The sequence below is a fragment of the Podarcis cretensis genome (genome assembly GCF_951804945.1).
Source record: "Podarcis cretensis genome assembly, chromosome: 2".
In the NCBI taxonomy this organism is placed as follows: domain Eukaryota; kingdom Metazoa; phylum Chordata; class Lepidosauria; order Squamata; family Lacertidae; genus Podarcis; species Podarcis cretensis.
In genome coordinates this window covers 70,774,073-71,343,681 of record NC_137171.1, presented here as the reverse complement: position 1 = coordinate 71,343,681, position 569,609 = coordinate 70,774,073, and the positions used below count along the sequence as shown (strand labels likewise).

The 569,609-nt window shown below is 43.5% G+C and overlaps 22 protein-coding genes and 4 long non-coding RNA genes across 58 annotated transcripts; 15 read left to right on the top strand and 11 right to left on the bottom strand.

Annotated features, from left to right (window-relative positions):
- The first annotated feature begins 4,319 nt into the window (after nucleotides 1–4,319).
- On the top strand, nucleotides 4,320–71,575 carry CAMKV (CaM kinase like vesicle associated). 2 transcript variants are annotated; one of them, XM_079964443.1, is made up of 11 exons: nucleotides 4,320–4,632; nucleotides 50,201–50,309; nucleotides 52,155–52,286; nucleotides 53,948–54,022; nucleotides 55,852–55,990; nucleotides 56,603–56,723; nucleotides 57,474–57,549; nucleotides 58,274–58,410; nucleotides 58,781–58,859; nucleotides 59,404–59,491; nucleotides 70,160–71,574. In XM_079964443.1, the coding sequence occupies exons 2-11, from the start codon at nucleotides 50,215–50,217 to the stop codon at nucleotides 70,541–70,543; spliced, it is 1,326 nt and encodes a 441-aa protein (XP_079820569.1). In that variant the 5' UTR covers nucleotides 4,320–4,632; nucleotides 50,201–50,214; the 3' UTR covers nucleotides 70,544–71,574. The 2 variants fall into 2 exon arrangements, with proteins under 2 accessions (XP_079820569.1, XP_079820570.1); XM_079964444.1 differs by lacking the exon at nucleotides 4,320–4,632 and adding an exon at nucleotides 5,967–6,083 and having other exon boundaries at nucleotides 70,160–71,575.
- LOC307210885 (uncharacterized protein) lies at nucleotides 62,900–64,600 on the bottom strand. Its single transcript, XM_079967064.1, has 2 exons — nucleotides 63,055–64,600; nucleotides 62,900–62,937 (listed from the first exon to the last, which is right to left on the bottom strand). Exon 1 carries the CDS (start codon nucleotides 64,503–64,505, stop codon nucleotides 63,165–63,167), a length of 1,341 nt encoding a protein of 446 aa, XP_079823190.1. The 5' UTR covers nucleotides 64,506–64,600; the 3' UTR covers nucleotides 62,900–62,937; nucleotides 63,055–63,164.
- Nucleotides 71,576–81,606: 10,031 nt separating the features above from the next.
- TRAIP (TRAF interacting protein) lies at nucleotides 81,607–108,851 on the top strand. The gene is made up of 16 exons (XM_079964440.1): nucleotides 81,607–81,773; nucleotides 82,983–83,089; nucleotides 85,616–85,673; nucleotides 87,695–87,778; nucleotides 91,874–91,913; nucleotides 94,176–94,303; nucleotides 97,918–98,012; nucleotides 99,278–99,391; nucleotides 100,373–100,460; nucleotides 101,469–101,558; nucleotides 101,774–101,862; nucleotides 103,328–103,513; nucleotides 104,891–104,936; nucleotides 105,471–105,596; nucleotides 105,934–105,984; nucleotides 107,215–108,851. The coding sequence occupies exons 2-16, from the start codon at nucleotides 82,992–82,994 to the stop codon at nucleotides 107,332–107,334; spliced, it is 1,413 nt and encodes a 470-aa protein (XP_079820566.1). The 5' UTR covers nucleotides 81,607–81,773; nucleotides 82,983–82,991; the 3' UTR covers nucleotides 107,335–108,851.
- Nucleotides 108,852–117,599: 8,748 nt separating this feature from the next.
- On the top strand, nucleotides 117,600–146,617 carry RHOA (ras homolog family member A). The gene is made up of 5 exons (XM_079964473.1): nucleotides 117,600–117,754; nucleotides 138,841–138,998; nucleotides 141,939–142,059; nucleotides 143,145–143,275; nucleotides 145,367–146,617. The coding sequence occupies exons 2-5, from the start codon at nucleotides 138,843–138,845 to the stop codon at nucleotides 145,538–145,540; spliced, it is 582 nt and encodes a 193-aa protein (XP_079820599.1). The 5' UTR covers nucleotides 117,600–117,754; nucleotides 138,841–138,842; the 3' UTR covers nucleotides 145,541–146,617.
- Nucleotides 146,618–155,405: 8,788 nt separating this feature from the next.
- On the top strand, nucleotides 155,406–159,153 carry GPX1 (glutathione peroxidase 1). The gene is made up of 2 exons (XM_079966547.1): nucleotides 155,406–155,776; nucleotides 158,234–159,153. Exons 1-2 carry the CDS (start codon nucleotides 155,453–155,455, stop codon nucleotides 158,570–158,572), a joined length of 663 nt encoding a protein of 220 aa, XP_079822673.1. The 5' UTR covers nucleotides 155,406–155,452; the 3' UTR covers nucleotides 158,573–159,153.
- A 2,196-nt stretch (nucleotides 159,154–161,349) lies between these two features.
- On the top strand, nucleotides 161,350–196,885 carry USP4 (ubiquitin specific peptidase 4). Of its 2 annotated transcripts, XM_079964408.1 has the most exons (22): nucleotides 161,350–161,484; nucleotides 161,911–162,038; nucleotides 163,884–164,014; nucleotides 167,169–167,295; nucleotides 167,923–168,068; nucleotides 168,831–168,889; nucleotides 170,302–170,433; nucleotides 171,460–171,577; nucleotides 172,270–172,443; nucleotides 173,215–173,373; nucleotides 175,323–175,547; nucleotides 177,145–177,228; nucleotides 178,884–178,978; nucleotides 187,294–187,485; nucleotides 188,452–188,540; nucleotides 188,870–189,088; nucleotides 189,181–189,251; nucleotides 189,788–189,903; nucleotides 191,068–191,217; nucleotides 192,564–192,667; nucleotides 193,916–194,004; nucleotides 194,740–196,885. In XM_079964408.1, the coding sequence occupies exons 1-22, from the start codon at nucleotides 161,354–161,356 to the stop codon at nucleotides 194,857–194,859; spliced, it is 2,859 nt and encodes a 952-aa protein (XP_079820534.1). In that variant the 5' UTR covers nucleotides 161,350–161,353; the 3' UTR covers nucleotides 194,860–196,885. The 2 variants fall into 2 exon arrangements, with proteins under 2 accessions (XP_079820534.1, XP_079820535.1); XM_079964409.1 differs by lacking the exon at nucleotides 170,302–170,433.
- Nucleotides 196,886–197,018: 133 nt separating this feature from the next.
- On the top strand, nucleotides 197,019–202,166 carry LOC307209411 (uncharacterized protein C3orf62). 2 transcript variants are annotated; one of them, XM_079964466.1, is made up of 4 exons: nucleotides 197,019–198,847; nucleotides 199,849–200,278; nucleotides 200,710–200,801; nucleotides 201,798–202,166. In XM_079964466.1, the coding sequence occupies exons 2-4, from the start codon at nucleotides 199,854–199,856 to the stop codon at nucleotides 202,046–202,048; spliced, it is 768 nt and encodes a 255-aa protein (XP_079820592.1). In that variant the 5' UTR covers nucleotides 197,019–198,847; nucleotides 199,849–199,853; the 3' UTR covers nucleotides 202,049–202,166. The 2 variants fall into 2 exon arrangements, with proteins under 2 accessions (XP_079820592.1, XP_079820593.1); XM_079964467.1 differs by lacking the exon at nucleotides 197,019–198,847 and adding an exon at nucleotides 198,860–199,054.
- A 477-nt stretch (nucleotides 202,167–202,643) lies between these two features.
- EMC3 (ER membrane protein complex subunit 3) lies at nucleotides 202,644–210,949 on the bottom strand. The gene is made up of 9 exons (XM_079964465.1): nucleotides 210,848–210,949; nucleotides 209,859–210,055; nucleotides 208,657–208,714; nucleotides 207,838–207,931; nucleotides 206,451–206,555; nucleotides 206,139–206,220; nucleotides 205,934–206,013; nucleotides 205,496–205,578; nucleotides 202,644–204,509 (listed from the first exon to the last, which is right to left on the bottom strand). The coding sequence occupies exons 2-9, from the start codon at nucleotides 210,011–210,013 to the stop codon at nucleotides 204,381–204,383; spliced, it is 786 nt and encodes a 261-aa protein (XP_079820591.1). The 5' UTR covers nucleotides 210,014–210,055; nucleotides 210,848–210,949; the 3' UTR covers nucleotides 202,644–204,380.
- A 72-nt stretch (nucleotides 210,950–211,021) lies between these two features.
- On the top strand, nucleotides 211,022–252,805 carry FANCD2 (FA complementation group D2). The gene is made up of 44 exons (XM_079964480.1): nucleotides 211,022–211,348; nucleotides 212,128–212,224; nucleotides 214,418–214,555; nucleotides 214,858–214,925; nucleotides 215,406–215,509; nucleotides 216,623–216,686; nucleotides 217,316–217,368; nucleotides 218,995–219,073; nucleotides 220,547–220,671; nucleotides 225,992–226,079; nucleotides 226,610–226,714; nucleotides 227,432–227,532; nucleotides 228,472–228,580; nucleotides 230,076–230,111; nucleotides 230,948–231,091; nucleotides 231,800–231,934; nucleotides 233,065–233,196; nucleotides 233,455–233,562; nucleotides 234,272–234,381; nucleotides 235,606–235,666; nucleotides 236,460–236,579; nucleotides 237,390–237,463; nucleotides 237,564–237,710; nucleotides 238,834–238,934; nucleotides 239,580–239,695; nucleotides 240,433–240,541; nucleotides 240,790–240,891; nucleotides 241,860–241,972; nucleotides 242,776–242,922; nucleotides 243,157–243,273; nucleotides 243,873–244,001; nucleotides 244,158–244,276; nucleotides 244,654–244,764; nucleotides 245,046–245,173; nucleotides 245,814–245,913; nucleotides 246,247–246,369; nucleotides 246,556–246,649; nucleotides 247,162–247,233; nucleotides 247,654–247,692; nucleotides 248,428–248,502; nucleotides 249,070–249,144; nucleotides 250,769–250,915; nucleotides 251,812–251,883; nucleotides 252,399–252,805. The coding sequence occupies exons 2-44, from the start codon at nucleotides 212,158–212,160 to the stop codon at nucleotides 252,477–252,479; spliced, it is 4,338 nt and encodes a 1,445-aa protein (XP_079820606.1). The 5' UTR covers nucleotides 211,022–211,348; nucleotides 212,128–212,157; the 3' UTR covers nucleotides 252,480–252,805.
- A 1,223-nt stretch (nucleotides 252,806–254,028) lies between these two features.
- On the top strand, nucleotides 254,029–256,331 carry BRK1 (BRICK1 subunit of SCAR/WAVE actin nucleating complex). The gene is made up of 3 exons (XM_079964472.1): nucleotides 254,029–254,230; nucleotides 254,367–254,449; nucleotides 255,690–256,331. Exons 1-3 carry the CDS (start codon nucleotides 254,113–254,115, stop codon nucleotides 255,714–255,716), a joined length of 228 nt encoding a protein of 75 aa, XP_079820598.1. The 5' UTR covers nucleotides 254,029–254,112; the 3' UTR covers nucleotides 255,717–256,331.
- Nucleotides 256,332–258,724: 2,393 nt separating this feature from the next.
- LOC307209379 (NACHT, LRR and PYD domains-containing protein 3-like) lies at nucleotides 258,725–281,581 on the top strand. 10 transcript variants are annotated; one of them, XR_013835566.1, is made up of 10 exons: nucleotides 261,197–261,828; nucleotides 263,485–263,505; nucleotides 264,741–266,457; nucleotides 267,697–267,783; nucleotides 268,763–268,930; nucleotides 270,798–270,967; nucleotides 275,431–275,578; nucleotides 276,100–276,220; nucleotides 278,860–279,015; nucleotides 281,451–281,542. XR_013835566.1 is itself a non-coding variant. In XM_079964413.1 (7 exons), the coding sequence occupies exons 2-7, from the start codon at nucleotides 261,558–261,560 to the stop codon at nucleotides 270,895–270,897; spliced, it is 2,364 nt and encodes a 787-aa protein (XP_079820539.1). In that variant the 5' UTR covers nucleotides 258,725–258,875; nucleotides 261,540–261,557; the 3' UTR covers nucleotides 270,898–271,141. The 10 variants fall into 10 exon arrangements, 4 of the variants coding, with proteins under 4 accessions (XP_079820539.1, XP_079820538.1, XP_079820537.1 ...); XR_013835565.1 differs by lacking the exon at nucleotides 275,431–275,578; XR_013835567.1 differs by lacking the exons at nucleotides 275,431–275,578; nucleotides 276,100–276,220; nucleotides 278,860–279,015; nucleotides 281,451–281,542 and adding exons at nucleotides 259,049–259,289; nucleotides 269,406–269,652 and having other exon boundaries at nucleotides 261,540–261,828; nucleotides 270,798–271,141.
- LOC307209423 lies at nucleotides 271,131–275,415 on the bottom strand. Its single transcript, XR_013835575.1, has 2 exons — nucleotides 272,521–275,415; nucleotides 271,131–272,143 (listed from the first exon to the last, which is right to left on the bottom strand). It is a non-coding gene; the product is annotated as an uncharacterized lncRNA (long non-coding RNA).
- Nucleotides 281,582–283,010: 1,429 nt separating the features above from the next.
- Nucleotides 283,011–287,369, bottom strand: LOC307209429. The gene is made up of 2 exons (XR_013835581.1): nucleotides 287,236–287,369; nucleotides 283,011–285,127 (listed from the first exon to the last, which is right to left on the bottom strand). It is a non-coding gene; the product is annotated as an uncharacterized lncRNA (long non-coding RNA).
- Nucleotides 287,370–287,525: 156 nt separating this feature from the next.
- Nucleotides 287,526–375,268, top strand: RNF123 (ring finger protein 123). 4 transcript variants are annotated; one of them, XM_079964398.1, is made up of 39 exons: nucleotides 287,526–287,646; nucleotides 292,396–292,513; nucleotides 294,622–294,706; nucleotides 296,396–296,475; nucleotides 297,507–297,604; nucleotides 300,131–300,185; nucleotides 300,559–300,644; nucleotides 302,991–303,077; nucleotides 303,533–303,600; nucleotides 304,313–304,451; nucleotides 305,205–305,306; nucleotides 305,821–305,925; nucleotides 307,648–307,773; nucleotides 307,895–307,987; nucleotides 308,184–308,257; nucleotides 309,599–309,716; nucleotides 309,964–310,063; nucleotides 310,571–310,632; nucleotides 312,540–312,611; nucleotides 313,972–314,092; nucleotides 314,585–314,686; nucleotides 317,278–317,384; nucleotides 319,764–319,956; nucleotides 321,147–321,292; nucleotides 322,027–322,110; nucleotides 322,861–322,968; nucleotides 323,445–323,622; nucleotides 325,556–325,630; nucleotides 326,217–326,304; nucleotides 326,575–326,662; nucleotides 326,874–326,958; nucleotides 330,462–330,601; nucleotides 330,855–331,043; nucleotides 333,126–333,201; nucleotides 335,411–335,495; nucleotides 365,636–365,778; nucleotides 370,147–370,241; nucleotides 373,116–373,201; nucleotides 373,872–375,268. In XM_079964398.1, exons 2-39 carry the CDS (start codon nucleotides 292,432–292,434, stop codon nucleotides 373,969–373,971), a joined length of 3,921 nt encoding a protein of 1,306 aa, XP_079820524.1. In that variant the 5' UTR covers nucleotides 287,526–287,646; nucleotides 292,396–292,431; the 3' UTR covers nucleotides 373,972–375,268. The 4 variants fall into 4 exon arrangements, with proteins under 4 accessions (XP_079820524.1, XP_079820523.1, XP_079820525.1 ...); XM_079964397.1 differs by having other exon boundaries at nucleotides 287,527–287,646; nucleotides 304,313–304,444; nucleotides 305,198–305,306; XM_079964399.1 differs by lacking the exon at nucleotides 287,526–287,646 and adding an exon at nucleotides 287,922–288,057 and having other exon boundaries at nucleotides 304,313–304,444; nucleotides 305,198–305,306.
- LOC307209427 lies at nucleotides 288,636–292,424 on the bottom strand. Its single transcript, XR_013835579.1, has 3 exons — nucleotides 292,304–292,424; nucleotides 289,354–290,881; nucleotides 288,636–289,109 (listed from the first exon to the last, which is right to left on the bottom strand). It is a non-coding gene; the product is annotated as an uncharacterized lncRNA (long non-coding RNA).
- Nucleotides 350,785–356,024, bottom strand: AMIGO3 (adhesion molecule with Ig like domain 3). Its single transcript, XM_079964431.1, has one exon. The coding sequence runs from the start codon at nucleotides 354,216–354,218 to the stop codon at nucleotides 352,635–352,637; it is 1,584 nt and encodes a 527-aa protein (XP_079820557.1). The 5' UTR covers nucleotides 354,219–356,024; the 3' UTR covers nucleotides 350,785–352,634.
- Nucleotides 375,269–375,448: 180 nt separating the features above from the next.
- GMPPB (GDP-mannose pyrophosphorylase B) lies at nucleotides 375,449–383,583 on the bottom strand. Its single transcript, XM_079964456.1, has 10 exons — nucleotides 383,447–383,583; nucleotides 383,042–383,176; nucleotides 382,237–382,317; nucleotides 379,760–379,808; nucleotides 379,382–379,524; nucleotides 378,507–378,665; nucleotides 378,235–378,313; nucleotides 377,583–377,710; nucleotides 377,143–377,325; nucleotides 375,449–376,198 (listed from the first exon to the last, which is right to left on the bottom strand). Exons 2-10 carry the CDS (start codon nucleotides 383,168–383,170, stop codon nucleotides 376,067–376,069), a joined length of 1,083 nt encoding a protein of 360 aa, XP_079820582.1. The 5' UTR covers nucleotides 383,171–383,176; nucleotides 383,447–383,583; the 3' UTR covers nucleotides 375,449–376,066.
- Nucleotides 383,584–383,817: 234 nt separating this feature from the next.
- On the top strand, nucleotides 383,818–390,497 carry NICN1 (nicolin 1, tubulin polyglutamylase complex subunit). The gene is made up of 7 exons (XM_079967126.1): nucleotides 383,818–384,039; nucleotides 384,860–385,001; nucleotides 385,296–385,484; nucleotides 386,864–386,977; nucleotides 387,817–387,888; nucleotides 388,032–388,136; nucleotides 388,654–390,497. Exons 2-7 carry the CDS (start codon nucleotides 384,861–384,863, stop codon nucleotides 388,693–388,695), a joined length of 663 nt encoding a protein of 220 aa, XP_079823252.1. The 5' UTR covers nucleotides 383,818–384,039; nucleotide 384,860; the 3' UTR covers nucleotides 388,696–390,497.
- Nucleotides 390,498–391,552: 1,055 nt separating this feature from the next.
- Nucleotides 391,553–400,360, top strand: AMT (aminomethyltransferase). Its single transcript, XM_079964448.1, has 9 exons — nucleotides 391,553–391,708; nucleotides 393,176–393,343; nucleotides 394,265–394,345; nucleotides 395,887–396,018; nucleotides 396,251–396,329; nucleotides 397,711–397,856; nucleotides 398,500–398,680; nucleotides 398,959–399,114; nucleotides 399,865–400,360. Exons 1-9 carry the CDS (start codon nucleotides 391,607–391,609, stop codon nucleotides 400,041–400,043), a joined length of 1,224 nt encoding a protein of 407 aa, XP_079820574.1. The 5' UTR covers nucleotides 391,553–391,606; the 3' UTR covers nucleotides 400,044–400,360.
- An 865-nt stretch (nucleotides 400,361–401,225) lies between these two features.
- On the bottom strand, nucleotides 401,226–404,494 carry TCTA (T cell leukemia translocation altered). The gene is made up of 3 exons (XM_079964477.1): nucleotides 404,155–404,494; nucleotides 402,232–402,286; nucleotides 401,226–402,098 (listed from the first exon to the last, which is right to left on the bottom strand). The coding sequence occupies exons 1-3, from the start codon at nucleotides 404,420–404,422 to the stop codon at nucleotides 402,056–402,058; spliced, it is 366 nt and encodes a 121-aa protein (XP_079820603.1). The 5' UTR covers nucleotides 404,423–404,494; the 3' UTR covers nucleotides 401,226–402,055.
- Nucleotides 404,495–405,558: 1,064 nt separating this feature from the next.
- UBA7 (ubiquitin like modifier activating enzyme 7) lies at nucleotides 405,559–452,108 on the top strand. Of its 4 annotated transcripts, none has more exons than XM_079964319.1 (25): nucleotides 405,583–405,918; nucleotides 407,061–407,123; nucleotides 409,046–409,214; nucleotides 411,633–411,767; nucleotides 413,019–413,125; nucleotides 414,378–414,468; nucleotides 415,016–415,160; nucleotides 415,535–415,632; nucleotides 416,454–416,604; nucleotides 416,804–416,961; nucleotides 421,907–422,017; nucleotides 423,406–423,486; nucleotides 426,936–427,091; nucleotides 427,332–427,497; nucleotides 429,793–429,989; nucleotides 431,189–431,253; nucleotides 432,252–432,432; nucleotides 433,876–433,950; nucleotides 434,848–435,037; nucleotides 435,424–435,533; nucleotides 438,673–438,759; nucleotides 438,946–439,140; nucleotides 448,188–448,280; nucleotides 448,894–448,994; nucleotides 451,129–452,108. In XM_079964319.1, the coding sequence occupies exons 2-25, from the start codon at nucleotides 407,068–407,070 to the stop codon at nucleotides 451,256–451,258; spliced, it is 3,048 nt and encodes a 1,015-aa protein (XP_079820445.1). In that variant the 5' UTR covers nucleotides 405,583–405,918; nucleotides 407,061–407,067; the 3' UTR covers nucleotides 451,259–452,108. The 4 variants fall into 4 exon arrangements, with proteins under 4 accessions (XP_079820446.1, XP_079820445.1, XP_079820444.1 ...); XM_079964318.1 differs by having other exon boundaries at nucleotides 405,584–405,804; nucleotides 448,179–448,280; XM_079964317.1 differs by having other exon boundaries at nucleotides 405,585–405,918; nucleotides 448,179–448,280.
- On the bottom strand, nucleotides 413,066–419,479 carry LOC307209369. The gene is made up of 3 exons (XR_013835560.1): nucleotides 419,399–419,479; nucleotides 417,333–417,475; nucleotides 413,066–413,186 (listed from the first exon to the last, which is right to left on the bottom strand). It is a non-coding gene; the product is annotated as an uncharacterized lncRNA (long non-coding RNA).
- Nucleotides 452,109–460,538: 8,430 nt separating the features above from the next.
- INKA1 (inka box actin regulator 1) lies at nucleotides 460,539–468,789 on the bottom strand. 4 transcript variants are annotated; one of them, XM_079964363.1, is made up of 2 exons: nucleotides 468,560–468,789; nucleotides 460,539–461,503 (listed from the first exon to the last, which is right to left on the bottom strand). In XM_079964363.1, exons 1-2 carry the CDS (start codon nucleotides 468,608–468,610, stop codon nucleotides 460,634–460,636), a joined length of 921 nt encoding a protein of 306 aa, XP_079820489.1. In that variant the 5' UTR covers nucleotides 468,611–468,789; the 3' UTR covers nucleotides 460,539–460,633. The 4 variants fall into 4 exon arrangements, with proteins under 4 accessions (XP_079820489.1, XP_079820487.1, XP_079820488.1 ...); XM_079964361.1 differs by lacking the exon at nucleotides 468,560–468,789 and adding an exon at nucleotides 468,076–468,265; XM_079964362.1 differs by lacking the exon at nucleotides 468,560–468,789 and adding an exon at nucleotides 462,098–463,711.
- A 12,381-nt stretch (nucleotides 468,790–481,170) lies between these two features.
- Nucleotides 481,171–507,391, top strand: CDHR4 (cadherin related family member 4). 6 transcript variants are annotated; one of them, XM_079964329.1, is made up of 20 exons: nucleotides 481,171–481,292; nucleotides 483,882–483,902; nucleotides 484,859–485,040; nucleotides 485,817–485,979; nucleotides 486,356–486,447; nucleotides 489,641–489,736; nucleotides 490,589–490,692; nucleotides 491,833–491,969; nucleotides 492,124–492,307; nucleotides 493,133–493,286; nucleotides 493,613–493,715; nucleotides 497,641–497,847; nucleotides 498,537–498,676; nucleotides 499,555–499,693; nucleotides 500,841–501,055; nucleotides 502,113–502,252; nucleotides 502,596–502,637; nucleotides 504,663–504,747; nucleotides 505,316–505,349; nucleotides 506,918–507,391. In XM_079964329.1, the coding sequence occupies exons 4-20, from the start codon at nucleotides 485,841–485,843 to the stop codon at nucleotides 506,971–506,973; spliced, it is 2,067 nt and encodes a 688-aa protein (XP_079820455.1). In that variant the 5' UTR covers nucleotides 481,171–481,292; nucleotides 483,882–483,902; nucleotides 484,859–485,040; nucleotides 485,817–485,840; the 3' UTR covers nucleotides 506,974–507,391. The 6 variants fall into 6 exon arrangements, with proteins under 6 accessions (XP_079820455.1, XP_079820458.1, XP_079820457.1 ...); XM_079964330.1 differs by lacking the exon at nucleotides 481,171–481,292 and adding an exon at nucleotides 481,559–482,672; XM_079964327.1 differs by lacking the exon at nucleotides 481,171–481,292 and adding an exon at nucleotides 482,730–482,978.
- A 3,307-nt stretch (nucleotides 507,392–510,698) lies between these two features.
- Nucleotides 510,699–545,092, top strand: IP6K1 (inositol hexakisphosphate kinase 1). Of its 3 annotated transcripts, none has more exons than XM_079964348.1 (6): nucleotides 510,699–510,811; nucleotides 532,291–532,637; nucleotides 535,417–535,627; nucleotides 535,961–536,133; nucleotides 537,182–537,357; nucleotides 539,462–545,092. In XM_079964348.1, the coding sequence occupies exons 2-6, from the start codon at nucleotides 532,415–532,417 to the stop codon at nucleotides 539,966–539,968; spliced, it is 1,290 nt and encodes a 429-aa protein (XP_079820474.1). In that variant the 5' UTR covers nucleotides 510,699–510,811; nucleotides 532,291–532,414; the 3' UTR covers nucleotides 539,969–545,092. The 3 variants fall into 3 exon arrangements, with proteins under 3 accessions (XP_079820474.1, XP_079820473.1, XP_079820475.1); XM_079964347.1 differs by lacking the exon at nucleotides 510,699–510,811 and adding an exon at nucleotides 510,851–511,009; XM_079964349.1 differs by lacking the exon at nucleotides 510,699–510,811 and adding an exon at nucleotides 515,044–515,249.
- A 559-nt stretch (nucleotides 545,093–545,651) lies between these two features.
- On the bottom strand, nucleotides 545,652–551,684 carry LOC307209364 (nicolin-1-like). Of its 5 annotated transcripts, none has more exons than XM_079964365.1 (7): nucleotides 551,201–551,684; nucleotides 549,264–549,452; nucleotides 548,101–548,214; nucleotides 547,760–547,932; nucleotides 547,364–547,435; nucleotides 546,442–546,542; nucleotides 545,652–546,188 (listed from the first exon to the last, which is right to left on the bottom strand). In XM_079964365.1, exons 1-6 carry the CDS (start codon nucleotides 551,327–551,329, stop codon nucleotides 546,488–546,490), a joined length of 732 nt encoding a protein of 243 aa, XP_079820491.1. In that variant the 5' UTR covers nucleotides 551,330–551,684; the 3' UTR covers nucleotides 545,652–546,188; nucleotides 546,442–546,487. The 5 variants fall into 5 exon arrangements, with proteins under 5 accessions (XP_079820491.1, XP_079820492.1, XP_079820490.1 ...); XM_079964366.1 differs by having other exon boundaries at nucleotides 545,652–545,863; XM_079964364.1 differs by lacking the exon at nucleotides 546,442–546,542.
- Nucleotides 551,685–569,609: the final 17,925 nt, after the last annotated feature.

Here is a 569,609-nt window from a genome sequence, read left to right as displayed (position 1 = left end):
AAAAATTATTGCATGCTGACTGGGGATGATGGGAGCTGTATCCCAAAACATCAGAAAGTTGGCAAAGACTGTTCTAAAAGGAATATCCCTTCCTGCCTCTAAGCCAGGCATAGGCAAACTCGGCCCTCCATATGTTTTTTGGCCTACAACTCCCATGAGCCCTAGCTAGCAGACCAGTGGTCAGGGATGATGGGAATTGTAGTCCCAAAACATCGGGAGGGCCAAGTTTGCCTATGCCTGCTATAAGCATAATTATCAGGGCTGTTATACTATGGTCTACAAGCAAGAACATATTTATCAGAGAGAAAACATTTAAGGATTACTTTGACTAGTGGGTCTTCTCCAGTGGTCACCAATTTTGATGCCTTCTAAGGAATAAAAAGTAAAGCACAGCATCTTAGACAAGTGCTGAGACATCAGTTTAAAGCACCTCGGGTCAATATCCCTCACATTTATCTGGTTGTATTAAATATACATATATAGTGGGCGAGGAATTAATACTGTATCGTAAATATCTTTTGATACAAGCTGCTCCCAGAGCAAAGGTTCTTTCACACCTTCATTGGTTTGAAACTGGTATACCCCATGAGGCAGATAAGGTTATAATTCTGGCATGCCAAGCCTAGATAGAGACAGTGGCTGATCATTATCTACAAAGAGATGGACTTCTTTAAATATAAAAAGTAATTGTACAGCACTTTTAAGCTGTGCAGCCCAAGGAGCTGTGAGCATTCATCTTTGTGGTGATTCTAAAAATAACTAGTTTGCCCTCTTTAAAAAAGAGAGAGGAAAGATTAAAAAATAAGGTGTCTTAATGCTTTGAAATCAGGATCATCCAAAGCATATTTGCCTTGCCCTCAAGACAGAAGTCACTGGACCAACTGTTCTGGCATAAAATCAGTAAGGCTATAGCCTCAATATTACTAATGGCAAGGTTTAAATGTATATTAATATCACAGAATTGTAGAGCTGGAAAGGAACTCAAGGGTCATCTAGTCCAATCCCTTGCAATGCAGGAATCTCAGCGCAGACATCCATAACAGATCTCCATCCAATCCCTGTTTAAAAACCTCCAAGAAAGGAGAGTCTACTCTACCACATTCAAAGGGAGCCTGTTCCACTGTCAAACAGCTCTTACTGTCAGAAAGTTCTTCCTGCTGTTAAGTCGAAATCTCCTTTCTCATAACTTGAAGCCATTGGCTCGAGTCCTCCCTTCCTGAGCATAGAAAACAAGCATGGTCCATCTTCCATGTGACAATCCTTTGGATATTTGAAGATGGCTATCATATCTCCTCTCAGTCTTCTCTTTTCCAGGCTAAACATACCCACCTCCTAAACCAATCCTCATAAGGCTTGGTTTCCAGACCCTTGATCATCTTGGTTGCCCTCCTCTGCACACGTTCCAGCTTGTCAACATCCTTCTTAAATTGTGGTGCCCAGAATTGGACACAGTATTCGAAGTATGGTACTGCTATTTACCTTCATTTGGACACTATACTTCTGTTGATGCAACCTAGAATAGCATTAGCTTTCTATGCATTAAGTCCTTCTCCCTCACTGCAAATCAAAAAATTATATTGAATCCTCTCTTTCCCCTTTTTCCATCGGGTACTTCACACATTAGAGATCACATTTCCAAAAGCTTTTTTTGTTTGCAGTTCTGCAGGGCAGAAAACTTTTGAATTCAAAATGAGAACTGAAACTCCTGTGCAAACCCATTCCAGCAGAAAGGAATCAAAGGAAAATGCTGTAAGAATCATACATTAATAATATTTAGTAGGGTGCTCCACCCATTGCACCCATCACTGCACCATAATGCAAGAGAATGGGACTCACTGGAAGTGGGACCCCTCTAGACCATTCGGCCCCATTCTGTCTTGTGCAACTCCTGAAATGCCTTCTTGCACACAGTGCAGTGACAGTACATGGTGTGAGAAGCAGATATGGAGGTTGTGTCTTCCAACTCCCAAACAGCAGCCATCATCCCTGACAGCTGATGAGACCCATTTTTGAGAGAGGTGTGCTGCTGTTACCTTCACTGTGTCATTTTGCCAGTGCTCAGCATGTAGGTCCATAGCCCACAGCACAAATAATAACTGGTCTGCTGCCCAGAAAGTCCCTTGTAGAGATGGATTGTGCTATGACTAGTTACACAGAATTGGTACCACTGTATATATTTTAATTTGCTGCAGAGTCAAAAATATATTATTCAGACAAGTGTGTTCCTCTGATAGGCATCCATTTTCCGTATACGCAAGCAGGCCACAGCCACCCTGGAAATCCCAAGGTGCTACTGAAGTAGAATGATTAACAGAATGCCATTTCTAGAGAGTTGCAAAATGTGATTATGTGCAGTCCCTGATTTAAGAGCAAAGTACCGTAATGGTGTAATTTAGTAATTGGCTCACAAACACTTGCAGGTACAATTCCATCTCTGGCCATAAATCGTAAAACTGAATGTGTGGCCCCAGGTAATCCACACCACCTGTGTACCTCGATGCCCTACTTTGTAATGTATAGCTAACACTGGTGCGCCTCGTGGATTTTCCTTAATTGCCGACTAAGGCCCTATTTCCAATGTTTCTCTTCCTTGTAATGCTAACTTTCCATCAGGAAGCTGCTGCTAGGTCCCAGTATTATAATTCTGGCATAGTATAGCAAGCCTAGGTATGAGCTGATGGAACTGTAATGAGTCATCAGGTCTATGCACACGAATAACATGAAATATTATGTGTGTCTATATTAACAGAGCTGGGAACAACTCAGTCATGTCAATGAAACCTTTAAAAAAAACCCAGCCCTGAAGAATATGTAACCTGCGCAGAAAATCTCGTGAACAATCCTGTAATGTCATATCTGGAGAAGTCTGCAAACGTCATGTTTGTGAGCTGGCTGGCAGGTAACTGGAGTTCTAATCAAATCTTTTCATTCATTCTTGGAAATGAACTGCCTCACCTCTGGTTCCTTTACACAGGAAGCCACCTTGTACCAAGACAAACAGTCCATCACCATCAGTAGCCATTGTCTACACCCAGGATGGGAACCTGTGGCCCTATGGAAGATTTTAGACTCCAACTCTCATCAGCCCTGGCCACATTGGCCCATGGTCAGGGATGATGGGAGCTGTAGTGTAGCAATATCTTAAAGTCCACAGGTTCCCTGTGGACGTTCAGATATTCCCAGAATGCACTGACTAGCAGTAGCTCTCCAGGGTTTCGGATAGAGTTCTTTCCCAGCCAAACGTGGAAAAGCCAGGAACTGAACCTGGAATATATTTTTTTCTGCAACACTCACAGTGTTTGACTGCTCAACTGCAGCCCTACTGCACATGAAGTGAATCCCATGATCTTCTAGCCAAGCATAATGTATCAGGTCACTGCAGCGTTGTGAACTGCATGCACTGAGCATCCACATGTCCAGGATATCGACCACAATACATGGGCATGGACAAAAAAGACATGATATGGGAGGAAAGCTCTTGCCCATCAATGAATCTCTTTTCCTTGCATTCACCTCTCTTTTACACCTTCTCTGTCTACATAAATCAGTTAAAAAGGAAGCAATTTACTGTTATTCTGGGATAATCCCTGTAGGGCATGATTTCAGTGCGTATCGTAATCAAACTTGTCATGCCCATGGGACCTCTTCTTCTTGGAGCCTGCGATGTGTATTGCAGACGACTCAGGGAAGGTATGACTTTAGACAGCTAGCCTGCCAACTGTGTGTCTCTAAAGGGGAGAATGTCAATCAGCGAGACAAATGCTTATTCTCCAGCCTCCCTTAGGTATACAATTACATCTTTTGCAACAAGAATGCCGTTTCGCAACCATATCCAAAAATAGTTCTTTCACCATTAAGCCTAATGTGCCACCGATGATTCTTTTCCTGTTATATCTGTCTCTGGTTTGCTATTCGGTTGATGACGGGGTTCAGTCCCGATGTAATGAACATGCAACGAATCCCAGCGCTGTGTGACCAAAGTGTACGATACTAGCATATTCTATCGCTCTGGGGTGCTACAAATGTCGTATATTATATAGGTTAAAGAAAACATGAAATACGTCACTGTAATGAACAGAGTTTCATGGAAAGGCTTTTCTCTTGGGACAGATCAGGTTGGTTTGGAATATGATGCGCGTCTTCCTAGTTTCCCCTCTCTAAACCAGCCTGGGAGATGATTTTGTCCCGAACCTGGAGAAGGTAACCCGGGCAGGGCCCAGGATCAATTGTTAAAAGTAGTGGGAGGGGCGTAAAGTTTCCGGGTGACGTCAGTCGCCCGTGGCCCCACCCTTCCTGGGCGGGCCCTTGTCAGTTTCATCCTTTGTAACTTTCCCACTTGGAACTCAACTGAGATGCTCAACTTGCGAGGAGCCGCGGAGCACCGAGCGCTCTCGGCTCCATCTTCAGTCGACGGGATCCTACGGCGGATTCGGACGCCACATCTCGCCTTGCAACCCTGCAGCCACCCTCGCCCCGGGAAGAGCCGGGCGGGCTATTGAGGAGGGCCGATCACCACGGGGAGGGCGAGAAGTCCCCGTTGCGAGAAATAGGGCAGCTCCCCCCGCCGCCGCCGCCGCCACCGGAACGCTTCCCACCCCTCTGATCCCTTCCAGCGGCAGAGCAGATTTGCAGGTGGGTCTTGGCGCGGCGCGGGGCCCCCGTGGCTTGCTGCAGTGAGGCGAGGGGAGGAGGGCCCCTGCTGGAGCCTTGGCGCCGGAGACGGCTAGGAAGACACCCGGGCATGTGCAAGCTTTCCCTCGCGGGGTTCTGAGGCTGCGGCTGTAAGGGGGAAAGGTTGCGCGTTGGGAAGTAGCCGCCTGTCCCGCCGCGGAGCTTGGGGAGAAAGTGGCTTCCCTGCAGCGATCCAACCTGTGGGGTCGACCGGGCTGCACGTGAACGCTCCCCTTCGTTGCCGCCGTGAATTGCTCGGAGTGTTTCTGCGCTGCACCTTCACTTCGGCAAAGTGACTCCGAGCTGAGTAATTGCGAATCTTCATTCCCGCACCCACCCACCCACTCGCGCTGTCTTGATTTCCCCAGCCCGTGCAGTGAGCGCGCGCACACATTCAAATATTAATTGGAGGGGGGGTCCGCGCGCGAAAAGGGGGTTCAGAGTGGGACGGGGGCGGTGGAGTCAGGAGGCTAGCGGAGGGTTAAGAAAAGGAGCAAGCTCAGACCCCACGTGCAAGTCGATCTGCAGCTGCTGCAAAAGGAACGGGCGTCTGGTCCCTTTGCTGCTCGGTGCGCGCGCCCACCCTCTCCCGCCGCGATCGGATATTCTCGCTTGGGCCCCGGGCAGAAAGAGGCACGTCGCCCCCTGTGGGGCGGGAGGTGTCGTCGTCGTCTGCGCGCTTTTCATGGGAGAGACTCGGCGAGGCTGGCTTCCCAGCCTTGCGCAGAGAGCGATGGAGGCGCGGCGCGGGGTAGGGGCAGCTCGGATTCGGGCTGGCCACGCGGCAGATGCGCGCGGGCGGGCGGGGGGGGGTCTGCTTCCGAGTCAGGCGTCCGCTCCTCCTACTGAGACTCTTTAGGGGTCCTTCTCGCCTTCCTTTACTCCCGTGGCAGAGAGAGGAGGCAAAGCTTCCTCGGCTTCACTTTCCCCAGGCAATCCATGCGCGCGCACGGGGCTGGTGGAAGCAGCGTACAGGTTGCAGCTATGCGCTTGCAAGTTTCGTGCCTTGAGAAAGGTTGGTGCTGCTGGCTAGTCCGGATGGGACAATCTGCGGAAGCCCAGCTGGAGCTGGTGGCATTAGCCGGCATTAGCAACTGTAATTCCACACGCACACATCAACTCTTTCTCGCTGCCGCCCGCTCCCCCTCTCCCCGGGCAGATTCTGCTATTTTGATTTCCCTTTCCCCGCCCATCAACTCGCTCTCTCGCGCTTATTTCCATGACAACAGCGAATGTCACAACTAAAAGATTCTGTCTTAATTGCAGGTTGGAGAGTGCGGGGGGGGGGTGTTGTTTTGAGAACAGGAGTTTTTATGCTTCGATTCAGATCCGGGCTAAAGATGCCTCTAAAAAGGGAACGCTCTCCATAGACTAAAGGATCTGCGCTCAGACGGTGCTTGGGGAGGCATCTTGTAAGTTTAGCGGTTCTGTTTTGGCGCCCGGGTGGAGATGCTGCCCGCCTCCCCTGGCCTTGTGGGTGGGAAGCTCGACCTGCGTTTTCTCTCATATGTTCCTCGGGCTACGGCGTGTCCCTCGCTTTCTTGTCCTTCGTTACAGAAACCCCCGGGGTTGGAGTGCGCAGCGCCACCAGCGTTCGCTGTGGTTCGCAGAAGAGCGCCCGCGGGGCTGCGTTAGCAAACGGAACTCATCCGCAAGGAAGGAGGCGCGCTCAACTCCTTTGCCCTGGCTGTGGGTTTCTCTGTGTCTTTTTAATCACCCGATAAGCTGAGATTCGAAGGGGTGACTGCTGAGGCTTTAAAATACCCCCAATATGCTCTCATATCCAGTTAACATTATTAAGATCCGTACAGAACTTAGAGTTCATTTTTAATAACAGAGTAGCCTTTTTGACTAGGGCTCCAGAGCATGGATAAAACAACTCACCAAGAAAACCTCTTCTATAGATATATATTTGGAGTGGGGTGTAAATATAATCTGGCATTGTTTTGGACCAGCTCTGTAAATCTCTGCCTTCCACAAACATAAACATTGTGACTAGCCAAAATAAAAGATCCCCATTTTTTATTTTTTATTTTTGCTTTAAACCCTCAAACTGATGCCTGTATTGGGATATATTAAATTCATTCGCAGTCAGTTAAAACCCATATGATCCCAGTGTAGAGTGGGAAGTATTTCAGAGGCCTCCTGCTTATGTGGGCTTTTTCAGAGCCCTGTTGCCATATCCTAAAATCACATCCGCCTTAAACATACTGGATTACTTGATGTAGAACACCATGTCAAACTAGGGATACAAGAAGGGCTAATTAATACATGCTGAAGAGGGTGGATCTCACTTCATATGCCTGTTGGCACCCTGAAAGAGGAAACTATGCCGTCTGAAACAGAGATCTCTTTCCTGCCCATTCGAATTGGATTCCTTTCCCACCTTTGCTGTATTAGCATCATTTGACTGAGCTAGGGATATTGGAGTTGCAGAAGAAGACTCCTTCCACCTCTGTGCCTCCCCAAATGCTCAGGGACTCTGAGCAAACCTTGTAAACAAAAGTAAGAGAACTCCATTTGGGCTCACCCCTAGGCTTTGGGTCCCAGCAGTTGCAAATGACATGCACTGTTTTCATTATCAGTAGCCGTGTGAACCAATTAAAGGATTTTTAGTTGATTGATCACCTGCCTCTTTAATTAGCAGATTAACTATAGCTAGTTATAATGTGATTGAGTTTTCATATTACAAAACATCATTAATAGGTGCCAAAGAGCTACCACTTGTTCTTAAAAAGACTGTCTTTAATATTTTTCTTGTGACTCTTAAAGGTATTAACAGGGTGAGATGAGTTGCAGTTACATACTAGAACCAAAATATTCTCAAAAGTGGACAAGTGTGCCATTAATCTGAAGTCGCCTGATTAAAAATTACACTCTCTGGTTACAATTGGTTCTTGGAAGCTTTAGATACGGTAATTGGTCTACTTATTAAAGCATGTGGCCCTTGCTGTCACGTTTCACTTTCCACAGAGCTGCCAATGAGCCCCTTCTGATTCCTCCCTGTGGAGCCCTGTGGCCAATGCCCATTGTTGGTCATTCCCAGAACTATGTTGGATTTGCTGCCTTCACAGTGAATGTGTGCCCCAAAAGACACTTCAGCTCAGAATTCCTTAAACCAAAAGGATATATAGTGGGGGGTTTTAAGTAAACACTTTAATGGATCATCCATTAAGGAATGAGCTTAGAAAACAAAACAAAAAAGGGCTGCACAGATGCACTTTTAAAATATAATATGTGGAGTCCAATCCTATGCATGTTTACTCAGAAGTTAGCCCCAGTGTCTTTTGTGTGGTTCACTCTCCGAGAAGTGTGCATAGGAGTGCAGCTTTAAGAATTAGTTGTGCAACAGTAGCACCTTCCTGCGACAATGAATATGGATCTTGCTGAAAAATCTGCCACAGGGGTGCAGACTCATAACATACATAACCGGTACATCCTCCCCACAGAATGTCCTTTCAGGTATATTTTATAAATGCTGGAAAGTTTCCGGAACCAAACCTTTCTTTGGCTTTCTGCTTCAGGACATCTGCTCCTTCTCCCTTACATTCTGAAAAGGAAAGAGGGCTCACCTAGTCTTACTAAGTTAATTGAAAGTTGGGTGCAAATGAATACAAGTGCATCTGGGCTCAAGATAAGAGAGAATCCTATGTTGGATGGAAATCAGCTTTAAAAAAAAGTACAATGTTAGGCATAGCACCTTGTACACAGAGAGAGATGGGGAACCCTTGAGCCAGCAAGTGCCGTTGCAGCAAATACACACACAATTCCTGGAATGGTCTGCACGTTGCCCTTTCAGCTATCATCTATGACTTGGCAGAGCTAGAATTCCCCAAACCCACCTCCCAGCCTATCAACTCAAATCCAAACAGGCATGTGGAAAAACATGTCATCTTTCAAAATTCACATGTGTTTTATAAAGATTTGTGAACAGGAATGGGCAAGTCACCTGGTGGTGTGTGCCTTTTCTGCAAAATCTGCCTGGATCCTTCAAGTTGTGTTTTCACATGCATTTCTTCATTAAGGGGTTAAGCATTGCTATGAGCCACAATGACTTCGTACTACTATCCAGTATCAGAGGTAGAATGCTTTTGAATTCCAGTTGTTGAAGAGCACAAGTGGGAAGAGTGGTGTTGCACTCATGTCCTGGTTTGCAGGCTTTTTGTAGGCAATTGGTTGGCCACGCTGGAAAGCAGGTTGCTGAACAAGATAGGCCTTGGGGTCTGATCCCACAGGGATCTTTTTGTGTTCTTATAATTCCATAGGATTGGTCCCAAACTTGTTTGGCTGCACATTTTTTTTAATTCATGAGCTTTCTGATATATCCCCTTCCTCCATCATCCTGCATTGTGAATGACAGTTGAGTTGTATTCATGCAGATGGATTGTGCAGTTGGCACATAAAATGGCTTCAATCACATGTGCAGATCCAGTGATCTCCTACTGTAATGGAGGGTGAGAGGATGACCTGTTCTGCCCCTCATTTATTTTAAAGCCCAAACCTGTAGCTCAGCTTCACAAATCTTGGTGTATTTTGCTTTCATGGCCCTGGGGTGCCTTCTTTCCCCCAAGGCGCTTAAGATAAATACTGCATATGGAGCTCTTGACGTATTTCACAGACAGAGTTCACTGTTGAGATGAAAAGCCTTCAGCTCAGGAATAGATTCAGGATGGAGACGGTCTTTCTTTCCGCAGTTGAAAGAGGTTTGAAATAAAGGTGCCTGCTTTCGGTGGGTACATTTCATCCCACTTCTGCAGCCACTAAAGAGATTTTGCAAGTTCCTGTATTGTTTAAAAAAAAAACCCGACCAGAATTCAGAGTGAGTCAAAAGAAACGTGTGGGCAACGCTTGCAATGGGAAGTGATGCCTCTCTAAAACCCATGCAAAACTCTCTTTTAAAACAATTCCCTTTCTCCAACCTCAGTTGGATGTTGGCATCCCTTTGGGGTAGAGAAATGCACAGGTAGGGAGAGATATTTGCTTCACATAGCTGCCAGCAGATTGACTTACGTGGGGATACAATCCTTGCATTAACTTGGTTCTTTTCCTAAGTGTCTGGGAACACAAGAACATAGGAAGCATCACAGAAAGTCAAACCAATGCTCTCTTGATATCTGTCGTGTCTATACTGGCAAGAGGCTCTCGTATTGTTAAGGCCCATCTATAAACAGCAGTGTCCAGAAGATGTGTGAAAGAAGGCAGGGATGGTTCCTTGCAAAACTCTACAGGTAGAGAGTTCCAGCTGATCCTCAAGGGCTTGAGAAACACCAGAAGTGCTCCATCAGAGGATCTCAGTGGCAGAGATGGAGCATAAGGAATCAGACGGTGCTTAAGGTAATGTTGGGTCCAAGCTGTTTAGGGCTTTGTAAATTAACACAAGGACCTTAAACCTGGCATGATAGCAAATCAGCAAGCGGTGCATATCTCTTGGCAGAATAGCATGCTGCCAGTAATCTGCTCTTGTGAGCAGTCTGGCTGCTGCATCCTGCACTAGGTGCAGCTTCTGGACCCCATACAAGGGCAGTCCCATGTAAAGGGCATTACAGGAGTCCAGTCTTGAGGTTGCCAATGTATGGACCACTTTGGTCGGATTATTGCCCACCTCATCATTTCCCATTTAATGGAGAATCAAAGCCTTCAAGGAGAAGCAGAGGAAAGCCATCTTGGTGCCCAATCTGTGAACAGTTAATGTTGTGGGTCTGTTCAGATACTGCCAAGTCTGTGTGCTATCTCAGCACCTGGTGTGAAAACCACCAGCTCAGCCCGGCCTTGCTGGCATGCTTGAGTTCCTGACAGAGATAGGTTTTTGCCTAGGCAGGGGGAGAGCAAGGCAGAAGGGTTTGAAAAGATGTGACTTGCGGAAGATACAGATATACATGCATGTCAGTAATCTGCATATCTGTCTGCTTGCCTGTTCTGTTATTAAGATGTTGGGGAAGGGTTAATTAATTAATTATATATGCTTCAACTTTGATCCATCCTGGTTTATTAATATGCAAGGAAACATATGGTAAAGGGCTAAACTAAGGAGAACAGCCCATTTTTAATTGTCTACAATTGCTCTTTATTTATATAGTTAGCCCACTTGAGAGGATCCCTATGAAGCCCTGAGAATTTGGAATTTAGTAATGCTGTTGGCTTCCCTCCTCCTAGGGCAGTGGTTCTCAAGCTTTTTTCCCTGGGTCACATTTTCAGAATAAAAATTTGCTTGCACCTCTCACTTAATTTTCTATTGATAAGAAATACATTGGAAAGCAAAAAGTAACAACTCCTCACAGTGCTTGATTTATAACATAGAACACAACTACTTTATAATGCGATCATGGGACATGCAGAAAGTATAAAAACAATGCAGCTACATTAGATCATGAATCATTCCCAGTGAAAGGTGTGAGCTTGCTTTTGCTGGGTAATCTCATTTATATTAGGTCTAATTTGAGACAAACAAACTCTTGTCTCCTCATCAACACAAAGAAGCTCTTTTCTCTTTTCTCATCTTTCATATTTGTCAGAATTGAAAATCCCTGTTCAGAACAATATGTCATGGAGAACTGTAGAAGAATAGCCAATGTGCTTGAAGAGAGGTGTGGACATATTTAAAATTATTTTGAGACTATATACTATACTATACTATACTATACTATACTATACTATACTATACTGACATGTTGAAATGTTTCTTTGATTGTCCTTGAATCTTACTGCCACACTTGCCATCTTCTCCTGCCACACCAATGTGGCGTGCCACACCACTGTACTAGGGGAAAGCCATCACTCAGGGAGGGGGTCTGGGCCTCTGACACTTCACAATGAAACCTTTTGCTCCTATCTCTGAAACTGCAGATTAACATTGGAACTGAACCTTAGATAAACAAAGTTCCCATTTAGGATCAGCTCTACTAGGACATCAGGTGGCAGATTTTTGGGGTACTGGTACAGAAAAGCAAAATGTCAATCAATAACTTAGTTTGATATATTTCCCAAAATGGGATCACCACTTGGATTTTCTGCCAGGCAGCAAAATGTCTCTAGTTATGATGACCAGCAGCAAGCTTGCTCAGTAGCATGTTACATATTTGATGCCTGCAGAGCCTCTGTCTTCATAAAGTCTATAGAAGTGGATTGTGCCTTTTCTTCTCGCCCAATCCTGGCAACAAACAATGTAAGACTTAATCCACAGGATGACTCCTGCATGGGATGTGATGGGTGCATAAAGGTGGCCATGTTTTGTTTGGAAAATTCCAGTGGGGTAGCGATATGACTTTTGTTACAGCAAAAACAAATGCCTTATTAGATAAGGTGTCACAAGACACCTTGAGGAAATGTTTATTTTAGCTGAAAGGATAATTCACAAATCACAAGCATAATTCACAAGTGGACTTTATGTCCGTGGATTTCAGGATGCAGACCGGAGTGCTTATGGTAGTTCAAGATCAAAAAGGTCTATTTGATTGCTCACCTCCCTGTAAAAAAATTATTTCCTGTGATACAGGATTCACACTTGTTCAAGGCAGGTGCTCTGGGTCTGGGAATTCTGGCTGCAGTGACTCATTACAAGTTGTTAAAAGAGGTCCAAAGGGAAGCCAGATTTACAAATCTAAGGGCATGCAGCTATTTGAAATGAAACAGTCAAACTTAAAGTGGCTTCTCTCTTGGGTACAGATAATTTATAAACATGGCTGAAGATCAAATGTGCAAGCCGGCATCTGATCTGATCTTAAGGAAAATATCCCCCTAAGAACTCCTTCATGAAGCACTCAGCCATTTAAATTCAATCAAAGTCAATATATTGGCATAATGAGTGGTACAAATGTTGGCGAAGTGTGACAGAATGCTACATTCGTCCCCCCAAAAAACCTGCAATGGGAAACACGAAGTAGATAGGAACAACCTATACACAACAGATCTAAAGCCTTTTGCTGTGACCGGAATCTTGTGTGTGTGATTTAGGGAGGGTGGGCTCATTTATTCCACTTTGTAGCTTGTTTCGCTGATATACTCAACTGATTCTTGGAAAACTGATTCCATTTTAGGACTTTTATGTTCAGACTATAAATGTCAATTGTTTTGTTCAAGCTCATTTGTTCTCCTGAGGTACGTGATTCAGTTATGACTCGCATTACAAAGTATACTAGGTTGCCTGCCTGCTACCAGTTTTGTTTTTGTACACTGCTCTGTTAAAAAAAAAGTTTTCATGTTCTTAACTGAAGATAGACTGATTTATTTTCAAGTTAATTGAAAGCCAATGTGATTACTCAATTAAAGAGTGTTATAGGTTTAAATCCCTGCTCAGCCATGATGTTCACTGGGCAACCTGGGGCTAGTTACTATGGTTTCTCTACATAAAGGTAAAGGTAAAGGTACCCCTGCCTGTACGGGCCAGTCTTGACAGACTCTGGGGTTGTGCGCCCATCTCACTTAAGAGGCCAGGGGCCAGCGCTGTCCGGAGACACTTCTGGGTCACGTGGCCAGCGTGACATCGCTGCTCTGGCCAGAGCCAGAGCCAGAGCCGCACACGGAAATGCCGTTTACCTTCCCGCTGGTAAGCGGTCCCTATTTATCTACTTGCACCCGGAGGTGCTTTCGAACTGCTAGGTTGGCAGGCGCTGGGACCGAGCAGCGGGAGCGCACCCCGCCGCAGGGATTCGAACCGCCGACCTTTCGATCGGCAAGCCCTAGGCGCTGAGGCTTTAACCCACAGCGCCACCTGCGTCCCGGTTTCTCTACATACTTACACATATTTATATGTCAGGGCTTTTTTCAAATATACCTGAAAACCAGTTTGATTGGGCTTGGGGTGTTTCAGAGTCTCTGTGCAACCTTCGCTCCTCAGAGAAGGAGTGGAAGATGGATGCTTATTCTGAATAATTACTAGTGTTTTCTCAAACTGGGATGGCGGGACATTTTCCCAGGGCTCAGGTTCAAGTGGAAGAGCGGGCAAAGGCCAGGCCTAAATGGTACCATCACTCCGTGACATTCAGAGTTTTCATGCCATGCCTTTACTTGTCTGTAATGTGCATATCATGTGCGGGTGGTGTGTTGAGTCTCCCGCTTTCCAGCTCAGCATGGCATGCTGTTCTAACTGTGTGGGAAGTGAAACATCACGTGGCACATGGCATGGAAGGAATTTTTATTTGTCTGCCAGAGCGGTTTGTGCAGTGGCCAGAAGGCCAAGCTTATGAAAACAGTCTAGCCTTCTTGCTACCTATCATGGTCTGTAAAAGCGCTTGCACAAAGGGAGGGAGTCCAAGGTTGCCTGTGCAAGGTAGTTATATTAATTAAGGGAAGAGTGTATGGAAACAATAGGCAACTTTTCAATGCTGCCTGTCTCTCTTGATATATGATGCTTTCACAACACACACACAAACACACACACACACACACACACACACCACAGTAGACTACTGTGTAGCAGAGATGGAGAGCCTGTGGCCTCCAGATGTTGTACTCCAACACCTGCATCCCTAACACCAGGCCATGCTGGATGGGCCTGATTGAAGTTGGGAGCCCAGCAATATCTGAACAGTCATGGGTTCCCCATTCCTGATGCAGAGCAAACACCACACTTGTCAACATTACACTCCAGTTTCTAAACTGGCACCTAGCAATGCGGTAAGTGTAACATTTAGACCTAGCTGAAGACCAGGTAGTATCTGGAGGATTGAGGGAACACAGTCAGGGCGTAATGTTCTTGCTTCCTCTCTGGCACAGCTGTTAGGCGCCAAGATCACTTGCTAAGCAGCTGCTGCCAATTCCATCCTTTTCCCAAATTCTTGTATGTGGCAGTCATGCAGAAGGCGGTGGAAGGAAAGGCAAAGCCCAGACAGAATTCTCTCAGCAACCATGAGAGCTAGGTGGGGGTAGGTGTGCCTCTTGCAGTTATTAATATTGCACATTTGGAGCAACAGGATGAATAAAAACCTGACTCTTCTTGGAATAAAAATTGTCCAGACCAAAAATATGGTTCCAAAGCTTTAATAACAGAACTTTCTGCAAAACAGACTTACAGCAATAGCGATACATTCAAATAGTTGCATAAAACCATGTGCTTGTCCAAGCAAATGTACATCTTCTTAGAAATGTAAAATTACTCCAAACAGAACTGAAATCAAAGTTATTTCTCTCCATGCAGCCTGCATTCCAGCCTGAGGCTGTTCTCTCCAGGAGAGAATCATCAGCGCAAGGTGGCTTGAGAACAAAGACAACTCCCACAAAATGGAAATTTGCAACTGAATACCCCTCCCATGTAATCTAAGTTAAACAGCACATGAGAGAGTAGCAGAGATACATTCTCAGTTAATTATCAGCCTGTTTGGTGCTCAGAGAGTTTCACTGGAAATTTCCATGCTCCTTTTAGCAATACACATACAGAGCTATTTTCCATTTACAATTAAACAATTACGCTTAACAGTGCCCCCCACAATTTGAGTTTTGAAACAGCAACCACAAATCTCCGGTGTGTGTGGTTACTAATTACACAGTACTTGTTAAAAGCCTATCCTCTGATGAAGTTCTCTGCTAATTCAGTAACTCTGTTAATGACTCATTTTTGTCTCCCCAAACCTGATGCCCTCCAGGTGTTTTGGACTACAACTTCCATCGGCCTCGGTTGACTGGGTCTGATGGGAGTTGTAGTCCAAAACACCTGGAGGGCACCTGGTTGAGGCACACTGGCCTATAGTGTGGTGCCAAAATAACTTGAACCAGCTCATTGCTAGAGCAGTGGTAATTCTCCTTCTTGTATGTAATCATCTCTCCCCACATTGCCCTGATGACTCTCAGTGTTCCTGCTGCCTTTTCTCAGCATGTTCTCTTGCTGCTAAGCCCAGGAGAACAGTAACGGAAGGCAGTGTTTGAAGTAAGAACAAGCTGCTGATTTATAAAACAGCATCTTTCTGCTACTCCTCTCCTTAGTACTGCCTAGCATCCAACTTGGTGGTGTGGTTTTTTTCCCCTGTTGGCGCGCCTATGATTGATGTTAGCAATGCCATTAGATTCAGTACAGGCTATTTTGGAGGGGTTTGTGTGTGTTCTGTCTCTGCCTCTTGCTATTTCCCTCTGAACTCTCAGAGCAAAGTTGAGACAGCAGCATGTGGATGGGATACCAGCAAGGAGCATCTGTTCAAAGACACACAGTGAGGAAATTCCAGCATGGGGTCAGTGCAGATTTGGATGCTGGGGCCCCAAACCTCCCTCTCCTCACCCCCCACATTGTTTCTGACTTCTTACACATCGGCCCCAAAAGTTAGTCACTCTTCAGGATATTTAATATTAATAATAATAATTAGATATTTTCTTTTCATAGCACTATAATGGCAATATTTTTCAACAAGGGGAGATGTGATCCTGTAGAAAAATCGCTTTTGTATACTTATTGGAGGTTTTATGAGATAAAGGTTTTGCTTTTATCTGAATTCACATTGTGGAATGTACAGAGTTAACTGTCTATATGCTACCTTTACTTGCTCCTAGGAGATGTAAGAGGTAAAAGGTTTCCACAATAGGGCTGCAGTTGGGTGGACTGTGAGTTACATTCTGTCAAAGCAAGCACTGAGTTAAGAGTGGCCAGGATCATTAGCTAGAGGAAGAACTTAGTATCTCAGAATTATCTTTTTAACGTTAAAGCAACCTGGTAGAGTGAACAGTCTGATTTATAGTAAGAGCAGCCAAGTTATGTTTATTATATATTAAATTTAAAGCTAAGCATGACCACCCATTTTTAATTATTTGTTGATCAAAGACAAAAGACATCTTACGTACACTGTTTTACTTGGAAGTGGTGCCTGTACTATTTCGTACCGTGCTTTGCCACAGCTATTAGCGGGTGAATAGAGGTTTATCATTAACTTGCAATTTAAATATATGGTGGCAGTGAGGAAACAGGGTCAAACAAATAAGTAAAGGGGTGTAAGAGCTGGAGTGGAGTGGGATAACAGGAGTTAATCCTTGACAGTTTGGTGGCAGCAAACTGGGATTATAGTAAGAGTAGCTATAATAATCTTTTAACAAGTGGTGGCATCGCTGTGGGATAATAGAGGAATCCTTTACAGATTCTTCCTGGAGCTATTGCATTCATTGCTGCTGCGATGGCTGTGCTGGACCACATATGTTTGAAGGTTTATTTGGGAGGGGAGGGTAAGATAGGAGGGCCTAACTATAGCATAGGCCCCCTACACAGTCTGCTGTTGCATCTGCACATACAGTAATAGAATATTTAGAGGGTAGTGCCAGGATCACTAAAATGGTACCCATGGATGCAGATGTGCCCATGGAAGCTTTCCTTGATGCCTGAAGGGTCCGTCCCCCCCGAAATTAGACATGAAAGAAGCACTGTATTATAGCCAATATACTTGCTGGCAGTCTGTGCTTGGTTGCTGGTGTATGTGGTGCCCACGATAGTTTCTTTGATTTGCAAATCTGCACAGGGTAGAGGATGTTGGCATTAAAGCAGTGAACACTGCAACCCAGTGCATTTCTGCTCAGCGCTACGTCCCACTATATTAAATGGAGCTTGCTCCCAGGCAAGTGAGGAATAGGACTACAGTCTTAGCACAGGTACAATACAAAGAGTTAGCTGCCATTTGGAGTACAATCAGAGCCAGCCCTCCGGTGAGGCGGGGTGAAGCAACTGCCTCAGGTGGTGGAAATGCAAGAGGCAGCGCCCCGCCCGCCCCACTGCCTCTGGAGAAGCAACACAGGTAAGGGAGGCTTTGGCAGAGGCAGAGTAGCACAGCATTCTGCCACCCAGCTTTGCTGCCAGTCTCTCCTCACTCCTGGGGCGGAGAGGCACTGGCGGCAAAGCTCTGGAGAACGCCCTCCCCTCTTGCTGAGCTGGCGAGGCAGGAGGCATTCTGCCACCCATCTTTGCTGCTGGGCAGGAAGGGAGATTCTGCCCAATCTTCCACGCTCAGTGGCAAGGTTCTGCAAGGACTTTTCCTTGAGGGGGAGCCCTTACAGAGCATCCCACAAGCACACTATTGCGGGGGTGCTTTGCCTCAGGTGCCAAAACATCTCAGGCCACCCCTGAGTGCAGTTGGGCTGATCATTCTAAAGAAAGGGCCTTAGAGTTGAATGTTTTTTCATCCTTTCCCATTCATTTGTGTCTGAAATCCACCAGGTAGAGAGTGTGCCTTTCCCTTCCATCCTCATGCTGATTAATCTACCAGACTGACTGTAAAACTTAAAGATAGGACGCTGTTTTCCTGTCATGTGGTGAGAAGGGTCTCCATCTTATTGTGTTGCTAGCAAGAAGGCACGGACGTTCTTGCAGGTGGCTTGGAAATGGTTTTAGACAAAATCATTTCCATGTCTCTGAATACCAGTTGCTTAGGTGCCACAGCACAGACCCGTGAACCAAATGTGCATGAAATTTGCATATGCTAATTTATATGTATGAATGCCTCTGAGAAATTGAGACAGTGGGTGCCACAAGCCCTGATCTAAAGTTTGACATGGGGGAAACAGACAAAGGAGAGGAAAATGGAGGGAGGGATAAACAGCCGATGAATATGCCGCTATTTCCATTTACAAGTGCTTAGGCTTTGTTACAATAAGAGTTCCTGTAGAGAGCATAGGAACGAGTGGCGTTGGGTCAAAAGCTGCATGGACAAGGTGGTTTTGGAGGAGGGCGCATCCACAGGTGTTCTGGCAAGCTGCTCAAGGCACAAGGGGCATCAAAGGTGAAGGGGGGGTGTTTGAGGGAGAGGGCGACCGAAGAGGAAAATTGCATCATCTGAAACAGGGATTCCCAAACTTGGATCTCCAGCTGTTTTGGGACTACAATTCCCATCATCCCTGACCACTGGTCCTGCTAGCTAGGGATGATGGGAATTGTAGTCCAACAACAGCTAGAAACCCAAGTTTGAGAAATTCTGATCTAAAAGCAGAGGATTCAGATCTGAAGAATGCAAACTTAGAACTAATTAGTTAAATTTAAATAGAGATACATCTCACTTAGCCTAATGAGGAAGACTGTGACCAGGTGACTGTGTGTGCCCACTCAGCCTTCTCCCCTGGTGCTAGTGCTGATGGGGAACTTCAAGATCCTCCTGCTCTCCCTTCTTATGGTTCTTCATCTTTAAGGTGAACTTGAAATGGACAACCCTTCAAATGGAGAACTTGCTACTGTAAAGTAAAGCACGTGGCCACCCTATGCAGGTGATGAAGCAGAGGAGGAAACGACGTAAGAGCAGCCAGGTGATGGAGGGGCAAGGGAGGTATTTCAAGGTAAAGATGAGGAGCTCGGACTGGGTCCAGGTAGCCTGAAGAGGGATGTCACAATCTTCAGTAGATAGTCCTATGATCTCATCTGGGCTACAGCAAGACTTCTCTATAAATATTTAGATTAGACTTCCACCGCCACTGATCATTTTTACAGCTCTGTCCCTCGATTTATCAGTGTCTTTCAGGAGAGGCAAGGCAGCATCGCAGCCCAGCTTCCCTGGTGAAATAGCTGTAGAGCTGTGTACAGCAGGGCTGATGCTTCACACATTCATGATGGACTGCTTCCGCGTTAGCAAAATGACACAGGCTGTTATTTTTCTTTTTTCAGCTATATTTCATCCCTGGAAATGCAAGCAGTGGATTTTTTTCTTTTTTCTTTTAAAGGTTTCTAAGCAGTGCTGGGAAATTTTTAGCGCAGCAGCAACAGCTGGGGATGGTGCAGGGAGTGGGTGGACCCTGACTGAAGCGGCAGAATCCAGACTTCCAAAGAAAACCAGACAAAGATGGGGCTTATTCACTCTTCCTCTGGTCGCACTGCTCCCCCCCCCCCCCGGGGAAGCGCTCTTTAGAGCTCAGTCGGAGTAAACAGCAATTCCAGTTTTCTCTGGATTGACATTTGCTCCCATTTAGAGCTAAAGAAAAAGTTTTTCCTGGGAAAGGAGCAGGAAATTGGGGAAATTGCTCGGATCCATACTTTCTAGGCACGGGATAAGCGGAAATGTTGGCGAGCCCATAGATGGATGAAGTACCTAACTGAGCAATCCTGACTATGTGAATTAAAAGCAAATCATGCTTTAGGGCAATGGAAGACCGGTTTGCAAACGTTCTTTGGAACCCGAACATCTGACGCAGCTTCCAGTTGGCTGCAGGAGCTTCCTGCAGCCAATTGGAAGCCGCGACTTGGTTTCCGAACATTTTAGAAGTCAAACTGACTTCCGGAATGGATTCCATTTGACTTCCAAGGTACAACTGTACACCTCAGAGTAGCCTTGCCCCTCTCCCCTAAAATAAGGGGCATAAGCAGGCGTCCAGTCCAGATAATATGGAAGTGCTGTGCATAGCGGTTTGTTTGCCCAGGGGAGTGATCCTACACTAGACTAAATTGCACTCCCCCCGAAGGAGCAGGTTTGCAGCTTGGGAGTTCTCATTGAGCCATCTTTCTTGTTAGAGCTACAAGTTGCTTCTGTGGCATGGAGTACCTCTTACCAGTTTAGGTATGCCAGGTTTGACCCTACCTGGACGGAGATAGCCATGTGCCATTATTCATGCTTTGATAACTCTGGGTTACACTACTATAATGCACTATACTTGGGGGCTGCCTCTGAACTATGCTTTCTTCTGCAGAATGCAGCTAGTAGATTGCTGACTGGATATTATAATCATGATATTATGATATTATGCCTGTGCTATGCCAACTGCACTGGCTCACACTCATTTCAGTTCAAAATGCTCTTTTTTCTTTTACCTTTTGAAGCTCCTCGTGGCTTCAGACCATCAGTCTCTATATTTGCCTTCCTATAGAGGCTCTTCTGTGAATGCTCTCTCCATCGAAAGTGAGTTGGGTGGATACTAGAGAGCCTTCTAAGCGGTGGTACCCCAGTTCTGGAATACTCTTTCCAGAAGGTTTTCCTGGCACTTTTTTGTCATTGTCACTGTCTTGGTGTTATTAGATGTGTGGGCGGGGGGTCCTTTCTTTTAGAATACAGCTCATTGTTTTATGCTGTTTTTATAAGGTTGTAGCTTTCAGCTGATTTTGTTGTTGTAGTTGTGTTTTAATTGTTCTTTTTCGTAAAACCGCCCTGGGAATACGATTGAAGGATGGTATAAATATAAGAAAGGAATAAGTAATAAATACACACAACCCCCGAGTGATTCTTCTGCAAGCCTTTCTAGATCACTTCTCATCTCTTTTGGCCTTTTGAATACACTTGTATTTCTGCTAATCCCTGTGCCTTCACATTTGGTCTTTGGCACAAATTGAATTAGTATGCCTCTCATGCCTGCTTCCCCATCCTTAATGAAGATGTTAATGGGGCTGGAGCTGAACCCTGATCTCTGCTAAAGTTCTTTTTCTTTAGTCTTATGCATCAATGCTAAGCATTATCCTGTAACCTTGGGGCTGTCCCTGGAGTCATGTCTGAGTTCAATGGAAGCAGAAAGCATTAACCTCTCATCAGAAATGAGTGTAGATAACATGCTGCATCTGGAGGAAACCGTATTCAAGCCAACACAATCAAATTCTGCAAGTGAGGCTCCCTTCAGATGCACTCAAAATGCTGTAATAAAATTCCAGTCTATTAAACCATCCTGCTTCTACTTGGCCACTAATTCTGTAATTACAGAAAAATAAAAGCTGTCAAATTCCCTGGCAAGATTTATTCCTGGTAATCTCCTTGTGCAAGTTTTGGCTTACGGTTCCATTATTCTCTAATAGCTCAGAGTCACACACACACACACCCCGCCCGCCGTGTGCTTTCGGTAGGGTTGCTACATTAGATTTGCAGGGCATCAAATGGTCAAAGGTCAGTGTGCTTGAAAATCAATACCATATTTACTTAGATCTGATCCCTGATTAGGACTTACTGAAAAAGTGTGCTCCTGGGAGGCGGGGTGGGAGGTGGGACACAACCTTTCTTGAATAACACAGTGTCGGGGTGGAAAACCTCCAGGCTTTAGTCCAAATCCAGACAGCCAGACCTCAGAATTCGAACAGTTAAAATCTCTCTAGATCATGCCCTCCCGTGATAAAGTGAACCATAAGATTGTACCCTAAGTCTGTAGAAAGCCTAAACAGGTCCCTTTTGCCCTCTGGGTCCACCTCTACCTACCGGAAATGCTTTGGTCACATTCATAACAGCCTCTCAAATGGAATTTACACCTTTCGTGTGATGTTGAAACAACCCACCTTATATTTCTTGAGATGTTCCCATTTACGCACCCACAATTATTTATGTATTCATATTTATGAGAGATTTTGTTCCTCTCCTCCCCATGCTGGATGCTTTCCTTTTATGCCTTACCTTCTAGTTGTTCTGTTACAAAATCTATTTTGCTCTGGACTCCATGGGATCTCATTGGGATATATCAAAAAGTTTGAATGAGAATTCTGGGATCATAGAATATATGCCAGGGAACAGAGGTGGCAGCTCCTCATCCAATTAACTTTTTTTCTTTATGGTAAATATTGCTAAAACAATAAAGGGTGTTGGGATTTACTTGTGGACGTGTCTCTTGGCCCAAATCTAGAAAGCAGTTAATTGTACTCGAGTTCTGCTAAAATCAATAAAAAATATATATTTGAGTGAGAAATCAATTCATTTCAACCATCATTACATGCAGTTGACTTTCTATGGGTTGAGCTTATGTGCTTTCTTTTGCTAGGCTCAGAAAGTGAGATAATTATAGTCAGAAAGTCTCCCTTTTTTGTGTACTCTAATATTATCTAGATCCCCCTCTGTTTTGACTAAATGCAACTATTGTTTATGCCCACTTCAGAATCAAAGCTGTCGGTGGAACAAAGAACATTGAGCAACCATAAAGTGTGCAGTTCAAAGGTTTATCTGTTGAGCTTACCGTAATCTGTGTAGCCCCACTTTGTGTTCCATTTCTTGGTTACACTAGAGCAGGCATGGCCAAACTTGGCCCTCCAGCTGTTTTTGGGACTACAACTCCCATCATCCCTAGCTAACAGGACCAGTGGTCAGGGATGATGGGAATTGTAGTCCCAAAACAGCTGGATGGCCAAGTTTGGCCGTGCCTGCACTAGAGCATAACCAAGAGATGCAGCCTAAGGATTGGCTCTTGTGGTAATCCAAGTCTCTGCACGAAAAGAAACAGGAGATGAGAGTTATCTGGTCCACTGATCACAGGCATCTTGGTTAGTCCAGCTGCAGTTCCCATTTGGGTTGTAGTGGTCACCACTTGAGATCATAATGCTGCTGCAGGTGTGACCAAGCCCATAAGCTGTCTGTCTTGATGCTTCTTCCCTAAAAGCTCCAAACGAAGCCTGTAGCATATTTTTAGTTTCTTTCCGAGACCAACATCTTGCCAATTACTTTCAGGGATTCTTCATATTTGGAGGGCTATCTAGACCATTACTACAGCACACAATTATTACTAGGAGTCATAAGTCATTATTGTATTTATTCTTTCTTTCTTTTCCCAGTAAATGCCTGGCTCTCTCCATTAAAAAACGAAAACAAAAACAAGCCTTTCTCCCTGACCTTCATGTAACAACATTAATGCATTCCGCTAACATTAGCTTCTCTCTGCTGGAGATGCCACAGGCTTTACTTGCTTGTGACTTCCCATCTCACATACTGGTGTCACTTTCTAACCCTGGCTGTGTTCTCAGCCCCCATGTAACCATACAATCTGTCTCTCTTGGTTTCCCCCCCTTTGGAAGAATCTGAGCTTAGCTGCACTGTAATGAGGCTCCTCTCTAGAATGAACAGACTGCAGTTTAGCACTTCCTCCCACTGTTCTTTTTATTCACACGGTTTATTCTCAAAGCTTTCCAAAATTCCGGCTCCCTTACAGATTTGCTTTGTGCAACAGCTCTGCGGGGCCTCTAGCGAAGCTGAGCTTTGTGTCCTTGCTCAAGAGGAGACACCATTTCTCCCCTCTCGGACATTATGCCGTCCGTGCCTGTGCTCTCATCTTAATCCTGCCCAACAAGCAAAAATAAAGGAGGCAGTTAAGCATGTTGCTGGCCGAATGGGAAGAGGAACAGGGCTTCTGTACTATTAATAGTGGCATGGGAAAGGGAATTTCAGCAGGTGCAGCTTATCATGCAAGAGGGAGAAAAGCAATTGGAATGTTCTCTTCTGCTCAGCTATTTATGGTACGTGTGTCTTATCCTCCTTCACATCTGGTCAACCTACTACTTAGCAGGAAGAGAGAACAAAAGTGCCAAATTGTTCACTTCCAGATGTTGGCCAAGGGTGGCTAAGTATACAGTGCTAACACCCATGACAACAATCTATCCATCTTATGAATTTTGTTTGTTCCAGAAAGACACATCCATCCCATGTTGTTGGTTTTTTTTTGGGGGGGGGGAGAAAATATAGGTAGACCAATTGACAGAAACATTGAAGTCTACACTTGGACAATGTCTAGGACCACCCAAAAATTTACAAAACAGGGGCAAGCTTTTGAGTTCTACAGAACTCTTCGTCATCAGGCAAAGATGTTACACAACACAGGAAGTAAGAGTATGAGGGTTTGGGGTTTATTTAAAAGAAGCCAAACACCACATAATTAAGCTGGATGTTCTAGCCATAAGGCCAGCTTTTAGGCTTGGTTCCTACATGCAGATTTCAAACTGACTAAGTATCTGCTAAGTTCTACAAGTATGAGGATTCTGGAAACAAGAAGCAATGGCTGTTCCCCACAGTGAAAGGTCAGCTGCTACCCAGATCCATCCCACGCTGTTCGCATAGTTCTCCTGATGCCCCTTTGCCCTTCCTACATCTCCCTGTTTTCTCTTGAGGCTTAGTGTCTAAGCCTTACTCCTGCTTGTTGCCCAGCTACGTCGCTGTTCCATGATGGCACTTGCAGGCTTTCCTGACTCAGTTGTCACTGTCCTGCAGTCCTGCTTTATAGCTGGCTGTCTTCTTTGCAATGTGATATGGTGCGCTAGCACTTTTTGCCTGTGCAGCGTTGTCAACTGGACACATGACGCGAATGAATCAGCAAGACGGTTTACCCGTTGTGACCTCTAGTATCTTGGCACACAGCCCAAGATACTTCACACCTCCTTTTGGACTTCAGAGCTTCCCACAGTACTAGGTTCTAGGTCAGATCCTAGTGGTGGGCATTGTAGCCACAGTGTAGAAGAGAGGTGGTTATTTTTTGTTGGCAATAGAAATCAGCAGGCAGCAAGTCCCCAGCCTCACTTCTCTGAGAGAAAGAGAGAGCTAGAGAACCTGATGTGCTTTCTTTTGAATTCTGATCTAAAACGCACCCGGCACGAACTTCTGTGAACTTCTCAGGCAGGAGAGGTGTGTTTTTATTGCTTCATAGAGGATTTCTGAAACTGATCGTTTCAGCATGAGTATCTGCTGTGGCCACTGTGCACCCTCTTCCAAAACTTAAGCATATGAACTGGACTTTATCTATTCTGTGCGTTGGGAGCACACCACAAAATGAAAACTACCTTCACAGTTTTTCTAGCAGTTGTGGTTATAGGGAATACTGAAAATGCATCTTCAAGCTATTGTAGACAGTTTGTGATAGAAGCAAAGGCCCACAGACCAGATTGGGGGGTGGTCTGGATGGGACAATGGGGCTTGATTTTGAGTTAGAGTGTCCCCTGCCAACATTCACCACACATTTATGTACAGCAAATGATAAGAGTTTTTCACTAAGTAATGATAAGGAGGAAGTGAGAAAACTTGAGTATTTTTCAAGACCAACGACATGACTCTATGCCATCATCCAATCTAATGAAGGTACTGTTAAGATCCAGGTTCTGCAGGGATTTCTATGCAATAGGATGCGACCCACTAGGCTTGTTCTTTGCCTGTGTATGGCTTGGAGGGCATCCCATTTTTCACCATATCCTAGCTGCACCTGAGCGTGGAATTTAAGAAATGAGTGTCAATTGCAATATGCTGTGAAAGAATCACAATCTACCCCAGCTAGGAGACCACATTTAATCCTTTTGTTTGTGTCCAGGGATAGAGCCAAAATTTATCAGCCCTAGGCAGTATGGCTTACAATTGTGGAAGAGCCCTTTCTGAGCTTTCAATCCAGGCTCTTCCTTGGCCTGTTTTGTTTGTTTTCAATACTGTATTGATATTCACCACCACCAAACCATCTGTCTGTAGCTGAGTTACTGGTCAATAAAATAGCAAAATTCCACCTTAATTAAGAGAGCGTGTGAGCATTTACCTTAACTAACTGAGCCTTGGTAAGCAGAGTAGAAAAGCAACTCTAAGTATACTTAGAAGTCTTCTGTATCTGTAGCAGCACTGCATGGTAAGTTTTTAAAACAGGATTGTAGCACATCAGTCTGTAGGAGAGGAGCTGTGTTTAGAATGTTCTCCTTTCTCCCCTTCCCAGAAACGCCCCCCCAACACCACCTTGCATGTAGAAAACTAGTGTGTCAGGGAATGAAGGTCTCAGCCTTGCCTTCTTCCTGACATTTTAATGTGCACAAGGTGGCTCTGCCAGCTCAGAATTCAGCGCTACGTGTAACCACACCTTCCACTCTCTCACACACTTGTGGGCTGAAGTGGCAAGGAGCAAGCGGCAAGGCAAGTGCTGTCAGGAGATTCTCCAGCTTTATTGACTGCTGGAACAAGGCTAATGTCTGAAGTGTCCCATGGCTGTGACATGGACTAGGGGAGCACTCAGTCTGCTGACACTGCATGGTGTGTTTGGGAGGCGAAAGAGAGAGACCACTCAGCAAGAAGAAGAAGCAAGGTCTCAGAGCGAGATCTGTTTACTACAGTCACCAGGTAAGCATGGGAGGCTGAGCAGCTAATTCTAACTTCCTTGCCTCTTTATTAGCCCCATAAACTAGCCAAGCATTTCATTAAGGGGAAGGAAACAGTAGGCTATGCATGCCAAGATGGTTGTGCAACAACACCTGAGGGATGCATAACAACGGGCTGCTTTTCAGGAAGGCTTGTGCATCTGTCAGGAACTCAGGGCCGGACTAGCTGAACTAGCACATTTCTTGCCCTCAGATGGAGAGGGGTGGCTTAGAACGCAAGAAACAGCCTTTTACTGTGTCAGACCACCAGACCACGCACCTCAGTATTATACACACTAGGAGTAGGGAAGCTTCTTCAGCTTGAAGGCCATATTCCCTCATAGACAAGTTTCCATAGACAGTGCTAGAGACAAAAGAGGGGTAGAGGAGGTGTGACATGTGACGTTGGCACTGGGTTGTGGCCTGGGGAGAGTCCCAGGGGCCACATGTGGGGGGCTGGGGGGCTGCATTTGTCTTTGGGGCCTGGGGTTCTCCATCCTGGTCTGTAATGACTGCCAGCACCTCTCTAGGATTTCAGACCAGAGTCTCTCTCATCCCCAACTGCAGTTGTCAGAGATTGAACCAGGGACCTTCTGCAACCAAAGCAGATGCTCTTCCTCTGAGCTACAGCCCTTCCCTGTTTGTAACATGAAAGAAGAAAGGTGGAGACGGGAATTGATATGGATAGAGCTGAAAGCGGTATGAGAGGAATCGCTTCCTCTGGTGTACTGTATTCACATTTTGTTTTACTGTCGATTCTGTGCAGGCAGGTTTTGGGGGAAAATATTTTTTTAAAACATATAAATCCTGTTTACTAGAGGTGGCAGGATGTACCCACCATCATGAACTTCTTTGAAACTGTCTTCTGGTCTCTTTTTAAAAAAAGAAAAATGCCAGCTATTTGCAGGCTAAGTCCACTAAATTTTACATTGGTGCATAATCTGCAGTAGCTGTCACTACTCTGACTCCTATTTAGCCCTCAAGAAAGAAGTACCTGGTTACCATATTGCATTGTATCTGGGGAATTTGTGTGAAGTCTAGGCAAGCTCTCTCGATGTTTGCATTGAAAGAGAAGATGCATATAGATCATTTTGCCGTTCATTAACCCAACAATTACCCATTCTCAGCACCGTTGCTTGCCTTCACGAGGGTAAGCATAGTTAATATGTTTTGACATCACCACCACGGGACCGGGATTGTTTTCTCTATGAGATACTCATCTTCTCTGTTAGGATAAAATACGTATTTCTGCAGCAGCCAGAGCAGCTTTTAGAGAAAATAAATTCCAACAGTCTTTTCCACAATCCCCTTTAGATAATAGCCCTAGAGAGCTAATACAGTGTAATGGCTGAGACATTGCACTACAAATCTCCAGTTCACAACTTGCCTCTGCCATGAGTTCATGGCAGTCTCAGGTAGACACTGCAATATGGGGATAATGCTTGCCATATAAGATTCAAACTATATATTTCAAGCAGGGATAGGCAATCTATAGCTCTGCAAATGTTGTTGTACTACAACACCCATCAGTCAGGGCTATTGGCCATGCTGGCCAGGACTGATGGGTGGTGGAGTCCAGAAGGGCCACAGATTTCTCATGCATGCTCTAAAGTCTAAACTGCTACTATTACTATCAGGAATATCATAATCAGATCACTCCTTCATTGCTTGTGTTTTCCTTTTCCAATGCTTCTTGACATATATACACATCTTCCCTTAGTTCTTTTCCATTATCAATGCTCCCATCTTAAGGAATATTATAGTGCAGAACAAGCACAAAACAGATAAAGCTTAATGAAAGGCAAATCCAGGGCAAAATGGATTTAATTGTGTATGTACTTAACATATGAGCATTGGGTGGGTGGGTCTTTTAAAAGGCATTCTTTCTTTGTTTTTAGATTGTGTATGCCATAGAATCATAGGGTTGGAAGAGACCTTGCGAGTCATCTGGTCCAAACCCCAACACAGTGAAGGATGTAAACATAGAATCCCTTCCAGCTGGCTGTGCAGCCTCCACTTCAGTACCTCCAGAAAAACATAACCTCTGAAGGCAGCATGTCCCACTGCCCACCATCAGGCTCCTCCTAATCATGTTTATCTGAAATCTGCTTTCCTGATATTTCTAGCCATTGGCCTGCCCTCTGGAGCCAAAGAGCAAGCCTCCAACTTCTTTGCGACAGACCTCCAGGTAGTTTAAGATTGTCAGTTAATCTTCTTAAATATGGCATTCCATCCTTCATGAGAGTCAAGGGGGAATACCTCCTTTAAGACAATGTCTGCCATCTGTTGTTTTATAAAGTACTAAATTATTATAACATTTCTTTTTTAAAAAAAAGTTGTCCGGCTAATGAAGGATGCCCTTTAATCGACCGAGAACCTCTCTAGTAGACTACATCCAACTCATTAATTAATGAAAGGTTGAAAACCTGTTTGTAATTGTTCTTCGGGAAATTACAGTACTACTGCAAATATTGCCAAATGTCAGCACAAGCTTTGCTGCCACACTTGACAAGCTGGAATCCAAACAAGCTACCACATTACTGCTCTCCCCATAAAAAAACCCTAGCCCTTACCCACGCATATTCCAGAATGATTATCTGAGTCTTGCAACGTTAAGCTTTTACTCTGAAATCTTTGTGCTTTGGTGGAGAAAAATACCAGAACAGATGTACAGTCCATCATCGTATATCCTATCTCCACTACTATTGTGATTTTTACTCTGAGCCTGTAAATCAGGGCTGTCCAATGGGGTGCCTTCTGGATGTTGCTGAACTGCAACTTTTATCATTCCTTACCATTGGACATGCTAGCTGCTGGAAATTGGAGTCCCAGCAAAATCTGGAGGGCACCACGTTGGCTACCCCTGCTATTAACAATGCCTTTATTGGTTTCTTATTATATATGCCTAATTAGTTTGCTGAGACTTGCCTTATCACCAAACCAGCACAAGATTGTGATTTATAGAAGAAAAATCTATTTGCTTCATTCTCTCTCTCTCTCTCTCGCTCTCCCGCTCTCTAACACACACACACACACACACACACACACACACACACACAGTGTACATAGCAGACTTGCTTGTCTGCAAAGGAGAGGAAACAAAGGTGTGGGTGTGTGGGTGTGTGTGTGTGTGTGTATGTGTAATGGAACACACACACACTTTGTATTACATGCCTAGGAGGAAAATCTGTACTGGCTACTGTTCCTGGCTCTCTAGCTCTTGATATTTGCTGGATGAGTCACTTTTGATGACAAATACATTAAACATTATCTTTAACCCTGCTTTCCAATCATTCTTCTTTTGTGCAAAATACAGCACAGTATAGTCACAGCTGCTGTGGCATCATTTGCAATATACAAATCAATCGTACATTAAGCTCTTGTCTGAAACATGATGGCTCCAAGCCAGAGCACTCCCCAGGACAATTTCACTGTATACAAGCTTAAATCCTGTCAACACACTTTTCTTCCAACTGAACTTGAAGATTTGTGGCTATGATGAATGATATTCTGAGAGGTGTTTTCTCCCACTGGTCTGTCAAACCAGATCAACAATAGCTGTTCTGTTTGTCCTGTTAGAGATGTTTTCTTAATTTTTAAAAAATGACAAAGGCTTTTTCCATGTTAGGTAACAGACAAGACACTGACATACAGGACCAGTGAAATTGGCCAGAACGTTACTTAAGCTCAGAAGTCTCATATTACATAACCTCTAGGGTAGGTATATGAGAGCGCACAGAAAAATATACGCAAATCTTGTGTAAACATGAAGGTGTCATTCTACTTCAAGCTAAGAGGAGCAGGTTTCTTATTCCAAAAGGGAAGATATTTGGTGATAGCAGCAGTAGCTGCAAAAAAGAAAATGGTGGGTGATGCATGTACTATGACCCTTGTCCAAGTGTGAGTCTCATGCCATTCAAAGTAAGTAGAATGGTTGCAGAACCCTTTCGGTGCAGCCTGCCCTCCCATTTTCCTTTGTAAAACAACTGCGAAGTGGAAATCTATCCCATATGATAGAAGCCCATCAAATATTATTCAGTACCAGCTCTCCTGACCCCCATCCTTTAGGACCAAAGCAGCCTGGTTCTTGGTTTTGTTTAAGGTCTTGTTTCTCTTTCTTTCCTGCCACTTGTAATCAAAAATATCTCTTTTTTTCTACATAATGACTAGCAATAAGAAGACTCCTTGAACCATTCTACAAATGGCATTCACTGATCACAATGGAAATTGATCAAAATACCAGAGGAAGGCAGCATGTGGCTCCTGAAACCATTTTGTGCATACATGGTCTCCTTTCCTGCTGTTTGTCCTCACCATCTGGAATTCAGAAAGAGAGGAGTCTGTTTATGTTATTATCTCTAAAACTTGAAAAAAATTCTTCTTTACCTCTTTTTCTCTCTCAAGCTTAAGTGTAATGTTTCCATTTCTAAAATGGGCAGATTTTTCTGGACAGTCTTCTACGTGCTTAATTCCTTGATGATACAATGCACGTTCTGTGTGGCTCGACTAACTTTCTTGTCAACTTTGCACATAAGGCATTTTTCACCTGTGGTTCAAGCGTACTCTGAGAGGCAGACCCAGATGGGAGATTCCTATCCTGCTTAGTTTAACATCAAAATGGAAAAGTCAGTACAGTGGTACCTCAGGTTACATATGCTTCAGGTTACATACCCTTCAGGTTAAAGACTCCACTAGAAATAGTGCTTCAGGTTAAGAACTTTGCTTCAGGATGAGAATAGAAATCGCGTGGTGGCAGCGGGAGGCCCCATTAGCTAAAGTGGTGCTTCAGGGTAAGAACAGTTTCAGGTTAAGTATGGACCTCCGGAACAAATTAAGTACTTAACCTGAGGTACCACTGTAATCCAAAAGATGGCACCATGTTGCACAGGAGTTGGAAAAAAATATCCCTTGGACTGTGCACCCCCAAATCTCCTTCTCTTCTACCCCAGACATATTAATAGTTAAGAATAAACTAAATTTATTTTATCTTCAAAGTGCTCTGCAAACATTAGTTAATTAATTCTCAGAGCTTGCCTGTGAGTCACTATTATTCCTGCATGTGTTTCCAGCATCTGCGTGATTTGCTGTCCACTCTGAGCTTTCTCCGCAGTTTAGCTTCTCAGGGACTCTCTGTGGATTACTTTCCTCGCAGATATCTACTTGCTGCCATTGGCAGTTGTCATCTTCTGCCAGCCTTCCTCCATCCATATCCCTTGCTCCCTGTTTCTCTGCTGTGGCTGAAGCTTACAGCTCTTTCCATTAAAGAAATCTCCAGAGTGGAGGAGTCATTAGTCTTGACAAAATGAAAGTGTGTGGGGAGGGGGGGGAGAGAGAACCACAGAAAGAGACCAAAGATGAGGAAAACAAATATTTCTCAAAGTTAATGAGCTCTCTGTGGGATTTGAACTCAAGACCCTCAGTACTGCTGCTCAGATCTGTACCATATTCACTTAAGCAGTAACTCTGTTAGCAGACTTGAATAGTTTCGGTTTCTGAGTAACAAAATTGTTTGATTCCCTGGTATATTTGCCTCACCCTGTTTAAAATCCCTGGGGCTCCCAGCTCCTACTGCAGTCAGTGAATTAGGCAAACTGACTCAGTTGACGTAAGGATTACATCTGAGATACTTACAATTCTCTTCTTGGAGAGATCTAAATTGATTTAAGGCAGGACCAGCTTAGTCCTCAAAGGAAACTCAGATCTTCTTAATGTAGCTCAATGCTTTTTTGCTTAGTACCAAACTTTTAAAAACTCTGGTATTTTAAGAATTTAAACTCAGAGATCATCATGTACATTTTGAACACATTTAGTGCCATGTTTGACATTCCCTCGCCTACCACAGTGTTTTCACGAACTTAGTCGCTACAACTATACATTAGGCTCAATTAATATCAAGGGCTTTTGAAGTGGAACATGCTAAATACAAGCATGCTGAATTAAGATTATGACTGCATTGCATCAGAGCATAGCAGGTGGATGCATTCAGAGATTCCTGGTCCCAGCAACTTTATTATTTATTACCTTATTTTCTCCTCAGAAATCTCCTTCACAAATCTGGATTTCATACATCTAAATCAAACACCAACCACTGTAAATTACTGGATTTCACATGAAGATCTCCCTGGGCTGCCACTCCAGGAACATACCCAAAACTTCCAGATTCACTGTCCCCAAAGAAATGTTATTTCATCCCTTCTGTGTATAACTAGAAGTGTGAACTGTGCAGAATCAACAGCTCTTCAGAGTGTTGAATGTGGTGGCGCTGTGGGTTAAAGCCTCAGCGCCTAGGACTTGCCAATCGAAAGGTTGGCAGTTCGAATCCCTGCGGTGGGGTGCGCTCCCGCTGCTCGGTCCCAGCGCCTGCCAACCTAGCAGTTCGAAAGCACCTCCGGGTGCAAGTAGATAAATAGGGACCGCTTACCAGCGGGAAGGTAAACGGCGTTTCCGTGTGCGGCTCTGGCTCGCCAGAGCAGCGATGTCACGCTGGCCACGTGACCTGGAAGTGTCTCCGGACAGCGCTGGCCCCTGGCCTCTTAAGTGAGATGGGCGCACAACCCCAGAGTCTGTCAAGACTGGCCCGTACGGGCAGGGGTACCTTTACCTTTACCTTTATTTCATACACCCCAGTGCATGAGATGCTGGTGGAGCTTGAAATGGACTCCCACACTTTGGGGGACTTCTAATAATAAAAATGAGGAGGAGGAGGAGGAAACATGGACTGGGAGATCAAGGGTGTGAAAGGCTGGTGACTGGGGATGGCTGCCTTTGGGTAGATGCTGGTGGGAGGGGAGAGAACTGCATTTTGGGAGATTTGGGTTGTAGTCCCAGAGACTATGCTTTGCTGAGGACAGCAAGAATAATGGTAGATGGACTATATTATTGTTTAAAAGCATAGTAGCGCAAGTAGATAAATAGATACCGCTGTGGCAGGAAGGTAACCAACGTTTCCCTGCACTGTGGCACTCGTCCTGGTGTCATTGTGCCAGAAGTGGTTTAGTCATGCTGGCCACATGACCCAGAAAGTTGTCTGCAGACAAACGACGGCTTCCTCGGCCTGAAAGCGGAGATGAGCGCCGCACCCCATAGTCAAATTCAACTTGATTTAAATCGTCCAGCCATCTTTTACCTTTGCCTTTACCTTTCTTGATATTATTATAAATATTTTGTAACTTTAGCATCTTGCATTGTATTTTCAATTGTACTTAAGGTAAAAGGTAAAGGACCCCTGACAGTTAAGTCTAGTCATGAACGACTCTGGGGTGGTGGCACTCATCTCACTTTACAGGCCAAGGGAGCCGGTGTTTGTCCGCTTCTGCAGACAGTTTTTCCGGGTCATGTAGCCAGCATGACTAAGCCGCTTCTGGTGAAACCAGAACAGCACACCAGAAACGCCGTTTACCTTCCCGCTGGAGCGGTACCTATTTTATCTACTTGCACTTTGACATGCTTGCGAACTGCTAGGTTGGCAGGAGCAGGGACCGAGCAACGGGAGCTCACCCTGTCGCGGGGATTCGAACTGCCGACCTTCTGATTGGCAAGTCCTAGGCTCTGTGGTTCAAACCTAAGCTATCTCCCAGAAGAACAACCATCTCTGATGCAACTGAAGTGCATAGATATCAGTGTGACTGTTATAGGAACTCATCCGGTAGTGCCATTATGTGAAAATAGGCACTCTGTCATATGCCTGCAAGAATTTTAGAACTATTTTTGAATAAATAAAAACTTTCTGAAATGAACTTGAAAGGTTCTAGATGAAAGCACATAGATCTACATAAGCACATGAAAGGACAAGTGCAATTGCTTCCTCTCAGCGATGTTCGATCCAAGTCCGTTCTTTTTTTCTTGACTAAAGAAATTGACCAAACTAGAAGCTGCTTCTGATCTGATCCGGATAATTTCAACATCTTATTAACTGCCATGGGACATAGGGAAGCAACTGTAATGAGGAATTAGGACAGGAATCAACATACTTTCCCCTCATATGTCCTTTCATCTATAATTCTTGTAACCATGCTGTATCAGGGCTGGTACCGCTTAACAATACTATTATGGGGGTTGTAATTCACTTTACTCTTCAGAAGCAATCACATGTACATAGTCATACCCATTTCACAGGTTGCAGAAAGACTGCATGGTAGAGCTCCAGACAGGAAGAAATTTGCATTAAGTACATGCATACTATCGCAGGAAGGAGCATTTGTCCTTTTGGATATTTAACCAAACCAACCACAGCCTCTCCTTTTTAGTAGTTTGTAGTGGGATAGTTAAAAGTTACATTCAAACAAATGACTTGCCACATGGAGTTTCCTCCACACATTTCTTTCAAGTGTTTGCCCATGTGACTTCAATATACAAATCATGGATAAATTATTTAGAAATTATTTACTGTCTGGGAATAAGCAAGAGTTTAGCTTACTGGTATATCTTTTTAAGAAATGCATGCTATCTGAAATATCTAAGTCTCCTATGTCTTTACTATAAAATTACTTTAATGTCGTAAAATTGTTTTATATTATTGTTATGTCTGCTTTGTATCTCAGTATTGTGTGTTTAATAATGGTTGTTATCCACCCTGAGGCTGTGAATAATGTATGTCATCTGAGTAAGTAAGTCATCATCCACTGCGAAGGTGCATTCTGAACACTCGGCTGTGTAATTTCTCTTCATTTTGCTGTGTGTGTGGTGTGATCTGCAGAGGGGTGGAAATCTGAGTATAAATCCAGGGAGATGTTTCTGTAAAATTTCTCCAGCAAATTCCATCTGACACTTTAGGGGGGAGCCAAACATTGGAAAGTTACCACTTTCAAAGATATCCAGTTTTTGGGTGCCTCCAGACATGGATAACTTAGTATAGACTATTATTGCTATATAGAAATTTGAAGGGCTAGAAAAAAAAGTAAAAATAAATATAAAATGAAGGACCCATCCCATTCCACCTTTGATTTTTCCATTTCTCCCCTCCAACTTCCCTGGGAGTTTTTTTTTTGGGGGGGGGGGCTTCATAACTGTAGTTCTGTGTTAAACTGCAGGTGGAATAGCAATGGCGCTTCCAGCTTTTCATAAGTCCTCTCACCTCTATATCGGTGGACAGTGTTGCGTGTAGACAGCTGTGCCTCAAGGTATACCACCTCACCCCTACGTCATAGCCAGCCGTCAGCTTGCAGAATGGGTGTGGCCATGGGCCGTTTAAACTTGACGCGGCTGGCTGACTCCCTCTTCCTGCCTTTTTGTCGGATCACCCCACCCACCCACCCTCTTATCAGGCTTTGATATGACCTTGCTATAGCAGTTGTCGGTTGCCTGGTTGTTGGGCCGGGTAGGAATTTTTTCCACTTGGCAAATTGGCACCGTCCATTTGGTTTTCGCCTACCTAGTAGCAATCGTCACAACTTTTGTGCAGTTAGGCATTGGGTAAGCCTTTGTTTGGTTGGAGGGGAGGTTGTTGCACTGCCTGCCCCTCCCTCAGTAAGGGTATCCTGTTAAAGCAGCTGTTCTCAACCTGTGGGTCCCCAGATGTTGTTGGACTACAAATCCCATCATCCCTGAGCTCTGGCCTTGCTAGCTAGGGGTGATGGGAGTTGTAGTCCAACAACACCTGGGGACCCACAGGTTGAGAACCGCTGTGTTAAAGGGATCCGAGGTGTGAATACTGTCCAAAGCCTGGGCGTGGACTAAGGCCCACAATCCCTACGGGGACCCTCATGGTGCCACTATCTGACGTAAGTTATAGGGCACCCCCTTTCGGTGATTTACCCTTCCGTGGACTCTCTGCAGACGGGCAGGAGTCAAGATATAGCCTGGCTTCACCCCAACGCCTACGCCAGGCTTCCTCAACCTCGGCTCTCCAGATCGTTTTGGCCTACAACTCCCATGATCCCTAGCTAGCAGGACCAGTGGTCAGGGATGATGGGAATTGTAGTCTCAAAACATCTGGAGGGCCAAGGTTGAGGAAGCCTGGCCTAAGTCAAACCGCTCACATCTGTAACCAATAAAGTTGAGGCCTGTGTGAACCCATAAACCAAATATTCCATGTCAGTGTGACTTCTTGTTCTCCTGGAACTTTGTGGCTCAGGTGCCTTGGGGTGCAATTCAAATGTCGTGCAGTGATTAGCAACCCCAAATGTTGTGGGAAGGGGCACAATTTTCATTGGAACCATGATGTGGGACGGGCAGGGTTAAATCCCACACACACCTGCATATGATTCTTTCCCAACTGCAAAGGAGGGGGGAAGCTATAAAGACAACGAGGTTCGGAAAGGAAAGAGTTAAACTGATAATAGCCCTGATTCCCAGAGATGAGAGATGGACCATAAAAATGGAAATTGTCAAAGCAATCTATAATGATCGTAAGAAGTACTTCCTTTTGCATGTTCTGAATCTCCCAGTGTTCAGCTTCATTGGAAGGTCATAAATTCAAGTATTATGAGAGAGAGAGAGAGAGAGAGAAATGGGAATTTATCCCTATGCGCTTTCCCCATGCGGAATCTTATACCCTTCTACCATGCCCCCTGCACTGTTACTCACCTTTGTTCTAAACTAAAGTATGTTCCAGGAACAACAACAGGAGATAGATATCATTACATTCCTGCCCTATTTGTAGCCTTCCCACAGGCATCTTCTTGTAGCACCTGAGATCTGGTTGTGGACAACACAATGCTGTGCTGGATGGGCCTCTGGTCTGATTCACCAGGACTCTTAGGTTCATTTCCAAATCTTGGTTCAGCAGGCTCTGGGCTATGCACACCACTGCCATTTGGAGCGCTGAAATTGTGCTCCACCTGGATACATTTTATATAATATTTTTATGGGCTCATGGACCAGGAAAAAAAATGTTTTGCCATTTTGTTCTGTTACTAGACCAAAATTAGCATAATTTCAGCTTCTGCCAAGTCAATGAATAATGATGAACTGCTGAAAAATTGTTTGGGGATTATAAGAACTGGTATCTGCAGATACAAACGGACAAAATAAAAAATAATTTTTAAGCCTTATATTCTGTCCTTCATTGCAACACACAGAAACTGGGGCAAGAGGCTACCATAAACAGAGCATGGCTAAAGTTTCTGTTGGGTTTGTCTGTCCGTGAGTTTTCTACTTATGGAATTAAGCAACACTAATTTAGGCTAGAATCCCATGTGCAGTTACTTCCGTGTGGACATTAAGCAGTCAGTACAACTCTCACAGTGGCGCTGTGGGTAAAACCTCAGCGCCTAGGACTTGCCGATCGCATGGTCGGCAGTTCGAATCCCCGCGGCGGGGTGCGCTCCCGTTGTTCGGTCAGGGGCGCCGACTTATAAAAAATATTGGGGGGCGGGGGCCCATACCGACTTTTAAAAAATATTGGGGGGGCCCAAGACCTCCAAACCGCTGCTGCTGGGGTAACGAAAGGGGCGAGCCCCGGGCTGCCCCGACCTTAAGTGAACCTGTGAGGGCCCGCCCTTTGCGGCAGCCGATTGGCTGCCGCCGTGGGCGGTGAATATTAATGAGCTAGGGGGAATCCCCGCTTCTCGCGGGGCTGACGCCAGCCCCGCGAGATTGTTGATGGGTCGAGAGCCCGCAACCCCACCCCCTCTCTAGATCGGGAGTGGCTTTGTTTTTCTTAAATTATTGGGGGGGCAAAGCCCCCCCAAACTAATTTTTGAGGGGGCTCGGGCCCCCTCAGGCCCCATGGAGTCGGCGCCTATGCGTTCGGTCCCAGCGCCTGCCAACCTAGCAGTTCGAAAGCACCCCCGGGTGCAAGTAGATAAATAGGGACCGCTTACCAGCGGGAAGGTAAACGGTGTTCCGTGTGCTGCGCTGGCTCGCCAGATGCAGCTTGTCACGCTGGCCACGTGACCTGGAAGTGTCTGCGGACAGCGCTGGCTCCCGGCCTATAGAGTGAGATGAGCGCACAACCCTAGAGTCTGGCCCGTACAGGCAGGGGTACCTTTACCTTTTTACAACTCGCACAAACTTCTATAAAGTTCAAGGTCACATGCAGACCACTAGGCCCTGCATGCTTCCAGAGCACTCCCTTAGATCTATAAGAAGCACAGAGGGGTTATTGCCCAAAGTTGGTTTTAGGGGGTCAGCCACAAAGTTGTTGATCTTTTTTGGAAAACATTGCCAAAACTTCCTACAGCCCCTCATAGATTCCCTGTGGTACCCAATGCATCCTGCCCTAGACTTCATTTTCTTCTGCATGCAGGTCTGAGCTGGGGTGCAAAAATCACCCAAGAAATCTGTGTCCAATTATCTGTTTAAGGTTGTGAATTTAGGAGAAATGGCAAGGGTGGTATGAAGGTAGACTGCTGGAGACTATGGAGTGCATGATGTGTGTGCATGTAGCGACATGCATGTAGTGAGATCAAACGCAGGAGAAGCTTCCCACCCTTCTCACACCGCGTAGCACAAACGCATGCATTTTTTTTTCACCCTTCCTCCTCTCCTCACCCTCATTCTGGACACTTTGAGTACTTGGGTCTCATAAAATGTAGTACAGTATTGGCCTGAATATAAGCCTCACTCCCCCCCCCCCCAAATTCTGACCGTGAAAAGTTCAAGTGCAGCTTATATCCATGACCTTACAGTATGCAGCCAGGAGCGTGGGGCAAACAGCGCCAGGAGCGCAGCAAAGGGGTGCCCACCCTGTGCATAGTCCCTCGTCCACTCCCCCAAGGCCGGGAAGGGAGAGAGCGAGGAAAGGGAAGGCTGCTGGCAATACAGCGCAGTTCCTGTCCCCCCAGGTATGCAGCCAGGAACTGTGAGGAGGAATGGAGCAACATATTCATTCCCCCCCTCCAATTTTAAAGGTGTGGTTTATATTCAGGCCAATATGTTAATTTCTAATGTGGCTATTGAGGTAAAGTGATTGGGGGGGGTGCCAAGGCTGCAACGGACACTAGGTATTCCTCTGAAGAAGAGCAACTGTCCCATGTCCCAGTTTACACAGTAGAAAGATTTGCAAAGGCAGAGCCGCAAGGTCTCCTCTGTGATGACCCCCAACATCTGGAATGTGCTTCCCCTAAGTGTAGGCAGGAGGATCCTTAGGCTGGGGGGGGGGGCAGGCCTCTAAAACCAGCCCTCATGACGCCCCTCATTGGCCCTAGATGAGGCCCTCATTTTGTCTGAAACCTTAGCACCCTCACCAAACTGCACTTCTCAGAAAGCTATGACAGTATAAAGCTGAAATAGGCTCATGATGTAGAAATATCCCAATAGAAAAAAATAGTTCCTCTAGCCCAGCAGAATATCTCTGGCAATAGTCAATGTCCTATTTTCCGGGAGACAAGGCACCAACAAAGAATCCCATTCCTTGTTGGGTTCCACAAACTTTGCTAGGTCTCTTTGAAACCTCTTTGTTAGCCATTACAGTGCTACCTCGGGTTAAGAACTTAATTCGGGTTAAGAACTTAATGATAACATCTAGATAGATAAATTAGGATCTGTACAGTTTTGTAACATGCAGAAAATAATATATGTTGATAAACGAGAGAGGAGCTGAGGGAAGTCTGGGGACGGAGGGCTATATTTTGGGGAACGGGGAGGGGAAAATAGGGGGATTAAGGATGATATGTTTTTCGATAAAATGTTATGTTGAAATTACTAATAAAATATTTTGAAAAGAGAAAAAAAACTTAATTCGTTCTGGAGGTCCGTTCTTAACCTGAAACTGTTCTTAACCTGAGGTACCACTTTAGCTAATGGGGCCTCCCGCTGCCACCATGTGATTTCTTTTCTCATCCTGAAGCAAAGTTCTTAACCCAGGGTACTATTTCTGGGTTAGTGGAGTCTGTAACCTGAAGCGTCTGTACCCTAAAGCGTCTGTAATCCGAGGTACCACTGTACGTAGCTTTCCTGAATGCTAATAAGTTACAAGAATGAGTTGTATTCTGTTTGTGGTTCATTTGTAAATTATACACTTTCTATATTGTCTCTCCTCAAACCATACATTATTTTACTATGCCTGTATTATAACATCTTAGCTACTGCCTTTCAAAGTTTTATCCTTTCTAAGACCGGATGCTTCATTATTTTCTAATATGAAGATATGAATCCCCTTTAGCACGGTTTGCCTTTTTGATAGTCCCGTCTCTAGCTGTCTCGAGATCTCCTCCTCGAATGCTGGTTGCCAATTCTGGACGCAATAAAGTGGAAGTACCATTGGGCTTTAATTCTTCTTAGCATGCGTCACTTTACATTTACCAACGTTTAATTTCATCTGCCATTTCCTTGCCCTTTCTCCCAACACTGTGAGATCCTTCTGTAAATCCTCACAGCCTGCTTTAGACTTAACTGTGTTGAATAATTTAGCATCATTTGGAAATTTAGTCACTTCACTTGTTCGTTTTCCAGGTCATTAATGACTGTTCTGTAAAGAGCAAGTATCACACAGATTTTGGGGCACCATCTTAATCTCTATATATTTTATTGCATTTATATCCCACCTTTTCCCCAAGGAGCTCAAAGCGGTGTACAAAGTTTCCCCCCTCATTTCATCCCTACTTAATCCCTACAACAACCCTGTGAGGTAGGTTAGACTGAGACTCGTTCACCCAGCTATTTGGGCCCTTGTCTCTCAGGCCTTAGTCTTAACTACTATACCTACCCTGACATCTCAAATCTTTACAGTGAGAACTGGTCATTTGTGCCCCAGCTAGTTTATCTCTTTCAGCCAGTGTCTAATACAGAAAAGGATACCACAACATCTACATTTTCATGACACAATTTTGTTATCAATACATTCTCTTTAAACCTGGAGGGATGATGGTGGGCTTTCTCTTGCTGGGGGGGGGGGTTAAGCAGATGCTGAAGAACTATTGGTTGGAGATGCTCTGCTCTGGACCTCCTGCAGCCAGCAGAGAGTTGGACTAGGTGGCCTAGGAGGTCCTACCTGACACAATGATTCTGTTTGTAAAGTTAAAACCAGTTTTATAATTTATTTTAGGTCAAATAGGCAGAGTTTTGTGACTGCAGTTCTAGCTGTCTTATCCAAAAAGCAGCCACTTGGTGGGGGCCAGTTCATATCTGGATCACAGCACAGAGGAGGGATGTCAACAACTTCTGTGATGGGGATCCCACATTTTCAGAAGGGAGGGGAGGGAAGAGAAGCTCCATTGTGGAAGCAGAAGTCTGTCATGTGCAGAGCAACACTGTTAGATGCAGCCCAGTGTTGAGAATAATTCCCCAGTAGAGAAAGAAGGCTTAGCAACCATAAGATCAGGCTTGCCAGTGGCACAGCTATGTAAAGGGCAGAGGGAAATGACACACCACACCACACATAGACACAAAAACCAATTATTGTGGACTGAAGCTGGAGTTTACAGAAACCACTAGCTATGGCTGTGGTGACCTCATGCCAGTTAAAACAGGAGGTCGAGATGGATTGGTGGGTGCAGCTAGCTGGGAAAAACTGCTCAAGATTACTAGAAGTTTAAAATTCCATATTACTGAAGAGAAGAAAATATACATTATTATTTTTTGTCACTACAGAACACTCTACTGAAACTTCGCTCATATTCTGCCTCTAGCTGGTGTGTGTGTGTGTGTGTGCTGTGTGAAGGCAAGGTAGCTTATAAATAAATATTTGAGGAGCTGGAGCTTCAATGGCTTTCCAGAAAGCTGGCTTTTTACCATATTTCATTGGGATATTTCTTGCGGATGGATGCTGTGTGCTGCCCAGAATTGCCAGCACTGAATATGCATTCTTTGACTGTTGCTTGGAGGGTTGTAAATGTTTTATTATTTTGGTTCTAATTTCCCCGCATACAACTTTATACGCTTGCAGTGGCCTGCATGTTTCTATGTCCACTGTTACCCTTTTTGAAAAGCTTCTCAGACTTCACAAATACTGGTCTATGTATATTAATGTCTTTTTTACATCTGGTATAATACTTACCATCACCCCCTTTAAGTAGAGATGTGGCTTCCTATTATGTAGACACTGTTTCTCGCTGTTCCTCCACACTCCAGTCAAAAGTGGCCACGTGCCTCTTTGAGTGTTACACTTAAAAATGATTGTTTCGATCTTTTCTGTCACCGTTTTCCAGTTCCCCAAAGGTGGACCCAGATGGCAACAATTCTCCTTTATTCCCTAGCCAGGCAAGCACACATGAATCACATACATACAATGTGGCCAATAATTTGCATTGCAGCGACCTCTGGTGGCCAAGTGTCCTTTCCGCTCCTGGGCTCTGCCTGAAGTCACTTCTAGGTGCCAGATTAAATATTGTGTACATTTTTGTGTAATTTTCCCTAGTTCTTGCTGTGTGTTTTTTTAAAAATAGAAAATACAAAATGCCATGGGAAGCTCCCACTTCCAGCACAAAGTGGTTAGTACGTTTAACCCATTCTCTTATGGACAATCTTCTGCTCAAAATCTCTCCTCTTTCTGGCTGTTTTTCCTGTATTTTCTAAAGTGGGTAGAAAAACAATTGGCTGGAAGAGTTTTTTACAGAAAAAAAAAATAGCAGGCAGGGAAACGGCTAAGTATCTCCTCCCCAGTGTCAACATAGGGAAAGGCCATAGCTCAGTGCTAGAGCATCTGCTTTTCATGCAGAAAGTAAAAGGTAAAAAGTAAGCCCTCTATGTTCAGTCCCCAGCATCTTCAGGTAGAAATGGAGGAGAATCCTGCATAAAATTCTGAAGATCTGCTGCCCATCCGTGTAGACAGTACTGAATAAGAAGGACCTGTGGTCTGTCTCTGCAGCTCCTTATATTCCTAATTGCAGGCTCCAAGTAACTGAGTTGTGTGTTATTCTTAAAAATAAAATTTTAAAGCCCAGGGAGAGTAATGCATGAGTGCATGTATCCAGTACCTTGGCCTGATGTCGCAGCAAATAATTGCCTGGTTAGCAACCACCATGGATTTCACAATGTGACTTGCGTGAGTCACTGTGAGCTGTGCCGATCTCCTTTGCTGGCATTTGTTGCTGCTTTTGTTTCTTTGCTACTTAGGCGATAAAGTAAGGTGGGGTAAATTTGACTGCATGCCATCTTTGGACCAAAAGGTCCCCAAAGTAGCATACAAAATGTATGAAATATACCTACAGCATAAGGATCAAAGAGTAACCCCCCAAAAAAACCCAACCCCAACTGTATTTGAAAGACAAAAAAACATAGCATAGGCACCAGAATAACAAAATGAAACCCTTGTTATTAAAAGCCTGATCTTCACCATTTCTTTGGAGGAGAATGAGGGAGCCAATCTCAGCTCTAAAGGGAGGGAGGGAGTTTCAAGAAGATGTGTAAGTAGCAAAACATCTGCCTTGCATGCAGGAAACCCCAGGTTCAATCAACCCCAGGTAGTGCTGGGAGAGACCTGCCTGAAACCCTGGAGAGCTGCTGCCAGTCAGTGTAGGCAGTACTAAGCTAGATGGATCCACAGGTCTGACTCCGTGTAAGCAGCTTTCTGTGCCCCTATGTTCCAATGCCTGGGCCCCACAACACAAAAGTCCATGGCTCACATGTTCACTGGCCCCACAGCAGACAATGATGGGATGCATAACAGGCATGTGCAAAAAGGTTCACAATCCTTGTGACAACCCTGTGAGTCAAGCCCCTATAAATCCTCTAGGGACCCAGGTGGTGCTGTGGTCTGAACCACTGAGCCTCTTGGGCTTCCCAATCAGAAGGTCGGCGGTTAGAATCCCCGCAACAGAGTATGCTCTCATTGCTCTATCCCAGCTCCTGCCAACCTAGCAGTTCAAAAGCACACCAGTGCAAGTAGATAAGTACCACTGCAGTGGGAAGGTAAACGGCGTTTCCGTGCGCTGCTCTGATTCCGTCACGGTGTTCTGTTGTGCCAGAAGCAGTTTAGTCATGCTGGCCACATGACCTGGAAAGCTGTCTGTGGACAAGTGCCAGCTTCCTCGGCCTGAAAGTGAGATGAGCGACGCAACCCCAGTCACCTTTGACTAGACTTAACCGTCCAGGGGTCCTTTACCTTACCTTTAAATCCTCTAAGGCTGGGATGAGAGGATGGGGTGGGGGCCTCTGATGCAACACAAACGTTACAAGTTCTTAGGCAAGGAGGAGATTCAAGTACACATCCTTTCCTATCCTATGCCCAACAATATTAACTTTTGGTGTGTGGTTCATCCATTCTCTTATCCATTCCTGTCCCCTGAAAAGTGTACTTTTACATGCCAGTAGGAGCTAGCAACCCTGGCTGACTGGTCACACATGCATCTTTCTCTCTTGGCAGTAAGAAACACAAAGCAAAAGAGTGCAAGGGCCATCTGAGCTCGAACACCTGGTGCAAATGTTTAATCTGTTTTGCAATATTTTTCACTGGGGGCAGTTAGCTCATTCAGCTAGTAGCCTTCGTGCTGAATATTGAGAAATCAGCTGAAGAGAGCTATCCACACAGTACTTAATTCTAGATGGGGATGTCAGCACTTCTGTCTATTCCCATTTCATATATTCCAGGCTCTGTAAGCAGAAGCCAAAGCTGGAGCTGTGGCACAAATCATACCTATATAAATGAGCATTTTGTGTAATGGTTCATGTCCCAGTTCAGTGTCCGGGAGTCTATCATGCTTAGCATTATTTATTTCATGTTGTTTGTGTTATTAAAAATGCTTTTGTCCCACATATTCACCCATGATTCCCCAAGGTGGATAAGGATATAAAACAAACACAGCAAGATTAGGCAACAGACAAGCAATCAAATAAATAGTAAGCAATCAAAGATGTGCTCTGGAAGCACAAATACTAAAACAGTCTTCCACAACTGTGTCACCAGATGTTTTTGATCTTTAGCTTTCATCATCCCCAATCATAGGTCATGCTGTAGTCCATGTTTAGCTGTAATCCAACAATGTCTAGGGACCAAAGATTGGGGGAGGCTGTACAAATGCCACAATAACTATAAGCAGAAACACTGAGCAGTAGTTAATCGCTAACGTAGCCCACAATGTATTTTTCATAGCAAGATGCTGGGCTCGCTCTCAGTGTGGCGTAGTGAACATACACCAGGGAGACCCAGATTCAAGTCCTCCCTGAGCCATGAAACTCACTTGCTGACCTTGGCCAGCCGCTGACTTTCAGCCCAACTCTCAGCCTAACCAACCTCACAGGGTTGTTCTGAGGATAAAATTAATAAGGGAGAACCATGCACTCTGCACTTTTAACACCTTGGAGGAACGCAGGGTGTAAGTTTGGTAAATATATAAGTAAACTTTTCTTCCAGCTGTCGCCATCCTTCTTCCAATTCACCTTCGTTTTGAGCTGTTGGATGAGATGGGTCATAAAATTCATAAAGTTATCCCCACTGAGTGGATGCTGGTCAGTATTGAGATTGCAGCCCAATTATGCCTCACAGAAGAGTACAAATTAAAGAACCTATTTTTTAACCTCTTTTCTCATGTGGAATGGACACTGCAAGACACAATCCCAATACACAGCCCAAACTCAGTGGTGGTAGCAATCAGTGGGAGCTACTCAGCCTCCACATTAGAACAGGTGTTCATAGGTCCCATGTAACTGTGTACCTTACATATATGGAGTCTCACTACAGTAGAGTGAGTAGAAAACTGGGCCAGTATTGCATAATATAGCATTGACGTGGAGTTAATGAAAGTGTCCAAGGCATTTCACATGCATTTATTCAGTAATTCTCACATCAACTTTGCATAAGGTACTGGTAGGTCAGTATCATAGTCCCCATATTGCAGGGGAGGGGCTGATGAGGCTGATAGTGGCTTTCTGACGTCTACCTCGTGACTCAGTTTTGATGTAGGAACGTATTGGTTCACATCCGGTTCTCTTTGCCATTGTGCCACAATACCTCTGCATGCAGGACTTTAGGCGCGAGCCATCTGCGTAGCTTTCTGCAGCCTGCTATCCATCCGCTTGCTGTGGAATGAAAGAATGGCAGCTTAGAGAAGGAAGTGGCAATCTCCGACACCACCCTGGACCCCTTTAACTAACTGCTTCAGTTTTCATTGCATGAGAAACAGGACAACAGTGAGCTCTCAGTGGAAGCTTATCAAAGTGACAAGGGCCCTTCCTGCTTCGAAAGCATAGTCACAAAGGAGTGAGGGCTGCTGGAGAAGACAAGGCTGCAGAAAATGGGCTTCCAGGGCAACATAATTCCTTAGAACGGGGGGGAGGGGTGTTGTCTTCCAGATGTTGCCAGGCTACAGCTTCCTTCATCCCTGGGCATTGCTTATGCTGGCTGGGACTGGTGAAAATCAAAATCCAACAGTGTTTGGCCATAGACTTCCCCACCCTACCTTAGAGTAAGAAACACTGCATTGCAGGGAGAAGTGAGCTCTTGGAAAAGTCACGTTTGAAGATTCCTGCTACAGACATTTCCCCCTTTCGTTTTTCAGTTGTGCAAATTCCACCAAAACAGAGAGGCATCAACTCAAGGATTTTGATGGAAGGTTTCCAGTAACAGCAGAGCGCTGTTTCCTCATACTGTTGAATCTGCTTTGGATGTAAGGGTCTCCCAATCAAAAATGAAAAGCAAGCACTTTGGTATCCGCCGCCTGAGTTGTTGTTTGTGGGGAGGTGTGTAAGCCATAGAGTATCATGCTAAGGGTTGGGGAAAAGAAAGCGTGCACAAAAACAAAACAAAACCCACCTTCATTTTTTTCCATGCATTTTAGTGCTTGCTTAGTGCTTGTGTAAGCCCAACCAATCCTGGACACGCAGTTAAGATGAGGATATCACAGCACCACATAGCCAATCAGATTTGGCTGTGTGACAACATGGAGAGTAAACGAAGTCCTCTTGTTGTCCCATGACTGCCTGGTGGAGAGGAAATTGGTCAGTGTTCTTGCCCGGCCACCACTCCCTGGCTGCATTCAGAAGTCATGTCAAAGTAATGATTTGTCATTAAGAACCATGGATACCTGCTCCCTCCTCCTTCATGCATGTGGAGAGTTTATACGCTTCTGCTTCTTACTGACAGAAAACCATAGTTTGCCATTTCATCCAAATGTGGCAAATCATGGTTTGCACAAACCATACCTTGCAATCAAATCAGGAGTCCACACCACAGTTTGATCCTGGTTTGGGACCCTCATTTCCCCAATACTTTTATGTTTGCTTCTGGTGTTGTGGGTAGGCTCAAAACCTACCTGGAAACTGTATTCTCTCCCTCCTGAAAGCACCACCCCGGTTCATAGCTTACCGGGTGCAGAAGGCAACACATTCTGAAAGATACCTTGAGCTTTGAGCAGCATCACTTTGTGGAATGTCAGTCACTACTGCAGTTATTTGAGATGGAGAACCTAGGGGTTGTGATAAACCTCTGGATTACAGGCACCTCCACCCATCCCATCCCCCCTCTTTTTCTACCAGTTCTGCCAAAAGTTACAAGTACGAATGTGGTATTGAGAATGTCAGCAGTGGGGAGCCTGATTGATTTTGCTTGGCTGAGCATGTTAAGAATTGGATTTTTCAGCATTTCTATGCCATTGGGAGGGCGAGGAAAGGTTTGCTTTTGTTTTGTGAGGATCGTGTGATTTCGGTACACTTTCAGAACTGAGAGCTCTTTTAAAAAGAAGGAAACTGAATATGGCAGTTCTCGATTTGTGATGGACAGGAGCGTGATTACTGGGGTTTCTGCTCTGAGCTTATTGCACTATAGTTCAATGCACTGCTGGCTAATTACACTTGCTGGAGATGTGTTAATGATACACCTGTCACTATCACTGCGTGACAACCCAAAGGCAAGGAGCTGCCTGATGAGTAATCCCAGCATTGACCTGGGTATATTATCTTGTGCTTCATTTTTTTTGTCAAGCTGTATTTCCAGAATCTCAAGATTCACACACAAGAGGAGGCCTATGACACCACAGATGGGAGGGGCAGCAGCTGTTCCCCCACCCACCCAGCATTCATATATATTTCTGCTGGATGCTTGCAAAACATTTTTATTCGGGGCTGCTCCGCACGTGGATGGATATTACTTCCATGTAGGAAAGTCGTATGCACATTACCACTTGCGGCAAATAGACACATGCTGAGTAACTGCGAGTGGCAGCAGGGTTCCATCATGTGTGTGATGGATTCAGCCCAATAGGTTTGACCTAAGGGACTATGGGCAAACAGAAAGTAGTCGCTCATCCTCTACTGCAGCCTTTCATCTGAGCTTCCACAAGTCTTTTTGAGCAGTATTATGAAGATAGGGTCCATGGCAGTTCTCATGTGTGAGAAAAGCGGGACTAAATCTAAAGCAATGCAATACTCAATTTAAGGTGAGCCTTTCTGTGAGTAGGTACCAACTGCATGCTGGAGTATTCCTAAATCCTTCTCTGTAGTGTTTTTTGGGGGAAATGAGACTAGTTTTCTACCTCTAATAGAGAAAGTGAATCTACTGTGTGTGTCCATTAACATTTGTTTAATGGAGCAGAGCCAATTTAGCTAGGCTGATCGACTATCATAGATGCAGAGGATCATCAGACATATGAATCTGTCATATGGTTTCTCTCCGTGGAATATTTTTGTGGCTCTTGGGCCAATAACAGAAAGACGTGTTTTGTTTTTAAAGGTAGGAGGTGTTTCTGATCAGGAAAAAAAATAATAACACGACTCTCTTAGCAACTACCCACATTAATATTTGCTATATGGATTCCACACTGTATAACCACAAGATATTAGTTTCGTAATAATTGTTCAGGTTCTGTACCGTTTTAAACTACAGAATTTATTTTTATGAACTGGCATTTTTGCCAATACTGGGCTACAGGATGGTCACTGACACATATTCCACTATCAGCATAAGGAATATGCAGCATGGATTGCAAAAGTCTAAAATGCATTCCTGTCGAATATCTTTTGAAATGGGTTATGTGTGTTATTATGAGCTATTGTGTTTTTATGAGGCTCATATATAGAATAATTGCAAACTTTACAACCTTTAGAAGACATCTGAAGTCAGCCATGTATTAGGAAATTTTTAATGTTCAATGTTTTATTGTTTTTGTATATGCTTGAAGCCACCCAGAGTGGCTGGGGGGCAACCCAGTCAGATGGGTGGTGTACAATTATTATTATTATTATTATTATTATTATTATTATTATTATTATTCCAGTGAGAAAAAGCCATATATTTTCCTTAGCTATATATGCATATCTAGCTCAATTGCATATCATTACATAAACTTTGGCATATATGGAGCCAGTAATAATTAGAATAATAATAGTAATTCTTTTATTTTTATTTTTATTAGATTTGCATAGTGCCCTATACCCGTAGATCTCAGGGCAGTTTACATCATACAATTACAATATAAGAACACAAAATACATAATAAAAATAAGAGCAGAAACAGAGCAATAATCTGCCCTTCCACAATACATTTAAAGGGGCATCGTTTTAGTGTTTCACTAATCGGTTGGGGCAGCCACACACAAAATAAGTGGAGGACAAGATGGCCAGATTTTAATTGGCAGCAAAGATGATGCAGGTGAAAAGGTGAAAATCCTTCCGCATCGCGGCCGTGTTCCAAAGAGGGACCTCCCACCACTGCTTTCAACTTAAAAAAAACAAACAGGATATCCCATTCACAGAACTCCAATGCCATATCAAGTCTGGCTCTAACACAGCCAGAAAAAGTGTTTGAAATGACTGGCTATAAATGGATGAGCAAACAGCAGCTCATAGTGGATATTGCAACTGCACCCGAGTGACTGAAGTCCCTTATTCTGACCTAAGTAGGTGATGGTTCCTTGACTGTGGCTTCCCCATCGACTTGGTTATAATGAGAGTGAAATGCACGACTGCTCTGTGGTGCAGTGGCTGGTAGACCTTCAAATATCCCTGATCACTATGCCTGAAACTACCTGAATCCAAGGGTGATGACCTAAAGCTTTTTATTCTCTTATATTTCAGCACCAAACTTGGCAATGCCGTTTGGATGCGTTACCCTGGGCGATAAGAAAGATTATAACCAGCCATCTGAGGTGACTGACAGATATGACCTAGGGCAGGTCATCAAAACGTAAGTCTTTTCTCCTCCTTGCTTTCAAAGCTCCTTCCAACTCTATGCATCCTATACAAATGGCATTGGTTGCCAGTTGGGTACTTGTCATGTGAAAGGGAAGTTTCTGTTGCAATGACTCCATTTGTCAACTGCAGTCAACAGACAAGCTGAGACTTAGGTCTGCCCCTCTGTCACTAAGAGCCATCCAGGTCCACGGGAGTGGTAAAGCTTGAATGAACCACAATGTAAGATATACAATACCATATCCATATTGCCTAAATAATTTGTCTGTTTAGGCCATGGCCCTGAACAGCAGCAATTCACTGGCATTTTGGAGCTTAAGTGAACATGGAAACTGAAGGGGTTCTTTTTTCTTAATAGAATTCAACAAACAGGTATCTAAACTGCTGCTTATTGCAGACGTAGGATTGCTGACCAAGGCAGCTCCCCACATCACGTTCTCCCCTCTCTACTTCCCCACATCTTTGTTGCTGGCAGGGAATAGGAAAACACACAATTTGAGCTTGCACTACACATTAAGTGCAGCTAAACAATATGGGGAGAGAGGGCTATTTTCAGTGGCCACCCATGTCTCCTGTCATGGGTCACTTAGTGCACACAGTAATAGTAATTTTCCGTACTTAGACAGCACATAGTTCTGCTGGTTAGGCTTTGTGGATTAAGCCAATAACCACCCATTGCAGACCAGGAGGTGAGGACTCATGTTGAAAAGGCAGTGGCTTGCCCAAAATGGCGTACGGGCTGCTCACACAATCCCACATGCATACAACAAATGTGTTTAGGAGGGAGTGGAATCACAGTGGCAAGCCCTAGTCACATATTTTTTGTACATTTTTAAGGTACCTATGGAAGCAGACGCATACACAGAAACTGAGACTGTGTTTATCCCCTGCCACTTGTACAAATCTTTACGTGTACAGTTTATAAATTTATACACACATAGGCAAATGTATGTGCATATGGCAGGGGTAGAGCTTGTTGATGCAATCCTGCTCCTCTTTATGTGCACGCATTATAGTTATGAGGCTACTAGAAGTCGAGACTTGAACAAGGGATTTCCTGGCTTGCAGCTCACATACTTTTTTCAGAAGATATTATCCAGGGCCAACATATTTGGGTACTAATAGGCTTTGCTTGCACTCTCTCTTCAAGGTTCTTTTCAGCTTCCCCCCAGGTACTTGTTGACTTTAGGTCTAGGGCCAGTATTTAGCCTTCGATGGAGTTTACCACCCTCTTTGGGCTGCACTGCCAAACAACCCAATTCTGAGAAGACCTGGTCCTGGTGCATCAAGAGACTATAGCAGCCTCACACCAGTCATGGATGGGAAGGGTTGTAGCTCAGTGAGACAGCAACTGCTTTGCATGCAGAAGGTCCTGGGTTCAACCCCTGGTGTCTCCTGGTTGTACTGGGAGGAAACCCTGGAGAGCATCTGCCTGTTAGCATAGACAATACAGAGCTCCATGGGCCAATGGGTCTGATTCAGCAAAAGGCAGCTTCCTATGTTCCTCCACTGAACATGAAAGGAAGCAGTGTGAACCATTTGGCCAAGCTCACAATTTCTTATGTTAGCACAGGCTTATAGGACGGTTGCTCCTCCTTAGCTTTCATCCTGCCCCTACCCCATGCATGGACTTCTCCAAGAGCAATCACATTTTGGTGGGACCTGGGATAGAGTGCTTGAATTTGGCATGCATCTGTTAGACAATATGGTAGATGGGTGTATACATCACTCTTGGGAGGGTGGGTGACTCATGAAGTTCAGGAATACGTGGTCCCTCTTGGGCTGCTCCAGCTGCTGGGCATGGACTACTTAAATCTGAAGGTGGGTGTTCTTTCGCCAGAGAGGAGTTCTGTGAGATATTCCGTGCCAAGGAGAAATCAACAGGGAAGCTCTATACATGCAAGAAGTTTCTGAAAAGAGATGGGCGCAAAGTGCGGAAGGCAGCAAAGAATGAGATCATCATCCTGAAAATGTGAGTTGTGAATGTCCACACTGATTGATACATTGGTCTCTGCTTTTTTCAGCTGCTGTGTTGCTATCTTTTTACTAATTGTGGTAGATAATCATAGTGTGTCCACATCCACTACAGCAAGAAATTATCTGGACTTTCTCTGATTCTCCAGAACGGCTCCTACATTGGCCCAGGCATTGCCAATATTTTCAGGAGGAACTGGATGTGCATTGATTGGCCAGCCCATGCATCAAACGCAAAGCCACATTCCTCACTCTCCCCTCCTCAAAGCAGAGTCCTCAAATGGAGTCACAAAGCCACACAAAGCCAATTCTTGAAATAGGTTCTTAAATGTAAACAAAATGTAAAAACACCTTAAAGATTAAATACCAGACAGATGTTTGGGCAGAGAAAACAAACAAGCTCTACTAGTGCCATGACAAGAGCAAAACTGGCAAGGAAGCACAACACAACTCACAGCAAAAACAACAAACAGCAGAACGCCTATTCCTGTTTGAAAGCTCATCTTTACACAGTGTTAATAGCTCTTTTTAAAAAAACAACTATTGGCATTGTACACTGGCACATCTGATCCCAGATCATGTGCCACATAGCTTATCCTACCTATAGGTGATATACAGTGTTAGAGTAAACTCACTGGGTGGAATTCAACATCACACTATTACAAAAGCTCCATCTGTGCAGGAATATCAGCTTGCCAGATAGAATGAACCCCCCCACCCTGTCCTGAGGCTTCTGACACACACACACACACACACACACACACACACACACCGAACCAGGAATGGGGGCAAGTCCCATTGCACAAGCAAGAGCCCTTGTGCAGGGCTTCTGCTAATGGGGTTCATTAGGTGACTCTTGCCCACTGAAGCCCAATAACTTAAGTTTATTGCTTTCAATGGCTCTGCTCTGCAAATGACAAACTTTGCAGGTCACTCTGTATGAGTGATAGGAACCTTTATCAGAATGAGGGATATACTTCCTTCCAAGCAACCTTGCCTTTAGTGGGCCCTGCCGTCATTGCAGTCAGAAATGGGGGGGGGGGGGCTTTGCCTGCTACTCTCAGTGAGAAACTACCATGGGTGCCCATGGGAAGTATCTGGAGTACTGTGGCCACTGATGATGCATGAAGCATGCTGACAAACAGAAAAAAAGATTTAGGGGAGAGCTTCAGGAATGATGGAGGCTTTTGAAGGCTAATTCAGTGCTGAAGGAATGTGGTGCATTCTGTCTCAAAAGGAGATTGTTAATCTATCCCAGGTATAGGCAAACTCCGGCCCTCCAGAAGTTTGGGGCTACAATTCCCATCATGTGGTCAAGGATGATGGGAATTGTAGTCCCAAATAACTGGAGGGCCGGAGTTTGCCTATTCATGATCTATCCATTAAAGAATCCTTATTTACCACATCCACTGAGGGAAGAACAGGGACTCAGATTTAAATGATAAGGAACAAGATTTAGGTTGCAATGTACTTCCAAATTATGGAAGCAGCAAACAACTGGAATACGTTACAAATAAAGGTGACAGCATTCCCCTTGGAGGTTTTCAAGTAAAAGTTGAGCAGATACCTGCAAGAAATACTTTGGTGACAGGATCTATGCCATACGCCAGCAGGTCTCTTCCAACCCCTAGCTTTTCTCTTCCTTTCCTTTCCCTACAGGGTGAAACACCCCAATATTCTGCAGTTGGTGGATGTGTATGTTACACGGAAAGAGTACTTCCTCTTCTTGGAGCTGTAAGTAGTTGTTACCCAGAACTCCCAAGATGTTGCATCCATAGTGGCCTCTCCCTTTTGCTCTGTTGGGGCCTTGGACTGCTCTACTGTGCCGGCTCAGCTGCAAACCATCTTGTCGGCACTTCACAGGGTGCCTTCCCAAAGAGTGATTAGAAGCTTCTTCAGGAGACCATCCATAAAGTGAAAGATGGAGGGCATGAATATTTATTTACTCTTCACTTGTTCTCCACACCATTCATGAATTTCTGTTCATTTGAGGAAACAGTTGTAAAACATCTGCTTTGCATGTAGAAGGTCCCAGGTCCAATCCCCGGCATCTCTAGGTAAGGCTAGGAAAGGCCGCCCTCTGAAACCCTAGAAAGCTGCTGCCGCTCAGTGTCGACAATACTGGCCTAGATGGATCAGTGGCCTGACCCCCAGTAAAGGCAGTTGCGTGTCAAGACCACGAAGCCACCCCCTCGTTGAGAAATAACACACACAAGGACACAGATATTAGATTAATGTTATTGGGCAAATTTTGGCCACAACTTTATTGATAACAGAATGTGAGCAGTATTGGCTAAGGCATTGAATGGACCTGACTATATCTGACTCCTGCCCGATGCGCAGGGAGTCCGATAAGGGTAAACCACCAGAAGGGGGAGCCCCGTCGATGCATACCAACTTGAGCTCCCTCTGGTTTTCCCATCCGGGTCATGTCATGGCCCTAGCCCTGCCCCGGGCTTCAGGCAAGATCAACACCCCCGGATTCCTTTAATGGAATACTCTTAAGCTTGGAGGGGCAGGTGATGGCCACACCTCCCCTCCCCCATCACAAGGTCAAACAATGCCTAACCGCAACCCTAACAAAGTTGTTACGATTGCTACGAGGTAGGCGAAAACCAAATGGCCAGTGCCAATTTGATTGAGGAAGCGAGCTAAAGAGGAAGCTCTCTGGCTGGTGCCTCTGTTTAAATGGTCCCGGCCATGGCCCCCCTCCCCCGGCCAGCGGATTGGCTGGTCGGGATCCCCCAGGCAATGGGGGACTAAGTCCCCCACCCCTGGAGGAGAGTGGGCGGCCACGGGGTCCACCGCAACTCCTCCCCATGGGGAAGTAGAGTGGATCTTCTTCAGCTCCATTTTATACTCGTCATGGTTTAGCTTCTTTCTTCTTCTTCTTTGGCAATCACTCGTAGCTGACTAAGACTGTCTTCCATAAAAACAATTTTAATAGTGAGTCCGTAAGTGACTATGGAGGCCAATTCTGGATCCACACGTCCTTCCACAGTGGGGACATAGGTTTTTAGGCAGGAGTTGATTGTGGTGAGGGTTTGCCAAGCGTGCCTTCCTCTTAGAACATTTATTCCTTGTGTCCTGAGTTCGAGCATCTTCAAAGCCTATGACACCTTTGGTAAAGGCTGTTCTCCAACTGGAGCACTCATAGGCCAGTGTTTCCCAGTTGTCTGTGTTTATACTACATTTTTTTAGATTTACCTTGAGAGAGTATTTGAACCTCTCTTGTTGACCACCAGCATTACGCTTCCCATTTTTAAGTTCAGAATAGAGTAGTTGCTTTGGAAGACGATAATCAGGCATCCAAACAACATGACCAGTCCAATGATGGAATCATTGCTTCAACACTGGTGATCTTTGCTTCTTCCAGTACACTGGCATTAGTTCGCCTGTCTTCCCAAGTGATGTGTAAAAAAATTCAGTCATGGTTTATATGACCTCTTTAGCAAAATTGTGGTGAACGTGCTTCTCTGTCCATGGTGTGGCAACCCTTGCCTTGCAGGTTACACAATTTCACGTCTTCCCTTGCCACTTTGTCTCTCTTCTCTCATCTGCAGGGCTACTGGCCGAGAGGTATTTGATTGGATCTTGGACCAGGGCTACTACTCTGAGCGTGACACCAGTAATGTCATCAGGCAGGTGCTGGAGGCTGTGGCATACCTGCATTCACTCAAGATTGTACATAGGAACCTCAAGGCAAGTCCATCAATCCTGCTGCTAGCCTTTGCTGCACAAACGTCTGAGCCAATTATCCATCCCATCCTCATGGGCTCTCGCTTCCTCCAAGAAGCAGACATAAGCAAATATAATAATGCTGCCCTTCCTATTGCGTTCTTTCTCACTGTTTTCTGTGACTTACTGGCAAGTCCCATTCATGATTCTATATACAGAAATAGAAGCAGACCCATCCTAAATACCTAATACCTTGCTTTGCCCAGAATAATTTACGTGTGTGTGTGTGTGTGTGTGTGTGTGTGTGTATTCTGTCCTTAAAAGAGAATTCAAATAAAATATGTCATAAAAAATTCCAACAGCAGCAGTGATTCATAGAATCAAGCAATCAGCAAGGGAAAAACCTTAACATAGCACATGGTAGGCAAAATGAAGAAGCTAAAAGCTGATTGTTTAAGAAGGCTTTTAACTAGGCATCTTAAAATATACAGGATCAGTGCTTGATGGCTCTCATCTGGAAGGGCCCTCTGTGTGGCACAGCACTGTGGGCTGGAGGGAGCCATTCAGCAGTTTTGCCTGGGGAATTCCTTTCTCATTCATCTCTTCCCCCACCCCTTTCCTGCTGTGTCCCTGCAGCTAGAGAATCTAGTGTATTACAACCGCCTGAAGAACTCCAAGATTGTGATCAGCGACTTTCACCTGGCCAAGCTGGAGAATGGGCTCATCAAGGAACCCTGTGGGACCCCTGAGTATCTAGGTAAGAGATGGCACAGTCAGCACAACCAGATGATGTTTTCATGGAAGGACCCAATGGGGGGGGGGGAATTATACTCATATAGTATAAAGTCCACCAGGGACTTGCCATCTCAGACGCCAATGCAGATGAAATGCAGTAGGTGCTGATTTCTCCAGGAAACTCGCGTCTTTGAGATTAGCTTGTAAGGTTTCATGGGAAAAGGCAGAACCAGCCACAGCTAATTTCATATTCCATCGAAAATAACATTCCTGCTCTCCACAATTCTCACACAAGAGACACTTTCATTCAAAGCCATAACTGCTGTCTGATGAAACATCTAGTGCAATTCCCCAAGCGAGAGGGGAGTGAATGTGGCTCACTGGAAGATGTGAAGGGTGTTTCCAGGGTGGCTTACTCATGACATGGGTGTTAAATGCTCCTGAAATGTTGAGATCTTTGGGGACAGTTTCATCTCTTATTAAAAGAACAACAACCCAGTTCTACCTCTCTAAACCTGCAGCACATGGGACGTTGTCTGTCAGGGCACACTAGTTCTGTTTGCAGGGAAGTGTTATAGGTTCAAATACACAGTCCTTGCAGCTGCTTTCAGAAGTAGTATAGTCCCAAAGATGACTGCACCAGGTCATATTTTATCAGTGTTGATTTCCACTCCAATCAAGGCAAAGTTTATGAAATCCTATGTCCTGGAGTTGTGTTTCATTGCCCTATATGTTCATGGGAGCAGCACTTGCCATGTTCTTGTCCTTGCAGCTCCTGAGGTGGTCGGGCGCCAGCGATATGGACGGCCTGTGGACTGCTGGGCTATTGGTGTGATCATGTATATTCTGTAAGTAAGGAGCAATGAAGAATACTGGAGTCCTCAGCCTATCTTACTGGTGACCGGGGGGGGGGGGATGGAGGAGGGTTAGAAAACAGGATATGAGGAGGCTGGTGGCTAAAGAGAAGGAACTAAAAGCTATCTACAGGAGAAGAACCATTCTCAGCTCTTGCAACGGCAAAAGGGCAAAAGATTGTGTATGGTCAGAGGCTTCACTCACTGGCAAAACTGTACACCTATCATTTCATATGACTGTCAGTGCGATCAGTTAGATTTGCAGGCATGACAGGGCCTTTTTGGTAGTAGCCCCATGATTTTTAAGTTGAGTGGTGCATTTGTAGGCTTTAAGCGGACATTAAAAAGTCATCTATTTCAGATGGCTTTTTCATAAAATATGTTGCGGTCTCCTGCAGTCTTTATAAGGTTTTTAAAGGCAGCAGTTTGATTTCATCCCTGCAGGCGCACTCCACTGTCTCTCAAGACTGACAGATGCCAACGACAAAAAGGCTTAGCTTGTTTTATGTGGTCTTTATTATGGTGATTTTATGGTTTTTATTTTTGGTATCGTATAATGTTTTTGTTTCATTTTTAGCAATATGTCTGTTGTTATTCAGTTTTATAGGAAGACACCTTGTTGCCCTAAAAGGCAGCTTATAAACCTTTTCAATAAATAAATCTCTTGCAGCTAATCTTGTTCCTATAGCTAATTTCCCCTCCTACTGCTGTGCTACAGGTTGTCAGGAAACCCACCATTCTATGAGGAAATGGATGAGGATGATTATGAAAACCATGATAAGAACCTGTTCCGTAAGATCCTGGCAGGCGACTATGAGTTTGATCCTCCCTACTGGGATGACATCTCTCAGGCAGGTAAGGTTCTATGAATACTGGAGAGAAGGAAAATGCATGCTGTTACTTGTAGGAGGTACACCCACAAACCATGAAGGGAAATACATTGTCAACGGTTCTTTTATCCAATCAACAGTATTCCCACCTAGCAGTTGCCCTGCAACAATAAACTCCTACCTGATTCTCCCAGTCATGTAAGTCTCAACAAAAGTCAGTGCCATTCTAGGGCAGGTAACTGTGATCTCTCCCTTAGCTGATATGTGCCCCAGCACCTCCCTCGTAAAGAACTACATTAGGTATTAGGCAAGAAAAATCACAGGAGACTTCCAGTTTCACCTGATGAATGGTAGTGAGAGGAGACACTACATCCTTTTCTTCTTTGTTTCTCCAGCCAAGGACTTGGTGGCCCGTCTAATGGAGGTAGACCAAGACCAGAGGATTACAGCAGAGGAGGCTATTTCTCATGAATGGTGAGTGCCACATAGCTGTTCCTGGTAAAATAAGGGTTTCCTATCAAAAGAAGGACTTAGGACCAAGGAGAATGGGAGGAAACACAGAGAGGTAAGGTGTGTAAGGTCTTTATACTCTTAAATTTTCTTCATGCCCTAGAAAAGACACTGAAAATCCTAAGCAGGGGTAGCCAACCTCCAGGTGTTTGGAGTACAACTCCTACTGGTCCCAGCCACCACAGCCAATGGTCAGGGGCGGTGGGGATACTAGTCCAAGCACATCATCTAGAGGGCACCATGTTGGCCAGCTTCTGCTATTGAATAAAATAAGCAGAAGCTGGTGAAAGGAGAAGAAACAAGGTGTTTCAGATGTTATAAGCAATAAAAATCTAGATTGGTTTGAGCAGAGGCCAGGACATTCATGGTAATTGCTGGCGTGGAAAATTGCCTTCCCATTTAAGCCCAAACAGTACAGGCCCATGAGCAAAGCTAAGGAAGGAAGTTAGGCTAAGGAAGGGTAATTGCCAAGAGACACAACTCACTGTCATATTTTTTCTGTTCTCAGGATTTCTGGCAATGCAGCTTCGGACAAGAACATAAAGGATGGAGTATGTGCTCAGATTGAGAAAAACTTTGCCAGGGCAAAATGGAAGGTAAGGTCCCACTTACTTGGTGCTGCCAGCAAGAATCCTCTTTTGCACTTGAGGAAGTTTGAGAGAGCCTCAAGAGAGGGGACACATCCCGGGCCTTCTCAGTCTGTCTCCAAATCTCCCTTGCTTTGTCATCCCTTATGGGCACTGGTTTTATTTGCATAAGGCCGCACAAATATGCAGAGACTTAAGGCTAGCCTCACCGCAGCCGGGTATAATAATATAATAATAATAATTTATTATTTATACCCTGCCCATCTGGCTGGGTTTCCCCAGCCACTCTGGGCAGCTTCCAACAAAACACTAAAATACAATAACCTATTAAACATTAAAAGCTTCCCTAAACAGGGTTGCCTTCAGATGTCTTCTAAAAGTTTGGTAATTATTTTTCTCTTTGACATCTGGTGGAAGGGCATTCCACAGGGCGGGTGCCACTACCGAGAAGGCCCTCTGCCTGGTTCCCTGTAACTTGGCTTCTCGCAGTGAGGGGTTCCACAGGGCGGGTGCCACTACCGAGAAGGCCCTCTGCCTGGTTCCCTTTAACTTGGCTTCTCGCAGTGAGGGAACCGCCAGAAGGCCCTCGGCGCTGGACCTCAGTGTCCGGGCAGAACAATGGAAGTGGAGATGCTCCTTCAGGTATACTGGACCAAGGCCGTTTAGGGCTTTAAAGGTCAGCACCAACACTTTGAATTGTGCTTGGAAATGTACTGGGAGCCAGTGTAGGTCTTTCAAGACCGGTGTTATATGGTCTCAGTGGCCGCTCCCAGTCACCAGTCTAGCTGCCGCATTCTGGATTAGTTGCGTGGCAAGTCCCCTCCCCCATGTGAAATGAAGACACTGGACACATTATTTAAGGTTAATGGGCATAAAAAGGCCACAACTTTATTGATTACAGAATTGAAAGGTATTGGCCTTAGGCATTGGCTCCTATCGACTACCCGGCATGGAGACCAGGAAGGGTTATCCACAAGCCGTGGGAGTCCTGTTGAAGTACGCCAACTAGGATCCCATGGGTGTCACCGCTCGGGGGCGTGCCGGAGGCCCTTACCTTCCAAGGTTTCGGACAAGGCAACGCCCCCCAGAGTCCTCTACCGGACTACCCTTTTTATTGGGGGAAGGTGATGGTGCTTCCTTCCCCCCATTCATTTGCATAACAATTAACCCCTGCCAATGCCTAACCGCCACTCGAGCAAAGCTCGCCGCCAATACCTTCAAACCTGTAACCAATTCCGAATCCCTGCTATGATGTCCCCCAACCAAATATCCTTTCCAGCATCTGACAGATGCACGCCATCCCATCTGTAGAGGGCCTCGTTGCTGTACTGGATGCTTGGGTGGCCAATGACGCACCCGCCCAGAGCCGCCACTCTACGCTCCACAGCCCGCTGCAAGACCTGTCTTGCTTTATTGATTCCAACCGGGCTCAAACAATCCCTCCATGTCCTCTCAAGCAACGAGGACCACAAGATAGTAATGTTTGGGTAAACCGCCATCAGATCAGCAAAATCGTCAAAAATGCTCCATCTCAAGTCAATAGCTTTGCGGTACGCTAGGTCGTTTTCCCCCAACTGGATAACCAGGGCATCAAGTGGGCCCTCAGAGGCGGCTCTCGCCATCACGGCTGGCTTGAATTCGCTCCAGCGCATCCCTCTTCGCGCTATCCACGCCAGCTCAACATTTGCAGGTAAGTTCAAGTTTTGCCCCAACCATTCTTGGCCCAATGCACAATGCTGTGGCCCACCAACCAAATGCGCACCTTCCTGTATTCTGAAAAGCAAATAGACAGAAAAAACCAAGGTCAGGAGTACAACCGCTAGTCATAGATTCTTTCTTACATAAGCTCTGTATGCATTAGATTTCCACCGCCCCAAGTCCTTTATCCTCTCTGTGGAGAGCCCGAGGTGCACAGCAGTGGTAGCGGCCCCGATCTGAAAGGAGTGAGCCGCAAATTCGGCCGCGGGCAGTCTGCATGCTGCCAAAGCCATGCGCATCACCGGCGTAAACTGGTGTCTAGCCAAGAGCGATCCATCTGCGTGAATTAAAAAGGAGCTGGGGCTATTGGGTCTTAAGTAGAGGAAACACCTTGTATCCCTAACTGGACAGGGACCACTACCTTGTGTGGCTGGTAACCGAAGGAGGGCCCCCCTACCCTGTTGGTCCATCTTAGAGCTCCGTACTTGAACGATTAGGTCGTTCCTTGATAGGGTCAGATCACTTAAGAGGATGCCCCTCTGGCAGTGGGCAACCCCTCCCTCACAAACTACCTCCCCTATGCGCAGGGCACCAAAGAAGGCTATGGAATAAGCGGCAGAGAATAGGCAAGCTTCATATTTTGACCAGCATATTGCACATAATTTTTTGTGTATCTGAGTCAGAATATCATAAGTTATGGGCCTCCTCTTGTCAGAGCTGGGGGGCTGGAGCCGGCACCAACCCTCTAAAGTCTTACGCACTATAAATTCAGCGCACGGGTCGGTGGCGAAAAAGGTTTTACAAAAATATGAGATCCCTGCGGACTGAATATTGAGAGTCTTTGGTGCCCTGCCCAGCTCCTTCAGGTGGGCTAAGTAGCGGTGGACCTCCCTCGTTGAGGGAATGAAGTTCTGCCTTGTGCTGGGTATTCTATTGCGGAACTTTAGGAAGTCAGCCCACGCTTTCATGTATGATCTCATTGTGGAAGGGGCAACTGCACCGAATGCTCCCTTCATCACTTCTTCCTCCCAAGACTCCAGAGATGCTCTGTGATGGCCTGGGATTCTGATTCAGAGGCTGAACCAGAGGAATCCCGGCCTGCACAGGAGTCCCCGCCTCCAGGGCCGGCTGAACTGGGGCAAGGCCTAGATTCTGAGGAGCCTGCACCTGTGTCAGATCCTCAGGAGCAGGCACCAGGTGAAACCATTCTGGCCCCAGAGGTGCTTGAGGACTCAGTGTCTACAGGTGAGCCTCCTCCGGGGCCCAGTAACCCTTCGGCCTCTCCTGAACTGCAGAGGCTTAGGGCAGAGAGGCGAAGGGAACTGGTTGCTCCCAGGAGTGCTCGCCTTAAGGCCAAAGGAGGCGGGGCTCCTGGGGGCTGGGACCGCCCCTGGCCTTAGAAGAAGATAAAGGTCAGTCAGCCCGGTCCCAGGTTGCAGGAGCAATGTCGTTGTTGGCTTCAGATCTTCCAGTGTTCCTGTTCCCTGCCCGGCCTCCTGCTCCTGACCTTCCAGCGTTCCTGTTCCCTGCCCGGCCTCCTGCTCCTGACCTTCCAGCGTCCCTGTTCCCTGCCCGGCCTCCGGCTTCTGACCTTCCAGCGTTCCTGTTCCCGCCCGGCTCCCAGTTTCGGACCTCGCCTCTCATCTTGTGAACTCTGACTACGATCACGGTATCTTCCCCCCCGGGACCAGCACATGCTCTGGGAAAGGCATCGATGATTGTTCCGCATCCGGCGCTAATGAGCAGAAGCACTCCATCTGAAAGCGAGACAGAGCATCCGCGATGTCATTATTAATGCCAGGTACAAATTTGGCTGAAAAATATATATTCTGCTCAAGACACAGGAGGACGAAGGACCGTAACAAGTTTCCCACCCTGGTGGAGCGCGCGGACTGTCTGGAAAGAACTGCTACTACTGCCTGGTTATCTGTGTTGAAACAAACCCTATGATTGCGGAACTGTTCTGCCCAAAGATGTACTGCCACTACAATAGGGAAAAATTCCAAGAATGTAAGGTCCCGAGTAATGGGCTGGCCCTGCCAGCCTGCAGGCCACTTTTGGGCACACCACTGGCCCTGAAATAAACTCCAAAACCCAAGGAACCTGCCGCATCTGACTGGACTTGGAAGTCAGCATTGAGTGCCATGGAATCTTGCCACAAGGATATACCGTTGTACTTGTCGAGGAATTGTAGCCAGACTCCCATATCCGCCTTAACTTCTTTGGAGAGGCGCACCCTATGCTGTGGTGCCCTGAGACCTGCCGACAATCTGGCCAGGCGGCCGCAAAAGGGCCGACCCGGCGCCACTACCCTACAAGCGAAATTTAGGTGACATAGCAGGGATTGAATTTGCCTTAGGGTAACCTTCTTTAGGGGCAATAGCTGTTGTATCAGTGCCTTAAGGGCGAACAGTTTTTCCTCGGGCAACCTAGACGTTTGGGCCACGGTGTCTAACTCGATGCCCAGATAGACCAAGGAAGTGGCTGGACCCTCCATTTTCTCGGCAGCCAGTGGCACCCCCAGCTCCCCTGCCAGGGCTGTGAAAGCCTCCAAGAGGGCAGAGCATCGTTGCTTGTTATCTGCCACCAAAATAAAGTCATCCAGGTAATGTGACATGCCCAACGACCCTGTCCTGAAGCGTAGGGCCCAATCAAGAAACGTACTGAACGACTCAAAGGCTGAGCAAGCCACGGAGCAGCCAATAGGCATTGCTTTGTCAATGAAATACGCCCCCTCAAATCTAAAGCCCAACCAACGGAAGTCAGCTGGATGAACGGGAAGAAGGCGGAATGCCGACTCGATGTCACATTTGGCTTGAAGTGCCCCTTGGCCAAATCTGTGAATCATTTTAACTGCTTGGTCAAAGGAGGCGTATTTCACTGTACAAAGTTCCTGGGGGATCGCGTCATTGACCGAGCCTCCCCTTGGGTAAGAGAGGTTGTGGATCATGTGAAATTCCCCTGGGGCCTTTTTAGGTACAATGCCCAGAGGGGATAGGTAAAGTCCTTCCAGGGGGGGTTCGGAAAAGGGGCCTGCTACCCTACCTGCCCTGATTTCTTTCTCTATCTTTTTCCTGACTATCTCGGGCCTTTCCCTAACTGATTTTTGATTTTGTGGATCCCCGGTGTTAGGGGGAAAAGCCACGGGAATTCTGAACCCCATAGAAAACCCCTCCCAAAGGTATTGTGCGGCTTTTCGATCGGGATATTGATCTAGCAGGGTTTTGAGAGGCTGAAGACGGATAGGGGAGAAGGCAAGACCGAGATACCTATTACTGACGATTACCGGGACCTTGATGAGCGGATCCGGGGGCACCTCTGGCATTGTTGTTGAAGTACCCCCTGCCCCCCCCAAAAGGGCTGCTGCTTATTCTTAAAGCACGCCGAGGCCGGGTGGTTTCTCTGGCACCGCTCGCATTCGTGAAGATACTTACAGGAGGGTCGCGAACACACACCCCTGTTGAACTCCCAGCACTGGCGGCGCCGACTTGGCAGATTCCTGGTTCTTCTTATCGATGTAAGGGTTAACGTCCTCGCCCCAGTAATTAGGATCCCTTAGGTTCCATCGGGTGGAGGGCAGGAGAGAAGCATTTCTACGGAAATTCTCATCATATGTTAAAGCGGCATTTTCCCCTGCCAGCGTGTGAGCCCGCCTCACATGAGCCAAATAAGCAACCAGATCCATGGAGCGCCGAGGATAAGCCGCGCAAACAACCCCCATGAAAACCTGGTACCCATCCAACCAATTCTCAAAGGTGCGTTCAGCCCTAGGCGTCCTATATCTCCGCTTACCAAAAAAGCGCCTTTTTTCACCTTTACCCGTTAGTTTAGTAGGAGGGAGAAGGGTAAACATGTCCACATAGTCACCGTTGAGGATCTTATTCCTCTTCTTCTGTGACAAACGGTTCCCCAATATAAAATCAGTAGACTGATTGGTGGAAACCTTTACATCTTCTACCAACGCCCCATCCTTCCATTCCAGTGTTCCATTGAAGGTCTTACGATGGGAATTGGCCCTCCTTTCATGCGCCCAAAGTGGGATCCCATGATTTTCTTTCCCAAAACCCCAGTAACCATCCATAGGCCCCTCGCTATCCGATTCAGAAGAGGACGTACCTGAGTCATCCTCGGTCTCTGACTGTTTGCTCCTTTTCTTCTTTGCCGACGTGTGCTTCTTCTTGGATTTCCTCTTACCCCCTTGCACCTCACTGCTAGACGGGTTCACGCTGGCCGCTGGCTGAGCCATTTGGGGTTCCATGTGTTCTTCCTCCGAACCGGAACCCGCACTGTCCTCAGTAGAGCTGTGCTGAGGCTGCTGTTCCTGAAAAGCACTAGGAATACCTACAACCTGTGAATTCGAATTGCTGCTGTCCCCTTTAGCAGGCGCCTTCCCCTTGCCATAACCCTTTGCAGGCGCCTTACCTTTACTAGCGCCTTGGGTGGCTTTCTTAGACATAGCTGACTAGGCGCGGGTATTAGGGTGACCCACCGTTGTGGTTTCGGACTGTGCGCTGACCACTGCAGTGGCTGAAGTGCTCTGCTGCCCGATTATTAGGAGGGGTATCGGGTATTACCTCCTGTGATGGTTCCGGGGATGGAAGTGCCAGAGCCCTTGGCCTACACTGCCTATAAAATGTTTCAAAAGCCATGAAAAATTGATCAAAAGCTTGAGGGTCGCAGGACATGGCCGGTAATTGGGCACCCCCATTACCTGTTGAAGATGCCAGCTGATTACCCGAGGAGGGTGCCTGCTGGTTACCACCAGAAGCCATTCTGCACTATGAATTATACAAGGAAATGTCAAAATTATTTGCAAACTACTAGTTCAGTATTGCCCACACTGATGAAAATGCGCAACCGCTAGCACCTGCTCAGGATCAGCAACACCGCTTAAAAGTTGCCCCTAGTTCAGTATTAACAACGCTGGCTAGCTCTAACTTAGAACTAGAGAAGCTAGTTCAGTGTAATCTATGACTTTCAGTGCAGCACCAGAAGCCTGGGTTGGTATTTCCTACTCCAGCCACCAGCTGTTAGAGGCTCTATATTTACTTTATTTAATTCTATTTTATATATATATTTAATATTATTATTATTATTATTTAGATTATTTATTTATTTATTTATTTATATTTTATGACAGTCAACGATATTAATTAGCTATCACTATATCTAATTGTTCTAGAAATTGGCTGCGGCAAACCCAAACCCAAACCCCAGTAAGAACAGGCACTTATTTTTCCAGATGCTGTAATTCAAGTGATTGATTGTAGGAGAAGCCTTAATTATCTGCTAACAAAATAGTTTCCCCTGCACTAGGCACAGAGCCCCCAGCAGAAGAAAACGCGAAAAGATTTAGGCACTCAGCACTTTAGCCCCAGCAGAGTAATAACCATGTAAAATAAAAGCAATTAAATCAACAACCGTCTGTCTTGCTGCCAAAATTAACGCACGCCAAGCCTGCTGAACTAAACCCTGAAACGGAATAAATGTTCAAGCATATAGAAATTTATACCCAGCGTCAAATAAACTATGTGAACTAAATAAAGTTAACTCAGCGTCCGTCTTACTTCTGCCTGATACAACGCGAAACACAGTTTGCCTAATCCCAAACGCGGGTAAAACAGCAGCGTAGATCGGATTTGTGAGGCTAAATATTTTTAGAAAGTCTCCTGCCAGTGACCCGTGTCTCACTCAAAATGGCTGCCCCGGCTTCAACACGTGGTCGCAAACAAAATGGCCACACAAAATGGTCAAACTGCCCACACATCGCGCCTTTTCCAAAATGGCCGCCTGCACTTCACCCATGTGCATAACTAAGATGGCGCCGACGACCTGCCCTTACAGCGGCCCTTACAAAAAATGGCCGCTAAAACTTCACAAATGCACGTCTGAAGAGGCGTGGTGCTACAGTATCCTTGGCGACCCGACACAACAATTCAGAAAAGCAAGGAGATGAGGGTTACCAGGAAGGAAAGGAGGAGATGGAAGGGAAGGAGGAGAGAGAGGGAAAGGAGGACAGCGGGGCACGCAGGGACAGCTGAGGGCCACCAGGAATGGAAGGAGGACAGCGGAGCACGCAGGGGCGGCAAGGTCGACCAGGCGAACCGACCCTACGAAAACGGAACGCTCACAGCGCACTTGCCTTGTGTGAGAGGAGACGGAAGCACGGAAGAAAGCCTCTGAACGGACGGAAACTCTAAAAGAGAAGTGAACACCCAGATATCCAGTAGTTGCTCACAGGGGTTCATAGCCGGTAAAGAGAACAAGGGAAGCAATTACGGAGGCAATAAGCACCGCAAATCTCAAGCAGCCAGCCCCCTAGCACCCGGATACTTTACCACCACCCAGCGTCTTCCCAGGTGGCTCTGGAGCGCTGATCTCAAAGCCTTGCGGCTGTGCTGTGGCATCCTACGCCAAGCTGCAGCGTCCATCCCCCGCCGCTGAATTCCGACGAACGTCCAAGAAAGGTAAGCCGCTGGGACTCCTGATGATCCGGCGCCAAAAAACCACTCAAAAAACACCCACGACCACGGGCGCCGAACGCTCTTACTGCTCAAGGCGGGTAGTGATTTCAGCAATTCCGAGATCTGAGTCTCGAAGCGATTTCAGCTCAAGAGGTAGCAGGCAGAGCGAGGCGGCACGCGCAATGGTCCGAACAAAAGGCACCAAAAAACCTCGTCGGCTGGAAAGGGGAAAGAGGGCGGTCCCTGGGCGTGCCTGGCCTTAAATAGGCTAGGCCCCGCCTCCCCAGCCCGCCAATTGGCAGGCAGGGTCAAAGGCATGCCCGAGGATTCCCTGTTCTCGCAGGGGCAAAAGGCCAGCCCCCGCGTGTGTGGGAGGGGGTAGCCCGCAACCCCCTCTGCTCCCAAGCTCAGAAATGGCTTTGTAGTTTCCGGGTCACCTTCAAAGGTGGCCCCACATAGAGCACATTGCAGTAGTCCAAGCGAGAGATAACTAGAGCATGCACCAATCTGATGAGACAGTCTGCGGGCAGGTAGGGTCTCAGCCTGTGTACCAGATGGAGCTGATAAACAGCTGCCCTGGACATAGAATTGACCTGCGCCTCCATGGACAGCTGTGAGTCCAAAATGACTCCCAGGCTGCGCACCTGGTCCTTTAGGGGCACAGTTACCTCATTCAGGACCAGGGAGTCCTCCACACCTGCCTGTCTCCTGTCCCCCCAAAACAGTACTTCTGTCTTGTCAGGATTCAACCTCAATCTGTAGGGTAGGAAACAGAAATGCCATTGTCCATTTCTCACTACATTTATAATGGTGGAAGAGCAACTAGAGTGGTGAGGATGGCTAGAACAATTTCAAAAGGGAAAACCCAGACTCAAACCCCCTTTCAGTCATGAAGCTTGCTGAGTGGCCTTGAACACACCTATCATACAATTAGCAACTGAATGGCTTTTCAACAATAAATTGCAGGCATGGGCCCCATCCACATCATAACTTTTCGCCCCCTGTTGCAGTCCCAGTCAGGATGCAGCTGCAATTTGCATGGAAAGTGGGATGCACCCATTGGGGTGAATGCTAATTACGTGAATGGACCTTGTCTAATTTTACCCTCAGTTAAACTGACACTTTGTTAGACTTAAGGAATGGCAGGAAGCAATTAATAATTTCTGCCAGAGTTGTAATCTATTAACTAACTATTGGAAGAGGCCTTACTACCAAAATATTGATCAGGAGACTTTAATTTCATGAATATTGTATAGACTTTTGCGAGTGATATGTTTGTGTTGTGTTGAAGAATATATTGGTAGAACCTGAAGAATCTATATTAGCTCAAATACTGATAAGATGTTAATATTTTGAATAACTTTAATACTTTATAAGTACTTTGTATTAATTGCATTTTACATTATTAATTTTCATGTAATATTAATCTGTACCTTAATTATTTTTTATAAACCGTTTTATTCTTTGACATCTTAATCTTCCGTGAAATTTTGCCTTGAACTCCTCTATTAATAGTATTTATTAACTCTATGGCTTATGACTTTTATATATACGGATACAATGTTCTATCTATCTTTAAAAAGAAACTTTAGCGATTTGGATGAGGAAAGTTATGTATCCCACTCAGGTTCTTCTTCCTTGATGGTAATGGCACAGGAAGAGTCAGTTTCCCACTGGATATTCTGGAATTTTTACTTCTAGTCCTTAGTGAGAAAGGATGCTTCACTGCGGACCAGACCACCCACCACCACCTCTGCCTTCTCCTGCCCAAATGTACTTTTTTTAAAAAAAAATTGGGCAGGGAAGCAGGAGGCAACATACAGGGGCTTTTGGGAAGTCTACAACTGGAATACTCAGAAAGACTTGACCTTTCTCATGGACATTTCCATAGAAAACATTGCCATAGCTAAAATGTAAATTGGATGTTATTCCCTGCCCCAACATTTTTTTTTTATTTGAGGCAGGGGAGGAGTAACATTCAGGGACCACCTCTAGTTTTTCTATAATTCAGAAAATTTTGTGGACTAAAAAAAAAGTAAATTGGTTAACTTCCGTTTCTAAATAAAGCTAGCCTTCAGTAATATGGTCAAGAAGCCATACAATTGGATCGGTCATCATGAAATGAAATAAAGCTCACAGTACATTTTGGGCCTAGCTGCTTTCTTTCTCATGCTTTAGCCTTGAGCTGCTGTTATAGACAGTGTCTCTTCTCAAGTTTTGTCTGCAGTCACAAGAACTAAAAGCACACTTATAAATAAAGCTGAGATTCTCCAGTGTGAACATGCTATAATTATATATAATTTTGTGTGTGTGTGTGTGTGTGTGTGTGTACACACACACACACACAAGCCAAGGGTTTCATAAGATTTTGAATTAGTGACATCAAATTATAGAGGGTGGGGTGCAAAGGAAGCAGGAATGAGGTGTTGCTCCTATTCTCTTTCCCCACAATAAAACTGTGAGAGGCCGTGAATCGTTACCAACGAACAACCACCTTTCTCTCACCAACCTGCAGAAAGCCGTTCGAGTGACCACAATGATGAAGAGACTCCGAGCGCCGGAGCACACGGATGCAGCGAAACCAGCAACTCCTGCCGCTGCCACGACAGACAGTGCTTCCCCAACAGAGACCACCAGCGCCCCACAGGCAAAAGCGGAGGCAGACAGCATGGCTTCAGCCACAACAGCCGAAGCAGCCCCAGCGACAACAATGGCAGCGCCAGCTGCTGCTGCTGCTGCAGGAGCAGCAGCAGCGAGCCCAGAGGAAACGACATCAACAGCTCCAGCAACTACGGCAGAAGCTCCGGCGACAACACCGGCAGCCCCAACTACGTGTAACGGGGGAGAAACTGCCGCCCCCAGTGCCACCCCAGAGTCCTGGAATGAGGAGACTGGCTGAGTCAGAGGGGAGCAGGGCAAGGGCAAGGGCAGGGCTGTACCTCTCTTTGTTGTATTTCTCTTTGTAAATAGTCACTGGCATGGTACCCCCACCCCCCCAACTGTCCTGGCTTCCCAACCAACCCCTCTGCGTGTGGCTGTCAGTTTGTCTGACTTCTATGTGTCTCCAGCTAGGTGCCAGCAGAGTTTCTATTTTTTATGTGACAGAGTCCAGAGAGACCCCGTTGGGCCCAGGTAAACAACAAGTGGTTGTAGAGGCCTAGCCCACTGCATGAAATTCTCTCTCTTTCTCTCTTTCTCTCTCTTCCCCACTCCCTCTTTTCCTCTGTTGCTTTCCTTTTCTTTGTCCCATTTCTCGATTTGTTTTCTTACTAATCTCTCTCGGTCACTTGACTTGCTACTTGACTCCCTGAGGCTGGTTGGGAGAAGCTGGAGCAAACAGATCAGACACATTAGCCATACTTTTCAGCCGACTGATTTGTTATATACCATGGAGGTATGGGGAATGGGACGCAGGTCCAGGTCAGGTTGGAGGATAAAGAGGGCCACACACTGTCATGGCAGAGCTCTCAAATTAGTCATACTCATTGGAGATGCATGTGGAATTCATCTGTTCAGCTGCTGGCAAGATCTTCTGTAGCAATTTACCTCTATGTCCAACATATGGTTGTGTGTGAACAAAGCTAATGCAAAATCCATGTGAGAGTGTGTGTGCATTTGCTTGACTTTTCACTGAACTGTCGATACTGAACTGTCAACACAACTGGGGTGTAGCTATCCATATATTTGTGCAGAAGCAATTTTCCCTGGGGACAGGAGACAACCCTAATCTGGAAAACAAGCCAACTGTGAACAAGCAGGGGCAAGGAAGATAAAAGCCAGGTGGGAAGCTGTATTATTTATTTATTTAACACTTGCTGCATTATCCCAAGACAACATGTTGAGACTCCTGCATTGAAGGGGATTTGATTAGGTGACCCTCAGGGTCCCTTCCAACTCCATGATTCTATGATTCTAAACACTCAGGGCAGATTTATTTATTTATTTATTTATTTATATTATTATTATTATTATTATTATTATTATTATTATTATTATTAGTTATGGGAACCTTGCAGAGAGACCTCTAAATTATCAACAGTAGTTGTTGGAAAACAATGTGACAGAAGAAGCAAATGATCTCCAGAGCAACACTGTAGAGTAGACAGGGGAAATCCTACACTGTGGCAAAATCCTGTAGATGGATTCTGCAGGCGATTTATCTTAGTGGAAATCTGTAGAAGCCTTGTTTAGGTATTTACATTCCTGCAACTTTACTGCAAGGTTCCTGCAAGGTTAAGTGACCAGATGAAAAGACCATCTGCTTCTGTACCTTTAATGGGCAGAAGACGGGATTTCTGCAGGTGTAACTCATGCAGAAGTGAAAAAGCTGTATACCTATCCAAATTCCCTCTCTGACACTATTTAAGGCATTCAGCTGGGAGGGAACCTTTGCATTTAAGGTGGAATAGACTTCAAAAGCCAGTTAGGGTTGCAAGAGGGTAAAGTAGTAAGCAACTTGTAGAACAGGATCAGCAGAAAGTGTGTGTGCACTAACAGCTCGATCATGTGCTTCCTTCCCTATCTGCAGTGGCAAGAAGCTCATCTTTCAGTAAAATGAAAGAATGTTCTCCGTCACCCTGAAATACACACTTTATTCCAATAGCTAGCATTCCTGAGCCTATGTAATAAACATTGCAGTCACCATTTTTGTCATTATTCTATACTGCCATCCCCCCTCCCATAAAACAGAGATGAAAATGTCTCTCTGCTTCCAGACATACTGTGAAGATAAACGTACTTTACACACTAGGAAATTTAGTAATTCTATATTTCTTACAGGATTTGGTTGGCATGCTATAAAAGAGGACCGGAGCCACACAAAAAATGTTTATGAACCACCCAGAGTGGCTGGGGAAACTCAGCCAGATGGGCGGGGTATAAATAATAAATTATTATTATTATTATTATTATAAAACTCTTTCAAGGAAAGGTTGCGAACAAAACTGAGAAATCAGGTAATCAAGGACTGTGCTATAGCATATATAAAAGCAGACAAATAGCACAATCCTATGCATGTTTATTGTTAAGTCCCACTGAGTTCAATATGGCTTACAAGTAGGGAGGCATAAAATCAAAATTCAACAACACAAGGATAGAGAACTTGTGACCCTACGGATGTTGTTGGATTCAACTCCAAGGGGGACGGGACAGAGGCTTAGTGGTAGAATACATGCATTGCATGCAGAAGGTTGCAAGTTCAGGTATGGCTAGGAAAGATTCCTGGCCTGAAACCCTAGAGAACCACTGCCAGTCAGTGTAGACAATATTGAGCTAGATGGATCAATATTCTGACACATAAGGTAGAACTCTATGTTCTTAACAGATAGGTATAGGAACCTGGATTAATATTTCATATCCGAAGTGGTGTTCAGAGAGACTGTGGTTTTAAGGGGAGAAGTAGGGGAGGTATGTTACTTTATTCCCCAGCTGCTTCACCCAGATGGGGTTCCCAAATGTGTTTTCTGCAACACATTGTTTGCAGATAAGAGAAAACCAACTGAGAGAGGATGCTGCAGAAGAGAAGCAGCAGGTGGGGGTTGAGCCCCACAGCCAACCTTTTCCTCCTCAAATCATGCTCTCTCTGTGTCGCCATTCAGCTGTTTGGCTGCAGACTCCCATGTGCAAAGCCAGGCCACTGCCAAACATAACACTTCCAGTTTAGGTTCAGTTTGCATGGCCTACAACTATGGGATTGTTTGGCAGATTTAAATATGCAGCATAGCTATTCCTCCATGAAGCTGCCAATGGGCCATTCCATATTTTCATCCCTGTCTGACAGGACAACTTTCATTAGCTATAATGAAAAGATTTCAACTGCGCTGCATGGTGTGTGATACAATACACCTAACAGCCTCCTCTTTAATCCAGATATTTGGGCAGATTCTGGATCCGGGTTTGGACTTTTCAAGTACAGTTCAGTCTAACCCTATGAATGGAATCAAGGCACCAGCCGACTCCTACCTACGTGAGGACAGCCTAACCATAGGTGGCATACACACCTAAGACTTTAGGCATGTAGGCCTGAGCAGGACATCTTCCATGGAAACTGAATGCTGGGCTGGGGTGCCAGTAGCATATATTAGGCCAGATTGGGTCCTTCAAATATAATCGATACTGACTCCTTGATGGAGAAAGCAAGACTGTAGCTCCTGTTGTACGTATTACATTTTGGTGCTTGCATGTGAACTATATATATATGTACCCCCAAACAAAAGCCTGATTCCCCCCCCCAAAAAAAAATAATCTGGCACAGATAGCAGGTAATTTATTTTTATGTCAGTTGCTTTGTGATCTAGAAACACAGACTTCTTACAGCCATAGGCTACATTCCTTAAAAGGAAGAGAACTATTAGCACCTTGATTATATTTGAAAGCTTAGCTCCAGAGTAATATTTTTTTAACAACAAAAAGGACTGCTGGGATCAGAAGGGGTTTATGTCACAGAAGGAGCAGCCCTCAAGTTGAGAAGTCTCACCGGTTTCTATCTATTAATCTGCCACTATACACCCCTAAGTAGTCAAGGACTAGAAATTTTTGTTCCTGCTTCAAGTTGGTTCCTGAGCCCCTCTCCACAGGTGTTTTGTCCAAAGGAGAGTGTGAGGCCTGCATATGGCTGCTGGTATGAGCAGCCAAAATGGTTCCTCACAGTAGCAGAAAAGCTTGGCTCTGGGAAAGGAAATGCTGCGGACTGGGTGTATTTAGTATGTGTGCAGCGCATAAAATAAACAAGGTATGTGTGAGGTTAATACAACATCCCTAGTATGGTTTGTGATTGTCACGTGCACATGATAAACAGAAGGCAGTCTATGATTTGAAGTATGTACTTTCTGGACTGTTCTGTCAGCACATTCATGTCTCGCCTTGAAGCTACTACTGTATGTGCAACCTATGTACAGCACTATAAGGTAGACCTATAATGTAGTCACCTCTTCAGAGCACGAAAACACCAGGCTCCTGAGGCGTCCAGTGTTCATTCTAAAATGGCATGTTGTGACTAGGTTGTTAGAAGAGCAGCTGTGCTGTTGCAGTGGTTCGCACCAGCTCCTTTGTCTTTAAACAAAGTAGTTCTGATGTATTGTAGGGCCTGCTTCTCCTGCGCAACTCTGGTTCTCTAATCACAACTGAAAATGGCACCTAAGGCAGGCCTGCTCCTAATATGTCCTGTGTGCAACAGTTTTGAAGATTAAATGGTGTAGTCAGGTGCTTATTTCTGCTGGTGAAATACAAAAATCCTTCTTTAAGGCTAAAGTTTTTCTTATTTTCCAACATGGATTTTTCCCCTCCATGTGATGAGTGATTCCCCACTACCACCCCAATACAAATTGTGCCCTTTTCACTCAAGATTCTAGATTGGAGGTCAACAACTTTTGCCCATAAGCACATCTGGATCTTTAAGCAAACACTGTGAGCACCAAACTCTCTAATCGCTTCTCTCCCCCTCCTCAAAGAGACAGAAAGAGAGAAAGGAGGCACTTAGCTTTTCCAAGGGATCTGGATAAAAATCAGATCAAGAAGAATTAATCCTGAAAAGAACATAGAACTGAAAAGTGGGAAAGAGTGTTACCCTTCCAACTCCTTCCTTCAACTTTATGTACCGTATTTACTCAAATCTAATGCTCACCTTCTTTGGCCAAATTACGTTGCGAAAATTAAGGTGTGCATCAGATTTGATGGCACGTTTACATTTGCAGGCAAATACTTTCTTTGGTTTCAAGGTTCTGAAAATTGGGGTGCACATTAGATTCGATGGCACATTAGACTCGAGTAAATACGGTACTTTTCAAGGGAGAAAAAGGTACCCTTAATAGCTATTACCACCTCATGACAAAGGAAATAGTGAGGAGGGGGGCTCAGAGGCTTCATGGATGTCAGGGAAATGCCACAGGGATGCCACTGAGTTCATGGGCAGCGCCATGGCAACCCCCTTTTCTGAATTACTCTCAAGGCAAGCCCCTGCATAGTTAGAATTGAATGCATTTACCTGTTTTTGCTAACTCAAAAATGTGCAATATACTTCATCTACTCAGTATTTTTTAAATATAATATAGACTAGTATAAACAAGAATGCTCTAGATCAGGCAAGTACTAAAATTGCTACAAGTTCATAGATATTTTTTGCCCATTTAAGCATTAGATTGGCAGTACAGGCCTTCTCTGAGTTCAGTGGAACCTACTCCCAGGTCAAGTGTCAATCATATACTCACTTACCTGAAAGTAAATCCCATTGAACTATTTTAAACAGAAGTTATGGCTTTGGGACAGACTGAGGTTAGGAAGGAGCTGTTTCTTTTGGTGTGAAAGGACCTTGGCTTCTCGTAAGCAGCTCAGATAACTTTATTTTATGGAACGGCATAGAAATGTTGTGAATGATTAACTTGACACAAGTTAAGCACAACAACTCAAATAGGAGCACCTGGGTTATATGTCAGTTAGCACAGAAGCTTGAGATTCATGCACAGCTATTAATTATTGTAAAATCCCACATATACTACACACTTGGGGAGAGAAAGACCCACCTCAGCCGTGTTCAACATGAAGTTTGAATCAAGTTGCCACTTTCTTTCCTGAAGGAGGTCAATTGCCTTTTACCAACAGCATAGTATGCTGAAATCATACGGCTATGCTTTATCCATCACTGCATCTTGAAGCTGACAGAAGAGTTCCCTGTCTATCGCACACCTGTTGAAGGCAGAGCCTCTGTCAAACCCTCCACATGAACCACAAGCACCCTCAATCCCATAACTGGGTCTTGCTATCCCAGGTTCAGTCCCACATAAAGAACAGAGAAGCCTGGCTCTTGTTGTGAACAGCCTACGTAGTAGACTTCAAGGCCTTCTCAGCCACCTGCCTGCCTCAGTTACTGACTCCAGCATTTCTTAGCCTTTCTCCTCCCTCACAAGCAGCTGCATGTTTGTAAGTTTGAGTTTAGTCTATGAAATTGTTTTATTTAAACTACAACCACCCAGAAATTCCTGTGTAATTGCCGCACTGTACCACTGGAAAAAAAATAAAGTCCCTTCTAAGGGTAAACTGAGAGAGCACCTGCTAGTGCATTGTCTGTCTCTGTGTCTTCACTGTACACACAATCCTGCTAGGGGCTGTCTTTTTCCAACTAATGCCAGGGCTGTGAATAATGCTGGTCCATTTTTATACAATATAGATATAATTTGGAAAGCGGCCTGAGATAGGAAGGGGGACACAACTATGCCATGATTTTATACAGTGGTACCTCGCAAGACGAAAGAGTTTTCTGTTTTTTGAGTCGTTCCGCAAGACGAATTTCCCTATGGGCTTGCTTCGCAAGACGAAACGTCTTGCGAGTTCTTGCAAGTTTGTTTCCTTTTTCTTAAAGCCGCTAAGCCGTTAATAGCCGCTAAGCCGCTAATAGCCGTGCTTCGCAAGACGAAGAGACTCGCGGAACGGATTAATTTCGTCTTGCGAGGCACCACTGTACCTGCTTTAAAACCAATTTAAGCCCTCCGCTTTGGAACTGGGAGGAAACCCTGTCAATTAAGCCTAATATGAGGCCAGTCTAATATGTTAGAGTAGACATGTCTTGTTTTCTTTTCCACCTTCCACTCCCCACCGTCAAGGCCCTACATAAAATTCCTGTTTCAGCCTGGGGGAAGAGGTCCTGTTGCACAATCTTGCATTCTTCAAGCAAGAAACCTAACTTACTGATGTCCTCAAGATGCACAACATGGCCACCTAGAGACTACACACATGTTCACTGATTCCTTATCTCATTTATGGCATGTTTGGGGAACCTATGGCCTTCCGGCAGTAGTTACTAGATCAGGAAGCCCAACCAGTCAACTAATAGCAGCAACCAGAATCTTGTCATTTTGTGCTTTACAATTTACAACAGCTTTCTTGCCTCCGTACTTGTATACTAGCTCGTGGCACTGCAAGAGGAACAAGGAGATGCAATTTCATGTCCCACCACATACCCTCCCCAGAAATGTATCCTTAGCAGAACCTCTGCTAGAGAATTCTGTTACAATTTGCAGGAGAAAATGGTTTTCCAGATTAGAGATGACAGGAAAGTGGAACAAGCTATCATGGTAAAGCTGAGGTCAAAAACACACAAGCATTTTGAAGCACTTTAATGATCACTTGGGAATCATACCCAACTTCAGTTAATGCACATAAAAAGTTATGCTTTGTTTTAAATAGCACCACGCCAGCAAATGCAGAAAACATTACCCCAGTTAAGTTCCCCAAATGCTCGTCCATGCAGCCCTGTGACTACTCAACTGCAATGCCACCATGAGCTTAGAAAATATGATGAAAGGTAGGAATGACAGAGTCATAAAATACATTGCATGGGGGGAAATGAAGATTTTTCTTTCACTCATAACACTAGAACATGGAGTCATGCAATTAGACTCATAACACACAAAATACAAAATTTCACAAGCATGCAATTAATTTATGGAATAATTGGATGGTCACTGTCTTAGGCAGCTTTCAAAGGGGATTTAGCCAATTCATGAATGATAAATCTACCAACAACTATTAGCCATTGTACCTTTTGGAACCACAGAAGCAACATGCCTCTGACGATCAGTGACAGAGGGACAAACACCGAAGAAGGGCTGCTATCTTTAGTTTCTGCCATGCCTGTGGAATTCTTTGAAGCATCTCTTGGGCCATTGGACGAAACATAATACTGGACTAATGGGCCTCATCTGATTCAGCAAGGCTTTTTGATGTTCTCAATAGTGACAAAAGAGACATTTCAATGCAAGTAGGCAAGCTTAAAATATGAAAAGATTCCCAAATATGTATAACTGTATGGGGGGAATGGAGGGCTGGAAGGTTATATATTTCAAGGCAGAATACATCTGTTCTCAGGTGACGCAGGAAATAGAAGACGGTATAAATGCAACTGTAAATCCACCTTCATACCTGGTCCTTAACTGATTTTCAAAAGGTGGTACAGGTGCATTTAAAACTACAGTGGTACCTCGGGTTACATATGCTTCAGGTTACACACTCCACTAACCCAGAAATAGTGCATCAGGTTAAGAACTTTGCTTCAGGATAGGAACAGAAATCGGGCTCCGGCGGCGCGGCAGCAGCAAGAGGTGCTTCAGGTTAAGAACGGACCTCCGGAACGAATTAAGTACTTAACCCGAGGTACCACTGTATTCTATATAACAGGAGGCTCAAAAGCCCTCTGAGCAATACATGTCACATCTATCCCAACCAATTATGCAAGTGTTGCCAGACCCGTCATGTCATCCAGCTGCATACAGTTGTGTAAACTAGTAAATATTTTATATATCTCTACAAAGCTAAGTTAATCTCTTTGTTCTGCACAAAACAGAAGGCTGGAAATAATCCATTCGCAGTGTCAAATATCCCCAAAAAAGTTTTCTTTTCCAGGTTTCACAACCAAAATGACAAGTTTAAGACCTTTATGCAATGTGTGACAGCCTGCAGTTGCATTTAATGAAGCACAATTGGTGTTGAATTTTTAATTCCCACAGAAATGTCTTCACCAGCTTCAACCCACCAAATTGTTTTGCCTTTGTTTCTAGATACCATATTATTTCTGTTTAGCAAAGCCCAACAAGGGAGTCTTATTATAGAAATTGTACAATGAGTTCTTCTGTGAGAAACCCTGCTATGTCAAACTGTAGATTTTCCTAAGATTTGTACATTGTTGTTATTAGATATGACACAGATGGGATGTGAACTTACTGTTTCCATGCTTTGAAAATAAGCAACAGCGCCAGCAGTCCCTGGATTCATTTACAACTTGAGGTGCTGCTCCACTGGGGAAATTGCAGCGAAAAAGAAAGCACCAAAATACACTCAGTTAAAAGCCCCCAGAGCCATTCTCAAATCTGAAGGGAGATGTGCCGAAAACTGGCTTAGGCAAATCTGGGAGGTTGGGTGTGGAAATGTCTTCATGTTGGGTTAAAGAAGACGACGAAAGAAGGATGATAAATAACTGCATTTCCTCAATAACATATATTTTATATTGTTTTGTTGTTGTTCAACATGCAGCTTGCCTGACCCAAGGAATGCTTAGTCAGAAGTTAGAAACACAGCATTCAAGGGTTCCAATCTGAAACATCACCTAGGAAGTAAATCTCATTACACTGGATTCAACTAAATTGTCATATGCATTGAACGAGGTCACCTTGTACAACAGGCCTTTCCCCTCCTCCCCAACACCTCCAAGACAGATTTGGGGAAGTCTCATTGCAGGAAAACGGTGTTCTATACACAGATACCCCACCTAGCACTGAATTCCACTGACTCTATTTAGTGGTACTTCTAACCAAGCATGCTTAGAATTGCACAGATGCAAATAGAAACACCCAAATAGAAACAAATACCACCATGGATTTGTATCCAATTCTACTTTGAATAAGAACCACTGGAATTAATGCACTTAAACTGTCAAATCTGTTAATTTCAAGGAGTCTGCTCTAACATTAGACACAACCCATGAACTATTTCCAAATAACCATGGTTAGGATGCAAGGGTCCAATTCTGTGCACACTTAATTTGCAATACATCCTATTTTATTAATTCTGAGAGTTGTAACTTCTAAAAATAATAGTCCCCTCAAGCAACAGTAGACACTGGATTCAAGACAGGACATCATTCCTACACTTTTTAATAGCTCTGTAGAAATGGCAGTCATTGCAGGTTTTCCAGCTCATCCCCTGTTCAGCCCATTTTCGATTATCACTTCCATATAAGAATTGCATCCTTTAGGCAAAACTGCATATAAGCTTCATCCCATATTGAATATAGCAGCCGTAATGGTCCGTGACTCCACCCATCCAGGACTATGGATGTCCGGCCACTCGCTCTGAAGAAGCTTGGTGTGGCAGGAGGAGCGTCTGAATTCCCTGGCAGGTAAGGAAATAAATAGCCTGTAGCCAGAAGCAACCTCATGTGTATAATGGGCATCATGTCATCAAATCTTATGACTTCTGTAACATTTCCCCAATCCTTGTACAAAAAGTTCATATTAATACATAGATAGATAGATAGATAGATAGATAGATAGATAGATAGATAGATATGCCTGTTGTCTTTGTTCATGGAGTCTGGTCCATGGGGTCACAAAGAGTAGGACATGACTAAACAACTATATATATATATATATGATCTATTATACCGATACCAACACAGACAACACTCACAAAACAAACACAATAAGATACTACAACTACAAATGCAAAGCAGATGTTACAGGTACTGTACATCCCTAATTCTTATTCATTTCTATTTGACTTCCTTCATCCTCAACACAGGACAGGTCCGGTTGTATACTTAGTAAACTGTTTCTTTCTCAATTCCTCTTCTCTATTTTGCTCTTTATCTTACATTCTTACACCATAATTTGTTTTGCGGAAATTAGTCAAGACAAGTCCAGGTATTAATCTGAATGCAGTTTTTTCAGATACTCACTATATTTTCCCCATTCTTCCTGAAATTTATGTTTGGATTGATCTCTAATTGCCTCTGTCAATTTAGATTATCATGTATATTTTTAATACCCCGCCTTTCGCCCTGACGGGGCTCAGGACCATAGGCGTAGCCAAGGGGGGGCAGGGGGCAAATAACTCAATAAAAATACTCAATTGAGGCTCTTCCCACCCCCCAAACATAAATCCTGGCTACGTCCATGTTCAAGGCAGCTTTTTCTAGAACTAAATGTAATAAAAAGTCCGATTACAGATGCCCTATCCCTTTCTAATTCTAAGAGCGCCGCCCCGATGCAGGACGGCTTTGCCTTTTGCAGCACCCATTTCCCCTTTAGCCACGCGCTCCGGGAGGGGCGCGAGCACTTATTAGCCCCGCCCCTCAAAAGGGGCAGCCGCAGTGTCGGAAGCTTTAAAAAAAACAGGGGGGGGGGACTTTTTCCTTTTTTTGCTCCCGCGCCTTCATTAAGAACGTCATTTCCGTTCAGTTCCGGAAATCACTGAGATAGGAACCAAATTTGAATCCGGCAACCAAGCGAGGCTTGAACTGGCAGCCGACAGGTTCATTGTTGGGCCTGATAGCGGCGGCTGCAGGGAGAGCGCTCCTTCCAGGGAAGCTTCCCGGGTTCAGGGCGGGGGAAGGAAGCTGGAGGACAAGAGCTCGAGGCGGGCGGGTAAGCTTCGCGTGTCCCCTCGAAAGAAGTCTCTCCCCATTCCCAGCTTCGTCTCCCTGGAGCTGGGCGAGAGGACTGGCCCGTGGGCTCTTTCTCTTTCTCTTTGGTCACGGCTGCCAGCCTTTTATAGGCAGAGGCTCTGTGAGTTTGGGAAGCTGCCTAACTGTCCATTTTTATTCTTCTGTTCAGCCCCCGCAACCAAAACTTCTTTCCCCACCACTTAAGGCTCGCGAGGCTAGTTATTCTTGGAGACACTGACTAGCCCAAGGTAGAGATTTAAAGGAGAGGTTCTTAACCTGTGGGCTTCAGCAGGTTTGTGGAGTTGGGGGGGGAGGAATTATTATTATTATTATTATTATTATTATTATTATTATTATTTACCCTCTTCATTTGCTTCCTGTTGTTTTGAAAACGGTCTACAGGGAAGGGGAATCTGAGGAAGAGTTTGCAGCTTTCATCAAATTCTGAAAGCGGTCTGTGCTTGTTGAATCCTCCTTTTGATAAGGGGCAGTACAGTACAGTGGTACCTCAGGTTACATACGCTTCAGGTTACAGACTCCACTAACCCAGTAATAGTACCTCAGGTTAAGAACTTTGCTTCAGGATGAGAACAGAAATTACGCGGCAGTGGAGTGGCAGCCCCATTAGCTAAAGTGGTACCTCGGGTTAAGAACAGTTTCAGGTTAAGAACGGACCTGCAGAACAAATTAAGTTCTTAACCCGAGGTACCACTGTACTTTGTCCTAATGTTTTGCTAATACTTTGTTTGTAATGAATATCTGACCTATATCTTGCTGACTGGTGGTAGTTGACGTACTGAACATCCCATATTACAGCTGGTGTTGCCCAGTTAAGTAACTGGCTGTGACAATGAAAGAGCTTTGGAGGGGAGTGTAAGGTGTTTTCGCTGGCTGTTTGGGACTATAGAGCAAAACCAGAAATGCAGGAAGGAATGCTTTCCCCTCTGGATTTTGCTGCTGTTATTTTTGTCTAAGTTTTCAGTAACCTGGAATGTAGTGCAGGGCACAGAGAGATCATCAAGTGCAAATTCAGTTCTTCAGTGTACAGGTGGGGAAAGGGAAGCAGCATTCAGGATATGCCCTTGTGACTGTTTTCTTATTGGGCAGAACCTCTTTTAAGTTTGGTGTTTCTTTTTGCAGAGAGGCTGTTCCACATCTGAGTTTTTGCATCTTTTCCTTGATCTTGCAGTTGTAAAGGATGCCTATCCGTGCCCATTGTACCATCTGCTCAGATTTCTTTGATAATGAGAGGGATGTGGCAGCTATTCACTGTGGACATACTTTCCACCATTTATGGTGAGTACTGTATAAACAAATGGCAAAATTGGTGGAGGAAAGTTATTTAAGAACCTAAGCAACTCTTTCTTTTTTTACACATCAACTTTTCATTACATCTTATTTGTGAAATAATACTTGGAAACATCTTATTTTTTACTATTTATTCATTAAGAGCATTTTTAACCTGCCCTTGTTCAAATGATTCCAAGGCAGGTTACAAAGGGAGCAAAAATAAGAGTAAGTGTAAGTAAAATATACAGAATTTGAAAAATCCAACATGAAAACACAATGAGTTATAACAATGAGCAAACATCTGGGCAAATAGAAGCTTCTAGCTGGCTCCCAGCTGTCAGCAATATTGGTGCCTGCCATACTTCAGGGGAGTAGGCTATTCTATAATAGGGGCACCTCCACAAAGGGTGCCATATCTCATGCCACTGCAGGATGGTGAGACAATGAAAAGGGCCTGTTCCTCCATATCTAAGGGCCCAGGCAGGCTGATATTATAGTTGTAGGTACAATAGAAAGAAGCATTAAAGCAAGTTTTTTTGTTGTTGGCTGGTGTCTTTGTGGTTTAGGAGTGGGGATGGATATGTTGATCATCAAGAAACTGCAGTTATAGAAACAGTGTGCTGGTTAGGAGTAGGAGAATAATTTTTCTCTGCCTGATAAAATAGGTCTGTAACTCATTTCCTCAGTTTGTTGTGTCCTGCTTTCCCTTCTGTGTCACGGATGCCTGTCAAAATATTTGAGGACTGAAGGACCAGGTTCACAGTGGTACTGAGCCATTTCTAGCCTAATGCACTGTGTGCATATTTTGTGCTACAGTGGTGCCTCGGGTTACAGATGCTTCAGGTTACAGACTCCGCTAACCCAGAAATAGAACATCGGGTTAAGAACTTTGCTTCATGATTAGAACAGAAATCGTGCAGCAACAGGAGGCCCCATTAGCTAAAGTAGTACCTCAGGTTAAGAACAGTTTCAGGTTAAGAACGGACCTCCAGAATGAATTAAGTTCTTAACCCGAGGTACCACTGTATTTCCTATATTGAAGATATGTCCAAATGAGTGTTTCAAGACAAACTCTATATATTCCTAAGACATATCCATATCCTATTCATTTATCACGATTTGTATCACTTTATAATCATATCACAAGCGAGCCTGCATGCCTTGTACCACTCATTGTCTACCAAGCTAAATACTGTCCCAATGGCAACGGCAATAATACTTAAGATGTTCAGCACTGTGATGTTGCAAACTGAAATTTCAGCAAAACTGCTTTATTTTAAATGGGAGTTGAAATGTGTGAAACTTGCATGGAAATAAATCTCAGGGTAGTAAGTGTGCACAGGATCGCAGCCCTGTGTATTACAGGGTGTTGGCCCTGTGGCAGAATTAATTCTAAAACTGTCTGTCTCAAGACTAGATGAGTTTTGTTTGTAACTGATAATACCTGCGTGTAGTGAGGTGAGCATATTCTCCAGAGAATATTCTCTACAAACTGTAAATTCTAATGTAAGAACCAATTTTACAACCCACATTTAAAAAACATAGTAAATAATAAGTCAAGCTATGATAGTGCCAGTGTAAGTAATGAATAATGATTTTTTTTAAACCAGTTACATTACTGGGCATTGTGTCATTCACCATTGACAGTTCTGAAATGTGAGCTACAGAAAACATTTTTAAAACAAAATGCTATTCATTTAATTTGATAAACATTTGAATTCATTTGTATTTCAACTACTGTATATGTAATAGCCTTTTTTCTATTTTGGTGTGACCTTATTTTTAGCAATTCTATACCCTTGGCCATACAGTGTGATTATTATTTTTTTACAGAAAGTAGCTTTAATGCTTTATACACTTAAAGTATCTAGGCCTATACAATTATGTGTAACAGCATGTGAGGTGGCCTTGATTTAAACAGTTGACATTTGTATATTTTTATTTAATGCCAAAAAAACCTGGTTTTTGCAGTGCCATTCAATGGTACAAGGTGTCATTTACCTGAGACTGACATATTGAAATGTATTATCATATAATGATAATACATTTAATGTTAATGGCTTCTTTTTTATATGCATGCATATAGATTTGTTTATCAAGCTATGTTTTAGTCACCAACACAGTTATTATGTGTTAGAGCTATTAGAAGCACAAGATAGCCTATTACTGAATTTACTTGTATCAAACCTTAACATGCCAATTTTCAATTTCAAGTTTGGTGCAAAAAATCAAAGAATGTGAATTCACTGCATTGCCCCATTGAATAAAAGTATCTGTACAGTTTCTGGTTGCCATCTGAACAAGTTTACCCATGAATAAACATGTATGTTAACTAATTATATCATTTTCAATGCATTAAAATGAATATTCTTCTATTTTAAATGAGAATTCTCTAATATTCTCATTAATTGAGAATATTCTCGAGAATATTCTCCAAAAGATTATTCTCGAGAATTTAACATCACTACCTGTGTGGTTCATGTTAAGAAGCACCATTTGTCAACAATCACTTTGTCATCTCTTCCCCTCTAGCCTCATCCAGTGGTTTGACACAGCACCTAGTCGGACTTGTCCACAATGCAGAATCCAGGTGAGTCTTCAGCCTATGCTCACTGAAATAATCTGTCATATTTCATCGTCTTTACCATATGAGTACTTTGCTTTCCAAGGCTGAGGAGTTCTGTTTCAGTAATGACCTGTCCAGACTGGGTGGAGGGGTGTGGTCAGAAGAGAACGAAAGACTACCCAAATGAGAGAAGGTAACTTTGGAGAAGGGGCCCATCAACCTTGCTTCCTTGAAGCATAAGGTCATGGAATTACTATAAAGGTTTTATGGGGGGGCACTCCTGCGCGCTCTCTCTCTATATATGCTATTGGATTGAATCTTACCATTGCTTTGCTTTTACCAAAGCTTAGCATGTACTGGGAAGTGTATGCTAGATCATATCTCTTCAGTTAGAAGGTTCATTGCTTTCACTTTAAGTACTGTAAGTTCAGCATTCAACTGATTTAGAATTCATCTTTTATTGGCAGAGGATTTTGATGGCCTCAGCACAGAGGTCCAAATCTGGAGAAAGTTGATTATGTTTGGGGCCCACTAAAATCAATAGGACAAGTTAGCTGTGATTGGTTGATTGATTGATTTTCAGTTAATTTCAGTGAGATTTATTTATCTGTTTTAGAATATTTTAATCTGACTTTATAGCATTGAGACACTCTCAAAGCAGCTTAGAAAATATTCTCGCAATAAAAATCACATTCAGGTCTGGTATCAGGATTAGAAATAACACGGTGTCTCCATGGTGCCAGGGTTATTCGGGTGGCATTTCCTGCTCTGATCCTTGGTGTTGCTCTTTGGTTTTTGCCTACTAAGCAGCAGCTTCCATTTCTGTCCTCTGGGAGTGCGACTAAGCAGCTGGACCTCAATGAGCCCATGATAGAGGAAGGTCTTCCACTGCAGATAGTCTTGAGTATGAGTAGCTTTCTTCAGATTCTTCTTCAGAGCCCCTTCTCTTTGAAATTACTAAATCTAAGCCACTAGCTAGCTAGCTGTACAAGTAGCTGCAGTTAGTTTTTGACTTCTGTTTCTTGAACATCCCTTTGTGGATAATGGAAATAGGAATGGGGATGCTGCAGATACAAGGAAAAATCAAAAGTCCTGCCGCATATACATGAGCTGTTATATGTAAATGAGCTTTTGGGATGGTGGCCATAAGTGTGGTGTACCCTGTTAATACAGCAATAATTAGAGTCGAGACCTTTGGTATTTGGCTGTTACAATGTTATTTATTAGCTTCAAAGGAACACCAGTGTGCAGGTGCCAAGCTGCATGTTGCCTTCTTATTTGTCTTTTTCAGTCCTTGCCAGGTCTTAGCCCTTGTTGCTCTTCTGACTTGTTGATTCCCTCTGTTCTTTGCCGCCTCTCGCATCTTTGGGTTACCATGGAGCTATCGTGAAATAACATCTTATGTAGCTGTAACTATGCAATTAGCTGGTGTCATGACTGTATATAATACTTAAAACACAAAGCGGTAGCTGCATGGGGGAGGTGGAGAGAGCTATGAAATTCAATTTCGGTAATATTTTTTTCCTCATAAAGCAAGCAGCACGTACTTGGATTTGGCACAGCGTGAGCTTAGCCTCAGCTGCTGAGCTAAAGCTGCCAGAGAACAAATTGCACTTGGTTCCAAGGTGCTTGAATTGCTTTGTCAAAATTCCAAAATTTTGTGCTGGAATAATGGCTCCACACTTGGAAAGTCTGTTACTGGAATTCTGAGCCAAAGAATTTCATAGCGGCAGTAGCGATGTGAAGTGCATCATATGCTACATTGCAATATGCTAGACAGGTCACATTAATATCCCTTGCTGTGCCTGATGCCCAACAGAACTGTCTTTCCTCCAAGCCCTGTGCTATAGAATATGGTTTCTAGTAAACACAAGCAATCATTCTGATTCAAGGTCAAGGGGTGTGTGGGTGTGGGTGTATTAGATTAGATGTGTCTTCTGAAATCTCAATATTTATATTGTCTTGAAACATCATTTCCCATCTTATTGCAACAGGCACCTCCTTTTTCACAGTCATGTCCTTATTCTTTCACATGTTACGTGTAGGTTGGCAAAAGACACATAATCAACAAACTGTTCTTTGATGTTGCCCTGGAGGAACAGACAGGAGTGGATGCAGAAAGTCTACAGGTATGTATGTGCAACAGCTTGCTCCCATCATCTATGTTTTTTAAAAAAATCTTCCCTGTAAATATTTGCTGTCATTGGCTAGGCATAGGATCAAAGGTGAATCTGCTTCTGCACTTGCTTCTGCTTCTGGAGGCCCATCTCAGTTAGACTCTACATGACCTCAGATCTTCGGGTTTAAAAATGCTTTCATTTTAAGAGCAAGTTGACATGAAAGGAATTCTATCAATTTCTTCCAATTTTCTGCCATTCAGACTCCTTTCAAAGAGCTTGGCCTTCTTAATTATGTTTGTTTTTGTTAGCCTCTTCCTATTATCCTCGGATATTGTGCAGATCAGGAGTAACACAGCTATGTTAAAGTCTGGAGGCTGAATGGAATATTGTTCTAGTTGCCTGTAGGAACGAGCAAAGAGAGGATAGTTTGCAGTCTTTGCAATGCTCATTGGGTGGAAGCTGTTAAAAGAATACGGTCTGTTTATAGTCTTCATCTGACAACTCGGCACATAGTTGCATTTTTACTGTTCCTCAGTGTTATCAGTTAGCTTGCTCTGTGAGATCTTTTGATCCACAATAAGAGAAAGAGACATTTAAAAAATAATACAAAAATTAGATTGCACAGTGTGTATGGGTGTAGGATATATAATAATGTTACAAGACTTGGAAAAACATAGGCTATAATCTTATGATACATACTGTGTTACGAATAAATATTTAAGACAAGCTTCATCTGGGAAGGTACATCAATTATAGTGCAATCCTATATGTGTTTACTTTGAAATAAACCCAATTAGGTTAGAACCAATGGAACCTACTCTAAGGTGAATGTCTGTGGGATTGCAGCCTTAACGTGTTTGAGATCACTACTGTGCTGGCAATGAGAAATCCTGAATGCAAAATCATGGCGCTAAAGCGCTGTGTACTCTCAACAATAATTTATCCTTGGCAAAATGCTATTTCCTCTGTATCTTAGTCATTTAAAAAGTCTCCATTGACCTTGATATAATAGGACTCTTCTACCCTCTTGTGTTTAAAGTTAGCATGTGCTATGGTTGTCATAATTAGAATTTCCATGACAACAAGTTTTGTGTCTGTGTGCCTAATTCCCTGATATAGGTAACAGTTCCATCAGAAATAAAGCTGTCATATTCACATAAAAGAGACTAAAAGCAACCTGATAAATGTGGTCAATAAACAAGGTAGTTGCATAGATTCAAAAATAACTTGATGCACATAAAAGCTCTCTTTATATTTACTAGGATTTCTTTAAGCATATTATTCAGTAGGTGCACTATTCAACAAAGGAAAGTTATTACAGATAAGGATGACTGAGAATTAAATGTGTTCCTGTCATAGCAACAACATATCTTGAGTACCTTAAGTAACAGTTCAGCCAATCGGCAAAGTGAATACTGAAACACTTCTAAAAGAAAATGGCTTATGCTAGCACACCTAGAGAGCCATAGAAAGCATTAGTTCACTTGAATGAAGCAGCAGTGGTTTGCCAGGTGTTACTCTTGAGCTGCAAAATACTGAAAACCACATTTTTTTTTCAGAGTAGGATGGCATGGCAATAAAGAGAAACACCATCTCTTGGTTTGCTTCCTGTTATAACAAGAACATTCTTGCCTATAAGTTGGCAGCTGCTAATAGTTATTAGCATATATAGCACTAATGTTAGTTTTGTATTGTGGATGCTACAAGTCCATGGAATTGAGGGGGGTCAACTATCTTGCTCCAATATTTAGAGGGGTAGATGTGTTGGTCTGTTGCAGCAATTGGTCTGTTGTGACACCTTAGACTGACAAATTTAGTATGGTATAAGTTTTTTGTGGGCTAAAGTCCACTTATTTGTGACCCTTTAAGGTGCCCCAAGTCTCTCATTGCCCCCCAACTTGTCACTGGCATAAATTTTTTAACCATTAATGTATGTACAAATAGCCCATGCGTTGCCCAGTTTCCCTTAAATAAAAATGATCCACATTCTAAATTAGTTATGGGCTGGGGTACCACCATAAAGGCTCCTTCTACCTTCACTGCTTCCTTTCTCTGCTTCCAAACTTAGCATTCGCACCAGGTTTCTTCATAATTCCACATAGCTGATTTCCTTTCCCTGATATGCTTCCCGAACATGAAATGAACCCTGGGCTGCCTCTTTCGTTGCACTTTCTGGATCCCAGTTGATTTGGTAGAGACCTCATTCCCTTTCTTATGTCACATCAAACTTGGCAACACTTTCTCCTACATGTTTTATTCTAGGATCAGCCCTTCCTCTCGTCCCATTTTGATATAAAGGGAAAGGGACCCCTGACCATTAGGTCCAGTCGTGGTCAACTCTGGGGTTGCAGCGCTCATCTCGCTTTATTGGCCGAGGGAGCTGGCGTACAGCTTCCGGGTCATGTGGCCAGCATGACTAAGCCACTTCTGGCGAACCAGAGCAGCGCACAGAAACGCCGTTTACCTCCCCACTGGAGTGGTACCTATTTATCTACTTGCACTTCGTGCTTTCGAACTGCTAGGTTGGCAGGAGCAGGGACCGAGCAACAGGAGCTCACCCCATCACGGGGATTCGAACCGCCGACCTTCTGATTGGAAAGCCCTAGGCTCTATGGTTTAACACACGGCACCACCTGCGTCCCTCCCATTTTAATATAGCTCCATACAAATGGAGGGCAGGCATAAGCCCTCTTCATCTCTGCCCTAAGCTTCCCTTATCAACCTCCAGGCAGTCTACTGAGCTGCATCATTGAGATTCCTATAAAACACATCTCTTCTTTACTTCAATGGAAGAGAAAGGAAGTGTACGTATTGCTGGTATTGCTGTCAAATAAGGGAAGAGGGATACTTTGGCTTCTACCCTCCCCATACAAGCTGTGTGTGTACAATCATATTTCACTCCGTATTATGTTGTCAGCTTGTGTTTTCTATTGAATCAATGCCTTCTAATTTATTTATTTAGTTTCCCAACCATTTTATTTCAACAACATATTTGCCATGAGATTCTAATAATCCATACAATATACTGCAGTGCACCATGAATGACATGTTGTTAGTTTGGTGACCTTATTTAATTAATTATTTTCTTAAATTAATATAGACATGATGTCTTTGCATGAATAGTTTCAGTAACATGCTGTGTTTGGTGGGGGGTGAGGGTGCTGTCATACTACATTTTACTCAATGCCCAGCTTATTGTCTGCTATGTCCTGCAGGCCTAATTCAGCCTTTATGCTTTCTAGGGTTTGCAGACTCTCATCAGATTCCACCACCCCCCCCACCTGATAAATCAGCTTTTCCTTTTCCTTTTTAAAGTAGAAATATGAGCATGAAGTAGATCCATGTTGGCATCATTAAGTACTGTAAATTCTGGCTATATGCCATGTATTTTATTTTTTCAGTATTAAATACTGCCAGCTGTTACATAGCTCCTTTGGGTGTTCATTTGGCACCTCCTCAACCTACTTGGTGCCAGCCAGTTCATTGCTGCCCTTTCATCCAGCTGCTGTTCTGTGTCACTATCAATTTCCAAGCTCATTTGAATGAGCATTAAACAAGCTTTTGGTTTGACTCATTGTGCCTCTATCCAGATGCATTCATAAATTGCTTGTTGGACTCTGTCCAAACACTAGTTTTGTAACACTATTGCACTCCAGCTAATTATCCATTGATTACAAATATTAGTTAAAAATATTTGGGATTCAAATTCTTTCTGGCAGGATCTGTGCTTGGCTGGTTTGTTAAATTAAAATAGTGTTGAAATACTTCGTTGTTGTTTTTCCCATTTGAGATTTCTAAAGCTGTTTGACAAAAGCAAAATGACAGTGTGAGAAATAGGGTGGCAAGTGGTAAGACAATCGCTCTTGATGTTTTTTTCAGTTCTGAGCTCCAGCCCTCTGCCCACTTCTAAAATAATCCTAGGATATAGGTTATTAATAAAGCTTCGACAGTTGTGACTATTTTCTGTATAACTTGGTCCGTGTGAGTGTGAATAGTGTTTGGGTAGATATCCTAAAATCACTCTGACACACCTTTTAAAGCTCTGATGTGGGCTTGTATGTTGTGCTGCCACCTAATTTGTTTTTTGTATGTATTATATTTCAGAATGAACTGGATAGGATGAAAGCCCAGTTAGCCATGAAAGGTGAGTTGAAAAATAGAAGAGGAAGAGGTTTGCCCTTTAGTAAAGTATTTATGTGTCCCAGTAAAGTATTAACTTTACTGAAGACTTTACTGAGATACGGTTGGCACTGTGGTCTAAACCACAGAGCCTAGGGCTTGCCGGTCAGAAGGTCGGCGGTTTGAATCCCCGCGATGGGGTGAGCTCTCATTGCTCTCTCCCAGCTTCTGCAAACCTAGCAGTTTGAAAGCACGTCAAATTACAAGTAGATAAATAGGTACCGCTCCCACGGGAAGGTAAACAGTGTTTCTGTGCACTGCTCTGGTTTCACCAGAAGCGGCTTAGTCATGCTGGCCACATGACCCGGAAAAACTTTCTGCGGACAAACGTCGGCTCCCTCGGCCAGTAAAGCGAGATGAGCGCCGCAACCCCAGAGTCGTCCGCTACTGGACTTAACTGTCAGGGGTCCTTTACCCTTTTATTTTATTTTTTATTTTTTTTATTTTTTAAGTATTAACAAGGCTTGCATGATGACTTAAAGCTGTGTTTAAAACTGAAGAGTTAAGATACTTCCCACTCACTCCACTCCAAACACATATATACATGAAATGCTTTGGGTCACTTCTTGACCAGAGTTTAAAGACTCTGCTCAGCCACAGGGATTTGGCATGACACAGCTGAGCTTGGTGAAAAACTTAAGTGAGACTATTCAGATAAACTTAAGGTAAATGCCTCCTTGTTACGAAACTTGTACCTGCCTAATGTCAGTGGTTTTGTAGTGAAAAATTGCAGAGGTGTTGCATATAATTGAGAAACCAAATAGAAGTAGGAAACGGAGGAGGGGAGAGGATTTTGTCAGCTATCTGAATGATGGTCCATGTGTCTGGTTGCTCATGTGATTCCATTTCCCCATTGCTTTAAAGAGCATTATAACTTTAATTTTAGAAATGCTTTATGGAGACAGTTAAGTGAAAGCCTTGGAGACTTTGTTGATGGCTTTTAAAGCATTGTCTGTAGGCAGCTGTGAGTCATAGGCAGTGAAGGGAAAATGTCACTCAAAATGAATGACAGAAATTCCAAAACATGAGAATGCAGTAAAATGAAGAGATTTTAAATGAGCAACCAGGGAGGGTTCTTCTGTTACTAATGAGCTGTCTTTTCCCATTGGACTGTTTGGCTTCCTCGACAATTACAAATCAAGGAGCCAAAAATAAGCTACATCTCTCCCTGAGATGAACAACTTCCCTCATAGCTTGCATACTGAGACAGGAGCAACTGCTATATTGAACCTGAGGGTGGCTTGTATCACTGTACCTTGCTTGGTTAAGAAACACATTGAAGATTTGACACACTTTAGGTGCTCTTTGGAGGGGAATAAAAGGTGATTATCTGCCTAATCAGTTTTGCAGGCCTGCCATATCTCTAATATAAATGTGTCTTTTATGAAGTCTTGATGGTCCTGTAACTTTTGCAGATGCACAAACTAGGACAATGTGTTTTGTTCCAGGAATTAAACGAAGTACGTTACATTTAAATTTCTTGCTCAGGGCGCAAAGTGTGGTGAAAGTAAATAAGTTAGAATAGGAATGTAACAATACAGTAATATAATTGTTCTGTGTGTCATCGTTGTCTCACTATTCACAGGAACAGCTGAAATCTTGCCTAAGCATGTACCCAGCACACAAGGATTCACACCAAAAACAGAATACAGAGTCTTTTAAAGTCAGACATCAAAATTTCATGGTTTTGTAAATGTTATGTTTATGAATAATGCTGACTCCCTGCACAGTACTTAACTGTACCGGAGCTTGTTTTGATGCTTGGGAGGGTGGGAGCTGATGGCTACCATATTGACATTGCCAACTGAACAGGTTCTGAAGAGAGCACGCTGTTACTCTTGTTCTAAAGAAACCTTGAAGCTTAGTGGAGCTTGTAACAAGGATTATTTGAAGTGGCACATGGTTCTTGCAGAACAGATTCAGTAATGGCCATCCAATAGTTCCAAGCAAATTCTAGACCAAGGGTGGCTAAATTGAATCCCTCCAGAAGTTGCTGGACTACAGCTCCTGTCATTCATGATCATTGGCCACAGTGGCTGGAGCTGATAATAGTTGGAGCCCTAACAGCAACTGGAGGGCCACAGGTTAGCCACCCCTGTTTTATGCCTTTGAAAGTTCCCCTTGCTTTGCTTGTCATTCGTCACGTTCCTGCCCCAAGTCCAAAGACCTAAAGAACTTGGGGAGATTTGTTTAAAGCACTGTAATTGTGTGGGTTTTTTTGTTTCAGAGAAGGAGAAACGGGATATCCAAAATATTGTGAATTCACTAAGGGAGACCCTGGATTTGCGTAATGCCACCATTGAATCACTCCAGAAATCTGTGACTCAGATGACAATGTTGTGTGCTACTCTCAAGGTATGTTCAAAATGGTCTGGGTCTGTACTGTAATATGATAAGATTCTCTTCTGGTTACCATATATCTGAAGGTAAAAAGAAGTAGTAGTGTGAGATTGTGTGTTTGCGTATAAGATGCCATCATACTGTAAAATCATTTAATCTTCCTGATTTCAACCATACACAGTTGAAGGTGAGCTGATTGGAACTGTGAGACTTAAATCCAAGTAAGGTGAAGTGCTTACAACCTCCTTTTATGCCAGGTTTTCCCAGTGCAGAAAGAGTTTTTAAGCTCTCTGCCTTAGTTGGGGGGCCCAATGCGTGCTCAGTGCACTGGCTTGCATGGAGGCAGTTTGAGTATACGTGCTTCCATGTATACATTGAACCCTTGGAAATGAGCCACCACATAGGATGTGATTGTACTGTATCTTAAATACATCTCATGGTATGACTTGAAAGTTTTAATGTACAACATCCAGCATCCTAAGGTAAAAGGTCCTTTTAGACTTAGCAGGGGAGACAAAAGATGAAGCAAGTATAGACCAGGCAGGTGAGACTTCCATCGTGGAGTACCGGATTATTCTAAATCTAAGGTTTTGGCATTTGCTTCCCTTTGCCTTTATCTTTAAAAAGCCCAAATGTAGGATATAACACTTCCCTGATTTTGCTGGTTTGGTGTTTGCTCAGGGGTGGGAAAACAGGCTATTTGGCAGGTGAGGCTGGTTTAACCCAATCACCTGATGTCATGTATGATGTTAGGTGTGATCAAGTAACTAGACAGCTGGGCCATAAGGACTTCTGAAATGCTTTAGAAACTCTGGGCACAAGTCTCAGCAATCGGGATTTATGGTGCTTCAGAAGCACTATAAATCAGAAGCCCTACATGCAGTGCTTCTGAAGTACCAATAGTCAACAGATCATTGGGACTTGAAAGCACAGCACTGTACTCCTTACAAGCCTCTTGCAAAGAGACGATTGTCGGGGCATCAAAGAGTTTCATAGCCTGACGTCAAACTGGCCTAGAGGCAGTAGGGGATTAGAAACTAGCCTTCCGGCCAAATGCATTTCCCTACCCTGTGCTAAACTGTCCCTATAAAAAAGTGACATTCGTGCTTATCGAGGGGTTGAAATGGGAAGAAAGTATGTACGTCACCAGTGTTCTGCACTAGCATGTAAAGGTAGCTGTAGTGAGTCTGGTCTGTTTTGAGAATGAATATCTCCTGCATGGCTTAGGAATACGACCAAGTGGGATCTGGGAGGGTCCACCTCTGTATGTGTGGATAAATGATAGGATATAGATGTGATAAAGAACCTTATAGTTATTCCCTCTCTTTTCTCTTTCTTTTCTATATCTTGGTTTTTTATTCTTGTTCTGTGGACTAGGCTGATTTTAATGGTATTTTATGCCGAAAATTTTCATTATTTTTTTTTTTAAAGGAATACGACCTTGGCATCTGCTGAAGACAAATGTTTGTTGATTTGGTTTTAGACTACTGGCCACATCCTCTTCCATCCCATCTAAAAATAATGCCCAAGTAAATTGATTTTTACCATAATTCCTGATATGATGTCCTCATGAGTAATAGGTCCATGGGTCAAATATTATGCCTTGAGAAAAGAGGCTAAGCTGAAAACAGTTTGGCTGTGTGATAGTGGAAGACATTTTAAGTGAGAACTTGCATGTCAAGATGCCTTTCTGGAAATGATGTGAGTTAGATGGGTTATAATGACTTCTTTCTGCCTTTTAGATCTCTGTTGATATGAATGCAGTTTTATGAGTTGGCAAGCGGAAAGGGGTTGTTTCTCTTGGTACTCAACAGATGTCGCATTTTAGGCTGCACTTTTAACGTGACATGATCAGAGGGAAGCTGAGATACACAAATCATTCATGCTATCTTTTCATTGCTCTTCCATATTCTGACTTCTCCCAGGACAGTTGATGTTTCAGTGAAGTGTACTTTATTCGGTGCTTTTTCTAATCATGCAGACCCTGCAGCTGCTCTAAGACACTGGTGCTAAGCCTATTATGTAATCTGAGGCAACCCCACCCCACCCCAGATTTAGAGACAGCTTTCAAACTTTGTATGCATTTTCTGACTAGAGCTTAGAATTTCTGAAAAACAGAATTGCAACTGAAGCTGTCTCCAAGCATGCTTATCAATGTGGGGCAAGTGCCAAACGAGTGAGCTTTTCTTTTCTTTCTTGGCTGTGCTGGAGAAAGCCTCTCTAGCAACAGCAGAAGCTAAATCCACTGTGCCCTTCCTGTTCTGGCCATTAAATGCATTAGCATTATCAGCTAGGTGCTGCTGAGGAGTTAAAAAGCTAAAATGGAAGCTTTGGGAAGAGTTGTAAAAACTTGGTATTAACGAAGACTGAGTGAGCTCTCATCAGCCAGCCAGCATTTTAGTCATTCATTTCTGTAAGTACATGAGGTAGGGAAGTAGTATGTTGGCAAATACATCTAGAATATTTCACCTTCTGTATGGAGTAAAGCTTAATATCATCTTGTAGATATTCTAGTCTTTGACCAGTCTTTTCTCTGAAGTATGATCAAACAGCATTGCTTCTTCCCTAGCTTTCAGTTCAGAGGGAAAGTAGGCAGGATCCTTTGAAGTTTGTGCCAACCTGACCAACCCAATCAAAGCCTAGAAATCACAAGTGTATTGAAGGAGGTTTATTTTCTTTAAATCTGCTGAGGAAGCTCCCTAAACACACACTGCATTGATCCTGTGCAGGTCACTCTATATTCAAGGAAGCTGTGCATTTTAATATAAGTATAGAAGCTGTTACAAAGTGGGGTAGACTTTCAGTGGTGGTCTCATGAGAGCAGAGTAAAATGCCTGGAGAAGAGGAGGTTAAGGGGTGATATGATAGCCATGTTCAAATATATAAAAGGATGTCACATAGAGGAGGGAGAAAGGTTGTTTTCTGCTGCTCCAGAGAAGCGGACACGGAGCAATGGCTCCAAACTACAAGAAAGAAGATTCCACCTAAACATTAGGAAGAACTTCCTGACAGTAAGAGCTGTTCGACAGTGGAATTTGCTGCCAAGGAGTGTGGTGGAGTCTCCTTCTTTGGAGGTCTTTAAGCAGAGGCTTGACAACCATATGTCAGGAGTGCTCTGATGGTGTTTCCTGCTTGGCAGGGGGTTGGACTCGATGGCCCTTGTGGTCTCTTCCAACTCTATGATTCTATGATTCTATGAAAGGAAGGAATTTGTGAGATATTTTCCTGCTCACAAAAGAGAAATCATGATATTGTACAAGTTTGTTTCTACCATGTTGCACTTAAATTAGACCACGTGCATGATGCAGTTATCTACAGATCATGAACAAGTTGCCATGAAGCATTCATGTGGCACTTTAAAAAAAAATGCATTGCAAGAGTGGAAACAAGAAGTATTTAAGGGGGGGAATGTTTTTTTCCTGGAATTAAGTACTTCTCTCATTTGTAGGCAATGACCTGAATCTGTAAATATTATCATCAGATAAGTTATGATCCATGGATATGCCAGACACCTGAAATGTAAACGGTGGGCTATTGAAGTAGCAAGAGCTTTGGAAATGGCTTGATGTTAAGTCCAAATTTTGCTTCCATGGGGATTCCTCTTACAAAAATAGTGCTTTTTTTCTCAGAAACAAATGAAGTATCTGGAGCAACAGCAAGATGATGCGAAGGGTGCAAAAGAGGAGGCCCGAAGGCTGAGAAACAGACTGAAAACATTGGAGGGGTGAGAAAACAAGCTTTGGCTCTATACATACATCTTCTGGTTCTGTTAGCAGACTGCTCAGCAACCTCACATTTCTAGAAGACATCATTGGACCAGAAGACCTTTGAGGCCTCTTCCAACTCTGAGTCTGTAACTTTACAGTAGAAACACTTATTGAATTTACTCCTGTATTGCACACCTGTTTTGCCAAATATGTTGCAAAAATTAGGGTGTGCATTAGATTCGAGGGCGCATTACATTCGAGAAAATACGGTACTTAGGATTTCAGGGCACACTAGCATGCAATGTCTTAGGTCTCCCGTGACCCAGCCTTCCTCTTGAATTTAATCTTTCTGGGGAGGGCAAAAGATTTACAGTGATTTGTCAGGGGATACTCTCCCTTCCTTTTTGGCTTACGGTGGCGGGGGGGGGGGGAGAGTGAAGTAAGCAGCCGCAGTAAGGAGGATCTGGCAGCCTGCCTGTGTATAGAGCCTTGGCCACCCTGTTTCCTGGTCTTCTGCTCCCTGAAGCCAGTGGCAGTCCTTACTCACTGCACTACTCTGCTCTGTTCCTCCTTCTCAACTCCTTCATCTCTCCTTCTTGCTCTCCAGCCCAGATCACAGCTGCTCTCCTCCTTTGTTCCCTTCCTTCCTCTTTTTCCTTCCTTCCGCCTGTATCCGCCTCTCCTTTCCATTCTGGACACCCTTGAGGGTCAAAGGTTCTGCTCTGCCTTTCACCAGCTAATCAGAGAGAAGGGAAGAGGGATCAGATGGAAGAAGGAATGTAATGTGCACCTTTCTTTGCCAAATTACATTACAAAAATTAGATTCAATGGCCCATTACATTCGAGTAAATACGGTAAGTGTTTCCAACATGAGCCTTGCCCCTTTATCATGTGCTTGTCTGATAATAATTGATGCTCAACTTTCTTACAAATGGCCATGTTTCTGAGTTTGTTTGCTAGAGGAAATTTAATACTGGTAACTCCTGATTTTGTTATTTATAATATTTACATACCATCTAATATGTGAAATCACCAAGTGGTTTACATAAAATACAGTAAGATCATTTGGGGTGGGGGGGAATGCAGCAGTATAATTCCCATTCAACTGAAGCACACTAGTATGCATATGAATCCAGCTATGTTGGGGGGGAAATCATTGCTAGTGTGAAATACAGGATGCGTCTCTTCCAGGATTAACTGTTTCTGTGTTTTTATAACATGGACAAGCTGCCACTGAACAAAAAGCAACAACCCACCTGTAATCTACCTTCCTTCGTACCAGGATTGAGACACTGCTGCAAAGTCAACGTCCCGAGGTAGAAAAGATGATCCGTGAAATGGGAACAGGTCAGGCCGCAGTGGAACAGCTTGCCGTCTATTGTATCTCACTGAAAAAGTAGGTGTATTAAATGCAGTAGCTTATTGACTTGGATTGGGTTTGTGTGGTACCCCCTAAAGGAATCGGTGGAAAAGTTAATCACAATAGGTGCTCTGGCAGAACGCTAGTTGCAATGCTAAGCCTTGGTGAATATAATTGAGGTGGCATAGATGGAAGATTTCAACACTGCAAGTATGCTATTGTTGCATTAGTGACACATCCATTGCTATGGAAACCACCTTCAGAGCTTTGCCAGAGTGCTCAGGAGGTGATTGTTTGATGAGAACGGAGGGGATGAATTATTGTCATGATTCTGAGTAAGGCAGCATGGCCCCTGAATATCTCCCTGGTGCTGAGCAGAGTGCTTTACACTTCTGTGACATTAAGTATGCTGTAGTCGCCAGTCCCTACTGTGTGCACTAGAGGCCTTTTTATTTATACCATTTATAATTCACAGCTTGTGCAGGCAATGTCAGATAGCAAATGGGTAATCACAACTTTTAATAATGAGCTACCAGCATGAAGTGTACCTGCATTGTAATCAGTAACTTCAGCACTGTTTTATAATAGCATTAAATTGCTTTTAGAACCTTGAACTTAAAAATAAAAATTGAATTGTTGCATCTCATTTCATTAATGCGAATGTAAAATACTGCACACGACTCAAGATTGTTTAAACATCCTATGCATTTTGACATGGAATATTCTCTTCTGCCATTCTGCTGCTTATCCTGGCCCAAACCAAGTAGTGCTGTTCCCCTGAAAGCATGTTTTCTCGCCTACGCTGTAGTGTATCAGTGTTTTAACACTGTTCAAGTCAGTGTTGGCTTGTTCAGTGCTGTCTTCTCCCTGGAAGTTCTTGTATATATAACAGAAACTTCTGCAGGCACTTAAGCTGTGAAACGAAAATCTTCAGTCTAAATTTGGTTACTGGCTTTATCTAAGAGCTGTTTGCTTGAAAGCATGTTCAACAGATGGACTAATTTGGGCCCTCTCCAGGGAATATGAAAATCTGAAGGAGTCTCAGAAAGCATCAAACGATACAAAAGAGAAGCTGAGAAAGGAGTTGTTTTCTGCTAATCACAAGGTAAAAGATGTGTTGGTGCTCCTGCAGACACGTTGCAGAGGTATTTATGTGCAGCTCTTCATCAGTAACGCTACCAAAATAAAGCAAAATACGTTTTAATTAGGTATGTATTTGTTTAACACAATTCCTGTCCCAGCACTTACATTGACCATGTTGGCCGCTATCTTAAGCTGAGAAGTTCAGCTGTATGTTCCCTAAGATTCCTCAATATGTCTGTATAACATTTATTAGTCTGCCTCAGTATTCTTTCTGCTTCTGCTTCTGCATAACAAGAATTGAAAAAAACTTCTAATAAAGCATCGTGTTATACATATATAACTGCACAAGGACAGTTTATAGTTTTCAACTGTCTCTTGAAAATCCCTCTGGATTAATATCAGGAAGGGTCTTAATTTGTACTGTAAACACAGGTGTAGGGAGGAAGGGTGGGAGAGGGTTTCTCTCTTGAGAATATACTGGGAATGGCAAGAGTTTATTGTACCTTTATTATAAATGCCTACTTACAAGCACACTGAATTACTTTCAGCAAACTAGTACAGTGGTACCTCGGGTTAAGTATTTAATTCGTTCCAGAGGTCTGTTCTTAACCTGAAGCACCACTTTAGCTAATGGGGCCTCCTGCTGCTGACGCGCCACCAGAGCACGATTTCTGTTCTCATCCTGAAGCAAAGTTCTAAACCCAAGGTACTATTTCTGGGTTAGCAGAGTCTGTAACCTGAAGCGTATGTAACCTGAGGTGGCACTGTACCGCTGCCCTCAGCAGCTTCTCATTGACACCTGAAGAGATGAGCCACATTGGAGCTCCCTCTGCAGGAGCCTTGAAAGAATAAGAATCTGTTTCCATTTAGGACATCTTTATTTACAATACACTAAATTATTTTATCCTGAAGTCTAAGAATGTGCATTTGTAAAACATAAACCACTGTAGTTTTTTTGAGCACTTAGAAGCTTCATGTACTGTTGTATCCCATCATGTACTAGACTTCCAACATAGTTTTAAATCTATAGTTACAGAAGACAGTTCTAGAGTTGGAGAAAACAACAGAAGAGGTGAAGAGCACCCAGGCTGATCTGAGAAATGCAGATAATGAGATAATGGTGAGAACCTTCTTTTAACCTGCTGATAATTATTGTGGCCCTACAGCCTTCGTAGTGTATAGTCCAAATACTGTTCTAAATTCTACCCTGATTAAAAATGGCTGGGAGGCATCCTCAACTTCAAGATGCCTGTATCTTTGCAAGAGAGGATGTAGAAATCTTGGCTTTTGGTAGGATTTCTGACATGTATTAATTGCTGTTCTTTCTTTCCACAGAGTTTGAAAAAGAAGATAAGAGTGATGCAAGATACCATTAAAGTGTCATCATTAAGCAATGAAGCACTTGGCCGGCTCGTCTCTGAAAGGTTGGTTTAGAAAAATTCAGTGGATATTGATGTAGCAGAGTTACTGTGCCAATGATTTTGTCCAATATAAGCATTGCATACCTTCCTGAGCTGTCCAAAAGTAGATCATAAGATGCCTTACCTATAGTCAGGCTATTTGTCCAACTAGCCCAGGACTGCCTACTGTGACTGGGAATGGTTCTCCAGGGTCTTTCCCACCACCTGCTAGCTGACCCTTTTCATTAGAGTTCAGTATTTTGTCATTTGCTACAGCACCATCCATACCAGCTCAGTATAACACTAGTGCAAGTGTTTCTTCTGCCACTATTATTTCAAACTTTTCACAAGGGCCAACACTGATGCCGAAATCCAGCATCGCCTGAGCTCTGCGAGTGCAGCTTTCTCCCGATTGAAGAGTGCAGAGTGTTTGAGGTCCAGGACATTTGCAGGGAAACAAAAATGCTTGTTTACAAAGCTGTTGTACTACCAACCTTACTATATGCTTGTGAAACATGGACCACTTATAAATGTCATCTCCAACTCCTCGGAAGATTCCATCAACAGTGTCTCCAAAAAATTTTACACACATCACTTGGGAAGACAGGTGAACTAATGCCAGTGTACTGGAAGAAGCAAAGATCACCAGTGTTGAAGCAATGATTCTTCAACATCAACTTTGTTGGATTGGTCATGTTGTGCGGATGCCTGATGATCGTCTTCCAAAGTAACTACTCTATTCCAAACTTAAAAATGGAAAGCGTAATGCTGATGGTCAACAATAGAGGTTTAAAGACTGTCTCAAGGCAAATCTTTAAAAATGTAGTATAAACACTGACAACTGGGAAACACTGGCCTGCAAGCGCTCCAGTTGGAGAACAGCTTTACCAAAGGTGTCATGGGATTTGAAGACACTCAAACTCAGGACGCAAGGGAGAAACGTGCTAAGAGGAAGGCATGCTTGGCAAATCCACACTGTGATCAACTCCCGCTGGGAAACCAATATCCCCGCTGTGGAAGGACGTGTAGATCCAGAATTGGCCTCCACAGTCACTTACGGACTCACTGTTAAAACCGTGTTCATGGAAGACAATCTTACTCGGCTACGAGTGATCGCCAAAGAAAGAAGAAGATTATATCAGACAGCAACCTAACTTTCCTATATAAATGTAGGGCTTTCTGTAACAGGCCAGTTTTACAGTACACTAACATGAATGGGATGTGAAGACCCCAGGAAACCTGGCAGTCATTTTGGTAATTTTGAACACTTTGCACATGTTGCTAGAAAGCAGAATGAAGTTCTCTCTCTGAATTTAGTTCTACTGTATCCGTATTATATACTGTCATAGCCTTCCGCCATCAGGAATGAGTACCAATAGGAAGCTAGTATTTAGATGGTACAGCATGTGGTGTGGACTGGAAACTGAGACAGTTACCTGTCTGACAGTGTAATGTTGTGTTGTGATATTTGTACAATTTTGCCTTACAGCCCTGCTCCTCTAGAATTGTTAACCCCAAAGCTCCATCGACCAGCTCACAGTGATGAGATTGACCTGAATGATACTTTTGATGTACAGACACCAAAGAACGATACCTTTGATGTACAGACACCAAAGCATCCACCCCACAAGAGCATCTCTGCTCCTGCAAAAAAACTTAAACTGGATAAAAAGTTGTGAGTCGCAGTTGCTTCTCTTTTTACTGGGTGTATGTTGTGCTCTTGATCTGCCTGGTATTCTCACTTCTGCATGCGCTGTAAGCAATTTTCCGGCCATCTTAATACTTTTAATTTGTATACTGCCTTTCTATATTACTATACAAAAGGCGGTTTACAAGCTGAAGAAATAACAAATTATACAACAAAGATCACATTTTGTTCTCATTGCTTTTGATGGAAATATCTCATTTTAAAGCTTTTGCTCACTGCAGAAGACTGTCACAACATATCTTACCTGTTGTGAGAGTAAAGTGAGACTTTGCCCCCAAAGTTGCCTATCTTATTGTCCATTATCTTTCTCAAATATCTCATTAAAAAGTCTCAATAACTAGGTGCTACTCTAACAGGGTAATTCCTAACCTGCATGCTTGCAATCTAAGACAGACAGACAACCGCTTCAGGAAGAGGAAGGGAGAGCACAAACCCAAGCTACATAATTTGCGTAATAAGGAAACTTTAGTTTGTAGATTTCTTAAATAAGCACCCCTCATTTGTGTTACTTCTAACAAGTGCTTTATCTCTGCTCCCGCTGAATCCTAGAGATAATGAAGAGTGACTTTCCTACTTGTATAAAGACTTTGGGGTAGGGTAGGGGTGGGAACCTCAGGTGCAGGGGCTAAATGTGGCTCTCCAAGCCTCTCTGTCTGGCCCTCGGGACTCTCCTCAGCCACACACCCTCACCAGACCTGCTTCACATCCTCCTTGTGTGATTCTGCTTGGCTGGAATGTGCCCTTGAACTCTGATAATGCCTCTTGCTTTTGTCTGGATGGAAGATAAGAGAAGAATATATACAAACTAGTGTAGTGTACAAAGGCAATAATTACATTTCTTACTTTCCCTACTTTTGCCTCTGGCTCCACCCACTACTGGCATGGTGGCCCTTAGAAAGAATACGGCCGTCTGGCTGGAAAAGGTTCCCCATCCCCTGGGTTAGGGCTTCAGCGAAATGATAACAATGGCAGCGAGGCAAAAGTAATGAAAGATCTACCACGTTTGCCTGTTGATCAGACCAGAGGCTTTTATCTTAGTGGTCAGAACAAAGAGAAGGGAGAAGAAGAGAACATTATAGTTGCATTTTATTATTATTTTAATTGAGACATAAGAAGCCTATACTTTTGTAGTATGTCTACTGCTAACAGCTGCTGGAGTCATAGTCCATAGGGTACCAGGTTGGCAAAGCCTGTTTTAGGTGTTGGCTTATGATCTGGGCCACATTGTGAAAATTCATGTATGAATTCAAACTGGTGCTTCCAACTCTAAAGGGATATATTGAGCAATTTACAACTTTGTGGCATGTAATCTAAATTGTGTGTGGGTTTGTTTGTTTTTTCCAGTGCACCTGTGACAAGTTTATCAAGAGTTCTGAAAGAAACAGTGGAGGTATTGTAACGGATAACCTGAGTAGCAACTATAACCTCTTCAATCCACTATCTTTAGAGCTATTTTGAAAGCCATCTTTTCTCCAGACAGCCAAATTCTGCATGGATTTTATTTTTATTTTTTTGCAAAAAAATTATTAGTTTTTACAATATCAATGACAAACAAAAACATAAACAAAACTCTGCATGGATTTTAAAGTAATACATTTTTCTGTGTTATAGAAAATAGTAAATATTACAGTTAACCCTGAGAGGTGTGCGAGAGTCAGCTTCCCACTGCTATGTATTCTGAATTATCTGGGTCAGGGTGTCCGTACTGTTGTCATCTGTTGATCTATCAGCCGGCACCAGAGCCCAGTGACTTAAGAACTTCCATTCCTCTCTAAGAATGTTTAAAATATGCTTTTGCAGAAACGACCATTTCCTTTTGCACAATACTGTAATGGATTACGTGAATTCTAGTAGTGCTGTTTGTGTTTGGTTGCAAATATGAGTATTTTAGTTTAACTCTCCTACTTCTTCAAATACGGTTCAGAGCTGCTCAGCTGACACAGATGATGAGCATCTGGAAGATCTTCTGCCTGCTTTCATTAGAAACTCTGTTATGTCCAAGCGGCCACCTGCAAGCAACATGCTTGTACCACAGAGGAACACAGGAATAGTGAGTACAAGTGGGATGCGCATCAGAGTTTTGCAGTGTGGAGTGTTCCTGCTTAATCTGCCAACCAGTAGCCAGTAAAACCCTGTTCCTGGACATGCCTTCTCATGTCCTCGTCTACAAATCTTACAAATTCAATATGCTCTGTGCTTTTTATTGCTAGTGGACCTGCTTAGACACCTGATCGTGCAGCACATACTTAGCATATTCTGATCACCAAATCCTCTTGTGTGTTATGTGCCCTTTTACCCACTACAATCCTTTTTCTATTTCATAACAACTTCCTCCATGGGAATCATATGCTTTTGTGTTTTTAACTACTGGATTCTCTTCCTTGTAGGTGAGAACCGGGTATGATGGCTTAGGAGGCAGAACCAAATTCATTCAGCCTGTATCCTTTCCTAAGATCTGTCCTGCAGAAGCTATGCTGTGATATCCAGCGGCACTGAATCTATGGTGATCAATGACAAAAGACTAAGAAAAAACAGTGGCATTTACTAAGCCATCAAGCAATGTTCCAGTTGGAACAATGACATTGTGGCTTAAATTCAAAGTGAGGAGAAGCTGAAATAATGGAATATATTTGGGGAATATATCCCTCTAAAATCAATCCGAATATACATTGTATGTGTTCTTGGCTACAGTGTTCTACATTTACAGTCGTAACTTTGTTTTTCAAATAGCCTAGTTCTCAAACGTTTTGGCTCCTGGACGATTGAAACCCAGAAGTGACTGTTCTGGTTTTCAAACGTTCTTTTGGAAGCCAAACATCCGACAGGGCTTCTGTGGCTTCCGATTGGCTGCAGGAGCTTCCTGCAGCCAATCAGAAACTGTGCTTTGGAAGTCGAATGCTTTGGCGGTCAAACGGACTTCCTGAACAGATTCCATTCAACTTCCAAGGTACGATGGTACTGGGGAAAGAAGTGGCCCCAGGAAACCTGGATCAGGATCTTGTTCAAATCCCACTTGTGAATCTATGGCTGAGTTTACTTCTGCTGTAGAGATCAAAGAAATGCACTGTTTAAATTATGTAAATATATACACTTTCGTTCCCTGAAAACTGGAAAACCTATATAAGTTGGTTCTTGTTTCCAGTTTTTGCCGGTGGTAAAGTATTTCAAGACACATTTTGCAGCAAATGCTACATTTTTCAGAGAATATCATGAGTGTTTCTAGATCCATTGGTGTTTCTAGCATATCTGTGTTCACATTCAGCTTAATGTTCCTTTCCCTCCCCTTGTGCAGAGTTAAGAGGTCAGTAATCCAATATTTGTCATCAAAAGCCTGTTTCTTTGTAATGAGCTGTTGATGGTTATTGTTTTGAAGCTTATGTAGCAGTAAAACACTACTAGGAGAGGGATCTGTCTGCTACCATCTCTTGGTCAGCCTTTGACTGGGTGATGGGAATAAAAACGTTTGACTCCATGATCAGCTAAAACCTGACCTTTCTTCTCTCACTTGGGAGTTTGGGGGGAAAATGACCCTGAAGGAGGGACTCAGGGGGAGAGAAAATAATTTAGCCCCCAGATATAATGATTTATCCATGTCAGATATGTATGGGAATGTAAAACCTTTCTTTTAAATATTTGGCCACTATTTTCCTTGACGTGTCTCATTTCAGAGTATATCAACCGAGATTCGCCCCCTGCCTTTGAGGTGCAAGAAAAGAAGTGTTTCTAAGCAACCAACAGCAGCCGCTTCTGGCATCAGTCAGACTAAACTAGACAACTTCCTTAAGTAACTATGGATCTCTCTACCTTAGACATAGATAATCAGAGGCCATGAATTATCTTCTACAGCAGACAGAACAGCATGGACCTCAGTGAGCCAGGACAACTCCACAGTGGCACAGCAGCTGCACTCTCCCTGGCTTTTGTTCATCTGACTCTCCCACCCCCCACCGATTGAACATGGCTTTGCTGTGCTACCAGACTTTAGGGGAGAAAAGGACTGAGTAGTTTCTGTTCCAGAATGCCTTCTCTCTCTGCTGTCTTGGAGTACTGTATTTTAATCCTGGTAAGCCAAGGAAGTCTTGGCTGCTGTAACTTTGACAGTGGGGAATACTACATCTGAAGAAAATATGGCTTGAGAAGTGTCTCCTCAGTAAAATGCTGCTATGTTAGCATCTGTGACATGGAAACCTTCATATAAGAAGAGAATTATTATTTGCAACTGTCAAGTTGCATTGATGTCTTAAGTGATTGGATGGCATACACAAGAAAAGAATTTATGTAATTGATCTTCTAACATCAGGGAGCAAGGTCATGTCTTTGCCAGATATGTCTGCTAGATCTGTTAGCTCTTGATCCTCATCTTTGGTGGCAGTACTTAATGCTCAGTTAATGCTGAATTTCTCCATTCTTCTCACTGATTTGGGATATTCGCCCCCCTCCCCTTTTAGGCTGATACTTTTTTGGGAACTGTTTACATGTTTTTTGTCTCAAGGAATGTCCTGCTTCTGAAGGTGAACAGATTCTGTTGTTTTTATGTAATCATGCAAAATTGATAGCCTGTCCCTAAGCCTGCAGATATTCATGTTTCTTACTTGAACACCCAGTTCCTCAATCTCTTACATGCCTAAAGTGTTCAAACTAATTTCAAGCATTCTGTAGCTTCACAAAAGCAAATGTTGTCTCACATATCTGGCATTCAGTTGTCACCTTTTTCTCCTTGAGTTAACAGTGTACTGTGTTTGAGAGATGAATATTTTTGGAGGGAACTTGCAATATTTAGATCTGTATCTTACTTTGATTTTTGTCCTAGACATTTCTCCTCTCCCCCCCCCCCCCCGAATTTGTCTCCGATTTTTTTGTTTCCTGCCTTCAAGGAGGGTTTTATAGAGCATATGGATATTGTTCTTCCAGAGTTAGACTTCTGATTTCCTGATGGAATAGCAAAATTCAACTATCGTTTGTGGTTACTGCGGAGTCTAGGCTTAAAGTGGGTTTGCCCCCAAAGTTTTAAGGATTCAATCCATAAAATGGGGATTAAAAATATTGCTTATCTGAAGCAAATGTCCACTTGTTTCCTTAAAGAGATTCAGGCAGAAGGGACCTTCTGAGTTGGTGTTACCCTGGTGTTTTGAGTTGCAGGGAAATCTGGTAAAAAGCTTTTGCTGAATATCTCCACTTTAACTCCAAAGTTAAGTTGCAAGCTTACCCAAGACATAAATCAATCAATGAATGAACTTGTACTTAAAATTCATAATTGTATTTATTTTGAATAAATGTTGTATGTGCCCCAACTTTTAAAATGTTACGCAGTATTAAGAATGATCACTCTGTTGCTGCAGTAAGAGGCTATAATGGCACAAATTGCTAACTGTACATCTGGGAGGGAAGGTCACAGCCCCTCCAGGCGAGGATTCTAGATATGATAAAACCAGAACGTTTGGGTATAGCATAAGGACAGCCTTGCTGAATCAGAACAAAAGCCTACCTAGACTAGTGTTCTGCTTGCAAGTAGCCAACCAGATAGATGCCCACGTAAATCCTTCAAACAGGACATGAGGGCAAGCAACCTTTCCAGCTGTTGTTCCTCTGTGACTTATACTGATGCTCCTTGTTGATCCTGGAGGTAGAATATAGCCATTATTACTGATACCCATACTGGAATTATCTGCATTCTTTTTCTACTGACGTCACTGCTTAGTTTCCCACCTCCAACTCAGGATAGCCATGTATCTGATGAAGTGGGCTGTAGTCCAACTAAACCTTAAGCTATGATAATGCTTTATTTTTAAAGTGTCACAATACTCCTTTTTTTCTTTTTTCCTATGTCCCTTGGAAGCAATTCCTACTTATCACAGGCCCACAAGTGAATTACTGTTTGTTATCATTGATACTAGGGACGCAGGTGGCGCTGTGGGTTAAAGCCTCAGCGCCTAGGGCTTGCCGATCGAAAGGTCGGCGGTTCGAATCCCTGCAGCGGGGTGCGCTCCCGCTGCTCGGTCCCAGCGCCTGCCAACCTAGCAGTTCGAAAGCACCTCCGGGTTACAGACTCCACTAACCCAGAAATATTACCTTAGGTTAAGTACTTTGCTTCAGGATGAGAACAAAAATCGTGGTCCGGCGGCAGCAGGAGGCCCCATTAGCTAAAGTGATGCTTCAGGTTAAGAACGGGCCTCCGGAACAAATTAAGTACTTAACCTGAGGTACCACTGTACAGGTCATGGGTGCTATAAAAAGATTGCTTTTATGAGAGGCCTTATCTCTGCCTTGTTGATAATGTACATCTACCTCAATGAGGTCTCAGTCAGGCTTAAAACAAGTTTTTTTGACAAAATCCATGTGCACATTGCTTCTATTCTGGACACTTCATCTTTTTCTTCAGCTACTGGGCAGTAAGGAGGTATTGTAGCATAAAGGTGAACTGAAATAAAACGATCATGAGTGAAATGGGATATTCAGAGAGATGATGCTGTTTCTTAAGTCATCTACCAGAGGCATTTTCTACTGCAATTAAATTACTAAGACAAGGGCAGGCCCAGTTTTCACTTCCAGTAAGTTCTTACTATCTTTTTTCCAGACTTGCATGCTTTTCTCAGTATTGACTCATCTCTCCTAAGGGGAAACTGTCAACTCCCATTTGGCCTCGAAGCTTAAATTTGGCAATAACCAATTTTTACAGAGCTGAGAGAAATCATAGTTTGGGAGGAGGGAGCATTAACATTGTTTACTCAAGCATTTGCCTGTGGTATTTATTTACTGAATCTTTAAGGCTTTAGAGGTCAAGGAGGTGAATCTGATCAATTCTCTGACTAAAAGTGGATAAATTGCACAGGATGTACATCACCTTACTCTTAAGTAGTTAAAAGTTAATATAGAGTGTTGTAAAAGGGCAGACTGAAACATTGCTTTACGTCACACTATCCTGAACTTGGTACTGCCAAGTATTCAACATGACAGGCTTCTGCAATAGAATTTCTGTTTGTGCTTCATATATCCTATGAGGGAGCAAGGACACCTGTCTCCTACTTCTTGGAACTACGTTTCTGGCCCGGCTGAAAGAGGTATTATCAGAAAGTCAGAGGGAGAAGTTCATAGTTTTCGGGTGACCTAATGCATCAGAGCAGTGGGAGGAACCTGACCGGTGCCCATGCTGATGGGTTGGAGTCTAGCAACAGCTGGAGGACATATGCTAAGCTAACCCACATCTAGAGAAATCTGTGTACCTTCGCCAGCCCATCTGCCCTGTGAAGAAGGAAAGCGAGGAAGGCAGGCAGAGACAACATCGGGGCCTGCTCCAGTTGCGTTGTCCCCCTCTTCTCCACCCTGGCCAAGAATGGATAAGACCTGTTGGAACAGGCCAAGGGTCCATCAATTTCAGCATCCAGTTTCTAAGATAAGTCAACCCAGATGTCTCCCAAGAAGTTCAAGAACAGGAAGACAAACCCTGATTCTTTACAAGAACCTCACTCACTTTCCATTTTTGGGCTAACAGAACACAGGTCACTGTTGTTAAATACATAAACTTTTCTAAAACAACAAATTCTGGACCAGGTTACTTATAACACTACATTATTCTGTATATAACTATATGATCAATTACATCATCTAGGTAAATTCTATTTGTGTGACCGCACTTTACAAAATGTCATAGGGCGGTGATCTGAAAGCAGGTACTTCTGCTTCAAAAGGGCAGATCTGGTAATTTCCATTTTTGGGTAACAACAAATAAACTTTTCTGGCACCTGGGGATTTCTGTCTGGGTTATTCCCAACAAAAAGGACTCTGGCTTTTTGGGGAAGGTAAATTTAATCTTTTTTTTTTCAACTCATCATAAATCATTTCCCAATATTATTTTACCCTTTGACATGTCCACCACATATAAAAAAAAGGTTCCTCCCATTTCTTTACATTTCCAACATCTTGTTCTGCTTTATGAATCTTAGCCAACCTACTCGGAGTTAAATAACATCTATGAATCATTTTCAAATAGTTCTCTTTCAGAGAATAACACGGTAAATTTCAAATCACTTTTCCAACGTTTCTTTTTTTTTAATATAATTTTTATTAACCGACCAATCAAATCACATCACATAAATTCCGAATTACAAAGCCGAATTTTAAATTTTTGTTGAGGGGACCCATATTTCAAGTTTCAAAGGGGGATTCCGATCATCTTGCTACTGTGTTTATATCCAAATCAGTCCAGATAAAGTTCATAATTCTATCCAGTCTTATCTTGCTGTTTCCACATCTCATCTTGTTCGTACATTTTTCCTTTTTCCTTTATGCTCTCTTCTGATAATCTCCTTAAGCAGATAAACACCAATTATATCCTGTGTGGATTTTTCTGTTTGACCAATCCTCATATCGTGATGGTTTCCATATATCATCACTTTCATAAATAACATCGCTCTTTCCATCATTAATCTCAGGGTCTGTCGTTCTTAAGTCCCACTGAGGAGTCTCACCCACAGTATAAAAACAGCTCTTTCCTCCTCCCAGACTCAAGTCCTCCGACAGAGCTTACCAATATGGCGACGGTATTTTTAACTGCGTCATTTGCTTAAGTCATTAAAGCGGCATTTCTGACTTGTGGGGGTGGGGCGGTTATTGTTTAATCACATAGAGGAAAGAGAGAAAAGTTTTTTTTCCCCTCCTCCATCCAGTCCCTTTGCCATACCGAGTCTTGGCTGTCTTCTCAAGATTGATTCTTGTTCTTCCAACTCGTCTTGTTTATCAGAGAACTCTTCAGTTAGCAGTCTTTACTCCCCCTCCTTCCTTGAAATATGTGCATTCACTTCTTCCTAATTGTTCCTTTTGAAGTTCTTGCAGCTAGCGGCGCGGATCAGAGACGGCGTCCAGGAGCGTCGAAATCCACAGGAGGGCATTCTGCCTAGTGCCCCCATCCCCTCAAATTCGGGGGTGGTATAGGGCACAGCAGGCAAGGGCAGCCCTCCCCCCACAATCCTGGGGGGGGGTAGGGAGGCTATTTACTCCCATCACAGCCTCCTAATTACCCCCTGTGGGTCGGAGAGATGTTATTGTCAGCCATCTTCCGATGCGCCCCTGGTGGCCCCCCCCTCTTTTCCAACGTTTCTCCCAGAGGTTGCAATCTATATTGTGTCCTGTATCTATTGTCCAGTGTGTCATTGGTGCTATAATTAGCTCATCTTTCGTTTCCCATTCTAATAAAAAATTACACATTTTAGACAGAAGTTTATCCTTCTTTTGTAAGTTCTTTTTCAAATTGCGACCTTTGGTCCAAAACTCCCCCTTCTTTTGTCTACCTTAAACATATATTTGGTGTTATTGTAACCAATCCGTAACTTGGCCCCTTAAGTTCTCCTTAGGTTTCAGTCTGAGTTCGCCCCCTGTAAGGCACCCATTATCTGTCCTCTTAATTGTAATTGCTCCAATGGGGGATAACCATAAAAATGTTTTTCTTTCGAGAAGATTTTTATATTTTCCCAGACTCTATACAAATTCTTCCCAAGAACATGGTTCATAGAACTCTTATAAAAAAATTTGCTTTCCCATACCAAAGACATGCATGCCAGCTGAATTTTAAGTCATCAGTCACTTAAGCTTTTCAACTTGACCACCCTACCCCCTTCCTTTATTTCTGATGGCAGACTTTTATTGTTACCTTGATTTCTTCAAACAGCTTGTTTCCATGCAGGGCAGCAAGCATTTCTGGAGAAGACTCCCTTTTTGTTCTCCAGTCAATATACCAAATACCAGTAGATATGAGCGTGCCTGTCAACGTCCCGGTCGTCCCCAGGACCTCCTTCAGGGTGCTTGTTGCCTCTATACTCCAAAAAAGCAGCAGCTGGGTCGTTGCGATAGCGGTGCCAGCTTCCTTCTCCCCTTGCAACGGCAAACCAGAAGTCCACATCAAAATTTCATTTGACTCGTTTGCATACAGCCATCTTTCCCATAGGGCTTGGTGGTGTCTTGCACCAGGGCACCAGCCTCTCAGGGGCACCCCAGCAAGTGGGGGAGCTGTGCGGCTTTGCCGGCGGCCTCCCCTTTCTCTGCACGCCCGCCAGCTGTGCCCCGCCAACCATAAGGCTGACAGGCACGCAACTTCCCTCCCAATCCTCTGTGGGGACCACTCTCCTCCCAAGGAGGCTTGGAAGGGGCGCAACTTCACTCTCGAGGCTCTGTGAGCATTGCTCTCCTGCAGTGGCATGGGGGATAGTTGTGTCCGTCCCCCCCCCCCCGATGGCTGGCAGTGCGCAGCTACAGCCACCCCACCCCCCACTATCCGTGGTAATTTGGGGGCGCTGGGCAGATATTTGTACCCCGACACCGCATCTGCTAAAGACGGCCGTTTGCATATAATTTTGGACCTCTGATATAGAAATGCAGTAGCATTCGCTGTTTGATATCCTACTAAATTATATGTCCATGTTTAACTTGAGCAGAGTCTTCACCATCGGGAGAAGTTTACTGTAAGGCTCTGGGGAACAGTCATGAGAATATGTTGAATTATGAAGCAATTAGCTTTCTTTTAATCATCCACTGGGGAGAACCATGAAACATTAGTAAGCTCAAAAGGTGCATCATTGCAGCGTCGGGTATGGGAGGTACTGCATGATCCACGGCCTTTTAAATGATGAGGTGCTGGTGCCATCCAGTGGTTTTTCTAGGAAGTAGTTTCTGTATATGGTATACTGTACAGCCAAATGAAACAATAAGATATGTCTCCATGGGGCCAGTTCTGTACAACATTTAAGAAGAGCATCTGTGGGAACTAAAGCCCCATTTGCACGATACACTTAAAGCAGTAGCATACCACACAAAATCTTGAGAACTGTAGTTTGTTAAGGGTGCCGAGTTAGGAGGTGCCTGCTCCCCTCACAGGTCTAGTTTCCAGAGCAGTTTAACAGACCTTTCCCACACAAGGAATAGAGTTAGATCAATAAATTTAAACTGATCAAACTACTGTGAGAGTCTTACAATGAATTTCAAGCTCTTTGGCTGAATTAATCAAACCATCACCCCCACTGTAGTTTTCCATTTAATGTAGCAAGTCTACTCCTCAACCAGTGCTGCCAATTTCACTGGAGGTGTACAGTTGTACCTCCGGTTAAGAACTTAATTCGTTCTGGAGGTCTGTTCTTAACCTGAAACTGTTCTTAACCTGAGGTACCACTTTAGCTAATGGGGCTCCCCCTGCCGTCACGCCACCGCCACACAATTTCTGCTCTCATCCTGAGGTACTATTTCTGGGTTAGCGGAGTCTGTAACCTGAAGCATCTGTAACCTGAGGTACCACTGTATAGAGTTGGAAGCAGGACATCTTGTAATATACTCCCTCCCCTATCAGTAGTTATTTTCATTATGAACCCCCTAATGAACCATTTTACACTTTCTGTCACTACAGGGGTACCTCTGGAAAAGAACGCTTCTGGTTGCGCACACTTCGGGTTACGAGCTCTGCTAACCCGGAAGTACAGTAGTAGCTCCCGGTTGCGAACTTTGCCCCGGGATGTGAGCGGGAGGCACGCGCACAGTGGGAGGCGCCATTAGCGAAAGCACGCCTCAGGATAAGAACGGTTTCAACTTAAGAATGGACCCCGGAATGAATTAAGTTCGTAACCAGAGGTACCACTGTATTTTTATTGCTATGAGAATTGCTGCTCTGTATCCAAGACAGGAATACCAAATTGTTCCCCTGAGCAAGTTGCAGCAATTTCACTTTTACTCTCTTAAGTAAAATATATCATGGCAATCGTTTTCAGCAGAGTTCAGGAACCACTGTCACTCTTGAGGGCCGCATTTCCTCCTGGGCAATGTGCCAGAAGGGGCAGAGGCAAAAGTGGGCAGAGTAACTAATAAGATTTTTTACCCTTTGTACAATAAGGTAGAAAGGGTAAACATATACTCACACATACCCTATCATCCATCCAGACATGCAAGAACTATTATGGGTGTTTAGGGCCACATTCCACAGGCAATGTTTGCAAATAGAAGGGCAGGGTAAGTTACAAGATTTGGGGCTTATTTTTCTATATTTTCTGTCAGAAAACAGATTCTGCTTGAAATTAACTGCAAATAATTAGCTTACTAAATTTTACTCATAGTTTTGCTGGTTTCCCCAGCTGAAGCATATATACAAATAACTAATAAAATTAAAAGGCATAAGACATAAGGGCCAAACACTAATTCATTTTTTGTTAACACATTCCCTAATTTCCTATCACTTTCATATTATACACAAATTCTAATCAGCTTGATCTTCAATGCTGTGTGTGCAGTAGAGCTGAAGATCATAAATAAACATGCACAGAAAACATTTTATAATAAATGGAATATACATTATAGCTGCAGGCCAAAGTTGATATTAACATTTATTGTTTGGTGTACAAAACTTGATTTCTGCTGTGTTTCTTTTCAAAGAAGATCATCAAAGGCTGTAAAAAGCTTTTATTATAAACTCCCACTTGATAACTATAATCATTATTTCGAGCAAGCATTGCAGAGACACCTTGCTTGTGTAATAGCATATAATATTTTCTCTCAAATTCTAGAAAAGGTATTTCATTGGGGTGGCTGTTGAAAGAAATGTTAAAACTGTCTATATTTTAGTGTACAACCTGCTTTTCATGCAGAAGGTTCTGGATTCAGTCCCCACCATCTCCAGGTAGGTCTGGATAATCCCTGCCCTAAACCCTAAGGCAGGCATCCCCAAACTCAGCCCTCCAGCTGTTTTGGGACTACAACTCCCATCATCCCTAGCTAACAGGACCAGTGGTCAGGGTGATGGGAATTGTAGTCCCAAAACAGCTGGAGGGCCGAGTTTGGGGATGCCTGCCCTAAGGAGCTGCTAGCAGCAGGTGAAGGTAAGGATTGGGGAATTATTTTGAGGCCAAGGACTGCATTCCTCTTATTCAACTTCCTGGGGGTAAACATGCAAAAGTGGACAGACACACATAAGTGAATTTTACCTTTGTAAAGTAAGACACTTTACACATGCACACACCTCTCTCTTTCATCAAGGCAAGCTGGAGACATTATCAAAGTTCAGGGACACATTCCAGTCAAGGAAAAGGCATTCAAGGAGAGTGCCAAGTGGGGTTCGAGAGAGATTTAGTACAGGGAAGAGCCCATTTGGCCCGGGGACTAAGTTGCTCATCCTGATTCCTGGTACAGGCAATGGTCTGAATTTCTCTGAGACAATTTCCTATGGCTTTGACAGTAAATAACTCTGGTGAACTCGCTTTATATTCCACGGGAGAGGGGACAGGACAAGTTGCCAGGCGGAGAGAGGGGTCCAGGACTAAGCTTTTTGCAGTGTTTCGAAGATGGGCGAGGACAACAAAGCCAACATCCCTTGTGGCAGGCAACCATTCCGCAGTTATCTTTTAGGGAAGTTTGATGTTTTATCACTTTTTATTATTACTATTAATATTCTGTTGGAAGCCACCCAGCGTGACTGGGGTATAAATAATAAATTATTATTACTAATATCATCATCATCATCGGCAAAAGGGGTTCCAGGTTTCTGTAGTGATTTAAGACCAAACAAGAACAAAAGGCAAACGAAAAGGAACGCCCGACCTTTGAAGAACTCTCTTCCCTCTCGCCGTGGGGCAACTTGTTTCTTTCCCCCCCACCCACCCCCTTTGTGGGGCAACAGTAGACTCAGAAAAAGCAAAGGGCAAATTCTCGAAGGAAGGGGCTCATCCGGCGATTGCTCTTTTTCCCGATATGCGCGCCACGGCAGGTGCCCGTCACACGCCCGGCCCTGTTTTTCCTGAACTCCTTCCTGCTCGCCTAGCCCAGCCCAAACACCTCAGCCCGTGCGGACGCAGGTGAAGAAAGGAGGAGGCGCGGCCTTGACCTCCGCTGCACGTAAACATGCGCACACCCAGTCCCGGCTCCCTCACCGCCCCCCCCAGCCCCTCCAGGATTCCTCCTTCGACGCCGTCGGGAAAGTTAAGAGCCTGTTCACAAATAGATTGCGTCCTTTTATAGCGCCTCCTCCCAGCAGCCCCCGCGCCGCGGCCGCCGATTGGCCGCCGAGACGCGAAGGGGCGGGAACGCGCACGTCGCGTTTTTTTTGTATGAGAGCGTGAACGCGCTTTCCTCTCGGCTCGACCCGCCCCGCCGGTTTCCGTTCCTCCTCAGCCGCTGCCGGAGTTTGGGCCCGTAGAAGGAGAAAGGAAGCAGCGCCGGGGAGACGCAGCGGAGGAGCCCTTTCAGGTAGAGGAGTCGGAGAGGCCGCGGGGTCAGCGAAGGGGGCGAGGGCGGCGGGCGGCGAGGAACGCGGGAGCGGAGAGGCTCCTGGCCCTGCGTGGCCGCTCCCTGTGCGGCCTGCCCCACCCGACAGCCAGTGGCCACTGAGGGAGCGGGAATTTCCTCCGCTCTTCCTGGTGAGGCGGTTAGAGTAGGAAGTGCCCACACACACACACACACACACACACACACTACGTGGGCGGGCGAGGGGCTCGTGGCCACAAGCTAACGCGGGGTGGGGGTGGGGGGAGCGGGAGTGGAGCCTCCCGCTGTCTGTGGGTGACGGGGCCGCCCGAGCCTTTTATTTTCCTGGTGCGAGAAGAGGTGGCTCAGCCGCCGCCTTCCCCCTTTGGGTGGAGTTCGGGAGCTGCCTGTTCCAAGCGGGTGGCGGGTCTCCAGGTGAGCCCAGCGGGGATGCCAGGCGGGGGCTTCCCACGGCGGCCCTCCTTTAGCTTTAAAACATAAGTTTCTGTCGATTGTTTGGGGTGGTGTTGGGGAGGAAGGGTGGTGTTTCCTCTCTTGTTTGTCGAGCTGCTTTTTCCCCTCCTCGGCGGCCTTGGCGTTCTTTTTTAAAAGCAAAAATAACTCTTGAAAATACCATGAAAAGTGCCCGAATGTGCAGTGCTGGGTTTTAGATTTCGCAGAGCCTCTGGGCTGTGTAGTGGTGTAGCCCCGGCGCTGAATCTTTGTAAGGGTTTCTTCTCCAGAAGTGTGTGGGTGTTCTCAGATTAATAGGAGGCCCAAATGGAAAAGACACGCTGTGTGACTGAATAACGTTGTGTTTTGCTGAATAATGTACTAGAAGCATGCAGTTAACTTCCAGATTTGCTGCTGATTTAGATTTTCATCCCGGTAGCATTCTGTCACATCATCAACTTCAGTTTTGTGATTGGTTTTGTTTGTTTGTAGAGGCTTCTTTACATTAACTTAACTGATTACCTCATAAGACAAACAATGCAAGGGGTTGATGTGACCTGATGCGAATTGCAGCTGAAGCCAAACAGGTTTTTTCCTCAAATGTACAGTCACCCTCAAGAGTCACTAATCAGACCCAAATTTCCTTTACAATTTATTTTGAAATAACTTTTGCTAATTATTTGGGATCTATTCTTAATGTGTATTTTCAGCATGTTGGGTCTATCCATAATATATACTTTGATGCTTCAAAGCACATACGTTTCAGTAATCCTTGTGATAGCCCTGTAGGGCAGACAAGTATCAGTTTCTCATACTGCAGATGGAGTTCAAGCCAAGAGGACAGTGTCTTGCCCAAGGCCATCTAAGTGTGTTGATGGCTAAATTGGCAGGTCTTCTCAAATTTTTTTTAGCAGAATGTTTTTAAATAATCCAATGCTGAATGGGTTCAAATGTCTATACTCTTTCATGAAGCTCATTGCATGACATTGGTCAGTCATTATCTCTCAACTTAAGCCTACCTCACAGGGTGTGTGTGAGACTGAAAGGAGAGGCCCTTCTCTTGGAAAAGGGGTGGTGTAAAAATGTAATAAAATTATAGTGTTGACCCTTTTTTGGTTAGAATTATAGGGAGCAATTTATCTTTGCAACAAAAATAATAATAATGGGTGGAATTCAGTGACCCACTACAGTAATATGATCATTCTGTCAGTGCAAGCACTGCTTGGCAGGTAGAACATTTCTCCTCCCCGTGTGCTGTTCTAGAGGTTTTAGGTATTCAGAGCAGGTTGTGGGAGAAGGTGAAGGGCTCCATTGCACTAGGATGTCTTAGGCTACCAGGTTAATTCACTCCAGCTCAATGTAGTAAACAACAACAACAACCCCCTAAATACTCAATGTTATGCTGTTCTAGCTCTCTGGTGTCATTAACAATATGATTCAACACTTGTAGAATATACAGCAGGTTTTGAAACCTTTTCTGTATCTAACCTGTCTTACATTTTAGTCTGGAAGAATAGATCTGTTCGGTAATGCAGCCAAAGACCCAACCCACTAGGTGTGAATAAATAACCAAATTAGTAGCAGTGGCCTGTAATGCTTCCTGTAGCAATATTTACTCTAGAAGTAGCAGACAATTAGTGATCAGCATTCATATTCTTATATAGCCCATTCCACATTCTGTAGGTTAATATCTTTTCCTGATAGCCACCTGTCAAATAATATTTAAGGACTCTAAAGTAACTGTTGTGATTGGTGGGGTTGCTATGGTAATGCTGTAGGTTTAACACTGCAGTGGGAGGGCTGTGTAAGCCTAGCTAGGAAGAGGAAACGTTTATGCAATATTCTGTGTTTGAAATGTTTCAAAGGGTAGGAAAGATTGAGAAGTTGTTACCTACAAATTGCTAGAGTATGTTGGGCTTGGTTGCCACTATATAATTAGGAATTTCTGCCTGGCTTAAAGTGTTATGATAAACAATGAAAGTACAGTAACTGAAAATGTGGTTTTTTTTCTTCCCTTTCTAATAGCATACTATAGGTGTAGGGAACCTTTGGCTGTCCAGATGCTGCTGGACTCCATCTCTCAACCTTCCTGACCATTGGCCATGCTTGCTGGGGTTGTAGTTCAGCAACTTCTGGAGAACCAAAGGTTTCCCACACCTGGAATACTACATGAAAATTACCATTCAATTTTTTACATGCATAGTGTATTATGCTTGTTTTGATTTAATGAATCTGCTTAAACACTTGCAATTGTAACAGTGATCAATAAGGATTTGTGCCCTTTTCCCAGCAGAAGTACTTCTCAAGCACTGTCTTCTCTACCCAATGAACCAGCCTACTTTATTGCTGTCACAAACTCTACTTTCATCCATACTTCCTTAGATTGAATATTGCAAGCTTGCTATTTGCGCTCTCCTTATTTTCCTGAAAAGTAGGCAGCAAACTAATCTATGGCTTTGAGTAAAACATTTCCACACATACTTCATGTATATTATTGTGTTGTTTAAATGTCTCAAGGTCTGCCCATATGATCTACAAGCCTGTCTTTATTATCTTGAGCCTCTTGTGCTCCAGTACTTTTTTGCAGGGAGGGTGCATACATTTTATCCCTCACCCAGTTGCTTTTTAATTGTCAATTAGAAGCATTTAGAGTATCTAAATTACATATATTTTGGAATGGAAAAAAAACCTTTCACATAGGTAAACTGGCCTTGAATATGATTTTTTCTCAGCTGGTCACTGGTACTGCCCTAGTTACCCTTTAGAATTTCACTAAATCAGTACAAATTGCAAATGTGTTTGATGTTTGTAATGCTTCTCATGAAATGAGTTCTGTCACTGATTACTGTTGTAGAAAATTTGATTTGGTCATTTTTAAAAGTCCATTCTCAATGCCTTCCAACAGAGCAATTATTTCATTTTGCGGAACTGAATGGAGAAAATTGAATACCCACAATTAGAAATAATGCATCTACTGTTAATTGCACAGTTAAAGGTGTAAGGAGAAAACAGTTCATAGTTGGGACAAGTCTCTAAAGATCACTTGAGGTGAAAGTACTCTTTTTTCCATTTATTTATTTATTTATTTATTTTGCAACTTATCGCATATTGGATCCACATATCACACTTCTACAGGTGCTATTTTCTACACAACCAGAAAGAGGCATGTGGATATTGAAGGTTATGCTTGGGGACCATCATCCTCTCAAGACTCCTCTTAACTTCTGCAGAGGAGGCAGGCTCTATCAGTTCAGTGAATGAGAGCTCCCTTTTGTTCTCTTAACCATCTCTTAGTTCTTTCTTTGCAATTTTGGACTCGAGATGTTTTGAGATAGAATCAAATGGAACAATCATAAGGGAGGTGTGTTCCCTTGGAATCACCAAATGAATTTTCTCAGAAGGTTAATTTCTGACTTATTTTCTGACTTATTCACACATGGTGCAATTAGTTATCTAATTATGCTGTTTTCAACTGCTTCTGCCAGCATTGTGTGTACTGTACAAGTATAGAAGAAAATTGTTGTTGTTGTTGAAAATATATATTTCAATGTATAGCAATTAATGCACTTAGCTTTTTAAATCTAGCTTCTCAATACACAATAATAATCTGCAGATATTAAAAAAAGAACTATGCACCTTAAACTAGCCAGACATAATAATAATAATAATAATTTTTTATTTATACCCCGCCCTCCCCAGCCAAGGCCGGGCTCAGAGCGGCTTACAAGCAATAATAAAAACAAGATGAATGATTACAAACTTAAAAACAAAAATAAAATACAACATTAAAATAATGGAACATTAAAATATTAAAATGTAGCCTCATCGCAGGAGGAGAATGAAAAGAAAGAAAGAAAAAAAGAGAGGGGGGAGGGAGGGAATCAAATTGGCTGCAAGCCAAAGGCCAGGCGGAACAACTCTGTCTTACAGGCCCTGTGGAAAGAAATCAGATCCTGCAGGGCCCTGGTCTCATGAGGCAGAGCGTTCCACCAGGCCGGAGCCAGAGTTGAAAAGGCCCTGGCTCTGGTCGAAGCCAATCTAACTTCCTTAGGGTCCGGGACCACTAGGGTGTTGTTATTTATGGACCTTGAGGCTCTCCGTGGGGCATACCAGGAGAGGCGGTCCCGTAGGTATGAGGGTCCTAGGCCGTGAAGGGCTTTAAAGGTCAAAAGCAGCACCTTAAATCTGACCCTGTACTCCACCGGGAGCCATTGCAGCTTGAAAAGCACTGGGTGAATATGCTCCCATGGCAGAGACCCCGTGAGGAGCCTCGCTGCAGCATTCTGCACCCGCTGGAGTTTCTGGGACAGCTTCAAGGGCAGCCGCGCGTAGAGCGAATTACAGTAGTCAAGCCTGGAGATGACCGTCACATGAATCACTGTGGCCAAGTCAGGGCGGGAAAGGTAAGGGACCAACTGCTTGATGTGGCGAAGGTGGAAAAATGTCGCCTTGGCTGTTGCTGTAACCTGCGCCTCCATGGAAAGGGAGGCATCAAGGATTACACCCAAACTCTTAACGGAAGGCAATGGCACTAATTGGGCCCCCGCAAGAGAAGGGAGATGGTCCCTCATCCCCATGCTATCCCGACCTAGCCATAGGACCTCTGTCTTCGAAGGATTTAGTTTCAATCGGCTCCCATGAAACCATCCAGCCACAGCTTCCAAGCATCTGGTCAGTGTGTTCGGGGTCGAGTCGGTGTGGCCATCCATCAGCAGATAGAGCTGAGTGTCATCAGCATATTGGTGACAGCCCAGCCCAAAGCTCCGGATAATCTGGGCAAGGGGGCGCATAAAGATGTTAAAAAGCATCGGGGAGAGAATTGCGCCCTGCGGCACTCCACACACCAAGGAGTGACGCGACGACATTTCCCTCCCTAGTGCCACCCTCTGTCCCCGACCAGAGATAAAAGAGCACAACCAGTTACGGGCTATGCCCTGTATCCCCACGTCTGCGAGGCGGTGGTCCAGAAGATCATGATCGACCATGTCAAAGGCTGCTGACAAATCTAAAAGGATCAGCAGTCCTGACCCGCCTCGATCCAGTTGTCTACGGAGATCGTCTGTTAGGGCAACCAGAGCCGTCTCCGTCCCAAAACCAGGACGGAAACCGGACTGAAATGGATCTAATGCCATTAAAACATTTAAAACATAGAGTTTTAAAGTACTGTGAAAAGTTTGTAGTGTTGGGAACAACTGTGTAGAAAGTTTCACAATTTGAGGGCCAGCATTGAAAAGTTCCTCCTGACCAATTGACCTTACAAGAAAGCCTCTGAGGCGGATCATAATGCCCAGACAGGCTCAATCAGATGTAGGTGGTCCCTGGAATAGTGTGGTCCCAAACTGTTTAGAGCCCCGTGGCAGTATATGTCCTGGGGTAAAATCCTTTTAAAAAGCTCAGCAACTTTGGGGTTAAATCCTTTTAAAAAAATTCAATCCTAAAAAAGCTCAGCAACTTCGGGGTAAACTTGTAAAAAAAAAGCTCAACAATTTGAGAGTTGCTCCTCTGCCTTGGTGACTTTGATTACCCTGTTCTGCACTTTTCCCCACTCTACAGTATCCTTTCTGAGGTGCATTTACCAGAACTGTACAGAGTACAGTGGTACCGTGGGTTAAGAACTTAATTCGTTCTGGAGGTCCGTTCTTAACCTGAGGTACCACTTTAGCTAATGGGGCCGCCGTGCTTTTGCCGTGTGATTTCTGTTCTCATTCTGAAGCAAAGTTCTTAACCCGAGGTACTATTTCTGGGTTAGCAGAGTCTGTAACCTGAAGCGTCTGTAACCCAAGGTACCACTGTACTCCAAGTGTGGCCACATCATTGATTTGTATAATGGTATTATAATATTGGCATTTTTTTTCCAGTCCCTTTCCTAATTATCCCTAACATGGAATTCACTTTTTTCGCTGTTGATGCACCAAATCTCTTTCCTGGTCACTCACCATCTGTTGAGATCACATTAGCATATATGTCAAGTTAAGGGTTTTTACCCTAATCTAGGTCACTTGAGACTTGCTAACATTGAATAGTATTTGCCATTTTAATGCCCCTTCACCCAGTTTGCAGAGATACTCCATGGATTAAAGATTCTTAGCTTGGTGCAAGGACTGTTCGGCATTCTGCAGGCATAGTGTAGTGCCAGTGTGGTCCACTTGAATTGAATCCACTTGCACTCAGGCAAGTTGGGCATCAAGGCATTTGTTTTCCAGCCCTGCATCGTAAAGTGTTGATACAAACTTGTTCCTCAAGTAGTGTTAATACTCCTGTGAATTTTGGGCACAAATTAATATTACTTTCATCTCAAGAAATGCTAAGCTTTTGATATGTAGGTGTTGAGATGTTTACAGTTCTTTTCTGTAGCCTTTATGATTAAACTCTTCATAATTGGTTGCTTTAAAAACTTAGTAGCGAACTTCATCTTTCCAACATTAAAAATTGCCAATCTGGTATCTTGAGATTCCGTCTAATTCTGTAAAGCTTAGTATTTGGATATGACACTGGCAGTACATTTCTAGCACTTAAAGTCTGTAAGATGACTTCCTTTGTTTTTGTTTCAGTCTAATTGGTTTAATAATGAAGTGTGACTCGGTGTTTTCTTTTTTTAAAAAAATTGATTTTTCAGATTTTATCATCACAATTATTCATATATTCAATGATTTTCCAAGAATATAGTATAGATTTCCCCCCCCCGCCCCTGAACTGAATTCCAACTGAATTTCCTCCCCCATAATTTCTTGCATCTCATTTTATTTCTCCAAACTTTGTTTTCCCACTTACTTATCTTAATTTCCAATTGTATAATTACATACCGTAAATGTTGTATCAAACCTGCTAACATTTTACTATATTTACAGTAGTCTTTTAAATAGTCTATAGCAGGCATGTCCAACTCCCCAAAAGCTGGCAGTGATCTACCCATTGTCATTGGAAGGCGGAGGAGTGTGCGTAGGGTGGGTGGAAGTGAAGTGCCCAGAGTTGTTGAGCTTTTTGCAGGGGCAGGATTGCACAGAGTTTTTTAGCTTTCCCCCATAACTTTTTGTACACAATAAGGATCCCGCAATCTACCAGGATCAGCCGGGGATCTACTGATTAGACATCCCCGGTCTATAAATATCTTGAATTCTTGCTGAAACTTTTTCTCATCTTGAACGCTGGTCTTCATGGTCATCTTTGCCATTATCCATTCTTCTTTTGTTGGTACCTTCTCCTCTTCCCATTTCTGGGAAAGTACTATTCTTGCGGCCATTATTGTGTACATAAATAGTCTTTTTAAGTCCCTTGGTATTCCATCCCCTGTTAATCCAAGTAAAAAGGCTTCTGGTTTTTTGACAAAAGTTATTTTAAACATCTTTTCAGTTCATTATATATCATTTCCCAGAAGTCTCTTACTTTTCTGCAGGTCCACCACATATGATAAAAAGTACCTTCCTTTTCCTTACACTTCCAACATAGATTTTATGTACTTTTATACATTTTTGCTGATTTTGTTGGACTCAGATACATTCAGTACATCATCTTCATATAATTTTCTTTCAGCGAACAGCAAGCTATAAATTTTAAATCCTCTTTCCATAACTTTTCCCATTTATTTAATGGTATATTATACCCCACATCCTTTGCCCAATGTATCATAACCACTTTAACTTCCTCGTCCTTTGTCTCCCATTCCAACATTGATTTATACATTTTTGATAACAGTTTTTTGTTATTGTCTAATAAATCTTTTTTCAAACCTTGAGGATTCTTTTCCAAAACAAACACCTTTATCCAAACTGAATATATCATTCAGTTGATGGTGTTGTAACCAGTCTGATAACATATACCTTACTTCATTCAACTCTTTTAGTTTTAATTGGTTTTCCACCTCCGTTAACAATTCTTTATATGTCGCCCAACCATCTTTCATATTTACATTTCTAATAGATATCACTTCTGATGGGGAGAGCTACCATGGTGTTTTAGTTTCCAACAAGTTTTTATACTTTCCCCATACTTCATAAATAAATTGATTTCCTTACAATGTGGTTCAGGAATCCCTTATATACCTTTGTTTTTCCATACCATAAATAAGCATGCCACCCAAATCTGTTGTCATGTCCTTCCAAATCTATTAGGTCTGTATTCCATTCCCATAAGCAGCAAAGGCAGGACACCTCATAGTACAGTTTCAGATCTGGCAGGGAGAATCCGCCCTTTCTTTAGCATCTGTTAACAATTTATATTTAATTCCAGGTCCCCCCCCCCCCCGCCAGACAAATTTGGAAATATCTTTTTGCCATTGTTTAACGTGTCCTGCCCCCCTGACCACAGGTATTGATTCAAATAGAAAGACATCCTTGGTAATACACTCATTTTTATCACAGATACTCTTCCCCTTAACTTGGTGTTTTCATTAATATTTCTACCTTTCATAATTCTGTAGGTGTGATGAGATAAATTGGCACTGAACCCTATAAAAACTGAAAAGGAACAAAGAAAATTGACTAGAACTGCCTTTTCAAAATACAGTCTTATGCAAGTTTTCACAAATCTGCTTGCCAAGGATCAGGGGCTCTTCTCAGCTTGAATGTCTCAGCTTGACCTGCCTTTTTCTCTTCTGAGTTGGGATATGGATGTATTTTGTACTGAGCTGTGGAAAAAGCAAAAGTGACAAGAGACCCGCATTGCTTCTATCTTTTCCAGAAGCCCAGAATGGTATAATACTCCCGTCTCTTTTTTCTAAAACAGAAGACTTAGGAGGAATTGACTGTGATAAAAAATCAAGGTTGGCTAATAAGTTGATTTAAGTACCAGAGCACCGACAGAAGGGTGGCCAGTAAGTTCACTTAAATACCAGATAATTAGTATTTTTTTCTGCAACTTTATTATCCTTAAAAACAACTATAAAAACTCTTTAAGTTCCTTTACTTGTATATATGACTACTTAAATCACTTCAGCATAATATAAATTACCAGAATATGTTGGGTCCAATGAAGATTGAAACCCACCCCCCCTCAGCTGCTGAATGAATTTCAACCATAAGGTGGTATTCAGTGGTTAATAATAGTATTGCAGATCTCTCAAGCATTGGAGGTTCTTTCAAAACATCTGTCTCCAAAAATGCTAGTTCTCTCATATACGGGGAATCTTGCAAACAAATTGAAGTGCTTTAATTTTTCATATCTCTGTTTAACTGATTGATACCTTATGTTTATTAAATAGTTTCTAAGATATACATTTCCACCAATACTCTTAATGTAGCAGAAAATCCATACTTTTCTGGAAGCTTGGTTGGGATTTGATTTTACATAAGTAAATGAAAACTGGTACCCTTGGAGCAAGAAGCTTGTGTTGCTTACCAGCTGGACTCTGACTCCAGTTGGCATGAAAGTGCTTGACTGGAGTGCTTGCAGAATTTTACTCACATTGCTGACCCATCCAGTTAGGAAACAGCTGATGATTAAAATTCACTTTGTGTATACAGAGTAATTTTAATAGTAGGATCATTTAGATGCTGCTTTAAGCAGGTGGCACTGTGGGTTAAACCCAATCAGAAGGTCGGCGGTTCTGATTGGGGAGTTGCCAATCAGAAGGTCGGCGGTTCGAATCCCCACGGCGGGGTGAGCTCCCGTTGCTCGGCCCCTGCTCCTGCCAACCTAGCAGTTCGAAAGCACGTCAAAGTGCAAGTAGATAAAATAGGTACCACTCCAGCGGGAAGGTAAACGGCATTTCCATGCACTGCTCTGGTTCGCCAGAAGCAGCTTAGTCATGCTGGCCACATAACGCGGAAGCTGTACACTGGCTCCCTCGGCCAGTAAAGCGAGATGAGCGCCGCAACCCCAGAAGCGGCCACAACTGGACCTAATGGTCAGGGGTCTCTTTGCCTTTACCTTTAGCTCAATCATACCCATCATGCATTGTAAATCAGATTGGAGCCTCAAATTCCTAAACTTGGAATTAGAATAGCTTCAGGCAAAGACATCCAGAACTTTTCATTTCAAATATATGTACAGCTTCTAAGCTTGAGATTGGGGGGGGGGGGGGAGAGACTTGCATAATATTAAAATCCATAGTCACTCAGTAGCTGCATTTGAATGTAACCCCAAACCTTTGGTTTGTGCACTTCCATCTCCTCCTTCAGCGTATCTGCAAGAAGCTTCTGCTTAGATTTTAAGTTAACTTCAGCTTGTTCTATTGTCTGCCTGTTCTGTCATCCAGACCCAGACAAATCTTAACTACAGTTTGTTTAAACAAGCTAACTTCAAACCTCAGTTTATAAAGTGGACTTGTTTCAGCAAACCATAGTTAAGATTAGCCACAGTTCAGGTTTGGATGATGTAACAAGCTGAAGCAAAAGCATCTGAGTTCCTTATGACTGTGCCAGGGAGGAAGGGGAGCCAGAGTTTGAGATTTGTTCCAACTTGTTTTCATAATGCTCAGCCATGTTTTAGCGTTATACTTGAAGAAGGCCAATGACTACCATTAGGTTCTGGTTCCATTTGCAGCATTGCTTGAGATCAGCCTGTCTCCCTACCCCTGATTATAATCCAGTTGGTTGGTTGGTTGGTTGGTTTTATGTTAGTTGCCTAATTTTATTTGAGTTCATCCTTAAGAGAAATATAGGTTACAATCCAGACTTAAGTGTGTGTAATGGGACTAGCAGAAGCTGACATGTCCAGACTCCTGAAAATGCTCCACTGAGTAGCAGGGCCCTGCTGAATGGGGTGGGCTGTGGCACTGAGGGGCACCCCCCAAAATCAAGCAGAAGCAACTGCCATAAGCTGGAACTACACTCAAGGAAAGTTCTTTGGTCAATTTGGGGGGGATTTTCCCACAGCCTTGATGCTTATAACTCTTCTACCACTGCAGCATTTTTACTTGCCAAAGCAATTAAATATCTAATATTTGGTTTAGAGTAAAATGTGCAAAATTAGCAAATATACTTAAAATGTATTTGCTTAGCTTGAATCACACTAGTATGGGTTTTCTTGGCAAACAACTTGCATTTTGTGACAACACAAACTGCTCTTTGTCTGCCAGTAACATTCTGGAAGCAGGAGTTCATTACTTCTATATAGCCATTTTTGCCGAGACAGACTCAATTCTATGTATATTTGGAGGTGAGCCCAAGTCAGTGTGTTTGGAATGGATTTTTCTTTGTTCTAAGATTTCAGAAGTTGTAACCAATTCCTTACTAAGATGCATAAGGGTAAACAGTCTAAATTTGCAAACGGGTCAGACTTTTAGTAGTTGTGGCTGAAGTTGTTCATTCTGGTTCTGATTCAATCCAGAAATGTATTTGAGACTCAAAATTACTTTTGAGTGCAGAGTGTACACCACCTAATTAAAACAGCCTAAAGAAAAGAGAAATTCAGCCTTCCATTAAAGCTACAGATGGCTTGCCTGTGGCCCTCCAGATATTGCTCAACCATCAATCCCACAAAGCATAGTCCTTTATCAGCCATGATGGGAATTGTAGTCAAGTAGCATCTAGAGGGCGCAGGTGGGCCACAGGGTAGCCCCTGATATCTTAAAGGCTTTCCCCGCTAAATGTTCTGACTACATACTGTTCATAGAGTGGCTAGGGAAGCCCAGCCAGATGGATGGGGTACAAATAATACATTAGTAGTAATAGTAGTAGTAGCAGCAGCAGCAGCTGGTACTTTCCTTTTCAAAAAGAAGTTTAAATATACCTTCTGGTCATTCTTTTTCCTATTAGTCTTCTATGTTTTACATAGTGTTATGGAACTACACTATGAGGTAGAATATAATTTTATAATCTTGGTACAGGAACTATCCAGAAATATGATGCCCTTCAGTGGGGATTGTATTTGTGTCTGTGTCTTCATTTCCTGGATCTTGATTCTTTCCCCTTCCCTGCCCCCAAATATACAGAATCTATTATCCAGGAACTTTTGATTCAGGCTAAACTGAAGACCTGCAGGAGGCTAGAAGGGAGAGACATGTACTTCCTTCCTTAAATGTCAACACCAAGGAATGACTCATAGTCACAACCACTTTTCTAAGGTTTGTCAACTTTGGGGTTTTTTGTTTTGTTCCTCTACATGAATTAGAAACCTTATGTGTTTATCTTTCACACTTAATTGGGAGTAAACTACAACTTCTTGGTAGCTGCAACCCACTTCAGGATGTTTCTGCTGTTGTCCTGCAATTTGGCTCATGGTTCAAGAGTAATTCTTTCTGAATTGTCCTTTGCCTTACTGTCAGAAAACATTTGGTTGGCTGTACTGCCGCAGAGGCGTTCCCAAGACTTGCTTCACAGAAGACTCTCTTTTGGGGAGGGGCATACTAAAGCAATGTCTACAATATTTGTGTGTTTGTGTTTAGTCAATTTCTATGCTCCCTTCAGTATAAATGTTTAGGTTGGTAATTAATCTACACAGCTATATTATGACTTTCACTTTTATATCTGCACTTTGAGTTTTGTTGAATAAAGATAATTTGAATTATTTTCTGATTAGTTATCAAATAAAAGAAGTGAATTAGTCTGCATGGAGGACGGTGAAAAATTATTCCAGTGATGGGCTCTAGAGTGCCCAATTAATACATATTAGCTGCTGAGAAATTGCAGTGTTTCAGGAACCAGCTATAGCTCACTACAAAATGAGGCTGTCAGATACTTGAAGTCACCTGAAAGTTTGTTGTATCCTATAGCAATCCCAGTTCACTTGATTAGATGTCTTCAGTTTGTTGTTACTACTTCAGCATAATTATGTTTAGTAGAATTAGTAAAGTAGCAATTGAAGGCAATTTGATAATTTTATTTATTTATTTTTATTTTCAATATTTGTCCCGAGTCAAAATGTATCAGGAAAATGTTTACTAAAATATTTGTCCTGCAGGTAAAGAAGGCATTCAGTGTAGACTCTTATTGTCCTGCTTATTTTTTCTTCTGTAGGCGATAGTGAATTTGCTTATAGCGTTGTTGCATGCTCTGATCTCTCAAATCCAATTTAGCTTTCTTAGGAAGTATCCTTGGCTCTTGTTTTATCAAAATTGAAGCTGTTTATACTGAGGCTGAAATTGCCTCAATACAGAGGGTATGAAATGCAGTTTACGGCACTGATTGCAGTAAAGTTCCAGTTCCATTAAAGCAGCTTTTAGGCACATACAGATCCAAAGAACCACTCTACTAGTAGGTCTGTGTGTCCAACTGGTTTCAAAAGTGGATGTTTCCAGACAACAGTCTCCTTTACAGAAAAGGCACTACTTCTGAAACCTATACAGTGGTGCCCCGCAAGACGAATGCCTCACAAGACGGAAAACTCGCTAGACGAAAGAGTTTTCCGTTTTGGAGATGCTTCGCAAAACGAATTTCCTATGGGCTTGCTTTGCAAGACGAAAATGTATTGCGAGTTCCTGCGGGGTTTTTTCCCTTTTTTCCCCCTTTTTCTAAGCCGCTTATCCGCTAAGCCGCTAATAGCGCTAATCCGCTAAGCCGTCAATGGGCTTGCTTCACAAGACGAAAAAACCGCTAGACGAAGAGACTCGCGGAACGGATTCTTTTCGTCTTGCGAGGCACCACTGTAGTAGTTTTAAAAGCTATTTGTGATGTGGCAAGCAAGGGTGATGTTTCAGTTGACCTTTCATCTTCTCTCTGGTCATATACAGACATGGAAAGGTTACACCCTGCTTATTGCACTAGCCTACCAGATTAAGATGCTTAACTCAAGTGGAATCATTAACTTTAATAACTGTGCAGTTGTAAACGTGAATTATTTTTCATTTTCAGTCAAAATAATATATATATTTTCATGGTTGAAATACTGATATTATGAAGATAGTCCTAATTATATAGGGTTGGATCCAGGCATGTCCTTCTACAACTGAGGGGCTCCTTTGGTTTGTGGAGGGGACTCCAATCCAGCACAAATTCCTGTTGGAGCAAACTGGCAAATTGATCAGAGCAGTAGGCAGGATCCTGTTCTGGCCCACCGACTGCAGGCCACTTTTGAGAACTGGGCAAGACTTGCCCACCTGTTAACAACCTGACACTATATATCATATCACTTCAAAGAAAGAATCAGGGTTGCACTTAAGCACCCCAATTCTTCCCTTTTTCGTTGCAGCCCAAACTTGAATACAAGCGGCAGCTGCAAAGATTCCTGCTGTCTGTAAGCCCTGCTTTCAGCGGCGTTCAGCTGCACCCAAAAACTCCTGAGTAAAACCACTCCCAGCAGGGCTTATATTTTGTGCCATATTTAAAAAGCACCAAACACTGGCTCCATTTGATGGGGAGCGATTGGAAGCACCACCACTCTATCAGAGAGTTCCCCATCCCTCTAGAGCAGATTTTTATGGGCTGCAGAGAGGAAGAGGAGAAATCTCTTTAATCCATTAGCGCATGAGTGTAATTTCACTCATGGGAAATAAAGATCTAGCCCATAAAGTTATTAATACACATTTGCTTAACTTCCACAAGTGAGGAAAACAGTGGTTCAGTTAGGACTGCAGAAACCATTTAAAAATTATTCTGATTCTTAATGCCCGTATAGGCACAGTGTTAACTTGCAGTAGGTAAATGTCATTAATGTCAGATCTCTATATTTTGGTGTGGGACTTGAAAAGAAGGAATGATTTATAAAACCTAAGTCACTGTGTTCATTGTAATTGAAAAGCTGACATAAGTCACCAAAATAACACACTGAAAGCAAGTTTTGTTCTGTCTTAAGTCTTTAATTTAGAAAGCTAACGTAGCATTTGGCAGCTGGCAACAGCTTACCTCATGCACTTAATTTAACAACAGGAAGCAGCTTTTTAACTCTCGCATAACTTTTTTTCCTAGTTCTTCCTATCACCCGATGGATACCAGAAAAAGTATTCTGCAGAGTGTAAATATATTGCTTTTAGATTTTTAAAACTTAATTGTCCCCTTGTTTGCAACAGGCTACAAAACAACTTAAAGCCTACTCTTTAGTGGTTAAAAAGCAGATAGATCTGAAGGAAGGAGGGGAAGAGCTTATTGTATGAAATTAATGACTGAGGTAGTTTCCTTGTGTTGCCTTTGTATAGGACAGATTGTATATTTCTAGCACAAGTATTACAAATTATCAGAGAAACATCTTCTATTGTATATTTAATAATCTAGTATTCTAATTTATTTCTGCATTTTTCTTAAGCCTAACACACACTTCTGTTTTTTAGCTGTCTGCAAGTTAGGCCTCTGCTGCTTCAATTTTGCATGTAAATATTTGTGTAAAATAGTTCGCACCTGAAAAATTCAAAAAGCTCAAAGAAGCTTAATTCATGACATTTCATTATTGGCGTATGTGGAATTATGGCAGGCAGCAAAAAAAATTATACATCTTGGATACTGTCAACTAAGAACTTGAAAATTACCTTGGTTTGTGATGTTTTAATACAACACAGCCTTGAAAATCTACAAGTTACTAGGTCACCCTGCCTTCATATACTTGTGTTAGTCACTTGTGGTTTAAAACAAATTTACAAAAACTACATGGCCACCTGGAGACAATGCTTAACTTTCCACATCAACCAAGCAAGTGGCTGTTTATATGCCTAATGTGACACTTGTTAATGAGATGGATAAGAATCTCAGAAGGAAGACAATTAGGCTTTATTCCTGCACATACCGTACTTAAGTTATAAACTCCCCCCCCCAAAGCCATTATGTATTCATTTTTATGCAAACTTAAGACTTTGACCCAAAGAAATCTCTGTGTTAAAAAAGAATCCTTGAAAAAAATTCCTCAGTTGCTTAAACACAATAGTGTGAATTTGTACTTCAACTTTCTGATAAAATGTTCTGGCAAGCTGAAAATGGTGATGTGGGACAAGCTGACTGTTCTTTTGCAGGCTATTAAGGCTTAAAAGCATTGAGCTTTGGGCATTGAGCTTCAGACTTATAGCTTCTCTTTCAGTCTTGTACTGCCCAGGTCTTTCTTTTCTGCTATCAAATGTTACATGAAAGTATGCGTATTTTCTCTTTCATTTTTCAAGGAACTATAAATTGCTGTATTCAGTGCTACATTCATAATGCTTGCATTGGTTTGTATCATTGCATAGAAATAGACAATTTGCAGGCCAGGAAGTGGCACTCTAGCTGGTTCAGTGATGTCTCCTAAGGCCTAGATGGAATATTCTCTAAACAAGAACAAGAATACAGTATATCAGTTGTGTGTTCTCATGCTGAACTCCCTAAGCAACTTAGGGTGCTGATTTTTCATTGTCTGAAAATAGTTTTGACAAGGGATTATTGATGGGTCACAAAGTTTAATTTGGAAGCAGGCCTTTTTTTCTTCTTAAGTCAACTAGCAAATAGATAAAATCATGCAAACCCCCCAGTTTTTGCGATAGTGACACAGCCCTTTTAGTTTCACTGAAATTTGCTGAGTAATCATCTTCTTAGGGTTAAATAAAACCCATTACCCTTCCACACAGAAATTCAGAAGTCTTTTCTCCAGAATGCTATATTGTGTTATATGTAGCTTAGAAGTAGCAGATCTTGGAGCACTTAAGGAGAAATTGCAGTAAAGAACAGTGGTGACCTCATGGCTATTTTTGTATTCAAGTGTGCTTGTTCCAGAAAAGACAAGCCATGGGAAATGTATGTATCCATGACCTTCGTTTGTTCCTAAATGGAAACAGGCCTCTAATATTGGAATGAAGCAACATACTTAAAAGCAACATTTTAAAAACTTGAAAAATTCTTGAATACAAGGTTCAAAGGTACGAATGTAATTGATTATAGCATTGCTTTTGTCTCTGACCAGGTTGCTGAACAAGCAACATTCTTGGGACTTAATATTGCCAGAGCACTTTCAAATGCTGCAGAACACAGAATGTCTTCAGGTATTTGTTCCAGGAATGCAGTCTGAGAGTCTGCCAAGTGTGTTGCTTGCTCCTGCAACATGGTGACATGTACAAATGAAATCATGCATTTTCAAACATTTTATCAATCAAGAAACAACCATGTGAAAGTTGAAGTGTGTTTCAATTAATACAAATTTTCCGTTTTCTGAAGTTAATGAAACAAAAATGAAAGTTTTTGGAAACTACAGATATTCCAGACACTAGAGAAGTTTTATTTTTCAATATTGGTGTATTTTGCTTGAAGGATATAAATAGAATAAAGGATAAAATACAAAGAGCCAGTGGAGTCGTGGTCAGGCCAGAATATAAAACCATGACATGGAGGACCAGGGTTCAAATTCTGCCTTAGCCATGAAGCTCCCTATGTGACATTGGGCCAGTCACTCTCTCAGCCTAACCACCTCACAGGATTGTTGGGAGCATAAAATGGAGAAGAGGGAGAAACATGTACACCTCCTTGAGGTGCTTAGAGGAAAGGTTGGGTGTAAATAGAATAATAAATTTAAAATAAATGAAAGAAAGAGAAAATCATAGAATTGTAGAGTTGAAAGGTGTGGACCCCAAGGGCCATCCAGTCAAACTTCTTGCAGTGCAGGACTATGAATTAAAGCATAATAGAATAAAAGAATTGTAGAGTTGGAAAGGACAGTTCAATGTGTTTTTAATCCATGGGTCTTGGACTCCATAGTGTTCTAATCACAAATTCTTGGGGGAAATCCATTGTCTAGATATGGCCCAATTTGATAAAATAATACCATTGCAAAAGTGTTTTAACTTTCCCTTTCCGAAAAGATTCCTGTCTTGAGTTTCTTAGCAATGTCTGTATCAGCAGAATTCAGCAGCTCCTTGGATCAATCATAATTTACCTCCTACTGCTTAAGACAGGCTGCATATTTCTAGAAGGAGCATAAAAACTAAAAACAATTTCAGGCTAAGTAATGGCTTTGGATGATGCCTTCATAGAGCAGATTAACAAACATTCATAAAAGAGATATAATAGTCACTTCATTTTTCTTGAAGGTGGGAAAAGCAACTAGTGGATTGCCTATCTTGGACTTCATTCTCACCAACAGAGAAGAACTGGTCAGTAAAGTGGAAGTAGTGGGACCTTGGGAGGAAGTGACCATTTCCTTTTGGGATTCATGATACAGAGGAAAAGGAAAGCTGAGTGTAGTTGGACATGCACTCTGGACTTTTAAAATGTTGATTTCTAAAAGCATAATGAACTATACTGGCTGAGATCCTATGGTCAGAAATACTCAAAGAATGAGTCATGATAGATGGAGTTTCTTAAAAAAGATGTTTGAAGGCACAATCACAAACAATTCCAACAAACAAGAATAGTAGGAGGTACCTAAAGAAACCAGTGGGGGGGCATAAGGAACTTTCAGATGAGCTGAGATTTAAAGGGGACTTGTTTAAGAAGTGGAAGAAGGGGCAGATTGCAAAGGAAGAGTATAAATAAGTAGCCAGTGCTTGCAGGGAGAAGGTCAGATAGGCTAAAGCTCAGAAACAAGCACAGAATTACAAGAGAAGTTAAAAATAATAAAAGGGGTTTTATGGCTGTGTTTGAAGCAATAGAAAGAACAAGGAAGTAGTAGGTCCTCTGCGTGGAGAATACAGAGAAATGCTATTGAATGACGGAGAGAAAGCAGAACTGGCAGAAAATGTATCAGTGGGTTTTTCCAATTGATTTTTACACTTGACCCTGCATTCTGGGTTTGGAGTGTATCTAGTGTGCAACTGACTCCACTTGTCAATGGGCTAAGCGCTTGCATTTGTATTTACCATTACAAATCACCATAAAATCATAACCATGAGCTATGAGAACCTGGCACTTGAAATTTATTTTTTCCTTCTCAGTATATCTTACTGGATATTTCTAAATTATCCTGTGTAGTTCAACAATGTCGTGTAGGTCCGATACCAGTATGACTACATCAGATTTTGCCTTTGCTGCAATCCAATCCCCCTGTATCTGAGTGTAAGCCCTGTTGAATTCAATAGGATTTAATTCTGAGTAGGCATGATTAGGATTACACTACTTGTGGATAGGGCAGTAGTAAATGTGCACAATGGTTCTTTGACTTCAGTGCCTATGAATCCATATGACAGTTCATTGAACTAAGTACACCAGGTGACTCAGAGGGATCTGGCTCAGTATTGCCATGACTGGATGCTTCCCAAGCTGCTCCATCTCTGCATCTAGGTTTTTGCTTGAGTCTTGTTCTTGTAATTCTGCAGTGCAAAGATTTTTCAGAAAGCATACTTCAGTTGTGTGTAAATCCAGTATTAATCTCTAATTATGTGATCATAAGTAAGGAAAGTTCAGTTTGCCCCTAAATTGTTTAGGATTTTCAGAGGCAGAAAGATCCAAGACCACAGGAACGGATCACTTTCTTCTTGCTTTAAGCTTGCTGTCTGAATCTCTCATATTAGACAGTTTGGTAGCTATGTGTATATTATTTCCTGTTGGTCGACTGGGCTGCAGAGAGAGCTGCGTCATGGCACTCTTGGGATGACTATTAGAAACTGCTAGGATTTCAGGAAATGTCTTCACTGTAACCCTTCCATGGAAAATAGTTTCTGATTCATGTTCTGCAGGGTTACCTTCCACTCTTCCATTCCACTCCTCAGGCTGCCAGGCTAATTGTTTCGTTCTTCTAAAAAGAATCTTATGAAACTGTGAAGACACAGGCAATGCAATACAATGAGATATAGAAACAAGTTTACTTGTTAAGGATTACTGCAGTTTCTAAGAAAATAAGTATTTTTTACTTACTTAATAATGTGTTTTATGTAATCAAAAATACAATTAGATTAATTCTTCTTTATTATACAAAAGTATTGGACACTGAACCATAGAACAGTTGTATTAACATTTAAGAAAAAAGAAGAAAATGAGATTCTTAATAAAAATGTTAGATGTTGTGAAGCTGTAACTGAAACCATAGCAACTTAAAGAGGAGACCACTCTTAATCTTGGGTGGGGGAAATGCAGTGTAGTTGGCTCTTGATAGATGTGGAGTAAGGGAATAAGTTACCAGTGTTAGTTGGGTGTGGGGAGGTACACATCCATTTTATATATTTGCAATTGGAGTCTCAAGCTTAAGGCCCGGGGGTTTTAAAGTTCTTTTGGGCTCCAAATACATCCTGCAGCATCCTAAAAATTCTACACAAATTACTGAACTAACTTCACAGTTAGAAATTACAGTCTAGAAATTGTCACAGTATGAATCAGGAGTGGTTGCTAATGCACACCTCAGCATCAGAGTTGTCCATGACTACTTTAAAATAAGCATTGTTGGTGTGAAAAGCGTAGGACATGGCTAGGCAACCTAAGGCCAGATCCGACCCAATCGCCTTCTAAATCTGGCCCGCGGACAGTCCAGGAATCAGCGTGTTTTTAGATGAGTAGAATGTGTGCTTTTATTTAAAATGCATCTCTAGGTTATTTGTTGGGCCTGCCTGGTGTTTTTACATGAGTATAATACGTGCTTTTATTTAAAATGCATCTCTGGGTTATTTGTGGGGCATAGGAATTCGTTCATTTCTTTTTTTCAAAATATACTCCGGCCCCCCACAAGGTCTGAGGGACAGTGGACCAGCCCCCTGCTGAAAAAATTTGCTGCCCCGTGGTATAGGAGGGTGGGATGCAGTGCAAGTGAGCAGAAAACTCTGGAATCGGCAGTCTTGAAAGCTTTTCCAGCCAAGAGGGAATAATAGCCCGCAGCATCCCCACCACACTGCCATAGAAAAACCATAATTTCTGTTAGGTTTTTAATCATCAATGTGTTTCTCTTTGCAGCAATGGCAGCCATTCGGAAAAAGCTGGTTATAGTGGGTGATGGTGCCTGCGGCAAGACCTGTCTGCTCATTGTATTTAGTAAAGACCAATTCCCTGAAGTATATGTTCCCACGGTATTTGAAAACTATGTAGCAGATATTGAAGTTGATGGAAAACAGGTGAGTCTGCACTTCTGCCACTAGCACATCACCTGCATCTGTTCTACAGAGTATATAGTTAGCATAAATGAATCTATAGTTAGAGATCAATATCATGGATTGAATCCTGAGTCTCACTTCTGCAAATGAAAAGGCTTCTTCCATCTAGGAGAACTGAGTAGGTTTCTGCTGAGGAAAGGGGTTGAGATTTTCAGTTAACTTTTCATGCACCCCACACTACCTTCTACAGAGAGGTCCCAAACATCCAGAGCAGCTGTTGGAGAAAGGAGGAATCTGCAAAAAAAAATCACTCCCTTTTCCACCATGGAGACTATTCCATTAGCAAAATTCTGCTCACATGAAATCTGAATCCATCCCAAGGAAACTTGATGAATCTATGGGCATGTGTTTACATTGGGGGGGGGGCTGGTTCTCTAAAGAGTTCATATATGGTTGCTACTCTGTGTAAATAGCACTCTCACTAAATAGAAGGTTTGACTAGCTTAATGTTAGATTGCCCCCCTTTCAAATCATTTGGATGAAATTGAAGGGTATTTGTTCTGTTCTCAGTTACATGCTGCTAAAGTTAATGAAAGGATATCTTAGAAACAGCTTAAAATGTTGTACATTCAGTGGGTTAGCATTGGAACAAACTGTTTTGCCAATTAAAATTTGGTGTGGATGCCTCTTTTGCGCAGAGTGCAGCACATAGCAGCATTTTTAAAAAAGAAGTGTGTAGAAGTAATGAAAAGCAGAACTGAATCTGTTTTATTCTTGATCGTCAGACTTTATTTGAAACCAAGCTAAATTTTGTAGGTTTTTTATTTTTAACATTTAATGTATTTATAAACCACTTAAGACAGTCCCCAAGCTATTTACAGAATAACAAATACAATATATAGCAATGAAACTTGAGATGCTACGATTTTTAATGCCGTACAATATTAAACATAAATACAATATTTTGCAATAAACAATAAAATCCTAAAATGCAAAAGTATAGCAGGTCACTTTGAAGCACCTTTAGAGTCCGGGATCCCTTCTTCAGCCTCACACTTGCCAAGGCACATCCTGACTCGCAAAGTGATACAGTCATACCCAAATTCTGCCTTACAGATCATACAATGCCTACTACTAATTCAATATCACCCTCCCCATTCTACTCCCACACCTTACATTGCTTCACCAAAACAGCTGCAAGGCTTTCAGAAACAACAGTATGTATGTGTTCCATTCAGTGGCGTAGCGTGGGTTGTCAGCACCCGGGGCAAGGCAAGTAATTTGCGCCCCCTAACCCTGGATTTGCGCCCCCTAACCATATCCCTAACCCTAACCCCCAGATGTTGCGGCCGGGCCCCCCTGCACCCCCCACGCTACGCCACTGGATCCATTTATATGTGGATTTTAAATGCAGGATATTCCTTTTAAACTACAGAAGAATTTATTATCCTACTGCACAGCAGTATTAGCAATTTCTGCGTAAAGGGGAAAACTGGTTATATGAATACAATCTTGGTCTCTCTTTTCCTTACCCCAGAGAAATCCTGCCAAGTTTTCCTTTCCTTCTACCGTGCCCTGTATTTATGTCTGTCACTCCAGTGGCAGTTTTGTGAGAATGACATTTGCACAGAATTGTTTTCAGTCTTGGTTCTCCTTCTCACTTCTTTGTACATGAGTGTAGGTGCCCAAGTACAAAAGGTGCATGCCTCGTGTCAGCTTGGAATGACTTCTTTTTGAGTTAAATTGCAACTCTGCCCTACAATGTAAACAAATTTTAGGGACCTTTATCCATTTTGGTCCCTGCTCTTTAAAGATTTTCACCCAAAAAATTCATTGATTTAAATATGTGTTTATTATGAACTGAAGCAGGGAACATATGTCCTGGGGGTATTAAAATGTAAAATGAGAAGAGGCCTTCAATTTGATCTTGGCTGTAATACTTTGAATAATTTGCAAATTGATCCAAACCCCTGAATGTTCAATCATATGCATCTGGAAAATGTAAACTGATATTTCTGTTAAGCTATTTCTTATCAATACACTACACTAGTGGCTTTCAGTAGAATAGAAGTTCCTCAGGAACTGTTCAAACTGAATTTTTGGACAGAGAATTAAAAGCACTGAAACTGTTTGTGGGTTTTGTTTTGTTTTTTAAACCTTTTATCCTGCTTTTAGGCAAGACTTAAAGTGGTTTACAATTAAACATATTTCAGTCAAACATTCATAAAACTCAAAATACTCAATTATATCTAAAAACTATAAAACAGCATAAAACAAAATGGACATTTAAAACTGTAACCCAATGATCAGCATCCTTAATTAACCTCCAGAAGCCAGAATGAATTTAGGCTGACTGAAAATATCAGAGATTGGCTTGCCTGATATCACTCAGCACCGAGTTCCATAATTTAGGATGGGGGGGGGGTGTCCAGGAAAAAGGCCCAGTTCTGTTTGCCTACTTGCAATTCCTTTTTATGTTCATGTTTATAAAAATACAATTGATACTGATTCTCGCCAATTTCCTTTGAGGTAAGGTACTTCAAGCAAACATCTATTATCACAGTCATATTTGGTAGTAATCGAAACCTGCAATCAGCAATGCAGTTTTATAAAATCTTGCTAACAGTGAAACTCCTGAGCAATACAGCTAAACACTCAAATCCATTTTTTCTAACTAGCGGAGGCCGAACAAATAGGTGGATATTCTTTTTTCAAAGAGAAGCTCTGGAAATCTGTTCAGGGCCCATATAAAGAAGGCCTTTGCTCCTTGCACAGCTCTTCTCACCACTGTTGAAAGTAGTATATGGAACAGTGTATTATTTCTTTTTAAATGAGAGAGTGCTTAAATGGAGAGGGACATGCTCTGAAATCTCAGGACAAGAACTTTTAACACCACCCTGACAAGCCTTATCTATTAAGGTACCTTCTTTTATTGACTGAATGCCCTTATTCTTCCTGTAGGTGGAGCTGGCCTTATGGGATACAGCAGGACAAGAAGACTATGATAGACTTAGGCCTCTTTCATACCCTGACACCGACGTTATACTTATGTGTTTTTCAATTGATAGTCCTGATAGTTTAGGTAAGTAGTTAAAACTAAATTCATGTCATGTCCTCTAAATTACTGCGTTGCTAGCAGGATGTCTATACTATATATAAGTTAAAACTTCAGAGAACTTGCGTTTTCAATGAAACATTAGTTCTTGGGGGAGGGAATCTCATTTCTTAATCATAGCTGTGAACAAAGTGTATAAAAAGATTGCTATTGTGAAGGTAGGCAAGTTTTTTGTGAAGGTAGGAAAGGAGGCTAATAACAAGGACAAAACAGTTAGAGAATTCAACGTTTCTGTGTCTAAAACTGAGCTGGGAGAAACATTAATTTCCCTGATGTGATGCAAGTTTGATCTTGATCACATTTTATTCCACAAGAGGCAAGTTCGTTACTCTTTAAATGCTATTGAATTTCAATGCAGATATGTGTGGGAATAGTTTGTTAACCAAGGGTAGCTGTAACTTTAACGGGGGGGAATTATGTTTTACTTAGCTGAACATACTTTTGAGAGAATATGCAAAAATATAAAATACATATTTCTAAGGGCAGTATTTCTTCCATAAATCCAGTTATAACTACTCTAAACTTGCTCCAAAATGTACTGTTTAGTGATTAATGGAAATTCATCATTGGTTCAGCAGAAAGAGAATTTTAAGACTTCGTTCTTCTACAGATCTTGCCAAGTGACTTAAATCAAGGAATGGTAGCAGGCTGAGATTCGTAATGTTCCTTTCTGCCTTGTTTACTAGCTGAAACAGACTAGTGGCAGAGAAATGGTGGCAAAAGGTGGGAAAACTGCTATGGATTCAGTCTTAGCCAAATTAGAGAATATTGGAGGGAAAATATATTCCATTAGGATAAGCTACTTGAGAGCTGCCAAAATGGAAACTGGAATCCATTGGAACGAGTGCAAGGATCACACCTAGGAAGGGGGGAGGATCAAATGGCCTCTTGTTTGGGATCTTTAAACACTGGTGTCTAGCATTTTGAGAGCCCAGCCAGTAAGGCTGGTGAGGGAGATGGGAAAATGAGCTCCCATGGAAATTTGCTGTACATGTGTTACCTTAATCTTGACTGAAGATTGATTTTCTGATGTGAGTTTTTTTTTATTTCAGAAAACATTCCAGAGAAGTGGACTCCAGAGGTGAAACACTTCTGCCCCAACGTACCAATCATCCTGGTAGGAAATAAGAAGGATTTGAGGAATGATGAACACACAAGGCGGGAACTGGCCAAGATGAAGCAGGCAAGTCTTTTTTTCCATTTCCATGCAGTATCTGCTAAAATCATCCATGAAACTCACTGTGTGACCATGGGTCAATCCCTCAACCTAACCTACCTCACAGGGTTGCTGTGAGGATGACATGGGGGGAAATAGACTCATGAATGCCACCATGAGCTCCTTGGAGGAAAGGTGTAATAGCTATATAAACAAAATTAAAAGTCTTTCTCTTGCCTGCCTGCCGACAATTTTGAATTGTTGGGAGGAGACCCGGTTTGGAATTCAAAAAAAAGAAGCCTAACCTAAAAATGAAAGTGAAAAGAACATGTGACACAATCAGGATTTTCAGGCCTGCAAACATTAGACTTTACATGTAGGTCCCCAGCAAATCCAGTGTGCGGCTGTCTGCTAGGACAAACTTTCCTTAGGTGGATGTGCAGACAAGGTGCAATCCATGAGTTGGTATCCCGAGTTCTCATCTGAATCATCCCCCACGCCATCCTCCTTTTTGTAATAGCATTTTAAGTTTGCCAAAGTGTTTGAGTATTTTTATCTTCACATCAATCCTTTAAAGTAGATAATAGTGTAATTTTAGCAAAGCAGCTGAAAGAAAAGTACTAGCAGCACTTTAGAGACTGACAAGTTTATAACAGCATAAGCTTTTGGGGGCTAAAGCCCACTTCGTGTCTGCAGCACACGCAGCCCCCCCCCCCTTTGAGGACACACGATTAGAAATTTAGTTCTTTATTATCAAAGCACTCCTAAGGTGCAAGAATCACCTGCACTGTTCCTGCTAAATAGGTAATTAGGCATCCCCTCCTTCACACCTGTGCTCCGATCCAGACAACAGTGCAGCCACGCCTCCATCAGCACATTTAAGCCCCCTTAAATGAATTTCATCCCTGCTACCAAACCTTCAAAGATTCATCTCTAGTAATTGCATCTTGTCAGGAGACAGTACAGAAGAGTCTGCCTGGCTTTCCTGAGTTGGAAATAGCAACATTCTATTATGCCTTTGGACAACTAAACAGAAGTATTATAAAACTGTATAATTGCAAATAGTTTACAGTATTTTTATTTTTCATGGCGTGGGCACATCCCCTGGTCTGTCTCTCTACCCAGCTGGCCAAATCTAACTGTTCAGTGGCATATACTGGTCCACCAGAATTCCATAGTGCAGTACTAGATTTCCTGAGCTGGGCAAGCAATGTGGTGTGGTAAGAAAACTGCCACAGGTACAAAGGGACATTTCATATGTTGCAGTAATATGATTACTTCTAAAGCAAGATCATCACATGGAAAGTTCCATGTTGGCATCGTGCCTACCTGGGCTTGCTTTGTGGAGCAGCTTTAGGATCTAAAGTTTAGGTCATTGTCTCAGTATTTTTTTCAGTACTGGAGAATATTCTAGATGTTGGACAAACGTTATTGACTACTTGATGCTAAAACATTATGCCCTTTTCTTTAGTAAAAATGCTTGCTCACTGTGAGGAAGCCTTGTGTTACGGGTGCAGAGGGATTCACTGTTAGACAGAGATATTTATCTGCCTCTTGGTAACATCCTGCAATATGAATAAATTAGGTTTCTTGACTCCTATGTAATAGTCCTTTTAAACTGCATGCCTATACCTGACATTTCTCTAAAAGCCCAACAAATTCTTAAGTTCATTTAAATCACTAAGATGTGTGTTGCAACATGTCACTAACTTATAAAACAGCTGTCACCTGAGCAGTAGCTGGGGCAGTAACTAGTCCCCCTTTTCTGCTACACATACTGAGGAATAATGCAGCAAATAAATGATCTCACAATTTTTCTCTTTAAGGAAGAAGAGAACCACAGGGAATAGAACGTAGGTTTTAAGATTCAAGTTTTTGATGGCTTACTTGCACTGACTGCTGCACTATGAAACCTACTGGTACTGCACCAAACCATTTTTAAGTGTTCGCTTCAATTTTAGAAGGCCTCACTTTGCTAGAAGAGCATTGCCAGAAATTTATTCCCTTCATAATAGCAGCAGAGAATCAGGGGCTTGCATCTGAATTGGGAGGATAAAAACCAAAATGGTCCATCTTCCTTCCTTTTGAACTATGTTAATTGTTTTTGTGTTTGTACAGGAGCCAGTGAAACCTGAAGAGGGCAGGGATATGGCAAACCGCATTGGTGCTTTTGGATACATGGAGTGCAGTGCAAAGACCAAAGACGGTGTGAGGGAAGTTTTTGAAATGGCCACTAGAGCTGCTTTACAAGCCCGACGTGGCAAGAAAAAATCCGGGTGCCTTCTCTTGTAAAGCACAGCCAGGGGAAGATGGCTGAAGCAGCGCCCTGCACTCGATAAATTTTTGAAGTGCTGTTTATTAATCTTAGTGTATGATTACCAGCCTTTTTCATTTATCTATAATTTACTTAAGAGATTTAAAATTGAGTCTTGCTACCAGTATTTAGAAGCCAACCATGATTTTTTTATAACGGTCTGCATCAAATACATCTGTGCACACAAGGGTTAACTTCAACATTCCTTTAACAAAACTTTCTCTGCACTTGCAGGATATGCCAGGCGCTAATTCAAGACAATTCTCTAACTTCTTGCTTTTTTTTAGAAATGGGGAGGGGAAAGCTGGTAACACTGAGAATTGGGCTGTAACTACTTCATAACTAACATGTTCTAGCCTATTCAGGCACAACAGACATGGCTGTGGATGAGGTCCTGAGTAACTTCAGTATTTTCACATTTGATTGCTTCCCTCCCCCCCCCCCCCCCGATTCTGTACTCAAAGGCTCTGAAGTGTAAAATTGGTGGTTGGAAAATGTGATTATCCTGAAATGACCAAAGTCCCATCCAGCTATGAAAAGTGACAGTTCTGTGGTTTCATGTTAGTTACCTTATAGTTACTGTGTAATTAGTGCCACTTAAATGTATGTTACCAAAAATAAATCTATATACCCCAGCCTAGATGTAGTATTTTTTGTATAATTGGATTTCCTAATACTGTTGCTTGTAACTTCTGTGTAAGGTGTTCTGGGTTTTTTAATAGTGTATTGCAAAATAAAGTCAAATGGAGATTGATGCCCTTTCCCCATTTGTAATTGTCCAACCCATTTGTATGACTTAAACATGCCCAGAAAGCTCATCTTAATACCTCCTTTGGAGCAAGGGAAAAGCAGCTGTTTTACAGTCAAGGTAACTGAATGTTTCAGAAGCTTTAAGTTAACCCCTGCTGAATCCAGCTCCAAGCTGAAAATGCAATTTCTTGTTAATCTGCTGGCCAAATTCCCATCCTGTGAACATCTTGCTGTTCTGCAGCAAACTAAACTCTCTTCTGTATTTCCTGTTTCCAACAACTAATAAAATAAAGGCAGTTTTCTAAGCTCCCTGTATTCTGGTGTTTGTGTTCTTCGCTGTGTAGAAGCTTGTATTCAGGGTGGAACAGTGTGAATTTAAAAAGAAAGCCAACACTCATCTTTTTGTCTATAATTGTCAGCAGCACTGTCTGCAGAATATAACAACCCTACTTTAAAATATAAAGATGTGTAACTTGCTCCTGAATATCCAGCGACTGGGCTCTTGGCTAGTGCTGGCAACTTGATACCAGTACTCCTAGCAAGCTGCCTAAGTAGGAATGAAGGTGGGGTAGAGCAGAGCAGTGCCTTTTCCTCAAGAAGGATCCATGCTTGCATTGCCAGGTTAAAACATGTCTACACAAGAGAAGATAACTGCACAGCAAAGTTTCTGGCAAATGGTCATCTTAATGTGCACCATGCAGCAAATACTGTTACTCAACATCAGAGGGAAAAAGTTGAGCACCCTAAAAATAAATTAATAATAATAATAATAATAATTTATACCCCACCCTCCCCAGCCAAGGCCGGGCTCAGGGCGGCTAACAAGCAATAATAAGAGTTACAGATAGGTAGCCGTGTTGGTCTGCCATAGTCAAAACAAAATAAAAAAATTCCTTCCAGTAGCACCTTAAAGACCAACTAAGTTAGTTCTTGGTATGAGCTTTCGTGTGCATGCACACTTCTTCAGATACCTGAAGAAGTATCTGAAGAAGTGTGCATGCACACGAAAGCTCATACCAAGAACTAACTTAGTTGGTCTTTAAGGTGCTACTGGAAGGAATTTTTTTATTTTGTTTTAAGCAATAATAAAAACAAGTTGAATGAATACAACTTAAAAACAAGATTAAAATACAACATTAAAGGGGAAAATGTCAAAGTTCTTTAGCATTATTGCACAGGTTTGTATATATAGCTATACAAGTGCATGAGGTAACTATAAAGAGCTGTAATGCATATCTACTGTCAGATTATTTTCCGTGTATGCTAGAAGCTTTAGCTTATGTAAATGCCAGTGCACTTTTGCAACTGCTGCTAATTTGTGTTGGTGCATCTGTCTTCAGCTATGTCCTTTGGTACATGGTCACAAATGATCACCCCAAACTTTCCTTTTCCCCTTCCTAGAAAATGTTTGGGATTGCCAAAAAGGAAGCATCCTAGTTGTGCCTTTCTCCCTGCTGCACCATCTCATCAGTCCAGTGGCAAAAGCATGCCATGCTCTAATTTTGCTTGCCATAAAGCAGGGGTCCTCGGAACTTTTTCAGCAGGGAGTCAGTCCACTGTCAGACCTTGTTGGGGGCCGGACTACATTTTTGGAAAAAATGAACAAATTCCTATGCACACTGCACACATTATATTTGTAGTGCACAAAAAACAAGAAAAACAATACAATCATTAAAACGATTTTAATCAACATAAACATAACAATACAATATTTAAAATACTTAAAATAACCCAAGATGCACTTTAAAAGGACACATTCCATACAAGAGCACCAGGCAGGCCCCACAAATAACCCAGAGATGCATTTTAAATATAAGGATATATTCCATGCAAGAGCACCAGGCAGGCCCCACAAATAACCCAGAGATGCATTTTAAATAACAGGACACATTTTACTCAGGTAAGCCACACACACACACCCCGACTCTCCCCTCCCTTCTCCACAGCACCGGACGAGCCCAGTGGCTGCTTACCTGTGTCTTGCGAGCAGCACAGGCTGGCAGCGGTGGGGCGATGGCGCGTGAAAGGGCTCCGGAAAGGGGCTGGCAGCAACAAAGCCCGAATTGAGCCTGCTTACAGTGGCAGCCACTCGAGTGCTAACACTGCTGCTGCTGCTGCTGGCACCAACAAAGCCCAGCCGCCTTCCTCAAGGCAGGGCGGGGAGAAGCCAGAAGGAGGGAGGGAGGAAGCGCCAGCACCATGTGAGGGAGAGGGAAATAACGCATGTGCAGCCTGAACAATCAGATCCACGCAGCGATTCCCAGACCGTCCGTGGGCCAGATTTAGAAGGCAATTCGGCCGGATCTGGCCTGCGGGCCTTAGTTTGCTGACCCTTGCCATAAAGTCTGCACGTTGCTTTTATTGCGTTGTCTGCTAAATACAGGATTAAAATACCGGTACATTCTCAGTTATGTATGACCCATAGTGTTTTAGGTTTGCTTCTTGAACAGCAGCTCTGCCACACTTTGTCCCATGTGGCAGGACTTTAAAACTCAGGGAAGCTTCAGAAGCAGTTTGATACTGCAAGGGAATCTGCTGTTGACAGAGGAAAGTGTTTAAAAAGACACACAAACCCAAATAGTCATGTGGGCAAGCCTAAAGAACCTGGCAGGTGCTTGCAGAATCGTGCCTTTGCAACATGTAAAGTTAGTATGTTCAATGTGTGTATGAAAACACTTTATAATTTGTCAATCTCTTCCAGACATTACCTCAGAATATTGCTGCACCTCAGCAATGATACCAAGGTGATGTAAGAATAATTTGATACTTTTCAGTTTCAGTGAATGACGCATTAACATTATCTCTAACCAAGATGGGGTGCCTACAAAAGAGAAAAGGGCACAGGGATATTCCATCATTTGCATAGCACAGTAATTATTATTTCCATCTTCCATTTTGTGCATGGAAAATATTGTCAACTCTTAGTCATCCACTTTCATGTGAAACCATTTTAAAAAGCTGTATTTCAACCTCCTCAGTTGTGTGATATTGTGTACAGCATTCAGTTTATGAAATACTGAATAGGCACCGTGTTGTTTATGTTCTCAGATTCCTAATACTTTCCAACATACTTGTTTTTATTTCAATAATTTATATCTTGTTTTTCTCCATTGAAAAAGAACCCAATGCAGCTTTCAGAAACAAGATCAGTTTGTTTTTAAAGTCAGAGTACAAAACAAATAAAAACTGCCACCATTCATCTTTATCACAGTGTGAGCTGGAAAAACGTTGCAGGCTGTTTTTTACATTTCACACAATGCATAGCTTTTGCAGCTTTCTGCCACAGGTGCGGCAAGGGCCACCAATCTGGCTGGTTTTCAAGTGGTGTTAAGGCAAACTTATGGTGGGCAGGTCAGTTATTAGGTGTTTGCCATGCTAGCTAAACAGGCTGGGGGAGAGCGTACTTCATGCTCTGCTATGGGCTTCCTTGACGCATATGCTTGGGAACATGATGCTTGTACCTTTAGTGTGATCCAGTGGAACTCCTGTAACCAGACTGTGGAAGAATGGTGTGGTGATTGAAAGTTCTGCTCAATTAAAGATGTTGGAAAACATAGTGAATAGATAAGACGCAAGATGGAAACATTTGAATTCTCATTAAAAGCACAGGCAAATGCATGGTCAATGGCTATCATATGTAACTCAATAAATACTCTTTATTATTAACAGCTCAGTTGTTCTGTTCAGATAGCAAATCTACAAGACACTGGTCATACTGAACTGTTTGTTCTGTACTGCAAGTATAGGCATCTTTCATAGAATTGTAGAATTTGGTGGGACCACAAGGAACATCTAGTTGACTCCCCGTCAGCCAACACAGTCCCCAAGCACCTATTTAAACAACAAAAGAAAACAGGACTAGTGGGAGGAAATGTTGTTGAGAATCTGTGTGACAGAGACTACAGACTGAATTGCAACCATGCTCAGAGCACACATGGGGCTGGGGGAGTGAAAGGTCCTCAGCTCCTGCTATGTCAGTGAAAGTCATGAGAACTGAAAAGCATGTCAGGTAATGCTAGAGTGGCTGATGAGGACTCCAAGCTTAGGCATACTTATTTACATACATATAATTGTTGGCTATTTGCAGATTAGTTGCGCTGCAGAAAGCATGCTGGGGAGACCACACATTACAAGGAATGCAAAAATAACTTTTGCTAGGTTTTAATAACAAAAACAAAAACTCCTTTTTACATTAATTCTAATATATCAATAAGCATGACCCACCCACCAGCCCAACCACTAGGGTCCTGAGAGAGGTAGGTGCTGCTCTTGATATACTATACCCAATTGCTGACACAGCTTAACAAACACAACTTAACAGCACCTGCTATACTGCTTCACAGGTGTAAAACTAGGTCACGTTATTTGCTCAGGCCCTTAAAGAAATACACATCTTGTGGAACAATAATGAACCTTCAAATTTAAAGAGACCATTCAACAATAATAGACATGTATAAAATTATGTGTGGCATGGGGAGAGGGGATAGAGAAAAGTTATTCCCCCTCTCTCATAACTAGAACTCATGGACATCCAATCAATGAAGCTGAATGTTGGAAGATTAAGGACAGATAAAGTATTTCTTCACGTAACGAGTAGTTAAAATGATGGGTCTTGCTCCCACAGGAGGCAGTGATGACCACCAACCAAGATGGCTTTAAAAGAGGATTAGATAAAGTCATGGAGGAGAGGGCTGTTGATGGCTACTAGCCCTGATGGCTATGTTCTGCCTCCACAGCTGGAGGCAGCAATGATTCCCAGTACCAGTTGCTGGAAACCACAGGAGGGGAGAGGGCTCTTGTGCTCAAATCCTGTTCGCAGGTTTCCAATGGACATCTAGTTGACCATTGTGAGAAATGATGCTATACTAGGTAGGCCACTGGCTTGATCCAGCAGGCTCTTCTTATGTTCTTACTTGGAAGTGAGCACCACTAAACTCAGTTGGACTCCCCTCCCTCCCCCTCATAGTCCTGGGGTGCACAAAACATCCTTGTTGCAGCTGCCATTGTCTTTGTTGCATAGCATCTATACAAGCCGTGTCAAAAAAGTATTTAATCAGACCAGCTGTCCTTTTACTTCCCGGTTTCATTATGGCAGCTTGGCTTGTAAGGGGAGAAACAAATATTTGCAATGCATATTTGCCCCCTTCTCTCCAAGCCTGCACAGAAATGGCTTTGAATTGTTACACCAGGTGCGCTTTATTTGTTTTGCACTGACACTTGTGCAATTATTTCAACAATTATTTCAATGGCTAAGCTGAAACAAAAGCAAGGGACACACATATGAGGAAATGACTTTCACAAACAACTTCCTCAAACATATTGTCGCAGGCACCTTTGCAGCAATAAGTGCCAAGAAATATTCTTTGCAGGACAAACAGGATGTTTTGGGGTCGCACAAACCTATCTGCAAGATGTGCCATGCAGATTATTTGGTAGGGCTTTGATTTGAAAAATGATAAGGTTCCATGCAGATGCATGCTTTACTCTTTTAGTACAAGCAATCAAACATTCATTTCTTTTATATATCCTGTTCTACTAAAAGTACCCAGAGTGGCATTCAGTCAAATCGTAAAACCACATATGATATAATAAAAGTACAAGTTCAATTTGCAAGTAATTTCTAAAAGCAATAGCAACTTAGAATGCAGTTATTGCTTCAAAACAAAACAAAAACCGAGCAGCACTGAAAGTGGAAATTGTGGCACATTCAAACAGACAGCCATAAAACTGGGAGTTACCGGTACATATTTAAATCCTATTGAAACAACTGAGTTCACAAATTATTCAGTGAGGTGCAATGGTTAGAGTGTCAGACTAGGATCTGGGAGACCAGGGTTCAAACCGCCACTAGGCCATGAATGAAGCTCCCTGGGCCAGGCACTGCCTCTCAGTCTAGCCTACCTCCCAGGATTGTTTTGGGGATTAAATAAGGAGGGGGAAAACTATGACTGCCACCATGAGTTCATTGAAGAAAATGATGTGGTATAAATGCAAAGCATTCATTTATTCATAATGGGAGGAACCAAAGATGCTCCTTTATAACTGAGTCTGGGGATCACAGACAAAGAATTCAAAGGGTGCTTTTAGTTCTAAAAAGACATGCCAGATCGTAAAGGACATAGGATCACCTGACTTCCAAGAAGCAATTTGTTGCCACTTTTAATATTGGGAACAGGGCAGATGATGCCATTTTTTCCTTTTTGACTGTGGCATGACTTGTCTTGCATTCTTTGACACTTGATAGTCATAGAGCAATTCTGGAACATGCAACAACCATGCAATGAATCAGGAGGAAAGTATAATCTGTTGAGCTTTTGCCTCGTAGAGCAGTTCCAAACCACAGGAACGTTGCTGGAGAAAAGGGTGGCAACCTTGGCTTAAAAGCAGAAGCTGACATAACAGGCAGCTCCCCAAGCTCACAAAGGAAGTGGGGCAGGAGGAACTGTGTGGGTGTGTGCCTTGTCTTCCCTGCAGATCTCTCGCAAGAACAGTTACAGCAACAGCACACAGGCAGAGCGACATGTTGAAACCTCTTCCCTTTTCCATTTGGCTGCCTTCCCTGTCCTGCATCCGGGGACAGACGCACAAGATTACACCCATACTGTACACTTCACTTGTGCACAAAGATGAGTCAAGTGGAATGACCTAAGTCTGAAGCCCCCACTTGGCCATAAAGCTCAATGTGTGAGCTTGGGCAGCAGGGGTGCCAACCTGAATAAAATATTAGGGAGGCAGGTAAGCCCCACCCAGCATACTCAATTACATTATGCAACACACATACACACACCATATAAATGGCAGTGCTCATCAACATTTGGGAGGTGGCCACCTCAAATATTTTATTGGGGGAGGTTTAGGGGCCTTGGCCCCTAGGAGTTGGCTCTTATGTACCACATGTATATATTTATTATCCCTTTGTTCCCAGGGTAGATCTTTATTTGCCCTTGTTCCCAATGAAGATCTTCTACCCTAGTGGGGACACCATTTTGTGGTTTGTTTCAGGTGCCCTATCAGCACCCATAACAAACTACATTTCTCATAATTATTTGGGGGAAGCCATAGATGTTTAAATTGTTATTATATTGTGCTGATGGGAAGTTTTAATTGTCTAATGCAATGCATGCCTGCAGTAGAGGAAAAGGAGGAGCTGGGTGTTCTGACTCCTTTTGCTCACTTCTTCAGAATGGGCTAACTGGGCCCAGTCCTTACAGTGGCACCACCCAGAGTGAGGAAGTGTTCAAGCTGGTGTAGAAGCTTCTAGAAGAGCAGTGTGGGAGGGCAGGTGAGCTATTAAAGGCAAAGGAAACCAGCTCTTGCTCAACCTGAGGCTGAGCGGTTGCTATTTATTGTTGAATGTTTGACTGCCACTCCTATTGTAAGCCTCAGTGCTTTTTATTTGCAGTTATTGCTCACCTGGACTTTATAGCATACTGCAATATTGAGGGAGCTTTGAAGTATTTCCATTGAAGTCCAACGCTGAGGAACTATTGTGATTGCTAAGTGGAAAATATGAACTTATTTTATGGGGCAATAAGGAAGATCTAGATTTACGCAACAATCCTACATCCACTTGTCTGGGAGTAAGCCAAATTGAGTTTAATGAGACTTACTCCTGAGTTGGTACATTTATATTTCAGCATTTCAAAACTTGCCAGGATGGTGTAATTATCAGTCACAACTTTAAGACCAGTTTTCTGAAACAAAGACTTTCCCTTCCAGTTCTAACACCTGATTGTTCTGGCTATTCAGAACCTGATCTACATCTTTCCAATCCCTAATTTGTTTCCTTTTTTAACAGTTTCTCTTGTACAATATAAAATATCTAATAACTGAGGCTGGAGCAGGTAATCCTTTCAGTGGAAATAGTACTTTATAATTCATTTTTTTAAAATAAATGAAGTGGTGTATAGAGAAAATGCACTGGGAGATTTGTGTTCTCCTTCTCCCACAGTACTAGAACCCAGGCTATCCAGGTTGGGCATTTTGTTACAGTTCCTTTCCTTTCCTTTTTTTAATGAAAGAAGTGATGAAACATTTTTCATTTTTATCCCAGCCCTCCTATATGATGCTCAGGCTAGCATAGAAGTTTCCCACAGTAATCTGGTAAACTATGACCAAACCTGCACAGAGACGGTTAGCAAGCAAGAGACTGCTCCTGCCTTCCCCAAGAACGGTAAAGGCAGCTACACGTTTTGCATTCCCCACAGCTGCCTTCAAAAGGACTTGTCACTTGGAGAAGGCGGCTTGGATTATGGGAGTCAAATCAGAGGATGCTGAACCTGGTTGCCTAATTTTAATTTCCTTATTTGCATGGAAAATCGAAACAGAGATGAACCCGAAAACTTTAAATGGAACTAGCGAAATAAGCAGCTATCCTATCTTTAAAAGACATCTGAAGGCAGCCCTGTTAGGGAAGTTTTTAATATTTAATGCTGTATTGTTTTTAACATTGGATTGGGAGCCGCCCAGAGTGGCTGGAGAAACTCAGCCAGATGGGCGGGATATAAATATTATCATCATCATCATCATCACGTTCTGAACTCCAAAATAAGCTTTGCTGTACCCCACATCATGCATTCCCATGACTGTGAGCGTCCCCTTCGAGACATAAAATAACCTTCAGAACCTTTGTTTGCACAACACACAAAAAAGCATGATGACTCAACGACAATGACAGATAAGCAACTTGGGGCATGCAGCCCACCTTAAGCTTTGAGCCATGCCAAATCAGACACCTTAGGAATCAGCTTCTGCTTCCTAAGAAACGGGACAGGTGGTTAGTTGCTGCTTGGTCTCCTCTCCCCAGCAGCAACTAACCACCTCCTTCATCAGAAGAGTGGCTGTGCTTTACGTGAGGTGGGATCTTGAAGAAGAGAATGATTAAACTAATCCAAAAGGAAGAGAAACGCCAGCAAACCACGCTGGCTTCGAGCCAAGCAAATCACTCATTCGCAATCGGCGTTTGAAAATGACCTTCGATTCGCAGGGTTCCAGCGCATGCCCAGAATGCTCGCGGCAGGGAAGCGGTCGGAAACGGGGTGGAGTAAAAGAAAGCGGGTTTATCGGCGGCAGACGAGGACAAAGACGATGGGCGGAGCTTTCTCCCGCTAGCCCCACCCACCCCGGGACCAGACAGAGCCATGGCGAGGTGGGTGGAGTTGCTGGGCGCGCTGAAAAGGGCCAGAGGCGCCTCCGGGCCGCGCACTTGCTCTGCATCCTCGATGGCTCGCAGCATGGCCGGAGCATCGCTGTCTAGCCTGGCGGGAGTGCTGGTGCGGCCCCTGGGCGGCGGGGAGCCGGTCGACCTGGGCTCGCTGCTGGGCCGGGTGGTGCTGGTCTCCAACGTGGCTTCCCTCTGAGGCACCACGAGCCGGGACTTCACGCAGTTCCGAGAGCTCCAGCAGCGCTTTGGGCCTCAGGGGCTCACGGTGCTCGCCTTCCCGTGCAACCAATTCGGCCACCAGGTACCGTAGCCGCCGTCGAGGGGGCGCGGCGGGGGGGGAGGAGGAGGAGACCTTCCCCTTGGGAGCTTTTCCTGCTGCGTAGGGAACGCGGCGCCCTTGGGCGACACAAGCTCCCAAGTCGACTTGTAGGTCTTTTCATGGGGGGCGGGGGCTGCTTTGTGTGGAGGCTTCTCAGTCCTAGGTTTATAGGAAGGGGCGGGAGGAGGAAGGAAAGAGCGCACTCTGCACAGGGCCAGAAGCTTTATTTTCTCTCTTGCTCTCGATGGAGCGGGGGTGAACCTAGTTCCTGGAAGCTCTATCACGGCTCCCAAGCCACCCCTGCCTTCTCTGTGATAAGAACCGCGCCTTCCCAGATGCTGAAATTGATGCCTTCCGTATCGCCACAACATTCCCCCCCCCCCCGCTTTACAGGCTCTTATCTGGGCATACGAGTGCTTCGATGATGAATGCCCCCCACCCAAAAAAAGCTGGCTTTATGCCTGCCGAACACAGGACAGGTTTGCAAGAGCCCCTTGGGGCATTGATAGTGGGGGGAAATCGTGCCCCGAGGAGACACTTAACCCAGTTTGCTCTGCATCTCAAGTCAGCACCTTGTTGGATGATTGTGGAGCGGAGAGAGGAAGCAAGGGTTTGTTACATTTTCCAGCAGAGAGCACCCTACAAGTTGTGCTGTAGACATGCGGCTGCTGCTTTTGCAACCTTACTAGTTTCCCGTCTGCTCACAAGCTAAACTGCGTAATGGCTTCCTTCCCACTCAGTCAAATGCCGCCGTTTCAGTGCATCTCCACTTGTGTGAAGTGGAAAAGAGGATGGTGGTTTTGACTGAACCAGCTACAGCTACCTCTTTTGAGAAGGGCAGCATTAGGAACTTCATTTAAAGTGCTACTGTACCGCTTCAGCAGTCAAGGAGAATACTGGGAACTGTAGTTTAAGGGAGCTGCTCTTGCAAAGCTACCGGTACATTTCCCAGTCGACGGTTTTCAGGATTCTCCATGACTATTAAAGTGGTATATTCATACTATAAATGTATTCTCCAGATGTGAGTAGAAACTTTGTACACCAAGGAACAAAGTGGGGAAGGCTGCATAGACCAGTTGCTCCTCTTGTTGTTGGAGCAGGTAGTGACAAGCAGTCAAATTCAGGAATTGAGACATGCATTTTACCATCGTAATTTGGAGCATGTGGATTGGGAGGTGATAGTTTGGTAAGGCTTGGAAGTCTGCAGTTTTCAACCAAGTAGCTGGCTCAGAGGATGGCTACTCTACCTCTGTGAAACTAATAAAGCAGCTGTGCTCTTACAATACTTACTGGCTCAGTCATTTTGACAGATCTTGCTCAGTAGGGGGTGTAAATAAGCTTCTTGTTTTTCAAACCCTACCTGGCATACAATAGGAAATCCTATTCCCTTGTCTCCAGTCTGTTCTGGAGGCTCCCCAACAGTCCAGAGCAGATGGGGGGGGGCACACAAGGAGTGGAAGAGGAAAGCTTGTTGCACAAGTGGAAGGAAGTCCTTGTGCTAACAGGATGATTTTGTTGCATGCAACCCAAAAGGTCAATCATGGCAGAAAACACACTGGTGGTTGCTGATACTGGCATGTACAAATACCTGCTTCACCAGAATTGATAAGGGTGTTGTAAAATTTCAGTTCCCAGCCACACCTTGGAGGCAGTGTGCAGCAGGGACATATTAGTGTTACATGAACTGAGGCTTGAAGTAGTATTTCTCTGAATGGGACAAAAAGCAGCGGGGTACTCAAGATGGGGCAGGGGATGAAGCAGTTTGTATAGTCAAAGTGTACAAAGCTGAACTGTGCATTTTGATTGCACATCTAAACCCTTATGCACAAACTTCCAATTAGGGTACTTGCCTAAACTGTGTGGCAACATCACAATCTGCTTGTAAGGGCTTAAATTGGAAATAATTTAAAAGTGCTTTTTATTGCTTCATTCCCCACCCCTCCTGCCCAGTTATTGAAGACCTTCTGCTATTTGTCAAGAGACATCCACAGCACTACCCCAAAATGTCTATCACTGCTTGGGCAATATGCTAGGGAATATTTAAGTCACATCAGTTGACTTATGTTTGAGGAAGAAACTATTTGTTCTGTAAATGTTACTTTCAATGAGGAACTTGAAGTTTCAGATCCTACTAACTCCTTGCAACTGCAGCAGAGCAGTTTATAGAACTAGTAGGTAAAACTTGCTTTTCTCCATAACTTTAATCTCCATATGTTTGCTGAACTAAACTAAGATACTGTAGCAAGTTGCGACGGAAGGGAATGTTTTTGCCCAGTGTTTCTGCAAAGCTGCTATTGGCATGGTGAAGGGGTTGGTGAAGCAAAAGAAAATGTCACATAAAGCAGAAGTCAGTAGCCTGGTTGGTGCTGCTGTGGCTGTTTGTTACACTTTGTTCTGACATTTGGAATTAAGCATATATCTTCTCTCTCCTTTTTACAGGAAAATGCCACCAACGAGGAGATCCTGAATTCACTAAAGTATGTCCGCCCAGGCAATGGGTATGAGCCCAACTTCAGTGTCTTTGAGAAGTGTGAGGTGAATGGGGAAAACGCTCACCCACTCTTCAAATTCCTGAAGAAAGAGTTGCCCTTTCCACATGATGACCCCGTGTCTCTGATGACCAACCCACAGTTCATCATCTGGTCCCCCGTGTGTCGCAGTGACATCGCATGGAATTTTGAGAAGTTCCTCATAAGCCGTGATGGAGTGCCTTTCAAGCGTTACAGCAGGCGTTTTGAAACCATCAAGATCCAGGATGATATTCAAAAGCTGCTTTAGCGAGTCACCAAGAACCAGAAAATGTGCCTTGCAGAAATGTCTACTTCTCTTTTTCAGCTAGGCTATTGCTTAGATGATGTCCTAGGTTAAGTATGATATTTTCCATACTAGAGTGAATTGCAGATCTGTCCTAGATTAGACTGGGCTGATCTAACCGAATAAGCAGAAGAAAGTTGCTTATGCATCATAGCAATGAAACTTAATTGAAATGCAGGAATCTATTTGCCGTGATGTAAGCTAAATTATAACCCTTCCTCTAATGTGAGAGGCAACCATGTATTAAGTGACTCAAGGCTGCTTTAATGTGTGGGTTAAATCCTACTATGTGAAGCAGCCCTCCATGTGCCAAACTCCATGCTGTTTGTCTGTGTGGCCTTATCTTGTTTTTCAGCAATTCATCTGTTTACTCTGGCAGTAAGTTTCTATTCTCCATCAAAATTTTATTTATGATGGTGCTTCTTCTAAACACTTGAAGGACACTTGATGTATTTGTAAAATTTTGTATGTGAAGATGTAGTTAATTACACTAGGGGAAACAGCAGTTTATGAAATTCTATGCCAATAAAATGCTTCAAAGACGATTATGTCTGTGTCTTTATAATAAGGCTGTGTAACATTAGGTTGCAACTAGTTATTTCAAATCTCAACCTAAGCTCATTTAAAACATTACCAAAAATATTATTACTTACACCATGATTGAGCAGGTCCCTCGAGAGAAGTTCATGGTTGCTGTACTTCTCCAATGCTGCTGCTACTGCAGTTTCTGGCCTAAGCCATGGTTTTGCTTAGTATGTTGTCCAAACCAGAGCTTGTACTTTGTCTTGCTCTAGGGCAAACCATGAGCTGTAATTAAGGTATGTTCTTGGTTTACAGCTTAGTTTGTTTGGAGAAGACAAACCATGAGCCTGCATTTAGACAGCATGCTAAACCAAATTATGGCTTAGCCCTGGGTAGCATGCCAGCAGCAGAACCAAAGGAGTGCAGCAGTTATGATGGCTCCAAGAATCTGTGTTCATGCTAAACCACGGTTTGGTTTAGCATTATGTACTGACTGAACTGAGACAAAAAAAAAATGCCTACAGCTGTGGATTGACATAATAAATTATTTGATATAGGTTGGGTATCTGGCTTCTACTGGCAAAAATTCTACATAGAATTCTACCAAATCGTAGTCCTTATTAACAAACTGGATTCAATAAGCAACATTACAAATAAATGTGGAAGGTAATTTGTTAGAAATAAAAGGGCTTGTTATTAGTCGTGTGGGACAGGAGTGGAAACTGGAACTAGATGAAAAATATACTACAAATGAAACTCAGCTTTGTAGATATTTGTGTGCATGTATCTTACCTGTGTCCTATTCCTGTGTCATTCTCTCTCAAATATGCACACACAATTGACAAATATTGCAACAATGTTGTTTGCTCATTCCACACAGGCCCCCGCATTATTGATTTATTAGATGGGTGTTTGAAGAATGTAACTTACAAGAACAAAAAGGATTAACATTACAATTACTATATAGTTATAACAGGCAGTTAAAATGTGTAATTATACAAATTATCCTCATTTCCTGTTGTCCTAATAACATTAATATCTTTAGCATGGTCAAAGCACATCAAGATCTATGTTTTCAGAGGGCAATCATGCATCCTTTCTTTCCATTGAATATCTTCCAGCCCAATCTTTCCTAGACTTTGTGTATGAAGGCCTTTGGAGGAACGTTCATAAATTGTTCATTTCAACAGTTGAGCCAATGGCTATGGAGGACTTACTTCAATTAACAGAAACCAGAGATCTTGCAACCAATACTATTTCAAAAACTACATGCTGCTTTTTCTCTTGAAGATTATCTGATAGGAGAGAGTAATGCTATTGCTCTTCTGTAACCATATTTGTTCTGTTCTTTAATGTGATACCTCAGTCAGATCTTTAGGACCATAGTTTGTGGTGGTGATTACAATTTACTTACATACTAGTTTTCTGCCTACTACAATCTGTTCTGGAGAGGGTGCTAACCTCCAGAGCAGATTTGCCATGTCTTGGGGAGTTGCAGGAGAGAAATGGGAAGTCCCATTTGCAGAAGCAGGAGGCCTGTTGCACAAGTAAGCAACTGCAATTCAATATCACCCTATATTAATAGTTGCCGCAAAAAGAGCCCGACATCGTACCGTATATTTCCTAGACGAACAGTCTCCAAAAAAGCTTAGGATAAAAAGGACGATTGCCATTGCCCTTATGCCAACCCAGCAGGACGACCCACAAGACCTTCAATATCAACTCACTGGGTTGGCTGCTGGTTTCAAGGAGTGGGATGTCCAGAGACAAGAAAGTGTCATGGCAGCATAACAGCTAAAGAAGCCAAAAGGCAGCTGCACCAGCAGAGATCCAGGGGTCGCCAACGTGGTGCCCTCTAGATGTTGGTAGTTCTAGTCCACCGAATGCAGAAGGATCCCTTTATAGCCAGAGTCGCAATCTAGTTTGAGGCACGACCTGCAATTATCAGCCCTTCAGAGGTAACTGACACCGCAGACGGAGCCTGTGTGAGCGACTGGAGAACGAGGGATTCCCTGCCGCCCCGCCCGGAAAGCGGCTCCTTCCTCAGCGTCAAAACACCCCGCTCGGGCGAAGGCGCTCGGCCCGGCGCTCCCTGCCCTCCGAACGCCCGGAGGCGTCGCCGCGCCTGCGCAGTGCCGTTCTGTACGCGCGGCGGCGGCCGGGCGAGGAAGGATATCCGCAGTTGGGGACGGCCGGCCGGGCGAAAGCGTTTGCAGTACTGTCATGGCGGCTGCCGAAGTAGGGTTAGACGGCGGGGGAGGCGGCGGCGGCGCCGGCCTGAGGCCGGACGCCGGGACGCAGCGGGCGGAACTTATGCCGCTGCTGGGGACGGCGCTGCGGCCGGGAGAGTCGTGGTGAGAAGGGAGCGGGGCCGTGGTGGCGGGTGGGGAGGCGGGAGCGAGAGAGCGCGGCGGCTCCTTTCGTCTCTCGGTGTCAGGTTAAGAGCCAGGCCGCGCGCGCGCGCCGCCTCCTCTGCGCAGGCCCTCCCCGCGCTCGGGCTGTTGGCTTTCGAATGCGGGTGTTCGGAAGGGGGGGGCAGCAGGAGGCGCGAGCTGCTCCCCCCGGGAGTTCGGTGTTGGTGGTAGGAAGAGGGCAGGTCGGTGCCGGCCGGGCCCTCCCGGTGCCGGTGCTGAGTCACTCTTCTTCCGCCCCGTCCCCTCCAGCAACTTCGTTCACCTTTCCTGCCTCCCGCTCCAACCCTGCCCCGTTTGTTTGTTTTATTACTCTTTCTTCCCCCTTCCTCTTCTTCTCAAGGCGTATTTCCCCCCCTTTTATTGCAGGTTCCTAATTGACAGCCGGTGGTTCAAGCAGTGGAAGAAATACGTGGGCTTTGACAGTTGGGACTTGTACAACGTTGGAGAACCGAATCTCTTCCCGGGACCCATTGATAACTCGGGGCTTTTTGCAGGTAAAGTTGTGTGGAGAGGGGATTAGGATTTGGAGTTTGGAAAGGACTGGGAAGTGGAGGAGGGAAAATGTCACTGCACGGTACTACTTTTTGGACTATGTTCTGACAGTAAGGGAGCCAGTGCCCTTCCCCTCCAATCTTTCCCAGTACACTTTCCCAATTCTTAAGTAGGGATATTAGTTTTTCTATATGATAAGGCAGCTAGCTTTGGAAAAACTATGATGGAATCTAGCATGATTGTCACATCTGCAGTTACTGCAATCATAACTAGTATTGTAACAAGTCTAAGAGGTTCCACCCTTAAATAAGTGTCTCATTCTTGGCTTCCACACCCTTCCTGTGGGGTTTTTTTTTTTGTATTTCTCCACTCAGCCTAGGCCTGAAAGCAGACTACTTTCCTTTTTTTGTAAATGGAAACTGAAAGAGTTAACCGTTACATCTGCTTCTGTGTTGTAAATCAGTTGCTTGCAAATCATTATTAGCTTCGTATATTGTGTCATAGAACTTCAAATCATTAGGCATATCCACTGAATTCAAACTTGTGTTTGAATAAGTTTTTGATTCGCCCCCTGAGCTCCAGGTGCACATTGTTTCCTTGGCTTAGTACTGGTTCAGGTTTGTTGTGTCACAAAGTTGACCTTGGTAAGGTGATAACTTAAAATCTGAAGCCTGCTTCATACATGATCTTTCATTATTTGGGAGACAAGATACCTTGAAATCGCATGTTCCTGTATTGCAAGAGGTTCCCAGTGGCAGCAGAAGCAGTGGAAAGAGCACACCATTCTGACATGCCACCTCTCTCCAGATATAAAGGTAAAGGTAAAGGTACCCCTGCCCGTACGGGCCAGTCTTGACAGACTCTGGGGTTGTGCGCCCATCTCACTTAAGAGGCCAGGGGCCAGCGCTGTCCGGAGACACTTCCGGGTCACGCGGCCAGCGTGACATCGCTGCTCTGGCGAGCCAGAGCCGCACACGGAAACGCCGTTTACCTTCCCGCTGGTAAGCGGTCCCTATTTATCTACTTGCACCCGGAGGTGCTTTCGAACTGCTAGGTTGGCAGGCGCTGGGGCCGAGCAGCGGGAGCGCACCCCGCCGCAGGGATTCGAACCGCCGACCTTTCGATCGGCAAGTCCTAGGCGCTGAGGCTTTAACCCACAGCGCCACCTGCGTCCCATTCCTCTCCAGATATAGTCCTGAGAAATAACACTTGAGCAACTCTTTAAAAGATTTAAAGTAATACATATTGTTGATAAGTAGAGCTATTTAAATTTAGCAGCAAAAGGCAATATAGATGCTGTGTTCCTCAGACCAGGGCTGGATCTAGACATACCAAAGAAGTGTTTCAGTTTAAAGCATTGTAAATTTAAACAGGGAAGACAGGTAGAGAAAAACAGGACTCCACACTGCCATCTGGTAGTGCAATGTTATATCTCACATACAATGCGTATAAATTGCTTTTTCTTTACCAGTCTAGCTGAGTCCCAGGAAATCACTAGAAAGTGTGTACAAACATAAAAAGTTTTGCTTCTCAAAGTCTCTGGATCATATTGGTATAGGAAAGTCTTCCAGTTCTGCATTGTACTTTTAAATAAAACATCAAATACTATACAGCTGGTTTTATTTGATTAATAGTTTGAAATTATGTGTGGAAGGGAAGTCTGAAATTAGATTGTGAAATAATACCACTTGAGTCTCTTCAAGACTCACTTTGATGTGGCTATTTAAATTACCTTAAGTTAAATTTTCAAAAGTGTCTGTCACTTTGAAAGTGTGTTTGTTTTATTCAGGATTTCCAGGAGAACTGTTTATCCTCCTGTTTATTGTTATGTTTCCTTTCCTTTTTAGACTCAGAAGCTCAGACTTTGAAAGAACATCTCATTGATGAGTTGGATTATGTGTTGGTTCCGACTGAAGCCTGGAACAAATTAGTAAATTGGTATGGTTGTATAGAGGGTCAGAAACCAATAGTGAGAAAGGTAAGGGATAATGATCTTTATGTAACTTACATTGTTTTGCCACTTTGTGGAACTGTGTGAATTATCTCTTGAGCTACCCAGAGAAATGAACACTATAAAGAATATTTAGGTGTCATTTAACTGGTGCATAGGATAATGATATATTGTGTGACGTATAAGGTTGAATAACTGGAAATACAGGGTAGAAAATGAACTGCTCTTCCCAGTATTAGGATGGCTCCTACAGTTTCAGAATGGCTTTACAGAATGTCTCTAGCTCCTTAGTAGAGGAGAAAGTTTCTCTTCAGTTGCCCTGTACTCTGTTGATTAGTCATTTAGCCAGAACACAGGATGAAGTTAAAGGGTGGTATGCAATTGTGTCCATCAGCTAGTGGGACTGGCTGTTCTCCTCTCCCTGCTACCCCTGTGGATCTCAAAAAACATTTTTGGAGGGTTGTGTGGAGTGAGGAGACTGGAGCAGGTTAGAGAGTGGGTTGCCATGGGGAGGAGAGGAAAGAGAAGAACTCTTTACTCTTTGGATAGGGGAATACAGTAAAGGACACTCCACATGACCCTTCTACCAGGAATGCTTCTTTTCAGGGGAAGAGATAATGTATACTGACTTCAGAAACACAGCAGGACTCCAAGTAACTACACAATGCAGAAAATTGCTTTGTAGGCTGGATCTTAAATCAAATAGTTAACTGTGCAATAAATGATATATAGTACATGCTAATGCAATCTGGTATAATTTTAATGAACAATGTAGAAAAGAGCATGTGATATGTCATAGGAATAATTCCATTTTCAGAATAAGCTAAACATGCCCATATTGCTGCTAAAATACAGTATATGCTTTTTAAATGTAGGCCTTAAAAGGAATGTGCAAATGTAAAATAGGAAGGGTAATTCCCCTTTTTCTCCCTCCTCCCCCACAAAACCCCCTTTCCCTTTTTTAGTTTTGTTTAGATTGCATTTATTTTAACTTTGATAAAAAGGTAAAGGTAAAGGACCCCTGACAACTAAGTCCAGTCGCAGACGACTCTGGGGTTGCGGCGCTCATCTCGCTTTATTTATCTACTTGCACTTTTTGGCGTGCTTTTGAACTGCTAGGTTGACAGGAGCTGGGACTGAGCAACAGGAGCTCACCCCGTCGCGGGGATTTGAACCACCAACCTTCTGATCGGCAAGCCCAAGAGCCTCAGTGGTTTAGCAAATTGCTATGATCCATTCCTGATCTTTCTTTTTTCTTTTATTGCTTTTATTATTGATTGAAATTGAAATGAAAAACAAAACCATCTCCCAAGTGTCTACCAAATGATTACATAACATTCATTCCTTTCCCTGAGCCAGAAGATTGTACCTAGTGTTATGTGTTGGACACATTACAGCCAGGCAAAAACATTGAGTATAAAGCAGGGCCGGTGAAGCTTGTGACCTATGGAAAGTTTACAGCAGGGGATGGCAAACCACCGTCCAAGGGCCAGATCCAGCCCAATTGCCCTCAGGATCTGGCCCGCGGATGGTCTGTGGATCGTGTAGATTCTGTTCGTTAATTTTTTCTTCGTTAATTTTTTCCCTGCGCTGCCATTTTTTGGGGGCGCCATTTTCACCCCTCTCCTCACACACCACAGCGCCTCCCCCCTCCTGGCGGAAGGGGAGCAGGCTGAGCACCATTTTGGGCAGTGCCTCTCAAGAGCCAGCCAGCCCTTTCAGGCTGCTCATCCCACTCCCACTGCTGCCAACCTCTGCCACTCGCAAGGGCAGGCACAGGAGCTGCAGTTGGCAGAGAGCAGCGCCTCTCTAGAGCCAGCCCGCCCTTGCACTGGCAGCACCATAGGTAGGCAGCGGAAGGGGGAGAGAGGGAGAGAGAGAGAAGACTCTGGTGCGTGTGTGCGTGCGTGCGTGCAGTCTGGCCCGCCACAAGGTCTGGGGAACAGTGAACTGGCCCCCTCCAAAAAAAGTTTGCTGACTCCTGGTTTACAGGACCAGATAAAGAGACCTGGATGGTCATATTCAGCTCTCCTGTTTTGTTGTGGTAGAATTTTACAATCATGTTAATGGACTCCCCAATAAAAATGGAGCTTCAACTTGTCAAGGCATTTGATGTTCCAGTTTTGTGCCAGTGTTTCCCAACTCTCCAGAGCAACTTTGGGTAGGCAGTTTGAGGAAAAGAGATCTTGGTAAACCTGATTTTGCCCTTTGCTGTGTGGGTCTTACCAGGGTGGATTTGATTTAAATCAAATCGATTTAAATCATTATCCAGTAAGACTTGATTTAAATCATTTTTTAACAGAAAGACTCATTCTTGCTGGTATAATCTTAATATTTACAACCAAATGAAGGTTTCATTTTTGGAATATTAAATTTTCAGAGAAGTTTTTACAGTTATAGCAAAAATTACTGATTTGGTTATACTATTAGAAATACATAGACAGATGATTATGAAATTATTGTGAGGTTTAATAAGTTAACAGTTTATATTTGGACAACTTTTCTGCTGTACTTTATTGGAAGGAGAAAAATGATCATTTCCTTAATAACAAGTTAAACAATTTATTTAACTAAAACAATAACATTATAGCATATGTATCCATGTTTGATAACGGATGATGTTAAACATGTTTTTAAAAAACTTAGACTGAGTTTTAGCACACATGAAAAACTTAAAACAAATCCTTATTTCCTGATGAATAGCCTTTGGACTATAATGTAACTTAAATAGAAAACTATCTTTAGAAATAATTTTTCCTCCAAAAGCATTTTATTTTAAAAATTCAATTTAAATTTTGTTTATTTTATTTATTATTATTATTTTTTAAAAAGCATTGATTTTTATCCATCATGGGTCTTACCTCTTAGTTTGAATAGCTAAGAAGAATAGTTAACTATAACCGTTGGTTGGTGTTGACTTCAGTGGAGCTAATTTTGAAATAAACACACTTGGGATTGGGCTGTAGAAACCTCTGCAGGATTATCTGAAGCCACTTTGCCAGTTGTAGAACTAGAGTTAAAACCAAGGACTTCTGTTTTATGTGAAACTCTAGATGATGGCACTGTTATCTATCAGGCCAAGATATGGATACTTTGAGGGTGGAGCCTTTCAGTTTAGACTACATATTTGCTTTCAGAATAGTTTGTTGTACCTACTTTACAGGAAGCCTTTTCTTTCTAGGTTGTGGAGTATGGGCTGTTTGTGAAGCACTGTAAAGTAGAAGTTTATCTTTTGGAGCTGAAGCTGTGTCAGAACAGTGATCCTGCTAATCTTATGAGCTCTTATTTCAGCAAAGCAGACACCGTTGGTAAGTAGCTGTTTGCTAATGCCACAACACACCTTGAAACACATCTACACTTAGTGGTGTCTAGTAATTTATTTAGATCATTAAATGGGGCAAGTATATTTTACCATTTTCTTCTTGCAAATTTTGTTTTCACAATCATCTGAAATTACTTCTTTTCCCCCTGTGAAATGGTGAATGCTTCTACTTATCTGATCCTCCTATAGCATTGCTAAACCACGATTTCACTCCAGCTTTTATTTTTTGTCCTTAGAACTGACAGTTACTCTTCAGCTTTAGATGCTTCTGCCATTGTGCAAACAATCCTACCAGCAGACTGGTTATTTCAGTAGTAGTAGAATGTCAGCTTCAAATAACCCTAGCTGCATTTTAAATAAACGATTCCTTATCTTTTAAAGTGATATTTAGTTATTTCAGGCAATACAGCTATAGTCAGAAATTAAATTTTATAGAAAATTGGTATGTACAGATACAGTTAATAATTCACCAGTGTAAAATAATCCAGAATTAGTATACACCTTCTTGTTTATTTAGCACTAGTAAATAAACACGTTTTTACACTTTGAACGAGCCACACCTCCTAACCTAGTCAAAATACAGTTTGTAATAACTTTGTCTCTTTCTTACCAGCTACAATTGAAAATGAAATGCGAAAGCAGTTTAATATTCCTGACGGAAAAGAAATTAGGCTGTGGAGCAGATACATGAGTAATACTTATGAGCAGCTAAGCAAACTCGACAGTACTATACAAGATGCGGGGCTCTATCAGGGACAGGTAAGAAGTTCAAATATCATATGTTGTATTGCTCACCCTGTGGGCTGTCGACAAGGCTGCAATTTGTTAAAAAGTTGCAATGGGAAGAATTCAAGGTAATACTATTGGTGTCATTCTGTCAGGACCAGCTTTCCAGCTTGCCAGACAGAATTATTCCTCCTCACCACCACCTTGGCATGCTGTTCTGGGGGTTCTTCTGACACCTGTACAAGCCAATTTTGGGGCACGCGGGGGGGGGGGGAGCCCAACTGTGCCAGCGAGAGCTCTTGCTAGTAGGACTTGGAAGTTGGATCCCATCCCATGTGATTATGAAGTCATACAAAGTATTCTGAAATTTGAGCTGGTTTCTCAACTATTTGGCCAGGTTCAGTCAAACGCCAGCCGTTGTGGAAGAGCTACTGTATTCACAGCCTAGCAGCAATCATATAGAGGCAGTTGCATGTGGTGGCTGTTCCTGCCATTGTGTGATTTGTGGGCCTGAAAAAAACAAGCTGTGATCAAATTGCCACAGTAGTGTGAACAACTCTTCTGTGTAGATGCTGATTCCTTAAATGGTAACTTGTAAATGCTGCTGAGTCAAAAGCCTGCCAGAGCCTTCTGTACATCCTAAGGTGTTAGCATGGGGGTTATTTAATTGGGAATCTCCTGTTTTGTAAGCACTGATTAGCTTGTATTTTTCTGCATAGAACCAAAGAAAGCCCAGATCTATAAGATAGCACTCCCTTTACCTAGTTTTACTATTATTTTTCTTTAACTTTAAAGGTAGTGTTAATAGAAGTGAAGAATGAAGATGGTACGTGGCCCAGGCAATCTCAGACAAAGTAAGTTTTTCTCTATTTATGCTTTCCGTTTCTCTATCTCAGTTTAGACTTTGCAAAACCTGAACACCAAACCATGGTTTTGTGATGTCTGAATTGTGCCTCTGTCTAACTTGGGTCTGAGAGGTGTCTCTATCACTGTTTAACTTGGCATGACACTGACTATTTTGCTTCTTTCTCTACTCTGTTATTATTACATTGTGTTTATTGTCCTGTTGTATTTTAACTTGTTAGCCACTTTTGAGAGCTTTCAGGCTAAACAATGAGATAGGAAATGCCCTAAGTCCCGTTACACTCATTTTTCTAAATTGAAGTAGCATTGACTTAAAAAATAAGTACCAAAAACATACTTTAAAGTTACATTTCTACCTCTCATAATCTTGACGGAATTAATCTTAGTTTTACAATACTGAAATAATACTTTCCTTAAGAGGTAGTGAAATGCGCAGCTCAGTTTTTTAAAAAACAGTGAAGGACTATCCTATGCACTGCTTCATTCTGAACTGAGCCTGTTGCAAAGCCATCTACAATTTAAGCCACATGTAAGGATTCACCTAACCTGCCCCTACAAAAGATTCCCACAGGGCTTTCGTCCCTTCTGCCTCCCACATGCTCCACAAATTGGCTTGGGAAAGATCAGAAGAACTTGTAGCACAGTACATGACTTGCATAGGTGGAATTATTGGAAGATGAAACATTGAATTCCACCCAATGTATCAGGCATTGCAATTCTTATTGGCCCCTGACTACCGCTGCAGGTAGTTAAAATGTTAGAGTATTTACAAATCACTGGTAGATTATGGCAAGGAATATCTATTCTACTTAAGCCGTCTTTTTCAAAAGATAATCATTTCATTTAGTAGATTAATTTTAGTCCTAAAAATCCTGTTGGTTGCCTTCTGTTCTGCTGGGAGGGGACAGATTTACGCTATGAGCATGCAAATATGAATCTGAGGCCTTGTACCAGTTAAGATTAGTAGTCTTGCTAGCCTAGTACTGATTACAATGATTGATTGTGGATCAAACACTGATTCAGAAGTATGGCTCTTTCCTAGCAATTATTTGGAGAACTCTTAATCAGCTGGAATGCAAACGGTGCATCATATCATGCGCTCTGCCATGTAAGAAATTGCCTTGTGTAGCTTAGTACCATTTGCATAAGTTCTCCTTTGTATTTTACAATAGGGAAATTCCATACAGAATGAGGGGTGAGTACTAGATTTCTAATTCTATTGACTCATAAACAACCCACCTCTTCAACCTGAAGTCATTCCTTCTGGGTTGGAAATCCAGAAATAAACAGTTTAAAATAGTAAACTATACTAAAAAGTCAGTTAAAGACTCTCAGCAATTTTTTTAAAAAAAAACAACAACAAAAACCCTGATGGGATTTTTACTACTTTTTTCCCTCCCAGATCAAGCACTGCAACAAGCAGAAATCTAGCTACCTCTTCAAAATCATCAGCAAGCTCTTGCTCCTCTTCAACCATAACAAATGGTGATAGCAATAACTCCTATAGTTTGAACTGCTCCAGCCTTGGCAAAGGGTAATAGCAAGAATGTGTCTGCTGTTCTTTATGTAACTTCCTTTCTCTGAATACTTTTATGCATTCTCTTCTTTATTAAATAAGGTTCTGCCCTGAAGCATTCATGGCTCCACTGTTCAGAAGCTAGCTATGTATAACTTTAAACTTAACTTCAGTTTCATGGCCCTCCGGCATTTTTTTGCCAGTTACTGTTCCATTAAGATGTATGAGTTCTGTCAATTTTTCCTACAATAGCACTTTATCATACAATAGCTGATAGGGAAAAAATGCCACTCTAAAATAGTTCATTAAACCAGATTGCATTCTCCCATATAAACCTACTAGGACATTTGAGATCTCCCTTGGAGGCTGTGCTCTCAAGGCGCTTGCCCCTAGAGGTGTAGTGAGTGATTACTTGAGGCAAGGCTTCCCAGTCACAGCACCAAAATTATGGCAATTTCTGTCAAGCAGATTCACATTGCCTTTTCCTTGATACGGTAGTTTTGAAATGCCTGGCAAACACAGTATTACATTGGAAGATTTTAGGACCCTCTGACTTCAGTTCTTTTTATCCTGCTTGGTTGGGGTTTTTTGTGGTGGTGGTGATGGTTTTTCCTAACTTTAGTTTTAGTCTTGGTTTCGTTTTTCATTAGCATAATGTTCTGGAAACCAAAAAGCAGGATATGAGTATTTTAAGCAAAATATAATATCAGTAAAGTGAGTCTCCACCTACAGTATGAAATGGTATAGTCAGGCAGCAGACTGGCTACCTCATAATACTTGATTGTGAGAACTGGGTCTGAGGGAGGAATTTTATAGTGTAGGCATGTGTATACTATAGAACAGTTGGAAAGTTTGCTTTGTCTTAAGTTTGAGTTACGTGTTTAATTGTATTGTGTTTTTATATTCTGTAAACTCGCCATAAAATTTTGATGCAGGGCGGGTAAGAAATACAATATACATTATTTTTGTATAGCTGTAAAATAGTTTCTTAGCCGAAATATTCTGCAACCTGTTATCATATTCCAGTATGTTTTCCCCCTCCAGAGGTTCTAGCTTTTCCTGCAACTCCTACAGCAACAGGGAGAGCCCTCCTCAGTCACAGCCTGGTCTCTGTGGGCTCAGTAACCTAGGAAATACATGCTTCATGAATTCAGCTTTACAGGTAAAGAACTGGTACAATCTGCTGAAGAACCTAGAGTGGTAGGCACTGTACTGCTTGGGTTTTATACTCCCCCATCTTAAATTTTATAACTGTTAGGTTCCCATTCAGCTTGGAAAACCTACATAATGCTGTGGGTTACAATGGAAGATAGAAAGCTGCATTTTTCAAGTGTCAGAACCCTGGTCTCCGTATTGCCGATATGTTATAAACCAAACCCTGGCTCCTCTATGAGTAGCACAGGAGCAGCAGGGCCAAGGGAGGAGCAAAGTGGCTACACTTTTTGCTGCGAGAATCCACTCACTCAATCATACTTAGCCATTGTTTGGATTAGCATTGTGTGCAAACCAGGCTGCTGACTGGCAGCAGCTCTCTAAGGTTCAAGGCATGAAACTTTCTCAGCCCTATATGATGATGCCAGGGTTTGAACATGGAGCCTTCTGTATACACAACAAGTGGTCTACCCTGAGCTATGACCCTGTCCTCCCAAAATAGAAATAACCCAGCTAGTACATATTACTCAGTTTTCTTCTTTCAGCAGTTTCCATATGTAATATTTAATGTAGCTTGCAATACAGTTCTGTATAGGGTGAATTTGCTGACTCTAGTACAATTTTAGTTTTCATTGGGCTGAAAATGGGTTGTTGGCATGGCTTTCTTTTTTATGTATTTCTTGTGTCTGAATGTTCTTCTAGTGTTTGAGTAACACCCCTCCACTGACTGACTATTTCTTGGAAGATGAGTATGAAGCTGAAATAAATCAGGAGAATCCTCTGGGAATGAGAGGAGAAATTGCAGAAGCATATGCAGAACTCATCAAACAGATGTGGTCTGGGAGAAATTCTCACGTGGCCCCCCGCATGTTCAAAGTAAGTAGACTTTCTGTCATTGGTTTCATGCTTTCTGCATGGAGCTTTAATGTTAGCCCTTGGGGAAATACTTTCCCCATCTTAAAATGTCTAGCTGGGTAGCTTAGGTTGAACTTAAAAGAATGCTAAGTATGATATGGACTCCTGAGTGCTACAGTCCCTTAATAATTCACTGAATGTTGCATATTGCAGGGAAATGCCATGCATTCTGTTTAGAATAGTTGTGGTTTCTAAAGCTTTTACTGATATAATTTGATTTTTAACAAAATTTTAGGAGTTATCTGACTTCTTTTTTGAGAACTGTTTTATCTGTTTACTTTTTATTGTTTTATACCACTGTGGTATGTTGTAAAGTGCAATATTCCAAATAAAATTGAGCTGAAAGTTAGCAACTTTATATCTCTCTGAAATTAGTTGTACACTGAGTTGCTTTTGAAACAGCTGTTAAAATTGTACACATGATCTTCAAATCACTTGTTGATATTCTGTATTCAAATAAGTAGCAAATGTACTTTATTAGCACGTTTGTGAGTTTCACAGAATTTTACATGGATTAACCATACGGCAACTGTATCTGATAACTGTTATCCAAAGAAACTGATATGAGAGGAGACTTCATACATCTTGTTATCTTTTTGACATTAGTTTATTGCTAGGAATTAGCTAATCTTCATTGAATTCTGCAAATGAGGCTAGAGTTACTGCTTTTCCCTTCACTGCTCACATGCATCTTCCTAATGTTATTTTTCCCTTTCTTTTTTTAAATTTTAGACCCAGGTTGGCCGCTTTGCTCCTCAGTTTTCAGGGTACCAGCAACAAGATTCCCAAGAGCTCCTGGCCTTTCTTTTAGATGGTTTACATGAGGATCTAAACAGAGTAAAAAAGAAACCTTACTTGGAGTTGAAGGATGCTAATGGCAGGCCTGATTCGGTATGCTGCATAGACATTCCACTGCTTGGAGTTAAATTGTGGTATAAAAGAGTAACACTCAACATAGGTTACAAATTATTTTTGCCCATCCAGTTCCTTTTTTTTCTTACTGAGGATGTCTTTTTGTTAGCAAATGAATCCATGAATCAGTCCACTTGGGACCATTGACTCTTAGCCAGGCTTCAACAAATATGCTTCCCATTGTGAGTGTGGCCCTGTGGTCTGATAAGCAGGTAGCCTTCCTCCTAATTTTGAACATGCATACATGGACGAGATTGTCCAAGCAGTTGCATGGCAAACTCCACTAGTGGCAGGGTGATGCTATCCTGTCCTAGCTGGATCAAATTAGTGGCACATACTAGAAAGGCAGAGTCCAGATAGGCGATGCAGGATCACAACAGGCATGGCAAAGCACAGTTTGTCAGGACACTGGACAGATCACTGTGACTGATGCTGGCTGGAACTTAACTACAGTATAGAGATCACATTAGCTGTTTTCACTTGTGGCTAGCCAGCTATAACTATCCTTCCTCTCATTAAGAACATAAGACCTGCACAGCTAAAGCACCATTATTGGGGGGAAATTTTAAATATTTGATGCTTTATTATGTTTTATATATTTTGTAAGCCACCCAGATTGGCTGGAGAAACCTGAGAGCCAGGTGACCCTTTCCAATTGCAGTAAGTTGCTGTAATCCTCCTTTCTTGGCCCTGTTTAAACCGAAGTAGAACAAGGGCTTGAAAGGGAATGACATAAATAATTACTTGGGGACAGTGCCCAATTTAAAGTTTCACTTAATTGGGCTGCTTTTCCCTTGCAGGCCTAGTTTTTATTACAGTAATTTTGAGAATTGATGCCACACATACACATGCACACACACCCCAGTGTAGTGTTTATTAAATAACTGCCTTTGCATGAATGTCACAACGATCATAGTTGGAGCAAACATTGCTGAAAGCTACATATTTCTTAGGTTTGACTGTACATTACTAATTGCGCTGCAGTACTGCTTAAGCGCCGGGACGCAGGTGGCGCTGTGGGTTAAAGCCTCAGCGCCTAGGGCTTGCCGATCGAAAGGTCGGCGGTTCGAATCCCTGCGGCGGGGTGCGCTCCCGCTGCTCGGTCCCAGCGCCTGCCAACCTAGCAGTTCGAAAGCACCTCCGGGTGCAAGTAGATAAATAGGGACCGCTTACCAGCGGGAAGGTAAACGGCGTTTCCGTGTGCGGCTCTGGCTCTGGCTCTGGCTCTGGCCAGAGCAGCGATGTCACGCTGGCCACGTGACCCGGAAGTGTCTCCGGACAGCGCTGGCCCCTGGCCTCTTAAGTGAGATGGGCGCACAACCCCAGAGTCTGTCAAGACTGGCCCGTACGGGCAGGGGTACCTTTACCTTTTACTGCTTAAGCAGTTCCTTGCTCACTTGCTAGAAGCGACCTCTAATCTGCCTTTCCCTAGGTTGGGATTCACTGTCAGCAGCAGCCCTGCACAGAACACTTCTCCTCCCCTGTGTGCCCCAAATTCCCTCTGAAATTGGTTTGGGTGGTTGGGAGAACCCCCAGAACAGCAGGGGAAGAGGAGGGGCATTGTTCCATCTCGCAAACTGAAATGCTTAGGCAGACAGAATGTTTGTAATAGTGTGACATTGGAATTCCCTCCCTAGAATTGGATTCTCTCATACCATGCAAATTTCACCTACACACTAGGGTGCAATCATCTTGTACAGTCTGTTCTGTTCTGTTGCAGGTCACTTGCATGTTGAATTACAGGTATACCAATAAGTGAATGATTTCATTGCATACAAACATAGTTGTTCAGCATCAGTTTGTCACATCACGTCCTTCTATTGTATTTCAATAACCTTCCCTACAGATAAAAGATGTTTCATCAGAACTTGCATCTTAATCTTTATACTGTGTTTCTGCTTCTCTGCAATGTGTTTTATTTTTTGCAGGTGGTAGCAAAAGAAGCTTGGGAGAATCATCGATTGCGTAATAACTCTATAATTGTAGATATTTTCCACGGTCTCTTCAAATCCACATTGGTCTGCCCCAAATGTTCTAAAGTTTCCGTGACTTTTGACCCTTTTTGCTACTTAACCCTTCCATTGCCCTTGAAGAAAGATCGAACCATGGAGGTTTTCTTGGTTTTTGCAGATCCACAGCGCAAACCTACTCAGGTAAGTAGAGGTGTTCATGTTGGTCTTTGTAGTGTTTTGTGCCCTCTGCAACTTACAAGAGGTTGCCTGCTTTTAGCATTACAATTCCAATACTAAGGGTCATTGTGTGAGCTGCGTTGTACGCCTCCCGCCTGCTCAATGTACATAGAAACACACTCAGATATCAGGTTCAAATCCCATCTTCCCCATAAAGCTCACATGATCACCTTGAGTCAATTACAACCTCTCTTACCTACCTTTTCTAGTTACCTACCTACCTTCCAGGATTGTTGTGAGGAAAAAATGTGCAGAGGAAGAGATCATGTACAACACCTTTACCTCCAACAGATAAATGGAATGAAATCAAATTTAAAATAGATATAGCTGGAACAAACATTGCTGTCTTAAAATACACAGTTCACAACAAGCCTTCCTACGCCAGCATGTAAAATGACCAGCTTTGCATTATATGTGCATTATATTTATATATATATATATATATATATATATATATATATATATATATATATCAGCATATGTACACGCAGAGATAAGATGCATCCAATACCCAATCTTGAGATCAGTTTTACAGAGACTCTGGGAAGGCAGCTAAGTCTGTACTCCAAGCATGCTCACCTGTGAGTAAGCCCAACTGAGCATAGTGAGATTGACCTCACCTGTATGTTTTGTGATCTACATGTTTGGAGAGGGAATCTGTCCAATCCATTTTTCAGCAGGTGAGATCCCATTTGCCAGTCATATTACACGCAGGGAGGAGGGAACCTCAAGGATGTTCACACAGAAGTGAAGCCCTGGCCACAATTGCAGCCCAAGAATCAGAGATGACCTCTCTGCTTTCAGTCACTGCCTAGCAACAACATTCCCACAAAGAAACCTAATTGGCCTGTAATTATGGGCTGATAATTTTGGATGTAGTTTCCACTAAACAATCTTTCACAACCTAGTCTTCTGCATATTTCTGAGTCTTCTATAAACTGAATTTTGTTGCTAAGTGTCATAACTTATACCTCACAAACTACATAGGGTAGTATCTGACTGAATTGTACTCAGAGTAGATCCACTGAAATCAATTAAGTTAAGTCATCGGGTGTATATTGCATATGACTAATATTAGATATCAACAATAGTGACCCCCTTAGTAATAGTATTAATTGCTTTTTGGTAGATTGCAAGCTGAACCCCCAATACAGTGTATCTTTCTAGCTTTAGTTAAGAGTAAAAATGCCAGTTTTTTCCTGTCATACCATTAGCTTTTTACAATCCCAGCAGTGCTTATAATAGGACAACATTTTTACATTTAAATTTATCCTAATAAAATGTAGTTTCTTCACAATTTTGCTTGATTGCACCAACAATGGTGGCTGCTTTGGACATAACAGTAAGCCAAGGGTAGTGGTTTGTTGCTCCTACTTACTAGCAGGTAGGAGAAAAGCAGAAGCTGCGTTCACAGTAAACAGTTAACCATGTCTGACTATAATACGCAAACACACCCTGTATCAAACCTGGTTACTGATGCTGATCCTTAAGTCTAGAATTGTGTTCCTTACCAAGGTTTATTTTGCCCAGTATAAGTTTAATGTTCTGATTTTTTCCCCAGTACAAGGTAATTGTGCCAATGATGGGGGCTGTATCTGACCTGTGTGATGCACTCTCAAAATTCTCCGGGGTTCCTGCAGAAAATGTAAGGCTAAATAATATTGTGTGATAAATAAAAGGGTTCAGTTTTCTACAAAATGTTATTAGGTAAACTGATTCATGAATTATTTAAAAATAACTTTAACAAACATTATAAGAAGGTGACTTGATATTGTGTATTGGGCACATCTTTTAAAAGGTGGTAAATTTTTCTTTTTAGGGCAAGAAGTGAGGAATTACGTTCCACTTTCCACATGTTAAAATGTTGGTCTATACAGAAACTTAGATGAAAACAAACTGTCCTATTTCAGATAAAAACTCTGACAAGAACAGCTTGTCAACATGAGCCCATTCTCTGACCTTGTCCTTGTTCTGCTTGCCCTAATACCAACTATGTATAGCACTCATTTTGAAAGATGTCCCCAAGTGCTTGAAGTGAGCATTGGGTCGAAGTGAGACCTTGGATCCTTAGCACTGATGACTCCTTGATAATTATGCACATTCTACAAATATTTAATAGGAAGGGCATTCTTAGCAGAATTTGGTATCGTGTTGCAAATGTTCTGTATGTAGTTGAGAATTGATCTTGTGTAATAATGAAGAGTTATTTAAACTGGAAAGATTATCTATTTCTATATCTTATATAGCTCAGTCTGTAGATCACGAGGCTGTTAATCTCAGTGTCGTGAGTTCAAGTCCCACGTTGGGCAAAAGATTCCTGCATTGTAGGGGTTGAATTAAATGAACCTCATGGTTTCTTCCAACTCTAATTCTATGAAATCATCTGGTGAAAGACATCATCTTAATGTTTTATAATCAGATAATATTTAAGAGGAAAGAAAGAAAAATAACAATTCCTATTCTAATGGGCTCTTTGAGAGTGTATTTAATGGTGGTGATCTCATGCAAAACTTAAGGGCTATTCTAGAAACCAGACCAAATAAATGGGGATTTGAGGGAATAGGAGGGAATCCTATTCTGGTTAGTGTATTCAGGTCAGTTCCCACATACTTCTTTCGTCAGCTCCCTAATGTATATGATAGCCAACTTTAATTATCTTGAATTCAACTCTGTAAGCTGAAAATGGTGGAGAAGGTGATTGAGCTGGGAAAAGAACACATTTGGGATTAAGGAAGTAAAAAGAAGCAGTGGCTAGGCCAGTACCCTTGGGAGGAGAAGAACCCTGTTTCATTCCACTACCTAATTGCTTATTATCAGATCAAAGTTTTTGTTGCCAGTGGTTGTTAGGCATTCTCTTTGCCATCCTTTCAAGCAGCTGTTTTTCAAACTACATTGCCCATTTTGAAATCTTAAAGAGATTTTTCTCTGGGCAAGCTATTAAAGCAACCAGTTCTATTCCTTCAGTTTTGACATTTGTTTTCTTGGCAAACACAAGGAGTCTTAACTATTCCTCATCACTGAGATCCAGTATATTGTACCAGTTCTTTCATTTGACTGCTGGTGTTTTTTTGCTTAGTCGGCTTATTTAAGCATCTCTCATGAGTCACTTGACACCAAACTTCCTCTTGGGGTTGGGCTAGATGATCTTTGGGGTTCCTTCCAACTCTACAATTCTATTACTCTGTGATTGGAGAATATTGAAAATAGGAGAAATGTTCAATATTTTTCTTGAACTTGGCTTATATTTTGATTATCATTATGCTATTCTGACTTCCATTCTCAACTATTTCCTGTTTTTAGATGGTGGTGACAGATGTTTATAATCACCGATTCCACAAAATTTTCCAGATGGATGAAAGCTTAAGTCAGATTATGCCAAAGGACAACATCTTTGTGTGAGTAACCGATTCTTTGGGAAGAGTAGAGATAAGAAACTTCTGCTATGTAACATTTGAGTGTTTAGCCTGAAAAGATTATTTGGTACCCACAATTTATGTAGGTGATCAGTAGTTCTTACATTGTGTTGTATGCTGTTCTGATGAGATATCATGTGGTGTGGGACACATATTGTTTAATTAGTGACCTTTGAAGTGTTTGTGTGCTGCTATTTTCCTCTTGGGTTTTTTATTGTTTAGCTGTGCAGATGCCAATAGATTCTAGAAAACATTGGGGCTATGTTACATGGAATGCTAAATCTCCACTGAAATTTACTAACGTTTTTGAAACTTAAAAGAGCGTGAACATGTTTACATTTACATTGGGAAATCAGGCATGGAGAACTTGTGACAATTTGTAACTAAACCTTAAACTTTGGATTCTAGTTTTAAAGTTAGCTGTAAGCCTGCCTCACATACACCTTCCCCCAACTTCCAGTGTGTCTGCAGGTATTGTTTTCTGAGTATCTGTCATGTACACATTCCTATAAAGTTGTGTATACATGAAATGTTGGTGGATAAACATCATAAGCAGTACCTTGTCAGTCTTTTAGGAATGCACCAGTAAAACTGATCCTGGAGTTGGTCAGTTTGGGCAAGTTTGGTGCAACATTTATTTATAGTAAGTGGATGGGGCTTGTTCATCACTGTCAAGTAAGAAATGGCTAGAACAGAGACATTTTAAAAGAAGTATATTTGACATCTTACAATGCACCTCTTTTTAAGAAGTTTTTTTGTGTGTGTATATACGGTATACATGCATGGGAGCACACATACACATACTGTATTAGAATTGCATTTTGGATTGTATTCCTATTGTGTTGGAGCTATGAATACAAATATGAACTATAAAAGATGAGCCTTTAAACTAAGTTCCTAGCAATTGGATATGATTGCAGAATGTCACAAATCCAACTAAATTTGTCTATTTTTAAATTCCTAAAAGCTCTCTGTACTTAGGACTTCGTTAGATATTTGTGAATAGCAGATTATTTTGCACTTCTTTAATAGGAAACTTCAAAATAGTTAAAGTGAAGCAGATTGTGAAATTAGGTTAGGAGAAGTGGTGGTAGTGGCAGTACAGTGATTGACTATTGATATCAAGTGACAGTGAAAATTTGTCGGTGGCAATAGGAGGGTCTGGCTTTGTTTTGTGCAGTATTTATAGAGCTGCATCATTAAGCCTCCCTAAAATGATAACATGGTTTTGTTAAATACTAGGTAGGTTCAGAATAAGAATTTACTCATCCACAACTTGATTGTGGTGGATAAAGAGGCCAACCTAGCATAACTAAGACTTGGGTGGGCCTGATCTCACCCATCTCTCTGACCAGTTACTCGGTGCAACAGCAGGTCAGACTTCAGTGCTGGGGATAGAGGTACAGTGGTACCCTGGTTCTCAATCCATTCCGGAAGTCAGTTCCAAAACCAAAGCGTTCCAAAACCAAGGCATGCTTTCCCATAGAAAGTAATGCAAAATGGATTAATCCGTTCCAAGCTTTTAAAAACAACCCCTAAAACAGCAATTTAACATGAATTTTACTATCTCACGAAACCATTGATCCATAAAATGAAAGCAATAATCGATGTACTGTAATATAAAATAAATAAGACAGTATTGTAGATGATAAAAATTAAAATTATTTCCCCCCCTTACCTGCACTGATGATAGTCATTGTTTGGATGGGGGACTTTTATCCATTTCCAGTCACAAAATCAATCAGTAGCTGAACTGGGTTCCACACAGTCACAAAAACAAATCAATCAAAAAAGTCTCAAAAACAGAAACGGAAAGATAAATAGCAAAAAAAAGAGAGCACCAAACTTAATCCATTCCAGAAGTCCGTTTTACTTCCGAAATGTTCGAAAACCAAGGTGTAGCTTCTGATTGGTGCAGGTTCCCCAGAAACACTTCTGAAAAGCATTAGAAAACTGGAACACTTACTTCTGGGGTTTTGCCGTTTGAGAACCAAGGCATTTGAGAACCAAGGTACCACTTTCTTGACATAGTTCTTAGAATTTCAGTGCAGCTCACTAGTACACCTCTTGCCCTCAGGGCAGAATGAGAATGTCTTTACCTGATGTTGGGCCATAGAGACAGATTAGGGGTGCTGCTGGTATGCCGTCCACCCTGTTTCCCAACAGCCTTGATGGCTGTGGTGGTTGTGAAAATAGTATTGAAGGAACCCAGGATGATTGTCCTGGGTAACCTTCAGTGTGTGTGCCGAGGCTCTCAGGGCCAGTTTTTGAGTTCATGGTCTCTGTGGTAACCATGCATCTGTCTCATCATCTATCTAAGATGTGGTAGGACATAGCTTGGATCTTGTCTTTGCTTCAAGTGGTGAAAGTGGTAGTATCTGTCTCTTTCTGTGGAGTAGGGGGTGGGTGGGTTCTACAACACAGTCATCATGGTCAGACCACTTTCTGGTAAAGTTTGGAATTGTGGTGCCTACATCCCCCTGCAGGGGTGGAGGTCCATAGAGATTAATAGAATGCAGTGGATTCCTGAATGTTATGCAGGAGTTTCTGGTGGATAGGGTAAGTGAACCTGTCAAGGCCTTGGTCTCACTATAGAATGTCAAGATGAGATGGGCCTCTGACACAAATCCTCCCAAGTGCTCTCTTAAGTGCTGTGGAGTCCATTCAGTAGCCTGGTGCTTTGGGAGCTGCAAATGATGAAACAGGCTGCATTACACTAGAGTACAGGTGGTGGGCGTCTTGTTGAAAAGCAAACAAAACACTTTTGTAGAGGTAAAACCTCTCTTAACCAGAATTTAGCATCTCGGTTCTAGTCTACCTAAAATGTTTGTTTGTTTCTCTCCCCCCCCCCCCTTTAAAAAATATTTTTTATTGATTTTTCCATGTATACTTCTTCTAACAATCTTCGTAGTATAATTTCAAGTCTGGAAGGGAGAAGCCTCCTTTATCTTTTGTATCTATAAGTATTTTATACAGTGGTGCCCCGCAAGACAAATGCCTCGCAAGACGAAAAACCCGCTAGACGAAAGGGTTTTCCGTTTTGGAGGCGCTTCGCAAAACGAATTTCCCTCCTATGGGCTTGCTTCGCAAGACGAAAATGTCTTGCGAGTTCCTGCGGTTTTCACCCCTTCCCCCCCCCTTTTTCTAAGCCGCTAAGCCGCTTATCTGCTTATCCACTAAGCTGATAAGCCGCTAAAAGCCGCTAATAGCGCTAATCCGCTAAGTCGTCAATGGGCTTGCTTCGCAAGACGAAAAAACCGCTAGACGAAGAGAATAGCGGAACGGATTCTTTTCGTCTTGCAAGGCACCACTGTATTTTATTCTAGGTTTTTCCCCATTCCAGACGAACTTAGAAATATCTTTTTGCCAGTTTCTGAAGCAGACAAGATTGCTTATCCCCCCCCCCTTCTTTACATGCTTCATTAATTATGGCAGCTCAAAGGCAGTGCATGTTTGTGTAAAATGAATTCTAGATACAGTCCCTGATAGCAGTGAAGCTGGCAAAGACTCCTGACTAAGCCCCTGGCAAGACTCCGACAGTTAGCATACTGAGTTAGATGGATCAATGGAGGCTTCCTGACTAATGATGCTTAGACATGAAAGAATGGATTTGAACAACATTTTGAACTGAAGCATTTGAAGTTCTTCAAATGTAAAGTGAACTTTTAAGGTTTATTAACAAATGTGATTAATATATTACACTCTCCCTTATTTTGTATCTGCATTGCTCTTATACATTTGGAAGTTGATAATGGCTTGTCGAGGCATCTCAGTTCCAGCATTATGCAAATTATACTTTGTACTAATCCCATTTTAGAACCCAAATCATGATTTTGAGCTTTCAAGCATATATGCAGATGATGTTAGAGCTTTCATACTTGGTCTACTCAGCATTCCTATCTCTTGATACTGTGATCTTCTGGGTTGGAGTCATGGCCATAACCATGGTTTGTCAACTCGAGTCATCATACCCAGCTCTGGTTAGGACAAAGCACAATTTGAAAACACGTTTCAAAACAGGATTGTCTTAATTCTCATTTGCTAGCCTACCACAAACCATGGTTTGTCATTTCAGCTATTAGTGGCCTCATTCTCATGTATCTACCCATAGGTTACAAACATCTTCTGAGGTCCTGTTGGGTGTCCCACTACTTAAGGATGGTGTGCAGTAATGCAAGGGTGGACCTTTTTCATGGCAACACCCAGATTACTAAAGCTTAGTTTAGTGTTACATGTCCAAATCTTAGGGTCATGTGGTCCCCTCCATTTTCCTCCAGTGTAGTCACAAGAGAATCAGCTTTCAGCTTAATAGTAATAGTAGTAGTAATAATAATAATAATAATAATAATAATAATAATAATTTATTATTTATACCCTGCCCATCTGGCTGAGTTTCCCCAGCCACTCTGGGCGGCTTCCAATCAAGTGTTAAAAACAATACAGCATTAAACATTAAAAACTTTCCTAAACAGGGTTGTCTTCAGATGTCTTTTAAAGATAAGATAGCTACTTATCTCCTCATCTGAAGGGACGGCCTTCCACAGGGCGGGCGCCACTACCGAGAAGGCCCTCTGTCTGGTTCCCTGTAACCTCACTTCTCGCAATGAAGGAACCGTCAGAAGGCCCTCAGCGCTGGATCTCGGTGTCTGGGCTGAATGATGGGATGATGGGGGTGGAGACGCTCCTTCAGCTAATAATAGTTACTTGTTATGTCCAAACCCAGACAAGCTGTTTACCATTTATCAGGCTTTAGAGACTCAAATTTCAAATTGTGGTTCATGATCCTGTCTATTTCCTGAAAACATTGTTAATAGTAAGCACAGCTTGGATACAAGAAGTAATCTTGGTTAGCTGAAAAACGAAGCAAAAGTTTCCTCACATCCATGCCTGAGGATGAGAAGGGATTGGGATGCAGTACACAAAGACACTAAATTAGTGTAACACTAACTTAGGGTGATGTTGCCCCTGTTTGGTGAAATAGCATTCCTGATGAGATATGGCAGGCAGTCACTATTTGCACTTTCCTGCAAAAATTGAATATGTTTTTGTTTCTATGATAAACTCGCACCAATTCATTCTAAACCCATATATATGTAGCAATTAAAATGTAGGTGCCTGTATTATTTCTACTTGTAGGGCTTGAAGCTTCAGAATGTGCATAATGTAGACCTGGAAAATGGCACAGAGCAAAGGTTACCTCTATTCCTTAAGGCAACGGTGGTGATCAAAAATGAATCCCTCCACCCCACAGTTTTTAAGTGAGAGGGAAAATTTAGGTGAGCTGATCACCAATCTCCAGCATCTCCTCTGTTTTGGAACTTGAATTACCGGTAGTTCTATCATGTTTGCCTTTTTTTCTTTCTCAGTTGTGCTGTTTTTGGCACCATATTGCAAATATCGGAAATCACTTTTTTTTCAGTAGCTGGGAGCTAACAAAGAATTTCCAGTATTAATCTATTAGCTGAATTGCTCTCCAGGTGTATTGCATACATACTTTAACCAGTTCTTAGAGGATTGGTTAATGTGGTATGGTAGATGCGTTGGAGGCATTCATGAGTGGCAGGAGGATGTAAAGTTTGAGTCCAAGCATTTATAAGAACATGGTGGTCAGCAATTCTTGGGAAAGTTGCTTCTCCTACTGAATGTTCAGTTGACAGATTGTAATAAAGGTGATCTGCAAATCAATCTGGCAAAACTACATCAACATGCGTCACTTGTGCTGAATTCCCCCAGGCTAAACTAGAAGGGGCATTCAGCACTCAGTGCAGACACTTACTATTTTTTCCCCTTAGGTCCCATGATGCTCCGCCCCAACTAGGCTCCTGCTCCGATGTAAAGCCCCAGCATGTGCCATGATGGTGATATCACATCACCCAGGATCCTGCTGGAGCATGGAGCCAGCCTACAAGGGGTCAGGTAAGTGTCTATCATTGCACAAATATGCAAAGTTTTTGTCGGGTTTTTCCTTCCCAGGGGAAGCATCTTGGGATATGAGGCTGGAGAGATTTTATATGTTTGAGTGCCTTTGTTATCTTAGCCTGGATAATGGAGGCATTCAGCATATATGTTTAAAATTGATGAAACTTTGCCAAAATGATTTGCAGGTCACACTTAACTTACTGACATCAACTGCCATAATATTCTCATGCCAGTCACTTTACCCTGGTTTCCTGCCCACCTTACCTTGCATAGTTTCTCTACCCTTGTTTGCTTGGAACTGGTAAAAGACTGAATGGTTATGGAGATTTTGAACGTAGTATCTGAAATACAAGATTTATCCTATTACTCTTTGGTTTTCTCTCTGATAATGGGTTTTGGATGGGTGGTGGAATACAACTGTAAACTAAGATAAAATCTGACCCTAGAAATGCTCCTTCCTTAGATATTATATAGCCTGAAGCAAAATAGTTTTGAGTGATTCTGCTCTTTGCTTTAGAGCAGGGTTGGGTAACATTTTGGGACCTAAGGGACACATTCACTCCTAGCCTACCCTCTGAGAGTCACATAGCAGCAGTAGGCGTGGCCACTCCCACACATTCACATATATACACTCACCCAGGGTTTACATAGGCAGGCAGCTCCCCTCTTTAATTGATCCATGCAGATTAGATGAGGAGGAAGGGTTATCGCCCATTCTCCACTCTTCAAATGACTGATCTGATGACTGAGGAAGGGATCATTTGTAGCCACATTTGGATGCTGGGCTCTGCTGTCTACTTTGGCTATTTTTTCCCCTTTTGCAACTGTGGCCAAAATTGGTTGGTCTTGGGGATCTAGAAAAAAAATTAAGGCCAGTGTCTGAATCTAACTTAATTGAAGCATATTTCAGATTAATCTAAATTAACATTGTTAAAGAAATCAGAAAAATAAGTCAGGGCTAAATCTAGAGCAAACTTGTTGTAATTTGGGTCTTGAGTAAAAAAAGAAAGAAAAACAATATGTAAAGAACCAAGTACAGTGGTACCTCGGGTTACATATGCTTCAGGTTACATACGCTTCAGGTTACAGACTCCGCTAACCCAGAAATAGTACCTCGGGTTAAGAACTTTGCTTCAGGATGAGAACAGAAATCGTGCAGCGGCAGCAGGAGGCCCCATTAGCTAAAGTGGTGCTTCAGTTTAAGAACGGACCTCTGGAACGAATTAAGTACTTAACCTGAGGTACCACTGTAGCAACTTTGCACATTAAGCTAACCAATAATACCCATTTTAAGCTATATTTTCATATCAATAATATTCTATTTAGGGTTATTGTGGAGGTTGTTAACAATAGTGGGCAGTTGCAATGTTTATGTACTTAGGTGTACAGTTGGTTGGTTTGTTTTACTTACACAGTATCAATAGGATACTGTGTAAGTAAAAATCTGGATGAATTCACAGGCACCAAATGTTGAGGTACAGCAAGAGGAATACCTCCCTATATTCATGCATACAGATTGTGTTTCCTTTCAGTGTGAGAGGCAAAAGGCTTTTTGTTTTGTTTTGTAACCTTGGTAGGTACAGTGCCTCAGTTTTGCCACTCAGAGAAGTGATGAGGAATCACTACAAGGCACCATTCTGAGTAGGGCTACTACTACATGCATGGTGGAAGTGCTAGTAGATGGGAGGACTTTCATATTCATGGGAGGTGTTGAGAGAAGATACAACTTGCAAGTGTTGCAATAATGAGGAGGCTTGGTCGTCTGCTGTTTTTTGGAGCTGTGCCTGAGGGAACAGTACTCCACTTCTTCACTTTCTTTGTCCCAGATGAGTTTCACAGGTCTTTTCCTTTTTCGCTATGGGTCCTGTGCTCTTTTTCTCATTCTTTTGACCCCCTCCCCCCGATCTTTATGCACCCTTCAATCACCTGGTTCTCCTTGACTCCTAACAAATATCCTGTTTCCTAGCAAGCTGCTTTATTGTTCCAGTGCTAGGTCATACAGCATTAAATTCTACATGGCTCTAGTTGTTGTCAAAGGTTTGTTTAACGGGTGTTTGTGAATGCCTGTGGGTACAAGTTACTGTCTTGGGTTAACACCATAAGACTGATCACTAGATGTTTTTGCATTGCATGTCTCCAGGCAGGGCCCTCATTACCTGGTAACTTTTGACACTTTCTAAATAAAACCGTATCTAATTGTTCAAAGTAAAGGGAGAAGGAAATGGTTTATTCAGTCATGAGCTTAGAATCAGCTCCTATTTTAAGAACTGTGATGTAGAATATGACTCTTCAAGTGTGAATGCTTAAGACTGGCATGACACTCTTACCAGTTCTGAAAGGACTGAACTTTGCTCACCATTCTTCTCTCTTTTGTACAGATACGAAGTTTGTAAGTCAACGGAAGATGGTGCTGAATGCATCACTCTTTCGGTTTACTTCAGAGAAAAGAAAGCAAGACAATCCAGTGCTGCTCCGGGGACTGTTCTCTATGGGCAACCACTACTCATAGCTATACCCAAACACAAGCTTACCCTGGATCACTTGTACAATGTTATATTGGAGCGGATTAGGTGAGTACAGGACCTCTGTGGCATATAAGTTTACTCATTTCTAAGTCCAATCATCTCCGTTTCTCCAATTGCTTTACAATAGGATTGTTATTAGATGTTACTAGTTTGTGTGCCCCTAATTGTTATTGTTCTGCATCCACTGGTAGCTTATCAGTATGAGTTTGAAACTGCAAGTACTTCCATAGTTGTAGAATTTTCTGGCAAATGTCTTATATTAACTTGGTTGGTTGAAACTCTTCCTTTATATGAACCCAAAAAGAATCTAAGATCAAAGACCAACTTTTTGTTACTAGCAGCTATCAACCAGATACCTCTGAAAACTCAGAAGCGGCACAAGAAACTCCTGGCCCTTATCTGTGTATTGCTTCTGTGTATACAGGTTACATTAAGCTTCCATGAATTTCTCTTTGCTAAAAAAACTCCACCCCAAATCTAAACTAATAGTCATCACACAATGCATGCTTAACTTAAGGAACTGAACTAAATTAGTTTGTTTATCTTGATGTTACCATATTTGTGAAAATGTTGATTATATTACAGCATTCTATATCCTAAAAGAAAACTCTTATGGTAATAACATAAACAGTGAATCAATGAAAAATTGTAAGGATGTGTGGTTATTGTTTATGCTTTCATATCTCAGTTTGTTTATTTCATATTTTCTTTTACATATCTTACCAATTTTCAAGGAAATTCAAGGGCTTTAAGGATCCTTTTATTTTATATGTGTATGATAATCGTAGTGGGTGAGGAAATATTTCTGTACTTTCAATCTGGCTGCTTTCCTGATGAGATAGATACCCAACTCCCATCAACCCCAGTCAACATAGGAATGGTAGGAATTGTAATCATCAACATCTAGAGGAGATTTTGCACTAATTGTCCTTTTCTCCTAATATACCTGCCTTTCCAATAATGGGTCACTCGTGTCAGCGTTTAATGAAAAAAATAATTTATGTGTTTCAGTCGCTATGTAAAAGTTTCCTTAAAAGAAGAATGTTCTGAAGGATGTCCAGATAGTGAGAATTGCAATGGCTCCAGTAGCGTGTCTGAAGGTAAATTATCCTAAGATGGGTATTATTTAACTAAATCTGTATTGTCTAAAGTAGTAGACATGACTCCTCAATAGTATTATACATCCTGTAGTAGTATACAACCTTCTGTGCTTTAGAAATATTCTTCAAATAACACTATTAAGTATATTGCATGTTGTGATAACTTGCAAAGTTGGGTACAGACTCTTCCCTGGTTCTCTCTGATTTAGCCGCATTCCTTTCAAAGCTGCTGTTGCAATCATTTGCTCATTAGTTTTTCAGACAAAGGATATTATAAATGCTATGGAGGAACAACAAAAGTGAAAAACAATCTTTAAAATGTGTTTCAGGTGATGTTGAAGAAATGGAACATCAGAATGGAGAGGAAGACAGTAAGGAGAAAATATCAGAAACAGATGCCTGCAAATCAGAGGACTGCATCCAGGATGACCTGGAAAAGGAAGGCCTGCATCACAGAAGGCATCTCTTTAGCTTCAGTCTTGTGAACTCTTATGGAACATCAGAAATAAACTCCCTTAATACAGATGGGAAAATCCTCAAGTTGAGTTGTAGGTATCTCCTCTAATTGTCATCCTAGACACACCTCATCTTTGGCAGATTTACATGATGTTATTGCTTTTCTTCTTTTCTTCTTTTCCAGCTCATGCAACTCTTGCTATTGATTGGGATTCTGACACCCGAAAGTTGCTTTTTGATGAACATGAGGCACAGGTGATTAGCGTTCTCCCACCTTTTAAAGGGCACAGCTGTAGTCTGGCCCCTTATAACTGTTGGCAGGGGGTTAGGCAAGATTATGTGGTTTATTCTGCCTTTGTACTTTGATAAAAGTACTGAGGAAATAGAGCAATGTCATAGAATATTGACAACAGGTCATTATCAGCACCAGCAGAGTGCCATTCACAAGGCTTCTCAAGAGTTGGTGATCAGCTGGTGGTTCAGCTTTGTGCACACCACTTACCACTGAGCTTTGCAAACCCCATTTTGGCTGACCCAGGTCTTTACCTGTCTCACACTTGACATCATATGTGTGATTACAGAAACGGTATTGTACCATCTTTGTATGAGTAAAGTGTACGGAGGCATTACCAGAGAAGAGGAGGGCAAAGAATCAAGCTGAAATAAAAGTTGCAGACAATTAGTATAGAAGGGTTTAAAGTATTCTCCAGTGTGGTGTGTTAATTTTTAGAAGGTTTAACATGCATCTTACACTTGAGGAAAAAACATAATGTATATTTCTTTTTTGGTAGGCATTTGAAAAACACAACAGTATGTTTCAGCCACAGAAGAAGAAAACTACCGTAGCTCTGAAAGATTGCATAGAACTGTTCACTACTATGGAAACACTTGGTGAACATGATCCATGGTAGGTTTGCTGTGTTTTCTCATAGCAATAACATCTCTGGACTGTGTTTAGCAACTGACTAAAGCATGGATATTATCTATGCATTTTGCCCTGTAGGTCATGTAGAAAAGGTAGCTCAGACTGATTTCATTTAGTCACTTTTGAGGTGGCTTGATTTCACATGGTTAAAGAACAGCACTTTTTTCACATGTGGTAAGAACAGCGCTTGACCCATCCTGGAAAATATTAACTTCTTTGTACTACATGCATATAAGAATTATAACATGCTGTCAAAAGGAAGGCTTACATGATTATGTACAGTTGCATTAATAGCAATAATAGGGTCCAATCCTATGGATTAAGGAAAGCCTGGGCAAAAATACCTGTTTCAGGTAATCACCCTGTGATTATCTGTAGGCTACAGTGTCATAAGTAAAATTTCCCCAGATGATGTAAGTGATCTTACAGGTTTATACAGGCAGCTGCTATTTCTACAGAACTAATGTACTGCTGGGAAACTTGTGTAGGCCAGCCACAAAGGCTACCCCTTCTATCTTTGGACATTGATACCTTTGTCTCAGCACACATACATCTGTAGACTCCAGCACAAATCTCTTCTGTTCCTTCCTATCTCTGGATGTGGGCTTTGCAAAACATTCCAACTTGCTATCCTGAACTGGATATGCTGAGCTGAACTGAACTGTGACTGAACTGAAATGCTGGACTTAACATGAAGCTACACTCTGGTATACTGGCGGATCAGACTACCCACTGGAAGACAAATTGGAGGCAAAAAGTGGCACAGCATTTTCACAGTGCAGTCTAGTTGGGGGCTCCTTGAGAATCCATCTGTCAGTATTTCCTCTTCTCTGATTATTGTTCCTTAGCTCTCTTTGCCACCTCATCAGCATGGACATCCAATTTGCTGGCCTTGACAGGAAGGTAGCTCAAGCTTTTCCTAACTGCAGTCTTGCTGTTATGCCAGAACAGAACGTGATGTTACATCCAGTTTTCCAGCCTGGTCCTTATTCAGGGCATGGTTTCTGTGTCTCCTCAGTATTATTCATTTTTTGTCCCTAAGGTTTTTTATTAAATATATACAAATGTAAATGTTTTCAAAGATTAGAAAGGAGGAATAATAATAATAATAATTTTTTTTTACCTTTCTCTTTGGTGTTCTTTCAGGTACTGTCCCAATTGCAAGAAACATCAACAAGCCACTAAGAAATTTGATCTCTGGTCACTTCCACGTATTTTAGTAGTACATTTAAAACGCTTCTCATATAACAGATACTGGAGGGATAAGCTTGACACTGTGGTTGAATTCCCTATCAGGTAGGATTTTTGGTTGCATTGGTGGTCAGAGCAAAAAAGAAATACAAATAATTGGGGTTCACTGACTGGAGAACCCAGCTGGGAACTAGAACCTTGGTACACAGGCTGGATTTTAGCCTTCAAAATGTGAGGAGCCAGAAGCATGTCTCACAGTTTTCTACCATCCACTTCAGTGGTCGATTAATATTTTACAACAACATAGTGCACTAGAGGTTAAGAGCTGGATTCAGCTAAATAGTTGCACTAGCAGGAGCCAACAGAATGGGGCTTTCCCACTCCCCCCCCCCCCCCGCCCGCATGCCTTCCACCAGCTCCGAGTGGTTCCCTAGGACAGAGTGGTAGGAGAGGAGGAGAGGGAAGATGGTTCCATCTGGCATGCAGAAATGCTTGGATTAATGGAACTATCGTAGTGTGATGTTGAATTTCTCCCTAAGTCTGCTGCACAGTCAGAGCCTTGACATATACATTGGTACCTCAGTTTTTGAACGTAGTTGAATGTTTCGGAACTTGAACACCAAAAACCTGGAAGTAAATGCCACAGTTTTCAAACGCGCCTTGGAAGTCGAACAGGAAACGTGGCTTCCATTTTGAGTTTTCTGTATTGAGGCTTCCGCTTTCAGTTTTTGAACGTTTCGGAACTCGAATGGACTTCTGGAACAGATTATGTTCGAGAACCAAGGTACCACTGTATATGCATCCAGGACTTGATTTGGATGTGGGGTATAGTAGAGGCAGAATAGAAAGTCAAAAGTGCCTGGCCCTGATCTTACGCCTGCTGTTTCTGTTCACCGGAGGGTATTGAGGTCTAATATTTTCTCTGTAATTCTGTAGCACTGGAATATATGATAAGTCCAACTCTGAACAACAACTGCTAAGCTACCATATTCGAGCACCTCTCCCAAAAGTTACTTGAGGTTAGGTCACACAGTCAGTTTTGTCTCAATGCACTTTGAGAATGCATTTGTACAGTGCCTCATGCAAACCAGGCTTTCCAATGTCCACAGATGTTGCAATCATGGAAATCACCCAGCATTGGCTGCAACTGAAAAAATTGCCACTACATTTGTGGTGTATTGTGGAAATGCCTGTTCCTGCATCTGCAGGGACATTGGGGGAGCACTGTGTGGTTATTGAGGTTGATATTGTGAACTGGCTTTCCTGCTAGGAGTTAGCAGTGGCAGTGAAGTCACTTACTGACGCTAAATATTGGGATATTTAAAAAAGAAGTGTTGGGTGCTTACAGCACTGTCTGGGAGCTCATGGAAGTCTTTTTATTTGTCTTGAGGTTTCAGTATCACCTTGCACTTGTTGCTGGCTGACCTTTCCCTTGTGACTCTTTCTTGTAGGGATTTGAACATGTCTGAGTTCGTTTGTGACCCGGCAGCAAGCCCATATGTGTATGACCTCATTGCTGTTTCCAACCACTATGGAGGCATGGGTGTTGGCCACTGTGAGTAATTATGTTCTTTCTGGATGTGTAACTGCAGAATTTCAAAATGTTCCCATTAGATAATATGCAAGATAAAAGGAACTTAGTGAAAGACCTGACAGATTTCAGCGCAGGCTCCCCCCACCCCAGGTGTTAGTCAGGCTTACTGGGTATGGACTATAGTAGTATTTTAAAACTGAATTGAGTACTCTGTGGGCAGAAAAATGCAGTTGCTCCTTCAGATAAGATGCTCTGGTGGATGGAACTGCAACTTGTTGAAATACTGTACAAATTTAAACTCTGGTTTCACAAAACAGGAGCAGGGGTGATCCAGATTTCAGCCCACTAATGTAATGCCAAAGTAGATAGGGCCTAATATAAATGTGTTTCCTAGTACAAGCTATTTGTTGCTTATTCCTACTGGTTGACATCCACTGGTCCAGAACAATGGGTTGATCTCTGCTCCATCAAGTGAGAAGTTGGCTCTTTGAAGAAGGGTTTGACTTGGGGCTGGTTTATCAAGCTCCTTCCATTCCCCACTCTGCCTCGTAAAAGGACTAAGAGAAACTCTTCAAATGTGGTCTTGACTTTTGAACAATGCCTGTGCATCCCTGATTATGTAAAGGCAGTCACCATTCCCTATGAGTGTGCATTTTGGAGGTGGGGCTTAAAAAAACAACAACTTGTGAGTTGCGTGTGTACCACACAAATGCTCATTGGACCTTTGCTATTAAAAATGTGAAGCTATGCCTTGCCCCAATGCAGTGCTGCGCCTTCTCAGTAACTTTCTCTTTTATTATAACTAGAGTAAATGCCTTCTTAAACCAATAGCCTTTGCTCTGCTTCAAATCAAGGCTTTCTTCCTCTGTCCCACTGAACCTCCATCACATTTGTACCACTGGAGGATTGGGACTAGCATCTTTGTAGTTGCTCCTGTTGCACCAAAAATACCTGTGCAAAACATAAAACCATTCAATTAAGTTGTAGAAGAGAATCTACAAGTTACATCTGATTAAACTGTTCAAGGTTTGCCACATATTTGCCACAGATAGCAAATCAGAATGTTTTTCTAATCTCAAACTATTAATGGCTCTTCATGATTTATTCATGCTCCTTTTGGCCATTGTCAGCTAGGCACAAAGTGGCCTTTGATTACTGAGTTTAACCAAAAAAAGCTACTGTTAAATGGAACTGTGGGCTATCAGCACTTGTAAATCTCACTCTGTACCTCTAAACAAGTCCATTATGTCTCGTCTGCTTCCCTGGTAGATACTGCATATGCTAAGAATAAAGTGAATGGCAAATGGTACTACTTTGATGACAGCAGTGTGTCTCCAGCATCCGAAGATCAAATAGTGGTATGTATTTGAAGTCAACTGAATATACCTTGATGTACTCTGTAACTTTTAGAATTACAGGGGCATTGCTCAGTACTTAAATTGAGGCTCAGACCAACAATACACATTTTCATCGCTGCATAGTTCTATACATTAAGATGCTGGTTGACAGGGATTTCATTGGCACTTCACCTTTCAGTGTGCCTGGCTGCTATGTAAGCAGTGTGTTTAAAACCCTTTTTTTTAAAAAAGGGCATGAGATCTGAGATTCAGCTCTCTCCCCCCCCCCCCCGAATACTCCCTAACAATGTTTATGCAGCTGCTAAATCGGCACAGTTGCGAGGTAGGAATGGACATGCAGGATGTTTCCTAAAAAGAATTGAGGCATACACCTGGAAACTCATAAGGAAGATGGAGCTGAGTGCAGCTCTGTTTGACTTGGTCAGACTTTCTTGACACTGTTTGCCTAAATCACTTTCAGGAATGAATGGTGGATTATCTATTTCTATCAAACACAGGTAGCGAACATAGGTCCCTCCAGATGTGGCACTACAGTTTCCATTGGCTCCAGCCAGTATGGTGAACGGTCAGGGATGATAGAGAGTTGTAGTCCAAAACATGCAGAGTGCACCAAGTTGTGGGAGGCTGCTCTAGATCTACAGAGCTACTAGGGAACAGGGTATTGGTACTGGGACTTCTCTTGCATGCAGGCTTGAAGACCAATTTAATCCCATTATTTCTCACCTTGCCTTGCAGACAAAAGCAGCATATGTCCTCTTCTACCAACGTAGAGATGGCATGCTCAAGGGAAACCCCGCTCCTTGCATAAGCACTGAGCTGAAATCTGAGGAATGTGATGGCATGGATACCAACTGAACCTATGTGGTGGGGTTTAAACAAGTCATATTGCTAATTTTAAAAGGCATCCAAGAACTGATTTTTGTAAGAATCAAACAGGAGTTTCAGTACAGAAGGACTCAATGAGCAGTAACTATGGATAGCATAGGGAAGCAATAAGATGTCAAGGACTTGGGTATATCATAGCCAAAGAGCTTTTAAACAAATAGTTATTCAATAAAGTGTTATCTAAATCTGACTGTGTAGTCTGGCAGAAACTGTGTGGAAGCAGGAGCTATGCTGTATGACTGGAGCAATGCATGAAAGTGGGGCTGTGTTGCAAGAGGAAACAACATTTGACTGTAAGTAGAACTCTGGTTTGAGCTCTATGCATTGCAGAAGATGCCTGAGTGCTTGTGTTTCCAGAGTAAAAGAGAAGTGAACATTTGGCACAAGTTCCAATCTTGCACAGCACATTTTGGCACTATGTTCCTGTCAGTCCCTTGCTGACATGGCATGGTGAGCTTGTGTGTGCTTTTAATAAAAAGAGAAAATTGCATATTTGTTCTGGCTCATTGTGTCCCATAAAGGAGTCACAATCCCCACATTTTCTTGTTGCGTGCTAATAAAACAATTATTTAGGATCCGTCCCAAAGATTAACTCTCCCCCACCCCCAGCCTTTCCAGCTGCAGTATTCATGGGGCCTATTCTTCACACCAACTCACATGAAGACTTATATGCTCTGAGCTTCTTCCTGGGCTTCTTTATTCAAGTGTCTCATTGGGGAGCTAAAATAACTTTCCCTGGTAGTTTTTGAAATTCCGCTGTCAGCTGTCTTCTATTTCTCTGCACTTTCAGCCACACCATGAAAAATTCAGAGTCCATCTCTTGAAGGCTGCGTAGGAATCAGTGTCCAGTGGCATATGTCCTTTTGGGTGGTCTCAGACACACTATTTTTCTTTCTAGCCATTTCATTTCTCTTTTTGTAATCTTCTGCTATCCTCATACCTCCTTAGTATTTTTTTCTCATTGGCTGAGAGATGGCAAGAGTAAATGTTGTTTGAGTTCTTCCTACCCACAGCCTCCTCCTCCACGGAGGATGATAGACAAGAACCTTCTAGGAAAGGAGCTTTCAGGTAACGCCGTGGAATTCCCATGCACACTGCTATGACACCTTAAGGCATTTCCCATTTAGTGTCATGGCTTTGAAACTACCTTGGCACCTGTGTAAAGGTGTTTCATTTTTGTGCTCTGAACACATTCCCACGGATTCCCTTCAGCAAACTAAGAAATATTCCTCTCCCAGACTGCTTCTGTGCTGATCTTTATCAGCATGACGTCAGGCAAGTGGTAGCCAGTGGCATCGTCAGGCCGCATCATTTTAACAGAACTGATTAAAAGTGATTGTGTTCTTTTTAACTTACAGAGCAGAAGAGTCCTCATTGCTGTCAGCTGCATTTTGCTCACTATCTTCCAGTGATTACTATTGCGTTCTCCAGGATAGTCCTTTTAAACACTGAAATTTGAGTTGTTTGGTTCAGTTGCTAATGCTTCCAGGTTCTTTAATTGATTTGAGATCTTGTCTCAACTGGATATTATTTTCCTGCACACTTGGGTTGGTGGGTGGGGTTAGGGCTGGAATTATTTAAAGGCTAAGTTCAAACTGTAGCATTGCACTGTTTTGTTTTTTTCCTGTTTTTCTGGGTTATATTTACTTTGGAATGTAACATTTGGACAGATAAGGAAACAGATATTTAAAAGCAAAGAGCAATTTAATGTAACCATATGTATTTCTGTTCCATACTGTTGCAGCAATCTTTTCACTGCCCTGTATGGTCAGATAGTGTGCACATTTGTGTTTGGGTGATTTTTGGGCTCCTGAACTAAATTTCTTCTAAATGCTGTAAAGATGGTATTAGGAACCTGGATTTGCCTCTGACCAGGCTGGATCCTAGCTGGTGTGTACATTCTGTATAGTGTCAAAATCTGTTTTTAGACTAGCACTTTGTAAGTGACTGGCTTTACTGTATAAAAGGAAAAAAAATTAAAAAGGAGTGGATTGCACTTGAGTGTGGACTTTGTTTTTTCTGTATGGTGGATGGGGATTTGAAATAGATACTCAAACCTGTATCTCTAGTTTTTAATGGGTAGTCTGTATGAAACACTGCAAATGTTATAGGAACTTTATTTTCTGTGGAAGTGTGTGTTTTGGAATACAGTGGTGCTCTGCAATTTTATTATTGATTATTTATTATTTAGACTTGTTACTCATTTGTTACCCAAAGGATTCCAAGTGACTTGTGTTTTAAAAATCATGGTACATGTAGATAAATGTGCCCAGGATATGCATGTAGATAAATGCATAATTCCAAAAAATATCATCTCTGTCTGTAAATATATATATATATCTCCTCTCTCCCACCCCCTCCCAAGGAAATAAAGTCATAGCAAACCAGCACTATATACAAGGTTGCGAGAGCACAGTAGTACCTAGTACAAATAAATTTGATCAAAATTAGCTTTATTTTGAAATTGCTTCTGAAAACTCTGGGCCAGCTTTTATCTGTAAGGTATTCAACTAGCACATCCCATCAGAGCAAGGATTTCCATTTGCTGAGACATTAATTTCCTATTTGGCTTGGGAGGAAATAGCTTTATCTCTGATTCCCATTGTAAAAAGTAGATCTGAATGACTATAGTGTAAGCAATGTATTTGATGACACTAACTTAAGAAGCTTTTATTATTATAAAGCATTAAAGGTGGGGTAAGTACAGTGGTACCTCAGGTTGCAGGTGCTTCAGGTTACAGACTCCACTAACCCAGAAATAGTACCTTGGGTTAAGAACTTTGCTTCAGGATGAGAACAGAAATCATGTGATGGCAGCGGGAGGCCCCATTAGCTAAAGTGGTGCTTCAGGTTAAGAACAGTTTCAGGTTAAGAACGAACCTCTGGAATGAATTAAGTTCTTAACAAGAGGTACCAATGTAATGGAAAAAGACAAGACCAGAATATATTTACAGTAATACAAACTATAATTTACACCTGATACCATTGTGCTGGCTACGCCTAAAATATTTTTGACTATGTAGGCAAGATTATAAAATGGATTAGAGGTGCATCTCATGTAAAAACATTATTTTTGTCATTTTGATTTCTAAAATGGAACTAGTTTTCTTTGTTAACTTCTCCAGCTATGTGATCAGAGTATGGAAAGAATTAAAATTACTGTTAAAGGACAGTTGGAAGAAAGTTGAATAACTGATTTCCTTCTTTGCCAATCCATGTTAAAATGTGGGGGTTCTTGAGTGAATCCTAGTATAGTATTAAGTCCTACATTGGATCAGCTATGGAGCAGTGCCAAGGAAAAGGCAGAGGTGACAGAAAGATGCCAAAGAGATAAAGAACTACATAACTTTTAGACATAGGGAAGTTTTTAATGTTTGATATTTTACTGTTATATATATGCTGTCAGATGGCCAGAGTAGCTGGGGAAACCCAGTAAGATGGGTATAAATAATAAAATTCATTATTCTTATCATTGATTGCCTGCTTTGGGGTGAGGAGCCTGTGGTCATCCAGAGGTTGCTGGATTACAGTTCCCATAATTGCTGATCATTGGCTAGCTGGGGCTAATGTGAGATGGAGCCCAGTACCCTCTAGGACCACAGCCCTAGGTTATGTGACAAGCACTAGGTAAAAAATGCTAGGTGGGAAACATCAGTTGGCATCAAGAAGGTTATGTGGCGCAGAGATGATTTTACTCAAAGTTGATTTTGAAATGGTCTGTCTTATGCTGTTGGGCAAAAGGCACCAAGTACAATCTTGAGAGAAAGTTCTAGCAGAGGAGAAAGGTTCCGTGACAGTTGAAAACCTTCAGTAGAGGGGGGAGGCAACAGACTGTTTACTAGAAGTATCCAGATCCAGTTGTTGATCATCCCCATGTTACTCAAAAGTGCTTAAGCAATCGATCTTCTATCCTGCACTTGTCTTGATATTGGGACGACTTGGTAAACCATCACAACAGGTGAACAATTCAGAGTTGATTTGTGTGTAGGATGGATTGCTCCACGTTCAATTTACAAGGGGCATTTATTCAAACTATGAAAGCGTGTTAAATTACTCGTTAGCACTTATTAACCACTCAGTAGTCACAAGAGTTGAAAAAATGGTCCATTCTTATACCTTGTTAATAAATGAAGTGAAAGGTTGTTGACTGCAAGTAAAGAACCAGGTAAGCTGTAGTGGCTTTCTGGATATATTGGGATAATATAACAGGATTTCTATGGCTGGGTTTTACTAGAGCAAGTGTCTAGTAAAACTGACACACACACCTTAATTGACACAAGCCTGATGAGTTTTGAATAAGTTTTCGAGCAAGAATTTGAAGGTTAATATTGCAGGTGCCTGCTAAATCTCTATTGGACGTTCATTCCACAGGAGGTCAGTAACACTGAAGGATCAGTTTTGTGCTGATGTCAAATGTGCCTTACCAACTTGGGGGACAGCCATTGATTCTCCCACAGGTATTGGTGATCGAGCTGGGGTATAAGGGTCCTCCTTATCCTTACAGCCTTGTAACGTAGATTAGGCTGGTCTCAAATTCACCTGACAAGTTTAGCAGCTGAATAAGGTTTTGAAGACATGTCTTCCTGAAGAAAGTCTAGCAGGAAGTATTGTATGCTATGCAAATGTCAAACTACAATGGATTATAAGTAGCCCTGAATAAAACAATCTAAAGTGTACTTCAGCACTCATATAAAAATCATGGCCTATGTGTGAAGTATTTGAAAAATTGCATCTGATTTTTTTTAATCCTTTTTGTTTTTAATGTTGCATTAACATTCAGTAATCCATCTGTGTCAAGGACATAGTATATTGAGAAAAGGAAATGCTAGGATTAGCTGACTGCACTATAACTGAATGGATTGGCAACTTAGTATTGATTTCAATCTGTGCGCACCCTCCCAACTTTATATTTTCTTATATAACCAAACTCCTGGACAACGTGATACTTCTTCCTTTCAGGTGAGATGTCAGAAAAGCTGAACAGATGCCGTAAGGAGCTAACTGCAGCTATTGACAGAGCAGTGGAAGACCTCTTGGTTCCTTTCCCCCCCTCCCCAGATTCCACCACTGATCCGAACTTTGACTTGCAGACAGCACAGCCCTCTTCACCCCTAAATGCAGATCTCTTTAGTCAGAAGGGAGAACTTACTCTTTCAACTGTGTATTGCCCCCAGTCATCTTTACCAGTCTCTTCCACTCCTGAAAAGGAGAATCCCCTCTTCAGGCCAAACTTAATTCCAGTGACTACTGCTTCCAACATTCCCTGTACAAAACGGGAACCCTTGACAAGCAAGGAAAACACATGGCTACATCCTCCCATCTTCATGGCTGACCGGCAGTTTTTCATCAGTCCAGAAGACAGTGAGAGATGGAGGAAAGGACATCTAAGGTATGCTCTGCTTGTCACAGGCTTAATTTTTGTCTTAGGATGAATAGCACTGAGCTTCTATTCGGATGGCTGTTGATGTGGCTTCAGACTGGTCCAAAGAGCTGGCTCAAAATATGTTGTCACATGAGAAATACATTTATTTATTAATTAACAATTTGCCACCTTTCAGAGATGCTCAAATCCCACTGCCTTACTCTGTGGAATGGTAAAGCACAGTGTTAGGGTGCTCCTCATGGTTCAGTTTTAGACCACCTCTACTAATTGTTTTGTAATTGCTGGTGCAAGCACATTTATTTCTCAACATACAGGAAAGTTCTAAACCATGATTCAAAAAGCTAAGATATACTAGTGTAAAATTTTAGTAGAGATCATACACTTTAGAGAATGTTTAACTGAACAATGTCTCCATACCGTGTTTCTGTGGTGTTTAGCAAACCTGATGAAAGGCCTGTGAAGTCAGAAGGAAGTACAAGTGCCACTGATGTTCCTCCACAGAGCCCGAAAGATCTTGCCAATATGAGTGGTAAGTGTTGTCTGCCCTGCTTACCAGACATGGCTTTTTAAAACTGGCACTGTAAAGAGCAATTGAGTTGCATACCTGCAGAGTCTGTAATAGACTGTGTAACCTGGTGAGGTATCTTTAGTTATTTCTCCATTACATGAACAAGTTTTAATCAAGTTTTTAACCAATAGCTGCTAGAGTGAATGCATTATTACAGGGTGTACCATGGCAAATAATTTCAGCATAAAGCCAAGGGCTTGAACAGCAGAAAAGGTTAGCATGCATATCCTTGAAATAAGACTTTCTGACTTGGAAACAGTTACATATGGCTAGGGAGGAATACTTTAGACCAGGATGGCTAACCTTTTGGACCCAATGATTGATCTGGTGAATATGGAGATGGAGGCTCTGTACTCTGATACTTCCATCACAATGGCAATGCCGCTTCTTTCCCACTCACCAGGTAATTTATCAGGTGAGTGGGAGACCATTTGCATCCTGAACTTGCACAAGCCTTCTGAGAAGTACTCTACATGCAGGAAGAATTGAATGGGTAAAAGAATTAACCACCATCCCTGCCAAATTACTGGGGGTGAGGAGAGAGAGAGAGAAGAGAAGGGCATAGAAAAGTCTTGGCAGGCAGGATGCAGCTCATAGGTGAATCATCCCTTCTTTAGACCACTGTGGCCCAATTAGCATTCATAATTTAGAATCCTTCACATCCATTGCTACACACTTGCTTTCAAGCCATCACCTATTGACAAACATGAAGATACTTTACCCCAAAGCTGGAAGGGAGATATTTGAGTAATTGATATTAGAATGCTAAAAGCAGTGGGTTGGGTTCCTCTTTAAAGGGAAAAAAGCCTAGTACTTGCACTTACTTTACATGTTGGCCAATGGAAGCTTAGCAGGAGTGTTTATGCTGAAAATCCCTCTATGTAACAGCTATTCATCAACTTGTGCAGATATTTAGGGGCAGGACTGATAAGTTGCATTCTTGTTTTTACACTGAAGATAACCCAGCTATTTGGCCATCAGAGAGGATGCACAGGAAAACTGACTTTGAGAATGAACTTCAGCAGATGTCTAGGCTCTCAAGTGAACTGTTTCCTCTAGATGAGGCCTCAGCCTTGGATCCGAGTGCACAGATCGGTTTCAGAAAGGTCCTGGAGCATACCTTAGAGGATGAAGCAATTATTGAGACACTGCTGGATATGGAAGAGGATTACAAACCAAACAGCTCCACCTTGCAGCAGCTGCAGTAGAAAGGCTGGTGTGAGGTGTGAGCTATTTAAGATTTGATAATTAATGCTTCTGAACCATGGAAACTTAGGCAAATAATCCTTTCTGTTGCAAGATGCACTATTAAAGTGATTTACAATAGTGTGACGTTATAGTGTTTTCCCCACAGGCTAATGAACACTGAACATTATCTAGGCCTGGATCAGAAGATACTACCCTTAAGATATTGTCTTCCTGTCTTTTGAGGAACAACTTATCAGCAATGTACATGACAAAGGGTAACTGATTATATAGTCATGGTTTCCCACTACATTTGTCAAGCAATGGTATGGTACAAATCCAACTATCTACATTATGGCAAAACTGCCTTAAAGTTCTTCAAGCTTTTAGCTGCCTCATTTTGTAAAGATATTCAAGAGAAAATGCTTGCAAGGACAGGATGAAATATTGTGAAAGTGATTTTAGAAGTAAGTAACTACAAAGTGAACATTTAAAGTTACTCCATGTACCTTAAAACATTCAGCATCTGCTATAGTACAGAAACCTCTTTACATTCCCCTCAAGAGCAGATTTACAATCTGCCACAAAGGGGGGCAGGGAATATGTACACCATCAAGGTTGAAGAGCAGTCTAAGAGTTTATTTGCTATAAACATGGAGATAACAAGCAGCTGTACCCATCTCCCAGTACCCCAAACATACACTAGTGATAAATCTTCTTTGCTTTTCAAGTTATTGTGTATAGGTAGCTTTAACCATTTCAGTTGCAGGGGGGGGCAATGCTTTTTAGTAAAGCAGTCTTGATGCTGGAGTCAAATTAGGTCACTGCTTAGGATGGATTTTAGCATATTAAAAGCAGTTTTCACATAAGCCTACAATTTAGAATCAGAGAACAAAGTAAAAGCTTCTGAATTTCACTAATGAACACTTTATAACTTACTCTAAACATAAATATACTGCTACAGTAAGGGAGAGCTGTACATAGGCAGAAATGGGCAACAGGATATATTTCAGAGCCTCACTGACACGGGCAGATACAGCTGCTCCAGAAGGGATGTAATACTTTCCCTTACAGTACTAGCTACTGTGCGACCAGAGCTGAACCAGAAGTCCATTTCATTGACACATTATCTTGTTTCTTAAAGACACAAATACAGTGAACAGCTCCCTTCATTTTTCTCAGGCATAAAAACATAAGCCAAGGCCACGTGTTATTCCAAAAGGATAATCAAATGCTTACATTCTGACCAACTTCAGACTATGGCATCAGTAGCCTTTTCTCTACTGTCACTATGCCAACTGACCCACAGTCATTAAAGAACATTTTATCCAATCAACCTAGTTCTGTTATTATGAATCTGAGGAATGTGCATTGTCTTCTGATTATACAAACGAGCCCCCAAGAAGCACTGAACTATAATTCACCAAGTACCTTAGGTCATACATATTGGGAGACTTCAGATGCTTGTTCCCTAATGGACAATAAGAGCAAAAGCTCAAAGCTTGTCTTCCAAAGACAAACCAGTATCTTAATAAAAAAGGGATTTTCCTTGGTTCTAGATCGTGTCTTAAAAACATTTAAATCAAATTCTTAAAATGAAAGAAGTCTACTCACAAATAGATTCAGTGCTGGTGCCAGCTAAAGTCAAAGTGTACCAATGGTCCTTTTTCAATACCAAAATCAGTGTTTAGTTACTGCTCAAGCAGACCCATAACCTCTGACCATGCACTTAGGGGGCAGGAGAAAGATTGGCTCTAGAGACAACAGATCGCTTCTAGTCCAGTCCCTAATCAAGCCTTTCTCCTCAAAAGAACCAGCCTCCCAGTAGACAGAGGACCACTGTCTGTGGACCACTGAATGGCAACAGTAAGGAGAATCATCTTTGGATGCTTCTCTCATCTAAATTCAAGTCTTTGAGTATTGGCAGTTATGCTGCATATGCAGCAAGGCTGAGCCCTGGCAATGAGAGATCCTTCAAGGGTTAAATCTTATACCAATATTTTAATCATTAATGGATTCTGACTTAGGCTTAGTATGTCTCTAGAGTAGCAGGTACATTAAAAATTTGCAGGGACCCACACTTAATTTCAAGTTTTCCTGAAATATAAATGTTTCTTCCAGTAAGTTTGGTGAATCACTACAAGTTTGGTAGTTTGCCTTCTGACATGACTATTAGCAGCTGCCAAATCAGAGCTCCATGTGACTCAAAAGGCATCAGAGGAGACCTCAGAAGCAAGACTCTGTCCTGCAGATATATAACTCACATAAGTTCTGACCATCTTTATTCTGGCCACCAGTAAGAGTACATTATAGATAAATAAACACAAACTGACTATGCCAACCATATGAAGCAACTCAGAACATGGACGTCTGCAGCTCTTCCTTAAACATGCCTTCAAAGCGGAGGTCTTTAGCCATGAGTTCCTCTTCAACATCCTCTAGGGCCCACTGATGGTCAGTCAGTTCTAGAGCCTCCCATTCTGTCTGTAGTGATAAAGAAAAAACATTGATGCAGCCAACAGAAGTGTACCAACCCCTACTTTCTATCTTGGAAAAAAGCCTTTGCTCAACAATTCTGCCTTAATTTATTCATGCTGCTTTATACTCTGAATCTTGAACAAAGACACTGAAGTTTGTGACTGAACTGTATGTATGCAGAGTGATTAAATAGTAGGAAGTTGCAAAGAAGAATCATAATGTGTACAAGGAAGCAGCAAGGCTATTGAACATACAAGCAGGTATGTTTGGGGGAGGGGGCAGGTCCTCACAGCTAACAACTGCCTGCAATACTAAACGGAGATCATTGGGCATTTTTGGTTTGTGTGTACATGGCTGCTAGTGCCTAGCATTTGACAAGTGGGCTGTTTTCTGGAGATTAAACTTATTTTACTGCACAACTTGCAGACAGAAGAACAGCTCAGAATGCATGAAGCTACTTATGAGATTTGAAACCTGTTTCTTATTTCTTGCAATTAGTACCGTAAAACAAGTTTCTGTTCAGCATATTTCCACTTTGTATACAATGTTAAGTATCTTCTCCATACAGGTCATCAACTAGAATACAGTATATTTTAACGCATAGGTTTTCAAAATTTCTACCCCCTGGACACTATTACTTTACCATTTTGTCTTCCAAGGACCCTACCCATACCCCCTGTCTATGCACTGGTAATAATGGGCACTTCTTTTGGCTAAGCTTCTCCGCCATTACTGATCTTTTCAGCTAGTGTTTCCTGATGAATGGAAGTTTTAGCAGCATGAAAAGATTACAATAGAATAGGGGTTTCCAATCACACTCCTATAAGCTACAAAATTTATTTAGCATACATTCAATAAACAGATATTTAAGACCATCATTTTTTGCAGGTTTTAATCCTTTGAGGTATTTTTTCTGTACATTCAAGGAATAGAAGAAAGGCTACATGAAACTTGAGCAGCTCGTTTCAGCAATTGGAACAGAAGCCTCATACCTTGAATGCTTTATTAGTATCTGCAGGCATGGCCATTGCCGCCCCTGTCATCTGCTCCTGCATTACTCTGGACTGATCGGCAGCTGTAAATATGAAAGAGTGACTCGTGTGACTCTATATAACAGTAGCAAGACCATCAAAGCTGGGGAAAATTAAGAATGTGAGCATTATAGTGCTGTGCTGAGGTAGACAGCAAAATATCTCCCTTGTATTGTACAAGTTAGGCCGAAAAAGTTACGAAGTCTCAGTCAGGTATGCTTAACTTTCTTCAGCCTTAATAAGCTGAAGACAAGATTTTTGTCTATTATTGCTGGAAATTCTTACAATTTACTAATATTAGTAACTAGGTCAAAATTCCTAAGAAACATTTAAGCATAGTTTGATACATTTAGTAAATCAAGAATCACTCTTACTTTTACATAAATAGCAGTTTCTTACCATTATCTTGACCAAGAATGAGGGTATAAATGCTTCGAAGTCCAAACACATTCAGAAAATACCAAGAAGCAGAGCTAACCCTAACAAACCAAAGAAACTGAGTGTCATTTAAACAAATGCACAAATGCCCAATTCCCAACACTGCTGTAACTTCCACAGTTTTAGATAGACAAAGATTGTTTGAAGCACAGTGAAGGATTCTTACCAGGATGCATCCAAAGTAAGCAACTCAATACCCTGCTGTAGCATTGGTTTAAAACGAAGCGTCAAAGGAAAGGGGACTTTTGCTGTAAAAAATATAAATATGGTCAGAAACAATTATGATTATTACAAAGCACCATAAAACACAGTGCTTTGCAGGGGAATATAACTGAAGGGAAATTTGTCTCACAAGGAGCTTAAAACCTGTGACAGGGAACATGAACACTCAGCTAATGAAAACGCTGATTAAATTTGGGATTTTAGAAGCATCAGGCCTCCACGCCACACAAGTTTAGATTCCTAAACTGACACTTACTTGTGACAAAACCAGAGAAGGTCATGTTGATCCAGCCTCCAATAAGAATCATAGGAAGTACATTTGTTACATTCCCTTTCATCATATCTGTCAGCATAGTAGGATCTGCAAAGCAAATGCAGTTAAAGTGACCACACAATTGACAGCCTACACACCCATGGATTTCTGAAGTTTGGGTATACTACTTTAAAAACAAAGGAAACCTCCTTAGCATGATTGAAGAGATCACCCTGGTTTAGTTCTTAATTTGCTATTTAATTTGACTTTAAGTATATCTGGGCTATTTTATGAGAAAACCAGGTAGACTTTAGAATTAGTGGCTGCTGCTAAGCACAAAAGCAAATCAGATGTTCCTATTACTACCAGAGTTAGAAACTGTGATATGAAAGCTAGGAGCTAAATGGCACCTTAAACCTAGGTTTTGTCTAGGCATGCTTTTTAATAACAGTAATACAAATACTGTATTTTTCACTCTATAGGACACACTTTTCCCCCTCCAAAAGTGAAGGGGAAATGTGTGTGCATCCTATGGAGTGAATGCAGGCTTCAGGAAGCTATCTGCAGGAAGCTATCCAGGCTCCGAAGGCTTGCGGATAGCAGGCAGCAGTCCAAATCCCGGGGAGCGCAGCGCTGCGCACCCCGGGCTTTGGGCAGCTATCCGCAAGCCTTCGGAGGCTGCCGGGAGTTCACGCCGGGCTCTGAAGGCTTGCGGATAGCAGCAAGCTCCGGGAGCGAAGGCGAGGTTGCTTCCCCCGCCCCAGCTTCCCCCGCCCCAGCCCCGCGGCTAAAAAGGAAGCCAAGACAGTGAGCAGGATCCATCCCGCTCGCTGTCTTGGCTTCTGCCAAAGCCGCACGCAGCCTCTCCCAGCTGGAGAGGTTCTGTGTGGCTAAAGAGGAAGCCAAGACAGCCAGTGGGATGAATCCTGCTGGCTTCTTTGCTCTTTGGGGCTGGGGGGGAAGAAATATTTTTTTTTCTTTATTTCCCCCCCAAAAAAACTAGGTGCTCCCTATAGTCCAGTGCGCCCTATAGAGCAAATAATACGGTAATACAAAGCTGAAAATGAATGAACTGCAGTTAAAATATTATATTCATTTTTCACATGGTCTAATCCTTCCCCTGCCCAACCCCCCTAATACTCTTAAGAGGGTCTCCTCAGAGAGTAGCTGGAAGTGGGGAGGCAGAAAAAGGTCCTCCTTCTCTTCCATTCTGCAGTTTTAATCTGAAATCTTAGGTGCAGTACTGCACCCAGAGCTCAGAAGTTGCTCATGCTAATGAAATTCCCTGTCGCAAAATGCGCCTGGAACAATGGGAGTTTCAAACACTGATTACTACTCTATTGCTCATGTTTTAGAATATAACAAACTCTTAGGAAGCCTTCTTACTTACCTGTCATTGGGGAAGGTGGCACTACCTTCCTTTTAGTTTTCTTAAAGAACCCATCATCTGGATTATTGAAGTAATACTTCCGTGTCAGAAAGGACTGAAAAAAGAAAAACATGTTCTAATGATGAAAGAAGTGGACACAAGGCTTCAAAATTAAGCACAGGTTATTTCTCTGTAGAAGAACTTGCAATAAAGATGATAGACATTTACCCTGCAAACGATATACCCTGCTTTTCCAAATATTTCCAGGTTTCAATGGAAACTGTGGCAATGTATAGCCTCCTTTAATTTTTTCAAATATCTTTGCCTGTGCATTAAAAAACTTAAAACAAAGTATGTGAGGTAGAAACAAAGTAGGTCTCCAAAAGACACATTTAGACAATGTATGAGGTTGGATTATCAGGGAACTATGCAAGCTTTGAAGTCTGCTAGCTTGTGTCTGTTATGAGCCACTTTAATTTGATAGGGATTTTCCCCCTTGGATTGACAGGATGTCCCAGATTCATTCTAACCATTAACATTTTAACTGCTGCAATTAACATTAGTTTAATCTGGTCTAAGCATGCTGATCTTAGTAAATATATTTTAAAATAGTAATAGATCCAATTTTGCAACATGACAGCAAATTAGAATGATGGAATACCCCGCTGTCTTGGATGTATATTGCTGCATATTAATAGTAATAGAAATGACTGGGTCTACTCCACAAATGTGCTTACAATGTGCATTTTAGATCTTTATTAAGACTACATTCCAAATCTTGGAACAATTAAGGTTTCCCCTTCCTCTAGTTTTTAAATTCTGATGCAAATGGAAACGTACCTGCTTTGGAATGTACTTTCCATTTTCTCTGAGAACTCTGCTTCGAATCAGAACTTGACTGAAAGAAAGAAAGCCATTATCATACATATGAAATAGAAGAAGAGAATAAGGAGGAAGACAGAAAAATATTCCTGCACGAACACTGCATGTGACACTGATGCAAAATGCAACTGAGAGCCTCCCAACAAGTTATCAATATTCACAGAGTTTCATATAAAAATCTATCATCTTTCATAGTTTAAAAACGTGTGTTGAGCAAGATTTCAAGAACAGCAAGAAATGATTTGGGAACCAATAAGGGCAACAGTTTCATTCCTTGCCACAGAGAGCTGCTTCATATACTTCTTTTTTGAAACACAAAAATGCTCCACGAAGAAAACACAGGGCTGCTCATAAATATCTGAAGTGTACAAGCAGTTATTGACCAGACAGCCATTGTGGGGACCCCCCCCTCTTTTAACGAGAAATCAGGGTAGAAAAATACAAATATTCAATCCATGCATTTGCCGTGGGGAAACATTATAGTGTACATACATTTCCCTATATTATCTCCATATTTTAAAACCATAAAGAAGTGAACAGTCATAGAACATAAAATCTACTTGAAAAGCACAGATATTTTCAATCAGATTAGCCTTGCGATTTTTAATAACTGTTTTCTTATCCCCTTCCACCATCACCACTAGTCCCTTGCTATCATCTATGTGACTAGAAACAATCTGAAGAAAGATATACATATTTACAGAAGAAAAGCTGGAAAAAGTCCATATAAAGACTAAAGAGAGAAATCAAAATCTAAAAAGCAAAAGCATTCAAAATATTACAAATATTACAAATAACAGTTTGTTTTGAATTTTCACCATTTTTACGATTAAGTATGATAATCCTGGGGATTTTATTCAGCCCAGCTGACAGGATCCAGGAGCTAGGCTCCACTTTTTCTAGTCTATCTTGTGCATTCTTCTTTGCAAATATACAAAGACCAAGCCTCATTTTCTGAAAACACCCCAAACCTACCTGCTACCTGGATTTCCAGCCACAAAGCCGGGTTTAGAAGTATTCCCAAACACGTACACAGCAAGATATAACCCACCTACTGCAGTTCAGTAAGCCTATGTGCTACCATAAAGTATTATCAATCTCTATAGTTGTCAATTAGTATAAGTGACGATGCCCACTTTTCAGTTGCAGGCATCTTTTACCTGTCAGATACTTGCTCCTGGGTGAGTTTTTTGTCACTTTGGAGAAGGATGGATACATAGTGACGAATCATCCCCACAAAGAAGGTTATGAAGACGATTGGGAGCACCACCCATAATCGAATATTAGAGTCCAACAACAGCTCCGGCTCACTCATTGTTTAAATTCAGTTCTGGTCATGCACTTCAACCTTCAGTATCTAGGGGAACAAAGCACAAGAAGTCAATTAGAAATTTCAACTTTCCCAAAATGTTGAGCCAGTTAGTGTGTTGCTAGCCAAGTTTTTTTTATTTTGAAGACTGCCTAAGTTCCCAGAGCACAGTGGCTTTTCTAATTCTACCACAGTAGTTTTTCCTTACACCCAGGAGTTTCTTATGCAGGTGGGGAATTCTTCTTAAGTTACAAGGCAGCCACAGCAAGACACTGGGCAGAAATGGAAGCTCTGGGCATTAATCCCCATTTGTCCTCAGGGAAGCACAGAGAGGCTGAATAATTTGCCACTCGAGTATCTGGTACAGGCAGAGGCCTAAGAGACAAGGCAGGAAGCAAACCGAAATGCCATTAAAAGCAGGCAGCACTCCGTGTGAAAGAGAGCTCCGCGGCCAGTTCCTAATGACAGAGAGCAATCCCGGGACCGACGAAATAGAGACAAACCCTCTAGAAAACGGCAAACTCCTTAAAAAAAATTCTTCACCTATTAGGACTAGGTCAACGGAAACCAGCAAATGTAAATACATGCGCACATACACGGCCTTGCCCTTTCGGAGAAGGGATCACAGCCGGAATTAAGTCGCAGGGTCGAGGCTCAAGCCTCTTAAAAAACCTCTTTAAAAAAACCCCCAACAAACCCCCACAGGTGGGGAGACGACCCCTCAGCGGCCACAGCCGCGGCCGGCCCACCCCGGGAAGAGGAAAGCAGACGCCGCGTAGCCCCCCGCCCCTCAGGCGCACCTGCACCGCGACCCCCGCCGCGCGCCCACCGGCTCCTTACCTCTCCGGCGGCGGCAGCAGCAGCTCGGTCTCCCTCCCTCGCTTCACCCTTCCGGGAGCGACGCCTGACTCGCTTTCGCGGCGCCCGGTAGGGAGAGGCGTCGCGCGTTCGCTGACGTCACTGCGACGCGTCCTGAGCCGGCGCTTGGCGGGAACCTTTGAAAGGGGAGCGAAGGGTGGCTGAGGGAGCGCGCGCGCCTTTTCAACTGCGCCTCGGCAGGGAAGGGAGGCGGAGTTCCATTTGCCTCTCAGCGCCGCGTGAGGGGCGCCTTCTGCTTAAGCGCTGCCGCTTCACTGGGACGAAGACCCCGCCGTCCCGGGAATTCAGGAGGAGCGGGACTCGGGCAGGGCTCTGGCTGAACAGCCACGAAGCGGGCGAGGGGTTGTACTTCTGAATGAGTCAGTGCGCAGGAGATTGTCCCCCACCAGCTTCTGAAAGGCAGGTTGGGTGGTTATCCCTTGGCCTCCGCTGGCCTTCAACAGCGCTTCCGCGGTTGCCCAGGTAGGTTAACGGACAGCGCAGGTACGAGTCCTGTCCCTGTTGGCCTTATTGGGCTGGACTCTCAACCAGTTGTCAAAGTGGGTAGGGATGCAGAATTATATAGGGCTCAAGAACCCACTGAAGCATCATAGGAGGTGGCGCTGCCAAAAATCACTTCTCCCCTGCCTGTTAATGATAGCCTCCACTGCATTGGAGGCATTTCTGTGGCCTGAAGGAGGGGAGGGGAAATCAGGATCCGAGCTGACAGTTGTAAACACAGCAGCAGGATTACAGATAGTGGAGCTTTCCCACCATTCTTGTTGTGGGAAATAGCAGGATCTTCTTTCCCAAATTACCTGTTGGGTATTGAAGAAAACTGGGGCAGGAGGAGGATTTGTGACCAGGACTGCTTTTTGTCTCACACAGATAGGAGAGTTTAAAAATCCAGAATTAAAAATAAAGTGTAATAAATGCAACGTGTACACTAATTGTGATCTTGCGTCCAATGTGTTCATGAAGATGTATCCAGTTGCACATATGTCTAAAATAAGTAAACTACTGATCTTGTCAATATGGATTGGTGCACTGTGGTAAATGGCTTACTTAAGCAGATTATTGTAGTAGGCCCTTTTGCCATTCACAGATACTCGTTATTGTAAATAAGGTATATTTCAAACAGGTCCTACTGCCATTTCAAGAACAGAATTGTAGCTTCATAAATTCTCTTTTGTGCACCATTTTATAACAAAACATATCTCGTTCAGTCAGCTTCTAATTGTTTCCCTTCCCTCTCCCCACAGTTGAAATAGACTACCTTAGTGCCTGCTGTCATGGCTCCAAAAAGGAAATTGTCCAAATCTGATGTGGAAGGAGAAAATCTGATGGAAAATTTACCAAGTATGTAAAGCAAGAATCTTTCCTGTCATCTGGCCCAGTATACCTGAAGCGTCTCCACCCCCATCCTTCAGCCTTCTGGCAGTTCCCTCACTACAAGAAATGATGTTACAAGGAGCTAGGCAGAGAGCCTTCTCGGTAGTGGCACCCGCCCTGTGGAACACCCTCACACCAGAGGTCAAGAAAATAAACAACTATCTGACTTTCTGAAGGCAGCCCTGTTTATGGAAGTTTTTAATGTTTTATGTTTTATCATGTTTTTAATATTCTGTTGGGAGCTGCCCAGAGTGGCTGGGGAAACCCAGGCAGATGGGCGGGGTATAAATAATAAATTATTATTATTGTTGTTGTAGTAGTTATTATTAGGCAGAGAACATGCCTTCCTTTTTAGGAATGCCCAGTGCAACAACAAAAGTATTCATAGAACTGATCTCAGTGGTGTTTTTCCCCCTGCCCTGGAATACTTTTTTCTCCATGGTTATGAGCACTGAATACAGTGGTACCTCGGAAGTTGAATGGAATCCGTTCCGGAAGTCCGTTCAACTTCCAAAATGTCTGCAAACCAAGGTACAGCTCCTGCAGCCAATCAGAAGCCACGGAAGTCACATCAGACGTTCGGGTTCCAAAGAACGTTTGCAAACCAGAACACACACTTCCGGGTTTGTGGCATTCAGGAGCCAAAACATTCAACTTGCAAGGCATTTAAGATCCTAGTTATGATTGTATATAAATTCACTGTAAGCTCATTGAGAAAAATTACAAAGGAGAGAATTCTTTATATATCATAAAATCAAAATAATATTCCACAAGTGTGATAATCCTGCTTTGTTTAAGTAATGACATACAGGATTGCTGATGGGGACTTAAATTATGCTCCTACATTTTATGCAAAGTCTATACATATTTTTGCCGCGGTGAATGTTCCATCTTCAGCAGAATGCTAGCTTCACTCCTGAGTTAGAAGCTGTGGAATTGCATTATGCCCTTGGAAGCACTATGTGTTAGTCTGGAACTAGAAAAAGCGTCAGGGATCTTTTCAGAAGTCACACTGTACCTATTGGGTTTCATAACAGTAGGGACAGTCCTGTTCCCAGCTATCCTGCTCTTCCCAGCTTGAGGGAAGACCTGCGTAGTACTGTTCTTCTAAAGAATTCATGAGTGTTTAGGAATTGTGGTGTAACTGAGAACAATTTCTCAATCTCTTCTTATACTCCACACTCTAGAGGGGGGCTGGGGCTTGTCTGTGTCTCATTAAACTTCCAAGTATTTGGAGCTCCTGTGTTTTTGGATATGATCCATGTTTTCCTCTCCAGCTTGAGAAAAGGGCTGAACTGTTGTACTGTTTATTGGAGGTAGTCTTGGTACATCAGAAGCACAGTAGGATAGAGATGAGCTTCATCCTTCATCCTGAGCTTGGAGATGGGAATTGTTCCTGATTTGTACACCAGAAACTGGTGAAGTACAACATAAGGTCAGGGACAAGACAACATGCATCCTTTGTTGGCAACAAGTCTTGGCTGGCTATTGTGGTGTATATAATATTCCATAATTCTAATCTGACAGTTTCAGAGGACAGTCCTACTTTAGTAGCCCCAGTGATTTCATCTTAACTCTATAAAATGTCCAGTAATTTTAGGGTTGGGATTGCAATCCACAAACCACTTACTCAAGTGCTTTGTTAGTTGCACCCTTTATACTACGGATGGGAAATTTGTGGTCCTCTAAATATTGTTAGACTCCAACTCCCATTAGCCTCAGCCAACATGGCCAATGGTAAGGGATGCTGGGAATTAGTCCAAATAACATCAGGAAGGCCACAGGTTCCCTAACTTTGCTTTATATCATCCTTCCTCTATTGTAAGATTTCCCAAACTTGGGCCTCCAGCTGTTTTTGGATTACAACTCCCTTCATCCCTAGCTAGCTGGACCAGTGGTCAGGGATGGTGGGAATTGTAATTCAAAAACAGCTGGAGACCCAGTTTTGGGAAACCCTGCTCTATTGTATGTATCTCCTACACTCTCTTAGAAGTTGTTCTAGGTTAGACTATATAGCCCTTGGGTTCATCTTCCAAGGGACCTCAAACTTTATACAAACTTCATGATATAAAGGTTGATTTTTTCATTTATTTGTATTGAGGTATGTGACTCTCAAATATGACATTCATTTATCTTATGCTAGTAACTTTTCCATCTTAGAAACAAAGAAATCTTGCACGCTTGGTAAGAACAGATCCATTCCCAAAGATGGAGTTGTAGAGAACAACAATGTTTTTGGGCAGCTCCTCAAGACAGGAGGAATTATACTGAAAGCTGGAGAACGACAGAATGAAATAGGTATATACTTTAATGACATTCTTAGCAGTAATTCTAAAAGGAAATTAAAGTGTAAACATTTACCTGCTGGTTTTCTGCTACTTTGCACAACTGTTAAAAATAGAGGAGCTCTGCTAGAAATGTATTTATTTAATTTTACCTTTTTAGCATTCTAGCCTCACTACCTCTATGCCAGGGAAAGTTTTGCCAGGTGGATTTCTGTCTGTCACGCGGCAGTTAGTGGGAAGGGCAGAAGGTGGCAGATTCAGACTATTATGACATGAACATGACAGTGTTTGTCCTTCTTGGCACTTTTTCCATAGCTGTGGATGGAGCAATTTTCCAGAAGAAGTTGCATCAAGCATTGAAGAAGCACCCTTCTCAACCACAGGTATGAAGTGGCATTATTTCATGTCTTTGAAATTGAAGTGGGCCTGTATTGATTCTAACACCCAAAGCTCTCTGTCTCTGTCCATCTCTCTCTGTGTGTCTCTCTTCTGACAAACACACTCTCCCAAATTAAAATCTCTTTTTCAATCCACTTCTCTTATTCTTTACCTTGCATTTTAAATATATGAATTAAATGAAAACAGAACACAAGAGAAAAATAGGAGACCTCCATAATCAATACAGAGTTCTCGCTTATGATTTGCTGCTGACAGATCTGGAAGAAGTATGAAACTGGTCACTGGATTTTTTCATTAAAAAGTAACAATTTACAAATTACAGTTTTATGCATCCCACACAAAGATCAAGAACAGGCATTGTGTAGGCTTTCACTGCTTGATTTGCACATTCATGCATTTGAAACAGTAGGGATAATTGCTCAGCCTTCATTTTTTTTCTCTCTCCTTCCCTCCATCCTGTCTAGATTGGTGAGGAGTTCATCAGTGGCTTGGAATCCCACATAGAAAACAGAGATCACTTCAGGAATTGTCTTCTACCATGCATACCCACACAAAGTCAGGAAACAAGGTCAATGAAAAACCTTATTTGTTTTCTCCCTGCAAGTTGCCATGTGAATGGTTTAATACTTGCAGTATGTTACCATGACAGTGTAGTAAATGACTACCTGTATATACTCCAATCTGCCTCTGGACTGCAACTGGAGTTTTTTTTTTAAATGTGTGGTTTTTTTTAAAGAAACAAACTTAATTCTGTTGTAGTGTACACCTTTTAAAGGTCAAACTCTAAACAACAACAACAAAAGAGAGGGTACTTGGGGTTAAACTAATCAGATTTTATTTATTACATGTGTGTCCCTTTGTCTAAGGAGCTCAAAGTGGGGCAGGGAGCGCCTATCACAAATACAGTATGGACTTTAGGAAATGTAAATTGAATATTCAGCCACTTATTATTGAGGGGAAGTGCGTGGAACAGGTCTTGGTGTTTTGATTTCTGGGAATGGAGTTGAGAGACTACCTAACCTGGGGAGAAAACAGCAAAAACCTGGTGAAGAGAGCACAGCAGAGGTTATATATTCTGAGAATCCTTCGGAAAAACAATCTCTCAAAGGACCTGTTGATGGCATTTTACCATTGCACTGTGGAGAGCATATTAACTTATGATCTCTGTGTGTGGTTTGGGAGCTGCACAGCCAGGGAAAAAACAATGCTATCCAGGGTTGTAACGACTTCAGAGAGAATAATTGGGTGCACTCTTCCCACCTTAGATCAAATCTATGCTGCCAGGTGCCATACGAAAGCAGCAGAGATAGCACAGGATAGTACGCACCCCAGAAATGATCTCTTTCAGCTTCTGCCTTCTGGAAGAAGGTATAGGGTTATAAAGGCCAGGACTAGCCGCCTGAGAAACAGTTTCTACACAAAGGCAATTCTGGTTCTAAACGCAGCCTAAGGGGTCTCTATAGTATAGTGTATTTTAAAATGGGGTTTCAGAGTTTTTTAGGGGTTTTTGAATGTTTTATGTAGTTTTTATGTAGTTTTATGTAGTTTTTCAATTTCACTGTCCTGCATGGGACAATGACAATAAAAATATCTTTTTTAAAAAAGTATATTGTTTTAAACCCAGGTACTCACATGATGCCTTTTTCTAATAATAATAGCAAAGTGTCTCTCTCCATTACAGTAATGCAATCCATTCATATTGCGAAAGCCTCATTAAACTGCTCCTTGGCATTGAGATATTACAGGTAAGATCACTTTTCCATGCAGTTCTCCCAACCATCTTTTGCCAGCTTCCTATTATTTATTTATTTATTGCATTTTATATCCCAATCTTTTCAAATTGGCATGGGGGGGGTGGGACACACCAAGACTGTTCTTGCTCTACAAGACATAAGGGAAAAGGAATGGGAGGGAGGAGGGAAAAGCAACCTTAAGCACAAGTTCCCAACGTTAAAACCATAATGAGTTACCGTTCTGGCTTGCCCTGACAAAAAGCAATCCCACTGTTAAAGTACTCTTTCTCTCTCTCTCTCTCTCTCTCTCTCTCTCTCTCTCTCCACACACACACACACACACACACACACACACACACACCCCACTGTCGCCAGATGAAAGGGCACTGTGGTTCCCCTGGCCCTCGAGTAGATTTGGAGAAGCACAGAATGGGGAAGGTCCTATTGCGCAAGTGCTGAATACTGCTCAATAGCTTTATTTACCAAGAATTAGTGCTCTGGGGAAGTTTTACTGCAGTGCTTCATAGCAGAGAACTCTTCTTCATCAGTGGATGATGGGGATTGGGTCTGCAGTGTTGTGTGCACAGTGTGCTACCTCATTGTAAATGTAATTTCTCAAAATGCCTTTTTCTTTTCGGAAGCCTGCTGTTATAAGACTGCTATTTGAAAAACTCCCCGAATTTTTTCACGAAAGGCAAGTACTCCACTATTTTAACTTGAAATGTTGACTACTCCGCATTTTCCATCTGCTTCTCCTCAACCGCTTGTTGAAATCCTCAAAACTTGATCTCGTTAGCATGCATGAAAGATCTTTAAAAAATCTTTGCCACTCATGCCCTATACTCATTTAAGGTTCAGGAACTTGGACAAACTTGTGGTCCTCAAGATGCTGTTGAACCTTAACTCCCATCAGCCCTGACCAGCATGGCCAATAGTCAGGAATGATGGGGGTTGGAATCCAACAACATCTGAAGAGCCAAAGGTTAGTAGTCACCCCGCTATAGAGGACTGAAATTTAAGCTTTTACTGTGTGTTCTTTTCTGCTGTACAAAGCAAGTTTTATTTTTTTTTATATATATAAATATTTATTGAAATTTTTTAAAATACAAAATGCAAAAATAATAAACAATATAGCATGGATCATAACACATTTTTCAGAACTTCTTTGGACTCCCTCACGTCTCCCACTCCCACTTACATCATTATAAATTTTTCCCAGCAATTTATCCTCTTATTTATATTCTTAAGTCTTGCTCAGTTAATTTAATCTAATCTCCAAGAATTTTATGTTTCCCTCAATATCACTTATCGTCAAATTCAAATCTAATTCAATGGTAGGCAATTATTTATGATCTAGCATCCTTCTTAGCATTCAACCAAATTACAATGTACAAAGCAAGTTTTAGATGGCAGAATAAATGAATGGATTACAGCGAGCTTTCACTTCCTGGTGCAACTAGACTTCTCTGCGACCCTTCCTCTCCACAGGGAAGTGGGACCAATTCGAATGCTCCTACCCCACCACGTAATGGATCCAAATGGTTTCCAGAGCGTGGTAAGGGATATTTTATCCCATGTTGATGGCCTTTTAGCTGATTCCTTGGTGGCCCGCTCTGGTCATCTCCTGCTTTGACTACTGCAGTGTGCTCTAGGTGGGGCTACCTTTGAAGGTGACCCAGAAACTACAACTAATCCAGAATGCGGCAGCAGCTTGGCTGTGACAAACGAAGTTACAGGGAACCAGGCAGAGGGCCTTCTCAGTGGTGGCACCCTCCCTGTCGAACACCCTCCCTTCAGATGTCAGGGAGATAAAGAATTGTAAAACTTTTAGAAGAAATCTGAAGGAAGCCCTGTATTGGGAGGTTTTTTAATGCTTGATGTTTTTATTTTGTTTTTAGATATGCTATAAGCTGCCCAGAGTGACTGGGGAAACCCAGCCAGTTGGGCAGGGTATAAATAAAATCATTTTTATTTTATTTTATTTTATTTTATTTTATTTTATTTTATTTTATTTTATTTTATTTTATTTTATTTATTATTACCTACCTTGCTGTTGATCCTGAGGCTGGGTTTCTTGTCTGAAAACTAGTATGTATTGCACTTCCTCAAGTGGCTCATATACAGGATGGCATGGCATATTTATTTTCAACAGAATTTGTTAAAAGAAACTATAGTTCTAAATAAATTGGATTTCGAAAAGCTTCTAGAGAGGATGGAGAGCAGTCCTCCATAGCTGCATCTGGAAGTGACTTCAGAAAGAAGGGTTTCTCAGTAATAAAAAGGAACTAGTGCTTATGTTTTATCTCTTCTGATCTTTCAGTGTGGGCAGTGATGGACTCAATTTGCCTCGGCTCATTGTCAATCAGTTAAAATGGCTTGACAGGATAGCTGACAGCAAGGCAAGTACCACCAATGCAATCAATTATGTTTCTCATTCAGTGAGCACTAGCAACATGCTAGTTAGATGTTGGTTTCTTTAGCACAGAGATGGGAAACTTTTTTGAATTCATGGACCAGATCTTTATCAGATCCTAACCTTGTAGGCCAAACTTGATAGGTGGGTAGGATTGTTCACCTGTCAATCATCTGACATCACAATGGCGTTGGGAGCTTGGGTGCTTTGAAGTCCCAAAGTTGGGATTTCAAAGAACTGTGCAGGACCTAAGAAAAGCCCTGCAAAATTCTTTAAAACTCTTACTACACGCTGCATACCAAAGACTCTGCATTTGTGAGTTGGGACAGGTGGAGGACATTCAACACAATTTTTTGCAATGCCCTTTATGTACATCCCCTAGACTAAAATTCCTCAATTACATCCTTTGCTCTCTCTCCAACCAACTTCCTCTTGAGCAAATCTCTATTTTGCTGGCTGGCAATAATGTATTTATTACTGCACAGGTTGCAAAATTTGCCTTGGCTGCAAGTAAGCTGAGAGCTAGGCACCAAGACAAGTATAAGGGGAGTGTGAGAAGTGGAGTGCTTAACTTATGCAGGTGTGATTTTTGCATTTTTGTATGTTTGCTTTGCTGTTGTTGCTGTTCAGTTTTAAATTAATTATTTGTATTTTACGCATTGTGGCCAATTGTGGCGGCTTATAGCTTTTAGCAATAAAGATTTCATTCATTTAAAACTCTTAAGGCTTCAGCTTTATCACATATCAGTTTCTGTGTTCATGACTAGTTTCTACAGCAGATTTGGGCACTTTCATATCTTGCTATGTACAGGGCATTCTAATTGTACCCACTGACAAATCCACAAGCAATGCCTCTGAGGCTAAGCATTAGGTTTGGGCAGGTACGTATGAGTGTAGGTGATCTTTCGAGTAGCTCCATCCCAGGGCTTAAGCAATCATAACCAGCATTTTTAATTGGGTCTGGAAATGAGCTGAGAGATTGTGGGGACAAAAGAGATAAGCATTTAAAAATATTTGCATGCTAAGAAACTACAAATAATATATGTCTGATAAATAAACCAATCACTTAGCTTCCATTCTGGATGCATACGTGTAGCATGCATCCAGAATGCATCCAGAGAGCCAGTGTGGTGTAGTGGTTAAGAGCGGTGGACTCACAATCTGGGGAACCGGGTTCGCTTCCCCGCTCCTCCACATGCAGCTGTTGGGTGACCTTGGGCTAGTCACACTTCTCTGAGGTCTCTCAGCCCCACTCACCACAAAGAGTGTTTGTTGTGGGGGAGGAAGGGAAAGAAGAATGTTAGCCGCTTTGAGACTCCTTCGGGTAGTGATAAAGCGGGATATCAAATCCAAACTCTTCTAGCATACATTTGTTGGCTTTCTGTGTTTAAGCTGTCATCATTAAGGAAATGTCCTTTTTCTGAGTTCCTGGTGCTCTAAAGCTGTTGTTCATGTGCAGGATCTTGTTCAGAAACTCATGCAGATGATTTGTGTTTCTCCTCCACCAATCCAACACGACATAATCACAAGCCTGCCAGAAATCCTGGAGGATTCTCAGCATAGTGAAATTGCCAGAGAGCTTAGGTAAGTTTGATGCTGCCATGTTCTCTTTTTACTCTCTCTATAATTTTCTGTTAGCTGTTTCTGGTGCCTTAGCTGAAGATACCTTCTGACTGGGCATAAGGTGAAAAGAAGTGAATTTAGAGTGCATCCAGACAAGAGTGACCAGGACTCGCATTAGGTTTGTGGTCCATTAAGACCCCTAATCATTTTCACATGTACTACTGGCAAGCTATGTGTCTCCCCCATTTTATATTTGTACAGCTGGTTATTCCTGCCTAAATGCAGAACCTTACGTTTGTCCCTATAGAAATTCATTTGGTTAATTTTGGCCCAGTTGTCCAATCTGTTAAGGTCAAATAGAATCCCAGTTCTGTCTTCTATGGCATAGCTACCCCTCCCAGTTTGATGTCATCTGCATGTTTGATTATCATCCCCTCAATTCCTGCATCCAAACCCTGGCATTCAAGAGACTGCAACCACAATTGTAAGACACTGCTGCGTCTCAGTTCATGCTCTAAACGGGTGGGTGTGTCTGTGTGAGTGCCTGAGGGCCCTGCTCTTGCCACTTACCATCTACCTGGCCCAGGGCAGGGCCTGAAGCCTCACAGGAACTGCTGCACTCTGCTGCCCAGGAGGACTCTCCTGTGTGAGTGTCTGGGGGCCCTGCTCCTTCCTGCCACTTACCACCTGGCCCAGGGCAGGGCCTGACGGGCCGCACTAGGACAGTTGCTGTTACTGCTGGAGTGGTGCAGAGTGCTTTTAAAATGTTTTTAAATTTTTCTTTTGAATTTTTTGTATGTGGGGGTGGGATGGATGTTTATTGAGCCTGGGAATTTGATTTTACGTTTTTGTAATTTTTACTGTTTTTTGTTTGTATTGTTTTATTGGTGTTTTTTTTCTAAGGTGTTATTTTGTTCTTAAGGGGAGGGGTCAGGGCTGCTGGGGAGTAGGTCCCAGCCAACAAAATGGCTGGGGCATGTTCCACAGGGGGGGATGCACTGGGACAACCGATCTCAGTGATCATGGGTAGGAGGAGAAATTACGCTAAGACCAGACCATGTCATTACAGAGGAGGCAGGTTTAGTCGTTGTCTGAGGACTATCCCTGCCTCCGGGTCTGGTCCTGACTGGATGGATACTAGAATCAGCAAGGGATACCCACATGACCTGAAGGTGCTGCTGTGCAATGCCAAGTCAATGATTCATAAGACCACTGCCATCCATGACTTGATCATGGATGGAGGACTTGACCTAGCATGTGTAACAGAGACTTGGTTGGATGAAGCAGATGGGCCTGTCCTTGCCGCCGCTTGTCCACCAGGTTTCTCTTACGCACAGCAACCCAGGTCATGTGGGCGGGGGGGGGGGGTTGCAGTGATTTTTAGGAAGTCATTAGTTTGCACCAGGCGTCCTATTGGGAAGACCCAGTTTTCCGAGTGCATGTTCTGGAAGTTGGGCAATAGGGGCAGTACAGGATTCCTTTTGGTGTACCGACCTCCCCGCTGCACCAAGGATTCCCTGTGCGAGCTGCTTCAGGTTGTGGCGGATGTTCTCCTGGAGACACCTAGCTTGGTTGTCCTAGGGGATTTTAACATCCATGCCGACACGACCTTACAAGGGGCTGCTCGGGACTTCGTGGAAAGCATGGCCTCCATGGGGCTGTCCCTGAATAAGTCTGGCCCAACCCATAGCCGCGGACATGCCTTGGACCTGGTGTTTACCTCTATGGATGTTGGTGATCTGACACTAAGTAAAAGCGAAACGAAAGAAGTGCCATGGTCAGATCACTTCCTGGTGCAACTGGACTTCTCTGCGACCCATCCCCTCTGCAGGGAAGTGGGACCGATTCGGATGGTCCGCCCCCACCACTTAATGGATCCAAATGGTTTCCAGAGAGTGGTAGGGGATGCTTTATCCCATGTTGATGGCCTTTCAGCCGATTCCCTGGTGGCCCGCTGGAATGTGGAGTTAACCAGGGCTATTGATTGTTTGGCTCCGAAGCGCCCTCTCCGATTGCATAGAGCCCGGACAGCCCCGTGGTTTTCCACGGATTTGAGGGCAATGAAACAATCGTTGAGATGGCTAGAGCGCCAGTGGCGGATAACTCATTCTGAATCTGACCGGACACAGGTTAGAGCTCAACGTCGAGCCTACCAAGTGGCGATAGCGACGGCGAAGAAGACTTTCTTCGCCGCCTCTATTGCATCTGCAGAAAACAGCAGCAGGAGACTTTTTCAGGTGGTTCACAATTTAGCGGAACCACCTGCGACATTGGGGCCCAGTACGGGCCACATGATCTCCTGCAATGATTTTGCAAAGTTTTTTGCAGATAAAATCGCTCAGATTCGGGAAGAAGTAGACTCCACCGTGGGAGCAGGGCCAGGGCAGGAGAGTGCTAGAGTCCTATCTAGTCAAGTTGTGTGGGATCAATTCCAATCTGTTACCTCCGAGGATGTGGACAGGCTGCTTGGATGAGTGAAGCCAACCACCTGTCTCCTGGATCCTTGCCCATCCTGGCTTATAAAAGCTAGCCGGGAAGGACTGGGCGATGGGCTTCGTGGGGTGGTGAATGCTTCCCTCCGTGAGGGAGCCTTCCCAGACCCGCTGAAAGAGGCGGTTATTAAACCGCTTCTTAAAAAACCATCTTTAGATGTGGCCACGATGGCCAATTATCGCCCAGTCTCAAATCTTCCATTCTTGAGCAAGGTGATTGAGAGAGTTGTTGCTGAACAACTCCAGGCACGCCTGGAAGAAGCGGACCATTTGGATCCCTTCCAGTCGGGATTCAGGCCTCATCATGGGACTGAAACTGCCTTGGTCGCACTGGTTGATGATCTCCGGCGGGCTAGAGACAAAGGTGAGAGCTGTTTCCTAGTTCTGCTGGATCTCTCAGCAGCGTTTGATACCATCGACCATAACATCCTTCTGGACTGTCTTGAGGGGCTGGGAGCTGGGGGCACTGTCATACAGTGGTTCCACTCCTTCCTCCTGGGCCGTGTTCAGAAAGTGGTGGTGGGGGATGAGTGTTCAGACCCCTGGGCTCTCACTTGTGGGGTGCCTCAGGGTTCTGTCCTCTCCCCCATGCTTTTCAACATTTACATGCAGCCACTGGGAGAGATCATCAGGAGGTTTGGGCTGGGTGTTCATCAGTATGCGGATGATACCCAGCTCTACCTCTCTTTTAAATCAGAACCAGTGAAGGCGGTGAAGGTCCTGTGTGAGTGTCTGGAGGCGGTTGGAGGATGGATGGCGGCTAACAGATTGAGGTTGAATCCTGACAAGACAGAAGTACTGTTTTTGGGGGACAGGAGGCGGGCAGGTGTGGTCCTGAATGGGGTAACTGTGCCCCTGAAGGACCAGGTGCGCAGCCTGGGAGTCATTTTGGACTCACAGCTGTCCATGGAGGCACAGGTCAAATCTGTGTCCAGGGCAGCTGTTTACCAGCTCCATCTGGTACGTAGGCTGAGACCCTATCTGCCTGCAGACTGTCTCGCCAGAGTGGTGCATGCTCTGGTTATCTCCCGCTTGGACTACTGCAATGCACTCTACGTGGGGCTACCTTTGAAGGTGACCCGGAAACTACAACTAATCCAGAATGCGGCAGCTAGACTGGTGACTGGGAGCAGCCGCTGAGACCATATAACACCAGTCTTGAAAGACCTACATTGGCTCCCAGTACGTTTCCGAGCACAATTCAAAGTGTTGGTGCTGACCTTTAAAGTCCTAAACAACCTCGGTCCAGTATATCTGAAGGAGCGTCTCCTCCCCCATCATTCTGCCCGGACACTGAGGTCCAGCTCCGAGGGCCTTCTGGCGGTTCCCTCACTGCAAGAGGCCAAGTTACAGGGAACCAGGCAGAGGGCCTTCTCGGTAGTGGCACCCGCCCTGTGGAACATCCTCCCATCAGATGTCAAAGCGATAAACAACTACCTGACGTTCAGAAGACATCTGAAGGCAGCCCTGTTCAGGGAAGTTTTTAATATGTGACATTTTAGTGTATTTTTCATCTTTGTTGGAAGCCACCCAGAGTGGCTGGGGAAACCCAGCCAGATGGGCAGGGTACAAATAATAAATTATTATTATTATTATTATTATTATTATTATTATTATGTGTAATTCCAGTTTCAAAAGAGTTCTGAGAGGGAAGGGCATTGAGTTGCCTAGAATTGATATAAGGAGCCTTTAAAGCATGAACTCTGCACATAGTATTTTCTCCATGCCAATCTGATTATTCACAAGAAATGGTGGTGGCATCATAATCCTTAAGGCTGTATCTCTCAATTCATTGCTGCTGCTGCTGCTGCTGCTGCTGCTGCTGCATTCAGTGTGGTCTTCATCTGATGCACTGACAGTCTGAGCTTTTCAAGTGCTCCATAAAAAAGCAAGATTTCAGCAGAACCCCACCTCCTCTTCTTCCTCTTCTTATAATACGTGGATAAAACCAGAAGGCCACAAAATTCAAACAAAGTTTTTATTGAACAAGGTCAGTTGATCCTGATGCATTTCAACTAATTAGTCTTCAGGGCAGCAAACTCCATCACACTTCAACATTCTCATATATGGTCATATATATATTTATTTTTGTCACAGGCTGCTTCCTTCCATATTTGGGCATTTACTGTGGAAGAGCCAAGCTTTGTTCACTTTTAATGGAGCATCTTCATAGTATCATAATCAAAACAGCCTCCTCCCATGTTTTCCCTTTTCAGCTTCTGTTCCTCTCTCCCAGAAAATCCACTGTGCTTTGTTTATTTAACACAATGGAACAGCTGCATAATTTCTCTTAAGTGTAGATGAACCATTGTCTAATATCTGTTTCTCCCCACACTCCTTAATTGCAGAGTGGGGAAGATCATGATTGGGAGTGCAGCCGGGAGGGGGGGGTCATTATTTGCCCTAATCCCTAATACCATAATCTCAATTAAAATACCCCCTCCTCCTCGCCAACTACAGAACATTATTTAGATTCCTGAAATCTCAAAGCAGAGTTGCTGTTCCATTTACAGCTTAAAGGAAACAAGAATGATTAAATCATCCACATATGGAAGCACCCACAGTTTAAAATGGATATTTTGTGTTTTATATTTTATTTTCTTGTTTTGATTGTATATTTGAAAATCTTTTGTAAGCCCTTTTGTGTATCCTTGATTGAAAAAGAAAGACAGCAAATATGGGCAAGTTACACATTGTAGAGATAAGCGATAAATCATTCATAAACTTTTATTGTAGCAGCCTACAAAACCGTCTTTGCACAAACTGATACTGGATGAACTGTAATTCACTATTGCAGTTTGGGAATGTTGCTAGATCTTAAAAGGTGATTTTGTTGTCCTGCGTTTTAGTTCGTTATTAAAGGAGAAGACTGAGCTATCTGTTCCAATCCTTGATGCCCTTTCCAGTTTGAATCTAGATGTGGGACTTCTGTCTGAGGTAGGAAGCACTGTGTTAAATAGATGGGCACACAAGCAAGGTATAAGTGTTGCTTAAAGTCATGATATAGGTGAGACTAGGTACTCTTTGTACATAAATACATACAAGAATTCAGGGAGAGCATAGGAGAGTTAGAAATTATAGGAATTAGGTTTGCCAAGGCTGGAAGTAATGCATTTTCAGATCTGAAAAATCCTCATTAACTATAGCACGTGGACCCCAGATTTGGATAGCAGACACATTAACATGCAGTCTTGGTGGCTGCTCTGTAATTATGAAATCCTTTCCCTCTGGAGGCTCCCCTAAGCTTGTTCCTGATCACTTTCTGGAAGTTCTGAGTGACTTAAAATATGGGGTAGTGCTTGGTGGTCATTTTTGGTTTGAGCCTTCAGGATTCTAGTATATTCTCAGCCTTTGTGAATTTTCCACTAACAACTGCTGAGAGCCCTAATAATGAGGTAAGCAAGAACTGTAAATAAATGCTGCACTTTCCCCTGCTCCTACAGCTGAAAAATGTCCTCTCAACCTAGGTGCGCCAATCTGTTATGATCACAGTCGGTGCCGTAAAAGTGGAAGATTTGCCTGTAGTAGTAAAATTTATTCTCCGTTCCGTCAAGGCCACAGATGCAACAGAGGTAAAGTGTCTACTATTAAAGCTGAAAAGTATACTCTTTAGGAATACAGAGATGACTTTGTTGGGATAAGCACTCAAACATTTGTTTTCTTTCTACATGTGAACAAGATGAGCCAGCACACACCTCTGAAACTAATGTTATAAGTTCATGATTTCCAGTTGCTTTAAATCCTTTTTATCTTTTTACCTAGGCAGATAAGAGTATCATTTGGCCAAAGATTTTCATCTTTTAAGCAGGTGCATGACTCTTAAAGAAATATGACCCCTTTCTCCATGCTAAATGCTTGCTTGGCATATAGCAGTCAAAAACTGAATTATGGCTCGCAGGGCAGCAAAAGACAATTCTTTACTTGCTGCAGACAACGGGTTAAAACCGAACTTTTTTTTTAATGGGAATAAGTTCTTCCTTTTTTTATTGCTCATTCAGCATTCCTTTCCATAAAAGGAAGTAGAACTAGGTTTGCCTTTTTAAAACTATTTTAAGTATGATAGTTAAAAAAATATCCTCTTTTCAGTCCAAAAACAATGTTAAGCTTGTGTTTAGTTGATGATTCTGTATAAATTGTAAAATATTTTTACAGGCTCCTTCTTTGACATTTACCCCATTTACACTTTTTTTCTCCTACTCCACAATCACTGCCTTAAAATATATGACCATGAATGTTTGTGCGTATTTCTGAGTAATAGCTGCAGAAACCTATGCACTGTGTTATTGCAGGTAATTTCTGACCTTCGTAGGAAGTTGGACCTGGACTCGTGTGTTTCACTTCCACTGATTCATGTTTCTCAGACCAAGTTCAGGAGCCAGACTCGGACAAGGTTTGTGTGTTGACATTCAGCTTCACCCAAAGACTTGCAGTCTCCGTGCATGAGCAGTTAGGATGAGGCAAAATCATAGCCTCAGCGAAACATAGCAAAGAAAATATTACATCAGGTTTCTGGTGGCTTTGTTTGCATGGATGGGATTGCAATATTTCATCTCCTTTTGAACGTGTTCACTTTGAAATCTCACTATTTAGTTGTTCTCTCCCTTTCAGCCAAAACAGCATCACCACCACAGCTCTATATTTATCTTTGCTCATGTCCCCTGGTGGGTTCCCCCCCTTTTTTTGGTAGTACATGTTCACATACACACAAAACTAAGAATCCCCACCTGATCCTTGAAGAAGAACATACAGATTCCACAGCTTATCTGCCACAAGGAGGTTTTCTTCTTAAAGATCATATGAATCTTTGGGCAGATCTAGGAGTCTCCTACGGGAGTAGGAAATATTCCATGTGACAAGGGTAATGGGTAGAAAGGGGTCGTGTGGCGTGTCCCCAACACATGGAGAGCCATTCCACCAACAGCAGCTGCCAACTATCTGATAGAGGCTTGACAGTTCTTCACACCATGAGGGTGATTGATACAATGAGGGGACCCAAGACCTCAGTGTGCACTTGGACAGTCCTAAGCATTCCCTGGCATGGCTGGTGTGTTAACTGTTGCATCTCCTCCAGCTGTTACCCTCCTTCTTTGCCATTTATTTGCCTTAGATAGTACTGCTGCTTTGTGCAGTTATCACTGCTGCCTTCATTTTAGTGGGTTCCCACTTTCTCGCTCCCTTTCAATGCTGCTGTGCCTTATACCTGCCAATGCATTCTTTTGTGGGTGGCAATTTAGCCACCAAAGTTAGACTTGAAACAACCTCTTTACCTGCTTGGCTGCTTTTGTGGTTAAAATGATGGGCTGCCTACCCATCTTGTGCTTCTTTTCAGTCTGTCTGCAAGCCAACTGTGTGTCAACCAGGACTGCATCAAGCTCCTTTTTGAAGTTATAAAGTCTGCTGTTAAATTCCAGAAGACCATTTCAGAAGGCTGGATTAAGGTCAGGGTGTGTTTTCTCTGTGGGTATGCACTTTTCCCAAGTTGTTGTTTCTTTCAGATGCAGTTCTATAAAAAATATGTACTTCAGATTTTTATTTAAAGATCTTGTTAAAATCTATTTCCTTTTCAGTAAGGAAATTATATGTGAATGATAGAATCATCACAGAACGGCTCTGCTGTTGAATTCAGACTTTGAGTCCTATTTGAGAAAATCAAAACAGAATAGAATAGAATCACAGAGTTGGGAGGAATCTTTTGAGGACATCCAGTCCAGATTCTGCAATGTAGGGTGTAACATACAATCATAGTCATTGAGGAAGAAACGGGAAAGGAAAACACTTGATAGAGCATAACGATATGCAGTAATGAACATGGGCAGTGGAGATGGACAGGCATGTGCGTGGGTAGTCTAACGACCAGCATACACTCCTGGGAAGGGTCAGCCTTGCTAACCATGAGCTATCGTCCCTATTCAACACCATCCCTTGATGCTGTAATCCTCTCATTGTGCCCTGAAGCCTTTCTATCTCCCTGCGGCCAATGCAGGCCGTCTTAAGCAGCAATCCAATACCCACTCATTGGGAGCAAGCACCACTGAAATTGGGACCTGACTCTGAGTGGACATGTATAAGATTATGCTGTTAAGGAGGCTTCCTTAACTCTTCCTCATCTGATGCCTGAGTTCCAACCTGAGTTTGTAACTTTGGCAGTATAACATCTGGCTGCCTGGAATTACTGCTCGGAATGCAGACCGATTGGAAGTAAATTCCTTTCCAAACTTATTAACTAATAGTCAAAAGAAGATAAAATAACACAATATGCCGGGAAGATGCAGATAATAGAATCATAAAATTGAGCTGACTTGGGATTTGAACCCTGGTCTCCCAGGTCCTAGTCCAGTACTCCAACCATTACACCACCAGAACAGAGGCTTATATGCCTGAAATGGGACGAATGTCTCTTTCCAGTATTTGATGGTGAGTCCTAATAAGTTCCAGGAGCATTTTGACTCATGTGGCAGAAGTGCCCAGGTGTGTTTCTCCTCCCCATTCCCATAGCACAACCTTTGTCCTAAGACTGTGGTAGAAGATATGTATTAGGAAGGTTCCAGTAGATTTACACTAATAATAATAATATTAATTTGTTATTTGTACCCCACCCATCTGACTCGGTTGCCAACCCAGCCACTCTGGGTGGATTCCAGCATATATAAAAAAACCCAGCAAATTATTAAATCTTTAAAAGGCTTCCCTAAACAGGGCTGCCTTCAGATGTTTTCTAAATGTTATATAATTACTCATCTCCTTAACATTTGATGGAAGGGCATTCCATAGGATGGACGCCACTACCGAGAAGGCCCTCTACCTATGTCTGACTTGTGCATGATTTCATGTGCGGCAATCAGCAGGTGTACTGTTGGAAATATGTGTTTTGTCTCTTGTGTAGGGTGGTTATTTGTTCAGCACTGGCAACTGTCTTTTCTGCTCCTGTTCTAGGCCATTGAAAGTGTTGCTTCTGCCTCTGACCATAAGGTAATACCTTAGATTCTGCAGTAGCTGTTCTCTACCTATAATTATCTTTTTAGGGATGTTAATTGAAGGGGGGAACTTGTTTCCTTCATGGCACCCTTTAAAAAAAATTCCCAGCAGCAATTACATTAATTTGGAATAGTGTGAAGTTGTCACTTGTGTAGTAAGAGGAGATATTGAAACTGACCTTTATCTTTTCTCTCTGCATTTCTAACACACCTGAGTTAGCTTTCTAGCTCAATATTTGTAGCAAATCTATTTCTTCACTCAAAGCCATTAGAAGTCAGGGCAAAGGCCAAACTTTTCATCCATCCTCTAAACTGAGAGATCTCAGTCTCTGGACTGCTTGTCGATATGACAGAAAATTATTCCACTCTTTGGCCAAGATACTAGAATTCTGTTTTAGAGGCTTCTCAGATTCTGCTTTTAGACACTGCCTTCAGTGTATGCACATTTATATTTGCTTTACATAAGTACAAAAAGGAGTTGTTTTCAGAATTTGGATTCACCTTCTTCCCTCCATGTAATTGTGCAATGGAAGAAATTCTTATCAGAAAGTAGATGAGAACTAGGAATGAATTTTCACTCTAACCACTGAAACCTTAGTTTATTGTAAACACTGGCTGGGCCTTCCAATCTTTCTTCTGAATCATGAACACTAGGAACGTGTCATTTTAAAAGCAAAACTAAAGAGACGTTTTTCAGAATGCTATATAAAATTACCACAGGTTCTGCCAAGTGAGTTGTCTAGATCCTTTGTCTGGTCTGATTCTTATTCTTCTACCTTGCTTGGTTGTTAACCTTTGCATAACCAGGTTAATTGTTTTACTTGCCAAAAGGTTCTGGATCTGATAATGCTGTTAGTAATCTATGCTACAAATGGCAAGAACAAGAAGCAGATTGAGAGAGTGCTGAAGAACAAGATTCAATCAGGCTGCGTAAGAGAGCAGTTGCTGCGCAATGCCTTCCGTTACTACTTAATGGTGAGTACTCCTGCTGCTGTGTGATCCAGCATGCTGACAGTCTTTCCCCCATTCCATCCTCTGTCCTAAAATCTGCATGATTATTTGCTGGTTTGCATACAGACCTTGGTTATTTTATCCACATGGCTGTGTACACAGGTACAGATCTGCATGGGGAGACATTAAAGTAAAACAGGCAGAGATGGTTACAGCTTTTCCTGCAATCATGGTGGTTTCAGCTGCAGAAATGGCTGCTGGCTGCCTCCACATGCTGCCTGATTTATTCTGAAGATAACAAGACTTGTATGTGTGAACTGGCTCTAGGATTCAGGGTGTTACTGGCTCCTACAAAGAACATGTGCTTCTTTACGTCTGGAAACTGTCAACAGGAGACATCCTCATACGTACGCTTCCTAAAGTCGGCTGGAGTAAAACTTCCTTCTGGTAGAACTAGACAGTGTTGGTGGCTTCTATCCCTCAGAAGCCTCCTTATTGCTTGCCTCATTGTCTTATTGATTTACAATGTAATTTTAGAAATGTCAGTCTGTATGAATTGCTCCAGTATTTTGTTAGCTCATCTTTGTGAGATGTTGAAGTGTTTCCTGTAATCGTTGCCAATCTTTTCAGGAGAGTAAAATATAAAAAAACCCTTAACTTGGAGTAATATAGACAATTGGAGATATAGTAGAGGTATGTATCAGAATCTCCCTTTTTTCTGTCTTTATCCAGGTTATGAGAGACCTCTTTCCAGCTGTCCTGTCACTGGCTGAGATCTTTGTACACTCGGCAGATCCCTGCATTGTCTCTTTTGGCTGCTGTATGTACAAGCAAGCATTCACAGTCTTTGACTCTTATTGCCAGCAGGTATAGTGACACATTAGTTCCATTCTCTGTTTGGTGAAGTGTGTGTGTGTTGTTGCCTTGTAGCAGTTGACAGCTTCTGCTTCTAATGTAGTGGGGGGCAGCATGCCATGGATCATAGAAGACAACCAGTTTGCATCAAGTTTCCTGTTTTGTAGCCAGGCCTGTGCCAGTGATAGGTGAGATAGGGCACTGGCCAAAGGCCCTTTCTGGCCACAGCACTATTAGCCACCCTGCAGCTACCAGGGCTGGGCCATGTGGGTGGAAAATATGCTAATTACTTTTTAAATTTGTGAAACATTTATAAATCACCAATTACAATCCACGTCAAGGCAGTGTACAAGTTTAAACGATAAGTTCACAATGATCTAATTCTGAATGAAATGCTGCTGATAACCCAGGGGCACCTTTATTTAATTCCTCACATTAAACACCACTGAGAGGGAGGGAATAGGTCAGCATATTATTATTTATTAAAATTATTGCCTGCTCTTCACTAGAGAGGTCCCAGGGAAGGTTAGAACAATTTAAAATTCAGAATAAAAATAGATAAAAATCACAATAATATGATGAGTTCGGAAAATGCACACCTCCGGCTTCAAAAGTCAAAAACGTTTATCTGCACTTCTTCTTTTTATTTTCTTTTTGTTACATCAAGATGCCTGCTGTGATTAGTTTGATAAGCACATCTCTGTTCTGTGTTTTGCTCTGGTTTATGTAGAGTTTCTTGTCATTCTCTACAGTCCAGCTTATGTGGGTGCAAACTATGTTAACCAAAAGAGGAAAGCTGAACAAGAATATACAGGCAAAGAAGTCAGGGCCGGCCCACCTATGAGATGCGCTGAGGCAGCCACCTCAGGCGGCAGAATCCCAGGAGGCAGTGTCCCCATGACTGCTGGAAAAGTGGCAACTTCCAGCAAGATCTCACCAATATCTTGAGACATCTTGTGCCCTTCACTTTGTGGGCACTGCTGTGTGACCCAGCTAAAGGAGGCTTGGACTCAGGTGGCAAAACAGGATGGGATGTCTCTGGAAGTAGGCAGCATCTCTAGCCTCTCTTATACCAGGTCAGGGCCATTCTGCCCAAAGCTGGACTGCATGCTTTTCATTTTGCCTTGTGTTTGTTCCTGCAGGAGATTGTGGGTGCCTTGGTAACTCATGCATGTGGTGGCAATAATATTGCAGTTGATGTCTCTCTGGATATGCTCATTGACCTGGTGTCTCTTCACACTTCATCCATAGTTCCTTATGCAGTCTTTCTGAAGGCAAGTATGATACAAAGCTGGGAGCTCTCACTTTGGTACTAACAGCTTAACAACTAACCATTCTTCTTTGGAAGAGTCTGAGCAATCGGCTGGTGCTTGATGGTCCACCACAGTTTGGTTAATGGTCCACTTTTTGTGACACAGAGGAAGTCAGTCCAGGTGTTAACAGTATACTTTTTGCTGTACTGCACATTCTGTTATCAGAATTTATCATGAAGATATGGAGTACTTGGCCTGACTCTGATCTCTCCTTTTCAGAGCATTTTAGATTATATGGATAATCTAAGTCCACAACAAATCCGGAAGCTATTCCAGATTCTTAGCATGCTGGCATTCAGCCAGGGGCACAAAAGCAATCACATTCAGGTGAGTAGAAACATACTGAGTTCTGTAGATCCTGATGGCTATGCACCGTATTGGCCTGACTATAAGCTGCACCTGCAAATAAGACGCACCTTTAAAATTCAAGGTTTATTTGCAGGTGTGGCCCACCTCCCAGCACTAACACCCTGAACAGGGGGTGGCCGGTGCTCAGCGCCCCACTCCCCAAGCCGGTTCCGGCACTCGGCTCCAAATATAAGCCGCACTTTAACTTCTCACAGTCAGAATTTGGAAAAAAAGTGCAGCTTATATTTGGGCCAATACAGTACTACCTCCAAGATGGAATTCCTTTGAGTACCAGTTGCTGAGGAACACAAGTGGGGAGCGTTGCTATTGCACTCATGTCCTGATTCTGGGCTCCCATACACATCTAGTTGGCCACTGTGAGAACAGGATGATGGACTAAATGGGCTTTTGGTCAGATCCAGCAGGGATGTTCTTATGACCTAATCGCAAATATCTAGATGCCAGTGTGTGTGTGTGTGTGTGTGTGTGTGTGTGTGTGTGTTAACAGTGAATGTTCAAAATTTGCTGAACGTTGCTGAACGTCCACTGAATTCCAGCACATATACTACTTCTACCCTTTCAGGTGTTAGAGATTTCATGCATAATTCAGTGGCATGAGATTTACTGTGAGTGCATCTGGATGAGGCGTCGTTATTTCTGACATTCTGGTTCCTCTCTTTCCATGCAGGATGACATGCATATGGTGATCAGGAAGCAACTCTCCAGCACTATTCCAAAGTATAAGCGCATTGGTATTATTGGTGCAGTTACCATGGTGGGAAGCATGGCAGCAAAGAGGTGAGGAAATGGAGAAGAATTTGCACACTGTCATTTAACTCTTTTCTAGATACAGATGGCAACCGAGGGTGTCTCTTGAAAACTGCACCATGAAAAATCCAAGAGAATATAGCAATTTTAAAAAATCAATTTCCAAATATATAGGTTGTCCGAAAGAGCTCCATTAAGGCTGATACCAACAGTATGCCTTAGAACAGGGGCTTCCAAACTGTCGTCCATGGGCAAACTTCATTCAGGTGGATTTGTGGCTGAAGACAGGAGGCAGCTTATCCATTGTGTTAAATATGGTGATCTTTAATTTTATTTTTATTGATTCTTTTATTTCTTGTATTTTACTATATTACAGTTTGAAGTCTCTGGAATTCAGATTGTTATACAATAAAATACAATTATATAAGAACTGAAGGACGCAATAAAAATACAGTTTAAAATTGTACAGTGTCTAGCACAGTGCATTACAGTTGCTACAACAAGCAGAAAAAAAATCTTAATTGGTCCACCAGGACCCTCAGCAATTTTTAAGTGGTCTATGGGGAAAAAGAAAGCGGAGCCTTAGAAAAAGTGAGCAGCAGGATTTCTAACTGTGTTCCCTGTGTATACACAATGTATACAAATAGTGCAGTAGAGATGAGGGGCACACCGCTTTTCAAATATCTGGCAAAATGTTGTAGAGCCTAATGATCTGCAATACATTTGCATATGATTTATTGATGCCTTGTTAAAGGTGAGGTAGAATTCTGTGTTCCTGGGCTTTTGAAATGAATGTTATCAAAATGCATTCTGCAAATTATGAGGGGATCCCTCCATGGTATTGTTTTAATTCTGTGATATGAAGTGCTGCATGATCAAAAACACAACAGAAGCTATAAAATAAAATAATAGTGTTCTTGTGAAGAGACACAATTCTCACTGGATTTCAGTTCATTAGGCAATGGTATTTGGGGTTCATTTGTTTTGGAGAATAATGCAAAGCAGGAAGAAAGCCTTCAGAGGATATGTGAGCATTTATGGCATTTGAAGCCACCTCCCTACCCATATGGGTCTGTGACAGTTATATCATTGTGATGATTAATTGGACAGTGAATGATGATCAATGAGATGTAAAGAATGTAATGAATTTATGGTCTTTGAAGCAGCCTTAGTTCCATTTCTGTGGCTCAGAAATGTATATCCGAGCGCCCAACTACATCAGTTAAAAATAATTACTCTAAAATATGATTTCAGGAGCAAAGAAAATGGACAGCTATTGGAACGGGCACAGCTGAGCAAGGAGCAATGTAGACAGGCAAGTATTTGGATATTTGCAGGACCGCTCTGGGAATAGGTAGTATGTGGGGAAGAGATGTGTTCTTTGAAAAATTGCAGCAGAGCTGAATGGGAAGATCAGTCAGTATAAAGCTTGGAGAGATATTCAGATTAACATGATGCTTGCTTATTTATTAACTTAGAATTTAAACTGACTGGAATCCTCCCCAATTTTAACATGGGGGGGGAAGTCGTTAGAAAGTTTCTGCTTTTCATTTTAAACTATCTCCTTCTCTTATGCGCTAAAGAGGAGGTGGGAGGAGAGAATATGCAAGCCCAATACTTGTCAGAGCCTTTGCTCATAATGCTAGAAACCATGGTTTAGCATTATGTGAGGTGAGGCCCGGTAAAAAGGTTAGAAAAATAAGCTTGGAAGAATTAATCTGAGAATGCATGAGTGGGAGTTATGGGAGGAGCAGGATGTCAATGTCAGTAAGACAAGGTGTCAGTGTAGATTTGTGCACACAGAATGCGTTTCAGAGATAGGTGTCAAATATTACTTAACATTTGGCTGCTGGTGTTCCTTATAATGTTCACAGGGGAATGTGCACAGGCTGCCAGCACTTGTGGAGCCATCACAAGTTGCCCATACAATTATCCTATCACAATTTTGAGAAGAGCCGTTGACCAAATGCCAGAGTGACATTCATTTGGCTAATGACATTTCTGGTAACCTCTAAAGTCACTTGGGGGTTTGTGGACTATGTGCGAACATTGAAAAGCTGAAACCATATCATCCTCCAGTAACTACTCTGCTTCTTCTTTTTCTACAGATTATATCTTTATTAGAGCTGGTTTGCTCCTGCTGTGGACAGGTCCCCCAGGCCTTGGCTCTCTATTACGATGAACTTGCCAACTTGATTCAAAAAGGGAATTTGGATTCTCAGATCCTAGTAGGTCATAGAGCTATTGGTCTGCATCCATTCAGTTACAGACATTGTATAACCGTAGCTGGGATAATATTAGCTGAAACAGTAGTCTGGTAAATCATGGTAAACTTTAATCTGAAGCAATTGAGCACATGCACATTGCTCCAGTTGCTCCTCCTGCTCCCTTTACCAAGCTGAGAGGAAACCAACCACAGCGCTTCCTTAGCATCACATGCAAACCATTGTTCATGGTTTGTTTCTCTCTCTATAAGCCATGAGTTGAAGGTTTGTTTTTTACTTCATGCTCTTGGTTTATATGAAAGAAACAAACCATGAGCGCAGGTTCACACGTAACACTCCGCCAGCACTGTGGTTGGTTTTAACCTGGCTTTTGGCAATGGAAGAAGCAGGGTGGATGCAATTTGAATAACATGCACCAGCATGCTGCATGTTTGTGGTAAGCCATAGTTTGTTTCTGACTTCTTCTGACTTCTACACCCTCAAATCTTTTTTCCTCAAAGAAAGTTTAACTTATTGCTTTACTAAATCCTTAAATAAAATAATATCTTGTTTTTGGAGGGAAAATAAGGTTTTGGCACGACACCTAAGTGCCATACAACTTGAACCAGTATTGGGAGTAGATTAGGCTAATTAAAGTCTATGAGGGTAAAGGGGTTCTCAGTGGAAGCAGTCAAAGGAAAAGTAGTAGGGGATAAAGGAGGAGTTGCTTTAGCTAGTTTGCATGCTTCACTTCCTCCTTTAGCCTGCACCGTCACCCTTCTTCAACATAATTCTTTAAAATGAATTTTCCCTGTGGAACTGTCATTCTTTCAGGAGTGGATTGAGAACAGTGTGGAGAAGGACTTTGAGAGAGATTTTGTGACAGATCTTCTCCCTATAGAGGACAGGTATTTCAGGAAAAAACCACACCATTTACCGCCTTCAGTACAAAAAATTCAATTAGTTATTGTAGCATTGGCCATCAATTGATATCTGATTCCTCTGCAGTGCTTTCCTGCTCCCGGTGAAGTCCCTGTATAGCTTGGAAGATGACAAAAGTGAGGGAATAATTGCTATTAACTTGTTGCCTCTGCTGTCCCAGAGCTATTTGAGCAAGAATGTAGATGAAGTAGCAGCTAAGAGCCATGACAAAAGGTCAGTGGTGCTTCTCTGTTCTTATTGAGATGAATAGATAACAGCCTTGGCCAAGACAGAATGTGACTGCTAATGTATACTTTTTAAAATTTAAATGGAATCATGGAAATAGTTGTTTTGTTCTTTCAGAAAGAATTAGTCAGGATGGTTATGAAGAAAACATGCAGGCATTTCTGATAAATGTAAAAACAAGGGGAAAGAGCAGCAGACTCAGTGTTCCTTTTCAAAACACATCTCATTGCCTTGCCACAGCTCATGGTCCCTATCTCTCCAGTTTGCTTAGTAGTGCATCTGTGTTTCCCAATTTTTCCCCCTAGGCATTGCATATGGGAACAAAGATTCCATTTTAATGAGAGGAGGCAATTTAAAGGTTAAGAGCAGTAGACTCGTAATCTGGGGAACCGGGTTCGCGTCTCCGCTCCTCTGTTCCTCCACCTGCAGCTGCTGGGTGACCTTGGGCTAGTCACACTTCTCTGAAGTCTCTCAGCCCCACTCACCTCACAGAGTGTTTGTTGTGGGGGAGGAAGGGAAAGGAGAATGTTAGCCGCTTTGAGACTCCTTTGGGTAGTGATAAAGCGGGATATCAAATCCAAACTCTTCTTCTTATACAACAAGAAAGATGCAGGCAAATTTAAATATACTTTTAAAAATTTGCTAAGTTTTACACTGTCTGAATAATATATTAAGAACACACAAAGCTGCCTTAAGCAAAGTCCAAATTATTTATCCACCTAGCATAGTATTGTCTAGGGTTGGGGTGGGTAACCTGTGGCCCTCCATACATAAACACAATGAATATGCCTATTAAAGAAATCCCCCAAGGAAACTACTGTTGGTTTTTTAAAGTATTATGTGGTTTGAGATAACTTGGTGGTCATTTATCGGTCCTATATAGATTTAGTCCAGGGCAGCCAACATAGTTGTTGGACTCCAGTTCCTATCATCCCAGATCGTTGGCCATGCTGAGTGGAGCTGATGAAATTTGGAGTCCATCAATGTCTGGAAAGGCTGAAGTTAGCTACTCCTGATCTAGGGCTTCAGACTGGTCTTTCCAAGCCATGTCTGGAAATACTGAAAACTGGACTAGGACATTTTTCATTTCTTCTCTCCTTTCTCTCCCCAGGGTAGTGTCTCCTCTGTGTTTGTCACCATTCTTCCGGCTGCTGAGACTCTGCATGGCAGAAGTGAATAAAGGGAGCTTGGATGATGTTGATGCCCTATTAGGTACAGGTTATGGACAGTTATCTCTGTGAATGAATGGCATTTATTGCTTTAGTCCATGGACTACAGCAGAAGATAGTTGGCTTTGCCTGACCTAATCTGTCCTGTAATCTCTTTGAGGGCTTGGGATGTTCAGAGCTGGGTTGTGAGCAAAACAACTTATCTTCTAATTTGTTGTCTCTTAAGTTATACTGTTCATTCCCCCATAATAGACTGAATTGCAGTGGTACCTCGGGTTAAGTACTTAATTCATTCTGGAGGTCCGTTCTTAACCTGAAACACTTCTTAACCTGAAGCACCACTTTAGCTAATGGGGCCTCCTGCTGCCACCGTGCCGCCGGAGCACAATTTCTGTTCTCATCCTGAAGCAAAGTACCTGAGGTACTATTTCTGGGTTAGCAGGGTCTGTAACCTGAAGCGTATGTAACCCGAGGTACCACTGTACTAGGAATCACTGGCCGTGTGCCATTACCTCTCAGGCCAGCTGAACTTAGTTCTGTGGTACTCTGGGAAGGATAAGGTGCTAGCTACTATATACAAATGCAACAGCTAAGAGGGATGGATTGTGAAGGTGGCAGTGGGTGGGTGCTTTGATTATGTTGAACTTAAGTTAACTTAAGCCCTGGGGTTTCGCCATGTTTGTTACAGGGTGTCCTTTGTATCTGACCAACTTGGACGTGGTAGGAAAGTTAGATTCCTTATCGAAGCAAGAGCGTGAATTCCTCTGTTCTCTTCTATTTCATGCCCTCAACTGGTTCCGTGAGGTGAGCAGTACTATGCAAGAAATAGTTAATTTCCTACTCCTTCAAATTCTGGCTAATACGCCAGATGTCTGTCTGATATGACAAGTACCATCTCCCCAAAAACATAAAGGGAAGCTTTCCTAAACTGGGTTCTGTGTATGTCTAAATGGATTCATATTTTCATGACATAAATATTATTTTTGTGTTTGGGAGTGAAGAAGTGCATGCTTCCTGATTGGTACATGTAAAAAAATACATGCCTTCAGAAGTACACACTTTTTATAATACAGATAATATTTGTAACTGGAAAAATACGTGTACAAAGGAGCCTCCAGGATTCTTTTTTTAAAAATTGCTTTCTTTGTTTGTCACATTACTTTTGAAAAGAGTGTCTGCCCCAAGATGTCAGAGCACTGTGTCATGCAGTATAGTACAGCAATTTCAAAAAACATATCTGCATCTTTAAAGCTGTGGGTTCCTGGTCAAGGGGATGAAATTTGCAGATGCACTTCGCCATGTTGTTTGGCTGACATTTTATGGTCCAAGTCAGCAACTTATTTATAACAGGTGATGTATGTGGAATTGGACAAAGGCTGAAGTTCACAATCCTTATTGTGGAGTGCATTAAGATGTCTCTCCAGTGTGCTCTGGAAGTATCAGATTCGATAAAAGGTTTAGCAGCCACCTTAGATTAGCAGAGGTAGCTAGGAAAGGAGATGTCCCTTTCTCAGTTTCACAATTTTGCTTTGCCTTTCAAGGTGGTGAATGCCTTCTGTCAACAAGATGACCCCGAGATAAAGGAGAAAGTTTTGACTCGGTTACAGAACATTACGGAGCTACAGTGTCTACTGGAAATATGCTTGGCAGGTGAGCAAGAACAAAATGCAGGGTTAAAGGGCATGGGGGAAAGAGAATATCCAGTATCTGCATATGTCTACAAGTAGATGGGCCGGCAAACAGGTTGACTGTGGTTTTTCTGCATGTGTAGGATTGCTGTACAGTTAGAGCTACCTTTTTATTTCTCATTGCCACATGGAAATACAATTCATGTAGAAACTTTGTAATGTATGAAGTCTGCCTTAATGTAATGTAATGCTTCTCCTTTTGTTTCTCAGCAAGCCCTGGATATGTTCCCCCTCTTGCAAATTTTGATTCTGAAACCTCAGAAGGAGTACCTGTCATCAATACCATTGGTGCCACCAAAAAGAAGAGCAAAGGTAACATATGCTAAACTTTATTTTTAAAATAAAAATTCATGGAAGGATATAATCGAGACTATAAACTTTTTTTGCAAATAAGTCCAGAAATGAAGAAGAGGTAACGCAATAATAAGACTGTATAGTGCAGTACCTCAAGCTTAACGTATAATTGTGTCTTTGTTCAGTATACCATGGTGCTGCAGGAGTATCAGAAGGGCTGGGTCGACCGGGAGGAAGGGATTTTGTGGCTGCTGCAAGGCCTCCACACTGAGAAGGGCTCCCCTCTTCCAGGCTTACTCAGTTCTCTGTCTCTATGGCTGCTCCTTCTTGTGAGTAGTAGTACGGCAGCAGTCACTGCTGCGCTAGTGGCATTCCTTTGGAGAGTGAAGATAGGAAGAAAGGTGTTAGCATGAAGGTATTGATTGTTCTCCATGTCTGAGGGGCAGCCTTTGTTTCGAAGGTGCCCAGTGTTTGTGGTGTGTGTTCCTCAAGTGCATAGTGTCTTTCTCCAAGTGCCCCCAGCCCCACTCCTGAATGCAAAGTCCCTATGCAGGGAGCCTGTGAGACAGCATAGCACACCACAGATGTCAAGAAGTGCACAATTTGAATCCTGCAGGTGCTATAGATCCACTGGGTCCAGAAGATCAGGTCCTCTTCGTTGACTTCTGTGTTGTTGTTTTCATTAGGCCATCCTTTTTGCTAGCTTAACTGACGCAGGGCTCCTAGGGTCACATGACTGATCTGATGGGGCTTGGGATGCACATTATGTCCCCCTCCCTCCTGTCCTGTAACGTCCCTTATTCTGGGCTTGCACCAGCTTTGGCTGCTGCAGGAATTTGCATAGCTCCATCTGAGCCCAAGGGTGGGGACTTAGCTGTGTCAGGAACTTCCCAGCTTAGCTGGGGATCTGCTGCATCCGAAGATGCTCATCTCAACAGATCTTGCCCCCTTTCTCTCTGTTTGTGAAATGCTCCCTTGTTTTTCAGGGCAAAAAACCCCCAAATCTGATAATGGCAAAAACGGTTCTGCAGACAACTCACAACTGGATGAGAACACAGAAGCAAATCAGCCTGAAGTTGAGATCAGCCAACCAGAGAAGGTTCCATATAGCCCAAGTTCTTTTGAGGAGTATACAAAAGGAAACTAAAAAGAGCAGACTGGGGTGCTGTGGGTTTTTTCCTAGAAATTTGAGCTTTATTCTCTCCCTGATTATGAACATCCTCTCATGAAAAATCTGATAAACCACATGATAAAAAAGCAGCATTGGTGCAAGCATGCCAGGGTAATTGGTATCCACTCAGTGGCTTAAGGGGTTGGGGCCAGCAAAAATGCATTTCAGATTCTTAGGGTGCCTTGGATTTTTCAAGTCTTAAATCAGTGTACCCATGATTTTTTATTTTTCTTATATTCTTTCCTTCTGGATGTGCAGTACACTGGCAGCATATACAAATACATGCCCCCTTAGTGAAAATCTAAGACCAGACATTAATGAAGAAGCACCATAATCTGAATGTGCAGTCATTTCCATATTGTTTGGCAGTGCTTCTATCTTCCCATTCTGTGATGCTCTTCCAATTCTATTATCCTATAGCTTTTTTTAAGCACAGACTTGGATGGCTATCTACCTGTCAGGGATCCTATAGCAGCAGCATTTCTTGCATCAGCAGAGGGTTGGGAAAAGATACCTTTGAGATGCCTTACATTTCTATGATTCTATACTGTTGAAAGGGGAATTTGCACAGTCTGTATCTGTATATGCCACCTGTGTATTTCATCTTATCAAATGCCATTGAGAACCAATGCTGGCCAAATGCAGAGTTACTTTTGCAGTTGACTGGCACTCAGTCAGTTCCCAGAGATGTGTCCTGTGCAAAGAGTTCTTGTTCTTGTTCTTCTTTTCAGGACTCCACAGAAAAAGAACCAGAGACTCCTTTGGTACCACTGCAGAGTTATAGTGCGTATTTCCGTGAACTAGACTTAGAGGTTTTTAGCATTATTCACAGTGGCCTGCTGACCAAATCTGCTCTGGATACGGAGATGCACACAAAGGCACGTAAATTTAAAGAACCATGGCATAAACTTCAGTGTACTTACTCTCACCTGTTGTGGTGATAATACACAGCAGCAACACACACACTTGTCCCATCCTACTCTGATATCTCCTGAACTAGCATTTTTATGTAGTGCTATATTTAAATGCCTGAAGATCCCAGAATACTTCATTTATAGGCACCATATGAGCATTTGACTTAATTGTGTCATATTCTTCCCTTAAATTTTTAGACCCATGAAGTGGTGCAGATTGGGCCAACACAGCTTCTGTTCCTTTTGGATGATCTGAGTCGTAAGTTGGAACACATGCTGATTCCAGTTGCTGCAAAGAGAGCCCCCTTTTTTAAGGTATGTACAAAAGAGATAGTAAGAAGGTATTGTGTTTCTTATGTTGGGGACAAAATGCAGCTCCCCAGGCCTCTCTAGCCTGCAGGACTCTCCCCAGGGCATGCATCCTCCCAAACCACAGTTGTCACCAGCTCTGCTTTTCAACCTTCTTGAGGTTTTTTTTGCCCAGTTGAAATGTGTCCTTGAATTCTGATAGTGCTTCTTGCTTGCCTGGGTGGAGGGCAGAGAAGGATGTGATGAGTGTGTAGAAACTAGCCTAAGTAATGCACTCTCTTTGTCCCTTGTGCATTCTGATTCACTCTTGTATACTTCCTGGTTTGATCAAATCTTAGTTTGCTGTTAAACCTGATTTAGTAAACCATGATTTGATCAAAGTAGGAAGCTGGGGAGGGAGAAAGTCCAAGCCACATTTTTCCAAGTTTGTGCTCTTCAAAAGGTGACTGAGTTATGTGCCCAGCTTTACGCTGGTACCAGCTATGCACTTTATTCTATACTGGAGACAATTTCATGTTTGCTGAGCATTCATTGGTAAAATCCCTTTCACCTATACTAAGGTCTGATCACTGCATAAAACTTTAAAAACCTTGGATTTTCTACAGGGAAAAGGAAATAGAAATGTTGGATTTTCACACCTTTGTCAAAGATCATCTCAAGAAGTGATTGAATATGCTGTTGAACTCTTGAAGCCACTGTGTAATCACATGGAAAATATGCACAACTACTTCCAGGTTAGAAAGTAAATTGTTTAGGCTACATCAACATACAATGTGTGTTTTATCAGGTATGGGGTTTGTTTCCATCATGAGTGTTTTGTAAAGTAGGTGGATCACAATTTAAGCAAGCAAATGGCAGCTTTTTACTTAATAGTTTGTTCTTCAATTAAGGCACTGATTGCAGAGAACCATGGTGTGATTGATGGGCCAAGGGTCAACATTCGAGAACACCACCTCATGTCATCCTGTTATCAGCGATTATTGCAAGTCTTTCACCTTCTGTTTGCTTGGTGAGTGTGCGGAAGTGCAAATATGACAGTGAGGATGAACCATCACTCTTATTTTAGGGCTCTTATTTTTCTTCTTGGCTGGGACTCCCATCAAACAAGCCAACCTTAGCTAAGGTCAGCAATAGGCTCATTGTCATATAGCCCTGTCACAGTTACTTTGTCAGATTAAGACAAGAACGTAAGCAAAACTTTAGGGTGCCCAACTGTGCAATCAGAGCTGATAGTCCTCTGCTGTAGAAATGAGTCCCAAGATTTCTGATGACATGTGGCTGGCACTCTGTGCATGAAAAACATATAGAGCTTGAAGAATGCTTACATTTATCTTCCCCACACTAGGCATTATCGCAAAAGGTGACTGATGTCTTCTCTTTCCTCAGGAGTGGATTTTCTCAACACGAAAACCATAGCTTGCTGAAATCTGGTCTCCGTGTCCTAGCACATAGACTCAAGCCAGGGGAGAGAGATCTCCCTCTTGAGGAGTTGCTCAGGTAAAATAAGGAACATGTCCCTCATGGTGCACCCCTTAGTGTTTTTTTAGCCCTATTTTGAATAGACCACCTTTCCTCTTGTCAAAGTGCCTGATCCTTCCAGGTAGTTTTTCAAATGGATTTAAAAGGTAAAGATTCAGAAACAGGATATAGGATCCATCACTGGGCATGGGAAACTGAATATTAGAATGTGTTTATTATACCAATATACCAGCAATGTTGTTGTTAATAATAATAATAATAATAATAATAATAATAAATTTCTTTTTTGTATTCTACAGTCAGAGTTTTCAATACTTACTGAACTTCCAGCACAGTATTCCCAACATTTACTGTGCACTGAGCCTCACTCAGCTTCTGCTTGTCATTACTGAAAAATCTGGGACTAGCCGGAAAAGCAATGAAATAGGTAATGTGTACAGAGTTTCCTTGCATTGCATAGCTTTAATTTGTATAAATTATGTGTAGTTTTGAGAGTTTCAGCAAGCACATTGAAGAAGGCATGCTATGCTTTCAAGAAATAAAATGTTGAAAGGATTTAATTTATGGTTAGTGTTTCTTACCTAGCCTAGATGGAAAGTAGGATTCCAAAGTGGATGATGCACACAATGTTTGTACATCTTATTGGAAATTCCCTGAAAACAGGGGGAGCTTTGTAGGTGACAACCCAACAGAGATCATTGAAAAATAGTTACAGGATTATGAGACTATGACTCCAACGGTTGCAGAATCACAGGTGCTTGGGCCCACAGATATCACAAATGGCAAGAAATAAAAGTTGATGCAAAATCACATGGTGTTCAACACATGTTATCTGCCTAGCTCATGGATAGCCAGTATGGTGCCCCTAAAATGTTGCTGGACTACAACTCCCATCATGCCAGACCATTGGCTTTCTTGGCTGGCCTATTGGGAGTTGGAGTTCAGCAACCTCAGGATAGCCCCATGCTGGCTACCCGACCGAGACACTGAAAGTGGATCAATAGACTGTTGCCTGCCCTGCACAATAAAATAAATCCATGCATTCTTCTTTTGTTCTTCTTCGACAGCTTCCATCACTAAACATTTTCTCTGCCAATCATGGCTGCAGCCCAGTGGAATTCGTCAGAAGGGCACCCAGTTTAATGATGCTCTCCACACTTTGTTCTGGTAAGGATGGCTTTCTGAGATATAAGCATAATGCTCTCTACTTTCATTCCCACAAAAAGATCATGATGTAGCAGCCAGTTTATTTCATTTGACACTGAACAGGCCTCATTGGCAACTACCGAGATTGTTTAAAAATCACAATTTCTAATCAAATTGCATTTGTAACTACGCTACATGTTTATAATTATGAATATGGTTAAATAGGGAAGAAAACATTTTATGCTTTTCTAGTACATCAAGCCAAATGTAATGTAATGTAGTGTAAGCCTTAAAAGGCTTTCTGATACCATATGGAATTCTGGTAATTTTTGTGAAAAAAATTGTTCCACACAGTATCTATATGGAGCACACAGATAATATATTGAAGGCGATAGAAGACATTTGCAGTGTTGGGATTCCGCAGCTGATTCAGTCTTCTAAAGACGAATACTCTTCCACTTACCCTACGTTGACCAGGTAACGGGGACCTTGAGATTTATTTTTTCCAATGAACAGTCCTCCAAAAAGAAGAAATATTGGAGAAACTTATATTATGTATACAGCATAAATAATATGTAAATGCTTCAGAGAATAAGAATGCTCAGAAAGCTGTGTATTATTTCAAAATGGTGTGACTTCAGCATAACTTTCTATTTTCACTAGGCAAACCTTTCCAGTTTTCTTCCGAGTGATGATGGCTCAGCTAGAGAGCTCAGCGAAAAGCATTTCTGCTGGAAAACCATCAGATTCCAGTGAGGTAGGGTGACATAGGGTATCTGAAATTTCTAGCAGGAAGTCTGCATACCATAGCTCTGGCAGAATGTGTGAGAGCATGTTCAGCCTCACCATGTACTTCATTCCTGAAGCTCAGAGCTAATTTTGCACAAGTACAATAACTAAGTGGTAAAATAGCACATGTGTAATCAGTTGTAAAGGTATACACACATACACACGCACGCGCGCACACACACACACACACACACACACTCCATGGCATTTAAGCACAATTTGCTTGAAAGTACCTGCTGGAGATCACTTGTATTGTTTATTGTAGGGAACCTCAGTCATATAAATGTGTTGTCTTTCATAACTGACAGTGGCCTAACTGAGATGTAACACTAACCTGTGATTTAGCATTGTGTGAACAAGCCTAGGTGAACCTCAGACTTGCTCATCACCACTGCCTCTTCCTCACCTCGAAGAACATGTCTCCTGGCAGCAGCCAGATGATACCCAAATAAACATATTTCTACTCTTGTTATTCCACAGGTCCAGCTAGAGAAGTTGCTACGCTGGAACCTGGCTGTCCGGGATTTCCACATCCTTGTTAATTTAGTCAAGGTGAGCAGCCTTCACATTAACAAGGAACATGCATTGCTGGAATATAAGCATGCAGGATTCCTGTATTTTTATCCATTTAGTCAAAATGAGTGCCTTTATGTTTAACCTGGAGAAGAGTAAAAAAAAAAGATGTGATAACCATCATCAAACATCTGAAGGGACTGCCATGCAGAAACAGGGGGCTGTTCCAGAGTGCAGACTAGAATCAATGGGTGGAAATTGCAGGGAAGCTGATTTTGGCTAAACATTAGGAGAAACTTCCTAACAGCAATTTCTTACAAGAGCTGTTCAACTGGAATAAGCTGCCTCAGGACCTTGTACAGACTTTTACGTTCCTTGGGAAGGTGGGAGGAATTGCTTTAACTAGCATTCTGGCTTCTCATCATTCTTTCTGCTGGATCCTTTACTCTTTCCAAACAGGTATTTGACAGTAGGCCCGTGCTCAGTGCTTGCCTGAAGGTAAGTTGAGGATCTGATGACAATGGTGGCTCCCACAGGGGCTTACAAATGCGTGAGAAGACAATCCTGCCTTCAAACTCACACAAAAGAAAAGGGGGCTGGGAGGGAGTAGGGCGGGAGGAAGCAAGCTCAGGTGCTAATTCTTAGTTACAGAGATCTTGCAGTGAACAGCAGGAATTGAGGAAAAAATGGAGAGCACCCAAAGGTTGCTGGTCTCTCAGTGCCAAAAACAACCCAGGCAATCTAGGACTTCCAAGAGCCTTCCACTCTGATGGTTCAGTTTGACTCTGCACCTGGCTATAATTGCAAGGCAGGGAGCACAGCACTTCATTCAGTGAAAGGTGCTTATTATGTGAACTTGGATGTAGGTATGAGGGAGCACCATGCTGATACTTGAAATTACTGGCACATGTACCTTCTGCCCAAGTATTCCTGCTACAGTAGAGAAACTTTGGAGCACAAATACCTTTTGATTACATAGCTACATTGCACTACAGACATCCTATGAAACAGTTCCTGAGATTGTTTGGGTGAAACTATAAAAATTAAAATGATGTAAATTGATGGCAGGGATATGCTTTAATACTTCTTCCCTGATTAGGCTGGAAAGGGAAATAAACAAATACGCAAGGTTCCATGCTCTGTGATGTAAACTCGTGGCTTGTTCAAATAGCATCTCCTAATTTTTGTAAGCAATTACCACATTTTCTGCCTTTTTGTCTTTGCTCCGCACAGTATGGGCGTCTTTTTGTGGAAACATTCTTGAAGCTTGGCATGCCCCTATTGGACTGCAGCTTTAAAAAACACAGGGTAAGGTGTTGGAAACAGGGCTGTCTTTTGATTGACACAGGAATGGACTGAACAATTTGTGGCTGCTCTTTCTAAGCATGGAGTATAGTGACTGTGCAAATGATACAATGAAAACGGGGGAGGAAATGTTTGGTATAACTGAGTTGATCTGAGAACTGAACAGTGGGTGAAACAAATTATGTGCCTTAGTGACACTTCCTTGCAAAACTGCCATGACCCAGAGCATGGGATAATAGTAAGATAGTAACTCAGATAAGGGCTGTTTCGTGTGTTACTTTTAAATATACATCTCAAAGAGGTTTAGGGGACATGTGGCAAATATGGGCATCATACAAGTACACTTGTCCAGGAACCAAGACTGACTGCAACTCCTTTTTTAATGTACAGTACACTTGGTAGCAAACCTGAGTTTGGTGTGATGCAATATGCAAAGCCGTCCTAACTGGTTCGGTATAACCCACTGAGTGAAAATAGAGCCTTGAGTTACAGTGATAATGCAGTATTCCAAGTAGCCCAATAGGTGGCAGTTTTGAACAGGTTTGTAAATGGTTTTCTTCCGCCTTCCAGGAGGATGTGCAGAGTTTGCTGAAAACCTTGCAGCTGAGCACTAGACAACTTCACCACATATGTGGCCATTCCAAGGTAAAGAAGGCTACAAACAAGGTGTTGGCTTCTAATTTAGTACAATCTGGTCAATCTGCTTTAAGTTCTCTCTCGAAGTATGCTCAGTCTTCCCATTTCAGTGATTATTTGTAATGAATTGCAAATCCAGTAAGAGGCTGGGAATCTCCAGGTTGTCCTCCAGCTATTCTTGCTTTATCCATTCCTGTCCATGCATAATAAGAAGGGTCCGGCTAACATTTTTATAAGCTAATTGCTATTAGCCTGTAAGTCTGACCTTTATTATTATGGACATATCACAACCACAGGGACGCAGGTGGCGCTGTGGGTAAAACCTCAGCGCCTAGGACTTGCCGATCGTCAGGTCGGCAGTTCGAATCCCCGTGGCGGGGTGCGCTCCTGCTGTTCGGTCCCAGCGCCTGCCAACCTAGCAGTTCGAAAGCACCCCCGGGTGCAAGTAGATAAATAGGGACCGCTTACTAGCGGGAAGGTAAACGGCGTTTCCGTGTGCTGCGCTGGCTCGCCAGATGCAGCTTGTCACGCTGGCCACATGACCCGGAAGTGTCTTCGGACAGCGCTGGCCCCCGGCCTCTTAAGTGAGATGGGCATGCAACCCCAGAGTCGGACATGACTGGACCGTACGGGCAGGGGTACCTTTACCTTTACCTTTATCACAACCACAGGTATATTCTTCTGGAAGGCTAAATTGTCATCATCTGTTTTGCTACTCCTGATATTGTTTGTTGTTGTTGTTGTAAAATAGTAGTAGTAGTAGTAGTAGTAGTAGTAGTAGTAATAATAATTTTTATTTATATCCCGCCCTCCCCAGCCAAGGCCGGGCTCAGGGCGGCTTACAAGCAATAATAAAAACAAGTAGTAGTAGTAGTAATATAATATTCAACCCTGATCAACTTAAGAAGGTTACAGTGGTACCTCGCAAGACGAATGCCTCGCAAGACGAAAAACGCGCAAGACGAAAGAGTTTTCCATGTTTTGAGTCGTTCCGCAAGACGAATTTCCCTATGGGCTTGCTTTGCAAGACAAAACATCTTGCAAGTTCTTGCGAGTTTGTTTCCTTTTTCTTAAAGCCGCTAAGCCGTTAATAGCCACTAAGCCGCTAATAGCCGTGCTTCGCAAGACGAAAAAACCGCAAGACGAAGAGACTCGCGGAACGGATTAATTTCGTCTTGCGAGGCACCACTGTATATTTATGGCAGCAGACCCTTTCCGGCTCCCCTATGCCCCACTGCAAGTCCTGTTGCCTAAAACTTGTTCCTTGACCTTACACTTGTCTTTTTAGGGTTAGCACTGGGAGAGAAGGGGAGGTAGAAGACAGACTTCAGAAGAAAGAGCAAGTTTGTCCAAAGGCAACAAGCTACAATATCAACAGCACTCTTAAGTTTATAATATACATTTTACAACCTTTATACTATTTTGTTATAACAACCATATTGAAGGTCGCTATTTCCATCATAGCAGAGGCAGGGAGATAAAACCTTGCTGAATGCCATTTAGTGCATTCATAAAACAGGGTTTGAAGCCAGATTTCCTATATCCCAAACCAACTGAACAATCCTGATTAAATACAGAAAAAGATGCAAATAAGGATTGTTAATTTCCTTCTGTGCATTTCTTCCATGTGTAGATTCATCAAGACACAGGACTCACCAGCCATGTACCGCTACTGAAGAAATCCCTTGAGCTATTTGTTTACCGAGTGAAAGCAATGTTGGCTCTCAATCATTGTCAGGAAGCTTTCTGGGTGGGCGTCCTCAAAAACAGGGATCTGCAGGTGAGAATATATATGTGTACAGCACCACTTGGTTTCTTGTGAATGGCTCATTGACTGAGCTTGGTGGAATTTGAATGGACATCATCATTCAAGTATTAGCAGAGTAAATAACATTTAAATACATGGAAGATCATAACTTATGTTATCGGATGTCTTTTTAGAAAGCTGAGTGAACACTAAGCAAGCTCTGTACAGTGAAGAAATGGTAAAGTTAAAATTGTTGGAACTAGATGAGCCACGTGCAACTGCAATGTTATATTGATCTGGGTTCCTCTTCTCTCATCCATGGTGCAGATAGCGTCATGGTGTCCAGTTGTTGCTAGCTTGTTGAATGATTTATTTCGATGGAGATCATCTGAAAGGGCCTCTGAACTCAAAGAAATTAATTTTCACATACTGGCCTTTGGAAGCCAGTTTGCTGACAGTGTGTTCATCCTCTTCAATGGAATGATATACGGGTAACAGTAACACACACAGTATTTGTGTGAAATAGAATAAGAAATAAGGCCTTTATTAAATTAAAAGTATTTGTGCCCTGTCCTTCCAGTAGAATGTTTGAGGCAGCTCATAACACACCTTCAAAATACAGGTAGGTAGCTGTGTTGGTCTGACGCAGTCGAATTAAATAAAAAAATTGTCCAGAACAAACTTAGTTGGTCTCCAAAGTGCTACTGGACAATTTTTTAATTTTATTTATTTAGTTCTTCAAAATACAGTAAGTGACAAATGCAAGAACATCTAAAAAGGGGCAGGGACAGCAACCAAAAGAGCTTTAAAACCAAATAGTCAAATGCATGTCTAAAACGAAAGGTCTTCACAGAGTAGCAGAAAGCCAGTCAAGAGAGAGGAGAGTTCCATTTTTGAGTGGCATCGTAAGTTTATTGTGTCCATTTTAGGGAGAAGAGATTCTTTCACAGGCATCCCAAGCTAGCAAGATGGAGGAGGAGATTTCCAAGCTTCCCACAGAGGTAATTCTCTAAAGCAACTATTGTGGTTGTGGTTGTTGTTTTTATAATCATTATATTCTGCAGTAGGGGAAGGGTCAAGATTATCGTTCTGTTTCTGGTACAGGAAATGCACAATGATAAGATGTCTTCACTGTTGTTGTAATCTGAGCTGTGCCACTGTTGCGTCTTTCTCACTAACATCTTTTGCACGAAATGAGCTGCAGTCTGTAGGCTTGGGGGGGGGTAGGCTGACCAATGGGCATAATCCAGTTAGCCTAATGAGATAAGATTAAGATGGAAATGGCACTCTGAACCATTCCTTCCTTGGACATGGAAAGGCAGCAATTTGCACATTGGGAAAACCCACCCCTAACTTTACATATATGCTAATAAGGTTCAAACTGGTGGTTAGAGGCAAAGAAATATTTGGGGTTGCGATGGCTAGCTCAATGAAAATGCTTATAGATAATGTGCATACATCTGTATCCCTTAATCTTCACCACTTGTGCATCAGTGCCATGATTTTTTTTCCCCAGGATGAGGAGGAGGAAGGGGAAGATTCAGAGAATGAAGATGGGATGGATATCAAAGACAGTGATGAAGACAGCTCTGATTAGCATGGGCTATACTGGCTTAATTCTTCATGGCATAATTACTGGAACTAGTAAATTAAAGGAAGCAAATATTGAATGGATTGTGTGTCCAGAACACCTGTGCTTCAGTGAGCTTATGTGGATCTCTAGAAAGATTTGCACCTTGAAATTCAAAGCACTTTTCTCCTTGCATCCAAATCTGTCTCCCTTTTCCTCTCTCATATGCCTTGCTCTGTCCATCCCTAAATATTCTCCACTCGTGATATGTAAAAACAAAACATACAACTTTTCATTTGAGTCAAGAATCAACATTTGAAATGTTTGATTAAACATTTGAAAAAATACTAAAATGTTCATTTTGGTTGCTTTCGTCTCATGAAAATATTTCATTGCTCATTTGTATAGTGTTCTAGACTGTTGTGTTGTTTGTAGTGCTACATGCAGAAATATGTATTAAGATCTTTGAAGTTTCATTCACAAATTTACTAAATAAATTAGAAATCCTAACTGTTGCATGCTGTGGCAAGTGTTATAGTTCTAAAGGGGCACTAATGACATTTCTGTAGGTTTAATTAACCTTCAGCATTTGTGTCCCTTACCCACAAGTCATTTCAAGGCTTCTGTGACATTGTAAGCATTTAAATAGGGCAATTGAATGTTATGGAATCATGTCCATGTCTACACATTGAAAAAATATAAATTTTGCTGTCCTGAATTGTCCAGCTAGCTTTAGTCTTTCAAGTATTGCTGTTATCTCTATTTAATATGAAATACATGTAGCTTTCCAGAGTGTAAGAAAATGGCAAGTAAGCAGAGAATCAGTCATGCCCCAAACTTCATGAATTAGTTGGGAAGGAAAGCAAATATATGTCTCTTGTTTTTGTAACTTTATATCTTACATGGGTGTTAACGGGTTTGAATATGTCTTAAGGTGTGGGATTTGCATTTTAAATTTGGGCAGTCCTGCTTTTTAAAGTCCCTTAGGCCTTTAACTATAATACTTGATTTTGTAGAGTTTTAAATGCTTTATTGTAGGGACACAGCAGTTTCTTCCCTCATAATGGCTATGAAGGAAGGAGTTTTTGCGTCACAAGCTTTCAAGTCCAGAGAAACATTAATCCCAGAGTGTAAAAGTAGTACGCAATGCTGCAATATTGGCTTCTGCAGCTACACATCAAAGCTATGAAAAAGAAGAAAATCTGGTAAACCACAACATCAGGAAAGATAAGTATTGTAGCCAAAATATAAGCACAAATATGTTTGAAATTGACTTCACATGATTTATAAGCGTAAGAATTCCACTCTTGCTATCTCCCTCTTGCAGGCTTTAGATAGGATAGACCTGACTTTCCTTAATCTAAAAAAGCCCCTCACTACTGGGCCTCAAAAGAGAAATACAAGGAAAAGATTGAAGCCACAACAAACCCAAATGCCAACTCTGTCTCGGCATCTGCTCAGCAATCCCAGACTTGCCGCAGTGCGCAGACTCGCGGGTTTGGGGAGGGCGGGGCCCAGGGAAGCACGGCGCACGCGTGCTGCAACCTTGGGCCTGCTCCTGCGAGACACGGAAAAGCCAGCCTGGGGAGACGGGCTGCGTCTTGTGCGCAAGCGCAGCAGCTTCCGGGGAGGGGGGGTGGTCTGCTCTCAGCTGTCGGTCATGTCGGTGCAGGAGGACCCGGTTCAGCGCGAGATCCACCAGGACTGGGCCAATCGCGAGTACATCGAGGTGATCACCAGCTCCATCAAGAAGATCGCGGACTTCCTCAACTCCTTCGGTACAGAAGCCGCCGCCCTGGCCTTCTCCCTTCCTTCCCTGTGGGGGTCGCGATCCCTGCCAAGCGGGACGGGGGGGGGGTGTCTGGCTGGGGCGCCGCTTGCCCACCTCTCACTTTCCCTTTTCTTCGCCTGCAGACATGTCCTGCCGCTCGCGCCTGGCCACGCTCAACGAGAAGCTGACGGCGCTGGAGAGGCGGATCGAATACATCGAGGCCCGGGTAAGGCGGCGGCGGCGGCTGCTGCTCCTTAGGTTGGGGAACCCCGGAAGGCGATGACCCCCTTTGCCTGGCTGGCTGCACCCGCGGCCGACTCGGCTTCGGGGATTCTGCTGCCGACCCCCTGCTCCCTTTTGCAGGCTTCCTCCAGGCGCGGAAGCCAGGCTTGCTTTTGCCCTCCCTGGAGGCTGAGAGGAACCAGGTGGTCAGTTTCAGGCAGCAGGTTGGGCGCAGGGATGTAAGAAGCCGCCAAATGCTGAGTCAGATATGGACCATCCAGCTTAGTATGACCTGTGCTGATGGGCAGGGTTTCAGTCAAGGGATCTTGGCAGTGCTAACTGGATACACCTGCGATGGAACCTCTGCCACTTATCTATGGCCCTTGTGTGCTTGAATGATTCATAGATAAGGCACCTCATCTAGTTCAACCCCTTGCAATGCAAAAGCCCTCCAGTCAGCTTCTGCCTTTCCTCCCAAACCTTCCTGTACATAGAAAACTAGCATATAAGGGAGAGGGCAGACACATTGTGATGCAAGCCTTTTTTGTTGTTGCCTGGAGCCTTCTTCATCACACATATTTGGCCCACACATTCCACCCAGAAAAAGTCCACTACACTTAACGCTGTATTCAATTTTAAGTTACCATATTGGGGGAATGTACATGTATTATTTATATATTTCATAACATGTATACATTGCGTGGAAAAGTCCCTGATGTTGGGAAAGATGGAGGGCACAAGGAGAAGGGGACGACAGAGGATGAGATGGTTGGATGGTGTTCTTGAAGCTACCAGCATGAGTTTGATCAAACTGCGGGAGGCAGTGGAGGACAGAAGTGCCTGGTGTGCTCTGGTCCATGGGGTCACGAAGAGTCGGACACGACTAAACAACAAAATACATTGCGTGATTATTTTTTAAAAAAACAATTTACAAAAGTGCTACCAGAGTGGCATGAAGTAAATTATTGATGCTATTTTCTGAAATTTTGGTTGGCATAGTGAAGGTATTGACTTAACATGGATTTGGGATTGTTTCATATGGGTCAGCCCAGCTACTTTTGCTTTATTTTTAGATTTTAAGGTGTTATGTGATCAAGTGTGCACACAAAAAATAATAATATCTATACTCCTGCACCAATACTACATATAAGTTTCCTAAAGAAACTTAGGAATATCCTCTTCCCCCTTCCCTTCCCCCGAAACCACATTGCAAGGCAAGCAAGCTCTCTTCTTTCTTTTGACAGGTAACGAAAGGTGAAACGCTGACATAGGGTGGCGGAGGCTGGCAGGGAGCCAACCTGGGAAAAAAATGTGCAGCTGTTGACGAAGCTGACGATCAGACATCAAGTTTCTTCATTTCTTAATATGGATGGGAGTTACGCTCGTCTCTGCCCCTTGGGAAGCTGCACCCCCCGTTTGGAGCCTGTGACTTTGTGCGGGTGATTTCCACCTGAAATGGCTAAATTGTACAAGAGCATGTTTAATTATGTGGTTTTTATACAAGCCGATTTATGTGCTTGCAAAGCTCTCTTTAACAGAATCTTTATGAAACCAAATCTTCATTTCTGGGAACACAATGATGGTGGTGATGTTGTTTTTTAACAGTTGAAACAGACCAGGATGTTGGGACTGTGCATAGTGGGCAGTTTCAGTATACACAGTAAGAGCATCCTGCGGCTGACTTTTGCTGCTGGAAGGTATTGATTCATTTCACTGCAGTTGTCCAACAGAATAAATGTGCTGTGTGTTTTGGGGGGCAGGGGGAGACTTATCATGTGCCAAGGGAGGGGGGCTTAGTTTTCTAAGTATTTTGTATTCTCTGATGTAACTTGGGGTATCTTTTTTTCCATTTGTGTTTCAACAATAAAACCTCCTGTGCTTAACAAGTGTGGTCAGTCTGCAGCTAGAGTTTGGGATGGGTGTACATAAGGGATACTGCCGCCGTGTATCCCTTCCAATGCCCATCCAATGCCAGAATAATGTGAGTGTCCCAGAAAATATTGGTGGACACTTGCAGCTCCCCAGTGTATCCATAGTTAAACATTTTAAATGTTTGTGTAAATTTATTTTTATTTTAATATTGTGGAATTCAGTGTTGTGCTAGGAGATTGACCTGTCACTGCAAGCACTTCTGCTCGCCCACTGGAACAATATCCCCCATGTGCTCTTCTGGGGGTTCTTCCAACCCGAGTGGATGTGGAGGAGGTGTTGCGGGGATGCAGAGAGAGAAGAGGGTAGTCCCACTGTGCTAGTGGGAGAATCTGCCCTGGCTACTACCAGTAGGACCAGGTACCGTATTTTTTGCTCTATAAGACTCACTTTTTCCCTCCTAAAAAGTAAGGGGAAATGTGTGTGCGTCTTATGGAGCGAATGCAGGCTGCGCAGCTATCCCTCTTGCTGTTCTGGCTTCTGAGATTCAGAATATTTTTTTCTTGTTTTCCTCCTCCAAAAACTAGGTGCGTCTTGTGGTCTGGTGCGCCTTATAGGGCGAAAAATACAGTAGTTCAATTCGGCTCAGTTGCTGTGAACTTGATGGTGAGCACTGGGTAATAAATCAAATGAACAACTAATAATAAAAAATAGATATAAATAGTATACTGCTTAGATGCCTATTTTGGCCTAAGTTATATATTAGTTAATTTTAAAATAACAATAGGCACTGAAAGCTGGGGCAAACCACCATTTATTCACCATGCCACAAACTCTGAGCAATGTCAAAGCTATCCATGCTCTAGAGCAGGGATGAGGAACTGGTGGCCCTCCAGATATTCTTGGGCTCCCAGTTCCCGTCAGCCCCAGTCAGCATGGCCAGTGGGCAAGGAGGAAGGGAGTTTTAAGTACAACATGAGGCAGCTCTTGGGTGTAACCAGGGAAAAGGCCCTGCTCCAGGTCTCCTGAGTTGAGGCTGAGTAAAGGTTTCAGCTTATCCTAGCTACACATGTTCAAAAAAAAAAATTGTCCAGTAGCACCCTAGAGACCAACTAAGTTTGTTCTCTCTAAGGTGCTATTGGACATTTTTTTAATTTTTAATTTATTTTGATTGTGTCAGACCAACACGGCCACCTACCTGAACCAAAAGATGTTGTTGGCCATGGTGCAGCCACTGTTTCTCCTCTGGCAGTCTGAATGGAAACAGGAAGAGGAGCTTCAGGCAGCCTTTCAGCTGCCCCGCATTCAACCAGCTACATTTTATTTCAGCCTGCAAATTTGTGGTGTTTCTAATTTCTACAAATGTGCATCACATAACACCCCGCCTTGGCCACCCTGTTTCCCAAAAAGAAAGTGGGAAACACGTAAAGAGATAAAATAAAATAAAGGGAGAAAGTCTGCATGGAAGGAAAAGGCACTGGTCAATCCTGGATGAATGAAGATTAAGAAAACTGCATTTTATTTCAGAATAGGAATCAGAACAATGGTTCTCGGAAACAAAGACACTGATTCAGCGATACTAAATTCCTCATGATGACAAGAAGTCATAGAATGTTTTCTGAAATGCAAGCAATTCATTGATAATGACACAACCCATCATTAGAGTACAGTATTCTGTGCAAGTTGTGCCTTTCCCTTAGTGAAAGTGCAAGGCAGGGGTAACCAACACTGTCCTCTGGCTGTTGGACTACAATTCCAACCAGCCCCAGCCAGCAAGGTCAGGGGCAATGGGAGTTGTAGTCCAACAATATCTGGCAGAGGGGTACCCTGGGTTAAGCAGAAGTAAAGTCCAAGGTGAATATGTTATTTATAGACAAATAGGTGCGTGGTTGTTTTATATGTTGCCTTTAATGCTGTAACCCGCCTGGGACTTTAGGGTGGAGGGTGGTAAATAACTAATTAAATAATTATTAAGTTGCATTTATTTTTTACCAGTTTTATTATTTTATTAAGTTGCCTTTTCAACAATAGACGTTAAGTCCCCCTGAAAGAGTGCAGTTTCTATTTACGCTGAGCCCCAAATGGTCTGTGCCACCAACCGAAAACGCTCGCTGGCCTTGAAGAGAAATTGGGGGGGGGGGGGCGCAACAACATACACACCACCCTTTGCCAACCTGTTGCCCTCAGAAGTTTGGGTCTACGACTCCCATTACCCCAAACCAGCACACCAATGATAGCTGGGGGCTGATGGGAGTCGTAATACATGCCATCTGGAGGGCACCAGGTTGGCGAAGGCTTCTATCCGCACTGCATATCCAGGCAGTGAACTTGGCCCTCCAGATGTTTTTTGGGACAATTCTCATCATCCCCGACCACTGGTCCTGTTAGCTAGGGGTGATGGGAGTTGTAGTCCCAAAATATCTGGAGGGCCAAGTTTGGCCATGCCTGATATGCAATCGAAAGCCTGACTTAGGGCACCTCTCTCCCCCTCCCCCGCCGCCTGAGCCACGTCACTTTCACTTTCTCGTTCGGCTTCTTTATCCTGGACTGACTCCGGAGAGGTGAGTGTGCTGCCCATCGTCCTGTCCCCCCCCCGCCCCAAATGCCTCTGCAGCGCCAGCCAGCCTTGCCTAGAGACGGCAACGAGTACGTCGTGGGCGGCCAAAGGAGGCGCCATTAGGAGCTGGGAAGAAAGTTCCCCCCTGGGTGGTGGCGGGAATGTGCACGCCTTCCGCCGGTGGGGCCAAGCCTGGCCGCACTGTGGGCGGGGGAAATGGGGCAACAGGGGCCACTTGAAACTGAATAAACGACGAGGCAGCTGTTTAATGCGACCCCCGCCCCGCTCGTGTCGCAATGGACGGGGTGGCGGGAGGGTCGCGCCTGACAAGCCCACAAGGCCGCCTGGCGGCTGGGCGGAATGGGAGGTGTTTTCCTGTAGGGGCGGAGAAGGGGAAGCTGAGAGGGACGGGCATTTGGTGAGAAAGACGTATTAGAAACCTTTTGTGAAGGAACAGTTCAGGCAGGACCTGGCGGATGATAATGGCCGAAGTCGAGCTGTAGAGCGCGTCTGAAAAGCTGGGGGTGTTTTGCTCAGAAGGGCGAGCGGGGGAGGGAAGAAACCAAACTTGTTTTTGAGTAGTAGGTGATTTCTTTCTAGTTCATTATGATCCCATCAATTATTGTTGTTGTTGTTGTTGTTGTTGTTGTTGTTGTTGTTGTTTTATTATTTATACTCTGCCCATCTCGCTGGGTTTCCCCAGCCACTCTAGACGGCTCCCAACAGAATATTAAAAACATGAGAAAACGTCGAACATTAAAAGCTTCCCTTAACAGGACTGCCTTCAGATGTCTTCTAAAAGTCAGACAGTTGTTTATTTCTTTGACATTCTTTAAGGATTTAAAGCAGTACCACGTCACTTTAAACCAGGGGTTAGCAAACTTTTTCAGCAGGGGGCCGGTCCACTGTCCCTCAGACCTTGTGGGGGTCCAGACTATATTTTGAAAATAAAAATAAAAATGAACGAATTCCTATGCCCCACAAATAACCCAGCGATGCATTTTAAATAAAAGGATACATTCTACTTATGTAAAAACATGCTGATTCCTGGATCATTTGCGGGCCAGATTCAGAAGGCGATTGGGCCAGATTTGGTTTTCTCACCCATGCTTTAAACCAGGCATGTCCAACAAGGTCGATTTAATGTGGCCCCCATGGCAGTATACGTCCTGGGGTAAAATCCTAAAGAAAGCTCAACAGCTCTTGTCGGCCCTCATGCATGCTCACTTCATCAAATCTGGCCCTCTTTGAAAAAAGTTTGGGCACCCCTGATTTAAACAGTTGTGGCTTCCCCCAAAGAAGCCTGGGAACTGTAGTTTGTTATGGGTGCTTTTAGGAGATGCCTGTTCCCCAAACAGAACTACAATTCCCAGGGTTTGTTGGGAAAAGGAAGTACCGTATTTTTCGCTCTATAACACGCACCCGACCATAACACGCACATAGTTTTTAGAGGAGGAAAACAAGAACAAAAATATTCTAAACGAAATAGTGGATATATGATTTTTGTGGTTCATGCTGTGGCCACAGACATGTGATCTGACAGTGAGTTTGGAGTAGCCCAATGCAAAAATCCTGAGGATCCATGTGGATCCATGCTTTGTAACCACGGAGGAGGGAAGGAAGGGGAACCATGGATCCTCTGCTCACGACTGCAACAGATCCCCCCCCCCCCCCGCCACCCGCAGGCATTCGCTCCATAACACGCACAGACATTTCCCCTTACTTTCTAGGAGGAAAAAAGTGAGTGTTATGGTGCAAAAAATACGGTAATTGTTAGATCTGCTCTGTGAACTGTAGCTCCATGAGGGGAACAGGCGTCTCCTAACAAGTCTCATCGCCCTTAACAGGCTATGCTTCCTTCCCAGGTTGCTATGAGGGAAGTAAGGACTGACTTAAGTGGGATAATGCTTATTTAAAGGTGTGGTGCTGATGAGACCTCGCTAGTGCTTGTTCCTAGAGGGCTGGGTCAAAAGCAAAGCTTCCCAGCCTGCCACACATCTTGTGGACCCTTTAAACCCAATTTCGGGCAAAAACATCCTTGCTGCACGCTTCCACAGAACATGATTAATACAGTGGTATCTCGGGTTAAGTACTTAATTCGTTCTGGAGGTCCGTTCTTAACCTGAAACTGTTCTTAACCTGAAGCACCACTTTAGCTAATGGGGCCTCCTGCTGCCGCCGCGCGATTTCTGTTCTCATCCTGAAGCAAAGTTCTTAACCCAAGGTATTATTTCTCGGTTAGCGGAGTCTGTAACCTGAAGCATATGTAACCCGAGGTACCACTGAAGTACAGTCCTAACCACATCTTTCAGAAGTAAGTCCTACTTAATTAACTGAGACTTTGTCCCACAAAATTGGATTTGGATTGCAGATTTACATCCCTTGTTCAGGCAGTACAGTTCCAAAGTGGTTCTTGTTTTGGAAATATGCAGTGGCAGATGTAAATACAGAGTGGATGGCTAGGTGGGCTGCTTCTGTGTAATATGGGTACGGTAAAGACCCACACATGGATCCTAAAGTCGGTATGCGATGTCAGTGTTATTCCCTTCACTTCTGTCCACCCGGAAACCTACAAAATCTATTCCAGAGGCCTTTCTCGTGTGAGTTACTGCATGATGGGCAGGCGACATCTTTTCTTCTGGCACTTGATATGGTTCTTTGCTTGCAGCCTGGCTGTGAGCTGGCGATGGAGTCAGGAGGAGGAGCCACTATGCCGGACTTCCTACTAGACGCCTTAGAGGATCTTGGCCAAGAAGATTTTGAGAAGTTTAAGTTTAAGTTGCGTACTGCAGCAGCTCCCGGGGGTAAGAATATTCCACTTGGACGGATGGAGAAGGCAACTCGGGAGAAGATGGTGGAGCTTCTGGTTGAGTTTTATGAGGAAGAGGCTGCTGCCCTGATGATAACTATTTTTGAAGACATTGGTCTCAAGTACAATGCTTCTAAACTCAGCAAGGGTATGGATTTGTACTCACCTAGATATAATGTGCTATATAATTGACTGCAGTTCAGTATAGCTAATAATCGCTTAGAGCAGGGCTCAGCAAACTTTTTCAGCAAGGGGGCCGGCCCACTGTCCCTCAGACCTTGTGGGGGGCCGGACTATATTTTGATTTTTTTTATACGTGAACGAATTCCTATGTCCCTCAAATAACCCAGAGATGCATTTTAAATAAAAGCACAAATTCTACTCATGTAAAAACACCAGGCAGGCCCCACAAATAACCCAGAGATTGGCTGGATTTAGAAGGTGATTGGGCTGGATCCGGCCCCTGGGCCTTAGTTTGCTTACCCATGGCTTAGAGGCTGTTCATCCACCCCTAGTTCTGCTCATGTCACAATTTTACAAGTTCATTGTATTTTTATTTTTTATTTTTCAAAAGTGACTCCTTTCTGTGGAAGTTCTCTGGCACAAAACAAAAATTGCCATTGCAGGTAACAAGAGGCTGGAGGGGAAAAGGGGAGGAAAGGAAACAGCAGCCCTTCACACAAATCCTTTCCAGACTTGGGGTGACACATTATTTCTTTCTTTTCACTGCTCTTCTGTGAAAATCTGGTATATATGAAAACTTGTTATTTTTAAAATAACGTAAAATAATTTGGAACGTGTGCACACACAGGTGAACACATATCTGTGAGCAAGCCTACAAGTGGCCTAGATTTCCTGGCTTGGAGCCACACATACATATTTTTAAAATTATTTCTGACTGTTCTTCTGTGTAAATCTGGTATATTTTAAAACTTGTATTTCAGTTTTTATTTTTTTACAAAAAATTAAAAGGTGCATGTAGGGGTAAACAAACACCTGCTTGCATTCCCACAAGGGACCTCAGGTATCCAGAACTTACGATGGGCAGGAAAGTACTAACTGAGGGGACAGGGACAGCAACACACAGTGCAATACATCCCATCAAGCCCCACCGCTATTGAGGACTGGAAACATTGAGATAGATTTTAGAGGCATAAAATTGAAATTGCTCCTCTGTGGATAAAGGCACACATACACACAGAGAGAATATAATTACTCGTGTTCACATTAGTGCCCTGGTGTAGACACAGCCCAAGTGAAAGTAATTCCTTTCTGACAGAAACCTTCCAAAACGTTCTCAGATAGCGGGGGGGGGGGGGGGGGGGACGTATTTTCCTCAAGCCATTCAACCAAGCAAAATGTTTTTAAACACTGTCAGTTTACTTTCATTTGCTAAAATACAGTTCCTTCCATTTGTTCTGAAACTACATAGCAAAGGGAGGGAGAGACTTTTAAACGCCAAGAAGAAGGAGGAAATGAAAAGGAAGGAAAGAACTCTGATCAGATGGAGGGATGAGGCATGGGGGGCGCTTCATAAAATAGGGTTGGGATGGGCACATGGGGCTACCATGCTGCAGGTTGCCCACCTGTGATGCAGATGATATAGAACTGAATTTGATTCCATATGCTAGTTGACCTAAGCCTCAAAGCCTGTTTCAAAGCTGGCCTGAACTTAGATTTGCAGGAAGGGGCTTGGTATGTACAGTGATCCTTTCAACTTTCCTATACATTATGAGCACCAGATTTTAAAACCTACTGTTCGCAATACAAAAATGTCTGACCAGTTATTTTATTTCTTTTTCAGAGGTTGGGAAGCAATTTCAAGGTATGTAAGCATCTCATCGTAAGCCATTGTAAGTTTTAGTCTAGAACTCAAGATAAGTGGATCCTTTGTCCTAACTTTTTGAAAGCAGCCTAGAGAGAGCCAAAAAGACTCTCAAGGCTCAGTAATTTGTAGAATATGTTTGAAGGAGAAAAGCAAACAAAAGTGGATAACCACAGGATTGTGAGGCATAACTGCAGATATCAGGTAAGCATGGCTTCTGGGAGATGTAAGTACCGGTATTTGCATCGCTCTCTAATTTGGGAATATTGCACTATACCAGTATTAAGAGGGGAGGGAGTGGTAATAGAGAGCTGATGCTAGACAGAACAGGACTAGCGTTATTCCTCTAGCATTGCTGATGAGCTCTAAAATGGTCAGTGGTGATCAGCATCTGGCCTCCCAAGAGATTGTTTGTGGCTCCCAAAGATTCCCCCACATTTGAATTTTTTATTTTAAGTAAGCTTTCTTTAATTGCTCGCTCCTATGCCCCTCCTTTTCTTTTTTAATCTGTTTAGTTTCTGCTCCCACAGATATACCTGTGATGCCAAAAGGTTTTCTGTGTCCCCAAGCCCCTCCCTTCAAAGTTGACTTTTTATTTATTTTTTAAAATACTGATCACTCCCAGACATCCCCTGCTGTAACCTTTTGATGCCAAAAGGTTTTTCTGAAAACTTGTTCTTTCCAATGCTAATAAACAAAGACACAAATTGACCACACCCACTTTCCCCTCTGTGACTACAGACACTTTTTTACCAGCCGTGTGCACTTTGACATGCCCATGAGTCAGTACATTTTCATATATATCTTGTTTATGATGGGGGGAAATACAGATCCCATAAAGTAGAGCCAAAGTGAAAGAGATGTATGCTAGTTTAGGTTTTCCCCAACGATAGGAACAATTCAGAAACAGTTCAGGCAAACGGTATGCCTGATTCAGGGTATTTGAATGTTTTAATGTATTTTTAATAGTTTGTTGGAAGCCGCCCAGAGTGGCTGGGGAAACCCAGCCAGATGGGTGGGGTATAAATTATTAATATTATTATTATTATTATTATTATTATTACCTCTGCAAACTTGCAAACACAGACCTTGGTAGTCTTGAGCAAAAGAAAAGTTATTTAACTCAGAGGGTCTGCATAGACAAGGGACCACTGGGAAATCAAGGGGGCCTGGCATCAGGCAAGCATGTTGCAATGCCATGGCAGGTGGTTAATCCTTCTCTCTGTCTATACTAGATTACAAAAAAAAGTATGCTGAGAACGTGAAGGAAGAATACTTGCTAACAGAGGACAGAAACAGTCTCTTTGGTGAGAGCACCCCATTAAACGCCCGCTATATAGAGTTACTTATCATCAAAAAACACCGGCCTCAGAAGCAGAGGGAACTTGAATTGGTTGCTACTGGCAGGCCGCACATGGACATCTTGGAAACCAACAGTTCAAATTATTCATCAACTGATATACAAAGCCTTTTTGAACCTGATGAATCGGGAATAGCCCCAAGAACTGTGGTGTTGCAAGGACCTGCTGGTATTGGTAAAACGATGACCGTGCAGAAGATTATGCTGGGCTGGGCTGCTGGGGAGCTGTACCAGGACGTCTTTGACTACGTGTTCTGTATTCGCTGCAGAGAACTAAGCCTTGCTGAAGATGCCAGCAGCCTGGCTGACCTTATTGTAGATCAGTGTCAAGACATGTATGCCCCAGTGAAAGGGATTTTAGCCCACCCTGAAAAGCTGCTGTTCATCATTGATGGCTTTGATGAGCTTTGTTGCTCCTTAGAGCTCATAGGAGACAGTTTCTGTGATGATCCTTATTCAAAGATGTCCATACAGGGTGTTCTGAGCAGCTTGTTGAGAAAGCAGCTTTTGCCCAAATCCTACTTGTTAATCACCACAAGACCTGGTGCTGCAGAGAAGCTGCATGGGTGCTTGAAGTTTCCGAGATTTGCTGAGATCCTTGGATTCACTGAGAAAGGTCGCCGTGAGTATTTTTTCAAGTTCTTTAAAGATGATCAGAAAGCCAACCTAGCACTGAGATTCATTGAAAATACCAGTGCAGTCTCCACCATCTGCTTCATCCCCATGGTGTGCTGGATCATCTGCTCTGTCATCAGAGTTGAACTGGAAACTGAAGACGAGATTGCAGACACCTTGGACACCACAACAAAAGTCTTTGTACAGTTTTCTCACAATCTTCTTAAGCATGATTCTGCGAAATGGAAGAACTCCTCTCTGAATGAGCTCGGAAGGCTCTGTTCCTTGGCACGGGCTGGCATCCTGGGACAGAAAATCCTCTTTGAGGAGCAGGATCTCAAGGAGCAACATTTGGAGGTTTCTGCTCTTAAAGACCTCTTTCTAGACAGAAGAACATTCCAAAGGGGGATTGGCCGGCACAACCTGTACAGTTTTCTCCATCTCTGCTTCCAGGAGTTTTTTGCTGCCATGTGGTATATTCTGCAGAAGGACTCAACGGAAGTTTCAGATAACAGTATGGGGGACTTGAAGACACTTTTAGCTGAGTGTGAGAAGCCAGGCAATGAGCATTTAACATTAACAGTATGCTTCGTATTTGGCCTGAGCAGTGAAAAGGTGCGCATCTTTCTTGAGCAGACTCTGCAGTGCAAGACATCTGCCCTTGTGAAGCCTTTCTTGCTTCAGAGAGCAGAAGAAGTGGCGACTAAGGAGCCTCCTCGAAAAGGTCATTGCCTGCTGAAGTTTTTCCACTGCCTGTTTGAGACCCAGGAAGCAGAATTTGCAAACCGTGTGATGCATCATTTCCAGAATATTAACCTTTCTTACCAGATGCTCTCGGTGCTGGACTGCAGGGTTTTGGCGTTCTGCTTGCAGCACAGTAAAATCGAGGATCACTCCATTGATCTAACGTTTTGCAGGCTGAAGTCTTACCACATGAGAGCTTTGGCTCCAGGAATAAAAAACTGTACAACTTTAAAGTAAGTGATGCCATCATATTGTTTTTTTAGGAACAGCAAATGCCAGGCATTTCAGGATTTGAGTGGAGAGCCTTTGGGTTGGGCACTGATTTGTTTTTCCCTTTGTTACTAGGATTACTTGTCAAAGGAAGACACTCCCAGACTCAAGCACACTGTGTTGTAGTGGTGGAATAGCCATGTATTCACTTCTTCACCATTTCTGAAACCATATGAAATCAATGTGGCAATATAAGCCTTGTATAAATGCCTTGCTGTCAGTAACCATGGCTCAAAATCCCTTCCAGTCTTGTCTCCATCTTTGGCTCAAAAGCTCATGCAGTCTCCTTGTCCCCCTGCCTAGAATAGTATGCACAGAAAGGCGAAAAGCCCCTGGTTTCCCTGGCTTGAAAATCCTAGACCAGCAAAGTCATGCATGTAGTTGGGAGATGCATACTGGGCTTGGAAAAATAAATGTTGATGGTGGTGTAACTAATGTATTCCTGGTCACCATTCTATTTCTCAATAGAAAGTTTGAAATAAGGAAATAAAGGCGATATTCCCATACACACCTACATGGGTGTAAATCTCCTTGAACTCAATAGGACCCTTCAGTAGCTATGCATAGGAGTGCATGGAAGGTGTGTTATTTTTCCACTAAGTACACAGGTGCCAGCCTTCCCCATAAAAGCTTTGTTCTGTTCTCTAACACCTAGAATTGGTTGGCACTGTGGTAAGAGTGCCCATCTGCTTGGCCGCTCTAGATTTTCACAGAACTCAAAAACCTGCAATTAGAAATCTCTGCGTGTTCAGTCAAAACAAATTTCACCATAGATTCCAATCTGTATTACAGCTACATTCTAGTTTTGACAAAATTCTGGCTTGTGGTTGTTTTTGGACCAGAACCAGTACAATGGTTGGAGAACAGAAGGAGCGCATTGGGGAGCAATAAGTGTGTAGGGGCAAGGAAGGGAATAGAGTGTGGGATCCTTCTTGCCCATAGCACCCTCAGAAAGCCGCTTCCTCATACACAAACTTTTAATAATCCCTAATTTTAAAGTATTTCTCTGTAAATGGCTAGAAGCCTGCTCTTTTCATAAGGAAGTGGAGATTTCACACTTCTGTGTGAGCTATTAAGTTTCTACATTGGATGGTCCAGTTCCAACTATGCAGACCCACCTTCTTATATTCCTCCTAGATTTTGAAGAATCAGTCCCTGAATCTTTTTTTCATCTTTCTCATTCTCTCTCTTTCTCATTGTAGATTTGGAAGTAACAAACTTGGAAACTCAGGAGTGCATGTTCTCTGTGCCACTCTGAAGGAACTAGACTGTAATGTGACTACTCTAGAGTAAGTAACAAGGGAGCAGAGACACATACAAAAAGTTGGGTGTATGTATGACGTCTTTGTGGGCTTGGAGTTCAGATTATTTGCTATCTGCACACTATTCCAATGGGGTGCAGGGTCTGTGGGAGTCTGGGTGCAACTAGCTGGCAGTGAGAGAGAAATTTCACAGTGGGAAGGGTTTTTAGACACAAGTAGCCAGACACTGGTGCTGAGAGCAGGATGCAAAGACAGAGTAAGGTCTGGGAACAAGACCAACAGGACCAGGGACAGCTCCACATCAGCAGACAAGTTGTCTCCAGAAGATACAGAGCTCAGCTACTTATAATTTCCTCTTAATGACTGCTCAAGTCATTACACTTCCAAGTAAAGTGGGGGGAGGAAAGCACTCTGGCCAAGTAGCTTCCTAGTATGCCTTCTGGCACATAAGGCAATGAGGAAAGAGGAATGTTAGGTATTCCTCATACAGTGGTGCCTCGCAAGACGAAAAGAATACGTTCCGCGAGTCTCTTCGTCTAGCGGTTTTTTCGTCTTGCGAAGCAAGCCCATTGACGGCTTAGCGGATTAGCGCTATTAGCGGTTTAGCGGCTTTTAGCGGATAAGCGGATAAGCGGCTTAGCGGCTTAGAAAAAGGGGGGGAAGGGGGGGGGAACCCGCAGGAACTCGCAAGACATTTTCGTCTTGCGAAGCAAGCCCATAGGAAATTCGTTTTGTGAAGCACCTCCAAAACGGAAAACTCTTTCGTCTAGCGAGTTTTCCGTCTTGCGAGGCATTCGTCTTGCGGGGCACCACTGTACTGACTATTCAACCTGGCAACTTGGCTTCGAGTTGCACGTTCAATTCTGGAAGTAGACTGAATAATAGTTTGCTTGTAACTATATATTCCTTTGAGTCTGCTCTCACCAAAGCTTTGAGGAAAGGATAATAGTGCTTAGATGTAGTGTGTGATCTGCCTATGACCTTGCGTCCATTTTGTCCCTGCCAGTCTTGATGAGAATTACCTCACAGATGCTTGCGCCCAAGAACTTTGCACTATTCTGAGCACCAGCCACACGCTCTGCACCCTAGACCTTCAAGACAACTCCTTCTCAGAGGTTTCTGTGCCTTTCATCCGCCACCTCATGGAGACCTGCCCCAGCCTGACTGTTCTGTGGTAAGTGCTGATAAAGGGTGGGAGAGAGAACTAACCTTGCCTTCCAGGAAACTGATAGGATTGCTTTGCTGTTGTCACTCCTGAGGCCAAAGAAGTGAAGTGGCAGGATGGGAGGAGTATTTTGGCTGAATGGCAAAGGGCTGAATGGCAAAGCAGGTTTCTCAGAGCATATCTGACCTTACAACTTGTCACCAGAAGAGTTTGCTCTTTATAAGCAGATTTCAACATAACAAATACACACATTTATGCTGACATCACACACATTTCCATCCGGAAACAGAGGGTGGTTAAAAGAAAAGGGAAATTGCTGTTTCCAGTTCCTTTACATGGGAATAAAATGGTTTGAGCACATGATGTAAGGCCAAAAGCTGAAGCCAGTAAAACTTTCCATTCTGCTAGCACGCTCTCCTCCTGCTCTCATTTAGGTCCAACATAGAGATTGATAGTTGTGTAACCACCCAGTTCATCCCACCAGATTTGCTCCTGGCCAACTGAAGACATGCTACAGACTTGCCAGATTCAATTAAAGCTATGGTGTCTTGGACATAGGAAGAGAAGGAAGGAAGGAAGGAAGGAAAGAGAGAGAGAGAGAGAAAGAGAGAAAGAAAGAAGTTGTGATGATGCTTCTTGCTTGCCTCAAGGATACACTGCAGCCAAGCAAACACACTTGAGGGTGTGGAACAGTGTCAGTGAGGAAGAGGGAGAGAGGAAATACAACCTAAGTAAGGAGAGTCCTGAGGGTTGGAGGGCTGCATTCGGCTTTTGGGCTTGAGATTCCCTTCCCCTGCCTCAGTCACATATGTCGAGCTCCTGCATACCCTTAAAAAATATCACTCACTTCATTACCTTAAGTTAAATCACTGGATCCTTCCTCTCTCTGCTGCTCACTTCATATCATAGGATATGAAGACAGAAGGTAGCATTGCAGCCCACTCATAAAAACTGCAGCTTCAGATCCTGGTACAGTGGTACCTCAGGTTAAGTACATAATTCGTTCCGGAGGTCCGTTCTTAACCTGAAACTTCTTAACCTGAAGCACCACTGAAGGAATGGGTTTCTGTGTAGCAAGTTTAAAACTGACTCAACCTCCCCCCCCTTTTCTTCTTTCAAAAGAGAGCATTTTAAAATGCGTAAAACTTGAGCTGTTGAGCAAAAGCATAATAAGGACACAATTGCATAAACAAGCTCTCTCCTTTATCAGTCACGGGGAGGGATGACCCTGACTCTTTAGGGGAACAAAGAAAACACGTCAATACTTTATCTTATGTGCTCACCACAAAATACGTGGGGACCGATGTCCAGGGAAAACGCCAAAAGTGTGTTCCCGGAGATCATGACCTCTTCCAAGATAAGAGTAGGAACAGGAATATCCTTTTATGGTCAGGAGTGCAGGAAGGAAATCCCTTTTATGGTTAAGAGTGCCGGAGCAGGAACATCTGTGATGTCAACCTGCGTGTACAAGCTGACGTGGCTGGGGAAGGGGGAGAGGTGCCTGGAGGATATATATACTGCATGAAACTTGTCATTTCTTTGGACTTGCCTTCTGCTATCCGGAGAGCAGAATAAACTCTTTCTTTGAACCAACTCAGTGTCATTTGACTTCCTTCCTCCTGTCCCGGAGCAATGCAGACCCAATCGGTGAACTCCAATAAGGCTACACCACTTTAGCTAATGGGGCCTCCTGCTGCCGCTGCGCCACCAGAGCACAATTTCTGTTCTCATCCTGAAGCAAAGTTCTTAACCCGAGGTACTTTTCTGGGTTAGCGGAGTCTGTAACCTGAAGCGTACATAACCTGAAGTGTATGTAACCCGAGGTACCACTGTATTCATTTGTACTCATTCCTGGTTATCTTTCCTTTTCTTCCAGGTTGGGTAGTAATGGATTTGGTGAGAAAGGAAGGAAACGCTTGAAACAGCAAGAGAAGAAGTTAACTAAGTCAGGACGTCCTTTTTTGTTGTGGCTGTGACACATTCTAATTTGTGTGCTCTGGATCAACAGCAGTCATGTTACCAAAGGGCAGCATTGTACTGAATCAAGTAAACGTGCTTGTAGCTGCAGGATGGGAGTTCTAGAGCTGAACATTTTTTTAAAAGAAAGAAAGGCAGCTTTAAGGCTCAGATGCAGAGCTGCCAACTTTAGTTGTTGAAATTGCTTCCCAAACAGGAAGGATGAAATGAGCAGTCATTGGATTAAAAAAGGAAGCACTTTGATCAGCTATCTGATTATTATTTTTTTAGTATTTTCTTACTCAACCTAGCAGCCTTGTTTTAATTTCACTTTAATTTGTATACCACCTTTCTATATTGCTCTACAGAAGGCAGTTTACAAGCTGAAGAAACAACAAAATTAAACAACACCAATCACACATCTTATTAACGATCCAATCCAACACAAATAAGGCAAATAAAAAAATATGGCTTAAAATCAACAACTTATATCCAATAAAGTAATATTCAACAGTCCCATTAGAATATAATAGTACCCTATAAAAATAAATTTCAAAATACCAACAAATAACAACTAAATAGAAATCCACTATCAACAATTACAATAAATCATTACTTAAATTATAAAGATAACAGCAAAATTACAATACATAAGATACCGCAATACATAAAAATTCTTGTAAAAAAATCAAATTGAGCAGCAGGGGCACATAGTTTATGAAATTATTAAAAGATTCCCCCCCCCCCGTCCCCAGGTCACACAAAACTCCTCTCTTCCAGCTGCTTTTGCTGTTCTTAAAGCAAACGCTGTTGAGAAAGGCTGTTGCTCAGCTGGACGCGATTAAGGGCAGGCAAAATGAGGCTCTTTTGCTGTTCTTCAGACTTCCCAGCCAAGGGAGCTGACAAGCTGCTGAGGCAGTTGTAGTTGTTAAAATGAGATGAAGAAGCAAGGTGTTATGGCTACTCACATCTCCATGAGTGGATAGAAACTAAATATTCTCATAGCTTTATTACAAGTCCTGCAATCTTTGTCCACTAATGTGAAAGTTGGCAACCATGTTATGGTATCTTTTAGAGTTGCCATATTTTGAAGATCAAAAAAAAGGACACATTTGCCAACTTCTACTTTATAACTGTGGATCGCTATGACAACACTTATTTTACATACCCACAACAAAGAGGACGTGTCCTGGAAAAAGAGGACATATGGCAACCCTACAACAAATCCAGGTCCTGCTCAGACCCTAGTCAAAATAATTTGCAGAGCTGTATATTGATATATCGGGACGCAGGTGGCGCTGTGGGTTAAAGCCTCAGCGCCTAGGGCTTGCCGATCGAAAGGTCGGCGGTTCGAATCCCTGCGGCGGGGTGCGCTCCCGCTGCTCGGTCCCAGCGCCTGCCAACCTAGCAGTTCGAAAGCACCTCCGGGTGCAAGTAGATAAATAGGGACCGCTTACCAGCGGGAAGGTAAACGGCGTTTCCGTGTGCGGCTCTGGCTCGCCAGAGCAGCGATGTCACACTGGCCACGTGACCCGGAAGTGTCTCCGGACAGCGCTGGCCCCTGGCCTCTTAAGTGAGATGGGCGCACAACCCCAGAGTCTGTCAAGACTGGCCCGTACGGGCAGGGGTACCTTTACCTTTACCTTTATATTGATATATAGTAACAGTGAGTGTATTATATAGAGGGGGTGAATCAGGAAGGGGTTTGCATGGAATCCTCCTGCACTGTGTGGCCACTGTGGGAACAGGATTCAGGAGTAGATGGGCTGTTGGCTTTATCCAGGAGGGCTTTATGGTCCTCCAAGAACATGGTCTGTTAACTTGTAGAAACCATAGATCAGGTATCCCCAAACTTGGCCTTCCAGATGTTTTAGGACTACAATTCCCATCATACCTGACCACCGGTCCTGTTAGCTAGGGATGATGGGAGTTGTAGTCCCAAAACAGCTGGAGGGTCGAGTTTGGGGATGCCTGCCATAGATCATTTTCACATGTACCATTATCAACTCAGGTATCACACATCCTCATTCCTTAATATAAATAAATAACATATTTGTGCAAATACAGAACCTTACATTTATCTCTGCTGAAATTCATTGTTAGTTTTTTAGTAGTTCTCTGCCCTGTCATGAAAATCTCAGTTCCTTTTTCAGTTTTCTAAGGTCTTAGCTACCCTTTACAGCTTGGCATTATCTGCTGATTTTTATGAACATCCCTTCCTTTATGCATGTCATTTGCCTCCTTCATATTTTTTTCTGTGTGTTTTATTTAATGTTTATTTGTGGATTTTAATAGTACCTAATATAAGGACTCAAAATATAAAATAAGTGGAGCATATCCATGAAAATAAATGGCAAAATGTCACATTAAAACTAAGAAAAAGCGCACTGTTATTTATTTATTTCATTTATGAGTTGCTTCCCATGAAACATCCTAAAGTGATTAACAATAAAAGCACCCAACAATAAAACCATATTTCTACATTTTAAAATCCCAGCTCAGGTACAGATTGGGATAAGAATTAACCTTCCATCCCGCCCTTAAGTGACACATTTCAGTCAAAGTAAAGCATTTTTAATGGGAGAGTTAAGAAAATGTTTAAATCGCTTTTGCTGAAATCAGTGGGATGTGTGTTGTTGTGTGCCTAGTCTTCTTTCCCCTTATTACTGACTCATAAAGAGAAGCATGGGAAGTGAGGTGGAAGGCAGGGTGGGAAGTGTTTTGCATTGCCATCAGAACATAGGACGATTTCAGCCTAAAGTGGCTTCAAGGAGATGAAGGTCCATAGCCTGGGTGCTACCCCTGATAATGCCTAGTCACCTGTACTTGAAGTTCTTCCACTCAGATGGTGCCTTTAGGAAAGCATCCCCAGCAAACATTTGCATTTCTTCTGAACGTGGCAGCTTCAGTGTGGCTTTTAATTAAAAGCAGATGTAGCATTTTATTGTGCTTCCCTAGGGATTTTTGTTCTCAGAAACTGTTGGGTCATGATTGTTGGCTCGTATTAAACATCCATCATAAAAGAGACAGCCCCAATGTGCTTACGGAATGTTGCAATTGTGCTCAGCGGACGGCAGCAAAACACTAAAACAGCTTTCAATTAGAATTACACAACTGAAACACAGGTGCCTTCATTTCCCCTTAGTTATGGCCTTAGGAAGTGATTCATGGCGTCCAGAGATAGGAGGAGTACCTGCTTTCAGGGGCGTAGGAAGAGGGCTGCGGGGTGTGTGGCTCACCCCAGGTGTCATCCTTGAGGGGGGTGACAAAATGGCACACCACGGGGGTCGGCACTTACCACGGGGCCTGGCCTGGCCAGCACGCCCAAGCCACCCATCACTCCTGGGCATAGCTGTCAACTTTCAGATTTGAAAATAAGGGATCAGCAGCCTCACCTGTCCCAGGGACAGTCTACGGGATATCTAACTATCTGGGATAGCAGCAGGAAGCAGCGGGAAACGGCGTTGGAATAAGGGAATTTCCTGCAAAAAAAGGGAAGGTTGACAGCTATGCTCCTGGGAGTGACGTGGCTCAGGGCCCTGTGCTGCCTGAAATGGCAGCATGGGGCTTGTGTTCACCAGGCAAACTCCATGGGCAGTTTGCCGCTTCGCCCCCCTGGGCGGATACTGAAACCGCCCCAGTGTGCGGATTGCCCTGCCCCCGTCGCTTTGGGTGCCGGAGCAGCTATCTACACCCCTGCCTGCTTGATGGTGCTAGTATCTCTGGGAAATGAATGGGACATATTGAGCATCCCATTTTGCACGGAAGGTACCCATTTGCTCAGAAGCAGAGGGAGCCCCCTTGGTAGTTCGACTTTTTCAGAATTTTCAGGGGGTGGCTTAAGAGAAGGCATTCTCTGTGGCAGCCCCTAAGTTGCAGGCTTCCCTTTCCGCTGAGATGTGTCTGGCACCTTCATTATATAGTTTCCATTGCAGGCTGATGATGTAACTCTTTATCCTGGCCTTCAGTTAAGTATTTTTAGGAAGCACCTTACTCTTGTGACCCCAATTTGTTTTAAACTTTTATTATCATGGGAGCAGTTGTGCTATTCTGATTGTTCCATCAGTCCAAGCATTTTTGTTTGCATCCTTTGTTAAAGAAGAATACAGGGCACAGATTGCTTAATAGAGTACTGTCTGTACTCTTCTGCGGTTCCCCAAAGAAAGGAGAGACCTATGGAGGGGGACAGAGGCAGCAGCGTGCGGGGGGATGACTCATGGTTTCAGTTTTGTTTACACAAATGCACAGAGTATTGGAAACAAGCAAGAAGAACTTGAGCTCATAATACAGGACTGCAAATGTGACTTACCGGTAACAGGCATTATTGAAACCTGGTGGGATAAGACTCATGACTGGAATGTAGAAATTGAGAGGACAACCTGTTCAAAAGGAAAATATCGATTTCATTTCCCAGAAGGTGGAAGAAGCAACAGGGGGAAGGGTCATCTCTCTTGGACCTGGTCCTCACCAAAAGGGAGGAACTGATCCATAAAGTGAAAGTACAGGGAAACCTGGGAGGAAGTGATCATGTCCTCCTCTGTTTCAAGATACAGAGGCAAAGGAAAGCTGAGTGTAGTCGGACACGCACTCTGGACTTTAAGAAGACTGATTTCAAAAACCCGAAGGGACTACTGTGTGACATCCAATGGTAAAATATACTCAAGGAGAAGGAAGTTCAAGATGGATAGGAGTTTCTTAAAAGTAAACTATTGTAGGCACCATCCCAACAAAAAATTAAAGTGTGAGGCACCTAAAGAAACTGGTGTGGCTGCATAAGGAGCTTTCAGATGAGCTTCAGGTATAAGAAATGGAAAAAAGGAGAAATTACGAAGGATACATGAGTAGTCAACAGTTGCAGGGGAAAAGTCAGGTGGGCCAAAGCTCAGAATTAACTCAGGCTTGCAAGAGAAGTTAAAAAGGATTTTTAGAATGTTTCTTCGGCTGGATGGCCCTCAGAGTCCCTTTCAAGTCTACAATTCTATGACTCTTATGTTTTTACCAGTGAATCGGTTTGGTATAAGTTAAAGAATAAATTTACCTTGCTTTTGTCTCCTCATATTTCCTTATTTTACAATGAAATCATCTCACAGGCAGGCGACATGCTCAGTGATCTTACATCTTTGTATAAAGCAGAACTAGACTGAATTAAAAAAACAACAACTAGGCAGCGGATTTAAATACTATGTAGAAATTACTAATACGTTGACTGATTTTCTCTGCAGTTGTATCAGTACTTTCAAATAAGAGAAGTACCATATTGTTTATTAAGGAAATGTGGACCTTTGAGAGCGGAAACAGAAGTTGAAATATTATTAGCATCAGAACACGATAAGGGTTTAATTGGTAAGGCCTGTATTATAATTATTAAATTGGATAAGAAGACTGGTACATTTATTTAAAAGGGCTAAAATATTTGACAAGAATTAACAGAGAAGGAATGGAAATAGGTGTTGGTTAGAATACCAAGACAGTATTATAACTACAGATTTCAAGGAAAATGCCCATGAAGTCCAGTATCAGTGCAGGTATATTCTCAAATAAATGCTGGAGCTGTGATGTGAACTAAGCAGATAGCTTACATTTTTTTGGGAGTTGCCCAGTAATTCAAATTTATTGGCATGCTGTTAGAAATATTAGAAATGGCTGGTTATTTATTGTTAAACGTAAAGGTAAAGGGACCCCTGACCATTAGATCCAGTCGTGGCCAACTCTGGGGTTGCGGCGCTCATCTCGCTTTATTGGCCAAGGGAGCCGGCGTACAGCTTCCGGGTCATGTGGCCAGCATGACTAAGCCGCTTCTGGCGAACCAGAGCAGCGCACGGAAACGCCGTTTACCTTCCTGCCAGAGTGATACCTATTTATCTACTTGCACTTTGACGTGCTTTCGAACTGCTAGGTTGGCAGGAGCAGGGACCGAGCAACGGGAGCTCACCCCATCACGGTGATTCAAACCGCCGACCTTCTGATCGGCAAGTCCTAGGCTCTATGGTTTAACCAACAGCACCACCCGCCTCCCTATTTATTGTTAAACTACTCTAAAATATTATTATTTGAAAGATACAGTGCATGACGTTAATTTGCAAAATGTTTTAAATTGACTAGCTGTGGCATTGCAAAAGGTGGCCTGGAAAAAGTACAATGCCATCAGTAACAGACTGGGTTGAAACATTCTGGAATATGGTAAAAATTGTTTTCTTATGTGAACAGCCTTAGGAAGTCCAATAGAAAAAGTTGAAAAATTTGCAACCCCACTAGGTGGCACTTGTGATGTTTCTCCAAAATGGGTTTGATGCTGTGGGAAAATTCAGGTGACCCAATGTCTAGACCCTGAATGAATTCCACAAACAGAATTTCAGGAATGGGAGTAACCAGAGGTTTAGCTCAATGAAACCCCTCTCCCCCCCCCTTTGTGGCCTTCTCTTCAAGTAATCAAGCAGAAAGTTTGTGGGGAGGGGAGCCAGTGATGTGTTTAGAGTAGGGGTGGGCAACCTGAGGCCCGGGGGCCGAATCTGGCTCAATAGCCTTCTCAATCCAGCCCGCAGACGGTCCGGGAGTCAGCGTGTTTTTACATGAGTAGAATGTGTCCTTTTATTTAAAATGCATCTCTGGGTTATTTGTGGGGCATAGGAATTCGTTCATTTCCCCCCAAAAAATATAGTCCAGCCAACCACATGGTCTGAGGGACAGTGGACCAGCCCACAGCTGAAAAAGGTTGCTGACCCCTGGTTTAGAGTGCTGGACTAGAGCTGGGAAGAACCAGATTCAAATCCCCTCTCAGTCATGAACTAGACTAGGTGCCCTTGAAGTAGTCACTATCTCTCAGCCTAATCTATCTCACACAGTTGGTGTGAGGATAAAATGGGGATGGTCAAGAACCATGTATGTTAATTGGAAGAATAATGGGACATGAATGCAGAAATATAAATAAATAAATAGCCTGTAGCTATGTGTGAGAGAGAAATGCCGACAATTTATAGAATCCACATGGGTTGGAAGCAGAAGCACAATCGGTCCAGGAAAGGATTGTCCTCACGTGTTGACAAAACGTTTTTGGCTGGCAGAATTGTGCAGCTAGCTTCATTGCTTCTGGCATGTATACTAAGTATGTAACCAGCTACTGTCATTTTCCTCATTTTCTTTTTCCTGCTTTTATTGTGAACGGCAAATTGTTGCCCTCCAGATGTTTTTCGACTCCAGCAAGTCTATGCTTGCTGGGGCTGCTGGGAGTTGCAGTCAAAAACATCTAGTGGACACCAGTTTGGCAAAGGCTGAGCTGCAGTGTATACCTAGAAATTCCCACTTCGTCAGAGGGCAGTGGGAAGGAAACAGCAGCAGAGTGATGATTTAACCCAGGGATCAGCAACCTTTTCCAGCCGTGGGCCCGTCCACCATCCCTCAGACTATGTGGTGGGCTGGACTATATTGCGGGGGGGGGGGAATGAATGAATTCCTATGTCTCACAAATAACCCAGAGATGCATGATAAATAAAAGCACACATTCTACTCGTGTAAAAACACGCTGATTCCCGGACCGTCCATGGGCTGGATTTAGAAGGCGATTGGGCCGCATCTGGCCCCCCAGGCTTAGGTTGCCTCCTGACTTAACCCTCAGCTAACTCTGTCCATCAAGAGCCGAGTATGGTAAGCTCAATACTGTTCTTTTTCTTCCCCAGTTATCCTCAACTGTAAGTGAAATTAGAAGGATGGAATCTTTCTTTCTTTCTTTCTTTCTTTCTTTCTTTCTTTCTTTCTTTCTTTCTCTCACTGATGAGGAACAGAGCAAAAAATCTGCCTGTGAGCAGCACTTAAAAATGTATCGGCCTCTGTCTGAAAGCAAATGGAGCTGCACACATGTTGGTTTTCATACAGATTGGCGAGAAAACTGAATTCATAAATCGGTCAAATTCTGGCTCCAGGATTTGTCTCTTGACAGCTTGTGGGTTGGGCTGTGCTGAAATTCTTCCTTTACTTGCATTCTTCAGACTGGCTGCAATGTTTATAGGCAGAGGCAATCCTTACAACATCCTAATTGGTTCCATGTTTATTACATGCCCGCCTTATATAAACCTAGGAGGAGGACTGCTGAGAGCTCCAGGCTGCTGAGAAAGGCTGGCTGCTCGTGCAGATCGCCTAACAAGGTGGGTACAAGTATCTCTCGCACAGGCTTGTAGCTTGCCGCCAAGAAAGTGTGGGATGGGGAGTTTATCTCTATGTGCACATAAATGTTTTACTTTTATTAATTAAGGCTATACCAGTGATGTTAATGATGATGATGATAATTTTACTGTTACCTGCACAAGTCCTGGGGCAGCTGTAGGCCAAGTTGCAGTTGGAGCTGCCAGAGCACAGCATCCTCCTGCTGCCTTTCCCTCTATTTTTCACCTCTTTGTTTTCATCTTTCTGTCTACCTATCCTCTGGTTACTTTCTCTGTCCGCTTCCTTTTCTCTTCCTCAGCTTCCCTCAGCTCCATTCTCTTGTTCCCTTCATTTCCCTCCATTTTATCTTTTCAATACTCTTTCCTGCCTCTCTAGCCTCTTTCCCTCTTCCCACTCTTCTCCACATCTCTCACTTTCCCCACTTCTTCCTGGGATATATGCTCTTACATGAATGCATGTCAAGCTCTAGGTTGTTTGAAATGCAGAAACATGAGACTTGACTCATCTATTTCTCTTGGTTTGCAGAAATCTCAGAAGGTTCAGCTGCCTGTAGCACAGAACAGAGCAGAGACAGATTGTAATGGGCAAAAATATGACCCAGTAGCTAAAAACTGAGGTAGAGAGATGTAATGTTGCAATTTCCCACCCATTGGGATAAATAGCTTTCCTATTTCGTAAACCACTTTGAGGGTTTTTTGTTTTTTTACAACCAAGCTGTTTTCATAAATTTTATGAAACGAATTATGAAATAAATGCATCTGTCTCAGCAACTCTTTAGGAAACCCTTTCATATAGGTAGGAGCGTAACAGGCTGATCATAAATGAAGACCTTCAAAAGAATATTAAAACTAAATGTGTGTTGATTCCTATGGGAAAGAGAGAACTCGGCTCCACTGCAGCATACGCAGAAGCTGCTTTTCTCCACTGATTCTTTAAGCAGTCCTTTAACCTGGCAACAGGACATCTTTGTGGGGTGGGACGCTGTCTCTTTCCCTTCTGAGAATGCAAAAGAAAGTTTTTCTTCTCTCTTCTCCCTAAACGGGGCAGAAGAGCAGGACACTGTCTGTGTACGAGAGAGAATATGCGGTGTTCCTGCATGTGTGTATGAGTGCATGTTTTTGACTGCCTGTGTGTGTGTGTGTAAGAATGTCTGTGTGCTCTGTGCCTGCATACATAAACTTTGTTTCTCACTTTTTATTATAAACTAATCCCAAAGCTGGGTACAATACTAATAAAACATGATCCAATTGTAATTCTAAAAACTATAAAGCAGGCATGAGCAAATGCACAGGCCAAATAATACCTATTAGTGGGTTAAATGTCATTCTCCCCACCCCAGCGTTTCATGACATATTTTTATGGTGGTGTACACACCAGACAGGGGGCAGCGATTTTGTCATCCAGTGCATATTATCTGATTTGTCCCCATATCTGCAAAACTCCTCCAAAGTATTCAGTTAAGCTGTCATCTGTGCATGTGCTGTCATCTGCGCTTGTGTATCAGATGTCTCCATTGTGTACCTCAGATTAACTGCAGCTTACATTTTAAAACCAAATAGGAGCTACTCTGAGGGAAAACACACCAAACAGCAGTATTTCTCAAGTAGTTACAGGATGTATATGGATTGTGGCTAATGTCATGCGTACTCTGCTTCAAACACCAATGGTGGCTGCGCAGTAGAGCTGGAGTAAATGGTAATGCGTACACAGCCACAGATTCAATCTAGGGCAGTGAATAGGCCTTCAGTTGGCACCAAAAGCTTATAAGAGCGTAGTAACCACAGGAACATAGGAAGTTGCCTTACATTGAGTCAAGACTCATTGGTCAATCTAGCTCAGTATTGTCTGCAGCAGCGGTAGAGAACCTTTTCTGGCCAGAGGGGGTTGGACCTTAATCTCCCCACACCTGGCAGGTCCAATTTGACAAGTAGTTGACGCTTGAAGTCTTGTACTTTGAAAGCCCTTTGCAAGCAGCCCCATGCTTTTCCTTAAACTTCTGAACATTGGAGGTTTAAAAAGCAGCTGTTGTTTACAAAGGGCTTTCAAATAGCCCCCTGCTCTTTGAACATCTGGTTTTTGGAACCTTTGCAAGCAGCCCCATGTTCCTGCATCTCTCTGTACTTACCTGCCCATCTGAATGTCTGTGAGGGAGGTGTGTGCAGGTGAGCCACACTCATTTTGAGCACACCTACCAGTGGCATGGGGTGGATAGCTGACAATGTGTGGCTCAGGTTAGAAAAGGTTAGCCGCCCCTTTTTTAGAGCCTTGTAGGCCATGTTGTGAGGGTGCCCTGAAAAGTGTGTAAAAAATATTGTCAATAAATAAATAATAACATACCCCTATTCATCTGTCAAATGTGTACATCCTGCTACGTGTGCTTCTAAGGGTGTGTTTCTCTGTTTTTCCTCTCATGCAGACTGAATCCCTGTTGAGGAAAACCTCTCAATCTTTGACCTGCTAAAGATCCAGAAAAGTTGCCCATTTGCCCCTCTCCAAACAGCTAAAGATGAATAAAATTATTGTTTATGAAGAGGAAGACTTTGAGGGGTTCAGGAAAGAATTCACTCGCAGTGTTCCTGACCTACGTTCTGTAGACTTTGGGGATTGCATTTCCTCCCTTAAGGTGATTGGACAACCTTGGCTGGTCTTCCGGGATCCCAACTATAAAGGTGTGGGTTTTGCATATGAAGAAGGTGAACATAAGCACATCCAGTTAAGTAATAACATTTCTTCTATCCAACTAGTCACTGAGGACTTGGAAGATCCTCAGATCACACTTTATGAGCACCCTAACTATGAAGGGATAAGCAAAGTGATAAAAGAGGAAACCAACCTAAGTTATGGGTATTTCAATGACAAGGCGTCTTCCCATATTGTCCAGAAAGGTGCCTGGCTCCTCTATGAACATCCAAGGAGAGGTGGTTGGTACTATATAGCTCGAGAAGGAACGAAGCTTGATAACTATGGCCCTTTGTATCATTTCCATGATAAGTGTTCCCACGTGTATCCCCTTAAAAGTGGCCGGCCTGTTATCACTAGCAGGATCTTATGGGACCGCATGAACTTGGAGAGTGAGAGGGATGTGATGATTGATGAGATAAATTGTATCAACACCACAGAAACAGAGCAGACATTCACCACCACCAGCAGTCGAACCTATGAAATGTTCACAAGCCACAGCTTCAAATTAGCAGTCCCTAACCTTCAAATAAATGAGAGTTTCAATTTAAGCATAGATCCGAGCACCAAACTGACAGTAGAAAAAGGAAAGATTGACTCTGTTACTACTGTAAACAAAGTTGAGGTGACCATGCCAGCCAAGGTCCCCAAAAAATCAGAATTGAACATCCAGGTGATCATGAAGGTAGTCACGGCCTCTGTTCCTGTGGAGCTGATCATCACCAATAATGGTAAATCAAGGACTGAAAATGGGCAGTATCGTAGTGTGTCAGGACGCAACATCACCACCAAATACAGCATGAAATTAGTGAAGGACCAGTAATCACCAAAAGCAAAATGACCATGCCAGCTAACAACCCACTTTCATTTTGAACTGAACAGCTATAGATTCAAGAAGAGCATTTCTCCCTTCCTGTGAGGAAGACCATTACCTAGAAATGGGGAGATGGGGCTGGACAATGGGGAGTATTGCAATGTGTTGAGACTTTAACAGCAGCACTGAATATATCGGAATATATGGGGACATTATTCTCACTGTCTCATTTCTCTGTTCATTCCCTCTGCCCTGCCACACCTGCCTTACCTACTTGCATGTAGAGAAAATAATTAGGATTTTATTGTCTACAGTATGCTTCCCACCTTCCCAGCACTTTTATGGAAGTTTAAACTTCCAACCCACTCTTCTAATTTTGCAGATATTTGTATCTGAGTGGAAAAATTGTGTGTGTGTGTGTTAGTTCATTGTGATTGGTTGAACGTAACCTGTCCTAGGAAAGAAAACATTACCTTTTTAAAAAAAATAAATAGAGAACTGCATTTCTTCTTCCATGGAAAGATAAGTACTTGGCATCTGGAACAAGGAAAATTTATTAAATAATATTTTTTTGCATGTTCCTTGATCTGCTATTACTGCAGACATTAAAGACACTATACCAGATGAAATTCCTGAAAGCAGCAAGACTCCGATGCTGGTTTCGAGGGACTGATGAAGAGGAACTGAAGGGCAAATTGATAACAGGAGGACTGTGTAATTCATATAAAAATATGTAGCAAAGAAATCTGGAATCCACAGTTAGTACAATGAACTAGAAAATAGTCTCACTTCACTGACAAAAGACATCCGACAGAGAGAATCCAACAGAAAGTAGCTGTTAGGACACAGGTTGGTAATAAATACCAGTAGCTTGCATGCTCTATTAAGCCTCCACAGCAACTTTGTATGGTCTGCAGTTCTATTTATGCTTCTTAAGTCATATCTGATTTTTAAAATGATTTCTAGGGTGAATGGTTGCAGATATGCACCTCCTCAACTGCTATAGTTAAGCACATGCTTCTGCCAATTTTGTTTCATTGTATTTTTGCATCAAGTATTAGACTCTAGCTGCTGTTTGGATGCTTTTCTGCTTATTAAACCAGACCGGTGAATATCTCAGTACAACTATATGTATATGATTATACTCTTCAGAAATGGCTCACAGAATGTCAGCAAGAAGGGGTTGGGGGTGTTTGACATGTGGTCCTCCAGGTGTTTCTGAATACCAACGCCCATCAGCCCCAGCCAGGTTTGGCAGTGATCAGGAATGGTGAGAGTTGTAGTCCAGCAATGTTTAGATGGCTACATCTTTCACATCCCTCATCAAGAGGTTATGAGATAATTAGATGACTCACAGTGCAGTCCTATACTCAGAAGTAACTCTCACTGCGTTTAATGAGGCTTCCTGCCATTTAATTATGTATAGCATTACAGCCTCACACTTTTACATTTAATTCAAACTAGTCCACTTTGCTCAATCCAGTATTCAGACAGACAATAACTTTTATATTCTACCCAAGTTTCTTAAAGCTAGATTCTGCCTGCCAATATATTCCATGTATTATTATGATCTTTTAAAACCTCCCTTCAAAATACAATTTGTTTCTGTAACATCATTTAAATCAAATGAATCTTATTAGTAAATGAGACTATGCCTGATATTTGCATGAATGCAATGTTAGATGCAAGAGCAGAGTATAGTATCTAAGATATTACAGCTTTGTTTTTTATGTAGTACAGAGCATAACAGAAAAATGAGAAAGCAGAGTTCAGTTCATTTCACCCTGTCCTTGGCTGAGATAAATTTAATTGCAATCTTCTTACTGTTATAACAGTGTATTATTTCAGCAAAATAAGGGTTGGCGATGGATCTTCTGTGGCCCCTGAGGTTGTAAATTAGACATAGACAATTTTTAGTGTGTTTTTAAATATGTAGTTACTGGTAGGTAGCCGTGTTGGTCTGCCGTAGTCGAAACAAAATAAAAAAATCCTCCCAGTAGCACCTTAGAGACCAAATAAGTTTGTTACTGGTATGAGCTTTCATGTGCATGCACGGTATCTGAAGAAGTGTGCATGCACACGAAAGCTCATACCAGTAACAAACATAGTTGATCTCTAAGGTGCTACTGGAAGGAATTTTTTTATTTAAATATGTAGGTTAGTCTATACAAACATCACATTCTCTAATAATTGTAGTATATGATTAGGACCTCATACGTCATTATTACACACACACACACACACACACACACACACACTGCTTATTTGTCAAAACATTCAGTTTACATAGAGCATAAAATATACATAGTTTTAATGTATCAATAAAAGTTGCCCTAAAAAAACCCCATGTAGCAAACAATGTATGATGTTCTACACAAACATAATCCACTCATACACATGTGTATAGGCCAGGGGCCATCAAAAATTGAGTGAGTGAGTAAGGGTGGTTGTAACAACAAATATAGAAAGCCAAAGCATTGCTAAGAGAGTGCTACAGGCTTTATAAGGGCTCAAAATGGTGGAGAAATACCGAGATGGAGATCACAAACTTACTTCTCAATGGCAGAGAGCTCTGAACAGGATTGCAGGACAGGTGGCATCTGCAAGCAAGAAACATTAAAGTGAATTGCAGTTCAGAAATAGTCCTTTATTTACTAATTATATATGTATGTGGCCAGTGAAATAGAACAACTTGGTGTGGGTGTGTGGGTGTTTCTATACACAAATCAACTTCCAACTTCTTAGGAAAAATTAGACAAACTAATAGGGAGAGATTTGGAAAGGTGCCAAAAGGCAACTCACAGGCCATGATCCTTTTTTATATTATTCCTGTTGAGATTATATCTCATTCCGCAATTAGATGTTTCCATACAGTACAGTACAGAGTACAACAGCAACCTGGTGGGGGAGTCTAATAAAATCAGAAGGAAAGCCAAAGGGGCATACATTTTTAAAGCTCCAGAGCCAAAAGCTGAAGTCACTCTGCTAAGAACTCGGAAGGCATCTTCTGCTGAAGCCCATTAGTCTATTTGATACCATTCTGCACAGTAATGCATGGATTTATCCTTCTGCAATTCCCTCCAGACATTGCTGGACAGCTCCCATCCTCCTTGATCATTGCTAACACAAGCTGAGACAAGGCTGTAGTCCAGCAACATCTGGAGGGCATTGGGTACCGTAGAACTTAGGTGACTATCCTCTAAATTGAATGAGCCATTATTGGCTTTGCAGATGTATTTCTCAAGCAGCTGAATTCTAACCACATTTAACCAGAACTAATGCCACAGCTTTCAAGACTTACTTTACATACATGGTAGCTAGCTGGTGGCACCCTCAAGTGGTAATTCTGCACGGGGGGGGGGGGGGGGGCTGTGGGAATGTCACTAGAGCTCTGGACCCTCCCTGAAGGGATCACCAATACCAGGGACTGACAGGCTAGTGAACATAGGAAGCTGCCTCATACAGAGTCAGACCACTGATCTATCTAACTTGGTATATAAATACAGTGGTACCTCAGGTTAAGAACTTAATTCGTTCTGGAGGTCTGTTCATAACCTGAAACTGTTCTTAACCTGAAGCACCACTTTAGCTAATGGGGCCTCCTGCTGCCGCTGCACAATTTCTGTTCTTATCCTGAAGCAAAGTTCTTAACCTGAGGTAATATTTCTGGGTTAGCGGAGTCTGTAACCTGAAGCATATGTAACCCGAGGTACCACTGTAAACAGAAATCCATTACCAGCTGAAATTAGACAGTTGCCTAGCATCTTGATATTTTGATGCTACTGATGTCTTTTCCTGAAGTGTAACACAATCATTTTATGGGATACTGTATTAAATGTACAATTGTAGAAATTGTTTACTTTTATTAGAGTCTTATTTTATCTTATTGTATGCTGCTTTGATAGCTTCTGTGATAAGGTTAATAAAGCTGTAAAATAAAATTTAAATTTAAAAAATCCACAGTGATGGACAGCATCTCTCCAGGATTTGGTCTCTTCTAGTTTACATAGAGATCCTGGGGATTGAATTTCAGACTTTCTGTATGCAAAACATATGCTATACCACTGAGGTGAGGTCTTCCTCCTAACGAATTAATTGAAAACTGCCTTTTTAGTGAAGGAGATTTGAGGGCACATGATGCAACCACCAACATGTTTGGGTCTGACTAATGCCTGGATGCTGGGAATCCATAGTACTTTCTTCCACAATGACTGAAGAAAGCTGGGATATAAAATGTACTTAAGGGTGATTCCAGATCGATGTTTATTGTAGGATTGGCACTTGCCTATCCCCATGCCCCCATCATTTCATCTGATTTTTGGAGGGAAAATGGTAAAAATTAATCTCAGGGTCGTGGGTCCGAGCCCCACGTCCGGTAAATTATTCCAGCAATGCAGGGGGTTGGACTAGATCAGGCATAGGCAAACTCAGCCCTCCAGATGTTTTTCGGACTACAACTCCCATAATCCCTGGTCACTGCTCCTGTTAGCTAGGAATGATGGGAGTTGTAGTCCCAAAACATCTGGAGGGCCGAGTTTGCCTATGCCTGATCTAGATGATCCTTGTGCCCCCCCCCCCACTCCAACTCTACAATTCTAAGCGAGAATTGTCGTCCACATCTTGCTTGCGATTTGTGAACGAGCTGTTTACAGTATGGTGACCCTATGTGGAAGCACCCTACGGAAGAAGGGCGGAATATAAAACGTACTTGTCATGTAAAACCCCAGGGCGGGAGGGGACCGGTCATTAACAGGAAACCCCAGTTGGAGTCTGGTGGAGCTGAAGCGGCGGGTATGTGCTGGAATATCAGAAACTCTGCGGGGCAGCGAGGGAGAGCGCGGGAGGCAGAGACAAGCAGGGGCACACGAGAGGATGCATGTCTGAATTTGAACAAGAGTCAGTCCCACAGTCCCAGGGAGCGGAGAGAGCAGCCTGCCGCCGCCTGTGCTACCGCCGGCTCTCGGGGGCGGCGCCGGCCCAGGCGGCGCGAGATCCGCCCCAATTCTCCTGCTGCGGTTGAACCCTCCGCTTTGTATGTCCCTGCCGACGCTCCGTAGCAGGGCGGATGTTGTGAGGAGCCGCTGCCGGGGCTGGGCGAGCCAGGCGTGGGGTGGCGGCGGTGAGTCAAAGCGGCGGAAAGAGAGGCAGGCAGGAGCGGAGGGGTCTCGCCGGGGCTCCGGAGGTCGGGGAGCCCCTGGCCGGGGTGGGCGCGAGGGCCCAAGGGGGGCGCCTGCGAGAGGCCTGGCTCGGCGGCCGCGACTAGGCCCGGGTCAGCCGCTTGGGCAGAGTGCCGCGGCGCCGAACTGCCCGCTCCTCTCCGACCCGAGAAGAGCTCCAGGCTGCCTCGCCGGCTCCGCCCGGGGCTGAGGGAAGGCGCTCCTCCCAGCCTCCAGCCACGCGGGGAAGCTCTCGGCGGTCAGCCCCGCAGAGTCGCCGCCGCCGCCGCCGCGCCGGTCCTTGGCCGGGTCTCGCTGCCCTTGGCGTGGGTTCGTCGGGAGGCCTTTTCCAGGCAGGGAGCGGCTGCCGCCAGGTGCCTCCAGCCGCCGCCGCCGCGCGCGCATCTTCCGTGCCCCTTTTCTCCCGCCTTTGCGCGCCTCCCTGCTGTCCCCGGCACCGTCCCTCTGCGCAGCGCTGACACCACCTCGGAGGAGCCCTGGTGGCTGTGGGGAAGCAGTTTGATTTCAAGTTTCCGCCAAAGGAATGCGGAGGGAGGGAGGGAGGGAGGGAGCCAATCTCACCTCGGATGTGTCGTGGGGAACCTCAGTTACGTGGAGGAGGTTGTCAGTGGGAGCTTCAGCGAACCGCCTCAAACGTAAACCCCACTGAGTTCTAGGCTGTAATCCTATGCACACATTGCTTAACCTGGGAGTCTTTCTGAGCAGACAGCGCAGTCTGTGGTCACCATAGCGCCAGCCTATATACACTTACAGCGAAATAAATCACTTTGATTTAAATGAGGTATACTCACAGGTGAGTGTTATGGGACTGCAGCCTGATTGTGCTAGGCTCAGGGTTTGCATCTTTGCTGCCTTATCCTATGCTAGGTTTACTCTGAAGTAAGCACTCTTTAGTTCACTGGACTTTTCTCACAAGTAAGTGTGCATGGGATCAGATCATTAAATACTTTTCTTAATAAACCTTTGAATATGCAACAGTAGAAGCTGCTGCAGCGGTGCCAGACAGTGATCCAGATGTTGCAGTGCATGGTGGTTTAAAAATTACCTCCACCAGTGGAAAACTAGAAGTAATAATTGCCATGCAGTGTAGAAATAGCTCCAAGGCTTTCACAACTCTTGAAGACCAGAGTTATTGAAGCATTGTATTCTGTGGAGAAACTAGCACTGTTTCAGATCCTTGTGCTAAACTCTAAATGTAATATGGAGTGGATTCGCATATGGATTTTCAGCTACATTTGTTGCTTAGAAGCAAAGCTGACATCTGCATAGTTTCCTTTGCCCCATTTACGGTGTAGTCCTTTTGCAAATAAATGGTTGTCATATTGTCACATGGTTAATCTGATAGTCAAAATATTCCAGCAATCAAGATAATTGTAGGATTAAAATTAATATAAAGTAATAACATCTGTTTACAGTAGTACCTCGGGTTAAGTACTTAATTCGTTCCGGAGGTCCATTCTTAACCTGAAACTGTTCTTAACCTGAAGCACCACTTTAACTAATGGGGCCTTCCGCTGCCACCGCACCGCTGGAGCACGATTTCTGTTCTCATCCTGAAGCAAAGTTCTTAACCCGAGGTAATATTTCTGGGTTAGCGGAGTCTGTAACCTGAAGCGTATGTAACCTGAAGCATATGTAACCCGAGGTACCACTGTATTCAGATTGTACCCTTCAAATGACAGTTTTATATAACTCATGAAGGGCTCAGGCTGGCAGTCCTATGCATGCTTCTTTGGGAGTAAGACCACCTGAACTTAGTGAACATAAGAAAAGGTCATACTAAAGGCCTATCTGGCCCTGCATCTTGTTTTCCTCAGCAGCCAACCAGATGCTCAGAAAAGTCCACAAACAGAACATGAGAGTAACAGCTCCTTTTTGCTGTTGTTCACAGAACAACTGGTATTCAGAAGCATGCTGCTTCTTGATCTTGGAGGTAACATGGCCACTGATGGCCTTATCCTCCATGGATTTGTGTGCTTCCCTTTCAAAGCCATTTAAATTGGTGGTAGTCACCACATCTTGTGGCAGTAAATTCCATGTGCTGAGTGAATAAGTGCTTCCTTTTGTCTGTCCTAAATCACCCACTGTTCACCTTCATTAGATGACCCCAGGTTATGGTGTTGTGAAAGATGGGGGAAACTTAACTCTACCTCCTTTCTCTACAGCTTGCATAATTTTATATACCTCTGTCATGCTTCCTCTTGATTGCAATATTTCCTTGTAGGGGAGTTGCTCCAACTCACTGATTTCTTTGGTTGCCTTTTTCTGTACCTTTTCCAGCTCCACCATATGCTTTTAAAGATATGGCGAGCAGAACTGAGATTTGCTTCTGAATAAGCCTGGGTAGGATTGTGCTGGGAAGGTCCTTGGCAACTAGGACCGTCTCTGCTTTCATAGATGTAGTGTTCATAAAGATGTCTACCATTTTCTGTTATTTCTAGTGGAAGAAATATCTGTGTATACTTTCAGTGTCAGGTCTCTAAGATCAAGATTATTACAAAACCCTGTAATGTAGCCTTGAAAATAACCACTTATTTGGTTGCCTAAGGTTATCTTCAGGTGACCAGGTAGATGAGATACACGGAAGTTGGTTTGTTTTGACTTTGAGGCAACAAACCAAAACAGATGCATGGGAAGGTCGTCTAGTATTGTTTGCCATTTTATTTGTGAAGTTCTTGTATTGTTTAAAAAACTCATTCATAATGCAGGTGCACTTACAGCCTTTGGATTTTTAGAGATAATTCCTCACTAAATTAAACAAATTCTAATAAAATTCGTCCACTATAAAACTAAACTGCTTCATAGTGTAAATGAAATCAATTCTGCCAGTCTTACTATATACTCTCCATGCTTGCCATCTAGCCTGTCAGCTGTATTTGCTGCTGTTGCCAAGGTTACTTTTTGTGTTGAAGTGTGAAAGGTAATCCTGAATTGTAAGTTGATGTTTTCATATTATTCAGAAGGAAGAACATGTTCCTGCTAATGTGGATGTAGAACAGATAGACATGATGGCCCAGTGTTTGGGGATTCAGGATATAGACTTGCTGCATATTATGGGACTGACAGTGACCGGATGTTGTATATAGTCTTTGTTTGTGGATAAAACAGTATCTAGTGATATATAAAATAAGTGAAGTTCCTTAATATTTGCTTCAGTTTGTAGTAGATGAAATGAACCTGGAGAAAAAAGATTGAAAATTGCAGGCTGAAAAAAAGCTGACCACATATGCTATACTAAGGCAGTTCTTCATGGGAATAGAAAATATACATGGAAAGGGAAAGGATAGGTTATAAGCCACTTAGAAGGCATTTTGGCATATAAGCAACATATCAATTAATACAGGAGCAACATGGATGGAGGGCCTGTGGCCTTCCAAATGTTGTTAAGTTCCAACTCCTACCACTCCTACCCTGCATGGCCGATGGTCAGGGATAATGAGAATTGTAGTTTAAAGCATCTGGAGAGCAACAGGTTATCTTTTGGATGCATGTTTGATTAACAGAAAACCTTTAGGAATTCTACTGTACTGCATGCTCTTACACAGTCTTTGTATAACATCATTATACATTGTGTTTCTGTTTTAAGGCAAACAAATATGAGTCTTGTTCTGACTATCATGCTCTGTTTATATAGATAGAAAGCCTACAGCTGCTGTTGCAACCATTACTTTGAACTCTAGAGAGTAATGAAACAATTATTGACAAACACAAGTCTCCCGTAAAACAGAACACTAGTCATATAGCTCTCCTGAGAGTTGTTTGGCTATATAGGCATTAACTTTTTTTGTGGATGTGGCTTGTTACATTAAAAACGGGGATGTGTTTGCCAATAGATATTTATTGCTGTTCAGATGGCTTCCCCACTCCCTTTCTTTGTTTTTTAACTATATCAGGGGTGGGGAAACTTTTCTGTCCAGTAGACCAAGAACCGCCAGCAGACAGACATCCATGCAAAGACTTCAACTTTGGGGACAACAGTTAACATCCTTGAAGTGTGCTTCAAAGCGCTTTCCGTAGAAACCGCATGGATACGCACTTCAAAGTACTGATGAGTGCTAAGAGACATTGTTTTTGAAGTGCATTTCCAGGTGGTTTATGTTGAAACCTCTTTGAAACATGCTTCAGTGTAAAAGCCATACCTTTACCTGCCTCCCAACTTATGTATGGTATGGGGGAAATGGTCCAGGAGGCTGTATTAGGACCTCTGCTAAGCCTAACTAGACCCACCCAGAGGATCCCTATCCTGTGCATTCCCTCATTTTAAAACCATAACTTTAGATACATTCTCTTTATGTATGTCAGTCTTCAGTGAACATTTTTGGCTCTTGTTTTGCTAGTTTTCCGTTATGACTAGGAAAAATGCAGATCTTCTTTTCTAGCTTTTCTTAAATGAAATCATTTTAAGTTTATGAGGCAAAATTTTCTGCATATTAACCTAGATGCGCTCCAGTATTCATGCTGCAGACAGTAAAACGCCTTGGGGTTTTTGTACTTGTTTTCTTAACAAATTTATAGTATATTATTAGAGGCAGTGAGTTTTATGCCAGAGTATGTACACATTTAGAAGCAGGGCAAATACAAAAAAATGTGTATAGTTACCTTGCTACTTTCTTCCAGTTTTGTGAAGGGTTGCATCCTTCTTTGTTGCAAGTGTTTTCATTTCTAATTGGTCAATTTCCCCCCTATTTCAGCTTTGAGATTAGTGGCCATTCAAGTTGACCTGAATTATGACATCAAGAGCTTCTGGAACAACATTTTCTCGGAAGAACTATAGATTGAGCACAGAGCCTGAGAAGTCCAAGGTTGCAGGTAGGAATACTGTTGTGGATGACTGGGGGAAGAGGAGGCTGTTTTTACAAGTCTTGCCAGCAACTAATTAGGAGAGAGATTCACTGTTTTCAGCACCTTAGCTGTGCAAACAAAGTTGCCACCTATTCAAGTTTGCCACTTCATTGGCAGATACTTTTTTTGGGTCTTAGCTCAGTTGTGCAAGCTAATGGCAAAGCTAAATCTGCTTAAAGGAATTAACATGTATTTGGTGTTTCACCTTTCATAGCACTCCAGACTTGTCCTTGGCACAATGCTATTAAATATCTGGTGCATTGTTTAAGGCCAAGTGTTGGCCTAGTTGAAAAGGGTTTGCTTGTCATCTGATGTAAAACAGTGTTGCCCTATGAGAGGCAGGGGAAAGCATGGATGGAATTTCAAACTGGGATAAAGGGTGTTTTATCTGTCTTATTTTATCTGTTAGTTTTTAATTCACACAGATGGAGAAGATGGTTTTGGTTAAGTCAGGAATGGGGAACCTGAAACCATGCTCTCCTACCCCCCAACTGTCATCATATGCAATGTCAGGTTTGGAATAGGTAAAGATGTGGTTGCAAAGGAACCATCTGGAGCCTGTCAGTTGTGCCTTGGCAAATGGGGGTTGCTGATTGATGCTGACAGCCTGTTGCCCATTTGCAGGCGCAATTTGGATTCAAAGCTCACCTGTAAATGGACATTTCCTTTGCAGACAGAAATTAGGTCTGAAGTGCTGGGATGCAATAAAGAAATCACAACACTTGGATGAATGTGGCCCTCTGACTCAAAGTAATTGCAGAATTCACCTGGTGGGAAAAGGTTTAACTTAATGCAAATCTACCCTCACTTGCAGTTAACAGGTGTTCCGGTTTGAAAGGATTGTTATCATAGAGAAATGATCAGCATAATCATTTGTGAATGCATTTTATCATAGACCAAGGTTCCTACTGATATAGGCTCTTGAATAGAACAGCTACTTGGTACTGGTAATTTTAAAAGGGACTGTTATGAATCCCATGCTCACATGTGTAATGCTAAGTTGTAGCTGTTAAAGAAAGTGCTAAGGAAACTTAGAGCATAACAAAATCCTTCTGTGCAGCTCTTTTGGTTTATTGTTTATTTGCCTTGTCCTTCATTGTCTGTAGGCTGGTCTCTGCACATTTGCATTATGACTGTGCAAAGGGAAGCAGAGGGACAAGGAGAGATAACAAGGACAGGCCAAATTGATCTGTCATTTCAAGCAACATGCTGTAGCTCCTCCTGCCAAGTAACTCAAGAGAATGTGCAAACATTCAAATAGCAGCATGGCAACAATGAGGGGCAAGAGACACATTAACACACTATTTGAATCCTTCAGGAGTAAATTTAGTAACTTTGCTATGAAAAAACCTGGAAGTAGAGTCTCAGCTAGAAACAACACTCTTTATAAGAGGCATGCTGTATCCTCTATTTGCTGTAGATACTAAGACATATGGAAAAACATTTAGGTAGGTAGCCGTGTTGGTCTGACGCAGTCAAAATATATATAAAAATAAAAAAAATGTCCAGTAGCATCTTAGAGACCAACTAAGTTTGTTCTTGGTATAAGCTTTCATGTGCAAGAAGTGTGCATGCACACGAAAGCTTATACCAAGAACAAACTTAGTTGGTCTCTAAGGAAAAACATTTGATAGAGATATAGCCTTAGCGGCATTGGCTGAAATTCTGTGTACACTTGGGAGTAAGTCTCACTGAATTCACTGGGGTCATCTTTCAAGTAAACATTTTAAGTGATTTATGAGATGATCTTATCAAAACTGATTTATTAATCTCCATATTTTTGCTGATTAAGTACTATGATATAGTATTAGCTATACAGGCAACAGCATAGGCTGAAGTCATATGATTTAGCTGCCTTACGGAAGCTAGCTCTGAGTGTGTCTGGATGGGCGGCCTCCTGGGAACCTCATGCAATGCTTTGAGTTCTATGGAAGAAAGACAGGCTGTAAATGAAATAAATAAATGAAACAGGGCTGCCTAAGTTCATCTTGCCTCACTTGTAGAAGTAAAATTGGTATATTGGAGGTAATACCTGGTTGTTCCTTGCTGACTTGGCTTTTTACTCATTCTCATAGGGATAGTGAACAGCAAACTCCTGAATGATTATCTGCATCGCATCTTTCCCATTGCTGATGGAACTCAGCCTACTGCTGCATATAGGTACTGGACTTCTGATTCACTGAAGAGCAAGCAAAGTTGTATTGTGGTGTTACTTTAATGGTACTGCTTAGGAACACAGCTGAATGCTGACCCTAGATGAGACAAAAGTTTCATTTTACTGCTGAAGTGTTTATGTGGTATAAAGCTGATGGGCCTTTCAGACAGTAGAACTTGCATGCCTTAGTTTTGAAGGTATGTATGAGAGGCCAGGGGTGTGGCAATTACTGATCTAAATGATAATTTCTGTAAATCTGGCTAAATGGCACTTACAAATGGCAAATAATGATGAAAGCTGAATGTCTTTAAACATCTGTACACTATTTAAGAAATATTTAATGCTGTAGTTGTAACTTCACTTACCTGGGAGAAAGTCTTATTGAATTCACTTTGACTTGCTTCTGAGTAGACATGGTTAGGATTAAACACTTAAAAATGGCTGACACATGTCCACTATTAATTTAAATGAATGTGTCTCAATATGTTATGTTTATATTATGAAAATTAGTTTCAAGTACTTCTCATGTGAAATGATGATGTTAGCTTTCTTTGATTATTTTTTCATTTCTTTTGTGTGATTGTGATTTTAAAAATTGCTTTACACTTCTTCCTTGCCAGTTACGTATAATCTTCCTGAATCAAATAAGAAATCACAAAACAAGGCCTTTAGCAAAGTCCTCTAATTGCATTTTCTTGTACACATTGGAATCCTCGTATTGAGACCTCTCATGTGAATGTTGCTCTGGAAGAACGCCTGTTGTATGTTTGTATTTAAAGATCTGCTGGGGTCAAATTCCGCCCACTATATACTTAGCTTCTGAACTCACAACTGAGTTGTCAGTGCTACTAAAAATAACCTTCATCCCTTTTTCCTTCTGATGAGTAGCAGTTACCAGGAGGAGGAGGAGGAGGAATAGAGTTGTTTCTTGTTGCTTTGCCACAGCTTTCCCAGTGTACTGTTGGAATGCTCCAATTCATCATTCTACCTTTTTGGGGGGTGGGGGTGTGTGTCAAAACTTTCAGCATTAAGTTCCTTTGGTTTATTCTTTAAAAGCTGAAAAAGGAGCTTAGATTAATTCATAGCTCCTGTTGGATTTAGGGGTTCTGCTGCATAAGCCTCAACACATGGTGATCCACCAACCTAATGCAAACCACCAGCCACGTGTGGCAGCCAACAGCAGCTCTCTTTTTTCTGTCTGCCTGGAACTGTAAAAAACATAGCAGTGTTAAGAAGCTGAAAAGGACACAGGCCCAGGCTGGTGGGTTTTATTCATCTTAGTCAGAAATTGTGCATGTCTGCTTCACTACAGCAGTCCAATAGGAAGCCATAAAGAATCTTGGCAGTTGGGATTTGAATACTCTATAGCATTGTGTTCAAAATAGAAGGAAAGAGTTGCAAAATAATTAATTTGTTCATGTTGGTGAACACCAGAGTGTGTCTCTGAGAATCCATGACGTCATTTTCTCTATAGAAGCTATTTTTATTTGTCAAATATTTTAGTTTCTGGTCCTTTCAAGTAGTTGTGTCCCTGGGCTATTTTATCTATTAAACATACCATGTAGCTTTATTAAATAAATAGTTTATGGAGGATCGTGCTGAAGTAGTGAAGAAACTCTGGTTAACAATTCATGTGAGTCTCTCCATGGGGAATTATATAAAAACTGTTGAAGGATACTTCACTTTATTCCTAGAAAGCACCTCTCCTTTCAAAACCTACAAGAACACGTAGAACAATTGCTGGCAGAAGATGCTGTCTCAGAAGATGCTCAAGGTAAATAGATACAATGTCTGCCATAAGTGTCAGCTCCAAGGGGCCGAGCGACTTTGTGCCCCCATTGTTTGTTTTTTGAGGGGGCCGGGCCCCCAATATTCAGCAGCAGGAGGAGGTTGAACATAGAGCCAGGTGCAGTGCAGCTTCAGTGGCCTGTGGTGGCTCCTCCTCCTCCTCCTGCCGTACAGGGAAGGGACGGGAGAAGCAGCCTATACTGGAGCCAAGCATGGCATAGCTCAGTGGTCATTGGTTGCTGCTGCTGCTACCGCCACTAGCTGGGAGCGGCTTCCCCCATCTTTACCTTGCATGGCAGAGGGAAGGGGAGGACAGAGGCTGTGCTGCCACCATGTTTGGCTCCATTCCCTGGCTCCTTGTGACCTTGCATGTGTGACGTCATGACATTGCACCGGGGCCGATGCCTCTAGTGTCTGCTCATTTTGCAGTTGCCTTAAGAGAAAGCAGAATAGCATATTATGGGGACTTTCCACCTAAACCTAGTTCCCTTCTTGGTGGTCTTTTTTTCTTAAAAAATGTATTTTTATTAAGTTTTATCAGATAAACATAATATCTATTTTGGGAAAAGAAATGGCCAACTACACAGAAGGTTTGCAGTATATCAGCCTGTTTGCTGTTCAGAGCAGTATTCATTGAAACAGTTTGATTCATCCAAGCACAGTTCTCCATAGAGGCCCATGTGTGGAGGGTAGGTGACATGGGTCTTTCAACGATAACACATATTCAGTATTTTTTCTATTTAATATGTGTCATTGTCAAAAGACACATGTCACTTACCCTCCACACATGGGATTCTATGGAGAACTGTGCTTGGATGTATGAAATGTCTCTATCTTTGGGGAACTTCCTCTGTGTTCAGGAGAAGAAAAATAACCATATAATATCCTAATTGATGCTTGTGTCTCTTTCTTTTGCCATAAAACTGAACACAGAGTTGCCTCATCTCAATTACTCTACCTCTTATGTCGTTGCTTCACAAATATTTCTCATTGTCATTCCTTCAACTTTCATTTCAGATCAGGGGGTAGAGGGCAGGCTTGGCCCTTCAACTGTGGTGTTGGATCACACCAGTGGTTTTGAAGGGCTCCTGTTGGTGGATGATGACCTACTTGGGGTGAGTGTAAGGTAAACGCTGTGAATGGGCTAACTTGTCACTGGGGACTCTAGGTCGCTCTTTAAAGTCTGTGCTTGTGTTTTCTCACTTCATTTTTTGGTCTCTGTATGTCCTCACTCTCCTTTTGCTTTTGGGCTTAGGTAACACTGGTTCCCTGCTAATATTGGCTAATAAGCTGAGTGTGCATTTCCTATCTCCTGCCACTCCTCTTTCTGGAGCGAATCCCCTTCCTCACCATTAAGCAGCTTGTCAGCAGTTATGTCAACTGTGATGAAGGTTAACTAAGGTTACCATTTAACTATAAACTGAGACCGCAGTTTGAGATTCTAATTTAAGGCAAACATTAATTGCTGATGTTGCTGACAAACCATTTAACTGAGGTTAATGGGAAAATTTTGTCTAGGGAGTGAAGGTGATATGCGGAGAGATTGCATGTTTAAGAAAATATTTCCTATTTATTAATTGTGGTCAACATAGAGCCACTATCACGCCGTCATTGGTTTGAGGTTAATAGAAAATGTGTTTTATGATAGAGTTGCTGTTAGGGTCTCTCCCTTTTGATAACACTTGTCAGGTCTTCATTATAACCTTTCCCTTTGGTTGCTGTTATAGCATGGTTCTTCTTAAGTTTTGAGTTCAGATGGTTCCTTGGTTCTTGGGAGAGCTGCTGGTGGTTCCCAGATTCAGGAATTAGGTACACAACTTTTTTGGATGGAGTTGCATTCTCCCTTAAGGATCAAATATGTAGTCTAGGGGTACTCCTTGATATCCAGGTGTCCACAGTGGTGTGGAGTGCCTTATTTCTGCTCCATCTAGTTCTCTAGCTGCTCTGTGTAGGACACAGTTCTTTGAGCACAGTTGTAATGCAGAATGGGGCTGTGGACGTTTTGAAGAGTGATACTGCCTGTGATCATATAGCACCAAATTTGAACCATTTGCACTGGCTATCTATGTGTCACTGAGCCCAATTCTAGATGTTGACTGATATATAAAGCCCTGAACAGCTAGGAACTCAACTATCTGAAACAGCACCTGTCCCTGTACTGTTCTGCCTGTGAGTTGAGATGTGCTGGAGACACATTGTTAGTTGTGTGCTGTCACCAACTGAACTCTAGTTGCCCAGGACTCAGAATAGGATCTTCTCCCTGGTGGCATCCTGGTGGAGGAACTTTCTCCCCTCTGGAATCAGGTAGGCATCAAATCAGGTTTTTGATGTTGGGTAAATATGTTTCTCTTTTGCCAATCCTATAAGTAACAGCACAAATCTATATGTTTCACACTGCTGTCAGATAAAGTGACTTGTATACTGAATTTAAAATGAGGCATGATACAGCAATGTACATGTTTTGGCATAGTTTTATATAACTTGATCTGTTAGAAGCAGCCCTTATAGCATGCGGTGAAGGTTGGGATGTACATGTTCTAAACAAATAAATAAAATGTTCTGATAAGCCCAGCTACGCTTTTAAGTCTGAAATTTCTTACTTCTCTGTAGTTTGCTTTGCACAATTCACTCTTTTATTATGCCTCTATGTATCTTGCTGCCCACCTGTTAACACTCTCAGCTTAAGTGTTCTGTTTTAAACACTGCCTACATATTATTTGTTGTCCTCTATTGGTCTTTAAAGGTTTGTTTCTGATAATTGCTGTCTTCCTTCTCCCCCCTCTGCTTCAACCCCCACTAGAGAATTACTTTCTGCTTGTCTATGTTCTACTGTTGATATGTTTGTGTACTGGGTTAATAGAGGTTTGCTTTGAATGTTTTTCTTGTCAACATGTCTCACTGGGTTCCAGTTCTCAGCTGAGACAGGAAGGACAGAACCAGCTTTGCCCTGAACTTACCAGTGGCTGTTGTTATGCTCTACCTAGCTACCAATACTATGGCTGAGCGCCTATGGCTGCCTAACAATATAGGAAGTGCCTTTAGTGCTGTTGGCACTTCTGTCAGTTTTTATAGTCATTATGTACTGAAACAGTGTGTTGTCCCATCTGTGATCACTCCTTGATCATTCCTTTTGGCACTCTCTTTCTTGGTCTTGCTGCTTCTGACAAATCTTTGGAAACACTCTCCTGCAGCCCATCTGGTTCCTGCAGTTGGCCTGCCCCAGGCTTTTATTCCATGCTGATTCCCTCCACAACTTGACCAAGCAGCTCATTGGGCCAGTAATGGGGTCAGCACAGGTTGTGACTTCTTCAAAGCCAGTTTTCTGTTTTTGGCACTGGGTGTTTCGTCTAGGAGAAATGGAATCAGGAAGCCATTATGTGGGCATGCTTGTTGTTAGATCTGTGTTTGGTGTAATTGCAGACCTGATTTTTGTGTGCACCCAATCCTGGTGTAAAATGAGAGCAACCTATTGTGGAAGTTCTATGATTTGATTAATTGAAAATGACCTAATACTTTCTTTAACTGATTTACTTACCCCGCCGCCAACACACACACATTTGCGAGATGTAATGAAACCCTTGATAATGGAAAACACACAATCATGGTGTGTGACTGTCTTCCTCCTTTGTTTCCCAATTCAGGTAATTGGACATAGTAACTTTGGCTCTATCAGGGCTACTACCTGTGTGTATAAAGGTAAGGACTAGAAAAAATATGTACTAACCCATGGTACTGGTCCAAGTGGCATAATGTGTGCTGCTAGTGAACAGCAACTTGAGATGAGAATTTATTAACAATGAGATTTAAACAAATTCCTGACTTTAATTTTGGGGCCGCATTTGTTTCAGGTTTTTGCAGAAAATGTCAGACACTGGACATGCCACCCAGACAGCTTTTTGTTGTAGGGTAGTGTGATACTAAACAAATCAATCAGGGGTTTTGGAAAAATGAATTCATCCTTTTGAACTCTTCTGGCTGCCAAACCTTCGGACTATTCTAGTTTTATATGTTAATAGTATTTAACAGAGAATTTTTCATTTGACACATTTGCTGCTATATTTTCTTTTAGGAAAATGGATCTATGAGGTGCTGATTTCATCCCAAGGCCTTATGCAAATTGGTTGGTGCACTCTCAATTGCCGATTCAATCAAGAGGTAATGCAAGAGCATATTTATTTATTTAATTTCTTACTTATTGTATTTACATTTAGACATCACTCTTTACCTGAAGTTCCAAGGCTGGAAATCCCAGAAATTACCTGTGGCCCCTTGTTAGACTACTATTCCCATCATCCCATGTTAGCTAGGTCTGATGGGAACTGAAATCTTGACAATATCTATATAATCTGGTTTTTTGGAATAGGGAACCTGTAATTCCTTTTCATAACTCGTGTTCTACTTAAGTTGGATATAGTAGTGGACCTAATTACTACTGTATATACTTACCAGAAATGGGCATGGATGCTTGGTATATTACAAGGTGTGACTGGAAAGTAGGGTGAATCACTCCTGTATGCGAGAATAGGAACTGCCGGATTCACAGAGACACGTGGGAGACGTTGGTCCGTATCTCAGCTAACATATGTGCACATATCTCGGCATTTGTTGACAGGCCTATGTTGATGCGGTAGCGTTTAGTAGCAGTGCAATGTGATTGAAAATGGAGCAGAGAGTCAATATGAAATTCTGTTTCAAATTGGGTAAATTAACATCAGAAACCCACAAAATGCCCACAATTGTCTACAGAGATGAAGCTGTAACTCGAAAGACAGTGTATGAGTGGTTTAAGCATTTCCATGAAGGGCGGCAAACTATTGAAGAAGACCCGCAATCTGGCAGACCGTTGACGAGCAAAGCAGCAGCAAATGTTGACAGTTCATGAGTTATTGATGTGGGATCGGCGTTTCTCCATCCGAATGATGGCGGAAGAATTGCATATTCCACATGAAATCATTACTGAGGTTACTGAGCTGTCCTACCTTCTATATTTTCCTAATCTGGCCCCACCGGATTTCTTTCTTTTTCCAAAACTGAAATCTGCACTGAAAGGGCACAGATTTTCCAACATTTCACACATCCAAGCTGCTGTGACGAGGGAACTAAAAGCAGTATGAAAAGAGGACTTCTCCAGAAGTTTCCAACAGTTCTACGAGTGTTGTCAACAGTCAAAACAAAATAAAAAAATTCCTTCCAGTAGCACCTTAAAGACCAACTAAGTTAGTTCTTGGTATGAGCTTTCGTGTGCATGCACACTTCTTCAGATACACTTCAGATACACTTCAGTGTATCTGTTTTTTTTTTTTTAATAATAATTTTTATTAATTTTCCACACATGTAATAAAGAACAATGTAAAACAGTATAACTTCATGCTCATCGGTTCATACCCTTCTTTCTTTGACTTCCCCATACCTCCCCATCCCTGCATCCTTGTTTAATAATTCTTTAGCAACCCTTAAGTCCATTGTCTTAGTTCCCTTTCGTAAAAAATTCTTAAGTTTTTTTTGTTTACTGCTGCAATTCTTTACTTCTTACCCCCTGACATCCTAACATTCCTCAATTTTGCAATTATTTTTAAGATATATTTTGAAATTCTTCCAGTCTTCTTCCACTGTCTCTTTCCCCTGGTCCCGGATTCTGCCCGTCATCTCGGCCAGTCCCATAAAGTCAATCACCTTTGTTTGCCATTCTTCCAGAGTAGGTAGTTCTTGCGTCTTCCAATACTTTGCCAGTAGAATTCTTGCTGCTGTAGTGGCATACATAAAGAAAGTCCTATCCTTCCTTAACACCACTTGGCCCACCATGCCCAAGAGGAAAGCCTCTGGTTTCTTAGGAAAAGTCCACTTAAGGACCTTCTTAATTTCATTATAGATCATTTCCCAGAAAGCTTTAACCTTTGGGCAGGTCCACCAAAGGTGGTAGAAAGTGCCTTCAGTCTCATTACATTTCCAACACTTATTATTAGGCAAATGATAAATTTTTGCAAGCTTGACTGGGGTCATGTACCACCGGTAGATCATTTTCATAATATTTTCTTTTAAGGCATTACATGCAGTAAATTTAATACCGGTGGTCCACACTTCAGTGTATCTGAAGAAGTGTGCATGCACACGAAAGCTCATACCAAGAACTAACTTAGTTGGTCTTTAAGGTGCTACTGGAAGGAATTTTTTTATTTTGTTTTGACTATGGCAGACCAACACGGCTACCTATCTGTAACTGGTTGTCAACAGTGCATTGTATCAGAGGGGGCCTACTTTGAAGGCCTGTATGTTTGAATATTTTCGCTGTCTGGTTTCCGTGACCATTCACCGAACTGTCCGGTCACACCTTGTATGTTACCCATATGACTGTTTCTCTCAGGTCTGTTTCTCCCAGCCTACAAATTTCTCAGTCCTTTTTGGTATGTCAGTGACAGTGGTTGAAGAAGGCATATTACTGGAATGCAAAATCTTAATTGTAATCTTTGGTAAAGGTTTGCTTTTGGTTTTCATGTTGCATAGGAAGGAGTTGGAGACACTCCAGATTCATATGCTTACGATGGGAATCGAGTGCGCAAATGGAATGTAACCACAACCAACTATGGTAAAGTGAGTGTCTGCCCCTAATTGTTTTCTTGCTGTACTAAGCATGTAGTCTGTGTGGTGTAGTGGTTAAGAGCGGTAGTCTCGTAATCTGGGGAACCGGGTTCGCGTCCCACTCACCTACCTGTCAAAGTTGGCTCATGGGAATCTGGCCTGCGGTACCAAAAAGATCCCATCTGTGATATAGAAAATGGCCATCCTACTGAGTGTGTGCTTGCAAACACATGGCACATCTCATATCCCTTGCCTGCTGTAATATAGAACTAGAATTCTGCATGCTGCAATATGCAACAGAAGGGGGTAGAAAGTTAAAACAATGAATCAGTATGGCAGCAGAACTCTTGACCTGTACAGTTTTTCTTGACTGAATTGGAAGCAATCTCTATATGTTTTAACAGTATCCTAGCAACATTGGTTACATACCCCAAGTCCCATCTAATTATCTTTTCTTTTTTCTGCAGTCTTGGGCAGCAGGAGATATTGTCAGCTGCTTGATAGACCTGGATGAGGGAAGCATTTCTTTCTGCCTGTAAGCACCCTTATAGAACTATGCTAGATGTTGCTAGTCTGCTATATTCTGTCCTCTCAGCTTCTAAGTATATTCATTGAGAGTTTAAACCAAGCTCCAGTAAAGGGTAAATAGTTACTTCATTCTCAATAATCCTCTACTAAAATTGCATTCAACAAGGTCCTTTGCCTTACAGGATCTAAATTGTTTCATAAAGTTGGAGTGCATCACTTCTGAACAGGAGTTTAGATGCTGATAGGGAATGTTTCCTGGTACAATGTTATTATGGGTGCAAGAAAGATGAATAGAGAAATAAAACTAGATCTACACAAGCAGTAATCAACATGAGTGGTTGTTTTTAACATGACTGTCTGGAGCTGTACAACACAGAAAGCTCAATAGAGCACTTTGAGTCACTGCGTGGAATTCTTAAGCTGAACAGGACCTTGAACAGAGCTCCAGCAATAACAATTCATATTTTTCTAAGTGTCTCTGCAAGAAGTTATTTCCTAAGATCCTCAGGCAAAGCAATGGGAGAATTTTGCACTTGGGATTCAGAATCTGCTTTTATTTTTATTGACTTGTCATAATACAGAAGACAAGCCGCTAAGCTGTGACTGTTTCTTCCTTTGTGTAATGTCAGATAAATAAGTCTTTTGTGTATAGAATTCTTGGCAAGGTGTGTTAAAACTTTAGGGATTTGTCTCCTTCCCCTCTTTATTTTCTTTTTCAGGAATGGTGTGTCTCTGGGGACTGCTTTTGATAACATCTCACGAGGCTCTGGCATGGCCTATTTCCCTGCTATCAGCCTGTCATTCAAGGAATCCGTTGCTTTTAACTTTGGTAGCCGGCCTCTCCGATATCCTTTGACAGTAGTTTTAGCCAAACCGTAGAAATATTTTTCCCAAGCAATGTTGGCATCTGAAAAGTATCATTCTCTTCTCAGGCCACAACTATGCCAAACCTTTCCAGCCATCCACTAGTTCTCAGTAACATAATAATAGTTAGGAGAAGTGCTATATAAATACTATATGCTCGACACACTTTATCTCAGTAAGCCTATCAATGCCCCCATAAGGCAGATTCCTACTATTCTACTATTATTTTTTATCCTTATTACAATCTGAGAGTGGCTTTGTCTAAGGCCAGTTTGTAGTTATGCTAAGATTTGGGCAGGGGGCCTCTAGCTCTGTAGCTGAAGCTCTTCTTGCCAGCATGAATACAAGTTTGAATCTCATTCTTGTCAATATGTCAGAAATGTTATACTCTCAGGAGGCAGTTTGGATCTCCAGCAGCAGATACTACCTTCTTGAATGATCATCAAGGTGATCATCGGTCAGTGTGAATAAGAAAGACGTCCTGAATGAGAAAGCAGCAATCACCCTTGAATTCCTTTACAATGCATGCTGTGCTTGGTACAGATTGCTTTGCAAGGGTGGGACAAGACCTGGAGGCGTATGAAATACCAATAAATGTGGCAAGCATTCTAGAAGCTTGGTGTGGTGGATGAAAGCAAGGATTGGCAGCAGAGGAAAGCCTGGGGACTTAGGATCATTCCTTGAATGTGGGGTAGATTGCCTTCTGTGGTTTTTCCCCCTTAATAATTTCATACATATCCAGTGGAGGGATATCGGCCCTTACAGGACAAACCAGCTGCAGATCTTGCAAAAGCGCAGAAACTGTTGGGGTACCTGAAAAATGTTATTCATACTGGAATAGATGTTACGGTGAGATAATCTTTTCAATGTTATGTTTATTCAGACTTGCCTTGCCAAAAACTGTTTGCACATTGGATTGATTAGGTATGGGGCATTTAATTTCATTTTTCAAATTTTGTCGAGGGCCTTTATTACGTGCTGTTTAGCCAAAGCTCTTCAACTGACTTACAAAGAATAAAAAAATAAAAATACACCAAAAACAAAGCAGTGTTAAAATTTGAGCACGATGTAAATCTTATTAGTCTGTGCTGGGCAGATAATAAGGTTTCCCCTGGTACTAAAAGAAAAAGGAAGAAGATGGTGCCAGGTGAAACCCCCACGGGGTGCTGCAGGAAGAATGTAGTTGGTCAAGGGAGCCGTGGACTCAAAAAGGTTGAAAACCTCTGGCCTAACTGATGCCAAATCTTGCAATCTTCAAATCCAAGGTGTATCTCAGAATCCCAGTGGCTTCCTCAAGCTTAAGAAACACTCTTGTAGAATTAGGATCTATTAAAAATGTGTAACCCTGAGTTATGTATTTCAGGAAGGGAAGCTGGTGGAAAAAGAGGCTTCCACGTGGCAACTCCAGGGGGAACCGACTGTTTTAATCACCCTAGCACACATTTTTAACAGTTTTGCTCCCCTTATGGTAAGTTTCCTCCAGTGTTACTTCATGTATTTCAGGATCCTCCACCACTGTTTACAAAGTTACAGATGAGAGTGAACTTCTCCTCCTCACCATTCAATTTTTAACAACAAATTCTCTGACTTAATAGAGGATCACACCATTGGAATGTTTAGATCAGTTATTTACATCAGGAGTGGACAACCAGTGGTCTATGATGCCATCGCATTTCCTGAACCCCATCCTTCTGCAAGTTTTAGGCTTGAAAAAAGTCTCCTGTTGATGGCAATAGGAGACAAAAGTCTAATTGTGGTGTTGGGGGGCATTTTCAGAAGAATCCCCATGCATTGCAACCCCCCACCAAAAATACACACCCCATCCTGAAATTAAGTTTGAAAGCAGTCTTCCATTGGCACAAATAGGCTCTTTTTAAGCCTAATTGCTGTGGGGGAGAGTGCAGCCAGGGAAAGAGGAGTTAACCATCCTCTCTCAAGCGGCCATCTCCGCAAAGATCACTAGCATCCCTATCTAGCAATTAGGTTTCAAAAAAGCTTTGGTCAGGCCTGATTGCTGGGGGATAAATAGTTTTCTGATGGGAAAGTATAGACACATGTGTATTTATGTAGGGGAGCATATAATAGAGTTGAGCAGCTGCATCGACTTGGGCCACACCCATTCTTGCTTTGGCTGTGCTCACTGCTGGTATGTAGCCCACAAAGCATTGGCCAAGATGGAATGTGACCCTCGGGATGAAAAAGGCTCCCCACTGACAGGCAGCATTGCTCAGCCGTTAAAGACAGAAATCTGTGCCATCTCTACCTAGAGACACCAGGGATTGAATGTGGCATCTTTTGCATGCAAAGCATGTGCACTGCCACCGAGCACCAGCATTTCCAACTCCAGTGCTCACATACAGCGAGTGCTGCAGTCTGTCATGTGCATCTGTGCACTTCACTCCTTTTGAGTAGATTAACCAGCAAGCAAAGGATCCCAGCCAGATGGGTGTGGTATAAATAATAAACTACTACTACTACTACTACTTCATTTATTATTTATTATTATATTATCATTATCATTAACATCTTTTGCCAGTTTGCTGCTGGGCAGAGTTCAAGGTTCTTTCGTCAATTCACAAAACACTAAATAATTTGGGCCCAAAATACCTTAAGGACTATCTGATCCCTTACGCTCCACCTTGGCCACTGAGATCCTCTGGTGGGGCACTTATTGTGGTTCCCCACAACCACGAGGTTCAGCCAGCCTTTACTCTAGTGTGGAAGGCTGTGCCCTGTGGAACTCCCTGCCATTTGAGCTTTGGCAGACATCATTCCTACCTTCTTTTAGAAGTCTAAAAATGGTGTCATTCAGACAGAGCTTTGCACTGTGAGTTTCTTTTTACCAACCATTATTTATTGATGTTTGTATTGCTCTGACTGTAATTTTGTACGCTGTGTACTACCTTACTGTATTTTTTAAAAATGGAAACGTAGTTTATAAATAATAAAGAAATAGCAACATTATGAGTGGGGGGGAGTGGCTCTTGGAAGGTGGATCCTGAGTAAAGGGACATTGTTGGGATGTGGGACAACCTGTCCTTGGAGTTCTCAATGTAGTCTAGGGAAATGGCTGCTGTGAGCCCCCTCAGAGCTGCAGCAGCACAGAGTATTCACTGTTCTTGACTCTGCTGCAGCATCATGATAAAGCTATTCTGTTAAGTCTTCTGCTTTAATAAATTCCTTTCTGCAGTGCAAAGTGTACTTGGTGGAAGATGTGCTCATGAACTTCCTACTCAGCATCCTGGAAGGAGGAGGGTCTGTGGAAGCGCACCCTCTTATACAGCAGTTGTTGGATCTCATGTGGCTTCTCATGGAGGTGAGCTACTGGAGTGCTTTTATTCTCAAGGAAAGAGACCCTTCTTCCTTTCTCCAGAGGAACTCACTGACCCAGTATCTTCTTTCCTATTGAGTAAGAAAGTGTTTCTTTCCTCCCTCAGGATTATGAAGTACATGAATGCCTCAAGCAGCTGCTGATGTCCCTGCTCAGGGCATACCGCTTCTCTCCCATTGTTCCTGATCTAGGCTTACAGGTGAGTATTATTCTGTTAAACACTGGTCGAAACCCTTAAGAACAAAGTTCATGCAGTGAGAGGGGAGCTGCTTTGGTTGACTGGTTACAGCTTTGCAAATGTTGTAAAGACATTTTAAATATGCTGTTTTAAGAGCTCTTCCTCATGTATCACTGCAGCTTATCTTGATTTCCCTTTTTTCTTCTTCTCTATCCAGATTCACTACCTCCGTCTCACTATTGCTATCCTGAAGCATGAGAAATCCAGGAAGTACCTGCTTCACAATGTCCTGTATCCTTTTTTATTTTTTAAAAAAAACAATATTTTTCACATACATCCAAATCTCCTGATGGTACAAACTTGCTTAGACAGACAAAAAGATTCATGTGTAGGCCCTACAGAAACATCACCCTGTAACAGGACGTGGTTTCTTTTTTTTCTGTGGCTGCACACACCTGCAGCTAAATTTAAGAGGCCCTAGTCGCTTCTATATCTTAGTGTTGCTATTTCCTTACTACCAGATGCAGCTCAGGTGCGCCTCTGCACAAATTGGAGAGGAAGGGTTTGACCAAGGCAAAATGGCTGCATCTTCACTGTGAGGTCCTTGAGATCACACTTTACTGTATCACCCATTCTTTGCATACATTCAGATTCAGTTTCTTTCACTTTCAGGGAAAAATATAACTGTGATAACATGGCCTGTATTCTGTGCCATGGGACCAGAGAGAGGCAGCCAGACTAGCCAAAATAACCCCTGCTTCTTGTTAACTTCACCACTGCCACCACCTTTTTTTGCCTACTCTGTATTGCCTGCTCTGACTAGCAGTGGCTGTCAGGCAGAGAGGGTCTTTTCCATCACCTGCTGCCTGATATTTTAACTGGCAATGCCAGGGATTGAACCCGAGTCCTTCTGCAGGCAAGTGCATGTTGTGCCATGGAGCTGGGGTCTCTCCCTTAATATTCAAATCTGATCCCAGTGTTCCCCGAAAGTAGACTGGCTGCATTCATGGAACAGCCAGCATGCCCAGAGGATTATTTTTCACTTATTCTCTCTTCCAACACTATACACCTACCTGGCCTACCCTGCTAGATAAATGCTCTGTTCATTGACAGTAGTTAAATAACATCTATGTATGAGCTGATCATTATTCCTTTGCTTCCCTTCCCCATGTGCCTTTTGTAATTATCCCAATTATTTGGAAGGGTGTGGCTTCTGTCTCAGTAGCATCACTCAAGACCGACCATAATAGCACAAATTCTATAACAGCTTTGAGAACATACACAAGGTGGTCTCAGCAGCAGATTGCTAACATGGGGGAAGTGGGGTGGATAGCTGCTTCAATGTCCCCATGCATTGGAAGCTGATGAAAATAAGCAAAAAGTTGCAGAAGTTCCTTTCGCAGTTTTTCACCTCTTCTTTCATTCCCCCCAAATACCCTCCTTGCTGCACGATACAGTCATTACAGCTTCCAAGTACCCTATGGAGTTGACTTGTTTTCAGGAAATCTAATTTTTTTCACATGGTCCTGTGTGTGGAGTTATTCTTAACTTATTGCAGGGATGCTGCTTGTGACATAGATCCCACAGGTGCATCTATATGAACTACCACACAACTCCCTTAACTCTCTGCAGATTTGATGTGCTCCGCTCAGTTGTGTTTTTTTACATCAAGAGTCCTTTGCGTGTGGAGGAGGCTGGTTTACAGGAGCTCATTCCCACCACTTGGTGGCCAAACCGCTTCAACAAAGAGGTGAGGAATATGGCGCCCACTACTGGTAGATTTAAGGGCTGTCCTAGCTTAACTGCAGAGATGTTGCCTTTTATCTAGGTGTTTTCTGCACATAATAGGTTATGCAAATAACCCTTTGTTTAGCACCTTTATACAGCTGCATTCTCTTATTAGCTGTGTTTGCATTCATGAGCATTTGCAGCCCTTCCTGTCCATCCTTTTTGGCTTCTGCTAACAACTCTGTTATCCTCGTATCTTTTAAACACAGGGCAAAGAAAGTAAAGAGATAAAAGATGAGACTGCTGAGGAGAGACTGAGGAGGCGAGCGTATGAAAGAGGATGCCAGCGGCTCAAGAAACGCATTGAAGGTCTGAGGATGGGATAGCGGCATTCAAAATCTCATGGGCAATTTAGAATATGGCATGAAGCCATATTGATCAGTGCAGAGAATGGAGAAATAATTGCATGCCACGATTAATTAATTTATCGCATTTGTATACTGCCTTTTGTGCCAAGACACCCACATTTGAAATATTTGAATAAACAAATGCTGTAAAATGTTAGCTGGGCAGTGCTGTGTTACAGGTGCCATTGGCACCCCTGCTTGCAAATGCAATACTAGTAACTTCATTTAGAAACAGTACTAAGTTTCCCACTGATAATGTTTTTACCTCCTGTCATTCCAAAGACTGTCCAGAGCCACTTGGGGAGTGTAGTTCAACAAACTGATATGTATAATAATTTGGGAAGGTCAGTTTCTTCTTGGGAGTTTCTATGCAAAGCTTGAATATGGCCACTGTCAGTTTCTCTGTGGCAATGTGGTGGTGGCTGCTACCCGAAGCAGTGTATATCATTACTGTTCTATTTATTCTTAGTGGTGGAGGAACTCCAAGTGCAGATACTGAAGTTGCTGTTGAACAATAAAGACCATGGTGGGGTAAGGATGATTGCATATATTATCTGCAGAGTATTTCAGTCACACTGGAGAGCAGCTTGCTTTTTGAGGTTGTCATGTATCCTCAGAGGGCCTTGCCTGCATCTCACCATAAAACAAGATTTAGTCACATGAAAACTGAGGCCCCATATATCTGGAAGACTGTCTTCGTCCGTACAAACCTCTTTTGTTAAGATTGACACTTGGAAGTTCGGGAGGTGGAAACCCGGGAGAGGGCATTCTCCGTGGCATCTCCTGAGCCGTGGAATTTACTCCCTGCAGAGATGTGTCTGACACTCTTTATTATATAGCTTTCGTCATATGTTGAAGACTCAACCCTTTACTCTGGCATCTAGCACCTAAATTATATATTCTGTTGTACCCACTGTGTTCTTCTGATTGTAAATTGTCTTGCCTTTTACATTGTTATAATGCAATGTAAATCAGTCCTGGTACCTTCTGGTGCTGGGTGGGAAAGAAGTATAATAAATAATCATTGTAATAGTAACAAATGAATACCACATTCATTTCTGATAGCCTGATATTAAATGTAGTGAGGAGGCTCAAACTATTGTACACTAGAAGCTGTTTGCTCAGATTAGGCTATTAGCAGCTTATCTTCTCTACTGGGTACAATGCTAAACCTGACAACATTGTTTATTGGATACAGGGCACACAGGCTAATGACTCCTGCCCAGTACCCTGGCATCTCATGAGTCTGTGTGAAATGATAATGCTAAGAATATGAGTGGAATTTCTAAGAATTAATGCGGTTAGGTGGGACTCCTAATAAAAGCCTAGATAAATGATTTATCAACATCTCCTTTGCACTGGTGACCAAATGATGGCAGTGTGGAACTGTACATATCCTGAATGGATTTCTTGATTAGGGAACTGGATTTCTGTACAGCAGCCAAAAGAGCTAGTAATGGAGGTGAGCAGGGCATTCATACAAGGTGACTTCTCTGAGGATAGGCAGCCAAAGAATACTGCTATGTAACTTGACTTAGGATAGGTTTCATGCATGCGCGTGCAGTATATCACACACTCCTCATCGCTAAATGACTCACAACTGATCATGTGAGCTGCCTCCACTGAAGAGGAATTTTCTTTGAAGTAATGACGGCTGACTTATTTATTTAGGATATTTGTAAATCACCAGACTTCTAGAGGAGCTGGGGGTTGTATACAACAAGAAGCACAAAACAACACACATCAACCATCAAAAAAATCCAACAAAGCATCTAGAATATAAAGAATTTAATAACAAAATCAGTTTGAAACCCATACTGTTACTTCTTAAGTATTCAGCCTCTCAGTTTTAAACAGTAAATACTTGGACAAATAAAAAAGTCCCGTTGATGTTTCAAGACCAATCATGTCAGGTGGATCTCTTTAACTCAAAAACACAAGTGCAACAGTGCTCCAGTTGATGTCACCCCAAAGCAGGCTGCATTATGAAGTGTGCATCCTAATGATAAGGTTTGTGTGTGGTTCTTGGTCTGTGATGGCCATCACTTGATGTTGCAGCTCTTGAGAATTCTTTTTTTAAAACTGATTTATATAATGCCTATGTGGCCCAGTAGAACCCACAGGGCAGCTCATAATGAAACAAGCAGTAATAAGTAATAACAAAACCAAATATGCAATTCAAACTGAACTCCAGTTTATTTTAAAACAGCCGTTTGAAACAAGACAGCAGTAGACAGCATTTCCCTCAGCTTAGTGCAAGTCTAGCAAGTTATGAGAATACATGTATACACTTGTCTTTAAGGACTTACCTGTAAAGGCAAATTTCACATCAGATGAGCAAGTGATCATAATTCAGGCAAACCCAAGAAATACTGTAATTTTAGGTTGTTCTTTCACCTTGATGGAACTCAACTGACTTTAAACACTGGTTGTTTCAGGGAGGAGCTTCCAGATACATCTTTCTAAATAAGTTCCGCAAGTTTCTTCAGGAAAATGCCAGCAACCGAGGGGTAAGCTGAGAACAGTATCTTCATTCCACTTTGACTTCTGTCACACTTTGTTGGAGGGTCTGAAGAAGGAAACAATCTTATATCTGTCAGAAGCCGTAGCTGCAGACATATTTGCAACTTGGACACTATAGGTGCCTTGTTGAGTGTGTAATGACTTCTTAAATTTTGGGCTGATGGACTCCATGCTACTATTTGTCCTGTGCAGAAATTAGGAAATTTCCACACAGCAGTGGTTTACCAAGGTGTCGAGTTCATAGTGAATGATTTCTTTATCAAGGCCCCTCAACTCATGCAATACGAACACACGGTCACTCCTTACATTGTATTCAGTTTGGTTTTGTTATCTGACAATGTCAGTTCTCTTCACTCTGACAGACAATGCTCTTCAGATCTGCAAAGCCAGGCTTCAGTTCTGACACTCTGCTCCCCCCCCCCCTTTAAATCCCTATACCTCTGTTCCCCATTGACTGCCTTCCTAGGATATTGGTGGCAGAACAATTATGCTAGGAATCTCATCTTTTTTAACAGAATGTAAAGAAATAGCTTAAGATACCTGGAAGGGAAGAGCAGTCAAGTTATAACTTCATAAAAGAAATGGTATCTGTGGGGAATTAACACATACTTTGTATTGATGGCACATTTTTGAACAGAAGTCTTGCTTTTAAAAGTGGGTCTTGAAGCCTAGATGCAAATCATGGTGAAATCACAGAAGCTGATGGAAAGTGGGATAATGCAGCTGTCAGAGTTTTCAATAGTCAGAGGACAGGGCTTTGTCACCCTATATAACTTGATTCCCCTGTCCATTACTAGAATGAATTATTATTTCTATGCAATTAATTAAAACTTTGCATAACTTACTGAAGGTTCCTGAATTCAATTTTTCTTAGTATGTCATTTTGAGTCTTGCTTAGCAGAGCACACTCAGCCATGGCTTAAAGGTCTTTCAGTAAATCTTCTAAGTGAAGGTGTCACCTCTCTGATACGGACTTTTAGTTCTTTCCTGACTGGGAGTGTTCTGTTGTTTCAGTGCCAGTTTTTTCTGGTAGTGAGGGAAATGTGCTTACTGGCGCTTGCTAACATGCCTTGGGGCCACCAGGTTGCCTCATCATCTCTTTTCTTGATGTACTGTGCTACTATGCTTTGAAGGGAAGATATGTGCTTGCTCTTTCTTGTTGGGAAACAGGTGAGAATCAGTGATGGATATTGACTCTGTCAGTTACTGGAAATGTTCTGTGCTGCGTGGGGAATGCTATAGGCAAGGGTGTGCATCACACACATCTGAGGGGATGGAGAAGCTCAGTTCAGCATGGCTCCTCAACTGTTCTGTTAACAGTAGAGCCTTGTTGTTTTTTGTCCTTAGAATCTGACTGTGCTGTGTCCTCCAGAGTATATGGTGTGCTTCTTGCATCGACTCATCTCGGCCTTGAAACATTACTGGGATGAGTACAACATGAAGAACCCTTTAGCAATGAGCAGTGAAGGTAATTTCCAAAGATGCACAAATGGGAATATTGGTCTTTGTATGTGACTGCATTTTGAAGAAGGCTGTATCATCCAGGAATTTCTGGAGTTGTGTGTAACCAAATTCTATCTCTTCACCCAAAAATGCAAAATTAGAGACATTCAAGACAATGTTTCTTACATTTTGCATCCCACAGTGAAACAATGCCCATCCAAAAGTGGACCTAGTCCTCACTGTTGTGCAGACATGTAGCAGAGAAGAAAGTCATCTTCATCAGTATGCCAGCCTTGCCATAGCCCCTCAAAGGGGCTATGTGTGAATGCATTTTAGCTTTCTTTGTTCAGTACCAATTTTCAGTGCTCTGTTGACTTCTCTTCCCCCTTATACCAGAGGGAGAGTTGGCTAGGGCAGGTGGATGTCTTGTAACTGCAGCCCTGATTATTTGTACTCATTGAAGATTAGCTTTCTTTGGCCTTCTCCGTAAATACATATAAAACATCTTTTCCCACAGATGCATATGTCCCCCCTCAGCTCTTCTATAATGGGAAGGTGGATTACTTTGACCTCCAGCGACTTGGGGGACTCTTGTCTCATCTCAAGAAGACCCTCAAAGGCAAGTGCTTGTTTTGTTGTGTTCTATTAATTCATGTGGAAGCATATGATGTGGAAAATCTGTTGCAGGAGCAAATTATTGAGGGAAGTAAAAGATGGGGCAGGAGTGTCACAGAATTAGCTTCATTGCTTTGTGGAGCTACGTATCTGTGTGTGAAAGCTTTGGTTCTGCCTGGTACTTGAACTCAGAAGCCTGCTGGTTTCTAGGTCCCCTAAGTGATCCCGGTGAGAAAAGTCCTTTTCTATTTTCACTTTGTTAAATACTAGGAATACTGGGAAACTCAGAATGTCATTTATTTGCTTAAACAGGCAGATGCTAACTTGGCATCTTCTTCAAAGGCTTAGTTGTCTTCACTTGTGACCTTCCTTTAAAACTATGTATTTTAACTTGATTATCAAATAGCAGCCATGACATAAGTGTGGTAATTTTTTTGACTTGTTAATTTACATGCAAATCTATTTTAGCTAATTTAAATAGCTCAGTCCTCTCAAGGATATGTGTACGGCCTCTGAAGCTAAAAACAAGAACTGCTCTCCTGGGACTTGAAGATAAAGTGGCAGCTGATGCCTCTTGGCCTGTGAGATTCCAATTAGGACTTGCTTTTTCCTCTTTCAGGTGCTCTTCAGATCAGCAGAGCCAGGCTTTAGGGCACTGGGGCTGCTTGGCCATCTGCTTGGTAGAGATAAGAGAATATGAAATACAAGCTCCAAATTACATTTTGAAGATTGTGTGTGACCCTTTTATGAATCTTGTTTTTGTTCACCCTGGGGGAGACCCAAGATTTCCCTACCCAATTTTTTGGCTCTTAATGGACTGACTTGTCCATTCCACCTAGGGTCTGGATGCTCCTTTCTCTGCCTTGGGAGCAGCCTCCAAGGCAAAACATACACAAAAGGAAATAGCTATTAGAATTAGTAACACGATCTGGAAAAAGTACAGTTTGCATACGGGAGCATTTTATTTTAGTCATTTAAAAAAAAATACCACTCTTCAGTTGTCTGTTTATAGGTAAAACAATAAAGCATAACAATACGGTGTGGGTGTATGTGTGTATGTGTATAGGTGTCAGAAAGCATATTTGTTATTTGGTACTGCTCATATTGATCTAGAGCAGACTTCATCGTAAAGTTAGCAGAGTAAAAACTTAAACATATTGCAGGATTCCCAAAAAATAGACCGGAGGCAATTAATTCTTCATCCAGCAGAGCTTTAGTACTAAAGGTAAATGAGCATAATAGTCACAAATCCATATATCTTCAAGGTTGGCACAATCCATAAGAAATCCAGTTGCAGCAGACTAAACTTAAACTTACAATAACTTACAATAAGACTGAAACCTTAGCACTAAGCATGTTATATACAAACCACCACACCAGAAGAAAAGAGAAACTCAGGCTCCTTCTGGCCTGTTCTTCTAGTCAGCATGACAGAAAAAGATAACAGAACCAGTTTGAAAGGGCTGCTCAACTTCTCTGAAGGAACAACCAAAACATCAGGAATCTTCTGCTTGTTTCTAGACAGAATAGTATCTTGCTTGTCAGCTACAAACTTCCAGCTTGCACCAGCTTGTATCACACAGAAAAGCTTCCAGAAACTTCTTGAATTGATTAGAATAGAAAAGGTCTCTACACATTAGATCAATACTTTCTGTACCCAAAAATGCATACCTAACCATACAGTGGTGCCTCGCAAGACGAAATTAATCCGTTCCGTGAGGCTCTTCGTATAGCGGTTTTTTCGTCTTGCGAAGCAAGCCCATTGACAGCTTAGCGGATTAGCGCTATTAGCGGTTTAGCGGCTTTTAGCGGATCAGCTGATAAGCAGCTTATCAGCGGATCAGCTGATAAGCGGTTAAGCGGCTTAGGAAAAGGGGGGGGGAGGGAAAAAACCCGCAGGAACTCGCAAGACATTTTGTCTTGCGAAGCAAGCCCATAGGGAAATTCGTTTTGCGAAGCGCCTCCAAAACGGAAAACCCTTTCGTCTAGCGGGTTTTCCGTCTTGCGAGGCGTTCGTCTTGCGGGGCACCACTGTATTTGATTTTTCACAGCATGTTCTAAGTCTATATAGAATGACTACTGGCAATGGGTCGTCCCACGCCACTTAATACCTTTTTTGAAAAGTGCATAACAGATGCTTTAGCATTTTTGTTCCCTGCTATTTCTCTACTCAAATTTGGCTCTCCAGGTGCTTTTCTTCCTGAGAAATAAAAAAACATACAGGTTCTAGTATATTTTATCTTTGGAGTTTTTGAGTGGACAAATGGCTGGGAAGAGCGTTGATCCTCTTCTATGCCTTTGGCACCAGATCTGATCATTTACAGTGCAGTCCTATGTATGTATACTCAGAGGTACATCCCACTGAATTCAGCAAGTCCCACTCTGCATAGGATTGCAGCCTTAGTGAAGACACAGTAGCAATATTGACACTTCTGATGTGTTACACTTTGAGCTTCTGGTAGCTGTACTGCTGCTTTGAGTCCCACCAGGAAAATGGGGTATAATAATAATACTGCAAATAAGACATGTGGTAAATGGAATGTGCATAGGTAATTATACCTAGCAGTGAATGTATTTGGTATTTTATTCATACAGATGAGCTTGCTTCAAAGGCAAATATTCTGATTGACCCTGCAGAACTTCAGGCAGTGACAATGGATGATCTCGATGAAGATGAAGAGTCAGCAGTGTCAACAGCACAAGTGAGCCTAACAATGCCATGTGCAATGAGTTTTAACTTAGCCAGCTGTCAATAAAGTCTATAAGGAAGGAAGGAGGAGCACTGAGCCTCCTGGAAGCAGAAATTTGTTTTGGATGGATGGGAGAAGCAAGTAAAGAGAGACTTTCATGCGTTGTACCCAAGAAATTCGCCTTTCTAAGTTTTGTGTTGAAAGTATTGCTCTGATGGTGCCATAGCAAAGTGTACATCGGAATCCAGCCCAAAATCCTGACTCTCAGAGGCTATAATCAGACATATTTAGGTCAGGGGACAGTTCTGTAAACAAAGTTACCTGAGGTGGGAGGCTAGCAGGGAGAGGGACTTCTCAGTGTTTGGACCCCAGTAATGGAATGCTCTCTTCAAAGCAGTTGGTCTGGCACCTGCTTCGTTGTCCTTCAGTGCCAAGCAAAGACCTTTTTATTTTCTCAGGTCTTTTATATTAATTTTAACCCTGCTGGTTCTACTGCAGGCCCAGAATTTTGCAGGCTAACGGAGAGTTCTCTGTTTAGCAAGATCTGATGGTCACTTAAAGCTCCAACAGCACTGTATTTCTCATTAGTCAGCAGCGTTACACTCTTAACCTGAGAATGCCAAGAATGCTGATTGAACGCTAGTTGCTGTTGGTCCTAACACAGACATCTGAGTCAGGATCTGGGCTTGCCAAAGATTGTAGTGATGACTCTGCAGTTTGAGTCGGGAAGTTCTAATATCAGAAACAAATATAAGGGAAACTGCAATATGATTTTATATAGAAGGCCCCATGTGTTGATTTGACACAGTTGTCACCTGTTGTTTATGGTTTCCACCAATCTCCTCTTCCCTGCCCCCTGTCCTGAATCTCCTGGCATACACAGAGAACTTGGGGAAATGGCAGGATTTGCAGAAGTAGTGAGTGCCTTCTACAAAAATCCTGCATGAAGCATGTAAGACTTTGGAAATGAAAGAAGCAGGGTGGAGGCCCTCTTGTTGCTTTCTCCTTCCCCAATGGCTGGTGTGGAACAAGAGAGGATCACTTAACACAAACTCATATAGAAGGGGAAAGCAATGAAGGGGGATCCCATCACTTCTTGCCTTTTCTAAAGCATGATGTAAAATGACAGAAAAGGCCTGTCCCAAGACTTCACTTGCCGTTGCTAGCAGAGGGTGGGTTTTATCTCACTTCACATGAGAAGCAGTGTCAGCCTCTACTTCCATCTTCTGCTTAATGAAAAAGCCTGCTACGAAGCAAAAGATTCCCCCTTCCAAATTATCTGTAATTTGCAGAAAACTCAGGAAAACAGATATTTATGTTAGGGGGAAGGATGGTTCCCAAAGGTTGGCAGGGGCAGCCACCATAGTGACTTGGTGACTAAATCTGTAGAGCACATTAAAATGTGGGAAAAGCTCGGGCAGGGGGTGCTTTTTAAGGCTTCAGGCCTCATCTATATATACCCCAGGAAAAGTTCAGTGGAAACTCAAGACCAGCTACTACTCTGAGAACTTTGAGAACTGTTGACACAATGTGATGCAAGGCCTGATAAGATGAGGAATTCAAGGATTCAGTTTGTTAAAGAAAGTACTCTGTGCAAAGAAAAAAAAGTTCTTTTGTTTTGCTTGGCTTCAATTGCATTTTTTGTCTTCACGTCGTGGGCAAACGTTGCCTTGCAGCTTGTCTTTTGTTCCTCTTTAGAAACTGCAGGCTTAAGTTCTATCTCCTTGGGATTCTCAAGGGCAAGGTTATAGGTGGTCAGGATTTCCCACTCCTTAAAATATGGAAGGATACCCCATGCTGGGCCCAGGAAATTTGAATAGTTGATACTTGTCTGCTAGTTCACAGGGATGTCAATGTGAGCACAATTTCGCCATCTGTGACTGCACCCTCTGATAAGACCATGTTGTAAAGAATATTGTGCCCCTTGAATTTGGAACTATACAGCACAGGATAGCCCAGTATTGCCATTACGTCTGGCCCAGTGCTGATTCTTTCACTCCGGTTGCTGTTTGGACCCTTAAAAGATTGATTCCAGTCATCAGCTGATGTATAATCAAGCTGATGCATTTTGCAGTGTGGATTGTGTAAATTGGGTTGTGTGTCAGTTCAAAACCACCCTATTGAAATAACTGATAAGGATACAAATTGTGCTTTCTAGTCAAAGTTTTCCTGTCCTGAATGTCTGCCTGTGCTATGCTTGCCTGTATGAGATCCTGGTTCTTCTTCTAGGTTACCATGAGTGAGAAGGAAATATTTCGGCTACTTGTCCTACAAATGAGCCTAACTAGAACAAAGGAGATTTGTGCATGGTTCAAACCAGCTTGATTCTTCCTGTTAGAGAAAGAGCTGAACAAATATTACTTCATATCTATCAATCTCTCTTTTTCTCAGCGTCCAGCTGCGGCACTGGCAATCGGAGGTGCCTTGGCCAGACCAAGCTGGCTTAGTTCACCCACCCTGGGGCGGGCTAACCGTTTTCTCAGCACTGCAGCTGTTAGCCTTATGACTCCAAGGCGGTCACCAGGTGCCTTGGAGAAAGTTAAAGTTCGTACGTTGAACATGGAACAACGGACAGAGGAGGACAGTGAGTAGTGTGTATATATATATATATAATCCTTTCTAATACACAAAAAGCAATAATAATAACAACAACAAAAGAGAGAAGAGATCAAAGCAAGAAAGGGAGGGGGGAGAAGGATACAAGGTGAGAGGAGGGAGCAGTAGTATTCCAGAAATCGCATTATAGTTCCAGACAGTTGCTCTTCATAAACATATTATGCAATAATGTTTTTCCAAAGAAATCCATGAGAAGAGAGTGGCTGCCAATCATGTTTCTTAATTTTAATGTATTCAGTAAACAGATGTAACACTTTCCTAAATTGTCCTTCATTTTCAGGTTGTGTAGGTAAATTTTGTTAACATTTTCTATTTAAACAATGGTCCAGATCTGAAGGTAGCAATATTCTTGCAAGTCTCTTGTAGCTGACTTCCATTGTTGTCAGCCATCCTAAATTCATAATTGGTACCATAGATAAGTGCTCTCTTGAATCATTTACAGCGCTTGGATCATTACAGCAACTGGACTTCTCAACATGATCAGGTGTTTACAAAATGATAACAAATGCAGGGTCATAGTGGTTATTGTTTTTGTTGTTATTAGGCATTTTTTTGTGTTTTTATGCTGTAAATTGCTCTGTGATCCTCTAATAATTATTGGTTGGTTGGTTGGTTGGTAGGTAGTAAGTAAGTAAGTAAGTAATTAAAATAAAATAAAATAAAATAAAACAAAATAAAATAAAATAAAATAAAATAAAATAAAATAAAATAAATTCATTCATTCAGCCTGAAGTTCTACCTTCTAACTGAGTGAAAGGATTTCTACCTGCATGCTAGCCCATGTCTGGATTTGTTGTAAAGGACTACAATTGTAATTCAGGCTATGTACTTTCTGACTAAGCAACTGAGAACTGTGTAGCCAGTGCAAATGATCTGGGAGTAAACAGTGTTAAATAGGTTATATTTAATTATTTTAATAAACAAAACTGCAGGATGATGAGGCTCAGATGGATAAATGTAGGTTTAAAGGCATAGTCCATATACTTGAAACAGAACCAGCTAAACTAAGATGTCTGGTGACTTGAGGTAGCTGTTTGTTCAAGATTTCCTTCAGAACAGAAAGGTTAACAAAACTTTATGGTTAAAGAGAGAGAATACCAAACCAGCCGTAGTTCCATTTTCTTCACAATGATGGATGTTTCATTGTTTTTATGACAGTTGAAGGCAGCCATGGAAATGAGGGCCTTTTATTGGGGAGACCTGCCGAAGAGCCAGAACAACCAATCACTGAGAATTCTCTTTTGGAAATCTTGGATGGAATAGTCATGATGTACAACCTCAGCGTGCACCAGCAGCTTGGTAAGGTGAGCAGGATTCATTTCAGGGGAGTTTCAGTCCTGTCCCATTCGCACAACTGGGATTGGAACTCACACTAACAAAGACACCATGGCCCACTGGGAGAGGGTGGGGCACTTTTGATTGCAGCCACCATACCAACTCACAATGCTTGCTTGCACTCTGCTTTTGGGTGGAACTACACCCTTTGGTGACAGACCTGCACTTTCTGAACATGGTTGACCATCACGCAGCAGTAACAAAACAGATGTGCATGTATTTCCTTCTGAGAAGTAGCAGGTGCGAGAAGGGATGCTGATCCCCATTCCCCGCACTGGTATCCCACTTGCAGCCACTTCTTTCCTCCGTCCCAAAGCAGGGATCTGTGATCGGCAGTGAGGCTAGCTGCAAGGGAATAGGCTTGAGGGAGAAGAGATTCAGCAGGGATAGCGGCTGACAGAACAAGAGTTGCCAATTTTCTGTTGGAAATTGCCTTGCCTCCTGCTGCTTTATTGCCGTTTGGCAATCTCCCACCTTCAGAGGTGTGGGTCTGTCTGCTGCCATCTTACGTAGTTCTGCTATAGGCTGTCAGCTGAAAATCTGTCTCCAGGAAAGTGACTGGTGGGAGGGGCTCATTGTGGGGTTGGGCCCTGCAATGTATTGATGCTGCCACAAGTTAAGTGTTTGGAAAATAATCCAGTATGTGCTATAACCTGTACAGAAAAGCTCTAGCTGGTACTACTGACCCTTATTTGTGTTTTAGATGGTAGGTGTTTCCGATGATGTGAATGAGTATGCTATGGCACTGAAAGACACTGAAGAAAAGATTAGCCGATGCCCAAAGAGGGTAAGAATAACATGGGAATAGTTATATTCACTCTCCCTTAAAATAGGCCTATATTGCCTGCAAGCTGTTCTCTTTCTTGAGAATCATTCAGGTGCTGAGCAGCACTCTATTGCTCTCACTGATTTTCTGAAGGCAGACTGAGAAGTAATGGTGGCTAATTCTCCATTTAGCAAAAATAGGATGGTTGTTTTGTGTGGTTAATGATTAACGATTAAAACAACAACAACGCCTTGAGTGTTAAAGTAAACTTCGGAGCCACACACTTCTGCAAGATCATGGCTCCCTTTCCATCAAAACATGGTTTTTATCTTTGTGGAAGGGGAGTCATGAATTTGCATCAGTTCTTGTCTCCTGTGTTACACTGTTCATGTGTGAGCAGTTGTTAAATGAAGTTGCTTTCCACGGTACCACTGGAATAGATTCTCAACTTCTGTGGTGGTGTGTCTAATGTGGAACTGTTGTCAAGACTGCCTCCTGTTAAGATTCCTTGGATATTGTTAGGTGTAATGTGTGTACTGTAGCTAGCCAAAGTGTGCCTGGGGCTCCATGGTATACCCAATCTCTGTGTAAGGATGACCCCCTTGGGAAGCAGACCATGGCAGCTCATGCTTTTCCTCAACATTAAAAGAACATCCTGTGACTGTGGTAAGGCTTTGTGAAGTACTGGACTTGCTGTGTACATGCTTCTGAAAGCAGGAAAACATAAGCACCATTGCTCTTCATTCCCCCCCCCCCCCGTGTCCAATTCAGAGAAGAGACATCTACGATGAACTGGTGAAAAGTCAGAAGGTTTTCTCAGAGAAACTTAATCACCTGAGTCGCCGACTTGCTTGGATCAACGTTACCATTTATTCAAAGGTGAGAAGGAAAGTAGTACACATAATATCAGTGAGGTGCCTCACTTAAGCTTGGGCCATAAATTCCAGTTCTGGCCTGGCCAATGCTGAATGGAACTGCACCATTTCTCCCCAAGTCTTATATGTTGTGCTTCTGTTAATATATCCTGGTAAAGTTCATTTTTATTACAGAAAAATCTTGCGTTTTAGCAGTAAATTCATCTGCATTTTTCCTGCTTTTGCACAAAATTGTTGACCTCCTTTTCTTTCATTTCCTCAGTAGTATTTCCTCTGATCTGGGTGCGGGGAACCTGTGGCCCCCCAAATGTTGCTGAACTACAACTTGCCTCATCCCTGATGGTTAGCCATGCTGCCTGAGGCTGATGGGCACTGGAATCCAACAACATCTGCTGGACCACAGGTTCCCTGCCCCTGCACTTAGGTATATTATTTCATGCCAGTTGAGATACAAACTGACTAGGAATTGCTCCTTTTCAGGAGAAGATGCAAGATATATACTGGCTGCTACGGGTATGCATCCGCACTATTGAGCATGGAGACAGGATTGGTTCGCTCTTTGCTTTTATGCCAGAATTTTATCTGAGTGTGGCTATGAATAGCTACAGTGCTCTCAAGAACTACTTCAGTCCTGTCAACAGCATGGAAGAGCTTCCAGGTGAGGAGGAGAAGGAGGGAACCGGAGAGGGCCTCTGAGCAAGACCATTTGTAATTTTGTGTATAGAATTCAGTGCGCAAGAGAAAAGGGATAAGAACTTCACACAGAATATTGCATGCTGCACAGAATTTGGGTTGCAAAGAACCTTAGCTTAACATGCCCTAGTGGTTGTAAAGATGTGTTTTGAAAATATGTTGGCTGTGTTGTGGGGTAGTATTCAACCAAGCTTTACTCAGAGTAGACTTATTGAAATTATAGACCTAACTTAGTCATGTTCATTAATTCAGTAGGTCTACTGTTGAGTAAAAGTTGGTGATACTCTTAAGTGGTACTCAACTTTCTAATCACATTAGGTGCTGTTTAACTTGTTCACACAATTGTCCTGCCCTCCACACACACAAAACTTCAGTCTGGGTCCCCGGGTTTCTCATCTTGATAATGCCTAGTGCAAGCTATAACAAGCATTGTTTGCCCCTGCATCCTGAAGTTGATTAAATGCTATTAAGCCTGACTGCCTACCCTTATGCCTAATAACTTTTTAGTATTTATACATTATCTGAGTGATGTTACCCTGAAACACTGCAGCTCCTGGTAATTATACTGATCCCCTTTTTGAAGAGTTGCGGTCATAAAGGATCTTTGTGTACAGTTTTTAGAATTTCATTAAAAGTCATTTAGCAGTTTTGCAAGGCAAGAGTAGCAAAACATGTAGAAAATCACCATTCTTACTATGCAACTGCATGGCATAATTATGTTAGCTGCATCATATTGACTATTAAGGACTGTTCAAGCAAAGCATACAAATCAAGCCTTCCTGCTTACATCATTTTTTTTGCCTCCTCAAATTCCAGTGGTTATGCTTGTTTGCTGTCCCTGGTTTTGGATTGTGTTGTGTTTTCTTCCCTCAGCCTGCAGTTACGTTGTTTTGGAAATATATGCAAAATACATTTCCTCCTTTTTGAAGTACTGTGAAGGGTGAGAAAATACTGTCATTGTGTCAGAGCAGATGTTGTGCAGTCTGGCCCTGGAGATGTAATTATGAAAACTGGTTTGGAAGATCTATTTTCTTATTTCATAGTTATTCCAAACTCCTCCATCTGAAATTCCTCTGCCAAGAGCTCTTCTTTTTGGCTGCAAGCTTTTTGGAAGTGAGGCACTGTATTTCAGCATATTGTTTTTCTCTGTAGGTGGTACTCTATGAGAGCCACAATCTCTTTCATTTTGGGGATGAAACCAGATATGACACCAGGAGATCTATGATTGGATTGTCCACTCTCCCCCCCCCCCAAATGTCAAAAGCTCGTGGTGGATTTTAGATCAGAGCTACAGCACTGGGGGATAGGTTTTTAACCCCCATCCCATCTACAATTTCCCCAGTCTTTATTCTTCTGTCTACCCCAAAGCTGCTCCATAACACAGTTCAGTATTCCTATTTTAGCTGTGTTATGCAGGTATTAGTCCTATACAAAGGGACTACTGTATATTATTGCTAAGAATTTGCTTAACTGTAGGGAAGTCTCCAGGCTAATTTTATCAAATTCAACAACTGCTATTCCTGTATTGATTATATGCATGTCTCAGAAAGCCTATACTAGTCAAAGAGATGAACCCAGTCCACAGCCTGCATGGCTGCTTTCTAACCAGGTGTGTAAAAGAACTTCTATGGACATTCCCGCTTACTTCCGATGCTTCTGGTTAAGTGGTAAGGTAAAGTTGGCAACACCAAATGCTGCTGTGCAGACTTCCTGCCATCATTCTCTTAAACTTTAAGCTTGATTCCTGACTTGCCTGCTAGAGACTCAGACAAGTGGTAGCCCATTCTCTCTGTAAATCTGAAAGCTCATTCTAGAAATTCATTCTTCTGCAGCTGCTATATCCTATAGCTGTGGGGTTTTTTCCCTGCATCCTGATATTCTGAACTTTTTCTTTTCAGGCTACGAAGAGACTTTGACTCACCTCGCTGCCATTTTAGCCAAGCACTTTGCTGACTCAAGGATTGTGGGAACTGGTAAGGCAGCTCCTGTTTTCCAAAGGTCATGCTGGACTGTAGGTGTCATGTGTGTGCATGTGTGCGCACATGCATATGTGATTGGGGGAAAGAAAATTAAGCTCATACTTGCTGTTTTTTTAATTTTATTTCTACTTGATACTTCTTGAATAGTAAGGATGTCTGTTTCTAATGTTTTTAACACCTCAGATCATTGCAGAATTCAATTATTATTTTTGGGTTTGACATTTGTCTTTATATCCTGTCCTGCTTACTAGTCCTGTAACTGTAGTAAACTATGCTTGCAATATTTCACTCAGTGAAAATCTGGACAGAAAAGTTTCTGTTTTTGAGCTATATTTATGAAAAATCAGCAACAATGGCACTACTGACATGGGTTGCCATACCTCCAAATTTTATTGCACATTTTTCCGATTTCTGCCCAGACACTACTGCCCACTGCAGTATTTTGAATATGTCCAGGAAATCCCAGACGTATGGCAACCCTAAGTATGCAATTGCACCACAATATCTGAAGTATTTTTCTGGCAATCTCTGTCCCTATTATCCCTACTTCACTTACATTCTGTCTTGTTTCCACATTCAGACATCAGAGACTCCCTAATGCAGGCATTGGCCAGCTATGTTTGCTACCCACACTCACTCCGTGCTGTAGAGAGGATTCCAGAACTACAGTAAGTTCTTGGTTTCACCATTCCTGAAAAATATTATATGTCCTGGAAGAGGATTATTTCTCTCTTCTTCTCTGAACCAGGCATGATTCCTATACTTATAATCCCTTTTGTGTGGAAGCTGCTGCTCCCTTTGTTTCCTCACATTGCACTTCTGATTCTTCCCTCTCAAGTAAACTAAACATCTTGCCTTGAATCCTTCCAAACCCCCACTTTTTAACCTTGGTGCTGTTTTCATGGTGGTTGGCTGACTTGTTTGTTTTACTCTGGCAGGCGAATATCCATGATGAAGAACCTGCTGGCCCCCTACGAGCAAAGACCCTGGGCCCAGACCAACTGGATCCTTGTACGACTGTGGCGAGTAAGAACAGATACCCTCTGCTTCCACATTTGTTCAGAATTTCCAGCTTGTAGTTTTAAAACCAGTGGTTTCCCCTCTGTTTGAACTTTCCCTTAACTTCTTGTTTGAACTTTGTTACCTGCTTCTGGCGAGAGGGTCTCCATGTTCCTTGTTGGGAGATAATGCGAGGTCTTCTAAGCAGACATTTCTCCCTTCCCCCCCTCTCCTGTAGGGCTGTGGATTTGGATACAGGTACACACGGCTTCCTCATCTCCTGAAAACCAAGCCAGAAGATGCCAATCTCCCCAGCTTGCAGAGTGAGTGGGGGATAGGGAGTGGAGATGTGTTGCTTTGCCATTACAGCTTGTGGGTAAATGCAGTCCTGTAACTGAGATTATCCTAATCTGGTTAGCTGTTGACTTTGGCACCAGAAGGGCAGGATCCTGTTGTGTGGTGCCCCCACACTGCTGCTGTCTGTTGGCACAATAATCGGCACCAGTGGATCCTGTCTGTGTAACTGCTGGGACCCAGCATGTCTGGGAGCTAGAGGGCCTCTGATGCCATGTAATATAAATAAGTTGTCTCTGTCCCTAACTTAAATGTGTGTGGCAAACTCAGGGTGAAAAGTTTCTTATTAACTTCCTGACCCAGCGCTCTTTTATTTTTGAGTGCAAAACCTTAAAAAAAAAACCACCTCCATATAATTGTGATCACCCTGGTTGTTTTCACTGGTTCACTAGGTGATGACCAAAAAAGCTCTGGTGTATATTTATAGGAGACAAAACATTTTAGCAGCATATGGCCAGAGCAGACATGAGTTGACAAAGTGTGAAAGCATCCCCAAAGGGACACCAGGTTATAGTTTTAAGGAGTAAAATTGATTTTTCAAGTTGATTGTACATTGGTGGTACATTGGATCCAGCAGGCACTGCTTCTCTTGCAGCTCTGGGCTGGCCCTCTTCTGTGAATGTTAGTCCTACTTTGTTCTGAGGCATTTGCCACTCACTTATGGCAGCCATGGCTTAGTAATCAGGCTGGTCTTCCAGTGTTACCACAGTACTCAGAATGGCTTTGTATCCAGCATGGCAAGGATCTCTGAGAGACTCCAGTTACAAGCTGTAGGGGGAGCTTTGGCTTCTCCTCTGTAGTTATTGATCTAGTGAAGAGAATGATGGCATCTGTGTTGCTGAGTGGATGGCAAGTTATGAGTTGGTCCTGCACTCTTTCTCTGAGAGAGCATATAATGCCGGGACAGAATGACTAACCTCACAGCCCAGCAGAAGGTGGCAGTAGTAACACCTGCTTGACCCTTCTAAGAAAACTTGCATCTATAATGTTTCTCTCTTTGTTTTGTTTTGCTTTTTTCTTTTCTGCTTTTTTGGGGGCCCAGGAGATCTCTCTGTTGCTAGTTTCCAGAGTAAGTTTCCTGTTGTCTTCCCTTTGTATGGTGGTGACATAGTTTTATAGCCCTCTAGTAGAGCCTTTTCCCCTCCCACCCTTGGTGCACAAGCCGGTCCTTTGGAAGCGATGGGGTAGAAAGATAAAGTGGGATGAGTCTGGCTGCACCAAGTGATGGTCCTAAGAGCCATCCAAATGTTTGTCATGGTGACCTGTCAAATGTGCCTCAGGGTGGGTGGTTAAGTATGCCTCTCCCTTTAGTGTGGAGGGAATATTACGAGTCCGCAGCAAATATGTGTAGGTGCTGTTAATGTGCTCTCCATAGCAGTTTCCCCTTGTGGCTGTGGTGTCAACTGTCCTTTTCCTCTTTATTCTTCTCCATTCCACCTTTTTTTTTTTTTTTTTTTTTACACCTCTCCTTCTGAAAAGATGGACACAACAGGGAACAGAAAGGTTGAGCAGATACAGCTTCCCTGAAACTGCTAGCTCCAGTTCTGGCCCAGTTCTGCAGGCTAATAAGCTGGCTGTTTTTGCTGAGGCTGTCATGAAACTCCATCCCTGGGGGTGCGGTCATTGAATGACCTTGGGACACCTGTGCAATTGGGTTCACTTTTCTAGGTGTCGGCAAGGTCATCACTGTCTGCCAGTGATTTCCTCCATGTGGCTCCGAAAGGTCTAAGACAGGGCACAGGATCCTTTGGCTAGTGATCCTGCTTTCTGCTATTTTGAGGTGTACTTGAATGAATAATTAATACCAAGTTAATTGAAAGGAGCCTATTTACCAGCTGTCCTTGGGACACTGCCCTAGAGGGGCTGAGTCCACCCCCCTCTCGCAGGTCTTTGTGATGCTGCAGGGAGAGATTGGAGCACAGACAATGGAAGACATATCAGGTGTGCTCTGGCCATCCTTGGGATGGAATATCTGAATGTGAAAGTCAGCTCACCTCTCTGCCTGTCCTGTTACAATCCCTCGCCTTTTGTGCCTGAGTTACTGCTATGCTTGCCTAATGTTGATGGGCAATTTAGGGGCACACCAATGATTAGTCATCTGCTCTGCAGCCTCAGTTTATTAGGGGACAACTCATGCTCATTTCCTGTCTAGGGCCCCCTTTAGTAACTAAAGCGATGATGGGACTGGCTGGCTACTAAGAGAGGAGAACATGCACATACATCCTTCTAGCTTAGTCCTTTATTGGCTAGTTTTTCGAGCCTTGAGTTATAGGTCCTGCTGTTAAGAGGTTGGCTAGAAGAGCTCTTAAAGCTTATTCTCACAGTTGTGAGCCTTTCAGCTGCATTCTCTTGAAAGCAAGCAGTGCTCTCACATGTGTGTCACTTTGGGACTCTCATTTGGCAGGGATTTCATTTCAGTGCAAAACTGAAGCTTCGATAATCCGGCTCTGCCTGACAACTTCCTCCTGGTTTACATCTGATCTCTAGCATGTTCCAAAGGAGGGAAAAGTGATGTAAGGTGTGCTCCTGGGGTGGGGTGCCATCAGTGTATCTCAGATTTCTTTTTCCACTGCTGCAGTCCTAGTGATGTCAGTAGTATCTGCTGCTGGGTTATAGTTCCATTGTGAAAAGTTTTACCTTATTCCCTGTGTCTAAGGGAAGTGAGGAAACAAATGGCCCTGCTTTAAGACTCTGATGAGGAGGACTTATTAATAAGAGCTAGCAAAGTTCCTGTAGCTAACACACACACACACACACACAGAGAGAGAGAGAGAGAGAGAGAGAGAGAGAGAGAGAGCATTTAAAATGCACCCCTGTTTCAGGCTTGCTTTTGGGTTCCATGGGCAGGCTGGAAAAGAGTTGGGTTTAATTCCCCCTCCCCTTTAGATTTCTCGCCCTGATCAGAAATGGGCAAACAAGTGTGAACATGTGCCATGCTGGCAGAGAGGAGTGGGACTGTCTGTCTTGGGTGCTGATTCCCTGCTAGGGAGCTACTGTGATGCTGCTTTCAGGAGAGATTAGTGCTGAGCTGACCTAGGGCATTGTGGGGATGAGCAGGAGGGATGCTTGGCTTGAGCTCAGCTGCAGGGCACAGCTTCTTACTTGCAGAGAGACAGCAAATGTGCATGACCACATCCCAGCTAATTCAGACCGGCATTATGGCAAAGAGCTCCGGGCCTTAGAGATGGGACAGGCTCAGAATAGTCCATGTGTGAGAGCTGGCCTTGGAGGGCAGCTGCCGCCTCTACTTATTGTAAAGAGGGCCTCTGCTGGGAGGAGGCTCCAAGAATTCCTTGTGATTTTTGAGAGACAAAATGAAGCTGAATGCAGTGAAAGGGGCACATACTTGTAAACTTATAAACTGTTCCCCATTTCCACACGATGGCAGTGAAACAGGCTGGGCTTGGGCAGCAGCTGCCCAGCACCTTCCGGTAGTGTGGCCTCTTAAGAAGCCGCTGTTGTTTCATTCCAGAGCCTTGTCCCTCCACCCTGCTGCAGCGACACATGGCGGACCTGCTGCGGAGTGACCGTGAAATGGCACCCAGTTTCCTCAACAGTGTGCTTAACCAGCTGAACTGGGCCTTCTCAGAGTTCATTGGCATGATTCAGGAGGTGAGAGTTGTGGATCCGGAATAAATCTGATTGAAGGAGTAAGCCTCTGCCTGTCATCCTGGAGGATAAAAACAAAAGTCCTTTCCTTACTAGGTGTCAGTAGCAGTTTGCAGCACAGTTCTTGTGGGATGCTGGGATTGAGCTGACTTGTGCATGAACTGGAAAAGGGGGGAGGGTTAGGGGCAGGTGTGAAGAGAACAGCTGCCCCCCCTTCCAGTTCTTACATTAAGCTGCATCTGTTTTGCCTGGGCAGATCCAGCAAGCTGCAGAGCGCCTGGAAAGAAACTTTGTAGACAGTCGCCAGTTGAAGGTGTGTGCAACGTGCTTTGACCTGTCAGTGAGCCTGCTCAGGGTCTTGGAAATGACGGTCACACTGGCTCCTGAGATCTTCCTGGACTGGAGTCGCCCCTCATCAGAGCTATTACTCAGGAGACTTGCACAGGTACTCACTTCTCCGCAGGAAAACTTTAGGTTGGGTACATGGCAAGGGGCAAAGGTTTTTAGCTGAGGATGTGGGTGCTGTCATTTGGCACAGTCACAGTTACCAGTGTGAACTATATTATTCTAAAAGAATGTGTCACCAGCAAGTTTAGGGGCTAACAAACTGCAGGCTGGCTCTCCCCTCCCCTCTCCTCCCCTCCCCTCCCCCACTACTGTCTTACTCTATTAGTGATTATTCAGATATTGTATGTGTGCAGCAAGATAAAGGTCTCCAGTTCACTGCCCTTTTTCTTCTTTGGTAAGCCTTAATTTCTTCCTGGAAAAGAACTCCAGAGTAAAGACGGCCATACATTTCAAGAAGTGGAAGGATAAGCCAATCTGTACCCCTTCCCGGTGATATTCCTAAGAATCTCCTTCTCTGAGCTTCAGCCCTTGCTTCCTTTTTCAAATGCCTTAATGCCCCCTATGGTTTACTTAAAGCTTTTAAAGCATGATGTATCAGTAAATCACCTTTTCTGTCAAGCATCAATTCATACTCACATGTTTTCATTATCCATGCATCAAACCCATTCAGTACAGACAGAATAATTCATTCATTCATTTATTCCAATGTTTTCATATCCCTCCACCTGTTTGCTCCAGGTTGGAGAACAAGGTGGCTGTCAGCACAGCTTACAATGTAATATAAATATAAAATAAAACAGAATAAAATCATAAGTTGATTAAGGAAAAATAGCAACACAAAGCCGAAACACCAACCGGCATCAACAATATCAGGTTCCAAAGGCCCAGACAGGTAGCCTTGCATGTTCCATTTCCATTGTCCCTGGTCAGCCTGGCCACCATATGACCAGACAGTTGATGTGCAGATGTCCTGGCAAGATTACATGGCCACTTGAGTGAAGCTGCTAAATCGTACAGCCATTAGCCATTTGGTAACAATGGAGAACATGAAACTTATAGATGTAGACACTGATGCTTAAAGATGGGGAGGGCAAGGTGTGTGTGACATCACTTGGGACTTGCTTGCATGGGTCACTGTAGCAGATCCATCTGGAAACCTAGTTTGAGTTGTCATGCGATGACTGGCCATGCAAAGAGGCTTGTGGCACAACAGAACCACCTATAAGCAGTTACATGCAGATGAAGTGACCAAACCACTCATATTTGTTCTGAGCACATCTGTTGAAAATAGGTTGACCAAAATGTCAGGTTTTAATTTTGAAATGAACTCTTTGAAAGGCTTTTATGAATTGTTTCTTAAAACAGTGCAGTACTTATCCCTGGAGGGGAAAACAGTGTGCCAAATGTTCTTTGGGTGCCATTTTCAGAATTCTGCCACATTCTAGTTGAAGCATCAGCTTGCTCTCTGGAATTATGACTCACTGCTGCCTATTTCCTCATTTTGCCCAACTTCTTTAAATCAAATACCTCTCTGCACAGCCTTGCATGTACCTTTGTGCTAAGGTTCCACTGTATGCATGTGGAAATTTGGCTTATTAGAAAGAGACCCCATCCATCCGTGGAATTAAGAGCTGTTTTGCCTTCTAAGAGTTTTTTCATTGAAAGTGTCCACAGCCTGAGATGTGAGCTGATGCAACCCGAGCCACATTTTCAGTCTGTTATTGCTGAAGGCTCAGGTCTGTTCTCATTCTCATGGTTCACAGAGAGGCCTGTCATATTTCTTTTCTGAGCAGCCCTGCTGATGGGTATCCTCCATGCCATGAAATCTAAGGCCACACAGAGCGTTATCATTCATCCATCTAGTATCTCACCATTTGCTGTAAAATATATGTTCTTGGAAGACCGTCCTCTGCTATTGTGGGTCTGAAAGGCAGATAGTTCCAGGGCATAAAGGAAGGCCCTTTCTGTATCCCAGCACACCTTATTACAACGCAGTGCCCAATATTGTGCCTGCTGTTGTAGAGAGATTTCTGAATCCGAGGGAACTGAGTTGTCTAAACCCTGATGATCAGACTGGAAAGTATCAGGAGTAACATATGTGCATCTCTGCAAGTCTGCAGAGAGAGAACTTGCATCTTCTGCTTTAATCATTCTGCCATCTCTTCTTCCTTCCCCACAGCTGCTAAATCAGGTGCTGAATCGTGTGACAGCTGAGCGGAACTTGTTTGACAGAGTGGTCAATCTTCGTCTGCCAGGTGAGCTACCTTCCCAGCCACCTTGCAGTCAGTCCTGCTTTGGGAGAGGGGCCATAGCTCAGTGGTAGAGGATGTGCTTTGCATGCAGAAGGTTCCAGGTTCAGTCCCTGGCAGCTCTAATTCAAAGGAGCTCAAAGGTGGTGGCAAAGCTGTCTGAGACCTTGCAGAGCCACTACCACTAAAGAGTAGGCAAAGCTAGGTAAGAAAGACAAAACCTCTGACCTGGTGTGAGGCAGCTTTCTTCATTCTTACGTGATCTAAATTCTCCCGTCAATCCTGGGAAATATTCCTCTCTCCTTCTACAAACTCACATGAATGTTTCCAATGGTTGTGGACATTCATTGTGTCTGCACAGGGGCTTCACCCACTCCCAGTCCTTTGAACAAGAAGATAATTTGTACTGAATAAAATTAATAAAATTTAAAATATATATATAAAAAAGGAAATGTCTGTGGGGAGAATTCTGTGCTGACCTTTTATCTCTGATTATGGTGTCAGTGCAACTTCCATTGATGCCACTGCTCCCTCCCATCTGCCCTTCAGATAGGCAGGAGCCCAACAGAGCACACCTGAGAATGAAAGATGGCATCCAATCCCAAAAGGAAGCCCCATGTGGTCTTGGCCTTCGTTGCTTACAGAAATGCATAAAACCTGCAATGATGGGAAATGGGATCTTTTGGCTCTAAACAGTAAGCAGTCATTAAGTGATGGCTGTGTGCCCACCTACTCAGGGTGAAGGAATCCATTCTTGTACAGAGCTTGTTAAATTGCAAAGTAATCTTTAGGGAGGCAAGATGTCCTCCTTCCGCACTAAAAGCTGTCAGAGAGTGATACCAGTGAATGAGCAGGAGCTGCATTTAACTGCAAAATTGCTGACTAGATTCCACTTACGCTATAGCTCCATTATCTTTAGCCCTTCATTTTGGCTGGTTATTCTGGTGTCTTATGATGAGAAAAGGACAGCATGTGTTAGCAGTGTGTGCACTCTCTGCCTGTCCCCCCCTCCCCTCCCTTTCCGCAGAGCACGGACCCTTTCCCTTCACACAGCATTATTAAATAACTGCTGTGGCACACACTGCTGCAGATCTATGTCATACTGATCAGTATTAGGAAGAAAACAATATTGCTGAGTCAATGTGCCTTTGTGTTCCTTCTTGGGGAACAAGGGCTCAACCCTCATTGAAAATTGAGATTGTGAATGGAGAGAGCTTAAAAAGATCCACACACTTCCACACATTTTTACACTTTCCTATTCTTTGATGGATTTATTTATTTGGCGTCTGTGTGACGTAAGTAGTGTGATCGAAAGAACATTCTGGAATAGGTGTGGTCGTAAGCATGTGGAGTAAAGGACCATATGGATAGCTGTCATCCTGAAGAAAGTTGTCTCTGAAGTGTGCCTAATTTTAAATTTGGACAAGCTTGTTTTACCTCCCTCCGCTTCCCTTAAAATTTTGAGCATTGCTTTAGTCATACCCCCATTATCCCAGCTCGAGCACCTCTGCCCTGTTGGAAACATGGGGCATATTGGCATGTGTGACCACCACCAAGTCTTCCACATTTCAAAGCATTGGCTACTTTCATGCTCACCTAGAAGCAGGAGAAAATTGGAATCATCACTCAGCACTTCTTCAGACCTGTCTTCAAGTGCCATTTTCAAGGTTATGTGCTTGAGAAACACTCTGTGTGTGGGTGACTCGGAGGATTGTATATTGACTGGAAGGTGGAGGAATGCTGGGCCACTACTGAAGGGCTTTGCACCATTCCATTTTTTTTGCACAATCCTTTTAAGTGCCCTTCTAATAGAAAACCAGACAGTGGCATTAGCAGAGATGAGCAAGTGCTTTCTCTAGTGTTTGTCACTTATCTCTAAGATTTCCTGTTTGCCAAGGAGGTTCATTCTGTTTTGTCCAGGGTTGTCCATATTGGGAGTGGTGGTGGAGGCAGACTCATTTGAGCTTATGGTGCTCTAGCAAAGACCTGATGAAGCTGATGGATGTAGTAGTACAAATCTTTAAGTGAATTAATACAAACATTTATCTCCTCCTGGTCTCCTGAAAACTTAGGCTGGTGGTGTTTCTCAGTGCAGTGCTATGCTAATTTGTCCTCTGCTATAGTTAAGAAGATAAAAAGGGGTGCTCAGGGGAAGTCAACAAACTAACTTTTCATAGTACTGATTGTAATTTGAAATACCTGTTTTCTTCCCTAGGACTGGAGAGCGTAGATCACTATCCAATCCTTGTGGCTGTGACAGGAATTCTGGTCCGGCTGCTTGTTGATACTGACTTCCAAGGGTAAGTGCTGCTTAATTTCACGCCATGGCGATGAAGATTTCATTGCTTGTGTTCTAGTTTGCTATTCTGAAATGAGCAGCCTGGTAGCATTGTGTATTAGGGTAATGATGCAGTCTTTGTCTTTGCCCCCTGTTTTCATATGCTCAGTCTGGTTACAGGATAGTAAATCCCCAAATAATTTCTGTCCTGTACGTTGGTCTCTGGGTGCTTTGTGCTGCGACTATAGTGTACTTGAGAGCTATTTAAAAGAAAAAAGGGGGAGACATCCTGTCAATTTAAACCTTCCATTGAATTATTTAAAGAGGTAGCCAACGCGGTGCCCTCCAGATGTTGTTGGACTACAACTTGCATCATCCCTGAGCCCTTGTTGGCTGAGGCTGATGGGAGTTGGAGTCCAACAACATCTAGAGTATTAGCCACTCTCTGGTGTAACTTTGTTTGCTTTTGTTCTCTGCTTGCTTCTGTTCTCTGCTTACATGGCTGTGTAGCTCATGCAGCCTATACTATATTATGTTCCTTGGTTGTTGTGTGGTGTGGGTTCGTGGCAGATTCTGCTTAGGGGGTGGACAGTTGGACAAGATGATCTTTAGTTCTACTCTATTCTTACTTTAAAGGGAGATCAGTCCTATCTCTGTCTGTTTCTCTTCATCTTCTTGTTCTTCTTTTTCTAGAAAGAACAAGCTTTGGGATTTAGATCTGGGAATGGTCCTGCCCAAAGGAAAGCAGGCCATTTCTTTTTACCTTTATGCATAGGCACCACTCACATCATGCTGTAGCAAAAGAATACTCTTTCTACATATGCAGTTACCTTTCTAAACTGAGCAATGCTGGCAGCAGATCGTTTAGACAGATAAAACTATAAAGGCATGCTGTGTTTGGTTGTGTTAAACAGTGAATATGTCTAGCTGCAGTAGCATATGACAGTGGAAAATAAGCCAAGTCCCAAGGGAAGGTGGCTGCTGACATGCCCCTCCAGATCTACTGCAGTGTGGCTGATGGCATTCTTGCTTTGCCTTCATTGCCCTTGTTATGGTACTCAGACAGACGTGATGGACAAGTCCCTTCCACAGCTCTCAGTACTTTTAGAGACAGTGGGTTGACACTCGCTTGTCATCTGATAATCTCTTCTCCCATCCTGTTGTGTTTTTTGAAAAAACGAAACTAGCCTTTCCATTATAAATTAGGTACCGGTAGTAGCTACTCTTCTGATTTCCAACCTAGAAAAAATCATGTCTCCTAACAGGCAGGGTACGTTAGTTGAATCCTGCCCTGTGGTTACCAGGACCGGGGGAAACCAGGCCAGGATATTAAACCATAGTTGGAAGGTGGTTTAAGAACCTGGTTGTTCTGATCCTGATTGTCATAGTTTCATGGTTCAGACATAGCAAGAAATTATGGGGAATTGAAGACCTCTGGGGTTAATTGCAACATGCTAAGACAGGAAGAAGTGGTTTGGCTGGCATAAGGTTTGTTCATATCTCGGCTGATTAAGTTTTGATACAATCATCTGAATGAGGTAAACAACTTCTCAAATGCAGGCAGTCAATAAATACTTTTTGCATTTAATTCCACTCTTTTTGATGTCTACTGTGGATCTTAAAGTAGCATTAAAAACAGCTATCAGCACTTCCTCTCACCCCTCTGCCTCACTTGGGAAAGGACATATTTTACTTCCTGACCTTTCCAACTTGGGGAGGAAAATGGGAACATCAAGCTCCTGAAAAAGGTCCAGAGGGGTGTTTTAAAAAGAAGGGTGCATTCACTCCCCTGTGAAACACATGCAAATACCCATAATGATCATGGAGAAATATTGCATAGCCTCCTTCTAAAATGAGCCTTAATTGTATTCAGGTCTAGGGATAGGCATTTGACAGGTCAAAAAGATTTGGCCCATTTGATCAGTCAAGACTGTATAAGGAAAAAATATATTCTCAAGTGGGTTGATACTTACGTTAACTGCAAAAACAAGTTAGATAACTGTTAACTGTGAAAGAATGAAATTACCTTTTTAAAAGCATTGCTTTGAATTACAGCTTTTAAAATTGTTACATAAGGTTTCTATAAAAGTGAATGATTTACTGAGCAGTTCTCCTCATTGGCTTCTATCCTGGAACAGCAGGGCCAGTCTGCAGTTGCATTTTTTTGTTATAAAGGAAATTAAAGCAAAAATAAAGCAAAGTAACAACTATTTAATAACAAATGGCAGTTTTAAAGGCACATGCTAGATTAGCAGGTTAGTTCTTCAAGCAGCACCAGTATCACGGCCACTTGCAATATTTGACAATCTTTTAGATTCAAAAAATTAAATAGGTAACCAGCCATCCAGTGTGGCAACTCTATTCAGATTGCTTTTATCTTGCCTGATCTAGTTTAATCCTTCTCACCGAAATGCAGTCCATATGAAACTCTTGTATGTCACGTTTCAATTTCTCATTTGGCATGTCTTATTTTTTTCAAAATGTTGTTCTTGTTTTGCAGACAGCTGAGCTCCATGTGGCTAGGCATTTTAGTTCTATAAACAGGCTATTTCTGATCCTCTCCACCCCCCACCAAGGCCTTCCAGATAGACACAAATCAACCTAATTATATCCTCCCTCCTGTGGTCAAAGCCACATAGCCCTAAATATAAATGTGCCAAGCACACCATATTAAAGTGAATTTTTATTTTTTTGAATCTGGTTGTGGGAAACCCCATAGAGGCCAATCCCATCCCACCCAAATTGGGGTAACAAGCTCCCTCCATCCCTTACCTTTATATCAGCCACAGTGGCCTCAGCAGGGATTCTGGATCTACCACAGCATCTAGTTTGCCTTCTTGCCAGATTGAACTCCTTTCATCATTGATCCTGTACACTATCTAGCTTCTACACTACAGTGTTACCTCGGGTTATATATGCTTCAGGTTTCATACGCTTCAGGTTACAGACTCCGCTAACCCAGAAATATTACCTCAGGTTAAGAACTTTGCTTCAGGATGAGAACAGAAATTGTGCAGCGGCGGTGCCGCAGCAGCAGGAGGCCCCATTAGCTAAAGTGGTGCTTCAGGTTAAGAATAGTTTCAGGTTAAGAACAGACCTCCAGAATTAATTAAGTTCTTAACCTGAGGTACCACTGTAGTTCCTTTACAGCCTAGCTGATATGCTGACAGCCAGATGCAATCATAACCCTTCCTGTTTCTGCAGCCCCATTTGCTTCCTGTTCTGTGGGGCAGACTAGCTGTTTCTTTTCTTTTGCCCATGTTGTCCTCATCTATAGTGCCCTCAATAACACATTGCTTTTTGAGGAAAGGTCATATTGCACTTTCATTGATAGGAACAGACTAATGATGATATATTACTATTAAGCATTTTTAAAATGGCATATGAGATCTACAGCAAATTCCTGGACAAATTTCAATTTAACAGGAGTAAATCAACAGCCTGAGGACAGAGTAGGCTGCATTTTCCAAGTGAAAACAGCACATTGCTTAATAACCTCCAACAGATATTTGTTTGTTAATTGTAGTGAAATATGGTCCTTTTCTCAGCAGTGATTGCAGCTCATCATAGAGGCCTCCCTTGGACTATTGTTGTATCATATAACTTCTAAATAGTTTCTGAGGCATGAACAGTGGATGGGAATGGGGCTAATTACCGTCTCTGTGATCTGTAGCTTCTTGATGCTGCTGGCTTTCATTGAAGAGGGATCGGGTTTTGTTCTGTTGGAAGACTATGGAGGGAGCGTGAATCTAGGGTCTTTATCTCTTAACTCTGTGACTTGAGCAATAGTATTTTCATAGCTGTAATTGCTATGAAATCGTAATGGAGATGCTTTTGCAGAAATGCATGGATGAATCAAGAGTTTTCAAGGGCCTAGGGCAATTAACAGAGTCTATAACAGGGATGGTTTTCCCAGTAGTGATGTATGGAAGTGAGAGCTGGACCATAAAGAAGGCTGATCGCCGAAGAATTGATGCTTTTGAATTATGGTGCTGGAGGAGACTCTTGAGAGTCCCATGGACTGCAAGAAGATCAAACCTCTCCATTCTGAAGGAAATCAGCCCTGAGTGCTCACTGGAAGGACAGATTGTGAAGCTGAGGCTCCAGTACTTTGGCCACCTCATGAGAAGAGAAGACTCCCTGGAGAAGACCCTGATGTTGGGAAAGATGGAGGGCACAAGGAGAAGGGGGCGACAGAGGACGAGATGGTTGGATAGTGTTTTCGAGGTTACCAGCATGAGTCTGACCAAGCTGCGGGGGGCAGTGGAGGACAGGAGTGCCTGGCGTTCTCTGGTCCATGGGGTCACGAAGAGTCGGACACGACTAAACGACTAAACAACAACAACAATAACAGGGATGGCTGATCTCCAGCTGCAATTTTTTCTGATCCCCAAGCCCCCAACAATTTTAGCAGTGACAGGAAAAAGAAAGAAAAAAGCATGATGCTGGGCTTTAAACCTCTTCTTCCAGTTTAGCAGCCTCCTGTTGATGCAAATTATCCCTCCCTCAGCTGATTTGCAAAAATCATCTGAAGAGGGGAGACTTGCATCACACCAATTGATTACTTACATTACTTTTTCTTCAGTTTACTTGCTGTAGATACCCCCAGTAGAAATCCTCATAGCAGACCTGTACCTGCCGTGCACTAATGGTACATTTGGTTAGAAGTCCCATTGATGCTTACCTATAAAATGGCAGCCATTCTTCTGCAATGCCAGGCATAGTGCCAACTAGTTACTTTCCTATGGAAGGCTGAGCTGCTTTGGTTTAGATGGAAAAGGTCTGGGTGCCTTTAAGAACTCCAGTTGCTGACTTACTGTCAGACCAGAAGGGGGCACTGTGAACATTTAGTCGCTAAATGGATATCATTTAAGCAGCCCCAGAGTATTAGGCTGAACTGCAGCATACATTTTGCTCTTTAACAAACTTACACTAAAAATTTTTAAAGGTTCTTCTACATCAGGGTTTCCCAAACTTGGGTCTCCAGCTGTTTTTGGACTACAACTCACATCATCCCTAGCTAGCAGAACCAGTGGTCGGGGATGATTGGAATTGTAGTCCAAAAACAACTGGAGACCCAAGTTTGGGAAACCCTGATCTACACTACAAAGTGAAACTGCTTTAAGCCAGTTTAACTGTCATGGTACTGATTTCCTTCCAGTGAAGTCTGATAATTGCTGTTTATTTGATAATTATTTTGGAATCTATTCTGGAGGTATGTGTGCCAGAATGAGATGTGGTATTCCGGTAAGGATGCTCTTGTTTCTATACAAATGTGTTAACCACTTCTAGACATCTAGACTGGTAGATGGAGAACAAGAAGGCACACTGGGAGAGACCTGGGGCCAGGGGTGTGAGAAGTCAGTAACTCACCAAACTCTTCGTGGCTTGGGAGGCATTTAAACTTATCGGAATGCTTGTTTAACCGGGGGTGGCTGGAAAACTGGGCTGGTGACAATTACATGCCATCCTTTTCAATGAGCTCAGTTGTATTACTATAAATTCCTATGGTTTCCAGACCATGACAACTATACTGAAAGGCCTTAATAGCATCTAAAGCAGGCATACAGAATTGAGAAGTGGGGATCTCCCTTGTAGGGGTTTGCAAAGGGGATCCCCGAGTCTTGGTGTGGCTTATTACACAACCATAACTTGTGGTTGCCACTGATCATTCCCTTCAGGGTGGTTCTCCTCACTTGCCACCCTCCTTCAGAAGCCTAGCAAGAAGGAAGAGAAGCTGCTCCAACTTTCATCCCTTGAGTTGTCCTTGGAAGAAGGAAGGGTACTGCTTCTGTCATGCTGGGTTTTTGCAGGAAGCACCAGTAGTACCTCACTACGGCTACCTCCTGCAAAAACCCCAGCAGGAATAGGATCTTTGTTCTGGGCATGTAGTATAGGGCGAGGGGGCATGTCCTCTCATGAGTGGACTTATAGAACCCTGGTTAGAAATACATAATGACCTGGGATTCAAAGAGCTGCTTTAGGCATGCCCTAAGGCCTGAGCCATGCATGCCTAATAGGAGTTTTGATTCCTCCCTAACCTCCACCCTAACCCTAACCCTAACCTCCACCTCCACTAGGCAATAGACCACAATACAAAGCATAGCCTTTGCTTGGAGAATCAGTTTCTTTTGATCTGCTTGTGCTAACATTGAAGAGAGTCCCATGTGTCCTCATTTGAGCCTTGGATAAGGGCTATGGAAACGGGCACCCTCCACATGCCTCATTCTCTGCATCTTGAGTTGCACTTGACAGATGTTCTGTCCCACTGGCAGATTGTCCTCTTGGAAAAAACACACACAGCTAATATGTCAGCATGATAGTCTCAGGCAGGGATGTGAGTGTGCATCCTAGCGATTTGGTGGTTGCCATGGCTGTGATCAGTCACCAGCTATTGAGTTCTTGTCTTAACTGGCCCGTGCTGTTGTCAGCACATACCCCAGTGTGATTACAAAGCTGCAGGAACAATGTAATGCATCTTGAGATGGGCATCACATGGCTCCCATTTCAGTTCATATATCTAAAGTTGGGGGAAAGTGTTGCTGTTGGACAGATGGCAATAATCATTAGGCTTTCCCAGTTTAATTAGGAATGTTCAGCAGTGGGTGGGAATTGTAAATTATATGAGGAGAAGAGCTTTGTTATGGAAAGGAGGTAGGGTGTGAGCTGCTTTCTGCAGTTAGAAGGGCAAGGAATCATAGAATTGTAGAGTTGGAAGGGAGCTGAAGGGTCGTCTAGTCCAACCCCCTGCAAGGCAGGAATCTCAGCTAAACCATCCATGACAGGATGGCCATCAACCTCTGCTTAAAAGCCTCCAAGGAAGGAGAGTCCACAACCTTCGAGGGAGACCGTTCCACTGTCGAACAGCTCTTACTGTCAGAAAGTTCTTCCTGATGTTTAGTCAGAATCTCCTTTCATGTAACTTGAAGCCATTGGTTTGAGTCCTACCTTTCAAAGCAGGAGAAAATAAGCTTGCTCCATCTTCCCTGTGACAGCCCCTCAGATATTTGAAGATGGTTATCATATCTCCTCTCAGTGTCCTTTTCCCCCAGACTAAACATTCCCAGCTAAACGTAATTCTGCCAAATGAAGCACCTATGATGAGCTCTCATATTTTGAAGAACAGAGGAAAATAATCTTCATGTTTTGACTTTGTGTGCCATTCATAGTTATTACTCTGAAAACATCTGAAATGTTCTCTGAATAAATATGTATTCATAAGCTGTACCTTTCAGAGAACATCAGACACTTTAGCCTATGGCTAAAAATATGGAGGAAAATGGCTCAACTGCAAAGTTCACATTTGTGCACAGTGTGATTAGTTCTAAACTGGTAATCTGTTTGGTTTTTTCTTCCTAAGTTTGTGCATAGGAGACCATTTAGCCCTTATCATATCTGACTATATTATTTACAAAAATATTTGCTTTCTGCTATTCATAAAAAATATCAATGTGGTGTTCTGAATCAGTGCTTAGATGTTCTCTGCTCTGTCACTGGCTTGAGGAGTCCAGAAATCCTATCCACTGCATATCTTCAGTATATATTGACATTTTTTGACAAAGAGTACGTTTTCCTGAGCCTTTGGCTAATTAAGCAATTTATGGCCTTTTAAACTGTGTGGGGTTATTGTTTTTGTTTGTTATGATATTGTGGTATGTATTTTTGTGTTTTTATATTGTAAACCTCCCTGTGATATTCGGAGGAAGGTGTAGAAATTTTAATAATAATAATAGTATGGTGTTACGATTATTGTGTGGTAATAGATACATACAAAGATTACAGTTTGTGAGAAGCATTGACTCCTCAGTGCCAAAGGCAGCCCCACATATCACAATGACATTAATCCAGTTTGGAGGTGACCAGCACAGGTATCAATGTGGCCTGACTGTCTGTAACCTGGAAAATGCCACATTTGCCCTTATTGGCAATGTTGGATCAAGGAAAACCCCTAATCTATATACTTGCTCCTTTAGAGGGAGTGTAACCTCACCTGGAGCAGGTAATACACCAAATTTCCTGGACCCAGGGACTGTCAATCCATAGTTCTGTCATCTGGTCAAGATTCAGCTTCAGTTTATTGGCCCCCATCCAAGCCATTGCTAGGTGCAGACACCAGTTCTGCATCTCTACAGCCTTGAGAGTAGATCTTTAACTGAGTGCTCAGGGTTAATTGGTTCTAAAAGGGACTGAGGTGCTCTAGAGTTACTGGATACGGAGGTCTACTCAGGGAGCAGGATGGGGCAGGGTTTCATTTGGTACATAAATGTCAAATGAAGAGCTTGTTTTAACTTGCTCAACATGCTGGGTTTGGGGGGTGAAGCTTATAGAACTTTGAGAAATGGGAAATTCCAGTTTCAGGGGAAATCAGGAAAAGCAGAATACATCAATGTAAATGTTGGTAGGTCTTCAGTCTCTTTCTACTCTTATAATTAGGCTTTTAAAGCTAGTCTGCTTCCAGCATTGTGACATATAGTCTCTGTGCATGGGCTGTTCCTCCTGATAAGGATGAGGGTGCCCTTTTTGTCCTGGGGTGATCCTGTGATCACAGAAGCTTCGTTTCTCTCCTGGTGCTGGGGATTAACAAATGTTTGCTAAAACCTTTGAAGATTCAAAGTGTTCAGAACACTAATTAATTACAATCTCATTGCATTAATCTGGCATTTGGTAGTTCTCCTTTCCCTCACACCTGGTGAAATTAATAACTCCCTTTGTAGACATGTCAGATGCACAATTCAGTCAAAGAGCAACTTCGTAGAGCGGGACTGATCCGTTATATGGATTTGTCTCTCTTGGCGACTAAGTGCTGTTAATGTGGGTCAGCCATCACTTAACTCTGGTGCTGCATGTGATGGCTAATCAATAGAGTATCACTGACAGGGGTCTATACAGTAGCGAATGACATGGTGGTGCTCACCTAACCTTGTTTGTGTCACTGTTCCTTAGTAAGAGGTAGAGGGGAAGGAGAAGGCAGTGGCAAGGTTGGCATGGTTCAAACTCAGAGTTATCTGGTCTCCTGCCTGGTGCATTTGCACCGTGCCTACCTCACTGTCACCTCACCCCTCCATCTCCCAGTAAGCAGCCGTGACACAACCAAATGGAGGTCAGGTAAGTGCTGCTACCCCACTGTCCTCTACTGGGTCTGTATGAGGAGCCGCAGTGTAAATTGCCCTGTACTGCTAAATTAACATACCAGCCACTGATTATAAATGGGGTTTGGTGCAGACAGACGCCTTTTGCTCATAAGGTATTAACAGAAGAGCTGGTTCAGAACCTGCCTTTTCTAACTGTACATCCTGGGCATGAGAGAGACAGGCTATCTGACTGGAGTGCAGATTGTGCTGCCATGCTGTCATTCAGCAGGCAGGTTTTGTCTTTCCCCCATAAGTTTGACAGAAATGCAGAAATTGCAAGAGTGACTCTTGGCCAAAGGCATAGGGTGGTATTCAAAGTAGTGCTGAAGTGATTGCTCCATTAGTGCAAGCATTTCAGCTTCCCTGGTGTAACGGATCTCCCCCTCTTCTCCTTCTGTGCCCTGTTCTGGGGGTCTCCCGACTGCCCTACCAAGCCAATTTATGGGGGGGGGCGTGGGTGGAGGAGAGTGGGGGCAGTCCCCATTGCTCTAGCACCTGCTAGAGCAACTAGTTGTTTAATATTGTGTTTTAATTGTTGTAACATTATTATTATTATTATTATTATCACTATCACTATTATTATTATTATTATTATTATTACTACTATTATTTAGTTGTTTCTGGGCCATGATGTCACTGTCCAATTTCCATAGTCTGATTCATGTCCTTGGCTGAAGTAGAGTTATTTCCTCTTCTGTTGTGGCTTACTAAATATGGAGCATTAGTAGAAAATTGAACCATCAGCTCTCATTCTTTAGGAATAATCTCTCTACAAAACAACCACTTTTGTGCTGAGTAGGGGTGGGGGCAGGGGCAGAATGACTCAACAACTTCTTGCTTTCTCTTGGTAAAACGTAAATGTTTTATGCTGACCCATTAGCTTGATGTATAGGCAGTTTAGAAACACCAAACTTGGCAGCAGTGTGAGTTCTCGATTGCTGTTGTGTTTGCTAAGAGACGGCAGAGTCCATTCCCAAGGGACATTCATTAAGCTTTCAAAGTACTTTTTGTCAGAGAAGCTGGATTTTTACTAAGGCAACCCCAATTTTTAATGATGGATTTCTGTCTATTTAAGCCTCTTGAACTCTGAAAAATTGTCTCTTAAGTGCAGCTGCTGTTAACGAGGCTACCTAGGTGGTTGTAGCAAAACAGCTGATTTTGTTGATGCAAAAGGTTTCTTTCAATCTGCCAAGCTTGGCTATTTCACTCCATGTTATGTGGTTTTTTTGGATGCCCTTATATTGCTTTCTTCTGCTCCTTGCAGGCTTCCCCCTGGCATAATTTTGGCCACTGTAAGAACAGCAGCTTAAAGGGAAAATTTAAATTAAACTGTGGAGAGCTTGGTGGCAGACATTTGTGTACTGTGCTGTTTTATCCAAAGGGCTCAGAGCAGGTGATGGTATATGCTTAATTTTGTATTGTCACAGGGTGAGTTCACACATTTGGCACTGTGGTTAATGATAAGACAAAGGTGCCCTCCTGTGGTGAAAGAAGGGTATAAACCAGGGGTTTCAGGGACTAAAAAAATTGTGATTTTACCACATGGGGGCGCTTTTATACACACCTTAAGAAGAATGATGCGTAATGAATATGTAAGTTAATTTTGGACTATTAGGGATGGTAAAAGGTAAAGGACCCCTGGACGGTTAAGTCCAGTGAAAGGCAACTATGGGGTGCGGCACTCATCTCACTTCAGGTCGAGATGGCTGATGTTTGTCCACAGACAGCTTTCCGGGTCATGTGGCAAACATGACTAAACTGCTTCTGGCACAACGGGACATCATGACGAGTGCCACCTAGGTACTCATTGTTGTAAATGTCTGCTACTGCTCTCCATGGAGCAAATGAGGCAGCATTGGGGCTCTCCTCTTAAAATGTGAGGTTAGCTTAACATCTGTTCCAGAAAAAAAAGAAAAGCATTGTTAGACACAGTAATCAAGCATATACCAGAAGTAAGTCTTGCTGAAGCAGAACCGGTGTGGTTTCTGCAAGTGTAAGTTTTCTCTCATTTGCCTATTAGAGTTTTTTGAGAGTATCAACAAGCACTTAGATAGAAGTGATCCATTTGACATTATGTATTTGGGCTTTCAAAAAGCTTTTGACAAAGTATCTCACTAAAGACTTCTGAGTAATCTTTAGAAGTCATGGAATAAGAGGAGAGGTTCTTTTGTGGATGAGGTTAAGAAAAAGGAAGCAGAGAGTAGGAATAATTGTTAAGTTCTACCAATGGAAGGTAGTAGAAAGTAGAGTCCCCCAAGAAATGGTTTTGGGATGTGCTAGTTTAACTTGTTCATGGATGATCTAGAGCAGGGTTTCCCAAACTTGGGTCTCCAGTTGTTTTTGGACTACATTTCCCATCATCCCTGACCACTGGTCCTGCTAGCTAGGGATTGCTATCAAGAGTAAGGAGAGGATGTTGGACTAGATAGGCCTAGCCTGATCCAGCAGGGATGTCCTTATGTTTATGTTCTTAGCAGGTCAAAGCTGGGAAGGTTTAGCAACACCCTTTTCTGGTCAGAAGGCATCAAAGGCATTGAGATTGGGTGTCTTTAGACAATGCACAGGTGGCGGAATGCACTCATAGATGCACTTAGGCTTTCATTTGCCTTTTTAGATTGAAAACAAACCTCATTGCTGAGTCTCTTAAATTAAAGATTAATTCAGATGGGAATGAAGCATGTGCTTTCAGAAACATTGGGTTGCTTTTAATGATGAGGGAAACTGCTCTGGAAAGCAATAAATAACCAGTCATTAACAAAAACAGAAACTTTTGCCTCCAAACCACTCTTTGCTGGGGCAGGGGGTTACATGCCCTTACTAAGGCTCATTCACATGGTGCCAAATTGGGTTCTAGCATGATCTCTGAACTTTGCCTCTGAGTAATTGGCCATCTCCTTAGCTATGAGATTGTTTTCCCACTGAAGAAATGTGTAGAAACGAGCATGTGGATAGTATTTCATGCTTTCTCATCCTTTTTTAATGGGTGTAGAGTGGGCACAGTCACTTAGAATGGAACTGCTCTTCTACTTCCCAGTAGGTATGTGACTTGAAGGCCACTTTGTGGAGAAACAGGGGTTTTGACTTGTTTGCAGATGTCCGGTTCTTCCTAGTGGACATAAGATAGTCTGTCCTACCTTCTTCATTCTGTAGGAATGCAAGAAGCTGCCTTATGCCGCTTCAGAATATTCTATGTAGCTCAGTATTGTGTGCACCAGGGCTATGGAACTTCTGATTCAGAGGCCAAATATTCACCCTCCAGACCTCTCTAATGAGGCTTTGAGACTCTACCCAGCACAAACCCCTTTCACAGGTCACACATCACATCAGCCCTGCTCCACACCTCCCCATGTGCTTTTGCTTGTTCCTGAACTGACGTAGTGCCTTTTGGATGCCTGGATGGAGAGACGTGTTCATGGGAGTGTGTAAAGAAACTTCTAACCGTCTGTAGCCTACTATACAAAGGTAGGGCTCATGCCTGTTGCTCACCCCACTTTTGCCTTTGGCACACCCACCAATGGCATTAAGCACCCATAAGGTTGTCCATGACGGAATGTGGTCCTTGGGCTCAGAAAAGGTCATGACCCCTGGTCTACACAGACTGATATGCATCTCTCCATCAAGGCATGCAGGAGTCTTTCCCGGCCCTCACTGGAAATGCCAGGGGTTGAACTTGAGCCCTTTGGCATGCACAACATGTGTTCCACCTCTGAGCTGAGTGAGGCCCTTCACTTGTTGCTCTCTGTCTAAATTAGGTGGTTGGATAATACAGGAACACCATGGGATGTCTATATCTCTACCACGTCCTTTTACTCATCTTCTCTATGCTTAGTTGTGTCTTCAGTTATTATATTGCATTGTGGTGAAGGTCTTTGGGGTCAGGCACAATATGGGCCTGGGAGGGAGAAAGGTGTACTTATACTGTATATTGAAACATTTTTATATAGTGCCTTCCAATCCAATCCAAGGCAGCTTTGAACCATTCAAATCCCATCACAATCAGTGGATGTTCAAAAGCTAGAAGCTAGATCTACAGCTGCTATGAATTAAAATGCACTGAAAGTCTGACAGAATAGAATCTTAACGGTTCATGCAAAAGACATCAAAGAAGTCTAACTTCCTTAGGAATGAGTTCAACAATGGGGGTTCCATTACTGAAAAGACAAGTCTTATGCCTCTACCAATCATCTCTCTTGCTGACGGAATGTGAGCAGGGCCTGAGAACATTGGCCATAATTCACAGGCAGATTTTAATGCAGGATGATGTTGTGATTGATGTTGTGATTGAAGGAGAATTCTGTCTGTAGTTAGGAGAAGGGGCAGTCCCAGAGAGCAGACTGATTTTTTTGTAAAGTGCTTGTAATTGGAAATTCATGACTGTACTCATTAAGAGGTTCTGAAATTTAACTGATCCCCTGGTCTACTGTAGAGCAGTGAGGAATATTGTAGAATAACATGAAAGTTATTGAAGAATTTTATGCACTTTATTGTACTATCTGCACAGTTTATTTCCTTTGACTAGAAGTAATGATAGCTAGCTAGCTAGATATAGACAGACAGACAGACAGAATAACTAATTTCCATTTTATTGCATGTATCACGATGACTTCCCCCCTCTTTCTTTCTTTGCTAAGGAGCACTTCAGTGGACAAAAACTGTAGCCTTTTTTATTCTCAATTTGAGAATATCTATGAGAGCAGCCATGGGAGTAAGTAATATGAGCACCACTCATCCTCTGCCTTTTTTCTTGTGGGATTAGCTTCTCAGTAGCTAAGGCTGCAATCCTATGTAGACTTACCTGGGAGTGAGTAGTACTGAACTAGGTTGCACTTTAAGATTTCTGCCCTGAAGCTCAGTATGTCTATTGTGATTTGTTAGTCAGCAGCAGCAAATGCATTCCTACATCCTTTCCTGCTGGATAAAAGATAAATTGTAAAAATTGTTGTTGTTTTTTGGTAGTCTACCCCATTTCATCCCAAGGTTTGGGTTATGTAGCAGTAATTTTATGATTTATGAACAGATTAGAACAAATAAAAACTCCCAACAACACATTTCTTAGCCTCCAAAATTGGATAAATAGGATTTTAAAAAATGCTGCTGCTTTGATCTCTTGTTATACTTGTTTTTGTATCTTAACTACCTCAATGCCTATCCATTTACAAGTTGGTTTTTAAATATGGATTTTTTAAGGAGCCAAATATTGTTTGGCATGTGCACATATGAAAAGAAGCAAATGTTGCTTAATTCAGTTTTGATTTGTGTCAAGTGACTTACTAGCTTTTTCTTGGCAAAGAACTGGGGGGAGTAGGGCTGTGATACAGAATGCTGCTGTCTCTGACAGTTGCTTGGTGTGCTACTCTTCCCAGGCTCAGGTTGACTCTGTCCACAGACAGCATAGTAGGAGCATCTCAACAGCATAGAACATCTCAAGTTCTGGAAATCATGGCTTGACATCTCCTGCTGCTTTCCCCATATTCTGCTTTGACCCTGGCGTGCAGAACCACAGCATAAAAATATGGCCAAACTAAAGATCCACATCTCTCTATGTTTTGAATATCAGGAATCCTGATTCAGGATTGTCAGTGGCTATGTATGCTTCGCAAGATGCAAGCAAGAAATGTTAATAGAATAAACAATCTTGGTTATTTTTCTTAGCTTCTGGTTTAGAAACACCCCGACCCAGATGATCTTGGAAGATATTAATATCTTCCCTGGATTTTTCTAGCCTCACGTCAACAACATTTGTGGCTGTCCAGAATACAAGTTTGTGAGAACCTCTGGCAGTGCATAGTCTGCTCTGTAATGTTCATGTTGGTGTGTGCCAACTTATCTAGCCCAGTTTTCTGTTCAGTCTTCAAGCTGTACTTTGGGCTGCAGTATAGCTAGCCTGTAATGAAATAATGTAGTATAGTAACTACTAGCCATCGGGAGAAGGGATTAAGGCCAAATGTAGTTTGATATTATGGCTCCTGGAAGAGTATCTTTGCAAGGTAAAACAGTATCTGAATGTGTGCAAAGTAAGCAAGCCAAAGTATTAGAAGGGAGAAACCACTCTATTCTATCTTCTTTTGCTCCAAAGAGATGGCCCATTTGTGGGGGGGGGGGATCCTTGTGGTTTTTTTTTTGCACCAAGCCTTGCAGAAATTAGTTTTAATGGAATTTCATATGTTTTCTTCCTTCCTCAGTCTTGACCCCCCCCCCCCCATACACATACATGTAAATATTTGTTTGGGTATAATGTGTCAAGTTCTTGCCCACAGACTTAGAATTGTGTGTTGCATTTCTTTCTTTGCACCTTCCAGCCTCATTTACTGGGCCAAAATTAAACTGTGTTGTAATTTGGTTTTAATATCAGAGACATCTGTAATATTTAGAGTGCCTGGTTTAGACTGGTATTTGAGCTCCTTTTGTGTTAAAAGAACTAGAACTTTGTATATGGAGCTTTACCTGGCCACAGACAAGGGAGAAGAAGCCTGCACTGTCTCACACCGTTGCAGGGCAAAGACAATTTCAGATGCAGACAACAACATTTTAAAATAAAAGGGCGTTTTTATTTAAATGTAACCCGAGAGGAAATCTACCCCCAGGTTACAATTATTATCATTACATGGATTAAAGTACTACCAAAATAGCTAGATGCTTCGTTCTCCCAAGCACATCTGCCCTTCTCAAGGAGAAAAAAGGCAGGGAGATGGTTCATTTAAGCGCAGAGCAGAGCGGAGCGGAGCTGGCTTGTTGTAATTACACTAGGTGCATGAATAATCTAATGCATTCCTGAATTTGATTATTTACAGCAGCTTTTGGGGCAGGGGTGGGTGGGGAGAAACAAAGTTAACTTTTAATGGCTATATTAAGTTATATAAAAAGGTACACTAACCACAGCAGTGTTCTTGTCTATCTAATCCAGTTATCTGAATTGGCCAGCCATAGGTTAATTGTGCATTTAAAAAACAAAACACAACATCAGCACTGTGTCTAGAATAGCATCCTTTTTAACCCTGTCTGGGATCGAACTCCCCTCTGCTGTGATGACAGCAAAATAAATAATTTGCCCTTCTCAAGTCTAACCCAAGGATAATTTTCTGGCACCGATTTTTGCTTTCTGTCACAGTGATCCAAAAGCACAGGATGCCCGAGCTATTAGAATTTTATTGTAGATACGAAGAATTCAACCTGGGGAAAAGGTTCCTCATTAAAAGCAAACCCAGAACAAGATGCTTTTAAGGGGCATGCAGTGTGTCTAGTAATACCAAGCAGTTTTGTTAAGCTGATTCAAGCAGAAGACTGACTCTTACAGTTTCTGACACTTACGTGGCTGACTGCACATATCCAAAAGGGCGAGGTGGTCATCTGGAGCAGGGCTTGTGACCTCTGTAAAGGGAGCATTGCTTCAGTTTTTAGCCATGCTATGACTTGTTCCAAGAAGCCTAGAAGTAAGTTGAAAAGTATGGGCTCGGGAACCTACTTTCCAAATTAATATTAGAAGCAGTAGCTGACTAAAGCAGTTAAAAAGTAAGAAATGGCCCCCTCTTTGGTCCAGCATGGGCACTCTTTCTTCTCCAGAAATAAAAACAGGCTTGCTTATATAGCAAATGTTTATTCTCTGAAAGTCAAAGCCATTACACAATCTTGTATTCCACAGCAGTTTTCTAAAGGGGGATGGTACTCTCTGCTACAAGTTACTGTCTCTACTACTGAGCAGGCTGTGGTCATCTGGGATGTGTAAAGAGCACTCAATTCTTTTTTGTCAAAAGATGGTTGCTTCTGTTGTGCATAATAAATGGATTCTGGGACGGTCAGACTAGAATTGTTAGAAGAAAAGACCTCCATAATTCTAGGGGAGATGAAGGAAATTAAGAATAAACCACAGTAGTCCATGCAAGGGAGATGAAGAGAATTCCTCTGCGCTTTTCAGTGAGGAGATGCTTTGTAAATATATATTGTCTTCCCTCTCCCTCCCACAATGAATATGGGGTTTGACCCCACTCCTTCCCCACTCTCCACCTTGCTGCATCCTTCCTGTGGATTGCTTCCTATCCATCTGCCGGTGTCTGTTCTCGTTCCTCATAGGACATGATGAGAGGATCTGAAAAGACTGAGCTGATTGATTCACTGTCCAGCTTGAGCTGTAAGAGTCTGGGGCTTTTAGCTTCTGGAAAGTCCTCACTGACGGCCAACCTGACCTTGCCATTCTGGGCTTCCTTGATGGGCTCTAGGAAAACAACATGCTTGTTTGCGCTGATCTTGCGATTTGGCCCATCTGTGGCTGGTGGGGTGGTACTAAGGATGGACGATTGGGCACTGCAGTCTGGAGGGGGGCTTGCGGGCTTCTTGAAGCACTTGGAGCAGCGACATGGTGTGAGGTACAAGTACATGAGGACAAGTACCAGAGTTACAACACACCCTAAGAGGGTTGTGAGGCCGGTATTGAAAGACTCGGGTGGTTTGGGGTATTGAAATGTGATGTTGACTTCAAACGTCTGGTTGATCTGTTGGAGCTCGTTGATGGCTATGCACACATAAACGCCGGAATTGGAACGGTTACCCTTTCTGATCAATAGGCTTCCATTTCTGAAAGGTTGATGCTCCTGATTACTGTGCTCAGGGTACATGAATAATTCATGTCTAGGAGAGATCCATCTGTAGTTTGTGGCATTGTCATTATGGAGGCTCGTGTTGCAGTCTATTACCAAGGATTCTCCCACTTGGCAGAGGATTTGGGGAATGTCAAATTGGTTCCAGGAGCAATCTCCAATATACTTGTTGTAATTGAAGGTGTTGACTAAGGAACGTGGCACATTGGGGAAAGCTTTGCAGGTGTGCTCCTCTACAAAATCCTCCGCAGAACTGAAACCGCGGTGCTTCCATTCCTGGAGCATCAGATGAAGAGAGCAGTCACATATCACAGGGTTGTTGTGAAGGTACAAGCCATTTTTTATGTACCCAGGCAAAGTTGCTATTACTTGAACTGGAATGCTGCTTAGGTTGTTAGCAGACAGATCCAGGGTTCTCAGGTATGGGTGTTCAAGTCTTTGAATGGACTCAAATGGAAATTTTGTTAGCCTGTTCCAACTCAGGTAGACTTTTTGCAATCTGATTAACTTGACAAAAGCATTTTGATCGACTTGTACAATCTTGTTGTTGTATAGCAAGAGCTCCTCCAACTTCAGAAGGCCATCAAAGTAATACTTCTCCACAGTGCTCAGGTAGTTGGAAGACATGTCCAGGTGTACAATGTAAGTGGCATTGTGGAACACTTGCCGGGTGATATTGTGGATCTTGTTGTGGCTGATCCTGAGGGTCTGGAGACGTGGTAAGGCAGCCAGCCAGTAGTCATTAAGCTGAGTAATGTTATTGTAGCTGAGGTCCAAGGTAGTGGCTGTGGGAAGCAGGGTGCTGGGGACCTGTTCAAGATCCTTCTTGGCACAACTCATGAGATCAGCAGTACAAATGCAAACTTCAGGACATCTTCTGAGAGTGCAGTTGTTTAAGGTGCTGACTTGAATGCACAGGACAAAGAAAACTAACAGCTTTCCAAGCAGTTTCCAAATAAATAAAGCCAAGGTCAGTACATTCATCATGTAACAGTGGAGCTCACCCTGGTTTGTCACTAGCATGGAAATAAGTTCTCAAAGTCAAATTCACACTGAGTATAATCCTCTTGCAAGACACTGATGTGTGAAAGGGCAACAGTAGAATGAATCGGTAAAATCAGATGGTGCCTAAAGACTCTGAATTATGCTCCTTAAAATATTGGGTTGTCTCACTCAGAATAAACAGGCATTTAAGAAATATGCTGTAATCAAAGGCCAGCATGTAACTGCTGTTCTGCATGCCTCTCTTGGTAGTTGTAGAAACTGGCAGGAGTCTGTGTGCATGTATTGCCTGAAATAATTTCAAAAACAAGGTATGTCTATATAGATCATCTTGAGCTCTGATTCAAAAGCCTTGAGCATGTTTACAGGATTTGCCTCTAAAGTGTCCCTCTCCAAATAACCCAACCTTGCATCTATTTGAGGCTGCTCCTTCAGTAACATTGGTCCAGGGAGAAGCTGGATCCATTTTTATTTTTTTTTTGCTTTGCCAAGTCAAATGTCCTTAGATCCCAAAGTTTCCATTAGTGGATCCTTATCTTGAGGCTAAGCAACTCCAGTACAGATTCATCATAAAAGGGCCAATACGAGCCCATTTCTTCACCTCTGTAATCTCATATAGAAACGCCAAAGAAAGCAGCTCTTACCCGGATATCTTCCTTTCTGGGTTATATTGAGCAGCATCACTCTTTCCTGCCGGTTGTTTCATCTTTCAGCCGACAGCACTGTATGCAAACACTTTCACCCTCTTCTGCTCCTATTTACAAGCTGCCTGTGAACACTGAAGGGTAAGCTTTGTGGACCAAGAAGAAATCCTATTGGCTTGTGTAAGAGGGAGTGGTGATAAGAAGAGAGGGGAAGGGGAGGACAGTAGTGAAGGGGTTTTTTTTTCTGAATGGCATGTAGTTTCTTTGTTGTGCCATGTGGGGGCAGAAAAATCCTGCACAGCTATCCTTGGACTGGGCATCAGAGTGGCACATGAGAGCTGCAGCAATTTGCGCCAGCAGCACTATTACAAGGGGAGATAAAGAAGCAGGCTTAGTAAAAGGAGGGGGTGGGTCTTGCGAAGCAGCCCAAGCTCCTCTGCTGTTTACAGTTTCTCAGGGCATCTATGTAAGTCTTTGCAATTTTGTAATCTTTGGATCTTCATTGAATTATTATTTTTTTTAGGGGTAGGCGTGGAAGAATAGATCACACCGTAGCACCAAAGGACCACAACCAAGATTGTGACCCTATTGTTCTGGATAGTTTGCCCCCCAAGAGTTAGTCATTTTTATCTGTCTAGAACTTCACACATTATATTTGTGATACATGTGGTCGTAGTTTCTTTGTGACCTTCATGACAACTTCTGTGATTAGGCCTCTTAACTAAAAATATAGTTTAAAAAAAACCTTATGTCAGCATCACAGACTTTCAGTGTATGCACACCCGAAAGCTTGTATTTTAATACCCAAAGCACAGCGTAATGTATAAATACACATTCATACTAGAATGTAGATTTTGGCTGAAACTCAGGAGAACCTTCTGAATGGTAATAGCCATTCAGCAATGGAACAGACTAACGAAGGTGAATGTAACTAAGCAGAGACTGGTTAGTTATCTGCCAAAGATGCAGATATTGTATTGACCAGTGGGGTGCCCTTCCAACCAGCAACAGCTGCCGGGGCTGTGAAAGCAGCTTCCTAGCAGCAGCATTGCTGCAGCTTCCCACAACAGGGCAGGGCAGTGGCAAGCTTGGGACTCTCTGTCCCAGTCAGCAGCAGTGCTGCCTCCGTTAGGAGGTTGTGTCCACCCTGCCAGCCACTTCAGCTTCCAACTCCTTGATTCTGTGAAAGCAAATTGAGCTTGAGGCTTCTGTTTTCATTGTGACTGGTGTGTTTGAGTCTTTCAGCCTTTTGAAGTTAACAAGTGACTCCCCTGGCACAGTTCTGAAATTTTCCTCACTGTGGTCCTCCCCAGGATATGGTGTCCTCAGGGAAGGCTTATGGCTGGAGGCAGTGACATCCTTTCTGTTGCTATGCCAGATTATCACCTCGCTGTTTCTCCAACCTTCATCCTTTGTTGTTACCTTGGCTTTAGTGAATTCGTACAAGCAGTGTACAGCCTCATTATCCTTGCTTCTGTAGTGGTATACAACCACACTTTCTGTCACTGCCAAATCCCTGATAGCAGTAGAGTGTTCGGCTTTGAATTCGATCAGTGCTATCTTTACACTTTGGGGTGAAGTCATGCATTATAATTTGCTTGGCTGTACTAGATCAAACAGACCTGTTCCATGCCATCACAGGTCCTTTTGTTTATCCAGCTTTTCAGTTTATCTCATTTTTCAGTTTTTCTGCATAAGGAAACTGATCATAGAATCATAGAGTTGGAAGGGACCCCTGAGGAAGGATGATCTAGTCCACACCCCCCCCCCCCCGCAATGCAGGACTATGCAACTGTACTGTAGGGGAATCAAACCTACAACCCTGGTGTTATCAACACTGTGCTCTAAACAACTTAGCTATACAGCAAATCATTGTCCTTGAGCAGATGTGCAGAACCTTTGGCCCTCCAGATGTTGCTGTACTACAACTCGCATCATCCCTGGCCATGCTTGCTGAGGATGATGGGAATTGTAATTCAGCAATATCTGGAGGGCCAAAGATTCCTCAAACCTAGGGTTACCATATTTCAAAAAGCAAAAATCTGGGCACAAAAGTTGAGCAACATTCAAAATGCCAGCATTAAAAAAAAGTTGGCTCTCCATTCAGATTTTGCCCCTTCTCTCCAATTTCATTTTCTGTGTGTGCTGATGCAATTATTATTGGCTGCTTATTGTGTGGATGATCTTGCTAAGGTGTTAGCTGTAGTGTTGTTCCTGTGGAGGAAGCAAATGTGTGTGAGAGAGAGGGAGGGAGAGGGAGAGGGAGAATGAGAGAATTCTCAAGGGCAGATGCATAGATTTCAGAAGCCAGATCAAACTCCCTACAACCATTGTCTTTTTTTAGTCTGTGCTGTATGTCGGTATCTACATAATTGGTGAGGCACAATTTATTGATTTACCTCCCTTCATCCCTATTTACATATTTGACATTTGTTGAGGCTTTTATACTTTTGGTATTGATTTACTTGACCATCTTGGATTTTCATCACTTCATGGTCACCTGTGGCTGAACCAATAGTGTGACCTCAACTTGCATCCTTTGAACTGGAGGCTGCATTGGTGCCATCAGCCATCAGGTGAGACTGTTGGGCTGGAGAGAGGTCCAACTGCAATAAGTGATCTCTGATCAAAGCAGAGGCAGAGGTGACTGAGATTTGTCCAGTAATTCCAACTCTGTAGAAACACAGTTTGCTCTCCTCAATGGACAGAGGGCAAGAGAGAGACTGCATGCCACTGACTTACCCTTTGCCCCTGAACAGATGCTCAAAGTTGACCGGGCATGTCTGTAGAGTAATTGCTGGGGCAGAGAGAGCAGCAGCTGGAGGGCAATTTCCTGGGAGACCCAGGCTGCTTTATTTGAGGAAAGTGAAAATCAAAGCAGAATAATTGGTTTCCATTAGTACAGCAAATGACTAATTTGGCTGCAGCAGCTGCAGGACATAGTGGGTGCTTAACCCTCTATTTTACAAGTTGCAAGGGAGATGTTTTGGGGAAAATATTTGCCAGATGCTTCCCTATGTAAAGTTGCTTGCATGTTTTTGTGCAGCTGCTTTTAAATGTGCAATCAGAGATCCCTACTGCATATCTTAAGTGACCCCTTATTGCTGAGTGGCCCTGTCTCCCCTCCTCCTAGCTTATTCCTCTGTCTCTTCCAGAGGTGAAATACTCCTGAATCAGAGTGGCCATGTGTTCTGTTTACAGAGGGCCAGCCTCTATTTGAAGTCATCCTCCATTTAAAGGGCTCTCAATTCAAAGTCCAATTTAAAGATAAAGAACCACGAAAGAGGAGAGCAGGAGAGGCCTTGATGTTGCCCACCAGCAGTTAGCATGTGGACATCAGACTGAGCAGGCACACAAGTCCTTCTCCTCTCCATTACGGTGAGATTAGGTGTATTATACTGGCATCCCCCAACTTACGTGTGTTCTACTTGTGTGTGACTGTGTATATGTGCAGCACAAGAAAGTAATTAAGTCATTCAATTTATACCCAGAAGTGGCAGGAGAGAGCTGGAGAGTCCTCTCGGCTCGCGAGGAAGCCCCAAAGAGACCAGAGGCACAGCAGGGCTCAGCTTCCCCACTTAACAGCTGGTGTGGGGGGTAGTGCAGCAGCAGCAGCAGCTTTCCCATGCATCCTCTAGCCTCCTGCCAGCCCCAGAGCTTCAGTTCTTTGGAATACGTGCAGTATTTTTGGTATGAATTAAAGAGAAAGCATTTAAAGGATTTTTAGAGGGTGCTTCCCTCTTTACACAATTTCACTTACGGGTGCAGGGGCCTGGGATATAACCCCTGCATAAATAGGAAGCTCTGTATGTCTGTTTAAATTTTAGTAACTATTTCTGATGTTAATAATAATAATATATATGTATGTATGTATGTATGTATGTATGTATATGTTGCAGCTATACATATAAATTAGTACATGTGATTTTTATGTAAGTCTTTTTCTTTGAAACATTAATCTTTTGAAACCTGCCTCTTATTTGTAATGCAAGATTGGCTTTCTTTTGGTGAAGCTGGGAGCATTTTTTTTTTAAAAAAATACTTTAAATTCATTTTCAAATATAGGGATGCACTTTGACGTATTCATTTTCTCTGTAACAATAGTACAATTAAGATGTATCCTACATTTAAACTAATGGAAAAATAACATACCTTCCTCCCCCCAATAGAAAACTAACAAAGATTTATGTGTGTGAGCCAAAAAATGAAAGGTGTAGCATCTAATTCATGTGAAGTAAGAACCCTGAGGAAACAGTGCATTCATTCACAACCACTACATATGCTAAAGGGATCATATTTTAAAGGTCTAAATAGTTCTAAATGCATGTGGTTGGGAACCAACACACTCTGCTTTTAAGTGATATGCATCAATTTTAAGTGATCTGCATAAGCTGGTGTGGCAAGTGCATGGTAAATTGACTGCATCCAAGCAAGTGCCCTAAACTTATTCCGAATTGCCAAATGAGTTGAATGCAAAGATGTTGGGTTAATCAAAGACCTTTGAGTGCACTACTCTAGCTTGTATATGGGGTTGCCATTTAATGGCCAGTGTTTTTCCACTCTCAGCAAGATTCAGTAGCGACTGCTGCATTTTTATAAGTTCAGGGTGTGTGAGATAATTGCCTTTTCATTGTTAAAAAAGGAGATATTTTCTCGGTAACTTTCCATGGTGACATTGCTATTGGCTGTTAGACATGCCTTGAGCTGTGCTCCTGACAAATTACTGAACGACAGTGTTTCTCAGGGCTCTGATTTAGGCCTGATGTAGTCTGCATTTGAAAATCTGTAAGAACTACATTACTTTAGCTTTTGTTTTGCAACCCAAAATGTAATGACCTTGAGCTGTCTTGCTCATCTTTGCCGTTGGAACAATAGGACTGTACTGACACATCTCTTAAAGGTGACAAGTTTTCTTGAAGGTCAAGGTCTGAAAAGGGAAAGGAAGTGAACTTTGCAGCCAAGACAGATGGCTTCTTAGGCGTTAATGGTGCAGGCTTCTTCGTCATTTCTGCAATCCCATTAAATAGAAATTAGGCTGGCACTCTGTCACTTCTACAAGACTCCCTTTTCCCTCTTAACTTCAGAGTTGTGCCTAATCCCACTGATCATATGACTCAAGCAGTATATTAAGGCAGTGTACTCTTATTCCAGAAGTGAGGAATCTTTTTCAGCCTGAGGGCTACATTCCTGTCTGGAAAATCTTCTGAAGGCCACATGCCAGCGATGGGTAGGATCGGGGCAAAAATGGACAGAGCAATGAATGCGTTTGTGCCCTTTTTACAGTAGGCTACTTTCTACAGACACACAAAACCCTCTGTGTCCTCCATCCAGACAAGTTAAGAGGCATTATCAGAGTACAAGGACACATTCCAGCCAGGCAAAAACACTCTGAGTGAGGGGGTAGCCTGGGAAGAATTATTGGGGACAGAGAGAGCAGCCTAGACTAGGGCTGTGCTTGACCCTTAGACCTGAGATTCCCTGCCTCTGTGCTATGCCATTGGTCTTCAACTCATGGGCCACAACTGGGTCTGATAGAAGGTGGATCACGCCAATGGTAACTAAGAGACAGGCTGCAAATGGATTTTAAAAGGGGGTTCCCCATTCTTCAGGTTGAAATGAAAGGCCTCTCCTGGATCTGAAAAAGGAAAGGCTACTCTGGACAGACGGCACTTTTCATGAAAATGTTGCATGAAAGAGAGTGATACGGTAACTTAGGGCTGCCATACATCTGGATTTTCCCAGACATTACTGGGATTTCAAAGGTGGAATTGATGTCTGAAAGGAGGTGCTTTGTCCTGGATCTTAGGCATGTCAATTGAAACAAAAAACAACTCATCAACTTTCAGTGTGTCCTGGTTTTTACTTTTTGAAATATGGCAATCCTAACGTAACTTCCATAGACAGGGTTAGCTCAAATTGATTTAAAAACAACAACAACACAGCCTTTCTGGTGATACTGTGTTTTTCTTCCTGAAAACCTTGTAAATATATGTAAAATTAATCTCTGCCCCCACTTGCAATCTTTTTCCTCTAAGCAAATATTAAGTGTTCTGTTTTTCCTATGTCCATGTCTTTCTTGAATTGTGATTCCAGAGTGTGTGCATATGCCCTGAAGTGAGCTGTAAATGAATTGATTTCTCCTCTCTGATCTTGAAGTGGTGTATTTTCCAGGGAAGGGAAGTGAAAGTGTTGTTGAGACCCAGTGTCAAACATACTTCGCCACAAAATGGATGATGCAAAGCAGCAAAACTTTTACAAGAACTGAGCTGTTCCTAATCCTTTATCTATATATCCAACAGTATGTGAAGTCAGACCTGGTTAGCCCATGAACTTCACATTCTCCATATAGTTGATGAAGTAGGCTTGAATGTTGAGGTCATTGAGCTAAAATCGTCATCTGAGATGATGCAGATTTAAGCATTTATTTTATTAAAGAAATTGAACAAAAATATCCAGTTCTCTCTGAGAGCAAGTGGGGATTCATGTGATTGAATTTTCCTTTGTTCATGAAAAAAATATCCCTTCACCTAGAAAACTAGCATGTCAGGAAGAAGGCCTCTGGTCTTCTCTTCTCTCTGGCATGCTCATTTTCTATGTGTAGGGAGCATCCCACCATGTGAGCCTCCAAATGCACTGTGAACTGGTACAAGTGAGACACATGTTTACCACTTCAGTGAGAGCTAGGTCACTGCTATGTGGCAGGCTGAGCAGGAAGAGTAATTCAATTAATATCAAATTAGTTTTAGCCATCAGGAAGTGATCTGTGGGTTGTAATTCCATTAGGCCTAACATGCTTAAATGGGACTTGACTCTCACAATTTTTTTCAAGCTATGCAAAGCTTTTCAGTCTCAGCAGCTGGAGAAGACAACACAAAACCCATTAGCAAAATACAACATGACCATTAAAGCATCAGATGTTTTCTGGAACGATATAAGATTCCTCAGTAGAAATAGTCAAAATTCAACACAAAACATTGGGTTAGCTCAACCATCCATTTCTTTGAGGTCTTTGCAATTGCCTATGTCTGGATTTGCACTTTGGTATTGTATCATACATGTATGTGGCAGTAGACATGCCACATACAGTCTTTTACAGGACCACTTTGTTTTTGCTGATTTCCCTATAACAAACACAAGTCCTGAACACTCTCCTAGAGAAGGTCACCTGAAGCCCCTTTCTCCACAGCATGTGCAGCCTCCTTTCCAGGTGAGCAACCTCTCCATCTCACGGCGGAGTCCTCAGGACAGTTATGGCACCATTGTGTGCCCCACAGGTTGAATGAAGCAGGAGGCCTGTCTCTTGAAACAGTTCAGTTCAAAGTGCTCTGGCTGCTCTCCCTGGTATTGGTAAGAGACTTACATATGTCTTCAAATGAGTGGTGTTTTGGCAGCACCCTGACTGTGTGTTAATTCCTTTCTCGGCAAGGGAACGGCCTTCCTCACTTTATGAGTAGGAAAGCTAATAGTGCTCTAAAGCAATTCGGTCCCCTGCTTCTCTACACCCAAGTGCTGCATTGCTGAGCAGTCTGGATCATCTGGCCCTTGACAAACCACTCACAAAGGCCCTTTCTGAATGTTGACTTAGTCTTCCTTGGAGGAAAGGGGTGCCAGACAGCAGTAGTCCCCACTGGCAGCTTTGCACAGCCATAAAGTTAAGTGTACAGTAGAAACAAATGCATGTTCCTTGGAAATGCACTGGCTGCATCCCAGGAAGCAGGCTCACTTCTTCTTACAAGGACGGAAAGTGCTGCTTTGTATCTGTGACCAATCCCTGTATTCTGAGGTGGTCCAACAGTGACCCACAGAGCAGAGTGGGCAACCAGCAGCCCCAGGTCCACATAGGACAAGGAGGGAGGAAAATGGGGGAAGAGGGAGATGTGAATAAAGAGAAAGCGAGACAAGGGAGTAGCAGTTAGAGAGACAAGAGTGTGAACCACTCCAAAAGTACCTCAGCGCAGTGTCCCGTAAACCCCAATTTCAAACCAGTGGTCTTCAGGAAATGATGTGACTTTAATTCTGCTATTTGGTATGTTGAGGGTAGGAAGGGCCCAGTGTGTTTCTCTGTACAGTGCTAGCACAGTTCATGCTTTCAGATCATCACAATAGCTCCAAGAGTTTATACTGGATTACCAGGAAATGCTGCCCATTCTGCTTCTGGCTGCCATGGGCTTAGCATTGAACCGTACACATTCACTAAAAATGGAGGGCAGGAGAAAGGCAGGGCCAGGACTTTTGCTGCATATCTGAAATCTGGGCATTGAGTGGGACACCAGAAAAGGGTATTGTACAATTGTATGCAAATAGACAATTGAGATGACAAGGACCCCTGCATGGTCGAGGTGTCCTCACATAAAGTGCCTTTCCATGTACATGCATAGCTGTACCTTTGCAGAATCCCACGCAGTGTGCAAGTGTCAGAGGTATAGCAACCTCAGGGGCAGGGCTAGGAGAACACAGCACCATCTCCCTTTATGTGTATACATGGAGGCACACGTGAGGAGGGCAATTGTGCCTTCTGATTTTAATCTTTTGAGATTCCACTTTATGTTCTCACATTTCACTCTTATGACATTGGTAGCTGTTGTAATAGTTCTGTGTAGGGCTGCATAATACTTCCCATAAATTTCATCTCTCCAGTTCTTTGTACTATTAGCCTGCTTATCTTGTTGTGACTGCTTCATTTGCTGATTGTGGGAGCTACAAGTAATGAGACATATCTTCTAATGCTTTGTGATGAACAAAGGTTGGCTTTCAGTTAGGGAACATGAAAAATTGAGCTTTTTAACAAGTAATTTTTATTAAATTCTTATTGTAATAATACAAATCTATAAGAACAAGAAGACAAACAAAGAACAAAAAAGCTAATAACAAGAAATTAATCTTTGTGAGTATGTGTGTTTATGTAAAAAACTGGCAGAAACATAACTCCTATTGCAAATGATATGTTCCATCATGAACATATCATTTCGTGTACCATCATGAAATCTGAGGGTTTAAGTAGTCTGTAAGACTTCTTAATCCAACTATTGTGTTCATCTGTTAAGGCAGTTCTTACCATATTTAATCTTCTTTGAATGGAAAGTGTAGGAGGAAGTAATTAAAAGTTGTGAATGGTCATTTTGATAAAAGATTATATTATTAAGCTGCAAGTCTACATGTATTTGGTAAGTCAAAATGGCTGCAAGAATGTAGCAGAAACCCCAACTAATTAGTGAGAAATAATACATCACAGCTGATCCAGTGTAAGTAAGGTGTCATAGTCATTACTTAAAATTCATAATTAGTAGTCAGTGCAGATAAGAGCTCTCTTGAATCATTACAGCAGCTGGACTCTCAACATGATCAGGTGTTTATGGGAACAAGATGATAACAAATGTGGTGAGGGGGGTTATTCTTTCGTTTGTTTTTTTAAAAAAATGTGTGTTTTTATGCTGTAAAGCATCCTGTGATCCTATGATGAAGGGTGGTGTATGAATTAAATAAATAAATAAAAATCCTTTTTCAGACTGAGGGTTGGTTTTTTTTAATGTTGGAATTCATAAGTATAACTTTAAATGCCTGAGAATTCGTTTTTACGGTAATTATTTTGCTCCTTCAGGACAGCCGCTTTCTCTCCTCTCACTTGTGCTTGTTTATAAACAGACAACCTGGCGTCAGCATGAAAATAAATATGCATAATTTGGTATTTACTGGTTGTCCTAATCATCTCCCTCATAACAGAGATAGTGGGACGAATTCAACATGGTGATAAGGAGATCATTCCATCAGTGCAAGCATTTCTGCTTTTCTGGTAGAACAATCTCCCCTCCACCCCCTGTTATGGGGGTTCTTCTGACCCCCCCAAGCCAATTTGGGGGTGCATGCTGGGAAGAGAACCAGCCTTTGCTCAGGCTTCCACTAGTAGGACCTGTTTGTTGAACCTGACCCAACAAATGGCTTAAAGAGGTGCTTAAAATGTATGGAGGTTCTGCTTCCTAGTCAAGACAATTCATGGTGACATTTCCTCCCCCCGCCTGCACCCATTCTTGTTCTTCCAGGCTGCAGCATATAGCAAATGCAGTATGTCAGTCAATCTAGTTGCTAAACAGCTGCCTCTTGCTCTTGAGTTGAATATCAATCAAATGAAGAATGCAATTTCTGCTGTTCAAGACCTGTTTAATTTGCCAGGATGCTGTTGCTTTTTGGAGACATTTGCCCTCTGATTGTGTGCAACTTGTACACCAAGGTGGCTGGAAAATTTGGTGCGCATTAAGCTGTGCTGTGTGTCTGTACAAAAGCCGTTGGCTTCTGAGGGACCAGCCTCTGGAATTAAGCAGTCCCCATTTAATGAAGCCTCATCAACCTAGAAAATAACTCATACGATGTTAAGTCAGGTGGACCTGTCAAGATGTCCTACACTTTGAGACCACCAACTGTGGCCAAGAGGGAGTTCCAGATGTCTTTATAAAGCAGCCTGACCCTAAGACCCTGTTTCTTAGGAGGCACCATACGGGCCCATTCTCTGACTTCCTGCCTTTTCCTCTCCCGTTGCCATTGGGTCTGTAGCATCCATTGCTGTGCTAGGCCACCAGTGAGCAATGGGAGCAGCTTTTGATGGCCTCAGGGCAGGAGGTCTGACAACAATATTAATGAAGCAATATTGCTCTAAAGACTAGAGAGTGTGTCTTTTACTCCTAAAGATGCCAGTTCTCATGAACACAAACATGTCACACAGGGATTGCTGAGAGCAACGAGGTGTGCTGTCATTCCAAGACAAGGCCTTCATAAAGCATGTCTTTCTGTCTGCCTTTCCAGTGCTGAGCGGGCAACAGCTGTGCTGCTGGCAGATCCCTGTTTCCAGCTCCGTTCTATTCAGTACTTGTTGGGGAACACGGAGCCTCTAGTCCTGGGGATGGCATCAGCTTCTGCTGACAAGAAACATTTCTCCCTGCAGAGCTGTAAGTATCTCCTCTGATTTGCTGTGCTTAACATAAGCCATGAGTCGCTTGTTCCTGCATGGCTCCTTGTTGCTTGCCACTTTGCCATTTGGGTAACTCCTAGGTGCCTTTTGTAGAAAGGGTGATCACTGAGATCTCTGCTACAGAGCTTGTAAACTGCTGTCTTGTGTCTCCTCCCTCCTTGCCTGTCCCTGCTCTTCACAGATGCTTTGTGTATTTGAGGCCACCAAATATATTTGCCCTGTGGCAACAACATGGGAATAACTCCCTGTTTTCCTCTTGCTGTGCCTCTGCTCTCCAACAGCAACAACTTTTCCATCCTGTTTCCACAGGCATATGGTTGACTACTCTGAGAATAGGATGATGAACTACATGAGCCCATGGGCCTGATGCAGCAGGGCCCTTCTTACATTTCCTAAGAAGGATCAGCTAAGAATTCAGACAAAAGAATAGGTTTAAAAGGGGGGGGGGTGTATATAATATGTAAGCTAATTAGCCTCTCTTCTAAGAAATATTCAAAGCTGCTTTTCCATAAAGCCATATGGAAAAATAAAGCCACACCTTAAAATGCATCTGCTGTAAAATAACAACACAATAAAACAAGATAAGACACAACACAACACAATAAAACAAGATAAGTCACAAATTGGGTGGTGTGAGCTGACTGTAGCTCGATGCATAGAGCAGGTGCAGGGTATCCTTGAGGGGGTTTAGCAGAGCAATGTGGACTTGTGGGATGCCCAGTGGTAGGGCACAGGATTCAGCCTTCTTACATTTCCAGGTAAAAGGATCAGGTAAAAAGGGATGTGAAATAGTTTTTCCCAAGACCCCCTAGAGCTGCTGCCAGTTAGAACAGTAAACTATACGAGGCTGGATTGACTCAAGGGCCTGCCTCAATAGAAGGCAGATTCCTGCATCAGCAATGCCAGCAATAGAGGCAGCTTATTCTTCAGCTGCTCAGGCCTACTGTCCTGTGGCACAGCAGAGCAGCACATGGCACTGCTTACGGTTCCCCGGAGGGACCAGTCGTGGCTGTGTAGAGTACCCACACTGTGCATCCGCCCCACTGTGTGTGTTTTCAGAGAAGAAGAAGTTTGCATCTTTTCTTATTTTATTTTCACTTAACTTTGCCCCACAGCCCATTTTAAGGATCCATTCCTATTCGCTGGGTAGGATGGCAGCAAAAAAAATTTCTATAGCGAAAAAATACGTACTGTTATGTATGCATTTGCATACCAAACTGCCACATGCCATCTCTTAAAAGAAATGTGTGTCCAGCGAGAGAGAGAGAGAGAGAACCAAGCTCCTGTCCTTGGCTCTGCCCATGCCCTTGAAGTTTGCTGAGATAGAGGAAAGCAATTGGAGCGCTGAGATGGAGGAAACCGTGATCCCTAAGGAATAGTGCAGGCTTTATTTACACAACCTCTAGAAACTGTTAGTTCCATGGAGATCTTGAGCTGATGACGAAATAAGGCATTATGTGATTGGGGTAGTGGTGCAGAGCTGCTGAAGTGATTGAGAAGTGTGGAAGATTACTGCCGCAGGCAGCAAATCTTTCTCTTTCTTTTAACCTCTGCTGAATTGTGGCCATTGTGATTTATCTCACTCTCTCTATGAAAGGCTGGCTGAAGGCCTCCTTGCCTCAGGCTTGCGCGGGGGCGGGGGGGATTTCCAGTTTCTGTTCTCCAGCTGTGAATGCATGCAGACCAGGGCCAGCCCTACCATTAGGCAGAGTGAGGCAGATACTGTGGGATAGGGAGCAACAGCAAAGTGCTAAAGGGGAGAGCCGTTGTGTGCAGGGCCCGCTCAAGATAATTTGCTGCCTGAGTCAAAGAACTAGATGATAGCCTCTCCCCTCCCTCACCATTCCATGCACAGAAGTTGACTGGACTGAAAGCTGCATCAGCATTTGTGATGGGATAGCATATTTCAGCACCTGAAGGCAGCAAGCTAACTTAGGAAGGTGCAAGACAGGCCACATGGCACACACAGCTCTGTCCTCCCAAGGTAGGGAGCTGCCAAAAGGACACTGGAGGACTGGCCAGGGGATGTTGCTTCTCCAGCATCTGCTGCCTAAGAGAAAGATTCTCTGTTGCGCTCTGCCTAATAGTAGGACTGGCCCTGTGTGATTGCCGTGCAATCTGCCCTACGCCCACTGTGCTAGGCTGCTGTCCTTGGGTGCAGTGGAGGACCTCATTGTTACTGTTGAACTAAGATTCAGTTGCCAGTCTGGTTGGATATTATACATGGCATGGGAAGGAGGGTGTCATCTTGTTCTTCAGATCTCAGGCAACAAAACATCTTAGTCCAGCCTTGATAAAAAGCAATACACTTCCAGGTTTTTACAGAACTGAGGCATCTTAGAGAGGCCATTTAGCCAATATGATAAACCACATCTTAGCTCAAGTATGATCTCTGGTATTTTCCCTTGTGAATCTCTGCTGAGCCCAGGAAAGCTACATCCAAGAGAAATGGAAGGGGGTAATGACAATTACTCTACCATGTCCAAATATGCTCACTGTTGAGTGCTTGGGAAAATTTTCAAGCAGTACTATGGCAGGTTGATGATGATCCTCTGCTGGAAAAAAAAAGGAAAGTAATATTAGAAAGTGCTCTGGGTTTACTGTTAACTGGGAACCCTAAAGCTCGGGGGATGCCTCACATGGAACAAGACTGTGCCTTGGGGTGGTTGCTGCTGTATTCAAGTCTACAGGGATTATAACCACTGTCCTTTCCTTCCCGCTAATGTCATTATTAAGTGGGACTTCCCTGCCTGCCAACTGCAGGTTCCCTTTTCCTGCTGATAGTGTGAAAACGTGTGCTAGAGGGAAGGCAGTAGCCTGCAGAGGACACCACAGGCAGATTCTCTTTTGTTTTCCGCAATGCACTGTGCATTATATCTTAAAGAGGCACTGTTAATTGTTTCCCAGAATGGAGCATGCTGAGTCCCCTGCTCCTCCCCCGTCAGTCTAGCATTACCTACTGTTGCACCCTCTTGCCTCACTCTGAATTCCCTTACCCTACAGCAAAGTGCTTGTGTTCCCATCCTATTTCTGGGCTGTGGAGGGAATGTTCCCGCCCCACCCATCAGAGAGTGTTTGTCTAAAAGCCTGATTCCAAAAATGCATGTACTTGTGTATCTGCCAGCAGCAGCACCTATGCTGATACTGAGCTGGCCCAGCGGCTGATATTCTCTGCCATAGGCAGTCTTTGCAAATATTAGATCCGCTTCTGAAGATTGCTTCATAGACTCGGGTGTATGGGCATGGCCAGAGTTGCCCTGTGCCTTCTCTGCCAACCATTTTTCCCCTGCTCTACCCAGTAAGGAAAACTATGCTAGTTCTCGCAGGCGCTTTGCTGTGTCAAATCCCAGAGGCCTAAGCAATCCAAAGAGGCAGAGGCAGAGGTCAGAGGCAGTAATGCTTCTGAATACCAGTTGCTAGAAACTGCAGGAGGGGGAGGTGTTGTTCACTGTGAGAACAGGATGCTGGAGTACATGGGCCATCGGCCTGATCCAGCAGAGCTCTTCTTGCGTTCTTATGAAGGCTCCCCCAGAACAAACACGTGCTCATCAGAAATGTGAGGGGTGGAGAGAGAAGCGGGGGAGGGTTATGCAGGAGTATGCATCCTTCAGAAGATCTTTTCTCACATATTGCAGCTGGAGCCCTTAATGGCACTGGCAATAATGTTGCTTAACCTTTGTAGGATCACTCCTATGTTCCCCCTCATGGGTTGCTCAGATAGGAAGCTTTGATTGCCTTGTGACAACTGAAGAGTTTTCAGCCCTTTCATGGATGCCTTGCCACTCCCGATGCAATATTTAACCTCCATTTCCTTGGCATCGTCTTGAGGACTTGGTCATCTTTGATCACATGGTCTATGGGGCTCTCAAAGCTTGCATATTTTAAAACATAGACCAGTATTTCTCATCAGCACTCTAAATCTCTGGGTTGTCTAATTGTAGCAAGAGTTGTGGCCACAATATGCCCAGGGAAGCTATACCTGCATAATGCTTTCCATGCATGCTGTCATCTGGTGGCTTTTGAGAACTCTACCCTTGTCCCTGTCCCATAGATCACTACTGCGCAAAGCCGTTTTCCTCTGTCCTGTGATAACACTGAGAACAAGGTGCCTCACTTGGTTAACAGATCAGCTCATGCTGGGCTCTGCCACCATGTGGCCAAACACCTCCACCGCAGCTTCATTTTAATCCCTCCCAACTAGTCATTGGTGGGATGGGGCTGAAAAAAGAAATCCGGGGCAAGGCCCCCCACACCCCCTGCTCTGCATAGTAGAACCTGTGCCTCCCCCCCCCACTCTGCTGCCACTTGTCCTTCCTTTATCATTAATCTCTCTGTTTTTCTGCAGACACTGATTACATCAGCCAGGAAGAGCTGGCCAAGGTAGAGCAAATGCTGGGCCACCTCAGCGAAGAGTCCAAGCAGGCTGCAGCCTCCACCTTGGTAAGCTTCCACCTAATGAACTGAATGTGTGTGGCCACTTGCCCAAGGCACCCTCCATAGCACCACCCCTCGCAGGACCTCAACCGAGGCAAAAGATCAAGCACCAGCCCTTGCTGCATTGCCTGAAGGAAGTAGAATAATAGAATCATAGAGTTGGAAGAGACCACAAGGGCCATCGAGTCCAACCCCCTGCCAAGCAGGAAGTGAAGGCGCAGCATTCACAGGGTCCTGCAGATACAAGGGCCATTACTGACCTTGCTTGGCAACACTGGGTGGCTCTGTTTCTTGGGTACCTGGTTTGGCTTGGACATGTTAAAACCATATGGGGTAAGTGTCCACGTTCCATAGCAAAGGTTGATGCTGACCTCTAATGCTGTAGGGTAGCAATACCCAATGTGGTGCCCTCCAGCTGCTGCTGGACTCCAGCTCCCATCACTGCTGACCATTGGGAGTCCAACAATATATTGGCATCACCCTCATAACCACCCCTGCTTTAGGGCTAGTTCTGAGCCATCTGTAAGGACAGTGTGTTTTCCTGTGGAAGCAGGATCTGAGAATGGGCACAGGTAGATGAGTAGCATACATATGCACAGGTGCTAAAGCACACTTACTAAGCTAATAATATCCTCAACTTAAGCAGGATTAAGCAGGGGTGGCTCTTCTTTTTTTGGGCGGAGGGTCCATTCATCCTTGGCCCCTGCTCTGAGGTTTACATGCCAGTTGTGGGGGTGCCCACCCTTACCACTTTCATGCACACATACATAACACACTCAAGAGGCACACAGCCCCCCCACCACCACCAGCTGATCCATGCTGATCAACTGAGGAAATTGGGTTCTTATCATCCCCCATCAAATAATCAGCCTGATGACTAGGAAGGGGGAACATCGAAGGCTCTGAAGCCCACCTACCTCATACCAAGTGTATTTCACTGTTTTCCCCCTTTTTCTGGCACTGCCAAAATTGGTGGTGGGGAGTCAGACAAAAACTGACTGAAGGGTCAGAACAGGCCCCTAAACCAGGGTTTAGCCAGCCCAGCAGTAGTACAACATTGAATGAATATGAGAGTCAAAATTCCTTTGCTTTGTGCTCACTTTACAAGGTCACCGAGTACAGCACTTACTTATGACCACTGAAATATGCTTGTTCTGTGTGTTCTTCACCACCTGTAATCTGCAAACCCAGCAGCCAAGCAGATATCCCAGTGGGAAGGAGTTCCACTGTCTTCAGGGAAGTGAGGCCTTAGAGCTCCATTCTCCCTCCCCTACCCCCCCACCCAACCCAAATATTTGCCCAAACAATTCCAATTTCTTTTGAAATTCTGAACCTTGGAAGCAGAATAAACTGTTCAAGATGAATTTGCGAAATTGAAGACACAGAACTGGGTTTCTTTGTTGAAAAAAAAATTGGACTGGATGGGCATGGAGGGAGGAGGAGCTTAAGCACCACAGAAGCTACCCAGATGGACTCTGGCTGCTGAAACAGCCCCCGCGTGTTGCTCTGTCTGGGTGACCTCCAGAGAGAAGCTGTGATCCAGGAAGCAACCTGATCTCTGCCAGGGGTAGGATCTGAATTATTAATGTGGCTGCTCATCTTCCAGCTGCAGTTTGGAGCTGCATAAAGGCTGCTGCAGGAGGACAGGGTGGGGATGGGGTGGGAGAGAGAGCTGATGGGATGGGAACACACTGTCCCTGGGCTCAGTAGGAACTCATGCTCTTAGCCTAGGCCAACCCCGGGACAGGAAACAAACCTTCATTAAGAACCTCAAGCTAAGCTGAACTCTGTACATTCTTTGCACAGGGAGACAAGTGCAGAGAAGTTGACTAGTCCCGTATATTCTTTACTACTGCTTCTGCTGCTGAGATTATTAGCTCTCCCAAAATTATATTGAAAGATAGCAGGATATGTATAGGTGCAATTAACAGTCTTCTTTAGAGGCAGAGCTCATGGTCCGTGCTCCAAGGGGGAGATTCATAAGAGATACATTTATATTGTTATCTTTTCGAAACTTTTTAAAAATCTCACTTTCTCCCCCTAGTGGCAGCAGTCTGCTCACTGGGATTCCCTCTCCTCTTGAACAGACAAGGCCCTCCCTTCCATTATGACATCATCTGGGAGGAGTCCTCATAATACCCAAAGGAGTGCAGTCCCTATGGTCATCAGCATTTTTATAGAACTCCCCAGTGAAAGACGTTACATTTAAAAGAAGAGGAAATAAAATTAATAGCTTACTTTTTAAAAACACCCTTCCCCTGATTACAGAGCATAGTTGGCAAGGAAACGTGGGCTTCACTCCACAGGCCAGGGCTTCACAGCGCAGTGGCAGTGGGAGAGAGGTTTATCCGCTAATGTTCCTATAACATTTTGCACCAAGAGCGAGACAGACCTATCACACTTCCCCTTTAGACACCCGGGGCCTAATCAGGCCATGAGGAGGAGCAATCAAAGTTAGGACACTGCCCTGTGAAGAACAGGACACAGGAGGCTAGAATTCCTGTTTTCTCCTCTTTCCTTGGCCATGGAGGTTCATTTAGCCCTCCTGAGAGAGTAGAGCCCTCATAGCTGATAGTGGAATCTTCCTGGAGCCATTTCCCCTCCTACCTCACTGGCAACACTCTTAGAGAGTTGCCGCATGGATCAAAGCAACACAAGTGGTTCTGATCCAAGATTTGCAGCATGTATCTTAAGTAAGCCCTGGCATGAAGTGTACGAAGCCAACCAGCCATTTCAGTTTCAAGCGTCTAGTGCAGAACCTTCATGTTATTAACTGCTAATGAGCTGCTGTTCTGCCGTGAGACGCCTTGCATTGCCCCATGATGTGGGCTGGGTGTTGGCAACTGCCAATAAGCTGAGTGGTGTGTTGCTTCTTTGCAGCCCACCAGTGAGGAGGACCTGTGCCCCATCTGCTACGCGCATCCCATATCTGCCGTATTCAAGCCATGCTCCCACAAGTCCTGCAAGTGAGTAATCCCTTGGGGGATGTGGGCTTTTCTCTACTTTTGCTTTCTGGTTGGATGGAAGGGGTCCTAGAAGGTGCCCCAGACCATAACTGGAGATTTAATTAACAAATTTTGCCATTTGAACTCTCTGAAGCTTCCTAACTGAAATCTCCTTTTTACTTGTTGCCCTAATGGAAAGACACAGCAGCACGATGCTTCTGAATAGCTACTTAGGCCAGCTCTCCCATACGCAAGGCTGTGACTGCACTGCACATGCAGATTAGATTCAACTGATTTGTTTGTTTTTTAAAGCTAGCATTTTAACCTTTTGGGCTGCAAAGTTTGGTTGCTAAAGTGTGCCATTTGTATTTAAATCTTAGAAGCCATGGGGAAGGCTGATCAGGATTCAAACTGGTTGGGGGCAGGGGAAGACTTCAGTGTCTCCCATTCCTCTTAAGTCATTACCATGGCTTAGCACATGCCCCCAAAACAAATTTGTGTAATTTGTTTTATAGAGAAGCTGTAGAATTTGATTTTAAGAGGAAAGTGGGCATTATCTTGCATGCACAGGACACTTGCACTCATTTAGACCCAGCAAGGGGCTTTTAGGTACTAGATACGTATTGTTGGGCCAAAGCTCGGCCCGTAGCTGTGAACAAATGTCCAAGGCCTCCTGCTCTTGTCTTTCTAGAGCCTGCATCAACCAGCACCTGATGAACAACAAGGACTGCTTCTTCTGCAAAGCCACCATCACGGGTGTGGATGATTACATGAAGCCAGCCACCTCCTAGTGCCTGGACCCTGCAGGGCAGGGCCGCATGCCCAGGCAGCTTCTCCACAAGATGGACTCTCCTTGCTTCGAGAGCACCTCTCTCAAAGGCGGCTGCTGTTCAGCACAGCTGAGCTCAGTTGTGTGTTTTTTTAATTTATAACACTTCTTGCAGGCCAGGCACTGCCATATGCATCCCCTCGGCCACATCATATCCTTCAACCCCCCTGAATTTAGGTACACTTCCTGTTGCTGTCATTGACTCCAAGCCAGCAGGCACTGGGCTTTTCCCATGGGGCATGTACAAGGGGGCTGAACATGCTCAGGTTTTCTACCTCAGCCTGAATCTGTAGCTCCTTTTCTGCATTTGCCCCAGGAAGCCTGTCTCGTACTGTAACTGGGACACATCCCCTTTGGTGTGGTGCTTTTCTCGATGGGGTAAAAGCTGATCTCACAGGCAACATCGCTCCTGTGGGCCCAGCTGGCCACAAGCCAAGTGTGTTTTTTGCTGCAGCGCTTAGCAGCTGTTTTGACAAGTGTGTGTGTTGCTCAGAGTTGGTTGAGATATTTATGTGGGCATATCGTGCAGCAGCCTACCCAGCTGTGCCACCTGATATGCTTTGGTGACGGAGGGAGATATTGACAAGCCATTCTCCCACCTGCAATCAGATGCGCTGGTAAGTGAAAGATTGTACCATCTGTCCACTTAAACATTAGACTCTGCTCTTTGTGCATATAGCTCCTTTGCAGGTAGGGACTGCTAGATACGCATAGCAAAGACACAAGGCCCAGTTTTTGGTCTGGGGAGCTTAGTGAATGCAACAGCAGGCACACTATGCCATGACTAACAGAAGTGCAGAGATGAAGCCCACAACAACCAGAGGAATGAGTCTGAATAGACTCCCAAGCTTCTCCAAGAAAAGAAAAACAGATACAGTAGGGGCCAGAGTTCGTCCCATGCATTGTATTCTGGTTGGGAGAAGTACGAGCTAGGTTGATCTTTATGGGCTACTGCAGGGGTGAACCTGATTGCACTGCTCTCTTCCACCAGCAGAAGGTGCCCATGGCACCAGCCCTTCACTGTGTGACCAGGCTGCCTGTACTATCCAGGAGCAGACAAGGATGGTTGCTGTTTTTTAATTTACTAACTGTGTGTGACTTGTAACCAGAAGTGTCGGGGAGGGCAGCAAGCATTGTGCTTGAAGCAAGGAATTTTAACTTATGTGCATCTATGATTGTCTCTCTCTCCCACCACCCTCCAAAGTGGAAGGGGTGTTAACTTCCATACAATGGAATATTATTAAATTATTATTCCTTAAGGTGGTGAGCTATGTGTATTCTTCTCTCCATTTTATGGAGCACTGTCCTAAAGGTTGGCACAGCAGCAGTGCAAGATGTGATTGGCTGCAAGGAAGGCAGCGGTAAAAGTCAGCTGCCATACAAAACTGCCATTGTTGTTCCCCAAGAGGAGTTAAAGAAAACATATGACACACCACAGCTCCCATTCTTCATGACAATATAATTTCATTCCCCGTCCCCATTAATTGACAGAGCCCTGTCCAGAGTTTTTGAATAGTAATAGTTAGTGATTATTGGCCATATTGAGGGAAGAGAGAGGGATCAGTCTCTGTAAGGCAGTAGAGTTCCAAAGAAGAGGATTGTATTCTGTCTTCCCTTTGTGCAACATGAGCTGCACATGTTATCCTGAAATAAAAGCACAGCATGCTGTTCTTTCTCCTCACCGGGCCTGCCTGGGACTGTTCTCTTGCAGCAGCTGAACTCCTACTGCAGAACCACACAAGCAAGCATTTTCCTCTTTGCACATTAGGGTTGCTTTCCAGTAGTAGCTCAATGGCCTGTGGCACTGGACAACCCCTGGAGCTGGCCCAGGTCATTGTGCCTTATGCTAAGCAGTGATTCTGAGGAGCACTCCAGCCAGCTTACAAACCTCCTTATCCCACTACACTCCTAGGATTCCAGCAGAAGGTTAGTATTTTCTCAGCATAAAAGTCAACAAGGAGCCCCCGCTCCCAAGGCACAGGGTGGGGATTCCCCTTGTAAGAGGGTAAGACAGGGAGGGCCCTCTCAGCAGGTCCAATACTCAAGGCCCAGGACTGCTACATGATGATGCGTGGCTCCGGTACAGACTCCGCAATGGATTTGTGAGGCAGCACGTTGGCACCATTGAGGTAGAGTTCATCGTTCACAATGACATCCTCTCCCAGCACTGACACATTCTCCATCCGTACCTGAGGAAGGGCGTGACATACAGTTAGACAACTCTATGCTGAGCTGAGGGGAAGTAGTATGTTACAAGATAGACTTAGGCTAAGGCAGTTACTTGCCTGCATGGTACAATCCTATGGCTACTCAGGAGTCAGTTTCTAACAGGTTCTGCCCTTGCTTTTCTGGCTCTGGGCTGCTAATTAAAAGCAGGAGCAGCCAGAATGAGGTGCCATGATAATTATACCTGTAGAGTTTCCCTAAATCTTACTCAAATTGCCACTGAATCTAGTACCAATTCAACTCATAGGGAAAGGACAGCTTGATACCCGGCACAAAGCAGCACTGAAAGATATTAAATTGGGACTTTATAGGGCCAGTTTCCCTGTTATGAGTGCAGCTGTCATAATAATAAGGGTATTGAGTATGAACACACAACCACTGCAAAGCTACAAGTCCATCATGAGGGAGAGAACAAACATGCAGGCATGTGAAGAAACTACACAGTAGCATTTGTGTGGACTGTGCACTCCAGGTCACTCATCAGTAAAAGAACTAGTTAGTCTTGCTGAGATGCAGCTCTGACCAACAGTGCAATTCTTAAGTCCCAGACACACTGGCTGGGAGAGGTTAAGATATGACCTGATCCCCCCACCCTTGTGGCTCAGGTGGCCTTAAGCTGGCGACTTCACCTGACTGAAGTAAGCTCTCCTGGCACAAGCTATCCCAGTGTGCAAGGCAAAAAGGGGGCATGTTAAGGCCAGCAAACAGGCACATTGGGGCCACCAAAAGGAATAAACAAAATTATCCTGCATTCCAGCTCTCTCCATTTACTGGTCCTGCCCAAAGAGGTAACATTTCCCCCACAGAAGAGCAGAAAATTCCCTCAACCTACAGCAGCTGGGCTGCAGCTTCACTTTCCCCAGTGTATATCTGGGATTGATGAGGATTGCTCTGTCACATAACTCACCCACTGGCCTACAGAGGAGCTCCAGCCAACAATGCAGGACTCCAGCCACGAATGAGACCGGATTCGCGACCCCTTCAGCACAGTGCAACGTTTGATCCGAACCCCGTCCTCTATCACCACTCCTGCCCCAATGGTGACATTGGGACCAATACTGCAGTTCAATCCAATCTTGGCAGTTGGGTCCTGAAGTTGGAGGGGGGATGAAAGTAAATTGGTTTTTCTTGAGCAGCTTCCACAGCTCTGGTCTGAGAAGTAGCTTCCTCCTCCTCAGAGGAAACTAGATGGGAGAGAACAACATTCCCTCACAGCTCTAGTCCACAAGATGGTAGATGTAATATCAAGAGCTGCTGTTGCCTTGCTCAATATACTACCAGTTTTAGATCAGCCTTTAATGAAGTGCTGCCCACCCTCGCTCTAAAGAAATACAAGAATAGAATTACCACTAATACATTCCCCATGAAACCTGGTCCTGAGTGCAGCCTCTCGGGATGTTTCAGCCGTAGATATTGCAGATACATGCACATGCCGGTCAGAAAGTCTTTGGGCTGCCCAATGTCCATCCAGAACCCTGTGGTGACAAACCTGCGTTAATAAGACACCTGTCTCCATTGATGAACCTTATACCAGCCTTCCTCCCCGAAGGCAGCATATAGCAAGATGTGCAGTGAAACCGCATTACATTACAGTGGTATCTCGGGTTAAGTACTTAATTCATTCTGGAGGTCCGTTCTTAACCTGAAGCACCACTTTAGCTAATGGGGCCTCCTGCTGCTGCCACGCCGCCAGAGCACAATTTCTGTTCTCATCCTGAAGCAAGTTCTTAACCTGAAGCACTATTTCTGGGTTAGTGGAGTCTGTAACCTGAAGCATATGTAACACTGTATTTCATTCAAACATTGCCCTAGAGGGCCCTTGCATGTTATGTGGTATCTTCCACATCTTGATCTTATTTTTACTTCTCAACTCCAGTTCCAGGTCCTCACTGACTTAACATCTAATTGTCTAATACGCCCTCTCCTCAAATCACTGCCTACATCTGTGAGAGCCCCTTAGGATCAAAGTACCATTCCAAATCCTTCCATGTGCCCTTACCCTGCAGTTCCATGGCATAGAGTTGTCCTTGTTCTGCCATCACTGGGAATATCTCCTTCTCAATCGAGGTCGGCCGCAGCTAAGGGAAGGCAAGAGTACTACCAGTTGGCCATTTATGTTGTAAAGACTAGAGATGTACTGTTCCCACGGACATCATCATCCTTAATCTCACCGGCATGAAAGGATGAGATGCCCAACTAAAACCACAACCCCAAACACCCCAGCCAGTCTGCCCTGTGCAAGATCCCCGTTCCACCCTTCCGGCCTCATACCTCAATCCGCTGTAGGATGCTTGGGTTTAAGATGTACATGCCAGCGTTGATCTTGTTGGAAACAAAAACTTGGGGTTTCTCCACAAAGCGGTGTATGCGCCCTGTATCTGACTCACACACCACGACGCCGTATTTGGAGGGCTCCTCCACTTTGGTCACCTGCAAGGCAAAGTTGGCATCACACCCAGCCATGGTACTCGGAGGGCACAGAAAGAGCTCTATTGAACTGCCATGCCTAGTTTACTATCCCAATCTCTTATTTTAAAAAGAACCCCATGAGCAAAAGAAAGGATAGGACACAGAAGACCTTTACTCCAACCACTTCTGTTTTTGCATTATAGAAAGATATGGGTGTGCAGTTCATCTATAAAATAAGAACACACACCCTAATTCTTTATGAACTAATAAGTGTGCTCCTGTGCATGTAAACAAGGGGAGGCATTTATAACACCCACAGGAGGGGCTTAATTTTTTTTTTTAAGTGGGTTGCAGGGGGTTGGATTAGATGTCCCTTGGAATCCTTTCCAACTCTACAATCCTATGATTCTCCTTTGTTCCTGCAACTACAGTTTTTGCCAAGTATTAAGGGTCTGTGGAAGTGATGGAGCTCTTTCCGCCTATGTCTCCAGCTGGCCTGCTAAACTTAACTTTCTGGCAGCTCTGCAACCAACAGAAACTAAATTGTCCAAGGATCCATGAGCAATTCCAAGCAAAAGAGAAAGGGGTACACCCTTTGGCTTTCCAAAGATGTTGGCAGACTACAGTTATCATTATCCCTGACTATTGGCTCATGCTGATGGGAGCTGGAATCCAGCAACCTCTGGAGGGCCACTCCTGCAATGGAGCAATGGAGTGGGTGCCCCTCAGATACTTACCACAATGGTGCCCTCTTTTCCATGATGCCTGTGGAAGTGCACCATGTCTTTGAAGGGGAAATCGCAGATCACATCACTGTTGAGCACAAAAAAAGGCTCTGCATTCTCGGTCAACAGCTCCCGCGCTAGTGCCAGGGGTCCAGCTATGGAGGAAACCAGAACCCTCAATATTCACCTATTCATGTGCCCTTCAGAAACAACAGCCAGCATGCACCGCTCAACCCCATCCTATATAGCTCCTGATCAGAATAAGTAGTACCCAATCCTTCACCTGCATATAGCCAGGACACTCCAGGTTGGCACAAGTTTTGATTCTGATCCCACATTTACTGCCCCTATAACCTCACTTCTCCACAAGAAAGTGGCTGCTTCAGTTACCTGTGCCCAGTGGTTCCTTCTCATGCGACAAGGAAATGTGAATGCCCAGCTAGGAAACAAAGTAGAATTTGAAAAACAGAATTAGAAGATGCGCACCACCAATGGAATATGTGTGCCAGTGACCTGGTTATATACCCTTCCCTTAGTCATCAGATTTTCATAAATCCTCTCAAATAGAACTAGACAACAATATCAATATTATTCAATCATGAATTTATGGTGTCCTACAGATTGCAGGCTCCCTGGCTTTGTGGGGGTACTTGTTCTAATGAAGCGACAGATGAACAGCATAAATTAAGATGAAATAACTAAACTTTACTTTCCCCCTTAGAAAGTCATGTAACACACCACCCACATTCGATAGCAAGTCCAGCCTCAGCGCCTAGGGCTTGCCGATCGAAAGGTCGGCGGTTCGAATCCCTGCGGCAGGGTGCGCTCCCGCTGCTTGGTCCCAGCGCCTGCCAACCTAGCAGTTCGAAAGCACCTCTGGGTGCAAGTAGATAAATAGGGACCGCTTACCAGCGGGAAGGTAAACGGCGTTTCCGTGTGCGGCTCTGGCTCTGGCCAGAGCAGCGATGTCACGCTGGCCACGTGACCCGGAAGTGTCTCCGGACAGTGCTGGCCCCCGGCCTCTTGAGTGAGATGGGCACACAACCCCAGAGTCTGTCAAGACTGGCCCGTACGGGCAGGGGTACCTTTACCTTTACCTTACCATCAAGTCCAACAGAATTTCAGCTAAGTTAGGTACACTAAGGGCCAGAGAGGTTGCTGCATTCACGATTACAAAGAGGAGGTTAGAATCAGTGGCGTAGATCCTCAGATAAGTTAACTTGAGGAAGTTCACAGAATGAAAGTTTCCTGTTCCCTCCTCCCCCTGAAAACCTCCCTAGAGCAATGGGGGGGGGGCGTGCTTGTAAAATGTGGGATGAGGCATGGAGGATGACTGATAACTGCCCTAAATTTGGCTTGAATCCTAAGGTAACTTCATAAAGTTCATAGAAGGAAGGTTTCCTAACTACTCCTCCCAAAGTCGCCTGCACTTTGTCCCACAATTGGGGACCCCATTCCTTCAGAGAAGCTATTGGAGAAGCACAGGTGGCTGTGGATGTAGATAGGAAATGGGAAATCTTCGTTCCATGAACTTTCTGAAGCTGTCTTGTCTTAGGATTCAAGCCAATAGGCACATGGCACCCTTGAAGCCCCAAAATAAAAAGAATGCAGTCAGTGGGTAGAATTCAGTGTTACACTAATTTGATCATTTTGTCAGCACAAGCGTATACGCTTTGCAAACAGCATGATCTCCCATCTCCTCCCCCCGTGCTCTTCAGTGGGTTCTCCCAACCTGCGAGAGCGTATTTGGGGAAGGCATGGGGGCACACAGGGCAAAGGGGGGAAGCCCCGTTGCACTTCCACTAGCAAATCAGTTGAATCTGGTCCCAATGTAACAATGGAGAGGGTGCTAAGCCTTTTATGCTGGAATGTCTGAAATAAGATGTGCATTAAAAGTATAGGTTGTATTTGGTGCAGCACAAAGAATACATTCCGTCAGCAGAAAAAAATATGCTTGTACTATGCCCCCCCCAACACACACTCTCTAAATATGTTCTGAAACCCTCTGGAATAGATTTGAAGACAGCACAGTGTATGGTGGGCGGGGGGGGGGGGTTTCCAATGCATTAGTACTAATCCTTGAGCTAGTGCATCTATTTTGTCTTCAAATAGTTATAGACAATAGGTTCCATGTATTTGAAAATAATAGGTTTCTGGCCAAAGTAATCTGCCAGTGAATCATATCAAATCACAAAAAGAGAGTGCTGTTGTTAAGAGTGTACCACTAGCTAGATCTTTACTGAAGGACAGTTTTCTTGCTTCTAACCAACACTTGTGTAGCTGGTATTGCCAATGAAACTGAATCCATAAACCTTCAGTTACAGGAAGCTACGAAAAGTGGTATGGCACGGTGCCAAGAAAAAGTCACACCCTGCTTTTTACAGTGTAGGAAGTGAGCAGCATTTGTAGATATACTTGCACAACATGCGCTTATTTTGGCTTAATTGGAATCAGTTAAAATTATAATATATTGTATAGTTGTAATCTAATTAAAGCTCATGCACTGCACTATAATTAATTTGAGTTTCACAAAGAGGCCCTAGCACATACAGGCTATCTAACTCAGCAAAGTCCAAAGCAAACCCCTTTCCTTGCAGTTGCAAAACTCCTCAAGAATAAAGTGAACTATCAAATACCCACCTCATGAACACTGAAATATAATCACTAGAGTTAGTGATTCACAAGGCTATGCTCTGTGAAAGCAGCATGAGTCTAGGTAAGGCTATTGAGCCACTAGCTTTCACTGAGCCACATTAAGACAAAATGCTATAGCAAATGAAGAGTTCCAATCAACTCCTGCACATCTACAGGACCCCTAACCATCAGGTTCAGAAAAGCAGCCTAAGAACTGTCAATTCAAAACTTACCCTTTGCTCTTGTTCTTTCATCTCCTTTTCCAGCAGTTCTGACATATAACTGACAGCAAGGATCACATGGTTCACACCTGCCTGTCAGATAAGAGGAATAGTAACTCCAAGACTCTGGAACTATGCACACAACTGAGGTGATCAGGTGCCCAGACCCAGGAAGGCAATATCCATCCAACTGGACCAGAGACCATAATTATTTAGGAGATGTAAGGGATGGTCATGCAAGACTGGAACAGAGAGAAACATTTCTGATCCTTTCCCCATCAACTCACTGAGCAAAAGGAAGCTAAATCAGCAAAAGGGCAGCAGTTAAAATTCACACATTCCACTTCTAAATCTGGAAGAAGACCACCCATCACTTAGGCATTAGTCTGTGATCCATTTGTATGAGCCACTTTCCCCGGCTATAGCACAAGTTATCCTAAATGTACATCCATTCCTATTTATTTTATCTTCAGTTAGCACAGAGATGGGGAGATGCCTAGAAATGCACAGGAAACGTGGCAGAGGACACAGCACAAGAAGCCATCCCAGATGTGTGCAGGAGGACTTATAAAGTATCTCCTTAACACCTTTAAGTCGGGCAGACATGAGACTTTCCCATGGAATAGCTCAGCAGCAAAAGCTTCACCTATTGAATTCCAGTCTGCCATGCAGCTCTTAAAAGGCACAGCGCCCTTTTCAGGAAAAAGAGGCCCCTGAATCTGTCTTCTCCCCCGCCCCACTGCCCGCCCTTCTAAGCGGACGGCAGCCTCACCTTCACCCACCCACCCAAACACAGAAGGTTGGTGCTCAATCCTACCTTCACCAGAGCCTCCACCTGGTGCAGCAGGATAGGCTTGTTGCAAAATTCCACCAGGGGCTTCGGGATGCTGAGGGTCAGGGGCCGCAGCCGCGTGCCATAGCCCCCCACCAAGATCAGCGCCTTCATCCTTGCCTGAAAGAGGGCGGAGGAAAGGGCGAAGCGTCAGACCCCACGCCGCCCCCAAGGCCTCTACCGGCCCCGCTGCCTGCCAGGTCCCCCTCGATGGTCTCCCAACCTCCCCGCGTCCACCCCCTGCCAAGCAGGACTTGCCGGCAGCCCCTCGAGCTCAGAGCCCGGCCGCCGCCGCCGCTGCTGGAGCCCTCGGTGCTCTTCAGGACCGGACCCAGAAGCCCGTAGCCGTAGCCAACGTCACCCCTCCGCACTCAGCACCGCGTAACTCACCTGACCCGGCCCGGAGGTGCCACTCCGCCTACAGCCGACAGAACCAGCCACCACGACATCTCCGTAAAGCTCCCTTCCGAACCGGTCGACCAATCAGTGCGCCGGACGTGTCCAAGCATCCTAAGCATCCAATGGCGGCCGAGAGCGGCGGTGCTTGTCGGCCAATCAGAACGCTAGCTATCGCGTTGCCGCAGCAACGCAGACAGGTTAGAAATGCGACCGCTTGCGTCATTGCCAAGGCGCCGCAGCAGACACGTCTCTAGGAAGGCGGCTTCAAGTTAAAGCCCCGCCCCTCTTTCCCGTTAGCACCGCCTTTAGGCGGGCGGGGCGCGGTGTCGTCACGCGTGCGCGACGCCAAGCGAGCCCTAGCAACAAAGGCTTCCGCCTCCTCGTTCTCCGTAGTAGTGGCAACGTTCGTGACGTGCGGTGCTGCCATGTTTGTAGTGGCTTTGCGCTTGCTAAGCGGGTGAGGGGAAGCCGTAGTGGGGGGAACTGCTTCGCTCTTCTCTGTCGGCTCCTCTACCCGCTTTAAAGCAGGAGGTTGACAGGAGGAAGAGGGAGGAGGCGCGAGAGCGAGCAGGGAGCGGCTGCAGGCGAGTCCCAGAGATGCGCTGGGTGGGCAAAGGAAGGGCTTGGACCTGGGCGCGTCCCCGCCGCCCTCCGCGGGTGACGACGGGTCCGTTACTCTCGGGGAGGGGGCTTAGCGTTGCTTGTCTTGGGCTTAGCCGGGAGTGGGGTGAGTGCGTCTGTGTTTCTCTTCTTAAGGGACGCTCCAGCTTTGCTAAATAAAAAACCGAGCTGCTTAATTGACAGTAAGGAAGCCTGTGTGGCCATCATTATATTATTGCTACGTTTTTATTGCTAAAATGTTTGGTTTACTTAAAAAAAAAAAAAATAGTATGTAAAACCTTGGAGGAGCTTGATCCCATATGTCTTTAATCAGAAGTGTGCCCCTCACCCCCGAATGTGATGTGGCTTACTTCCAAGTAAGCATGCATAGGATTGTACCTTCTTGGTTTTATTGATCAAGGTGTCTCCCCTGCCAGGTAAGTATCCTTCTTGGTTTTATTGGACCATGGCCTTTCACAGCAGGCAGTATCAGATACGTGAAACAAAGCTATCATGCTACAGGGTGATCTGCAGAACTTGCTTTGTTGGTGGAATATGATCCCCCAAATATACATGTTATAGTCATTAGTAGTCTGCATTTGTATTGGAATTCTGAATGGATGTTTTGTTGCTGGTGTGTGTGCTGCCCTGCGCTTTACTATTCAATTTATTTACTACTACTACTACTAATAATAATAATAATAATAATAATAATAAATGGGGCAGGTTCCCGAGTTTCAGTGTAGGGAGGTGGAAATTGTAATATTTATGTGCTGCTTAATGGAGTCCACTGCTCTTTTCCAGCATGGGGACCATGGCTCATGAGCCTGTTCCCTGCATTTTAAAGAGCCCAGTCTCGCTGCAAGTGGGAGACATGAGGACTGAGCAAGGCCGTCCTGGTGTTCTGGTGATTGATGTTGTGCTTCCACACTCACAGACCATTGATGTAAGTATGGGAGAAAACCAAGTGTGTGGGGCTTGGAATTGTCAGATCTTATGTTTGAAATCTCTCATTTTAGCTGTAAAGCTGATAAAGAAACTATGATGGTGAACCAGGAAGTACCTGCTTCAAAACTCACCTTTGTTAACTCACTTGGTTACCCTAGGCAAGTGTCTCTACTTTGCTCCAAGCTGTAATTTAGATATTCCAGCAGTGACCTGCTCCAAGGGTTCCAGTAATGTTTCTGAGCAAGAAAAGGAGGAATCCATGACAGTTCTCCCCTCATATTGCTATCCTCAGTTGCAGGAAATAGTATTCAAGAACTATTACACAGCTTTTCTGACTCTACGGGTGCAGCGCCGAAACCCTGCAGATGGTGGGAACGAAAGTCCTCCCAAGTGGGTTACTTGTCTGCAGAATTACTGCTTGATGCCCAACCCTCACACAGAAGAAGGCTCTCAGGATTACTTCTCTCTCTCCAGACATCAGGTAAGTGCAGTCATACCTCGGGTTACAGACACTCCCGGTTGCGTGTTTTCGGGTTGCGCACTGCGCCGAACCTGGAAGTACCAGAACAGGTTACTTCCGGGTTTTGGCGCATGCGCAGAAGTGCCTCCTGCACGGATCACGTTCACAACCCGAGCATCCACTGCATTTCTGTTGGTATTGCACATAAATCATAGAATTGGAAGGGATGCAAGAGTCATCCAGTCCAGCCCCCTGCAATGCAGGAATCTCAGTTATGAGATGATTCAATCATTCTGCTAATTCATATTGTTTCTTGTCTGAAATGGCAGCCTGTGCTCCGCACAACATTCCTGGTTTATTTTGTTGCGCCATCACACTTTAGCCACCACTGAGTAAATCATGAATAGAGCTGGGATAGGGAACTTGTGGGTTGCATATGTTATTGGACTCCAACTCCCATCGACGCCAGCCAGCGTGGCCAATGGTCAGAGATTGTGGGAGCAGTAGTCTTGCAATGTCTGGTGGACAACAAGTTCCCCACCCATTCTTTAAGTGTGCCAGATGATAATTGGGGGAACAGTATGGACTGTGTGTTTCTGTAATAGAATTTCTAAAAAATTATAAAAGTCTGCATGCTCTTACTGCCCATAGGGTACCTTTCAGCTCTGCCTATTACAGGCGCCGTTTGGGCTAGTCTTATTAAAATGCTTCCGCTACATTGAGTGTTTTGTATTGGAGAAATGCAGAACCAAGGTAATGCTTGGTAACTTTCAGGAAAACAAATTATTAATGATAGGGATCCCAGCCAAACTTCATTTTTAATAGTGCAAGTTACAACCTAGCCCACCAAAACTTCAAGAGTACTTAGTGAAGGTTTAGGTACACTGAGGGGAAAGGATTGACAGTTGTAATGGTTTTGCAGTCCCAAAGTAAAAGGCAAAATGAATGTCTGTTTTTATTATTTTTTCTATAGGTTTTTTTTACTATGCAAAGGTCTTTACAGGTCTAACTTTTGCCATTCTTGCAACAAGGTAGATCCTTACAGTTTTGATTTTAACTAAGATTTTAACAATCTGAGATACAGAAATGCCGGTATGCCTGAATCCACCCAGGAAAACTATAGCTGAGCCCAGATTTAACTAGATCTACAAGGTCCAATGCTCAGAACTGAACTACTACTATATGTACCAGACCATGATAATACCTCGACTTGACCTTAATTCCTGGCACTACTTATACTGTATTCTAGCTAGTTTGGAATGATTCCCTGTTGTTTGTATCAAGGTCTAAGTTATTAGAAGCTCTTACAATGTTACAACAAATCATTGTTTACTTTGTTTTGAAGGGATATAGGGCCTTGGCGCAGTTTCAGTGATGCCTTGTCTCCCTTACTTTGCCAGATGCTCTGTGATGTGGACCGAGTGGCTGCCATGCGTCTCATCCTGCGTCAACCATCTCCAGTATGGCTGCATTTCACCATTGAGGAGCTGCAGCTTTTCCCTGGGGGTCAGAAGGTACATACTCAACTCATCCCCAAAGCACCTGTAACCATTGTTCTATGGTTGTAATGGCTTGCTCAGCATTAAATGAAGCCTTCTTCAGAACACAGTCTAGGGTCTGATAACTGGCTGAACTCAGGCTCTCTGTGCTTTATCCCCCCCCCCAAAAAATGCTAGGTCACACATCTGAACTGGAGAAGATGCTGCACCTAGATCTCTTTGATTCTGTCCTCCTTTTCTAGCCTTCAGCTTCTGTGGAGCCAAGTCTCCTGTTCTCTTCTGCTGCTTGGCCTGAGTTTTATCAGAGTTTCCTGTGTAATTCAACTACTGTTCACTGAGCTTGTTCTTCTTCACTCTCTTAGGTTAAGATCTCTGCTACCCATGGAGCAAGTTTATTAATGGCTCCCCCTGCCAATTCATTCTAATTTCCATGCTATGAATTTCACATCCTCACCAATGAAACTACCAGAGCCCCTCATGTACATAATCCATGTTATTAACTCTGCAGTTGCCAGGTTCAATTCTAAAGCTGATTTTAGAGTAAGCTTTCACCTGTGAAATCCAGATGGGGAGAAACATTATCCTGGACACTACCTCTACAGTGAGAATTGCCCGCCCCCCGTCCCCTGGTAAATAATGCTCCTATGAGAGCTTAAGGTAAATAGATTGTAGTAGTTCATAAGAGTGAATTCTGCACTTTCCTGTGGGCAGTAGAGACAAGTATTTATGTCTTTAGGCAGCCTGCTCTTAGAGAGTAAATTGGTGAAGGTAAAAAGGGTAATGTGTGTAAGTGCAACATTCCAGTTGGTAGAGAATCAGCAGTGTTTTGCTCTGGGGCTGTTTTTATCTTCCAGAGTCCACAAAAAGGCTTCCCCGCTTGGCTTTCTCACCCATCTCCTCAGGAGCGGCCAACAAACCTGCGTGATGTAAGTATTGTTGGTGACACTGGGGGCTTCTGATTTGCTGACAGGCTCCTGGCAGGGAATGGCTCTGGGGAGATGTGATGTTTTATCCTCAAAAGCAGTAAAGAAACTGCTTATATGAATATATAACTATCCTTCACTTTCAGGGACTCCCTGATGCTGACAAAGTGTCTTCTGAACTGCAGCAAATGTGGGTTTTGACCGAGATGCTCCAAGCCAACCAGCCAGCAGCACGAATTGGCCGCTTTGATGTTAGTTTCATATTACTTTTGCTTCTTGTTTGGGGAGTGTGTCCTTCATTGCAGTCCGGTTAGAACTCTTGAAGACTTACTTCAAGTTTACGCTCAGCCTTTGCAGCCCACAGAGCATACCCATTAACCTTAGAAGAGCCCTGCTGGATCAGGCCAAAAGCCCACTTTGGTTTCCCTGTTTCCAGCAGTGAATCAGGAAAGCTGCAATGAAAGAATTTGGCAGTCAGTATGAAATTTCTGTTTATCGTGTATCCTTCTTCCTCTAAGGAACTTAAGGATGGCTTGCATGAAGTGTTTGTATTTTAACCTGGGGCAGTTCGGGCTACAGCATAGTGACTCCCCCCAAGGTTACCCTGTTGGATGAGTGGAAATTTGAATTCAGCTCCCCCTGAGCTCAAGTCCAGCATTCTGTCCACTGGAGGGAATAAAGGCTGTGTGGGAGAAACATACACCCCGTAACATTCCCAGTATGTTGACTCTTTGCTAAAAACAGTTCTCTGTATCTTTCTTGTTTCAGGTGAATGGCTCGTATGACCTTAACCTCCTTTCCTACACTTGAGTTTTCCCAGGACTCAAAGCTGACTAAGTTCCTAAGAGCTGGACTCGCTGAGCTGCACCCCCACAGTGTTGGATTGGCTTGAGGCAGGAAGAAATGATGGACAAAGTCTGTTGCCTTCATGTTCCAGTCCTTCCCTTTTCCACTGCATGGAGGTGGCCTTTCTGGGAACTCTCCAGCTCTACTCTGTTCTTCTTGCCAGGTCTTATGTGGAGATTGTTCTCCATTTTGCACTGGACCCTGGAAGGCTGCTTTCCCTTGAACTTGAAGGTGCCTTATTTGGGCTCTTCATCTCCTGGTCTGTTTTTGGAAGCCCTGTTGTTTGGTGCATGTTTCTTTTGGGGGCAAAATCAAGCAATCTTTCAAGAATCTGGTACTATGATGGGGGCAGGGCAGGGTGGAGAGAAGAATCCTTCATTTTGGCAAGAGAAATGACTTGAAATGTCTTGAAGCTGACAAGACTGGAGGTTTTACTTTCTCAAATTCATGTGCTGGCGTTCCAGAGAGAATGAGAACTCCCTTGTTGCTTCCTCTGCTATGGCTACCTCATTTGCAACCTACACTATGTAATTGTGTAGGGTTTTTAATAAGTGGGTGGCAATAAGAAATGCTTCCTGAAGAGTTTTTCTTCCTTTTTCCTGGAGGGATGTGAGTAGTTTAGTTGTGAATTGTACAGAGCTAGCCCTCAACAACCTGTCACTAGCTTTGGCTACAATATTGTAAGGGCCACATTAGAGAAATAGTTTACCCTAGTGAAATGGCAGTGCCAGATTGTGCTGTGTTGGTTTTTAGCTGAGTCCTGGAGCACCTTGTCATTTTTTACAGCCACAGCTGTAGATATTTCAAGTAGCGAAAATCGCATCCTGGTGGAAAGCCTGAAAAGCCATGTCCTTGAGAGCTCCCTTATTTAAGCTGAGTTGCAACCTGAATTACCAGCTGCCACCTTTGTATTCTTAAATACTACCATATTAATCTTTCCAACTCATTAGATAACCCTTGCATGGTTGTAGATGCTCATTTCCAGTCCATGAATTACTATGCTCAAGAATGAGTGTTGAAAGCTGAGGTGAATAAATGATTATGGTAAAAGTCTGGATTCAGATCCCTGCTCTGTCAAGGAGCTACTAGACTGCCTTTGAACAATCACTTTCTCTCAACAGTACATCTTAAACTGCCTTTCAGAGATATTTTTTGAACAGAACAGCACTGCGTTGCTTCTTAGCAAGGGTATCTTCTTGTGGTATGGGGCACTTCCTGCAGTAATGTCCATGATATGTAATAGTCTGGTGGACCAAGCTGCAGAACAAAATGAATTAGTGCAGTAGGATGTGTAGCTGACTTTTTTTTTTTTTAATGCTGGACTTTAAATCTCGGGAACAACCTCTTTTCCATAGCTGTGTAACTTCCTTTCTGTTATTTATTATGAATTATGTATGCTACTTTATTTATAGCTGGAAAGATCCACAGTGATCTTCTAACCCATTGCAAGTATAATAAACTTTTACTGAATACAGTGAAAGACCTTTGCAAATGATGTCAGGAGGCTGCCTTATTGGTACCTCTAGCTCAGTATTGTCTGAGCACCAATGTCTCTTCAGGGTTTCAGACAAGGATCTTTCTTAGCCTAACTTGGAGATGCCCAACTTGGGAGCTTCTGCTTGTAAATAATGTGTTCTGCTACTGAGCTGCAACCCTTACCCATTGCAATCCATTGCATTAAATCAGGGTTAATGTATTTGAAGTATTTTTTCAGTGGATGATTATCCAGCCCAAATGCATCACAAATAAAATATTGTTGTGTTGTATTGATTGTATGCGCTTGGTGGATTGTACTTGTCAAACCTCTGTTAAGTTTATTTATGAACCCGTAGCATCTAAAATTAGCAGTACATGGGCCAATGCTCTTTTTCCCATGCTAGATGCGGAGCAACCAAAAGGGGAAGTGGGAAGGAGAATAGAAGCAAAGGCCACTGTCTAATTCTGAATTGAATATGACAGCTGAATATTGATATTTTTTAAAAAAAGAAAAGAAAAGTCAATTGCTTCCAAAACCTTCCCTGTTTTAGCAAACATCCCAGATAACCTGCAAAATAAGGGAGGGAAATACCAACACACCTTCTGGTGTTCCAGGCTACTTTGATCCTATGTAGTCTGTTTTTTATTCAATCCAACTGATTCATGCATGCCTGCTTAATTGGAAAGAAAAAATGCCCTTCCTGATTTAGTAATCATTGCTCTGCTTCTATATTCCCTTGTTTTTAAAGTAAAAGTAAGTATTCTGAAAGACCTGTAACTGGCTATGGTATCCTTTGGATTTTTAAGCAGCTAATCACAGGACATCTCATGCACTCATGTTTGTTAACACCACTGTTCCCTAAGCTAATATTGCTATCCTTTCTGTTTTGTAGTCTGCTATTTACATATTGATTCACCTGGTTAGAGTTAATATCTAGAATGAACCTTAAGCAGCACTAAAGGGTAATTCCCTGCTCCAGTTGTGTGATCTGGGCATCTTCTGTGCGTGTAAAGAATTAAGGGGGAGAGAGAGCTATCCCTACGTTTTCTGCTGAGAAGCCCTTACCTTGCACCCTTTCAAGACCCTTGTCCATTTTGCATACTCCTCAATCTTCCAACTGAAAAGTCTGGCTTCAGAAAGGAAGCGGCGTGCGCGTCTCGCCTGGACCGCACGGGCTTCGGTGACGATCGCGGTTCATCTTGGGGTCAACAGCGAGTCCGGTCTGCCTGGATGCTTCCTCTCCTTTTCATCTTCGGCTGGGGAGGACGAGTCCTCTGGTCACTTGCCGCCGGAACGGGACTACATTTCCCAGGCTCCTCCCCGGGGCTTGAGCTCAGGGCCCAGGGGAGGGGAGGAGGGGCTGTCCTCTCCAGCCATGTCGTAGGGGCGCCCGGGAAAATGCTTCGGGCCGGCGTCGGAGCTGCTCTTCGGCTCTCGGCTCCGGGCTGGGGGTCCCCCGGAGCTGCTGCGAGCGGGAAGCGGGGCTACGCCTCCGGGCAGGTGAGCTGGGGACACCCGCCTCTCCTCCCACTCGGCTGCAGGTGTGCGCTCGGAAGCCCGGCAACAGGCGAGCCTTGCGCCGAGTTGGAAGTGGCGGAGCGCGGCTGGCTCGCTCCGGGCAGCCAGGGAAGCAGGAGGGAAGGGGGCCAGGCGGGGTACCTTGGGTTGGAAGAGATGCGCTCTGTTTTTCAAAAGTTCATGACTGAAACGGGTCAACCGCACAACCTGCTTATTGTCACTGTTTTAAAGTCCGGGGGATATCTGAATTGCGCAGTCCCAGAGCATGTGCAGAGTGCATTGCTTTCGCACTAGCTCTCGCGCATCGGAGATTACAGGACTAGCGAGGGGTCCGAGGAGGCTGCCTTTCCCAGGCAAGCTTCATTCCCAGCATTTCCCCGCTTTAGAAAGGGAGTGCTGATCTTGGCCTGGTTTTTGAGGGGAGACCGGGTGAAATCAAGGGATCTCCTTGGGGGCTGAAAAGGCTGAGGAGTCTCGACAGAGCCCTCGCCCGCCCGCGCACCCCTCGCCTCCTTTTGGTTGAGTCAGAGGCAGGAGGAGTTCCCTGGACATTCTAATGGCGAGGGGGCAATTTCACAGCGGATGCTTCTAAAGAAAGAGTTTATACAGTAATATGCTATTCTCAGCATTAAGCACTTGGGCTGTAGTAGTAGTGGCTTCTCCACCAAAGTTCTTCCCTGGTGGTGACCCAAGAATTTCCTGTTATGAAGTGGGGGGATGCGGGGGGGGGGGGTGAATGGAGGAAGAAAGCTTCCATATGTGGGGGTTGGAGTGGAAGTTGGTAGAGTCTCCCCTACTGAACCCCTTGATCAATACCGGTGGTGAGCAAGAAACAGCAACATTTTGCCCCATAATAGGTGCTCACCACAGCCACGGTCACGGGGAGGGTGTTAAAAAGCAAATGTGATTCCTTTGGAGAGCATGGTGACTGTCTCCCAACTATGCAGGCCAGAGCTTATGCAGGTGGGAAAGTGAGACAGGAAAGGCTTTGCAGACCTGCAAGAGGGGGTTGGGTACAAAGGGCAAGCAGCTTTATTTTCCTCTTGACATTGGACTTCTGATAAAGCACTAAGCAAACAAGCACTAATCACAAAGGTCAAAGGGAGCTTAGAGACCAGAGCTACCCCTTGTTCCAACAGGAAAAGTCTGGTCCCTGGGGCTGGCTCTCAGCTAGGAGGTGATGGGTCCACTCTCCAAGACAGCTGGAGGTCAGGGTCTAGCCTTTGAGGCCACCCAGAGCTGCACACATCAGTGCTTAATTTAAGCAGAACAGGTATAAGTTGGGGGAGGGCAGGATGTTCTTGCTTCTGATGCGGCCAGGGTTGGGAATGGCAGTGGTGCGACTAATAATGAGTCCTGGTTGCCCATCTCAAGACTGCTGACCTTTCGGTGATCTCAGATGGGTTGCTGGCACCTGCCAGTCAGAACATGCCTTGCCTTCCTCTGCAGGAGAGCCTAAAGCAGACGCCCCTCTATGACTTTCACCGGCACCATGGTGGGAAGATGGTGGCCTTTGCCGGCTGGAGCCTCCCAGTGCAGTATACGCACAGCCACCTGGAGTCCCACCTGCACACCCGCCAACACTGTTCTCTCTTCGATGTGTCTCATATGCTGCAGGTAATGCTGGACGAAGCCAGAGGTCCCAGTCTTTCCGCTGTGGGGTCATTTTCAGCGGTGGGGCAGTGGTCAGTTTTGAAGTGCAGGAGCTCACCATGACAGCCCTCCTAGTCCCCCCCCCCCCATACACACCAAGAGAGTCTGCAGCTAGATCCCCAATGATAGTCCACAAATGTGGGCAGCTGTGTTGGTCCCAAAGAGCATCACTACATAGCATAAAACTCAGTTTTATAAGTATCAGCTGACAATCTAAGATTCGTGAACTGGCAAAGGGTGGTGTGGTAAGAAACATGCTGGACTTTGGCTGGGGAGACCTAGGTTCACACCCCTGATCAGCCATGAGGTTCACTGGGTGGCCTTGGACCAATTAGTGAGTTAAGCCTACTTAACAAAGAAATTATTCCCCATGCTCAATCTGTCCTTTCATAAGGCAACTCCCGTTTTAGGCATGACCAATATGTGTGGGATCGCACACATGCACACAGTGCCAAACCCAGAAGTGACCCAGAAGTGTCATAAAGACGTCACTGAAACGTCACTAAAAGGGCAGAATGGGGTGTTTGCAGGCTTTTTCAATGGGTTTCTGATTTCACACAATTTCACGCAAGCACGCAATGGCCTGGAATGCAATGCCCTGCATAAATAGGGGGTGGCCTGTAGTATGTTGGTTAGGATTGTGTTTTATTTACGATACATATTTTGTGTGTTTATATCCTACTATACATCACCTTAGGTCCCCTGGGGAGGAAGGGCAATCTAGAAATGTGTCTAATAAATGGAAAAATAATAAAGCCCAACTGTATCGCACCAAAGCAGCAGTTTAGCTGCATGGGAGCACCAGGCTCAGATGTTTTGTTCAAGTGTGCTGTCCTTGGTCCTGCATAGCACCCTGGTGATGTGAGGTGACTCTCTCTTTTACAGACTAAAGTGTTTGGCAGAGATCGGATTAAATTCATAGAGAGCCTAGTAGTTGGGGACATAGCAGAGCTGAAGCCTAATCAGGTATGCTGGAACCCAGTGGGTTACACCCTCGGTGGGAAACCTTCGGCCCTCTGGATCTTGTTGAACTCTAATGAGCCCCAGTCAGCATAGCTAAGAGTCAGGGATTACGGGAGTTGTAGTCCAGTCCAGCACCACAGGATTCCCATCCATTAGGTTGCACACAAGTGTAACACAATGGATGGCATGCTGAATTTGGATGTGGAACATCCCACTTCAAATCCATCAACTGCGTGATCTTGGACAAATCACTGTGCTCAGTGGGCCACCATATAGAATGGATGAGAGGGGGAAATGATGTAAAGAAATATTGCCACTTTTCAAGCACCATTGAGCAATGACAGGACACAGATCTAAGTAAAAGTAATACTTTTACAGGGCTTTTCTATAAGATTGAAGTGTTTCTTAAATTCATGTAATTCATTCTATGCTACCCCTGCAAACTGTAATCTAGCACCAGTAAAACACTATTTCCATTTAATGGATGAGGGGGTGAGATGGAGAGAACCTTGCTTCCTGGGGATAGCTATATAACCATTGTAAAAAGGTAAAGGGACCCCTGACCATTAGGTCCAGTCGTGGACGACTCTGGGGTTGCAGCGCTCATCTCGCTTTATTGGCCGAGGGAGCCAGCGTACAGCTTCCTTGTCATGTGGCCAGCATGACTAAGCTGCTTCTGGCGAACCAGAGCAGCACACGGAAACGCCGCTTACCTTCCCGCTGGAGTGGTACCTATTTATCTACTTGCACTTTGACGTGCTTTCGAACTGCTAGGTTGGCAGGAGCAGGGACCAAGCAACGGGAGCTCACCCCGTCACAGGGATTCAAACTGCCAACCTTCTGATCTGCAAGCCCTAGGCTCTGTGGTTTAACCCACAGCACCACCTGTGTCCCATATAACCATTGTACTTCCCTTTAAAATAGAAAAACAAAAAAAAAGAGGATGAATAGCAGGAGTCGAACACTCGGCATTCAAAACCAAATTATTAAAGGTTCACAAAATGGCAAGACATTTAAATTGTCTAGCTGCTCTTGTTTGAAAATAATAGAGGTGGTGGCTTTGTGAAAGAGAAGAGTGAAGGGATCACTGCAAAAATCACTTTTTGTAGTGACGCACAATTACATAGGCATGAGGGAGTGAATGATATAATCATTGAATTGGAAGCGACACCAAGAGTCATCTCATTAAAGCCCCTGCAATGCAGGAATCTCAGCTAAATCATCCATCACTAATGGCCCTCCAACCTCTGCTTAAAAACCTCCAGGGAGTCCGTTCCACTGTCTAACAGCTCTTACTAGCAGAAAGTTCTTCTTGAATGTTTAGTTGCTTGTTCCTCACGAGGTCACAGACACTGGCCAATATGGGTTTGCATGTCTTAATACAACTGTATTCCACATTGCCGTCACAAAACAAGGGATGTAACATGCCAGAGGGAAATCATTATTACTCTTTATTATTATTACTGCATGTCTGCCAAAGCCTGGCTTCTGTTACACGGTAGCCACTCTTGGCGACCAGTAACTGAACTGCGCTTTACTTTCAGGGCACTCTGTCTCTGTTCACAAATGAAAGAGGAGGCATCATGGACGACTTGATTGTGACCAGCACCTCGGATCAGCACCTCTACGTGGTCTCCAATGCAGGTTGCAGGGACAAGGATTTTGCCCTCATGAAGGTATGTGTTTCTCACCATCCAATCCTATACGGAATTGTTCCTAGATGGTAGGCGGCAGCAGAAACACAGATGATAGTTAGGTAGTTCCAATCCTTCGGGAAACTTGATCTTTGTCCCTTGCTGCAGCTGATGCTGGACTCAGTGAGAGAGAGAATGGGATGGAAGAGAGGAAGATGCTTTCCCCCACCCCCAAGTGGGTCATGACCTTGCTGCTCTCTGTTTCTGCCTGCAGAATAAGGTGAAGGAAATGAAAGCAGCTGGCTGCGATGTGGACTTGGAAGTGTCAGACAATGCTTTGCTTGCTCTGCAAGGTAAATATTATGTACCTGTGATAACTGCCCCTACTGTGGGAAGCAGCAGACAAAATACCCAGGCATTTGCCTTAAGGGAATGCACAGAACTGCTGCTTAATTGCTTTAATATAGTAGCATCTCCCAGACCAATCAATAGCCTTACTGTCGATCTTCCTGGGATAGCTAATCCCATTGTCCAAAGCAGGGGTCAGCAACCTTTTTCATTCGTGGGCCGGTCCACGGTCCTTCAGACCATTTGGTGGGCCGGACTATATTTTGGGGGGAAATATGAACGAATTCCTATGCCCCACAAATAACCCAGAGATGCATTTTAAATAAAATAACACATTCTACTCATGTGAAAAACACCAGGCAGCCCCACAAATAACCCAGAGATGCATTTTAAATAAAAGGACACATTCTACTCATGTAAATACATGCTGATTCCCGGATGGTCCGTGGATCGGATTGAGAAGGCGATTGGGCCCTGGGCCTTAGGTTGCCTACCCCTGGTCCAAAGCCTTCCCCACTTCCACCCCACTTTTTATTTTTTTGCATCTTTAGGCTCTTTGGGGCATTGCAAGGCCAGCTTGCTAGCTGGTGTGGTACTGACTCACCTAGGGCCTTTGAATATGACAAACCCACTTTCCCCTGTGCTGCTCTGCACCCATAAGAGCCCAAGGGCCCTGCTACACCTGATCGTCCATCTCATCCAACACCCTGTTCTTACCAGTGGCCCAGCCCAACAGGTTAAGATGGCAATAGCCCTTTTCTTTGTCCCCAGCATCTGATACTCAGAGGGGAGAGGACTGGCCCTATCATTAGGCAGAGTGAGGCAGCTTTCCCAGCAAGCAGATCCTGTGAGGGCAAGGAGCAACAGCAAGGGGTTAAATAGCATAGATGTATAGGTACGCCAGGACAAGATAGAGCCCTTCTGCCATTCTATGTGGGGGTGGAATCAGGGACCACCTGATTCCTTGTATCTCTGTCCACTCACTAAGGTCTTTAGGGAGTGGGGTGTTACCTTGTCCTCAGGCAGCAAAATGTCTTGGGCTGGTCCTGGAAGGAGTGTAGACTGTTACATTTACCTGTTGTGGCTGTTAATGGTAGATCACTCATCCATGAGTTTGCCCTAGCCTTTTGAGAGACTAAGCTTGTGCCACATCATGTGGCAGTGAATTCTATCCTACTGCCGCGGTGGCAATGATGTGCCTTGGCTGAGATCAGCAAGGGCAACACCCTCTATGTGGCTGAGCCCACTTCATTCAGCTTGAAATGCCCAATTCCTTCCTCCATCATTTAACTGGGACTTATTGCACCTCCTTTTGCGGGGGGGGGGGGAGCCTGATAACTAACACCTCTTCAAGCTCATAGCCAATTCCCTTCTTCCTTCTACCAGGTCCTGCCATGGCCCGGGTACTACAGGCTGGGGTGTCAGACAACCTGGCTAAGCTGCCCTTCATGACCAGTGCAGTGATGAGTGTCTTTGGAGTGCCAGGCTGCAGGGTCACCCGCTGTGGCTACACAGGCGAGGATGGTGTAGAGGTACACGGTCAGGGAATGGGACGGGGGTGGTGCTGTGGTTTAAACCACTGAGCCTCTTGGGCTTGCCGATCAGAAAGTCGGCAGTTTGAATCCTCATGATGGGGTGAGCTCCAGTTTAAAAGCACACCAGTGCAAGTAGATAAATAGGTACTGCTGTGGCGGGAAGATAAACAGTGTTTCTGTGCACTCTGGTTTCCGTCACAGTGTCCCGTTGTGCCAGAAGCGGTTTAGTCATGCTGGCCACATGATCCAGAAAGCTGTTTGTGGACAAATACCATCTCCCTCAGCCTGAAAGCGCCACAACCCCATAGTCACCTTTGACTGGATTTAACTATCCAGGGGTCCTTTACCTTTACACGGTCAGGGCTCAGCTCAGCTAACCAAAAAGAGGTGGGAGGAACAGGAGCACTGATGTTGTGCACTGAGAAGCAAGAAGCTATTTCAGGCTGGGAGGGCAGCGTATTAATAAAGGGGATTATTGAATCAGGTTGGCTTGGGCGAGAAGGGTGTCAGTCAAGCCTGGACATAGCCTCAGATTGAGCTAGCGTGCAGGATCGGGCCAGGTAACCTGGAGTTGGGAGTGGGGGGGGCGAAGGGTGGCAAAAATCACACTGACCAAATCACTGTGCTCCTCTGTACCCAGATCTCTGTGCCTGCAAGCCGAGCTGTGGAGCTGGCTGAGCTGCTGCTTAAGGACTCCACTGTGTGGCTGGCAGGACTCGCAGCCCGGGACAGTTTGCGCTTGGAGGCAGGTCTGTGTCTGTATGGGAACGACATTGATGAGAGCACAACCCCTGTGGAAGCCAGTCTGATATGGACCCTTGGTAGGTGCCAGCTGCAATTCTGGATTTCTCTCCCTGCCTGCCTACCCATTGACATTCCTGGCCAATATCAAGTAGGCAAAAAGTCACCCATTCCTGCACCCCAGACCAGAGTAGACTGGACATGGAACAAGGGTGGGGTTTTTTGGAATGGGAGAGAAGCTGCACTAGGCCTTCAGTGGTGATGGGACACTATGTGGTGAGGGTAATTTGGACCACAAGCATGGGAATTCTTGATCTCTTGGCCTTAACAGGACACCTTATTTCCAATTGCTTCTCAGGGAAACGCCGCCGTGCTGCCATGGATTTCCCCGGTGCATCAATCATACTGGCCCAAATCAAAGAGAAACCCAAAAGGAAACGTGTGGGGCTGACTTCTTCAGGGCCTCCCATCCGGCAGCACATGCCCATTCTCAGCCCACAGGACAAGGCCATTGGTAGGTTCTCCAAGCTTCTCCGAGTACTGTCTAGGAAGATGACATATCAGCCCTCTGCTACAGCAAGCACCCCAATAAGCATGTAATACTTGCTGTGCTTGGTCATACTGCAGGCAATGGTGTTCGGTTCACAGCTTTGTTTAGAACTAGCAGCCTTGTACCCAGGGTTGCTCATAAATTATTGGAGACAAAACCAGTGCAGTTTTGAAAGGCTGCCCATCATTTTGCTTCAAAATCGTGTCCATTTATATATGAACATGGATGAGAACCTGCTCCTTAATCTCTCAAACCACCATGCAAAATTTGGGTAAGGTGTATTGAGAAGTGTCCAAAGGCGGAGGGGACAAAGCTTTCAAGATATATAGTGGATTTGCTTCTATTAACTCCCTGCCCCTTTCAGGCGGCAGAGTAGTACATTCTAGTAAGTGAGCCTCATTGAAGATTATTGCAAAATGCAGCCTTTTAGAGGTGTTCTATTGGAACTGCATACAGAAAGCAGCAACAAACCTTCTGGAGGTATACACGCTCCATAGCTTGTTTGCATTTTTCTTGTCTTTAGTGGATCATTAAAGGGCCATGCATGTTAATTGCTCTTAGGGCCATTGGTGTGAGTAGAAAACTAGGCTCTCCACCCTACTTATAGAAATTGGGAAGAAGTTGCATTTTTGGCAGCAATTTTTATTGATCATTTAATGCAGAAATTGTATGTTTGCTTTTGATAAGTGCTCTGTCCGTTCCCCCATGCGCTAGGTGAGGTTACCAGTGGCTGCCCTTCCCCCTGTCTGCAGAAGAATATCGCCATGGGATACGTGGAGAGTGACTACAGCAAACTGAGCACAGCCCTCACTGTAGAAGTGAGGAAGAAGAGCTGCCCTGCTCTAGTGACCAAGATGCCCTTTGTAGCCACCAATTACTATACAGTGAAATAGGCTGCTGCTGGAACTGGCTTTCAGTTTTGTATTCTGGCCTGCCTATAAAGGGCCCCTCAATTCCATTAGGGCTCTGCCACAAAGGTGGTTACTGAAAAGAAAACAGCCCTAAAAAGAGATAAACTATTTCAGGGGATGTTGGGGACGTTAACAACTGAAGAGGCAGGCAAATGAGCAAGACTTGACGACATGCTCCAGTTTCATCTGCCTCCTGGCCTATTGCTGAAAGCAGAAAGATCCCAATGACTTGATCTCCAGAACTCCACCCACCCCTCTTTTGCATTTATCCCCAAATATTAAAAAGTCATTGAATTTTCTCCTGCCCTTTTCAATCTGCTCCTTTTCTTGAAATGGTCTGATGCATGCTCAGCTAGAAGCAGAAAGAAGACCTTTATATTGCAACAAAAGTAAAGAACAAGCTTCTTGGCTTATTCCTTCTATTTCCCATACGTAGGCTCAGCGCATTCATTTTACCAGTTTGGTAAATATTCTCCCTGTAGTGTAGTAGTGTAGGGGAAGAAAGATGTACTTGCTACTTCTCAAAAAAGAGAAATCATGCCCTGATGTGGGCTTCTTCTTCCAAATAATGTTTACACCAATTAATACTTAGCCCAAGGCCTGCTCTTCTTACTATTTTTCTGGAGGGGACATATTTAAATAGTGTTTCAGCTTGAGCAAACCCCTTTGTTTTCTTACTGCCATCTAGCCTAGAAGATTCAGAACTACATTTGAAGGAACCATTTTTTACTTTGGATGCTGAAGACACTAATATTGAGAGCTGCTATGAACTGCTCCACATAAATAGAGATAAAATACTTTTTGTGCAGCAGCTATTTTGGGGAAATAGTATGTATTTATATGCATCTCAAGGAAATTTTCAAACAGTACAAAAAACAACAACTTAGGAGGGATGTTCCTTTTGCATTGTTTTAAAACCTTGAGTGAAGACATTTTCATCCAACTGAAAAAGCATGTCAAAACAAAAAGATCTTCAGTTGTTTATGGAAAGTACAGATAGCGGGCACCTATCATAATTGAGCAGGAATGCTGTTCAACAGTTTTGCTCTGAGTTACTTCAGAGCAAACTCTAATATTTTGGAACTTTAAAGTATTTTGGTTTAAAGTAAATACAAAAAAACCCCTAATCTTCTGCATATGTACACAATAAGAGTCAAGACTATATTCAATTTTTCCATCACTCTTTTATAACCCATACATTAAACCCATACATTACACACAACCAGAGAATAAGAGGGCAGTGGATGGTAAAATAGAGGGATGCTCAATATCACATCAGCAGCTCCAGCATTACATAGCTACAGAACACACACAATCACCTGACTCTTCCAGGGATTGAGCACCAAGTAGTATGATTTCGGAGCAGAACTATTTTAGAACTAGTGAGCTCTAAGATTGGCACAGACTGCAAAATCTGACCAGGGGCAAGGAACCAGCAAGGGTTTGAATCTGTCAGACTAAGCAAGTCTCTGTAGCTTTCCAACACAAGATTGGGGATACTTAGCAAAGAGCAATTTAAGCTCAGCTGGAGAAATAATTTATTCATCAGCCCTGGCGTCTGCTTCTCTTACGAGTTGAGACCAGTTCAAGGCAAGGGAAATCCAAGCACCACTGCAGAAAGAAACAAGTTCCAGGCCAGCAATGGGTTTGATATTTACATTGAAGAGAGGCAGGCTCAAGGTCAGTCTGCAAAATAACTTGTGGCAGAAGAAGAAGAAGAAATGCAGACAGCTTAATGAAGGGGGGAAACTGCAGCTTCCCAACCTGAGTAGAGGAATCCTGAGACTCAGTGCTTGGTTAAATGGATGGACAGGAACAGTTTTCACAGCACCAGCGTTGACCAGCAGCTCAGGCCACAGGATGAGAGAAAGGGCGACTATAGCTGCTGTCTCCTCAGCACTGAAAGAGCGAGGCCTCTGGGCAGGCAGGCAGGCAGGCGTCAGCGTCCTCTATGCTCCTAGAGCAGCAGGAGCTTGGCTTAGTAACCTCTGCCATCACTCCCGATGCGTTTTCATACTCTCATTACTTGAACTCTCCCTAAATAAAAACAAAACAGACCGAAACTTTAAATTATGAGTTAACAGGGATTACACATCCTGTATTCCTCCAGCATCAGATCCCCGTGAGCACCGATTCCATCATCTGGAAGGCAATGGATAAATCAACTCACCACATTGAGAAGTGTGAGGATCCATCTGGCGTCCCTCCATTCTGCCCTCCCGGACCTGGGAAGGAGAAGAGAATATTGTTAGTCAGCTAGACTTCTCACCTGGCAGTTCTTTGACTCCAAGTAGATCAGCTGGTGATCAGTGGCGGCTGCAAATCCCGCTTCCTTCACAAAAACAATTCAAAATCAAAGGAAATGCTTCTGATGTAAGCAATACTGAGTCAGGTGAAGCAATGGGGTGGCCTGTTCTAAGACCCCTTCCTATATTGCTAGACACATGAGAGGATATATAGTTTAATCCCGACAATTAACTGATCATTAGTTTGAAAAGTTTTGACCAAAAATATTAACAAGAAAAGTATGTAATGGATGAAAATAAAAATAAATGCCAGTCAGTTATTCCAAAATTCTTGCCAAATTAACATGATCTCAGTTTTTGACAAGAGAAAGGTTGGATAGTAAAGGTCATTTTTAATATGATTTTTTTTTTTTTTAGGCCAGTTCACACAAACCCTATTAAATTAAAGCAAATAGATTTAAGGTGAATGTCCCACTGAAGGCAGTAGAACTAAATTGGCTTAAATCCAGGCACTGGTTAAACCAGTTGGTGGATTGCAGTCATAAGCTTCTGTGACATTTGTCTTCGACACATGACTCTTAACTTGGGTGCGAGGAGCAAAACAGATGTTGAAAGAGGTGGAAAACATACTACACAATATTTGCAACATACTGCAAATATTGCAAACATACGTTGCAAATATGGTGTAGTAAGTTTTCTACCTCTTGCTCAAGACATATGCCTAAAAATGAGGGTGCAATATAGCTACTGTTACTTGTTTGGGAGCCACTTTATACTGCAGGTTCCAAAGACAAATCACAGCAGCATACAAATCACACACCATTATTTCACGCAAGAAAAATGGTTAAGCAGCTCTTAGTGTCATGCATCCCAGCAGTTGAGGAGGAGGACAGAAGAAATACTCTTACTCAAACGCCCAGCAGTCTCAGTCATGTATTACAAAAGGAAGGAGAATCTTTCTGGAGGTGTATTTAGGAGATCTGCTTGTTGGGTTTTTTATGGGGCAGGCTTCTTCTTTTGTGCATGGGAGGCAGCTCCCCCCCCCAGCTATGCCCATGGGGTCCCTGATGTCAGCAGAGAGAAACCCAGGTAAACAATTGCATCTGGGTGCCATGCACATAGCAAAGTACCTTTCAAAACATGCTCCCTATCTACTATCTCACCAGGGTCAGTTTAGGACCTGGATGATATCCAATTACTGTACAATTCTGGAGTCAGTCAGCAGCAGGATAGGTAGAATTGGTATTCAGTGTGGCACTAGGAACAGTGCCCAGAATGGCTGCTGTTGTGGCCCAACATGACAGGACAAAAAGGGCCATCTAACAGACTTGGATGGTAACAGAATTGGCCAGCAACTTGTTTTAGAAAGGACCACTTGGAGGAGAGGATGGGCCCTTAATCCAGATGGAGCCTCCACCGAGTAGAATAGTTGGCTGTTGCAACAGAGCTTGGCAGCCATCTCCAAAGCCCATCCTTTCTTTCTTTCTTTTTTTTAGTCTTAAAAGTGGTCTGCCTCCAAGTCCAGTTGCCACGGTTCAGCAAATATGCGCCTGCATCACAACCGGGGCAGCCACTGTTCGTCCATAAGGGTTGCATTTGGTTTGGGGACTCGGAAACTGACCCTTAGCAACCTGCAAGGTCGAGGCTTCGAAGGACCCAAGAGAGCCAGGAGAAAAGCGCGAGGCGTAGCCACGGGGTAGGAAGCGAAAGCGGAGCAGCAACCCAGAGGCAGCTACCCCGGGGTGGGGATTACGCCGAAGCGAGAGGAAGCGCTGGGTGGGTCACGCGAGGTAAACAAAGAAGGCGGCGGCAGCTGCTGCAGCGCCCGCCTCGGAAGGGAGCCCTACCTTGCCGGTAGTAGAGGCCCGTGACGGTGTTGCCGTAGACCCGCCAGGCCACCTGGATGCCGAGCAAGCTCACCAGCAGCCAGAGCAGGAGCAGCTGGAAGAGGGCGGCGCGCAAGTCCTGGGCCTCCCAGTCCGACATGAACTCCTGCCAAAGCCAAGTGAAAGCCCGCAGCGCCTTCGTCGGCACCTCCCACTCCGCCGGCCCAGAAGCAGCAGCAGCCGCCGCCGCAGCAGCAGCCACCGCCTCCTCCGCCGTGGCCGCCGCCATCCCACTCGCAAAGGCGGCGGGAGAGGGAGAGGCTCTGCGCCACAAGCCCCGGGGAAACTGTCAGCGGCGCCGCGCGTGCGCCCCAGGGAAAGATCCAGGCCCCGCCCCGCGAGGCTCTCTTCCCGCCCCCAGTTCTCCCTCCCTCCCACCCACCCCGCCTGCACCGCTTTTTCCACAGGGCGCGTTTACCCGGGTGCAAGTCCCCGTTATGTTCAATGAGACTTTCTTCCTGGTGCGGATCTGGTTAGGATCTCACCCTTATAACCCGATCCTGTCCTATTTTGCCCGCGAGTAGTTTCTCCCCCGCCCCCCCCCGGCTTTCAAAGAGGTTCAGGTGAAATGGGCGCAGGGCTGAGTTGCACAACTTTCCCGATATATTGTTATTTACTTTTGCTTGCTTGCGGCATTTGCAAGGCATCACCTTCCAGGCCCGGCGTGAGCTAGCTCGCGAAGGAGAAGAAGGCGGGCCGCGACGTGGGAAGGCAGGTGCTGTATAATCTTAGGAAACTGCTCGAAAGAAGGCACCACACTACCGTGAAGCAACGCCCCCGCCCTTCCATGAGAACCTTTTGCAACTTTTCCTGAAATGACTTCGCTATTTTTCGTAGCCAGGGGTGACAACTTGAATAAAATATTGTGGGGCGGCCCAAGATAAACCCCGCTCCGCATAATCGATCACATGACGCAGCGCGCGCACACTGAATTGGAATGCCCATCAATTTTGGTGGGGCGCGGCCCCCTCAAATATTTTATTGTAGGGGCCAAAGCCCCCACGGCCCTAAGGAGTTGGCTCCTATGTTCGTCGCTGTTTTTGGAGATCTGCTGCCAGTCAGTGTAGAGAGCCGCACTGAACTATGTGGACCTACATATGGTGGGAGCGCGCCCGGTTCATGAACCAAGAGGTCAGCCTCCCGCCGCCCCAGTAACTGGAAATCAAGCAGATCTGGACAACCAGTTTAATGAAAGTACAAAGCCGCTACCGGGAGACGCTCCCCGCGGCCTGACTACGTCGGCTGCGTCTGGTTTTGACTCTCTTTTCTCCCCGCCAGCCCCTTGATTCAAGGGCTGCAGAAATCTACTCATACTGCTTCGGTTTCAGAGTAGGACTAGGAAGGAAATAAAACAATAATGAACGTGGGTAATGACCATTCTCAAGACAGCACTGTCTGCCTTCAATTCCTGCTCCGAGTTGCTGCAAAGAAACTGAGCCACCGCTGCGCCATCCCCTGGCTGCCGGGAAAAGACCTTGTTTGTCACTTTCACTTTCGTTTGTCTCGGTTAGGGAGGGAGAAGCCAGGCTTTGATGAGTTGAAGAGGATCCTCAGTGGGGTTGTCGTAACCCTTGAGGCGCTTGTGTCTTTGCGTTAGAGACCCAAGTTCAGGTGAGGCTTTGATTTCCCCTTGGAAAAGAACATTAATTTTCTTTCGGGGTGGTGCTGCAAGTGAACAATATCGCATTTTATCCTTACAAGCAATAACACAACGTGGAATAAAAGGTAAGCTGTTGAGATTCCTGCATCGCAGGGGGTTGGACTAGATAACTCTTGGGATTCTGAGATGTCTATGTTATGCAGGTAAGTATAATTGCATTTCTGTATTTAATCAGGAAGATCATATTTCTCTCCATGGTATGGGAAAGGAGTAGGTTGTTACCTGAAACATAAGAAATGATGTAGCATAGAAATGTTCCACAGGTTCTTCACTTTTCATAAGGCAAAGTTTATGAGTTATCGTCTTGGTGATTACGGTATTCCATATGTTTTCATATCATGGTTGAAGGTATAAACCATGAAGATGCTCCCACTTTTGAGCTATAGACCATCTAGTGGCTACCATGGGCGTAGCCAGAATTTTGGCTATGCCCATGGCTGCTACTAAGAACCAAGTTAATGAGCATTTATTTTAAGGTGAAAAAGAAATACTGTATGAATTCTGTGGTGTTCTGCTGCAGTGCCTCTTGTGGGCACTGGGGGATTGCAGATCTGGAAGAACCCAGAAAAAGCAGCCTTTCTCATGCTTTGCATTGCATGGGGCTTACACACTAGGATGCCTCCCTTCTCTGTTTGGTTTCTTGGGGCCAACTTCGTGTTACCTGGTCAGGTTTGGGCTAAGCTAAGATGTGGCAGCGGCAGACAGAAAGTTGGGTTTCACACATCAATTCTGCGGCTACGTTCAGGCCGCTGTGGTTATTTATTTATTTATTTATTTAATTTATTAAATTTGTATACCTCCCTTCATCCGAAGATGTCAAGGCAGTTCACAGCATAAAATATCAGTTCCATTTACCTTGAAATTATTCCTTCTGAGTAGACATGCATAACATTGCACTGTCCAATGCACACACATACTGTACACCTGCTCACACACATGAGGGCAACGTTTTATCTCCACTGTATGCCTCTGAGTGCCATTTGTTGGGAATTGCAGGTGGGAGAGTGTTGTTGTGTTTGGGTCCTGCTTGCAGGCTACCCACGAAAATCTGTTTGGCTAGTTTGAGAACAGGATGCTGGAATAGATGGGCCAATGGCTTGTCTTGCAATTCCCAACAACTGGTATTCAGAGGCATGATGCTTCTGGCTGTGGAAGCAGAAAGGAATTTACTCAACAGACGCCTTAGCTTTTTGTTTCTGATGGGCAGGAGCAGAATGAGTGCCTCAAAGAGCCTTCCTGAGATCAACGAGGACCTGTACTCTCGCCAATTGTAAGTCTTGCGACACATTACATAAAAGCATTCTAGCAGAGCTGAAAAGGGATATCGACCAGGATCTTGAGAAGGGATTCAATAGGTTACTGGGAACTTAGGTTTGTCCAATTAAAGTGGATTAAAACACCCAGGCCCAAGAAATCCACTGTAACAGCAATCAGACTTTTTGCAGTTAGGAACGTGATGGGGAAATACACTAAAAAGTGTGGAATAATGATTGACTGATGGGACGGCGCAAAATACACCACAGTCACTACCACAACCAAATCAAGATGAATGCTCATTCACATATAACCTCCCCAGAAAAAATCAGAACTAATTATAAGCAAAGAGCAGATGTTGTATAACCTGCATGCCATCCTTGTGCATGGAGATCGGAATGCATGCTCAATAAACAGATTGTCTGGAGGAGGCCTGGGTGGCTGAAAATGATCACAGTGCTATGACTGGGGCAAGATGTTACAGAGTGAGCAGTGATATGAATGTATTTTGTTCGGGGGAAATGGCAGACTAAGCTGAACTAAGGTATGTGTGATGGGGGCCACATATCCTACTTGGCAGAGAAGACTCCTCTGGTTGATTGTGTTGCTGTTTGAAGAGTCGTCCAGGCTAATGGTAAAGACCTGAAGTTACCTATCATCAGTTAGTACCTGGCTAGCAGACCAAGCAAGCATACAAGTCACCATGGTCTAGTTAAATTAACTTGTTTATAGCTAAATTACAACGATTATCTCTAATTCTGCTGCCAGTGCCCCAGGTTTTTTTAATTAGAATAGATGACAACAAACAAAAGTCTGAAAGAAAATCAATTAAACATCAGCATGAAAGTGTGCAAGTTAGAACAATCCCTTTCAGTAGTGGATACAGTCAATGTCATCCCAGTCCATCATCAGACTAACATGGAAGATTCTCAGTCTTCAAGATCAGGGTCCCCTGGGTCCAGGCATGAAGTCCCAGAGCAATAGTTTCACAAGAACAGTCAGCCCATGAACCAAACACATCTTTGTTTCAGACTGTGAAAGGATTCAATCAAGCAATGTCAAATGGCCATATATATATATATATATATATATATATATATATATATATATATAGTATGCTTCCTTACTTCTTAATACCCATTGGTGGTGATGTGTTAGTCATTCAACCACTGCTATATTCCATACCTTCCAATACCATAAGTCCAGGTCCAAACCCTCCACTGTCTTCCAGCTTTGTACAATGGCTAACTACACTGCAATACCCAGGAACAGTAGCAAATCTTTGCATGCATGTGTAAATTGTAATTTTCAAACATGTTCAAAAGGAACAATGAGAAATCCACCTGCTCATTCAAAATGGTTGACATTTTCTGCATTGCTGCAGACCAAAAATGTACCACTGTTGGACATTCCCACCACATATGCATGTATGTGCCCTTACTCCTGTAATGCCTCCAGCAGTTCTTGGATGTTCCCACAATCATATGGGAAGGCTGTACTGGGGCTCTGAACCATAGGTGTGTTTATGGTTTTAAGAGTGTTTTCCAGAACATGCCCCCTTCTAGTATTCCACTGTTTATTGGTGATCAGGACAGCTGGAAGATGCTCTTTAAAGAATCTGGGGCTGGAGCAGCAAGATTCTGCTGCTACTCCCACTGTGCACCCCCCCAAATTATTTCTAAAATTGAATTTGCACATATAAATTGGCATGTGTACATTTTATGCAAATCTGTGTCCTCTTGTTTGGTGACCCATTTCCTCTTTTGGGGGCAATGTGTTAGTGCCTATCATAGCTGAGATGGGGGCAGGTACAAGTGCCTGGCAAGGGTGGAGTTTAAGGGTAGAGGTGGAGTTTAAGGGAAGCTGGTGAGAGAATGCTACTGTCCAGGGCTTCATAACTCACCATATTTCAAACACAGAGCTGTGCTTTCCCCACAGATATGTTCTGGGCTATGAGGCCATGCAGAAGATGGTGGGAGCAGCTGTGCTGGTCTCTGGAATGAAGGGCCTGGGGGTGGAGATTGCCAAGAACGTCATCCTTGCAGGAGTGAAATCTGTCACTGTCCATGACCAGAGTGAGACTCAGTGGAGTGACCTTTCTTCACAGGTATGCAGCCCAGGGTGAAATCCTATATCTGCTCAATGGTGTTCTGAGTTTACATGTGTAGGATTGAACATGTTAGAGGCTTTGCCTAGCAAACAAGGAAATGTGGCACAAAGTCCTCTTCCCTCGTTGGCACTGTTATCATACCCTATGGCTTTTTTCTATCATTGTTGCATTCCTCTGGGCCATCCCTCCCACTTCCTTAATATATATTTGCAGCAGTGCCTCTCTGAGGCAACATCCTATACATGCCAAGTCAGAAGCAAGCTCCCCATCTTCCTGCGTAAGTCTATAGGATTGCAACACTAATTTCCAAATTAGGACCTAGTAAAAGGAGCCCAAGATTCTATGCCAAGGATATATATATATATATATATATAGTGTCAAGGTATGAAAATATAGATTGCATACATTTTCCATTATTTGATAAGTTTTTGTGTATGACGTGTTTGTTAACAAGTCTTTCTAGAGCTCACATTGGGTATCTGTGGTGACCTTATTGTTGACACTAGTGATTTTGTGCCAAGCTATTCGCATGTATTTGTCAATCCTATATTGTTTTCATATAATTTTATTCTGAAACCCAGAACCCTGTGAGAACTCTAGGCAGAGCATACTATTAGTCCAAATAAATTAATCAATATCCTGTCGTGACAAAGGCTAAAATCTATCACTTATACAGCAAATTTTGCTTCATTTGCCCTATATGTCCCAACACTCTATATTAAATCATAAGTCACCTGAACTCTTGACTGATCCAAGTCTATAGCCCACTGTAATAATAACTACAATTAGATGCCCCCCACCAAAAAAAAAAAACAATTGGTAGTTCCATGGCTTCCAGCATAATCTAGTCATGAGATTCAAACAAGGTTGCATAATTTGGGAAGTCTGGTGAGTCAGTTGCTGCTATTATTAAAAGCAGTCAGAACTGGAAACACTGCTACATTAGGCTATGAATTTCACAACAGCTTGTTTTGAAATTAATTTAAAAACTCCACCTTCTGGTACCCTGGTTCTCACAAGCAACACAGCAAGCTGCCTTATACTGACTCAGACCATTGGCCCATCTAGTTTATTATTGGCCGCACTGACTGGCAGCTGCTCTTCAGGGTTTCTGTACTGAAGTCTTTCCCAGTACTACCTGGAGATGCCGGGGTTTGAACCTGGGACCTTCTGCATGGAAGGCAGATGCCCTACCAATGAGCTACAGCCCTTCCCCAATGTTCTCAATGTCTCCTTCAGTATATTTGGCTTCAAAGACTGGAGCAGTATGTTTGCAATGTTGGTTTAACAACATACCTATCCTAAGCTAAAAGTATTGAAATACTGAGCCCGAACATACTGGAATTAATGATCTGAATAAATAAGCACATTTTTGCATTATTCATTGAAGATATGGGAAAAGCTAGCGGCAATGCAAGGTGCTGAAGTCCTGCCCCTTGGCCACTGGAATCCCTGACAAGTTTCTCTCGGGACTCCTGAGATTTCACTAAGCATTGCTCTCACAGTTTTAAGCCTATGCTTGCAACAATTAGGACAAGATGCTTGGGTTTTTTTAGTAACAAAACCGTCAATAAAAGCTGATATTCTCACAATGCTCTTTTCTGCACCCTGTTTTCTGGTGCAATCACATAATGAATTGCAACCCGCCCTATGCTGATGAAGAAATAGGCACACTCCCTTTTTAAAGCATATATCTGATGATGGATGGAGTCTGTGAATGGAGCTGGAAGCCAAATTCGGAGTCTGCTCTAAGCCAATGTAGTACTGAGGGCCTAACTGCGTGTGACATTGATAATGCGGTTTGTGGTGGCGTTTTTTTAAAACAACAGCAACACACAATGTGTGGTGAGGGGCATTTTTTTCATAGATCACAGAATATGGAAAGGGGAGGTTTAAGCCTTCTCTCCAGCCATAATCTCTCTGAAACCCCCCTCCCTGATTGTGTCAATTACCATTAGGGAACAAAGCTCCCATTGATACTAAAGAGTGACTCCCCCCCTCCAACGTGTACTTAAACCTGCCTTCCCTGCATGCTGCTATTTCCAAAACCTGTGCTCAGAATTGAATATTTTTTAAACATGCAACATGATTCCTAATGGCATTGCTAATATCCTATGTAGCTGGGTCCTGAATTTGGTGGTAGAGCAGTGGGTAAAAGAGTAAAATCCAGTGCTTTTTTTCTAAAAAAATATATTTAGGGGTACTCTTATTTTGACTCAAGAAAATAACCGTTTTATAGTTCAAATCGGGGGGAAATAAATACAGTAAATGGACAAAAGTACAAAGATTCACAAAACATTTAGGGGTATGCGTACCCTCCAGAAAAAAAAAGCACTGGTGAAATCCATTGTCATCCACTCAGCTCCACAATGCGATCCTCCCGCACCATCCTCACTCATTGCTGTGTCTCTGCAGTTCTATCTGTCGGAGAATGACGTGGGGCAAAACCGAGCTCTGGTCTCCCAGTGCCGCCTTGCAGAACTGAACACACATGTCCCTGTGCATGCCTATACCAATGGGCTGTCTGAGAGCTTCTTGTCTACTTTCCAGGTAAGGACAGAGCTGTGTGTCTCATGTCATGGGAGTGACTCTAGTGATGATAAAAAATCAAACTCTGGTCACATCCACACCATCCATTTAAAGTGCATTTAAAGCACATGGCTTCCCCCAAAGACTCCTGGGAACTGTAGTTGGTGAAGGGTGCTTGAGGGGAAGCCACAGTTCCCAGGATTCTTTGGGTGGGGGAGCCATGGGGTGCTGTGGATGTGATCACTGTTTCCAGTGCTTCAGCAGGCTCTGACCTACATCAGTGGGAGAGCTTTTGCTCTTAACCCAATGAAAGCAACAAGCCTGTTGCCCATGCCCAGCTGTTTCTCATAGTGGTAATTTATGGCCTAGTGACCATCAAGTGCCACTAACTGTTTTGTTCTGAGGTTGCACCTGAATCTCTAAGTGGGGATCAGCTCTCATGTCTGTGGTTGGTTGGGATAGCTGCAGTGTGTTGAGTGGCGTACCACTGCCTGTCATTCGATGGTGCAGGTGGTGATCCAACGAGTGAGGGATCAGGAATAAGCAGGGACAGAAGCACCACTGCAGGGTTGTCTTATGGGGCCAATTATCTACATAAGCTGTGCTCAGAAATAACCAACCAAAATGTCATAAACTGATCAAGCTTTCAAGTCCACCAGAGATCTTCATCAGATTGGTTGTTGAAGCAAAACAGATGGGAGAGATGGTGTGGGGGGAAAGCTGGCTCAGTACTGATGTTGAGAAATTCTGCTTGGAGACAGGGAATCCTAGCCACAGGTGGTGATTGGCTAAGTTCTCCCTTATCAGCAGTATGACACAGCAGTTTGTTGTTAGAGTGTTGAGTTTGGAATAGGAGTTTGAATCTTGTCTGTGTCTATATAGTAACTTGTACAAAGCTGTGCTTTATTCTGCTGTATATAATAAAACTAAACAAAAATCAAGTTACTAGTCAGCAAGTTCTGTTCCTTTTTGTCGTCCTGGAATTCACTGATTTGGCAGCTGGTAGCAAGAGTTATGGTTAAGATCCATCAACAATTGAAGCCATAATATCTGCACTGATGAAAAATCACTTTTATTGTATAGTCTCAGAAGAGGCATAACTATGGAAGTTGTTGCAAAGGGCCCACACTCCGGGATTTACCACTACGTGACCCGCTGTCATTGATGAGGAACAGAGAATCTGTTTGGAAAGTGCTCTCTGTTGTGCTGTTTCTTAGCCTCTTACATTATGCAGATCACTATTCTGATACTATTCTGCACCAAACTTTACAGGTTGTTGTCCTGAGTAACTCACCCTTGGAGGAGCAGCTGCGAATCAGTGATTTCTGCCACTCCAAGAATATTTGCTTTGTCCTAGTTGACACCAAAGGCCTGGCTGGGTAGGTGTTGGGGGCTTCTCTTCTTGTCCCAAGACTGGGATGTTGGAGTGGTGCAGTGATTCTGGGTAGAATAAGAGGTGGACTAAGAATTTATATCAGCTGCCAGCATTCTGGCTGGGCACTGCGGGGTAGGAATGGGGGAGAGATTTGATTCAATTTGCATTTAAGGGTGAACTTAATTGAGTTTGTTTTTTTCTGAAACAAGATATAAAACCAAGCTCATCTGTCCTTCAAAATTTGCACGTCTTTGAATTTTGCCATGAAGTTTCCCAGCCAAGCACTGAGTATACAAAAATGCATATACCGGTGGTGACCATTTTAGGCATGTCCAATTAACATGTGATCACCCACATGTGGGTCCTTTTGGACCCAGAAGAGGAAGGGGGACGCTTATATGTACTTCCCCCCCAAATGGGCAAAGGTGCCTGGAATGGAACCTGTGCACGAAATGATAATCACCTGTAAATTGGTAAAGTGTGCATATGTTAGTCGAAACAACAAAAATGGCACCATATTATAATAATTTTTTTTGTTTAAAAATGTGCATTGTTGCACACTGCCCCAATCCCCAAGCGCTGTGTGATTCCAGGGGTTCCCGTGCTTACCCAGGGTTCAGTTTCCTTGGAATGAGGGACAGCAGAGACAGTGGTGTCTTTATGAGATATGGTTTGTTTACACATATATAAATCCTGAGTCTATGATGGAGGGATTAGCACCCCAATATGCATTAGCATTAGCACCCCAATATGGTCTTGCTTCTCCCATAACTATAGCCTTGCATTCCAACAGAGATCAAGCCTGGCTCTCACTCCATTTCTAGTCCAGCTCATTCTCCCCTGGCTTTTGCCTGGCTAGTTCAACAATGGAATCCTCCACTAGATTTTAACCCTTTGCTTGATCTAGGCACCCAGGCATTAGAAGGGACTCAGGCACCATGCAGACTAACCCCCCTCCAAACTCTCAACTGTATTTTAGAATTTGCACTAATATTCCAATTAATTTTTGTGTGGGCTTTCAAAAAAATATTTGCAAATGGAGGTGGGAATGTGGAGAACTGAACTTAAAACTGGGAAATGGAGCAAAAGTGAAATTGATGCCTTCATCCTTCCGTAATGCAGGATGAAGGTTCTCTGAGCAGGTAGACCCCATGGGTGGAAGTGAAGGGCCTTTCTCAGGGTGGAGCAGTGACTGAGTGTAGGGAGGAAAACGAAGTAGAAGTCTGACTTCTTGAACTTTTGTCTTTTGGCTCCAGGCAACTTTTCTGTGATTTTGGAGAACACTTCATAGTGCACAATCCTTCAGATGCCGAACCTGCCTCTGCTGCCATTCACCGCATCACCCAGGTAATGTCTCTTCACCCAGATAACATCTGTCTCCTGCACTTTATTGCCCTGCTTGTGTCACCCTTTCTGAGCTCATGTCCTTCACACCCTGGATTGAACATGCCTCCTTCCAAAGGAGCCCCCAAGATGTCTTTCCAAGCTTGGATAATAATAATAATAACAATTATTAATTATTATTTATACCCCACCCGTCTGGCTGGATTTCCCCAGCCACTCTGGGCGGCCCCCAACAGAATATTAAAAACACTATAAAACATCAAACATTAAAAACTTCCCTAAACAGATGGAGTAAGCATCTAATCAGATGCAGGCAATCCTTTGATCTCTCAGCCAGAGTCTCCTGTTTTCATTGCTGTGTTGTTTTATAGTGATTGTTTTATTGCATATTTTAATTATGGACAATTATATTTTAATGTAACTGTTTTTTTCTACTTTGTAAACTGCCTAGCAGCTTGCTTTGGTATTAAGTGATGTATTTAACCGTAGTAGTAGCAATAATAATAATAATAATAATAATAATAATAATAATAATATACTCTTCCCCCAGAGTAACCCTGGCATAGTGACTGTGGCGTGTGACAGTGAGGAGAGACAAGGCCACCGCTTTGAGGATGGTGACTGGGTGGTATTCTCCGGGGTTGAGGGGATGACAGAACTCAACACCTCTGAGCCCTGCCTCATCCGTCTGAAAGGTAACAGGCTCTCTGTTTCCTCCTCCTCCTCATGTCTCTGGGTACAGTGCCTGCCTGCACACAGAAAGTGTCCAGAGGAGAATAGGAGGACAGATGTGGATCAGGAAGATGGACAGGCAAAGATTATGAGAGTGGAGTTTGACAGAAGGATGGGGTGGCACTGCATTGTGGGGAAAGAAGCATCATGTCACTCCTATTAGGAACCTTGTGGGACTTCACTAGTGAGTATTAAAGCACCTGATAGGACAAGAGACCTCCAGAAGAAATGCAGGTGTCTACCTTGCAGAGAATGGGTTTATATCATTTTATTTGACTTCCGTCCCATTGAACAACTAAGAGAACAGACCTAATGTTTGTGATCTGTATCTGTTTAGGAACCTGCAGCTTGGAAGTTGGAGATACGTCTTCTTTTTCTCCATACAAATGTGGTGGGATCATCACCCAAGTCAAGATACCTCAAAAACACTCCTATGTATGTTCTCGTCTCTGGCGGTGGTGAAAAAATGTGGTTATTCTTTTCCAGCTAGTTCATAGGGGGCCAAGATGAGCAGAGTCTTGGGTGAGCTTATTGCCAGGGCTGAGCATTTTAGCTGGAGGACTCTAAACAGGACTACTTCACCAGGGAAGAGACGTCAAAACTGCTGTTCTAGAGCCTGGGTGCAGAAGGCCAGCCCAAGCAGCTAGGGAGAGGATCGAGCTCCATGCTCTGCATGTCGAAGATCCTAGGTCCAGTCCACAACAGCTGCAGATACAGCTGGGAAAGGCTCCTGTTTGAAACCCTGGAGAGCCACTGCCAGTCAGTACAGACAGTATTGAGCTAGATGGGCCAGTGCTCTGACATGGTTGGTATAGCTCCTATGTTCAGCTGTGGTGAGGAGAGGCATTTCTTGAAGTGTGTTGCCTTAAGGCAGGAGTGGGAAAATGCAACCCATGGGTCACATTACCTCCTGGACAACATTCTGAGGCCCCCATGTCAGTGGTCGGTGGGTTGAGACTCAAAAAGTGGGTAGGGAAATGGATTGTGTGGCGTTTTCTTTGTACAGTAGGGTACACCCAGGCCACACAAAGGTCTCCACACCCAAGGAGGATGCAGAGCAGGGCACATGAAGAGCATAGCCTGAGGAGAGTACGGGGAGGTGACTTGGAGAGGAGGCCTAGCCTGAGAGAGTCCTGAGGGATGGGCAGTGATGTCTAAGGAGCTCCTGGGCCTGAGTTTCTCTACCTCCTACCTCAAAGAGAAGGATGTGCATTAGGTAGTTCTACTCCTGTCCACTAACCTCTCTGTATTCCCAGGAATCCCTGCGTACCTCCAGGGCTAATCCTAAAATCAGGATCCCGGATAAGGGGAAACTACCTCGCTGTCGCTCCCTCCATGCGGCCTTCTGGGCACTGCATGTCTTCCAGAGGGAGATGAAGCGGCTGCCTAGGCCCAGGAATCAGGCAAGTCTCCCCAGCTGCCTTCATTCTTCTTAGCAATCCCAACCAGCCTCCCAGGCTTCCTCATGTTTCCAACCCTGAGCAGGATATTGTCTCCTTCTGCAGAGAACGTCATTACTTTTCCTGCAATTAGCTCATTGTAAGCTTCCTCAGATAGACTCTTTCCCCAGCCCCAGCCTCATCTGTCTTTACTCCTCAACAGGCAGATGCAGACAAGATGGTGAAACTGGCACAGACCGTCTCTGTGAGCAAGGAGGAGGAACTGCAAGAGGACCTGGTGCGGACATTTTCCTACGGATGTTCTGGTGACCTGAGCCCTATCAATGCCTTCATCGGAGGCCTAGCTGCCCAAGAGGTGCTGAAGGTGAGGGGCAGACTCCTGTGAGGAAGGAAGGCAGCTTTTTGAGCTGTTTGGAGGACACTTTCCATGAGGCATCTGCGTCTCAGGTGTGGAACAAGGGTTCGAATCCCTACTCAGCCATGAAGCTCACTGAGTGACCTTTGGACAGCCACTGCCTCTCAGTGTAATCTATCTCACAAGTTGTGACATAGTTGTGGGGATAAAATGGGGGAAAGTGTGTATGCCACCTTGAGCTCCTTGGAGGAAAGGCGGGATATAAATGTTAATAATAATAATAATAATAATAATAATAATAATAATAATGTGGTAGCTAAGAGAATGAGGGAGGCCCCAGTCTGAGGCTGTGTTCACACTTCCATATAGTATACACTCACTGTGTTTCCGGTGCCTGGTTTTTAATCTGCTTCAACATCCAACTTCACACTTGCTGGCACCCTTTAGTCATTCCTAATCCATCTCTAGCCAGGGTGTGAACACCTTTGCATAGGGTAAAGATATCCCTGCCTGTCCATGCCCCCTGGTGTGTACAAACAGAAATGAATTTTCACACAATGAAGCTGTGATGGCGTGAGCAGCCCAAGGCGGGGGGTGGGGGTGGGGGTGGGGGGGAGGTATGAAATGCTCCTGAGGGGAAAAACCAAGAACTTCATTGCCGTCTAAGGTGTTTTTGTGAACACACTTTTGAGTCTCACCTATGCAATGAACTCATTTGGTGGCCTTAGGCAAATCACTACCACCCAGCCTGTTTTCCAATATGAGCAAACGTCTGCAGTAATAATACTGATTTACCTCACAGGGTTGTTGTAAGAATTTCCATTAGATAACACATGTGAAATTCTTTGAATGCATCACAGCACAAATGCTAATGATTATTATTTTTCTGTTATTTATTTAATATATGCACACACACCCCACTTCATAAAAGAATCCTTTTCAGAAGTTTACATAAAGTGTTCATAAGGAAATACCAATAAAACTACCAATAAAAGGAAGATTTTAAAAAATAGATATCATGTGTGTGTGTGTATGTAAAGGTAAAGGGACCCCTGACCACTAGGTCCAGTCGTGGCCGACTCTGGGGTTGCAGCGCTCATCTCGCTTTAGTGGCCGAGGGAGCCAGCATTTGTCCACAGACAGCTTCCGGGTCATGTGGCCAGCATGACTAAGCCGCTTCTGGCAAACCAGAGCAGCTCACGGAAACACCGTTTACCTTACCACTGGAGCAGTACCTATTTATCTACTTGCACTTTGACGTGCTTTTGAACTGCTAGGTTGGCAGGAGCAGGGACTGAGCAAAGGGAGCTCACCCCGTCACCAGGATTCGAGCCGCCGGCCTTCTGATCGGCAAGCCCTAGGCTCTGTGGTTTAACCCACAGTGCCCCCCACGTCCCATATATATATAGAGAGAGAGAGAGAGAGGTATTACGTTTAAGTAAGAAGCAAGGAGCATCCTGAAGCTACCCAAAGACAGGCTTCCCATCAAGTATGAGTGAAGCACCTGAACATTTCCTGATTGAGCCCAGAAGTGGCAGGTGCTTGAGTTTCATGCTCAGAAAGGCAGTTGCCCTGTCCCCTGTGACCCATTTGCTTCTGTGTCACTGCTGAGTTCAGGTTGCTGCCTGCCCTCTTTTGTAAACCAATCTAGCTGGTTTTCTTCTGGATTTGCCAGTTTAGGATTATCAACTCACAGGCCCAGCTAGGCAGTTTTAAATGAGTGCGGGTATGAGGCAGCTGACATGCAGTTTTGCAACAGCTACTACTTTGGATCATCTTATACAAAGGAAAGAAAACTGTTTCGTTTCAGTGTTAACTTGGGAATCGTCAGACGGGGCACACCTGTCCCTTTATAGGTTATTAGAAGTGCCAGGTGGTGACTGTCCAAATGCCTTATGCTCAGGGCTGATTCCATGTTTCAGGGGATTCTCTGCAAAGTGTCTCCTGGTGGGCCCACTCCTCTCTCAGAGGGCCCTGGGGGGGCTCATTGGATTGCAGTGACAGTTCTCTAAGCCAGCAGTGGGCACCTGTGCCTGGTCTACTTTTTGCTTCCCCACAATGCTCCAGAGCAATGCCAGGTCAGAGGAAATTATGGGGAATTAGGGGAAAAGGAAAGGTTGGCGAGATCTAATCTGCATGGGAACCTACCTACACCATTACCTACTTGTCTTTCATCTCTCATGCATAGGTAGTTTTTGCTATAACTTTGGTTTAGGGGGTAAATCAGAGAAAGGATATGCAGTGGATTATAATTCAGAGACCTTATTTTTGTTCACTTGTGAATGTAGTGTTTTGCTGCTGCTGCTGCTGCTGCTGCTGCTGCTGCTGCTGTGTGTGTGTTTTACAGTGTCCACCAAATGCCATCTTAAGCTTTGAGGATTTTTGAAGGTTAGGTTTCTGTCAGCTAGTTCCCTTATCTCTGTTCAGTCAGCTGTCGGTGACTGACCTGGAAAGAGATCTTGGGGTCTTGGTGAAATTGATGAAGATGTCGACCTAGTGAGCGGCAACTGCTGTGAAGAAAGTGAATTCCATCTTGGCAACAGTTAGGAAAGAGAATTTGAAAATAAAACTGCCCATATCCTGATGTCATCACTTGGAATGCCATGTATAGTTTCTGGCCACCTTATCTCTAAAATTATATTGGAGAGCTGGCAGAGGTGTAGCAAAAAAGGCAATCAAAATGTTCATTGGGCTATGAAGAATGGCTATGATGCTTGGGGCTTTTTAGTTTAGGAATAAGTAGGGACATGATAGAAGTATACAGTGGTACCTCGGGTTACATACGCTTCAGGTTACATTCGCTTCAGGTTACAGGCTCCACTAACCCAGAAATATTACCTCAGGTTAAGAACTTTGCTTCAGGATGAGAACAGAAATCGTGCTCCGGCGGCACGGCAGCAGCAACAGGCCCCATTAGCTAAAGTGGTGCTTCAGGTTAAGAACAGTTTCAGGTTAAGATCGGACCTCCAGAACGAATTAAGTACTTAACCTGAGGTACCACTGTATAAGATTATGTTTGGTGTGAGGAAAGTGGATAGAAACCTCGAGATTTAGGCTGCAATCCTTACACAATCACCAGGGAGTCAGTCCCATTGACCATGATGGGACTTACTCCTGAGTAGATGTGCACGGTCAGTAGAGTAGATGGGTTGTACGGTCAGTGATTTTTGGCAGCCACAACTTCAATAACTACTTCATTACTGGCTCATTTCCATATCTGTGGCACCGAGCTTCCTCATCTTGGCACCTTCTCTCGATCCCTTCTGCTTTCTCAGGAGCAGATCCAATTAAAAGTGATTAAAGGGCACGTTGACAGCTGGGAAATCCCTAGGTCGAATATTACATCTGCTTTCTCAGCTCACTGGTGGCTTTAGGCAAACCACGAGATTGCAAGCTCCATCTGCAGCTGTGAGGAGATGGTAGTACTTTGGACCAGGGATTTGGGACCTGTAAAAGTCCGGATGTTGCTAAACCCCAGCTCCCATCGTTCCTGACCATTGACCATGCTGGCTGGGGACTGGAGCCCAACATCTGGAAGGCCACACAGGCCTTCCATGTGTGCCTTCCATGGTTTTTGTAGACATTAGCGAGTGAGGCCGAACTCAGTGTGATGTTTATCATATAGTTTTCCCTTGAGTTTGCCTTTTCTTTCACAAATTACCAGTGCAGAGCACCTAATCAGGATTGGTACACTGGCATGTGGTGGGAGGGAGTGGGTTTTAATAATTTCCCGCTCCTCACACTGCGGTCGCATTCTGGATTGTGCGCCTACAACTTGCATTGGGAGAGAAATTCTTTCATTTGAGTGCTTTGAACGTTCTTTCCACACTTATAGAAAAGCAAAGTTTATTGGTTGCCAAATATCTTGGGGTCTGGGCCAAATTTGTGACTGACTTCTGAAGATCTTGAAGCACAGGTTGGGCAAGATATTAACGTGCTGTTTTCCAGAGTGGAATATCTGATTCTCTTGAGGTGTTAAATGACAAGACAAGCTGAAGGGTTTATGGGTTGCCAGGAAGGGTGGCCATGTGACCTACTTTGCAGGGAACAGGCCTCTGTCTGAAGGTGTCCTCTGTTTGAAAAACTGTCCAGCCCATGTCTGGTTTCAAGATACAGAGAACTGTAAGAAGGGAGAGCAGGAGAGGCCTTGTTTGCCATCAGCAGTGAGCAGCAGGCTGAGTGGGCACAAAGGATCACCTGGTCATATTCTTCCCTACCATGGTGAGATGTAATGCTTGCTATTCACAGCAACATACTGCCCCTGACACATAGCAGTTGTGGCTAGTAGCCACTGATAGCCTTTCCCTCCATGAATTTATCTAATCCTCCTTTAAAGTCATCTAAACTGGTGGCCACAATTGCTTCTAGTGGGAGCGAGTTCCATACTTTCAACTATGTTCTGCGCATGTGTGTTTTGTATTGAATGGATCCAAAACATAATGGGGGTGGGGAGAAGAAATGCCTCGGATATAAATTGGAGCAATACCTGTTTTTAGAATTTCCGTTGTAGTTTTCATACATGTTTTTCAGCTGCAGGCAAATTTGTTGTCTTTGCTGCAGAGATAGGTCATTCTGTCAGCTCCCAGCACGACTGGGAGCCCAACAGGGCTGCTGCCAACATGACTAGAGTGGTGTAGAATGACAAGAGTTACCATCTCCTCACCACAGCAGTGCTCTTGTGCCTTAAACAGTGGTGCAAAACATAGAAAACAGAAATGTGCAGCTTTTCCTGACACGTAGATGAGATCATGAGAAGCATTACCTGTTGAATTTTGGCCTGACGTGCAGCTGTTAAAGCACAGGAGCCCCCTCCAGAGGAGGAAAGCAGGAAAATTTGAACTATGTTTCATGAGTTTTCTGTGTTCATTAAGAGAGGCTGCTCCCTCTTCTCAAACCCAAACCTGCAGTTATAGGAAGGGCTGAGCAGTTTCCTCCTTTTTTTCTCTGTCTGCAGGCTGCCTCAGGGAAGTTCACTCCTTTGGACCAGTGGCTGTACTTCGATGCTTATGAATGTCTGCCTGAAGAGGAAAATATTGTGCAGCTGACTGAGGAAGACTGTGCTCCAGTATGTGACAAATTCTGCAGTTTGTACTTTTCCGTTAGAGATAGGATGGAATCACAGCTCTTTTTCTGCCTCTTCCAAGGCATTCCAGACTTTTCCACAAAGGAGTTTACTGTGTGTTTAGAGCTGTTTTTGTTCCTATTTAATTTGTGTAGTCCGCATGATGTTACCCTCAAACAGCACCAATCTCAATGCTTTCCCCTACAAATTCAAGTTTTTTTGATTTGGAGATAATCTGATTAAACTGAGGAAAATTGTGTTCCAGACCTCTCCAATCAGGGCTGCAGATTGTTCGCTTTGGTGTTTGTGGATGAATGGATCAGTTCTCTTTGCTGCTCCTCTTTCAAAACCCACTAACTCCTCCATGCTTTCATTTCTTTTCTGGCCGTGCTATTTCCAGGGTGCTTCTGAACAGTGGTATTTCCCGCCCTTTTGAGCCCTCAGATTTACACAAAAGCAGAAAACGGCAGAAGTGTGTACTGAGAATTATGTTTGCCTGACAGGGTGCTTTTACACATTTCTTGGGCGGGGAAGGTGTGTGTGCAGCTACCTGTGTGTATGCCTTGTATTGCTTGATTGGCATAATTGAATCAACAAATTAGAAGGCAGCAATAAATAGAAAAGGGAATGACTGGAAAAGGCAGAAGTTTCTCATATCCAAATTCAAATAAATATGTGGACATGTGGGGGTACTCTAATCCAATTCAAGTGTGGAAAAAGTGGATTAATAGCTCAGTAATGCTCAAACGTGGGACGCAGGTGGCGCTGTGGGTTAAAGCCTCAGCGCCTAGGGCTTGCCGATCGAAAGGTCGGCGGTTCGAATCCCTGCGGCGGGGTGCGCTCCCGCTGCTCGGTCCCAGCGCCTGCCAACCTAGCAGTTCAAAAGCACCTCCGGGTGCAAGTAGATAAATAGGGACCGCTTACCAGCGGGAAGGTAAACGGCGTTTCCGTGTGCGGCTCTGGCTCTGGCTCCGGCCAGAGCAGTGATGTCACGCTGGCCACGTGACCCGGAAGTGTCTCCGGACAGCGCTGGCCCCTGGCCTCTTAAGTGAGATGGGCGCACAACCCCAGAGTCTGTCAAGACTGGCCCGTACGGGCAGGGGTACCTTTACCTTTAATGCTCAAACGTGGACAAACCTTCTGGCAGTGCATCTACATGCCCTTTTTCATGCTGATCTCTCTTTACTGGAGCTGGCTAGGGCTGATGGGAAGTTGCAGGCTCTACATTCCTGACATATAGGCCGCCCTCTCTCCTACTTGATTCAACACCCACGCAGTGCCCAAATTCTAAATCTGTTAGAATGGGTATAGGGCCATCCTACGGGGATTGTGTTGCTCTCCATCTGTCACCTGCTGGGTCTCTAATGTCTGTCATCTCTCCCTTTTGACAGCGTGGCAGCCGCTATGATGGGCAGATTGCTGTCTTTGGGAATACCTTCCAGGAATGGCTTGGGAAGCTGAAATACTTTGTGGTGAGTTGGGGCAGGCTGGGTGAAGCCAGGTTCTTCCCACACAAGGCATCATGAATGTATGTAACTCTCCGCCACAAGGTCTCTCAGCCTAACCTACGTCCCAGGGATGTTGCAAGGGTTAAATTGGTGAGGAAAGACATGTGCCACCTTGATAAAATTGGAGGAAAGGTGAGGTGTAAACATAATAAAGTTTTGACATATGTAGTTCTTCCTAATGACCCTGACATTTAAGATTGCACTTGGATTACGTATTTTGGACTAGGGTTTAATACTGAAAACGCGTTGTTGAATATTGCAAATGGGTTGTTGGCAACAGAGGTTTTTTTTAGTGTATCAGATTTTCTATAGAAAGGGTAAATCTGAATTAAATGGAGGAGGAGGTGGTAGGGAAATATAGGCTGGCCTTTTGATGTCAACAACATTGTGTGGATACTGCCAAATACTTGCCCACATGAGGGGCACTGGTCTCACCTGAAAGCCACCCACCTTAATCCAGCCACTGATGAGAGTTGGTTGACTTTTTCACTTAACTGTAGTGCTTATTTTTCCAGTGTTTTCCAGTAGAGGGAGTGTTGACTCCTTTAGTTTGAGCGATGACACTAGCTAGAAGAACGATTTTTGTATGATGAGTAGCTGACCTAGATTTGTTCTGCAGCTGTTACTGAAGTTTCTTTGTAAACATAACATTTGCTAGATAACAGCCAATGCAGGGATTTTGTCCCAGTTAGCAGAGTCAATTGTTAAAGGTGGACTCCCAGTTGTTGGTTGTTGTTTATTATACCATTGGATTATAGTGCAAACAATTATAGCAACGGTCACTAAGAGCTGTATTCCGAGAGGCCACTTTCTGTAGACCTGAATGTCTAGGAAAAAGTGGGCAACTCTGCCATGCATCCCTGAGAATCTTGACCCAGGAAAGGAAAGGAAAGGAAAGGAAAGGAAAGGAAAGGAAAGGAAAGGAAAGGAAAGGAAGATGGTGGACATGGGTTCAAACTTCTGTGGCTCGAAGGGAATATTTAAAAAGAGGCAGGTAGGATCTGAAGAAAGCTCCTGTGTTTTTAGGAGGTGGAACGTCTCCACCCCACATGCCTCTTTCTAGCTCAACTCAAACATCAGAATAAGAATGAAGAATGCACATTCTCTCTGTATATATAAAATACTCCACTTTGCGTAACCATTCTTGATTTGTTTATTACGCTTTCACCATAGAATTGGAGTCTTCTGGGTGCAGAATCCAGAAATTATGGTGCAGATAAAAACACTCTTCAATATATGTAATTACAGTGGTACCTCAGGTTAAGAACTTAATTCGTTCTGGAGATCAGTTCTTAATCTGAAACTGTTCTTAACCTGAGGTACCACTTTAGCTAATGGAGCCTCCCGCTGCTGCTGGAGCACAATTTCTGTTCTCATCCTGAAGCAAAGTTCTTAACCCAAGGTACTATTTCTGGGTTAGCGGGGTCTGTAACCTGAATCATCTGTAGCCTGAAGCGTCTGTAACCCGAGGTACCACTGTAGTGCATAAACTCTGACTAGATTAAAATTCTCAGTATTCTTTCTTACCCAAAATTCTTAGAAAACCATCCCTAAAGTTTCATAATATGTTTGCTATTAGGCCATGTATGATTTACACCCGTAGAATGCATTTCTGTATTCTGATTGATTTATTGCTACCTCTGGTGAAAGGTGGAATTTGGTCCTCCTGCCCTGCCAAACTCATCTGTGCATCCCATGTACGGTATATCTTTTTGTAAACTGCTTTGAGGTTTTTTACAATCAAGTGGGGTATAAATTTTGTGAGATAGATAGATAGAGATAGATAAATAGAACCATTGTAGCATGCAGTTAACTTTTATAAAGGTAAGAGCATGGTGAGGTCACCAGTAAATATCAGGCAGTGTGCCGCTGAGTCATGTTCTGGTAATCCTGCACTTCACAACAGTTTCAAAAAGAGCTGGTAGATAGTTGATTTATAAGATAAAAGAGGGTTGGGTTGATGTTACATCCTTGTTTTACTCCTTTTTCTTGTTTGAAGGCCTTGTATTGTTCTCTCTGTGTTACAAACATTGGAAGAATTGGCACATGGATCTAATGAGATTGTGGGTTTTCTTTCTAGTTCTTGTTTTGTAGCAAAATTAAGACTTGGTACAGAATGCCAGATGGAGTCAAAATGTATTTCGAAGTCAAATATTTTCCTTTGCCTTGACATGTTTTGGCTAATGAACATCTGTTGTAGAAATTGTGGCCAGAGGTTCACTTAGACTCATAGAATCATAGACCTGTAGAGTTGGAAAGGACCCTGAGGGAGATTGTTCAGTTTGTCATTTCTTATAAAGTGAGCATCCATGCTTTGGAACTGCGTTAGTAAACTGTTTCAGATTCTACAACAGTTCTCAGGTGCTGTTGCAAATGCCTATTCCAGCCTCTGTAATTATAATGCATTCTCTGAGAGAAGTGCAAATGTTCCATCTGTTTTCAGGCCTCATTGAACATAAGGTTTCCTTCGATGTGACAAATACACAGTCATACAGAAAACTTTTTGTCAGAACTGAAAACCAACAAGTTATTCCTTGGGGGAAAGGCTATTGGAATTTCATGTCTAGCCTTTCCCTAAAAAAAAAATAACAACAACAACAACAACAACAACAACAACAACAACAACAACAACAATAATAATAATAATAATAATGTGTGTATTTTGAAGTTGTGCATAACTTAGGGGGCTTCCAGACTAATTTGGGGTGGGATTGAATCACATACCAGCAAATTCAGGTTGATGCAATGAGAGTCGATTGGGAGGGCTTGCATAACAAACCCACTTCCCCAAAAGATCTGAATTTGGAAACCAATGGGGGAATGCCCTGGGAATAATGCTTGACACCTAACCTCCCTATAAACAAATCAGAGTGAATGTTTGTTAAATTGCCAATGTCAGCCAATCCCCTGGCCAACAAACCAAGATGAATGCTCAATAAACAGGTAAATAAATGGGTCATCAGGGAGTGCCCTGATTCCTATGTGTTTTTCCTGCATGGCAACCAGCCCAACAGCACCCATGTGGAGCAAAATGTTATACAGTGGTACCTTGGGTTACATACGCTTCAGGTTACATACGCTTCAGGTTACAGACTCCGCTAACCCAGAAATAGTGCTTCAGGTTAAGAACTTTGCTTCAGGATGAGAACAGAAATCCTGCTCCGGCGGCACGGCAGAAGCAGGAGGCCCCATTAGCTAAAGTGGTGCTTCAGGTTAAGAACAGTTTCAGGTTAAGAATGGACCTCCGGAACGAATTAAGTACTTAACCCGAGGTACCACTGTATCTGAACCAGCCACATGTAACTTAGAGAGGTATCTCCTTGTGTCCCCTTGCCCCAGTCACTTGAGTCACTGAGGTTATCTTGGCTCAGAGTGCCATGGGCCTTCAACCAATCTTTTTACAATTTCCTCAGGTGGGAGCTGGTGCCATTGGCTGTGAGCTCCTGAAGAATTTTGCCATGATTGGCTTGGCTGCTAGCGAGGGTGGGAGCATCACTGTGACGGACATGGATACCATTGAATATTCCAACCTCAACAGGCAGTTCCTCTTTCGACTAGGGGATGTGTCAGTAAGTCTTGCAGCGAATATGGTGGGAAAGAGGTTTGGGTGAGGCGGTGCTGGGGACAGTTTGCCCAAGGAATAAATCTCAACAGACACGAGAATATTCACAAACCTATTTGTAATGTTACAGGGGAGAGGGTGGGTTCTGACTTGACTCTCTAACAAGTGCCCTAGCCAATGAACCCAGGCAATAACCAACTTCTTTCTACCCTGGATCTCCCTAGTAATATTCCCTTTGTTCCTGTAGAAACAGAAGTCAGAAGTGGCAGCAGCTGCCGTAAAACTCATGAACCGCCACATCAATGTATCAGCACAGCAGAACCAGGTTGGACCAGACACAGAGCACTTCTATGGGGATGACTTCTTCCTTGGCTTGGATGGCGTTGCCAGTGCCCTGGACAGTTTGCAAGCCAGTGAGTGTTTCATACAGAATGCCTGTGTTGTAGCCACCAGCTCCCTGTAATAAGCATTCCATGCTCAGAATGAATTACGTTACGCAGGCTTCTTTGAAAGTGCTTATTTTATATGATTAATCACCTACTTAGCATTTTCCTAACCACTTTCAAGTATTGAAAGCACCACACAGACATTATGTTTGCTTACAACAGCCCTGCAAAGTAGGCCAGTTTTTGTAAATAATAATAATAATAATAATAATAATAATAATAATAATAATGTGTTAGTAATTTTTTATTATCCCCATTATTGGAAATGGAAGGCTGAGGCAGACTAGCTTAAGGTCATGCAATGAGCTCAGATGACCTTTAAATCAGAAACCTTGATTCACAGTGCAATCATTTGTGCATTTACTCGGAGGTAAGCCCCTTGAATTGCCTAGTAAGTGGGTATAGGGTTGTAGCCATAGCATCTGTTCCACACTGTGATTTCCTTGTGGGTGGGGGAACGGGGAAATAATGTATACAAATTCTAGTACTGCTGTTTCTCACAGGATGTTGACAGTTTTTGCAGGCTGGCCTAGAGTGTAGCGCAGAAGGGATGGCAGGAAGCTGCAGGCAAAGGCAGTATGTGTGCAGAGCAGACATACATAAGCTGGAGGTCGATAAAGGCAAGGACAGGGAGTTGTATAGGTGGACACAGAAGACTCTCAACTTTTTGTCTCCAGGTCACTTTGCTCATGGACACGTCAGCTAAAGAATCATTAACATAACCTGCTGCACACATTTTTCAAGCTTTATCCTATGAACTGGCAGACAGAAAACAAGCATTTATTTTTTTTTAAAAAAGGAACAGATGTTGAGAGATTGACACCCGTGAGCGCTGGGGGCTGCCCTCTAACTGGATCCAGACTAGATGGGCCTGCTGCTGCTGTGGGCCAGCCACCTGGTGCTTCTTACACAGAAAGTTGATCCATTGCTGGGGGAAGAGATCCCATGTTCCTTTGTGGTTGACTGCATTGTGTATCTTGCTGATAGATATTAAAGGGGAGGTGAACCTAGGCAGCTAGAGTCAGGCTGTTGGCCCACCCAGATCAGCATTGCCTCTCTACTGACTACATAGCAGCAACTCTCCATGGTTTCAGGAAGCAGCTCTTGTCCAGCAAGACTTGGGAGAGTGCAGGAATTGAACCTGGGTCCTTCTGCGTGCGAAGTAGCTGTGGCCGTTCCCCTATGGGTATGTGAGGCAGGGCTGGCTAAGTCAAGGAGCTAGAAGGCCTGCATAATAAACAGAGCTGCTCTCACTTCTTGCCGAAACTGCCAGAGGCATCCCAGACCAAATCCAAAGTCCAGAGTCTTTGAAGTGTCTTGCAAATGCAGGCCCACAAAATATACACAGTGCAGATAAACAGGAAAGCTCTCTTGCTGTGTAGAGCAGGGAAGTCCCCAAGTCAGATCTTGAATCAGCTGTGAACATCCCTGGCTGGCCTTAGGCAAACTACAGTCTCTCTGCTTCATCACCTTCATCTGTGCTGTGATAATCCTGGCCTACCACACAGGATCGTTGTAAGGATGATTGAAATAGCTGTGTGTGCTTTTAATAGCATGCGAACACTGATAACAGACCCTCCTAGTGTCCCTATTTTCCAAGGACAGTGCTGGGTTAACAGAAGCCATCCCATTTTCTGATTTGATCCTGGAATGTCCCGCTTTTCCTTAGGATGTGTCCCGATTTTCATCGGAGGAATGATGGAGGGTATGTGCTAAAGAACTTGCAAGTGTCACCGTCATTAATTAACGGTCATAATACCCTGTTGGGGTTCAAGCCACAGACCACCAAACACACACTGAGCCATTATCTCCTGCTTTGCACATCTATAAAAAATGGAGGCTTTGTATGTGCTGAGGAGACTGGAATGGCTTGGCATCTACAAAAAAGAAGCCAGCAGACCATACAGACAGAAGAGTGTATTTGAGTGACAGAGGCTCTTTGTAGAGCTGGACCAAAATGTCTTGGGATACATTTTTTGAAGAAAATAATATATTGAGATTTCTCTTTTATTTTCCCTCCCTCCCCTCTCTCCACCCAATCAGAAAAAGAAGTCCACTTTGCAGAAATTTGTCCAGCTCTTTTCCACCATTTGTGTGTGTGTGTCAGCTGCCATTTCTCCCTGAGTAGGGATGTCAGAGAATTCTGACAGGAAATTGCTGGTGTTTGCTTATTTGTGTGTGTGTCAGATGAAGAAGGTAGGGCACTGCAAAGGATCTTGTGTCCCGTCTACCTCCTCTCTTTCTTCCCCTTTCCTCCTGCAGGAAAATACTTGTGCCAAAGGTGTGTGCAGTACCTCAAGCCTCTGCTTGATTCCGGAACGGAAGGCACCCGTGGGCACGTCCAGGTCTTTGTGCCCTTTCTGACAGAGTCCTTTGGCCAAGCTCAGGAGGAGGAAGAGACGCAGTACCCTCTCTGCACCCTGCGCCACTTCCCCAGCACCATCCAGCACACACTACAGGTGGGGGGGCAGGAGGCTGGCTTTTCCCTGGCCTCCTCAAATATTGTTACTTATTCTTTCAGCCGCAGATCCACTCTGCAGTGCCTGCTGCTGCCAAAGAGACCCCTCTCCTGCCTTTCTCTCCAGTTGGTCCATGCCTAAAGAGGGAAAACTCTCAGCTGCCAAGCTCCTCTTCACTCCTTGCCTGGCCCCTTGGCTTCATTTACTCTTTCCAGGCAGCTGCATGAGGGCCAGGGCTGTCAACAGCGTTGACGGCAGGATATGGGGTCCAGCTGTTTCGCCCAGAAGCCAGGCCAAAATCCTTCGCCCTTTGCAGAGCTTCAGCTGCTTCTCCTTTTTCTGTGGCAGGGCCAGACAGACCTCTCTCTCTTTTTATCTCACACTGCCCTGGTGCCTTTGCATGCCCCTGCTTCCTTCACTCCATGGAGCAGGAGATCCTGATGGGGAGGCTGTCTGGCTGGGCCTGTTATGTAGCATCAGGACTCTGAGGAGCAACGGGGCAGGAGTTCAGTTTTAGGGAATGGCACCAGAGTTCCTAGACTGCACTGCAGCCCTGCAGCACAAGCCCTGCTCAAGGGCTTCCACTTGCACCACAGGGCCTTCCTTTCCTCTTGGTGCCCATCATGATTGGCTCTGGGGTGGGGGGGTCAGGAGAACCTCCAGAACTTCGCATAATGGGAAGAGAACTGCAGTACCTGCACTGACAGGACATTCATCACAGTGTGGTATTGAATTCCAACCTATATCTTTAAAGCACATTTGAAGCATATTTCCTCCCCTCAGAGAATTATGGGCACTGTGGTTTTTTAAGGATTGCTGAGAATTGTAACTCTGTGAGGGGTAAACTACAGAGCCCAGAATTCTTTGAGGGACAGAATGCGCTTTCAATGTGCTTTAATGTTACGTGTGTAAGGTAAAAAAGGTAAAAGGGAAAGGACCCCTGGACAGTTAAGTCCAGTCAAAGGTGACTATGGGGTTGTGGCACTCATCTCGCTTTCAGGCCGAAGGAGAGTGTGTATACTGCCTTAGAACCAAGGAACAACTGGAAGGAAAAGGTGCTCTGAGGCTGCAGTCCAGTGCCCATTTGCCTGAGAGTAAGCCCTGCCTTTTGCCTGAAAAAATGTCCCTAACCCCTGTTCTAAGGGACCCCAAGTAACTGCTGACAAAAACTCCCCTGCCCCCATCTTTTTCTCTTGCAGTGGGCCCGAGATCAGTTTGAGGGTCTTTTCAAGACAAAAGCAGAAAACGTCAACACATTTCTGAAGTGAGTATGGGGAGCGATCTTGACTGAGGTGATGTGGTAGATAAATGGCAGGAGGGAAAGCTTAGAGTGGGCTGTGTAGGGAATAGAGTGGATTTTGTTAAGGAGTCTTCTGGGTGAGGTAGAGGAAAGTTTACCACACATTCATATCCCACCTCTGAGCTGTAGTAGGAGCTGCTACATCTGGGGTGGAAGGTGGAACTGCCTAGTGGCAGGACCCACTCAGAGCTCCACATGCATAAAATTACTAGTTATATATTCAGTGCAAAAAAGGGGGCTCTGCAGCTGCCTAGAAGACATATTGATCATTATCTGAGTCCCATGATGAGCACAGGTGGAATTTGCCTTGTTCCTAGTGGTGCCATTTTGGTGTGCTATACCAGTATGGTGTAATGGTTAAAGTATCAGACTCGAATGGGGGAAATCCTTGCTGCCCTATGAAATTCACTGGGTGACCATAGTGGGCCAGTCCCTGCCTCTCAGCCTAATCTGCTGGTGTTAATGGAATAACCCCCATTCACACTGCTCCTTGGGGGATGATTGGGATAATACATGAGACAAACATGCTCAGAAATGTTTCCCTCCCTCTGCCCCCTGCTCTTGCCTTTTAACTTACTTGATGTCAAAAGGCACTTGGCCCATCCTGATTGCTTGTGTTGGGAATCCACAAGGGTGAGGTTCCTGGGCTGGAATTCTGATACCTCTCAAAGAAGGACCTTCACTGCCCCAAGACTCTAGAGCCAACCGCCAGTTGGCAAGTATGAGAAGAAGATGCTAGACTAGATGGGGCTTTGGTCTGATCCAGCTGGGCTCTTCTTATGTCTTAAACTATTCTAGACATAAGATTGGTGTCTGTTAGCTGCCCTGGGCATTTGGAGAGGTATCATAGATATTTCAAAGCATGGAATTGATAACACTGCTGTTAATTCTTCCTAGTCTTCCTAGTAGGTAGTTTGTTATCTCCAAATTCTGCCACAAACGAGGTCTGTTGTTGTCCACAGGGATCCCAGCTTCCTAGAGTCCCAAGAAATGGAGGCTGTCAAGATGCTGGAGTCAGTGCGCATCAGCTTTCAGGAGAAGCCGTGCAACTGGAGAGACTGCGTGGTTTGGGCTCGGAGACTTTGGGAGCGCCTTTTCTCCCATGACATCCAGCAGCTGCTGCATAACTTCCCACCTGAGCATGTATGGGCCCTGCCTCTTTCCCCGGCCATTTCCTGGCTCCCAGTGTGGCGCTTTTCTAAGCACTCCTTTGCCTTTCTCTGTTACAATCACTCAGCACTGGCTCAGAGAGTTGGAATCTAGGTGTCTGGAACCAAATGCAGCAGACTTGTGTTGGCAGCTGCTTAATGTGAGATATATTAAGACCAAGTGGTAGTCTTTGCAAAGCCCATCTTTCAGTGAAGCAGGTGCTTGGTTGGTGTTGCCTTCCAGCCACTTGTAACATTAAGCCTCCTGTGGGATATTCCTACTCTCCCTTAGCCTTAACACCAGTAGTTCTCACTCTGGGCTCTTTGTAGGTGGACCCACGCCACCATTTATATGGCTTGGTTCACATACAGCACCTCCAATGGCTTTAATTGCACAAAGAACCAGTTGCTTATAGCTTTTGGCCCCACAGCAAGGCACAGGATGGTCACAGCAGGGCTGGCCCAAGAAGTTTTGCTGCTTGAGGATCACACAAACACTCCATGACTGGAAGATGACTAGACTGCACTTGAATCTTAGTTCAACGCAGCCAGTGGGGTAGTGTCATCCACTGCACCTGAGGAGAGCAGGATTGATTCCTGGGTATGTGACAGGCCTGTGGTACTCACAGCTTTGATCTCCAATCACAGCTCAGGAGGAACGCCTGGGGCCCAGACACAGTTACTCACTCTGCCTAATGGTAGGGCTGGCTATGGGTCGGAGGCAAACTGCATGGTCAGTTCCTGAAATAGCAACCGAGAGGCCAAAGGCAGGCAATCTGGTCCAGGAAAGCCTGACGGTCAGGCTGGACAAAGCATTCTGTGTAACACCTCAAGCAACAAGTTGTTAAACCTAGGACAGTTCTTATATTAGGTCAGCAGGGCCCTTCTTAATGACGGTGCCATGGGTTCTAGAGTACATCCTCTGGGCACTGAGTCAGTTGCTCCCCTCCCTCCATTATGAATCAGGCTCCTTCCTTTGGACCTGGCACACAACACAGGCTGATGTTTGACCTCCTTGCAGTCCCAGTGACTGGACAGCACTAGTCACAAATGATTGGCTGAAATAATTTTGTGGTTGGTGGTTATGTTTTGTCCCAAGTGTCTTAGTGGAGCGAAATTATATGGTTTTGGCATATGAGTGAGCCAATGTTAGCTTTCACAAGGAACCTAGTACTGCTGTCTGAACTCTGGAAAATCAACAACATGCACGTTTACATATTTTTTCCTTGGCCCTTGACTTGTTCTCTCTTCCTTGGCTGTGCACAGTCTCCCTCCCTCCCTCCCTCCCTCTCTCCAGTTCCCATCATTTTAGGCTGCAGAAACCTTTGGCCCTCTTCCAGCCCTTGCTTGGCCTGTAGAGTTTCCTTCCTTGAACAACTTCTCCTCCCGCCCCCTCTGATGCTGCTTCCTGACTGATCACATTTGTCTTTGTCCCCAGGAGACAAGCTCTGGACTTCCTTTCTGGTCAGGGCCCAAGCGTTGCCCACAACCGCTGAAATTTGACAGCAGTCATGTGAGTGGGGAGCTCAGCTTGAGAAGTGGAGGGAACTTGGGATGCAATGGAGGTTGCACCCTCAGCGAGGAACATCTAGGAGAGATGGGGACATTTACACAGCTAGGTTCACCACTTCCTAGTCTCATGGTCAAAGAAAGGGGCGAATGTAACTTTTCGGAAAAAAGAAAATAAAAAGCAATAAATGGAAATTAGTGCCTTTTTTATTCTTGCTGTCTAGAGCAGGTGGAAACCCCTTATCTGTTTTTCACCTTATTTATTGTGTAAAATAGCACCAACATGTTCCATGACACCCTAATTGATGAGCAAGAGGTTGGCTCTGTTTTTCTCATTTGATTGATCTGCCTAGTTTAAAACGGTGAACTGACCAGGAACTGAGCCCATCTTATACCTCTGTAGAAGTGTTGGTTGCAAATGATCCAGGATCCAGCACATTTGGCATGTAAGATTCCCGAAACCATTGTTCCTACCAATTTGGGCTTGTATCCAGTGTTGCATGGATACACTTCTACTGTGATATTTCTGCTTCCTTTCTTCTGCACACTCCCAAAATCTGCTCTGGAGGCTCCCTCAACCCTTTGGAACAGATTTTGGTGGTGGCTGTAGCACGGAGGAGAGGAAGGGGAAGTTCTGTTGTGCAAGCGGAAGTCTGTTTGAGTAGAGTGGAAGAGCAAGGTTGGATATGGCCCCTGGGTCTGAATCTGGCAGCAGGCTTTCATGAGTTGGGATGCTGTTTTGAGTGTGTAGGAGGGAAGAGGATGCTTAGCTGAGGTTGGAAGGGGTCTACATTTCTGGAAGAGCAGCCAGTAGAGCAAGTTACTGGTTGTCAGGAGAAGGAAACAGTCCATAGTGTGGAAGGGTGCTGCTGTCTCTGATGCACCTTCTTTGCTTTTCTAGACCACCCACAAGACCTTCATTTTGGCTGCCAGTCACCTCTTTGCCAGTACCCACAAGCTGTGTGTGAGTGAGGACGATTCTGTCACTTCCCAAGTCCTCTTTGGCTCGCATCTGCCACCTTTCCAGCCACTTCAGGGGGTGCATATCCCCCTCACTGACCAAGAAATGCAGAATCCACAAGACTCTGTTGGTAAGAAGTTTGCTGAAGGGCAGGTATCCCAACCGTTCCAACCAGGCCCTAGCAGGGAACCTGTGGCCTTCCAGATGTTGTTGGACTCCAACTCCCATCAGCCCCAGCCAGCCTGGCCAGTGTGGTCAAGGATGATGGGAACTGTAGTACAGCAACATCTGGAGGGCTGCAGGTTTCCCATCCTTCTTTAGAGCAGTCTGCCAACCATGTCACATCTGTAGAGTGTCAGGAAATGCAATGGGATCTCTAAGGGTAAGATGAGACTTGGGCTTCCCACAGAGTAGACCCAAGCCAGAAGTGGATAACATGCTTCTCCCTGCATTGCTCACATCTCAGGCCACTGCTGGGCTGTGTCCCCGCCTACTACCCCTAACTGTGTCTTTCAGATCAGATGGAGGTGGGAGAGCTGAGGAAGGAACTGGCAGCACTGAGGCAAGAGCTGGAAGAGCAAAATTCCCTCATGTCTAATGCTATGGAACCCATTCACTTTGATAAGGTAAAAAACGTTCCTGCGTGTTTCCACCTCTCTTTGCATTTCCCTCTGAGCTCCAGGTTTCCAAAGGCGGAAGAGCATGACCCTTCTTGGAGGAGAGAGGGTGTGGTGTGTGACTCTGCTGTTCCAGCCATGACTTCCCCTCCTGCAGCTCTGCTTATGCCTCTTAATCCTCAACAGGTTAATTTCGGTTAAGATCAACAGTGCTTTCTTGAGATGACTCACAGACAAATTTTCCCAGTGCCCCAGTATCTGTAAAGGGCAGGCACAGGCAAGATATTTTATGTTCAGGGTTCAGATGCCCAAATAAAAAATTACTATCTGATTTCATCATGTACTAAAAGTTTGAGTATAGAGGCTTAGAGGCTGAGCTACAAATCAGGATGCCTTGTTCTGAATCTCATCTCTGGCATGAACTCGCTGATACTCAACAAGCCACGGTCTCTGGGTCAGCCCTCTAACTGTAAAATAAGAGTCAGAATACTGGCCTACCTTGCAGGATACGTATATGGATTACTACAAGAAGCAATGATGAATAGACAGTAGGGTCGCCATACATCCGGAATTTCCATGACACAGCCAGAATACCACAGTGGGGAGCAGTGTCTGGGTGGAAATTGCTGAAAAGTCTGGGGAAAACCAGACGAATGGAAACCGTTGTTGGAAGTTCAGATTTTGTTTAATTATTATTTTTTTAATTTAACATTTTTTTGAAATACGACAACCCTGATAGACAGATACTTTTAAGAAGTATTCTGAAGGAATAAACTACAGTGGTACCTCGGGTTACATACGCTTCAGGTTACATACGCTTCAGGTTACAGACTCTGCTAACCCAGAAATAGTACCTTGGGTTAAGAACTTTGCTTCAGGGTGAGAACAGAAATCGTGCTCCGGCAGCACAGCAGCAGCAGGAGGCCCCATTAGCTAAAGTGGTGCTTCAGGTTAAGAACAGTTTTTGAAATATGGCAACCCTAAGTAAGAAAGACACAGGAAATCATGATTTGTCATTACATCTGAACCAGGCTAATATGTTACAATCCAGACTACTTGTTCTGTAGCCCCTATTGGACACTGAATGAGGAGCTGCTTTCTGTAGGCAAAGCATGTGTTCTGCCATCGCCTATCTTTTAGTTCTGTATTGTAGCTGAGAGACTGTTTTATTCAGCTAAAATGACACTAGTAGCTGAATTGTGGGGGTTTTTTTGTTAATGTGTTCGGTAGAGTTGGGAGCTGGCCCATTTCTACTCCACAGCTGCTGTTACAGAAGTTTCTTCATACAGTGAGCATTTGTCTGCACAACTGCAGATGTAATGTGGGGAGTTTGTGGGGATTATATCCCAATATATCATCAGCTGCCAGGATTGGGGCCCAGATTTCAGTTAAGGTAGAATATTTTCCATATATTGGAGGTTAAGTTGAAAGCTGCTGTCGAACAGCCCTAATAAAAAAACAAAAAACGGTTTGTATGGAATGTTTTGTTGCTTTGACCTTTTAAGGGTTTTTGAGAGGTGGGGTAGGTTTGTGCCTGAAGTTTAAAGTTGTATTTTGTGTAGATTAATATTCAGGATTTACATATGCACTGCTTGCCACAGGTTTCTTGAATGTATGAATTTCATTTCTGCCTTTACTGGTCCAGTAGAACTAAGTACCCAAGTCCCACTGATTCCGGTGGGAAAAGTTTGAGTGGATATTTAAAACTCCTAAGGTTGTGTACACTTTACCAGTTTAAAAAGCAGCTAGGTTGTACTTTTTTCTCTGGATAGAAACTGGTCTGGACAAAAATGCATCAAAACGCAGTATTTCATAAGAAACGACAGGATAGATACAGATTGTGGCGAACGTTGTATGTACAGCACTTCCCAAACCAGTGGTGAGAGCACACTGGATGTAAACGGAGGTGGAGGGTGGGTGTTGGCACAGCCAAAGATGTCCCTGAATTTGACAGTTGCTGTAAGCTGCAGTTCTTGTGTCCAGCTTTTGGAGGTGCCAGAGTGCCAGGAATGGGTTGGGATGAGCCTGGGGTCAGTATCCCTCCCGCAAGCTGTGTAGTACCTAGCCTACTTACTCTCTTAGGCTGTGTACGCACTTCTGTTCACTCCACATCCAGCACACTCCCACCACTCTTTTGTGAAGCGGTGTACACACAACATAAGCAACTATCCTGCATCTTGCAATTTCTTATGAAATGCTGTGTTTTGATGTGTTTCCTCCACAACCAACATCAATCCAAAGTGAGAAAAAGGACAACCTAGACATATTTTAAAGTGCTAATGCGTACACAGCCTTATACCCAACCCTGTTTGTGGTTTGCAGCACATGACCCACCCTCCTACAGGCTGTGTTCTTTTCTGAGTGCAGAACAAATGAGCCAAGAAGGATCAGAATAGTCTGTTCCTTGAGTACAAAATGGCACTTGGTTATCAAGCCAGGCAGTGGAGTCCTTCAGCCAGGAACTGTGTGTTTTTGTCACTTTCATATTATTTCTATAAACAAGGCTTTCTCCAATCATCGTACGTAAGGACTAGGAAGCTGCCTCATCAGATTATTTGTTTTGTTGACCCAGTGCTGCGTTCCGAAACTGGTAGACGCTCTCTAGCATCTCACCTGCAATCTGATTTTAGCAGCAGATGCCAAGGGCCTTCTGTCTGCTAAGGATGGCCTCTGCCCTGTAGTGTGGTCTCCCTCATACACTGGGAGAAGCTTATGTTGTACCATGGCTACTCAGATGATTGCTTAGTCAGATTCTGTGCCTGTGCACGTGGTGCAAATTTGTGTATAATTGCTTGTGATTAGCACATTTTATGCTGCTCCTGCTATTCATGGGAAAATGCAAGGAGCTTTGCAGGGAACTGAAGCTCTGCCTCCTAGACTCTAGGCCTTTGGCTCTTCAGACTTTGTTGGACTCCAATTCCAGGTCACAATGAGAGCTGCGGTCTAGCAACATCGGAGAACTAGATTCCCCACCCCATCTCTTCTATCGTTAAAAAAAATCACACCATGCAGACAAACCCTGGCTGTAACCTCTGTTAAGTTTCCTTGCCACCCTATGTAGACCTTGCACTCCCTTTGTTCTCATCCTCATTCCACTAAGATCCCTTCTCTTTTCCCCTCTGTCTTTGCCACCCTTCTCTGGCCTCAGGGGAACGACATTCACTTGAACTTCGTCATGACAGCAGCCAATCTGCGAGCTGAGAACTATGGCATCCCTCCGGCTGATAAGCTGCAGGTGAAGAAAGGAGGCGGGACTTTGGGAGTCATTTTCCCCAGTTGCCTGCCAGCTTCAGGAAATAAAGTGGGGCGGGACACATTCATGTGTCTGTCTCTGGCCTAGCAGCATCCCTCCCTCCAGTAACCTCTGGTGCCCTTTCCCATTCACTGTCTTCATGCTAAAGGCCCAGTTTGATTTCCACAGGCGATGAAGATCGTGGGGAGGATTGTGCCTGCCATTGCCACAACCACAACAGCTGTAGCTGGTCTGGTGTGCTTGGAGCTTTACAAGCTGGTGTGGCGACACAGACGCCTGAGCTCCTATCGCAACAGCTTCCTGCAGCTCTCGGAGCCCCTGCTCAATAGCTTCCAGCCTCTGTCGTCTCGACCAATATACAAGGTGAGGCCTGGGCTCAGGGCTCATCATGCTTTGAAGGTAGAAAGAAGCTCAGTAGGGCCTGCTTTTCCTAGCAGACTGGCAGGGAGGGCAGGAAGGAAAGAGACACTATGCGCATTTAGATGGGCTGCTGTTCTTTACACTCAGAGCTAACTCTGTTGAGGTTGTAGATCAGAGGCAGGGGACCTTTTTCAACTCAAGGGCCGTGTTCTGTTCTGGACAATCACCTGGGGGCCACATGCCAGAGGTGGGTGGAACCAGAGGCAAAAGGAGGAGGACCAACAGATGTACATTTTCACTTTGTACAGTCTACACACACCTCTCTGTCCTCCATCCAGGCAAGTAAAAAGCATTATTGGAGTTCAAGGACACATCCTAGCTAAGCAAGATTGCTTGAGGAGAGAGTGAGGCAGGGTTGGTGAAGGACGTGCCGTGGGAAGAGGGCCGTGGCTGGCAAGGGACAGACTTGGAGGTTCCCAAGTCTCTACAAGAGACTTGCTGCAGTGTGGAGAGTAAGTCATTCAGGAACAAGAATCTGCCTTCCCCAAGGCTAGTGCAGTATCCCATATAGCTGGATTAGAGGCTCTGTACCTAGGAGCATTTCTGTGTGGGCACAGGCATTGATTCAGACAGGTACCTCCTTAATTCCCTCCCGCTCCAGCTCTTAAAAATCTAAATGAAACAGAAATGGCTTGCTCTTGTCCTGTGCTGCAGAGTGCACCTAAGAGCAGCTTTGGACGTTTCAAGACAGATGTACAGCACCTCATGCCTTTAGTTCTTACGCTGCTGCTGTGATGCCCAAAGCCAAACAGGTATGGAAAGATTTGCATGTCCAGCCTGCGAACCTCTCCTGACCAAGTTCCCCTTAAGACATTATAGCAGCTGTGGGACAACCACTGTAGCCCTTGAGCACCAGGGTGATGGTGGTGCTGTGATGCTTTCAGGCCTGACTGCCTTCCGTTCCCAGAGTGCCCAGCCATACCTTATCCCTGGAAGTGGGCCACGCAGTCAGAACTTGCGCAAGCCTCATCAGCTGGAGCTGGTGCTAGAATGGCTGCCCCGTAGGGATGTCAGCAACTCCCAGACTGTGTTGAGGGGGAGACTTCCTACTCCATCTCTCCTGTCTGGGTGCTGGGTACTGAGCAGCTTGCCAGGAGCTGATGTGTGGGGGAGGACGGCTGTTCCCACTCAGCTGCTGACCCTGCCTTTCCTGAGCCCCTTCTGGCAGGCAGAAGGCGAAGGAGATCTAGTTTCAGAAGCCGGTGCCTGGCGTGTGTATCAGGCTAGCAGCAGTGTGGAAGGAGAGGCACAGACGAGGCTGCCTGTGAGCTGTCAGACACAGGAAATGGTCTTTAATCTGCAGCTGACACACACAGCTGGTGCCAAGCTGGATCTCTGGCTCTTCTTGCCCTGGCCTAACTCAACACCCCTTTCCTTTAGCCTCAGCCCCAGATGCTGGTTCTTGACCTTTCCGCACAGGCATCTGTGCATCCACCGGGTGTTCTGAACCGCTTTGACTGAGAGGTGTTTCTTGGAGGTATAGCCAGCAGGCCCAGTGAATCCAGAATGGGCCCTCATGCAAGGCAGTGAACATTTGTTCCCCTTGTGCCTTGCAGGCATGCAGTAGATACTTGGTGGACATCTTGAGAGCAGCATAAGGCGATAGAATTTACCCAGCCGTATTACCTTCAGCCGATAGACAAGTTGTTGTGTATGAATAATTATGGTAGGATTGGCATTACTGTCAAAGATGTAGTGGTGAGCTGGACAAGGGAATCCTGGCAAGACCCTGGTTCACGTGTCCAAGAAATTGGAGTTTCCCAGGATGGGATTGCACTTCCTCTGAAGGAGTAAGCATGCAGTCTGGAGTGGCAGCTGCATATGCTCCTAGAGCTGGGTAACGTGGCCACAGTAGTCTAGGCACTGGTAACTTCAAGGTTGGCTTGCTTCACTGCACTCTTTGTGGGGCTTCCCCTGTACTTGGCCCATAAAGTGCAGTTGTCAGTGCTGCAACACAATTGCTGACAGGAGTGCCAACGTATTATACCTCTTCCTAAAGATTTTCACTTGCTGCCAATTTGCTACTGAGCCAAGGTCATGGTTTTACTGGTAGTATATAAAGCTCTTAACAGCTTCGGACCGATTTAATTGAGACATCCTTGCCCCATATGTACCTACTTGGCAGCTTCTATCAATGGAACACGCACTTTTACAAGTGCCATTTAATACGTGTTCGGCTTCTGTGAAGTTTTGGAACTCCTTAGCATTTAACTTCAGTCAGGTGCCTTCATTGTACTTTTAGAATTGCTTTAAAAAATTATTTCAGCGAGCCTATTTTGACATACAATTAAGGTATGCCTAATCTTTTTTTTAATTCTGACTTTAACTCCATATTATTGATAATTATTTTACTGTTTAAATATGCATCACTAAGTTTTTTTATTAAGTGGTTTATAAAATTTCATATATATATATGGGGGGTGGGGTGGGGGTGCATCTTCTGACAACAGGGTGACTAGCCAAGGAAATAGAGAGCAGACATACATGCTGACAATTAGGAATTGCAATTCATGCTCATCTGTTCACGTTTGTAACATCTTACATATCTTTGGATGCAATTCACTGGCTTCAGTTTCCATGTAATGTTAAGCCAAACCATGGCTTAGTGTAAATGTGGTAGGCTCCTAGATATTGCAGCTGCTTTGTTACTCTTCTGCTCCTGCTGCTGCTATGCTGATGTGAACAGCTTAGGGTTTATTCTAAACCTGGATTCATGTTTTATCTCCTCCAGACAAACCATGGTTTGTTAAGCCAAGGACAAACCTTGGTTATAGGTCGTGCTTTATCTGGAGCTCGACGAAACATGAGCCAGGGTTTGGACAGTACGCTAAGTCGTGGTTTAGCAGTAGCAGGATCAGATGAGAAGCAGAGGTCACAATCTCATCTATAGGAGACCATACATTTGTGCTGAGCTATGTTGTGCTGACTAGATCACTGTATCTTGTTTTACTACTGTCAGTGGTGAGCCTTTTCCAGGAAAGGACATAGCAAGACATAAGCGGATGTTTGTTTATTACTTGTGTATCCTGCCCTTCCTCCAATGAGCTCAGGGTTGCATTTGTAAGATTCCTGGGCAGCCTTCCATCCACTCCCCAGACCTACTTAGCTCAGAGTTGGAATTACGGCACATTGGGTGATGCCCTAAGCCAGCCCTCGCTTATTCCATAGGGTTGCCTTACCAGCAGTGCCATTAACTGTCCTACACGATGGCTTCTAGCTAGCTGCCTCTTTGTAAGGCATTCTGCCATTCATTATATACATGTGGATGCATATGTGTGTACATGAGCCTGCACACATGTATGCATAACACACACACGTACACAGACGTAGACTTTGGGGGTGCTTCCCCCCTTTTTTGTGGCAGCCCCAAGACTTCACATTCCTCCCAATTTGTTGGGGCTAGGGCCAGCCTTGGCTTCCTTGCAAAAAAAACCCTCCCTTTTCTGGAGAAAGAAACCAGAGCTTGGATGGGGGGGGGGCTGTGGAATCGGTGAGGAGGGCCGGGAGAGCAAGAAGCTAAATTAAGAGCGTCTGTTTGAATAGAAGCCTTTTTGTCTTGAGTTTATGGAGTGCGAGGCTGGGGCTTCCTGCTACACAGGAAACGCAGATTGGAACCAGATTGGTGGGACCGGAGCGGGGTGGAGGGGCGGGCAGGAAAGACGGGGGGGGGGGAGGCCGGCTCTTCTATCGCCTCGGCGCCTCTGTTCCTCCACACACACCCGCCCCCTCCAGCGCTCCCAGTTCAGATCACGCTGCACGGCCCGAGGGCTTGCTGAGCGCGCGCGCAGGCCCCAAACGTCCTGTGATTATATTTTTTTTAAGGACATCTCAGATTTCTTAACAGCCCAGCTCCGCAGAACGGTCCCTATATAAGCAGGAACTTCAAAGCTTCCCTAGTGACGTGGGGGTGGGAAATGATTTTTTTTGTGTGTGAGAGAGTTTTTGAATCTTGGAGCAGCTGTGCAGTGTGTGAGCTCGCTCTCTCTCCCCTAAAGTCTTTAAGAGGAAAGGCCTAGCTGCAGCGAAGTGGCGCCGTGCCCAGTTTGCCCATGTCAGCCCTCTGGGAATGGAGGGCATTCTGGTGGTGCTATAGATAGAACCGCCGTCGGAAAAAAGGGGAAAGGAAAAAGAAACCAGAGCAGCGGTGGTTGGGTTTGCAGTCGTAGGACCACTTGGGGCAAAGGACGGTTTGCTTCCACTTTCAGGAGTGAGTTTGCCCCCCCCCCTTGAAGTGAAATCATGAATCCATTCCTGAAAGCAGCGAATCTGAAATTGCTTCCCCTCGGAGCTGGCTGGGTGGGGAACCAGGAGAGGAGAGGAGCCGATGGAGTGAATAGAGCGCAGCATCAGGAGGAAGGGAGCAGCTCCAGATGAGGAACGGGGCTGATTTGCAAAAGGGAATTGAGAGCGGTGCCGGGTCCAGGAACGTGTGGAACTGATTAAGCAGCATATGGGAGTCATTACTTAGCAAGGGCTGGCGACTGGGGGAAGGGAGCTCTTACCCTGGCGCCAAAGGATTCACGCCTAACCCCCCCAGAATAAGATTCATTGGACCTTTGCTCCTTAGTGCCTGAGCCGATTTTTAAAATTATTTTTTGGGGCGGGTGGGTGTGAGAATAATAAGTTTGCAGGGCACTGTAAGGCAGGCATGAGCAAAGGAAAAAAATCAGGCAAAGGGAGGTTTTCTTTGCATCGGGACATCCAGCCAGCTGGGGGATGCATTGCTTAGATCAGAACCCAACTCCTGTTGCCCCAGTCTCTGCAGGCTGGTCCTTTCCGGCATGAAGCTGGCTGGTTTCAGGGGAGGGGGGACACCCAGAATATCTTCGGTTCTGCTTTGCTGTGGAAGCAGCATTAAGGTGCTGGAAGGTGAAGAGCTGAGCGAGAGGTGCTAATGAGTCCCCTGTCAGTGTGAAAGGCCAAGCCCAACCATATGGTTCTTTTGGAAGGATGGGAATCTGCCCTCTGGGTTGGCAACAACATAGAAGAGCAAATGGGATGGACCATATGGTCCCAAATGGCCATGATTTTTTTGCGGGGAGGCAACTTTAATTTCCAACTCTAGCCTTCCTCCTCCCATTCATGTTCTTTTTTTTTTAAAAAAAGAAGAAGGTATGGTCAGGAGCGAGACTTTGCATGTTTCAAACCAAAGCATATCCTCTCTCGTTTACAGGGGTTTGGGTTTTGCATGCACGCTCTTATTAATGCTTTCAGAAAAAATGGCCACTCATTTGGAATAATCTCTTCAAGCAGGTGTACATAATAAGATAATTATCAATAAAGCACAGATTGCAACAGCAAAACATTTTTAAAAGAAGTATTCATAACTGAATGATGTGTTTGGATAGTCTTGCTGAAATAAAAAGTTTTCAGCTGGTGTCTAAAACAATAGGAAGGGCAACTTGCAGGGCACCAATGCGTAGCTGCTACCACACTACAGCTGAGCTTTTGTCCATCTTGCTGCACCAGCCAGCTGAAAACATGAGTTCCTCCTTCCTGCTTCTGTTCTGTTCCTTTTTGTAATTTGCTTTCCGTTCTTCAGAATACCAGCAGCACTTCCCAGGGCTTGCAGGAAGCATGAGTGAGTACTGTATGGTTCTCCTGTTTTCCATTGTTCTGCATCCACCCCTCCTTTCCATGAAATCTACAAAACCTCAGTGTAAATTTGAAATAAGCTGGGAGAGAATGTTTGGCCCTCCAGCTGAGTTGACTAGAAACAGCTTCTCAACAGAGCAAAGGACAAGACCCCAGATCCCAAGCAAAGGGTGGCTGTGATCAGACCTTCCCTCTGAAAGCATGGACTGGGTGTGGGATTGACCATGCTGGCCTTGCTAGCCCGCCCAGACCTATCAATCTGCTTGTATTCAGCAGAAGAACTGAAAGGGCTTCTTGCAAACAGCTGTTTGGCTCCTCTATCTGATCAGGATTCTTGCTCCCATGCGAGAACGTGTGTACATGCAGCTGTACACATACAGAAACCCCCTTCAGAGATGAAATCATAGAATTGTAGAGTTGGAAGGGACACCAAGGGTCTTCTAGTCCAACCCCTTGCAAAGCAGGAATCTCAGCCTGCTGGGCCTATGCGGGGGGGGGGGGGGAATAGTGAAATCCATTCCCCCATTCATTCTACAGTCTACATGTGGACAGAACATCTGAAAAGGGATTCCTTCCAGTAGCACCTTAGTTGGTCTCTAAGTTGCTACTGGAAGGAATATACCAATAACAAACTTATTTGGTCTCTAAGGTGCTACTGGAAGGATTTTTTTATTTTGTTTCGACTACAGCAGACCAACATGGCTACCTACCTGTAATCTGAAAAGCGGTTAGTAGTATACTTTGGGGTGGAGACTAGTGCAAGAGGACATGGCTCTACAGCCTCCCCAAGTACAGAGTCCCAGGTGAGTACAGTATCTCTGGGAGAAAAACAGTTCCCTCCTACAATCCATGGCTTTGCTGCTGCGACTGGAGTTGATGAGACCTAGTGGTGTGGAGGCCTGTGCCCTGAAGCTAGCATGAAAGAACAGTAGCCCTGTCCTTCTCTGGCTGGCAGAGGAGCTCTGTCTCCATCCTGTTGAGAAGCAGGCGGAACAGAAGGCAGTGCTGTGGGGCACGGGCCCCATTTGCACTATTCATTTAAAGCAGTATAATACCACTTTTAACCGTCATGCCCCTCCCCGAAGAATCCTGGGAGCTGACGTTTGTTAAGTGTTCTGAGAGTTGTTAAGAGAGCCCTGACCCCTTCATACAGCTACAATTCCCAGAGCGGATTAACAAACAATCCCTTTTTCTGGGGAACTTGGGGAAATGTAGCTCTGTGAGGAAGAACGCGGGTCTCCTAACGACACTCAGTACCTGTAACAAAACACAGTTCCCAGGATTCCCTGGGGGAAGCCATGGCTATTTAAAGTTCTATGACACTGCTTTAAATGTATAGGGCAATTGGGGGCACAGTGTTGTGCGCAGGAACAGAGGGAAGTGTTCTTTTCACTTTTATAGGCTTGTGAGAGTGTTGGGCAGGGGTCTGATGGTACCTCTGGCAGCTGCTTCTGTCCCCAGATTTAGGGTGGTATATATGTCCATGTGTCTCTATATATTTTTCTGTCATTTTTGACAACAAGACAGATTTGCTTTGGAGACCCAGGCGAATGCTAGCGTCCAGGCCAGCCTTTCTCCTCCCCTGCTGGCCAGTGAGTTAGTCCAGGACAGTATCCCTTTGTGCGACAGTCTGACCTCACTAAGTTCTCTCTGGTCAGGGCACTTCCTGCTATGAACCACTAACTAGCCCCAAAGGGCTCCTTGTGAAGAGGACTGGCTGCTTCTTGTTCTCCTCCTCTCTCTCTCCTTCTCCTTGCCCAGGGCCAAAACAGGCAGGCAGGGTCAACAGTGCAGGGGGCTAAGAGGTTCCACAACATCCTGGGCCTTGTTCTGAAGAAAAGGACAATTGTGCATAGGCAAGGCACCATCTCAATGTGTCTTTGTGCAACAGAGAGCCACAGATCATGAATGGACAGAAGGCAGCCTTAAAGAGTCTCCTCCGTTAGGCCCGTTGACAGTTAGCGCATTCAGAGCCGTCACGACAGGAAAGAATCATTTCATCCAGATCTGACTTCCTATACGCAGTGCAGGAGGAATGGCTTCCTTTGGTTCATAGGGAAGCTGCCTCATGCTGGCCGCTGGCAGCCTACACTGACAGGCAGCAGCTCTCTGAGATCTTGAACATGGGAACTTCTGTGCGCAAAACAGATGTTGTGCTACTGAACCACATCCCTTCCCTTTCATATTATATGCCACATCTGTTGCGATGGACTCCACTTAAAACATATTTTGAGGAGAGGGCTGGTCTTTGTTTGGAGCCTGTGAGGGTTGTGCTGCTTTGCTTCTTAGAATTCTGCTCTGTCCTTCCTCCAAGATGTTTAAGCCTCACAACAGCCATATGAGGTGGGTTAAGTTGAAAGAAGAGTGAACTCTATGGCTGATTTGAATCTGGGTTTCCCGTATCCAGATCCAATGCTCTCCATGCTTTGGAGAACCCACCCACATCCTTGGCATTGGGTGTTGCAATTGTTAGTTGCCTTTGCTGTTTGAAATGCCGCGTCAGATCAGAATTTGTCTGGTTTTATCTTTTATTTTTATTGGAGGTTCTTATGTTCCTCTTGGCTAGATTAAAGTGCCGCCCTTTTGGCACTTAAAAACTTCTCCTCTCTGAAGGTGCGCTACAATCAGTTCACCTCTTAACCTTCTTCCTGATAAGGTGAACAGAATGAGCTGCTACAATCCTTTGCTGCAAAGGTTTCCTTTGCTACAAACAGCTCTGTTTTTTAATATTTGAATCGTAAATGAACTGTGGAGCCTGAATTAGACATGCTTGTGAATTAGACATGCTTGTGATCTAGCAGTTGTGTCTTCAACGTTAAGGGTATTAAGGCTTTCGTTTAATAAAAAGATCCTAGCAAGTCTAGTCATTCAAATCACTTTGTACTAACAGTCTGTGGCCATTGGTAGTTACCAATATGGGCCTTTAGGCTATAATCCTATGCAAACCTGCTTGGATGTAAGCCCAGCACACAAAGGTTTTAGCTGCATGACATTTTAAAATTTGTGATCTAAAAGGGTCGCCTTATGTCCAGAATTTTCCGGACATACCCAGAATGCTGCCATTGGAAGCTCAACAACTTTTGTGGCCAGATTTTTACTTTCTGAAATATGGCAACCCTAGATCTAGGGCCTTGACCCACTTGGCTCTACAGGAAATGGCTCCTTCATAGGTTACCTGGTTCATGCTGCAAGCGTGTTGGGACATGGTACCTGCTGGGTTGGGTGATGCATTTAATTTTAGAACTGACCTTCTTTGGGTATCTGCTCTTTTCTCATGCACCTGGTGAAGTGGACTGCAGTCCACCAAAGTTTATGCACTAATAAGCATGTTCGTCTTATTATTAGTCTTGCCCCAACACTCTTCACTGATTTTGCTTTAATCTCAGTATTGCCAGAAAGCATGGAGCTGCTGGGACAGAATTGAGGTGCCAGGTGTCGATGCCGAGGGAAAGGAGATCACCTTGAGAGACCTCTGCAAACACCTCCAGGTGAAGAGGATGACCAAGTAAAACGTTTCATAGGCAGGTTCCATCAGGAACCCAGGCAGCATATGCTGGGATGGCCCATGCCACTTCTGCATGCTCCCTGCTACCATCATGACCATCCTCATTACCATGCATGCCGGGGTTGCAGCAGTGGGTCTTCTGCTCTGCGGCATCCTGAGGTCCATGTGAGGCCAGTGGGCACAGCACTTTGAATGGGCATGTTGCACCTTCCAGCATTAACAAACACAAAGGTATCCCTTACCAGGTACCCTCATTCACCCCAGTATCAATGGGATGCCCCCGTTCTGTCCCAAAGACCCCATTACCATAATCCAATTCACTTTGCTCCCTGCTCCAACTTTGCTCTTTTTTCTGGTTGCCCTGATTGTCCCACCCCATCGTCTGCTGGTTCCCAAGACTGCACTCCCATGTCATCCTTTTGAAATTAATGGACCTAACTTAACCATGTTCATTAATTTCAGTGGATCTGTTTTGAGAATAACTTAGTTGAATGCCACCCTCTCACAACTTGTACTTAACCCGGTGCTCCTGGAGCTCTTTCAGTTGAGAGTTCTGATTGTCTCTGTGTGGTGCTGACTCCTGCCTGCTTTCACAGATGGAGCATTGCTTGGTGCTGCAGATGCTACTATATGGAAAAGCTCTTCTGTACGCTGGCTTCTGGGAAGAAAAGGCAAAAGAACAGCAGCTATCCAGCAGGTAGGAGAATCCAAAGGAACAGAGTTTGGGGGACACAAAGGAGCATAAGAAGAGCCTGACTGCTGGATTAAGCCAGTGGTCCACCTCATCCAAAATCCTGTTCTCACAGTGGCCAACTGCATACCTGGGGGAAACCCACAAGGAGGACCTAAGCAAAAGAGCACTTTCCCCTCCTGCACTTTCTGGTATATAGAGGCATGCTGCTTTTGGCAGTGGTGGTACAATATTGGGAATGTAGCTGCTGATAGCCTTGTCCTCCATTAATTTGTCTAATCCTATTTTAAAGTCATCCAAGTTGGTGGCCATCCCTGCCTACTGTGGAAGTGACTTCCATAATTTAATTTGTTCTATGTGAAGAAGTACTTTCTTTTGTCCGTCTTGAATCTTCCTTTTTTTAAAAAAACAACAGCGACAACAAGCCTTAATGTTCGCCCAAGTATGATTTGAGAAGAGATGTGTCTGAGAAGCCCCACAGCTAAAGTGACAGAGGAAACCTGGCCCATCAAAAAAAATTGCACCAAAAACCATTGCTGTCATTCCCAAAATCTGTCCCCATCTTCACATTCCTTATCTCTCCTGACCCACCTCCTGTTTCCACCTTCTGCTCCTGATTCTCATGAAGCCTGAGGAGGGCCAGTGCCCTGGGTATTCTCAAGGCATGGCTTAGGCAGAGAGAACCTTCCAATAGCTGTCTCTGGTGGGAAGGGAGCTGCTGATGCATGCAGGGTTTGTTTTTTGCAGAGTCCACACAACACCTTCAACATCAAAATGCCAGCCTGTATTCCTCCCCTCTGCCCCTAAATCCAGGTGTACCCTTTTCTCAGGAAAATCCAGTACATGGGTTTATTAAAAAACAAAACACAACTCTTATCAGTGACCCACTTGCAATACCTGAATATCATTTTTGCAACATTGACACCACCCCGGAAGCAGTCAGACTCTCAGTGAGCCCTTCCACATTTCCTCCGGCCTGCCGTGGGGTTGGAAGTGGCATTTGCCCTGTTTTCCTCCCTGCTTGCCCGTTTTCTAGGGGCTGGGAAGCCACTGACCTGGAAGAGGGCAGAGGGACCCTCAGGAGTGTGGGATAGCTAGGCCATAGCTGCCCCCACTACAGGCCCCCTGCCAGAACAGCCTGGGTTACTGTATCTGCAGCAGCTGCAAAGCCTCTGCGTCCTGTCCCTTCCACGCTGGGTAAACATCCTGCTGTCAGTGCCTCCTCCGCTGCTTCCTGGGGCAGACCAAGCTCTTCCCACCCCCAAACGCAGGCTCTCCTGGGCCTCTGCCATCCACATACATCCAGAGGCAACAAGAGTCCCTTACTCTATGATCTTTCCAGACTCCTTGGCAGGCTGTCCTGCTCTCTGCCCACTCACTCTCCCGCCTTCTCCAACCCCCCATTCCCACCCCAAAACAAACTGGGCTGCAGACTCGCTCAGGACGGAGAGTTTCACTTTGGCTGCCTCTGCCATTTCTTAAGCAGAGAGCAAAAGTGTGCTTGGTTTTCTGGTACGGGTGGGTGCAGTGGAGGAGGAGGCTGGGGAGATGGGAAAGAAGTGCTAGCATCCCTCCTTCGAGAAGCTGCGTTGATTTTAGCTCCCGCTTCTGAACCACCATTTCGGCTGTATTCAGAGAGGGGAAAAGAACAAAGCCAGTGTGGCAGGGAGGCAGCATTGAGCACTGGCAAGGAGTCAGGGTGTGCCAGTTTCTGGGTGCTACACAGCAGGCTCTTGCCTTCATGTCCTGCTTATTATGGGGGTCCCCAGAGGTCTCAGCTCAACTACTGAGCGAAACAGGATGCTGGAACAGATCAGGCTTCAGTCTGATCTGGTCGGGATCTCTTCTTACATCCTTAATGCCTTTTTTCTTCTTTGGTATGTATATGCCTCCACCCCACCCGCAAAAGGTCTTGTGAGTAGCAGTCCCTGGGAAATGTTAGCTAGGCCATTCCTGCCTATGGTTGCAGCTGCTGGATTTGAGATGATAGTTTGGGTGTGGTTCTGCAGTTGTTTCAGGACCTGAGCATACCTGGTGAAGGATGTGTGGCAAACATCAGTACTGTAAGTGACAGGAGATTGCCTGTTACCTGCCCTCTTGCATCTGCCCTCCTATTCACCCTTCGCTTTCACTTTCTCAGACTGACGGAACTGGTTCGCTGTGCCACCAAAGAGGCTCTATCCAAGGAGTGCCGGCTCTTGGTGTTGGAAATAGTCTGTGAAGATGAAGAGGATGATAGCATCTTACCGCCTGTTCATGTCTGGCTCTGACCGAGGGATCCAACCAATGAGGAGTAAAGGGAACTGTGTATATGTGTAATACAATGGAAACCTTTGGACTGGATAACTGCCTTCTAAACCTGGCCCGTTGATGGTCCGGAAATCAGCATGTTTTTACATGAGTAGAATGTGTCCCTTTATTTAAAATGCATCTCTGGGTTATTTGTGGGGCATAGGAATTGGTTCTTTTTTTCCTTTCAAAATATAGTCCAGCCCCATACCAGGTCTGAGGAACAGTGGACCGGCCCCCTGCTGAAATAGTTTGCTGACCCCTGGCTAGTCTCATCCCTTATATACTCGGCAGATCATTGCGCTGTGCAGGCGAAGACTTCCTGTGACTGCCTTCTTATCTGGAGATTCACAATGTATGAATTGGGCATAGGAGCCAACTTCTAGAGGCCTAGGTCCCTCTGCCCTCCCCCCAATAAAATATTTGAGGGAGCCGAGCCCCTCCCCAAAGATAATGGGCTTTGCCATTCAAATGATGTTCGTGTACCACATCATTTAATTGATTATGCAGGATGGGGCCTACCTGACCCCCCCAAAATATTTTATTCAAGTTGGCACCCCTGGAATTGGGTCTTTAGAGTGGTGGCACCTGCTCTTTGGAATTCGCTCCCCTTGGATGTTAGGCAGAGGCAGCCTCTGTTGTTGTTTTGCTGCCTACTGAAGACCTTCCAGCAAGGGTTTTAAGCTGGAAGCTTTCCCAGTCTGTTTCTATGTTGGAATTGTTTTTTCAAATGTTATTGTTGTCTTGCCATTTGTTGTCTGGCACCCTGGGCTCCTTTGCGAGGAGGGGTAGGATGCAGATTAATTTAATAAATGTGGGTAATATATGGAATGAGTAATGTGTATACACTGACTGCGATTAACCCAAATTCTGTTTAAAGCAGAGACACGCTCCTTGCCTGACAAAGAAAGTGAAGAAGCATCTTCTTCAGGGACTAACCTGTGTCTGCCTGCAGGCCTTTTCTTGCTCTTGGGGTCTGAGCATAGCAGAGGACTAAATAGGAATGAGCTCACTGTGCAACCCAGAGGCTTCTTTTGAAATTAAGCATTTTCTTCCCAGTACAACTATTAAAGGTGTAGCAGCAATGAAGTTGTAACACAGGATGGGGAACCTCAGGCCCAGGTGGTGGGGGTGATCCAAATGTGGTTCCTTGTATAGCCATCAAATGACTCTGTAGACCTGGGATACACCTCTCATAATCTCTGCTCTGCACCCTCCTTCAGTGCCTTCTGGCTCAAAAGACAGGGAGAAGTATGTTTGCGTGTTGGTAGAAAAAACCCTCTGGTTTTTGTGTGGCTGGAATATAGCCACAAAAGGATGAGTCACATCTGTTGCTCCGCCCACTTTTTCCATCTGGCCCCACCCGTTACTGGCATGTGGCCCTTGGAACGTTGCCTGTGATGGAAGATGGCCCCCAGGCTGAAAAAGGTTCCCCACCCCTGTTATGGGCATTAGCCTGCTTTGTTCCGACAGAGCAGCTGCAGGGGAATGGGATAATTTCGTTTTCTCTGCATGGAGCCAGGAACTATGTAGGGAGAGGGGCGCAGCTCAGCAACAGGGCATATGCTGCTTCCTAGGGTTCCCTAGGAAGAGAGATCAACTATTAAACTGCTCCACGGGTAGTTCTGTAAGGGAAAGAAGGGTTTCCTACGGATTCTGGGGATCTTTAACAAACTGCATTCCCCAGAATTCTTTTTTGGGGCAGCCACATCTGTTTAAAGTGGTAGGATTCTGCTTTAAACGTATAACACAGAAGGGAGTCTAAGTGATACACAGAATTTGCATTTAGGTTTGCCACTGCTAGTGCTGAGAATCACTCTTTATAAATTCTTATAAGACTGTGCAGCTGTTCTTAACGTGTTTGACTATTCCACGCTTTTGGTTTGATTTTCAGGAGCAGAAGGGGGAGGGTCTCGCACATATATTTCCTCCAGCAGCAGTACTGATACCATCAGATAAGGGTAACTGAGCAACTGGTGGCAGCCTTTTCACATCAAATTTCGGTGACATAGCTCCCTGGTGTTTACGTTAAGTTGGGATCATTATGGCAGCGTGCCCTCAGATGGATTGCATCTCCTGTTTACAGTAAACCTTGAGCAACACATTAGAGTAATGAGTCAGGCTTGCTGGGGAAATGAAGCTCCTTTGATTTTAACAGTGACCCTACACCTACAGAAGCTGTTTTTGTAGCCGAGGCAGGACAGTGTATCCTCCTGCTCTTCCATCTTCTTTTCCGAGCTCTCCTGCAGATTGGGCATTGCAAGAAGACAACATTACAAAATGCTCTCCATGAACTTCCCTTGAAAATCAGGATCTGCTCCCTTGCCCACTCCCTCTACAAAATTTCCCTGTTCTCTTGATCACAGTGAATGACTCAGATCCAAAAGGTGTCTACAGCTACCATGAGGCATAGGAAGCTGCCTTATACTGAGTCAGTCCATAGATTTCTATGTAGCTAAGCACTGCCTATGCTGACTGGAAGTGCCTCTCCAGGATTTCAGACATGGAATGAGTTTGCAGATGATGGGGATTGAAGCTGAGACCTTCTGATGCAAAGGAGACACTCTGCCACTGAGCTACAACATTTCTGGGGGAGGAACTAGGGACATCTTGATTTGAATCCAAGCCTATCAGCCCCATTGTGTTGCTACTGTTCTCAGGGATGTACATCAATGGTTCAAGGTGCCCAAATGGGCTTTTTGAATGATGCAGAAGTAAGTGGCCCCCTGTTCTGCCACTGATAAGTCACTATTTCCAATACTGGATGTAGTGTAACATAACTGTTATGACTAGTAGTCAATGATAATAGTCTTGGCTTCCATTAATTTTTCAAAATATATATTTATGAATTTATAAGAGTACAAAATACAGAACTGAAGAAGAAAAAAGTGAAAGGAGGAAGAGGAGAAATAGATACATTACATTGTTCTGTTCCATCGACTTCTCATCCATCCTTCCATGACTCCCTAAAGTTTCCCATTCCTGCTGCATAATCTATTTTTTCTAACTATTTAAACATTCAAATTCTTCTCATTATAAACTATAACTCCTGAGCTTACTCCAAACTGACTCAAGTTCTAACATTTTTACAATGTTTTTTAGGTAGTCTACAAATGCCTTCCATTCCTCTTTAAAACCTTTCTCTTTGTGCCCTCTAATTTTGCTGGTTAAGCTTGCTAATTCTGCGTATTCCATTAATTTCATCTGCCACTCCTCCTTTGTAAAGACTATCTCCTCTCTCCATCTTTGTGCATATAGGATTCTTGCTGCTGTAGTGGCATACATAAACAAATTTATTTGTTTACTTGGTACCTCAGAGACTTTATTATTCCACCAGGAAGGCCTCTGGCCTCTTTGGGAAGGGCTTCCGAAATATTTTTTTCAATTCATTATACCGTATTTACTCAAGTCTGATGTGTCATTGAATCTAATGTGCACCTCAATTTTCAGAACCTTGAAACCAAAAAAGTATTTGTTGGTGAATGTAAATGTGCCATCAAATCTAATGCACACCTTAATTTTTGCAATGTAATTTGGCCAAAAAAAGGTGAGCATTATTTGAATAAATATGGTATATTATTTCCCAATATTCTAACTACTCTACAGGTCCACCACATATGATATAAGGTTCCATCCATAACTTTACAGTTCCAACATTTACCTGATTCTGACATACATTTTCTCTAATTTATTTTCCTTAAGAGCATAGCAGGCTGTGAATTTTAATCCTGTTTTCCACAGCTTTCCCCACAAATCTAAATCTATATTGTGGCCCACATCTTTAGCCCAATTGATCATTGCCGTTTTCACCATTTCGTGCTTTCTCTCCCATTCTAATAGTAACTTATACATTTTAGAAATTTACTTCTCATTATTATCTAGCAGCTCTTTCTCAAATTCTGACATCTCTTCTATAAAAACCACATTATCAACTTTAAATATTTCATTCAATTGACGGTATTGCAACCAGTCTGTCATCCAGTTACTGACTTCTTTCGTCTTCTTCAGGCTTACACTTGCGTCTGTAAAGTCCACTAGTTCTCTATATGTTGCCCATCCTTTTTCTGTATTCAATTTTTCAGTGCAATTGCTTCAATGGGTGAGAGCCATAAAAGTGTTTTCATTTCTAGCAGATTCTTATTTTCTCCCCAGACTTGATAAATATTTTCCCTAATTACATGATTCATAAAATTCTTATGTATTCTAGCTTTACTCTACCATAGACATGCATGCCAACCACATTTAACACCGTACCCCTCCAAGTCTAGCAGTTGAGTATTCTCCAACTTTATCCAATCTTGTAACCAGCACAAACAAGCTGCTTCATAATATAAACGCAAATCTGGCAGTGAGAAGCTTCCTCTTTCCCTAGTGTCAATCAATATATTATGTTTAATTCTTGGTTTCTTCCCCTGCCATAGAAATCTAGAAATATCCTTCTGCCATTCTTTAAAGCAGCTTAAATTATTTATTAATGGGAAAGTTTGAAATAAAAATCACATATTTGGCAACAGGCTTCCATAAATTTTGGGGCATCACTGCATCTCATAGTAATGAATTCCCTAGTTTAACTACATGCCCCGAGATCTACAGAAGAAGCAAGGTATACAGATTTAAAAATAAAAATAAAATAAAATGTGCTGCTGTGTGAATAAGTGTTTGCCGCTGAGTAGCTCTTGCAATCTAAGCCTCACACACTGGGAAAGACTCCCCTCTGAGAAAGTCACTGCCGACCAGCATGAGAAACATCAGGTCAGATGAAACAACATCCTGACCCAGCATAATGTATACATACATACTGTATGTATAAACATGGTGGAAGATCACATTTCCCTTTTACTTTCCATTATGAGCTCATACCTCAGAAAGCACTCTTCTGTGACATTGTCTGCAATGTGTGTCTGTGTAAGCATGCAGAAATACAAAAATATGCCACAGTAAATAGCTTTTGAATGCTAAGCTCATATTCACATGAAAAGGGAAAATGTAGTCGTCAGTAGTATTAACTGGACACCACACTGGAAAAACATACTGTATTTTCTCACCCTTGGGTATTGTTCAGCTGGCTGTATGGTTCCACTGTTCACAACGTAAGGAAGACATTTGAGGAACTGCAGTAAGGCAGATTTCCCTAGGCTGGTACCCTTCAGATGTTCTGGAATGTAGTTCCCCTCCACCCTAGCCAGCACTATCATAGTCCCATCATAGTGGGCACCAGCTTGGGGAAGGCAGTAGTAAGGGATGGCTCCTGGAAGTCCCCCCTAAAAGTGAGAGACATGAAGCATCTGCAATCTGTGCAAATATGCAAAAGATAAAGGCAGAAGATAAGACCTAGGAAATAAATCTGATCAAGTATGCTATTTTGAAAAGGTGCTATTTTTAACAGGGTAGGTGATTAACAATTGAGGGAAAAGCCTAACAAAGGTGTGAGGTTGGTTTTTCCATGGGTGCAGGGGTCAGATCCTGGCTATAAAGCCCTATAGCTTCGATGAAGGGGGAGGAAATAGTGATATATTACACCCAATAGCCTGCATTTGGCTATTGTAAATAACAGAAGAAAAATCCCCTTGGCTTGTGTTGCACTGAAGGTCAGACTAGACGGTGTTTTCTTGTAATCCTTTAGATCTACTGATTCAAGGGAGAGGCGTGTAATGACTAGAAAAAGGTTTGTTTTTGGAGCTCTCTCGCTGGCTTGTGATGCAACTTCCCGAGCAAAATGAGCAGGGTGATGGCTCATAAACGGATTGTTTTAGGGCTCATTCACATAAGTGTGCTAAGAGGGACAATGCTACTGACAAAGAAGGGGGTTTACCACTTATCCCTCAGTCGCAAGTTGGTGAAAGAGAGGTGCTGTTCAAAGAGAAGAGGCTTCATTCAGCAACCAGATACCAGGGGTCTACAGACAAGTGGAGTCTCAAAAGCATGAGTTTTTCTTATCACCAGGGATGTATCATACTAGGAGAACAATGCAGTGCTATTTCTGTACCCTGAGCGTACATGCTAAGGCTTGTTGGGTTTCTTTTGTGATGTGTCCTCCCACAGTTTCCGGCCCTGTCGCTGTGGCCTACACGTTCACATTCGTTCTTATTTCATAACGCCCATCCAAATGACCAAAGAGAGCAAAGAAGCAATTAAAAAAAGAACACCTCTCTGGATAGGTTGTTGTTGTTTAGTCGTTTAGTCGTGTCCGACTCTTCGTGACCCCATGGACCAGAGCACGCCAGGCACTTCTGTCTTCCACTGCCTCCCGCAGTTTGGTCAAACTCATGCTGGTAGCTTCAAGAACACTGTCCAACCATCTCGTCCTCTGTCGTTCCTTTCTCCTTGTGCCCTCCATCTTTCCCAGCATCAGGGTCTTTTCCAGGGAGTTTTCTCTCCTCATGAGGTGGCCAAAGTATTGGAGCCTCAGCTTCACTGTCTGTCCTTCCAGTGAGCACTCAGGGCTGATTTCCTTGAGAGTGGATAGGTTTGATCTTCTTGCAGTCCATGGGACTGGATAGGTACATGTGCACAAATATATTTGGGTTTAGTCAATTAAGCGTCTGAAACACAAAATTGCTACCATCATAAGGCTCTGTGGGGCAGCTACACTTGGAACACTGGGTTCTGGCTGCCTCAAATCAAAAAGGATATTGTGAAGATAGAAGGTTCAGGAAGAGGCAACCCAAATGATCGAGGTGGTGGAGAAACTCCCCTACAAGGAAAAGTTGCCCACAACATTTAAGTGGGTGGTTTTTTTTATGTGAGCAAGGGGGAGATGTGAAAGAGATGCATGGTGTGGAGAACGGGGATAGTCCCCCTCTCAAATCATAATACTAGAAATCAGGGCCATCCAATGAAGGTGAACTTCAGAAGATTCAGGAAATACAAAAGGAAGTGTTTCTTCGCCCAATGCCCAGATGACATTTGCTCCCAACCAGCATGGCCAGGGATGATGGGAGTTGGGAGTCCGGCAGCATCCTGGAGCACACCATGTTGGCTACCCTCGCTAAATACACTTACTCCTGAGTAGGCATGCATGGGCTTGCATTGTTAATCTGTTTTAAATGTTATCTTTCTAGTCCTCGTGATTGCAGAGATGAGACTGAGAAGCCTGTGGGCAGCTATCAACAATATTTCATTGCTGGGTGTTCCTTTGTCAGGGGACAGGACCACTTAACTTCAGTAGCTTTAGTTTGACTACTCAAATCTCTGTTAAACAATTCCTAACTCCATCAAACCAATTGCATGCAGAATCATGCAAATTAAGGACACTGATGAAATATGCATAACATCCAAATTCCCTTGATTTATTTGCATAATTAAGCAATGAAAATCACTCTGGCGATGTCCTGTGGCTTACAGTGGGGTTTTTTGTTTAGTTTTTAGGGATTGGAGTGGATGGGGAAGCTGGTACCCTCCAGATGTTGCTGGTATCAGATCGGGGAAAGCTGTTGAAATGGACCCGCAGCATCGCAGCCAGCCTCCAAGGACCAAGCAGTGAAGATACTGTAATGGGAAGAATAGCCATCATAGCCATACTTGTTTGTAGGTTTCGCAGGGCATCTGGTAATTTTCTGTCGGTAACAAAATGCTTGATGAAGGAAGCATCTTGTCTGATCCAGCAAAGCAATTCTTATATGCAGGGGTGTGTGTTTTTTAAGGCAGATTCTCCTGTATGTTTATGCTATCACAACTTCTCCATGCTTCTTAATTTCGACATATTTCATCCTTGTCCTTGATATTTTGTGCCAGGAATATTTACCCAGATAGACATCCTGTAATTTGTGTTATCGTGTGCTTTCTGACTCATCCCCACTATTATTTTAAAGGATGGGTAGGAACAACTGGATCTTGCAGCTTTCATGTAACCTGGAAACATAAGAAAGGCTCTGACATGCAATTAGTCTTCAGTAGTCCTTGTTAGCCATTCTTCACAGGTATTTGATGTTGCTGATGGGATTAATCAACACGGTTAGGTGTTACTGTGGTTCGACAGTATTTTTGCATACTGTTATCTGTTCTTAGCTCCATCAATTATGTTTAATGATAAAGCGAACACATTTGTCCATCAGTTCTAGGTATTTTTGAATATCATTTGCGTATGGACACATGGTAAATTTGAAAGCTTCAGCAAACATTGGTTTGGAATAACTGGTTGGATTTGTTGTAGTTTGTTATTCTGCTCTTTCATAACTGCAACTAATGAACATCCCTTACAGATGAAGTCCCTATTTTTATGTGAGCACTAATTGCCATGCTATGATTATTCCTTTCACCATTTTTATTTGGGCACCAGAGCTAGCTAGCGGCCTGCTCTACAAATGGTACCCACTATAATCGCAGGTGTATGCCAGAAAGCAATTGATTCTTGACATCATTTACGGCTCCTGTCTTGGCCCTTTTGAAATCTCCCTTGATGGAAGCATACAGTGGTGCCTCGCAAGACGAAATTAATCCGTTCCGTGAGGCTCTTCGTATAGCGGTTTTTTCGTCTTGCGAAGCAAGCCCATTGACAGTTTAGCGGATTAGCGCTATTAGCGGTTTAGTGGCTTTTAGCGGATCAGCTGATAAGCAGTTTAGCAGCTTAAGAAAAGGGGGGGAAGGGGGGAAACCCGCAGGAACTCGCAAGACATTTCGTCTCGCGAAGCAAGCCCATAGGGAAATTCGTTTTGCGAAGCGCCTCCAAAACGGAAAACCCTTTCGTCTAGCGGGTTTTCCGTCTTGCGAGGCATTCGTCTTGTGGGGCACCACTGTATACTGGTTCTCCTCCGGGCTGCTTTTCAACAATTGTACTGAAATCTAGCACAAAACGTTCTGCACCATTTTATCAACCTAAATTAACTATCTTAGGAGTGTAGCTTCTACTCCTTCCAGTTTCAAGTTGGCACATTCTCTACATCAAATCCCTCAAGAGTTGCAATTGCATTGACAGACTATCCTGTATTTCAAACTTCATGTTCTCCAACAATCAAAAGGTACTATACTGATATTTGCCAGACTGATTTGAGGTCTGTAGTTTAAGATAGGCCAACCCATGTCAAGGAATCAAAACATGGCATACTGGTATTCTCAATTTCTGGGGAAATACTTTGGGCTGAAAGTTCATTGTTCCTTGCCTTCTTATATTTACTCATGTTATTACGGTACATTGGCATTTTAAATGATGCTTCCGCTACAGACAAGACTGGATATGTTGACTTACTTGGGGTTGACTCCGAGAACAGCTAAAATGTAGTTTCGATCAAGCAATGCCATTTACATGCACACACACCAGACAGATTTAATGTAGAAAAAAGACATTTATTTACAGACAACTGTAAAAAATATAAATCTGTTCCATTAAGAAAAAGAGCATTAAAAAAAGAGAGGCAAGGCTAGATGTAGCCAATCACATCATTGCAAATGATCGGCTGCCGGCTCCGGCAGTTCATGAGGGCAGCAAAGCTGCTACAGTCTGTGGAAAGCTCACTGATGTTGGCGTAGGACTGGTGGAAGTAGGGTAATGGAGGTCGCCCTCCCAGACCTGCAGGGCAAGAAAAACGCTTGGTGCCGTCAGGGTCCTGTTTGGCCCGCTCCGTGCGCGAGATGCCAGCCAGCCTGCGGCGTACATTGCCAGAGAGGTTGAGCAGGAAGCCATGGGGCTTAGCCAGCCAGCGCTGCAGCCGCCCCCGTTCCCCGCTCTCCTCAGGCAAGTCCATCCAGTTCTCAACCAGGTCAGCAAAGCAATTGTCCCCCAGCACTAATGGCTGCCGGTTGCGGCTCTGTGACAAAAGGGACACGGTCCAGTCCCCGGCGTCTGTGGGCTCGACATCCCGCCACCGCTCCAAGCAGGCATCTGAAGCAGATTTGGGCCTAGGCCTCCTGGCGGGTGCCCGGCGGCGCAGAAAGCCCCCCGAGGAAAGCTTGCTGGCTCGCAGGGGTGGGGGCCCTTCCTCATCCCGCCAGCTGCTCCCAGACACTTCAGAATAGCCCGAATCAAATTCCAAGCTCCTCTCGCTGCTCGGAGGAGAGAAGGCAACCTCTTCCTCTACGGCCGTCTCCAGGCAACAGGCAGAGTCTGCTTCCGAAATGGCGGATACCCGTGGGCTGGTACACTGCTTTGGGGAAGGCATGGCGGAGAGCGGCCTCATCTCCTGGGGGTCCAGTCGGATGTCTCGGTCGTGCACCCTCTTCAGGTCGTGGAGGGTCCGCATCATGCACTGCATCTGGCCCCGCAGCACCTCACTCGACTCCTTCATGCACAGCTGTGAGGGGAGAAGACACACACATGGTCATCTTCCTACCACTGCCACCAGCACAACATAATAGACGATCTACTGCCCATAACATTGTGGGAAAATGGCACAACACAAAATTGCATTCAGATTGGAGCCTTCAAACATACTTCAAACAGACTGCTACATGCCCACTGTGGCCTACTTCAGAGTATACTTGTATAGGGTTGTACTATTAGCCCAAGTAGATTTAATCCTACAGGCTACATTCCCAGAGAGAAAGCCCTGTGTGGATCATGAGTCCAAATAATGCAAAAGGCAGAAAACTGGAGGATCACTGACTGCCGAGAAATGAGCTCCTGACCCTGCATGACCCAGGCCTCCTCAGGCAAAAATCAGATCATTTGCTTGAATTAATGCCAATGACTGTCCTCTGCCTCCACACATCTATTCTCTGGCTCCCCGGTAACATTATTAGCACTGCGTACTTGTGTCCCACAAGCAGCCCTCTGTTGCACTCGGCTTACCCAGCCCAGGAGCCCAAGCCTCTCTCTCTCTCGAGCCCAGCATGTGCCAGCGTTTCCAAGGCCTGCCGAATGCCACGAGCCTCCTTGCAGTTTTTACCTTGATGTGTGAGGGGCACAGATCTGACTTAGCCTAGGTGTGGAATTGGGAGCTGGAGCCGCACGCGCAAGCCCTTGCCCCGTCTCGTCTCGGCAGGCCCCCAGCCCCGAGGCAGAGCTTTTCAGCAGCTCCTGCACGTTCCAAGACCATCCCCGGCTGTGCAAGCAGCAGCTTGTTGCAGCGAGTGAGCCGCCCTACCCGGCAGAAGATGACACACAGAGGGTGTGTTGAAGTCTCCAGGTATTGCACAAGCAGTCCCCGTCCCCCCCAGCCAGGCAAGAGGAGGGAAAAGCCGGGAGAGGAGGCCGCAGAAATGTGAGGAGTAATCAGCTGGGCCTGGAATGGGGGCAGGTATTAATTTGCAGCAGTTTAAACAAGGGTGTGAAGTTCAGTTGGGAGCTATAACAAGCATTACAATCCTGCACCCCTTTCACCCAGAACCACCTGGGGGGTCTCTCTTTTTTTTCCCCTGTTGCACAGGAGAAGGGCAGGACATCCAAGCAAGCCAGAATGATGCAAACCATCTTTTCAGGAAGGACCATAGCTCAGGAGTGGAGCATCTACTTTGCTAGCAGAAGATCCCAGGTTCAGTCCCTGGCATCTCCAGATAGGACTGGGGGAGATCCCTGGAGAGTCACTGCCAGTTAGTGTAGACAATACTGAGCTAGATGGACAAGTGATCTCATTCAGTATAAGGCAGTTTCCTGTGTTCACTTGTAAAAAAAAATCCATAGGAAAGCAAGGGGTGCATATGCTCAGTCTCCAACAGGCAAGCATATTGAATAGTGACAGACCCCTCCCAGGGGCTAAGGAAAATGTGGGTCAGCATGAAAGAGATGGTCAGAAGTTACTACAGGGTCCTTGTGTGTGTTGGAGAGAAATCACTGCAGAAAGAGATGCATATAAAGGCAGATTTCTCACAAGCCCACAAATGAACCCTGGTTATCCCTAACAGTTGAAATGTGCAGAGGTAAATGTTCAAATGCTAAGGCCACCAGAGTCCTGGTATCTTATTTCTTCTTCTGCTCTGTTCCTCCAGGCCCACTTCCTGTCGTTTTCTAAAGTCTCCATGGTTCAGCAAACAGCAGTGCCGTAAGGAGTCCCCATGGCCCCTCCAGGCAAAGTAGTGGACAACTGATTTAGTCGGTCCGATGGTGACACAGCTTGCAATAGTCCCCCAGTGGCTGGGCTGAAAACCTGGAACCCATCAAGACGTCTGTTTTGGGTTAGGCTCCAGTCGCAATTGCAAGGCTAACCATGTGAGCCATAAAAAAAGAAGGGGGGGGGGAATGCCCATAGATCATCTCTTTCCTCCCCCAACTCCTATGCATAACACTTCCTGTCAAGGAAAAACACAAACTCCTTTCTTAGGCACCGCATCAGATAAACTCTATTTACACAGCGATGGTTAGTCAGCCGTTGATGGGATTTTATGAGAGGACAACCCCCTATCTGAACACTACACAGGTTAGGAAACAACGGTTGTTTCAGTGCTCAGGAGCAGCTGCAAAGAGGGAATTCTTCTGAGTCAGTATCACACATGCGCATAGGCTATGACTCAGTATGCTCCCCCAAGATTTGAAATCCTGTCTTGGGATCTGGCTAAAAGATCACGCTGCCAACAAGCCAGATTTATACTAAGTCAGATTTATATCAAGTCATTTATACCAAGTCAGGTCCTTGGTCTACATAGCTCAGTATTGTCTTCACTGACTGGCAACATCAAGGTTTCGGATAAGAGACATTTCCAGTCCTACCTTCTGCATGCAAAGCTATGTCCCTTCCCAAGCAGTATGTTTTCCCTCTAACCTGTGGATCAGGCCCATAAGTTGCAATTCTTGAGAGGACCAACTCTTTGACCCACCCTGTGCTTTGTGTCTCCTCTCTCTTCCTGCCATGCCTCCTCCTTTTACCTGAACCACCGCCATTGCATCTCTGGCCAGGAAGCAATTGTGGAAGCATGTATTCCAGTTGCCTAGCAACCACTTAACTTCTACCTCTTCTGGACCAGTCAGAATAATTAATTGGGGGTGAAGGAAAAGACAAGACAGCACATGGGTGCTTGATGCCTTCCCAAGACCAACATCCATGGCCAGCTATGGGGAAGTGCCATAATTCAGTGGCAGAGCATCTGATTTTTCAGTTTCAATCCCTGGCATTTCCTGGTAGGGCTGGGAAATATACTGCTGAAGCTGCTGGATGGACCAGTTACGTAATTTGGTATAAGGCAGCTTCCTATGTTAATGTCACATTGCCTGGCTGGACAAGTTTGGGAAGGAGTAAGGGGAAGAAAGAGCCAGGTGGCCTCTTGAGCATTCATGACTGCGAAGCCCTGGAGCCTCTTATGTACTGCCAGTCAGCACAGACAATTTCCCAGGCAAGGCCTCCAGATGCCAGAGGAGAACTCAAGAAATTGATCCACAAGCTTAGCACATCCAAATGGGAGACTAATGGCTCCATACAGGTCGGCTCCACTAGGTCTGTTGCCGCTAGACCATCTCTGAGCAATCAGCTGTTTGCAAATGCCTTGAAGTCAAGTTTAAAAAACAAGATTCCTGCAAAACGTTGCTTCCCTCTGGCAGCCGAAAGGTGTCGGATTTCCAAGTTCAGCATTAGCCATTTCAGTCCTCACATTTATTTATCTATTTTCAATACGTTTAAGGCACTCTTGTTCTGTTTTTCAGCAGAAGCTTGAATGATTTAAGACCTGATGCTTGGTTTTTGTTGATATGATTTTATTATTATACAGTGGTACCTTGGTTCTCGAATGGCTTAGTTGCTGAACAAATCGTTCCGTTTTCGAACGGTTTCAGGAGTCAAACGGACTCCCGGAATGGATTAAGTTTGAAAACCAAGGTACCGCTGTAGTTCTGTCAGTTTGCTATCAGCTGCATTCATCTTAAAAGGCAGGCTTGACACCTTCCCTTGAATTTCCACAAAATAAGTAGACTACATAACATCTTTTGGCAGTGGGTTCCAAAGATTATGAGCAATCATCATGAAGGTCCTGCTCTTAGCTGTTGCAGTTATTATCTACAAGCCCAGAGCTTGTTGTCCCACTCTTAAATGGCATACAGCAGTCCTGAATGAAGGAAAGGGGTACAGTATAGGGAATCTGTGGCATTCCAGATGTTGTCAAGACTGCAAACTCCATCAGCCCCAGCCAGCAATTCTCAGGGGTGATGGTAGTTGTAGTCCAGCAACATCAACCCTATGGGTCTCTGGATGTGTACATCTCGAAAGGTTAAACTTTAACCATAAAACTTCAAACCGTTATAGGCAGCGCCTTTAACCGTCGAAACCAGGGTTGGGCCCAGAAGCAAAACAGCCAATGCTACACTACAGGGAAAAAAGCTTTTATTTATTTAGGAAATTCCTAAACCATACCTTCATCCAAACATAGATTCCAGGGCAGTGCACATAAGAATTCCAACTGCCAATACAATACAGCAAAACAAATTTCCATTACACATACAACCTTCCTTCATCACAAAATACAGAGAATGCCTTTCAGCGATGCATGCTGGGGTAATGTCCATGGCCTACAAGCTTCAACCAAAAAGAAACATGGGGGGCGGGCACTGCAGGAGCTATCACACATATCTATAGTGGCCTGATTTTCAAAACAAAATACAGTGGTACCTCGGGTTACATATGCTTCAGGTTACATACGCTTCAGGTTACAGGCTCCGCTAACCCAGAAATATTACCTCAGGTTAAGAACTTTGCTTCAGGATGAGAACAGAAATCATGCTCCAGCAGTGCAGCAGCAGCAGGAGGCCCCATTAGCTAAAGTGGTGCTTCAGGTTAAGAACAGTTTCAGGTTAAGAACGGACCTGCGGAACAAATTAAGTACTTAACCTGAGGTACCACTGTAAAGCTTCTGCAAGCCTCACAGTATGGCTTTTGCAAGGGAGCTGCCATGCCCCTTATAAGGACGGCATTCATAGTGTCTGTCAAAGTGCCCCTCCCTGATATAAATATGAAACAGAGACTGCATTAAGCTTTCTAGAGACTTTCATCTTTCACAACAGCCTCATTCAGAGTTCAGTAAATACACTGGGGAGGGGACACACACCAGCTTCACCCTCGTACATACTGTGGGTTCCCCACCCTGATCTTCCAGGGTTCTAAAATGTATGGGGATGGTGACAGGAAGTTCCCCTTGTCAGATGATCACCCTCCAACTTGTGGAGAGCAATCGATTGACAGGACAATGGGGAGGGAGAAAGCCTGCCATGTCCCCCCCTCCTCATGTGTTTACTGAACTCTGTCAGAGAAAGTCTGAAGAGAGCTGACATCTGCTAGCCTTCTGGTTCTGACTCAGAGGAGAATTCAATAGCTAAGTAGCTCAAAACTCCTTCCATCATTACATCACTTCCTGTATGAGAACTTCCCCTCTCTCATATTGTTATGCAGAACAATTTGGATGGTCCACATGGATCCTCTGTGTTTTGGCATACTTGGAAAACTGCGATTCCTATTCAAATATGATACAGAACTCTATCTGTCTGGCTGTGTTTCTTTCAGGATTGTGAAGGAGATCCCACAGTCTAGGAACACCCTGATTTGGGGGAAGAAAACCTACCTAACATTGCCCTTCAATGGTCAAGCTCAGCATTTCCTACTGGGATGAGAACAAAGAGGGTGTGGAACACTAGAGGTAGCCCAGGCAGAATCCTGGTGCAGTTGGGACATGGTACCATTAGCCAGCTGCCAGGACTCCAGCAAGGCCCACCAGTGCTGATTCCTGAGCTAAGCTCCCTGAGGGTCTTAGGCCATCATTTTGACTTCCTACAATGCCCTGAAACCTCTGCATTGGGACCATTGTGAGCAATTTAAAATGGCAGCCGGCAGATGCTCACTGCTTCCAGGATAAACTCACCAATGCATGAAGAGATCCATGAGAGGAGATTTACTCTGGAGCCGACTCTAGTAGACTCGCATCATCAGAATATCAGAGGAATCTCAGAAGCTATTCTAATCTGGCATAAGCACGAGACTTCACATGTAGACTGTTGTTGTTTAGTCGTTTAGTCGTGTCCGACTCTTCGTGACCCCATGGACCAGAGCACGCCAGGCACTCCTGTCTTCCACTGCCTCCCGCAGTTTGGTCAGACTCATGTTTGTAGCTTCGAGAACACTGTCCAACCATCTTGTCCTCTGTAGACTACATGCCCACATGTAGACTACATGCAGCCATTTCTTACACAGAAATAAGGGTGCATACAGAAAGCCTAAGCCCTCTCTTTCCAGACACACAAGACACATCCATAAACCATCCAAGTTCTCTAGTGTGGCAGAATCTTCTCTAGGGACTGTTTACAGTCTGCAGTACCCAGACCAAGCACTAGAGGGTAAGCCCCATGGATGGACTTGTTTCTAGAAGACCTCAGGATGCGCGACAGGGAGAGTCCTATTCCCTCTGTCCACCACAAGTAACAGTGTGAAAGTGAGCTGGGCTGTTCAAATGAGAAACTTCGAAAGCAAGCCTTTCCTTTGTCCATAAGCAGGCTCCTCCATACATGGGGGATTTGCAAAATTCTATTTTCAGAGCTGATTCCATATCTTCCTCCTGTTTCATGTTTCCCCCCACATAAAGAAAGGCCTCCTCGTCTCCCGCCTCCCTCTTCAGCACGCAAGGCTCATCTTCACTCTGCGAGATCTGTTCCAAGCTGAACCAGGGATCACCCGGGTTCCTCAACCCCAGAATCTATTCTGATTGGCAGGAACGTACGAAGCACCGCACAAACGCGCGCAGAACCCATTTCATTCACTATTAAAATTACCAGACCCTCCCCTTCTGGGATTAGCGGGCACGGATTTCTAGGCGTCCGTTGTGCAGCGTGATCGTCACTCTGAAACATACCCCACCGATTTCCCCGGGGTTGGCACCCAAGTCACCCTGCACGGGATGGACTTCCAACATGCCGCGTCCCCTAATAATAGGAGCGCACGACGAGTTCCACGGGACTTACTCCTATGTAGACGCGCCCGGGATGGTAGTCTTAGCGGCAGCGCCGCCGGGATGCCGACTCCTCCGCAGCGAGATCAGGTCTCTGAGGCCAAGGAGGTCACCTCCAGGGACAGCCTTACAGTGGCATCGGCGCCAGGATAGGGTGACCCGCCACCTCATTAGCCAGAGCGGAGGACGGAACAGCAACGTCTGGCCGAAGAATGAGGCAACGCGGCGCTGACAGCTCCCTCAGCCAGCCAGGGCGGGACGCAACCCGCAACTGCACACAGGCGCCGAAGCCGCAAGCCCCGTCTTGCTGCGCCGGCGCTTTCCGTGCAGAAGGCTTTCTCCCGGGGGGAACGGTAGGCGCGATCAAAGGCACCGCTCCTCGTCCAGGCTGCTTTCTCTCGACACCCGGAGCCCCCCGACGGCGCGTCCCCCGGCTTCTCCCCCCCCCCCAGCCCACCTCGATCTCCCCCCTGCTTCAGGCACCTCCCTGCACTTACCACTTCTGCGCGGAGGTGGCTCACGAAGGCGTCGAGGCGGGCGCTGTGCATGCCAGAGCCGGGGCGCTCAGATGCCTGCCAGCGGAAGGGGGCGGCTGCTGTCCGAGGGACTCCAGCGAGAGACCCGCGCGCCAGCGAGGAAAGTTTCTCGCTGTCTGGGCGAGACTCCGACTTTCTCCCCAGCTCAGTCCTGAGCGGGCAGAGCGGCCCGTTTGGTTCGGGCCGAGCCCCGCCCCCGTCTCGCGAGCGGACCAATGAGCGCCCGAGGCACCGTCTCTGCTCCGCCGGCAGCCAATGAGCGGGCGAGGTGGGTGCCTGTAACCCGAACTTCCCCGGGTCTTCTGTAATTTAATTAGAGCCCCATATTAGGAGCCAAAAGGTGCTGCGGGTGGAGAGACGGGGGGCCGGCGCAGCAAACGGGCTGTTCGGGGGTCGGGACCCTTTTGGGCACGGAGCAACTGCCGCTGTTATTTTGCTTGCTACGCTGCTGCAGCCCACCTCCGGCAGGGAGATTGCATGCAGCTGCCGCAGCGCTACGATGGCCAAGCCAAGTCACAAAATAAACGATTCCACTACTGCACAGCCCTAAGTTCTTTGTTGTCATCGAGCGCGTACTCTCCATATAGGGTTGTCGTCTTTTTTTCCTGGGCAGGGTCCCTGTGCTATTTAACAGTGGAGCAGCAGGCAGAGATCCAACAGGTGATGCTTTCCCACATTGCATGGCCCTACTGCCAACAGATTTTCTTGTTGGACTTCCCATAGGCGTCTGGTTGGCACTAGGAGAAGAGAGAAGATTGGATAGACATTTGGGCTGATCCTGCAGACCTCTTACGTTCTCAACTTCTGCCGGCCTTGCTGCTTTTAAAGGTGTAGGAGCCTGCCAGAAAAAGAGATGTCCACCTTCACCATCTATTGGAAATTACTCATAATATGTACTACTTGCTCTTAGATATTTAACAGTGGAGCATCTTAAGGTCTCAAATTTCAGCGGTGCCCTGTGCAACACCCAAATTTGGTGCCTCCCCCCACCTCTCACCTTCCCGTCTCCATCAGAGTTACAGCGCCCCCTGCAGCACCCCCTAAGCTCAGTGCTTAGTGTGACTGAACTAGTCGCACTTCCCTAAATTAGCCTCTGTACAGTGGTACCTCAGGTTAAGTACTTAATTCGTTCCGGAGGTCCGTTCTTAACCTGAAACTGTTCTTAACCTGAAACACTATTTCTGGGTTAGCGAGGTGTGTAACCTGAAGCGTATGTAACCTGAAGCATATGTAACCCGAGGTACCACTGTATTTAGTGTGCCTAATTCTGGGGCATGCTTCTGTGGCAGAGAATATCAGTTTTCTTCCTGTTGTACCACCCATAACAGTCTAGTTTGGCTGTTAATTTCTAAGGGGGGTGGGAGTGCTCTAATTGCTCAAGAAGACAACCAGATAAGGAGAAGGCCTGGATGCAGTTATGTGACGGAATTGCATTCAGTACATGCTTGGAACAATAAAATTCCACCTATTCCAAAGCTAAGCTGGCATGGAACTCTAGACTAATTTTTTGAAATCCTCATCTTAGAAGTTTGGCAAGCCAGATTTATATGAAATGCAAAAAAAAAGGGAGAAAGGTCTAAATAATGATTTTCACAGTGACAAAAATTGCAGATTTTGGGGTTCTAAATGCTTTTAGTTAAGCATTCCTGTCCCAAATAGATATGCACACTATTAGGCCTGTGCCTTGCTGTCGGCAGCTCCTTCTCTGTCTTCACTGTGAAAGATGCATGGAAGGAATCTATGCCTGAACTGGAGGAAAGGAGTCTTTGGGTACTTCCGGCCTGTTGCTATTCTTGAGTGAGATTCAATCACACGCTGAAAAACTCAGGTTGCACAATTAAGACTAAGCTGAGGCTCTTGCGCAACAAACCAATTCTTCAAAAGATCAGACTTTTTGTGATAAGTGATGGGAAAATGCCCTGGAAAGTATGAGATAATGCTTGCATTGACTCAAGGTTGTCGACTTTCTTTGCAAACAAATAACTGCAGAATACTGTGAGCGGTTCCGGTTGCCACATCTCAGAAAGAATACTTTGGTGCCGGGAAGCAGGCAGAAGACAAACAGAATGATTTTGAGGCTGGGATTATTCCACTATGAGGAAAGGTTACAAAATTTGGGGCTATTTAGGCGGAAAGTGAGTAAGAGCGGATATGATAGAGGTATGTAATGATGCATAGTCTGGAGAAAGCAGATAGATAAAAGTTTTTCTCCTCCCCTCAAAAGACTTACCGGTAATTCATTCAAAGAAACTGAATGCTAGGGTATTCAGGACAGACACAAGAAAATACAGTGGTACCTCGGGTTAAGTACTTAATTCGTTCCGGAGGTCCACTCTTAACCTGAAACTGTTATTAACCTGAAGCACCACTTTAGCTAATGGGGCCGCCGCGCCACCAGAGCATGATTTCTGTTCTCATCCTGAAGCAAAGTTCTTAACCCAAGATAATATTTCTGGGGTAGCAGAGACTGTAATCTGAAGCGTATGTAACCTGAAGCGTATGTAACTCGAGGTACCACTGTACTTCTTCATGCAGCACTTAGTTAAACAGTGGGATTTGCTACCACAAGAGGTATGGTAACTCCCAACTTAGGAGTTAAGTTCATGGAGGAATAAGGCTAACAGTCGCTACAGGCTTTCATGGTTATATATTACCTCCAGTATCAGAGACAGAAGGTTGCTGTATACCAGTTGCTGGCAGTGGCGTAGCGTGGGGGGTGCAGGGGGGGCCGGCCGCACCGGGCGCAACATCTGGGGTTAGGGCAAATCCACGCGTTAGGGGGCGCAAATCCACAGGTTAGGGGGCGCAAATTACTTGCCTTGCCCCGGGTGCTGACAACCCACGCTACGCCACTGGTTGCTGGGGATCACAAGCTGAAGAGGGCAAATGCGCTCACGTCCTGCTTGTGGGCTTCTCAAAGGCACCTGGATGGCCACTGTGGGTAAGAGGATGTTGGGTTAGGTGGGCCATGGGTCAGATCCAGCAGGACTCTTGCCTTCTCGTTGTCTTCTTCAACAACATAAATCTCTATGTATTTTTAGTGGATGGATTATGGGTGAAATATGGCCCTTAGTGCTGGGAGCTGGAGCAAATTGCTGGTCCAAAGCAGGGAAAGTGATAGGAATGTGTTGGCAGCAGAGGTCCAGATTCCATTGCTCAGCTCTCTTTGTGTGGTACCCACAAGGGTGATAGGATAGAGAACATATACACAGCTCCTTTGCCAAGATAAGCTGAGGCCAGGCTAACTTGACCATGCCAAGCAAAGCATATTCAGAATCCCACTGAAAAAGGAGCTCACTTCTCCTGTCATTAAGTTTGTGCAGTGCTCCTAAAATCCTTCCACTTGGCTTTCTGTCCCCTTCCGTTTCCAGAACAAAAGCCCTCCTTGCCTCCCTGGTTTTGCCCCGCACTTGATATTAGTCTTGTTTTCTATTGACTCCTGACCTTTGCTTTTCCAACTCCACCATCTTCATCTGCCCAAATATCTCATGCTCTTTAACATGATGCCGCCCGTTTCCCCCTATGCGTGATGGAACAATAATGACCTGTATGTACATAGAACTGCCTTTGCTCACATTCACCTTTTGTGACTCTTGTCTCCTTCTGCCATCCTCTTATCTTCCGCTTTGTCTGTTTTTGATTGTAACCTCCTTGGAGCAGAGAACTATGTTATTTATCAACTCTGTAAAGCATCATGAATACTGAGGGTACTCTATGTTTGCATGTATTAAATAACTAACCAGATTCCAGGAGCTGCTGTAGTCAGCTGCTGTATTGTTATCATCATATGCCAGAGTCATTAGACAAGTTTGGTAGATTCCTCTAGTTTTGATTTGGAGCTGAGCTCACCGGGAAAATCATTTCCTTCTTCTGCATCAGAATTCCTGTGATTAATTCCCTTGGATTCCAGTGTCTTCCCTTCCTCTGCACCTAGATTATCCTACCTATCCAGTTGGAGCCATCTATGATGCATACAAACTATACCATTAAAGTACATTTTCCACCTCAAACAAGTCCAGGCACTGTAATTTGTTAAGGGTGCTGGGCATTGTAGCTCTGCAAGAGAAAAACTACATTTTCTATATATATATATTTTTGGGGGGTGAGCTTTGAATGTGCTTTAAAGGGATAATGTGTGCAGTCTTACTCATTCATCCCTATGTCATTTCCTCTATCTTGACCATTCAGGCTAGGAACTTCCCAGACCCTACCTGCCCAAGTAGTTATTTGAGCAGTGCTAAAGCTTGACCTCAATTCAATTATCAGATGCTACCTCAAACAATGGATAAAGCACCAGAGTTTTGCATTGCCGGTATTATGCAAATATTTATAACAGCATTAAAACTATCTTTATGTACACATCATAAGCTAGCTTTAAAATAATTAGGTAATCCTCATAACAGAAGAAGGCATTCACCTGAGAATTCTGGAAAACTATGTATTTGTTATCTGCAAATGTACGTACTTTTTTTCGCACCCTGTCTTTGGGGAAAGGGGGATTATTTCTAATGGAAATCATACTAATTTGCTCAGTCACTGAAAAATCGTGAACATATGCTCTTCCACCAACAGAAGCTGGTCCAACAGAAAGCATTTCACTGTCATGAAAAAGTGAATTATTATACTAATAATTTTCCACAGTTTAGGACCCCAGTCAAAAATGGAGCCCTGTTTTCCAGGGGCAGTCCCAGATTTACAGAAGCTGTTCTGGTTTCTGATTTGATCCTGGAATGTCCGCTTTTCCTTAGGATGTCCATATTTTCATCAGGAAAATGTTGGAGGGTGTGGTAGGACACCCCTATTTTCTTTGGAGGGTTTGGAGCTATGCAACCCCCTGAGCCAAGGAGATAAGTAACTATACAACTGTTAGAAGACATCTTAAGGCAGCTCTGTATAAGGGAGTTTTTACATGTTTAATATTTTATTATGTTTTTATATATGTTGGAAGCTGCCTAGAGTGGCTGGGGCAACCCAGTCAGATGGGAAGGGGTATAAATAATAAAATTGTTGTTGTTGTTGAATAGGGTGTCCCTATTTTCATCGGATAAATATTTGAGGGTATGTGAGCCTTGAGTAACATTTACTGGAGAGGTGAGATACAAATTCAGCAAACAAATTTTTGTGTACTTAGTGTTTTGCTAAATTAGAGACACATTGGCCACTGGCTCTGTGAGGCAAATCCTGAGGATTAAGATGGAGGCCATGGGTGAGGGTTGTTCACATGCAGTCCCTCTCTTGACTGACCTCATCTTCAGCAGTTTAACCAAGGGAATTTTCACCACACGTGTTTCTACTTAAAGACTATCTGATGTCAGTGAGCTTCATCATACCTGAGGTCCCAGAGGTACTTGTCTGCTGGGGCTGTAGCAACAGCAGCATCTGATCTGAGCATAGAAGATTACATAGGAACTACTTCAACCCCCTGCTCATGAGTGTAGCCAGGATTTTTGTGGGGGAGGGCAGGCCTTTTGTTGGGTTGTGTGAAGAACCTCAGTTACAAAGGGACCCCTAACCATTAGGTCCAGTCGTGGCCGACTCTGTGTTGTGGCGCTCATCTCGCTTTATTGGCCGAGGGAGCCGGCCGAGGGAGCCGGCGTACAGCTTCTGGGTCATGTGGCCAGCATGACTAAGCCGCTTCTGGTGAACCAGAGCAGTGCACGGAAACACCGTTTACCTTCCTACCTACTTGCACTTTGACGTGCTTTCGAACTGCCAGGTTGGCAGGAGCAGGGACCGAGCAACGGGAGCTCACCCCGTCACGGAGATTCGAACCACTGACTTTCTGATCGGCAAGCCCTAGGCTCTGTGGTTTAACCCACAGCTGCACCTCCCTGCCCCCCCCCCCCCCCCGGGTTATGCCCATGCCCCTGCTGGTGATAGTAATATAATCAGCTTCCACCTCCAATGACAATCCCTATTCCTGCCCTGCATTCAGATCCTCGCCTGTGCCATCCAAGATGGGTGGTGGCTAAACGTTGGGTCGTCCTATCACAGGGAAAGGGCACTTTTCCAAATCCAGCTGGCAGGCTGCTTGAAGCTCTGTGGGTACCCCACCCAGACTGGAGGCTCTTCTTCCTCCTTTCCTCCTACTCATTCCTCAGGGTTCAAGCTGTCAGGTGCAAGCTGCAGCAGCTCCCTGGTACACACCCACTGAGAAACTGAGGGCAGCTGGGCTCAGGCCATTTCTATAGCAGGAAGTCGGGCCTTTTCCTCACAAGATTGTGAGCGGGGCGGAGTGCGTGGGAGAGAAGGGCATGAGCTATATTGTAGGTAGGTCTTGCTGGCATTTGACAGTAGCATGGGTTGTTTTGCTTTCCCTTATGGGACTATTTTGGGACAGGCTTGCCCTTACGTTTGCCACTGTGACAATTTGACAAGATGCTTCCGGCCCTTGAATTCATTCTCTCAGATCCTGACTCCAGATACCACCCTGGTGCCTGCATTGCCATTTAAAACTCAACGTGTTTCACATAAACCTTTCATGGATATAATTGCACCTGGGAACTTTATGACAGAATGGGAATCTTTTGACAAAGAGCTAGCTTGGCCAGCGTCTTCAGACCAGAATCCTTTGGTCAGATAGTTTCCAAGCAGAGACTTGGATTCTGTTATCACCAAGCTGGGCACTGCTTTCCTTTTGGGTGAAAACAGAGGCAAAGCAGATGTTGAGCAGTTCCTCCTTCTCTCTGTCTCCCAATAGCAATTATCCGTCTCCTCCTCTTCTCATTTTTACAATAATTTTTATTAAGTTTTTGAAAAAAAAACTTTTTTAAAAAAAAACATTTTACAAACTTTAAAATATCCAGTGACTTCCTTTCTTCTCCTTCCATGGTTCATTTTACATATCATACATTCCTGCATATCTTACTGTAACCATTCAGATCAGTTTTCCACTTTTACATCAATCAAATTACATGGCTGAATTTATCTTAATGCTGCCAATGTTTTCAGCTTTCTGCAGTTATTTTCCATATATTCAATAAATGTTTTCAACTCTTCTTTAAATATATGTTCTTCTTGCTCTCTTATTCTATGTGTTAAATCTGCATATTCTTGCATAAATTGCCAATCCTCTTTAGTTGGGACCTCACTCACTTTCCATTTTGGGGCTAACAAAACACAGGCCACAGTTGTTGCATACATGTATAACCTTTTCTGACACCTAGGAGTTTCTGTCTGGGTTATTACCAATAAAAAGGACTCTGTTTTTTTGAGAAAGTAATTTTAAACATTTTCCCCCCCCCCCAACTCATTATAAGTCATTTCCCAATATACTTTTACCTTTTTACATGTCCACCACATGTGAAAAAAAGGTTCCTGCTGCTTCTTTACACTTCCAACCTGTACTGTAAATGGATTATCCGTCTTCTTCATACAAAGGATGTACTACTTGCTTGTTCTTCTTCTAGCTTCAAACATAGCCAAAGAAACCTTTATTATTTTTAACCTCTCTTGCTAGCCTGAGTTCATTCTGAGCTTTGGCCCACTTGACCTTCTCCCTGCAACAGGTGGCTACTCCTTTATACTATATACTCCTTCATGGTTTCCAATTTCTTCCATTTCTTATACATGCCCCTCTTACATCTGAGCTCATCTGTAAGCTCCATATGCAGCCACACTAGTTTCTTTAGATGCCTCCCACTTTTATTTCTCATTGGAATTGTCTGCCTTTGTGCTGTCAATATTTCACCTTTAAGACACTCCCATCCATCTTGGACTCCTTTCTCTTTGAGTATTTATGACCATGGCATCACACCCTATAGTTCCTTAAGCTTTTTGAAATCAGTCTTCTTAAAGTCCAGAGTGTGTGTCTGACTACACTCAGCTTTCCCTTGCCTTTGTATCATGAAACCCAGGACATTATCACTTCCTCCCAAGGTTCCCAGTACTTCCATTTCATTTATCAGTTCCTCCCAGGTGGTGAGGACCAGGTCCAAGAGAGATGATCCCCTTGCTGCTGCTGCTTCCATCTTCTGGGAAATAAAAATTGTTAATGAGGCAATTGCAAAATATGTTGGATCTTATATTGTCCATAGAGTTTGAGTTCCAACAGATATCAGGATAGTTGAAGTCTTCCATGACTACCAAATCTCTCCTTGCTGTTAAAAACGTTTAAAACAAATGTTTGCTAATGTACTTTGCAGCAAAGCTTGTCTGTGTTTATGGGTCCTCCTCCTCTGGCTCTGCCACAGCTGTTTGTAACACATTCAGGCAGAATAAATGCAGGGTCAGCAACTTTTCAACTGGTCTTTAACAGCAGTGTGGTGTGTGTGCAGACATTAGTAAGTGATAGTAGTTATCTGCATAGTGTGAATCTGCTGTTTTCTGTGCATCCAGATGATGTTAAAAGGCAGAACAGCAGGACTGGCCAGTCCTCCACCCCCTGCCTGGTTAAATGGCAATTCTAAAAATAACATGCAGGTAATGTAGGAGTAGGTTCTAGGTATACACAGATTCTCTCAACAGATGCAACACACACATGAGATTTTATTCTAGAATCAATGGAGACTGAGTACTTGTTTCTCTATGTTGTCTACACACAATGTAGAAATATTGCATTTATTTTTTTTTGCCCCTGAAAAACACTCCTTGAAAAACTGGTTTCATTCTGAAAATGAAAGCTCATTGCAGATTGATTCTTCATTACCCTGCAGTGTGTCCGTCCGAAAACAAATGAAAACAGGTATAGGCAGTCCTGGCAATGGTAGGGAGATATCCACACCTGCCCAATGACATAATGGGTAGGTGCATGCCAGGATCGCAATCAGTTCCTTCTTCATTCCATTTCCTTCATTCAACAACCATTTCCTTCTTCATTCAGCTAGGGCATGTTAAGGGAGGAAATAACCTAATAACCTAGAGAACCTAATCAAGGCAAAGGTTTTCAAATGCATATCACATAACCACATCCACCTTTGTGAGTGGCAGGATCTAGAATCCATCTAGAATGGAAGCAAGCAGCATTTTGAGGTTGAACATAAACGATTCCAGATTGCAGAAAACCACACTTCTGTGCTACAAACAAGTTGCTGTGTACATGTGTATACACAGACTCAGTATGCAGGTGTTCATTCAGTGGTGTACTTCCATTATGTTTTAAAATTCTAGCTCCAATCAACCAACTCCCACCTAGCACGGCCAATGCCCAGAAAGGACATCTGGAGGGCCATAGGTTCCTCACCCTTTCCTTAGAAGATCAGAAAAGGAAGCTTAACACACCTTTGCTGTGTGTACGCCAGTGTTTCCTGCAGTAAACACAGAAAGTGCAGCTAGCAAATTATTCACACTTTACACGTTTGCTGGGGAAACACTGGTGTGCATGTAGAACTTGTGTTTGCTGTGTGAAGTGAGGAGGTGCCCCAAGTGTACCTGGGGCACATGGCAAGAACAAGCCTCTCAGTTCTAGCCAACCAGCCATCCTCTTTTTATCAAGTTCTCCAGCTTCTCGCTGGATGTATTTTTCCTCTCCAGAGTCTCCTGACTTCCTAAGGCTTAGCAGCTAAGCCAAGTCTTCCTTCCAGACTTTGCACGGTATGTATGTATCTTGTGAGCTGGGCACTTCCTTCACTGCAGAAACGGATACGCAGCTCTCCCACCCCCCACTCCTTGGCAGTTCTCTTCCTGTACAAAATCCTCTCCCAGTGCAGACTCCCCCCCCCCCATCCCCCCAAAGGGCCTCCAGCCAAGGCCAGGAGAACTTCCTCTTTCAGCCACAACTTCACATGTGTGCAGGACACATAAATACTTAAAACACACACAGAGAGAGAAGCAGGGAACGGGAACGATCCAAGTCACAGTCCCTTCACATTGATACTCATTGTAGCCCCCAGCAACTTGCCAGCAGTTCCCATGAGCTGTCAATTTCAATTCTCCCACTTCCTCACTCTTTTTTCATGCTCTGCTTGCAGGTACTTCTGGACAATCTGTTTGTTGAGCATTCATCCAGATTTGTTTTCAGTGAGCTTAGATGATGTTGCATCAAAGCAGTTGTTATGCCACACTTTCCAGTGCAAAAAGTCTTATCTTTTGGGGGAATACCTCCCAGTCAACTATAATTGTGAAAACTGAATTTGCCGGGATGAGAGTGAATCCCACCTGAAAATAGCAGCACTCCATAAGCACCTATTATCCCAGCCCACTTCTACACCAGCCTTGCAATCTCCTCACCCATTGCTTAGGCTGACTCCTTGCATCCCCATATTCCTGCCATCTCACTTTGGCTAAATCCCTCAATCTCTTTCTACAAGCAGTGATGTAAGAGGGTTGGAACATGCTTTTATCGAACTTCAATAATATCTAAACTCAGCAATGAATGTGGATGAAATGTTTATCCAGGGCTCCATCATATGTTCTGTCCACTTCAACCCCTGCCTACAGGGTTTCCTTTCCTGCTCCCCACACCCGCATGGTCCTGGCCTGGATTTCCTACACATCAAGCTTCAATGGTGCCCATCAACTCAGGTCACAGCTACGTGTGCATAGATGTACTGTACAGCTATATTTATCCAGTCCGCTGAAGCTTTAAAATACATCACAGGCTTGCAAACATCTCCAATTACATTTACTATATATACATATAAGCCAAAAAGAGAAAACCTGGGAGGGACTGGAGTGGCTCAGTGTACAAATAAGAAAGTTTTGTTAGGTCACAAGACGCTCCCCATGGCAATGTGGTGGTTCTTAAAAATAAGATCAAATCGTGTTCAGGACTGTCATTTGGCTCACAGAATAATCCCCTCTCGACCCTCAATGTGTGCAACAATAAGTAGCTGGAAACTTGGCCATAAATGGAAGCAGAATTTATGCACAAAAATGCAGGCCCCAAAGCTCTTCTGCCTTCTGCTCTCCTGGCAGCTTCCATCCTGCAGACCCTCACTGCACCATGGAAGCTCCCCTCCCTCCATTCTTAGGCTGTTGCATGCCATGTGTTTACCAAACTGCTTCCTCAAAGAATCCTGGGGACTATAGCTTACCCCTTAACAGTTCCAGGATTGCTTGGGGGAAGTCATGAGCTTTAAAAGTATGTTGTGTATTCATCCCTATACTCTCTAATCTCCCTCTCAATTTCTCCCAGAGGGAAGATAGTATCCTCTGTGTATCTTGCTTTCTGAGCTCTCAAAGCAGTAGAAGCGGCTGCTAGGGGTGGATGTCGACACCCTTCTCCCTCTTCAGACATACATACATGCATCTTTTTCTTTGTATGTCACCTTTCCATGATTAAAAAACCATGCTCAAGGCAGCTTACAACATGAAGAAAATCACGATTACAAAAATAACAAAAGCATTCATAAACAATAAATAAAACATCAAAAAGTACACAACCATATTAAACAATTTCCACATAAATTATAATAAGATCTCAAATAAATAAACAAAGAATTAATAAAACAGCAGTAACCTCCCCCCACCCACCCACAAAACCCCCTAAACATTGCCCTGTCCTGGGACAGTTGTTGCTCAATATCTTTATAAATGACTTGGATGAAGGAACTGAGGGGATGCTGATAAAATTTGCAGATGACACCAAACTGGGAGGGGTAGCTAATGCCACAGAAGACATAATCAGGATTCAATATGACTTTAACAGATTGGAGAACTGGGCTAAAATTAGCAAAATGAATTTCAACAGGGACAAATGTAAGGCTCTACACTTAGGCAGGAATAACCAGCTGCACACATATAAGATGGGGGACACCTGGCTTGCCAGTAGTACATGTGAAAAGGATCTAGGGGTCTTGGTAGACTACAAGCTTAACCTAAGACTGCAGTGTGATGCAGCAACAACAACAAAAGCTATGGTGTCCCAATTAAGGAAAGACATAGTACCACATTATTCTGCCTTGGTGAGACCACACCTGGAATATTGTATCCAGTTCTGGGCACCACAATTTATGAAGGATATTGACAAGCTAGAACGTGTGCAGAGGAGGGCAAACAAGATGATCAGAGGTCTGGAAACCTAGCCTGATAAGGAACAGTTGAGGGAGTTGGGTATGTTTAGCCTGGAAAAGAGGAGACTGAGGGGAGATATGCTAGTCGTTTCAAATATCTCAAGGGCTGTCGCACGAAGGATGGAGCAAGCTTGTTTTCTCCTGTTCCAGAGGCCAAGACTTGAGCCAATGGACTCAAGTTACGATAAAGGAGATCCCGACTAAACAGGAAAAGCTTTATGACAGTAAGAGCTGTTTGACAGTGGAAAGGACTCCTATGGGAGGTGGTCTTTTTCCTTGGAGGTTTCCAAGCAGAGGTTGCAGCGATGGAACTTTGTGCTTCAAATTTCAGTGGCACCTGTTATGTGATGCCAAAATCTGGCACCCCCTGCTTCTCGCATTCCATTGGATGTTACGGTTGCGGCACCCACTGCGATGCTCCCAAAGCTCAGCACCCAGTGTGGCCGCACACTCCCCTAGATCAGCCTTTGGAGGTTGGATTGCCATTTGTCAGGGACGCTTTAATTGAGATGATTCTATTTCTGCATTGCAGGGGGTAGGACTAGATGACCCTCGGAGTCCCTGTCAATTCTATGCTTCTAAGAATCTTCAGGATGCCTGTGTACTCCAAAGAGAGGCACACAGCTACCCTTCTAGTACCACTGGCAGAACAGCACCATCTAGCAGCCAATGAGAGAAGCAGCACCTACCTATAGCATCCTCCTGAACCTGCCCAACTGACCAGTGCCGGATTTACGTATAAGGTAACCAAGCTATAGTCTAGGGCCCCACTCTCTTGGGTCCTCCCCCCAAAAAACCAAGAAAAAAACTGGATGTACATTTCCAAAATATAAGATGAAAAATAAATAAAATAAAACTTACATACAGCAACAGTGTTTTGTGTTGTGTTTGGACCTATTAGGTCCATAAATTACCATATAGCACATATTCAACACAAAAAAACAGCAACAATTTGTTGTTGACAAAGGACAGCTGGACATATAATGGCCCCATTACCTTCAGGAGCTTAGGGCCTCATCAAACCTAACTCCAACTCCAACCCTGAACCTAGGGGATAAATGAAGCTGGGAGCAGAAACTCTATTCATTGCCCTGGCTTTAACCCTTTCTGTCTATTCCACCCTGTGCAAAGTCGGATGGGATGGGGCGTGGAGGAAGCAGCAGCCCCCCCCCTATTTATTCCTAGTTATATATCTCTTAGGCGCTTCCTCGGCCCTGCCTCGCCGTTCTGGTGGGCGCAGGGTGGATGAGGCGCGGGCACGAGCGAGTGGCAAGGAAGGCTTCGCGGGGGACGACGCCCAGCAGGCGACAGCCTTGCCTCCCTGGCCGCGAGCGGCCGCTGTTTTGTTTCGAAAATGCACGCAAGAACTAGGGCAGCATGAGGCAAGGCTGCGCCCTTGTGGCCGCAGTAGGTGCAGGCCTGAGTGGCCCAGCAGAAGTCGGAGCAGGACAGGCCCCGATCTCCACCGTGTCCTTTCCTAGCGACCTGTTGTTCACAACTCATTTTTCCCTCAGAAAACTCTTGCAGGAGAAATGGGCTTCGTGTCTCCCTTTTAGGCTTCAGGGGCTGCCTCTTGTGACACTGGAATGCTGCGTTTACCCTCATTCTTGCCCCCTTTTTTTGCAGCATCCACAAGATGTCTTATATCCCCACCCCAGGAAAAAAGAAATAATAATCCAGATCTGTCATTTCCTGGATTATCATTTCCCATGCTTTAATCTGTTGCCAATGAACCTTTTGCAGATTATGCCGCTGTCTGAAAGCACCCCCAGTTCTGCTTGCGTGCCACGAAATCCATTTTGCCAGAAAGGCATTTTTGTCCCTTTGGGGTGGGTGGGATTTGGTCACATACTAGCAAATTAAGGCAGCACAATCAAAGTGGATTTGGCACTCATGCACCAAAACAAGAATTGCCCCCCCAAACCAGACTTTTGGGGAAATGCACTGAGAAGTATGGAAGAACACTTGGTGCAATGTTCTAGGGCCTCCCCACAAACAAATAGTCAATGTTGTCTAATGTTTGTGGAAACAAATTTGGCTGAATTCTCAATAAAGAGGTCACCTGAAAGCCAATGAGAAAAAAAGCCTGTTTGGACACTGTGCCTAGAAAAAGCAGAGCAAGGGTAAGTATGGTTGAGCCCTCAGTCTCTTTCTCTTTGTGCTTTCCAGACTGACTCGTAGCCTCAAGGTTTCTTCTTCTTCTTTAAAAAAATGTTTTCCTCACTATGTGTTGAGAAGGGCTGGGCAATTCCCATAACTGAGCTGAGCCTTGCTGTGCCCTGCTCTGCCCCGCCCAATGTCCTTAGCAACCCAACCTGGCAACTTAAGGAGACAAAGGCACAGAACACAGGCTGGACTGGAGCGTCCTTGCAAAATGGAACCAGGGTGGCCCTTGCCTCTCACATTGCTCCTCAGCATCTGTACTATAGGTAAGAGTTATGGGGATCTCGGCTCCATCATGCATGAAGCTCCTGCTCCATATCTGTTCAGTGGAGGATCCCCATTCCCAAATTAGATTTCGCTGTTAGGACATGGGAACCAAGAGACTGGAGAATTAGTGTCCCTATGGGTTGTTGTTGTTGTTGTTGTTGTTGTTGTTAGTATTAGTCAGCTTTTCACCTGAGGCCCCCGGGAAGGTTACAACCATTTACAATGTATTATTAAAAGTCACAGCTCAACCACAAAATGTTATAACATAAAAAAAAAAAAAATTCTTCCAGTAGCACCTTAGAGACCAACCAAGGTGCTACTGGAAGGAATTTTTAATTTTTGTTTCGACTACGGCAGACCAACACGGCTACCTACCTGTAACAAAATGTTATAGTTAACTTTCGGCTAGTCAAGGTCAACCTAGACATAGCGTGAGTTATCCACGGCCAGAAACTATTGTGTTTTTAAAAGAATAGCAGCTAGTGGGGTGATGGTGGTTTGTGTTGAGCACATGGCGCTGGGGAAGAATTGACAGCCCTAGACACCATGAGAGCATTACCACAGCCCAGTCCGTCAAAGGTTTCCTAATCCTTCCCTCTGAAGAGATTGGTCCATGCGTTTGCCTGAGTACTCTCTGAAACAGAAATATGCATGATTCCTTCCAGAAGCAAGGGATAACAGGTAGAAGGTGGCATTTCCACAGGCAGAGCTTTTTCTTCCATATGACAACCTGCTTCTTCCTCAGTTCTCTCTTTCAACATCTGGGAACCCCAGGCTCCTTTGCTTTTGGTTGGGGAGTATGTTTGCTGAGGGAATGTTTGCTCACTAATTGAACTGAATGTCCGGTAGATAATAACAGTGTTTTCTCTTGTGTTTCCCCACCCCCCACCCCACTGCTCTAGATCCAGCCATCGGAGATGTAGGTAAGGAGAGGAAACCTCCACACTTCCCTACTTAACAGACCTATGACCATTGGCAGGGGAAGGAAGATCACCCTATGCAGTGCAAAAGGAGGCTTTGATGCACAACAGCTGTGAAAACAAAGTCGGCTGTTCTTAATGCAGGCAAACATGGGTTATAGCCAAGCGTGTATGTTTGAGCACATGCACCTCCAGATGGGCATACAGACACCTGAGTGCCTAAAATGCTGTTACGATACACTGTGGGGGAAGCTGCCTACGGTCAGAGCAAGGCAGCCCCTCTCCTGCAAACATAATATTGTAGTACCCTAGGAAGCCTTTGAACAGCAGCTGCTCTTAGGCTGCCAGATCTTCACTATAGATGAGAAGAGACAGACTGTAAATGCTCTGGAGTTGAATGAATACAAAAAAAATATTCCTTTATACAGTTAGTTAAAAGAGTTGGCATAACCATTTAACAATGCATACACAGCAATAACAATGCATGAACAGCCCAATTCCAAACCGCTATTGAGAACATAACGGCATCAGTTTATTGATGTTTGCTGAATGATCACTATCAGTGCTGTTAGGATCTGTTCCTGTTGCTCATTCATCCTCCATATTTGGGTGTCTTGCAAATTTGCTTTCTTCTCTCTTTCTTTTGTCCTCAGTCTTGTTTATTTGTTTATGACATTTTACCTGAGTTGTTCTTGGAGCCATATCGCAATTCTTGCATTGAAGAATCGCAATTCTTGCATTGAAGAATCGCAATTCTTGCATTCAACCTAATGACCCTCAGGGTCCCTTCCAACTCTTACAGTTCTATGATTTTACTATTCATTTATGAAAGCAAGCTGCCTATATTTCAGAAACATGGAAATTACCCATGTCATATGCATGCTTATCAAAGAGGGCTTTACTCTGCTGTAGTTAATGGTGCCATGGGACCAATACTCTCATTGCTGTCTCTGTCTCAGTGATTGAGGGCATCCCAGACACTGTGGTGCTAGAAGACAGCTTGACACCAGGTACAACCGTGGCCAACTTCACCGGCAACTGTACAGACTCCAGCGATCCACCCGCAGTAAATCTGAAGACCACAAGCCCCACCACATCTTTTTTCAATCAGCCAAATTTTGTACCCCCTGACATCTATGAGGTACAAAAGACCTGTAAATTTGTAGTCAATTCTGTGTGTGTGTGTGTGTGTGTGTGTGTGTGTACGCAAGGGGAAAGCTTTTCCTGCCATCATGTTCTATGAGAGTACAGGGACTCTTTCCCTCTGTGGCATTTTAAAACACATTTTAGTGGGGATTTTTGAACTGGGATTCGTGAGTCAACAGTGCTGTTGTCCTGCTGCACTTCACACCAGATATTTCAATCCAATCAAGATGAACTGGCCTCTTGTGGGACTAGAATATTTAATAAATTCTATCAATTAAACATACCTAAAAGAATTGAACAGGTTAAGTGTCATTTTTGTTAACTAGTATTGTGTCATGGAATACAGCTTTTGTTTAGCAAATGTAACCTGATTTTTAATGTATGTGAACATGTAACTAGTATGTAGAAGCATAGAGCATGTCTTCACTACAAGTGTAAAACTGTTTCATACCTGTTTCACTGCATTGTTGCCTACATTAGGATGATATGAAGCAGCAGCAATTAGCTGCTTATCTTCCCACAAGTATGCAAAACTACTCCCCAAATATTACTGATGGATGCAAAGGGGGAGACTTTTAGTTGCTGCTGCTACTTTAATTAGGCCATTCCAACATGCCACGTCCTCCCACCTGGCACTTGGGCACCTATCTGGCATATGGACATCTATTGATTGGTGCCCATGGCAACACCAACACTGGGCTGTTCAACAGGATTGAACATGTGGAAGAGAGGTGCAACACATGCTGAGATGTTTTTTCTTTTGGCTTCCAGGTGAGCCTTAGTCCCAGTGCTGCCATGGATGCTAGACGGGTGAATCAGTATGTTTTGACATTCAGTGCAAGTTGCCCAAGTGGCACGCCAGTTGAAGTTAAGCTCTTCATTCGAGTCATTGCAGCAGACAGATTGGAGTGTGGCAGTGGACCTGAATACATAGGTAAGGCTATCACAATAGCTCTGGTATTTCATCCTAAGGCCCTGACAAGGGTGCCATGGTGAGAAGAGTTTTAATATGGTACAGTACTGCGGTGTGGTGAGGGTAGGGGTGGTGGTCTCGCTACCAGGCACTGAGAGGCAGTGAGTTCTCTAGCAACATGTGGCAGATCCTGCATGGCAAGGAGGGTGCTGGTTTTTTTTCAACCATGGGGAGGCAGATTTGAATAGTAAGTAGACTTGCCAGTGCTAGAAGAAGGGACTCTGGGGCTGCCCGTGCCAGTGGGAAGCTCAGCCTGCAGAGGGCTCCAGTGCTGTCAAAGGGGCAGATTCTAACTAGGGCAAGAGTCTGACTGCTCCCATCTCTTTTACTGCTGCAGGAGAGAAACCAGTAGGCGTTTCAGAGGATGTTGGCCCTGGAGAGTTCATCTACCAAATTGTACTGAAGAGAGAAGGCAGAGGCAACTTGACTGTAAGTACCTTTGTTGCTGCGAAAGCAGGAATGTTGGAAGACTTTAAAAAATAAAAATAAAACCATTATAAACTATTCTTTTTTTTATAATAATTTTTTTTATTGCATTTTCCACAAAAAAGAACAAAAAAGCATATTTTCACAAACATTACAAAAAGAAAATTTTTCACAAACATTTCAAAAGAAAAAGAAAAACATAGACAAAAAAAGAAAAGAAAAAAGAAGATTTTAACATAAAAATAAACTCACTTTCCAATTATAACCTTCAAAACCTTATTTTCCTTACTTCCACCCGCCTCCCGATCTTGTATTCTATGTAATAATTAGTTCAGCAAGCTCAATCTTTGTTCATTTTGATTCTTGGTCCCTCCCTTTGTGCTCTTATTTAACTCAGTCACTAGAACCCCTTCTTTTCCTTTTCAATGTCCTCAACATTCAAAGATTTTACAGTGTTTTTGTAAATAGACTTTAAACTTCTTCCAGTCCTCTTCCACCTGCTCTTCTCCTTGATCTCGAATTCTGCAGGTCATTTCAGCCAGTTCCATATAGTCTATTACTTGCATCTGCCATTCTTCCAGAGTGGGTAGATCTTGTGTCTTCCAATACTTTGCGATGAGTATTCTTGCTGCTGCTGTAGCGTACATAAAGAAAGTTCTGTCCTTCTTTGGCACCAATTGGCCGACCATGCCCAGAAGAAAGGCCTCTGGTTTCTTCAAGAAGGTATACTTAAATACCTTTTTCAGTTCATTATATATCATCTCCCAGAAAGCCTTGATCCTTGGGCACGTCCACCAAAGGTGAAAGAATGTCCCTTCAGTTTCTTTACATTTCCAACATTTATTATCGGGCAGATGGTAGATTTTTGCAAGTTTGACTGGGGTCATGTACCACCTATATATCATTTTCATAATATTCTCTCTTAAGGCATTACATGCCGTGAATTTCATACCGGTGGTCCACAACTGTTCCCAGTCAACAAACATAATGTTATGACCAACGTCTTGTGCCCATTTTATCATAGCAGATTTTACCGTTTCATCCTCAGTATTCCACTTCAACAGCAGGTTATACATTCTCGACAATATCTTAGCATTGGGTTCTAACAATTCTGTTTCCAGCTTTGATTTTTCCACCTGGAAACCAATTTTCCTGTCCAAGTGATAGGCCTCTCTTATTTGAAAATAATGTAACCAGTCTCGCACCTTATCCTTAAGTTTCTCATAGCTTTGCAATTTCACTTTATCTCCCTCCTGCTCCAGAATTTCCCAATATTTTGGCCAGTTAGATTCCATATTAAGCTTTTTTAAGGCCTTTGCTTCCATAGGTGAGAGCCACCTAGGGGTTTTATTTTCCAATAAATCTTTGTATTTTATCCAGACATTAAACAATGCTTTCCTGACAATATGGTTTTTAAATGTCTTGTACACTTTAGCCTTACCGTACCACAAGTATGCATGCCACCCAAAAACGTTATCATATCCTTCCAAATCTAAAATATCCGTGTTTTCAAGAAGTAGCCAATCCTTCAACCAGCAAAAAGCTGCTGCTTCATAATATAACTTAAAGTCCGGCAGGGCAAACCCCCCTCTTTCCTTTGCGTCAGTAAGAATTTTGTATTTTATTCTGGGCTTTTTGCCCTGCCAGACAAATCTAGAAATTTCTTTTTGCCACTTCTCAAAACAGTACATTTTGTCAATGATTTGTAGCGTCTGAAACAAAAACAACATTCTTGGCAGTACATTCATTTTGATAACAGCAATTCTACCCAGTAAGGAAAGTTTCAAATTTGTCCAAATTTCAATATCTTTTTTCACTTCTGACCAACACTTCTCATAATTATCTTTAAATAAATTTACATTCTTCGAAGTCAAGTTCACCCCTAGGTATTTCACTTTTTTCACCAATGTTAAACCTGTTTCTTCCTGAAACCTTTCCTTCTCTACTGCTGTCAAATTTTTCTCTAAAACCATAGTTTTAGATTTATTCAATTTAAAACCTGCCACCCGACCAAATTCTTGTATTATTTCCAGTGCTCTTTTAGAACTAGGGATTGGCTCCTGTAGTGTCAGTACTAGGTCATCTGCGTAGGCTTTAAGTTTGTAGTGTTTAACTCCGACCTGTATACCCTGAATCTGTTGGTCCCTTCTAATCATGTTCAGCAAGACCTCCAGGACTGAAATAAAAAGCAAAGGGGAAATTGGGCAGCCTTGTCGTGTCCCTTTCTCTATCTTAACTTCTTCAGTAACTGCATTATTCACTATTAATTTCGCCTTCTGTTCTGAGTAGATCGCGCCTATACCGTTTCCAAACCTTTCTCCAACCCCCATCCCTTGCAAATTTTTCCTCATAAAACTCCAAGAAATATTGTCAAAGGCTTTCTCCGCATCAATAAATATCAAGACAGCTTTTGTGTTTATATTAACTTGTAGCTTTTCTAAAATGTCAATTAAGTTTCTCGTGTTATTTGACAATTGTCTGCCTGGGAGAAAGCCAGCTTGGTCTTTATGAATCATTGTTGCTAAAACTTTTTTCAATCTTCTAGCTAGAATATCAGCAAAAATTTTATAATCCACATTAAGTAGGGATATGGGGCGGTAGTTCTTTAGTTGTGTCTTTTCTATCTCATTTTTCGGTATAAGCGTGATGTAAGCTTCTTTCCACGACTCCGGCGCTCTTTTCCCTTCCATAATTTCATTGCCAACCTCCATTAGAGGTTGAATTAAGTAATCTTTCATGTCTTTGTAGTATTTGGAGGTTAGCCCATTCCATTATAAACTATTCTTAAATAAATGCTTTTAAATAAATAAGGACTATAGTTGGGGAGAGGGACGCGGGTGGTGCTGTGGGTTAAACCACAGAGCCTAGGACTTGCTGATCAGAAGGTCGGTGGTTCGAATCCCTGCGACGGGGTGAGCTCCCGTTGCTCTGTCCCTGCTCCTGCCAAGCTAGCAGTTTGAAAGCACGTCAAAGTGCAAGTAGATAAATAGGTACTGCTCTGGCGGGAAGGTAAACGGCGTTTCCGTGCACTGCTCTGGTTTGCCAGAAGCGGCTTAGTCATGCTGGCCACATGACCTGGAAGCTGTATGCCGGCTCCCTCGGCCTATAGAGCGAGATGAGCGCTGCAACCCCAGAGTTTCTTTAAAACAATTAAAGAAACAATTTCCCCAGCCAACTTTATTTTCTTTTTATACAGTTCTCCATAGAGAATGCCTCTCTGCCTTTCATCATAACTGGAGATGGAAGAGTCCTGGCACCTGCCATGGGTTTCAGTTGCGAGCAAGCTGGCAAGGTGTGTTCCATTGCTTACTGTACCTATGCATATGTTCTGTCAATATCACTGTCCTTATAACATGTCACTCCCCAGCTCTGTCCCCTTTCAAAAGTGTTCTGTAGTTTGTTAAGGGAGCTGGGAACTGTAGCTCTGTGAAGGAGAAACTACAGTCCTCAGGATTCTTCAGAGGACAACCTGCACTTTAAATATTCATTGGATGTGCTTTAAGTGTATGGTGTGGATCTTTATCTCACCAGACGTTTCCTCCTAGCCCTGTGACTCCCACCTCCCTGTCCCCAGGTCCTCTTTTCATTAAAAGGCATCATTTGGATGGGGCCACACAAACGATGCTAAAAAACACACACACAATGGTTTATGGAGGGAAAAACCATGCAGCAGGCTTCTGCTTCTCATGCAGAACTGTAACTAAAAGCATAGTGCTTGAGAAAGCTGACTCAACCAGTTCCTGGTATGATAAGGCAGTAGGGACAAAACACGACATTCTCCATTTCAAGGCACTGTGCCTTCCTGTTCCTGGGGCTTCTGTGGCACTTCAGTCTTCCCTCCCTAGGAGCCAGTGTGGTATAGTGGTTAAGAGTGGTAGACTCGTAATCTGGGGAACCGGGTTCGCGTCTCCGCTCCTCCACATGCAGCTGCTGGGTGACCTTGGGCTAGTCACACTTCTCTGAAGTCTCTCAGCCTCACTCACCTCACAGAGCGTTTGTTGTGGGGGAGGAAGGGAAAGGAGAATGTTAGCCACTTTGAGACTCCTTTGGGTAGTGATAAAGCGGGATATCAAATCCAAACTCTTCTTCTTCTTGGACCTATCCCTTCTGCTTGTAAATTCATGCCATGCCGTTCTCCCTGCAGTCATTCTCAATGGTCATTGTGGTAACGGACAGTGATGGGAGAAGCTGCCGCAGGACTCTGGCAGTGAAGGTGCTGCCTGTTTACCACAAGCAAGTCAATTTCACGTGAGTTGAGTTGTACTATGTTGTTTTTAATGGTGCTATATGGTTATATGCCACCCTGATATTTTATGATATGCTGGTATAGGGCACTTTTATGAATAAACAGTGGGGAGAGGGATACAAAGGCTCTTGGGCTCCAAGTTCCTCACAGCATAAACTTAAGGCATGGGCTACTTGCCCCAATATGTTCCGCCAACACTGGTGGTTATGCAATATCATAAGAAAGGTGTGCTTAAGGAACTTTTACCACAGAATAGAGAGTGCTGGGGCATCGCTCCCAGATCATGTCTAGTCACACTTAACCTGAGAGTTGCACTTCTGTGACACTGCAAAGGATTAAAATAGTGCTTTTTTGGCACCTCTAAAATATCGCCTTCTCATAAAGCAATCACTTTTGATGTAAGGAATGTACATTCAGGCCATCAGAGATTTGAGCCAGGGCAAGAGGCTACTGATACGGGCTTCCCCATTCCAGGGCACATGTGGGACCCATCCACTTCCCCTCTCATTAACTTGTACCAGAGAAGGAAAGCCCTAGCTCTGACAGCCTTTTGAGTAGACAAACAGCAGGTCCCTGTGATACCTGGAGTGTCGCTTTTCCCACCCAAGTGCCATGCCAGAGAGGCTATTGCTGACTAGTGGCTGCCAGTCCCTGGTGGTAGAGGTGGTAGAGATGATCTGGATTTGAGAGCAGAAACTGAATTAGGAGAGATTATTGACTTGCTGTAAGGGAGCTGTGCAAATCCCTTCTAGTGTCAGGACAGGTTTACTGTCTCCTCTGTCCCATGGGCCTGGGCAGCACAACAAGAGCAGTGAGGAGTGTGAGCTTCTCTGAAACACCACCAGCCACCATTGTATTGGGGACTGGGTCATCACACTACGTCAAATTCTTTGAAGGAAGCATAGAGCAGGGAGGACATTCAGGTGTGTTTTTCTCTTTCTTCCCTTTGATGCCACACATATTGTTGGAGTTGCATGGAGCAGCCTTAACTCACTTCCCTATTTTTCAACGTGACTCTAAAAGTCCTTGTTGTCCTGTTAATGCTCAGCTTCCTGTATTATCCCCAAACAGGAATATTCAACTATGAGTAGATGGGGTGGCTTATAGAACCTGGGGCTTACAGTCTTTTCTTCATGATTTAGGGAGTCATCATTAGCAATATCGGTATCAGAAAACACAATTCCCCTCCAGCCTATTGTAAGAGTCAATGCCAGTGGGGAAAATGTGCTTTACCGGATCATCTCCTCTCTGCCCACAAGGCATTTCATCATTGAACCAGGTAAGGAGAATCCAGGGATGTGACATGGAACCCACACAGCCTCAGGGAGGGCTGGGCCTTCCATGGTGGTCATCAACAATGGTCTTCAAACTATGTCAGCCATCTTACCCTCAAGGAGCTGAGTGATCACAGCCAGTCTCTTGCTTGCATGCAGACACAGGCATAATCAGGAACACGTATGAGCTAAATCTGAGACGCTATCCAGACCTAACTGAAACCCTGCTCACAGTGGAAGCCTACAACATGCTGCATCCCACAGATAAAGCCACCATCACCATCAACATTACAGTAAAGCAGCAGAACCTGCAAGGACCTCTGTGCACCCCTGCTGTAATTGTGTAAGTCTCCATAGAGCAAAAGGATCTTACTCAAGCTTGAGCCAGCAAAAGAAATGTAGAGTTTGAGGGTCTCTCCCTACCTGCTATGCACAGCAGGGTATAGCAGTATTTAGGGTATAAGAGGATCCATGGGTATTAACCATGAGTAGGCAAATTAAGGCCTGGGGGCCGGATCTGGCCCAATCGCCTTCTAAATCCGGCCCGCAGATGGTCTGGAAATCAGCGTGTTTTTACATGAGTAGAATGTGTCTTTTTATTTAAAATGCATCTCTGGGTTATTTGTGGGAAATAGGAATTCGTTCTTTTTTTTTCTTTCTCCAAAATATAGTCTGGCCCCCCACAAGGTCTTAGGGACAGTGGACCGGCCTCCTGCTGAAAAGGTTTGCTGACCCCTGGATTAACTATGCCTCTGAGAGGAGAATTGGGTCTAGAGCGGTGGTGGGGACTTGTGGCTCTCCAGATGTGATTTGGCCTCAGCTGCTATCAACTCCAGACAGGTATGAGGAGTGTTGAAGATCAGCAACATCTGGAAGGGCCATAGGTCTCCCACCCCTGATCCAGAAGTAAGAACGATCTTAAGGGCTAATGAGTCAGAGCAATCAGAGCACAAGAATTGTCTTCTTTCCACTGACAGAACAGTAGCCCTATGGAGAAGCCTTGACATGCTTGAGCTTCTGTTTGTCTTGTCATCAGTGATCAGCTCTAAGAGAGGTTATTGAGAAACATAGGCAAAGCAGGGAGGAGGAGATTTTTCTCTCCTTTCAAATCACCATTTCTACCCTTCTGCATCTTTTACTCTTTGTGGCTATTGCTGCTTAATCCTAGGACTGAGATTCCAGAGACGACCCCCATTGGGACGCAACTGCCGTCTCCATCTTGTAATGATGTAGAGAGTGGCAGCGATAGGCTTCACTACGAAATAATGGAGGGCAGCCAGAGCCCTCCCTATAGCTTCCAAATGAGGCACTCGGAACTACAGGTAAGCCCTTGGAATGGACTTATTTCTTTCATCAGATATGTTAGGGAGAAAGAGTGTGGAGAGTGGGCAAGGCTTAAGGGTTGAGTAGCTTCCAACATACCTAGCCATCCTCTCAGTTTTGCCAGAATTTAGGGCAAAATGTCTCAGGGTACTACTTAATTCCAATTCAGTCACTTCTGGGTACCTGAGAGATAATGAGTGTGGTATCTCTAATTAACAATGAGTTTACCATTTTCCCAGACAAAGCATCTCCCCTTGGCAGAGGATGCTATTAGTTTAAGATGTGCCCATATGGTCCTGACCTTTCTGTCCTTGGGTCCTGGCAGGTGAACACCACTTTGGACTGTGACTCTGAAGCTATGGCCAGCCTTAACTTCCAGTACCAAGCCACCATTCTAGTGACTGATGATGGAAGTCCTCCACAAAACAGTGCGTACTGCTCTGTCAGTCAAATGTTATTTGGGTTTGGTCTTCTTTGATACTGAACACAGAAGGTCATGGGAAATCAGGACTTCAGCAAAATCTCTCCTGGATTGGCTTGCTTTGAGGTATGGTAGGAATCAAAGGGCAGAGGTGACTTCCCCTGGTAAAATCCTTGCTGCAGAAACAGTTATTGGAGCTCTCTGTTGGCAAAGGTAAATCTATCATGTTTATGGTTGTTGTCTGGATTAGTACCAGGACCTAGGAACCCAATGAAATGCAGGCACAAAGTACTTGCTGAGGATCAGAACTAAATTATAGGCCAGATGGTATGTGTTCAGTAGGCAGTGACAGTGTTTTAATGAGCCTGTTTGCATATGTTTCATAAGAAGTTGAAGTTCGGATTTATAGCAGAAGACAGCATTCCCCCCCCCCATTATACATTTCTTTTGTACCTCACGGCTTTGGCTTCTGTTAGTACACACACACACACACACACCACTTGGGTGCTTTTGGCTTTTATGAATCCAAAATCTGTACCAAGAAACTTGAGTTCTCTTACCTTTGTATATTATGTAAAAAGCTATGCAAAGTCCCATCTCAGCTCAGACCTCACTGAGCTCTAGCTCTGAGGGCCTTCTGGTGATTTTCTCATTGCAAGAATTTACAGGGAACCAGGCAGAGGGCCTTCTCGGTAGGGGCACCTGCCCTGTGGAATGCCTTCCCAGGAGATGTCAAAGAGATACAGTGGAACCTTGGTTGTTGAACGTAATTCATTCCGGAAGACCATTTGACTTCCAAAACATTCAGCAACCAAGGCACAATGGGCGGTCAGCAAATTCCATTGCAAAAATGGAGAAACACACCTCAGAAGCCGTTTGACTTCCAAGGTGCATTTGAAAACGGAAGCATTCACTTATGGGTTTTCGGCGTTTGGGTTCTGAATTGTTCAGCTTCCGAGACACTGGAAAACCGAGGTTCCACTGTAATTATACAACCTTCTGTATGCATCTGAAGGCAGCCGGGTATCAGGAAGCTTTTAATGTATTATGTTCAGTTGTGTTTTTGTATATTCTGTTGGAAGCCTCCCAGAGTGCCTGGGGCAACCCAGTCGGATGGGCGGGATAAAAAAAAACAAGTTGTTGTTGTTGTCGTTGTCAGCTGCTGACCACTGCAAATTCTACTCAGCTTCTGCTCTGGCTTCAGAGATTTTTACCAGACACTTTGAGGATGATTCAGAGGCAATATGATAGCCATCTTCAACTATGTGAATGGCTGTCACATAGGTGATGAAGCAATTTTGTTTTCTGATGCTCCAGAGACTTAGGACCTGAACAATGGGTTCAAATTTCAATAAAATAAAATTTAGATTAAACTTTAGGAATAACTTCTTCACCCTGTGAGCCACCTGACAGTGGAACAGGTTGCCTTGGAAGGTGATGGGCTCCCCTTCATTATAGGCTTTTAAGGAAAGACTGGCTGGCCATCTGTCCAGGATGCTGTAGCAGACAGTTTCCTGCATCAGCGGAGGGGTTGGGCTAATGACCTTTGAAGCACCACTTCTGTCACTCTATGATTCTGTACTTTGCAGCCTGATGAACTAGAAATCTCCCTTAATTAAAAAAGAAAAAGAAAAGAAATCTAAGGCAGCAATCCTAACCCTATTTACCCAGGAGTAAGCCCTACTGAATTCAATAGGACTTACCTCTGTGTAGTCATAGTTAGGCTGGTGCTGTAAGAGCCTTAGGGTGCTAAATTCTGAGCCCACATTCTGTGCTTCTTTAGTGCAAAAGTGGAATCACAGAATATACACAGCCTTGATTGTTACCATTTTGCTCTGTTCTTAAGAGCATCCTCTCCGTACTACCTCACCTGACTTGGCCACCCATATCGTGGGCCCATCTTGATACAGCCATCTACTAGGAATAAAGAAACAGATTTGCAAACAATCTCTTCCTTTGGGGATGTTTGAACAAGGAAAGGATGTGTTTGTGTGAAGCTGCAATCCACATTCCACTTCTGCACAAGCCTGAAGAGGCAACAAAGTGTAGTGAACATTGATTTGCCACAACCCTACAGAGAATAGCAAATACTGACACAGTGACCAATCCTTCTGTTACATTTTCCAAGTGCCTTCAAAAGCATTCCAATGAAGAAAACATGTTGGAAGAAGCCTCCAGGTTGAACATTTTAGTTGCCTGACCACATTGGTTAATGAACAATTTGTAAAAACCTGACTGAAAACAAACCAAGTAGTAGCTCAACAATGAACTTTGTTAACGGGTTACCACTGAAAACCAAAGGTGCCATCCAACCAAAGTATTTTCAAGTTTGATTGAATTCAATGAACATGACATAAGACTATGCCTGCCACCCTGCATTGAAATCAGTGTGCTTATTGTTAATTTGATTGTGTCCTGGGCGTACAGGGAGATAAGAACTACCAATTATTGTATACCATAAAAGTCATGGCTAAACAATAAGGGAAACTTCAAAGCAGCTGTAGAAATTCTGCAAATCATCTGCCCTTATACTTGTGGCTGGTTGATAAATAATCATACTTTTATCAATAGCATAAAGAAGATAATAATGACTTGCGTTGATATTTCTTGATAAAGAAAATGTAAGTCATGTACTACAGGGCTGTTGACTACAGTCATGTACTACAGTTGTTGGCTGATTTGACCTTAGAAGAAGTCCCACAAACGTCTTCTGTGGTACATGAAGGCAGACTGTTACTAAACAAATTTGTCATGGACAAGCAACAACTGCATGTGGTCTGTGTCAAAAAATAAACAGAGGATCAAACAGAAAGCCCAGCACGGACCACCCTCAAAGGGACACATACTTCACACTACAAATAGCAAACTGACAAACATCCAATAAAATGGAAATAATTAAAGCACACAAACATGAGAATTGTACGGAAAATTTTATGGATTTTAAAAAACAGTTAAAATGAATGTGCAGAGAAATGTGGTATCCACAATGGGTTCATAGACAGTTAATATGTCTAATAATTGCAAACATTGAATATATAAGTGTATAAACCAGCTAGATGAGGGTCACGGAGGCAGGTTGTAAGAACAAAACAGTGAGCTCTTTGACTGGGTGGTTGTGAGAGCCATACCACACCAGATTCTGGCCCATCACCAAATAATTAAAACTACACACGAGGTGACGACCAATTGGTTTAAATCTGGATCTGCCCCAATCACATTTCAAGCAGTGTTTAGAGGGACACAGTTTTTAAAGTGAATGGGGTAGGTATATGGGGTGTGTGTGTTTGTATTGAGTACCTCTACGCAAGGGCTACCTCCCAGCTGGGGCAAAAGACCTTGACAAGAGAGGCTACAGGGAGGTAAGTGACAGGTATGCAGTGCTCTGTTCACACATCCCTCTTGCTTGAAAAATCAGACCCCACTTCCTCTGGTTACATGTAACTGGGTTTAAATTAAAGTTGAAACCTGCAAGCCTGCAGCTATCTTGTACAATTTGAGCCGGGCATTTTGCTAATGGTTATGTAGGCTGGTTTCTCAGTTCCTAGCCAATGCTTAGCCAACGCCTGCTGAAGCTCGAGATTTTGCTTCCATATTTATTGAGCATCATGATTGGTTTGTACAAATTATATGGGGAGTTGCTATGACATCCTTGAGTATTCTCCCTGATTTTTTTTAATGGGGAGGTTATATGATGTCATATCAGGCAGTATTTATCCCATAATTCCCAGTGCATTTCCACATCACTTTCCTTACCACAACAAATCTAGGATTTTTCCCCAGGGGTGGGGGAGGTGTTGTGCAAGAGCATCAAATCAACTGTAGCTGTGCAACTTGAATTTGCCGGTATGTGATTGAATCTCACCTGTAAAATAGTAAGTCTGAAAGTGTCCCTAGTCACGCAGGCTTCTCAGATTTGTTTCTGTCCCCTGCAGCCACAGTGCAGGTGTTGGTGACAGTAAGCCGAGTGAATGAATACAAACCAAAGTGCTCAAGGCAATTCTTTAGTGTTCCAGAAAATGCAGCCTTTGGATATTTCATTGGCAGCATCAATGGCACTGACCGAGACTATCCTTTCAACAACATCATATACAGCATCCTGGGTTCAGAGGATTCTGTTTTCTACATTGGCCATCGCTCAGGTAAGGAAGGGGATTGGAATCCTGTATGACGTATCCAGGTAAACCTATGTCACCTGCTCTTAGCCCTACTTCCCTGGTTTTATATAACACACCACTTGTCTGGGTTTATTCTTCAGCTCTTGACTTAATTTCGTTTCTTGCATTTTGATTTAGATGAAGGTTCCTCCCTCTTACACACACCCAGATTGGGACTGATCCCATCAGCTTAGAGAACTCCAGAGGATTTTACTAGGGAATAATGGCCCATGCTTCACAACACTTTGCCTTCTACTTTCCCAAGGCCCATACTCAAGATCATCTCAAGCAGATCATTTAACACCCTTTTAACTACATACCATACTCGCATCAAAGGGGTGGAAGAATGGAAGTGGGGATTCAGCTTTGGCAGCTGTGAATATGGACCTGGGAGTGGCCGTTATTACAAAGTACAGTGGTACCTCAGGTTAAGTACTTAATTCATTCTGGAGATCCGTTCTTAACCTGAAACTGTTCTTAACCTGAAGCACTACTTTAGCTAATGAGGCCTCCCGCTGCTTCTGTGCTGCCAGAGCACGATTTCTGTTCTCATCCTGAAGCAAAGTTCTTAACCTGAAGCACTATTTCTGGGTTAGCGGAGTCTGTAACCTGAAGCGTATGTAACCCAAGGTACCACTGTAGTATAAATGCACAATTTTATCTTTGTGGCACAGGTGAGCTCTATGTGTTGGGACCACTGGATTATGAAAAGCAGAAGTCACATCATTTGGTCATCCACCTAAGGGACTTTGATAATGGCGTAAATCCTGAATCACCGAAGACAAGTCTGTGTAACATCACCATTAATGTGCAGGTAACTGGACTTGGCAGGTGGGTGAGTAGAGTGAGGTTGTTGCAAAGCTTTGAGTGGGACTAGGTCATCTATGAGATCACCTTACCCCACATGTGTCCACTCAACCACTTTGATTGGCAGAATCGGCACTTTTTTTCAAGTTAAGGAGGAAGTTGAGTTAAGGAGGAAATGCAGTTTGAAAATGTTTGTATAAAAAACCAAGGAAGGGGAATAGGGAAGTGTAAATAATTGTGTATGTGATCAAATTTGATGGTTACTATTTAAAATTTGAAAAACTGGGAATTTTTTTTAAATAAAATAAAAATAAAACTACAGTACATACAGCAGCTGTTAACAGCCTGCTCAGGATCCTGACCTCAGTATACAGTGAAAGTTGCTTAATTGTTTCTTCCTAGGTCATAGTCCTAATGGATATCAATGGTCCTCAAAACAGTTTTTTGCCCCAAAAGGGAAGCTCCCCTTGGTGCCAATGGGTAGTTTTATGGGTAATGAAATGATCAACCCACTGAAGCCCTAGCATTCAAGACATTAAATTATTCTTTCATTGGCTCAGACCAGAATCTGAAATGAACTTTGGGAAATGAAATTGCAGAAAGTAAACCCTTTCCTGCCAAAATCAAGTGCTGTGTTCTGTAGACACCTGCTCTATGTCATCTTTTGGCTGTTGCTTGGTTCACACAGAACGCTGCAAAAGCATGGGTTATAATTGCTTCTTAACACTTCGGGTAATGTGAGAAGCCCAGCACATGAAGGGGTCCTTGCATGGAACCTCGCTTCTTGGAGCACCGGTGATAATTGCAAATGGGAGATGGGAGTTTGGGAACAATCCTTTCCAGGACTTCTGTGCCGATAAACACGACCCCTTTCCTTGCTCCTAGGATATAAATGATGAGCCCCCTGTTTGTAATCCACCCTTTTATCAGAGTTTCATACTTTCCACAAGTACTACGTGTGTCACTAATCTGCAATGCACGGAAAAGAATGAACGAAGTGAACTCGCCTACAGGATTGTTGGAGGTATGGAATGGCTGAGGCAGAGCCCTAGGGAATAGGCAACAAAGAGGCTACCCTAAACTGTGACATTCTTTGTTTCCAACTCCTGAGTGAAGCTGCTGAAGGCCAGAGGTGGATTTAGCAGATATGGGCTACTGTTTGAGCCAGATAGCCGTCAGTGGAGGGATGTATGTATGTGCTGGAAAACAGGAACTTAATGGTGTGCTGAAGCTGGAACTCTCAAGGCAGAACTGAAGCAGCAGAAAACATGAGAAGGTCTGCCTGAGAGTGCAAGCCTATGCAAAGAGGGCAGCAAGGGACCGCTCTAGGTTGCATTTCTGATGGCAAATATTGAGTGTGCACCATACACTTAAGCAGGTTTAATAGTCCTTCCTCCTCAGGTCAGTGGTGTAGAGAAGGAGGGAATGCATAGTTCTGGAGCTTCTTTCAGAGCTGGAGCAATGGCATAACCTGCCAGAGTGCCAGGAATAACTGACTGGTTCTCGTTGCTCTGCCAAGTGGACTAGGTGATAATGAGGTTTTCAAGTTTGACAGATCACCGTGGAGGAGATCAGAGAACGAGGAAAATAATTGCACAGAGGCTACATACTTCTCTCTTTTTCTTTGAGTAGATTCCTGCTTCACATTAGCAGGTAAATGGTTACAATTTAGATAGATGGTTTGCATTCACAATGGAAAACTAAAAGTTACATCTTAGCTCAGATGTGTTTTACAAGTTACACCTATGCAGTAAGCACCAATGAGTTCACTCCCAGGTAATTATGCATAGGTCTACAGTCACACTTACCCTAATAAACTGGTATTGGGCTTCGAACTGCTGTTCTGTATGCTGTTTATAAATAAATCAGCACAGATGGGGGGGGGGGAATTAGACTCTACTTTGGGTCATGGCAATGTATCCCCCGCCCCCAGTCTATGACAGCTAATAATGAACGCCTGCACTTAAATTCTGAAGTGCACTATACCACTGTCCTAGGACATCCTGAGAGCTGTAGTTATGTGAAGCAGGCTTTGGAGCTCAAATGGACCTCCTTACACTCTTACAAAATTCCGATGATTCTTTCGGGGGAAGCCAAAACAAGTTAAAGTGGTATACAGCTGATGTAAGTAAAGTTTGTAGTGTAGATGTGTTCCCCTCCCTCTTTTTCAGGCAACACAAATGGGCGCTTTCGCATGAATGGAAATTGTATGCTCCATAATACCTTCTCCTATGACCATCCTGGCATTTTTGACCCCCTCACTTTTGAGCTGCTGGTGGAAGTGACAGACAGTGGGAGCACACCTCACTTCAGCACCACCGCCACCGTTCTCGTTTACGTGACTCCCTGGACCACGACAGTGCCTACTACTACCACCACCACCACGGTGAGGGGGCAGATAAGGACATGCTGTTGCCAGGAAGCCTTGAGTCAATCTGATTCACAGGAGTAGCCACACTTGCACCAGGGCCCCTAGACCCACAGCTCTTTCCCTGGGCTATGAAGTGTGTCTGCTATAGGATGCTTGCTTGCATTATGGTAGCTTAATAAGTTACTTAGTAAGTTCCATTTATAGGTGAATGCGACCTTCCTAATATGACTTGACCTTTTAGCAGCATTTGACACCTTGAATTTGAATTTGACAGCATTTGGAAGCCACCTGGATCATCTGAAATTAGACATTGGAATTGGAAATTGAAATTAGTGACTGTGTGATCTCAGAGTAGCAAGGGATGGCTGCTAGCTCTGCTGAGTTGGAATTATTGCATGGACTATAGCAACATTTCACCTTTAACTCTTTACTGTTCAGTGTTTCTGAGTAGTCACTGAGATCCATTGATTATTTGCAGTGCAGTGAGAACGGAGAACACACAGTTCCAGGACTTTTTTTCAGAGCAGACGTGATGAAATAATTGCTAGAGTGCCCAAGTTGAGAGTGGCATTCATGAGTATGGGACATCTTACTTCATCCTCATAATAACACACTTTATGAAGAGCTGTACTTGAAGATGGTTTGAAAGCTTCTATTGGTGCAGAATGCTTTGGCAAATATTTTGGAATAATATTCCCGTGAGTGAATAGTAGCAGCTCCCAGATTCAAGTGAAAATGCTTTTAAGAACCTTTAGAACAGGGAGTACATGGGTATGCAGCCTCCATTAATCATAATTTGGGAATAAATCTATTTCACAGCATGCCATGCTGGAAAAATATTCAGTACATTGTCAACAGGTCAGAAGGGCTTAGTTAGTCCAGTAGCCTCTTACTACAGGTTAAGAGCATCCCCACTCATTGATGAAGGAACAGATTGAGAAAAAATTATGGGAAGGTTTAGATTTGAATAATTCCACTTGTTCCAATGACTTGATGGGCTTTCTCAAGTGGAGCCTGACAAGCCTGAGCTTGTGTGGTTCTGCATACTAGATTTGTGTTGTTTTGATTTCAGACAGTGCCCAAGGAGCCCATCACTTTGCACAGAACTCTGAGGTACTGGGCACCAGATCCCTGGTTTGTGGTGGTTCTTACGCTCACTGGAGCTCTCCTCCTTTCTGCCTTGGGTTTATTGTTCTGGCAACTCTGCTGGAGGTGAGTTTCCAGTGAAACTTCTCTATCTATACCTTATTTCATATCAATTCCTGACTCAGCTTTGATGTCAGTGGGGTCTTCATTAGCAGTGGCTGTTACCCAGGCATATTCTGGAAGGGGACCTGTCGAATCTGTAACCAAATATGAACAATCGTTTTAACAAGAAAGAGCCTGAACTGATCCCATAGACAATGCTCTATTGCCCTCCCTGCTACCTTGAAAAATGTGAGCTTTTACAATCTGTTGCATGCCACCAAAACCTTTCTCTTGCCCTCTTGAGCTCAAGGAACATTTTGGCTTGCTAAGTACCTTCTCAGAACTCTCACTGTTGTTCGTATTTCAGGAAAGCACCTGGAGAGACATCTCAGCCCCTACTGCAGAACAAGTAAGAACCCCTATCCATGACACAGAGCCTTGTGCAACTTGGGGGGGGGGGTGTTGATTTTCATGGCATCACTTGGACAGGGCCGAAACTAGGCTTTCTGTTACTCGGGTCAAAGACCCAGTTTGTCACATACCCCCATATACCCCTACACACACACACACACACACACACACACACACACCTCAACACATTTCTTCATAAAGGGAATAAAAAGTAGTTTGAAAGAGGCTGGAGAATAGATAATCTCTCCAAATAGTAAAATTGTCTGTGTGTGTATCTGGCTTTCATTCAGCCTTAAGTAGATCTCCTCAGAGAGTAATAGATCATCTGAGGAATTATAAGAAGTATTATGACTGTATGATATAACAACAACAACAATGGAAGCTGTGATAATGATTGGGCACATACCAGAGAATAAGCCCTATTGAACTCAGTGAGACTTACTTCTTCTGAGTAAAAATGCTTAAGATTGCAGTATAAGACTGCAATCACAGTAACCTGGGAGTAAGCTGCATTGAATTCAGTGGGACTTACTTCTGAGTAGTAAAGACTTGCAGTTTAAGGTTCTAATTAGTGAAATAAAATAATAAATACTCCACAAGTTTCCTTTAAAATATGCTGGATGCTGAACCATTGCAATTAAATAATTTAAAGTGGATTGGCTACATTTTCCATCCAAATTACAGGAAGGGATAAATACAAAGTGCTTCATATGCCAGCATCACATTTCTTCCATTGCAGGTATTTTATTTTCAGTATGAAGAGGACTCAGTTTTTATAGCTGATTGTATGCAGCAGTGCCTTCTTTATGTATTCACATGGTGCAAACATGTATGTTGTCCTTTAGATCCACACACAGAGAGAGACACAGAGAGACAGAGACAGAGAGAGAGAGAGAGCTCTTTTAATTGATCTCTGAGATGTTGTGGGAAGCAAAAGAAAAGAGCAACAAAACTTCCCCCTTTCATCTTTGCTTGGAGAGCAACCTTCTTCAGGATTTCTCTTTCACACACAGTTCCAAAAACAGAAGTGCCCCTCTAGAGGCTTCACACAGGCTGAGACCCCAGCTAGCCACCCCACCCCTTGGAAGGGTCTGTCTTACAGGGCAAAGTCTTGTAGGAGGTACAGAAATGAGCTGAAGCACATCTCAGCTAAGAAGATGGAGTTATAACAGCCACTGACCACATACTACTTGGAAGGGCCCAGCTGATGTCATTGCTATGGTGGGGGGTGGGTTTCATAGTTTGTTCAACATTCAGGAACTTTATGTATATACAGCAAATACAGACTGTCAAAATTCTGTGCCAATTTAGCAATGCAAAAACTACACTAAGAAAAACAAATTATATCACTCCTTATGCTTTATGCAGATTCATTAAATTTGCTCATTTGCCATCATTCTGCTGCATCTCCCAGTCATGGAGAGAAACATAATGAGCTATGCCGGGCACCAAAGCCTCACCATATGGCTGTGAGGAAATCTACGGAGTTTCCTCACGCCTCCCAGCTTTTTAAGTTTCACCAGACATTGTTCTGCATATTTTTGAGCCTGGTTTCACAGCTTTATGGGATCTTGTTTTATCTCTCTTTTTTCTCTCTGTCTCTTTCATCAAACAGGGAAGTTTGAATTCTACTGAACTTGTGTGAGGTGCTCACTGTCAAAACACACACCTCTGGTCACTCTCAGTGATAAGCTCTTATAACTCCGGTATCCAGCCTTAAGGTATCAGAAGCAATAGGGTGAACTACGGTTTCCTTGGCCAGCAAGAGACAGAAGGCCTATGCAGCTCTCAAGAATGGGCCTCTCTCAGCTGTCCAAAGCCTTCACTATAGATGCTGCTGGCAGAGTTAATTGGGCAGATTTGGGAGGGCTAAGCCTAATAATAACACAGCCTGGTTTCCCTTGTAGTGGAGCAGAGCTTCATCTTAATGATTAATCCAGACTATTGCTTTGTCTGCCATTAGCCTTGATGGACTCTCACAAGGATGCCGAGTTCCTTCTGATCCACATTTCTCATTCTGTAGGGACAAAGGAGTGGAAAGAAATTACGTCGCAACGGAAGAGCCAAGCAAGGAGAAAGGGAAAGATTCCACTGAGCCACTGAGTCTGGTACGGCATAGTCCACTTTCAATTTCCCCAGTTGGTTTGTACTTAGCTTGCTTCTACATGCTGCTATCAGTCACCAGCAATTGTGGCAATTCTGCACTTCCATGTGTGGAGCAGCCTTCCTCACCTGGCGCCCTTTAGATGTTTTGGACTACAACTCCCATCAGCCCTAGCCAGCATCACCCGTGATGAGAGATGATGGGAGTTATAGTCCAAAGCATCTGGAGGGCACCAGGTTGGGAGAGAGTGGTCTAAACTGATATGGGGCCATGGGTTTGTCAGGGATTTTATGCTCAGCAGTAGCTGTGTGACACTCTACTGTGTGCTAATGTTTCTAGATTGTGTGGCCAACCATACTTGTGTTAACAGTGTACAATCCATAGAGCATGACATAGAGCCTGGCATGTCTTGTGTCCATTGGGATCCAGTAATGTGCAGACTGCCTACTTGGTGAAATGCTCAGTTCAAAAGCAGCTTTCCTTCCCTCATAGTGCTCCTTGCCCTTGGTACCCAAGGTTGGGACTATGATTATAATGTTAGTTCATCTATTTCTCTTCCTCTCTTGCTGTAGCAACTCCAATTTGATGGTCGTGCCCAGGACCCTGGTAAGCTCATTCTCCATTGTTTAATAATTGTTTCAAAGCACTCTCATGGGGTGTATAGCATGGGGACAGTATAGCAGTTCAGTCAGTTTATCAATCATCAAGCAATCAATGTGACATGCACATGTTTTTTCATGTCATTGAAAGAAAGGCCATGCCATGCTTCCCTTAGCTAGAGCTGATTTCATTAGCACATGGGTGAGAACACAACCTTTTTAGATTGTGTGAGCCAGATCCTTTTCTGGACCCAACACCAAAGACCAATTTTGACAGGTGAGTAGGGCAACCCATCAGTCACATGACATTATCATACTGTTGGATAGTTGACAGGTGGGCATTCACCTCTTCCACCTAATTACCTTGTGACACCGGCCTTGAAACCGTAACGAGAGACAGCTGTATGTAAGCTCATTATTTCTGAGGTTCTAACCCATTCCCATAAACCAGACTTAAAGGGGCAATAATGCCACAACCTCCTGCATTGGAAGAGTGCAGGGTTGACTTCCCCACACCTCAGCAATTTTGCTTTCTGCAGGGATTGGGAGCATATCTGAACTGGGCAGGGCTGACCTCTTTGCATATCAACTGATGTTGGGGAAGCCAATACTACTTTCTACAGGAACCAACTGTACACATCAGTTCCCATGAGGGACAGGCACATGCAGCCATACCTTGCAGTTCAGCAGCTGAAAAGTGGGTGGTTCAGTCCTGCTTCTTTAGGGATCAATTTCCCCCATTCATCAGCTGATGCCAGCTGCTCAGTGGGATGATGCCACCTGATTAAGAGGTGGGCATGGTTTCAGGATAAACCGTTTTATATTTTTAACAAAAAAAACTCAAAACGGTTTACAACCCACATTAAAACATCAAATAAAACAATCCAGAATAAAATATTACAGAAGAAAGTCAAGTATACATTCAAAGCAGCATAATGACCAGGAAACTAAAATATGAACTTATAAGATTCAAAATAAAACCTTGCTAAAGGAAGTCACATATAAAATGCACAATTAAAACAGCATAATTAGCAGGAGCATGAAATATTATCATAAGCACAGAACATATCTGCTGCTGTTGCTGCCAATCCTGCCAGTGGTGGTTCATGGTGGCTGTGAAAGCTCAGGCTTGGTGACCTGGATCTGCAATAAGACAGAAAGATTACATGTCACAGCAGTCAGCGAACCCATAATCTATAACTGGCTCTCTGGCAAGGATGACAGACTGAGAACCATGTGGGTCTAATGATATTATCAGGCTGTGTAGATCCCTGTAGGATGCCATGACTGGGAAGTCTGAAGGTTCCAAATGAAACAAATGCTAGGTATGAACTACAGATGCCACAGAGCAAGGCCACTTATAACCTCCACGTTTGTATCTTAAAAAAAAAATTATTTCATACAAAATCAGGCATGAATGAAACCATTGCAGAAAACAGGCTAGAAGTACTGAAGCAGAGACAGTGTGAGTGCACAGTGTGGGATTGTTGTTGGGCAGATGGAGAAGGCAAAGGATGGGGACGTGGAGCTAAACTGGACAAAGGCCTAATGTTGTTCCTTGTTTTATGTCCCTAGTCACTGGCCAATATTACCTGTTTGACAGCAGCACTGGAGCACGGCGCTGGGTGTGAGTATGCCCTATTTCATCTTAAGGAGCGAGGCACAGGTGTACACAGATAAAAAGGAGAAACAGGGTTTTCTGCACAGCACCAATACTGTTATTTACATATACATATAAAAAATTGTCACCTGCTGTTTATGTTGGGCTGGCAACTAGCCTTTCCTATCACGTGCCCCTAATTGTTTACATTGACTTGTGCATGTTCCTGGGGAATCAGAGAAGCCTCTAAGAGCCTCTTCACTGGCAAGCCGTTTTCCTCCTGGCTAGTCTTCATCTGATAAACTTCAAGATCTGACAACTTGGGTTGCTACGTTTGTTTCTTACCCTGCTCTAGAACTTTGTTCTGATCCAGCAGCGCTCTTGTGTTCTTATGTTCTCTGTGAAAATTGTGCCATAATAAAGGATGTGCCTTTGATTGTGTATAGAAAGCCTTTCTTTGACTAACTACTAAGTTAGCACAACCATTTCCAAAATATCTAATACTAGGGGTAGGGAGGTTAACAGGCCAAAGAGCAAGTTCTAAACTTGTGTGTTTCCATTATGTTCTAAGAAGAGCTAAGATGTTATCTTTAAAATAAGAGGGGGAGAGCAGAGCCTATTGGGTGCGTCTTTCCTAATAGCTGCCCCCCCAAAAAAACCCCCACCCCAACTTGGAGCCAGCCTTGTGGCTTGCCCTTAACATCAAATGAATCATTGTCTCTTGACCCAGCTCCCTGAACAAAATGCCCTAAATTGGCATGTGTGGTATTGAGAGCATCATATTATTTTGTGCACCGTGATGTTTCCTGAATATGATGACACATGTTACCATCAAACCACACTGAACACTGACAACAATTTTCATGTGTGAGGCGGGTCAGAAGAAACTTGGACACCCTCCCATGAAGCATACAACTGCAAGGATTGATTACTAATGTGTTATATAGAGAGGATGGCATTTGGAATGTTAAGGAGTATTCAGTGACACTTAGTAAACCAGTTAATCACTCCCATTTGTTACATACAGAGAGTTGATCAAAGAAGGACACCTTAATCTGCTGACAGCTCTATTGCAGGGACATTTCTATAACATCAGGATGCCCCATTTGTGTATCTGTCTTCCCTTTTAAATTCTCTTGGCTGAGGTAAGGTGAGCTGGGCCATGGGAACCACAGGTATAACCTTTGGTTACCCCAGAATGACAAATAAATGAGAGCTTCAATAGAGAAGTGAAAGCTGGAAGCGGGTTTTTTAAGTTCCAGTTAGTTTCAAAAAGCCCCCATTGTTTCTGCATTAGCTATGCAGAACCACACACTCGTCTCTCACACATAAGAGCAGTGCAATGGAACAAGAAGCTAGAGCTCAAAACCTCTGCTGAGCAGAGGCCACCTGGCATAGATTCCCTATTTCTCTTTTTCCTCACTGCTCTTAAGTTGCCAAGCTGTAAGACGCCCTACTGGCTAGAAAGCTGTGAACACCCTGGGGCAGAGTGACATAGGACCTCTGCAGACTAGAGCAGGTTTTGGGCAGGTGTATTCTGCAACATGGCGAAAACACAGTAACAGTGCTTTAGTGGTGAATTTATGCTTGGCACATCATTCCACTTTATTAGTTGTTTTTTGATGCTTCCCCAGTGTTATCACACTATTATTGTCTAGAAGGGCACTCTAGTGCAATGGGCCAACCCCACCCCCACCCCAGTCATACAGGAATGTGGTATGAAAAGTAACAGGTCTTCAGCTGGATGCTACAGGACATGCACAGACTGGAAATGAAGCAGTGTGACCTCCCCAAAACTTTTGCAGGCACAAACAATATTGAAACCAGAAATACATATGGCCAACCCAATAGCATAATGGGCACAAATCATCAGAAATGTGCAATAAAAAGGACATGGGGGCCACAAATGTTTTGAAACGGGGAATATTTGCATTGGCTGAATATTAACCTTATGCCGCGTATATACTAATCCACTGTAGATGACAGCAATTTACAGAAATAGTATTGGCAATGCAATTTGCATACCTACACTGTACAGGCAATCTGGCTACAGGAATCTACATAAATTGAAAAGGTACCTGCTCTCAACAATACATCTAGTTTTATGTTTGGAGGTTTTAGTAAATTTTTGGTAGACTGTTTCCTCTTCTAGTTAGCATGAGATGGTGGTTATTTCTGGGCAAGTAATGTAATTTACTATGGTTTTTTTATCAAGCCGTGTGTAATCCTGTGTAAGGGAGAGGGTCCGGGGGAGGGGCAATGGGCTAAACATATTGTACTCATGATATGGTTTGACCCGAGAGTGTTAAAACATTACAGGAATAAAGCTGTAGCAAAAATAGAGAGTGCTTGGTGCTGTGGTGTTGGAAATATAAATTCAAGAGTGGGAACCATTGTGAAAACAACAGATTGCTGTGACATCTCAAAGACTATTGCGGCATAAGCTTTCATGGAACAGTGCCTGCTTTGTCAGATACGTGAAAAACACTTGACAAGTGAATGTAGATGCAATTGCAACAGCAAAGGTGCCTGTGATTTCAGAATAATGTTTCCATTAGAATGGGACCCAAATTCTGGCATCCCAAATTCTAGTATGACAGCCCCTCCAAGTGTCCCTATTTTCCAGGGACATCCCTGGTTTAGAAAAGTCATCTGGTTTTCTGATTTGATTCCAGAATGTCCCACTTTATGTGTGCTACAGCACAGGACAAATGCCAGTTCCCTTGGCCTGAAAAGCGAGATGAATGCCGCACCTTATGGTCCCCTTTGACTGGACTTAACCATCCAGGGGTCCTTTATCTTTGTAAAGTAAGAGCATAGAGCATATGGGTACCCTAATACTGTCCCCAAATAATATGGGTACCTTAATACTGACCTCAAATAATACCAGCAGTTCACATCATTGAAGGCCATGAATTTGTGAAAACCTTCCTCAGTCTTAACTTTGTCTGACTTAGCAACAACTAATCAGTGAGAAGGTGGGTGTAGCTGTCCTTGGACAAAGGGATTAAATTCTGCAGTGCTGGAACAAAGCAGACTTTAAAAAACAAGTTTGAAGGAGACGTCCCTTCCTATTATAAAAGCAAATGTATATTTTTCCTTTTTTGGTCAAACAGGGTTTGCAGGTTTTTCAAATATCAAAACCTGCACAATCAGAGGCAGAGGTGCAACACAGACACACTTTGAGCAATAAGTTTTATTTAAAATGACCATCTGTCTCCATTCTAAATCATTCCAGCCTTGAACGGAAATTTGTAAAAATAAAAAATGGTAATAAAAAAATCCTGCAAAGCGGGGATTGGGGCACTCTCTGGGGCAAACAGATTAAGCATTTTAGAAATTAAGTGTGCTGAGTTTTCTTTTTCTTTTTTTGTCAGATGTAGATTAAGTGTGGAAGGATGGGGTGTGTGAAAAATATAGGGTGTTAACACACTTGCTGCAAGCTTCCTGGTAAGGTAAGGTCAGAGGGCAGGCCTTCAATCACATTCCGGATAAGAGCAGACTTAGCAGAATACCAAAAGCGTGTGTTAACTGATAAAGGTGGCGGCAGGGGTCAGAAACTAAGTTATAGAAAGGTAATCTAGGAACAACTTTCCATGGAAAGAGCAGAGGTCAGGTCCTGAAAGAGCTGCCTCAAGGTGGAGGTAGAGATTAGCAGTGAAAGGCTTCTTCAATTGGTTGATAGGCCATGACTTGTTAGCCAATAGACAATCGCCCCTCCACAAGAGGATGGTTGCGTCACGTTTGCGCAGCGTGCGTCGGAAAACTGAAGACGGGGTTCCTGCCGAAGGAGGCGTGGAGAATTAAAAAGAGTGATGATTACACCATCCAATCAGAATGAGGAACAGCACAACGCCAGGAACACATCGGTATGTGATTGGATTATCCTCCTAGGAAGGCGGACCTTGGACAACACGGTTGCTATGACGGCAGAATGCCCACCTTCCCGGCGCCGCCATCTTGTTGTTGATTCGAACCGTAGGGAGCGGGTGAGGGCAGTGTTTGAAGCCGGCCTGGGGGGACCGAGTAGCAGCGCCCCCCGGCCGGGCAGGGAGAAGTTTCCCTTGGTAAGTGTCGGTCTCGGAAGCGGGGTTTGTGCGCGGGAGGCGAAGGGGAGGGCGACCCTCTTTCTCTCTCGGCTCGGATCTGAATGAGTGTTGGGAGGGGGAAGAGGAGGCCGGTCGGCGGGGGGGGAGAAGGAAGGAGCTCGGTGGGGGCTGAGGCGAGGCAGCGGCGCCTGAGAAGAGAGACCAGGCTCCCTGGTGGGTGTGGTGGGTCCGTGAGGGCTTCTGGGGCTGCCCCCCGAGGGAAGGATCCTGCGCAGGTGTCTTTCCATTGGGGGGGGGAGGCGGAGGGTGTTACAAAATGGGAAGCGGAAGCGGCTCTCCTGCCAGGCAGCCCGGTCTGCCAGTCGTCTTCGTTCTCGACGGGCTTCTGGGCTGCCGCTTTTGCAGGTTCTGCCGGTTCCTTTCCTCCCCGGTGGAGACGCGGCGCCAGGTTGGCTTCGTTCAACCGTCTGTTTTGGAAGCGGGCTTTCTGGTGAATACACGGCGCGCTACTCCTCTTAGTGGTTGACATCATTAGACAAGGCCAATTTGGGATGTGTGTGTAGCTTGGAGTCAGTAGCTGCTGCACGGGAAATTGGGGGGGGGGGGGCTTCGCTCAAGCCGTTTTTCTCTCCCTCCCCCTCCCCTGCCTGGGAAAAGCCTTTAACGAGGTGACAGGTTGAATCCCAGAGGTCACCATGTCCGTTGGGAAATGGTGTTGGTTTTCAACAGAAGGCGACTGCTTGGCACACCGGACCTAAGTAAGTATGTTGGCCCCGATCCAGGGAACTCTGGGAGTAGCAGAAGGCTCTGTAGGCAGTAAGTATCCAACAACTGACTTTGATGGATCATCCTTAACATAGAACCACATGTAGGCAATTGTGCTGGAACTGGACAAGTAATAACTTTGCATTTTAATATTTTCTCTCTTCCCACCACTCAAATCTTGTTCTAGTATAGGGTTGGGTAATCTCAGTCCCAGAGACTGAATGTGGCCCTTCAGACCTCTGGGACTGGCCCTTGGGACTCTCCCCAGGCTAGACCCATAAACAGGCCCTCTCTCAAAGCTGCAGCACACATTGACTGCTCTGCACACTCCTCAAGGGCTTTTGCCTGACAAGAATGTGTCTTTGAGCTGTGACTATGCCTTTTGCTTGCCTGGATGTAGAGATGGGGGTGGTGTGTAGAAACCTTTGACTTTTGTGTGGCTCACATGTAGCCTACTATATAAAAGTAAAAACTACTTGGGGTCTTTTCAGTAGTGGCCCCTTCACACTTGTGGAATGCTATCCCTAGGGAGACACAACTGGTATCGTCTTTATTTTTGGTCACAAAGCAAAGACGTTTTCTCTTTACCTGGGTGTTTGGCCCTTATTTTGAAGGCAGTGTTCAAAATACTTCTGGCACCAGGTGTGTTTTGTGACTGGCATTGGTCCAGTTGCGACCATGTGGAGATCTCTGGATGCCAGGTTGGCGACTGACATCTCCATCTGTCTGGCCCCTCCAGCTTTCTTAAGCAGGTAAGCAGAAGAGCTTATTTACTGCATTCATATCCCACCTTTTTCTCCAAGGACTACATGGTTCACCCGCTCCTCAGTTAATCCCTACAACGACCGTGTGAGGTAGGTCAAGGGACTGTGACAGGCTTCAAGGTCACCCAGTGAGCTACATGACGACTGAATGGGGAATCATACCCCTGATTTTCCAGGACCTAGTCTGACACCCTGACTACTACACCACCCTGACTTCCTAGAGTACTTCTTCTGTGGGGCAGCTATATAAATTAAGTAGGTACATAAATATGGGGAAAGCAAAATGTTACTTAGAGAAGGATCTGAAATATTTTCCTTGAAGATTGAATTTGTTTTATTCTGAATTGTTTTATTTGTTGTTTCCATGTGTTGTAAATGGCTTTGAATTTCCCCCCCGTTAAAGTAGAAAGTGTTATAGAAATGAAATGAATAGTATTAATAATAAATTTCACTGGGGGAGAAATGGTGCCTAGACATTCTGTTGTGGCGACTGTAGCCTAGGTTTAAGGTGCTGTTTGGCGATTAGCTTATATATCTGAGTTTATAACATTGTTTGAAGGATGGCATTGTGGTTGGATCTGTTAGTCCCTATGTGCTTTATCTGTGTAGCTGTGTTGTTACTGGATGTTACTGGATGTTATTAACTGGTTTCAATGTAAGTTTATTTGGATCCTTCCATGAAAAGAGTAACTAACAACTATGATAAATAAACTGACCCACCAACTTTTGTCTCTGGCCCCTCTCACTCCTGGCATATGGGCCCTGGAAGGTTGTCTATGAAGGAATGCAGGCTTTGGTCTGAAAAAGGTTCCCAATCTCCATTCTAGTATATTAGTGTTTTCTCGCTTGCTATAACATTTGTTGTTTGTACTTAACATAGTAGCTTGAGCGATAATTCAAAATGTTGATGCAGGGGAGCTTGCACAGTATAGGTGACACTTAAGTTAAGCGGTTTTGCATGGATACTCCAACCCTCTTGTATAGCCTTTAAGTTAATGCCTAGTTTTCTTACAGGAGGAAGTCAGTTCGCCTAAAATCAGCTGCTGAATTTTGTTATACAAGCAAGAAAATGCCTACAGCGGAAGCTATTTATAACTAGCTGTGTGTGTTAAATTTGCAGAGATACATGCATTCAGTAAATGATTATGTCAGGAATCAAAGTTAAGATGATTGAAAGTATATTTCACTAAAAAATACACCAATAAGGAAATATTTAATGCTGCTTGAAAGATCACTGCAGCTCAGTCAGTAGAGCATGAGATTCTTAATCTCAGAGTTGTGGGTTTAAGCCCCATGTTGGACAAAATATTTCTGCATTACAGGGGTTGGACTAGATTACCCTTATGACTCCTTTCAACTCTACAATTCCATGATTCTATTATTTCTTGTAAAGTAACCTTTGCAGCCCAAGGACCATAGTTATTAACTACGATCTGCAGTTTTTAGTGCAGTGGGTACCTTGCGATTTGTATTTTATTCATCCTGAAAACTCATTTTAATTAGGTTAGGTTGATAACTTGGCAAAAAATTTAGGTTTCAGAAATATGAGTGCTTTTCATCAACTTGGATTTGGTATGAAGGTTACACTCAGACTTTTTGGATACAAACCAGCCATTGTAATGTAAGAGGAATGACTGCAATATGCTCTGTGTGTAGTTGCCTTTAGTGACTAACGAGTACATTGGTTTTCATCCAGTGTGCCGTGGTACCCTGGGGTGTCTTGAATGATGGTCAGGGTGCCACAAACAACACTGGCCCTCTGTCCTTCTTTCCTTCCCTCCCTCCTCTGATGCCCTCTCACATCTGCCTCCTAAAGGCTTTCACAGCTGTTCCTTGCAGCAGCCCTGGTTACAAGCTCCCCAGGTGAATGGTGCCTCTGGGGCTGACCAGGGGGTGCTTCCCAGGCCCCTGTGGGGCACTGTGAGGAGGCTTCTCTCTTTGGGGCAGGAGGGCAGCTCAGAGACCAGGGTTAGCAGCAGCTGCTGCTGCCTAAAGGACTCCCAAGGAGAGGGGAGAGGAGAGGAGGCTCAGGGAACACTCCACAAGGGACGGTGTTTGAAAAAGGGTGAGAGGCTGCCAGCTCTGCAGGCAAGGGGTGATATAACTGGGCTCCTGAGCCCCACAGGGCAGGAAGAATGTAACTGGTCAAGGGAGCCATGGACTGAAAAAGGTTGAAAACCTCTGAACTATTATATCCCTCTTTTTGATGGGAAGGAAGTCTGGTAGCATTATATGTTGGTGCTTCTGCAGCCACAGCAACATTTTCCAAGCAGATTTCAAGGTGCTGGTTCAAATCTTCGTACCAGATGGGTAGGGCACATGCTAAACAGGCTGCCAGAACCCATGTGTTCTATCACAATGGGTTAGCCAATGGGAACTTCCTTTGACATGCAAATAGCAACTTGTCAGAATTGTGGTGGGCAAAAGAAGAGTTAAACTCCTCTCCGTGGTCCTAAGGTAGTTTAGGTTCCTCTGTGACTGCCCTTTATGTAAAAAAAACAAACCCCAAACTCACCCATGCATGCTAACCATCATATTTGTTTATCTCCGGTATCATTTAAAAACGCTTCTCTTTGTTACTATCCATGTGTCATATTGAAACAAAAAATGAGCATTAAAGGCTGATGGTGTTGCTTCTTCACAAATTTGAATTCCTGAAAATTTATCAGAGCCAGAGAACATATTTCAGGAGTGTACAATTTTGGCTGGCTATGGAAAGTGGTGGGAAGGTAGGATTATCATTTTCTGTTTTTAACCAAGTTGTATTTTACAGTGGTACCTTGGGTTACAGACGCTTCAGGTTACGTGTTTTCGGGTTGTGCACTGCGCCAGACCTGGAAGTACCGGAATGGGTTACTTCCAGGTTTCGGTGCATGCGCAGAAGCACCGAATGTGCGCAGACGCGGTGTTGGGGGTTGCGAATGTGCTTCCCGCACAGATCACGTTCGTAACCCGAGGTTCTACAGTAATTGCATTTGCCTGAGATACTATAGCAGACATCCCTGCTTCTTAATATATTGATAAACTTCCCAAGCCTCTGTGATAGAATGGGCTATAAATTAATCATTGGTATTTTAGTTGGTCAGATGAAAGGTGAATCTTTTTGTAGTTAGGTACCCTATGAGTGAAATGTGAGGCAGAAATTTGAGCATAATTGAGTTCATGTTGACATTAAATTGTCTCTGCTTGGCTTTAAGCATTGGTTCCTACCTGTACAGCATCCCTAAATTTTTGATAAAAGCTGCATCCTAGCCTAAACTATCTTAAGCTTTATCTTTCTTGCTGTAAATTTCCACTGTTGTGTGTTTTTGCTTTCATTATACATATATATGCCTGAAAGGGTCTGAAGTAGTGCAGAAATGACATTGCTTACATAATTGGCCACAACAGTAATTCAATCATAGTCTCTGCTTAGGTGATGCCACTTCTATCTTCCCTGTATCAAGTGTTTGAACTCTGTAATTGGTACAGAATATGGGAGTCAAAATTCTGACTGGCATGTCTCATCTTGCTGATATTTCACCAATTATAAAAGAGTTCCACCGGCTACCTGTTTGCTTCTTAGCTGAATTCAAGGTGTGAGTACAGTGGTACCTTGGGTTACAAACGCTTCAGGTTACAAACACTTCGGGTTACAGACTCCGCTAACTTGGAAGTAGTACCTCGCGTTAAAAATTCTACCTCAGGATGAGAACAGAAATTGCGTGCCAGCGGCATGACAGCAACGGGAGGCCCCATTAGCTAAAGTGGCACCTCAGGTTAAGAATGGACCTCCGGAACGAATTAAGTTCGTAACCAGAGGTATCACTGTACTTATGTATAGAACCCATAATTGCTAATTTTAGTCTGTTTTGAGATTAATCTATTGCTTTTATTTTTTATCTGTTTTTAATTGAATTTTGTTTTTGTTGTTTGAATACCGTAATAAAGGGTAGAACTCAAATATTTTAAAAAATAAGCGTAAATTATAAGGGTGTATAGAAGTTTGCAGTAACTTTCTAGTGTTTGAACTCCTTAATGAAGATCCATTGGAGGCTGTTTTCTGGAGACAGTGCAGACAAGACATTGTTATTGGGAAGATAATTGGTGCCAGATAAACGTGGATACTCCATCATGTTTAGGTGGGGGTTTTTCTTTTTGCATTTTTCTTTTTAAAAATTGTAAACTGCCCTTGGACTGACTTGTAAGATAGGATAAATCTTAATTAAATTTAACATGAATTAGTAGGCTGCTCCCTCTGTTTCCTAACAGTGTGACAAATATCAAAATAGAATTTACCGGCTGTTGGCCACAGCATGCTTTTGTTGATAATATTTGAGTAAAATGTATAAAATTTGCTCTCAGTGCAATGCTCTTGAAGTGCCTATATCTTTTCTTGGTGTACCTGAAGCTACAATCCTGTGCACACCTGTCTTTGGGTAAAGCCTATTAGGTAGAATTCAGTGATGTGCTAAGTGAGGTATGGGGGCATAGAATGAGTTCCACATGAGCAGTGAGGCTCCCCACTCCTCCCCTTGTGTGCCCCCCATCAGCGTTTGAAACTCCCATTGTTCTAGTGTGTTTTGTAACAGGGAATTTCATTAGCGCAAGCAGTTTCTGAGCTCTGGGCACAGTACTGTGCATAAGATTTCAGATTAAAACTGCACAGTGCTGAAGGAAAGGAGGACCCTTTTCTGCCTCCCCACTTCCAGCCACTTCCTGAAGTCTGGAGAACAGAACCCTCTTAAGAATATTAGGGGGCGGGGCGGGCAGGGGAAGCATGGCTTTGTTTTTTGCAGTCTTCAGATAAGGACTAGACCATGTGAAAAATGAACATAAGATTTTAGCTGCAGTTCATTTTAAGCTTTGTATTCTTGTTATAAAAAAATGCACCTAGACATTCCATTGTTGTGCCCATAACCTAGGTTTAAGGTGCCATTTAGCTCCTAGCTTTCATATCTCAGTTTTTGCACTGCCCCCATGTACCTCTTAAATCTGTTCCGGGGGTTTTCCCAACCCTCCGAAGTCGCATAGCACAAGCAGCTCCCATTCTGTGCATGCAACAACTTAGTTGAATCCCACTCATTGAATACAGTGAGGACCCATCTTTGGGTAACTGTGTCTAGAATTGGGCTGAATGTTATCTGACAGCAAGCCTCTCTCCATTTGAACATTTGTAACGTGGCGCCATTTCTGAAAAACAAAAGTTCTATTGGAAAGCTTTCTCAAAATATTGTTACTGAGCTTCTTTGTGGAAGGATCTAAGCTTTTAATCCATCATCACCTCAGAAGAGTAGGAGCAGAATCTATACTTAGAGTATTGTTGGGACTGCAAGATGGAAATTTACTGAAAATTATAGCAAATTAGTGCTCTGAATAAGCCTGTACTCACTGAAGATTGTGAAACTTGCGGACTCTGCCTCTTCTTCCTTCCACTGCTTCCCTGCCATTAATCTGGCACAATATATGTAACTTAGGAATCTTATAAAAAGTGAATATTATGCACAGAGTTTTGAGACACATTTCTGTGGAAAGCAAAGGGCAGCAGAAAATTGTTTCATTTCCTGTTAGGAGTTATGCCAAGTCACTAGCATGGCCCTTTGGCAAAATTTGGGTCTTCCCACACAATGGCTTTGCTATGTCATGGCTTAAAGGCTGTTGTATAAATATGACGCATTGTGACTACCATAAGGACAAATTCTGCTCATGCTTGCAAAGATACCAGACCTCTGAAATATCATTGGTTCTTGACTAGTTTAGGAATAAGAAAATACAAATGTTATATGTGAGGGGTGGGAGCAGGGCAGAGGGGAGAATAAGAGCACAGGAGTTTCCATAACTGTAACTGGAAGTGTAAGTTTTATAGGTCCCCAGAATTGGAATCTCCTAAAAGAAAAAAAATAGGTTACAGTTTGAACAGGTATTTGGCTGGTGTCAGTTTTCTGTCTGTGGTTGCGGTGTGATTTGAGAGGTGATCCATGCTTCTTCTTTTTTTAAAAAAATTGCTGCCACATATTGTGGAAGTGCATGGTAAGGATGGCTGTCAGAAACTTTTCCAGTAGGAAAGAGACAAGAGATACAAAAAGTGGGGTATCACATGTGGCAGTTGGGTTTTTTAAGGCAAAGAGAAATTGAAACCATACACAAAGCAAACACAGCTTTTGTTTCTCCAGCGTAAAAGGGCAACAGCATCTTGGTGACCAAGTCCTGGAGCAGTCAGACTGCAGTTGCAATTTGCCCCTTGCCTCTTTGCTTTTAGCAAGCATAAGTATGCCAAATTCCACGGGAATAATAATAATAATAATAATTACTATTATTATTTATTTATACCCCGCCCATCTGGCTGGGTTTCCCCAGCCACTCTGTATGTTGTACAGTTATCTCTGAAAAGGGAATACTTCCAAGCACTGCCTCAAATTATAATTATATTGACATATTAACATTAGTAATTTTGATAAAGCTTTAATTAGCCATTGAAGTAGTGCATCAGGTGCCACTGCCATCAATCCACACACTCATCTTACTGTAGTGATGTTAAGCTGCTCTAGCCATGATAGGCCAGCGCTGACACTTTCTCCAGTAGGAGGAGGGCAGCACTGTAGCATCTGTGCATGTAACATGGGTATCTGAAAGGCAGTAACTCACTGTGGCATTCATGTTCTCTGGTACAGTACCTTCAAACTAGGGGACATAGTGGTAAGAAGACTGTATTATCTGTGCTCATGTGCCTGTTCCTTCAGTGTAGCCTGAGTCAAAATTCTAACAAGTGATTCACTTGGAAAAAATAGTTATTTGCCCCTGCTAAGTCACTAACTGCACAGATAATGCATTTTACTACTGGTGTCTTATTGATTGGCACCAGTTTTATGCTAATGTATCTTAAGTATGTGCCAGAGGTAGTTCCTCTTTGTTTTGTGTTTTGCTTTACTCTAGTAAATGTGTACATCTATTGCATTGTGCCCAATGAAGCTTCTGAGCTTATACAAAAGCACAGAATGTTAGTTGTTCAGGGAACTAAACAGTTTGCAGTTCAGTTCCTTTGAGGGAAATGTCAATATGGCTGTAGTTAGAAACTTTACAAGGGAGAGACTGAGTTCTTGGGGTGTAGAGGCTAGGTTTAAGAATGATGGTGATCAGGGAATGGATTGAGAAAGAGGAACCTGCATGAAGAGCCAGGTTGCTATGTTAGATGAGATTGGGACCTGAGACAAGAAGGGACTAATCAAAGAGACTGCTCCAAAGAAACTACTCAGCATTTAAGGCCAGGAGACACTCTGTGCTGTTGAGGGAGAGAGGAGCATTAGGTCAAGACACGGTGGTTAAAAGAAGTGGTTGCTAGCTCTAGAGCCTAAACCTGAATACAGTGTTACATTGGGTTACATACACTTCAGGTTACATACACTTCAGGTTACATACACTTCAGGTTACAGACTCCGCTAACCCAGAAATAATACCTCAGGTTAAGAACTTTGCTTCAGGATGAGAACGGAAATCGTGCTCCGGCGGCAGCAGGAGGCCCCATTAGCTAAAGTGGTGCTTAAGAACAGTTTCAGGTTAAGATTGGACCTCTGGAACGAATTAAGTACTTAACCCAAGGTACCACTGTAAGGGAATTCTACAAATTATGATTTCAGTTGTCACTGTAGCATTGTAACATGGCAACCCTAAGTGGGCAGCATGCGCCTGCAAGTCATGAATGAATGAATTTCATATTGATTTGGACTAACCAGCCAGTTCTTTGGTTGCAGTCTTCTTTCTGCTTTTGCACTTGATTTGTGGCAGCAAAACCTTGGCACAAACAGTGCCTGCACCACAGAGAACAGGGCTGTGCTACAGTGCAGGGCAGGTGGGATGAGTCGCTTGAAGTGTGCTTTGTATTATACTTTCTTTTACGGGCACCACCAAACTCAGCCCTTCATCTGTTTTGGGACTACAACTCCCATCATCCCTGACCACTGATCCTGTTAGCTAGGGATGGTGGGAGTTGTAGTCCCAAAACAGATGGAGGGCCAAGTCTGGGGGTGCCTGTTCTTTTAGAATAAGAGCAAAACTATGGCTGCAAAGAATCTGCTTGTTAGCGGACTTCCTCAACCCATATATACTTGAAGGCTTTTGTGATCTGAGCAACCTGCAGTAAACTGACTTGCTCCTGTAATCAAGTTTATTACCACAAAATATATCCATCCACACTTTTGAGAGAATTATTATTATTATTATTTATACCCTGCACATCTGGTCTAGTTGTAGACCAGGAATTAAATACTTTAAAAAGTCCATATAGCTGTTATTAACTTGAAATGCAAGAGAAATGGATTAAAGAAATATGCACTAGAAGAAGAGCAGCAATCACTTAAGTGGTGAATTTCACTGTCATTTCTGCTGTTGGGTTTTCTTCATGTTTGGCCTTGAAGTAAAAAGAGAGAGTACTGGCGGTCTTCTGAAATTATTTGTAGTAGTTTCTGCAGCTGTGGTGAAAATTCTTTCTTTTTTAAAATCATATTTGTAAATGCTTTGTAAATTACAAAGATTGCTGTAGAGATCCATACATTGTCAGTTGACATGTGATGTGTCTATAGCGAAAGGGGTGCTTGGAAAAAATGCAGTTTAAGGATTGTAAACTGTAGGGTTCTTCCACCAGTAAGATGATGTTTGAATATTGGGATTTGGACTGCTCTACTGGGTTTAACTAACTGAAATATGAGACACTTATCTGTTCCATTACCTCTCTTGAGCCAGAGTCTCCAAGCTCCTCATTTTATTATGCAGAACTGTGTGTTCAGTGTTTCAGATTGCATTGAAGTAGACCTTTAGGAACCATAGGATTGACAGATTGAATGGTATTTGTTGGCTATACCATTAGTGACTGCTTTGTACATTATTTTTGCCATGTTGTATGAATGGTTGACAATTTTATCTAGTCTGTTCTTCAGTGTCCAGCATTTTCTGTCAGTTTTAATATTTGCAGGAAATACTGACTTCTAGACTTCATAACTTTCTTCTGCAGGAAATAAGAAACATAATCTTACATCTTTTCTGGGTTTCTAAAAATTAGTAAAGACAGGAGGAAGATGTATGCTGCTGCTTTCCATTTAGCTCCTGAAATATTTTCTGAGACTGCCTCCTATAGCAGATTTCCACTTTACTTCAATATTAAACAACAAACAGTGACTGGTGTATGAATTGAAACAAAATACCCCTTAAGTCTTACTTCCTATTATTATAGAATCATAGAATCATAGAGTTGGAAGAGACCACAAGGGCCATCGAGTCCAACCCCCTGCCAAGCAGGAAACACCAACATTATGTATCTCAGTGCTCTGTTACAGAGCTCTAAAATTATTTTTACTCTTTGTTGTTGTTGTTGTTGTTTAGTTGTGTCCAACTCTTCGTGATCCCATGGACCAGAGCATGCCAGGCACTCCTGTCTTCCACTGCCTCCCGCAGTTTGGTTAAACTCATGTTGGTAGCTTCGAGAACACTGTCCAACAATCTCGTCCTGTCGTCCCCTTATCCTTGTGCCTTCAATCTTTCCCAACATCAGGGTCTTTTCCAGAGAGTCTTCTCTTCTCATGAGGTGGCCAAAGTATTGGAGCCTCAGCTTCAGGATCTGTCCTTCCATTGAGCACTCAGGGCTGATTTCCTTCAGAATGGATAGGTTTGATCTTCTTGCAGTCCATGGGACTCTCAAGAGTCTCCTCCAGCACCATAATTCAAAAGCATCAGTTCTTCGGCGATCAGCCTTCTTTATGGTCCAGCTCTCACTTCCATACATCACTACTGGGAAAACCATAGCTTTAACTATACAGACCTTTGTCGGCAAGGTGATGTCTCTGCTTTTTAAGATGCTGTCTAGGTTTGTCATTGCTTTTCTCCCAAGAAGCAGGCGTCTTTTAATTTCGTGACTGCTGTCACCATCTGCAGTGATCATGGAGCCCAAGAAAGTAAAATCTCTCACTGCCTCCATTTCTTCCCCTTCTATTTGCCAGGAGGTGATGGGACCAGTGGTCATGATCTTCGTTTTTTTGATGTTGAGCTTCAGACCATATTTTGCGCTCTCCTCTTTCACCCTCATTAAAAGGTTCTTTAATTCCTCCTCACTTTCTGCCATCAAGGTTGTGTCATCTGCGTATCTGAGGTTGTTGATATTTCTTTCGGCAATCTTAATTCTGGCTTGGGATTCATCCAGTCCAGCCTTTGAAAGAAAACTAATGAATTTTATTTTCCTTGATGTGGTTAATTTTTGTCTGCACAGTCCTTGCAATACTAATTTAATTTACTGGCTTTCTTTAAATAAGCTCCAGTTACAGATAGGTAGCCGTGTTGGTCTGCCATAGTCAAAACAAAATAAAAAAATTCCTTCCAGTAGCACCTTAAAGACCAGCTAAGTTAGTTCTTGGTATGAGCTTTCGTGTGCATGCACACTTCTTCAGATATTCGTGTGTATCTGAAGAAGTGTGCATGCACACGAAAGCTCATACCAAGAACTAACTTAGTTGGTCTTTAAGGTGCTACTGGAAGGAATTTTTTTATTTTGTTTAAATAAGCTGTTTACTTTAAAAACCTCTCTCAAATATGGGATGGGAAGTGCTGGTACAGCTGTTGGTGGATCACTATTATACCTCTACTCCACAATGGTATTTCTCCTAAGTGTTCAAGCAGAGGGAAATCTCTCTTCAGTGTAAGCTAAGCATCACACCAGCTGTTGCTGAATACAGGGTGATCTGACCTCTCTTTTATTTCATGAAAAGCTTTATATAGAATGTACACATTTAGTGCACATTAATATCATTTGCACAGCTTTATACGTCAAATTACTTTCATTATGCTTATCTTACAATTTAACTCCCAACCCCATCCAGTTTCAAAGTATTACACGATCTCCCTCTGTTTCCTTGAAATCATTTTTTTGTCTTTGATACTGAATTATCAGGTCCCAGCTGCTCAAATAACGTCTGTTTGATACTCTATTGTAATTGGTCTACTGTAGTAGGACATTGATTGCTTTTCCGTGTTTACAAAGAGCATTGTAGCTATAGTGATCATTTATTTTAAAATATTTTTTCAATTGAAACACAGCTCTTGATAAAATTAGAATATAGTCCACGGGCTTTAATTCTACTCTGAACTGAACTGAACTGAAATAGTTCATCATTTATTCCTAACACTATCTTCTAGTATCTGACGGTCGTTGGGTTTTTTTGCATATTCTCACCACATATAATAAAAGTCTCTGTTATAGCTCTTCCAAATTTTTCAGGCTGCTAAACACCATTGTGAATTAATTTTGAATCAGATTTCTTTAAAGCAGACTGTCACTGAGAAGTGTGAGCCTTTTGTATAAAGGCATGTCCCCATCTCCTCTGGGACTTAACTCTGTAGTTTTCTATTCCACTTCCCCATATGAACTTTTCTATCCACTTTCTGAGTGTTTAGTGATTTCCCATAAAATTCATTTGCTAAAACTAAATTTTCAAATTCTATGTTTTCTTAAATAGTCTTTGAGGTAAGCTGCTGCAATTTTGTCGCTTTTACAATCGTACTGTGGAGTGCTGGCAAAAGCTAATGGCGATTTTAGTCCAAAATATCTGGAGAGTGCAAGGTTGAGGTGACTGGCATAGACAATGGGACCTTGGAGGAAATTTTGTTCTTCTTGCTTTAAAAAATGGTGAAAACTGTGTTTGACTGACAGCCTCACTTTGCTAACATCTTGTGCTCTCTTCTTTTTTCTTTCCTCATCAGATGTTCTCCCTCTTACCCCAAAACTCCAAATTCACCAGTTTCTAATCCATAACCTCTTTTTCTCAGGTTTTAGATGATACCCGCTTAACACTTCCTGTCTTCAGTTATGTTTAGATGTCAGGAGGAATGGGCTCTGTCAGCAGTTACCAATTATTTGTTGACAGCCTTATGATCCACTAAAGTAGAATTTGATCTCCTGTGACACATAAATACTCATAAACTGTTTCAGATGTAGTTGAGACAGTGCCGGTGCCAGGCTATTTTGTGCCCTAGGCAAGGCTAACTACTTGCACGTACACACACACACACACACACACCAATTGTTAACTTCAGTTTTCAAAAAAAGGGAATGAAAGGCATAAAACTTGAAACTGCTAAATTTATTTTAAATTGCAAGAATAAGTACAGTGGTACCTCTGGTTATGTACTTAATTCGTTCCAGAGGTCCGTTCTTAACCTGAAACTGTTCTTAACCTGAAACACCACTTTAGCTAATGGGGCCTCCTGCTGCTGCCACGCCACTGCCGCACAATTTCTGTTCTCATCCTGAAGCAAAGTTCTTAACCCGAGGTACTATTTCTGGGTTAGCGGAGTCTGTAACCTGAAGTGTATGTAACCCGAGGTACCACTGTAATGCAACCATCTTTGATTATCTTCCTCAAATACAAAAAGTGTTTTAGCACACAAATCATTGTGAATAATTTTGTAAATTTTATTGTTAAAATTTTAAGTCTCTTAAACGTTTCAATTTTAGGCACATTAAAACCTCACTTTGTGTGCCTTTTCCTCTCCAAAGTTTGTTACCAGTTCCTTCAGGTTAAGTGCAGGTGATGCTTGGGCATGTTCAATTGATATAGTTGCCAAGCCAACTAGCTTCTTTTGCAATTTATTTTGCTTTTTTGGTCTGTTTTGACACCACTAACTAGGCAGGCTAGTGTTTTCAGTAGCAAGTAAGTTTTCTGTAAAAAGGGGGGGGGGGAATTATAGCAGTCTGCAGAAAACTGTAAATATATATATCATTACAATTGGGTCAGAGAGTGGAAGGGCTAATGGAAGTTCCTAGGTTTATCACTTCAACTCCCAAACATTAACTCTCACTCAAAGTCTTATTGCCAAATAGTGAAAATCATTTCTGTACTTCCTGTTATGAGTTACAAACACTTTAGACTGCTTTTGTAAATGGTAAGAACTGAAACTATTAACCTGGGCTCTTAACTTGTAAACATAGATGTGAATTTATTGGCTGATCTTCATGTTATCTTAATGGCCATGGAATAGAAATACAGGGGTTCGTTTTGAGAGGGGATAATTTTTCTCTGCCTATACAACCGTAGATATCTTATAAAACCAGAATAATTTAAGATGTTTCTCTTTCCTCTCTCATACACAATAAACAGCATGAGAGTCTCTTCCACCAAGCTTATCATACATTTTTGTGGCCTCTTCAGATTGTTCAGGTACTGTTGCTTTGGGTGTTTCTTAATAAGCAACTCCCCCTCAAAATTCAATTAACATTTGTCTGAAAGTAATAATTCACTGGCAAGCTCAGTTAAAACTACAGCTCCAGTTGACCCCCAACCAGTTCTTTTTTAATTTCTTCTGTGCATAGAAATGTGCAATTCTGGTGCACTTGGACTGATTCTTATGTAATGGATGTCAGTGGAAATGCTTCAGTATGATGAAGCATAGTCCAGTTCACAGCTGTAATATGTGACTGTTCTTTAACCAGGTTAAAGTACTCTTGTAGTACTTTTGGTTCCGTAATGTATCTAGTGGTATTCATTTGGTGGCTGTAATGTAAGAACCAACCCTCTGGTTCACATAGGCAACTTTTAGGTCTTGTAACCCTTTTAAAAAAGCTACTGTATTCCAAAGTGCAAAATGTATTAGCTGTAAGCTTGTTACAGTAGATATATATATATAGATAGATAGATAGATATAGATATAGATATAGATAGATATAGATAGATATAGATATATATATAGATATATGATTACAAAGTAGCATGTACTGATTACAATTACTTGTATTAATGTTTCCTTTAAAAAAGATTATTCAACTACAACAATTTTCTTCAACCTTGGATTACCAGATGGTGTTGCACTACAATTCCCATCATCACTGACAGTTGGCTAAGTTAGCTGAGGGTAATGAGGGTTGTAGTGGTTCAGCATTTGGATACGAGGTTGAAGAACAGTGGATTAAAATACCTTTTGAATTTTATGTTGTGATTAGAGTAGTATCTTCATTCCTGGGCTGCAAGCTGATATTCGTTGCCAGTGCCAGAGTTTTGAGTGCTCAGTAGATCAGGTTCTGTAAGCTCCTTTGAAGGTGTGTGTATGATACTTGATAAACAACTGAGCAGTTGCTAGTGTATGTAGTGGCATGTAGAAAATGCCAGTGCCAAAAGACCCCTCATCCCTATTGCCGCTTATTCTGTAAATGTGCTTATTGACTCATAGAATCATAGAATCATAGAGTTGGAAGAGATTGCAAGGGCCATCGAGTCCAACCCCCTGCCAAGCAGGAAACACCATCAGAGCACTCCTGACATATGGTTGTCAAGCCTCTGCTTAAAGACCTCCAAATAAGGAGACTCCACCACACTCCTTGGCAGCAAATTCCACTGTCGAACAGCTCTTACTGTCAGGAAGTTCTTCCTAATGTTTAGGTGGAATCTTCTTTCTTGTAGTTTGGATCCATTGCTCCGTGTCCGCTTCTCTGGAGCAGCAGAAAACAACCTTTCTCCCTCCTCTATGTGACATCCTTTTATATATTTGAACATGGCTATCATATCACCCCTTAACCTCCTCTTCTCCAGGCTAAACATGCCCAGCTCCCTTAGCCGTTTCTCATAAGGCATCGTTTCCAGGCCTTTGACCATTTTGGTTGCCCTCCTCTGGACACGTTCCAGTTTGTCAGTGTCCTTCTTGAACTGTGGTGCCCAGAACTGGACACAGTACTCCAGGTGAGGTCTGACCAGAGTGGCACTATTACTTCCCTTGATCTAGATGCTATACTCCTATTGATGCAGCCCAGAATTGCATTGGCTTTTTTAGCTGCTGCGTCACACTGTTGGCTCATGTCAAGTTTGTGGTCAACCAAGACTCCTAGATCCTTTTCACATGTACTGCTCTCAAGCCAGGTGTCACCCATCTTGTATTTGTGCCTCTCATTTTTTTTGCCCAAGTGCAATATTTTACATTTCTCCCTGTTAAAATTCATCTTGTTTGTTTTGGCCCAGTTCTCTAATCTGTCAAGGTCGTTTTGAAGTGTGATCCTGTCCTCTGGGATGTTAGCCACCCCTCCCAGTTTGGTGTCATCTGCAAATTTGATCAGGATGCCCTTGAGTCCATCATCCAAGTCGCTGATAAAGATGTTGAATAAGACCGGGCCCAAGACAGAACCCTGTGGCACTCCACTAGTCACTCTTCTCCAGGATGAAGAGGAACCATTGATGAGCACCCTTTGGGTTCGGTCAGTCAGCCAGTTACAAATCCACTGAGTGGTAGCATAATCAAGACTGCATTTTACCAGCTTCTTTACAAGAATATCATGGGGCACCTTGTCAAATGCTTTGCTGAAATCAAGGTAGGCTACATCCACTGCGTTCCCTTCATCTACCAGGCTTGTAATTCTGTCAAAAAACGAGATCAGGTTAGTCTGACATGACTTATTTTTCAGAAATCCATGCTGACTATTGGTGATCACAGTATTCCTTTCTAGGTGCTCACAGACTGTTTGCTTAATGATCTGCTCCAGAATCTTCCCTGGTATTGATGTCAGACTGACTGGGCGGTAATTATTTGGGTCCTCTCTTTTCCCCTTTTTGAAAATAGGGACAACATTTACCCTCCTCCAGTCTGCCGGGACTTCGCCTGTTCTCCAGGAATTCTCAAAGATGACTGCCAGTGGTTCTGAGATCACATCTGCCAGTTCTTTTAATACTCTTGGATGCAGTTCATCTGGCCCTGGAGACTTGAATACATCTAAACTAGCCAAGTATTCTTGTACTATCTCCTTAGTTATTCTGGGCTGTGTTTCCTCTGCTGAATCATTTGCTCCAAATTCTTCAGGTCGGGCATTGTTTTCTTTATCAGAGAAGACTGAGGCAAAGAAGGCATTGAGGAGTTCAGCCCTTTCTGTGTCCCCTGTTTGCATTTCACCATCTTCTCCTCTGAGTGACCCCACTGTTTCTTTGTTCTTCCTTTTGCTACGAACATACCCATAAAAGCCTTTTTTGTTGCTTTTAACCTCTCTAGCAAGCCTGAGTTCATTCTGTGCTTTAGCTTTTCTGACTTTGTGTCTACACGTGCTGGCTATTTGTTTGAATTCCTCTTTGGTGGTTTCCCCCCTTTTCCATTTTTTGTACACATCCTTTTTTAATCTTAACTCAGTTAAAAGTTCTTTAGATAGCCACCCTGGCTTCTTTAGGCACCTTCCATCTTTCCGTCTCATTGGTATTGCCTGAAGTTGTGCTTTTACTATCTCCCTCTTAACAAACTCCCAGCCATCATGAACTCCCTTTCCTTTCAGTATTACTGTCCATGGGATCTCACCCAGCACTTCCCTAAGTTTTATGAAGTCGGCTTTCTTAAAGTCAAGAAATTGAGTCCTAGTATGCTTGTCTGCTCCTTTCCGCTGTATAGTCAACTTCAGAAGAGCATGATCACTCGCGCCTAATGATCCTTCCACTGCTACCCCCACTAACCAGGTCATCAACATTGGTTAGGACCAGATCTAAAATGGCTGTTCCTCTTGTTGCTTCTCCCACTTTCTGGACAATGAAGTTGTCTGCAAGGCCAGTGAGGAATTTGTTTGACCTTATGCTCTTGGCTGAGTTTGACATCCAACAAATATCCGGGTAATTGAAGTCCCCCATTACTACTATCTCCCTTCCTTTTGCATGCTTGGCCATCTGTTCCAGGAAGGCATCATCTATGTCCTCCGTTTGGCTTGGGGATCTATAGTAAACTCCCACAATGAGATCCCTGTTATTCTTCTCTCCCTTAATTTTGACCCAAATGCTCTCACTTTGGCTTTGAGGTTCTAAATCTTGGATCTCTTCACAGGTATACACATCCCTGACATATAACGCCACTCCTCCTCCTTTCTTGTCTGGTCTGTTTCTCTGAAATAGATTGTATCCCTCCATTATTACATTCCAGTCGTGGGAGTTATCCCACCAGGTTTCAGTGATGCCTATTATGTCATATTTAGTTTGCTGTACCAAGAGCTCAAGCTCATCTTGTTTATTTCCCATGCTTTGCGCATTAGTGTACAGACATTGAAGTCCATTAATCATTCCCCCGTGTCTCTTATTTAAGGATTTTTTTCTCCCACCACTAGGTCTGCGTGCTGTTTGCTCCATTTGGTCTATGACATTTGGATGATCATCTTCATCAATTGATAGACTCCTACCTTCAGGAGCACTGTCTCCCTCACCCACATTAGTCAGTTTAAAGCCCTCCTGATGAGGTTTCTGAGATTTTTGGCAAAAACATTCCTCCCAACCGTTGTGAGGTGCAGCCCATCGCTTGCCAGAAGTCCATCTTCAAGAAACTGCAGTCCGTGATCTAAGAATCCAAACCGTTCCTGTTTACACCATTTGCGAAGCCAGCTGTTCACTTCCACTATTTTTCCCTCTCTCCCTGGGCCACGTCGTTCAACTGGGAGGACAGATGAGATGACAATTTGTGCATTTAATTGCTTCAATTTCCTGCCCAGAGCCTCATAGTCTCTTTTGATCTTCTGGAGGCTATTGCTTGCAGTGTCATTGGTTCCCACATGAACCAAGAGGAAGGGGTATTTGTCAGTGGGTTTTATGATTCCTTGCAGACGTTCAGTTACATCTTGGATCTTAGCCCCGGGGAGACAGCACACTTCCCGAGACATCTTGTCAGGCCCACAGATCACTGCTTCTGTTCTCCTCAGTAGGGAATCCCCTATCACCACTACACGCCTCTTCTTAGGTTTGGTCGGGGTTCTTCCGTGAGCTGTCCGTTCCAAGGTCGCCTGCACATTCCCTGAGGACTGACTTTGCTGCTTGTCTTCATATACCTGATCGACTGTAATGAGGGAGAGATCCTCAAATGGAGTCTGCTCTTCGTCTTCCATGCTAGGGGAGAGGACCTCAAAGTGATTGTGTATTTCTAAACAATCAGAGCGAACCCTGGGCCTCCTACTTCTTTGAGTCACGTTTCTCCATATATCTGGCTCCTGTGTTGGTGAACTAGCCTCCTTCTCAGGGAAGTCCCCTGTCTCCTCTTTGGTGGAGACGGTGTGCTCTGTTGCTTCCAAGAAGAGCTCCAGCTCTCTAATTCTTTGGAGCGTAGCTACACGTTCCTCCAGTTGCTGGACTTTGTCTTTTAAGAGGGCAACCAACATGCAATTGCTGCAAGTAAAGCTGCCTGCAACCTTTGGCAAGATGGCAAACATTGCGCAGGAACCACAGGCGACTGCAGCTGTTCCCTCACTCTCCATCTTGAGAATGTGTCGTTGGGGGTGGCTACAGCGGTCCTCCATCATAAGAAGCGTGCAGACAGGACAAATAACTCCCCCCAAAAAACCCTAGGTCTCCCCCAACAAACGTTTGAGACTAGCTCCCCTAAATCTAAGAGATGGATTAAACTCGTTCATTCACTGTTCCATATCGGTCGTATGAGGATATTTCACCAACTGACAGCCAGCTAAAAACTGGTACACACATAGCTTGTAACATTTTGATTGTTGAAGAAACCTAAAAATGGCAAACAAACCACTGTTGTTAAACTTTGGAGGTTAAGCCTACATCATAATATTGGTCAGTAGTCATTCACATAGTGAACTAAGTAGATGGATGAAATGTGAAGCTATGGGAGCTTTTTTATCACATACCCGAAAGGAGCCTCTTTTGGGGGAAGAGAGCATTTAAGTGCTAGCCAACCATGTGAGTCTGAAAAATGGGACAGGCCTTACATACGTCCCTCTTCATTTGCTTTAACAAGTTCCCTACCTGGCAACGAGGGAAAAGGACATATCTATGCTTGCAGAATGCAAACTGTGTCCAGTAGCTTAATATAAGCCATAGATAAACAGAACAGCTATCACAAGTGCATCCTTGCCTGCGGCCATGAGACTTTCCAAAGTAGTGCCCTTACTAATCGGCTTTACACAAGATCACTGGCCAAATTAGAGCTCTGCAGAAGCCACCAATCTGTTTGGCAGTTAGACTAGACTGAAATCATTTTTGTCTACCTCAGTCATCTTCTATTTTAGCCTCCTGTTGAAATATCAAAAGCATGCCCTTGCTGTGAAAGGGGAGATGAAGCATGCACCTCTCAGGGCAACTTTGGGGCACAGTTGGCTCAATCTGTTTTGTAAAAAGCGGGGGACTTTCAAAAATTGTATCAGAAGCTTGTCAGAAACATACTCATGAAATTCATATTATAAACCAAGGCTTGAGAGGTAGTTTGCAAGCTCCTTGCTCTTCTGTGTTTATGCTTTGCTTGTTAGTAGCAAATGGTAGACCTAAAACATTGACCTTTCCCCTTCTCCTCATGACTAATTAGTGTTTCCCTTATCACATCACCTAACATGCAACAGTTGCATCTTCAGTGATGAAAGCCTGCTTTTTATTTTGAAATGCCTTTTCTTCCAGTTATTCAGTGAACCTTTTTCTACAACTTACCTGTCAGTTCAACATTTACGTGAATTGAAGGATGCTTTATTGGGCACAAGTACATGAGATGGCTCAAACGGAAGGCATGGGATGTTTTTGAACTAATTCCTTGCTGGCATAGAGGAGTAATGCTTTAAGTAAAGGATGGGCTTACCTTATTAAAAGATCTAGATTGCTCTGAATAGCTGGTAGGTCATTGCTCTCTCAGTTTTGGTCACGAACCTCTTAAGAAATTATTGTCTTGTCAAGATCATTGATAAAATACAGAAGTGTGTAAAAAGAGTACTGCATGTGTGTGTCTGTGTATAACTCATAGCTACATGGTAGACTTTGTACTGGGGCTGATGCAAGTGACCTGGCTAAGTTTTATGCAATCTTCTCTGTTTTGCAGACCATTGGCACATGCTTTCTTACTAAGACATCTGAGTGGTAGAGATTTTGCTCCTTGAGAAACTCCTCCTTCCACCCCATGCAGCTCACCCCCAGCTCCAAGTGTGCGACTGGTGCCCTACGCAATGTGTGTTTGTCAAACCATGGAGGTGGGGAAGCATGGCAAGAACGCATCCCACACAGGAGGCCGAGGGGTCCTTCTGGAGCCTTTCATCCATCAGGTTGGTGGCCACAGCAGCATGATGCGCTACGATGACCACACTGTGTGCAAGCCTCTCATCACCAGAGAACAGCGCTTCTATGAGTCCCTGCCTCCAGAAATGAAGGAATTCACACCTGAATACAAAGGTAAGCTCCCAAAATCTTTGGAGAATCTCATTTAAATCCAGAGCATTTTGGTGTATCTGGAGGGCACTCTTCTATCAATAATAATAATAATAATAGTAATAATAGTAATAGTAATAATAATAATAATTTATTATTTCTACCCTGCCCATCTGGCTGGGTTTTCTGAGCCACTCGGGGCGGCTTTCAATAGAACCTTAAAAACAGAATAAAACTTCAGACATTAAAAACTTCAACTGTGCTGTGAATGTATACATAGGGTGGTGTCCTACAAATTAGTTCTGTTAGTGCAAGTACTTCTGGTTGCACAACAGAAAAGTCCCCTCTTCTTCCCGCATGCCTCATAAAACTATCCTGAAGGCTCCCCCAATCTGATCTGAGGGTGTGGCGGGAGAGAAGAGGGAGGGAAGATCCATTGCACAAATTGAAATCTAATGGAACTATTTCATTACATACTATCCATAAGATCACTGTGAAACTTTCCCATGTATTTTCAGACAATGCATGGACGAGAACAATTTGTTCATATGCTTAGGCAGTCATAATATCTTATTAATGGCATTGCTGGCTGGCAGTACTTCTAAAGCCCAGTTGGGTTTAGTTTCAAAGTCATATAAGCCCTACATAGTTCACTTAGACTTACTTCCCGGTAACTGTGCTCAGGATTCTAGTCTTAAGTCTGGCTTATATCCTTTGAATCTCATAGTGGAGTGATCCAGTGACCATCGTCTCCTGGAGAAAGTAACATATGAGGCACTAAGACCATGCTGCTTTCTGGTGGAAATTTATGCGAGTATGGCAACTAAAAAACAAGACTTTGAGGCAATGTGCATTTTCCCCTCCCTGTAATTTTGGACACAAAACTGTTCTGCATGGAGGATTCTGATGTGTATTAACTGGGCCTTACTTGTGTAGTTTCAAATGAGTCTTAAGAGAGAAATTTCTTTTTCACATCACCTCTTTTGCCATATATTGAAAGAGATAATTTAATTTTTTTGCTGATAATAATCAGCTAAACAGTTTGAGGATCTATACAACTTTGTAACATGCAGAAAACAGCATTATTAGAGAAACCAAAGACTAGAACTGAGGGAAGTCGGGGGGGTGGGGGTTCTGTGGGGGGGAGGAAAAATGGGGGGGGGGATAAGGATATGTTTTTGGATAATATGTCTTGTTATAATTTTGAATAAAAAAAATTAAAAGAAAGAGTTAATTTTCTAACTTTAAAACGTAACCATTCCATCTTAGTAAGTTTTCCTTGTAGCTGCAACTTGGAGCTTAGGCCTTTCTAGAGTTTCTTTCACCTAGGACACCATATTGGCTACTCCTGCTATTAGCAAGTCTAGATCTCCCACAATAGGACTGAACCTGCCAGGTTGGCCTTTAGGGCCCTGTGAGTTGTCAAGGCAGATGCAGCACCGTGAGATACAAATAAATCCCATGGTGCAATACAGCATCTCTGTCCTGCCTTTGAGAAAGTCTTGCACGCATCTGATATTGCTCCCAACCTTGCTGATTTCTCTTGAGCACCTTCTTTGATTCCCGCCCCCCCTTTTGTATATGTGTCTATAATCTTATCTGTTTTCACTTGTGTTTCCGCCTCTGTTTTGGCTGTCTGGTTCTTTAAAACTACTTAGCCCTGAGAACACCTTGCACAGCCTTATGGTACTAGCCTGTACATATCTACGCCAAGTCACTCCATTGATTTATGTGGGATTTACAAGTAATGCTTTATAGGATTGCAGCTGTGATAACTAACAACAAGCATTTGTTATTTGCAAAAGTTGTGAGGGCTTGGAAATGGTGTTTGGAAGGTGGGGCAATTGTAGTAGTCTGCTGCTGTATTTTTAATGCAGAGGCTATAAAGCTGTTGATACTAAATAAATTCTGTGTTTAATAAAACTAAAGTAGAAAGAATTAATGTTCTTAAATTCATACAGAAAGCAGATGGGCTGTCATGAATAGGCACATCATTCTTTATAGATGAAGCTGTACAGAAAAAGCCTGTCACAGAAGAAAACAATCTGCCCCATGTTATAGCAAAGGAGGGTGACTCTTCTTTAATAATATGTTGCTCTTGAATGGATCAGAAGATCAGGCACATTTTTCTATTACTGCTGTTGGGAAAATGTGACAAGGAAAGCCAGTCTTAATTTCAATTCACGTACAACAAAATTCAATTTATACTGAAATAGCCTTTTTCACAAGAGAAAATAGGTTGCATCTCAGCCTGGAGTCATTCCAGTTAATATTAAGAAGCTGTGCCAGAAAATGGACAAGAGTGACTTATGAATGCACTCTTTGGGCACAGACTATGCAGATAATGGCTAGAGCTAAGCCTATACTAGATGTGCTTAAATACTTAATGTGCCTTCATGGGACAAACTCTTGACTCCAAAATACATTTCAGTTATTTTTATTTACCATCAGAATGTCATTTCTACCCTGTATTTCTCCTTTTTGAAACGGAGGTGGTTTGAAAAGGGAATCTTTGAAAGCCTATAATTTGAAACTCAGTGTTTTCAAGATACTATACCATGCTCATTTTATTTACCTGTGTAGTAAACTTTTACTTATAGAAACTATTACTGTTGCATCAAGTAGACCAGAGACAGTCATATATTCTCAAGGGCCACTCTGTTACATACATGTTGCATACAAAATCCAAAAGAGCGGTAACTTTATAAAGTGTATAATTTTTCTTTCTTGCACATAATCCTCCCCCCCCCCACTACTAAGAAATTTCATGTGAGGAATGCCACATGTGGCTTGTGTCTGGCAGGTGTGGTGTCTGTCTGTTTTGAGGGAGACAGTGATGGCTACATTAACCTGGTAGCATACCCCTACGTGGAGAGTGAAGCCTTGGAGCAGGAAGATGTACCAGAGAGGGACCAGCCACGTCGCAAACACTCTCGCAGAAGCCTCAACAGGTCTGGCAGTGGCAGTGAGCACAAAGAGGAGAGAGCAGGACTGGCCAGTGACACATCAGAAAGGTACCATGTATTTCAGTTGTTTTTCATTAGTTCAGACATAGCTTTTCAGAAGTTACTTCCCTTAAACAACATTTCACTCCCTTTTTTGGCAAAATGTTCCCCAGTAAAGTTACTGTAATCTTGTACATGCTCGCTGGACATCTATTTCCTGAGATCCTAACAATTATGCAAAGAAGGCTCTCATACTGCAAGTATGAGAATGGTGCAGAATGCCCCCATCTCCTACAGAATTACTCTTGCAAAGCAACTAAATTTAGTAGCCCAAATGCTAATCTCTGTTGTAATCTAATTCCTAGCAAAGCTCTTATTTGTGATACCATATTGTGCCAACAGCTTCCAGGACACGAAGAGCCTCAAGAGCTGGCATTCAGATGTTCCATTTCAGATGCTAGATGGAAATAGCAGCGTGAGTTCTGAAAAGATCACATTTAACCCGTGGAGTCTGCGTTGCCACAAGCAACAGTTGAGCCGCATGCGCTCAGAGTCCAAGGAACGTAAGCTCTACAGTATCCTCCCAAAGGCATAGTGTGTACTGACTGCATGCTCACAAGGTCTTTGTTGGGGACTAAGAGGGGTGGCTGACTGCCACTGTCATCTGTTTGTTTTGGGAGGCAATGGAAGAGTGTGCCTTCGGGGGTGACTGACACCCTGCCAGTAAACCCTGCTTGGAGCATTTTCATCTTTAAAAGACCTACCCTGCCCTGGTAGGCTGAATTGTGAGTCGGCATAACTAGTGTTTTTCTGTGGCCTTCAGTCTATGGTTACCAGATTTTTTTCAGTGAATCTGGGGACACTTTTTTTGCAGCAGCCAAGGGATTAAAAGACAGTGGCGTCCGGATTATTAGTAGGGAGCATCATTTTGTAAACATATGTAGTTTCCATGGCAACCAGATCCAGGTTCCTTGGTTATGGATGGAGGGTGGGTAGTGGGGGGCCAAGGTTCAGCCCAAGCGCCTATCAGCTGCTCCGGGAGGCTTTGAGTGACCAGGGGGTCGGGTGCAAGCGTAGTTTGGGCGTGTGCTGCTTGCTGCCTGGGGCTTGCCTTGCACACACAGACATTGTCAAAGCTGCCAATGCTGTAACATGGGCATAAATCGGGGAACATTAATTAGAATCCGGGGTCATTCCGGAGACAGATTGGTGAATCCAGGGACATCTGGTAACCCTACTTCAGTCACTGTTTTCTTGTTTGGCCACCTCCTGTAGCCCAGCACCAGGACCCAAATATCAGTTCTGGAGTGGAAAGTCTGCTCTTGCTTTAAAAATGGGAGCTTTTCTTCTTATGGTATTAAACTAGGCTTTCTCTTCCTTGGCTTGTCCCCTGCCCCTGAAGATGAAATGCTTGTTTCTTCCTTTTATCATTGGGGGTGGAGGTTTCATATATTTGTTTTTGTTCTTTCCTGTCTTGTTCTCTTTTTTGTCAGAGTTAAGATCTTTACCAGTGCATTTTCTGGAATGAAAGAGGGGGGTCTTAGAATTTCTGTAGAAACCAATTAAAGCAGTTCTAGGAATGCCGAGTTTAAAGAAACAAATTTACCTTTACTGGCTCCTTAGAATTCCTTTTACTGGAGAACGTGGTACACCATTTCAAATTTCCCTGTGTGCTTGACTTGAAAATGGGGACCAGGCAGCACGGGGATGATGCATCTGAGGAGAAAGCTGCTCGGCAGATGAAGAAGTGTGCCCAGAGCACCTCGTCCACACTAGGCGTGCGGGTTTGTGGAATGCAGGTACCGTATAAGCTGCTAGCAAAACTTCTGTTGCATGATTTATAGCCAGGGCTGATACCTGTGCAAGGGGGCATGTAATAATATTTGGCAACCGCTTAGAATACAGAGAATCTCTGCTTTTTTAAAAAAACTATGTGTGTAATTTATAATAATATAGTCTCTCTCCCACAAATGCACATTTCTAGTCTTCATAGAGAGGTTTGAAAACTTTCCAGCACTGACTGCAAAAGGCTTCAATATCTGCCCTCTTTGTCAAAGTGTGACATTATCCCCCATGTTCAGGTATGCAATTAAGTGGGGGGGGGGAGTGGAGCAATGCTTAGCAGTCATTAGCATAAAGTGGTTTACAATGCACTCCTATGCAGATCTACTCAGAAGTAAATCCCATTGATTTTAATGAGGTTTATTGCAATATAAGTGGGTATAGGACTGCTGTCTTACTTCCTGGTTAGCATAGGGCTGTGCTTTGGTGTGTGGAGTTGGTGGCAAATATTAAAAAGGTAAAGGTACCCCTGCCCGTACAGGCCAGTCTTGACAGACTCTGGGGTTGTGCGCCCATCTCACTCAAGAGGCCGGGGGCCAGCGCTGTCCGGAGACACTTCCGGGTCACGTGGCCAGCGTGACAAAGCTGCTCTGGCCAGAGCCAGAGCCGCACACGGAAACGCCGTTTACCTTCCCGCCGGTAAGCGGTCCCTATTTATCTACTTGCACCCGGAGGTGCTTTCGAACTGCTAGGTTGGCAGGCGCTGGGACCGAGCAGCGGGAGCGCACCCCGCCGCAGGGATTCGAACCGCCGACCTTTCGATCGGCAAGCCCTAGGCGCTGAGGCTTTAACCCACAGCGCCACCTGCGTCCCGTGGCAAATATTACCAGCTGCTTAATAGCAAACAGTCTTGATGTGTCATAGTGAGCTTCCTTAGCTTTGAACTGTGGTTAACATAGGCAACTCACCTGGTAGTGCTCACATGCTAGTAAATGGAATAGCGCTCCTTGGGGTGTAAGACTTACTCTGGGGTTATTAACCTATGATCCTTGAGGAACCAAGGTAATATTAGGATGCTAGGCTTGGACATAGGAAAATATCTCTCTCAGATACATATATATTTGAAACCCAGTAATGGGCAAGGCTGAACAGAAGTTTCAACAATCTTGAAACCATATGGGGCTCTCTTGTTCAAATGGGTGGTGACTCCTTGCACAAAAAAAGCACAGAACATCTGCATTGGTCAGGGTGTCAGATAGGTGTCCCTTGCTTTGAGTGTTGTAGATACTCTCCTGTTGGTTTAGCATGCCTTCATAGCATGGATGCTGGTGCCCCCTGCTGGATGGTGGTCATTTGAAATACGTACTTTGCTTTTATTAAAATATCCTACTAATTTTACTGACAGCCATGATTCTGCATCAAGCTGCATTTGGACTTATTTTGAAGGAAATGTTGATTTCTGTGACTTGAGCCACCTTGAGTCCCATCAGGAAAAAAGACGGGGTATAAATAAATGTAATATTAAATATAATTTTGCTCAGGGTGTTTTATTCAGCAACAAGGGTGCTTCCAAACAATTATTGTTAACACGAGGCATTTAGCCAGCCTGGAATTTTCTTTTGGGCTACTTTATCCAGCAGGGTGTTATGCAGTGTCCAGTTATACTGTATCATATTTAGGAAGGAAGTTGAAGAGACTTTTCTCTTATATGGGAGTACCCTAGCTTCCACCCATATCTAACACTTTGCCAGCATAATGTACAATCTTTCATAATTCTTTGAGGATACAACAAAGGCACACTGTTGAGGTTTGCCATTTTTAATTTGGCTGCTAGTCCACTTTTTCCTCTTTAAGTGTGCTTGAGTCCTGCTCCACTTTGGTTGTTCTGACTCTGGAATGTGTCCTAACCTATGGAGAACCGAGTCCTTGTAATGTTTTAATTTGGCACAGCAGGGACTAGAACTAGTTTGATGCTTCTTTTTTTAACAATTCTCATGACGATGCAAAGGCTTCCATGAGCTACTGCAGAAAAGCATAGCTGATCATTACTGCTTTGTAGCTTCATGCAGTACACGTTTGACTGTTCTTTGTAGACTAATGTCTGACTTTTTTCTATCATAGGTATATCAGCTGGATACAGGCCATTATTTGTGCAGGAATAAATACTACGGCAGAGGTCTTTCCATTGAGGGTTTTCGCAATGCCCTCTACCAGTATCTGCACAATGGAGTAGAGCTACGAAAGGACCTGTTTGAGCCCATCCTTAGCAAACTGCAAAGCCTGAAGTCTGTACTGGAGAGGCAGGCCTCCTATCGCTTCTACTCCAGCTCCTTGCTCATCATCTATGATGGGAAGGACAACCGGTCGGAGACATATATGGAGCGCAGGGCAGAGATGCGCCTGAAACAAGTGGACATCTCTCTCCCAGAGAGCCTACAAGATGCCAGCAGCACAGAGGCAGTCAGTTTCCAGCCCAAGGTAGATGTACGTATGATAGACTTTGCACACAGCACATTCAAAGGCTTTCGAGATGATCCCACTGTACATGATGGCCCTGACATGGGGTATGTGTTTGGACTAGAGAGCCTTATCAACATAATGGAACAGATGCGGGATGAGAACCAGTAGCCTTGGGCTGGGCTCCTCAAGTTTGTCCCTCATTGATAGAAACAGACAGGACCACCACCCCTACAGAAAAAGCAGACTGCTGCTTTGAAAATATTCTGTTGCTCCAGTGTGTTTAACATCAAAGGACACAATATCCTGGACGATCCTGGCAAAATGGCTTTGACTATCCTGGCCTGGACTTCTTGCAGGAGAAACAAACCCCATGGACCCCAGTATTGGGCATTTATATCTAGGGCGTTGCATTTCTTCAATACAGCCCTGTGATCATGTCTGTTAGGAATGTGGAGACTGACCCCATGGGAAAGAAGAGGGGTGATGGTCTAGTGGTGTAGATTTTGGGATTCCAGTGTCCCTCTTCCTTGTCAGCCTTCCATCGAGAACCAGTGGTTTGAACCTCTCTTCTTTTGTTTGGAAAGGGCATTCAGATACAAGCTAACATTACTTATGGGGCTGATCAAGGCACATGATTTGCACATACTCCTCTCTGCTGTTGCTGCCCCTGAGCAGTTGTGAGAGACTCTTCTAGAGGGTACAGATGATACTTCATTTATCTTCTCCAATCTGGGCATTATCAGATCATCCCAAATGGGGAAATAAATGACCAAAGGAAAACTAGTGCAGTGCTTTAATGGTTTTGCTTTGCACCCCATTGATGAAGCTGGCCTACCTCCCTTCACCATTTCCTGCACATTGATAGAAACTCTCCAAATTCCAGAAAGGCCCAGTCAGGTGTTCACAATGCTGCCTTGGTCAAGAACTTCATGGGAGAGTTCAGCTGGCTAAGGATAGTGTTAATAGCACATTCATGTTGATCCCTTGCTGCTTTTGTGAAACTAATGATGTTTAACAGGTGCCAACTCCCCCTCACCCCACCCATGAGTCTTTCCATTTTGTAGATAAAATAGTCTCTTTTCCGACCTCGTTCAGATACAAGCACCATATTTTGTTGCAGTTTTCCTTTCTTCTTCCTTCCAGGGAGGCTTCCTAGCAAGACAGCACACTTCCATACATGTTCCGCCCACAAAAATAAAATACTTGTGTGGGATAATTGATGAGAAAAGTAGGCGTCTTTATTTTCAGAAACTGTCCTGATTTGTGGAGGGAAGCGTCTGTCTGGCTTTTAATGTATTGCCACCTGTGCTTGTTTTCACCTCAGGGAGTTGGTGTTTCCAGCCTTGTTCCTCCACTTTGTGACGGGTTGAATGCTGCTGTGCCACGTTCTGGCCCCACATACGTATATGGGATTCTGTTGCGTGGGCTGAGGTGTTGGTGGCTTGTAGCATTAATCTTGACAGCATTAGTTCACTGCGTGATTAATCACAATTTGCAGCTCTTGGTGGCAGTGGTGGCCCTAAGTGCTGTTCTGTGGACCTTGGAGTCTAGTTGCTCTAATTAGGACCAGGCCTAGTATACACAAATGCACTAGACTTCTTGGGCATGCACTTTGTTGGGGAGGCGATTTACTACCATAGGGAACTAATGGCAAGGCATTAAAATTGAGCACAATTGTCGTAAACCTCTACTACTAGATGCTCTTGTAATGGGTTAGCATTTGCCCCAAAGCTCCTGTGCTGAATCTGTGCCTCCCTTTTGGGTGAGTATGAACTTCACAGGTTTATCTTGAAAAGTATTGGTTCTTTCATCAAGGAGCTGCTGATGGAACCGCCTCTCGTGCCAGCAGGTATTTGCAGTTGACCCAGTGCTGAATGTTCTGAAGGGCAACCGTTGTGCATTGACCAATTTAGAAATTAGTATTAGATATTGCCTCTGTAACGAGAGGCATTTTCACAGGGAAAAGAGCAATGCCATTTCCCCAACGTTATCTTTGATTCCCATAATTTAAGGGAATGGGTTTGCTTTCTGTTGAGCCTAGCTTTTGAAGTCTTCAGAATGGTTTTGAGGCATCACAATTTTGGTATTGTTTTGGTTAAACAGGATCTTTCAATATTGTTTTGAAGTTTTTAACTTTGTAATCTTAAGTAGCTGGTAGAGGGATAAAGTAACACTGAAAATACAGAAAATCACTCTAAAGAGTCTTCTTCTTCCTGTTCTAATGATTGCACCATTTTGATTTTTTTTTCATTAAAAAAAAATCTGGACCATTCTGAACGTCTCATCATAAGTTCCAGAGCTTGTAAATAGCATTTCTCCTTCCTTTTGCCAGGTTTTGTTTTCATGTTGCTAATAACTGTTTGCTCCGTAAGGAACCAAAAATATTAAAGGACTTGGTTTTGTTGGTATTTTAGCATTGTGGTTAGTTTTCAGACAGTGTAACTGCAAAGCACAGTCTTGTTCAATAGCAATAAGCTTTCCAAGTTCATTTCTTTAACTTCAAGTTAAGCAACGGGACGTGGATGTGACTGTTCTTCATACTTGAGCACCTTGCATGTCTGAAGGGATTTGCCTTTTCCTAGTAGAGGTCTGCTTGCCACCAGCTCGGAGTACAAATTGAACTAATTTGCCTAACATGCTCCTCTATTTGATGCAAGCCTGTATGTTGCCTCTTGCAGGGCTGTTTGTGCCTGCATGTGCACACACGTGCTTGTGTGTAGTCTGTTGGTGTTAGAGTAGCTGAAATTGAGATGTACTGGCAAAACTCTGTACGGAAGCATCTAGAGGGTTTGTTAGAGAAGTACCCATGCTGTCAGGGCAGATAAATTTAAATGGATTTTGTTGCAGAGCGTTATTTCTAAGCCATCCCTTTCTAAGCGTGCAGCAAAAATCAGTTTCTGCAGCTTGACATTTGCTTTCGATTGAAAGCAACTCTGCAGAGTAAAAGTGCCTTCTAAAAGGCACCAAGAAAAACATGACAGAGCAGAAGGTATGAACTAGAATTTGCCTTCAGCATCTCTCCTTCCAACTGTTTGGTTAACTGTTTGTTCAAGCTTGCATCTTGCCAGAGAAAAAGGTCTCGGGTCTCAGGCAAGCAGGTCACACATGTTTGAGTGCATCCCCTTTGCCCTCTTCTGCCCTGAAACAAAAGGAATTGAATCTACCCAAAACAAGCTAGTTTGTCTAATGGCTTTTGTACAGTACATTGTCCCACTCTGTTTTGATATATAAATGGGGCAATGTATTTACAAAGGTAGACCCAGCATTTGTTGTTACACTGCAGCCATTCACCTTGCCATAAAGGCACCTGTCATTGGACGCAATCATGCAAACATGCTACTTCCCTGTTCTACCTCATTATCTGTAAAATCCTTCAAGATAATTAGGCTTATTATTTCATTTTAGGGGTGTTGTTACAGAACTGGAAGCTGTATTGCAAGTGTCATGAAGTTCTCAAGAATAATTTTGCAAAATAAAATAGCTGAAGATGACATGGGGTTAGCTTTGAGGAACTAAACATAAAGCAACTTGACTATTTTCACCTGTAGTTTCAGACTGGGATGTCGCTTTTTAGTAGTTTTTAGCTCATTAAAATGCCTAAACAAGGGTGAGTGGTGAGACTGAGCATACGGCTTTTGTAAAGCAGGTGCTGCTCTGGACGCTGGGTCCAACAAAGCCATTTTGTATGCATTGTATACATTCAGGTCCTCTGCTGGACACTCATGTAAATAATCCTTCCAGTCTGTTCCTCCTGGAGCAGCACATCCTGTTTGTTGCCCTTACAGCTTGCTGACACTTTATGTCCAGTAGTGTTGATTCCTTTAGCAGGACTTTGCACGTACTGTGTAGTTGCCTTCATGTAGACGATGAATCAGCTTTTCAGCCTTCTGGAATACATAGCCAGCTATCTCTCTAGCAATACATAGGAACTGCTAGTGTTGGTGAATGCACACTGTAAGGGGTTCCTTTTCATTAAGGGCCAAATGAGAGTTCACCAGATAAGCACTTGGATTTATTTTGTATTGGTGGCAGCTGCTGCCTTGAAAGTGTCTCTTCCTCCTCACCTAGAGGTTATTACTGCACTGTGCTTTTTGTCAATAACTGATCTTGCCCTTTCAGTTGGAATAGGAGCCACCTTTTCTTTACTAGCACCTTTGTAGCCTGGACCTGCTGCATGACATTTCAGAAATATTGGCTCAAATATTTCCCTACGAATGATGGAGAGTTGCACTTTGGATAATATTCAGTCTAGATGACCCCAAAGAAGGCCCACTGTGTGTCACGCGGGGAAGGTATTCAACTCTTAACCATATCTGTTCCTGCACCTGAAGGAAGTCTGTGGAAGAAATGTAGCCGGGCTTCTGTTGAAAGAGGCTGAATGTCAGTTTCAATTTCCCTAGCCTAACACACATGCAGCTATGTTTCCATATCAATCCTGCCCCTCTTCAGAGGACCAAACCACAAATCAGACCAGATCACATTTGCCTGCCTGCCTGCCTGCTGCTTACAGGTTGGGTTTGATGTGTAGTTTTAGGTCAGAAGTCCTAGTTTCTGCTTGGGGGGAAGATGCTTTAGCTAGCCAGTTATCTCACTGAGAGTTACACCAGCAACTTGCCATGAACCCTTGGAGTGCACCTGAATACACATCTTGCTGCTATTGGTATAAAAATGTGGAGGTGCAATCTGGGGGCATATGCTGCTCTGCACAAGTGCAAGGGAACCTGCTTTTATTGCTTGCTGTGAAAGGGTCACCACAGAATATTATGACCATTTGGGTTTAAAAGAAGAGACAAGCTTTGGTGGTTTCATGGACTGTTTTTGACTGTGGGGAGAGAGACTATAGGCCTATGTATTTTGCTTGTTTTACAGCAAGTCTGGAAAGAGTCATCCAAGTCAGGTTCAGACTTTGGTTGGTTGTATTTGTACTTACTATTGCATGCTTATCTCAGGAGCAAAATGTTGTTTTTTATACTTTGAAAAGTCTAGGTGCAGAATGGTCTCTATGAGAACTGCCAGAAAGGGAAGAAATGTTACTATGAGAGCAGGGAGCAGTACTGCACCCTACAGGAATGGTTCCTATCTGTCCATTTTGACTTGTCTGGGAGGGACGCAGCATTGCATTACAAACTTCTTGTATATTTTTCATAGTCTATTCCAGTGCCATTTTGTTGGGCCAAGTCAAGCTTTTGGGCATGAGAAATAACAGTATCTGTACTCCATACACTGCATCCCTAGCTCTCCTGTTGTGTATAAAAAGTCCTATGTGTATATAAATAAACTGCTAGACATTTAGCTGAGGGACAAGTGTCTTTTATGGGTCTTTTTCACTCCACCGGGCTTAATAACCTAGTTCACATTATTAATTGAATTTATATACCACCCTATACCCGGAGGCCTCAGGGCGGTTCACAGAATAAAATCAAAATGTAAAACCACAAAATACATAATCAAGTGCATAGCCATCCCAGTATGGCTGGGTCCGGGGAGAACGGGTGCAAGATGGATGTGAATTTGACTGCCTAGGGAACTGCATGAGATTACACACAATCATGAAATCTCTGGCTGGCTTTCTTTCACTTTAACATATTTTCTGTTTCTTCCTCCAGTTTTGTAAGACTTTAGGAGATTACTTCTAGGCACTAGTACTTGTTATTTTGCCCTTGGGGGAAAATGTTATTTTAATGGGGCTCATCTCACACAAAGCTGAGTTAAAAATGGCTCACAAATGTCAGTTGCTTAATGTAAATATTTAGTCCATGTTCAACTGCAAATACAGCCTTACTAAACTGAAGTTATGTTCGAGCAGTTCCCATTATTATTTCAAAACTTTTTTAAAAAGTTAGTCTGGAAACAAGCTTAATAAATGCATTTATTTAGCAACTCACACCATTAACATTCCTTTCTACTTTTGTGGCTGCACCAAGAGAAAGTGCTTTCAAATTAGGAGGAGAAAAGAACAAAGGATGTGACTAAAGGATGGAAGACGTGGGATAAATCAGCTAATGTTGAGCTATTCTGTGAAGCTGGACGCATTTCTCTGCTGTAGTAAGGGACTTTATGGAACTGCAAAAGCATATCCAGAAGAGTAGTCAGAAAGAGTTCAGCTGATGAAACCCCAGAAAGGAACATAAGATACAACTCATTCTTTTCTTGCACTAAATTATACAACCTTTCAAATGGCAAGGTCCTCCAGATCCACTGGATGAGGCTACATCTAGCAGCTCTAAAAGGGGAAGGAAACCAACATGGATGGATTCCTCATCTTTTTCTAGTAGTATCTTTGCACCAATCTGCATACAACAGTGCTATTCCTAAGAAATGTGCCAGGTTCTAGTGCTTGGAAAACTTGTGTGTAGGAGAAGAGGCTACTATAATAACAGCCATCCACCTGAAACAAAAACACAAACAGTAGTCAGTTTCTGCAAAAACACTGCACTCGCTCAAGTTTAAAGAGTAGGAGCTGAGCATTCTCCCTTTCCCTTTGTGAATCTTTCCTTTTAGTGATTCCTAGGAAGCTCAGTGACGTTTTTCACAGCTATGCATGTTGCAACTTAAAGCCCAGCCAACATCAGAAATCCCTTCAATGAATACCTGCTGCACCTTACTTTTCTGGTAGAAAATAGAAACAGTTGTCAACTAACATTGAAATGCCTGATCTGCACTGCTGGCTGGTTTGAAGTATCTCCGCTAGCACCCACATTTACTGGACTTCTGAAAACTCTTGGCTAGCATTGGGGAACTCCTGAAAGGAAGAGACTGTTGTTGAGAAGGGCAGCAATTTATCTCCTACCTGGTTCAACTACCACCCCAACAGTTGATGCGTCTCACATTACTGCTATGATTCTGTGTGAATATAGCATGTCACATGGGATGCAGTGTTCAGCTTCCTGAGAATGTTTTTTTTTTCCTTATAAGAGCAAATTTCCAACCCTTATGACTGTGAAGATATACTCTGAAAGTGTGTGGGCAATGCTTGCAAAAATCTCAGAACTCGAGATTTCCAGTAGCTACAGGTTAAGGTTCCAGTAGATTGCATGGTTCCTTAGCCTACTTACAAAGTCAGGATACATTATGCAAAATAGAAAATATAAAGCAGCATTTGAAAAATAAAATTTCATGCAAATATACATATTTTATGTAGGTTAAAAGATTTACCTTCTTGGGATGCTGAACTTTTTTTAGTGCAGAGTACTCACAGGGCTGCACACCATGCAGCCCATCAGTAATGGTCAAATCCTGACTAACAACTGAGCTATATGGCACACAGATTTTTCTAGTCTTTCTACAGCTGGGGTCTCCAATTTGGTGCCCATGCCCCCCATATATTAAATGAGGGGGTTTTGCATTTTTGTTTTGAAGCCTGTTTTGTCTTATGTTCATCTGGGGACTGTGTAGGCTTTTTGCCTATTGCTGGGGGAGAAGTTTCCAAGCATTGCATGTTCTTCCATGCAATGGACATTTTGTGCCCACAAGTTTTTCAAGATTTCCAACTATGTCCCCGGGTCCAGACATTTTGGGACCTCTTTTCTAAACTAAGTGTCCTATTTTACTGACTCTACTTACCAAACAAAGGTTTCCTGGCCAGACTTTGGGTGATGGATGTGGGAATCAGACAGAGAAACCTTTCTGCAAGTTCTACAGTGGGTTAAAAGACAAAACAAAGTTGGGGGGGAACCCTCCTCTCCCCCTGCCCCTCGCCCTGGATAGGTCAACAAACTACTGCCAATCTTCATCTTGACTTGCAGACCAGCTTGCCTGCACGGGAAAGGGATTTCCAGGCATGTGTCAAACAAAACCTGAACCTAATTTATGTATGTGCCCCTAAGATCAATGAGGGCTGCTTTGGAAATGATTTCATAGAATCACAGAGTTGGAAGGGACCTCAGATGCCAACAAATCCAGTTTCCTTCTGATGCAGGAAATCTACAAGTTTCCACTCGCAGACAGGCAGACACATACCTCCAAACCGCTTTCTTGTCTTTCCTAGTATCACTAATACAGAGAAGTGGTATTGCTGGGTGCTCTGATGTAGCTGCTTGATGTTCCTGATGCCACTGCAAATCTTTGCTGATGCCATCCAGTGTGGGTAAGAGAGAGAGTTGGCCTGGCAACCATGGATCACAGCTAGGGATCTAGGTATTGCAGAGAGAGACTAACATCAGCTAACCATCTTGGCTCCCTCTGAAGAATGTTATATTTAGTCCCAGCCTCTGCTGTTAGTTCATTTGTCGTAATACACGGGGAACACTGGCCCTGCGGATCTGGGAAAGAGTGCCTGAAGGAGATGGCAACGTACACACCTCTTGGTCTCCAAGGCAGAGCTGTAGCTCTTCAATACTGAAACGCAGCCATGTTGGAGAAGGCTGGCGCAGAATCAGCCGCATGGCAATCGCCCGATCCACACTGCAAAGCATCTGAAAGAATTAATGTATGCTGTTAAAAAAATGAACACCTGCAACAACTGCTGACAAGACACTTGAAACAAGACTTAATGTATTGCGTCATTGCAGGTGCTGGAGTTCCTTTGGTCCATTTATGAAGTGGTAAGAGTGCTGGACTAGGACTGTTCAAATCTGTATTCAGCCATGAGACTCACTGGGTTACCTTGGGAGAATGATTATTTCTCAGCATCTTCTACATCACAGGGCTGTTGTGAGGATGGAGAGAATGTCTGGCTTCATTAGCTGCCCTAAGAGCACTTATGCTGGAGTGCAGTAAGAATCACTTCATAAATAAACAGATGCATGGATAAGCCATCAGTTGACCAGTGCATAGTCCTAAGAGCTGTATCAGAAACCACCTGGACTAATAAGTTACAAATGGTTGGCATTAATGGACAATATATTGTTCAAGAATAGAACTGGAAAACATTTTCAAGGGAGAAGCTCTTGCTGTAAGTTGTATCTTCACCATTCCCTCAGAAGTTTTTCTTAAAGCTAAAGGGGATGTAGGAGTAGCTACTAATGGCACTGGCAGTCCCCATCTACTAAGTAGTGTGGGGGAGGGGAGTGGGAAATCTGGACATAAACATTGCACTTATCCTATATCAATGATTAAACTGGTACTTTTTTGAGGATGTTTAATGTACAGTTCCTATAAGTGTGGGGAACAAGAGCCAGCTGTAGTGAAAGTACAAAGGAACACAGGTTCAGAATAAAAGCTGCTTGGTAAGTAGTGCTCAAGGGACTCAACTTTGCACTTTGCAATGAGCACGTGCTCCCAACTGCTCCACCTCTGTAACAGCCACAGCTGAGGCATCCTCCTGTAAAAGCACTGTCTTGAAAAGGGAGCTTCGTCAGATTTTAGATCTTGCATTTCAAGTGCAATATCAGTTACCACAGAGATTGCTCCCTAGAGAAAAAGAGACTGCAGTCTGCCAAGTGAGCTGTTTATAAATGAATAGAAAGGAAGCAAGACACTGGCCTTTCACCTCCAGCTCCCAGTGGAGCCCGGTTATCCTAACCTGATTCCTGGAGAAACAGAAGTAATCCTGGGAGCCTTCCTCTGTGTGTGGGTTGGGCATCAGGCAATAATTATGTAAGCAGGTGACCCAGCTGGAGCGGCTTTTGCTTCCCTTGTTTGTGAAGTTTTGTTGCTGCATCCGCACAGTCAAGAAAGCTGTGTAATAATTCCTGAACACAATTTCCTGTAACTGAAAACAAGGCAGTTAATTACGCAGCTCCCTCTGCATAAAATAATTATTAACAAGCAAGCAGCCTGTGCCTTACATTTAGAAAATCAAAATCAAAACAGCAACCAACTGTGCAAAGAGTAACAGCAGAACTTGATGGAAATGCTTTTCTGCTGTAACTTCCATTGTACTGGGCTTAAAATGGTGAAAACTGGGGAGTGGGTGCTAGAGCAGAAATATCCACCCTCCAGTCACCCCAAGCATTCTATCCAGGACTTGTACCTTCTCGAGAGAAAAGATGGAGGGTAAGCAGTAAGAGAACACAAGGTCAGCTACCTGAGGGCTTTTTGCTGCTGAAGCAATTTCAGAAAAATGTCGTTTGACAATTCTTAATGCTTATGTTGATGGTTGTTCAACTGAACCAGACAACTCTATGAAAGAGGACATTCCTGGATCTACTGTTTCAGGTAGGTTGGGTAATATTTGCTGCATTCACAAGCCAGTAGCTGTAGTGGGTAAACTGTTTTTCTTAGGACAGGAGTGGCTAATCTTTATTTTCCCATAGGAGCTGAATTTACCCTTGGCTAACCCTCTGACTGTTGGCCAGTGGTGGGTGTCATGAAAAGTAGATGTAGCCACCCCATAGTCTTGTACACATACTCTAGCATGCACACACACATTATGCTAACAGACAGCCGCAACCAATCCATGCAGCTCAACTGAGAAAGGACATTATTGAAACCTCTCTGCATATTAAATAATAGATCTGATGACCAGGAAGATAGTAAAAAGTTCTGCAGGTCAGGGCGGTGGGTTAATTGTGGAGCTTGGTCATCCAGTTCTGCTTTGGAAAATAACCTGAAATATGTTGTCATTTGATTTTGAAGTTCAATATCCTGCTACTATCCTTTATCTTCTCATAGTCAGGTAAGTTTATCCACAACTGAATGATGGGTTGGAGATGGTTCTGAGAGATCAGCCTCTTGCATGAGATGTGTTATAAGGGGGGGGGGAATGTAGTAGTAGTTGTAATAATAGTAATAATAATTATTAATAATAATAATTGTCACAAGTGTGACTTGACTTGTCATTATACCAGCACTACTCTGCCAACAGACTAGGTGGCAGTGGGGAGACATGTTCTCAGTAATACTTCCTGTGCTTTGCTGATCTAATGTACACCCAACTGCTGTTTTCCCCCTGAACTTTAGCAGTGGAGTCACTGGGGGTGGGGGTCTTGTGCAAATCAGTGTCTCAACATCAATTCCACATCTACACTGCGAAAGGCAGGGACCAATTTCACAAGCTTATTAGGAAAATAAGGAGTGACAGGTATCACTCCTGAACATGAAGTCAGATTGAGTGCTATGAAGAAGGGAGGATGGAAGCATCTCTGTGTCCCTGAGGGCCTTCCTAAGTCATTTGCTCTACAATACATCTGTTATGACATTTGCTCCACTCGAACCCCCTGCCTGTATGGTTTTTTTAAAAAAATGACATTTCCCCCGTAATATTTTGTCACTGGGAAAATGAGGTTTCCTCTCCCTCTACTATCACCATTGAGTGCTGTGTAATATGCGGGGGGGGGGGGGCTGCTAAGATGAGCTTGATGGACGAAAGAGAGCGAGAGAGACCACGTTTTGGGCGCAGAAGATCCAGGAATCTCCAACGGAAAAAATCTTCAGCTTCTCGCTCCCTACTCAGGGACACGAAGGAAAAGTCGGACCAAGATGGGACTTCGGGAGGCTGAAGGCGCCCCTCGCACTTACGAAGAAGGGGCGGCGGCGAGGCAGCAGCACGTCGATCACTGACGCACCGGATTGCCAGGACCACATTTGCCCGTCCACCTGCGCGGCGACCGCGTTTCTGACCGTGCACTGAGCAGCCTCGCGCGCCATGGCCCCTGCGAAAGCCGCCGCGGCCCCGCTTGCTTCCTTCCCTCCCGCCTCGCCGCCTCCACGGTCAAAATGGCGGCAGCGGGTGCGCCTGCCCACCCAGTGGCCTCTTTGGGGGGGGGCTGCGCCCTTAAAACCCCTACACTTAGGGGGTTGGGGGGGAGCGTTCTAGGAGCGCGCGAAACTCTCGTCCACAAACGAGCCCTGATCTGTGAAAGGAGGACGTGACGCGAAGGCGTTCGAGATCTCCATGGAAACGACCGCGGTTCGGTCCTTTGTCCGGGAGGGGACAGTAGGCCGGAAAGGCTATTGGAGGTTGCGGGGAATTTCCGCCCGCCTATCAGGTTGCGGTGTTCGAAGTGCGGAAGCGCGAGCCGGCGCTCCTTTTACCTGGGGGGAGGGGGAATGGGCGGAAGGATACAGCGCTATTCGAATTCTCAGTACAGTAAATACGGCTTGAATTGCGCTCTTTGAAGCGGCATTTTATGAGGAGAGTTTATTCGTTTACTCAGGAGAATGTATAAACCGCTTAATAATAATATAAATCCTCTAAGCGGTGGACATAAAAACAAAAAGACTTATCAATAAAAAACAGATAAAATAATCAAATATATGTGCTTAGATAGGCTTTCACATACTAGCGTATGCTACACAATTACTGAGTTCAGTGTTGGGGTAATTTATTTTGGAAGGTGGCTTTTTGGGGAATTTTTTAGTCACACAAAACAACCCTCACTCGCAAATCTTGCCCCACCCCATTCTAACTGGGCAATGGCAGGCTCTGCTCCTCACAGGTTTTTTGTGTTCTTTTCTGGCTGCTAAAGGATCCTTGGGAATCCTCTGCTTGAGACTGTGGAAAGCTATGCAGAACGAACAGTTCTGGACAGCAGACCAATCGCCTGAATGAACATAAAGACAGTTTTATAGAAAGTAGGGTTATGGCACAATCTGTCAACCTTTAACATGGTGCAAAACTCACTGCTGTTGCTGCCACTAACATGGCTACTGGAATGCGTCACTGAAGTACTGTGGACTGTTCTTCTATCCCAGGAAAGGCTAGCAGTGAAGCTGAATGAGGAGGAGGAGGAAGGAAAGCATGTTAAGTATTTGTGTAGGAGGAGGGAAAAAGAACTTCCCAGAGATGTCTGCTTTGTTAAAGGCCAACGAGACATTGCAGTCCTTCGGCTGGAACAGTAATTTGCACTTCTGAAACCCAAAGCACCTTATTTCAAAGATGATGAGATACATTAGACTACTGCAATGCACTTCGCATGGGGCTACACTTGAAAAAGTGTCTGGAAACAACTTTAGTGCAGATTGCCACTGGCTGGCTGTTGTATGGAATAGTAAGCGGGGAATCGTACCAATCCCATTCTCAGAGCTGGCTGTTGGTTAAAGGGATCATGACTAGTGTACAACCGCTCTACATTACTTGGGACTAAAGTACTTGAAGGAGTAAAATCCAGCCCAGAGTTTGCAATCAGAGGAAGAGGCCCTGTTCAATATCCCATCGGTGGGAGTGACAAGGAGGATAGCAGAATGAGCAGGGTGCTCCTGATGGCGGTGCCCTGTTTATGGAATGCCACCTCCCAGGGGAAATCAGGCAAGCCCCCACTCTGGTCACAATCACATGAATTTTAAAAACTCTTTTTATATGCCCAGACCTTTCAGAGGTAGTTTTATGATACATTTTTGTATTGAAAGTATTAACAGATGTCGTTTAATGCTGCTTTGATTTTTGTTTTAACTTTTATTATGATTCATATTTTTATGCCATTAGTTGTCTTGGGCTCCCTTTTGGGAGGAAGAACTGACTATAAATTTGATGAAGTAAAATTACACTTCATTCCCAGTTAACTAAACACTGCTTATTAGAACATCATATGTAATAAATAGGGGCCCTGATCCATCTAGGACAGGGTTGAAGAACCCCAGGAGCAGAACATGGCCCTCTAAGTCTGTCTGGTCCTTGTGATTCTCCTAAGGCTACAACCCCTTCCCAGCCACAGCTACAACTGTGCCAGCTTTGCATCTCCCTTGAGTGGTTTTGCTTGGCTGGAATGTGTCCTTGAACTCCATGAGCATAACCAGGATTTTTGTCAGGGGGGCAGACTTTTGTTAGGTGGCACAACCTTATATTTTTATTGAATTGTAGTGGTTTTTTACTGATGGGGGAAGCTGCCCCCCCCTTCCCCCCTTGGCTATGACCATGCTGATAATGCATCTTGCTCGCTTAGATGGAAGACAGAAGTGTGCATGTGTGATTGTGCATAGAAACTAGCCTGTGGTAAAAAGATGTTTACATTCATTGCTCTACCCCATTTGCCTCTGCCCCTCATCTAGCACTGTTGTGTGTGCCCCCGCCCCGCCAAGTTGCCCAGAAGGGAATGAAACTCTGCAGCTGAAAATGGTTCTCCACCTCTGATCTAGGAGTTGATGGTTTTCAGAAGCATTGTTTACTGCAGTTTTGCCAAGTGGATGAGAAATGGGCGCCGTGTGCACAAGTACCCATGCTGATTTAGCAGCCAGGGCTTTTTTCTTGTTTTCTTTTGAAGCTGACAAAAAAATTGTCCTGAACCCCTGGCCTACCTGGCAGCAAGTCAGTATGTCAAGTCCAAGGTCCAAAAGTCAGGAAATGCAGTCCAGGGTCGAGTCTGAGGTCCAGCAGTCAGGATACAGTCCAGAGTCAAAGCACAATCCCATAGAGATCCATCAACATGGGCAGTTGAGCAGACACAACACCTCAGCTCTGCTTGCTTTTTGTACTTTACATGTTGATTGCAGCATCTGGCTTGATGAGGCATGCGACCTTCACCTGTTCCAAGCCTATTCCAACTGATGAATAACACACCTCCTCCCAGAGCTAGCGAGCCCCACCTGGCCAGCTAGTGAGCTGGGCTGTGGGCCCTTGCCTGCCTCAGCCTCCTGGAGTGCCACTCCTGCTGCTCCCGATGCCTCAGAGCCCACTGTGTTCGTGGAGACTGGGCCCCCTCTGGCTTTGGCAATGGGTTCTGCTACTCTGGTTCCTGTGCCTTCCATGCCTTCACCATCCTTCATCACCCTGTGAGTACTTACTTCCCCATCCCCTGCTTGCCTTGGTTTGTCCCAGCTACACCCCTTACCAGTATCCTCTTCTTCCTCCTTGTCCTGCCAGTTTATGACAAAAATGTTCAAAAGCAGGTGTGAGGGCTAACTTTAGTCCCCTTCCTTACCAAACCAGCTCTGCGGCTCCCCCCGCCCCCCCTTTTAAAGGAAAGTGTTGGAATAGAACTCATTTCTTAAATAAGCTTAAAAACATGCTGAATGGATGGTGATTGTGGCTGATGGCAACCACTAGGTTAAAGATGTTGTGTACATTTTCAAAGTGCTTACCCTTCTACTGTAGGCACATTTCAGTCCAGTAGTCAAATCAGTTATTTATGGAGACTCTGAAGGGTGGAATGGAAGGGAGTGCAGCCTGCTCTTATACTTTCTGGGTGGCATGAACTGTCATTAGTGTGAGATGATGATGATGATTTTATTTATTATTATTTATATTAAATTTATATCCTGTCTGTCCTCCCAAACGAACCCAGGGTGGCAAACAAGTGATAAAACAGTAAGAATATTTTCAAAACAATTCCAGTACAGATGCAGACTGGGAAAGACCTCCACTTAAAGGCTTGTTGAAAGAGGAAAGTCAGGCACCAAAGAGACGACAATGACTACACCTGTCTAATAACCAAGGGAAAGGAATTCCAGTGGGAGTTGACTTTGATTGCTAAGTGCAGTACCAGGCTTTCTCAAAAGAGGTCACCCTTTTACCAAAGATGCCACTGCAGGGATGAATTCCAGAGGTGCTAAGTCTGTTGCAGCAAAAGCAGCAAAGAGTTTTGTGGCACTGTGAAAACTAACAAATGTATATTGGTGCAAGTGTGTATGGGCCAAAGCCCAGTTCCTCAGATGTATAACCTCATTGAATAGGTAAAGGTAAGGTAAAGGTACCCCTGCCCGTACGGGCCAGTCTTGACAGACTCTGGGGTTGTGCGCCCATCTCACTTAAGAGGCCAGGGGCCAGCGCTGTCCGGAGACACTTCCGGGTCACGTGGCCAGCGTGACATCGCTGCTCTGGCCAGAGCCAGAGCCAGAGCCAGAGCCGCACACGGAAACGCCGTTTACCTTCCCGCTGGTAAGCGGTCCCTATTTATCTACTTGCACCCGGAGGTGCTTTCGAACTGCTAGGTTGGCAGGCGCTGGGACCGAGCAGCGGGAGCGCACCCCGCCGCAGGGATTCGAACCGCCGACCTTTCGATCGGCAAGCCCTAGGCGCTGAGGCTTTAACCCACAGCGCCACCTGCGTCCCTACCAGGTAGGTTTCCTCAAACAGCAAGTGGAGATATTTTTACAAAGTGAGACCCAAGTGCTAACCTCTCTTCTCTCTTTGGCGATCACTGGTAGCCAAGTAAGATAGTATTCCATGAACACAGTCTTAACAGTGATTCCGTAAGTGACTGTGGAGGCCAGTTCTAGATCCACACGTCCTTCCACATGGGTTTCCAGGCAGGAGTTGATCATGGTGAGAGTTTGCCAAACGCGCCTTCCTCTTAGCTTGTTTCTCCTTTTTGCCCTGAGTTTCTGCTTCTTCAAAGTCCACAGCACCTTTGGTAAAGGCTGTTCTCCAGTTGGAGCACTCACAGGCCAGTGTTTCCCAGCTATCAGTGCTTATACTACTTTTTTTTCCCCAATTTGCCTTGAGAGTGTCTTTAAACCTCTTTTGTTGTCCATTGGTATTTTGCTTTTCATTCTTAAGTTGGGAATAGAGTAGTTGCTTTGGAAGACGATAATCAGGCATCCGAACTACTTTCATCTGGTATATGAATAGACAAAGCTGTATCATTGGTGTGCAGAAATACCTAAAGAGTTACAATTACTTTCTGAAGTGAGCTAAATCACTCCTGTTCTTGTGCTAGGAGTAAGCCTGCTTTCATAAAGACTTCCATATATCCAAAAACTTGAGGTTGGTGGCAGTGCAGGGCATCTACTTACTTCTGGGTGCAAATCGCTTCCCATATGCAAAGGAATACACATGGGTATAGCCTTTTTTGCAGTTCAGTGATTTTCAGTTTGGCAGTTAGTAGCTTTCTAATAATTCGTGTCTATCACATCATTTTATTGTTTTATTTGGTTACAATGTGGCCAATGATATTATTCACCTTGATATTGTACTGTTGGATAAAGTTTATTTCCCCGCCTGCACTTGAACAAAGCTAGCCCACACATGCATGTATCTATCATGTGACTGCTTAGCACTCAGCCAATCAGAGTTTAATATATCAACTGACTCTACTGAAAAGCAGTGTGTTTGAGGAAATGTAAAGTGGTATGAAAGTCCTGACTGGCAATTGATCTATAATGACTCATGCATACATGCCAAATAGTCTGAAGCTGTTGTTGAGCAAAGAAGATTCATGTGTGAAGTACATTTTAAGCTTAATATTTAGCTTTTGTTAATTTGGTTGTATCCACTTTAGAACATTTATCATCCTGATTCAGCCATCCTCCTCTTCTTGTAGTAGGGCATAAGTGGGGAATCTGTGGTTGAATTTACATCCATAAGCCACAGCCAGCAGGAATGGTCAAGGATGATGGGAGTTGTAGTTTAACAACATTAGGAGAGCCATAGTGCACAGTATCATATGGAACGGTTATTCTGCAAATGTCATTGCCTATGGCAGGGATGGCCAGCCTGCCGCCCTCCAGATGTTGTTGGACTGCAACTCCCATCACCCCTGACCATTGGCCATGCTCCTGGAGCTGCTGGGAGTTGGAGATCAACAATATAAGAAGTACTACAGTTTTCCCATTCCTCACTTAAAGGATCCTGATACATACATACATACAAAAAAAAAAAAGCAAATCCACATTCAGTGCATAGAAAATAGTACAGGATTCTGCTTTGTGCAAATTAAAGAAATGCCATGCAAACCAACAGAGTGGATTTATAGATCTGTTATCACATTTCATGGTGTCATAGTGTCATGTGTGCAGAAACAGACATGCTGTTATTTAAAGGTAAAGGTAAAGGTAAAGGTACCCCTGCCCGTACGGGCCAGTCTTGACAGACTCTGGGGTTGTGCGCCCATCTCACTTAAGAGGCCAGGGGCCAGCGCTGTCCGGAGACACTTCCGGGTCACGTGGCCAGCGTGACATCGCTGCTCTGGCGAGCCAGAGCCGCACACGGAAACGCCGTTTACCTTCCCACTGGTAAGCGGTCCCTATTTATCTACTTGCACCCGGAGGTGCTTTCACAGCCACCCATATGTTAATGCACATTAAAGCATTTTTTTTCTTTGCTTTTCTTAAAAACAATTTTTATGTGTTGTACTTAATTTTTTAAAAAGCATCCTAGGCAGTGCATTTGGTTTAAGCCTAGTCTTGTAGGCCTATTAACCATATTCTCCCCATATGAAGCTGCCCTATTCTTTCAGGCCATTGGTCTACTTAGCACTGTTTATTCTGCTTAGCAGCAGCTCTCCACATCCCATGCAGCATTTCCCCCTCCCCTCTGTCCTGCTACGAGAGATACTTTAACTGGGTATGGTGGGCATTGTTCCTGGGATGTTCTGCATGAAAAGCATTTGCTCTCCTGCTGAGCTATGCCTCCTCACTTATTATTGGAGTGGATCTGCGGGAAATGTAACCGTCCAGAATCAAGTGGTAAAAGTCCTCTGGCATCTTCAGAAAAGCTTTAGTCATTGATTTTCATTGGGAAAGATATACAATATCACCTCTGCCCAAGATGTTCCAAGTCAGAGTAAAGAGAATGCAGCTAGATGGCCCAATGAACCATTTCATTAGAAGCCAACTTTGTATGTTTATATTTGTAAAAGTGCATCTGTCTTTCACTGACTAATTGAAACATCCCTATAGTCAACCAGAAAATTAAATTAAATGAGAGAGGACTAGGCTTTTCAGACCTGGAAAATATATCTTACACACTACAGCGGTCCAGAGATCTAAAAGGTATCCAAACAGTAGGTTTTATTAGGAATGCAGTGAAACAGCTTCCTTGTCTGAAAGTTGAAGGAGCTTAATTGCAGAAGAATATGTGGTAGTGCAAAGCATTATACAGTATTCATTCTGCCATTGCTCCATATTAATCCTTCAAACTGTCCTATATTTAGAACAACTCTAAACTTAATAACAATTCTAGATAAATTATGGCTCGCTTCTATTGCATGTAAGTGTAATATCTGATTTGTTACTATGCCTCTTGAAGAGTAAGCCTCTCCTTGTCACTTTGGGGTATTCATCTGCCATCTCTGGTTTGTACATGTTAAGAGATCTGACTAGAAATGTTCTTCTCCTGGTCTCTAATTTTTATCATTAGTCCTGTTGATTTAAATTATTTGGAGGAAACCAATCCATTCTTATAACTTGTGCTCTTTCAAGATTTGCAGCAGAAGAAAGACTTGTTGTTTTCAATAGGGTTTATTCCCAGATAAATAAATATAGGATTTCAGCTTTAGGCTGTAATCTTATACATTCACCTGGGAGTAAACCCCATTTAATTTAATGGGATAAATTTCTGAGTAGACATAGAAGTGTGCTGATCATCTAGCAAACTCTGTTGGAATTATTGACAGCTGAGAGATTATAAAATAGTTCAGCGATGGCAATTCATAGAATCATAGAACTGTAGAGTTAGAAGGGATCCCGAGGGTAATCTAGTGCAACCCCCTGCAATGTAGGAAACTCAACACACGGTCCTCCTATCCAAACTGAAGCCATACCAGGCCCTGCTTGGCTTTGCAAATGTGCTAGCAAGTTTATTGCTGCACCAAATGAAGATTCTGGATCAGGCCATATGAGCAAAGAAGGTTATAAGAGGGTGCACATCCAGCACCCATTTGCCCATTTCTGGATCTGGACCTTAGACATACTGCCAAACATATGACACCAGCTGTCATACCACCTATCATCACTTGAATAAGCTCAGGTGCTGTGTTTCTGCCTTAGTAGGTAAACAATTTTGAACCCAGCCTTCTATAGGTTTTGGGCTACAACGCCCAACCAGCACAGCCAATGGGCAGGGATGATGGGAGTTGTAGTTCAAAACCTTTGGAGGGCACCAGGTTGCAGAAGGCTGGTCTAAGCTCATATAGGGGCCATGAGTTTGGCATAATTTTTTACACTCAATAGCAACTGTGCAGCCTGCTACTGTGTACAGGCTGTGTTAGACCAATGCCAGACCCTCTTCCTTTTCTACTGTACAAATCTTCATCTTTTACTTTCCTAAATAAATAAATAAATGGTTAGATTGGGGCATGTATGTCCATTAGGTTCAATGTGGAGCTAAACATCTCTTTCATATAATTCGACAGGGCCTAAATTTGCTTAACTTTGTTTGGTTCATGCCCCTTGTTAGTGCAGGGGTAAGATGCATACAAAGAGTAGACTGGGGGCTTGGCAGAGCTGTTGGGAATTGGCACTGGATTGCAACAGCTGCTGTGTAGGATTCTGGCCTGCTTTGCAGAAGGAGCTTAGGGTAAAGACATACTTGTTAGGAACCCCTTGCTTGTCTTTCCAAGCCCATTCCTTGGAGCAGTGTTTGCAACAAATGTTGGGTTCCCAATGCCAGAGGGTAATCCTTTCCCACCAAGCTCAGAGCTTCTCAGAGATGGATCTCAGACACAGCTCTGTTGTCAGGGATCAGCTGGAGAACAGCTGCCTGTAGAAAAATCTTCTCAGTGTGGGTAGCAGACAGCAGGCCAAACGGGTAAACCCAGGAGGAGACCCACCCCAGAAAACCTGGCCAGGAGCCTTGACTGCAATGCTATCTTTCCATTCTGGTTCATTATCGTGCCGAACTTCCCATACAATATGGCCTCTCCTGACACACCCATGTCTTTTCTAAATTGCCACTTGCCAGATTCAGCTCATAATTGATAGCCTCTCTGCTGGACTGTTACACCAAGTTCAAAGGCTGAACACCCATCATTCCCACACACCCTCCTCTCACTCCTCCATTGAGGCCCTGTTCAATGGGAGAAGGACCTGTTGCCCCGGGTGTTGCTGGTCTCAGGTCCCCACTTTGGCTAAGCTGGTTGGGGCTGTTGGGAGTTGTAACCCATCAACTGTTAATCAATGATACCTTTTTGCTGTTGGCATTTATGGAGCAGAATTAAGGTAGCCTATAGCCTATCATACTTCTATCATAAAGCTCATGTCATCCATAGCAATGTTAAGCATTGTGTACTGCAGCTGTATGGAGAAAACTGGCCTGAATGACATTCACATAGACATAAGTGGTACCTCAGGTTAAGAACTTAATTCGTTCTGGAGGTCCGTTCTTAACCTCAAAACTGTTCTTAACCTGAGGTACCACTTTAGCTAATGGGGCCTCCCGCTGCTGCCGTGCCGCCACCATACGATTTCTGTTCTCATCCTGAAGCAAAGTTCTTAACCTGAGGTACTATTTATGGGTTAGCGGAGTCTGTAACCTGAAGCGTCTGTAACCCGAGGTACCACTGTATTTGAATAATGTGTGAGATGACTTCTGTGAAGTATGGTATTCCTTTATGGTGCACAGACTACCATGGAAGGATATCCTGGGCTTGATAACCAAAGAAAACGGAGGCTAAGTATGGAACATGCATGATGTCCATTCATATGAAAATATGTGTAGTGATGTGATGGCTGCTGTGGCTGCTCCTCATTGGTTTTCAGCGGTGTAGTTTCCTGAAAAATATTAGACTCATCATTTAACATAAATGGAAATTGGGCCAGGGAAATCTTTTTTAAAAGTTAAAAACAAAACCAGTCTTGGCTTATTCAAAAGAATATTGTGAGGATGTATGACTAGCAGATTACTTAACCCTGAAAGCACATTGCTAGTCAGCTTGGTGAAAAAAGGAAATGGATCCAAGGGAGAGGATGGAGGACCGCTGTAGCCACCCCCAACGACACGTTCTCAAGATGGAGGGTGAGGGAACAGCTGCAGTCGCCTGCGGCGCCTGCGCAATGTTTGCCATCTTGCCAAAGGTTGCAGGCAGCTTTACCTGCAGCAATTGCATGTTGATTGCCCTCTTAGAAGACAAAGTCCAGCAACTGGAGGAATGTGTAGCTACGCTCCAAAGAATTAGAGAGCTGGAGCTCTTCTTGGAAGCAACAGAGCACACCGTCTCCACCAAGGAGGAGACAGGGGACCCCCCCTGAGAAGGAGGCTAGTTCACCAACACAGGAGTCAGATATATGGAGAAATGTGACTCAAAGAAGTAGGAGGCCCAGGGTTCGCTCTGGTTGTTTAGAAATACACAATCGCTTTGAGGTCCTCTCCCCTAGCATGGAAGACGAAGAGCAGACTTCATTTGAGGATCTCTCCCTCATTACAGTCGATCAGGTATATGAAGACAAGCAGCAAAGTCAGTCCTCAGGGAATGTGCAGGCGACCTTGGAACGGACAGCTCACGGAATAACCCTGACCAGACCTAAGAGGAGGCATGTAGTGGTGATAGGGGATTTCCTACTGAGGAGAACAGAAGCAGTGATCTGTGGGCCTGACAAGATGTCTCGGGAAGTGTGCTGTCTCCCCGGGGCTAAGATCCAAGATGTAACTGAACGACTGCAAGGAATCATAAAACCCACTGACAAATACCCCTTCCTCTTGGTTCATGTGGGAACCAATGACACTGCAAGCAATAGCCTCCAGAAGATCAAAAGAGACTACGAGGCTCTGGGCAGGAAATTGAAGCAATTAAATGCACAAATTGTCATCTCATCTGTCCTCCCAGTTGAACGACGTGGCCCAGGGAGAGCAGGAAAAATAGTGGAAGTGAACAGCTGGCTTCGCAAATGGTGTAAACAGGAACGGTTTGGATTCTTAGATCACGCACTGCAGTTTCTTGAAGATGGACTTCTGGCAAGCGATGGGCTGCACCTCACAACGGTTGGGAGGAATGTTTTTGCCAAAAATCTCAGAAACCTCATCAGGAGGGCTATAAACTGACTAATGTGGGTGAGGAAGACAGTGCTCCTGAAGGTAGGAGTCTATCAATTGATGAAGATGATCATCCAAATGTCATAGACCAAATGGAGCAAACAGCACACAGACCTAGTGGTGGGAGAAAAAAATCCTTAAATAAGAGACACGGGGGAATGATTAACGGACTTCAATGTCTGTACACTAATGTGCAAAGCATGGGAAATAAACAAGATGAGCTTGAGCTCTTGGTACAGCAAACTAAATATGACATAATAGGCATCACTGAAACCTGGTGGGATAAGTCCCACGATTGGAATGTAATAATGGAGGGGTACAATCTATTTCAGAGAAACAGACCAGAGAAGAAAGGAGGAGGAGTGGCGTTATATGTCAGGGATGTGTATACCTGTGAAGAGATCCAAGATTTAGAACCTCAAAGCCAAAGTGAGAGCATTTGGGTCAAAATTAAGGGAGAGAAGAATAACAGTGACCTCATTGTGGGAGTTTACTATAGATCCCCAAGCCAAATGGAGGACATAGATGATGCCTTCCTGGAACAGATGGCCAAGCATGCAAAAGGAAGGGAGATAGTAGTAATGGGGGACTTCAATTACCCGGATATTTGTTGGATGTCAAACTCAGCCAAGAGCATGAGGTCAAACAGATTCCTCACTGGCCTTGCAGACAACTTCATTGTCCAGAAAGTGGGAGAAGCAACAAGAGGAACAGCCATTTTAGATCTGGTCCTAACCAATGTTGATGACCTGGTTAGTGGGGGTAGCAGTGGAAGGATCATTAGGCGCGAGTGATCATGCTCTTCTGAAGTTGACTATACAGAGGAAAGGAGCAGCCAAGCATACTAGGACTCAATTTCTTGACTTTAAGAAAGCCGACTTCATTAAACTTAGGGAAGTGCTGGGTGAGATCCCATGGACAGTAATACTAAAAGGAAAGGGAGTTCATAATGGCTGAGAGTTTGTTAAGAGGGAGATAGTAAAAGCACAACTTCAGGCAATACCAATGAGACGGAAACATGGAAGGTGCCTAAAGAAGCCAGGGTGGCTATCTAAAGAACTTTTAACTGAGTTAAGATTAAAAAAGGATGTGTACAAAAAATGGAAAAGGGGGGAAACCACCAAAGAGGAATTCAAACAAATAGCCAGCACGTGTAGACACAAAGTCAGAAAAGCTAAAGCACAGAATGAACTCAGGCTTGCTAGAGAGGTTAAAAGCAACAAAAAAGGCTTTTATGGGTATGTTCGTAGCAAAAGGAAGAACAAAGAAACAGTGGGGTCACTCAGAGGAGAAGATGGTGAAATGCAAACAGGGGACACAGAAAGGGCTGAACTCCTCAATGCCTTCTTTGCCTCAGTCTTCTCTGATAAAGAAAACAATGCCTAACCTGAATAATTTGGAGCAAATGAATCAGCAGAGGAAACACAGCCCAGAATAACTAAGGAGACAGTACAAGAATACTTGGCTAGTTTAGATGTATTCAAGTCTCCAGGGCCAGATGAACTGCATCCAAGAGTATTAAAAGAACTGGCAGATGTGATCTCAGAACCACTGGCAGTCATCTTTGAGAATTCCTGGAGAACTTTAAACTTTTTAAACTTTAAGTTTAATTTAAATCAAGGAGTAGATCTAGAGACGGTTTGGGATGCGGGTAAAGCCGTCATAAGAGGCTTCTTTATACAACAAAACGCATTCCAAAGGAAAATAAAGGAAAAGAAGAAAAGAGATCTGGGAGGAAATTAGAAAAAAGGAAAGGATCCTTTTCCAAAAACCAGATGATGAACTAATTAAGCAAAGTATAAAAATTTTACAGACGCAATTCTCCATGATAATAAATGAAGAGATAGAATGGAAAATAAAATGGTTGAGACATAGAAATTTTGAGTTTGCAAATAAACCTGGTAAACTTCTGGCCTGGCAATTAAAGAAGAAAAAGGAAGATAGAATTATCAATAAAATTAAAATTGAAGACAAATGGATTCAAGAACCGAAGGAAATTAGTAAAAACTTTGCTAGTTTTTTTCGGAAAACTATATAAAGAAGGTCCAGAGACTCTAGAAAAAATAATTGATTATTTGGGCAAAAATAAACTACCAATAATACCTAAGGAAAAAACTGAAATCTTGACCTCGCCAATAACAGCTAGGGAGGTGCAACAAGCTATACAGAGATCAAAATTAGGAAAGACCAGATGGTCTTCCAGCTAATTACTATAAAAAGTTAGAACAAGCATTATTTCTTCCCATGAAAGACCTAATGAATAATATTCTGGCTAATGGAAAACTTCCGAAAACCTGGAAGGACAGCTTTATTACTCTTATCCATAAACAGGGAACAGATGCCTCAAACATGGCCAATTACAGACCCATTGCACTGCTGAATAACGATTACAAGATATTCGCAGACATTCTTGCAAATAGATTAAAAATGGTGCTGAAAGAGATAATTCATAAAGATCAAACCGGATTTCTTCCTGGACGATTTATGCAATCCAATATTAGATGTGTGATTAATGTATTAGAATATTTGGATATTAAAATTGATAAACCAGCAGCTATTATGTTGGTAGACGCTGAAAAAGCTTTTGATAACGTGTCCTGGAAGTTTATGAAAAAATTAATGGAAGAAATCGGACTGGGAGAAAATATTTGTAAAGGAATAAATGCCATCTATTCGGAACAATATGCAAAATTGATCATCAATGGAAGAATTACTGAGGAGTGCAAAATAAACAAGGGAACCAGACAGGGCTGCCCACTGTCTCCACTGATATTTATCTTGGTGATGGAAGTCTTGAACAATCAGATAAGAAGGGATCAGCTTGTTAAAGCATCATTCTGGGAAACAAAACATATAAAATTAAAGCTTTCGCAGACGATCTACTTGTTATGACTGAAAACCCTAAAGAAAGTCTGAAAAGAGTGCTGGAACTGATTAAAGAATTTGGAGAAGTGGCAGGCTTTAAGCTGAATATAATAAAAACAAAAATGCTTGTTAAAAATGTAACCACAGAAGAAAAGGACGACTTAGAAAAAATATTGGGCCTGAAAATCTCTTCAAAAGCGAAATACTTGGGTATTTGGATCATCCCCAAGAACATAAACTTATTTCAGGATAATTACACCAAAACTTGGCTAGAGATTAGAAAAAACTTGGTAACCTGGAGAAAACTAAAATTAACATTTCTGGGTAGGATTTCCATTATAAAGATGAATGTGCTTCCAAAATTAATCTTTTTATTTCAAATGATTCTGATACTGGGTGAAGCAGGTTGTCTCAAGATATGGCAAAGAGAAATTTCCAAATTTCTGTGGGAAGGGAAGAAACCTAGGATTAAACACCTGATCTTAATAGACATAAAAGAGAGAGGAGGCTTTTCCCTACCCGATCTAAAACTTTACTACGAGGCAGCCTGTTTCACCTGGCTAAAAGATTGGTGCACGTTGCAGGATCCGGACCTCCTGGACTTGGAAGGTTTTGACAGCCGTTGGGGATGGCACGCCTACCTAATATATGGAAAAGCAAAAAATCATAAAAAATTTTACCAACCATATAATAAGAAAGTCACTCTTTGCTGTATGGGAAAAATATAAAGACCTGATGGAGCCTAAAGTCCCGTGGTGGACTTCTCCAGTAGAAGCCATAGCACTAAAACGGAAAAATACTCAGGGAAGCTGGCCAACATATAAAATACTTCTAAAAAATGAAGATAACCAAATAAAATTTAAAAAAATTGAGGAAATAAGAGAACACATTTCAGACTGGTTCCAATACCATCAGTTATTTGAAAAATTTAAGTCTGACAAACAAAAGGGGTTCTCAGTAGATATTTCCCGATTCAAATCTGATCTTGTAAGTTCTAAAAGAAAAACTCTTTCCAAAACTTACCGACTCCTCCTTGACTGGACAGTCAAGGAGGAGGAGGTAACAGTGGCAATGGTGAGGTGGTCCCAGGATTTTGGCCATTCAATAACCATGGCCCAATGGGAAAATTTATGGAAGATCAATTGGAAATTCACAAACTGTTACACGATTAGAGAGAACTTTCAAAAAATGCAACATCGATGGTATCTAACACCATGGAAACATTCAAAAATGTATAAAAATGTGTCAAGTAATTGTTGGAGATGCGGGGACTCAGGAACATTCTACCATATGTGGTGGACATATAGGAAAATACAGGTATTCTGGGAGAGTATACATGCAGAACTGCAAAAAATGCTAAAGATCTCTTTCAATAAAAACCAGAGGCCTACCTCCTGGGAATAACAGATTTGGATATTCCACAAAAGAGGAAGGGTATCTTTTTATATGCGACGGCGGCAGCAAGAGTTTTGATCGCAGCAAAATGGAAGAGTAATGAAATCCTCTCTATACAAGATTGGATCCAAAAGCTGACAGAATATGCCGAATTAGATGGTTTATCAGAAAAAATAAAGAATAAATCAAAACAGGAATTTGTTTCTAAATGGTAGGTTTTCAATGAATATCTGAAAAATAAATATAGTAGTTTAAATTCTGTTGCAGCATTCGAGGAACTTCAGTAATAGTTGCTAGGTAGATAGAAGAAATTAGATTTATTGATAATAAGTTTAATTATGAAAAAAATGTGTATTGGCAATAAGTAATATAAATTTGAAATATGGAATAGACGGGAAGTTGGGTCTTTAGTGTTAAGATCAATAGATGTTTTATTGTTTGCCAAGAAAATTATGTGTCTATGGTTATTTTTGTAATTTGTGTGTAATTTGGTATTTGTGTTTTTTTGTGTTTTTTTTCTTGTTGTATAAATAAATATTATTTAGGGGGAGAAATAAGAAATAAAAAAAGAGAATTCCTGGAGAACAGGTGAAGTCCCGGCAGACTGGAGGAGGGCAAATGTTGTCCCTATTTTCAAAAAGGGGGAAAGAGAGGACCCAAATAATTACTGCCCAGTCAGTCTGACATCAATACCAGGGAAGATTCTGGAGCAGATCATTAAGCAAACAGTCTGTGAGCACCTAGAAAGGAATGCTGTGATCACCAATAGTCAGCATGGATTTCTGAAAAATAAGTCATGTCAGACTAACCTGATCTCGTTTTTTGACAGAATTATAAGCCTGGTAGATGAAGGGAACGCAGTGGATGTAGCCTACCTTGATTTCAGCAAGGCATTTGACAAGGTGCCCCATGATATTCTTGTAAAGAAGCTGGTAAAATGCGGTCTTGACTATGCTACCACTCAGTGGATTTGTAACTGGCTGACTGACCGAACCCAAAGGGTGCTCATCAATGGTTCCTCTTTATCCTGGAGAAGAGTGACTAGTGGGGTGCCACAGGGTTCTGTCTTGGGCCCGGTCTTATTCAACATCTTTATCAACGACTTGGATGATGGACTCAGGGGCATCCTGATCAAATTTGCAGATGACACCAAACTGGGAGGGGTGGCTAACATCCCAGAGGACAGGATCACACTTCAAAACGACCTTGACAGATTAGAGAACTGGGCCAAAACAAACAAGATGAATTTTAACAGGGAGAAATGTAAAGTATTGCACTTGGGCAAAAAAAATGAGAGGCACAAATACAAGATGGGTGACACCTGGCTTGAGAGCAGTACATGTGAAAAGGATCTAGGAGTCTTGGTTGACCACAAACTTGACATGAGCCAACAGTGTGACGCGGCAGCTAAAAAAGCCAATGCAATTCTGGGCTGCATCAATAGGAGTATAGCATCTAGATCAAGGGAAGTAATAGTGCCACTGTATTCTGCTCTGGTCAGACCTCACCTGGAGTACTGTGTCCAGTTCTGGGCACCATAGTTCAAGAAGGACACTGACAAACTGGAACGTGTCCAGAGGAGGGCAACCAAAATGGTCAAAGGCCTGGAAACGATGCCTTATGAGGAACGGCTAAGGGAGCTGGGCATGTTTAGCCTGAAGAAGAGGAGGTTAAGGGGTGATATGATAGCCATGTTCAAATATATAAAAGGATGTCACATAGAGGAGGGAGAAAGGTTGTTTTCTGCTGCTCCAGAGAAGCAGACACGGAGCAATGGATCCAAACTACAAGAAAGAAGATTCCACCTAAACATTAGGAAGAACTTCCTGACAGTTAGAGCTGTTTGACAGTGGAATTTGCTGCCAAGGAGTGTGGTGGAGTCTCCTTCTTTGGAGGTCTTTAAGCAGAGGCTTGACAACCATATGTCAGGAGTGCTCTGATGGTGTTTCCTGCTTGGCAGGGGGTTGGACTCGATGGCCCTTGTTGTCTCTTCCAACTCTATGATTCTATGGAGATATACAGTAGCTGAACAGAAAGAAACATACTTCCTTTAAGAATGGGATTTCTACCTATTGGACTCATATTAAATAGGGTAACAGTGTTTAATTCTAAGGTGTAGAACTGAGACACTCTATAGGAATCTCTAATATGATCCTAACATGATGACACATAGTTCAACTTGACACTTAGAAATACACAGTGAGTGAAACGTTTCTGCCTTTTACTGTGCATTAAGGCCACATTCCTACACACACCTACCTGGGAGTCTCATCAAACGCATTGGGAATTAGTTCAGAGTAGACATTCACAGGATTACACGGTCAGGCTTGTTGATCATAAGATTTCTGATACTTACTTGAGAGTAGGCCATTTCTCTCAGTGGGGTTTACTGTCAAGTAAATGTGCATAAACTGGGCTGCATGCAGAACAGTTGATCAACTACAGTCTAGCCATGTATAAGCCAGCTTCACTTCAAGGTAATGACTGTAAAAACGGTTTCCTTGGCAAGGCTGCATTTAGTCCAATGCTCCTGACAAAGCAGGCTATGATGGAGATCACCTGTCCCTTCTCATATGGCCCCAGCAGTTGGTAGCCAAAAGGTATGATGCCTTTGGATGTGGAATATGGGGAAATCCATTGTGGGACAGATCTACCCACTATGAATTTGCCAAATACTTTTTAAAAAGTCACTCAGTTTTACTGTTCTTGAGTAAGTAGCAGAAGTCTAATCTATTGACTCAGCTCCTTCCTATGCAGCCAGCAATTCTGTGCTCCTAATTCTTCCTAAACTCCTAGTTTAACCGTTGGCATCATGGGCCACTCCCTGCCCGACTCCTCTTGCACCTGCCCTTTACCATTGCTGCATACCCTTTACCCAGGCTCCACTAGGCAATTTGCTGTCTGGCATGTGCCTCTTTTATAGCTACACTCTAAGGAGTGGGAAAGCCAAGATGGGGAGAGTGGGGGCGGGGGCAGAGAGGGAAAAGACAGGCACTTGGCTCTGCTTCAGTTGTGTGGTTCAAAGGCAAATATTTCTGCTGGGCA

Excerpts from the sequence above, each read along its gene's own strand:
- RHOA (XM_079964473.1), top strand. The coding sequence starts at position 138,843 with ATGGCAGCCATTCGGAAAAAGCTGGTTATAGTGGGTGATGGTGCCTGC. Across the intron at positions 138,999-141,938 it reads TTGAAGTTGATGGAAAACAG|GTGGAGCTGGCCTTATGGGA; the intron begins GTGAGTCTGCAC and ends TTCTTCCTGTAG. Across the intron at positions 142,060-143,144 it reads TGATAGTCCTGATAGTTTAG|AAAACATTCCAGAGAAGTGG; the intron begins GTAAGTAGTTAA and ends TTTTTATTTCAG.
- TRAIP (XM_079964440.1), top strand. The coding sequence starts at position 82,992 with ATGCCTATCCGTGCCCATTGTACCATCTGCTCAGATTTCTTTGATAAT. Across the intron at positions 87,779-91,873 it reads TGGATGCAGAAAGTCTACAG|AATGAACTGGATAGGATGAA; the intron begins GTATGTATGTGC and ends ATTATATTTCAG. Across the intron at positions 98,013-99,277 it reads AGACTGAAAACATTGGAGGG|GATTGAGACACTGCTGCAAA; the intron begins GTGAGAAAACAA and ends CCTTCGTACCAG.
- LOC307209379 (XM_079964410.1), top strand. The coding sequence starts at position 261,378 with ATGGATCCTAAAGTCGGTATGCGATGTCAGTGTTATTCCCTTCACTTC. Across the intron at positions 263,506-264,740 it reads GGTTGGGAAGCAATTTCAAG|ATTACAAAAAAAAGTATGCT; the intron begins GTATGTAAGCAT and ends TGTCTATACTAG. Across the intron at positions 266,458-267,696 it reads AAAAACTGTACAACTTTAAA|ATTTGGAAGTAACAAACTTG; the intron begins GTAAGTGATGCC and ends TTCTCATTGTAG.
- AMT (XM_079964448.1), top strand. The coding sequence starts at position 391,607 with ATGCTTCGGGCCGGCGTCGGAGCTGCTCTTCGGCTCTCGGCTCCGGGC. Across the intron at positions 396,019-396,250 it reads AGGATTTTGCCCTCATGAAG|AATAAGGTGAAGGAAATGAA; the intron begins GTATGTGTTTCT and ends TTCTGCCTGCAG. Across the intron at positions 396,330-397,710 it reads TGCTTTGCTTGCTCTGCAAG|GTCCTGCCATGGCCCGGGTA; the intron begins GTAAATATTATG and ends TCCTTCTACCAG.
- UBA7 (XM_079964318.1), top strand. The coding sequence starts at position 407,068 with ATGAGTGCCTCAAAGAGCCTTCCTGAGATCAACGAGGACCTGTACTCT. Across the intron at positions 416,605-416,803 it reads TAGGCCCAGGAATCAGGCAA|ATGCAGACAAGATGGTGAAA; the intron begins GTCTCCCCAGCT and ends CTCAACAGGCAG. Across the intron at positions 427,498-429,792 it reads CCTGGACAGTTTGCAAGCCA|GAAAATACTTGTGCCAAAGG; the intron begins GTGAGTGTTTCA and ends TTCCTCCTGCAG.
- EMC3 (XM_079964465.1), bottom strand. The coding sequence starts at position 210,013 with ATGAGTGAGCCGGAGCTGTTGTTGGACTCTAATATTCGATTATGGGTG. Across the intron at positions 207,932-208,656 it reads GAAAGTACATTCCAAAGCAG|TCCTTTCTGACACGGAAGTA; the intron begins GTACGTTTCCAT and ends TTCTTTTTTCAG. Across the intron at positions 206,556-207,837 it reads GCCACCTTCCCCAATGACAG|ATCCTACTATGCTGACAGAT; the intron begins GTAAGTAAGAAG and ends TTTGCTTTGCAG.
- LOC307209364 (XM_079964364.1), bottom strand. The coding sequence starts at position 551,329 with ATGGCGCGCGAGGCTGCTCAGTGCACGGTCAGAAACGCGGTCGCCGCG. Across the intron at positions 548,215-549,263 it reads TCTGTTTCTCCAGGAATCAG|ATGCTTTGCAGTGTGGATCG; the intron begins GTTAGGATAACC and ends TAATTCTTTCAG. Across the intron at positions 547,436-547,759 it reads GACAAGAAAGCGGTTTGGAG|AACTTGCAGAAAGGTTTCTC; the intron begins GTATGTGTCTGC and ends AACCCACTGTAG.
- IP6K1 (XM_079964348.1), top strand. The coding sequence starts at position 532,415 with ATGTGTGTTTGTCAAACCATGGAGGTGGGGAAGCATGGCAAGAACGCA. Across the intron at positions 532,638-535,416 it reads ATTCACACCTGAATACAAAG|GTGTGGTGTCTGTCTGTTTT; the intron begins GTAAGCTCCCAA and ends TGTGTCTGGCAG. Across the intron at positions 535,628-535,960 it reads GCCAGTGACACATCAGAAAG|CTTCCAGGACACGAAGAGCC; the intron begins GTACCATGTATT and ends TTGTGCCAACAG.
- BRK1 (XM_079964472.1), top strand. The coding sequence starts at position 254,113 with ATGTCGGTGCAGGAGGACCCGGTTCAGCGCGAGATCCACCAGGACTGG. Across the intron at positions 254,231-254,366 it reads GGACTTCCTCAACTCCTTCG|ACATGTCCTGCCGCTCGCGC; the intron begins GTACAGAAGCCG and ends CTTCGCCTGCAG. Across the intron at positions 254,450-255,689 it reads TCGAATACATCGAGGCCCGG|GTAACGAAAGGTGAAACGCT; the intron begins GTAAGGCGGCGG and ends TTCTTTTGACAG.
- CDHR4 (XM_079964327.1), top strand. The coding sequence starts at position 482,846 with ATGTCCTTAGCAACCCAACCTGGCAACTTAAGGAGACAAAGGCACAGA. Across the intron at positions 489,737-490,588 it reads GTTGCGAGCAAGCTGGCAAG|TCATTCTCAATGGTCATTGT; the intron begins GTGTGTTCCATT and ends TTCTCCCTGCAG. Across the intron at positions 499,694-500,840 it reads CGCCTACAGGATTGTTGGAG|GCAACACAAATGGGCGCTTT; the intron begins GTATGGAATGGC and ends CCTCTTTTTCAG.
- LOC307210885 (XM_079967064.1), bottom strand. The coding sequence starts at position 64,505 with ATGCCAGAGGTGCCCCCGGATCCGCTCATCAAGGTCCCGGTAATCGTC.
- AMIGO3 (XM_079964431.1), bottom strand. The coding sequence starts at position 354,218 with ATGCTAGTGACAAACCAGGGTGAGCTCCACTGTTACATGATGAATGTA.
- FANCD2 (XM_079964480.1), top strand. The coding sequence starts at position 212,158 with ATGGCTCCAAAAAGGAAATTGTCCAAATCTGATGTGGAAGGAGAAAAT. Across the intron at positions 217,369-218,994 it reads CCCGAATTTTTTCACGAAAG|TGTGGGCAGTGATGGACTCA; the intron begins GCAAGTACTCCA and ends CTGATCTTTCAG. Across the intron at positions 226,715-227,431 it reads AGGCCACAGATGCAACAGAG|GTAATTTCTGACCTTCGTAG; the intron begins GTAAAGTGTCTA and ends GTGTTATTGCAG.
- TCTA (XM_079964477.1), bottom strand. The coding sequence starts at position 404,422 with ATGGCGGCGGCCACGGCGGAGGAGGCGGTGGCTGCTGCTGCGGCGGCG. Across the intron at positions 402,287-404,154 it reads GGGCCTCTACTACCGGCAAG|GTCCGGGAGGGCAGAATGGA; the intron begins GTAGGGCTCCCT and ends TCTCCTTCCCAG. Across the intron at positions 402,099-402,231 it reads TCCTCACACTTCTCAATGTG|GGAGAGTTCAAGTAATGAGA; the intron begins GTGAGTTGATTT and ends GTTTTTATTTAG.
- USP4 (XM_079964408.1), top strand. The coding sequence starts at position 161,354 with ATGGCGGCTGCCGAAGTAGGGTTAGACGGCGGGGGAGGCGGCGGCGGC. Across the intron at positions 170,434-171,459 it reads TGCTCCAGCCTTGGCAAAGG|AGGTTCTAGCTTTTCCTGCA; the intron begins GTAATAGCAAGA and ends TTCCCCCTCCAG. Across the intron at positions 189,252-189,787 it reads TTGATGAACATGAGGCACAG|GCATTTGAAAAACACAACAG; the intron begins GTGATTAGCGTT and ends CTTTTTTGGTAG.
- LOC307209411 (XM_079964466.1), top strand. The coding sequence starts at position 199,854 with ATGTCAGAAAAGCTGAACAGATGCCGTAAGGAGCTAACTGCAGCTATT. Across the intron at positions 200,279-200,709 it reads TGGAGGAAAGGACATCTAAG|CAAACCTGATGAAAGGCCTG; the intron begins GTATGCTCTGCT and ends TGTGGTGTTTAG. Across the intron at positions 200,802-201,797 it reads AGATCTTGCCAATATGAGTG|ATAACCCAGCTATTTGGCCA; the intron begins GTAAGTGTTGTC and ends TTTACACTGAAG.
- CAMKV (XM_079964444.1), top strand. The coding sequence starts at position 50,215 with ATGCCGTTTGGATGCGTTACCCTGGGCGATAAGAAAGATTATAACCAG. Across the intron at positions 55,991-56,602 it reads TTGTACATAGGAACCTCAAG|CTAGAGAATCTAGTGTATTA; the intron begins GCAAGTCCATCA and ends GTGTCCCTGCAG. Across the intron at positions 58,860-59,403 it reads GAGGCTATTTCTCATGAATG|GATTTCTGGCAATGCAGCTT; the intron begins GTGAGTGCCACA and ends TTCTGTTCTCAG.
- NICN1 (XM_079967126.1), top strand. The coding sequence starts at position 384,861 with ATGGGGACCATGGCTCATGAGCCTGTTCCCTGCATTTTAAAGAGCCCA. Across the intron at positions 386,978-387,816 it reads TTTTCCCTGGGGGTCAGAAG|AGTCCACAAAAAGGCTTCCC; the intron begins GTACATACTCAA and ends TTTATCTTCCAG. Across the intron at positions 387,889-388,031 it reads GGCCAACAAACCTGCGTGAT|GGACTCCCTGATGCTGACAA; the intron begins GTAAGTATTGTT and ends CTTCACTTTCAG.
- GMPPB (XM_079964456.1), bottom strand. The coding sequence starts at position 383,170 with ATGAAGGCGCTGATCTTGGTGGGGGGCTATGGCACGCGGCTGCGGCCC. Across the intron at positions 382,318-383,041 it reads AGGTGGAGGCTCTGGTGAAG|GCAGGTGTGAACCATGTGAT; the intron begins GTAGGATTGAGC and ends CTTATCTGACAG. Across the intron at positions 377,711-378,234 it reads CTATGCCATGGAACTGCAGG|GGTTCTGGATGGACATTGGG; the intron begins GTAAGGGCACAT and ends TTGTCACCACAG.
- INKA1 (XM_079964363.1), bottom strand. The coding sequence starts at position 468,610 with ATGCACAGCGCCCGCCTCGACGCCTTCGTGAGCCACCTCCGCGCAGAA. Across the intron at positions 461,504-468,559 it reads GCCACCTCCGCGCAGAAGTG|CTGTGCATGAAGGAGTCGAG; the intron begins GTAAGTGCAGGG and ends CTCCCCTCACAG.
- RNF123 (XM_079964398.1), top strand. The coding sequence starts at position 292,432 with ATGACATCAAGAGCTTCTGGAACAACATTTTCTCGGAAGAACTATAGA. Across the intron at positions 303,601-304,312 it reads GGAAGCATTTCTTTCTGCCT|GAATGGTGTGTCTCTGGGGA; the intron begins GTAAGCACCCTT and ends TTTCTTTTTCAG. Across the intron at positions 322,111-322,860 it reads TTAGCCGATGCCCAAAGAGG|AGAAGAGACATCTACGATGA; the intron begins GTAAGAATAACA and ends TGTCCAATTCAG.